Source organism: Simochromis diagramma, unplaced genomic scaffold, assembly GCF_900408965.1.
Source record: "Simochromis diagramma unplaced genomic scaffold, fSimDia1.1 OVJJ01000216.1, whole genome shotgun sequence".
In the NCBI taxonomy this organism is placed as follows: domain Eukaryota; kingdom Metazoa; phylum Chordata; class Actinopteri; order Cichliformes; family Cichlidae; genus Simochromis; species Simochromis diagramma.
Genome location: NW_024386883.1, coordinates 2,873,339 through 3,289,334, shown reverse-complemented (window position 1 = coordinate 3,289,334; position 415,996 = coordinate 2,873,339). Strand labels below are relative to the sequence as shown.

The following is a 415,996-nucleotide window of genomic DNA, read 5'->3' as shown; positions in this document are numbered from 1 at the left end:
CAAAAATCACCAAACTGGGCTTTGTTTCAACTATTAAAAACCTTTGTTAATTTTCAGATCTTATGATATTGTCTCTATTTAATCTTTTCTCCGCAACTCTTTGCTTGCATTTGATCTGTGTTGCTGCAAAGTAAAGTTACATTTTTTTTAAAACGTCTTAAAAAAATCTCACAAGTAATAATTTCCATCACATTTTCCTTGCTGAAAGTACCGTGACTCATAGAACCTGCTCTAGTGAAATGTATATAACCTTTGCATTTGCTGCCCCACATGTGTGACCACCTTTATTTTTTAACATAGCCTGAACGCTTTTAGGTAAACTTTCTTGTCATGTCATGTCTTCAAAGCTTCAAAAAGTTTGAGGCATTGGGGAGACCAATCAGTGAATGATAGTGTTACATTGTGAGTTTTTCTATCGAGCCATGGTTTCACTGCATTAGCAGTGTTTTTGTTATCATTGACATGCTAAAAATAAAGCTGTTGGCAATCAGAAACTTTCCCGAAAGCATTGCATGGTGGATCAGAATCTGATGGTACTTTTTCTGTGTTTATTATTTCTCCAGTTTTAACAACACCACTAGGTGAAACGCAGCCCTAACAATGAGAGAGGCTCTCGTACATCTCTCCGGACATCCTCCGTACATATGATTAAAATTTGAGTTAAAACATTTTTTTTAATTTGGATTCGTCACCATAACATCAACATCATGTTTCAACTAAAGGAATGGCAACAAATTATGTGCTTTCATAAAAGGCTGCTAGTAACAAAGTGCCTAAAGGTACAATTTAAAACAGTTTTTTGTTAGGTTGTCTATTATGTGTAGATACAACACTTATTAGGTTTCTTTTTTTATGTTTGAATGAAGTCAGAAAGAAAACAAGACTATTTTAAAACTGCAAGAAGGTCTGACTCCCTGGACACAAAATATAAAGAAATTATGGGTGGCTGAAGACTTTTGCAGAGTACTGTGGTAAGTGTTTATTCTTTTGTGACACAGTTAATTAAAGGAATTATTTTATTTTAATTTTTTTTTACATCTTCACAACGTGTGTGTAATGTGACCACTAACTAATCTCAGTCTGTTCTTATTGAGAATTGTTTACTTTATGTCAGTGTCACGATGTTGCCATGTGGTGCACCATATGTGTCTTTTACTCTTTTACAGTAACTCCAGAGGCCAAAAATTTACATTAAATAACAGATTTATTGTTTCCTTGAAGCACAAACATATACACAGAATTACAATCACAATGTAGACACAATAGAGCAAACAACACCTCAACAACTGTAAACACTGTTTAGCTGCAGATTACACATTTATCATTTTCTATGCAGATATAAACAGATAATGCCTCTTAAAGGTAAGAGTGTAAATCGCCGTTCTTCTCTGAGTTTCAAGTGATGGCTACCTGATGGTGACTTGTAATCGAGAGGAAAGTAGAGTCTCCAAGTGTTTGTGAAACTGGAGTGCTCGTGTGTGTGACAGAGCATGTGTGTGTGAGTGGTAGATGAGTCTGTAGCAGTAACTGGTCTGGCTCAGATCAGGATGTGAGAACCTGTCAATGAGTTTAACTTGCTCCACGGTCCCACAACTAGCCTCTCGGACCACCGCGTGGAAATTCTTCTCCTCCCACGTAGGCCCAGTCCAGAAGCTGATGTCAAAGGTGAAAGGTTCGGGATACAGGCAAAAAGGATGAAACGGAGTCCCCGGCGATGGGTGGGATGAAAATTGTTTTAAGAAACGTGGGTCATGTGACCAAAGCAGCCTCCAGTCAGGGAGCGAGAACAGGAGCACGGCGAGTAGGTCCAAATTTAGAGACGCAGTGATGCGGACATGATTGTTGTTGTCACTTACATCGCTTGCAAACACCTTACCAACCAAACCCACTGGCTGCGCTTTCAGGCGCAGACCTCCCTGCTCTGTTACTATGGAGACGCCAAAAGGAGCAAGTAGCGTTTCCAGCTTTTCTCCGAGCAATTTACCCGGCTCACTTTCTGAAGGAAAAACACCTTGGATGAGGAGCTCGTGAAAGGCAGGCATAGCCCAGAGGCCGATGGGTACATTTCTGAAAACCACACCACTAATTCCATATAACAAGCTGGTAACACCATTACAGCTCCCACAGGACTCATCCTTCTCATTTCCTTCACTTTCATCACTCCCCTCACAGTCACCATGACCATCGGCGTTAATTATCGCCTCTTTTTTAGCTAGAAGCTCTTCCATCTGAGGGAGCAATGATGGACGTAGCATGTGCATACCACTTTCCCCTTCAGGATCAATGTCAAGAGAGCATACAGACCTGAAGCTCTCAACTCCTTTGATTCTCACCCTATCTCCTTTATTTGAGGCAAGACATGTGGGCAGCAGAGTTTCTGTGGGTCTCGGATCATTTTCTTTGTCTGCAGAGGTATCAGTGTCAGAGGTGAGGTCTTTCTGAAGCAGGTGGATCCAGTAGCATTGTGCGCCATCGATGCCACAGCAGTGTGTCTGCAGCTGTTTTGCTGTGAGGAGGAAGGGGATGGTCTCTGTCATCATGGAGACCGGCCATTTCTTCGCCAGACCTTCGAGAAGAAAATCTTGCACCAACTTGACAGGGTGGACAGAATCTGAGTAGAGAAATCTCCTGATGAAAGAAAAGAGGTTGTAATTATATTTATGTGATTTATGTGTGTGTGTTGGTGGTGCAAACACCCGGGTAGCCACTGTGTTACTGTACCTGAATATGTAATCACTGAGCTCTGCTGGTATTTCGTACTGCACTTTCTCTCCTTCAACGACCTCCTCCACCTTCAGCAAATGAGCAGGGGTGTAGGGGATGCTGCGAGTAAACATGTGGACCAAAGCTTTCTCCACATGGAAGCCTTTATCCTGGCTCCTGTTCAGCAGCGATATCATCATTAGTGCCAGGCATGCAAACATACAAGGAAAACAAACAAAGAGATACAGCTGGGTTGCTTCTATACATAGACTCACCTTTACTCCTTACCTGTATCCAGTGCACTTGTAGCTCTGGTGCTTATCACTTTCAAAAGGGTGGATGGCACTCAGAATTAGATCTGCCTCCGCTGCCATGGCAACCGCCTGCCAGCTGTTGTGCCACTCTCGCTTCGGCCGGTCCGCTGGTGTTCCTCCTTGTCCGTTGCACAAGGAGACGTGAACCTCCCCACTTTCAGCCAACACTTGAACACAACTGGAAGAATAACAAATTCACATTTTAAAATGTCAATATATGTATGACACGTACATAAAGGATTATTTTCTAATAACCAAAGAAGCAAATATTATTATTCAGTTACCCTGCCATAACACAGCTCAATTTCTCACGATAGCAGGTTTGTTATTTAGTGATCGCAAGGAAAAAAAGTTTATTTCCTCTTTATTTATTAGAGATCAAAAGAAACAATTAAGCAAGGAAAAACTTTAATAAAGTGCTAGACACCAAGCGACCTCACAGGCGGGCATGCTTCAGTGCTGCTAGTGAGACTCAGTGAGAACCAGATAAGAAAACCGGATAGCAGATAATCAGATTTTGATACTGGCATTGAGGGAAAAGCAGTTTTCTCAATAAATCTGCCTTTTTTTTCCAAGGTAGCAAAATAAATTAACCTGTCACCACAGGCTTTATTATTTTATGTTTTCTGCAGAATTATACTAAATAAATAAAAAGAATTTCAAGCACGACCATTCACTGTCCGATATAAACAGTTCCAATTTTTCATTTAAAAACATGTTGCAGTAGGCACAATAAACAAGGTTAAATGATGATATCATTTTGAGATCACAGTGCCAAGCCAGAAAAAAAAAAAATAATGAAGTGCGAGACTCCCAGTCTCCTGACAGGCCGGTGCACCTCCTGTTGAGACTGCCACAGAAATCAGAAAACCAGAACGAAAAACTGACCTTTTGATAGTGACAGTGGGGGTAAAAGGCTATTTTCTCAACAAATCTGCCCTTTCCCCCAAGGTAACAAGGCCTTACCACAGAGAAACAAGCTTTATTATTTCAGGTGGTTCTCTCCATTCATTGTGCCATTAAAACTGTTTACATTTTTATTTAAATCAGTAACTATTCGATCAAATAACAGCTAGAAGGGTCTGAGCATCCTGTAGAAGCTTTCATAACCTGGTCATTAGTTGCCTAAAACACCTTAAGTAGACACAAGAAGCAAGATTAAGTGATGATATCAATTATATTGAGGCAATAAATTGCAATTATTCCAGTACATGTCACATAAAAAGGGATATAAACTGTTATAAAAACAAACTGAAAAACACATACAACCTTTTAAGCCCCAATAATGATGAGCTTGAGGCATCAAAAGCCTCTTTTAGGCTTCTTGCATAGATAGAAATGAATGCAAGTGATGCATGTGATGATGTTGTGATCATGGCATGATGCAGTCCTACCTGAGGAAGAAGTTTCTGAGAAGTTCTCTGTTCTTTTTAACCCCACTCTTTCGCCCACAGTGAGGGAAGTTGAACACCACACGGTCAAACAGATGGCCCTGCAGAGAGGCGCATTCCCCCAGCTTTGTGCAATCCACCTCAAACAGCACAGTCCCTCCTGAAAGAACAGTGTTAAAGATAGCATGCAAAGAAAGAAAGAAAGAAAGAAAGAAAGAAAGAAAGAAAGAAAGAAAGAAAGAAAGAAAGAAAGAAGAAGGGGGGGCACAACTCCATAAAACTCAAAATAGCAGCAGTTATTACAGCTGGTATAAAGCCGTACCAGAGTCCTTGATGGTCTGGATGTTATCAGCTGCGCCTTCGTGCCGCAGTGCCTCCTCCTGATGCTGCAGGCAAGTGGCCGTTACGGTGGTCTCTGATTCGGAGTACAACTGACAGGCAGAGGCCGAAAAGGAGAAGTTCCCTTCTCCCACCATTAATACTGCCCGCGAAGGAGACATATCCAGGGTAAAGCGCAAACAAAGCTGCTTCCCAAAAACTCAGCTCTGTGAAAACTTGTCCCCAAAATCTGTCCCTGAAAGGGCTGAGCCGCGTGTGCGGGTGACAGCGGCCACCTTCAGTCTTCTTCACGGGTCAATATTGTGGTTTTGGAACCATGTTTAAGCTTTTTGTTTGTTTTTGTTGGCTGAGACAGGCGCGAGCGAGACGCTGTTAGTACCGCTGCTGTTGGAGAATAAAAGCTGATGACCTTCTCCAACTCGAGCTCCGCAGTACGTGAAAGCCGAGCTCACCTGTAGCAGCTTGCGTTAGAAGCGGCGTCGCAGATAAAATAGTCCGACTAGAAACAAAAGGCTCCCCTCCCGTGGCCTCAAAAGATCAAATCAATACAATAATAATAATTGGCTGAACGGGAGCCAATAGTCAATAGCTGCAATTTTAATAACGTGGCCACAGAAGTGCCAGTTTTATACAGTAAGGTGTAAAAGTGTGCAGTTCTCAAATGCGCAGGGTTCCCGCCGTGGTTTCAGAGGGACGCATTTGTGGGGAGGCACACGAGGCAGCTATTTGCAGCATCAGTGAAGCTCAGCATCAGTTGGCTTTGCATCTCAAGTTGGTATTTGTAAAGAAATTAAGGGAAAATCCGCCTGACAGTTTTCCTGATGTGCGGTTCTCATTTCCGCTCGGGATTTTAAGGTCTTTCGATCAAATCGGAAGTAGGTAGTAGAACAGTTAGCACACATACATGTCTGTTTTTACCGATGCTAAGGTCATACTAGCCGACGGATCTGCGGCACCTGCTCATATAAACCTCAGAACAGCATGCATGACGTGCAGAGCCATGCAGACCTGGTTTTAAAATCCTTGGAAACCAGTATGATGAGACATAACAATACAAACCTCTCATACATTTAAAATGTAGGTTTGTGCTGTTAATTTTGATGCAATTTGTAATTCTGATATTGAGGTTTTCTAAAAAACAAACAAACCCCAAAGCTGACTAAATAAAAATAATAAACATCATTTTTTTCCCCATAAATGCACTTAAGAAGAGGTTAGTCCTCTTCCCCTGTTCTATCCTTGCACAACAGAGTTTTTCTTTTTTAGCAGGTATGAGAAATAAATCTTGTCTTTGTCTCTTTGTGTCTTGTAGGGAGTGTTGCACCCACATGGGCAGCGTTCTGGCTTTGTCTTCCAGTCCGGGCCATCAGAACTGGCCTTTCTCCACAGACCCACCTCCTTCCCGCTGGGACGCACACCCTGCTCACTGGGATAGTCCACCGCGCTGGGAGAGGAGGGATGGCCGCCTTCCCAACCCAGGCAGCTTTCACTCGTTGCACAGGAGCTGCAAAGGTATCACTGGTTAACATAGGAGAAGTGAGGAGTGCTCACCATGCTTAAAGTGAGGCAAAAAAGACACTTCTTTCATTAGAGTTGCAACTGTTTTCCTGTAAGGTTAAATGTCAATTTCAATTTTACTTCTATTGCACTTCTAAAGCAGCAAGGTTAACCCAAGTTATTTTAAAGTTATTTTAAAAAAACAAGATAAAACCATGGATAAAACTCCATGTTTCCTTGTATAATGTGTGGTTCTAGCTACTCATAATCCTTTGAGGCTAAATAAAGCAGTCCTTATGTTTCTAAATTCTGTTACTAGCTGTGAACAGCTACAGAAATACAAATTCTATTATCTAAATGTTTCTTGACATGATTGGTTTTTTCCTCTTCAGATGTGTTTCCTCAACAGATTGAGGGTGTTAAGATGATACTGAATAAAACCCTGAGCAGCTTCTTCAAGGTGATTTTTTTCCATTCACTTTAATTTAGATGCAAACAGTTTGTAGCATTTAAAGGTGATAATTATTAACCAAGGAATGTTTTCAGGTCAGCCATACGCTCCACCTCAGCGCTGTAAGTCCGTCGTATTATCGATTTCACGTGGAGCACCTGCAAAGTGACGACTATAGCAAAGACAAGGTCAGGCGTGAGTCATCACAAAGCTATCTTCATAATAAAAAAATTTTAATGGTAACTGCGAGGGAGCTGCTGCCTTTTTGTGTTCACAACTCGCATTCTGTTCCTTTGTCAAATCTCAGGATGCTCCAGCGTTGATCGGGGAGATGGACTCCTCAGGTAGTCTGAACGCCCACGCTCTGCTGCATCTCACTGAGCGCGTGCGAGCCAGAACAGTGTTTCAGGTGTGATCATAACATCTGACGTCTGTAAACATGGCATTCATTCATTCATTCAGTTCCCTCCTACAGCTATTACAAATCTTGACACCTTTGACATCTTTCTTCAGAATATTTGTCTTTACTTTCTCTGTTTGTAATGTATAATGCTCCATGACAGGATGCCTGTTCTGTTTTCTGTTATAAACTTTATCGTTAGAGTAACATTTTTTGAACTGCTCAATGTGTTTTAGACCCAGCAGTCCCAGTTTGTAACGTGGCAATTTGAAACTGAGTACAGAGGGAACGATTTTACTGCTGCTGTGACGGTGGCCAACCCAGACATCCTCAGAGAGTCAGGTGAGAAATGGCAGGTGGAAAAATGAGCAGAGGATTAACCATCAGGGTCTGATCTATGGAAAGTTGGAGTCAGTGCTCTACACTGGAGTGATAGTTCCCCTCTTTCTAATGTGGACTTGGCAGAGGGTGTGTTTCAGCTTCAGGGGGATCATAGCCCTCACCCTACCTGCAAAGGTCTTTGCCAGGGTCCCAGAGAGCTAATTTATACACAAAGAGTCAGTCAGAGCCTTTCTATAATTACCCGCACTAATTAATGTTTGAAAAATGAGAACACCTGTTGAGGGAGGGCAGTTTAGATGCTTGGAAGGAGGTTGAAGAAGAAGGAATATGCCTTCTACAAGGGTGAACTGGTCTGTTAGGAAACTGCTGTGAGCTGTATGAGGTCCTGAGGACTGAGACTCAGGTGGAACGCAGGATTTATCCATAGGAAAGCTGCATCATTACAAACTATTCCACCTTACAAGCATCAGATCTGTGTGGAACAGCTGACCTGTACGATGTGTAGAAGAAACAACAAACTAATCTCAATCTTTTTTTAATAAAGATATTGTTGCTGTGCTCTTTTTTTCTTACTTTTTCTGCAGAGTATAGCAGCTTATTAAAGTCAATATTACACATGATTTTCACATCAATAGCTGAATTTGGATGGACATTTTCAGTATATACTGTAGGACTCATAGATAGTTAGAGAGACGTTTTTAGAAAAGAAGAAACTACATAACTACAACTTTCACAAATCCTACACCAAATAACAATTTTTTACCCTGCAGCCATAAAAGACTGACAGGCCATTGTCGGCATAACTTTATAACTTGAGAGCAAACCTTAGTAAATCACATTTGTTTGATTTGTTTAAATATTTTCCCAGCATTTTGTGTTGTAACTTCTATAATACATTTGCCAAAAGATCAGCGACCAAGTTACCTGCTGTGTCCCCACCTTTCAGCTACAAAACCGACACTGTGGCTACTCTCATTAAATCCTGACAGTAGTTTCTTAACCCTAAAAGAGGACTTTGTTGTAATGCAGTGTTAGGAAATCTGGTCCATGGACACAGTTATTTGTGCCCTTACTTTCATTAAATATGTATTTAGATTTCCTTCCAGAGCCTGCTGGGAGTCACAATACAACATCCATGCTGCCATTAGAGATACTTTTTAAAGTGAGCCGATGGATTTGCAGTGTTCAACATTTTTCGTCAAAATATGCAAAATGGTCCGCAATGAACGCGAGTGCATTCATACAGCTCTGCAGTGCCAGAGATCACTTTCATGTAGTGTGTTTTTCTTCTTCTCTCAGATGTAATATTGTCTGACAAAATGCTACCGTTAATATGTCTTGATGCATGCTGAATCATCCAGGTAAGGAAACCCCAAAAAGTTGATTCGGTTAATCTGGATGTTGTAGTTGAAAGTGGCTACCAATAATAGGACTCAAAGATCAGCGGTGTCTTAGATTAATGTCTGAATTTTTCAGTATATAATACTGACTTTAATAATATTGTAGCATTACATGGTGTACAAGAAAAAATAAATAAACAATGGCAGTTGACATTGTTATATTCTAACTTCAATACATAGACGGGTCAGCTGTAACACAGATTTCAAGTTTACACGGTGGAATATTTGAATCCTGCACTCCGCCTGAGCTGTCAGATACGTTTGTAACTCTGACGGTAACTCTGTGAAAAGCAGAAGAATTCAAATTCACCAGAGAATAAATAAGGGAGAGACATGGCATCAAAGTTAGAGCACAGTCCCACAGGTTAAGAATGAAAAAGAGAAAATACATCCCAGGAGGCGAGAGCTAAAAGAACTGATGGACATGGTCAGACAGATGACTTATGTTCCTAAATTCAGTCTGACATTTTATCACTTTTGCTCAGTTATACTTTATTAATGTAAACTTGCTGCACTTGCTGTGTGCATGCACATAGATGTGTGCATGACCAGTCTGCTCCATTACTTAAGCAAAAAACACTCCACCTCTGGTCACAGGCTGCCCCAGTTCTTGTACATCTGTAGTGAGAGCTTAGTCTGGATTATTGGCAATATGCGAGAATTTCTATGAGCAGCCATGGGGTGGAAGTTTGAGGGTTGGCAGGTCTCAGAGGTTTATCTCTGCTTTGCAGATCATGTCATTGATTTCAGGCGGTGGCCTCCAGTTTGCCCTTGGGCAGTTTGCAGCTGAGTGTGAAGCGGTTGGATGAGAATTAGCTCCTATATGTCTGAGGCCATGGTTCTCAGCCAGAAAACAGAGGTGTGCCCACTTTGAGTTGGGAATGAGTCGTTGCCTCAAGTGGAGGGTTTTAAGTATCTCGGCATCCCCTTCACGAGTGAGAGGAGAGTGGAGTGACAAATTGATAAACAACTTGGCGTGGAGGGTGCAGTGATGTGAACGCGACACCAGTGTGTTGTGGAAAAGAGAGACATGAGCATGAAAGTGAAGCTGTCATAGGTGACTAAAGGAAGAGTGGAGCAGTGGAAGTGCTTCCTCCAAACAGCTTCTCAATTCACCCTGAGAAGCTTAGTCGTTCAGGAGGGTAGTTACTCTTCCACATTAAAAAGAGCCAGTTAGGGTGGTTCAGGCATCTGAAAGGATGCCTCCAGGGCACCTCCTAGGTGAGGTGTTGCAGACGTGTCCTATTGGGACATGTCCCAGCTTGCTTGGGAACACTTAGTGTCTCCACATAAGAGGTGGGGGAAGTGGTGTGGAGAAGCAGGTCTCGGCATCTCTACTTAGAAAGCTGCACATGGACGTGAAAGAGTGGCAGGAAATAGATGGATGGGTGGATGTTGGCTTTTCTTTGTTATCCCGCAACATGAGAAGAAAATAATTTAACACTTTTTCTGGTATTTTTCACTGATGTGCCCCTTGATGATTTTTCTGTTATCTTGCTGTGTGTTTTTCCTGGACAGTTATCCTGGTGGCGCATTTCCTGCAGAGCGTGTCTTCTGGGCTGGTGTTAGGAGGAGAGCTGGTCTACCATCGGGGACGAGCAGAAGAAGGAGGCATCCTTACTCTGGCTGGACAGTACTCAAGTGAGATGTTGTTTTTACTCATGAATCTGCCTCACATATCATATTTTAACAGAGCTGGTATCATCTCTCCTTTGTTGAGCTTTGATTTAGCCACAGTGGGGGTGGTGGGTGGGTGTTCTGTCTCTTCATGCAGGACCAAACTGGGTGGCAACATTGAATGCTGGCAAAGGAGGTGCCCATGCAAGCTACTATCACAGAGCCAACAAACAGGTACAGCCAGTGCCACCCATAAGCATAAACACCATTTACCTTAGTGGCATATCATTAATGTATGTTTGTGCTTTGCAGATACAAGTAGGGGTGGAGTTTGAAGCCAGTACCAGGACACAGGAGACCACAACATCCTTTGGGTATCAGATGGAGCTCCCAGAGGCTAATATGGTCTTTCGAGGTAAATTTCCTGATGTAACTTTGAGTCATGCGCGATGTTAACTATTATGAAAGCACAATGCATGAGTCTTTTGTTTCTGTGTGTGTATCCAGGTATGATAAACAGCCGGTGCATAATAGGAGGTGTGTTGGAGAAGCGCCTGACTCCTCTCCCAGCCACACTGATTATGGGTGCCTTTGTAAATCATAAAGGTGATAAACTGCAAGTGGGTCTAGGCATCAACGTGGGTTAATCATCAGCTAACCCCCACTGGAATTACACTCCGCTGCCTGGATATCCGTCCAGAGGCACGTTTCAGAGGCTTCATTAACAACGTGACCTTGCGAGACTTTTTCAGCCTCACCAAAACACTTCCTGTTTCTTTAAGTCACCTACCTCTCTAAGTGGAGGCGATGTTTGTCTGACTGAGTGACAACAAGAGGATTGCACTAAGAGGAGTGGATGAGCACCTCGAGGGCTCCAGTATAGTATGTGACTACACAAATGTTTCAGTCTCCCTAAACCCAAACTGTGCATCCACTCCTGGACACTGAACCAAAAGGATAAAAGGCATACAGTACTGTAAAGTTAAAATAAAGATTTTATATTATGGGTAGTCCTAAACAAATCTAATGTAAGTACACTGTATTAAAGAACAATAGTCTTTTTAATGTTTTTGCTCATCAGCTATAATTTTAATAGACTATTTACACAAGATGCTTACAAAAGATGTTTGCCCATCTAACAGGCAGTGATTGGTTTACATCAGCACCAGTATCAATTAAAAACAAAGCTCATCAACTCACCTGCCAAAATATTAAATTTTAGCTTGAATGTACAATCATTTGGTGCTCTCTAACCACGACACAAACAGAGAAAGCATTAAACTGAAAAAGTTCAGCGCTTACTCATAAAAAGACAGTCTGTGTGGGCTAATCTGCACACAAGCAAATGCTTAGAGGAGCATTCCAAATGGCAGCAAATGCTGAATCTGAGTATGAGTAAATGGGTCGGCTCACGTTAAAACGTCAGTAAGAACCTTAAAAAATATGCATGAGTAGGTGAATGTTTGTTTGATTGGGTACAGATCTTTTTTTTTGTGTGCCGGCATATTATATAGTGTGCAATCCACACAGAGAAAGGTGCTGCTTCATACTGTATATAGTAATTTAAGGTTCTGAGGGTTGAGAAAGAGGCTATGCACTAAGTCTGCTGATTGAGGACTGCGCTGTATGTATACTGTATAGATGAAGGCATTTGGTAACACTGACTGTATGCAACCTGCACTACTCGTACTGCGTTCGAGCATTTACAGTCCTCTTCAACTGGGAAATGTTGCATATATATGATTTATTCATTATATAAAGTCAGCACGGAGAGAAATGGAAGGGATGGCTATCTTTTTGAACTTAATTTATTAAAGATGTTATTTCTGTCATTGTTTCTTTTGACTGTATGTCATGCATTTCAACAGACAGTTACCTACCTACAGTAAGTCTGAACCTAAACTCAGCACCAAGGTACCTTTTTACATCCTGTTGCTTATTCATAGCTCAGCAAGACACAAACAGGAAAGCCAGATAATTTTCACTTAAATCATTAGAGCTGAAGATTGCAGATTCATTAAGAATTTGCTTAAACTGAACATTTTCCACTCTCGGATGAACATGCAAATATTCCTTCCCATTAACTCCCATTAAGTTGTGATGATTTTCCCTGATATACTGTTTTAGTGGTGGATGTCCCTTTTAAACAAGGCCAAAGTTTCAAATACCGAAATCTGCACAAAGATAGATGGATGCCCAGACCTCAGACTGCAATAAGACGCTACATTTTGGAAAAAAAAATTTCTGTGTTTGATTTTGGATGATGGCTATGAGAGTGAATACCTTTTAATATGCTTATGGAAGGCACACAGCTCATGCTGACAGCACAGAAATCCCACTTTCTGTTTGTCAGGGGCAGCTAGTCATAAGAAAAGTGGGTTCAAAGGAGAGGGTGTGTTGTGAGATTGCACTGAGGTCTAATGTGTGTGAGATTTAAAAAAAAAAAAAGAAAGATTGTTTTTGAACTTTGAATAATGTGTAACATAGTAAAGGATAAGACCTGAAAATGATAGGTCCTTTTTAATCTCTTATTCCTTCGTATTTGCATGCTGCCTCTAAAAATCTTGTAAACTTTTGTCTTTAACCTCCTAAAATCTGAACTCTTCCATGGCATGCATTTTTAATTTCTCTTTAATATTTGGGCATATTGGGACCCGATGAATGTAACAACAAAGAATTACCAGATTTTCTTTTTATCTGATTTTTGTTTCTAAGAAAAATGAGAGCCACATATGAGCATATTCGTTTAAAACAGTAGCAGTATAATGTCCTCGTAAGTGGATATCAGGCTCTTGTAGAGCAAAATTGAGTACTTTGGTCTAAATAACTCAAAATGTAATGTCCACATATGTGGACGCCAGGTTTTAGGAGGTTAAAAAACTGGAAGTGACTTAAATAATGCAAGAAAAGATGATAACATATCCAACACTCAGTTGAGACTTTTTTTAATATAAAGTATGAAATTAATAATACACTGTATATACATATATACAAATATAGGTATGTAAACAAGTCACTTGTTGCTAATATGGCATTAGTGTCCACAAAAGACAGAGTGGCAAAGAAAATTGCGGATAGTGTCCATTTAAACCTGGGAGTCTTCTTGCTGTTATATATCTTTGAAAAAAGAGAGGAATCCTTTCGATCCTTCTCCCTTCATTCTCAAAGACCTGCTTCTTTGGAGTCCTGTAGCACCTTTTTCTTGCTGGCTCTCTTTCTTCCTCTCCTCCTCCCTTTGCTGAACCTGTTGATTTATCACCACCCGCATGTCCTCCTGGAGCAAGAGCAAAGGTTCAGATTACAAAAGTATAATAATTTTTTAAAGTCCATTTTTCCAAAAGAGACTATCTGTAGTTTTGTATCCAGGTACACAAACCTGCCAGGCCTCCAGCTCTTGAGACAGCGCCACCTTCTGCTTGATGGTGTTGAGAAGCTGCTGAGTTAGTGATTCTTTCTCTTGACGCACCGTGACCAGTTCACTTTCTAAGGACCTAAATGGAAATTTTAAAAACAGATTTATCTTAATAAAATCTAAATAAAATTGAGAGAAACTAAACTAATCAGCATAGCATTACCTGTAGCTTGGCTTTCCTGAACTGCGGCCACACAGCTGAATTTCCTCCCTCAGAGACTCGAGTTCTTCTCTCTGACCTTCAAGCTGATGTGTAAATACATCACTCACATTGATCAGAACATTGCATATTAGAGCATGATTGGCCTCCAAAATAAATGTGATATTATAAAGTCGTGCACAGATAAAAGCTGAGCAGAGGAAAATAGGCTACATAATGTCACACAGTTAGCCTCAAATCGTCACATCACACACGTCTTCACAATTTAATCAACACATGTTGATTAAATTATTCCAAACTTAAACATACTGATTCTATAGCACATTATTAAAAAATGTAATTCCGTGACTTCAGTTGGTGCTTCCTATATTGTCTGTTTTTGCTAGACAAATCAGCAAATATGTCTTTTTCTATTCCTGCAGCAGTAAGGACAGTATATACAGCATACAGTTTCACTGACCTGTTCTTTGAGTGCCTGTATTTCTTCATCTCTCGCTTGCAGCACTGTGGAGTGAGCTAGAAGAGCCTCTTTAGCCTGTAACAGGAGAGATATACACCGCATCACAAAAAGTCAGAGGGGTCCAACACTTAACTAGGCATTTGTGCTGTTAATGCAAATTTGTCCTGCAAATGTGTTGCTTTTTTTGGCAGACTTGTGCACTATGGGGCGAGATTAATGTATAAGCAAGGTAAATTTGAAAAAGTGAGATTTTTTCAGTGTGGAAAAGGACTCTTTTTACCTGCCTAGATCACCACATTCACTTATGCTGAATACATAAGCTGATCTGTACCAATTTATGTCAGTGTTTTCTCAAAAACGTTTGGACGCTCACAACAGACGGCTGAAAAAGTAATATGCACTAAGATGAAACAGCTAGGGGAACATTTTGCAACTAATTGGGTTAACTGGCAAACAGGTCAGTAAAAGACTGGGTTTAAAAGAGAATGTTTAAGAGAGACAAAGTTTCTCAGGAGCAAACAAAGGCAGCGGTCACTAATCTTAAAAATACTGTGCCTACAAATTGTGGAACAAGTTCATAATAATGTTTGTCAATGTAAAAAAGTGAAGACATCATCAGCTACAGAAGAATAAAAAGGTTCAGTGAATCTGGAGAAATCTCTGTGCTCAAGAGACAAAAATCAATATCGGATGGATCATGTAAACATACACGAGTACAAGGATTATCCAGACAAGCTTTGGTACGCAGGATCGGTACACACTGACTTAGACTGTGGAGTTACTCGGTGGGTGTGTTTCTGTGGGCACCTGTGACTGCTGAATTTCACTCAGCAGAGACAAAGGTTCTGCTTGTGTCCTGTCCAGGATGCTGTCTTCATCCAGGTTCAGAGCTTTTTGCTGTAGAGAGCGATTTAAGGTGCGCAACTCAAACATCACTCCCTGCTCCTGCTCTATCTACACACCAAGCACATGCACACACACAGATCGAGAACGTGTTAGTGACCTCTGCTTGTGATGAGCAATGCTTCCTGCAACAGATATAACTGCCTCAAGTTTCATCGGTCAACACCACGGCTGATCCTAAATATGCCTCCGATGTATTGCTCACCTCTGCTTCTTTCTCTTTGAGTTTCATCTGCATTTCTGACAGTCTGTCTCTCAAGCGCTCTCGCTCCATGTGAAGTCTTTGGTTGTCTTCCCCTGAAGCTTTTAGTTGCGTCTCCATGTGTGACCGCCGCTCTTGCAAAACTCTGTTCTGTATGAGAAGGATCAAAAGGATAGACTAACAATATAAAAGCTGTTTTAGCATTGTCAGCCCAGATGTCACCCCAAAGCCTACTTCCTGCACACCTCGAGGTTGTTAAGAGGTTTATAAAATCAGCATCCTGATTGTTGGTTTACACCTCAACTGAACATTTTAAGAATTTTCCACTATTTCTCATTACAGTTATTTTGTAACCAGATTTTCATGCTTCATGATGACACAAATTATTGTGACTGAAGGCTTGTCAGACCTCCATGACGTTAAGAATTTTACTTATTTTTGCTGGTATTTAGTCTCAAGCCAGACTCAAGTTATCCGAACATGAGATTTGATTTTAGCTTATGCTATATGAAAATTGACTCCCAAAAGATGTGGTTTGTGGACTTTTCATTGCGAACTTAAGACTTGCCTCTAAAAAGCAGGTCTTGTACTTTCATGTGGTGCTACTGCTGCTCTTTGTACTTTTTGGGTGTGCTGTTCATAATAAAACCAAAACTTTTGTGTATGCAATGTTTTACTTATGGTTTTACCTCTGCTTGTATGTTCTCTAACTGTGTAAAGCTGATGTTTCGGCTAAAAGATGATTCTTCCATTTCGTCTCTGATGGTACGCAGTTCAGTCCTCAAGGAATGCTCCAGTGTCACAGCCTAGATGTGTGAGAAATGGGAAGGTGAGAAAGGTGTGAATAATAAAGGTAGGACTATCTAAACCTGTTAGTCTGCATTTTCCTGTGATGCAACATACGTGCAGAGATTCACTGATCCATTAAAACAAACCTCTGCCAGCTGCTCAACCAGTCTCTGGTTATGGTTGGCTAACTGAATCATCTGCTCGCTTTCATCTTTTCGCCGGTCACGCCCTTGACTCTGATGTTTCTCCACCTCAGCCCGCAGAGTTGTTAAATCAGCAGTTAGCTCCGCCTCCCTCTGTCCAAATGCCAGTTCATTCATCTCCAGCTTCCTCTGAAGAACGTGCTTCTCCTGCTGTAAAGCCTGTATTAAACACCATATGAACCAGCTTCAATAACCAGATTTTCCTGATAACATGAATGGTGACTCCAGTCCTGGACATGGCAGTGTGACAGCAAGCCAGCATGGTCAATAGGAAGACTCAGAAAAAAAAAGTTACATGTAATCAAAAACATTCAAAGAACATTTAACATTGTATTTCATGAAAAATACTTTTCTGTTTATTTCTCTGTGCTTGTCGATTCTGCACTGGGGGCAGATTTATTAATTAAAAAATTAAAAGTTGTAAAAACAGTATAACTAACACAAAGCCACCTAGATCCTGATATATGGTGAAGATCTACTTAAATGACTTCTGCTAAAGTTAAATGTACTTAACTCACATTAAGTTGGAGCGCATGCAGGTTAAGTAATGCATACTTATCAGGAATTGGAAGCACCGTGTTATGTCCCATACATTGCACTGTAGTGCAAAATACTGCAAATTTTTGGTATCATCTCATACCAAGTAAATAAAAGGCCAGTATTGTTGATACTGATAATGATACTTTAATTCTGAACACATTTTAATGACCACTTAAATCACTGTGATTTTTACTTTGCACAATTATTTGTTGACACAATAAAATACACCTTTCAGCTTTGCATGTATTTTAAAACCTTTTTAGAGCCCTGGGATGTAAATTTGCCTGTCTCTAAAGCACTTTGGGTCAGCTTCTGTTTGAATGTGCTATAGGCTATAAATAAAACAGACACTACAGTCAACACAAAAAGGTCGAGCCATTTCTCATAGTGCATGTTTGGGGTATATTTTCCAAAAATATGTTTAACCCAATTGAGAAGGCTACATACTGAACTTAGAGGATTGAAACAATACATTGATCTCATCACTCTAGTATCAGTCCGATACCAGTAGCGGCATTGGTATCGATACTAACGATATTTAAATTGATTGGCTCACCTCTAATGCAGTTGCAGAAACACTATTTGGAATAACAGTGGATTAAGAAATCATGACATGATGGCTGCCATGTAATCATGGATCATTATCATAGCCAGCATAAAAGATTGTTATGGCTGTATAACATATGATTACATAACTGGGTAACTGGGGAACATAGCTGATGTCACATGCTTTGACCATTTTTAATGATCAGACTGCATACTAGAACTAGAATGATAGAATTTGCTTTGTACTGCCACATTTAATGTTAAATGTATTGTTATCTCTGTAGAGAAAAAACAAATGGTTTAAATACTTTATATATAGATAAAATCTATCTATATATCTATTTCTGATAGCATTTTCACACTGTGTAACTTAAGTTATTTTGTAAAGCAGTAGTCAGTAATGGTATGTCTGCAAGTCCCTTGGTGATCTATGGCAGCTTTATGAGACAAAGTTAGCATTAGCTTCCTAACAGCTAACCAGATATAATCTCCTTCAGCACAGTGAAGTGATTTGCCAGCTAAAGGCATTGCATAAGTTTCAGTCTGCGGTTATACATTGTTGGAGCTCTTTCTCCTCCAGTGGGGGTGGTTATCATGGTTGCATTGTCTCCTTGCAATCTGATAAATCTTCTGCCCACAGGTGGAATGACTGTGCACTGCAGGCCACATCCAAAAGTTTTGCCTTCATGCAGCGATTTGCTTGTAATTTTAGCTAATCTTACTTCCCATTTCATTTTGTGTAAAAATGTGTTTATCAAATATGACCTTTTGGGAGATTAAGGGACAACAGTAGCTTTAATCTTACCTCCAGCTCCCTTTCCCTCTGCTCCAGAGAGGCTGCCAGCTCCTCATTCTTCTCCAGTAAAGCCCGTCCCAGCTCAGCAGCTAGAATCAGGTCAGTCTCTATGCCTCCTCCACTGTCAGTGCTTCCAGGGGAGGATGTGGATGAGGGGAGACCAAAGGAGAGAGAGACCGAGGAGGAGGGAGAGAGAGGAAAGAACGAGTCCTCCAAGCTGGGTGAGGGAAGACTGTTTTTGCTGAACATAGCTGACAGTTGAAGGATCAGTTAAAAAAGTACTATCCCAAGTCCTGCAGTTGTGATTCAGTCTCTCTTCAGTGGAAGAGAATGGATAGAGAGTCAGGACTTTCTGTTTCCTGATGGTTTAGTTTACATGTGTTTGGGTTCCACTTTTGTTATCCAGAGTATTCCTTGTGCTTCAGTGTGTGGTCCCAGTGCTTATATCATTCACTTCTTCTTCTCTTCTGGTCTTTACCGGGACATCTTTGGGCAAGAAAAGACATTTAATAACACAGAAAACCTTGTGTGAATATCACACTAGCTGCTTTCTGGTAATATAATCCAGCATGGCCTAAAAGGAGATCTTTTGTCTGACAGGTGCTTTTGTAGCTCTGACCGAAACACCAACCTGCACTATTATCATTGTCTCCTCCCTAAATTCCAGAGGCACTGTGAACTGCTACTTCTTGTGATCACTACAATGTGTTGAGTATTTCAAGTAGACTCTTAAGTAATACGTTTAGGTCAAATTATCAATAACAATCAGCATAGGCTTAGTCTTAAAAAAATATTTTTGTTTGATAATTCACTGCTATCATGAATAATTCCCAGATTATTTTTATTCAAATTTAGACTGTATAAGCTGAATTTCAGTCACAGTGTAGCAGTGTCAGTATCTGGAGTCTCACCAGCCTCAACTATCAAGTCTGTCACTATTTGCTTCTCACCGGTATCATGAATCTGTGCTGACATGCTCTTTAAAGTCCTTTAAAATACAAGTAATAAACTCAGTCCTACTTTATTGCCAGTACGACAGTTGACAGAATCCGTGTTAACCTATTTTCCACCAGACTTTGAAAAATGATAAGTTAGGTCTTACCTGACAGCTCTCTGCCACCGCAGGCTAACAGGTACAGTCTTCCTGTTTGGGAGTGTTTGCGCAAGAGAAGCTCAGCTGGTTTCCTTGGTAGTGGAAACGTTCATTATGTAAATAAAGCACATGGCTCCACCTACTGAGTTCCAAAGGTGAAGCGAGGGAAAGAGCAAGAGGAACTGAGAGAAAGAACAGGGAATACTGGAAAAGTGGGGTTAAATTAATAGCTGCTGATTGGATATCAGGCAGTTAAACAAGGAAGTGATTAATTCTGAGGAATTCACTGGGGGGGGAGGGGGCGGCATTGCGTGACAGATGGAAAAGTCTAGGACACAAGCAGGGGTCTGTCTACTCCCCACCCCCTTTGCCCCATCCTGTTTACCTGCTTGAAGAATTTCAAAGGAGCTCTGTGTGTGCTCATATGACGAAGGGTTGGGGGAAGAAGAAAAAGGGGACTGCTTCTGCTGCACCTTCATTTTAAGAGTGGCCAAACAGACTTACAAGAAGACTGAAAAACCAGGACCTTCCTAGCTGAGAAAAAAGGCTTTTCCATCAGTAGGTACATTGACGTAAAGACATGGCTTTCGAACTGTGGTTTGCTCTTTCCCTGTGCCTTGTGTTGGGAACCTCTGAAGCTGGAAAGCAAATGCCTAAACTCTCTGACAAGAAACTCTGTGCTGACTCCGAGTGCAGCTGTAAGTATCAACTGTTTATTTTGCTTCTGAAAAAAAGTTCAGATTCATATCACATTATAGCTCATGATATGTGTCCCTGCACAGATCCTATCTTGATAGCTCGTGCACTGCAAGACTACTACCCTGGAGACTGCAGGTTCATCCCCATCAGGCAGGGGCAGCTTGTCTATGTTTATGCAATGCTAAAAGACAGAGGGAATCTCTTCTGGGCTGGCAGCGTGAGTAAAAGTGACATATTTATGTGGCTATAAATGGCCTGGGCACGGCTCTAACCATAAAACTGTGAAAACGTCACAGGCTTGGGCTTCCATGTGCAGCAAAACATTTAAAAGTTTTGAATGTTATCAAACGAATGTTATCTGCGTCATCTTTTCCCAGGTACAAGACGCCTATTATGGACAACAGGAAGCTCGCATTGGCCACTTCCCCAGTAGCATAGTGGAGGAGACACATGCTCTCATGCCAGCCACAACTGAAGTCAAAACTACTGTAGGTGAACACACACACATGCACATGTGCATATGAATTATTTAGTGCTTTCTCCTGATTCAGTGTATCTTCTTTTTTCCAGAAATGGGACTTCTACTGTTACTGATAATACACTTCCCAAGAAACTTAACTTGATATGATGCACACTGCTGACAGCTTATTTTTATGCATCTAATAACATGAGCGCCAATAGAAGTATGCATAAACTCTGCACAGCAATGAGTGCATGTATTATTATGAAAACGTATTATTATAATTTCATGTCTCCATTGATGGTCTTGCTGTCTTTTGATGACTTAGACATCAGCAGCGGTTCTGCAGCCTTGCTTTGTTGACAGATGAACGATGTACATTGTCTGTAATGCTCCTGTTTATCTCAGGTTTTGCAGATAATAATAAAAGTTGTCCATCGTGCACTTACAAATGAAGGAAACACGACTTGTGCCCTCCTTTTCTCTGCTAAAGCTATTCCTTTATCGTGAGCGTTGTGTGTCTTATCAACAGGCAATGTCAGATTGTAAAAACTGTTTTGAAAGCAGCAATGAAGTAAGAAACTTCAATTTATTAGAGGTGACTTTTGCATTGTTTAATAAATAAAGCGTGCTGCAAAGCATTTATCTGGTGCTTTTTGAGACCAGGCTAAACCTTCATTCCTGAAAGCTCCAGTTCCCCAATATTAATAAAGTGTCTGGAAAAAAAATATCAGCAGCTCTACATTCACTGTACATAACCACCCACACCTTTTGCTGCATTGTTGCATTGCACAGGTTCAACTAGTTACTGAAAACATTCTTCATAGATTTTCATATGATATCATCAAACACTTGCTGCATATTGGCTGCACATTCATGACGTAAGTCTCCAGTTTCACCACATCCCAAAGGTGCTGTACTGCACTGAGATCTGGTGACTGTGGAAGCTATTTGAATACAGCAAACTCATTGTTATGTTCAGGTAACAGGTTTTAGATTATTTAAGCTTTGCCACATGGTGTGTTATTCTTCTGGAAGCATAAGATGGGTACACTGTCATAAAGGGATGGAAATGATCATTAACAGTACTCAGAAGGCTGTGCCACAGCATCCCCCAAATTGTTACACCACCAGCCTGAACAGATACACGGGAGGATGAATCCATGCTTTCACATTGTTTACGTCCAATTCTGATCCTATTATTTTAGCTACACCTTTATACAGTGTACCTAATAAAGTGGCAGCAGAAATCAAGACTATTAGATCAGGCAACATTTTTCCTTCTATCTTCCCTTCTTTTACTATTGTCCAATTTTGTCAAGCCCGTTTGAATTGTAATTGACAGGTGAAGGACCTAATATGGTTTTTTGCTGCTGTAATGGCCTGTATTTGTATAGCGCTTTACTAGTCCCTAAGGACCCCAAAGCGCGTTACACATCCAGTCATCCACCCATTCGCACACGCATTCACACACTGGTGATGGCAAGCTACATTGTAGCCACAGCCACCCTGGGGCGCACTGACAGAGGCGAGGCTGCCGGACACTGGTGCCACCGGGCCCTCTGACCACCACCAGTAGGCAATGGGTGAAGTGTCTTGCCCAAGGACACAACGACCGAGACTGTCCGAGCTGTAGTTCATCTGCTTCTGATTCCTACTCTGAAACTTCAGCAGATCATCTGGACCATGACCATGAGTTCTTGCCATTTGATTGGCTGATCAATATTGATGTTAATGAGCTACTGAACACCTCATTAAGTGGTCAGTGAGTGCATGTTGTTATTTGAAGTCCATTTGAGAACAGCAACACAATAGACAGAAGAAAACCTTGACAATGATTCAAAAACACACACAACCGACCTGTGAACTTGAATCTCCATATTTATTCTACTTGCTGTTGTCAGTGTTAATATTCCAAAAGGCTTAACAAAGATAATAGAGTTGTAATTCTTGCATCTACAAGTATAAATGCGCTCACGTACATTCACAATCATACTACCCTTAGCAGCTCAGAGGTCATGTTCCCCAGTGAAAAAGGGGCCCTGTCTGTTTCTCTCCTTTGTCCACAACTTTGCTTCTTGCTCATTCGCTCTCATTCTCTCAACACGCCTGGTCCCGAGGCCTTTGGTGGCTTTTTCTTCTTCTTCTGTTTATTTATTTAGTTATTTTTTTTACTAAAAACAAACGGGCTGTCTGTGCCTCCAGAAAACCTCCTCCTCACACATGCAGAAACCAATGCTCTTCCCACAGAATGAACACAGCACATTTGGCATCTTACTAATACCCGCTCACTCTGCTCTGTGTGCTGAAAATACATCTTTTGTTAGTGTGTTATCACCTTTAGTGGATAGTACTGATTAGTATTAGTATTTCTCTGCAGAACCAGTAGATGCTGCAAGCTTGTCTGGGTTCAGTTACTAACTAGCACATTTGCCACTGAAGTGAAAGGTTGCTAGAGACATTGTGTTTCTCTAAATGCCTGATGGTGGTTATGAATTTGTCTTTGGAAATACTGTTACATGTGCGACTTTATTTTGCGTAGAAGCCTAATCTGTTTGTTTATGATAGGGAAATGAACTCTTGGGAGCTCAATATCCTGGAACTCACCATGATGTGTCTATAAAAGCTGTACTGTCAAAAACAGACTGTTACACGAGCTCTACAGTTTTGCTGAGACAACACAATAATAGTGAGTTAGGGGTTAGGAACTGGTTTATTAGACAGCAGTTTTAGACATCTAGAACTGTATGACTACTCTATATGTGTACGGCACTGCCAACATAACAGACAATATAAAGGGTTAATAGTAAAGCAGCATCTGGTGCGTCAGGCTCTGCTCTACATTTTCTGTTTCTGTGTTCCATCTTCACAGGAAATAGGAATATTGCGCTCCGGCCCAGGAGATGACCGAGGTGCTGTGATTGTCAGTACACCATCACACGACAGACTGGAGGTGACCTCAGCACCTGTCACACCAGAAGGAAGCCTGTACTTCCTCAGAAACTCTCTTGACACATAGCCGTGGTCATCCTGAAACAGAATTAGTGAGTGCATCAGAACAGTGTGGCTAAATTTATTTTCTGGTGTTAAATTTGCTCCTCTGACCTGTCTGTCTTCATGTTTGCCGTGTATTGTGATGAAATCATCACTAACGCTGACAGACAGCTCATCGGGGGAGAAATGCTTCACATCCACATAAATGACATAGCGATCCTTTTCCAAGCGCATCTAAATACATACAGTAGAGCAGTGAGTCAGCCTGGGATAAAAACCCATACAAATCTTGTTTAATGAAGGACTGGCGCCTGAAAATTACACAAACACTCATGATATCAGTGGAGGTTTTGACTCTGATGATCATTAATCCAAACCTCACAAACGAAAGGCCATAAAACACTGACATTTGTGCGTAACTCACATGATGTAATAATCTTAATTACACAGGTGAACTGTACTCTACCTCACTGTGTCCATTGTCGGGCCAGTTGAACCAGCGCATAAACAAAGGGCGCATCCAGGGGAAGGACCAGGAGAATGGCCACATCATTGGCCAGTCAGTGAGAGGTTCGGCCATGGAGAGGTCAGGAAATCGATGTGGGAACGCCCGGCGGTACCAGGGATACTGGATGGGGATATCCATGGTGAGATTCCAAGAGGGTTGTAATAAATGACGAGGCAGGCTGACTAGGTCTGATTTGGTTTGAGATGGGTGCTGCTGTGCTCTTCTGCACTGAATTTATAGGTCTTTCCCTCCCATCCAAGCCAGACTTTGCCTCTGTTCACCACCTCTGCACCCCCTCCCCTCCGTGACCTCCCATGCACACTTGCATATGGACTCTGCCAACAGCCTGATCTTTCTGGAACAATGATGTCAACTGTTTATCCCTCCATCACTCCCATTGTTTTATCTGTCTGACTGAGACTGGTTCTCTCCCTCGCCGTTACCCTCTATCTGTCCCTGTTCTCTCGGTCATGAGGTGACACTGGCTAGGAATACTGCTGACATCCTCCATGCTCATTCCCCAGGAAATGCTCCTGTCTGGTGTGTGTGTGCCTCTGTGTGTGTGTGTGTGTGTTTTAGTGAGGGTTTGTTTGAGGAATAGCTGCCAGAGCATTAGCCTGCTGTGCTCTGAGTGCCAGGAGCTTTAGGTTTGTGTGTGGAGTGGATGTGTGACTGAATGGGAACTGATGAGTTTGTAAGGGCCAGCATTAGATGACACTGTGCGTATCATTTTGCTATGAGCTCAGATGTAAAATATGAAGTCCTTTGCGTTGGTTGTGCCAATAAATTTCTTTCATCCTCCCAGTCATGTTAGTACTGAAGGCTATATGCATTAAATTATATCTGCAAGCATAGAGGTTCATCAGAGGCTTTTAAACCATCACACCATGAATTTTAGTTTTAGTGCTTTGCAGACCAAGCCCAGGCACTGCGCCTGAGCCAAAGACCAGTCCAATTAAAGCTGGAGTTTTTATCTATCATTAATATAAATGCCCAATATAAATGTTAGGTTTATGGACAGGTCGAAATGAATTCAAGTAAGAAAGCAATAAAGTCACTCCAAGGTACTAAAGCATGAGCATGGCAGGTAGCAGTAAAAGCCCTGACTGTAGTGAATTAAAGGATTTGTATTTTACTGATTATAAATGAAAGCTTTGTAAGTGTAAGACATTATATGTTTAATCAGTCTTTGTTAAACTGTTACCTTTTTAAAACTGTCCAAAAGCTCAGCAGAAATATGTGCTGAATACCTTTTTCTTTTCTTGCCCTTAAGGCCTTTCAGGAAGGCTCTCCAAAACGTGGTTAACGTTGTTTATCGCAAACTATAAGTTTTCCCTAAACACGGGAAACTAGTTTTCATTCTTAAACCCAACAAAAGAATAGAAAAGAAACAAAGAAAAAGACAGGAAATACGGTATCCACAAAGCCGGCCCTATTAGCGTCGCTTGTTACCATGGTGATGTGTCTTGTCCCGGTCTCTTAGACTGGAGCAGTTTTGTTGGTGTAGTTGGAAATAACCAACATAAATGTGCTAGCCGGTCAGAATCGTTTTTGTGGACGCAGAAATGGATTTACCAGCGTCGTATTATGGGGAACTTGATCAAAGAAACCCAGTACTTTCAGCTTTTAAGCGAGAGATTAACTCGTTTATAACGCTGATGAAACAAGTGGCTTCGTCGAACAACCAGGACAACAGCACTTATGCTAAAGGGTGAGATGCTAAAAAGCCAAGTCAGCGCTAGGTTATAAAGCTCATATTGACTTATTATAGGAAACTTTAGCTTATTAAATCAACGTAGGCTTATTTAAATACATTTTTTATAGCTAGTTGCGTGCAGTTTTTATTACCGTCATTGTTCCACTAAAATGTATTTAGCTAATAATAAATGATACACTGTGTAGCTTATAATTAGTATGGTGTTTATGATTTGACCATAATATGCAGTTCAAAACTTAATAGGAACATTTTTTCATACAGCCTTATCATCTCATCTAATCGACTGCGAGAAAGGAAAAAAACATATTTATCAACGTGTCAGAGCACTCCTTACATTGCGGTACATCTTATCTCCTGTTGTTATCTCCTGGACCTTATGTTTGATAAGGTCCAGTTACTAGTCTCAAACACTTGGCTTGTACTTAAGAAAAGTCTTGAGTGCACCATTTACATTTTTTGCTTTGCTATAACTGCAGCACAAATCTGCTGTATAAAGCAGGATTGCAGTGGCCTTTAATAATAACTTCAATATCATACTGCAAGCTATACTTTTTAGCAGACGCTGACAGTTGCTGCTAGCCAGCATCATTAAAAAAACAGAACAACCGAGTCGTCAGCGTACATCACAGCATAATTAAAGGCTTTTTCCTATCATGCATCCACTGAATGTCCTTGTTTAACTTTTTAAAAAGATCATGTAGAAAATGAAAATAACAATGTTCAGTTTGTCAGTATCCCAAAAAACAGATTTGAACATATTTTATATTACGTAGATCTTGAACCAGTTAGAGATCTCTTGGTGTTGATGTTCGCTTATTTATGTTATTTATTTTAAAGCTATGCTTTTCTGAATTCATTTTCAAAGGATTAAAATTCTGGTGGCGATATGGAAAAAGTTCAAACATCGACTGCCTTTGAAACTGTACCAGGAGCACATGTTGCAGATTGCAGATTTTCTCTTTGGAATAAAGGTATTTGACAAATCCCCCAAATTAGAATACCTACTAATATTTGGTTACCACAGACTTTTTCTTTGATTAAATATTAATTCAGTCTGTGCGACACAGTTTTTTCAGTCACTATTGTCAGTCTTGGTTGCTGTGAATTCTTTGTTTTACTACTTGACCCTTATATTGTATATTGTATAGCTTTTTTGTATAGCTATATTTTTTGTATAGCTATATTTGTATAGCTTATACTACTTTTACCCTTATATTGTATATTGTATAGCTTTCTTTACCCTTATATTGTATATTGTATATTGTATATTGTATAGCTTTCTTGTTATATGTAAAATTGTATTATATTATTTAATTTTATTTAATTTTTTTTACTTTAAAATATTTTACTTGCATTTTTAATCACTCTTATATTTAAATGTTCATTTTCTATTTTATCTAGGGATTGAGAGTAACGAAGTTTCTATTCTCTGTATGTCCTGTACATGTGGCAGAATTGACAATAAAGTTGACTTTGACTTTGACTTGACTTTGACCCATTGGTTTTGTTCTCAGTATTTGCAATCTTGGTTTTGCTGCAGTAAAACTATAAGAAGCCTTTGGATATGTTGTCTTCTGCGCATTAATTACATGTTAACACATTCACAGTGTTATTTTTCTTCCCTCTGCTTCTTCAAGCTGTACCAGCTGGCTCTAAGGCAGGGCTACAGTCTCCACCTGTCACAGTTCAGCTCAGTGAAAATAACTGACATCACAAATGTGGATCAGTTTATGGCCTGCTTCTTCCCCGAAGGGCTTGATACAGACCAAAATACCTTTGCCATGAAGGTAAGGTACACATCACTGTGTGACTGTGTGTGTCCTGTGTATCTCTGTTTAGAATGTTGTGTAATAACAGGATTTGCTTTGTTGTTTTATGCTACAAAGAAAGTTTACTACATTGGCTGAGGTCATTGACATTTTGAGACATTTTTATTAAAAATCTGCTATTATTCTGTATGTATCCATGTGTCTGTGCCTGTGTGTCTGTCCTCTATATGTGTGTGTTTGTGTCTGTGTGTGTACAGGTACGTGCCATGCAGGGCTGTGCCCTGTGTATATTTGAGCTGGAGAGACAGCACAGTTTCCTCAGCCAAAAGGGGCTCTGTAAACTGCTGCGTGTGCTGAACTTCATGAGGACCATGATGCAGGCATTTCAGCAACACGAGCACCTCTACTGGCAGATATATAATGGTATATTAGAAGAACTTGTATAATTCAGTGTGATATTTCTATCTAGGAGTAATCTTGGTAGAACAAACTGAGCTCTCAAAATTTGAAGATAAAAATGAAAATGAACTGTTCATAAACTGTTTATCTACTATTGTATTAAGTAGTAATGTATTTCTATCTCTTGTCATCCAGGTTCATTACACATTTACAATGTCTGCCGTTATTTGATGACTATGCAGTGCAGCGCGCAGGTACTGTTCACTCCTGCCACTTTTCACTTCTGCTACTCATTCCTAAAGCAGGGATGTCAAACATAAGGCTCACAGGCCAAAATCAGCCTGTCAAGGTCTCCGATCTGGCCCACTGGTTTACTTTAAAAAATGTGAAGAAAGGCATACATTTGGGGTTTTTAACTGTGATTTGTAAGTTTTACAACTTTTCCTAATGATAAAGACCTCATCTATTGCCATTCATACTACATCAAAGTAAGCAGTAGATAAGCAAACAAGTTCCAAGTTTTTTTTACTCAATCAAAGTGGGCTGTATCTGGCCCACGATGTGAAATGAGTTTGACACCCCTGCCCTAAAGGAAAATAAAAACATGAAGGATGGTGAGAAAATCATGTGTTACAGAGACTGAATGTCTAACTGAATGTTGGAATATGGCTTTGGACTGATCGTGAGTGACAATATTTCAGTTTTAGTTGATTGAGCCTCTGCACATTGCAGAACACACAACTAAATCTGTGTAATATTGTTATATAATGAATGTAGTGTATAATAAAATTGTGTAGTTGTCTTTTTAATACTTTGTGATACTCACAGCCTCCGTTTGTCATCCTATTCAGGCACTGGAGTACCTCCTGTGGGCAAGCATCAGTTTGGAGTTGTCCATCCCTCTGATGACAGCTAAGTATCTGCCAGTGATTGTCACACTCTACTGTGCCGTCTGCCAGTGTTACTATGACAACCATGCTGAGGTGCAGGCGGAGGTGAAATACGTCAGCGTCAGACACCTACAAATACACGATTTGATCCATCACAGGCTGATCTAATCAGTAATAAATGCTAATTGTAACTTGGTGTTGATCTTTATGTAATTTCCTTAGCCTGCCTGCTGTTAATCAGCACAAGGCACTAAATTATTCCTCATGCTTGACTGTACAAAAAGAAAGTCTTGCTGTTATGGTTAACCCATGAGTATATTTGCTAACTACATTTGTTTGTATAGTTTATTTTGAAATGCAACCATCAAATTGTTGCAATAAAAGTTAATTGGATTTGTGTGTCCTCAAATGCTCTCAGGAATTTGCCCGGAGAGCCCTTGGAAAAATCAATGAATTAGCAAAACTCGGGGAGCACAGTGAAGTTCCTGCCACCAGAGAGACTCAGAGAGCTTACAACGATGCCTCCATCAAGGCAAGAAACTTGTCCTTGAGATACATCAGCACACTATGTTGTTGTGATAAAATGCTGTTGTTTCTCAGTGTGTTAGATACAGCAATTTCCATACTTACATGCTCACAACTGAATATAGTCACTTCTGAAGAAGCGTACTTACCTTGTCATTGTTTTACAGTATCGATGTGCTCTTCTTTGGTTAACATATGAAAGGTGATTGAGAGCGTTCTGTTTTTCAGCTTGGTGCCATGATTTTCAAGCGAGCAGCATTTGAGACCCGAAAGAGACCCAAAACCCTGTACAAGACCAAAATCAAAAGCACCCTGAAGGACATACCTAATGTAATGGGATCTGCTTTACTGCCACATCATCATATTTAATGTTAATTCTTACTTTTAAATGCAGTGTAATTTAGGGGCTCTTGTTAGTTGTTTAACGCTGTATACTGTGTTATCACCTTTAAATCTTCCATCACTCTATGCATTGCCTTTGTTGGATTTCTTTAATAATAATAATAATTAAATAACCCCGTGCCATATATTTTAATTGTTTGAACCCTAGATTTCTGTTTTAGTTCTGTTTGTTTTTTACAACCTGTTTGCTTCTAAGGAAATCTAATGTTGTGAGTCGGTGTTGTAACTAAAATCACATGCCTATGTGTGTGTACTGTAGGTGCCATGGCCTCGTACCCCAACAGAGCGCCTGCTAACAGGCTTGTTTGAGTGCAGTGCAGCACAGTTCCTGGGCATTTTGGAAGCACTCTGGGACAGCAACACGCGGCCACTTCAAATGAGAATGCCTGAAGATCCGGAGCTACAAGAGGTCTACCTGGAACTCCTGTCTGCTGGAATTCGTTTGTTATCTGGTTAGTGAAACAAGTACACAATAAAAAACATTTTGTGATTTCAGTAAGGTGAGGGATTCTGAGTGGGTAATGTACATGTATGGCCGTGTCTGTCAAGGTGTCACTGGTGAGCAGAGGTATGATGACCACCCGTGCCTGTCTCCTCTTGTACTGACACAGAATTCGACTCTGATAGATTTAGCCATTTCAGGTGAGTCATTTTGGTCCTTTATTACAATGAGCATGTGTGTTTGTTTTGTGCATTGCTTTAAAAGTCAGTATGAGATAAGGAGATGTGTTGTGTTGCTAGGAGAAAACAAAATACCCGTCATGTCTGCAGTGAGGTTCATCAAACTGCTGTTTCAGTACAAGCAGCAGGATGCATTTACTGAACTCAGCACAGAGATGCTGCAGGTTTTGACTGTAAGTAGCACACAAGCAAAAATGCTTTAATTCATATTAATGAGAAAAGTGGAATACATCAGGTTTCACTTGCATTTCAAGATTGATGATTCGGTTTGGGGCTTCCACTGTTTGAATGATCATCAGGGAAGTTTTTATTTAATTTGGCTTTCTCTAATCACAGAGTTTGGATGGCCAATCATTCAGGAGGGGAAAGCAGGAGCTTGCTTTGCTTCACAGTTTCAACATTTTGCTGTCTACCCAGAGGAGCCCTCCTAAAGAAGACATCACAAGCAAAGGTAGCAATATTAAATCTGCCACATACAGACTTATTACATTTTTCAGGCTCCAAACTTTTATTTTGAAAAATAAACCTTATTAATAAAGGATTCATTAAATAGCTTTCTGCCTCCCTGTCCTTGAATTTTGTGCTTTTAAGCTGCTACAGAGTTTATCAGTATTTTTACCGCATGTAATACATCCAGTTTTTATCAAAATTAGCCAGCAGATTAGTATATCTGGAATCTAATTTTTCAAATCAGCTACCCCAGCAGCATGCTAGCACAAAGTCTGAGTAATGTTCAATCAATATTGTGAGAATAGAGCTGGTAAAGGTTTAGATATTTCACTGAAAGCAAGTAGGTATTATGTAACTTCTGTCCAGGGATCACCACTTACCTAAATCAAATAGAGTACATATGAGAAATGTCAACTGCAAAACATGTCTGGATCTATTTTTTTTGTGATGTTTTTAGATCAAATAATGTACTAAACATTGATTAATTGTTAGTATGGTGGTCAGTGGTGAGCTTTGGTTCCTCAGATTATTCAAAACGAATCTCAGCAATCACAATATAAAGTGGTCATGTTCTTTTATGTTTCCACAGACCAACATAAGGCTTCACTTTCTATGAGTGATAAACTGATGGATCTGGTAGAAACCCTTCACAAGTCCGTCTGTGATTCTGCTCCTGTAAGTTTCTATGCCACGTACTGTTTGCAGGTGTTTGTGTTGAGGATAAAGGATTAGGGTTCAGGCTAAAGTTAGAATTCAGAGGAGGAGATTTATAAGCATTTAAGCTGTGTGTGTTTGTGTCTGTGTAGGAGGTGCAGCCAGATGCAGACCTGATTTTGGATATTGTGTTGTTCCTGTGGGGTAAGATGAAAGCGGTGATACAGAGAGATCCTCTGCAAAATCATGACAAGGTGTGTGTTCAAAAAAACATTTCCTGCGGCTGCTTCCGACTTTATTGCTGTTAAATATAAAACTTTGCATAGTATATTCATGAATTTTCATTGTTCTGTTCATTTGTCTTTTTTGCTGTTTGTAAATCTATTTTTGCAGTGGTTGTGGTGTCTTTATGTGTTGTATGAGGTGGCCCTCGCCTGTGACCTGGCAGCTGTTGACTGTATCATGATAGCAGAGATGAGCCACACACTGGGCATGCTGCTTGAGAATGCAGCTGAATATTTTCTTGAAACTTCAACGTCAGGTGCGAGGTTATTTTCTGCCACTTGGCCTGTTACGGTCTGCTGGAGATTTAAAGTTATTGTTGTTTGTACTGTATCTATTTGATCTTGCACCGTCACAAATACACGCATACGCACACATGAACTACAGACACAAACCAAAGCTTTGAGAATATTTTTATTCTCATGTCTTATCTCCAGCAGTTTGCGAAAGAGACTGTGATGATGCAAAGCCAAACTCTTTCTCTATTCTTGAGGTATGTAAATAGACTGGTTGGGCATACCATCAAAATGTGAACAAATGACATCATACTGCATGGTGCTATTGGGCAGTGTCCTGTCTCTTGTTTACTGAAAGTATGAAGTGAACTTTTTATATGTGTGTTTGTGTTTGCAGAGTTCAAGCACAGAGCTGCTTCAGAAAGTGTGTGAGGTGGTAAAGAGGGGTCTCGAAGCTTTGGCAAAGGGTGCAGCTACGCTGGCCCCCCAGGACTGCTCAGCTTTCACTGACTTTGCGTTCATGCAGGTACACAGTCATCTTGTCCCACACTCATTTCTAGCATGTTGGTAAATATTCTTTCTCACATTTACTGAGTTTATTTACTAAATCTTGTATGGCCATGCAGTTTTTCGTTTTGTTTTTTTAAATTGCATGTGTTCTTCTTCTGATAGAAATTTAGTCCCCTCCAGTCATCGGCTTTTTCCACAACCTCTCCAAAATCATCAAAACACAGAAATGAAGACGATGAAGTAAATCTGAAAAAAGGAGAGGTGGAAACTCAGACAGAATCTGACTTTAATGGCTGTCGACAAACTGAAGCCACATGCACGTATCTTCTGATCAAAGATCTCCACCTAGAGTTGGACATTATCCTCCACAGGGCTTCCCTCAAGTTGCTGCAGCTAAATGCAGGTCAGAGTTGCTCTGGTGGTTTTACTCACCAGTGATTTTGGTAGTAGTTCAAGCTCTGCACTGACTGAAATGGCAAAATATTGCTACTTCACACTTGCACATTTATAAACAGAAGTTAAAATCTGGCAACAGTAAATCATAGTTAGAGGGAATTAAATAAATACGCTTACCGACAAGTTGTATGTGTGAATATAATATAAATTGTGAGTAAACTGTCTTTGTTTAGTTGTAGAGTCTGAACTGTTGGACCGGATCAAAAAAAACAAGGTGTCCAAAGCTCTGTTCCTGATCCAGAAAGCTTTGCTGGTGTACAACAACATGGAACAAAGTGACTACAGTGAAACCAAAAGTCTGTTGGAGGTTAAACAAGCAGAATACTCTCACAACATTTGGTTGATTATAGCCACATTTTGACTTACTGGTGTTTAATATTAGTTTTAAGGACATGTGAAAATTATACTGCTGTGCGCTGTTGATAGGATGCTGCTACCCTCATAGAGAAAGCAGGTATGGAGGAGAGAAAAGTGTACATGTCCTCAACTCCTAATACTACATCTGAAGATAAAGGCAAAGTAATCAAGGAGGACGGACAGAGCCCTCCACCTCCTCCTGTCCTACTCTCACGCAACGACCACTCCATGACCTTTGCCCCAGCACCTCATAACTTAGAGGGACAAGTGAGATTTACATTTAATTAGGCCATCATTTTACTAATCTTAATAACCTAACAGTGAGCAAATAATCCACACATGTTCAACACTTTTTGAAATCTTTCTTCTTTTGTTTCCTTTGAGGTGTGCTGGTACCAGCTTTGCAGTCGGGTAGCTGAGGGCATAAACCGGAAAGTCCGGCTTGGAGACTGCAGCCTGCCAGGAACTGGAAATATGGTGCAGTTTATTTCTTCACAGAAGAAGAATATCAAGTGTAGTGAAACTCATTTTTGTCATTATCACTTACCTCTGTGTATATGATTTTGTTTCAAGGTACCTGCTGTATCTGGTGAGTGTGTGCTGAGGGTGGAGGGTCTGGAGCCCAATCAGAAGTATGTGTTTGCTGTTGCAGCATACAACAGTCAGGGAGAGCTACTGGGCAGCACTATAGGGGGGACAACATTACCACTGTTGGCATCCATGCCTGTACCGCTGCTCTCTGCTTGGGCTCATTTGGCTAAGGTACAATTTCAAGCTACTCTACACCTGTACCAAGTAGATAGAGAAAGGTTTGGGCTATGTTTTTAGCCTTGTTGACTTTTTCCTCAGGTGGCTTTTCAGACAGAGCAGTATGCTATAGCAAAAAGAGCCTGCAGAGAACTTTGGAGCCACTGCACCTACCCTGACAGTGAGTCCAACAGCACAGAGGGTAGACTAGCCACCACAGGGTGAGGAGGGAAACACACAGCACACAGTACCTGTCAAGGAATTTTCTTTTTTGTTTTGTATTTACTTACCTCCTACTCTGTCTTCATTTATCATGCTAAAGACTACGCAAAGAAATCCTGCAGTACTCCTCTCTTCACTTGTGTCAGCTGTTTCTCACGTCCATCTTCATAGAGACAGAGATCAACATTCAGCAGGGATCACTCTATTGGGACTCATTCAGTGACAATGGACCATTTATCTGGGAAAAAGTAAATACCTGAGTCTTGTTGAGCACTGTGCAGTGACACTAACTTATACACTTATTTTGCATTTTCTAAATGGAATGCTCTTCCTGTTTGTACACAGGAAGCCAGACTGGCAGAATGCGAGCGAATGCTGGTGGCCATGGACTTGGCGATGTGTTTGAATGATGCGGCTGCTGCTTTGCAGGCTGCAGTTAGCTGCTACGGGCTCCTGGCACCTATAATGTTCCATCAGATTACTTGTGACTCTGTGGTGCAAGTATGCAACCACCACGTCCATAAAAGTATTAACAGTATAACATAGTAAGAACTATAAATGAATAATCATACCTCTGTTTGTGTTCTGGTGTTTAGGTACTAAAAAAATGCTTGATGGTTTTGGAGGAGAATTCAGGTCTTCTAAAACAAAAATGGACTGGAAACACCTCAGAATCTTTTATCCACATGATAGCCTGCATCACCTACTACCTGGCAAAGGTGTGTGTGTGTGCGTGTTTACAGTGACTCACATGGAATTTAAAATAAGAATAAAATCAAAACTTTGTGCAAACTAACTGGGAACTCTTCTGTTCTTCCTGACAGACGTTGCGTGTGCTCAGGAAACACGAGATGGCCAAAGCACTGATGGACTGTGGCTGCAGGCTACTTCAGGATGTCTATCATGCCCAGCTGCAGATTAGGAGACTCACCAATCAATCTGAGGGTGTAAGAGCTGTTTTCTGGATGCTGTTGTGATATATTATGTATATACTTAAGTAAAGTATGACTTCTAGCATTTTTGTGCATTTCCATGTGTATAGCGTAAAACGGCAGATCAAGCCACAGTCAAGAGTGAGATGAAAATAAGTCGTCAGCTGAAGGCACTGGAAAGAAAGAACAAGAAAATAACAGTTTCAAAAGGAACACACACCCCAGAGCCTGGTAATAAACACATGTACTCACACTGGTCCTGTTAGTGGTGTGCAAAAGTCTCAAACCATTCCTTATTTCTTTGTATTTTGCTACGTAAATGGGAAATTGGTGCAGTAATTTAGTGAAATGTGGAAACATACACTGAAATATAGTAAATAATGAACATCTTTATTCTTCAACACAGCCTAAACTCTCTTGGGGAGGCTTTCTTGTGATTTGTAAGTAGTCAGGAATTCAGGAATGGTTCTCCGAGCTTCTTGAAGGACATTCAAAGCTCTTCTCTGGATGTTATCTGCCTTTTGTTCTGTTCCCTGTCAACATGACCCTACACTGATTCAGTAATGTTGAGGAAAAGCCAATCCATTAGTGATATTGTGTTTTTCTATTCAGCCTTTACTGCATTGACGATGTGTTTGGGATCGTATCCTGAAAAATGATGCTTTCCAGATGATAAGCATCTGGAAAAGATACAATTTAAAATTATTTGCCAAGTCGTAAGTGGCTTAATAAAAGCATTTTCTGAAAATGGTCATGTACAAGCACTAGACTGAAAATGAGTGACAAAATATGTCCAAAACCCTTCAGAAAGCCTCGGGTGTTGTTCAACAACACTTAAAAAATTACAAGGTTGACTCTTTGAAACAAATCAGGACGAAATGAGGGATGGCACAAGATTTTTGCACAGTAATGCTTATAGAAGAAAGTTTGCATTTTTGTTATAAATCCTGTAATTTTTGGACTGATTTCTATGTATTTTTTCATATATTTTTCCAGAGACTTCTCAGACACTAACCGTCTCAGAAGATCCAAACTTATTGTACGAGCTGATCTCCAGTGGCACATTAAAGGATGCCTACATGCATGGTAAGCTGTATAGTCTTTCATATTTTTTTATGACATAATTATTAGTATTGCTAATTCGTAGGTTTGTTCGTGTGTGTGTCCTTGATAGTAATGAAACTCCGACGCAAGGTGTATTTTACTGAGTTTGCTGCACTGCTACTCCAAAGAACCATGAAAGAAGGCCACATAGACCTTGTGTTGGAATGGGGGCAGAGCATGTTTCAGTTTCTTTCCAGGTGTGCTTTTAATATAAAGCTCTTCAATATATTTTTAAAAGCTAAAGACACCTAAAGATATCAGAAAGATATGAATGTCAGTTTCATTAAGTAAAGTTCGTGAATAGTTTTCTCTTTGGCAGCCGTGACGAGGCGATGGTACTGTCCACTAAATGTTTGGAGGGGCACGGTCAGATTAGAAAAAGAAGTGGAAACCAGAATGCAAAAGGAAACGAAACCTCCCAGGTGATGATACAACATGTGCACACATGCATGTAGTTAATAAGGGCAGGAAATATCTGAGTTACACTGACAAAAATGTGCATTACATCTCTGAATCTTTGGCTCACCAGGCTCAGTTTTAGTGCCAAAATTATGCTGCGACTTGAGAGAAAATTTTGTTTTTACTTTGTTGCTGCAATATCAACTAAAAACAATAACATGTGCTGCCCTTTAAACAGAACAAGAACTCTTCTTCACATGATGATACAAGAAAGCAAGCAAAGCATAAACTGGCACAGAATATGCTTTTGAAAATGAGGACTCACAGGTAGAGTATCTGTGTTTTTGTTTTTCTGTTTTCAGGAGGTTTCTTGATCATTTCTGTAAGTTCATATATAATAAGTGTGTTCATGTTTGTAGGGAAGTGCTGGCTATGGAGAACTTGCTTGCTATGATTTCATCTGTGATGCAGCGCCAAAAGAAGAGGCTACAGCTGAGGCACACTTGCGCTGTGGAGAGGGTGTGGAGATCACACCTGAACTACTGCATGGCTCAGGCCCATTTAGCAGTGTTTTACCAGCGTCTGCCCCAACAACACAGAGGAGACCTGGAGCAGAGGTTCACACACAGAGATGCCAGATATTATTCTTTACTTTTTCAGTTTTTTTCTCTTTGTAATAAAAGACTCACACTGAATACAAACACTAAGAAACAACATTTTTCTGATTGATGCTAAGCAGCTTTGCCTTGTTTTTGGGTGGCAATGTATTTACTTTTACGTGTATTATCTGAGCTGAGATACTGTAGTACTTCACATAGTTGACTAATTATAAAATGTCCTGCACTGTTTGTTCTTTTAACAGATACAGCCAGTTTCACCCTTTGTGTTTTTCTCTGGCTTACTCTGGTGTCCTGGTATGGAGGAACAACTCGCAGCAACATGAGTTGGAGTCTTCAAATGAAGCTGTTTTACATGAAGACTCATCTGATCACATGGACTATGTGATGACAGCTCACAAAGATAGAGGAAGAAAGGAAGGTGAGAAGAAAAAGGCACACGGAAAATAAAGTGAAGAGAAAAGCTAGCATCTGGTCTGTCTGTCAACATTTGTCTTAATCTTTTGTAGCAGTTGATGGCTCTGTCGCAGAGGACAGATGTAAGGAGGGAGAGGGCTCTCCTCATTCTGTGGAACAGCAGATGGAGGCACAGAGGTGCACTGGTGCCACACTGCTGGAGTCAATTAACAAAGTTGCTGTGCATCTCCGGAGAGCTATGGTACCATTGATACATATGTGGATGTAAACTTATATATGACTTTACAGTGGCTCATCTGCATCCAACTCTAACCCCAGCATCCTCCTGTGTTACACCAACCCTCTGCATGTCCTCCTTCACTACATACGTGAACATTCTCTGTGGTCTTCCTCTTTTCCTCCTTCTTCAACAGCCTTTGTCCAGTATATCCACTCCCCCTCCTCTGCACAACTTACAGTCCAACCTGAGCTGTCCCTCTGATGTACTCATATCTAATACTGTTCATTATTTTCCAGGTGTTGGCTCATCGTGGCAACCACTGGACCACTCTGCAGTGTGTGTGTCAGACACTGTGGGACCAAAGCTGCAGAATCACTGTCCTTGTAGAGAGAGCTGCTCAGCTTGAAACTCCATGTACGATTACAGCAGAACAGCTACACAGTATTCTCACCCCACTGCTGGTGCTGGCCACTGACTTCATCATGGACATGCTGCAAAAACTAGGGGTGAGCTTCACATATTGCTATTTGTACTAATAGCTGCTTTCTAAAAACTTGCACATATTTTTATTCCTAGGAAAGTATAAAGACAAAACCACAGCTTACATGTCAGTATGTGTACTTTTACATTTTCATCTGCATTTCTGCCCCTGCTAGCTCTGGAGTTTGTATGGCAGTGACTTGACTGAAGATGAGCTAGAGTCCAGTCTCCACTTCTCAGTCCCACTTGATGACTGCACCCAGGTGGATCTGCGTTGGGTCCGCACGTTGGTGTTGCACACTCTTGAGCGGCTCCATGACAGTGGCAAGTGGGAAAGCCTGGCCCACTTTGCTTTACTTTTCAACTCATACACACGGTGAATAAGATGTACTACAAATCTTCTTCTTCTTTTGGCTGCTTCTGTTAGTGGCTGCTACAGTGGATTATCTGCCTCCATCTAAACCTATCCCATGGATCCTAATCTATCACATCAACCCTCTGCATGTCCTCCTCTCAGGTCTTCTATAAGACTTATTACAAATAGAAACATTTGTTAGGGAGAAGTAAATCAAATGCTCTTTGAGGTCTTGGCATCGCAGGAGATTTTTGGTGGGGTCGTTGTACTTTGCATGAAACATAAATTCACCATAAGAAGCCAGGAAAACTCAAAATCATGTAATATAGAGACACTTGATAAATACTGTGTTTTTTCACTTGTTAATGACCAAGACATTTAGTTCCTCACAATCTACATTCCTGACAATGTTTTGTGTGTTTCTTTCCATCTATGTAATGATACCAGGGATCGGTATACTGTTATCGTAACTCCTCTGCTTGTCCACGCCCAGAGGATGTTACTTGAAAGAATAAACTCTTTTGGAGGCCCTTCAGTCCCACAGCCACACCATGTCAACACACAGAAGGCCACTGGAAAAGAGGTAGCACAGACCCATACACAGAAACGCACACACAAAGCATAGCAAAAATTTTTAAAAAAGTGCTCGTGTGCATGGGTGAATGAGGCAAGTCGTGTAAAGCGCTTTGAGTTCTCAGATAAAGTAGAAAAGTGCCGGTCTATTTACCATTTACACTCCCATTTACTGTAACTGTGGCTCACTTAGCTACCACCTGAGATACCACCTTTAAATCAACCTCAGACTCCTCCTGTCCATGTGTCAAGGTATTCTTGGAGAAACCAAAGTTGCCCCTGATGCATTTATCAGAGTGTGAGTGTGTGTGAATATTAGAAATAAATGCTTAGGTATATCTAAAAGCACCTTATGAATGTGTGTGAATGAGAATTTTAGTAGGACGCTCTTTGAGTAGAAAGGGGCTATATAAGTACCGGTCGTCATTTGTGTCTACAATCTTGCATTGTCTGTATTGTGCAGTAAATGAGTGTATATTATGCTTTTCAGGTGACCAATAAAAGTTATGCAGGCTGCCAGCTTCTCAGTGGTCGGATCCATCAAGCTGCACAGAAACGGCACCTTCACAAAAAAGCAGCACTAACAAACTTGATTCCTCGAGAAGCGGTTGATCTTACAGGTTTACACAGCCAAACAGCTCATCTAAAATAATGTTAACACTGGTTTGTGTGCAGTAAATAGTAATGACTAAATACCAGAGTAAGAACTAAATGTTAGACAATAACTTATCAATTGCAGCAGCGCAGGTGTCATATTTTCATGTACATGCTGTATTTTTAAGGTGCAGAGATACAGCACTCCATGTCCCTCGTTTGTGTCCCACTGGATGTAGAGGACACGCTGAGCTGTTATCATCAAGCTCTTGAGAAAAAAACATATTGTCTTCAGATGTTCCAGCACAGTCGCTCACTGCTTGTGCTGCTTCTGGCAAACACACAACCCTGTAAGTTCATCACTGTTTGAATAACACATACACATGTCGCACACAGTATTTTAAATTAATACTTTTTGCACTGCTTGTGTCCCTCGTGAGGTTTTATGATACCGACGCAGCATTGTCGGAGCCGAGGTCTCAGCCATTCAGCGAGCTTTGTGAATTTCAGTCCCGTTGTTATGCCCACTCCAAACATCCAACCATGTGACCTGACAGAGGAGGACTACAGTACTCCAGATGCTATCTATGGCTTCCCTATCAGCCGTGACCACTTGCAGACTATCATTTCTGCATACTCCACTTCTATAAGTACGAGAACAAAAAATGTTTAGAAACTGTCGAGACTTTTATTGCACATTTTACATAAATAAGGCAAATATCAACAAATGCAGACTAAGTGACCTTACAGCAATATAGGATGAAGACATATGAGCACATATTTCAGTGGGTCAGATGGTTTACTGTCCTTATAATTATCATTCACCTTTTCCTCAGAATACCTGAAGGCTAACAGCCGTGACTCCCTCAGAGTTCTGGCTCTGCATGAACTGGGAAACCTACAGTTCTACAGTGGAAACACACGGTTAGCAAACTGTTGTACACGAGTGTGTTGGAACAAGTCTTCGGCCTTGTATTTAAATGCATTTACTTGTATTTAAATGCACTTTCAACCTTTTATCAAAAGCAAAACTCAGATTGGCATAATTTATGATTTATTATGGTAAGAATTTTATTCCTGGTGTTTTTTATTTCCAGAGCTGCTCACTCATGCTGGAGTAAAGCCGTAGATTGTGCCTTGAAGAGCTCAGGTGTTTTGGAGAAATGGGATGGCGCGTCGCTTGGGAATGGCTCCCTGCAAGAAATTCTAAGGCAGGCTGGAATGTGGGGATGTCTGCAGGCGGCTGTGGTCACTGCTAAGATAGCACAGTAGGTTTCACTGAGGTTTATCATTGACTTGATGTGTTTTTTCATGTGTTTTCCAAGCATACACCTTTAGGTTTCGTCAACTCCTGCTGCATGTTTTTTGGTTCTGCAGGTTTATCTTAACTTCTGATATCAACCAGCGGACAAAGTACTGTCTCCTGTCTGCTTACCTGTTTAAGGTAAAACACATGGTTTGAGCAGATATACTGTTGCGTGTTTTAATGTGTAGGTATGCATGCGTATGCATTCATTCCTACATGCCAAGGGCAAAGCATGTAATAGACACCCAGTTCGCTTTGCCTCTCCAAAGGGTGAAATGGACATGCATGCAGAAGCTGCATTACCAACAGGGGGAGATAATACATTTAAGCAAAGATATCAGTAGTGAGCAAAAATTGTATAAAGTGCATTCTAGAGTCCTTAATCGCCAGAAACGATTAAGCTAGGTGCCTAATATGTATTTACATGTAAATATGTTAATAATGTCTATGTAAATGATTTCCCCTGATTGTTTTAATGTTGTCTCGAAATAAAATATCTCCCTCTGCTGTTATTACAACTTACTGCAACTTCTGCACATGTGTCCACTTCATGCTTTGGAAAGGCAAAGCATGAAGTGGACACAGTGGACTGGAGTGTCTATTACACATTGTTGCTTCCTTCTTTAGAGTTTGCTGTGTTGCTCCATGGCTCAACCCCAGACAGACCTCCAGTACGCCTCCTACAGCATCGGACATGAGTTGCTCCCTGGAGTTGACCTTTTCTCCGAACCCCACAGGCTTCACCTCGGCACAACTGTGTCAAGCCTGAACTTCATTTGCCACTGGCTTTTAACCACTGGCTACTGCATCATGGTACACACACACAAAAACTGCCCGCTTTTCATCAGTGCTTATGATAAATAACTGGCTTTGTGTTAAGTTGTGTTTGTAATTTCAGCTGCTTCCTACACTAGCCCTCTATCTACATTTTGTGGGGACTGTGTGCAGAGACGTACAGCACACTGTTAAAGGCAAAATATTGAAGGTCAGAATTTGTTGTTTCTCCTGTGTTTGTATTCAAGTGTTTTGCTTTCATGATGGATTTTCTAATCTGCCTGCGTGTTTTCTGCAGATACGTGCCCTTACTGAACTGTGTCTGTTCACTGAAGCTGTGAAGGACGCAGTTCAGCTCACACGTGGAACAGGTGTCCTTCTGCCTCATGGACAATACATTGCCAGTGCCTGTGTCCAAGTAAGAGCATTTTGTTTTTAGAAGCTGAAAGAGAATTTTCAGTGTCTTTCCACATTTTCATTTTTTTCATTTTCAGTACACTCGTGTCCTTTGTTGTCCTGGTACTGGGAAAGGTTTTGTTAATGCATTGAACTTATGGAATCATCCATATGGAATTCTTAATACAGTAATAGTAATGATTACATTGGTTTTTTTGTGTATATGGAATATTTCACTGTTGTTGAGATTATTTCAGTTACACTTCTGGCCTTGTGCAGTTTTGGCCTTCTCCTTGAAATGTCATGTGCAGTACCCTCTCAGGAAGCCTGTCATATCTGATCTGTTTTAAACTGTGAGCTGGTCTGTCTTGTGAGCACTGCAAACTTCTGGTTATCACGTGGTAAAAAACTGATTTGAAACACTGCAACATGCTGTTTTTCTCATAGTATAGTGATTAGCACTGTTGCCTCACAGCAAAAATGTCCTGAGTTTGACTCCACCACCAGGTCGCAGCCTTTTTGCATGCTCTCCCCACAACCCTGATAAGAGAACTGATGGATATATGTCATAATTTCACATATGTTTTTGCTTTCTTTTGTGCAGCCTACAAAGACATTCTGTAGCAACGAGTCTCTTCTGGACAATGCAGAGGTATTCTCCACATTACTGTAAAGTCACACTTCAGAGTTTAAGTCTCTTAGTCATACTGAATTGGGTCAACCCCCTTGTCCATTCCTGTCATTCTGGCCTTCCAGGCAAATTTGAAAACACAAGTTAACCAGATATATGCACATGAAGTCACAAACATATATACACAAGTACTGTACTAACCTCTTTTTTGTCTTTGTGCTGCTCTTTTAGCTGCATACAACTTCTTTTAAATAGATGCTTTCTAAAGTGATCTACTTCATTGGATTCTTATGAATGTAATCTGTGTGTTTGCGGTGCTTGTGTTAAGGCTTTGGAGGAACTTGTGAACTGTGACTTTACTCCAGAAGTCTGCACCCTGTATGGACCAGCACTGTGCCTCAGATTTAACCTTGCTCGTGTTCAACTAGTTCTGGCACTTACTAATGCTATCGCAGGCTATCCTGTGCCAGGTCTGTAATAAGAATAATTCTTTCTTTTGTTTTGTTTCTGTTTGAGGTGATTTAAACAAGAAGATTAGAGGTAAAATTGACTCCAAACTCACATTAAATATATGCGTTCACATGAAAAAATTACATTATTGTATACATAGTGCTGACTGTTAGCAAAAAAATTGCAATCTAAAAAGATGATTTGTCCATTTTTTATGGGAGTAATAAATTTGCATACACTCACATTAAAATATACTGTTCTGTATTTGTGCCCTAAATGTTCAAGTTCTCTTTAAAAGCAACTTCGGTGATAGAAAAAGTTGAGCGGATGAGGCAGTTTTGATGCTTTACAATTGTGAAATTTCAAAAGTGTGGATGTTTTGCAGATTCTGTGGAGGGAGAAGTTTGTATCAGCGTAACAAGTTGTTCGGTGGACCCAACAGATGATGAGCAGCACAGTCCAGACACTGATGACTGCTGTCCAAAGACAGGAGAGCAGAAAGTTCTCAATCTTGATGCTAAGAATCTAACCCCAGAAAGGATAAAGGTAAGACTCTTGGGAATTTAAGTTTCCTGTATTTCACACAGTAAATAAAGGACTCAAGGTTGATCTGCAGAATGTGAACGATGCCAAAACACACAATAATTCCACATATTTTTTCCTGAATTCCTCTCCTCCTTTTGTAGTCCTTTAGGTAACATTTACGCGGACTTTTTGATAAGACTTTCTAAAACCTCACTGAAATGTATGAAAACAATATGACCGAATTATGTCAGGCTTAGTAAAATAATTATCCATTCACAAGTACAGGGTAGGATGAGGTGAGGCACACCCTTAAGAAATATGAAGTCAATTCTCTGCCATTTGTCATCTCTTCTGTTACAGTTCCTTTTGCTGGAACGCGCCTCCTCGTGGTTAAACACCATTTCAGAGCAGCTTGAATCTCATTCCTTGTGCAAAATGGAAACCCTGGAACTGACGATAGAATCCAATCTTCTAAAGGGCAACCTCTACATGCAACAAGGACATACGGCACTTTGGTATGATGACTTTATGCATGTCTACTGTGTACATGTGTATATCTTACCTATCCTAACCATTTTTATGTCCCCCCCTTCAGCTTTGACACGGCAGTTTCATCTTTGAAGCTGCTCCAAACATCACCTGTGACTGTGAGAGGATCCTGGGCTGTAAGTGATTGGGCAAAATATTTATATAAAGCATTAACAGAATCGAGTAGGTTGATCCTTGAATGCTTGGTTACAGCAACTGTTACATTACAACCAGAATTGAATTTTAATTCTTTAAGTAATCATAATAAGACAGCAGAAATGATTTGTTGTATACATGATCTTTCTTAAGGATGATAAAGATTTTGGTGAGTCAGACGCCCAGAATGGAGACTGTCCCGGAGTAGTTGAGGCCAGTGAGAGGATTGGAGTTCATCTGTGGTTACATTGCCGCTTGGCTCTGGTCCACAGCCTGGTTGCCCACAACCCTCGCACCATTGAGCTTTTACCAGGTCTGGTCATGTGTTTGCTGTCTTTTTTTTTTCAAAGTGGTGGATTGTACCACAACTTACTACAAACATTATTACTAATACAATCACTAAAAAAAGATCACAAACTCTTTCTCTTTCTCATTTTTCACATTATAATTTTATTATAATTATTAATATTCCTAATATTTTTATTATTATTATACTTTTTGTTAATTTACGATGTACGTGGCACCATCTTTTCAAGGTAAGAACATTAATGAGGAAGCAGCCCGGGTGTTACAGGAGGGTCTCGATGAGTGTGCACTGTGGGGAGACCTTGACATTCAAGCCCTGCTGTTGGTCGAAGGTGCCAGACTGGAAGCCCGGAGAGGCAAGACTGACAACAGCATGACAATGCTGCAGGTACCATTGCACACAAAGACAAACACATTTTTTTCATTCTTTTTTGCAACAAAAGTAACGTGTTGAAAAAAGCATTAACAGAGCAGGAGACCAGAGCATGCGGTGTACATGTCTGATGGGTTGAATTACAAGGCCATGCAGTCCTTGATTTAACCTAGATTTATACATGATCTTTGAATAATTCGGATCAGTCTATACGTGATCCAAGTTTGAAGAACTCCCTCAAGACGTTCCACAGATTCTTGTGTTCAGCAGAATGGGACAGAGGTCAGTTAGAGACCCCTTTCTCTGGTCTGCTGACTTAGTTTCCTGAGACAGTGGCTGTTAGTCACTGTTTATAAATGCAGGTAAATATAAAAAAGCTAAGAAAAAAAGCTAAATGAGATTAGATTTAGGTAAATGCAGTCACTCTTTTGGTCTCAAACTAGAAATAGAACGTGGACACTCTTGAGTTGGTGGCTCACATGATCAAAAATCTTGTTGTTTTTTTGACTTCATTAAAACTAATGAAGTGTGCACATTAGAAAGTGTGATTTTTGACGTCAAGGATTGAGCCTGTATTTGTGATATAATTATCAGCATGGCTACACTGAACGTGCAGTGAATTAAAGTAATCACAGTCTCGGCGTTCGCCGTTTGTCCCTGTGTGTAGAAAGCAGTGAGCCTGCTGTCAGGACGGACACGCTTGCCACAGAAGTCTGTCATTACGCTGGCTCAGGCCACTTTGCTGCTCAGTGACTTAAGAGGGGCACAGAGTATCACACCTCTACAGCTGATGCAGAAACTGCTGAAAAAGCAGGCAAGTGAAGACACAAACACTAACACACACATATGTGTACATCATATTATCGCTGTATATTCTGAAAGCAGACAAACATAACATCATAACATTAACATTGATCTTTTTCCCCCTCTTCTTTCAGCTGTGTGATTTTGGTGAAAATGTGGAATTAGTTGATGGAAAAATGCATCTCTTTCCTCCCGGACCAAGAAACATCTACCTCCCATACTTCAACATACTAAACCAGACCAGTTTGCAAATTGGTAAATTAGGAACATTCTGTTTATCATGCACCACAAAGTACAACTTGGTCTTATGAATGTCATGAGTTTTAAAAGTATATATTTACAGACCAGGCGACTGATAGGCAGACGGCAGCCCTGGTATTTAGAGCTATGCTGCAACAAACAAAAAAATAAAAAGTTCATAGTTTGAAATTTAAAATTCAATATCTCTGAAAATGGATTTCATGCAGAAGGTGTGGATCGTGAACCCCAGCTAGGATTTTACACTATACTCACTGAGGACATAGATGATGTTCTGTTTCCAAAATCTTCACCATTAATTGATCTGGTCACTGTTTTTTAAATCAGGGATTTATTATTCAGACTTTGAGTATTTTACAAACATATTCCGTTGTTTAATGGCTTTACTGGAAGCCCCGGGTGATCTTTTTAAATTACTATTACTAAGATATTTAATTTGCTGTCATTAGAAGGTTAGGAAGATCACTACTAATATTTAGTTAGTATCACTACCAACTAATAGTAATATTAAAAGTTTAAATTGCTACATTTTGGGTAATTTTTCTGTGAATAAATGTCTAGAAATGTCATTATTCTATCTTCTGCATCGCTTTCTGCAGGCAACACCCTGGGTCAAAGTAAAATGGAGACACAGGTTTCTGCAAGCCAGTCATCATAGTCCACTTCAAGGCAGACTTTGCACCACTCTATCCAGAATGAGAGCGACTCGAGCAATTTCATCTCCAAGCAATCCAACCATCTCCAGTCCTAAATTACTTAAATGCATCTTTTGTGCATATTTAACGATAGAGATGGATGCTGAAGGCTTTTATTTTCCTGGAGACCAAGAGTCTTGTGGCCAAGTTTGTGTAGCAACACATTATTTTATCAACTTAGTACATAAGAGCCAAAATACTGTATAGTTTCGCATTTCTGGATATTTTAAGTCACTTTTAGTTAACGTCTAGAATAAAATGAAATGGTATGCATTAATTTAGCACCTTTTAATCTAAGGTACTGAAAGTTCTACAAAGCATTGAAATGCAAATGTTCATTTATCAAGTCACACACACCAAAAAGATCAGCCATGGGTTTGGTGTCTTGTCCGAGGACACTACTATGCGTGAAATTGCACAGGCTTGAACCACCAACCCTGCAAGCTACCCCACAGCTACACGGTGCTACCAGAACTCTGTGTAGTTTTTGTTGTTCTTCTTGTATGTTTATCTGCATCAGTAAATGGGTCAAATAAAATAAACACAAAAGAAAAAAGTAGTTTCAAACTGACGTATGAAATATGGGAGCCAGACAACTCTGAAAAGATGAACACAGATGTTAAGTGACGACTATTCGGTATGGCAATGCAATGATACAGATACTTAAAGTAAAAGTATTCATATTTGGATCAAGTGTGGGTAACAAGTGCTTTCTGTCAGAAAAGGAATCCTTAATCTCTGAATTGACTTTTCTTTTTTGTTTCACAACAGGGTTGCACCTTCACCTGGATATTCTTCTGCTATAATTACACACTCTTTCTATCTTTCATTTCATTTCAGCACACAAATAACATCAATACAAACAAAGCATCAGGAGTATCAAAAATAGGTGTCACCAAACATTAATTCTGCCTTTTAAATAATTGTAACTAAAATTGTAACTAAAAGTTAGGAAGATTTTCATTTTTTTTTTCCTGTGAACATTTGTACACCATTCAGCCACAAGCTTTTGACCACAGACAGGAAAATAAAAACAGTGATTATCTTATTAAAATACATTGTTCCCCTGGGAAACCTTGGGTCTTCCCCTTGCTGGATTTTGACGCTAAAGCCATCTTAAATACCGCACTCCCCTAATAACGACAGCCTTTCCTGGTAGGACAACACCTAAGGGAATCTGACCCAAACGTGTCAATCGACAGGGCTAAAGGATCTTTGACAGATAAAGAAAGAAATCCTGAGAGGTGCCTTGATTGGTTTTGGCAGCTCCAGTTTTAAGATCAGTTATAAGGCCTAAACAGTTCTGAAGGTGTCTAAAAACAAAACTTAAATCATAGCGAGGAAAGTAAAAATGACAGTGACTTAGTGGTCATTAAAATGTGTTCATTAGTACTTGATCTGAACGCTTCATGACTTCCGGAAGTCATGTGCATTTTTATTGTGAAACGTTCAACCGGATGTTCCGAGTGTCTAATCTTACTTCACACCGGTCTGCATGCCAGAGTAACGGTAGTCGTTTCCTCAGATCCCCCAATTGTCTGGGTTTGTTGACGTTTGCAGAAGTGCAGCAGTAGTTAGTAACGGGGCTCTGCCCCATGTTTAGACCAGCCGTGTGACAGTCAGCGAAGCTAGCCAGCTAGCTGGCTGGCTTAAATGGGTTTTCGAGTGAGAAGATGATCGCCTCACTCTCGAGAGGAAGTTTGATGGATGAGGTTCTTCACGGAGGCTTCAACGAGGTAACTTTACTCGGCGTTACTACTGTTAATGTTTATTACGTTGTGTTTGTTGTAAATTGTAAAGCGATTAAATTTCTTAAACGTCAGCCGGTAGGACACTGAAGTTAACCTTAGATAAAAAATAAAAAAGCATCCTTTATTGTAGTTTGTGCAGCTCAGGTAATGTTGACGCCGTTTTTGCTAATTTCATATGATGGTTGTAAATGAAATAATTGGACAAATAACTGACGTAAGATGTAGTTTTATGCCTGACTTGGATGGCTACAATAACGTTTAACGAAACGGTTGACAGGAAGTGAGACTCGACTGCTACCAAACATCGCAATTAAACATCACAATTAGCGTGAAATGAGCATTTCTGGTTTGTGGAGATGGGTAGGTTCTTTGTGGCGTATCCCGGACAACGGGGTGTCACGTGACTGACCGATACCGGTAAAGATGTGGTAAACCCACGGAGTGTACGAGTGAACCGTGTGAAGTACAATGGGGGAGTATGGTGAACTCTGCACCTCTACTCTGAACGTGAAGGTACATGACTGACTTCACGGAGTAAAAGTAAAATCCATTGGGACAATAGGCGGACCCTGCCCCCTCTCCCTCTGACCCAGTGGCGTAAACAAAGGCACCCGTGTGTTATGCCGTTGTCGCAGGCTTCTTTGGCAGCCAGTCTAATGTGTGTGTTTGTGGTTTGTCGGATTTGTGCATCTGATTGATGGATTGCAGCAGCAGCTGGCAGCATATGTTTCCTGGGTGAACTCTCAGCTGAAGAGGAAACCAGGCTTGAAGCTCATCGCAGACCTCAGGCATGATCTGCAGGATGGGGTTGTGCTCACACAGCTAATCGAGATAGTTGGTAAATACAATCCTGCACACTGACACACAAACAAATGGATGACATGATGAAAAAATAATAGAGGGGAAAACCAAAATAAACCACCAATAAGATGTTGTTTAATTTAGGGTTGAACACAGTCTGTGCTCAACACCTGTTTGTCTTTTTTAACACTTGTTCTTTACATGGCCGTTAATGATGTTTCGTATTCTCTTTGGGAGCTGAGGAGGTGCTGGAGGGAGTGTATGCTGCTCCACAAAACAAAGAGGAGAGCAGGAAGAATGTGGAGGAAGTCTTGCGCTTCATTTCCTCCAGGCACATACGCATGCCTCACATATCCGCAAGAGGTGAACTTACAGAAAAATATGTATTTCCGCTCTTTTTTTCTTTTCTTTATTTCAAGAGTATATGTTCCTAAACTTTCTGTGGCTCATTATTCACAGTTGTAGCCACGAAGTGTTATTAAAATTAGAACTTAAAGTCCATAAAACGCTTGTATCAAATATATGTATTTGTCTATAAGTGTAAACAGTGTCTAAAAGTGTAGGGAAACTCTTAACATGTGCTTCTTTTGTTTTTGCAGACATTGTCGATGGTAATCTGAAATCCGTAATGAGGGTAATTCTGGCATTGGCGGCCCATTTCAAACCAACAGCCAATCACAGGAATGCTTCTGGGAGCGGGAGGAGGTTGACGAGAGGCCATGCCAGTCACAACCCTCTGTCTACTGTTGCTCTAGCTCAGGGTGCCGCTGCTACTCTGGCATCAGCTCGACACGATGCCTCACTGCCCACACATACCGCACGCCTCCACAGGTATGCTGGCCACATGTTGTAAATATAATCATGGGTGTAAACTCTTATCCCCATAGATTTCTGTTTAGAATCATGCAGAGGCTGCTTTCCTGTCATTTGCTTTGATGTAGTTCGGACAAATGTAAAGTTTTTGTTGTAAAATTCCTCTGTCCACTTATTTTAATTTGCACCTGAAAGTGGTTACTCTTTTCATACAAGTCAATCAAATGGGCCTACAGATCTAACAGACTAAAGTTAGCCGGCATTGTAGAAAACACCTCAGCATCTGCAGAGGACTTTCACTCACTTTTATTAAACCAACACCATGGAAGTGTCACATGCTTAACTAGTCATTTTTAACCCCACAAAGCCAGTTTTTTAATGATCATACAGTTGTATGATTGAGTTGTTAAATAATTAATGCACCGCCAGATGTGCAGTGCCTAAAAGCTGTGTTCCAGAAATAATTAAAGATATTTATCGTCAAACTATTTAGCAGCTCTACGTATTTTTTTTAGATTTGAGTGCATTAGAAATCAATTGTGTGTCTTTGTGGAAACTAGCAAATGCATATTTTGAAAGAGTTGTATTTCAGCACATATGGCTTAATCATTGACGTGTGTTTGATAAAAGTAAAGCTGCCAATCTTTTTTTTTTTTTTTTATTTGCACAAGACTTCTTATGTCTTGAAGCTCAAAAAGCTCATTGGTATAAACAGGGCTGTAGCATACAGTCAGGTATGTTATTATTGTTTGCCTGTTTATGAAGTCTGTTGATTTATTTGTGCATTATTCTTGTCTTAGTTTGTCAGAACTGCCAGAAATTATTCATATTCTAATTAAGTAACTAAGAATCTGGTATTTGAGCTCCTATTCTTTATCTGTGGAGGAAGCAAATAATTAAAGCTTCCTTTTAGTCACATTTCAGCTGAACCTGTGCTCTCTATGGCAGAGTACAGTTGTATCATAAGCCCTAAAAGGGCTGATTCTTAGCTTTAAATGGCACCAGAGATGGTCAGATGTGGAGTGACAGAGCAATAGCTCTGTGGTCTTTGCTGTCCTCTGGTGGAGAAACACCAATCGTCATGTTTCCATCCTCACAAACGCTATAAAATAAAGAATGTCTCTGTGTGCAAGTTGAAAAGCTATTCGGTTGTCTTTCAGTGGCTGTGGATTGGATGGGGAGAAGAGTGTGTGTGTCCGTGCACTGGTTGAACAGTATGAAAGAGGAGCCCCAGATGAACAGGATAACCCTCAGCATAGCAGGTAATTTTGCACAAGCCTGTGTTTGCCATTGCTGTTATAGTCATGCAGGGCAAAAATAAATGTAGCGGACTGAAATTATATTACTAGAAAGCTGTCATATTGCCATGCTTACATAACTCGATGCATATAAAGAGGCTTGGCTTTGCTGGCTGAAAGTCATCAAGAGGTTTATTAACCTCCACTATACAAGGTAACAGAGCTTTATTTCTAATTAATTTTATTTGTAGAAATATACTTTGTTATTATCAGGATGAAGGATTACAATAAAATGTTAGAATTACACTACGAGTACTTTGGAGAGGTTCAGCTCAAACCCCAGAGATCACATGAGATTCCTTCTTTCTTTCCACAATTTTTTCCTTTAACAATATACTCAGAAATACTCAGTCCACCTATCTGTGCATATATAACATTATAGTATTATAGCTGATATCTAGAAGCTTTAATACTATAAACATCAAACTTCAATGAAAGCCCACTCAGAGATGTTTACACAGACACTCCCTGTTTTTAATATTATGAGACATGTGCATCCAGACTAGGCCTAAATTGTTTGTGTCAACAATGCCCCTGACCTTTATCAGAGACCCCGCTTCTGTCTATTAGTTTTATTTGACAGAGTGATGTAATTAAATGTTGTTTTTTTAAAAGTATTTTTACATTAGAGAGGGCCTTTTAGCTGCTAACTTATTTAGGGTTGTTACAGTGATGGATCCACAATTTGATTTTACGCTGAATGCTCTTTCACCCTTTTATTCAGACTTGGGATCATCACTAGGAGTAGACTAGCTTGTGAGCCTCTGAGGCTGGGTGTGTGGATTTTCAAGGGATCAGTAACTTGAAAGTAACATTTGAAGATCAGCAAATCTTTCTAATAAAAGGCCGACAACAAACTATTAGCTATATAGTTAGGTAGCCATGCACTACAGGCTTGACTTAAAACACTACTTTTCCAAGTTTTCTCTCCTAAATTTGCCACTTTTATCTGTAAAAGTATCTGAATGTTAGTGTTACATGCAGCACTGTTTATGTAAATTTGATATCTGTCATTTTTAAAACTTATTTTTCAGCAGTTTAAAAACAGAAAACCACATTTTTGTGGTGTGTGTGTTTTACTTTGCAGAAACTGCCTGACAGAGCATATGACTTTGGTCTTAGCGCTGCAAGTTTTGTTCTCTGTGTGTGTGTGTGTGTGTGTGCGTGCGTGCGTGCGTGTGTGTGTGAGAGAGAGAGAGAAAGAAAGAGAGAGTGTTTTAGTACATCTGAGCAAACCACAGGCAGATGACAGGGGAAAAAAATCAACCTTTGTCTTCTCAAATCACATGTCCATTTTGAAGTTATGTGATCATATTTTTAGTTACAGTTATTTTTAGAGTGAGGGTTGAATTAATTGATTATTTGTAGTCCAGTGGGGGTTTGTCTTCTCAGAGAGACACTGATTCATCAGAGATATAAATAAAACCCGATGCTGCCATCCTTCCCATATGTTGCTCATTTGAGAGATACTAAGCTGCTGCGCTGATTGCCATGGTTACCCTTAGCTAGCTAGAGGCTGGGGAGCGGATGTTTCAGCATGAGGAGATTCACAAATTGCCATTAGTTTGTCTTAGCTGTAGATGCTAGACTCTTGCAGACAAAGTCAACTACTTGGAGTTGTTAAGTACCAGCTGAAGCGGCCATAGCTCGCTATGGGGGGTGCGCAGATAAAATGGTAAGGCAAGACACTGATGCTGTGTGGGTTTGTGGTGATTCCTGAGGTTTGTGTGAGGTTATGCGTGTTTTAGCATAACTGAAAGTTTGGTTAGTTCAAGTGTTCAAGTGGATTTTGATCCCTTCAGGCTCCTTTTCCTCCAGGATGTGAGACGAGACATTTATCTGCAAAGATTTATAAAAGAGACACCCTGGTAGCAGTTTACATGCTTTGCTTACGACATGTTTACAGTGCTTTGTGCATGATAACTGTCACTTTTGTCTCGTGGTTGTTCTGTTTTTTTCTCATGCTGCTAAAAATGCAAATATGTGCAGTCAGAACCTGAAACAAAGACATGTGAGTCAGCATTAAATGGAGTGTCATACATGGTGTAAAGTAATATTACTTCTGGTGTGGACAGTAAACTAGTAAAGGTTACGACTGACCTTCTGAAGGTAAAGCATTTTTTTCCAAGCTACGAAGAAGACCCTGAGGTGAAATACAGAGACTGGAGATTTCCAAAATATATATATATATATATATATATTTATTTTCTGGAGAGGAGGCTGTTGGTCTCTGCTATCCTACAGAAAAGTGTAGCTTCTCTGTAGGCGTGCAAAATAGAGCTGACAGAGAGTTAAACGAATGAAAAGTATTTTAAATCTTTATGTAGGTGCACACATCTACATGCTTCTGTAGTGCAAGATGATTAATGAATGTTTTGTCCTTTATGAGCCTCAGCTCTGTTAGTCCGCTGTCATCACCAAGAGCTCCACCGAGCAGCCACTCAGACAGGCAGGAGCAAGACCAGGAGCAACTGCAAAGCAGTGGTGAGACACAACTCGTCACTTCAGGTTCATTTCTAAATTTCTCCAAATTTCCCACTGACATCACAGTGACACTGTGTTATTTGTTTGTACACGTGTGCGCGTGTAGCCGAGTCATCTCAAGTTGCAGTGGAGATGGCATGGGGGGACTCTCTCAATGATACTTTGGAGAAAGAGGTGCAGGAGACACGGAAAATGGTGTCTGCATTACAGGTGTGTTCATCATAAACCTCCATGTTTGATCACTGATGTGCTTCTTCGCATATTGTGAAGCACTGCTTGTATTTTGCTCATGTTTTCGTACATATAGTAAAAGAAGGCTTCAGGTGATTTTTGAGATTTCTTCTTAAAAGAACTGTGTGGGGGTCATGGTTCAGTTCCCTGCACTGGACCAGAACACACTACCCTAAACAACATAAACATGCAAGGTCCTGTTTATGTTGTTTACCTACTGACTTTTACTTGATGCAGGATTGTAATGCAATTCTTAGTAGCTTTTATTTTAGTTCTTAACATACACCGTGCACACAGCTGCACTGCCTCATAAGGCAACCTGCCAGCTAATGTAACACCGTGCACACTGCTGTCACATGTGTGTGCCTTTGAAGGCTCTGCTGCTGCGTGGTTCGCTGCCCGAGGACGAGCAGGATGCGTCTTTGACTTTGGAACAAGGGAACACGTCTGAACAGCAGCTGGTAATAATGGTTTCTTTTTCTTAGTTTTTCCTCTCACATTTGTTGCCTTTATTTCATCCCTGCTCTCTGCTCTCTGTCTTGCTGTCTCTCTTTCTCTGTCATTCCTGTGTCATTTTCGTCTTCAACCCTTTGTGTTCACTACAGATCACGTTACTGTTTCATAGCTGTGGTTTTTGTGTGCGCGCATGTCTCAGAGGGTGACACGGGTATCAGTTTCACTGTTTTCTCACTCCATTGCAGTTCTCACACACATTCCCTCTTTCTCCTTTTTTCCAGATAGTCATTCGCAGTCGTTTAGATCAGAGTATGGAGGAAGCTCAAGAGCTGAAGGTACAGTTACTTTTTACAAGGTTGTTTTTATGTCACTGTTTTCTCCTCTTGTTTTTGTTGGGAAACATGACACCTAGAATGGATTTGTGGCGAAACACACTGCGATTAATTATTAACATTATTAACGATGTGTTTGCTGCTTCAGAGGGAACTGTTGTGCTGTAAGCAGGAAGTGAGGAGCCTGCAGGGAGTCAAGGTGGGACAAATCTAGACCCAGTTAATGATCTTAGTGCTTAGTTGAAAATGATTCTAGTTGTATTGAAAAAGTGCCGACTTTCTGTTGGGTTGTTGTTGTGCAGGACGCCCAGCAGCAGAGACTGTGCACTCAGGAGGCGCTGATACTGCAGATGAAGCAAGAGCTGCTCAGAGCCAGCATGACGAAGGATGAACTCGACAGCAAAAATGTACAATACAATACGATTCCATTTTTATAGCATAAAGTCAGAGTCCTGTTTACAAGAAAGTTGGGCACTTTGCATTATAGATGTGTAATGCACAGTCCCTCATCCGTGGAAATGTGTTGCAGGCAGAGCTACAGTGGAAGCTGGAGGAATGCAACAGGCTGTGGGCTGAATGCAAGGTGAGCTACTCTAGTTTATTATTTGAGTCTCACTTTAGCATTTATCATGACAACACATTTGTGCAATAAGGTTTGACTAAATGTAGAGCTACATATTTCCTCTTTGGTTGGTTGGGCGTGAGCAGAAGGAGGTCGCTCAGAAGGACAGACTTCTACAGCAACTCAAACACAAGCTCGACGAAAGCCAGGACATGCAGGTGTGAATCAATCTCTCTCTCTCTCTCTCTCTCTCTCTCTCTCTCTCTCTCTCTCTCTCTCTCTCTCTCTCTCTCTCTCTCTCTCTCTCTCTCTCTCTCTCTCTCTCTCTCTCTCTCTCTCTCTCTCTCTGTTCACAAGATGTCTTGATTAAACCACTGCCCTGAAACATAGCTTTAGATAGGAAGTCCTCTTAAGTTGATCTATGAACTCATCCTTATAAGTAACTTCAATTTCCTCCTGAAGTTTCTTTAACTTAAAATAAGATAACAAGACTTTCTGTCTAGCATTCACAATGATGAACGAATCTTGGGTTTCAGACCAAGTATACCAAGGCATGCAGACCGGAGCAGTCAGAGAACCAACGACCTTTAGATATTCCTTGGAGAGTCAGCGCTTGTTTGCATGTATAGCTCTAGAATTGCTGCAGTTATCCGAGTAATGGATGAGCAATCAAAGGAACCATAACTGATTTAAAGAAACATTTGCAGTTTCACTGTACCAGCGGTGCGTATATGGCGCACCTTTGAGACAAAGAAAAGCAGCAGTTAAATGGTGAGTGGTGAGTTTGGAGTTATTGGACAAGAGGGCTGCCTGCTGTTGGTGTGTTTCTGAGCCAGGTGCTGAGCCGCGGTGAGGAAATCAGATGTGTCTGTGCCTGGCAATCTCTATGAAGATTTTTGGTTACATTTTTATATGTTTTGGAGATGCATGCAAAGGTGGCCAATCACAAATGTTTGTCCTTCAAATGAGTTGGCAGTGATGTGTAAAGTCCTTGGACTGACCTGCTTGAGGTTTAAACAGTACATACATATTTGTACTTTTCATATCATTTGTATTCTTATAACATCAAACATCACAATTTAATCTGTAAGATTTATCAAGATGATACTACTTGATTTTTAATATATTGAAGCAAACGATCATGTTGAATGAAATTAAAGATGGTGTTTGCAGAAAAGTTTCTCTCAGTTTGTCACACTGTCGCATATCTAGGATATGAAACTGATTCTACTGGAGATTAGTTGTTAAACCCAGTGTCAACAGGCTTGAGGTTAGAGAAGAGGGTGCTCTTAGGCATTGTGGTCATGCTTGTTGAATATTGAGCTGATCTATGCAAGTTGGAAACAGAAGTTCTGGCTTCCTGGGGTCATAAAATGCTTACACATTCTTAGTTTAAAGAAGTCTTTGTGGCTATCACAGTTTATTCAGGGCTCTGTCAATGATTGCCTGCAAGCAGTACATCACATTGATTACATTAATTCGTGATTTGGCAGAATGAACTACAAAGAGAGTTGGAGCATAAAAACAGCATGCTGCAGGAGCTGATGAGCAGAGATCCACAAGAGGTAGTATTTTTCTACATCGGTCCTTTAAGCAGGATGATTTTATGTTCTGTCTGCCTCAAACATAAGTTCAGAGTTGCAATAAACAGCTGATTATTCCTCTTTTTTTTTCAGATTCCCACCAGTGCAGAAAATAATGGCTGTTCTTACCCTGGAAATCCTGCTCCTTCTGTGTCTGGCGTAAATATTATTTTTTGTCAATAAGACTTCTCAGTATTTTGGCTGATTGCTTTACACTTGAAATGTCATAACCCCGTATTCTAAATTTTAGATCAGCAAGTTCTTTGAAATGCTGAGATAATGTGATAAGATTGTTTGAGCATTGATCACTGCTGATCAAATGATTACCCAGAAGGCACTATGCTTCAAAATAGAGTTTCTGTGATATAACAAACGTCGAATATATGCAGAAATAGCAGTGTAAACAAGCATGAGGGGGTTTAGCTCAGTTTGTTTGTTTGTGCTCTGTCAGCAGGCAGAAGAAGTTCAGCTGCTCAGAGATGCACTTCGGAGTTTGAGGAACAACTTCAGAGACCACGACCCGCAGCACCATACACTGGACACCCTGGAGCAGGGCATCGTATCACTCATTGACAGGCTGCATGTTCTGCACACGCAGAGGGTACAAATACCATGCATTCACAGAACACCTGATAAATTAGTCTTATGAGTTTAGTTAGTACCTGTGCCTTGTGGGTTAAAAGCTCAAACTGTGTGGTGTCACGAGTCGATTGGTGAGTCTGCTGTAGCTAAAAGTAGCTGCTGACTTGTTAAACTATCAGCTGATGATCACTTTAAAATCAGATTTTTACCCTGAATTTTTATTGAAGATTCAAAGAGGGTTTTTGTTTTTTGTTTTGGTAATTTTATCCAGGGAAGGGGGAAATCTCCGAGATGCAAAGCCCAACACGGAGATTTAGACTCGTCGTCTTCCACAAGTAAGAGCCTTTAGTGTGTCCCAGCTTCACAGCCATACACTGTAATCATTTTACTGATTGTGTTCTTGTTGTTTTGTTATAGAGAATTGTCAGTCCCACAGTGGTTCATCTTCCTCCACAAAAATCCTTTATTTTACTGGAAAATCCCCAACGCCTTCAATGATCACTATACCGAAGAGGTTTGTGTGTTTATAGACGAGTGTGATAATATTACACAGCAACAATTGAAAGAATATACTAACTGTACTGCTAGCTACACTGACTGAAGTGCTTCACACCTTAGACTGTATTTAAAAGATGGTTATTTTGGGTCTCTATAGTGTCATAAACCTGCAATCTTTCTAATGGCCAACAGGAGGCATGGTTAGAAAAGAAGTTTGATTGTGTAGAAGTCTGAGAACACAGACCCGTCCTTTGATCTATGACCTCAGGAAACACTTTCCCAATGAGTTTATGACTTCAATCATTAGTTTCACACCTTATTGAATATAACATGATCATTTTGGAAATTATGGACTCTGTTGGCCTCCGTTTCCTTGTCAGACCCACCTTTTACGTGCCACATCATATTGACAACGAACAAAATGCTTCTCAAATAGGGTTGTGCGCTATGACCAAAATCTCATATCCCGATATAAGACATCTATCGTCCCGATAACGATATAAATCACAAAAATGTAACATTTTCTGTAAATTCTGTGAATCTCGGGCAGCTCGTCTTGCGGGAAGTGTTTCCAGCTGCGCGTCATGTAGCTGGAGTTGAGTGTTTTAACAGATGCATGAAACTATACATTTTTAGACATAAGTTGTAAAGGCCGCCGTTTTTATTACACGGCGTGCTGCGGGGAAAAGCCTGTTCTAACATTTGAGTCTAAGGTTTATTTTTTAGCACCTGGCGGCTCTTTTTTTAATTCTCATCCGTAAATAATCTGCTCTTTCACGTGATTCAGTTTATTTTGAAAAGTCTCAACAGAATCTTGAGCTTTATTGTGAAAGGTTTATGTGGAACATAAACAAGCAGACATGCGATGTTGTTACCGTCGTTGTTGCTAAGCACAACGCATAAAAACAGGCACTTGTCCGTCCGTAGTGTGGTTATATAAAATATAAGAGAAAGAGAGAACTTTAAGAAATTAATATAGCCATTACAGTGACCATCAAAACGATGAAAAAATATTGCCGTAAACAGTTTATTTTGCGACACCACGAAACAAACGATAGCGTAAAATGAAACGTTAGACGTTTTTATATCTTCACCTGATATATATCGTTATATCGAACAGCCCTATTCTCAAAATGCTTAACAAAATGTGGCTGCTTCCATCTTCTGTATACAGTCTATGCCCGAGACTTAGTATTTCTATTCGGCGTACTCTTAGGTTGGCTTATCTGATTTTGTGAAATCAGCCTGTGAGAGACAACGTATCCAATCACCTGCCCTTTCCAATTCCCATATGCTTCAGTGTAGTAAACTGTGTCAGGTCAGGCCAAGAAATTCGAAAATTATAATTAGTGTGACACAGTTTCTTTGCATGTGTTGTCCAGGCTGGGTGAGGTGACTCTCAAGGACGTTAAGGCAGCTGTTGATCGAGAGGGAAACTACAGGTACCACTTTAAAGCCCTGGACCCAGAGTTTGGCACTGTGAAAGAAGAGGTGAGAAAAAGCAGCACAAGTGTAAAATCAAATCTGGTGCACACTGCTGAGGGTTTGTTATTATTACCTAATATGCTAAATAATCCTAGAATTTCTTGTACTAAAAGCTAATTAGTCTTTACTCTTGCCTGCAGGTATTCCTGGATGAAGCAATTGTTCCAGGTTGGGAAGGAAAAATAGTGGCCTGGGTAGAAGAGGATTGTGGTGAGGAAAGGTAACGGCATGATCCATCTGTCTCGGTTTGTTCCCCTAAATCTCAGTGTTGGGGAGCTAATTATGTTTTCTGTCTCAGGCCGCTGTAGGTTTTTTTACTGTGATCCCAGAGGCACATTATGGCAGCAAAGGCACAAGTGGACTGGACCTTCTATCAAAATACTGTAGGAGCACCAGGTTTGGGTTCATTGTAAGTGATGTCCATAATAGTGTAAAAGTCAGTGCCTTATACGGTAAAGCTATTTATGGACTCAGAAATAACATTTTAAAGGACCTGTCGAAAACCACAGTAGTGTTGTTGTTTCACCACAACTACAGAACATTTACTGTAGTCACTGTTTAGTTTTTATTACTTGTTCATCAGTGTTGCCTTCAAAGAGACACCACCAGATTACATGTTACAAATGTATGTTTTCTGTTATGTCTTCAGGTACGTTACAGTTTTCATTACTATAAGCTGTTACCTTCAGATAAAGAAATGGGATTTGGGGGGTGTTGTACATGTTTTGCGCTCTGATTTGTCTAAACTGTGGTCGACAAAATATAGAGAGACAAGACACGGCTGTATTTCTGTGTTTCGTGTTAGTTACATATGATGGCATGGCAGTCAAAAGGACTCATTTGTGAACTAAATCAAGAGGAGAGTTGAATGTGGCTTTGTAGCCAATCGGCGTGCCTTGTAAGCATGCTCAGATTGAACTTCTGATAGTAAAAATGCATTTTGTGTAAATTTGTGTCTTCACTATGCCTTTAAATATATTCATTTTATGCCTGCTGTTTGTTTAAAGAGATTATGAACCGAGGATGTCCCTCCTCTGGTCGAAATATGCTCTGGATGTGAATTTTACATCAGAACGTTCACAGGATCCTTGTTTTGTAACATTTAGCCATCTTTCTTTTTACTGTGTGCGGGTGTATGTGTGTGTGTGTGTGCACACACAGATGTGTGTGTTTGGGAAGTTAAACTGGTTGTCACACATGTCATTGTTTCTCCCTGCCCCTGTCTTGCCATTTGGAATAAACTCCTACAGAATCCAGCAGAATCCATGCAGACGTCTGTTTATTAACTCCTGCTTGAATACCACGACTGGCTGTACTGTAGAATGTAGAAATATACTGGTGAGAGGATTATTGAACACCTGAGCTGTTTGCTAAAAGTTATTTTTTAAGTGAATACTGTCTGTTAACAGCTTTTATTGTACGTTAGGTATTTTTGAAATAAAACCTGAGACTGTTTTTTTTAAGAAATGTGTTGTTCCCGTTTTTATATTGCACATGCAATACATTTCCATGAATATCAATGTCTTTATTATTGGTTTCACCTGAGATGAACTGGGATTGCAATGGGTTCACTCATTCCAACTGAGACAGAACATATTAGGTTAATCTCTTTCATGATTGGTCAAGTTCTGATTATTTTCTTCATTTTTTCGGTGAATAAATGTCAAGGCGTTGCAAGTTGTCTTCCTGTTTGTCGGAGCCGAAGGTGATTTTAATTAGTGAAGTAAAGCAGAGAATGATGGTCTCAAATGCATTTTCAGTTCATTTAATAGTTTAATTATAAATTATAATTGCAAGTCTGGACTCAACCCTAAACACTGTGAAACGAGGACTAAAATAAAAAGCATAAAACCAGAGCTTAGAGGTTAAAAACTTAAAATCAGTGTCCATTTAATGTGCTTTGTGCAGAGTTACCCTCATTGTGTTGACTACTATCACACAGAATTGGATGGATTGAAAGATTTGCTAATTCTTGAAAAGAGCAGAATTCTTGAAACAGAGTTAATTGAACAGATTCATATAAACAGAAAAACAACATCTTAACACAAAGAAAAGCAAAACAACCCCGGGGTGAAAAGCCTTAAACACATGTAGGTCAAAAGTCAACAAAGCCAAAAACTCTCGGGCATATCAGGGCTCTTATTTATTTGTGAGGAGTCACCAACTCCTCCTCCTTTTGTTTTGTAGCTTTGTATACTTTGCATTTAAATTTATTAAATTCCCATCTTTTATTTCCCTGACTGAGTCCAAATCTTTTTCATAAAACACAGTTAGCTAGTAGATGAGACTTACTTTGATCAGTATGTAATTTTACACCGTTTTGCGTCCTTCTTTATAGTCGACACATCACTTTCTGGACACTCCTGCTGGACTCTATCATCCATTGTCTTTATAGTTATTTGACAGGTTTGTGACGTGTTAGATATGAAATGATGATTATTTCGCTTATAATAGGACTGCCCCATCCAACTTGGCAGTTCTTGACTTCTTAACCCAGGTGCACTGCCAAGAATAGACTCTAAATCTCACTTCTACCACTTCAGTCAGTCTGTGCTATAGAAACAGCCGATACAGCACAAAAAACGACCAGGTGCATCTTCATATCAGCCATATTCTACCAACCATAAGGCATAATTTCCACCAGGTTCCTCTATGTTGGTAACTGGTTCCCATGTTTCATGTTTGTTCTCTTAAGTGCTCTGCTTACGCTGTTATCTTGTGCTCTAGTTGCTCCCGGATACTTCATGGCGCATGATTGAGACTCACCTCTGGGATTCTGTTTTCATACCTGCTCTCTGGGAATTCCTTGGCGCCTCACCTGCATGCCCTCCTGCCCACTCATCACCTCGGACCCAACTGAACTCAGGTCAGCCATCTCACACTCACGAATCCTCCTGGACTCACGCCACCTCTATCACTCCTCCTGCAAGTAAGCTAGGAAAAACTGTCATACTCACCTTCTCTTAAACTCACCCTTGGCTCCCGTTCTAACTCCATTCTCCTCTCTCCCAAGTGTGACCATTACATACCAGCCATGCTCCAGTTACCTTCACTGTCCCGTTTCTCTGGTTGCTCACAGCTACGTCACCACGCCATGTTTACCAAACCACTGTATTTTGTCACTGCTAATTGTTACCTCGGTCCTCTTTAGTCCTTTCTTGTGTGTTGAAAATAAAGGCTTTAATATTCTTTGTTGTCTGGGTCTGCTTTCTGGGTCCAACTTGAGGCTTGGTTACGATACATACAGTATGTCAAGTGTGGCAAAGGAAGTGTTTGTACTCCTGGTGCTTCATGAAAACTGACACGACAGAACGTTTATCCTCTGTGGGATAAACACTGAGATTTCCTGGAGGTTTGGATGTACATTTAAAATGGAGTAAAATAAAATGATCAATTATCAAGATACACAGAACAAATACAAAGAAATCTAAAAAAAACGACAGTAAGCAGTGTGAAGCCACTTATGAAAATGTAATATATCTTATTGCAAAAAAGTGTGTGGGGTACTGAGTCTATAGTGAGTAGAAACTTACTGTAATGTCACAAGTGGGAGGAGGGTTCAGTTCAGTGATAGCTGCTGGGTAGAAGCTGTTCTTTAATCTGGCAGTGGGTGAATTCAGTAACCTGTACCGTTTCCCAGGGAGGAGCAGAGTGAACAGACCAGTGGATGTCCTCCAGAGGCGGCAGGGGCTGGCTGATGATGCCCTGAACAGTTTTTATCACCTTGTGGAGAGTTTCTCTGTCTGCTGCTGAGCAGTTCCCAAACCAGACTGTTATACAGTACGTCAGGAGGCTTTATATTGAGCAGAGGTAGAAAGACTCTAATAGATTTGCAGACAGGTGGGCCTTCTTTAGTATTCTGAGGAAATAAAGTCTCTGTTGTGCCTTTTTAAAAATAGGAGCACCGTTCGTTGTCCATTTAAGGACCTCCCAGAAATATAAAGCAAGCACCCTCTCTACGTCAACCCCTGATTCCAGTGGCCTGAGCGCCCCTCGCTGTCGCCTGAAATCAATGATTTCTCTCTTTTTTTTTTTAATGTTCAGGGAAAGGTTATTATAACAGCACCAATCAGATACTTTAATTATTTTGTGGATATGTGATATCAGCAGAGATGGGAAGTAATGAAGGACAAAGCTTAAAACCATTCAAGGTTAAGCTGTGATTTTTTCTGTTTATAATTAACACTTTGTGAGTTTTTATGTCCAATAATAGCTGATGAGCTTTATCTCCATATTCTACCAGTTGGTGGTGGTAATGCATCATCATCTGAATATACTAATAACAGAGTTACATTAACTGATGATACTTAGTTTAAACAATCATTCACCACACATTTATTTAACTCAGCTTGTTAACTAAGCATCACTCCATTAGCAACTGAACTAAACTGTATATTCTGAGTAAACTTAACTTTTTTATTTCTTAAAAATAAAAATATACCTTTCAATCAATAGAGGTTGGTGGTGTACCAGGGGCAGGGGGGTGACTTCTGAACTGGTTTTTCCTCTTCTCTGCTTCATCTGTGGGGGAGGGAAAAGAAACAGAAACCCCCAAGACAACAGTAACTGATTTCAAGTTTAGTTGTCCTGGCAGTTGAAATGAAATTGTAATGTCGGTGAAATGGATTCAGTTTTGTTTACTGATATTTTGCAGTATTGAAGGTCTGAAGATTGGCCTCCCTCCATTCGCCAACCTCTAGCTCCCTTGTTAAAGAGAGAATGTGTACTTTAAGCCTCCTATTATTTCAGCAGACACGTTTCTGCTCACATAGTTCATATTTGTGAGTTACCTTACTTTCATCTATGAGCTCACTGCACACCAGATTTTGTGATCGCCGTACACAAAGGGTTGTGCGTTTTATGAGACTGTGGCATCCCAGTGAAAGAGGAATCTAATGTGATGCTTAGGAATGTCTGATTTGTCTCATCAAGCAAGGCGCACATCAGCCTGGGATGAGAGGCTGGAGCTTGAAACAGGCTTAACTCTTCCTTCGGTTGATGTGTGTAGACATGACAGCAAGATTTCAGAAAAACTCATGGAATTTTTTAACAATACTTTCAAATATTGTAGATCGTGCTAGACACTCAATGAAACACATGGAGGTTGTATTTCGTTCAACCGAAGTCCTCTTTTATTTGAAGAAAACTCATTGCAGATTCATGCTAATAACTTTGAAACAGTTACAACAACATATATAAAAAGTGGGCTTTCAACAGTCACCTACACGTGAAGTCCTCTACCCCACCACCCTCAGAAAAAACATACATTTCATGTTGTTCTCTTTTTTCTTTACAACTGTGAAAGAGTCATGGATTCACTGACTCTTGCTAAATGACCTCTGACAGTCCCCCAATTTCTAAAAAGGAGTTCAAACTAATAAAAACACACTGATTGACCTAAATTGTCACATGTGTAATCCTGCACTCACACTGTATTATTTTTGTTATACCTACTCCACTTTGCATACAGAGCTAACACATTAACTGAAGATGCCATTGTTACAACGCTCCACACCACCATCTCCCGCCTGGAATAACAGGGGTGTTATGCCAGGCTGCTCTTTAATGACTTTAGTTCTGCTTTTAATGCGATATTCCCTGACAGACTAATATGAAATCTGTTGGATATCGGACTTCCTTTTACCATCTGCTGCTAGATCGGAGGGGAAGACTGAAGAGTGTTGGAGGGCTGTGGAAAAAATAAAAGATTACATAACAAAGGTTCATTTTCACATTTTTTTGGGTCCAATTCTCTTTTTGCTTTATATATTCCCCCTTGTCCTAAATTATTAGGCGCTACAATAATATCTCCTATCATCTATATGCTGATGACATTCAGTTATACTGTTCTTTTAAAGTCTCTGAGTTTTATAAATTCTCTAGTTTAAGTAATTGCCTGAGAGAAATCAAGCAATGGTTAAACGACAAGTTCCTCCAGCTAGACTCTGATAAAAAAAACTTTAATTATTGCTCCCAACCATATCTTTTTACTTGTTTTTACAAATCAGTTTTAAATCGTTTTCAGACTGTACAAAATACTGCAGCAAGACTCTTAACACGCACCAACAAAAGATCTCATATCACCCCAGTTTTGGCCTCCCTTCACTGGTTGCCTGTAAGTTTTAGGTTTCATTTTCAAATTTTACTTCTAACCTTTAGGGCCCTACATGGTCAAGCTCCACAGTATAGATATCGGACCCGCTGAAACTGCATTCATCTTCCCAAGCTCTAAGGTCATCAGGTCAACGACCGCTGATTCCCCTAGCACTTGATGGAAAACTTGTGAAAAACTTGATCGTTCCTTTCAGGCAGTGGCACCACAGTTGTGGAATTCTCTTTCACTGTTTTTACACTGTACCGACCCCACTGATTCTTTTAAAAAGCAGCTGAAGATATTTTATATAGACAAACATTCAAATAATTTGTTGTTTTTATGTTGTATTTTATTGTTTTACATTGTCCAGCATATTGACTGTTACCTGCAATGCCACTTTCTGACCAACAGATGGCACTCTTACAAATACCAAATCAGATTTGGTATCTGTAGTCAGACAGTGCTTGTGTCATCAGTGTCACTTTAACATTACAAAGTGTAAAAACAAGTAAAAGATATTTACAATAAGCAGACCTCAGTGCCGAAAATTTAAAACACTGAAAAGCAGGCCAACTTTGTGTCATCCTCCGAATGCTTCATGACACTCTTAGACAGTTTTTATCCTTCAAGGCTGATTTGACTAAGTTATAATGTGTACATGGTTTTATTTATTTACTTATTTTACTTAAATTCACAAACTCATCACATTTACTTCGACTTACTTTGCTCCAGCCAGCTGTGTTTTTGTAGTCACGCGGGCATCGGACCTTTGGAACCTTTGTGAATTGGACAAAATCCAAAATAAATTCAAACTTGTGCACCCAGTTCTTTTTTAAGTCATTAAAGATGCCATGATGGGTTTATGTAAACTTCTCACTGTGATACATCCAAATCAAGATTCACAGGCTGGCTGAACCCAGGCAAACTTCCCAGTAAAAGAATCTACTGCCATCATGTGGTCATTGATGTGATTACAGCACAATTACATTTATCGCTAAAAACAGTTTGAACAGTTCTTATTATAATTTTTTCTTTGCGTTGCTTTGTTTCTTTAGCATTGCACTTATATTGACAGTGGTGGTGTTTTTTTGTTGTTTTGTTTTTGTTTTGGAGGTATTCAGCGACTGAATTTTGAGCCGCTGCGATTTACGACACCAACGACAAAGCTACGACAGCACAAGCAAGAAAGCCGTAAATGGTTGTGTTTGGGGCTGGAGGAGGTCATTAGAAAGTGAGGAGTTAAATAGGGGTTGGCTGTCAGGGAGAAGAGACCCTCGGTGTAGGTGTAGTTCTCATGCTGGTGTAAGTCATACATATTATTCACCAGCTCTGTATAGTATCCCAACCGCTGCGAAATGCTTCGTCTGATCCTGCGGCTCAGGCCGTCCTCCGGGCTCCGGTGTCCCCGTGCCCTCCCGGCCGGGCCTGCTGCGCTCAACTCCCGCTCTGCTCCCGGAACCAGCTGTCTGAGACGGCTTCATTATGGAGCGGGGTCCCGAGCCGCCTCTCTGGACTCCGGCTTCAGCTACAGAGCGACTCTTCTGCGGTCTCCCCAGCTAGCAGGTGGATGTCAGTGCAAGCGCTTCTACAGCCTGCCGCCACACCAGAAGGTAACGCTACCGGAGCCGGTGTCAGGTTGCTATAGCACCCATGTTCACCGCGTTAGCTAGCTTGACCTCCCCGCCTGTTACAGAGATCTGTTAAAAACGCTTTATTAGCTGGAAATCCGGCTCTTCCCTGTATGAGGTTAGCAGGAACTGTTGAACGATTAGTTTCTCCACTGTTCACTGGAGACACTGTTGTGACTGTTTGTGCTGCGGTTCTCCTGAATGACACCAATCCGTCAAACCTGACTTGTGTGCCCCAAACACGGAGGCCATAGGAAATACTTGGGTTATAAAAACTTAACACATGCCTGATGGTGCTGAGCGATACTGCAAAATTTGGTATCGATCCCGTTACCAAGTAAATACAGGGTTTCGGATTGCCAATCCCGATACTTGTAATTTATAAAGACAGCTTAAGTAGGGAACAGCAGTATGTTATTGTTTATGAGGTGATTCATAATAAATTTGCAAATTGTGAACAACTTTTAATGACCACTAACTAACTGAGCTTTACCTTCCATAATGGCTGTATTTTGTTTCCACAACAAAGTACAGCTTTCAGCTTGTCATCTATTTTGAAACAGTTTTTTAGACTTGGAACATAAATGTACCTTTCTCTAAAGCACTGTTATTTAAATGTGCTATAGCTTACAAAAAACAAGGATGTGACAGGTACCGCGAAAAGGTTCAGACACTTTTCAGAGCAAATGTTTGAGGTATATTTTACTTTCTCCAAAAATAATTTATCTAACACAGAACTTAGATCTTAGACATTAGAAGTAAAGTACAGGTTGTATCACAATCTGATACCAATATCAGTGTTTGTTTCAGTACTATTGATATTTGCTTCTGTCTGAGACATTTTAACACAGCGCATTCATTGTAAAGTTTTAAAAGACTAGATTCATACTTTGTCACTTTCCCCAAGTGTATTGAAGTCAGTTAGAGCAGGTGATTTGTGTTCTCCTCTACTGCATTAGACAGAGGACTTGGAGGGAGCTGATGGTTAATTGGTTGTGGCACAACTTCAGGAACTCCTGAAAACATGAAACAATTATAACGTGGGAAGTCTGACATGCTCGTCCTCCAATTTAAGTGACCTGCTGGTTTATACCTCTTTGTCAGTCGGGAGTGCTGCATGTGGAAATTACATGCTGTCCCCTAAATCATGAAACTGGCAGCTTCACTTTCCCCTTACAGTCCAGAGGTGTGCTCGTTAGGTTAATTGAGCATAGGTGCAGATTTGAGGCTGTGAGCCTGAATGAAACCCTCCATTTTTGACTCTAAAGTGGAAGGCTTCTCAGTAGTCCTTCCACCTTTGTGTTACTCCACCAATAGCATGTCATTTATCTTTGCTGTTATATAAAAAAAACTCAATAAAAATCAGATGTGGTGAAGTGGATGTAGGTCATTTTATTGAGCAATGAATGAGGTGATTATGATGATGTAGCAACAGCAGTTACAACACCTGACTTATGGCACTTTTTTGACTGGCCTTTTGGATACTCTAAAAGGATGATACAGATATTTTTTTTTATTTTAAGTTTTAGGTTAAACTTTGATTTTATTCATTTGCTTGTTCTTCAGGTGGAGCTTCCTGCACTGTCGCCCACCATGCAGACAGGAACGATCGCTCGCTGGGAGAAGAAGGAGGGGGAGAAAATCAGCGAGGGTGACCTCATAGCTGAGGTTAGGAGCCGCGTGTGCCCACGCTGCCGCAAAACATGATCGTGGTGTACATTTCTAATGTTGCCTCTCTCTGTAGGTAGAGACGGACAAGGCCACTGTGGGATTTGAGATGCTGGAGGAATGCTATCTGGCAAAGATCCTGGTTCCTGAAGGAACCAGAGATGTCAACGTTGGAGCCGTGATTTGCATCACAGTTGACAAGTTAGTGTGTTTGGACAGTCCAGATTCAGAGCTGAGGCCTGTTAGTTCACTGGTGGTTGTTCTTTTATAGTAATGGGACGAATTAATAGTTGAAAAACATTAAATGGGGAGCACTCTGTTTTGATAGTGGCAAAATGCTGCTTTTATTTATTTTTTTTCAGTCCTTTAAGTGCATCATTAATCCTAGAGCTTTAACAAACATGATAAAAAGACTTGAATCTTCAGAAAACCCTTAAAATAAACTTTAATGCTGCTTGGTTTACGTCTACATTTGTTATGAAATGTAATGAAATGTGCTATATCAATAATTGGCAGGTGCCACAATCAAATATGGGAGGTTAAAAGCTGACAGGGTGCCGTATGGCTCGATGCAGTTGTGTCAGTTTTTACTCATTATTTGTGGATATATTTTCCTCTGCAGCCCTGACTTGATCTCAGCCTTTAAGGATGTAACACTAGATTCGATCAAAGCAGCCGGTGCCACTCCTTCACCTACTGCCTCTGCTCCGCCTCCGCCACCCGCTGCTGCAGCGGCAGCTCCACCTGCAGCCCCTGGAAGCTCCTATCCCGCACACTTGAAGGTAAGCGAGCTCTCCCATAAACTAGTTCGGTCAGAAAGTCGTGGATTTGTGATGTAGACAGCATCTGTTTACGATGCTGTTTTGTGCGCGTAGTCTTGGTTTGATCAGGGTTGTCCAGGATCACTGTGTATCAGGGCAGTGAAGCGGGTACCACTATGGACTCTTCTGATCATGCGTCAGATTTTACTACTTTACTACAGTGTGTGGCATTAAACAGTTTCCGTGGGTGTGTGGTTTCCATGTATCTGTTATATCGCCAAAAGTTGATTCTGTTCATCTGGACGTAGCGTTTAGTGGGAGAAACGTTTCGTCACTCATCCAAGTGACTTCCTCAGGCTCAGCTGACTGCAGGTTTCCCCAATCTTATAAACAGTACATTTGCATAATGACTGAAACCAGCCCACTGAAGGAACAATGGGCTGGGAGGTCGGTTCCTTAATCTTAATTATGCAAATTCTCATGACCCTTGATCAACAACCACTGATCAAAGCCCACTGATCAATGGCCATGAGTACCATTCACAGAGAGTTGGGGAATGGCTGCAATCACAGTATTGTAAGATGGTGAAAGATGTACCCTCCTCGATTCAGAGATGGTCTTTCTCTTTTCACGTAAATGGCCTCCTTGACTCCGCACTCAAACCAGCGTTCCTCCCTGTCCAGGATGTGTACATCCTCATCGTTGAAAGAGTGTCCACTGGCCTGTAGGTGTAAATAGACTGCAGAGTCCTGGCCTGACGAGGTAGCTCTTCTGTGTTGTGCCATCCGCTTCGCCAGAGGTTGTTTGGTTTCTCATATGTGTAAATCCTGGCAATCCTCCTGGCACTTAACAACGTACACTATCTTACTCTGTTTGTGTCGGGGGACCCGATCCTTGGGGTGGACCAATTTTTGGTGCAGCATGTTTTGGGGTTTAAAAGCCACAGACCCGGTGTTTAGAAAAAAAAAATGCGTCTCAACTGCTGCAATACTCCCAGCTTTGACAAATGTCCAGCTGGGATAACCACATTTACTCAGGGTCTTCTTGATGTGCTGTTCTTCTGCTTCCCTGGCTGCTGTGTCTGTGTTCGCTCTGTGTTGTAGTTCCCTGATGACACCCAATTTATGCTCCAGTGGATGATGACGGTCAAACCTTAAATACTGATCTGTATGCGTAGGTTTGTGGTACACATCAGCTTTTCGATGTCCACCATTACTGATGGAAATCTCAGTCTAAGAAGGCTAACTTGCCATTTTTAGACTGCCCTATCTGTTATATTTTTAACTTTCTCTATTTGAAGGACTATTTTCTTTCTCCTTATTTAAAAAAACTAACAAAAATAATGTCACACCACGTCATCATTTAATCAGAGAGAGGTTAAAGGCTTTAATTTGCTGGAGGCTGTGCCACAAAATTGTCCCTGCCCTTACTTCACCTGTGAATGTCCCTGTAACATCATTCAGTGTCTTCAGGGGTGATCGTGAAGAAATTTTCTCTAGACCTTTAACAGTGTTTGTTGTAACTTGACTAGATGCTGAAGAGGTGGTCAGTCTTTTTCAGGTCTATTGTTCACATTTGTGGGAATTTGTGTTACAGATCGCACTTCCTGCTCTTTCTCCAACCATGACGATGGGAACAGTGCAGCGCTGGGAGAAGAAGGTCGGAGAGAAGCTGAGCGAAGGAGATCTCTTAGCTGAGATCGAAACTGACAAGGCGACCATTGGTAAATCCAAACGGATTTGAACACATCGATCCTAAAGCGTGTCCACTTTCAGCACTACAGAGGAAAAAATATTTATATGATCTTACTTTTAATACATCCTGGTCCTGTGTGTTTGCATACAGGCTTTGAGGTGCAAGAGGAGGGGTATTTGGCAAAAATCCTGGTGGCGGAGGGAACCCGTGATGTTCCTCTGGGTGCGCCGCTCTGCATCATTGTAGAGAAGGAAAGCGACATTGCCGCTTTCAAGGATTACGTCGAAACTGGGGTGGTTGAGGTTTCCACACCACCTCCACCTCCAGCACCGGTGAGACTCACAGAAAACTTGCACTTTCAAATAAGAAGTCATTTGGCTTTTGTACAGTTTTAAGATGCCTTAAGAACACTTTGTTTATGTTGTAGGTCGCAGCTCCAGCTGCTGCATCACCTGGTCCTGCTCCACCACCAGCAGCTGCTGCCCCTGCAGCACCCAGGAAGGGTCGTGTGTTCATCAGCCCGCTTGCCAAGAAACTCGCTGCCGAGAAAGGAATTAACCTGGCTCAAGTCAGCGGTACGTAGCTGGACCTATGTGATGGACGAAGAGCGTTTGCTGAAGCTTTTACATTTTAATTTTTTAATTTTAAATACTCTTTTGTTCAGGGTCTGGCCCTGATGGACGCATCACCAGGAAGGATATTGAGAACTTTGTTCCACCAAAAGCCGCACCTGTAAGGGAAACCCATACTGTTGAGTCACATTAGTGCCCATCAGCCCAGTTAAATCATGTGTACCCGTTCTTATTGTTTAATGGTCCTTTTCTTAATACCGATGTAATACTGACAGTCTGATCAATAAGTCCCTGTCAGTCATGCCCATTTTTCTTTTAAATGATACATTTAGCTGTTGCAGGACAGTGATTTATCTGTTTTGGCAAATCACAATTATTAATTAATTTCCTGTACCTCTGTTTCTGTTGTCTGTAATGCAAATTAAATCTCTACGTCTGCAGGCTGCTCCAGCTGCTCCTGCATTTGCACCAGCCCCTGCTGCACCAACTGGCACCTTCACAGACATCCCTATCAGCAACATCCGCAAGGTGAGCACCACCACACACCTGCCTCTTGATGGGCCATTACATTCTGTGATGACTTCCGCTGCTAGCAGTCGGTGCATTAGCGGCTCCTTCTGTGCGGGGTGCTGTGCTGGTGTATTGAGAGCTTGGAGGCAAATGTCCCGAGGAGATCTCAGCGTAGCTCTGTTATCTCTGACCTGTGCTAACACATTTTGCCCCACAGGCGGGCACTCCATTTATCAAAACAGACCCAGCCAGCACACCTCATTCCTCTTGGTGATGAATAATGGATCAAAGCTAAAGTGCATATATTTGTCTCTCCTGCAGGTCATTGCTCAGAGGTTGATGCAGTCCAAACAAACCATCCCCCACTATTATTTGTCTGTAGATGTCAACATGGACCAAGTGCTTGAGCTTAGAAAAGAACTCAACGCTGTGAGTTTGTGCTTTCTAATAGAGGTGTAACTGTAGTTTTGTTTTTATCACTGCACTAAAACCTCATTTCCAGCATCTCATAAACGATTTCACCCTCTTCTCTCTGCAGGAGGTGAAAGCCCAGAATATCAAACTTAGTGTGAATGATTTCATCATCAAAGCTAGTGCTCTGGCCTGCCTGAAGGTTCCTGAATGCAACTCGTCCTGGTTGGACACAGTCATTCGTCAGTGAGTAAAAACTCATTAAGAGCCACATGGAGTTTAGTTTCTATAAGCAGCAAACCGAAAACACGTTCTCCTGACTGTGGAAATATCCATCTTGCTTTGTATTCCCAGCCATTGTCTCTTTGGATCTTATCTTTAAATGAGTGCATGCATCACAGAGTGTGTTTACATGCCGTTGGGGAACATTACGCCAGTAAGTCATTTAAATGATAAAACCTTGTTACTGAAGGCAGAAACCATCACAGCCGAAAGCAACTAGTGCAGACTGGTGGTTCTCTCACAGCAGCCGGGACGTGTACAACCACAAGATAGATGCAGAGAAATGAAGTTAACTTGATAGGGAAGTTTAAAATTTAGATTTTTAATTTCAAGATAAATTAACTTTATTTTGTTTTAATTATTGCGCTTGATTGAAACATTTCAAAGTTGGGCAGCATGATTTTAATAATCAAAGACAAAGTCTCGTTAGCACTGGTGAGGTGTCAGTTTATTTGCAGCAGAGGGGAGAGTAGCAACATGAAATTACATGATTTCTAACGTTGCTTGTAGCTGAAATTATTTCCATTTTCTGTGCTGTTTAAGTGTACATGAAGTCACTTGCACAGTTTCTTACACTGCGTGAGACTTTTTTTATTTTAGTTGTTAAGATGAAGTGTGCAGTATTGATTTAGAATAATAGTGGCCCTACAGTGCACTCGTTTACACATTCGCCCAACAAGCAAAACATCCCGGTAGGAGACGCAGATCTCTTTGGGTTTGTGTCAGTAATGGCATCTGGTATAAAAATGTGCCAAATCAAAACACGCGGAGCTACTCGCTGTGGCCACCTTTTGTGAATAACAGAGTGCCTGAAAGCAGCTTGTTGACTTAGAATAATAATGCAATATCTCCCTCAAGTGCAAAGTGCAATAGTTACAATGCCTTTATTAGACTTCCCATTATATCGGTGTGCTCCACTGCCTACTTGTATCATTGTTAATACTGCTATTAGCATTATTTACCTCTCTATTTATAGTTATTTATGGTAGTATAAAACATATTGTTATACTCTTATTCTAATAAGAGTGCCTGTCTGTAAATATAAAGTTCACCAGTGCTTCCAGTTGTGTTGTATGCTCGTGCTTAAATGACAGTTATCTTAATGATGTGATGTTTCTCGGGTTGGCAGTTTCAGTTTTGCCAGCAGAGAGCGCTCGGAATAAGTCTTTCAGTTACGAAAGGGTCGCCTTGAAGAGAGAACTGCGCCGGCATCTGTAATGACTTTATTTATGTTTTCCAGGAATCACGTGGTGGATGTGAGTGTGGCCGTGAGCACAGCCAGTGGCCTCATCACGCCCATAGTGTTTAACGCCCACATCAAAGGACTGACCTCCATCAGCTCAGATGTGATGGCTCTCGCTGGCAAAGCAAGGGACGGCAAACTGCAGCCTCACGAGTTCCAGGTAAGGCTTTTTAATATTCTGACTGAGTGATAATTTTTTTTTTTTTTTCCCCTTTCTTCGCAAACCTAAATTGTCTTCTTTATTTTCCCAACCAGGGAGGTACATTCACGATCTCTAACTTAGGCATGTTTGGCATCAAGAACTTCTCGGCGATAATCAACCCTCCTCAGGCTTGCATCCTCGCTGTCGGTGGCTCAGAGAAACGCCTCATGCCTGCTGACAACGAAAAAGGGTCTGTGCATTTATGTAGTAATGTAACAGAATGGCATGGTATCATTTTAAACTGCCGTCTAATGCAGCGGGTCCTTGCAGGTTTGACGTAGCCAACATGATGTCGGTGACGCTGAGCTGTGACCACCGGGTGGTGGACGGCGCGGTCGGTGCACAGTGGCTCGCAGAATTCCGCAAGTTCCTGGAGAAACCCGTCACCATGCTGTTGTGACGAGACTGTACTGCCATCAAACTGCAGCAACAGGCAGAGGCTTCTCACTGAAGCGATCCGATTGGTCTAAACTGGTCTGGATCCTCCCGTGATTGGCTGGCCCTGGCACCAGGTCACTCCCTGTTACCCAGAAGGGGAAGAGGCAGGACTCACTCCGCTTACTTGTCTGTCTCGCTTTCTTTCCTACCGATCTGTCTCCCCTCTTGCGCTTTCTCACCTATACTCTATTTATTGTGGCCCCCATCTTACACGAGACCAGAATTAGGAGCAACTTACCCTAGAAGAGCAACTGACTGTGCGTCACTAAAAAGGGAAGTGTTACATGTCAAACCAGAGAGCAAATCTATCCCGTATACCCCTATTTCTGCCAACTTACATACGGGAATCTGTGAATGTTAGAAAATAGGAAATGCTATTTGTGGATAAAAGATTTAAGATGTTTGTATGCTTGTTGGGGATCTAAATGTTGAGGCTCACACAGATCTACACACCTGTCCCTGTTATGATCCCAGACACTCAAAATACAAGATGTTTTCTGTAGGGAGGGTGAAGCTAGGGTTATGTATATTGACTGTGGATGAAAAGAGTTGTATGTGTATATTTGTATATGGTGGTGAGACGTTTGGATAAAAACAAATCAAGCTCTTGGAGACCTCACCATAGAACTTAATAACTGTATAGCTCAAAATGAAAAAGGCTGCCCTTACAGGAAATATCGAACAGTTTTGCCAATTCTCTCTTCAGCGGGGATGTTTTGTTTTCTAGTCTCAAACATTCTGTATTTCACAGCTGGAACGCACAAAGGTGGTGTTGGATGCTATTTGTAATTTGAATAAACTGGGTGAAGACAACCTTGTGCCATAAGCTCCTTTGTTTTGTGTTGTTGTTGTTGGAAGACTTGATGTAAGATTGTATTCACACACGGTGATCTGCCCAAATCGAAGTGCAAGTGATGTACCTTTCTTGGGCATTGGTCTGATTGCAAACGACACCTGAACCTGGAGCCTCAGTGACCACGTTGGTTCAGGTATGTGGATGACATCTAGGTGAAAATCAAATCTCAGGATGTGCCACAGTTCACTGATCACATTAACTCGGTGGACCAACACAACTTTGCCAGTGAGGATATGAAAAGTGAAAGGTTAGCCTTCTTAGACTGAGATTTCCATCAGTAATGGGAGACATTTAAAAACTGCTTTGTACCATAAACCTACACATATGGATCAGTATTTAAGCTTTGACTCTCATCACACTCTGGAGAAGAAACTGGGTGTCATCAGAACGTTACAACACAGCGTGGATATCATTCCCACAGATATGGTGGCCAGGGGAGCAGAAAAGCATATCAAGAAGGCCCTGAGTAAATGTGGTTATCCCAGCAGGACTTTTGTCAAAGCTGGAAAGGCACCTAAAGAAAGCTCCAGGCGATCCAGGAGAGAACAAGGACAACTGCTGTCTAAGCGAAAACCTTTAGTGATCCACAATGTACCATTTCAGTCAATTTTTCATGTTAAAAATACAGGTGGATGATGAATCAAAGGAAAAGCCTGAATGTTTGACTCCTACAGTGAGTAGAGCTGGTGGATGTGTCTTTGTGTGTGTGTGTGTGTGTGTGTGTGGTAGCGGGGGGAAAAAAGAATGAATCGCTGCACATCTGTGTCTAATATCTGTTCCCTATCATCACCTTCATCCTTCGAAGCATTTCTATCTCAGTGGGAGTGCCTCCATCTGAAGAACTTAATAGTTTAATGATGCCATAAACTTTGTAGTCCAGATCTTTTTCTCCCTTCATATGTTGGTGCTGTTCTGGGTGCGGATGGTGTAGGCATTTATTCAAATCCCCATGGTATCACAAATCTCTCTCTCTCTGCATATATATACATACACATACATGGAGCACCACTCTTCTACAGCCCATCCGATTTCCACAGCACAGTTGGGTCTTTCTCCATGAACCATCACAGTGAAACATGGCAGCATTTACTTATGTTCCCATATGAATTCCATAAATGTGACAACAGTTTATATGTTTAGACGACGACTGCAGAACGTGCCCGGCAGATCGACTTAGTGAGTCATTACTTAGTGAACACATTTTATGTAAATACATCAAAGAGGAGCTCTGGTGGATTTTTATTTTGCCTGTAGGTCATAACGGAAGGATGTCATCATCTGATGACTCTTCTAGTGTCAAAAACATGCCTCTGAACATTTCTTTGCACCACTGACGACCTTCATTTTTTCTTGAAGCCTTGAAGCTGTAAATAACCAGATGATGCAAAATGTTAAAGCTGTTTTTTTGGCCTCTTACCACAAGGACAGAGAGTGTGGATTTTTGGCTTTATGGTAAAAACAAAATGCCCAAAAGCTTATTTGAGACAACACCCAAAAGTCTGAAGCTCTTCGGTTGTTTGTCTGAATCCAGGCTCGGGCCTTTCTGTGGTCTCATGTCTGTGTGGGTTATCTCAGGTACTCCGGCCTCCTCCCACATACCAAATACATGCGTGCGTTTAGGTCAATTGGTGATTCTAACTTGACCAGGATGGGTTCACCCTGGACAGGTCTCTGTATTTTGACTGAAATCAGCTCCGGCCCCCTCAGAGACCCCGGATTGCATAGATGGAAGAAGCTGTATGGATTATGAACATAAATGAGCATTATTTGCTGACAAATGAATCCATTTTAAGAATATGTTCAGTTAGTTTACTATACCTGGTGCACGGATTGTTTCACCTCTGCAAAGATGAAACATAAGATGCTCCTGAATTTGGAAAACAACCATGAAGGTTTGACACTCCCATGGCCGCACCATGTTGCTTACCTCTTGCTGAATACATGCACGTTGTAGCTTCTGCAGCTGCAGTTTTCGTCACGCTACACTAACTAATTAGACTACAAGCTCACGCTGTAGGTACCACTGTAGGAACAGCTAATAGGAGCAGAAAAATTCCTTGTGCACTCGCTTACCTGACAACCTAATTAGAGAAAATTCTCCCAGCTGACAACGGGACAGAGACAGAGAGTGAAAATAACAGGGAGGGGTTGATCGCAGCACTCGATACATTAATCATGCATGCCTGGGTTTTTTGGGCCACCAGCTTGGAGACTGTAGGGATGAGATGACTGCCTCTCTGTCTTCCCTAACAGCTATGGGTGCTACAGGGAGATGGATGTTCTGGACCTTGTGTGTGTGTTTCACCGCTCAGGAGAACAGTGAGTAGGCCTGTCTTAAGAAAAGATTGAATTATTGCTGCTTTAGTACACTGCAGCAGCTTCGAGTGTTTGAAGGATTTGCAAAGTTTCACGAATGTTTGCTGCGACTCTGTGATTCTTTGCACGGATATTGCTAAGGCAGAAGGTTCCTTCTCCAGTGTAAAAGGAGACGTGACATGAATAACCTAAAACCTTATGAGTATTTAGAAAGAAGCATTTAAGCTTTTCCAGACAGAAATGTAAGACTGTGGGCGACCTCTTGATGCATGCGTGGACTGTTCGCTGTATACACATGCACAAATTCATCAAATGAGATGATATTTATTTAGTACGAGCTACAGGGGCTTTATTCATGTTAGTGCCGTTATTAATCAACTGCCTCTAAAGCGTGACCTTTTAATATTAATACAATACAGTATGTTTGACATTTTGAGTCTTAATGAAAGTCTCTCTTGAGGCCAGCATTTTCAGAACTTGTGATCTACGTAAAAACAACAAGAGAAATGACCAAACACATCCTAGTGAAGTGGCCTGTTGTTCTTCTCGTCCTGTGACGGATCTGGCTCAACCTCAGAGCTGTCAAGTTTAATTAACGACTACTGTGCTCGCTCAATTCCCACGCACACAAAAGGGCCCGGGGATGGCACAGAGGAGGAGGGAGGAGGTTCATTATTGCAGTAATGAAGGGGAGAGTGAGGCCTGGTGCTGTCTGCACGTCAGCAGAAAAACAGCAGATGGGTGACGATAAAACAAGAAGAAATACCTGTGTGATGTCATAGGTATGGCTCGTCTCATTTGAATCTTTTCCCCCCTCCTAGCTGCGCTCAGGGTAACCATGAGAGAATCCAGTCTGGAGGTGGCTCGAGGGGATTTTGTCGTCCTGCCCTGCTCCTTCTACACCTCCGCCTCCAACCACCTCTCCAGACTCAACATCATCTGGACGCTGACTCCCTTCTCCAGTCCAGAGGCCCCGATACAGGTGTGGCAATACATCTGTCAGGGTGATGCCTTGCAATTGCATATTTTAGCATGGCTGTAGCTCATGGGGTGGAGCAGGCGATCTGCTAATTAGAGGCTTGGCGGTTAGGTTCCCTGGCTGCTCCCGTCTGCATGCCAAAGTATCCGTGGGCAAGATACTGAAGAGAAATGTCTTCACACAGAAAGAACAACCCTGTAGTGCGTCACATAGAAAGCACTTGAGAATGAGGCATGTTGTATAAAGCCTTTTGAGTGTTCAGGTAGAAAGGTGCTATATAAGTTCCAGTCCATTTATATTCTCTACATATCCTGTTGTGTTCGAGTAACGTTTGTTTTAAATCAGTTTATTTCAAACGTAAGGCACAGGGGCCAGAAGTGGCCCGGTAAACACTCCAATCTGGCCCCCTGGACGGCTTTGGAAAATGTGAAACAGGGAATAAGTTTTACAGCTTTTCCTTCTGGCAAAGGTCTTCCCAGTGACCATTCATACTACACCACACACACACACCAAATCCAAATTTTAAAAAAGGACATTTTCTGTGAATTAACAAAAACTTTGTTTCATTGTTACAGGACAAACTGTGAAATGAGCTTCCAGAACTTTTTCTGCACATTTTCTACAATTTAAACCTAAAACATCGATCTGACTGATTTTTTTTTTCACTTACTGCAGCAGCATTTCTTTATTGGGTAGAAAAACTGAGGCGTACCATTAAAACTGCAGTTATTTTCTTATATATCCCCAGGATTAAACGCGTAGCTAAACATCTTTACACTTAAGATCAAAGTGTTTGTGGCCCACAATGTAAATGGACTTTGACATCCTTGTTTTAATTGATTTCCAGGTGATTGTGTACGATCACGGGCAGGTGATTGAAGACCCCTCCCTCATTGGCAGGGTGGGTTTCACAGGTAAAATGTAAGATGATCCTCTTTTCATAGATGAAACTTGATACTGAAGACAGACAAAAACATTATTTCATGTGCTCCTTCTGCAGGTCTTCCTTTGAGTGCAGATATCATGCTAAACGACACACGGGTCTCAGATGCTGGTATTTACCGCTGCATGGTTAACAACCCACCGGAGATTACAGATCCCGGCATCGGAGAGCTGGTGCTCAGTGTTCTGGGTAAGTTATTCGCACATTATGACCATTTACCAAAGCAGGAATTGGTGATCCATTTGTCTTTTTTTTTCTCTGTGATTCTGACTATGACATTTGTTGTTTTCCAAACCAAATCTGCCAAAACTGCTGTGGATTTATTTGTAGTGCAAATACCGAGGAGCCAAACAGGTTAGGTTAATTAAAACATTTGTAGCCCTGCCGACAGCAATCGTGGTGCTGCTGGTCGGTCTGTTTTTTAGTTCAGACTCACACAATTTTCTAGATACAATCACGCGGCCGAGGGGAGGTTTCCTAATGACTTTGGTGGCTCTGTGACTTTTCCTCCAATGAACAACCTCCTGGGAAGATTTCTATAATATTTGGCAACACACATTCACACAGCTCTTAGGGTGAATTCTGCTATCTTAGTTGATAAACAGAGTTTGTCTCTGGTGTGAATCGGCTGATAAAGACATAATGTTGTTCAGTGCTTTGTTTGAAGCAGAGCGCATCCAATAAAGGAAAAATATTTTGAAACCTTATCAGATCTCATAATTTTGACAGAGAATTGCACAATCCCTGAAGGTTAAAACTGATTTGGGAGAGCTGCTATAATGTGAGTGTAATGTGATAAAAGGTTTGTCTAAAGTAAATCCAGCAGTTCCCATGCTTTTGGGGACAAAGGACGCATAATCTGAATAGAGGTGAAACATATGCTTAGAAGCACTTTTGTTCTTGGAAGTCAAAATTTCAGCTCATCTCAAATTTTTGAGTTATGAGCCTTAATTTGCTCAAACTTCTAAGTCAAATTTTTAAGATAACTCAAACCTTTGAGACAATAACCTGAAATTCTGACCTATAAATAGCAACATTTTTTTTCCAGTGGCAGAAATAAGCTTCTACAGAGCAGAGCCAGGCAGAGCATAATGAAGCACGAGCATGTTCTGTTGTTACAGCAACATTACTTGTTGTAACAATAAAACAAGACTATTTTAAACTGTGTTGTCACATGTTGATATGACAACACAGTTGACCACAACCCCCAAAACATACACCATTAACTTTAGCTGTAATACAGATAGAAAGCACAGATAATGTGAAATTTGGAATGCTATCCCAGAGGCATACATTGATAAATCCATTTATACAAGAGAGTTTAAATGTTATTGAGTCAGCGGTTTACCAGATAGTTTAATTTTTACAGACCATCTTTCAGCTTTGCTTCTAAAAGCCACCGGCTTAAAAGTTCAAATGTGGGTCGTCTCGGTTTGTATCACATCTTTTAAGAAATTCATCTGTGGGTCATCTATAGTGCCGCCTTCGCTGCCTGTGTGCCAGTGGGATGGAGACATCAATATGGGAGGAAGTGTCAGGCTGTCCTGCTTGGTGGCAGAGGGCATCCCCACTCCAGAGATCCGCTGGAATAAACTGAATCCAGATGAAATCTCCCTTCCCATCAACATGGAGAGTCAGTTACACACACACACACACACGGATATGTATTAAACTTAAAGCACCCCTTGAGCTGAATCAAAATAATCTTGTGTGCAGATCGTTATTTAGATCTTAAAGTCCAAAAGGAGTCAACTAAATGACCCTAAAATGACGCACAGTAAATGTTTGAATTTAATAGTGCAAGTGAAATATGATGGATATTATAATTGACTCCATTATAGCGCAATAAGGCTTCCGGCTATGACAAGCAGATTTAGTGCCTATTAAAAAGTATTTAACCACTTGGTGACTTTTTCACTTAAGGCAAAAACACACACACATGGGTCTGCTATAGAAAAAAAAAGGAAGGCGTATTAAAGTCATAAGTGTTTTAAAATGAAAGTGTATTTAGGACTGTTTAAATGGAAGAGAAATTTAGTATTGCACTTCTTAGAAAAACAAAATCGACTATTTAAAGAAAGGATGGACTGAATTGGAGCATCATTAGCAAATATAACTTTAACTTTAGTCTCCAGTGTATGGGATAAGCTTTTTATTTCAGTTTTTCCCCACAGAAATAATTATGTCACTCAGCATGAGACCTGTGGCTAAAACACGAGTTTTACCAGATCTGGTACAAAAGAGCTTTTATCAAAGATCTTTGATTTAAAAAGAAAAAAAGAAAAAAGCTTTTCTATATAAACACTTGAGTGGAAAGAAGTGTCATCATCATGAAGGTTATTCTCCCACTAATGCATATCATTAACTCCTGCTTTGTGTTTTGTCCTGTTTGCTGTCTGGTGGTTTCCAAATGCTCACTTTCACTCACTCCCTCACTGGTTGGAGCAGATGGCTTCTCCTCCCTGAGCCTGGTTCTGCTGGAGGTCTCTTCCTATTTATAGGGAGCTCTTCTTACCCATTAGACTGCTGGGCTTCTCTCCCCAATACTGTAGGGTTTTTTCTTTAAATGTAAACTTCCTTGAGATAACTTTTGTTGTAAACAGGTGTTATATAAACCGAATTAAAGTGAATTTAATAACATAAAGCAGTCAAGTGCTCTTTAAAAAGAGCACTGATGTGTTCTTGCTTATTTTCTCTCAGGTTAAATACTCATACATGACACACGCTTTAGATATTAGCGTTCACACATGTGCAGGTGATCCTAAATGCTCTAAATTATTGTTTTTTTGACAGTTTTTTCTACTCTTAGGAGGATATGATAAATATGATTACCTCGCAGCCACAGGTACTCGGTATAGTGGCCCCAACCCACCAGCTTGTCAGATCTTTTGCTTCTGATGGGCACCCAATCAGGAGAAGGTTTCTTTGAAGTAGTGCGGAGATCCTCAAAGAGAGGGAAGCTCAGTTTGTCCTCTTCAGATGGTGGATGAAATAAAGCCATTTATAGGATCAATAAGGATTATTTTGAAACATGAATAATGCAAAGAGTTCAAGCTTAAAAATACATATTCCTGGAAATAAGCTTAATACTCCACTTAAAAATAATTAAAGGAATACCTAGAAACACAACTGATCTCATTGGGGGGAAAAATCATGCCGGATATCTATATTGATGTGGACCGGGTAACAGAAGAAAGGATGCCACCTTGTTTGATGGAAATGAAAATTATTAACCTACAGAAGACTAAATTCAAAGACAAATTCAAAGGGATCTCCTCCCAGATCTGGACCAGGGCATCACTGAGCTCTGGACTGTCTGAACTGCACCCTGGCAGTGTCGGATGGACTGAAACATAAAGTCCCAGAGGTGTTCTATTGGAGCCAGTCAATGATATCAATACCTTAATTCTCCAGAAACTGTCTGCATTTTCTCACCACGTGAAGTCGGGTTATTGTCATACACCACAAGGAACCCAGGACCCACTGCACCAGCGTAGAGTCTGACAATCCAAGGATTTCATCCTGATATCTAATCAGAATCAGAATCAGAAAGGGTTTTATTGCCAAATGTTGAGCAGGTTTACAACATTAGGAAATTGCTGCGGTGCTTCAGTGCAAACATACTGTCATAAATTACGCTAAAATAGACATGAAAATAAAAATAAGAATAAGAATTAAAAGTGCTAAGTAGATAGATATATACATGAGTGCAGGTGGTGAGGAGATGGGTCTGCTGATGCTTTAAGCACCTTCTACGGCCCTGTCCTGCTCTCCTAGAGTAACTGCCTGTCTCCTCCATGCTCTTGAGACTGTGCTGGGAGACACAGCAAACCTTCTGTCAATGGCACATAGTTATGTGTTATCCTGGAGCAGTTGGCCCTGACCCTAGGGGTGAGTATTTCCTAATACTCACCCCAGCTTGTCTGACACCACCAACCACTACTGAAAACAGTCAGAAAAAATGAGAAGGACAAAAATGTCAGAGTCCTCCACCATGTAAAACCATTCCTGTCTTGGTGGTTGTCTTATTGTTGGCCTTCAATGCCCCTGTTGTTATTGTCATGAACAGCAAAGCAGCTGAAACCGATTAACAACCCCCTCTGATACTTAACTCACCACATCTATATCCCAGAAAGTTTAACTGCCTTAACGCTATATTCTGATTAAAAAGTGTTCCTTTCTAATTTTTTAGCCATTATATAATGCTGGAAGTTTAATATATATATTAAGCATGAGATTTGTAAGACAGCACAATCACCGTCATACTCGTCTTCCTCTCTCTAAGGTGAACTGTCAGGCTCTGTTCAAATTGTCAACGTGTCCTCTCAGACCTCCGGCCTGTACCGATGCTCCGCCACGAACACCCTGGGAACAGAGAACTGCTACATCAACTTATCCATCTACAGCAGTAAGATCCTCTTTGTGCACCCATAACCCTCTGCCAGTTTTTATGCCCTGTGATAAAACGTTCTTGTATTTCTGCCCAGCCCCAGACAGTCCCTCTGGTGTACTGCAGGGTGTGCTGCTGACCTTGTCTATGTGCCTGCTGTTGCTGGCTTTGCTGGTGCTCGTTCTGTGGCTCCATCACACAGGGCAGGATGGGAGGTTGAGGAAGGGGAGAGGAGACAAGGATGAGTTTTATAACGAGATACGGTACACGCCGTCCCTGATGAAACGCTCTTTTGTTTGATTTCTCAAAGACTTTCGGGACTTTTTAATGTATCCATGTAAAAGATGTCTGCAGCCCAGACCAGTGCTCCCTGAATGTTACTCCACAGCTGTAAAGCATCAGAAACTTTGAAATAAAAGTGGAATAAATGTTCTGAAAGGTGTGATAGCAATGCGTCTCATTTATGCTCGTTTCCTCCAAACCAGCTTTTAAAGGTAACCATCAATGATCCCCTCAGCTTTAACCAAAGACAAAAAAACTGCACTCAAAGTCAAGTCACCATCTTTCATGTAAGTTTTCCCTGTTTTTGGTCATAATTCTGAGCTAAGCTCTTACCTGGCTTCTGCTTCACATGGACCTCGCGAACAAGAGTGGAATCATCTAACTTCTCAATAAAACAAATACCTACATTTCCCTGAAAGCGTCAGGCGAGAATATTTATGCACATTATCAGAGTCGATAAATTTAGGTTGCCAGTGGGAAATGTCATTGGGTTTTCAATCCAACTCCTCCTTGTAAATCTCTTGAGAAAACCAAGCATTTCCCTTGGACGTGAGGTTGAACTGTTCAGTGTAAGAGGACAGCGACACTGCAATGCTTTTAGAGCATTTTTTGGCTTTTGAATATTTTCAGCAGCCACACACTGGCCACTTTATTAGGTATGCCTCACTAGTATTGGGTTGGGATCCTTTTACCTTCAGTGCTGCCTCAAATCAGAAGGTGCTGGAAACATTCCTCAGAGATTTTGGTCGATGGTGACATTACATCAGCACATAATTCCAGCAGATTTGTTGGCTGCATATCCATGATGTGAATCTCCTGTTTCACCACATGCCAAAGGTGTGTCCACTGGATTGAGATCTGGTGACTGTGGCAGCTGTTTGAGTACAGTGCCATAGTGCTGGAAGCACTGTGGTCAAAAAGGGATGAGCACGCTCCGCAGCAATGCTTAATTGGTACCAAGTGTGCAAGAAAATATCCCCCACACCCCTCCACCACCATGCTGAACATGATGCTATCATGTTGTTTACACCAAATCCATTTTTCCTTGGAGACATTTGTGTTAACGAGAAGTTAAACAGATTACCCGATGAAGTGGACAGGTGAGCGTACAGTTTAATTAAACCCAAGTGCCCGCTCAGTGGTGCTGTTTTTACTGTAGCATAAGGCTTTAAGCTGCTAGGACAAAGATTGAAAATCCTCCAGACAAAAACAACAGCAAAAAACAGAACAACAGGACAAATGCCAGAAAATAAAATCACACAGCAGTTAATTTGCAAACAAAGACAAAAACCTTTAATTTAAATAGGAGGGAAAAAAAAAAAATCACATAAAAAAAAGAAACTGTACAGAACATTTAACATTGACTTAAAGTTCTTAAATAAAAGACCCCGCCCCTCCAAAAGTAACTAAAAATAACAAAACTATAACAAAGTGGGATGGTGTATGATACATTTTTGTGCAAAAGAAGTATGAACCAATTCTTCCCAAACTGCACATCTTGATGTGGAGAGGGCGCCTCTCTCCACTCAGGTGTCTTTCTACAGGTAAACACGAGAGTCCCTCCCCTAAACATCAGCATAGTGTCTTTGATGTAAAAAGACCCCCCCCCCCAAAAAAAATCCAATAATAAAATAGATTTATATTTTAAATATATTTATATACCAAACATGCTGTACAGAACGTCAGAGATTAAGAAATCCCTTTTTTGGACACTCACATCTGTCTGTCAACTTGTGCTTCCCCGACTCCAACTAAAAGGAAAAAAAAAAGCAAAACTGAACAAAAGTCGAGCTCCCCGTCGTTTAGAAGTAAAATAAATGAAAAAAGAAAAACAGAAAACAGCACTGATCAGAAAAGTCTCTGTTTTTCCTGAGTTGTGGGAGTTTCTAATGCAGTTTGAGATGGAAGCTGACACACTTTTACCTGTTTCTTCACAGCCACTCGAAAAAAAAAGGAGAAAACCCCCCCCCCAAAAAACTAAGGGCTGCTCAAGAGATTAAAAGAAAGGGGGGGGGGAGGCTGCTGAGCATTATCTTCTAAAAAGCTTAAAATGGCTAGACGGGGGGGGGGAGACACTGCGCAGGAATAAAAATTGCCTTTAACAGCATGCAGGACATCTCTTAAAAAGAGGGACTAAAAGGGAGCATCTATTGTAAGTCTTCCTGCAGAAGCAGTCAGTTCCTTTCCCAGTTATACACCCTGAGAACACTGGCCTCCATCCAACTTTCCAGCAGGGAAGGTGGAAAAAAACAAAAACAAAAAAAACCCAAAACCCAAACAAATCATTTATGAGGAAAAAGCAGCATATGGCGATTCATGCTATGGCACGAGGTCGTTTAAGAATTCTTCACCCAGTGCGAAGAGCCGGAAACCGTCGGGGACAAAGCCAGTGGACCCGGGGAAGCTTCTGGGGCTAAAATTTTTTGACAGAACTGCAAGTTTTTCTTTTATTTTTTGTTTTATGAAACTCTCCCGTTTTCTGCTTTTCACAGTGGTAAAAAAAAATAAAAATAAAGGCGTGGGAAAAGAAACAAACTTAAAGCGATTTCAGGAACACTTCCAGTTATGTTCCACACTTAAAAATAACCAAAAAGAGCCGTCGGTGAGATGGTGCAAACGTGACGACACCAAACAAACTGAGGGGAGGGGGCGGGAGGGTAGACAGAAGGCAGATTTCCAACTCAATATATCAACACACCATATAGACAAACCCCGTTAAAGACATCTGTAAGACATTATTAATCAAATAAATATTCCACCTTTGCTTTCAGTATTTATTCAGCTTTTGTTTATTTCCAACTAAAACGCTGGATTTAACTGTTGTAGAAACAGCAGTAGTAGTGGGTATTATAGTAGTAGTAGCAGGAGATGCAGAAGCAGTAGTATAGTAACAGAAAGGCCCAGACTGCAGGCAAAGAGCACACTGGGGATACGCTGATGTATCAGCCAATCACATGGTCGGTTAACCAGTGGCAGTGGCTAATGGTTGTCGGTAGTGTCACATCAACAGCATGATGGAGGAGGAGAACTTAAAATAGTTTCATAATGAAGACGTCTTTTGTTTCCCTGGTGCAAAAGGAGGATAAGTAACTTAAAAAACAAAAGAAAAACAAGCAGCTAAAAATATATATGGGTATCAGACAAACTGTTATTTTAGACATCAGTGCATCCCTAGCAAACACAGCTCTCCTCACAAAGCAGCCTGGACCCCGGCTATTCAGAAAGCCATGAGCTGATTGGATCTGATCAGGGAGGACATTAGTGATCAGTAATCCAAAGAAAACAAACTCAGTGCACATTCCACACCGAGGGATTCGTGAAGATTCAAGTAAAAAACAAAAAATAGAAGACATTCCACTCACCAAAGCCAAAAAAAAAAAAAGAGGATTAAAAAAAAAAAGTTCCTTACACTCCCAGTTTGTGAATTTGTGATCAACACAATTTTTCACAGATTTGACTCGTCCTCTGTTTGATCCTGATTAATGGAAACCAGCTCTGTCTGAAGTTCTCCAGGTTGCTAGTCAGATACAGGACTCCACGATGTCCAAGCCTACATACGCTGTAAACTAGCAGTAAAAGCACCACATGTCAGCTGGGCTGGAAGGGAGTTTGTTTTTTTTGTTTGGGGGGGGTGGGGGTGTTCCCTGAAACTTGCTCCGAGACAGAACTGTTGATATAGTCAGGCACCTCTGCAGGAAAATGGGCCAGAGTACAAGAATAATGTTTTCTTGTTTTATTTCTTCTTCTTCCTCATATAATATGTGTATTTGTGCAGGGGAAAAGAAGTGGAGGCTCCTGCAATTAGCCAATATGTCATGTGAAATATTGTTTGATGCACAACTGTCCGGCGAGGATGGTTACATGTGGGGGGAAAACAAAAACAAGGCTTATTGTGGTCTCCACGCGTCCTTTAGTTGCACGTACAGCAATGTGCTGGTCCTTTTTCTTTTTCTGGATTTATTATGAGGCCCCCCAAACAAACAGAAAAAAACCTAATGCTGCTGCAGACGTCAAGTTAGAGATTGTCCTCTAGTCTCCAGTATAGAAAAATAAACAATCCTCAAGCAAAATATCCCTTATAATTTGCACTGGCCTGTCTGGCCTGTCACTACTTTTACAACCAAATGGTTGGCTGTAGAGACAGCGAGTGCTCAGTCAGGAAAAGAAAAAAATGTAAAATTAAAAATGAGTACATCATCAGGTCTTACGAGTTGTGATGAAAGCTGACTTTGGAATAAACAGGTTGGCTAAAATGATTTCATGGTCTGACGTGCATCAGCTCAGCATGCTATGTTTAGCTCTCTCTTGACTAACAAGAAGAGTGATGTGTATATTCCCAGATCCACGCTTGATTCAGAGTGCCATCAGAGGACTTCCAAACTGTGGCTGGGCTGAGTTAGTTCAACAACAGTTCATGGAATGAGTCCCAAAGGCTGGAATGAGTCCGGACTGGACCGGTCCACATTCGACTGCGGTGTGCTTTCACTGTAGAAACTGTCAATAGTGCAGACTCAGCGCAGGTGATCAAGTAAAGGCAGCTCTGTGGATTCCTCTCTGGGAGTGGGAGGGTCCGGGGATGGATCTGTCGTCTGAGTGGCTCCCAGTGGATCTTGCGTTAGACCGGCCTCTTGTAGGGATGCAGGAGGAGCAGGCTGAAAGAGACAGATTGATAATAAGAAGACGATTAAGTGCGTTTATCAACAGCATGACCAACAAGGCAGGCAAAGAAAAGCCCACTGCTTCATATTCACAGCTGAACAAAACAAAATGATTCAACGTGCTGTCAAAATCTGTATCATCGAGGTCCAAACAAAAGCAAATCAAGTCATTCACACAGGCACAGGTACAAAAAGGACGTCCCACTGAGGAATCTGGATCATGATCTGAGAAAGCATGCCATATTTATAAACCACTTCCTGTTTGAATTACTGAACAACAACAAGCCACTCACTGCATATGTGCATCTGTTCAAATGAGCTTAATGCAATATCTCAGTAGGTGTGACTATCGTCTGCTGTCTGCTTACAGTCTACTGTAAAGACATCATGTAGGCAGAAATATAACTAAAGATTTACTTCATTACTGATCAATCTATCAGTTCTGTTGTCTCAGAACTCCTCAGACATTTGGTCTGGTAAACACTTTAAAAAAATGCCCTGAGTGGGTTTGAAGAGACATTAAAATATTTTAAGGAACAATTTTTGGGGGTTAACATAAGCAAGACTCAAATCTAGGAAGCAGTAACCATAGAAACACAGCATAGTCTTCTTAAACTCCTCTTTTCCATTTTGTCCATGTGCCTGATTATTTATTTTAGCATATTGCGAATACTCAGTTGTAAGCAACTCTACAAAAAACACTGATCTGATAAAACAGAATGGTCTGAGTGGATTTACTAACAACAGGAGGGCTATATTTGCTGGATTTGTTTGATTAATAGAGAAAGAGTCAGGTGATTTATGAGTCAGAGTGAACTGAGCGTGAGTATCTGTATTTCTGGATCTTTTTAAAGAACTGAACAACTATGGACAGTCTCCTTACCTGTGTGCGTATGGTCTGTAATGGTGCTCCTTCCCCCTCCGTTGCAGCTGGTCCATTAAAGCCCTTCCTCCCTGAAAAACTCCACTTGCTAAAGTGGCTCTCATAGTGTAGTCCGCTGCCCGGGCCAAGGCCAGCCCGCTGGCCCATTCTGTGCCCCGAGCTCTCCAGGAGACTTGCTGGGCAGAAGCGCTCCGGGCCTGGCAGAGGTGGAGGAGCCACTGAGCTGCTGAAGGAGAGCTGGGAGCTGGACAGCTGCTGGCCCAGGAGACCCTGGATGGAGGATGTACGCTGTAGGGATGAGAGAAGTCCTGCCTCCATTCTGCCCTCTGACTGGCTGAGCAGAGCTAATGGGAGAGGCTGAGGGTGGTGATGCCAGCTCTGGGTTGGACCAACAGGGTTGTCTGTGCCTGAAGTGTAAGAAAAAAAGCACTTTTAACTCCTAAAAATAAAATACTTGCAATACATTTCATCTTCATGTGACCATAACAAGCTAACAAAAACACCTCCGTTTCTGTTTCGGTTCTTACCCATCGAGGGCTGGACAGTGGTGATGTGTGGCTGTGGAAGGCTGGAGGCTGGTGTACTCTGGGTGGTGTGAACAGCTGGGTTGGTGGAGATGGAGGTGGAGCCGCCTCCACAGTCTGAGTCTTCTATGTTCCCCCCGCTGTTGCAGCCAGCCCCGCACCCTTTCTGTAACCTGCAGGGAGACATATGTTACAGTTATGTTTACCCTCTCTTAAAGCTCATGTGTACATTTATTTAAGCAAAGAATTTGCACCTGTCCCAGCTGCTGATGAGCCAGGTGTAAATGTTGTGTGGGCTGACTGGTCCTCCCCACACAGAGCGGAGCTGGCTGTGTTCCCCAGCATAAGAGGTTGTGAGGGGGGACACGTAGATGGGGTAGCCGATGGGCTGGTCGCACGAGGAGTTAATCATATTCCTCAGCGCTTGTTTGGCATTTTGAATGCTTCCTCGTTCGGGGTTACGGTTGCGCAGGAAAACCAGCTCCTGCTGCTGCCCCGCCCACAACCCACGCACACACTCTCTGTTCACCTATGGAGGGCAGAAAAAAGAGAGATGAGGATCTGACAATGCAGGCATGTGATGAGTCAGAGACAACAAGACAAAAAAAAGAAGAAGTGCTAAACGTAACAAGCTGCGACCTTGATAACTCTGAAGCTGAGGAATCTCTTGTTAAGCATGATGATCTTGTACTCGTCACTGCCGTCATCCATGATGTGGCGCAGTGCTAGGAGTGAAGGCATGTTTGCTAGAATAGCGCTTCGCCACACGGGGTCACCCTCGTGTGATATCAACATCTTTTCCTCATTGGCAGTGATGGCGTCAAACAGGACCATAGGATCCTCGTACTCATCTGGAGATGTAAAGTGATCCTGAAAGAAACACAGATTATACAAACAGTCTCACTTCAGTATAAAAAAAAAAAAAAGAGTAAATATTGGCACTCCAGCACTAGTTTTCTTCTCTGGTACCTGGTGCAGTTTGAGTGACATCCGCACTCCTGGTGCTACGACCCGATTCAGCAGGTCCATATCCGCAAACACCCACTCGTCACGAGGAGATGTGATGCGGAAGTCTCCCTTGAAGAGTGCATGAAGGCCATAGAGAAACGGTTCCAAGCTGTCAAACAAACACAACAACAATAAATCTGCCATATTCTTAGCATATATATATATATGCATGGCATCAGCAGCAGTGACAGACACGGTTGTGCGGCCTGGTGAACTTACCTTGCTGACATGCTGTGTGAGGCCGTGCCCAAGGCTCTTCTTCCCAGGATACAGAGGCCAAAACAGAGGTTGACAAGTGGAGAATCTCTTTCGCAAGTCACCGGCTAAAACACAGGGAAGCACGAATAAATTGTGCAATGTTGTACATTTAATGCTTTCTGTATTTCTGTTATTAAACATTTCACTTGTTTGTAATGATGAAAAAAGTATCCTAATGACAGAAATAAAGTGGAAGACAACAGATGTCATTTAGAAAAATGCGACCAAATAGCATCTTCTCGTGCACATGAAAGCAAGATATACTTGATCCGTTATGATCAAAATATGTGTAGCATAAGGGAAAAAGCACTACAAAAGCAACCCACGCATGTGACGTTATAGTTTAAATGTTGTGGAGGAGTCTTACTGTTTGGCGCCTGCTGTTGCAGTACTGAATCCAGTCCAGGTAAACCATGCAGAATGAGGACGGGGTGATGCCGGACGCTCTGTGATCATAGTCCTCGTCAATGTTCAGGTTGAAGGTGGGGTCACTGTCTACGTAGTTTGATCCGAGACAAGGTCGTAAAGCCTCCTGAATTGTTTCATTGGTCAGCCACTCTTCCAGCTTAGAAGATCGACTCACATAGTAGATGATGCTCTATTGGACGCAACAAATACATAATCCAAAATACTAGTCATGCTAGGAAAACATTTTTGTAGACAGCTTTAAATCCACATCAAGGATTACAAGTATGTGCATATTTTAGCTTCATATCTTAGCTTCTAAATTTCTATGACTTGCTCTTCATCACAGAAGTAAAACAGCCTCGAGTCAACTAAAGTAAACAAAACCAACTGCAATAAAACGCAAAAAGCATGATGTGAGAACAGAGTAAAAACAGCTCCTCAACATTGGCTCACCTTGACGTAGTATGTGATGAGGATCTTACGAAGGTCAAATACTTGCAACATGGAGGCGGCATTGTTGTCGCTGATGCTGTAGCCTTCGAGCACGTACTTTGTAGCAGCCACCTCCCAGGCCAGCCAGCGCTGTCCAAAGGCAGCATTGAATGACAACATGTGAGGCAGGTGACCTGGTTCACAGCAGCAGCAGCCTTCATCCTCCTCCACCCCCTCTGTGATTGCTTCTACCTCCCTCTGCTGACAGTAGGTACCTGGAAAGATGTGAAACATAAGGATTAGCTACTCTATTAAAGGGCTCCAACAGACGACACTGACACAATCTGCCTGGAAAACACAACTTCAAAAAAAATATATATCTGCATAATGTGTTTAAAACTTTTATGGACAGAGTTTCTGCGTGTGTTGTAATTGGCTGACGGTTTTGGCTTGAGTGGCCTCAGGATCTCGTCTTTGTTCTTGGTTTGTTTGGCTTCGTCAGCCTGTGACCTCCAGCTTGGGCTAAGGCAGTTTGCAGCTGCGAGGAAAATTAGCACCTCCAAGTCTGAGGTCAAAAGGGTGTCTTCACTCAATTCAATTTTATTCATACTGCGCCAAATCAGAACAACAGTCATCTAAAGGTGCTTTATACTCTAAGGTAAAGACTGTACAATAACACGAAGGAGATCCTCCACATCTGGGATGAGTTGCTGCTCTAAGTGGAGGAGTTTAAGTATCTCTGGGTCTTATTCATGAGTCAGGAGGAGCGGAGCAAGAGATTGACAGAGTGGCACAGTATCTGTACTGGATGCTGCACTGGTCTGTTGTGGTAGAGGTATCAATTATCTCTAGCTACTCCAGCTCCCATAAGGTCACAAGCTCTGGGTAGTAACTGAAAGAACAAGATCATTGATACAAGTGGTGGAAATTAGCTTCTCTGAAGGGTGGCTGCTCTCTCCCACAGTGATAAGGTGATAGAGTTCAGAAAAGAGCCACTAACTCCTCCACATTTGAGGTAGTTTGATGGATCTGACTAGAATGCCTCCTACGTGAGGTGTTCTGGGGCATGTCCTACTGAGAGGCAGCCCTGGGGCAAACCCAGTACACCCTGGAGAGATTATAGCTCTCCATTAATTCGGAAACGCCTCAGTTTCTGCCCGGATGAGCTGTAGGAGGTCGCTGGGGAAAGGGAAATGTTGATATCTCTGCTTAGACTGCTACCCCTTGCAGAAAATGAACTTTGATAAAATCAGAAAAAGTATCTTCTGTTAAAAGGTGACTTTTTTTGTTTTCTAAAATTATGCTGGTAAGAGGTGCTGTACATAGGTTTCATGTCAACACATGAGACTCTTCAGCTAATTTGGACTGACTTTAATGAGTTTTAAAATCAAAATCTTGGTGAGGTTTTTAAGAGTCATCAATTAGGCTAACATGTGTCACACAGGGTATAACCAATAAGAGATGTTATGCTTATTTAAGGCAAAACACCACCTAATTATTTGATGTGGTGTCCAAATGCCAATAGGTCTCCAATAGGTCAAAGCATTTCTGAGATACGACGAATCCAGTGACAGTGTGATCATATTCTTTAAACGCTTTAAAAGCTGGGATGATCTGATATCCTCGTGTTGGTGTTGTTCCCAGACCATCATGAAAATGTTGTTCCAGGTTCAACATTGCAAGTGACCAATCACATTGTTGTGACGTTATTCCTTTGCGTGCCAAACCATTCGTGCATTTATGAAATTCCAATGTTGCAAGGACAATATCAATTCTGCTTACTGTTTATTAAAGGGTTACGGTTAGGGTTAGGTTCAGGGTCCGTTGATCGGCGGACAGAGGCGGTTTCACGCAGCTTAGGTACAGTTTTTTGTTTTACGCCGGTTTTTCCCGAAGTCGCAAAAGTATGACGTCACAACATTCTGATTGGTCACTTGCAATGTTGATCCTGGAACAACATTTAGTATGATGATCTGGGAACAACACCAACACGAGGATATCAGATCAACCTTAAAAGCTGTGTGCATAAAGAGAGCTCCAAACACTCATTCACTGGTCGTGACAGAGTGAGACATTATAATGAAACTTGGTGAAATGACTGTCAAAGTCAGAGTGTCAAATTTAATAATCTTTTACCCTACAGCTCTAGCAGCTGTCACAGACTCCAGCAGGAGAGAAACAAGAGGAACGATATGATTAAGAACAGGTAGAAACACTTCACTGCCCACACATTCAATGCTTGGCCTTGAATAATTTTACTCAGCTAAAAAATAAAAAAAGATTAAACTTAACCAAAAAAATCACCAGTTTTAAGGTCGTATCATTATAGATCATAAAGCCCCGCTTTGCCAAGTGACAACCTCTTCAGAGGCTGACGCACAACTTTTTTTTTTTTTTGAATCCTCAATGACCTTAAAATAAACCAACAGATGTGAAACTGATCTCTTTTAAGAATAAAAATATGCTGTAAGAACTTAAACGCAAAGTAATCTTCAAAATATGAAGGTGAAGTGGCTTTAGACGACTTTTCAATCTCTCCCCCTCATTCCTCTGCAATCAAGCCTTCATTTTCCACGGAGATTTCATACTTAATGGCAGACATAATTGCACAGGGTACGAATTTCATCGTCAATAGTGTAATTTTTCTATCGGCATGAAATAATGTGACGACATTTACATTTATTTAACATTTACTTTATGACAAGTTAAATCGAGAAACTTCAACGTCTGCTGCCACCTAAAGCTTTATATTCCAGGGAAACTAGTGCCATCAGAAACCTCTTTTTAACTACTGATTAAACTACAGCACCACATCCCCATAATAAGTACTTTTTCACAACATTTGACTGATGTCCAAGTCACAACAAGATGGTAAACAACTAAAAACTACATTACTATTTTATGAGCTCTAAACATCGCATGCTGCTGACCTCTGAACTCTAGACCCCTCAGCTGGAAGGTCACAAGGCCGTTGCCGATTTCAATGATGTGGACCAGAGCGTTGAGGTAGTCTGACGCGAGGATGAAGCAGTCGCCCGTGCTGTAGTTCCCCCAGCGGCCGAGCAGTAAGTCTCCACAGAGGCTGTGCTGCAGAGAGCGGGTCAGGTGCTCGTAGAAAATAGAGTTCAAATTGTTGTCATCGGCACCTTAATGATAAAAAAAAAAAAACCAGACTGTCACCTTCATTTCAGAACAAAAATCGATAAGCATCGACAGGAGGGAACACTGTGGCATACCTGGGTTGCGGTCTAACTGGGTGGCAAGTCTAGTATTGGAATGATCGACCCTCTTGGTGCTGTAAACAGGACAAATTAGGATTAAAACCAAATAGATTTAATTTATATTAAGAGTGTAAGATATACAGTTTCACACTTGCAAAGGTTATTTAACCAAACGCATACTTGTAGTCGCGCTCCCAGAATTTAACGGGCCTGGTATATGAGGTGACAAATACAGCACTGCCAAGGACAGGATTGAGAGGTGTGGAGAAGATGGCAGAAAAGACAGCTTGGACAAAAAGAACAGCAGAGTCTGAAATAGCAAGAGTTAAGGACATGTCACCAAAACCCCCAAAGCAAAACAAAAATCTCCACTGAATAACTTCACTGACACTTAGACTATCAAAATAAAGAATACAGCACAAAATAACAATAACCTCTGTGCAGTAATACAAAATTCAATAATCTAAAATACCTTTGTCACATCTTAAAGCTACAATTTGCCCTCTTATACTCTATCAACCTTAAATTTGGCACTGGTGTATTCCTACTATCACAAAATCAAGCTGAATAAGGATACGGGGCACAGCAAAGGGCTGAGCAAAGGCATGAAAGGCTGAGCCCCAAGTGATCTGCCAGGGGGCAATGTAGGTCAGCACGAAACGCAGCTTGTACAGCAGGTCCCACATCTGAAAACATTCAAACATTCATCATTATCAACTCACACACACATGCACATGTAAAAATAGTATTCATATTTGCTACAGAAATAAGACGATTAAGACTATTTGTGTGCAGGAAGCTGTTTCTAAAGTAGAACAAAATCATTTGTGACGAAAAAAATGCTACAAATATGAAATGTTTTCTAACCTTGCTGAAGAGAATGGACATGAAGTAGTAATCGATTAAGAAGGTCTCTGAGAAGTGTGGATAGTCGTAGTGGAAGAAGAGTGTGGTGAAGCACAGTGTGACGTACTGCTGCGATGGGGTACAGAAGGACGAACGCAGCAGCTTCATTCCAGCTACCGAGATAAAGAAAGCTCGGCTACTGGAGGGTTCGAGGAAGGGGGGGGGAGAAAGAAGAAAAAAATCAACACATGCTAACATATGGTTACAACAACAGAGTAAGAAATGAAATGATTCAATTCAAATGGATGTATATAGTGCCAAATCACAACAACTGTCCCCACAAGAAACTTTATACTGTAGGGAAAGGGGGTACAATATTAGAGAAAACACCAACTATCAAAAGACCAGAAGAAAAAAAAAAAAAAAAATCAGGCTCAGGGAGGGGCAGCTGCCACCACCGGTTGGGGATGATGGGAAAAAGAAGACAGCAGAGGGAGATGGGACATAAGGCACACATGGGAGAGTTCAACACATCCAGCAGACAGCACATGTCCACAGGGAGCAGAGATAAAGAACAGTATAACAGTATAACATTTAAAATATTAACAGAACCAGGACGAGGAAATGCTTACTAGATGTCCAGCTCTTTGTGATTCTGGCCCACTGTTCGAGCTTCGGTGGTCAGGGAGTTCAGCACTACAGCTGGGTAGATAAAATATTTCTCCACACACTGAAGCCATGCGTACAGCTTCTCAAACCACATCAACTGAGCAGCATCTGGGTCAAACAGAAAGAAAAAAATATGTTACAAATGTGGAGTAATTCACAAACTGCAGATATCCCACCACAGCTGTGAAGAAATTTTTTTTTAAAAAAGTGAAGTTTTAAAAGAGGTTCAATACACTAATTAGCCACAGCAATAAAACTACTGACAGATGACATGAATAAAACTGATCTGATCATCACTGCAGGATTGTGAGATCAGTGTTACTCACTTGGGATTCATGTGGATGTTTCTGGGTTGTAACGATACTCCCAGAAACACCCATCCTCCTCCAGCAGGCTTGTATGCTCTACCACACTGCAAAAATGCTTAGAAATTGCCTGAAGAATTCAATAAAGAGACCAGGCCTGGCCACTAAATTTCAAAAATCAAGCCTAAACTGGCCCACAGGAACTATCACTGTCACCATCTCAGTGCCAGACACCCCAAGGCTCCAATGTCCATGTTCTGATGAATCAGAGCTATTCTAGTAGCACAAGGGGAATCTATTCAATATTAAGCAGATGCTTTTAAAGTTGTGGCTGACTAGCACCATTAAAAACATTGCAAAAAATGTCTGTAAAATATTTAAAGATAAACTCAAGAAGACATGACAGTAATTTGATCATTTTAAACAACTTCTAACACAAAAATCTTGAGATAAAATAACTGATTTATTTTTAGTGTTGAGTGTATATATTACTTAATATATCAATGATATTCAAATCATATTCAAAATATGCAGCTGACTGTCGTTTAAAAATAGTTCTGTATTGTATTGGTGAAGCAGCCTATGAAGTTTGCCGGGAGTGTTTTCTCAAGAGCACTTTCAGCTGGAGATCTTACTTTTTTGTAATTAGAACAACTTATAACATTTCAGTTTCCAAAGCCTGTTATACTATATATGTATTTCTAGATGTTGTTATTTTTCTGTGCATGTGAATGAAGATAAAAGATGCAATCAGACACCCACCTCGGACCTCAAACTGACTATACTCTTTGGAGCGGAGCAAAGGGTGAGCCAGGCAGAACCATGGCAGCTGTTTGCGGAGCTGAGGCAGGAGATAGTGTGTAATGAAGCCAACAACTCCAGCCAGGATGTATAAGACAACGCTAAGAGCAGGCTGCGGAGCAAGAGCAAAAAGAGGAACATTTTAATTAAGTCTATATACAAAAATGATGCGAGAGTAAGGTCATGAATACTGCTCCAACTAACTTGAAGAGCGATGAAAACTGTGCTGGCACTGATGGCAAAGGTAATCACAGCCATGAGGGGACAGATGACGAGGTCCGAATGAAGAATCTCTTTCTATAAATAGACAGATTGATTTTAAAACTAATTAAATCATTACATAAAAATTAAACTGCAGGCTGGTGAGCAACAGTAGTTACCACAGAGTTGCGTAGCTTATCAGGAAGAGGGTCCTTGATTTCCACAGGAGGTTCTTCTGGGTTTCGGTTCTCCAGTTCTGGGAATAATTTAGACCGGACCAGTGACCTGATGTTACGGGTAAAAAGCATAAAAGAAAGAGTTACAAGAAATACCACAGAAAGATAAAATCTATCATCAAAGTCTTCACAGATGATCAAGACAGCAGCAGTGTCTCTTGGCCATTAGCATCATTTTTATGTCTTGGATTGTAGCTAACTTTGTAAAACACACAAACTACACTTTAGACTTGCTATCTATTGCTATCTATCTTGCTATATAGACTTCTTTAAGTAACTGTTAATCTATTCTGGATCTAAAAAGAAGATTCAATAAAGACTCCCAAGACCATCATTGCCGATATGAAACAGGAAATACTGACCAAAGGATGGTAGGATCGCTGCTTTGGCGGCTCAGGTGGTAGGATAAGGCCAGGAGTAGCCCACAAAACGCGGAGAACAGTACTGGAACATGGGCGTCCCCCCACGGTGCCTGATGGAAAAAAAAGGGGGGGAAAAAGTCAAATAGGCGACTGTAATAGGAAAAACACGTTCAAACTCTTCCATGTCATGTTCAGTAAGTTCACACCTGACACTAACATAATCACACATTAACAGCTCTTTTGGCGACTTGGCTTGCCTGAACATGTCAAGGAATAGAAACACAGCTTGCACTGTTTTGATTTCTTCTTTTAATTTCCAGCTGAATAGTCAGGGGAAGTGCATTTCTACCTTTTACCAGTTAAAAATCAAACCCACTTGTCACTGAAATAGTATTGTTTTACAGTACACCGTCTTATTTCTTTATATTTTGCTTCGAAGGAGTTAGACCTGTAATTTTTAAAGTGATCTTGAGGAATAGGTATCCAGGCTTTCAGAAGAGCTTTCAAAGTTTTTTCTTTGGCCATTGGCTGCGTTTTCATTCATTCAGGCCAGTCCTTGGACAAGAATGTTCAGTTAAGCCGCTTAGCACCAACCAATGAATCATTCGACCATACACCCCCCCAACTCAAGGTAGGGGTGCTCAACAGACAACTTGGCAAAGAACAAATTTTAATGGTATCTTATGTACTTTGTTACTTGTTTGAATTTCTTTAGTTGAATCTACAAAAATGGCATTGATAACATAGTTTGACAGATATAAAATAGTATTTTTACAGCAACAAGGCGATTTCCAAAGAGGTATTAGTTGAAAACTTGTATCATAGAATGGTCTGCAGCTTGTCCTTATTTGAAGAAACTGGACAAGTTTATAGAAATGCAAACAATAGAAAGTAGATGCACAAATGGTATGAATTTGAAAACCTTACATCGCCTCACTCTTTAGTTAGTTATCGTATTCACGACACCTGCTCGCCCATCAGCCTTTTACAGCTGAGCGCTAAAAATTACAGCAATGCTTGCCTAGGAGGTCATACTATTAAAGAATAAAGGTGTTCATACCAAATATTGACTATCAAGCTCATAAGAATTGTACAAACTCCGTTTTCGCCCTGCATATGATCCGTATTTCCTCATTTTTCAATAAATTGCTGCAGAAGAGGGTGGTGGCTCACACACATAATACTGTATGTCTGCATAGATGCCGAGCAGGGAAGTAACACGCAATCACAAATGATCACTTGAGACATATGTGGAGAGTAAGCCATCTACCTGTGATCAGATCACCCATGACGCACATTAATAACAGGTGCGAACTGGGACAGTCAGTCGGTTCAACTTACATTTATGGCACCGAGGCAAAATCCATACAGCAGGGCAGCCACCAGCACACTGCGTATGAGGCTGTACAGAGATGAAAGGGGGCTGGTAGTGGCTGAGGAAAGAATACAGAGAGATCAGACACAATTAGGCTGGTATGGGTGAGACACAATGACGCAAACGATAGACAACTCTCATTATTCTGTTTGGGCAGAAATACTCAAAGTATTTGTTTTTACTAGTTTCTATGAGCAATGGACAAGCAGAATCTCTCATTTTTAAATTTTTTTTATTTGCATTGTTTACTGAAGCCAGGCCTTCCCAACGGGGACGGAAACAATAACCATACATCTAACTGCCTACTGTGATAGTGTGTAGTGACCATTTAAAAAAAACAAAACAAAAAAAACACTTTGCTGTGTTCAAATGTACCAATAAACACAAGGATGTGTTCAAAACATGGTTTTAAACTGTGGCTAAAAATGGTCTAACACTTTCAACTTTCAAGTATTCGATTATCCCATTCATGTAATAATATTCTTACCAGTTCCACCAAAAATGTGCATGTCAATCTGCTCCAGCAGACACATCACAAAAGTGTTGACCTGAGGTAGCAACCCAAACAGGAAAATGACTGGGAAACACAGGGCAAACACTGTTGGATGAAAAGAGGGGAAATTGTGTTTAAAAATGGGTTACAGTTTAAAAACCCACCAATCCTCCTCCTGCATAAAGCAGTGCTACAATCAGGATATATTAAGGGCTATTTAATTAACACTGCAATAAGAAAGATAGACCTATTCTGGCATGTAGCAATGCTAGCACTGTCAATCTGAACATCAACCTGATGTAAAAGAATCCATGAATAATACTAACCAATGAGCACATCCCTGACACAGAGCAGGAATTGCGCAGAGAAGATGATGATGCCATAGAGGGAAAAGGGCTGCAGACTTCCAGATCGCCCAGATAAGTCAAAGATCCAGATCATCACACAGCATAAGCAGAAGTAGACTGGCCGACTGTACACAATGATCCAGTTATGCCCCTTTTACATAACAGACAAGGAGAGAAACAACGTTATACCATAATTTTAAGGTCAAAAGTATTTTATAAAATGTGGATTCCTAAATCTACTACTCACATGCATGGGAGAGGCTGCATCTGGCTGTACACTCTAAAACAAAGAGGCAGGGAATTTAGGCTTCATGTCTTTCACGTGTATGTTAAAAATAGGAACGACAATTGCTTGGCTCTAGCTAACCAGGTTAACTGAAAATTGTTGTGACCCTTGGACTGGATTTTGAGCACTTAGTCTTCCTACAGCAATGATGTTAAAAGATTGCTTTAAAACAAGTCCAGTATCATATTACTGGACTTGTTTTAAATTGCACAATTATTGTACTCTTGACAGAGGATGCGTTGTAAGAGAAAGTCTTATAACGGTCTTACATAGGCTAAGTCTGACAACCATTTGTTTTTCCCCCTTTTTTCTTTTAAATGAACATCAAATCTCTAAGCTCTAAGTAAGATTAAATTCGACAGGATATGATTTTGCCAAATCTCCACCTGCACGATCTGTTTAGAGATTTTCACAGGACCAAATGGGGGTTCAGAGTTTAGTTTAGACTGAGCACTTATATGTTATGACATTGTAAGAACACAAGTTTTGGTCATACAGTGACGATTATTAAGTTACTTGCTGAAGACTTTTGGTAAGAGAAACAACATAAATAAGAGGTACCTTCAGTAAGGAGTACTGGCAACTAGCAATGACCAGGCAGAACTGGAAGACCCAAATGTCCCTGAAAAAGCCTTGGAGCAGCAGCAGGAACCCCAGGAATGCCACCAGGCTGGCCAGCACCACAGCAAACACGTTCTCTCCCACACGGCGGTTCCTGGGAAAGTAAGGTGCAGCAGTACATATTTGAGAAACCTCAAAATTAAATTAAATTTTGTCTTTGACTTGTAAATAAAATGTGCTTCATGAGAAAAAAATTAAAACAAATGTGTATTAAGTGTTAAGTCAATATCCTACTGGACATAAGTCCTGTGACAATGAGGAGGTTCATCCATTACAAACAAAACAACCCATTAAAAAAAACCGAGTATCAGTATTACAGTAAAACCTTAAAGTTTCATCTAAATCAGTTTACAATGCATCCTGTATAATAGCATGCCACAAGTTTTTATTTATTTGAAAGAAAAACACAGGATAACATTTTTCTGAGTTGTTGTTTAGTGAAAATATTTTAAATTGATCCTTTAAAAGAACTTCGCTTATGAATGAAAATCTTTTGCTTCAGTGTAAGAGGAAAAGCAGCCTTCAGAAATGATACAGAGTGAACAAATTTGTTGGACTTGTTAATCCATCTTCTCTATCAATTCTCAATCAAAACCATGGACCTGTTTAAAAGTAAACTCAGTTGCTTTTATAAGTTAAATATTTACTTGAAATGATAATGTGTCAAAACTAAGACAAAAACAAATGTTGTTATGTATTAATTATTTTAGGGGCAACAGAGTACATTTTGTACATTTTTCTTTGCTGTCACAGAGAAAAAGTAACTAAATAAAATGTAATCCATTCTCTTTTCCAATGTTTTGTCTTACCTGTCTAATAAGGCAAGCAGAGCCAGTCGATCATATCGGACTCTCAGCCACTTTCCAGGCAGCACCCAAAAGCGATAGTACTGTTTAGGTTTGGCTTTCTCCTCAATCATCAAAGTGTTTTCTTGGGACTCTTGTAGAGACTCGTGATCCAGATCAAACTAGGTAAGAATTCAGAGATTGTGTGAATTAGGAAACAGGATCTAGAAGGACCGTCTGTGATAGTTAGCTTTGGAATAATCAATGAAGCACTGCTAACCTCTGGCATCTCCAGAGGCACCCTGCGCACCTGCATCCCCTGTAAGGCCCCTTGTCTGGGCTGTAGCATGGACAGGACTGGTGCCCCTTCTGGGACCTCAGTGGATGTGAAGCTTGAAGATTGGGACTGCCTCTCCCTTTCTCTGCAAGTGTAAAATTTCACAGCCTTGAATGTAGCTGTTAGTAATGTTTTAATGACAACAATAACTCTCGTAGTCTGTAGAAAAGAAAGACACTTGGCAATAAAAACTTTATAACTTACTGAACTGGGTCCTCATAGCCGCCTCCAGCAGGTCCAAATGTGTAGGACCTCTTTACTCCTGTTATATAACAGAGACACAGCAGAAATGAATACCCTCAACAGTGTAAAATCTGCACTCACAGACAGAGTATACAATAATGCAATCTGACAAGTGATTTTCTTTATGTAGATTCAAATACCAGTGACCATTACATTACAATTGCTTTACATAATGCTTCAAAATAATAGCTCAAATAACAGACTGGTAACATTTCAAGGTAGCAAGTCCTAAGAATCGGTACTCAAGGAGAGTCCACTATTCATGAAGAGTTAGATGAAAAAAATGACACCAGTCTCATATCTGCCCATTTAATAATAGGATAAACAGAATGACTGTCTAGACAAGACAAGGTACTTACCACTCTCATCATAGAAATAGTGCACTGCCCCTTCTGATGTGTCATCAAATGTGGAAGCCTCATGGATGCCACTGCGGGGTAGTAGAAGTGAAGAGGCAAACTGTAAGGCTGAGGGAAGTGTACGGGTGCGTGAATGAGAGGAGGTCCGAGCTCGCTGGAGGTCCTGGAGACTACAGGAAGCAAACAAATGAATACAGCAGTTAATCTTAATCCTGAACTCAGTCCTCCTAAAGCTCACATCCTCCATGAGCTATAATTAGAATTATTTAATGAAAATACGACTTTATATAGACAAAATTTTAATCTGGGCTGTTATTCTTATGTCCATTATAATGTAAACATACTAATATGGAAGGCATGGTAGAAATATAGGGACATCTTTGCTTAGATGACAAACCTGGGAGGTGATCCCATGGTAGATGGTGGTGGTGTAGGGTTGCTCCCAGCATTGTGTCTCCTGCGTATGGCCTGGGTCCTCTTTACACTGCTGACTGATTCGTGTTTGCCCCCTTCCTCCGTGGCCATGGCTGAGGAAAGTTTATCATTTACATCACATTGTCAGTGTACATAATGCACATAGCTAAGATTTAACTATAACTGCATTTTATCTTAATTCAAAAGTTAGAATGTCCTTATGTTATTTATTCATTTATTAAATAAATAAGTACAAAGATTAAGAGATAGTTCGGTTTCACACACCAGACTATTAATTAAAATTAATTTATTATAAATTTTTCAAAGCATGACTCCATGTTAGCAGCAATGTGTTAGGGGTGATCGGTTACTGAGGTCTCAGCAGTGAGGTGGTAATCAGGGTTTAAACACAATAATTTAATATAATAATCTTACTGATGCTTTTTATTTTTGTTTTAGTAGTCTTTTTGGTCATTTTTCATTACTAAACATTGTTTTAAATACTCCCATTTTATAAAAAAGAAAAACATCTGAACAGAATTGTAATTGAGCACAACAGTATTATTTACCAGCAGCACATATCTCACTCTGAATTTTTCCAAACTGTCAAACCAAATTTTTTTTTAAAATGAAGACAGTGAGTGAATAACAAAGAAATCAGATGCTATCAGCCATCTCATTCTCCTCTCCTATGCTGCTGATGTGGATTCATTGGATTTTGCTGCTAGAGAAAGAGCACAGCTGCAGTCTCAGCCAAATTGGCAATTTGCAGAGGTAAATTAAGTTAGCAGTTAGTGTTTATAGTGAAGCTTGTGTTTTAACTTCTTTATCAAATTAGCCTAACAAGCACTTTTTGGGTGTTTAAAATATTCATATAATTTGTTAAACAGACAGTTTAATAAAATTTTATTGGGTTTTCATTCAAAGTTATTTATTCGATTAACAGTTTTGTAAACCATCTTTTAGTGCAGATGGGAACACCTCCTAAACAACTATGTCTTTGCTAAAAATAAGTTGCACATCGACCATAAATGGCACCAAAAGATGGTAGAAAATATTTTGCATAGTTTCTTCACATTCTCATGACTCAGGTACAAAGAAATGTTTAGGTACTGCACCCATTACACTTATTGGTCGGGTAAAAGCTGGATGATGCCTGAATGTTTCTGGTAAACTTGCATAATAAGGAGTTCTACTAAAATAATAAAATTTAAGCACAGCAGCCAACATTTTAATTAATATTTCCAACTTTCCCCAACACCGTGCTTTAGTTACCTTTCACTATTCCTACAATAGGCATATGTGTGACTAGTCGACTAACCGACTAATCGTTGCTGTTGTCACTAGTTGGTACTAGAGGTGGGAATCACCATACATCCCACGATACGATATTATCACAATACTTAACGCACGATACGATATTATTGCAATTTTTTAAAATATTTTGCGATATTCAGATTCTGTACATAAAGGTAAACTTTGATATTAGATAAAATGAATATTGATAAAGTCTCACACTCAGTCTTTCTCTCATTTCAGTCAGTTTTATTGTTGACAAACTGAACGATTTGTATTACAGTCTAGTCCAACTTAACTGAATGCAACCGTCTGGTACAATTATAGCTATTCTGAACTATGCAATTTATGAAAACTATGCAGCTCATTCAGCAACTGAAGAATTTGAAAGTAAATTAAAACAAAATATAATTTTACATTAAATAAATTAAAACACATTTGGACAGTGAAGGGAATGTCAGGATTCTTGCTCAGAAAAAGGAGCTGATCAACATGCTCTGAAGTCGGAGCATGTTCCAGTCCGCAAAAACTTTTTTTGTAACAAAATATCGATTTCTGCTGTCCCTGTATCGATACATTATTAGCAAACAAAATATCACGATACTACACAGTATCGATTTTTTCCCCCACCCCTAGTTGGTACCAGACTTACTAGTGGTTTAATCTAATTATTAAACTTTTAATCAATGTCGGTATATTATTGGGTCCTAAATGTTATGCACCCATTTGCCACCAAATGGCACATCATTGTTGGGAAACTAAATCTGTTAATCTAGGCCTGATCTTTCTGTTAACACTATTAGAATGAGATCATTGTTACAAGCAGTGGAAAGGAACTTTCTCCATAAGGTGGATGGGCTCTGCCTTAGTTATAGGGTAAGGAATTCAGTTATTTGGAAGGGGTTCAAAGAAGAGCAGCTACTCCTTCACATTGAAAGGGGACGGCTAAGGATGTCTGACTGACTTTAGATAAGCAGAAAAAAATGGATGGATGATTTATTGTTTTATTTTAGATTCTAACTTTTATTGAAGTGGATGTCATGAATTTCGAACAGTGTGCATCATTCATAATGCTTGGGACTTTTAAGTCGTGATTTATTAGATGTTAATTTGTCATATTTTAGTGGAACGTGTTTGGTTTTGTATCATCTTTAACATCGGTTTATTTTAAGTGTTTTTCATCTTTGTTGTCTATCTGGAGTATAATGTGTAATATTGATAATGCATGCTGCAAGGTGCTGCACATTTAAGCGGCATGATTCATTACTGAAGAATGTGATAAATGGTTTCAAATACCTATGTTATTAATTTTTGACATTTTCCAATAAAAGTTTCTCAAATGGAACTTATTACCTGAGTGTTCCTAAGTTTCAGACTAGTCGGTTAGTCTTTTTTTTTTCCTCATTTAGTTGGCTAAGAAATTAGGAAAATCCCTAGTATAACACACAGTGGAAACACCTGACATTAATACATACAGTATATAGGTAAAAGCTGCTCAGCTGTGGAAGCCCATTCCACAAAAATGCTGGTGCAAAGTTTTTGTGCTGATGGTTTTGTGCAGGGGGCTCTGGAACTCTGCAGTTATTGACTCAAAAGAGCTTTGAAGACTTTTGCGCACTATATGCAGTCAGTGAGCCAGTTCTATAACTTTACACAGTTTGAGCCTTCATTTCTGTGGTTCCTAAATGCTTCCAATTTGCAATAATACCACTTACTGATAGTGGAATATCTAGGATGGAAGCAATTTCACAAACTGACTGGCATGCTTGAACTCAGTGAGCTCTTTAGAATGAGCCATTCTTGAAAAAATGTTTCTCAAGGCAGACTCCTTGGCTATGGGCTTGATTTTATGCAAGTCTGGCAATGGGAGTGAAAACGCCTGAATTTAAAGATTAAGAGGGACTTTTGTCCATATAGGGTATTATGTTACACAATGTTAAAATAATCTGATTAAATAGAATAACCTAAAAAATAAATTTGAATAAAATATTATTTTCTAAATGTTTTCTTTATTCTTGTTCCTGTGCACAAAACAGACACTTCAAAGCAGAGTCTGTTACATCTGTAAATTTGAATGTGTTCTTTCAAACCCCAATCTCATGCTTTATTCCGTAAAGATACAGTTATACCTTTGTTTTGCCTGCTTAATTTCGAGCTTAGTTTTGTGAGGATTTTGTTAATAGTTTTGTTTCTTTTGTTCTTTTTAAAACGGGCCCAGGGTAACTTCATTTCTTTGAAGCTCAAATGCGGTATCTCACTATGGTAAGTGCCCTCTGGCATGACAAGCCACAAAAGCTCTTATCACCAAGACCATGGGGTCCAGGCATTCTTAGTGTTGTTCTTCTATGTGCCACTACTACACCATAAAGCAACTAACTCATGACTAAATTTAATAAATTCAAAAGGTCAAATAATTTTGACTAAATAAATAAATATCAGTCAGCATTTTTCCATTTTTTTTTTTTTTATCTATTGATGCCTTACTGTCACTGTCCAGTTGCATGGGCAAAGTGCGAGTGAGATACCTCATTCAGTTTTCAAGGAACTGGGGTTAACCCCTTGATCCAAGCAAAAGGTCAGCCATCTCTGGCTGTCATTCCCCAAATGGCAGGGGGCGAAAAGCTAACAGCTCCTGTGCAGGGCAGCTATAGGTAGAATCCCTAATGTCAGGCATGAAGGCAGCATTAGGGTGCAAAACCTCCCTATTACAGTTGAAAACTACAGACATGATGTGTGGGTAGATAGAGCATGTAACTTACAGTTACTGTTATTTTTCATTGATGCTAAAGCAAGCTGTAAAAAGACTAAGACTAACTCCAAAACTGTAGTTAAATCTCTTTGGTGCATTACCAAAGCCAACATGGCAGCCTGACATTCCAGCCAAACACTTTAATAGAGGAAAATGCTCTTCCCTTATCTAGCAAAACCTGAAGGAAGCCTAACACAATTCTAACACAGCACTGATAAGAAATTTTGTTCGTAGCTGCACATCTCTCAAATACACACCCTCATAAAGTCAGAATACAGAAACTGCTCTTGCACTCTGAATGGTCTCAATCAACCTCAGGGGGAGACCCAACTCATTTAAATTCAGCCTTTCAGGTGCCAGTCTCAGCTAACTGCTCTGTGACACCTGTGACACCAGGCCCCTGTGCAAAGGCAGTGTCCACCACCGGGCTGTGGAGAAGACAAGTTAGATCCATCATCCATGGCCCGCTGGGCCAATATGGAACAATCAAAATCAAAGACAGCCACTGCTCCCTCAACCTGCTCAGGGAAACTCTTATAGCAGTGCGCCTGGCCATGGGTGAGCTCCCCTAATGTTTTGCCCTCAATTTTTTTAGGGAAAAGAAAAGAGGAGATTGTGTTTTTGTATGATGCAAACAAATATACGGACACCTTCAGACGTGGTGGACTATTGTGGGATTGAGTCTCCACTCCCCATAGAGTGGATTTCCTCTGTAGCTCCGCTCCAGTGTTCAATGCACTGGGAACATGCGTCACACATAATGACAGGAGGTGTTCACTGCTCCACACAATCAGAGTGTGAGCCAGGCTGTGTAATGTCACACAGCAAGTGCCTCAGACAGTCTGTATACACAACTGTTGTTATACTGTCTCTCCTAATCAGGACATAACAATTTTTCAGGAGCAGCAAGAAATGCCCCAAAGCCAAAAACCTGCCGTCAGCTCCAAGTAATTTATATATGTGCGACAAAGCCTCTGGGGCTAGGTGCCATTTATGGCCCTCCACTTGAAAACAGCACCCCACCCAATCAATGAAGCATCCAGTTTTCCTCATAACCACCTAACCTAAGGGGAACTGGCGGTGAACACTTTTGGGTCTCTCCGGTAATAGAGAGGCAGAAGACATCTGGGAGAAATTCGGCTGAGATGACGTCTCACATCCAGCTGCAGGGTGGACACACAGAGCTGAAAATCCTGCATCGCCAGCAACCTCTGAAGGATAACAGATTATGCAGGGCATCAGCCCCTCCAAGTGCAAACAAGCTCTTAATGAGACCATACTTCCTTTGCAAAACAGATTGAGGTTCTGGTGAAATTTCTACACAAAATCTTAGAACAGAAAAGCCGAAAAAGAAACACTGCATTTTACAATTACCTGATAAAATACGAGCCTATGAGAGTTGCAAATACATTGCAACATAGTCTTTTCTTGCTATTTGCTCTTATTGCAGACTTGTCTGATAGTGACACTGTAAACTTATTGAAAATGAAAATTAAGTTGAAGGAATACACTGGAGTAGATCCAGCAGGCGCTACTGAGACATAAGTAGAAGACATAACAGGACTTCTACAGTGATCTAAATATAGCAGCTCCACTTACAATGGTGCAGAGTATAATATATTCTTGAATGGGTATACAGGCATGATTTTTGATTTTTACAGAATCGTTTCCAGAGCTTTCTGATCACACCTCATGGTTACTTGGAACTAAAAAAAAAAGTAATGGAATTTCAGCTGCTCTCTTATTTCCAAAGGAATTACCACAGCACATGGAACCCATATTTGATTTGGCACAGACTTCATATCAGATGGAGTTCCTGACACAACCGTCACCTCTATACTGGCTTGGGTATAGTGCACAATCTGATATCAATGTGCCAATGTTGTTCTAGGATCACCAAAGCTAATGATGGGCCAGGTTCATCATTGCAAGTGACCAATCACATTGTTGTGATGTCATGGTTTTGCGACGTGGAAAGAAATTCGGACCAAACTCTAACCTTAACTCTATAATTATAACCGTAACTATAACCCCATAACCCATCCTAAACCACAACTGCCCCGTTTTGGATTTTAGTACACATTGGCAGTTTTTTCCATATGACAATATAACTTGCAATGTTGAACCTGGACCAATATTAATTATGATCACCAGGGACAACACCAACACAGGGATCATATCAGATACATCTAGTTAGATCACAGTACACTAGCTTGTGAGACCCCAAGGCTGGGTTTGTGTCTCTTCGCCATCTTAAATAAAATCTTTCACAAATAAGGTATATGTATTAATCACTACACCATAGAGTGATTACTCGTGATTAAATTAAGTACAAATTAATAGTGGTCTGTCATCAAATATATTACAGAAAAAAAAATATCAGCAACAATTTGATGCCTTACAAATAGGCCTTACTATCAGCGACTCCCTATGAAGATTAACTTTCTTAATTAGTTAGACCTCCAAACCATGATGAAAACTGTTTCAGTAGGGTAAGTTAAAACATATATTCTTGACTGAAAATTTGCAAACTCACCACCTCCAACAGCCCCCTCTTCAACCAGTTCTCCTGTTCTCCAGCCCATCTGGTTGCCAGTCCAAGAGCCTCCAAGTGAATCCAGGCGATGATGGTGAGCTCCAGCAAAGCCATCAGAGTGTATAGTCCGGGCTTCCAGATCAGACTTAGAGATGGTGAGAGTCCGAGGTGCAGGCGTGGAGGTGGAGGGCATTGCAAGCAGAGTAGAGGGCAGAGCCACTGCATTGCTCTGGCTTCCACCTGCCCCATCCATACTTAGCACTCTTGCGTGAGTCTTAGCACTAGCGGTGCTAGAAGAGCGTTGAGCAGCACGAGGATGTGAGGGGCCAGCAGTTTCGGGTAAATCCCCTTCCCTTGGAGTAGGCAGTTGAGCAGCAGGGGGAAGAGTCGATGTAATGCCAGTGTTAGCAAGGTCTGGAGAGTAGCAGGAGGTAGAGGAACTAGAGTCATCATCATCATCGTCATCATCATCTGAGCTGTATCGGCGCTGAGAGCCCAGGCTAGAACCTGCACTCATGTCACTGCCGTCGTCCTCGTCACTGGAATCCTCAAACAAACTTTCACTGTAAGCCTTAGTGCCAAGTCGATTGCGCACTGGTATGTAATCTCTGTGTTGTCTATGATTGTGGTGACGCCTGTAAGAGCCACAGTCAAAACTACTACTGCCAGCTCCAGCGCGCCTTCTTGGAGCTTTCCTTCGGCCTGGCCTGTGCCCCATGCTACCGCCGCTGGCCCGCAGCAGCTTTAAGTCTTTAGGGCGTACAACCTGCTGGGACTGCAGAGCAGGCTGCTCAGACAGTAAGAATGGGGTAGAAGATATGGGCAAAGCAGGCTCAGAACACACCAGACCCAGGGCCAGCCCTGAGGGCACTGAATTGGTCTGCCGAGGTGGGGGTAGAGGAGGAACTGGGACGTTCCTGTCCAATTCACAAACCTCTGAGTGGCCACTACTTGAAGGGGAAGAGTTCTGGAGAGGAGGGGGCTGTGCAATATCAGAAGGTACAGATGGCAGATCCTCTCCTTCAACAAGTGTCCGGTCTAGCCCCTGGCTGAGGGAGAATTCTTTGGAAGGGGAGCGTAGTAACACACTGTCTGACAGATTGTCAGTATCACTGCCATCTTGCACTGCTGAATCCTCTGTGGGCTTGTGGATGTCAGACCCTATCGCTGGTGCTGAGGCAGAAACCTGTCCATCTACAGGCCGCGACTGGCTGAATGAAGGACTTTCCAGCTGAGTTGAATCAGTTTTTTCACTGCGGTAACTGCTAACAGTGCTTAGCGTCTCACGGTCTGTGGTAGCTCCACCAGCACTGAAACAACTGTCTGTTGATCCAGCAGCTAGTGCTACTCCGCTGCGGCTGCCGGGGAGCTCAGTCCCAGGAGCAAAAGCCACAGGGTCAAGGCCTAAACCCAGCAGATTTTCACTGAGTTCTTCACTTAAACTACTCTTTATAAGAGGGCTTAGGGGAGTATCTCCCAAACTCTCAGATTCAGCAGAGGGGCCAAGGGGAGAGTAAGCCCCCAAATCATTGTCCTTGGAACTCTGATGAGACAACTGTTCTGTTAACATCTCCACTTCTTGCAAGTGTTCTTTCTCACCTCCATCTTCTTGACTCGAGGGTGAAGGGGGGATAGACAAGGCTCCAGGTTCTTCAAATCCAGCTGACACTCCAGATACTCCTACAAGACCTTGGAACTCACCTCCAAGAGCAGCAACAATGCAGGATGAGACCCCATTCGGAGCCCCTGTACGGTAAGAAAACCAAATATTAGACTGAAATGCACTTTTGCAAGCTGTAACACTGACGTTGTGAATTATGTTTCTCAAGATTCCATTTTTTTTCCCCCCTTTCCTAAATTTCTATGAAAATACTGATATACTTACAGCCTGACTTATACAGGAAGGATTAAACATTGTTTCCAGTATCTAATGCTCATTTCTAAACAGTGAAAAATAACAGACTTACTAATGGGGTCCTGGGAACTCTGACGTAGGATCTCACGTTGAGCTGACGTGACAATCACATTATTGCTTCCTTGTTCCCGCATTAACTCTTTGATATCTGAAATAAAAGGAAATTACAAATTACAAACTTAAAACATATGCTTGGATAAAAATGTCAGACTATCTATTATATACATCAAGATTTAAAATAAAAATATGGTATGCAGAATTAAAACATTTAGATGCTTACCCTTAGTACCCCCTGAATCCTCCAACTGAGGCAAGAATTCCTGAAGAGTAAGAAAGAATATACACAATGCTTTAAACCACCTGATACACATGATTATGCATTACGAAACCATAAGAACATCGCTAAGTACTTAAAAAATTCCCCCTTAGCTTGGTACTGAACTAAAAAAAATCTTGCAAACTACTATTACAGGCATACTGATCATGGAAAATACAAATTTTTTTAACCTGGCACTAAGCCACGGGAGGTTCAGACCAATTAGCATTTAATGAGGAGCTACGAGTTAGAAAGATCATAGCAACAAGAGTACTTAGGTTAAACAGTAACTTGGTTTATTCAATCATCTGCTGTCTATTTTTTTTAATTTTTTGCCTGTAGCCATACCACCCGCTAGCTTTTAAAGCTTGCTACATCTTGTAGTTTGCTGACAGACCAAATTAATGAATTAAAAAAAATTCTAATAGGTAGAACTGGAGAAATGTTGGAAGCCAGAAAAGAGAATGTTGCATGCTAGTAAATATGGTAATCCTCACCGACACTTGGTTTAATCCAAACAGAGAGTGCTGGGAGCTGCAACGCACTGGGGGTGTTGAGTTGACTTTCCGAAACACAGTCATCTCTACACCAACATGACTATCCCTGTGAAATAGTCACATGCAGGAAGAAAATTTTTTTTCAAAGAATTCAGCAAGTCACAGCATTGCAACAGGCAAGTTTTCTTTAAGACACATCACATTACCTGTGCTGATTCCCCTCATGAGCACCTGACCCCTCTTCTCCTTCTTCTGTCCTTGGCGCTTCAGCTGTTAGTGAGGCCTGCTTTTTCTCTACAATCTCCCCAAGGTCGAACATTGCATGAAGTCGGTAGTTTACCACTTTAATGGCAGTAAAAAATACAGCAACCACAGCAGAGTACACACCTGCCACCAACAAGCTTGGAGGAAGAGCCTGACAAGGAGTTGGAATTTAAAGAGAGGAATTACAAAAATGAGACCAGACAGTCACGTCAAAGAACTAGAACCAGGAAGGAAGCTTAATTGGAAATGAGGTGTTAAATATAGCTGGATATTTCAAACTTATTATGGAATTGTTTTAAATCAGGATCTTAATTTAACCACACAAGTTCAGGCAAACACCCTTAGTTTTTAATTCCCCCTATTGTTACAAGCACTAGAAGTTAAACTATAAAGTTATTATCCCATGCATATGTGCTGAATGAGTCTCTCATACAGTTTACATCATTAAAAAATGCAGTTATGTTATTCAGAACATAGTATTTGACCCATTTTACACATGATAATCCTGGGAGATGATCAAGTCAGTTGAAGTTGCCTATGTGTAAAAAGGGCTTGGGCATGCAAGTTAGAAACGGATTATTAAACTTCTTGAGGTAAATTTGTGATTTGACCTATATAAGTGAAATTACTTGAAGCTATCATGTCATCATGGCTAACTTCTGAAAACTGATTTAAAAGGATTTGTGCATTATTTTGGTAGCTCCTATTTTTATTTGGTGATGGGAAAATGAACTTACCATGTACAGAAGAAAGGGGAAAGCCAGGAGAAATATCCAAAGGTAGAGGTGGAAGCAGTTGGAGAATGTGCTCTGGTGGGGATCCACATACCACCCTCCAGTGAGCGAAGCCCACACGCCCTGCCGCAGTATCTGAAGAGCTTGGGAACCCATCTCCACCTTCAGGTTCAACTAAAAGTTGAAACGCTTCCCCCAAGGCTGTAGCTCAAAAAACTGTGCAGCAGTTTGAGCCACGGTATCTTGTGTCTACGATGGCACGTCCATGGGGCATGGCAGGTTGACCAAGACTGTTTCATCAAGCACAGCAGTTTTGTGTCTTAGATATATGCATACACTTCAGCTGAGATAAAGAGTCCTTGCATATTCTTGTGCCAGTATAAGCTCCCTCCCTGCACCAGCGTTGCCACACTCTAGCCTAATCCTCGGTGGGTAATCAGCAGAGTGACTTTTTGACACACTGGTAACCCAATGACTGCACGAACAAATGCTCATCTGTGAGAGAGATCACAATTAGTCAGTTTTCTTTTATGAAGCTTCACTTTAAACACTGGATTTTATGGAAAAACAATCTTGAAAATCTAATAAAAATCACCAAATAAGTTTAGTGTTGCTCTTTTTGTTTCAGGTGCAACTTATAACGTCTATTTAGTTTGTTTACTTTAACATTTTACTCTTTTCTTTCATCTGTCCTTTACTTAATTACATTAAATCACAGGGCACTAATTATCCTTTATTGCAACTGAAGTGACAGAATCGTTTTAGTGATCGATAAATGCAAAAGAATAACATAAGCTAGCAATGGCACGTGAAACAACGATTATAACAAACATAATTTGCCATTAGGTGTCTTTCACACAAACAAAAACAGCTGTATGTGATATATGACATATCTGACATATTCGGTTTTCCGACAGCATGAACTCCCTATGTTCACGTCCAGGCCATTGGTGTGTCAGCTAGATTAAGTTTTGTGACAGGCACTAGCAAGCTAACTGGCAGCTCATCGTATATTACAAAGATTTCTGTGCATTTCTCACCTCTGGGCAGCCGCCAGTGGTTTCAGTGAATATGATAACATGACCTAAACCCGAAGATTATCTCCTCAAACTGCCTGACAGACAACATTAGGATACCTAATGCTAGTTACCGGCTAATGCTAGGCCGCATATGCAAGCATTTCTATCTTGATGTCCTTATCGTTGACTGGGTAACTGTAACGTCACCCTAAAACAAGACAGCTTAACGCTAACCGCTAATAGGTAGGTGAAAGTCATTAGCTATTATTATCTCACGCTGGCTTGATAGATTTAATAATTGTGCTCACAGTGAGATGTTCTCCGATTTTGGATCCCAGCATAGCTCATAGTTAGCAATAGCTGTCCAGGTTGGCTTATATCCTCCTTCCGCATCCAGTTCATGCAAAATCTCAGCGCTTTCCGTCTCGGGATGCTAGCTAGGAAGGAAATCGGCTGTTAAAAACTGTAGCTTCACTTTTTGCTGGCGTTAGCTAACTTATCATTTTTTCCCGAGAGGCCGTGCTCCTCTTTGGCATGACTGGGTGACAAACATCATGTATGGGGAGCCGTGGGCCCCTCTCATGACGAGCAACAAATGCTTCTTGGTGTAAACGGACTCTATGTAAAAAAAACAAAAACTAAACAAAAACAAAAAATGTTTCAACGAGCTAGCTCACTGGGTAGCTAGCTCTGCTAACAACTAGTTGACACACGCACGCAAGCACGCACGCACGGCCGCAAAGTGAGTGAGAGACCGAGAGAGATTCCCATGGCGCTGATTGGCCATGTGTACTGACGTCATGAGGAGGACTATTTCTTCTTCTTTTATTTTAAAATATTCTTAAAATGTAATGTTAGTATAAACCAATCAACCACAAAACTACCTAAACATATTATTAAAAATAAATAGGTCCTGAATGTTTACTTTCAGGTTCTGGCATTCATGTAGACGTTTCTTATATATGGGTTTACCAGCTAGCTCAGGTTAATGTAGGCCAAGCTAACCCCCATATAAGCCAGCCACACTGCAAAACTGCTCCCTACAATCCCAAAAGACCCTCACCTTGCTAATGGTTCAGTTCCAGATGCCGCCTGACAACCCCAGTTGTCCATGCTTGAAGAGATGAATTGGACCTACATATAGGTAGGTAGCTAATTTTGAGATAGGTAAAAATTTTACATTTATATTTTATATTTATTCTTTATAAATAGTATAGAACTCACATATGTGTGCCATTCTGCAACATTAGCCAACGATCTCTTGTTTTTATGACAGTACACATAAACTCTTTACAAATAAAAACGTTGTTCTTTTAAAGCAAAAGAACATCTCCGACCATCTTTGTCTGTAAAATTGCCTATTTATTGAGGGCATGTTAAAAAAAGTTCTTGTGCAAATATACTATATTGCCCAAGGTATTAGCTCATATGCCTTCACACACATATGAACTTGACTGACATTCTTAATCGAAAGAATTTAATATAATGTCCGCCCACCCTTTGCAGCTATAACTCTGCAGAAAGTTGGTGACCTCTGTGCACTATGCACCTCAGCATCTGCAGACCTCGCTCTGTGATTTTAAATGGCCTACTGCTTCATGACTGAGTTGCTGTCATTCCCATTTGCTTCCAGTTTGTTATAATACCACTAACACTAACAGACTTGTGAAATATTTAGTAGCGTGAAACACCTGAAATCAATTATTTGGATGGGTGAGTGAATACTTTTGGCTATATAGTGTATGTATGAGCTGGCTTCCTTAATATAAAATAACTCATTTTCTCATAAGTGGAAGAAAATGGATGGCTGGATGGTCAGCATAGTAGTGCGATGGTTAGCACTGTTGAAGGTCCTGCTTTTGAGTCCATTCTGGGGTTTTTCTGTGCGGAGCGCATGTTCTCGCGGTGTACAGTGGCTTCCTCCCACAGTCCAAAGACACAAATAGTCTGTCACTGTCTTAATCCTGGTGACCCATCCAGAATGTACCGTTCCAATCCCACTGTGATCCTGATTTGGATAAGTGGAAGAGCATGGATGCACTCATTTTCTCTCAATTTACAGAGTTATGTGGAGGGAGTGATGCCTGAGTTAACATCACGGCTGTGGGAAGATGACACATAGCCAAGGTTAAATGTCAAGATATGAAGAGAAGCTATGAAACACATATAATTACTTGTGAAGTCCTTGGAAATAACTATATAGTAATTACAGTAAAAAGAAAACCTTGTTTGAGCAGTGGTTGCTCATTTCATAAAATTTTATTAATCCCAAAGGAAATTAATCATTGATGGTCATCTGCTCACACACACACACACACACACACACACACACACACACATAAAAAATATGTTAATTAAAATACACACTTTGAGGTAGGCTTGAGCACCCCCACCCCGTGACCCTGAATTGGATAAGCAGAAGAGAATGGATGGATGGATAAAATACACTCATTACTGTCGTACATTACTATGCTTGAGGTGCATCAGGTCTAAAAGCTGCTCCTGCACTTTTCTGTTCCCCCTTCCAATTAAATCCCCGCGTGTTATACCTACAGCTTCAGTGTAGGGTAGGCCATATCAGCCGTCATCTGTTTCCCCTGCCTTTGCTGTTTTGTTGAATTAACCTTGTGATACCTCAGCAATGCTCAGGAGTGGCTTATCATATCCTGTAGCCACCCTCCTTGATACACAGTGTCAGCACAGATCAGGCCTTGCTGCACCAAAACCGTACTGACACCATACCTTGCTTACCCCACAGGATTATTGTCATCACTATCAGCACAAAGAGACTGATAGGACAGGTCATCCTGCTGGCTTGAAATGCAGTCTCTCTAAATTCTTGTCTTTGGTGATAAACATCCTTGAGATAAACCGATGGCTGCTTAAGTGCAGGCAACTATAACCTTATATCACATCAACGTCACCGACTTGCTTTCCTCTCTTACAGTTCCACATGTTCTCAGCAGGGGGTAGTCAAACAACACCAACATGGTGCCGCTGTCAAAGATTATCATGAGGCTGCTGATCCTTATTGTAGTTCTGTAGTTGAAGATGATAACCAAATTTGCCTTTGATAAATGCTGTGCGGTGGCATACTTTTTTACTGTGAGGAAACTCCTCATGTGCTGTAGCCTCAAAGTTAGTAATATGATATCAGCATATAGACTTGCTCCACATATTAAGGGAATATTCTAGTACTTTATTTGAAGGATTTCAAATAAAGACTGACTAAATTCAGTGTAGCAGAGCCTGATATAGCCTGACTCCTAGTTTCCACAAACACTCCCTCATTTTTAATAATTTGACCAAATAGTAACTTTTTTCATAACACTTCCTGCCTTCTAAATTACCAAATTTTTTTAAACTCTAAGTCACCAGCTTGAAATGCATGTTTTATGTTTTGTTTTTTTTTTAACCCAAGTTGAGTACTTGGTACTCAAGTGAGGGAACAACAAAGTCCACGAGTGTCAGACCTGATTGGGTCACACTGTGGACAAATCACTAGCATCTCTTATGAGAATTCATCATGTCTTTCTTTTTCTTGTCTTTTTTTTTTGGACTATTTAAACTGCATTTAAGCCTCACAGAGATCATGATATTCCATTGCAATGGACTCTGATAGTATAAGAAGGTGCTTCATTATAAATAATAGACATCCTGGAGCTACTAACATGCCAGAACAACGCAGAGTCCAAAAGAGAGTGCGTGAGCAAAAGAGAGGAGTGAGAAAATGATGATGAAATTCAAGTGTAAGACACATTTTTAGCACATTACACGACCTGCAATTTGTGCAAATACTAGTTCATCATGTTAAATATATTAACCTGTCTTGTTAGCCTTTGTAGAGTGACGTCATTGTGATTGTCTTTGGTCTATCCTAAAAAGATTCTTTGGTCCCAAGCACTAACAGACAAACGGAAGCAATCAATATGTTACACTGCTAATTTGCAAGAATTACTCTCTTATAGTAAGTAAGGCAACACTGGTTAATCTAAATTTTTATTCATTTCTATCCAGATTTCTATGATGTAGTGAAGATTTTAAAGAAATTGAATGAAAAGTGCTAGATGGATTTATGTCCCACCAGCCTGACTTTGATAAGAGACAAAGATGTAGCTGTGGTCAACACTTTAAGTAAAGACATGGCTGCACACACATCTTCAACCCTGCAGCACAGAAAATCTACACGAGCACTATTGTTTGGCTCCCAGAATTAGTGTGAGTAATTCAGTATTCAACCAAACGTGAAATACGGTCACGATCGTCCTGTTCCAGTCATCAAATTCACCAGGGAGGATATGAAAAGTGGCAAGTTAGCCTTCTTAGACTGTGAGATTTCCATCAGTAATGGGGGACATCTAAAAGCTGATGTGTACCGCAAACCTACGCATACGGATCGGTATTTAAGGTTTGACTCTCATCATCCACTGGAGCAGAAATTGGGTGTCATCAGGACGCTACAACACAGAGCGAACACCATCCCCACTGACACAGCGGCCAGTGAAGCAGAAGAACAGCACATCAAGAAGGCCCTGAGTAAATGTGGTTATCCCAGCTGGACATTTGTCAAAGCTGGGAAGGTGCCTAAAGAAAGCTTCAGTCGATTCAGGAGAGAAGAACAACCGCTGCCTAAGCAAAAACCTGTAGTGATCCCGTATGTGTCAGGAGTATCAGAGCAGTTGAGACACATTTTTTTTCTAAACACCGGGTCTCTGTGGCTTGTAAACCCCAAAACACGCTGCACCAAAAATTGGTCCACTCCAAGGATCGGGTCCCCCGACAAAAACAGAGTAAGATACTGTACGCTGTTAAGTGCCAGGAGGATTGCCAGGATTTATACATCGGGGAAACCAAACAACCTCTGGCGAAGCGGATGGCACAACACAGAAGAGCTACCTCGTCAGGCCAGGACTCTGCAGTCTATTTACACTTACAGGCCAGTGGACACTCTTTCAATGATGAGGATGTACACATCCTGGACAGGGAGGAACGCTGGTTTGAGTGTGGAGTAGGTTGGGGAAACCTGCAGCCAGCTGAGCCTGAAGAAGTCACTTGGGTGAGTGACGAAATGTTTCTCCCATAAAACGCTACGTCCAGATGAACAGAATCAACTTTTGGAGTGTTCCAGTCATTGTTCTGATGTTTCTTCTCTTTCTAGTCTGTTTTTCTTTCCACCCTGTTTGCCCTTTGTATTAATTTCTTTGTCACTTTTTCCTGTCGCTCCCTGTGTCAATCTGATATTTACTTTTCTTGCGTGCCTTTCATATCTGGATGTGGTTCACACTCCTGTGGTTCTCTCATTGTTTCCACCTGTTCCCAGTTACCTTGCTGTATTTAGCCCTTTGTTTCTCCCTCTGTCCATTCATCTGTGCACCTTCCTGTGTTCTTGCTTCTCTCTGCATGTCTCCTTGTGTTTCTTCATTGTTTCATTGGAATCTGAACCCCCCCCTCTTCTGGATAAATCTAATTTTTCTTCTCTGTTTGAATTATTTTTTGTTTGCCTGCCTGAATAACCCTGAAGCACCTTTTGTTATTCTTCTCCAGTAAATTTCATTAAGGTTTACCCTAGCTTACCTTACGTTTGCTTCTGCATCTGTCCTCTTATTGAACTTAGAAGCACACACATACATGGTCAAACACACACACACACACACACGCACGCACGCACGCACACACACACACACACAAACCTCCTGCTCCTGAGTTATGATGTTTTACAGAACATTATGATGCCACAGTGAATTTTACTGTTGACCTTTCCGTTTTAAGATGCCATCACTTTACAATATTAAACATTTGTTTGAAATCTTCTGTTACTTGGTAAAGGAACTCTTAAGTTGTGGCCAAAAGCATATTTTATGAGGTCATAGTGATCTTTGGCCACTGCATGGTTGATCCTTGAGTCCCGGTGGATGTTTGGGCCAGATGTGATGATATTTCTTCCAGGTGTTCACATAAAATTAAGTAGAGTAAATCACTATTATGGGACTGGGTACGGTCACAGTGACTTTTACCTTTGACCAACAATCTTTATTCAGTTCATCATTGAGGCCAAGGGAATATTTGTGCTAAATTTACCAAATTTTCATAAGACATTTCTGAGGTATAACATTCACAAACATGTCAGCATCTGTACCAAGGTTATCATAGCCGTGTTATTTTCATAGATTTTATTAATATAGAGTTAAAAAGTTATTTTCTCTTTGGCTTATTTTTACTTAGTTTGCAGTTTTCAGTGCTAAAGATTCGTTTTATTGTTTAAAATGTTTATTTTCAGTTTAGTTTTGATTACTTTACATTTTATTTGCATTTATATATTTAGCACTATAAACGCATTTGCTACGATTTGCTGATTGAAAAAGTGAGACCAACTTGAAAACTACTAAAACAAAAAAACTGACTGTATTTTTTATATTCAAAGTCTTTTTTTTTACCCTCTGAAAATGTCAGTTTCTTATTTGAAATTTAGTTAGTTTTATTTTACTACTATATTAACTTTGTCCGTTTGCAGGGACTGCACACCCACAGCTGTTGCAGAAGCATACAAGAACAAGGGTCACACAGTTTACCACACCATGAAGCCGAACTGTCCTGACCTAAAAACTACATTCTTTTCATTGTGCTCACCCACAATGTTGCATCCAAGAAGAAAAGTCAAATAAAGTTAATTATTTTAGGGAACTTCTAAGAAGCAACACACAACACAGTTGTGTACAAAGTATATAATCAAGTGTATTTTCATCTTTATCCACGTTCTGTACACATATTAAGATCCATTTCACATGAACACTATACAATAGCAATGAGTGAGGAATGGTATATTTTCTGAGCACTGAGCAGCTCATGTCGAATGGCACTTTCATAAAAAAAAGAACGAAATCACAGAGCATGAATAAATAACTCAACAGAGAAAATGGCTTTATATTATCAGATCCATTGAGTAACAGATTTAGCACATATAAAATGCACAATGCAACAAAACAAAACATTTGTTTGTTCCACCCTTGTGTTTTCTCTGCATAATCTGTACCGTAAATAATCCCCCCCCCAAAAAACCCAAAAGATATTTGCAGCTATCAGAGGAAAAAGTGTGCTTTTAGTCCGGATTTGAGTAAAAGGCAATCTAAAATATAACGTGTTAAGAGGAGTGGTAACAAGATACATTGAAATATCAGAGAAATATCAATACAATTCACAAATCTTCAATTATTCATCTCGTAGAATAGTCATTTAATAACCGATAGAAAAAAAAAACAATACATGTTTGGCTGCTTTACAAGGAATATCTATGCTTCAAAGATATGTTTACATTTTCTGTGTGCTTCTGAATTATCCCAAGACAGTTTAGAAGAAAGAAAACATTATGAGCGAGCCAGCATCTGGTGAGGTGTGTTGGTTTCCTCTTTCCAAGAAGCAATCAGAAAACACTCTCAAATGTGATTCTGAGCTCTTGAAAATTCCTGTAAAGTTCGGGCTTAAACAGTTTTGAAGTTGTCATGAAAAGCTGTGTTGCGGGGGCGAGCCAAGCATAGCATCTCGCATGATTATTCTTCTTTATACCTTCCCTACGTACACGATGCTTTTTCAATCTGCTAACCACTATATGTACATACAAGCAGTGTTCACGGATAAATACCTTCACTGGTGTAGAATGACTTGCTCACAATCATCCCTACCTGGAATGGCATGGCACATTGACTGCAATATCTGATATTAATTCTCTTTCTGAGCCATCATACTGTAAGGTTCACTGGCCAGAATATGGAGAAGGATTTGAAAATTCCTTTTTTCACCAGGAGGGCTAAATATCTTGCTTCATTTACTTTACGATAAGCCATCAGCAACACGGTACCATCTCTTGTGGATAGAGGCAGAGTGAGTGGGGAGTTTTAAAATCACATGAAATAACATGTAGACTGCAGACATGATGTCTTATCCAAATGAAGGCCTTCTGTTTGAGTGTAGCCAGGATGACTGTTGTGCTCTCTGTTCATCTACCATCAAAATTCAAAAGCTGGGCTGTTCAGCCTCATACATCATAATGGGGACATTGAGACTTGAGATAGGGCATTACAAAGAAGTACAAAGAAACCAGATGTTTTTCAGCACTTTCTTCACGGTGCCATATCCATGCTATATACAAAGCCAAAGTGGATATGCCTCCTTCGAGCTTGTTAAAAACATAAAAAAATGATACACTAATAAAGAATTGGTGAATGCAGACTGAGTGCACATTGTGATACAGAGGATGAATCAGAGCTTGTGCCGTAGATAAGAATTTATCATTAATAGGAACTGGGCAACCTTGACTTTTGAGAAAAATGTAAAAGCAGGACACAATTGCTTTACGCAGTTGTTGTTTCTTTTGTTTTTTTTCTTTTGTGGAATTTTTCTGATAGTCGACCTGACAATATTGGGGCGCGAAAGGAAAGCATCCTCTCTCATCCTCTTGTCTCAGTCCACACTTGCCTACTCTCCTGTGATTTCAGACGTAGTATTCTTTGTCTTTGTTCTTTTTGCCCTTTGTGATGGCCTTTGCCACAGAGGCTGTCGCTGTGTTTTTGTCTTTGACCACTGCTCCGTTGCCCTCCGCAGTGGAATTGTTGGCAAAATTGTGGCTCTGGTCTGTCTGGTAGGAGCCCTCATCCCGGTTCCGGTACTTGTACATGGCATAGAGGAGGATAAGAATGCAGAGAGCAGCAGCAGCCACGATACCAACCACCATCCCCGTGGTGCTACTGGACTCCCTTATCACCTCCACGGCACCAGGCAGGCTCTTATCATCAGAGGCTGTGGGGTTGGCTGTGGGCACATGGGGAAAATTGGGGGGGTAAGTTAGTCCTGGTGTGTTTCGGGAGGATGGAGGAACAGGGGGCAGAAGCACCTGGTCACGGGTGTTCATTTTGCCTGCAGGAATGTGGAGCTGGTCAGGGTTGGTGGTGGGAACAAAAGGAGGTAAGGGGCGGGGTTTCTGGACTCCACCATCACCAGCGGCAGGGGGTGGAGGAAGGACTGTCCTGTCAGTGACCAAGGGGGAGTTATTTTTGTAAAAGTCCTCGTCATCGGATTCCGTCATCTCCCCAGAGCCGAAGGCTGAGACCTCCACAGGGTCACCACAGTCCTCCTGGTCCGGGGGGCAGGAAGGGTGGGGAGGGAGTATCAGGGACTCTTTGGTGGTTTCAAGTGGGGAAAGGAGAGTAGGAGGAGGAGGGATGACGGGGTAACGGGTGGCGATGGATGGGGGCTCAAGGGAATCCACTGTTATAATAGGCAACACTAATTCACCTCCTAGAAAGAAAACAGAAAAGGTAGGGGATCCTAAATTAGAGCAGAATTAACACTGAAATTCTGGCTGAGCAGTTGTGCTCATCAGTACGAAAGCACAATCTGCTCATTATGTACATTATTAATGAAGAATTTAATATTAGATGGCTTATCAGTGATTTTATTTATAGTAATTGCATTTCTATAATACATGGGTATTTACATCAGCGCTTGGCAACTGAGGAGAAAAGCAAACCGAAAGCATCATAATGCTGTCTGGAAGGTATGCATATGTGTGTGGGTGTGCAGATTAAGAATGTTTAATAATGCAATACAGCAAATGCGTAAAAAAGAGCTCACATGCAGAAACAAACATACAAGATGACCCGTGAGAGGCGGCAGCTGAATGAAGAGCACATAATAAACACAAGAACATTAAGTTTTAAATGGCCATGCTGCGATATGCACATCTGTAGGCAGAGGTTGAGGAATGATAAGAGAGCAGAAAGGTTATTGTATGAATGAATCACACACAAAATAGTATGATTTTCTGAAAGCACTTGCTATCTTACAGATGTACCTTTAACCACTACTACTAGATGCCTCAACAATTCAACAATATATTTTCCTGTGTGTGTGTGTGTATTTGTATATACGATTATAGCATTCTGCAGAGTTACAGATGTTACAGATACATACATCTACAGACATTTACAGCCAATAGGTTCTCTTTCATTATTATTTCAGTCACACTTTGCCGGGCCAGACAACAACAAACAATTCTGATAAGGTCATATTAATAATTAAGGCACCCACAATAAGGCCAGACTCTCAAGTTCTACAGCTTGTTTCTGTCACAAACTCGATCAGACTCTCTTAATGCCTGAAGTACACTTCACAAAGATTGTCTTTGATTCACTTTTGTGAGCTACAAATACAGGGTAGAGAACAAATTAATGCTAGTCTGTAATAACTATCCAAATAATGACAGTTATTTGACAGAATTACTCAATATGTGAGTGTAAGATAGTTGGATGAAACTGAGAAGACAGATCTGTTTTTTTAAGAACAATGATGGCTGCCTAAAAGCACTGCATTTTGTCTGCACTCCTGGGTAAAAATAACATTACTCATCTAAGCACCCTAGTACCATCGCTTCATAAGGACCAATTGACCCACCTGTTCCCGGTTCACACTCTTCCAGGTCCTCATCATCACTTGGACACTCAGCTGATGCCACCAAAATATCATCAGAGTTCTGTGGCTGAAAGCAAACGGGGAATACAATTTCTTTTTTAACAAATACCCAATAAACATTTTTCTTCATTCAGGCTCACAGACAGTCTCTTTTTTACACTGACTGTCCGGTCTGAGAAAAAAAATCTGCACTATGCAGCACTGTACCGCTTAAGTGTTTGTGCCTGGAGCGACACTAGTAAGACTACAAGTTCAAAATGAGCCCATCAGCAGCTGCTTTTTATCCTTTACCCCACTGGCTGACTTTATGTGTGTGCAAACAATGGAAAAACATCACTGATGGAGACTCTCAATGAGATAAATGCTATATAATTGGGTTTTAAACAATTCTTTTATATCAAATTTGCACAAAAAACCCATATAAAATTCTCACATATATTTAACGAGGATGCAGGATGCACAGTGGGCTCTGGGCAGAGTGGGCAATAGAAGGCTCACTAATGGATTACTTTGATAAATTGAAAATATAGAGAAGACCATTTTAGGATAGCTAGACAAAAGAAATGGAACAAAAAGAGCACTCTGCAGTTTTATTAGGAGAGGCAGTGGCAGTGGGGGTTCTTTAAAACCTCAGGACAAGTCCAACTACTGAAATTTCTCCAATTTGAAGGGTTTTCAGCATATATCACATTCAAATTCTTTGTTTTTATGTGGCCGCTGTATTGTAAAAATACACTAAGCAAGAATGTTATCATTATCCTAATCCTAATACCTTGATGGAAAGTAAGTTATGCAGCGAATTCAGAATCAAACATGCTGGATCAAACCTGTTATTTAATGAATTTATGAAGCATTTTAGCTTACCCATACATTACATTACTCCATACAAGGTTTTATATGCCTAATTCTTTCAGTAATAGCTGATGCAGCGCTAAGAAATTTAATGATGCTGTGAAACACTGAAATTTGTCATGGTGTGAGACTTAAATGTGGTACATTTCATCTCATAACTCCTTTCATGATGATCAGGGGGAAAAGTGTGTTCATGTTCCTAAACCCCTTTAAGGCCTAAAAATCTGAAAAATCTGAAAAATAAGCTTATCATTGTCAAATGTAGAGAAGAACTGGGGATTCTGAAGTGTTCTCTGGTTTTGTGATTGTGTGTTGACTGTCATCTTAGATTCTAGTACTGCAAGTTAAATTTCAAAATGTGCATTAATACAAGATGAATGGAACAGAAACTACAGTACAAGCTAAACATGACAGGGGGATTAAATAAGCTCCAAATGTGTAGACCTGTGCAAGTTTAAACATTTATGTTTTATAAGGTGACACACATAAAGACCGTGCCAAAGTATTACTCAGTTTTGTTCTTATATTAATCACGATTTTGCATTTTTAAAGCCGATTGAGAATGTTAAGGATGCTTAGACATATTAGCAACCTGATAATTGAACAGAAATATAAATTTGTAATTTTGGGAATCACGCACAGCTCCAGATTTCTACAAAGCTAATTAATTAAAAAAAAAAAAATCACTCACTGTTATTGAGCCATGTTTAAAATGGCCTTTTTTCCTACTGCGAAACATGGACAACAGCCTTCACCTTATGAGCTAATTACCTCCCTGTTGTCAGCAAATTAGCACCCCTTTTTAAACTCGCTGACCTTTGAGATGCTCTCACTCAAGCTGGGCGACCGCTGCCTGCGGGTGGTGGTGGTGGCCATCGTGGTGGTCGTTTCCATGATCGTGGTAGACATATCAGACACCGCCAGCGGGGTGACGGAGGTGGTGTCCGTGGTCACCACGGAGAGCGAGTCTCCGACCAGCCGCAGGTTCCCCTCCACCTGTACGCTGGGGTCATTTTCTGCTGCCAGTTTGAGCACCTGGAGACCATTGTAATACAGCCCTGAAATCTGACCCTGGAAGGGTCGCCCTTTGTCAGAACCGCCAATTTTAATGGCTGCCTGGCTGTTAAAGATGGTCAACTGTCTCCCTAAAGTTAGACAGAAACACAGAGAAGGAGATGATGGAAAAGGGGAGAGAACGGCAGAGCACACACAGAGACGGCATATGGGAGATTTTGCACAAGAACATCATCTGAGCCAGGTGGGATTTAGTAATTAATTTGTTTAAAAGCTTATTTAGATGTTAACCCTAAAAAGGGAAATGTTGGTTAGCAGCAAGTTTATAATTTTGACTTTGCACATACAAGAAGAGGAGGCTTAAAGCCTATTTAGATGTTTATTTATGATTTTGAAATGTCACTGAATAAGTTAGCAGCTGCCTGTGGGAAAATGATATTTATATTTGTCTCTTAGCTTTAGAGGGGGAAAAAAGAAGGTGTGAAGATATGTATCTTATGGCTCCTTTTAACAGGTAACTACTAAAATGGCAGTCTTGCCACACATCAGACAGTTTGAAGCCGAATGACAATAAAAATTTGACTCCCTCCTCCCACTGACTTCATCAGCCATTAGGCCATTAAAACATGCTTTTCCGTGGGTTTCCCCCACGGTCCAATTGTTTTACCTCCTCAAAGGGGCAATGATATTCAACAGCACCGCTGTCAGCACCTTTACTGATAAGCAGTGTTACATCTGAGGAGGAGGGCTGCGGTAATGGGCCCAACTCAGGAGAATACTTATTAGCAAAGTTAATGGCTGCAAACAGTGATCTACTTTAACAGCCTGTCAGGGTTGTTTTGTTGCAGCAAAAAAAAATTCAGCTTGGGAGTCTGATGTGCTCGTTGTAGTACAATGCAAGGCAGCACAAGATTACAGGGAACAAGAAAAAGGGAAAGAGGTTCATTGGGGTGAACACATCCTGAAGCTGTGGTTTAAAATATGGTTCAGTTATTAGGAACAAAGCCTAGTCAGCTTATGTCCAGTGTTAGCTTCACTGGTATTAATGAAAACGTTACACAGCATTTTAATGATATTTATGTAGAATAATTACACACAGTATCTAATTACACACAGTGGTTAAGAGGGATGATAGAGGGTTAGACAAGGGTTATGCGCTTTTAGTTAATTTAGTTTAAAATCTTTGTTAAGGTGCAGCCTCTCCACAAGGTATAAGGATGACAAAAAGAAATGGCAAGCACGCCATATCCGTTTGCTTCCACACTCATTTTCTTCTGCTTAAAGCTATACTGTGGCCATTAAAATTCATAGCCGGTACAAGTTCCAATTAAAATGGAAATGTATACGTCTGGGTAACCTGCACTTTGTCACCCTTGTCTTCTGGCACTGCACCTCTCAGGAGGGGAAGTTTATTTACTAGTTATTTCAAGGGTTAATTAATTAATTAATCAATTATATTTTTACCTTTATCGAGTAGCCACTCGTCAACTACCCGACCAAGTCTGTATGGGATTCTTTGCCTAGCAATAGCCAGTCGTTCATTATCATAGTGTCCTTCAAAGAATTTGGAGAGACAGATTAAAGGTTAAAGTCTGCAAGCTGAAACATCACATGGTTAGAAACAAAGTTATAACGGCTAACATTTTTAACAAGTTATCAATTTTAACTCAGCTGTGAGTTAAAAGAAACTTGAGCTTTACTTAGTGTTATCTAGTTATTATGAGTAACACTGTTAATGCTAATTAGACGTTTAGGCTATTTATAATGTGCTACTCTAGTTAGTGTTATTTAGCTATTTTTTTTTCCAAGCAAAGCATCGTCTTCAGTAATTACCAATTACAGACGAATAATTTTATGTACTTTATAAAACAGACGTTCATTCATAAGAAACAACCAATCAAATCAGGAAAACAGTTGCATTTAGACAGTGATAAAAAGTCATGTAGTTAGAGTAGGAGCATATGAATTTGATTGCATTCACAGAGAGCCAAAGTCTCGCTCACTTCAGTGCCAAAATGCATTTTTCCAATGCAGCGCATGGTATACATGCAGTGTTTTTACTCGAGCTCCCAGAAGGCAGTGACAGTATGTCAACATCAAAGGCTTATGGGAGTTGCAATTTTAAGTCTCTTTGGTGTTCATTCATTCATTGTCTTGTTCATTTATTTGAGCGAGACACAAACAGTTCCCCGGTGAGACAGGACTTCAGCTCTCTTTTAAACACATGCAAATGCAAAACAAATAAATTAAAATAAAACAAGAACAAGCAACATACAGTAATTACAGTATGAATTGTTTCTAGACATTAGGAGAGCCCAGATTTTTATTTAGACCTAGCACCGAGGAATTTCTATCAATCATCAGCCACAGGGTCACTAAAACTGATAGTAAATTATTGTGACATTATTTTGTTCCATTCACATTCTGTTGAGATTATTATTTGCAAACATTTTCAACAAATTTGTAATTAATACAAATATGAATAATTATTAGAATCTAAAGTAAACCATTACAGCACAACAATGAAAAGGCAGTTAAATGCCTGGTTATACTGTAAGCTGTAATATAGTGAAGATGTTAAAATATGTTTGCCTTTTTTTTCCTCAAACAAATTGCCAGAAAAAAATACTCCATGATATTTGATATCTATTTAAGGCACAAGAAACTTGTGCGATGTGCACTCCCTATTTCTAACTATTCTATGCATTGCCATGTGAAATGTTTCAAATATCACTGATTGCTGAGTGGGAGCTGACATAAAGGTGCACACCATCTTCATTACCCAATTGCATGCATGCATGTGCCCTCGTGTTATATGCATCTGTGATTTGAACACCAGCTGGAGGCATAGAAAAGATGTGGTTTGTGTCCCACTATGCCAGCTGGTGCACCTGCTCTGAATAAGGTTAATTGGTAGATTGGTTCAGGACAGGTTAAAGCACAGCCAGTTATGATCATTTTATGTATGTATCTTTTCTTTTTTGGCTCCATGTATATGTTGTGTGCACACAGTTGAGTGATTTTTACTCACTATGATAAGTTACCACACATAAAATAAAACTGTTATATAACTTATCATTATAACAGTCTCCCTTTAGTGAATCTACACTATTTTGTATCTAATAACAGACAGATTAAGTATGATCAAGCATGATCACAGCCACATTTTGAATGTCAGCAAGAATTTGTCAAGTGAATATTTATTGAAAACAACACTATCATATAAATTTAAGGCTAGCAGTTCATACATTCACAGATAAAACACTGCTATATTTACGGCAGCAGCTGATGAAAATACCTGAATTGCTAAACTCAAAAAGGCAGCTTTAAGGAGATTTACTCATTTCAAACTATTATATTTTTACACAAACACATAATTTTTAGTTGCATGAGGCAACTTTAATAGATCTCTTATAAACTGATAAAATAACCACGCAGGAACACTGAATTAAAATTATCCACTGGGCAAACTGCCAAGGCAGAAATAGGCAGACATGCAACCCTTTCTCTCTGATCCAGAAGTTTCATGCTGTCTTACTATGGGTGTAATAACTCCAAAGTTTGTCCTGTTAACCTTACCTGGTGGATAACGCTCAATGACTGGATGGTTGTCCACCTGGAGAGTGGCATTGCCACCACTGCGTGTGAAGCGTACAACATGGTACTTGCCATCATTAACTATGACAGCAGGCTCATCAATAGTGATGTCATCTGTCCCCACATTGAAGATGACACCAATGTTTCCTTGATCCTGCACAAAAACAAGAATGAACGTGACTCATTAGGCAAATGACAGACGCGGTAGGAAAAGCGAGCATTGCCACAAATGGGTTTGGGGAAAGCCCAAGATAGTGAAACATGTTGAGCAATCACTTAAAAATAAATGAAAGTAAGGGCTAACCCTACTTAGAGGTATTCCTCTGCTTCTCAGGGCCTGTACTTTGAGCCTTAGGGCATTTGCCCTGGGGGGCATTATGCCCCACTTCAATCTGCTGCTGGATATCACTATTAAGAGCATATAACACAGGTTGAACAATACAGTGTCAGTTGTGGATGATAAAATAGTAATTATTGCTAGTATTTATTTATGCATTTATTTTACAGCTTAGCAGATTGTCGTGCCGTTTGGCGTGTATTATTAAATTATATTTAATATTGATATTTGCTTTGTACATCAAAAGAACTGTTTTAATTAAATTGGTGATGTTTATCTTTTTATAATATTTTTCACACTTTTCTGACTAAAGAGACAATGGCTTGACAAGTTTAATCTATCTGCTTGTCAGGCCAGGAACCTTGTTTAAACGGAAACCCATATCCTTTGTGACATGGGCAGTATGTTTAGTTCTTTCTTTAGGGTTCAGTGCCATTTCCCCTCAGCAGCCAGCTCCACTTTCCTGATGTGGATCACTCTTGACAGAATCCTGCTGTTTCTCTTTTGGTTGACCAACTTCTCACCCTGTCAGCCTCTACCTACTCCTGCCAACCTTCCTCAAAGGTCAAATCTGCTTCTCAAACTACCCTTTGTTTGGTACTAATAAGAAACATTGGAAGCAAACTCTGTGGGGTCTCTGTGCCTGTCTGGCCCTTGTACGTTCACTGCCTCGCAGTCATTTTAAATGCAAGCCAAGGACAAAGTGCTAAGGTGGTTATAATAGACATAGTGAGAAACAACACATAAAGCTGCGGGGCCACTTTCCCTCGACTTATAGGGGGACGCACTAACCTTTAATGCTGGTTTAATACAGAAGTAAGTAAGTAAGTAGAAAAGGTGGAGAAATAAATCAAAAGACCATACTTATTTCATTGTAGACCAGAGACTATGCAATGTGATATTATGATATGTATAACACATGCAGTAATATTCTACTTTTATCCCACCCCATAACATGTGTATCTCAAATGTTTACAGTCAAGGACAAAAAAATCTGAAGGTTCTTATTCAAACAATCTCGACTCCTGCAGCTGGTTACACCGTATTAGACCTTGAACCAGCGAGGAAAGACGAGGTAAAGAGTGAAAATGACTGGAGTTGTGTTTTATTTGAATAAAATCTTGCAAACTGCTGGCCTTCCATGCTATGATGTGCACAATATCTACTGGCCTTACAGCCATTATGTAAATATGTTCAACAGTGGGCCTTGCATTGCAATTGGATTCCCTGCCTCTACTGTCAGAAATGAGCTGCACAGCTTATTCCTTGACATGCACCATTTCATATAACTGATTGTTCCCCTTTTCTTCTACCTCCAGTACTGCATTACTGACTCAAAGGCTAAAAATTCAAATACGTAGACTTCTTTTCCTTCCTTGATGGTGTGATGTAAAACCTGTCTCGGTGCTTTGCTCTTACCCTCTAATCACATGTAAAACCATTCGAGAAACCTTTTGAATTTGAAATAATTATTCTTGCTGACATGGCTGGTGTTAAGTACAGAAGTTTTAAGGATTGTTATCTTTTTATGCTTTCTAAAATCACTTGAAAGCCATCATGAACTCATGAACAGGTGAATATGTGCAATTGAATTGAATTATGATCCCTGAACAAAAGCTGGACAGTTAAAGTCACACAAATGTCACAGAACATGTACACCCCTTCAAGACAAAGGTGTACCCACTTACAAGTACTTCATGTGAGCTTAATTAGTCATGGAGTTAATGCAGGTTAGCAGGAACCTTGTTAGTAAAGAACAAAGACACAGTTTGGCAAATGAGAAATCTTTTAAATGCCTTTTGATACGCACTTACTATAAATTCCTTATATTTTTTATTGTCAGTGTTATCCTTTATATTTTCTTTGTATACTTATCTGTAACCTAAATGGACAACTTTGGATGTCGGTAGTTTAAATATTCCTCCGATGATGCAAACTGATGAGTAGTCATTAGGCAGCTACAGGGTAGTGCGACCTCAGGTCAAATTTCAACTCGTGTCCTCTGGACAACAATTAAAATCTCCAGGGCCAGAAGAGTCTGCCTGGGGGTCCTTATGGCTTTAAAAAGTGCTGCTCCTATTTTGCTTACTCAGTCTTAGAGAGTGATTGCAAAATAGCCCTGAAGCACCTTTTGACAGTTGGCAAAGCAACACTAATGCACCCCGGTTTTTGTAAACAAAAGCTTGGCCATTCTAGTCAACACATTCTCACTCCCAACTTATCACATACTGATGCTTGGTCATGACCCATCACATTTTTACTCACTGCCCTTTAGCATCATTTTTTCAGTGTGCAGGGTAAAGCATTTTCCAGATAAAATACAAAATTGAAGGCAATGTGGTGCTGAAGCAAGCATTTTGTGAGTCGACCCTTATAGAACCCCATAATACAAAACTTTTAGCACAAATAAACTTATCTGCAGCCTGGAAAAGCATTTTTCATTCCTCTCAGTGTACTTAACAGAACAGACAAACAGATAATACAGACAGCAACATGAATATAGCATATTTCAAGATTTATATGTGCAAGGGTGCAGAGTGCCAGATTTTTGAATGATTGTGGAAGAAATAAGGAATGGATAACTGGCCACTATAAACACAGCATTATGATAACTGCATTGAGTTTATATAAAGGCTTAAAGTTATATATTATTATGGGTGTGGTTATTTTATCTGACTGACATTAACTCGTTGACTGTGACATCACTTCCTTAACTGCAAAGTGGTTTTTAATGCCCATGTAACTGTATGAAGTGCATTTTCTTGCACACTCACTAAACTGTTTCGACACCCGCTCTGATGGACTGTTACTTTTCTCCCAAAGATTTTTCATTCCTGTATCTCATCTAACCTGCTACTGACTATAATTCACATGAGGGAAAAAGTACTGATTCTTATAAGGATATGTGATTTCAAGAATTTGCAGCTTCTTCAGATGAAATGATGACGTGACAAAATGAATTAAAAGAGTTACAGCACTAACAGTTCTTCTGTGATAATACATCGCTGCTGCCTGATATATTTTTAAACGGAGCACAGAGTGGACCGATCATGATTCTTTTAACACCACCAGCATATCTGTCTGTCTCGGTTTGTCACCAGCCAAATGTTTGTCTCTGAATTGGCTTGCTTTACTATACTCTCTACTAGAGACTTTTTAGAGGTGGGTGGGAGCCTGCGACAATACTGTTGGGATTTTAGAGTCTTCAAATCTTTCTCAGAAATATAGAAATGATAAAATGTGCTTCAATCAGGTGTGTCGCTGTGGTCAGGGGTAAGGTTTCCATTAATTTCTGATGGAAACGACACATCTTAAATGAAGGAAACTGAGCTATAAAATTTCAAAGATTATGAAAGACACTGATTCCCAACTAAAATAAGTTCTGCATAAAAATGTGTAATTATTACTGTAAAATATATTCTGGCTATATAGCCAAATGGCTTATCACCTTAATAATATTGGGAGAGGAGTGAGATTAAGGAATCACTGAGGTCCACCCAAATCTCATCCAGTAAGTTGATCTTTTGCTCTTGAAGCACTGCTTTAACAATTCTAATAGTCTCCATTTTGCACAGTGTATTTTCTGTTTTGTTTCATCTTTTAGTCACTCATTAAAAACATGACCATTTGAAAATAGCATTAGCCACTCTGATGTGCTCTCAACTGAATACGGTGATGGTTTGCTGCTTTTGTGCAGAATAATTGGTCTTTTAAGCTGGTGTATGTACCGTGTTCAAAGTCATATTTTTGAGCTAACCATGTGACCAGTTTATTACAGCAATCTTCAGCAGCTCTGAAATCCCACTGTAATTATTCATCACAGTGGTAGTTTTGAATGAAAGGGGTGAAATCTGAAGAAAATCGAAACCATAAAAAGCTCATATCATTTGTTTCCTTTACTATTTTCAACTGTTATTCAAGCCAGCTTTGCTCTCAGTCGTCCTCTTCTGCAGAGGGCAAATTCCAGCGTGGAGACAGAATGAGATAAAAAGAAGAATTAACACTAAAGCAGAATACATTAAAACAAATCACAACTTATGTCTCTACAAAACAAGAAGGTGTGAAATTGTTGGGAAACTAAAAAAAGATTTCAACATCACCTGAACTGCTTTGGATTTCCCTCCGCTGAGCAGTAATAAGGTGTCAAACTCAGCAATCTGTCTGTGCGCAAGGACTTGGCAGATGCTAGGAAAAATGTTTTCACCTCACTTTGCACGCAGGCAGGAATCCTTGCATTTACTAGCAACAGTCTACGGCTGGCAAGGTCAGATTCAGACATTTAAAACTGGAAATGCAATTTAAATGAGGCGATTTAAAAAACAAACAAACATCCAGGGCAGGATTTTTGGACCAAAACATGTCAAGTAAATGACATGTGAAGGAAAAACACTTTTGCTTAAATGTTCAACACTACAGTTTTTATCTGTTTTTTCAGTATAATGTGATATATGTGCAAATTACAATTAGCAGAATATCCGTTAAAACAAAAATATGTATTTGGTTTGGTAGGACGAATGTGATGCCCCCCTTCTTTCCCCTTGCGCTGCACTCAGAGTTAAGATTAAGAGTCAATGTGGTGTGGAAAATGAGGAGATGCTGACAAGCACACTCAAAAAATTGAAATTGGGTGGTTGTTACATGTACAAGATTCAAACTTGTAATTTGAACTAAATAATTTCATGTTTCTATGGTGAACGTAATTAAATCATGTAGCATCTGCATGAAATTCTGCAACTTAATTTGTTCTTGTTGAGATGACATGATACAATCTAGTCAGAGTGGTTAGTTGCCAAATTTCGCTCTACATAAATAAATCACTTCAAGTCAATGTAAGTATACTACGTTGATCCAACGTAATCTGATTACATTAAACCACCAAATGCCAAATGTGTTGGTGTGACATGGTCAAAAATTGGTTATTTTACTTGGTTAAATCACGTGGTTAAATTGTGTTCATCCAACAACAGATTTTGTGCATGATGTTTTTTATTCTAGTCTTTTACCTGCTTCTGTGTGTTGTATTTGCACCAAAAAGTTCAATATTAGATCAAATGAGTCCAATAAATCAGGTAGAAAGTACTTTTCCACACTTAACAGCAGGTACTTTAATACAGAGACTGATATTACAATTCAAATTCCTTTTAGAATAAAAATGATATGAATAAAAGAGGCGCACACATAATTCACAACTGGTTTCAGAAGGGTCATAAAAACTTTTTCATCAGAAGACTTATTTGTTATTTTTTTTTGGAATATAAACAATTCAATCAGATTGTTTTCAGGCTGGGTTCTTTCTGCACATGGGGTCCATTCGTCTTTGCTTCTGCCAATGCCCAAAACAGTAATGTAAATGTGTGGTTATGCATGCCCAAAACGGCAGCTTCTGAGCTGAACTGGTCCCCTGGAACGGACACTAGCTGTCTTCAGGGAGCTGATCAGACACGTGCCACAGATTAGATTAGCCACTGAGGACATATTCATTACTTTAGTGGATATGACACTAAGTGCGTGTGCATCCACACATGCAAACACCAGACAGCTGACCTCAAAGCTTCCTAATCAGAATGAATCCAATTCAAATGAGAAATAATAATTAAAAATAAGAGGAGCCAAAGTTTTGCTTTCAAAGGTCAGATTTGTAATCTTATAAAGGCTTTTTTTTCCTTTTAGTGTTTACCACAAAAGTGTCTGCTAATAAGATAGCAACTTCGAGTTACGAGTTTTGTCAACAGATGTGATTTTAATTATTACACCATTCACAGACGTTTGACAGATCTCCCTTCTGGTTTTCATCACGGCACACCTGTCCTGTGGCTCCATACTAAAAAGCCTGATTTCCCTCCAGAAAAAGGCACCATTGCAGGCAGATGCTGAGGCGCCACTTGGCTTCAACGACCACACACACACAGGCACGCAAACACATATCCACACACGTGTTCATCACCAGAAAATATCTCGTAGTCTGCTGACGTGCGTGCGCCTCTTCTCCTTCTTGTACTTGTGATTTATTAATTCCTATTTTATTCCAATATTTGGACTCAGATGCCACTAATCGGTGAATCACACAAGCTGTGATGCTTCTGCGCCAAGTTAGAATAAGGACAAAGTCTAGTTAAAACGTCATTTAAAAATAGACCGAGAGGTTTAGTTATATCCATTTCATTTAATTAAGATTAGAGCATTAGAACTCCACCAGCAAATGTGAGTTTGCTTCCTGTTTTTTTGGGCCTTCATCAGCTTATCTGGAGAGAAATGATGATATGCGACTTACAAGTTTATTCATATAAAACTTTGGCACCTTAGCCGTCTTTTTCTTCCTCTTTTTGTAGCTGTAACTATTTCTGCGCTGTCTATATTTATTTAACTGCTCATGGAAATGCTGCCAGTATGACAGCAACCACGTACTGTTCACATACGTAAAGGCTGAAAATACTGCAATCGGCATCAGGAACAGCTTACCAGTTTATCGATAGAATAACACGCTCTGTGGCAACTCGTGAGGGAAGCTGAAATCTCTTGTTAGGGTTTCCCTTTAAGAACCCCTGAGTTACATGGCTGCCTTGTTGTCGGAAGCTGGTGAGCATTTGAGAAGTAGCTGTAGCCGCTCTGAAGCACATGATGACATCATAGTTACTGTAATCTACACCCTCCAAAAAAGCTCTGTGCATATGCGCAGTGCCAACAGATATCCAAATGTTGTGAATCATTTTGCAGAAAGGTCATGTGATGTTATCCTGACGTCTCTTTCTCTGCCTCCTCAACATGCAGACCTGGCCTGAATAATAAAGGTTAACACTTAAGAAGCCACAGCAGCATTTTTTTTTAAACTTTTGAATAAAAAGTTCACATTTCAGTGTAGTGACGTTCATTTCATGGTTTCATTTGTTTCTAACTATGTATGTACATGTTGTTCGGGCATTCAAATAGTTGCTGTTGCACTCTTCTGTTTGCAGACAGAGTAGACTAATTTGAACAGTTCTGATAGGCTTCACACCTCACACAGACCAGATTTCCATGACATACAAAGTATGTTGTCCTTTTCGCCTCCTAAACCAATCACAATGCTTCTTTATAACCATATTTGCAAAGTGTGACATTAAATAGCACAATATGAATGACCATAAATGCTATTAAGGATAATTTATTCTACACAGAAAGTCTGCTCTCGTATAATCACAACATGATTTTAAGCTCATGAATACAGGATGCAGGTGGTATGAGCAGACTCACTCGGAGAAGGAAATAAAATGAATAGAAAAAGTATCTTAAAATCTCTCTGGGTAATCATTCTTACATTTTCTGTCTAAGTAACTCCACTTGTAATATTTAGAAACCAGAAAAAGAATGAGCATAGTATTCAGAGTGTTCAGAGCCGCAGGTCATATGTATGAAATATTTAAATTCTAATCTCCTTTAAGTGTTTTTTTTTAATCTATCATAGCAGTGTGATACCATACCAGTCTTCCCTTTTTGTGACTTAAAGCCACACAGATTCACGTTCTTACTATGTGCAGCTGAAGATAGTCTCCAAGCCCATGGGTGCTCTCCACTCGCACCAAGATGGCATCCTTCTGCTGAGTGCTGAAGCCCACGGCTAAGCGGTCAGCTCGGGTGCTCGGGCGCTCATTGGGGGCCCAGGTGAATGTGATGAGAGCTCCGCCTTTCCCGAAGATATACGTGGTGCCAGCTGGGAACAGAGGCAATAAGGAAAAGATGAGAGGACAGACAGTAGCCAGAGACACTTTTAAAAACAGGCAGCATTTTTAACATAATTAGTTCTGCTTTATCAGGTGTCTTCCCTTAGCCTTGGTTCTTTTAACTAATTTAACATTTGTTAGTTTTTAGGTTTTTTTTTCTGGACATACCAATCCTTATTATAAAGAGATGAGATTTCAGGTCTCTCTTTCCTTGCACGAACACTACCTTTCATTTTTCAAAATCATGCCATAGGCAGAGAAAAACTTCAACCAAAGATGGGAGATTTATTAAAGAAACCCACTCATGAATCTCCATTAAATAGCCTGAACTACTCATTTTGATAAAGCTTTGCTTTCACAGATGTAAACTTCTCTTGCACCATGGAAATCCAGAAACTAGCGGCATCTTTTGTCCCTGTACCTTCTTGGTTTTTGAAAGATAAGGATGATATTCTGGACAGTTCAGTTTGTTTTTTATCATTTAGCCAACCATTTAATAATCACAGTTAAAATGCATCGCAAACACTTGATATTAATACAAAATAGCAGCTAGTGTAGAATCTAACAGGTGCATGAGAACGAAATATATCTGCTTGAACCTTTACTGTGGAAGTCTTTCCTCTGTGCTCAGCAAGATTTTTGTCTCCTTGAGATAAACAACATAAACAACATTTGCCTTGCTTAAATTGCAGAATCCATATGCTGATCAGCCTGTACATATGACACCTCTTGTGACACCTGTTACATTTTCCTAAATTCAAAAAAAAACTAACAGACTGCACAATGGCATTTCAACAACAATTTGCTAAATTCTTTCATTTGTGTACTTTAAGCCATTTAATATAATCCACACAGCTTTCATAGTTTAAATGTGGAAAATCTAAGTGAGAACCAAGCGCTGTCCGCAGGTTACAAAGTTACACAAAGGCAGTGAGGATAGTGAGGTCACTGTAATACGTGGCCATAGCAGAAATGAGAATTACTTCAGAAAGTACAAATAAACTCGTGTTGGATCGTTTCAGCAACTGAAACCTAAGAGCTGGTTTCAAGACTGGTGGTTTTCAATGCCCGAATCTCTCAAAGATTTAAGTATAGAAGCTCAGAGAAACACTTGAGACAAAATTGTAGCCTCAATGTCAACCTTCTACAAAGACTCCACTCTTCAGCGTAATGGGCACTCACCATACAGGTTTCCTATTGACAGGATCAAGCTGCTGGTTGGATGCTTTCTTAACATTAAACGCCTAATCCAAATGCTGAAAAACATCCTGTGCTGGCTTTGAATTTAAATTAAAAGGGCAGGTTCTCTGACAGCAATTATTTTAAAACAAAATTATTTCTTACTGAGGTAATCTTAATTAATGTCAGGGATTTGCAGTCGAATATGAGTCAGTGACATTAGTCACATCAAAGAGCGGTTTTATTGGCTTCTTCCTTTCAGTTAATGTTATTCACAGCTGGCCTCTTAGTCTCCTCTTCCCAAATTACTTTTGAGAAGACTGAAAAGGTTTGTGTGTCCTTGTAGATTCGTCTCTTCTTCTTAGATTACTTTTCTTTGCAGAATTTTGCATGGGGACTTTGTTATTTTTCACAGTGATGTGTAATGGGCTTCTAGATTCATTTTCAAACCACTATCTTGCTTACTATGCCCGTGTCTTATTGTGTCTTAAACAAAATATAGGTTACGAATCACAGCCGTAACAACTCTGCGATGGGCCCCGGGGCAGATACGGTGTTTTTTTTTAGGTTCCTACTGCCAGCAACCAAAGCAGGATCTCTCTCTCACACACACACAGACACACAATGTATATTTGTGTAAAAAAATATTACATAGTATAGTAGCAGTAACACTAATATCAATAACATGGTTCCAGCTTTTGATCAGAACCACGGATAAAAGCATTCGAAGGAACAGACACATTTAAATAAGCTCATGCTATAAACTTGCACCATCTTCCAAAAGCCCAAAACAGATTCAGCCTCGCGAAAATCATATAAAAACATCTGTAATGTGTGTAAGCATGGAACAAACGAGAGAAACCCATTAACCACAGATCGTCACAGACTTATTTATAGGACTCCTCATTCACAATCGTTTCCTATGGTCCAGCTTCTAGATACATCATGCACACATATTACAGTATTATTTGCATATTTCCAGCCTATAAATGAGAACAATGTTTCAGTGCTCTATAAAAACGCAAACTACTCACCAACCCAACTTTATCTTTCGGACCTTGCGCTCACTGACAACACTGCTTAAACCCAGAGTCCTGCAGGTATACTCATCCTGTTCTCTCCTTCCTCTTTTCAACCGTACTTTAAAAAAAATTGTCCTGCTAAACATAATTTACAACAGCATCACAGGGGATGTAAACAGGTTCGCCTGCATCAACCACAAATGACAGAGAGAAAGGCCAGAAAAAAGCAAACAAACATAAAATAATCAAAGATTTCCCAGCATACCTCTGTGCCATCAAAATGCATTTAGAAAAGGTTTCTGTTTTAATCAGTGGAGAGTAAATATTTGCAGAGCTAAAATTCAATTAATAAAGAAAATGTATACTGCATAAACGAGCTTCGGTCCAAAAGATAAAACTGTGAATTTAAAATATTAGCAGGACTAATTATCTGGTAACTATGCCAACTAGCCCCCACCTCACATCCTCTGGGCCTCGGGGTATTGTCCCAACTGCCCCAACGGATGCTACGCCTTTGTTATGAAAACAACATAGCATTATGAGGGCATATGGTAATAAATTCTATCAGCCCTACAACATATAGTGCAGTACTTGTGCAGATAGTCTACTTGCCTATAAGGAGTTCCAAACTAGCACTTCACCACATACTCAGCCAAAATCAAACACTGCTGGTATTTGTTGGAGGACCATAATGCTGCAGTTGATTATATCATACAAGCCTTCATGATTCCTAGCTCTGTTTACTCTTGTGAAAGCAAACAAAGAGCAGCCAAGCCACGGTGTGGTCAGTCCACATGTTCGGAGACCCCATTTCATATCAGGCCTCTTTTCAAATTTCACTGTGCTGTATAAGCCAGGACACCTCTTTAAAAGTATACTCAAGAGGCTTAAGCCTCATGCACTTCTTGTTCCCAGTTTTAGAAGTCTAAATACCGGTCTTTGGTCGATCGCTGCATCACATTTAATAGTGTGGTGAGTACAAATGTCACCAAATGTCATCAGAAAAATGTGGGGGATTTTGGTTATAGCTAAATAACAACAAAATTCTACAAAAATGTAGATTTATGAAAGAAAATCATATTTTAGCAAAGCAATAGATGACATCTTCATTCTATTCAAATACGACAAAGTCATGCTTAATTACCAGATAAGTCATCTCATGTGAAAACAGCAATTTAACCTGTAGTCTTTCACTGTAACTGTGTTGAGAAGTTAGAAAATTATATCTGCCTGTTATTATATACTCAGCTAAAATATAACTGACATGTTCACATGTAGGCTAATGTACACGGCAGAGCTGCCATGTATTGTTCACTGTAATTATTCATTCTTTCCATACTGGGTGCAGCAAAACCTAAATGATATTAATGCAAGTGACGGTGAACAACACTGACAGATGTGCTGAGGGAAAGTTCAGACGCAGCTACTAACTGACTCCAGCAGACTGAATTAGTCAAGTGGATATCTTCCAAGGCTACAGGGCTTTTAACTGCGAGTGTTTACTCGCTAAGCCGCAGTGGATGGATAATAACAAAATAAAAGGGAGTTGGAACAAAGAAGAGTATCGGTAGATACCCTCTTGATTCAGCTAACGCCTACGCATAAAACCGTGTATTAATTTTATCATTAGTTCAGATTGGTATCAGGAGTGATTTCGTATATTTTAATGGATTCTTCTCGGCTAAAATACAGCAGACCAAAAATCCAATCCAGTCTTTACTGTACTCAATTACACGTGACCAAATTTCCGAATAACTAAGCTAAAGCTCATTAACCAAATGGTCTTGAAGTACAACACTTGATATTGGGTGACTGCTTATTAATTATGGACCTATGGAAGTGTATTTCGGAAATTAGGAAATTTCAATTAAGTCTGCTGGAAGAAGGGATTTCTTTGTGAGCAGTACACACTGATGAGATAAACAAAAACAACAAAAACTCTCAGTCTTTAATCTCAGAAATGATTTCCCCCCGTCAAGGAAACGTCTCACTACAAATGGTTTCCAAACACAAACATTTAGTTTGCTGTTGGGATCACAGAAAACAGACAGAGCAGAAAGGCGAACAAAGGTAGCAAGCACTCCTTGTGTGTGCATCAAAAAATATAGAATATTAATACACCTGCACAGAAACACCTGTCTATAGATAGCAGTAACTCCTGAATTAGTCATAACATTAAAGCATTTCAATACACCTTTCTGCCTTCCTGTTCCGTCTCCTCTTATCTCTTCTTTTCCGTGGCTGAGCTCCATCAACGAAAGCACACATAAAATCAAAATTATTTCTATAAACATCACAATTTGTTGCTTTGAAACAGCTCCCTGCTCGCTCGCTCTCTGCCGACTACCTCATGGGAGTTCTCCGCTCTTGTCTTGTGGCTGTACATTGCATCTGTGCTTTAATAACAAGGCATCCTTGGAGATTCTCAACTGCAAAGTGTTCACTGTATATCACATCATTATTAGTTTGCAGCTGTGGCAATTAACTATATTTTACACAGGCACTGCAATGCTCCTGCTGTCTACTATATTATATATGGGAATAATAATAAAGCGATGGAGCATATTCACTGTGCAAATCAAATTAGGGATATTAAAGATAAAAGATGTAAGACAACGACCTACAAACGGCTTCAAACATTAAGAAAATAAATTAATCATTATCCGAATAAATAATTGATCAGTACAGTGATTTAATAGCCATGACTTCATGTCAAATGTACAGATTGACTGATATCTACCAAAGTTACACGCTAACCACTAACTGCCAGCCCATGCCCTTACGTAACGCCATTTTGTACCCCAAGATGAGATAGTGAGTCAATGAAGCATCCAGTCTGCCCTCAGTCCATCACGAGAGCAAGAAGATTTAGTGCTACCCAGAGCTCGTATTTTTCTTTTATACCATCTATGATTCTGACCTCTTGTCAGTCATGTTGAAGGGCAGGAAGTCAATGAATGAAACAGTAAACACAACGATGGCGACGGCACTCAACGGCCCTGGCAAGCGACCACTAGGAAGCAGGATTAACATGAAAGGCAGCCGGCTAGGGTTTGTTTATACCCTAGCGCCTATCCCTCCCGCCCGCACACTGTGCATAACACATTCCCTCCCGGCCAGCATCAAGCAATACTCGGGACTGGTAGTGGTATCTGGTTCCCGCAGCAAGCCTAAATTATGCAGTTTGTCTCGCAGATCACATGCATGTTGGTTATATGATGATCTATATGCTTTAGCAACATCTGTCGATAAACGTGATCACCAGTCAGAAAATAACACTAGAAACACTACGGGAGGTCATTTTGACTCCATCCTCCAACAACAGCAGCAATGGGCTACTGGTTTTCATCTAATTTTTCTAATTCTAAGCAAGACTTGACAAAACACATGTTTAATATTAAGTTTTTGGTTTTGGGATGTTACTAGTTTTATAAATGATTTTGGCTATTTCATTACATGCTGTAAAGGTAAAATAGTTAACCCCACACTGCTCTTAAGTCTGCAGTCCTGCTCTGCTTAAAACCCTATTTTGACCGCTCTGCTCTGGATTTCACTCTTTATTTGCTCGATTTAATTCTCCACCCTCTGGATTCTCTGCTCAGCTCAGCTCATCTTTTTTTTTTTTTTTTAGGCCCTGATCTGTTCAATTCTGCAGTAATTAATCATCTTTTATCTAACTACAGTCTCCTAAATATTTATATATCAGTCATATTTAGCCTTTCTATCAAAATGTACGTGTTGCCAGGAAACCAAGCATGGTGCTAATGTGTAGCGTAGCGTTTTTACACTGATTTCTATGGGGGTCAAAATGGCTCTGTTGGCAGTTTTAGGTGGAAGTGGTTGTAACTTTTTTTTCTTTTTTATCTCACACATGTGGTCTTTTCATACACATGTAGTGAAAATTCACTACGTGATGGCTAAACCCACTTTAGGAAAAGTCATGAAATATGAAATGATGGCTTTGTTATAAGAGGATTAGATGATATTTGGTGCTTCCAGTGTTAAAGAAAGCTGGCCAAAGAAACCAAAGTAGCATCGCTGGTGCAACAGTCACGTCATCTAGAGTTAGACATGCTACACACTGCACCTTTAAAAACGTCTCTCAGTTTAACACAGCCCCCTCAGCATATAATGATATCATATGAATAATTCGCTTTTTAAAAAAAATGCATAGTAATTACGTAAATGGAGCACCTGAATTTCTATAGAGAAACCATGAGTGATTGTCATGTCTTAATGGATCCTTTACACAGCAAATGTAACAGTATGGATTGCTTGTTTGTGCCAAGATGCATGCTACCCACTCAAACATCCTGTTCTTTTCATTTGAGCTCTCAGCCAGCAGAATACGCGAGAGACGAGGCAACATGCTCATAGGACTTGCAAAATACGCTGAGATGCTGGCGATAATTTTTATCACATGTATCAGTTAAGATGTGAAAAGGTTTGAAAACGCCCCCTGAGCTTGCTGTCGTAAAGAATTCCTGTGGCCAGAGGGAGCGAATATTTGCTGTCATAATGAATCATACAAAAAGCGACTAATATCAGCAACATTACTGACACAAAGCAGTGGAATAAGCTGTAAATTACTCATCCTCTCATTGCCATTTAAATCATTTCTGGTGATTATGATCAGGATTTTCATATCTAAGTGCACCTAAGGCTGTATAATGTCAATTAACAGCTCTGAATTGGCCTGCCAGCCTCCAGCAGGGCAAAAATGTCCAAGTGTAGTACAGTATACTGTACAATATGCTGTGGAGGCATCAGACAGACAGTTTGTGAAGGGCAACAAGGGCACTTTACTGGGAAAACAAAGCTGTTCAATTAAGAAAATAAACTCACATACATCTTTCATCTGTGAGCGGTTTGCTGAAATAGAGGGTTATGGAGAAATATCAAGTTCGAATTTATCGTTTGACTTATGGCATCTGAGGCACACTTCTTCCACGGTCTATTAAATACGGCTCACTGAAACGATGAAAATGAATAGTGCAGCCTAAAGCCTGACAGAGAGGACATATGGCTCCCAAGTAAAAATATGGCGTTCACGTTAGAAAGTGGCATCATATACTTAGCACAGTAAACACAGACTTCGGAAATCAAATCAATCAAATCAATTAAATCTGATCAACCAAAAGCCAGACTGAAAAACGTTATGAATCTTAAATAAATGCACATTCAGCTGGCGCACGCAGGCTTCAGCTGTATTATGCTTGAATTGCAGTTTCTGCTCCTATCAGCAAGATGTATCCACGCTGTCACTTCTTAAATTGAATGTCTGCAGCTCAGAGCACCTCCAACAAACCCCGTCTTCTAAACCAGCGTTAAGGTTTTGCCCCGCTCAGATTTCAGGTGATGTGTGTCCTGGTGAAGCTGTTTTGACAGTGACTCAAGTGCAAGACATCTCCCATCAATGCGCCACAATAGCTTTTATGACCATGTCAGTGATAATGACCCCAGCCTTCTCAGACTTTGCCCCGTCAGCTGTCATTGTTGAAATAAAGCGATATTAAAGTTACCTGTGATGGCTTGATCGTGAGGCAGGTGTATTTTAAACATCTGGAACCGAAAACATTTTTTAACATTGCTTATGGTATTTATTTTCTAGCAATAGCTACTCAGTGTGCTTAACTCTGCCATGGGGGGGAGGGGCACGAGCCAGTCTACGCCTAGTGCTTCTCTCCAGTAAATGGGGAGAGTTGCGTCAGGAAGGCCATGTAGTGTAAAACCTTTGCTAAATCAAATATGCTTCGTGAAGAATGAGATTTCCATACCAGATCAGTTGAGGACTGGGCTAACAACAAGCGCCGCTGCTGATGTTGCCAGCAGGGTGCCGGTGGAAACTGTGTTAGTGTTTGCTGAAGACATAGGAGGAGGAGGGGGGTTTGGCAGCAGGGCGAGAGAAGAAAATGTAGACAAAGGATGTTGAAGATGGAACTGCCAGGGAGGAGGGAAAGAAGAAGACCAAAGAGACGGCTCAGGGATGTAGTGAAGGGGAAGGTTGCTGTTTGGAAAGAGGAGATGGGGTGAGACGGAGGCAGCAAAGGGAGCAGCAAAAAGAAGAAGCAGGAGAAGACGAAGAAGCCATTCAGTGTGCTTCTAGTTTAATTTATGCAGTATAAAGTAGCTCTGATTGCTACTGGTGGAGTGCCCTATTCCCACCATGGATTCAAATTGTCAAAGAACTCAGAGGGAATGATGACGCAAGTAAAGCAGCATTATTTTATCTCACTGAGATGAGCCTAATAGTTACAGTTCACTTTTCTCTCTTCAGGCCACATCAGAGCTATATTAAAGGGAGACCTCATCACTTTTACACATCAAAGTGTGTTTGCTGGTCTTGGGGAGTTGCATAAAGGCTTGAGTGGCTCCAGAGGGAGCTGCATTAAATCTGATAAATGTCGGTTAGAACTGAAGACTACAAGTTTGGGAATGAATAAAAATCTGGTAGTGAGGACATATAGTCTGCTTAATAGACCTCTGTGGCCTAGCCTATGCTTTAATACATCGAACTGAATCGTAAAGTTGCATTGTGGGTAATACAAATAGCAGGTTTTGGCACCAAAGAAGAATGTGTCGAATGAAAAAAGCATTAACTTTGAACCCATTCTTAACTGTCCATGATGTGCTTGACAGTGTAATGCTATGCTCTCAGCTGGGTTGTGTTAAAATGGTGGCACACGCTTGCTAATGCTAATGCAAACTGAACATTTCCTCTCACTGCTGCTTCAGATTAAAAGCATTCAACTGGCAAAACACAGAGCGGGCTTTTAATGATTTATCAATAATGCGCCTCCAAAGCAAAACAACGGGAGTTTGTTCTACTAGGCTATAAACCGATACAGCTGTTGCTCCTCTGCTGCATGTCTGCCAACTAGCTGCTAAAGGACATCAGCTGAAGTGTAAAATCCTACTTGCTGTGATCACAGTAAGAACAGGTGTCACCATCCCAACTCAGATATTATTGTATTTAATGACGAATGTGATTTTGAGATCCCGAAATGCACACTGCAGTGCTCTGATAAGCACCTGTAATCTGCCAGTTATATGGCCTATGGAAAAAAAGGAACATGCATGACACAATTGTGCACCTTTAGCAAAGCATATTATAACAGGGTTTTACTTTGTTGAGAATTTAAAACACTACAAGACCTTGAAAAAATGGATTTCCTAGAAACCTTTAGTCTGGAGCTACATTCATTCATTTTTGTGTTTTAGACTCTTTCTCATCGAGCACCTCTGTAGTCTTTATATTTTTTAATATATTTTTTTCTCCTCTTGGTTCTTTTTTTGGTTAATTTTTTAGAAGCTGAAATATCCATTATGCACCAAGACCTAACTTGGACCTAACTTCTCGATAATCTTGATATCAAGACTGTCCTGTCTTGTCATGCAAGCAGAAGTTTCTGATGCAATATAATGGTACAGCAAGCCAACCTATAATGTGCTCTGTGACGTACTAAAAAAACCCATCACTCTTTGTGAATGTGACCCTTCTTCTTTTTATCGACTACCATAAATGTATGGCCAACGTATTAACTTCACTGCACCTCAAGAGGAGCCTTGCTAATGCTCACTGTAATGTTACAGATAGGCAGGATTACAAGACAATGCTGCTTTTCTTACCAGCCCCCGTATAGGCCTACATCTCCTACTAATGCAGAATGCCGGGCTGCTTAATGGATTGCTAAAAATGTGTACCAGTTAGGCAGCATAAATGCAATCTACAGTATATGTGCCATGATGTTTGGTTACTGGCTATTTTTTCGAGAACGCAGCACTCGCACTTCTTTTGTGTCTCATTTTTTTTCCTCTTAAAACACTTTTTCAGCCTCCTGTTCTGCTTTGCTGCAGATCTAGAGCAGGTCTCTTGTTTCTGCTTTTACGCCCCATCCTTTGTCGCGTCCACCACCCAAAACGACCCGCTCAATCAAAATGAATGGAATGGCAATGGAGGCAATGGCTGTATGATTTTGATTTTGATATGAAATTAACAAGCAAAATCTGAACACATATGCATCCGCTGGCCGAGACAACCTCTGTTGCTTAAATTTGTTTTTATTTGTCGTGTGTGTTTGTAAGTGTATGATTGTGCATGTGTACTCAAGCCTTCCTCACTACGATCCTTGAGGGTAATGTAATATGCGACCCGGAGACAACTGAGCCCCCTTCAACGGACCTTCGGACGTCCCTTTATTTTCCCTTTCTGCAGCTCTCAAAGCAAGAAAAAAATAAACACTGTGGTGCACTAATGCATCGATCTAAGGACAGCATGCTTTCTGTTTTATTCAATCTTTAAATTTTGAATTGTGCCCAAAGGTATCATCACTGAAAGAAGCTCGCTAAACCATTTCCTGCACTTGAGACGTCTCTCTTCAAGCATTAGCTCCTCTTTGCCTTGCCTCAGCCAGACAGTTCTTGCACTAACATGGGGGCCCTGGAGATCTAAGTGCAGCATATTTTTACTGAGTGTGTTGAACATGCGGGTGTGTTGTGAGCATGAAGGGGGGTCAGCTGGTGCAATCTTTCTTGTATTCTTGTTGAGAGCATACAAGGTCTTTGGCACTGGGGTCATGGCTAGCTCTCTTGCGGTCTAGTGGTTCGGTGATGAGTTCAGCAAATCCCAGCATAGAACCTGATTTAAAACAACGCTGCGTTTAAGGAGCATGCGCAAAATCTCTTGAGTTTTAAAGGCCCTGCAGTGATGGAATATGAACTATGGAAGAATGGAAGCAAGCAAGTTACATAATATGCTTCAAGTTGGGATTTGGCTTCCCCTGGTATAAGAAAAGCTTCAGTTAACATGGTGTTAACATTCTTGAAAAGGACCTGTTCAATAGCTAATGAACTCATGTAGGGTATTTTGTTTAGCAAGTGGAAACATTTTATTTATAATGAACCAGATACCGCTGCTAAATTGCATAAACCAAACCATGCTGAAAACATGCTGCAGGTCTTTGTGAGCAGTCGATAAAGTAGGTGTGACTGAGTTATTCACGGTTTTATTCGAGGCTTAGGAATGAATGAAAAACCTATTTTGAATTATGAATTTATTATATTGCTGTAAATGCATTTTGAGTGTTAATGCTTTTTTATTATGTTACATGAAGGGAAGGGGAAGGACAACAACAAAAAAACTATCAAAGACCAGCTGAGCGATGAGCAGTGCCTGGTACTTGGAGGAAGAAGGATTTCTGATTTTGTAGAGGGATTTGAAGGTGCGTCGTTGCAGAGTTTAACGTAAAAAAAGTACAGGGCAGAACAAACTACTACTGGCTTAATCGGCCAGTTATTTTCTCAATTTTTTTGTTTTCCTGATCAAGCTTATGAAACAGAGAAAATCATTCGTTTTTTTCTAACTTGAGAATCAGGAATGTTTGCCATTTTTGCTAAAAATGATGTTAAAACAATTCAAAAAACACATTTTATTATTGTGGTTAGGAGCATCTGTGGCTTTGGTAAATAGGATGAGAAATGAACTATATGAATGCCACTCCATCTAAGATACTGCTAGAAAACAGTTATTTGTTGATCGCGTAAAGCAAAAGGAATAAAAACCTTTATAACCTCACACCTTAGTCCTAATTCAGTGATTAATGCCTTCCTATTTTGCTTGGTATTTCATGCACTTGTCATAGAAATACTGTGTGTATGATCATGCTATGAACATTACCCACTTTAATGTAACAATAAATCCAATAATGTGTTTTGGATGACAAATGTAAGGCTTTGCAGCAGGCTAGGTGGCCCATAAATAGAAAATAGCCCAGGGGCATCCAGAAGTCTTTGGCCAGCCTTGACACACATGGCCACGCACATGCACACGCTCAGGCTCATACACACAGGCATTTATGCTATATCAAAGCAAGGACAAAGCCCCCCAAAACAAACTATGGTTTAAGTGTTACAATAAAGGTGTTTGTGACCAATAATGAAGGCCATATTTATTATGCCTTTTTAAAGGGTTAGGACTCTCTGATAGCTATTCCATGACTTACTACCGTAAACATGACACCAATAAATGCTCCCCAAAATCCAGATATGCATTCTACATATTGCGTTACGGTATTGCAGACATGGCTTGTAAATCACAAGTGCTGCCTGCATCATTTATGTTGCACTAAATTGAATTTCTTGCTCTGAAGCACATCCTTCATAATAACCCACAGTACAAAATCTATAATAGAGGTAATTGAAAATTTATCAGCAACTTCTTAGAAGTGTTTTTTTTTTATAAGCTTGTTTGATCACAGGCTGTGCTGTCCTTGTAAAAGCCTGGTCAGGAATGATATGGCTATAATAGCACAGATGTAATTCATCACATTTTTAGCCCTTTTGCAAGCGACAAAACTGCTGCCGTGAAAAAGACACTGCAAATCCATCGGGTCTCTTTTTATAGGACATAAAAGCAAGTCCTAGGACTGAAATTTCAAAGTAAGATATAAAAGGGAGCAATGACTCTGGTGTCAGCGCTTTGAAGGACCCGATTTAAGGAGTGTAGCCAATTTGATGCAGATTGTTGAGGACAGATCAATACTTTATATCACATCCACTAAGCTCGAGTTATATCGAAGCCTTGAAAAATAACCAGAACAGAAAATGATCAAGACCGATTTTTAAACAAAATCAAGATTATTTTCATAAATTTAAAGCCATCCCCACTCGAACTGCGTTTGTACAGTATAATCACTGTAGAGCTTCTGTGCCACGGCATCGTACTAATTACAACACACTGCATCAATCACCTTTGCCACAAGGGAAAAATCATAACAACGAGTGCATTGTGCCACTCAAAAACAAGCAGGAACATCACAGAGAAAGATAAGGAGATTTGCAACGATGATTCATCATGCTGTTGATCTCTATTTGTAATGAAACAAACACAGATCCACAGATGCGGTCGCATCTTGAACAGCAGCACGGGGAGAGGGCAAACACTATTGATACCGACGGACAGATAAAGATAGTTAATGACGCACAGAGGCTTGCAGCTCATCTATAGCTGCTGAAAGAGCTATCGTGCCTCTGTATCTCACAAACAAGCCACCAAGAATAATAAAATAAAAAGAACAAGAACAGCAGCAGCCTTTCTACCTCTAAAACGACAATACTGCCAATTCTGTCAGACAGCAGAGATTTTATCTGACATCTAGCTCTTAATAATCCCACGGCACTCTGTTCTATCTAAGTAAAGTGATGCCTTGGTGATGCAGCAAAGTGTAAACCTCAAAGGGAAATGTCTTACCATGGCCCCCTCTTGTAAGAAAAGGCATCCTGTTGATAGCAATGGGAACAGTACCATGTTTATTATGGAAGTGGTGGACATGGTGTGTGGTACTGAGACTTGAGGACACGCGTGCTGTTCCAGTCTGGATGGGGAGTATAGTAAGCAAGGTGAACCAAAAGGCAAGTCTCGAACAATAACTTAGGCCCATGCCTAGGCTAAACTGTGACCAGCTGCTCCGCTGTCCAAGCACAGAGGTGGCTGCAAAGAGTCTACCCATGTATATTAGATCCACATGGGCCCAGGACAGAAAACTTGGCCAAGCTTTGGCCTCTGACAGTCCAACTTGAAGACAACAGGGCATCTCACTAACAATCTGGGCCCATTTCTTTTGTACTCCCTTAGACTGGTTCGAGAGTTCTAGATTCTGGACAAAAATATCCTCTGGATGTTATGAAAAATATCAAAACCGGATATAAAAACAGGCAGTCAAAATCCAGTTGCATTTGTGGAAGAAACTGTAGAGCAACTAACCTGTCTATTCTCACTTAACATTGTGCCATGCCGACATGTCCACTGCACGGAAAAGCTAGATTTATAATCTTACTAAAAAGCATCCTGAAAGCACATTCTTCCAAAAGTGAGCCAGGTGCATCCTAAATGCAGAGAAGATAAACATCCGAATAAAGAAAAGGAAACGAATCCAGCCTTGATTTCAAACGGGCATGTTGCTCAACCATGATATTTAGGCATGAGAAGTGGAACGAAAGAGATTGATGTGATAGGAATTCTGATAAGAGTCTCCATCGCCCACAGGTAGAGCTTGGGGGCAGCTGAGCCTGCCCACTAAGAAGAAGAGTGCCCCTCCACCGCAGTAGAAGACATAACACGCTCCCGCGAGAAACTGGATCATTTCATTAAGCAAAAATCACGAGCAGATAAAAATAGGTGGAGATGCAGCGATGAAGGGTGATGCAGGAACCAGTGCTTTTGTTCCCCTTTAGCCAGGGAATGGGTAGAGAACGGAGATTGGGAGGGGGGGGGGGGAGATGAGAGAGAGAGAGCGAGAGACAGGGAGCAGTATCTGCAGCAGCGGCAGCAGCAGCGCGGTAAAGGAGAAAATCCAGAAAATAAATAAATAATTTCTCAGCGGCTCCTCGTTCAGCCTCTCACAGGCGCAGCAAATCCAGCGAACGGCAACCTCTGGCGTGGCGATCTACCAGAATGCAGCTGAGTGTTTCTGTTTCAATTGAACGTACAATCCTCCCCTCACGCTCCACCTGCTTAGTCTCACGCAGTAGCGACTACTGCTGCATTCCTCTCACTGCTGCTCCTTTATTCCCCCTTTATCTTCTCCTGTTACCTTGTCCAGATCCGCCGTACTGCCTCTGACGGAGAACGGTTGGTTAACGTGACGGCTGCGTCTGTCTGTCTCTGAAGGAGAGCAGGTGATTCTCCTCAGATCAGATGTCTTGGGTGGCAGCGAGTGAGATGTAGCCTTGGACTGCCGCAGCAAAAATTATGCTAATTAAAAAGCACCGTCGTATAATAATGAATCCCGGATGGGTAAAATTCCAGGACAAGTCTGGACCCCGGCAAAAAGCAACCTTGCCTTGGAGTTGTGGTCTAATGAATGCAAGATAAAGGAGCTCTTCTGAAGGCATACTGTAGTCAGAGGCTCTGATCCAGTGAGGCACAGCATGTGCCTCTGTGTGTGTGTGTGTGTGTGTGTGTGTGCGTTGTGTGTGTGTGTGTGTGTGCGTCTGAGAAAGAGAGTCTGTGAGCAAAGAGAGTGGGGGGGGGGGTTGGCGAGGATGGGAGAACGATAGCAGGAGGGAGGGAGACACAGGAAGAGACAGCGAAAGAGAAAACAGGCAGCCACGGCGCAAACACACAGGGAAATAGTGAGGCAAGTAAATGGGTTGTGTGAATAAATACATGCTACAGATTCACAGCGCACTGGCTTGCAGGTCCTGGCAGTAACACGCAGGAATCATACTGCAGAGGAGGAGCCTGATTTAGGTGAGCTGTCAGAGCTGTTACAGAATGAACACAAGGGTATTGGTATGGACGTGCTCCTAACATAAAGACTCCAGAGCTACAACAGGCATGAACGACAGAAACACAAATACCTGTCAGAGCAATATCGCTCGCCACCCCTAAGCTAAGCAAGTTATGGGCGGCGGTATGTAATCCATTTTAAGCAAATCAATGGCTTGCATCAAAATTCAATCTCAAACCTCTCTTTTCCCAGGATTGCACTTCCAAACCTTTGCTGTTTTTACATTACACTCCAAATCAATTCGCTCTAATCCCTCTGCCTGATGTTTTCACCTCATACCTGTATACGAGGCACCCCTATGTTAAAAGAGCTCAGTAGCTCTGCTGCTTAACCATGCAGAACTTATTCCAGGCAACGACTGATCCGAGTTTCCGAGCTGCTCACGTTTTGAACTGATGAATTGGACTACGTTGACACTCGAGAGGATGGAACACATTATCAGAAAGGGAGAGACAAAGTGAGGAGGGGTGGGTGGGATGGGGGGAGGAGGTGGAGGATGGAGTCAAATAGGAGAAACAGAGAGGAAGAGATTGCAGGAGAAGTAACGGGAGACTGCAGCTATATCAGCTAAATCACGGTCGATATAGATATCAGCTGGGATTGCCTAGTCGGTTGAAAGGACACGCATGGTAACAGGAGGACAGAGGCAAGCCATGCAGCACCACCTCTCATGGTGACAAGAAGTCGACGCAGGCCATTACTCAAGCAGGGGAGGGGGTGGGGCATGTGGGGGAGTGAGGCTGGTCGAACAAAAAAGAACACAGGAGGGATGAGTGCACAGCACTCTGGAATGGCAAGTGCCCAAACAGCATGTAGACATTTATCTGCTGCTATTATGAACGTGAATAAGCTGGAAGAAGCTGTGGATTTTTATTTTTTCGGTCAGAGGGAGATTTAATTCCCTTATGTGTATCCTCTTCTATACATTTCTCCATAAATCTTAATACTGGGAAGCACATGCCAGCTTAATCAAACAGTGACGATGCTGAGCGCTGTCCGGCTATAACATGTAGACACATTTTACAGTAATAACTATTTGCTGTGGAAAGGCACTGACAAGCACAGAGAGAATAATCCCCCGATGACGCCAACTGAAAAGTCAATTTTATTTCCACTGTCAAAGCAGTTCAGCCATTTTCAGTTTTGCACAGCCAAAAATACGGGCAGTCATAACAAATAATTTCAGCAAGAAATTCTCTCTGACACACAATTCAAATAAAACCAGTATTTAATTTCCAGATGATATTTCTCTGAGAACTGTCTACAATGAAGGGCTTACGTTAATTAGTTTGCGTACTTGAGGGTTGCTTAACACCATCGAAGTCACAATATCTGGACAACACAAGGGAGAAGGATGGATGACTGTAACCTTGTGTTGCCCTTGGTTATTTTCCAACTTGAGCATCCCACATTAACGCACAAGTTCAGCAGACTTTAAAGGATGCACATCAACTTTGCATTAGAAGCCAAGCTTGACTGTCAGATGAAATCCAACAAACTTTTCCTGGATTTCAAAAGCAAAGATACTGTCCTACATTATCTGCGATTTCTGTATTCCACACCAAACAATCTTTCATTTGCATTCCTTAAAATCTTCCCACATATCTTTTAAAAGCCCTTTTTATCACTTATTGAGCTTTGGGAGAGCACTGAGCATTTCCATAATCACATTATTTATGCACATATGGAACAATTTTATAGAACATATACCGTGAACAGACGTGTCACTGCAGAAAAAAGCTCACGTAAAGAAGGGGTTTTTTTTCAGCTTTTTTCTCTCTCACAAACTTGCGAGTGACATGATGCGAGAAGACGTGTATAGCGTTTTAAAGACTTAAGAAACCTAAATGTGCATGTTTGTTCTCGGGAGGATTTGTGAGAGACGAGTTTTCGCAGACATCCAGTCTCGCCCCAGGGGGTAAAGTAGCAGGATTAATCATAGCACTTTCAGATTAATTACTCATAATGCGAGCAACCCCTGAAAGGCATGGCCTGCAGTTGTGATGTTTGGTTGATTTCATTAGTCTCAAAGCGACAACACCTAAAATAAGCCTGGCGTAGACGGTGCAAGGAGAAGAAGGAAAAAGTAAGAAACATGAGGGCGCTGCTTTGCACAATAGTTCCATCGACAGATATAAGAATTTGCATTCATTCACACCGATATTGATGCTCTAATGCTTGAAGATGGAGGCGGTGGGTGGGGGCACTGGAAGCACAACTTTAAATACACAATTTCCTGGTCGAAATGCACACCTTGAATAAATGCGATCTTTCACTTGTGTCTTGGCAGACGGGGTGCAGTCTCTTTGAAAAGACAGTGCATGTGACAGTAGGCTGCATATTGCTGGCTGCACATGGTGCTGGCAAAAATAGATTTCATTTGCTTGTTTAGCTGAGCTTACTAGCCTCAGCATGTCTCCTGGAAAAGAAGAGCGGCAGTGATGCTTACAATGTGAACAAATTACAATATATTAAATAGCCAAAATTTAAAAATGTTGGGCTCTGGATTAGGGCCAGAAAAAAAAAAGAGAGAAAATGAGTGAAGGGGGACTGCTTCAAGTCATTTCCTCCTTTTATTCCACAGTGTAAAGTAAAAAAAAGAAAAAACAGAAAAATCGAAAATGGATATATAATTTTTACTTGGATGAGGTGTATTTCCAGCGTAATCGCCTTATTTTGATGATGAGCATGAAAAGACATCAGCAGCAAAGCCGGCCATGCTGGAAGCCCTCTCTCTTCTATTGCTTTGTGCTGATCTACTCGTCTTGCTCGTTATAGAAAACATGAGCTGTTGCTATAGCTCTGGTATGTGCAGTGTCCACCTGATGATTCAGGCACTTTAGGATATCATCAAAATGTCAACAATGGCAGTATTCAGACAGCAACTGTCGGAGGGGGCACTAAACCACCAGTGTATTACAAGCAATACAAGATATCAATTTTTTTTAAAAGACAAAAATAATTATGTTCACCCCATCCTCCATGTTCTTGTGATTTGCACCTTCCCTGGAAATTACTTCCTCTTTGAAGGGAGTTTTCCCTCCCCGCCGTTACCAAGTGATACTCAGAGAGAGGATCATCTGATTGTTAGTGTTTTCCGTCTAATATTTTAGGGTTTTTATCCTCTAATATAAAGTGCCTTGTTGTGAATAGGTGCCATATAAATAAAACTGAACTGACCTAAAAATACAGGAACCGGTTACACATTTGTGCACACAGAACAGCAGTGACTTTATTAATTTTTTATAACAATTATTTCTGACACAGACACAAAATCTGTCAGAAAGCCCTGATCTGTTCTTCTTCATTTTGGGCAGGTATTGTGTAGCGCGCTTATAGTTTTAAAGGTAAATGCTGAGGCATTTTTATTTAACAGTTAAAATTTTTTTTGATGCATTCAGTCAAGGTCAAATGTATATCTAATGGTTATTTATAATTTTTTTGTGTGTGTTTTCTTCTGCTTAAATCCAAAATGAGATTTTGCAGTAGCAAAATCATTGTTGTGAGTGTGGATGCTTTCATCAGTACACGTAGAAGATGAGCTATGTGGCGGCACATAGCTAGTTAAGCTGAAAACCAATTTAATTGTTTCTTTAATTAATTAATTCAATGATTTTGAGGCAGCAGATTTCAGGTGACAATTATTAATGGATTCTTGCATTGTGGGACTTCAGGATTTCAAGAGGTGAACTTTTCCCCTCTGTTTCTGGGCTTTTAAATGGCCATTCTATCCAAATTAACTATTTGAAATTAGTTCCCCCTTAATAATACCCGGTGGTTGATATATCTATCCATCCAGTAGGGGCAGTAAATTCTAATGATGCCACACTAAAGACAGCTACAGATGGCACACAGAATGCAAGTTGAAGTATGTGAAAGAAAAACCTGAATATATGAAATGAAACTTGAGATTGAGATTTGTGCCCACAATATATGCTTCACGTTCAACCCGTGGTGCTATTTCAGCCAATATTTTTCAGGAGTGTCCTTGCTTACATGGCATCATCATCAACAAGAGGCTGTTAGGAAGGTAATACTAACTCAGATAACCACTAGCTCCAACTAAAGTATGCAGAACAGCATCTCTGAATGCACTTTGCATCGAACCTTGAAGCAGATGGGCTGTAGCAGCAGAAGACCAGACAGGAAAAATGAATCTTGATTTCTGCTGCAACATTCAGGGTCAGGGTCAGAATTTGCCATAAGCAACATGAAAGAATGGCTCCATCTTGCCTTATATCAACAGTTCAGGCTGCTGCTGATGGTGTAATGGTATGTGTGTGTGTGTATGTCTGTGTATGTGTGTTTTTAGAACACTTTGTGGCCCCTTAGTACCAGCTGAGTTTGAACAACACAGCCTGCTTGAGTATTGCTGCTGACCATGTCAATCCCTTTATGACCACTGCGTGCCCATCTTCTCACGGCTGCTTCCAGCAGGATAGCACACCATGCCATAAAGCTCAGAAAATCTCAAACTGGTTTCTTGAGCATGGCCACCACAGTCACCAGATCTCAGTCCAATAGAGAAACTTTGATGTGGTGAAATGGTAGACTCACATCATTGATGTGCAGCTGGCAAATCTGCAGCAGCTGTTTGATGCTATCACGTCAACGTGGAAGACATGAAGAATTACGGCAGTTCTCAACACAAAAGGCGGGCTCAGCTCGGTACTAGCACGGTGTACCGAGCAAAGTGGACACTGAATGCGTAAGTGTTTGTTTCCTTCTTTACTTGCCACATGATTAAAGACGTTTATTATCACTCTCGTTACACAAGTACAGCTGCGTTCAACACCTAGAATGAAAGGCACTGTTACAAAAACAACTTAAAACAAAATGGGAGAAAACACACATCTGAATACTCTTGTCTTGCTGCACTACTGTCATTACTGCGTTTATCCACTTGTGTAACACAGACAAAAACACTGAATCGTGTCTCTTTGTCACTTATGCTGGTGTTTTAACACTCAAACCTCTGGGCTGCTTTTGAAATCAATCCATCATTCACTCATTAACTACCGCCTAAGCAACAAATAGTAATTTACTCCCAAAGGAGAAGTAAACAAAGATTTTTCTGACATTTTGCATCATCGCTGACAGCTGTAGTGTTGCACAACTGTAATTTTCACACCCATCAAATATGATTCATTGAATCGTGAGCAGAAAGCCGCATCGAGCCATTAACACACAAAAAAGGAGGAATATGACAATCAAATAAAATCACAGAGGGCAAATGTAGTATGATAGTTAGCAAAAAAGTGAGTGATTTTAGACATGATGTGTGTCAATATCCATTTGTTGCATCCTCCTTCATTTAAGTTTAGCACTTAACATTAATTAGCATCATATTTCATGTGAGTGGCCACTAAATGAGCGGAGGTGGCAGGAACCAAGATGAGCGAATGCTTATGCTTCATTTATGCAATGTTGCCAGAACGGCAAGAACAAGAAAATCAGTCATTATTCTGAGATTTCAGGCAATACTTCCAAGATCCTCGCTCCACTGCTAACATTGTATTCAGACCAGATGCTTCTAATGTGTTATGTATTTTGGTGCAGTTTGGTGAGAACGGCTCTTGAACCAAATCGGCTGCATTACTTCACCTATTTTATTAATTTCCGCAAATCGTGTGTGAAAAACAAAATAGTTAAATAATACCCTTTCAAATAAAGAATCGGCGTGAATGTCATGATCCTTAGTGTTGAAGGAGGAGTTATTTTGTTTTTTTTAACTGTGTGCTTCTTTCCACCAAGAGGCAGATACTGTCGGTATCTTCACTTTACACAAATATTTTTCAGTGGAGTCTGAAGATAAACAGTTGTTTGCCTGCCCAATGCAGTTACTGTGAATCAATATTTAAAGATTTATACGACTTTGCAGCCTTGGCAGAGATACATACTGCACATTTAACTTGTATTTTTGTCCTGCCCTGTTCTTTAGCTGATTTTATCATAGTGACTGTTTATTTAAGATGGGAAATGGGTTTAGAGAGCGAAGTCTGATCCCTGTTGAATTAACTCTGAGCAAGTCATCAAGTATCGTTGAGTTGAATATTACAGACATACTTCTTTCCCCCCCCCTTTTTTTTCTTTTTTACAGGAACCAAAAAGAGATGTCAGATTCACAATATATTCATTGTGGGATGTCTTTTGTAGTATGCAGTATCATTTTATGTGAAATAATGTGAAAGCCCCAGCAAAGGAAAACTAGAGTAACACATTAAAAAGTAACATTCTGGACTGCTCAGACTTTTTTGTCTTGTAACGACTGATGTGGCAAATTGGTTTTGCATTTCACTGTTTTTGTTACTTTTTCAAGCAGCCTGTTTTTCTCCATTCTAATTATTTTTCCTATTTAACACACGCATGCACATACACAGGCATAGGCATATTAAAAAAAAGAAAATCACGACAAATGTGCACAGTTTTTCTTTCTCTTCATTGGCCAGTTGCTGCGCAGGTGTTATTTGAAGGTTTCCAAACCTAGTGTTGTGTTACTGTGCATGTAAAGCTACGCTAGTGAAGAAAGGAGAAAGGACAACCTTTATGTCATCAAAGACGCACATTATTCTGAATTTGTGGGTGAAAAGAACATCACGGTGAAATGTAAACTGTGCCTTGGTAACAGATAAGTGTCTGTGAGTTTGGAGGACTCCAATTCACATTTTGAGAACGCGTCTTAAAGCTAAGTTTCCCAAATTGTGTGCTAAGACCTTTGAGGAGCAATTTGATGCTGTTACTATAGCTATGGGATAGCAAGAGCTAGCTTCTAGTTAATATGAAACTGATAGCTAGAGGGAATTAACAGTCTTGCTGTTGTGTGCATAGCAGAGAAGATACTAACATCAAATTGCTATGCAGTGATATACATAGTTAACTATACAAAAGGACACATGCACACTGGACAATATAACTCATGGTTGTAAGGAATTGCAAAGTGCTGGGGTTTTGTTTGCAATGCAAAAAGTGCTTTAACCAGTTACTTTTTTCAGCGGGTAACACTTTCGCTCTAAACTACATAAACAATTATTTATGCAAGTAATCTTGTACCATTTGTGAAGGGATCAGATATGTGGATACCAGACCACATATTCGAAGATGACCTTTACTTTCATGTCAGCCACACTCATCCAAACCTTCGTGACTGTGTCTGGTTGGGCTGCCATCGTGTTGGCAAAATCTGTCCACAGTCAGACATATGAGCACCTGCCAAAGTACTCAAAACTGATTTCGTGCCACGTACCACTACAGTAGGTGTCACCAGCAACACTTTTTGCCCTGATGACACACACACACAAACACAGATGCACAGCTAATTCGGAGCAGTTGATAATCACGCATTTCTTTTGTAAGCTGTGAAAAAAGAAAATGCACCATTTACTCTTAATTAAATATTCATTTATAATCATTTAAAGGAAACATATATGTCAATCCTTAGCAAACAACAGCATCGCCATCACTTTTCCAGTTTCCATCTTAATGGGGAAAATGTAAAAGTGATTGCCAGATGCCTTATTACTTAACATTTATCAAATGGTCATCAAGTGTTTTTTAAATTAGACCAACAGATAATAGTCCCAACACAAGCTGCAAATGAAAAAAAATACTTTTTGTGACTGATGGCACAATCAAACACAAACTGCTATTTCTACACCTGACCTTAGGACAGTCCAAGTCAAATCACGAGTACTGCATCACTGCCCAAATAGCAGTGCTTACTGTGCATTGAAGACTGTACAGAGAATCAAATCGGGTGAGAAATGATTGCGTGTGTGTCCTAAATTTATCACTCGCATTACAACTGCATCTGAGGAAAAATGCATAAGGGACAGCAGTCTACCTCACTGCAGGAAAGAAGCTTAACAGATCTTTTTATTATTCATTGAACATGAGCAAAGTGAGGGAGCAATCTATCAAAATGAATTGGGGGCAAAGAAAAAAATTGGAAGGATTTTCTTTTGCTGAGCATGCAGAGACTCGTCCATTGTTGCACAATGACCAGAGTTTGAGCCACGTATAAAGAAGAGGCGATGAAGACAAGGGGGTAGATAGAGAAAGATAAAATGAATGGAAACTGAGACGTGTTTTTTTTTTTAAAGAGATAATGAGAAACAGGTAAAGAGAGGTCATTTGCATTTGTGTGTCAAATGGAGAGGGTGTCTTCTGTGACAAAATGGTATCAAATTCACATATGTACAGTACTGTTGTATGTGTTAGCCAAGCATGCACGAGAAGGACAGCACTAATCTAGACCCAAATAATCTACCATCCAATGAGAAAATCACATTGCACAGTAATTTTTCATAAGAATATGCATTAAATACTTATTCCTACTCACTAAATTGCTAATGTGTTTAGATAGGTGGATCTTTGCATACACATCTTAATATGAAGCACATTAAGTCACAAGTTGTGCTGTATAACCACTCTTTGGATTTGCTTAAAGGTCTAGTAATTACTTTACCAATCATCCTTCTAAATTGGGTCTGTGTGGACCCATCAGTCCCATGTTTTACGACTTTGTCAATTCATTCCTAATCATGGGCCATTCTCATCGCTTTCATTGTGCCACTGTTTTCTATTTCTGCTTTGATTTGATGGGTTTTTAAAAAATGTCTGGGGGTCCCGGGGGATAAAGTCAAAAGCACATTTACAGTATGTTGTTTTAATTGAAATATTTTTTTTTTTAAATATTTGCCATGGATCCTATAAAAAAGAGAGCTGATACTGCTGCGTCAAAGCAGCAATGACACTCATGGAAGTGAGGAAATAGCATCTGTTTGTTCCCTCTGTAAGATGCCCTGAGCATAGCAGGAGGGGTGCTAAACATGCCTGTAGTGCATGTTTAGCTTTAGGTTTTTTTTAGTTTTTTCTGGTCTCTGTACAACCATAGACAGAGCTTGGTTGACACTGGGCAGACAGGATTGCACTTTGTCACTCATAACATTTATGGACAGACTTTCTAGGTGCAGCCAATGTTCGGAGGGAGGAGGATTCAGTGGTCTCAGCCCTGCTTTTTTGCAGATGATGTGACCTCCAGCCTGCACTGGAGCAGCTGAGTCTGAGGCAGATGGGATGAGAATTAGCATCTCAAAGTCTTAGGCCATGCTTCTCATCTTCAAATGGGTGGCGTGACAACTAAAAGTTGTTCCAGATGGAGCAACTTGGAGTCTCCAAGTGGAAAAGTGAGTGGTAGTGAGTGAAAAAATGAGATTGTGGATAAAATCAAAAATGACCTTCCTCTAAAGGGTGTCTGAGTTATCCTTTAGAGATACGGTGTAAGGTTTGGTGATTTGGGAGAGATTCAGGGTAGAGCTGCCACTCCTCCAAATCAAAAGGAGCCAGTTCAGATGGTATGACCAGGATGCCTCCTGGGCACCTTTTAGGCGAGGTGTTTTGGGCATGTCCTAGGGGAAGGAGGTGAGGAGGCCCCGGGGCAGACCTAGGACATGCTGGAGAGATTAGACTTCAGGATTGGCTGGTTGTGCGTTTATTTCAGGTCTTCTGTGTGGGAGTTAAAATGACCCTGGCTGTTTTTTATCATATGAATACAGCACAATTAATGTTAACTAATATGATTGAAAACTAAATGACACCAGAGTCAAATGAATATAAATACGCTTTTTAGTAATAATTGTACTTGGGATAAAAGCTGCATGTTATGGTAAAGAAAAGGATAGACTGTCCTTTTGCTAAATATGCAAATTAACTGTAACTTTGCAAAAAAACCCCAATAATAATAACAATCTTTTTTTTATCTTTAGATGACATTAATTACATGCGTAGAGCTTTAAGAAGAAATACGTTTTAAAATGTTATTGTGCTATTATGATTGCTTCTCCCAGAAAATTATTATTCCATAGTACATGTATGTGAAATATGTAGGAAACATAAGGATTAAGAGTATCTTATTATTGTCTAAAAAATATATGTATATTAAATATTCTGCACTTGTTTTACAGCCTGTAAGGACAATAACCTTACAAATACTAAGTGAAACTATGTATTAAACTTTCTAAAGTAATTAATTTGTTAATCAAGGAGGCACAACGACATTTGACAGACCCCTCAAAATAACATGTGCTAGATACAATGGCTGTGACTATTATAGCTATTCACAGCACCGCAGCTGTCTGAGTGCCTTGTTACTCTATACCGTTTCCATAAACGAATCTCCTGAATGCCAATTTTATATGGATCGTGAGTTTTAATAGGTTACAGAAGTGGGTAGAGAAATGTGAAATACTTGAACATGAGCTTTTATCAGGCAACAGTGGCGGCTCCAGCAGCTGAAGACGGCAGCCAGTTGTGCTGCCTGAAGGAAAATGACAACAGTTGTGACCTCAAGTATAGAAATGACATAGAAATGCATCCAGAGTGATGCACAGTCTGCCAATCACATAATGCTATGAGAAGACTTTCTTTTTTTAAATATAGAATGCCATGCTGAGTTTTCTGTTGTTGCTGTTGTATGATCTATGGTAATCAAGTCATAAACGTGAAGAGACAATATGTAAAAAATGAAAAGAGCATGCAATAATTTTAAAATGATCTAAACCCAATTCTTCCTTCAAAACTGAACAAATGCAACATATCAAAAGCTAAAAAGTGATTGAACAACAAAATTTTAACACAGATTACTTTGAACGTAAGGTAAGCAGCATTTTCTCTTGTGACTTATGCATTTTTACAACTACTTCATCACATCCTTTCCTCATTGTAGAAAACTACAAAATTTTGGGAACTAAAGCACCGTATCAAAGTAATATGAAAACTCTTCACATTATTATTTGATATAGGGTTTTTAGCCACTCAATGGTTTTAATTTTAATTTTTATAATGAGCCAAATGTTTTTGAAGACTCTTTTAAAGGGCTGAATGTATTGCAGCTAAAAGCACTTTTACAGATCTGCAAGTTACCTATATCAGCGGTTCCCAACCTTTTTTGCGCCACGGACCGGTTTAATGTCAGACAATGTTTTCACGGGCCGGCCTTTAAGGTGTCGCGGATAAATACAACCAAATAAAATGATTGGACCAAGACAAAAACTGTGTAATAAATGTGAATTCACTGTGTAATTGCTGTGGTAATGTGTAAATATTTCTTTCAAAATAAGACACAACTACAACACGGGAAAAGACCCAGAGAAACCGAGTTAACGATAAAAACCATAAATTTCGCACCCTAGCCTCAACTCTCGCAGCTCAGTACCAAGCGACTCATGGACCAGTACTGGCCCGGGGGTTGGGGACCGCTGACCTGTATCACAGATCCCAACTTTTGACCTTTGTGTTGATGTTGATAAAAAGCTGGATAGGTCTTTTGCTCAGGTAGAGGTTACAGTGACTGTGATTTCTAAAATTTGTAAGTTTGGATTCATCAAACCGCAGGATTCCCATTCATCTTAGTCCATTGTAAACAGCACTCTATTTAGTTACTGTTTGGGTTAAAACACACCATATCACGATTGTATCCACATTTTCAAAAGCTTCAGTTTTTGGGGGCCATCTGGGTGACAACCCCATTTTAATATTTTCAATGTAGGCTACAAATGACTGTCTGCATACAAGGAGAAGGGGAAGGCATATCAGCGGGCAGTGAGAGAGAAGAAAAGGATTCAGTGTGGAGGTAAGAGTGACTCTTGTTGTGGGACTCTTTGCTGTCTCATAACAGCAAAAATTGTAGGTTACAATTTTAAAATTAGAATATATATTTTAAATTACAATCAAATTTTTCAGTTTAAAAACTTGATATATAGTCTTTCTTCAGGTTCAATGTAGGGTTTAAATGTTTTACAAATTACTTCAGCATAACAACTTTTTTAGGATTAGTGTTGGATTCCAGACATTACATTAAAATGAAGAAAACAGTCTTGAATATTACAGAAGGATACCACTGCATACAGACATATAGCTTTAAAGGTCAACTAAAATGGGCTTAACACCAATGAACTCTTTATATGTCCTTTGTTCTTGCTTCTGCTAGATCTTGATCTTTTTTATTTATGCAGTTTTGTGTATGTTAATGGGTAGGTGAGTATGCTAAGCCTAAAATCAGAATTTTCAGTGTGACAAGGTTGTCTTTTTATCTGGCTACATATAGTAACCTGGTATAACCTGGTACATAACCTGGTACTGGGTCAGAGTTTCAGTTTAAAATTGGCTTAAGGCACCACATTTTCACTTTTAATGACAATATGCTTTAAGTGCGATATAATTCATCAGCTGGAGAGATCTGTTTTATGCATGCACTGAGAAAGCTGCGCAGTGAAGTTACAGCAGTGCGAAAATGTATTTGCTGCATTGTCATGGCAATTTGCATGCATGTAAATGAATAAATATGTCTTTCTGCTTGACCTTAATTCTATGCCAAGTTTGCTTTAAACACATGAAATTGAAGCAGGTAGAACACACATTAGAACATCGATCTGACTATTTGTATGTTTTTATGAGATTGAATTGATAAAATCACTTTGACCTGACCTAACACTAACATGAGTTCCACAACTCCCTCCTTATGCTGCAGGGCAGTGTCAGACCCGAGTGCAGTAAGCATTCTATAATGTATAAGTGTATAAAATGTAAAGTTTTAGCTCTCTAATGTATAGTATTCAATTATACCAGTTGCTTTAGATTAGTTCAGATATTATGATGGTTCAGCTTCGTAGCCCACGCAGGCTTCCGAAAAATGATGTAAAAAACACAATACATCATAACTGCATTAGAAGTTGCGCTTCCTAAATTCTTCATTACAGCGGGTTCTAATTTTATTGAGCACCAAACAGAGTGAGAGCTTGATGTTGTAAGAGGAACAGCAATTGAATGATGTATAAGTGAGTGTGTCGCTGTGTCTTTGAGTGTTAGAAAGAGTGACAGAAAGAAACGAAGCCAGATAGAGGCAGTCTCTGTATCTGAAGGCCTCTGTGTGTGTGTGTGTGTGTCTCCGTCTAGCCTTTATGATGTAAACTGAATGTAACCTTTCTCCTCTCACACAGCCCCTGCAGTAGAGACTAGGAAGCCCCGGCCTACCCCCGGGAGCCAGCATAGACTAGCATTCATCAGAGGCTGAGCTGCTGCGTGGTCTGGATGTCAAGTGAAACCCACCGTGTTCCCATGGAGAGCAGGGTACAGAGGGACAGTCAGAGCAAAGTGGAGACTGACCACTTGGTAATCAAGTCTTGCATAATGTTTGTCCCAAAAATTGATAGAGCCTCACAGAGACTGTGCTGAATATCAGCCTGGAAATGAGAGAGTAAACAAAGGCACTAAACGCCAGTGCGACAGTTTATACTTTATCTTGTATCTCTACACATCCACTTCACTCAATATGAGCAGAAGTGCCAGGCCTCTTGCTAAGCCTCTGACCCCACTTTTACACCATTTACTGCCATAATTATATGTACTCTTGGTTACTTCACCTACAGGCGCATTATGATTGCTGTTACTTCTTTGGTTATTGACAAAGCAATTTAGAAATAAAAGCATTCTTTCAATAAATAGCCTTTATATGAAGATTATTTCAAAACATCCTCTTTAACAAATTGCCAGTTATTATAAAAAAAATAAATAAATAAGCTCTCCTCTCTAATGCAAATAGATCCTCGGTGGATATGACACTGTTCTAACTGCAGACGCAGCCTTCTGCTCAGCTCTTATGTTGTTATTATGGAATCTAAAACTGCCTATGGCTGTTTAAATCGGCCAGCACACCAAGGCTTTTTCAGGCTGATATAAAGCCTTCCTGATAGCTCTTTTAAGGGAATCTTTCAGTTTTATTGTTTGCTTATAATACGATAAGGTCTTTCCATGCAGTCTCCCCTTGACACACAAAGTGAGATGAAGCTGGGAAGCTATACTTATGTCTTTTTCTCCTGAGACATTTTTGTTAGGGAAAAAAATACAATTCTTTGAAATAACTATTCCCATATAGCACTATAGACTGAATTTTTTTAAAGTCTCATTATCCGTGCAAGCACTTTTAGACTAACGGAGGCCTAACATGGGCAATTACATATAGATGAACAGAAGACTGCTGCAGCCATTTATGACCAACAATTTAAAACAGCAAACAGGCCAGTCAAGTTTCAGCGTTAACTGTGCCCTAAACCAGTAATCATGTTCTACATTATTTATTCACATAATTTCCAACCAGAATACTTATTTTCTGGGGCATCTCTGACATGGTAGCCTAAATTTCCAAATTTTTTCTACAAATTTCGAGATACATTTTTAAGCCGGTAAGCGTTTTCTCTTCTTTTATGACTTGCCCTCCAGTTGATGTACTCCTGGCGTCTCCTTAAACCCAATTTTTCTTTTCCTCTTCAGTTTAATACATACTTATAATGACTTAGAAACTTTCCCAAATATTATCAAGCTTATTAAGGAATATGGCAAGTGTCAAATATAGCTTTATATTGTAATTTAATTATAAGCAATGTTTTCACCCTCACAAGAACAGAAGTCTACTCCCTGCAACCTATTTAAAGTGCAGCATTGGTGATTTTACATGTTTTAATTTGGACGGGAGGTGATTAAATAGCACTCTGTATTTAAATCCACAAGCACAACCTGGTAATTAGCAAAGCTCTATCTTTAAATAAGTCTTTTCTGCTTGAAGGAGCTGTCGAGCATGATGACAATAAGTCGAGTTCCACTAAAGAATAGAGTCAGTTACTTTTAACAAAGCAAGCGTTTAATACAGTCTGAGAAGATGATGCTTGAATTACAGGCACAGAATAATCCTTTAATGGCTACTTTCCCTCAGTATGCATTGGTTTCATGGACATAAAATGTTTGTTTGGTAAGAATTAATTCATCTAACCAAAAAATGTTAGTATTATTGAATAAATCATGGGTGGGTCTCGGAGGACGGACAGATTTACCTTATTATATTTTATTTACAGGCTACTGTGATGCAGTTGGATGATTCCAATGACTTCAAGGATGAGTTTTATATCAGATTATGAGACTCTAATAACAATAAAATTTTAAATATTTAAGGTTGGACCAAATGCTAGTTGTAACTCGGCATATAAAAGCACAACTATTGTATCTTATAATTCTTGAGAGACTAAACCTATTGATGATATATATGATTTTTGGAATGCTGAAGAATTGTTGCTATCGATGTGATTTAGAGCAGCATGAATAGACTGTATACAGATGATGGATACGGCCTCCTGTTCTGAAATTTAAAGCAAAAAGTGCCTTCAAACTGTGGGGTGGGGGTTTCAAAAATGCCCAGCAGTGGGCATAAGGGTTTTCGGGAGGAGCCGTGCTGCTCTCTGATGTTTTAAATGCACTTTAGAACAGCACACAGCAACACTACATATGAGCGGGCGTAGGGAGGTTTGGGGTCTTCACTCACCCCGGTTCTGTTAGCCGTTAGGGCTGGGGGGCTGGGAGGAGGTGTTGGCCGTCAGACTGGGGTCTGGGATGCGGGGCCTCCCTGCTACTGCAGATAAGGAGGTGGTCCGCTTGCCTCCACCCCAGAGAGAAGGGTAACATCTCCTGGGTCTAGGTGCGGCTTGCCCCTCTGGGGACGGGGGTACCTGGACCTGGGATATAGAGTATGTTTGGGGAGTGTGACTATCTGTGCAGTGTCTATTTGTGTCTGTCTACATGTAGGGTGAGTGCCGAGTATTTGGTTGTGTATATGGGGTGGGGTGAATGCACGTTTGTGTCCGCGTGCGCCTATTCGTCTGTGTCTATGGCTGTATCCCAATTCAGGGTCTGCAGCCTTAAAGTACGCAGCCTCAACGATCCTCAAGGGCCGCGTACTCAAAGACCGCTAAGGCCAGAAGTGCGAGGCTTGTAAAATGGGACGGTCTAGCCTCCGTTGTGCTGCCCAGGTTGCCTAGCAACCATGATACTAACAGCTGAAAACGTGTCATACAGCTTTGTTTGACAGAAATGAAGGAGAAAATCTGTTGTTCATTTGTTTGTTTCTTTCTACATGAGCTTTGATCATTCTCTGTAAGATTAAGCTCAGCTATTGAACGGCGTATATTTTAAAGTAAAGGCTTTAAAACCAAGTTAGTACAAACTTCACTAATGTCACATAACTATGCCGACATGTTGCCAACAGTAATGTTTTAATGTTCTGCGTTATTAAACATTTGCACATAAATAAGTGACATAATATTCAGTACTTACTTAAAGTTTACTCTTCGGCCACCCCTCATCCGCCGTTTTTTTTCGGCGAAATTATCCACACCCACAGCCGCGCTATGCATTCTGGGATATGTTGGGCCACGAAGTCTACACTGCCACAGCCTTAAAATTCAGGGATATGAAGGACGCATTTCAGGGCTGCATTTCGAGCAGCCTTTGAATTGGGACAGCCTTCGGTGCGCCGCTGTGACGTAATCGGCCTTGAAATGCAGCCTTTAAGGCTGCAGACCCTGAATTGGGATACAGCCTATATGTCAGGTTGGGTCTTAGACTCAACCTCTCTGGGTACATCTCAGGCCCTCCTAAGTACGGAGGCCTATCTCCCCTCACCACACTCCCTGCCGGTGGCTGATGCCCTCAGACGTTGGTGTGTTGGTGGTTCTTGTCGACTGGGGCTGGGCACTCATGTATGTACCGGCTCACTCCTGGTGGCCGATTGGCGGGGCCTGGCGCCTGTGGCCCGGCTGGGCCCCTTTCGGGGGGGTGGGATGCCCTCAGGCCTCTGGGCCTGAAGCCTGGTCCTCTCTGGCACAGCTGGCTGCCGGCAGAGCCCGCGGGCACGCCACTGCAACCCCCTCTGGCCTCTGCTTTCCTAGCTGCTGGGTGACCTCTCGTTTGGGGCTCTACTCAGCTCTTCCCAGGAGGGTGGCACGGTTCCCCCCCTTTTGGTGGTCCTCCTCGAGTCCTCGTACTCTGGGGCCTCTGGATGTCTGGGGCCTGGATCTCCTCCATACCTGCTGTTAGGTATGTGTGATCCACACAGGTGTGCACACAGGTGTACACACGGGTGTTCACAGACGCGGACTACACCCTTCTTGGCTGCTGCCTCAAAGCACATTGTGCGCTGTCTATCTTGTGTGCTGCACAATAGCGTTTAATATTTAGTATCTACTGTTATCTACTGCTAGCTAGTTTATTGTGATGGTGCTGTATTTATTAGGTTGCTCTTTTTTTTGCTTACTTTCTCTTCTGTTTTTTTTTTCTCCATACAGGTGATCCAGGTGTTTTGTTTGTTTTTCTTTCTTTCTTCCCCCCTTTCTCACCGTCTCTTCTCCCCTCTTTTTTTCTTTCTCTCCCTCTCTTTCTTTCATTCTTTCTCCCTGTCCTATCCCCCAGTCATGTCTGTCCCGTTTGTAGCAACCGAAAATAAAATAAATACATAATTATAATAAAGGTCAATCAAATGGACCAATATGGCAAGGCCACGATGATCCACTTGGTAAAATAAATCTGTTTGGCATCTTTCTCGGCCTTAAGACAACAATTCTGATGGCTAAAGATCCAAACAGGACACAAAAAAAAAAAAAAAAAAAAAAAAAGGCTCAGCAGTGGGCATCTTCTATTGCTGCAAGAAGTCTGGCTTTTTACATCCACTGTTCTTGTTCTCGGGAACTACGGTGCATGCGAAAAACAATGCTGGTCTTGCTAAGCTGGTTGTGGCTTTCAGTTTTTGTAACCACGTGCAGGTTGCATGGTTGGCATGGCTGGATTGAAGACATGACCCATGTCAAAGCATACATCAGTGCAGAAGATCAGAAATTTCCAGATTATACAGAGGGAGATGATGCAAACTTGAAAAACTTGAAAAAGATTTCTTTCCTTCTGGTTTCTACTTCTTCAACTCCTATATCAGCGATTTTGCCTGAGTTGGGACAGTGACACAACCAGTCATCTTCATTTAAAAAACGAATACGATATCATGAGCATCATCTTATTTCATTTTTAGACTGGTAAACACTTTTCTGACGAGTGTTGATTTCTTTGACAACCCTAATTACTATTTACTCTATAACTTTTGTTGTTGTTACTTTTTCAAGTAAGCCACCCATTGCTGTTAAAATGTTGCTGCATTTTTCCTGTCGCAAAAGAAGAAGAAGAAAAGAAAATCCCTGATACATTCACAATACTTCAGTCTCCCTCTGACTCTTTGCTATAGCACAGTGTATCCGGTTGTACGGCTGTGACAGCTTAGCATGCTAAGGTCAGCTTTCAAAATGACTGAAAGGCCATTACATTGCAGAAGTATTTGCATTATTTTGTGCTGAGTTGATAATCAGTGTCTGTCAGCCACTAAGGAGCTCCACTGCATATATTTAAGAAAGAACAGAAAACTAAGTGCAGCTTCGACACACTGCCCATATGGAAAAGATATATATAAATCTTATAAAGTTTGTATCTGTCTTGTGTGAAACTTGTATGAAAAGCATATAAGTGTGAAAACAGATATAAGATCCCTTGAAAAATCATATAATGAAACTTGTATGTTTTGGATACTTACTAAAACAATGTATGAAAGTAATGAGAAAGTGGCCACTTTCATGAGTAAATCATGTAAGCCTTATATGATTTACTCATGAAAGTGGCCACTTTCATGAGTAATCACATATAAGTTTTTACTATTTCTTTTCCGTATGGGTGGTGGGCTGCTCTGATGGACAATGAATTGCCAAGCTTGTTTCTGGTTATGTGTTGGAGAATATGTAGCATAAACTCAGATTGCAGTGAAGCATAATCAGTGAACATCAGTATACAGTAGGCTACTCACTCTGTATATCATAATCAACATGCACAAGTTAAATTTTGTAGGGATGTAATGAAAAAAGTACTATGAGTTACTTCTCTTGGTAGGTAATGCTGTAATGCAACAATAATGTAGGAGTAATCATCAAGTTACTTTTAAAAGTAATGTTTCGCAAAACTGCATTTTATATATGCTATGGTGAAATTCCAAACAAGCTCGTATAAAGCACAAACACTAGCACAGGACACTGAGAAAACTCCATTAAAACTCATAAAAGGTATGAAAATACAACTCACGCAAGAAGGGCCACTTGTTGTTGTGAGTCCAAACAATGGCGCCGTAGCGATGCTAGATTGCTTCGCGTAACTTCCAAATGCAGACAATGTAACTGTGGTTTGAACTCCTTGGTAGACAGAGTGAGTGAAGTGTGTGTTATAGAGGTTTGGATATTTCTCCTAACTCTGTTAGTCAGTGTGACATTGGCAGAAGATTGAACTCCCTCTCCAGCAGTCAGTGTTTGCAGGGTGAGTCATAAGAGACCATGACTAATCATGAAATAACCTGTCGCATATCTGAGCGAAACTGGCAGTGTGGCTTGTATTTTCCAATCTGTCAAACATAGCTTAGCACAGCCTGTTTCTGTTTGCATTCTAATGAGCTATCAGCTTGCATTAAATTATCCTGATCCGTGACACGTTACCCAGAGGTTGCAAGGGGTCAGAGAAGCAATGTCTAGTTGCTTTAAATGGTGAGTTGGATTATTTTTGAAGAAAGAATTACTGAATCCTGATGATGTAAATTCTTGAGGCTAATGAGAGCACTAAGGCAGGTATTTACACTGCGAACAGTGTAAATACCTGCCTTAATGCTCTTCAGTCTCCACGCTGAGCATGTAAAATCTCCAAGTATAAAGCCTCACTAGCTGCTATGTCAGCCTGTGATTGAATTATTTAACGAGAACCAAGCTATAAGACGGATTAAGTGCTGGAGCAAAGAAATGGTTAAATAGATATTTTGACCTCATGAATGATCAAAGTCAAGCCACCACTGAAGTTGACTATGAATGTAAATTTTATGTAAATCCATTTAACAGTTTCAGAATATTTCAGTCCGGACCAAATTATTGGACCTACTGGTCCATAGGCAGAAGCTGCTATGCCCAGAGCTACACCTTAAAATGTTTAACAAATACCTTATATGATTTTACCCAAAAAGTGTCATTACTAATGATATCTTTTTATAGATATACTATAGATATACTGAAGTAAAAGCATAAAGTATATGATACTCAACTTCTTATGATTAAAAACATTAACAAATGTCAATTATTGACACCATGCAAAGATGCACAGTATAGATTCCTGTGTACAACTTCATGAATGTGTTGTTGGTGGTCAAAGTTCAACATGTTCATTTTTTACATTTTACATTTCCAAAAAATGTCAAAACTTCTAGAGCAACATGGAAAAAAACAGAACAAAAACAAAAAACAACAGTAGCTTTATTTATTTTCTATGCAGTTTTAATTCAAAGATGTCAGACTGTGTCTGCCCTTTAGATTATTGTTGTTCAGTAATAATTGAATGTAGCACATTTGCAAATGATTAATTTCTGATAAACACCTTGGTAGGAGCACCAGAAACCACTGATTGGTCACAATCAACGCAACATTATCACCACAATCTAAAGACAGAAAAGCAGCATCTCTAAGGGAGCAGATTTCACTGGCTGACTGGTCAGGTCGCACTTCCTAGCTCACAATGTTTTATACAAGATGGAAATAAATCACTCAGAGTTATGTGAATGGGCTACTAGTGCTATTGATCCCACTGGGAATCAACACCTACTTTGCTTTTAGAAGAGCATCAAGCACCATGCTTAGAGGTTTAATCTCGATGACAAAAAACACACAAAAAACAATAAAAAAATAGAGAGACAGGCCATCTATAATGACAATACAGTGGCTGAAATCTTGAGTGTGACTGTGCGTCATTTCTTTTCTACTTTTGAGGGTAGTCAAAATCGCAAAATCATTTAAACTCTCAAAGTAAATGTCTAAAGGTACATGGATAAAAAACAAAAAAACAAAAAAAATCAATTTAAGTGTGTTCATGTGTTGTGCAATTCAATATTACACTAATCTAGAGAAACGCCAATGTACTAAGAAACATGAAATTGTGAGCACTTTAAGCGTTCCCAGCTGAACAGCAATCCATAAAATCACAGTCTTCTGTCTGGAAGGGCGTCAACAGTTGAGAACATTGCTACCTGAATGACAAACACTGGGGTGAGAGAAGATGGCAATCAGAGAGTAATGGGTACTGTTTGCAGCAAGTGATTTTCTCAGCACTTTATTAGTAATACTTGGTGTTGTGAATGGTTTCCAGCTCTCTAATAGTTTTTCTTAGAACATTGTTTGATGTCAGTGGAGCTAAAAGTAGAAACTGAAACTCGACGTCATTGTTTTCCAATATATATATATATATATATATATATATATATATATATATATATATATATATATATATATATTCATTGAGGGAACTAGTTAAAATTTTCTTTGTGACATGCTAATATCAGAATTTGACTTTTTTTTTTTTACTTTTGTTTTGACTGACGGTTTTATGGGTATTATAGTCTTTGCATAATTTCTATATTTGTACAGTAGTGCCTAATCACACTGAACAGCACATGTTTCTCTGTTTGAGGAGTTTGTACCCTGTCACACAAACCTTTGGATGAAAGACTTCAGACCCCTTGGTAATCTCTGGTTGCTAGTGAAAAATGTGCATTCTCCAACATGGCTGCTGGCTACGTGAAATTAGTCACAAAGATGGTCCTCCACCAAAAACCTCAATGTGACTGCTTTGGTCGATTGAAGGTTGCCCTGGTTGGCTGCAGCTTGCATGGGAGACACCAACTTGCCTGTAAACACCTGCTGAGGAGTAGAATAAAAGTTGAAAACCTGCAACCATGTTGGCTGCAGAGGTAAAGCCCACTTTTTACTCGTGAACACTCTACCTTTCTGGTTTGTGTTGCACTTTCTCAAGTTGTTGGTTTTGCAGGCAAACTGGTGTCTTCTATGCATACTACGGACAACTGCAGCAATCTGCCAAAAGTTCTAGATCCACGTCACTGGGACCTTACTAAAGTTGGACTTATGGTCCCACCTTTGTGTCCATTCATGGACCTCTTAGGTGATACAAAGAGGATTGTCATGCAGTCCTTCAATAAGACAATTGAGGTTAATCTCTGTGCTGCTAAATGGCAGTTGGTGAAAAAGTTAGCTTGAATAGGAAATCGAATCACAGTGAAGTTCATGAAGAAGAAAAAGTGTGAATTTCTTCACTACAAAGAATTTCTTGGTCCATTATCTATTAAAAGTTTAAGGACAAACAAAAGCAGAAACTTCAAAAAGCTAGCCTCCTTTAGCAGCTGTTCTACATATTTTTCTACATATTATGACACCAGCTCTGCAAAGCCTTGTATAGTGTCAGCACAGTACCATGACCCTGACGAGTTCTTTTAATTTTGTTTTTATTTTTTAACTCTGGTTAGCAAACAGCTTGTAGGTGTCTTACAGCAACCTTCTGGCAATAGCAACACTTGAATACTGTATTACCAAGTGTGTGAAAAAATATAAGTGAATATGTGTTTTAAAAGATAAAACACAAGAAAAAAAATACTAAAATAATTTATAATTTCATGACTATTCAAAAGTGCAAACATCATTTCAAGACACAATTTCAATAAGTAAGGAAGGAAGCAAATGAAGGAAAGGAAAGAAGGAAAAGCAATGCCATTAGGTGAAAAGTTCAGGCTAAGGGGACTTTTTAGATGTATTTGTCTGGTTGTTAAACTATTTAGCAGATTAGATGTGAAAAGTCCGTTTTTCATGAGGCTTCACTTTATATTTTATTTCATCTAGTCCTTTTATAGCTCTTTTAATGCTATCCTCTGACATTTGAGGTAAAGGACATTTCAAACGGATCAGATCTGATTTGTTGTCCCCTGAGCCTGTTTGGTGTTTGAAAAGTTAAAATACCACACAGAAATGGTAAATATGACGGCCTCAGTTTAGTAAATTGGAAGAAACAGGCTATGTAAATAAACCCCTTGGTGTCCCATATACAAAGATAAGACATTTTTCACATGCACACATGTAGTTGCTTTAGTTTGTTGACAGCTTATTAAACAGTGTGAGTCACTGTGTCGCTGTCACTATGAGCCTTAACATAGTGCACTATCAAGCATCGCTGATTAGAGTGAAAATTTTATCTATTTATTCACCGAGCAGCTATTTTCAAAATAATGGCAACACTGGCACAAATCGGAAGACGGACCGATTAGCAATTAATCATACTTATTAGTGGGGTTTTTTCTATTTGCAAAAACATGCCTGTGACATATTGCTGCCCTTGAGAGAAAATCACTGAAGTATAACACAGAAGACAACAAAGATATTTTTAATGTGAGAAACTGCAAGGACATAAGCCAAAATCAGTTAAAGGGGGCATTACTCCCTCAGGTGCTTGACTTCTTTTCACATCTATGTAAATGTCAAAAGTTTTGCAGTTATGCCTAAAAGGCTACAAAGCTGTAAAAATGCCCTGAGTGGTCAGACATTGACCTTTGGTGTATTTCACTGGAGGAGGAAATATTTAAAGAATTACAAAGATTAAAGAAGTGCTTCCTGTAAATCACAGGTGAACCTTTATGACCCTGTAAGCTCTGCCAGTCAATTACACTCTGTTTAAGCTTTTCTACCTCTTTAATATAGCTGCAGGGAGCTATGCCAGCAGTCTGAGGCCCAGGATTTAGACATGACTCACACAGGGCACAGATCTGTCAGGAATGATATTTTATAATAGAGACTCTAGAGCCAACAAAGGCAGGTGTCTGCTAATAAAGGGCATCTAAAGACAGTGGTTAAGTGTGCATAATTTCTATATGGTAAAAGTTAATAGAAAATTATAATATGTTAAAATGATCATGAATTGACCAACTGAAACAGCCCATAGAGAAATCTAATCACAAACATTCATTCATTATAAAAAAATTGATAATACAAGTATTTTTCTCATTCTAATCCACAAATAGAAAGTACTTCATGTGTTGGTTTGCGGTGCGTCTTAGATCTGTGGTGTCAAACAAAACCCCTCGATTTGAATTTCATTTTGAAGAATAATACAAAGTGGTAGCGACACAAATTGGCTGAGTAGGGTGGGTAATAAGGGAAGATTTTCTTCGTGTGGCTAAAAAAAACCACCTGCCCTTTGAGAGCGCTATGTGCTGGCACATGATGATAAACAAAACAGTCCAGGTGGTTTGTGCCAAATGTTCTCCCTTATAGGCTGTAGGACATTACAACAAAACACCTTTATGTTTGGATACTAGACTCTTTCAGCGAAGGCTGCTGTATGTCACTGGGACATAGCCAGGGTCCAGCTTTCCTCTACAGTGATGATCATCAACGAAAAAGCTGGGTCAGCTTGACACAGATTTTTTGCTCTCTGTGGAAGTTTGACTTCCATGGTGAAATCGCAGGTGACTAATGCAAGTGGTTAAAACACAACTTCCAGGATGATCTAAAAATCACAGCTGTGCTTGAAAAAGTGCACGAGGAGACGACCTTCAAGGAATTGAATTGTGGTCCAATTAAATCAGGCATGCTTTGTTTTTTGTGTAGGAAGTCAAATTTAATTCAGTCCCTTAATAATTCTAAAATCCTATAGCTGAAATATCTGAATTGAATCCACCGTCGGGCCTTTACGTGACAAGTCTGCGTGTTCTCCCCACACACAGTCATCTATCAGAATGAGTATTAAGGTGAAATAAGAAACAAGGAGTAAAACCTTGCATGAACAGACATCTGTCCCAAGGACAGAGACGTGTTTTCAGCAATGCATTAGCTATTATTAATTTCTGTATGCAGCTGGCAACTGCAAGATGTTGTACAATGGTCATGATGTAACTGAACTTGGACTTGAACCACTCAAGGTAACTGCAGAAGGACTTCTTTCACAAACTTCTGCATTCAAGCAGATTCATCAATTATACAGGACCGTTCTGTCCCAGCACGTAATGTTATATGACGGTGGTTGGCTTGAAAAATAACATTTATTTATTTTAATCCCATCCTGGTTTTACAACATCTAATTAATGTCTGCATAAACGCCACTAAATCTGATTGGTCTGAGTAGTTGGAACTGTGAATTCAATGGTGTATCTCTGTTAAACACAATATAGTCTATTTTAATCTGACTTAAATTGAAGTGAAGTATACACAACTACCCATCTTTTTACAGAAAGCGAGCACAGTCAATTTCACTTTAGAGTTCAAGACTAAAGTGAATGAATTATACTGTAATTACTAAGGCTTTTCAAACAAGTAATGTATAAATGAAAGCTCTGGATTTTTAAATTGCAGCCTGATTAATATGTCAGCTTTATAATGTTTATGTTTCTCACAGAAGGGACGAAAGGCACAGAGGTCAGGTTTCCAAGAGATACAGTATGGTGATGGATCCCAAGCTAGTCCAAACCACTGACTTTAAATAGTCCAGATTTTGCAGTGTCTCAAAAGTCTATTCCTTATAGGTCACCAAGTTATGAACAGCAATATGTTTTCTTGAGCCTCTGTCCCGGAGTGCAAGATTAAGTCTGAACCTCTATCCTGGATTATCCTTGTGGCCTTTGGGACACACTCATAATCGAGAATGACTCCACCTGAAATGAAGGTCAAAGGGAAAATAGGATTTGACTGAGCAGTGAAACTTCCAGTTTTGCTGCTCTTTAGAGTGCATTATAAAAGATGACATGTCCCCCTTTTTCACTCTTTACATAAACACTTGAAATATAATTATATAAAAATAACCACTGGTTTTTCAGACGATGAATTTGTACTTAAAATTAATTAACAGTTTTTTTTTAAATGTCATATTTCTTTAAAAGTTGCATTTGGTCTGTTTCAAATATTTTAATAAGTCTTCCAGTTTTGCAATTTTGATTTAATTCATTATATCTTTTTAGAAAGTAAAAGCTAAAGATAATGCTTGCTAACAAGGCACGTGCAACAGGACATGCTGTCTACTGTAACTTGCCTACATGCCTGGAAACTCTGTTTACTGTCTGCCTTTTATCCACAGGAATCAAACAATTCCAGCGAAATGCTGATTTACAAATTAACACAAAGGTGAGCTCCAATCTGCTAATGCTATGGTTATGTAAAGCCATGTCAGGTGGAATTTCATGTGCTAGTTCAGTGTGTGGGGGGCTTACTGTACGTCGGCTGGCAGAGTTTGACGAGGTGGGAGGACACAGAAGATTAGAGAATAACATGGGGGAAGAGTCACGTTTAGTTAAAATAAACGGTTGTCCATTGAGCAATTGAACATTGTATTATTGATGTCACGCCATATTTTTTTTTACTGTGTTTTTTTTAATTTTTAAATAAAGTTTAAATACAATGTTTAGACTGTGGTTGTTATGACAGAAATTTTTACTGAATTTTACTTGACATTAGCACAAGTTGAAAATGCTCACATAGAGTACATGTTTCCATGCACTGCGTCTCCACACACACACACACACACACACACACACACACACACACACACGTAATGAATATGCCAAAACAATTATCTGCCACTGCAGAGGTTAACCAATAATTACAGACTCCATATGTTTACAGAAAGAAACGTTAAAAATTGAGCGCAGTGCATCATTCTAAGTGATTTTGGTGATAAAACAATGACCTAGAGATAATTAGCCCAGATGTTTATAGCAGACTTGGTAAATTGCTCGCTTTATATGAATATCAAAGTACTGAGGCACAAGCTAACTGAGAAAAAATGAGTTGCCTGACAAGCCTCCAGACTTCTCCAACTTTGTTTCTTATGAATCCCCTCTTGGAAAAAAACCCCAAAAAAACAAATCTGATCAGTAAAGCACACCAGTCGTCTTTCTCTTTAATGGTTGTTTCTTGGAATATATAGCTGACCTTCTGCGCTGGTGCACAGATGCAGCAGACAAAGGTGGGAGGAGTAGATCTGGCTTTAATGATGGCGAGATAAACAAAGCAGCAGATTGTGGTTTGGATGAGACAGGCTTTACCATTTAATACTGATGATTACAAAAGACGGTCCTGCCTACGTGTTTGTTTGTGTATTCACATTATAGTCACATTTCCATTAGTTTTAATGACTTCAATGATGGATCAATGTGAGGTATGAGGCTTGTTATTTCCTCCGAGTTGGACTGATGTATTGGTTTGACCTTTGATATTGGCCAGCGATGCCATTTACCACCCGCATGATTGAGAGCCCTCCCTGAACACTGCTAGATGAAAACCCAATACGCTGCAATGAAATTCTTTTTCCCCCCCTTTTTGTTGCTGAAAATGTTATTATTGCCGCTATCTAAAAAGTGTCTCTTTCACGCCTTTTACAATTACAGGAATACATTTCAGATAAGTGAACACAGAAAATTTGTGGGATAGAGAAATGAAAGATCTGAAACATTTTCTGTTGGCAGCTTCTGTCCTGAAAATCAAAACACACTGACAGAACCACACTGATGCATCCGACAGCTAGATCACGGAGTGCTTGCCTCTGTTGCAGGCTAACAAATATTGCTGTAAATGCACTCATGTCTGCAACACTCAGAAAAAGATGGTGTGAAGATTTAGCCGTAGGCAGCCATTTGAAATCCCAGCTCAGATGATGTGATGTGCATGAGACAAACTGCAATTACAGAAAAATATTGAAATTCCACTGGAGATGGTCTCTATAAGATGCTGGGAGGGGTTTTATCATGCGTCCTTTGAACATTTTGTCGATTGCCATAATGTCTCATGACTGGAATCTTTTCCAAGGTTAATAAAGATCAACAATTTGTTTTTGCTGTTGTTGTTTATGTAAGCGGACATGCTGTTTGCTTTGACAAGCCACGGCCGACTAGAAGTATTATCTGTGTGGTAAGGGAATCAACACAAATATCTGCAGTTCTAATGGATGAAAGAAGGAGGAGGAAGAAAAAGAAGAAAAAACCTCACTCTTTAGAATCATTTATGTGACATGGAAAATGCAAGAATTTTTTTAACTTGCCGTATCAAATTAAGTTGTTTGATTAAGGGCTAATAATGCTGTGCACTACCAAGTAAATACAGGAGCAGTATTGCTGATACCAATACTAACACTACTCCTTTTAACTTATAATGGCAGTATATGTAAATGCGCCTGTCTATAAAACACTTACATTTGCTACAGGCTATAAATAAAACATAGTGCATGGTAAAGGTGTAGTTTTTTTATTTAAAAAATATTTATTTAACACAATCCAGTGGCCTGCATAATGAACTTGTATCGATCCAATCACACTAGTATCGATCCGATACCAATACCACCTTTGGTATTGATGCAATCAATATTTTCATTAGGTCCAATTCAAGCCTTTATTGAACAACAAATTCCTGCCTGTTCAAATGAAGTTACTGCAGAAACACTAAAAAGCACCAGCATATCAATCTGTAATACTAAGACATGCTGTAGCAGGTATTCAAACAGACTATATTCATATTTAAAATGACAATATCATTTGAACTTTCACAAATCGGCGCAGTTATCTGTGACGTAGCACATTTAGATGTAAAAACATAAAGCCTACAGTGGACAAACTGCTGATTTTCAGATCTGTAGGCAATGACAGGAAGCACATTTGGCTGTGTATTTGTTAAAACTAGAAACTGTGGGAACAAGTGAAAGAAGAAGGCTGCTTGATGATATTAAGGTAAAGCCGGATAATCACCTACTCGAAAAAACATCTTATTTAGTGAGCTAAGCGCTCTACTTATGCTACACTCAGTGTAAACAGCCAACAGAAATTCGTTTATAATGATAATTGATGAGATGTGTTTTCCTACAATGTGAAGCTTCCCCTTACAAATTTGGCTTTCTTACACTCAGTGTTATTGCAAATTATCCTCTCACACTCGCCCTACAGCTTTCATAGCACATTGTCCTTTTCTTGCTTTAAACAACACACACCAGCACATTTGGATAATGATTACCGCAAAGACGTTTCTTTGTTACTCTAAATGCCTCTCCAGCAAATGAAGCCTAACTCACCCTGACCGATGAGCTCGAGCGGTATCGGGGGGGCTCCTGGTAAAAGTCGGGTCTTTTATATTTGATGTCGAGGGCCCTTTATAGTGAAAGCAGCAATCAGATGAGAAGTTTGAAATGTGGTGCTATGACTTTGTTATGCACAATTACAGCACAATCGGTCCATTGAGTTAGAAATGTAATATATTACCATGCTTTCAAATGTAGGCACAATATATGCAAATTTTCATATTCACATGGTTTTTGACTAATAGGAATAACAGAGTCTTATTGTTATTCGCTTAAAATAGCTACAATATACAATGGAGGTTTGATTATTACATCATTATTGGAGTAGTGCTTTACCTTGATGACATGAATTCTTAGTTTCCGCTACTACCTTACAAAGCAGCTGGTTTCATTTTATTAAGGGCAATCCCACAATTAACATCCTCATTAATGAATTTTGCACATCTTTTCTTTCTTCCTGTAATCTTTTTAAAGCTCTAAAATCCAGTGACTCCATGAAAAAATGCCGTTGGCTGTTCTTTTGAAAACAAATCACTTTCTTTGGCCAATTATTTGACTCTACGATCTGATCAGTAACATCTCAATCAGACTTTTCCCTGTGAGGTATAATACAGCTGCACTTACGGTCACTGCAGAAAGGCCCCCCGTAGGTGGTCATGGTGCAGTCACATGAGAAGCCCTCCCACAGCTGCAGGCACACTCCCTGGTGGTGGCAGGAGTCCTCTGTGCAGGTGGTGCTGGGACCTGCAGGGTATTTACAGCAGATTTACCAGCTGTTTTTCTGCCCCCACTTATTTTATTCACACATCTTCAATTCTAGCCTACCGGAATAAATAACATACAGCAAAAGTAACAAGCTGTGGTAAGCCAGTTTGATTTGGGGGCACTTCTGCACAGCAGCAGCCATAGCACTACAAAAAAAGCCATACTGTCAGTAAAACGTTGCCCGTTTTTCTTCTCATCCTTGTCCTTGTTGCCATCTGCTCATGACTGGGTGTCTTTTTTGCTTGTATACAACAGCACGCTGACTGTGATGTCTTTCCGATTGCTCTTTTACACATGTAGGTCAGCGTAGGACCGTTACCACTTAACACTGAGCACCAAGGCAGCCTGTGTGAATGTAACTGTAAACTTTTGACTAAAGTCAAGGAAATTTTAGATAAAACATCCATATTTTTTTATCTGATCCAGGGTGCTTAATTTTAGTTAACTTAAGCACACAATCTAGTTAACAACACAAAGAATTAAAGGTTATGTTGCGTATCAACTTTATCTGTGTGTTTGCACCACCGAGACCGCCTTAATTCTTCTGCACCACCAAACCACATTTTTAGCACCAAAGTCAGTCCAATATAGTTACTCTTACTCATAAAAATCATGTTCATAACACACAATAGCTATCAGCTGCCGATCTGTTAAAGTTTTCAAATGTATCTGACTCTGTAAGTCCAACAAGCGTCACCCTAGTTGCTGTACAAAAGCTGTATGATATGGATTACTGAGTTGCAGATACAGAAGACTAATTTTCCCTTGAGGACACCCTCTAGATCCAGGATGGGCAATTAATTTTCTCACAGGGCAATCCACATGAGAAACTAGGACTGTTGTGGATGGCTGCACCACTAAGACAAACTGAATTCTGCTCTGTATTGAGTTTCTCTCTTTATTAGCTTATTGGTGCGCTCACAACAATCCGACTTTCTTATGTGGCCATTCGGGAAAATGAATTGCCCACATCTGCGTAGATAACGGCATCAAGCACGTGCACGTGCTTGGTAGTTGTCTGAGTCCTGTCCATCCAAATGAATTGTTAGTAAAACCTGAGCAGATGTATAAGAGTTCACTTAAAACTGAAGTTTTAACACACAATGGTAACACTGAAAATGTACTTAAATGGTTCAAACCCTGGATATGGATATTAAGAGTATAACAATTCACCAGTTTTTTTTAGAGGGAAGGTATAACAAAACCAGGAAACCATCTTTTGACCGCAGGCCTAATGGCTTAATCACGATTGCAAGCGTTTTTCCAGTTGGCTTTTTATGTGAACAATCTGCAGAGAGTACAGCTTTTACCAGCGTTTTAGTTTTCGAATTGTTACAAGCCAATAGTACACGCACTCCATGTGGACTGACAACAGAAAATGTTTCTGAATCTTTACGTCAAAGGCTGAGAGAACCTTAATGCTAAAGATCAGAGCAGTTGAAGATCACTAGGAGCTGAACTAGATTCAACAATTCATTCAAAAGCACATGCATGTTTAACTTAGGCCTGTCGTACTTGAGGCCAGACAGAATGTACTTTACCTGTTCAAACCCATCCGATGCTTCACAAAATAAACAATGTTGTGGATAACTATCAGCTTCATCCTCTTCACTTTACTCAGTGTTTCTTAAATAGAGCTATTGCAGCATGAATAACATTGCTGTCATGGACCCGTGGATGCTATAGACCGTGTGGAGGAGGACCCAAAGGCCGATGTGTGAAAGCGAACCGTACTGAACTGAAAGCAACCGGTTTTTTGGCTGTTTGCAAAATCAAAAAGGGGAAAACAGAAAACTATAAGCTACTAGAAAACACACAGGGGGCTAAGAGACACTTGGGCAAAGGGAACAGATGCTCTGACGAAGACGTTATTATATATCCACGCACAGAAGGGCAATCAGGGAAGTGGAAACAGCTGGGGAAAACAAGACACAGCTGAACTAAACCACAGAGGATGAGACAAGGGATGAAAAACTAAAAGCAACTGACTGGACTGACACAAGAGGATGAAACACTAAGGGAAAACTAAATTCTAAAGAAAATCAGTGACTAGGGAAAAGCCAAAATACATTGTAAAATAAACAAAAAAGAAACCAATATCAAATAGAAAATAAAACTTGAAAAGTCTAAGATCTCACAAACACTGTTCAAGTAACCCAGGACCATGACAAGTGATTTTTCAGGATCAGAATTGATTGATACTTTCACCCACGAACAAAAACGAGATGAAAATTTCCTGGGGAGGTGAGATCCAATCGAGATCCAATGCTCCCCTTAAGACAATGTGTGATGTGGGAGAAGTTGGGAAACGATCCAGGTAAATAATATCCATTTGATCCAAGTGTGGAACAACTCTCACAACAGCAAACTTTAACTGAAACTTAATCGACTTTAGATTTAGTCCACAATAATACAAACATAAATTAAGACTAAAACTGAATGAAAATGTTCCGCCAAAATTGACACAGCAGCAAAGTCAATAACAAAAAAATTGAGAAAACTCAAAAATGTATTGAATCAAGTTCACATGACACTTTTGAGTTTTCTGGTTTTTTTCCCCCCCAATCAGAGGAAGATTAATAATAATAACTAATTCACAACTGGGCCACAATCATTTTACACCAACTGAAGCTCCTCACCGGTAACTAATAAATGGTGCAAAACTGACAGAGAAAAATGTCTGACCTTCTCCAAGCGTCACCACCAGTTCAAGTACATATACAGCATACATCTATTCTGTCACATCCAGGTCGGCCTTTGTTAAGTAATGGCTACCTTATTTGAGATTTTTTGTGACTATTTAGCCTTGGCAGAACTGTCCACTCTGCTGAGTGTTTTCTTGTTAGAGGTCCATAAAAGCAGCTGAATGTCTTTACTGCTGCATGACAGTATTGCACGTTAGATTAGGTTGAAAGGAAATAATAATACACAGAACAACGAAGATGTTTCAGGCCCTAACAAATGAGGTGTGATTAATTTTCAGCTACCTGCTCCCCTCTTTTCAGGAGTACCACCTGTGAAGTACAATGAAATCAGAACACCGAATGATTCACAGGTGTTTCACATGTCCTCACCTCCACAGCCGTGCTCCACCTCCCCCACTTTGTGTAGGGCATCTGCTAGGAGGTCAGGGAGTCTTCCATTCAAGTCCACAGATGCCAGGCAGCCCTTGTATCCTTCCCGGGATGCTATTAGCCTGGGCAAGCTGCTGTACATGCTCTTCCCAACACCTCCAATGTACAGCTCCCCTTTAAGATAGAGGAATTGATCAGGAGGAAATTTTGCCAGAAAAAACATTTTCCGTATCCAAGTGCTTGCTAGTGCATGCACTGAACCACTCTGAAAGACAGCACGTTTTACATATGTACACACTTTAAATTTTGCAATATAGTGTTTTCTTCAGAGCAAATGTCAACAAAATTGACTATTAAGCATTAGTTTCTGCCACAAGTACCAACTATATCTTTAGTAATACCTTTCAAATCCAGGTTGCGGGCTCCATTGGAGTGCTGGGTGACAGTGCGGGAATCAATCTTGAGGATGTGCACATTGTTGCTGTCACGGGAAATCATCACATTGTGCCACTGGTTGTCATTTAGTGGCTTGTCAGAGTTTCCCTTCATTAGTGACGGCCCATTTCCCAAGTCAAAAACATAATGGATGTACCTGCACGACAACACAAATGTTTACAAATGCCATTTCTTATCTATAATTATTTCTTCACATGCCACATGCCACCAGCAACTCAGCAATACCACCTTTACGTAGCAAGCGGATAAGTAAAAACCGCCCGTGTGCGTGACTTTTATACGATTAAAGCGTGGTTCAAATTACTCCAGTGTCATGCGTGGCGATGCAGCTGTGCACACTTCTGTCTACCAATCTGTTTTGTGGTTCTATTTCTGCCGGGCCTCAAACTACTCGAACATATTCAAGTATTTTGTTTATGTTCAAACAAATAACAGTGAATTTATGTAAACACAGAAGGTAATGCTTTAGGCACACCAATATGTTGACATTAAATTTTATCATTTAAAGGACATACTGTCAAAAACCACATCTTGCTTAAATCAAAGTAAAGCAACATCCATGAATAAGCTGCTACACTTCACACATAACACCGAGCAGCCGGAAAACTATGACAGAAGTGTTGGAAACCATTTTTTTTGTCTGTGTTGTCTGCCTGAGCTTCTGCTGCAGGCTCCAGAGCTGAACAAGGCTTCCCGCTGACTAATTGCTTACTGGGAAGAAAGTCTGTGCAAGGTCTGACAGTGGGAAGATACAATTGTTGCTTTGCTTGCTCTGTTTTAACGACCTTTCTCTGCGATTCTCTCTGCAACAAAAATTATTTACGATGAATAAAACATTTGAAACGTATTTGAGATGGTGTCAAAGTGCCAAAATGTGCTCGAGTACGGGAATGAGTGTGACTTTTTTGAACTTGTGCTGCCTCTCTGTGCTCGACTCCCTTTAACAGAATTATTTATAATGAACAAATGATTTTAAAGCCATTTGGTATCTCTCTGCAGTGCTGCGGGGTGATGGATTCAAGATATGAATTATGATTAGGTAATTTCGAGGCCAGGAAATAAGAAAAGCTCCCGTTCGTGCTTTATTTTTCCAAGACAAATACTGTTTGGTTGGAATACAGTGAATGAAAAAATAAACCCCTTTTTCAGATTTTTTCATCACACATGTATATTAGACGCTAGTACTTACCCTTTGACTAGCTCCACCACAATGAAGTCACTTCCATCTCCTGAGTTGTAAAGGATCAGCCCGTCGGGGCTAGTGGTCTTGAACTGAAAGAAGAGGTGCATGGAGGCGTAGGCCTGTAGAGTGGAAAAAGCCAAGTAGCTGGCCTGCGTTAGGAAAGTTACAGGATTGGCAACAATGTGCCTCATGCCAAACCGAGCATTCAGCTCGCAGTAGGAGATGTCTCCATTCTTGCACTGGTCCAAATAGAGCATCCCATTGAAGGAGAGGGCTTGCAAATGTCCGATGAAGTTGGAAGGCACCACAGAGATGAAACGGCGCTCGCTCATGATCCCCGTCTCGATGTTGTTGAACTCCAGGCGGGTGTGGGCGCCGGTCATGTGGCCTAAGTAACAAAGCATTCTTTTTCAACTGAAAAGCATTTCAGTATCTGTGCCTTTTTTCTACTATAGCCACTTCCTCCCTACTATACCTTCCACAGTCACGTTGTCTACAGAGAGCTGCAAGTTCTTCCCACGCCGTACCACTTTCACTGTGTGCCACTCGTTGTCATTCAGCTTCTCGCCTACAAGGAGTATCTCTGGTCCCTTGCCTAAGAGGAAGAAAGCGTCAAGTGACAATCATACCACATGAGCTCAGCGTACAAGCCTTCGACACAAAGCACTCAACATTTGAAGCACTCTCAGGGTGCATGCATTCATTTACTTATCACTCACACACAAAGCCACAAACCAGCAAGCAATAATTTGCATTTATTCAATACGCAATAATATGGGAAATGAGACAAAGAAACAGCTACAAAAGAGCCCATTCAAATCCGAATGTTTAAAATGTACTGCATGACACAGCTGCGCGTTCTCTGTGTAGGGTCATTTGGGTGATGTCTGTTGGTGGAAACATGTTGGGGCCATGCAGTATCTGGAGCCCTGTCTCAAACACGGAGCTTTAAGTTCCTGAATTTCTGCACTATCCTGAGCCTTTTTCAGTGGTTTCAAAATAGGTCACAGTGCAGAAGCTTGCCACTGCAGCACCGTCATCCCAAATCAGTGCCTATGCAACAGGCCGACACGGCAGTTCAAAGGAGTTCTGACATCGCTTGGGAAACTAATTGGCCATGCCTAAGCTGACTGCGCCTTTAGGGGTTTGTCTGTCTAATTGAGCTCAGGGTGCAGGAGAATTACAGGGGACGTACAGAGGGCAATAAATGGAAAACATCAACTGGTTTCCGAACACTTCACTGTTTCATCCTCAGGGAAATAAAATGGTGACTGGAGACTTTGTCCAGAGCTGCATATCAAGTGTCTTCACAGCACACTGCATCATTTCACCGTCACCCTGCTGAATATTGACTACGTACACCAGAAAGATCAATCTCATCAAATCCCGCTCGCTGTATATTTGATGGCTTCGCTTAGATAATGAAAAACACACAACTTGCTGGATTCACGTCCAACACAAAAAACCCGAGAAATGTTTATCTTGTAAGTGACTATCATGATAGCAGAGGTACAGACGAGATTTGCTGTAATGAAAGTGGCAACAGAGGAATGCAAGACAGTACGGACTATTCGGCTTATCTGTGTTTCTGCATGGGGACCTCGCCTGCTATCTAATGTCAGCATATGAAGCCAAACACAATAATATCAAAATAGAACAACAAAGTCAAATTTCTTGCAAGCACAAAACAAGAATTTCTAAATATTTTACACATAAAATTCTGTTTATATCATTAATACAATTGGATAGATCAAGACCCAAAGTGGTGATACTACAAGTGCAATACTGAACATGGTTTCAATCATATCATCATTTTAAAATTACACTCAGGCCACTCTTCTTGTTGTTGCAGTTGCCCTACATCTGTTGCTGTTGTGCACATTTGCACAACATCGTGTTAGTTCCGAGAAATCGCTTAGGGGTGAACTAAAGTCTGGGCATCCTTCACAAACAGTGTTAAATGCAATTAGAGGGGCTATGCACACATTCATTAAGTATGTAAAACAGTACAGGTACAACCAGTAATGACTATTTTTCTAGCAAGAACAATTTCTCTTTGTCTGTTGTTTGCACTGGGATGTATTTCGACAGCACAACTACCCAGTTACAATACAATACAATACAACTTTATTCCAGAGGTTTTAATCAGCTGAGGGTGACACAATAAATAACAGCATGCAAGCCCATGCTGTAGCGAGTTATCGATCAAAAAGGGAGGCCTGCCCTGGAGCTTACCCTGCTCTGTCACCTTTTATGACTGTAATGGGGAGGACTGCTTACTGAACTGAGCGTTATGTTCAACACGAGATCTCAAGACCTGTCGCTAACAATCGAGGCCATCTGAAAAATGTAAACAGGGCAGAGAGCAAAGGCCTCGCCCCCCGTCCCTCTCCCAACTTATTTTTAAGCAACTGGAGGAGTCCCCCCCCCCCTGCTGGCCATTTTAAAGAATGCAGCTTTAATTTGTGCTAATTTACAACTCAGCGTAAAGTACTTTTGCACACCTCACAGTTCAAAATTAATCCTGGTTCTTCTGATACTGGGTGTTGGTACAGCATCTTAGTTCATACTGTCTGAAACAACTTTAAGATGATCCTACTTTTAACCCATCTTTTATAAACACAAAGCATCCACAGAATAAGGGCAATGGCATCAGTGGTCCTGGCCCCTTATTGAAATCCAATAGTGTGGTTGCTATAGCAGTGAGGTGGGATGTTAGCTCATATAGCTTGATTATGGATACAGTTTAAAAATGAACGATGAATGAATGATCCATGGGTGTGGAGTCAGAAAGAAGCTTACCGGTTCACTGCAGCGAATAGTTTAAATAGTTGCAGCAGGGTAAGTAATGTATATAACAATAAATAATGAATGCTGTCTCTCAATGCTTTTAAATAAAGAAACAGCATTTTAAATGTATATTTTATGATAGAAAGAGTTATCTGTAACCCTGCAGAGTGGATCAAAATGGTGGAATAGAAAAGTGTATTCACCACAGACATCTGATTGTAAACCCTTTGAAATCGGTCTGCCTTTCAAAAGCTTGAAAGAAAGGTCCATATTGTCCATTCTGATCCCCAGCTGTATTTGAGTGATGCTTTCAATAATAACTTCAAAGGCTCGGTGGAGTTATACAGGTCAGACTCATGAGTGAACTGAGACTATGGCTGCAGGATTTGCGTCTTAATAAAAAGCAAATTTGTCGAACAAATGCCTCATTTCAAAAGTGTGCGCACCACGCTTTCCCAGACTCCATATAATTAATCAAGAACACTGCAGCAACATTTGTTCTTACAGCGATTACCCTCCCACTGTGTATCCAGTTGTGGACAGTTTCCAAGCAGCTGTTGCAGATGGGCTTTCCTCCCAGATTCCTTTGGAAGTAAGCTACATTTGAAAGACACCTTGCCTGAGAAATTCCGATTTCTCAGGCAATTCCGATTTGCCTGAGAAATAATTTGCCTGCAGTCAAGTTAGAAGGTAATCCATCAAAGCGGGGAAAACAAATGTATTTAAAAAAGTACATAACCCAAACTGTACGATAGCGCTGTTTTTGGTGATTAGTGTCTTAATAATTTAAGCAGGTAGTTCTGCAGTTTAAAACTCTGTGTACATCTTGTAATATTGAATAACCATTAGGAAGCCATTCATTGCCACATGTGCCCAGTTAAGCTATTTTAGAGGCAACTGATGCAGGATACAAGCAGTTTAATGAATACAGAAGACACAAATAAAGTGGACAATGCACAATGTTATAATGCCATCTGCTGGTAGAGAAGGAGAATTTCCAGGGCAGATATCTGATGAAGATAATAGATAGGCAGGCAATGCTCAATGCATTTTTCTCTGCTAAGCTTTCTTTGCATAAGGTTTCATCTGTATATTTTCCACTGAGTGCAACAAATCATTTAAAGTGGATATAAACCGCTTTTATGCAGGTGAGTCACTGAGATAGCACACAGGCACCTAGTTTCCATTCAACCATCCACACACATAAAAACACACACACAAACACACATAAATGCACACATTTTACTCACCTCGCACAGAGAAAAACAATATAATTGATTCAATATAACGAGCAGTTCAATAATTTCATACATGTGCAGTAAATCTGTGTACAACTGTATTGTAAAAGCTGTTAAAACCTGCACCTAACTGACTGCGGGTTATCGATTCTTTACTTACCTGGGATTCACTGTCAAATATATTTGAGAGTTACACAAAGAGTTGTCTTTATCAGAGTATCTACCTCTCGTGATTTTAAATGCATAATAATTGGCAATAGGGCGGCTTTTCTGCGAATCGTTTTCTAACACGAACACCGAGAGGTTTTTATTCTGAAGTATCAAAGAATTATTCATACATGAGGGGTGGGAACAAGCTTTCAGTCCGCACTCAATTATAGTGATAACTTTTATAAGCATTCATAAGCCTCCTCTGTATACGATGATCTAAATCAGAGAGCCGCTCACCTCTCCACCGGCAATAGCGTTTATCTGTTTCTCACACCGCTGTAGTCTGAACCCAAACTTAAATTGCCTGTCTATCGGGTGAGAGCAACAATCTGCATCATAAATTCCAGCATCACTGCGGTGCGACCTGAACTCCCGCTCCACTTCACAAGAGCAGAGAAAAACCAGCAAATCTATTCCGTTAATCCAGGGGAAAATCTTACTTTCAGTATTCATTTTCCTTTGGGTCAGCTGAATTATTAAAAGACCCTGTAGCTTCATGGAAATGTTTTTTTTTCTTCTTTTTGGATAGATTCTCATCTTTATTGCCATTTTTTAGCTTATGTTTTCAGTTCATTTTCAACATTTATTTCATTTATTGCCCTGTACTTTATGGCAAACAGTCAACGATGTGCAATCAAAACGTTTATTGATGAAAAAGCAATCTGTTAATCTGTTAATGAGGCATTGGTAATCAGAGTAAAAGGAGATGGGGTATTGAAAAGATATTTAAACATGGAACATGTTTCGTGGCAGTTAGTCTAATAAAAAGGTGTCCAGAGCTGCGAATTGTCTGCACCAATCTGTATCTATTTTTACACATTTTAGCCAAAACAAGTCATTGATTTTCCGAAGCTCTGCTATTGATCTGATTTCATTCTAACCTTTAAGTTTATCTCAGCTCTGTCACTGCAGTCTGATTACTCCTAATAAAGCAGTTGTTTTTTTTCCCCTAAAATGAAATTGAGACACTGATTTTCCCACTAAAGACAATTACGGGTTATATTTTAACTGCACCCAATTATCAGCTATGTGAGCAAATTAGTCAGAGGCAGATGAATGGCAGACTCATTGGCAGCCCAACAGCAGACTATTGTATGTCAAAAATAGCTACATATGATTACAGCATCATTACACTGAAAATGTGTCTAATTTGAATTGGTAGATTTCATGACAACAGGATCCCAATTATATTCAACTGTACAGCTGCGTGCCACAGTGAAGTCTCACTCATGTTCTTATCTTTATACTGATGCTTGTGAGGAAGATAACAGCAACAGTAAACAAAGACAATTGTGTGGCAGAATAAATGAATTATATTCTCTTTCATGTGGGAGCGGAGGCACAGAGCATGTTCCTAAATCATGGTACAGTAAATAAAATCATAATCATAGGAGACACTTACTGAGATTACAGCCTATCCTGATACATTCTGGTGAGAGAGAGAGTGAGATGGTGAGATTAAAAGAAAAAAAAAAGAGAGAACAGCACAAGAGGAGATCATTTCACATCCTTCAAGGTACATTCTGCAGACAATTCAGTGCTTTTCAGAGCCCACCATCCGGGGACAGCCTGAAGAGTCTAAACCGCCACCTTCCTCTCTGAGGAAGAAAAAAGGAACGGTGAGTGAAAGGAAAAAAAAAATTCCCAGCATGTGTCTGGCACCGCTGGAAATACAAGACACCCGGTCAAAGTTGGGATCAATGAGAGTTTTATGGACAATAAAAGTAGAGGTGCAGTGAAGTTATTTTTAGCATCCATACCGGTTCTGCTACGACTGCTTACGTTAAGAATCGGCAGGATTTATCTGTTTCAGATAACACGACTGATCGCTCCACCTACATCTGCTTTGGGGTAATTCGGCAAACTCACACTGCTGTGAGGAAAATTGTCAGATAACAAAATTGGAAAATGAAACTCGTATTAGATTTGAGTGTCTCACGAGGAGATAATTATGCTGATTTTAACATGAGAAACATGAAAACCTTGTAAAATTTCTCTGAGAATAGGCACAGTGACTTTACTGCAGAGAACAGGTGGCTACTGAACAATAAACAGTCACAGACGTCACTGAGGCTGAATTTGCAGTCAGCGACAAGTAACCTGTACACCATTGAGATATATGATCAGGAAATAGTTGTTGAAGCTAGGTTAAGAGCAGAAGTGATGATCAAGCTTCATGCCAAGAAAGAGTACTTCAGAGGCAATCTTTGCTTTGAGAGTGTTGATGAAGAAGCATAGAGATGGTCATAAGGAATTGCACTGCATCTTTCAGGATCTAGCATATGATATGATACGGTAGAAAGTATATGTTAGGGTGCCAAGAGTGGAGGTGTGGTACTGCAAGGGGAAAACAGGAGCGGGAGAGAAATTTCAGAAGGTGGTGCAGGACATGTATGAGGACAGTGGTGAGGTGTGCAACTGATGTGACAGATGGGTTTCTAAGGTGGGGGTAGGATTATATCAGGGATCACCTCTGAGGCCCTTGTTGATTGTAATGGTAACTTGGTAACTTCGATGTTCACAGATAACACTGTGATCTGTAGTGAGAGTAGGGTGCAGGTGGAAAAGAGCCTGGGGGGGTGGAGGTATGCTCTGGAGAGAAGAGTAATGAAAGTCAGTAGAACAGAATAAACGAAGAAAGAATAAATGTGAGTGAGTGAGAGAGGGGTAATGGTGAAGAAGCAAGGAGTAAAGATATCAAGGTGTATGAGTGTCTGAGGCCAACTATTCATAGAAACACTAAACAAGGGAGGTCAAGAAAAGAGAGTGGATGGAGACCAGTATCAGGCGTGATTTGTGACAGAATATGAGCAGCATGAGTGAAAGGGAAGGTTTGCAAGACGATAGTGAGACCTGCTATGGTGTGTGGTTTAGAGACGGTGGCACTGACAATAAAAGACAGGAGGTTGAGCTGGAGGTGGCTGAGCTGAAGATGCTATTTTCATCAGGAGTGACCAGGATGGACAGTATTAGAAATGAGTATATGAGGGAGACAGTTCAAGTCGAGAAGCAAAAGTTAGAGAGGCTAGGTTGAGATGGTTTGGACGTGTGCAGAGGAGGGACAGTGGATTGGACAAAAGTTGTTAAATATGGAGCTGGCAGGAGGGAGGAAAAAGAGGAAGACAACAAAGGTTGTGTGACAGAGGATGGGGTGAGACGGAGGCAGTGGGGACCCCTAAAGGGAGCAGCTTAAAGAAGAAGAGCCTGTGCAATCTAATATATGAGAGGTTAATCAACTAGTAGTCTGTAGATGTAATACATTATAAGTATATTCTTCATGACTGTGTTTTTTTTATGCACAAATTATTGTCGTTTATTAAATCTGGTAGGCTAATGCACCTCTACTGAAAAAGCCCAACTCTCGATCCATCTTCAGCTCAAATTGCTGTTTGTCCTGCAGGCTTGACGGTAATATATTTTCCGAGTTACACACAGAGGAAAAGTGGCGATTTGCACAACCTGCAGCCTCAATGATAGTTACACCGTGAAAAAAGTGACAACAGCACAAATGTAATGCTTTGCCAACATTTTCTCATATCTACAACAGTGACTATCTTCTCAATCCAGCTGAAATGTTCACATTTTTGGCCTCAAAATGGGCTCACCCACACATCATTTGCATGTTCTGAATAATGAAACCAATTTAACCAACTGTGGTTCAATATGTCGGTGTAAGTTATGTGGCTGCAGAGTGCTCTCAGGCTGTCAACCATCACAGAGCAGTGGATACAGACAGCCAGAGACCAGAGTGACTTTCTGCTGCGGATGTGTGTCTGCATGTGTGCGTGCGCGTGAGTGCGTGTGTCTGTACGGCCATCGCTGGTACTCTCTGTTCAGTGAAGCGGCTCTAAACTGGAAAGGCCAGTAAATGTGAGGGGAAGGAACTACAATGGACACATCTACAATGTGAGCAGTGTAAGCGGTAATATTTCAGCGTAATGACGGATCAGGTCTCTGACTGCCTTCTCCTTGAACTGCAGACAAGCCATTGAAGGGCTGAAAGAGCCGAGACGGTCAGGTGGGACCTGACCAAGGGATGAACTGAAAGAGTGAGAGAGTGAAAGAGAGAGAGAGAGGCAGAGAAAGACAGAGAGAGAAAGATAAGGCAGAATATACATACACATATACAGTAGCCTAAAAAGTCACTAATCCCTTGTTTTTCCACAGCTTTTTGTATTTTGTTCTGCATTTTATGTGCATTGTCTTTAGAGCACAAAACTATACATTTTCTCCCTTTCTTTCCTTTCTGCCTCTGCAGTATAAGGTATTCAATAAAGACATAACCTTGAAACATATTTTAACGTCTACTTCAAAGCAAAGTTTAGACAACTGTGACGTCTCGTTATATTGACGCTTTAGCTCGTATTGTGTGTAAACACAATGGCACTTGCATATCATACCATTTTTCTCTCTATATAGTCTTGTCTGTATCTGAAGACAAACAAATATTCAGCAGGTTATAATATGCATCTTTTTTGACGTTATTTGGAATGTTTCTTTAAAATTTCCTGGTTTAAGGAAATCAAAGCAGAGCTGGCAAAAAAGAACGCTGACAAGGATATCCCCTAATGACATCACATTATGCTACTTTTTAATTTAAAGTGATAATTCGTTATTTAATTAATTCATTTTCACTTAGACCCAGCTGCTCTTTCTAAAATTGACAGAACCACTGCAGGCCTCTGAAATAAATTATAGGAGCATGCAAAACAACCAGGGGTGTGTGCTTTACTCTTCTTTTTTTTTTAGGCCACTGTATATACTGTGTATGCAGATGGGGATGAGAGAGCCTCAGACAAAACAAATACACAGAGGTATCTGTCTAAGTAACGCGGCCTAAAAGTTCAAGAGGGATTACAGTATGTGCTCATATTTGCCGCAGCAGCATTACCCAGGTTCACAGTGAGTTTCACTCTGCCTCCATCCAGCTCCAAGCGCAAGGTGTCTGCAGACTGCTGGGAGGTGGTGGCCATCAGCAGTCCATAGGCCCTCTGGGACATAAAGCGCAGAGACACGTCCTCGGCCTCTGTGTGCAGCGTCCTCGGCAGTACCACTTTTAGATACATGCTGCCGTCATAGCTCACCATGGTGGCCTCTGCAGATTTAGGAATTGGATTTGACCAAAAACGGGAGAGAAAAAAAGTGTTAGCAGACATCCAGAGGGAATCGCAGCGTGAAATTAAAAACACGAAGAGGCATTTATGGAACTAAACCTAAATTTGGTCTGAGATTATTTTGGGTGCGACATGATATCCTTTTAGATTGCAGTTTTCATCTGCCGCACCAGATGGCAGAAAAAGCCTGGAGCAAACAGAGAGAGTGGCGAGATTGCAGGCGCAATCAAATTTCTGAAGGATTTATTCCCAACACAGCGCAATAGAAGGGGGATTTTCATTCCTCATACTATTAGCTGCCAATGGAGCTGCGTAATTTGGCCTCTCTGTGAGGAAGTTATCTGCACGGTGAATGCAGAGTGATTCAGGCCGAATCACTCTGCTGAAGAACCACTGCATTTCTGATGAAATACTCATAGCACTGGTAACCTCGTGATACTGACAATCCACTAATGAATCGCTCTACTGTAGGTAAATACCGCAATTTGCTGTTGAATGGCTCACATTAAAAACAGCATCATTTTCCATAATACTGTCACTGTCACCAGGTTGGTTTGTATATTTGGAGAGTTATTCTGGATTGAGAGCATGCCTCTCATTTGAATAGAGATGGCATTAGGCAGTATGATCATAATGTAACTGCAAATGAAATTCTTATTGTTTAGGAAGCTTGAGCACTAAGTCCTTTTGATAATGAAATTTGTCTATAGCTACATTGTTTCTATATTTACAGAGACTTTTAAGCCACTACACACCTAACTTAATAAATAAAATACTAGCCAAGTGTGCTAAAAGCTTTTCAGCACCTTTAAAAAGAAAAAAAAAACCCACACATTTATCTTCCCCATCTACTGCCATCCTTCTTAGATACTCTTACCCTTCTCGCAGCTGGGGCCTAGGTACCCAGTACTGTTGCAGTCACAAATATGGCGATTCCAGCCCTCTCTGCAGTATCCACCATTGGCACATGTGTCTCTGGTACACCTGACGTGAGTCTCCCTGGTGCAGAAGCTGCTGACACCTGTGGCGCTTTGAATTTCTGCCAGCCTCCGGAGGTTACGGCTCTGTCCATCAATGAACAGGTCCCTCACACAGCCCACGTAGCCGAGGCCGAGGGACGCCGTCCATACCTCAGGGGGCAGCATGAGGTTTTGACGATCCTCTGGCAAACCTCCAAGATACATGTCCCCATCCAGATCAAGGATCTCACTGCCTTCATTAGCAGAAAAAGGGATGCTCTGGCTGTTCACTGAAATAAAACCTGCGGGCCAGGCATTAAGTGTGAGTCAACTTGCACTTACACAGGTTTTTTTTTGTTGCAGAAAAGGAAGACAGGTGTGTGCGTGGGTTGTGCTGAATCAAAGGCAAGAACAAACTGCGAGATTGAGGAAGTGGGCACCAGGCTGCTTGTCTTAAAAAAAAAGTGAATATAATAAAAATGCACTATGTGTCCTTGGGAGATTATTTTGCTTTTGGGCAAAAGCAAAAACCAAAACTTGATCTGTAAAAGTGACGACCTGTAAATTTGGGACCCTTGAGAAGAAATGGATTTTATTTATAGAAACGTGAGGCCAAAATAGAAGAAGTGCAATCTCGTCTTCCACATACGCACCGCACTAATAAGTCAGGCAATTCCTAATTTGAGTTGGGCGACTGTGTAATTGGCCACTTGTTAAATAGGTTAACACAAATTTAAAAATGTCACATGTAGATTATAGCGACTAAAAATATAATTGTAATTAAAAGCTAATATGCATGCATGTTTCACCGCAGTGAATAAAAAACAGGAGCGTGCCAGAGTGACTGTATCCACGCTGACATATGGCGATTTCACAGCTTATAACCCTTTATAGTCTGCTCCACAGCTAAAACTAGAGAAACACGGCAGCAGAAGCAGACAGAAGGCGTACCCCGCTTTCACAGAAACACAACACTGACTTACCATTGCGCCCTTTTCTCTGGAAGTCCACATGGCACCACTCGCCATCATTGAGCCTCTTGCTACTGGCTTTCATCTTGATGCTGCCAGAGCCCATATCCATGACGAGGAAGAGAAATCCGTCGAGCAGCTCGATGGCAAAGAAGTCGGCCCGGGGCTTCCTATCAGGCTGCGTGCCCTGCAGGCTGCCATGGCTGAACAGCATAAGGCCGCTGGGCTCTGTGGTGCGGAAGTCGAAAGATATGGACCCCGTTTTCTTTGTGTTCCACCTGGGCAATGTCAAGTAGGCAGACGGCGTGTCGAAGGTGACCGGCTCCAGGGCTTCCACATCCTCGCAGCTGAATATCAGGTCACCATGGATACTGATCTTGGGGTCTCGCTGTTCAGCCAGCCGTGACAGCTCGAGTCTAAACTCATTATTCTTGTAGACCACCTAATAAATGAGAGAGATGTCGTGGTGAGATGACAGCTGGAAAAGCGGAATGAATTTAGTGCAAAGGTTGAATATTAGTCATCAATAAACACGACAATCAATAGGACACAGCAGCCGACAACACGGTGAATCATTCCTGAACCCGGAGCTGAGACAGAAAGCACTTTAGTGATTTTACATTTGAGTGCATTTATTCTGCAGGATTTCAGGTAGATCATAAAAATATTTTAATTACCAACAAATTATGAGGAGATTATCACGAGACAACAAGAAGGCAGCAGGTGTTAAACCGCTTGTGAAATTGCAAAAAAAAAAAGGAAAAAAAAGAAAATACATTTAGATTTAGATGCAAATGCTTATATTTTAGACATTTAACTGGCTCATTTAGGAATGCACAATGTGTCTGACATAATCATCTTAAATTCAGAGCGGAGGAACAGGAGGAGGAACACTGCACCCACACGATGGCAAACAATTTGGTGTATTTATACCGAGGTAAACTGAAAGAGATCAAGTCAAGGCAGAGATGGTGAGTGGGAGAGAGGCGGCCTTGACCCTTTACAAGCTCAGTGCGAAATTTATTATTTAAAATGGGTAAATTTAGTAAACATGCACTCGTGATCTGCAGAACAGTCGTTAAAAAAATAAATAAATCCGATTTTGCACTCCGGCATGAATAAATGTACATGAGAAACTCATTTGCCTTTGAGGAATATTTTGCTGGTGATTTAATATTTTAGTGAAATTCCAAAACAACCTTTTGTACATATATTTACTTGCATATACAAGACTCCAGATAGACAATGCCTGTTTTCAACATAAAGCATACTGGGAGAGAATGCCTTGCGCAGGCTTCTTTGTCTTGTTGTTGTATTTTCTGCTTTCATTCTGGCTTCATCAATATGCACAGTAGGAAACCGCGGTCCTTGTCTCATTTTGTATCAGTTGTAAGTCACCCCGAGCCCACTGTTATCTGCCACATCACTCTGCAACCAGTCACTGCCTGAGGTGACACACCACACAGCACAGAGGACTAACAGCAGAGCTGAGAGGCAATTTGAGCCAATATCACACTTCACACTGCCTCAGTGTGACTAATTAAGCAGTGAAATCAGATGGCGAAACTGACCATCGAGAAATGAGTGTAACAAGCAATTTTAAAATGGGAAGACAGTCAATCAAGGCAGTCACTTACACAAAGAGGGAACAGCGTGTTTTCAGTAAACAACCAACAACACCAGCGAAAACGCACAGATGGCTACAAAAAGACACTGTGACCTCTGCAGGGCTATTATATAAGCCAAAGGACAAAGCAAGAAGCGGAATCCTATTTCACCAATTCAGATGCTTGTTGTTTGTGACATGGATTACAGAGTATCCCAAAACACAAGAAATAAAGCCCTTTAGTGCCAACCGGCAAAGTCCCTGTGTCATTTATGTTCAAAAAGTACAGCATAACAAACTGTGAGAACGAGGACCTTCTCTTCTCCCAACAGCCGTGTGAAGACGTTCTCCATAACCAAATTGGGTGCAATCTGTGAAGCATTAAAGTACACGTAGCTAATGGTTAGGCATGCGATATCTGGAAGGTACACGCACGGCAGCATAATAAAACGACATAGCGGCAACTTTGAAAAACAAATTCATCTCTGCCTGCTGGTTGTGACATTCATCTGAATGTTTCTCCTGCACTGATGAACCTGATGGCCTCTCCTCAGCAGCTCTCATATCTACTATCCTGAAACATGTAGGGAGATTAGTCATTGCCTACGCTGTCTACATTCAGTGAAATAAGACAGAAAAAAACGAGTATTTTCCTCACTGTTCACTTTTTTCCCCCACGCGGACCAAGAGGAATACAATATGTGCCGCATGTATTTGTGAATACCTTCTACTCACCACAGAGCTTTGATTTTTTACTTCATCACCAAACTCAAGCGCTCGCTTATGGACTGACACATCTCAGATTTCTTGGCAGGCCGATCCAGTTATGACCAGCTCTGCCTGTGTCACCGCTCACACTCATTATCGGGGTTTGTCAACCCTTCTTCATGACTCTTTATCGCGTCACACTCTTCCCGCATGCCTACAGTGTGACTGTGTGACTACACACAGAAGTAGTAGGTCTAAACACCATCACCAGTCACACCGCCCACAGAGCGGAGGTTGCAGCATTGGCAGCGGTGCTGGGACAATAACCTGTCCATAAATAACATCTCCTTTTCGTTTTAGTAGATGCAAACTGCATAGTAATGATGTAGATGGTGCACTTAAAATCAGTCAGTGGAAATACTTTTGGCAGGTTTAAATATTTATGTTATGAGGTTTATTAAAAAATGATTATATGTTTGTTATTGTTTGTTTACACATGGCTTTATTAATAAATCTGTCTGTTTTAGTGTTGAATTTATAGGAAAATGTATATATATATATATCTATATGCAAACTGTGTTGACGTTATGACTAAAAATGAATAACAGCCTTGATTTAAAAATAAAAACTGCTGGCAGCTCTCTGAGACTGTACTTAGGCAGTAATTGTGCTTAAATGTCGAGCTAGAATATTCAGAAAAATTTGTATGAATGCCCCTCGGAAAATTAAACCCAGCGCTGGTGGGGTGGAGGTGAGGGGGTCGGGTGGGGGCCAAGACAGGAGAGTGGAAGATGCTCAGATTTCCATTTCAAGTGACTGGGATGGACATTTATTGCTATTATTAAGAGCATTAGGAATGCATTAAGGAAATTTTAGTGGGATCTGTTGTTTCTTATTATTGTTCATTGTGAGAAGACAAAATAAACAATAATAAATATAACTGACATACTATTCTAATTTGAATCTAGGGTGCTGTCTGTGTATATGAGAAACGTGACGCATTTAACACAAATAGAGCACTAACATCGCATTCGCAGGAGGATTACCAAATGAAGGTAATAACAGGAAAATCAAATGAATTGTGATTTAAAATACATTTTGTTCAAAAAACATTAGATGTTAATAATCTCTGTATGTGCGACCCACATGCGGCCCACCTGTCAAGGAGGAGATAGAGACAAGGAATGCATACATGCTACAAGGTCATTATAGTAAAATGAATAATTCTGGGAATAAAGTCCAAATTTTTGGAAAAACCTGAAGTACTATTTTGACTTTAATCTCAAAATTAAGAATAATTAAATCAAAATAGAGCCTTCTAGTGTGTTTATTTTTCTTAAAGTCTCTAATATTCCATTGGTATAATATGGCTTAGACTGAGCTCAGGTTTGGACATATGCAGGGGAGGGATGGTGGATATACTGGATGTGGAATACAAAGGATGTGGAATATGGAGCTGCCAAGCAGGAGGGAAAGAGGAAGACTCAGGGAATATTCCTGGATGTAGTGAAGGAGGTTGTTGTGACAGAGGAGGATGTTAGGGATAAGGTGAGATGGAGGCAGATGATCCGCAGTAGCGACCCTTAAAGGGAGACTTTGAACATTAAGGAATATTTATGACCAAGTTACTGATGTCATACACAAAAACCTGGTGAAAGCAAAATATCTGGGCTAACAAACTTGCCCATTTATACACCGTATATTCATTTCGATATAAAATGTTTATTTATTTTTTGACCATGGTATTACATAGAATTACCTAAATTACTTAAAATGTATTGTTGCATGTTGTTTCAACAGGCAGTAACACACATTGATTGTAACATCCATGTTGTTTCCACAAGACTTGAACGCACTGAGGTCAGAAGAACAAACTCTGACTCAGGAAATAGGACTAATCCAGGGAACATGTAAATGCAAGGTTTAGCACAGGGTTGCCTTGATCAAAACACTCATTCATACATAAATACCTTAATAAATTAGTACTTCATACAAAAACCCAAAGCATACAGGAATTATTTTGCAGGTATTTGGTAAAAACAGACAAAGAAGTGGACAATTTAAATTCTGACCGGCAACGAAAAGTCCACAGATTACTAAAGTCATCTAAATTTATCTTGTGAGTGGGTGGGCTCGATTAACTGTAGCTAAATTCACAACAATCCAGCTAGGCAGTCGATACTACTCGCTTAAAAACCACAAACCTCATAACGGCAACATCAGGATAAGAATGATCCTTTTTGGGGGAACCACAGATCACTGTCCAGTTCCTGTTGTGACATTTAAACTAGACCAGTGCACAGTAATCACAGCATATTACAACTGTAAAAATCACAGATATCTCTAACTTCTTTCTGTATGCAACATCTGATTGAACTTTAAAACTTGAACTTCCATATTTTGCCTCACAAAATCCAATTAATCAAAATATTATCTGAAGATTTCATTTCTCCACTACACCAGCTGGCTGCTTTGTTATTAGCAGTTGACAATTTAAGCAGTTTTTTCAACCGGATCCCAAAAAGAAAATGTGAAACCGAAGCACGAAGAAATCTTCATGTTAGTTTAAGCAGGCCAGCACTGATGAACAAGAGCATACCCGACAATAATCAGTCCTTAATCTACTTGTACCAAGACAGTAAGACAGTCCTTCTGACTGCCAAGCACTCACACTTAATGAAGCCGCTGCTCGTTATGCTCCGACCTGGCGCTGCTGTTATTAGCTTAGTCACGTTATTTCCACTCTATTTGCCTTGTGCATTATGTGTAACCTATATCTAAGTGATGTGTCTGCTCTGTCCTTGGTGCATTGTTCTCCCTGCTGAATCCAGAGAAGCTGGATTTAATGGGGATCAGGACAGGCGGCTAGAAAGAGTTTATAAGCAATTACGGAATAAATGGTCTTATATTGTGTGACGTCAGTGTCTCTGACAGAAGTAAACTCAGCTGTATGAGCTGGGGTATTAACCCCGAAGAAAATCGGCCTCCCTGACGTCTGTGTGACTTTTAAATATCAGACTGCTGCCTGTTTAATCACGTCTCCTCCTAACTCTCTTTGGGTAAGGGGAAAGCATTTCTCTTATTTTAAGGCTCACAGCACATCAGTTGCTTTTTTTATGAGACGGCTCAGTTCATTAAAAATTTGTGAGACCTGGCTGAAATTGGGCATTAACCCATAATTTGCTGCTTTACCTAAACATCTAGTACCAAGTACATGATCTTTACTCGCTTGCTGAAGATAATCAATGTGACAGGTGCAGGTCAGACTTAAAGCACTTAAAAAATGCAGAAGAGGGGATGAAAACCAGCTCCAAACTGTGTTTCAGGAATGAACATGAGATGCATCTGTTTCTTATGCATATCAGTGCTACATTCTCAAAGGGGTTCCCACAGGAATCTATAAATGCATATGCTCTGCACAGCACAACCTACCAGCTGAAAGTTTCTCCTTCAAACACCCTACAACAGGAGAATCAATATCAGTGCGAGGGGTAATTTTCTATACGCAGAACATGCTCTGCTTAAAGGGTTGCGCTACCTAAGGAGGGTCGGATAGTATTTCCAGTTTGCTGCCGAAGCTGAGGTCAAGCTGTACTCACATCTTTCAGACAGCCCATGAAGTTGTTGCTGACCGGGGAGCCTGGCAGGTCAGCTGTGTTTAGGCTGCCCCCTATGTAGAAGAGATCATCAGAGCCCAGCATGGTGTTGTCCTCCTGGGTGTAGCCAGTGGTGGTGAGAATCCCGTCCACCAAAATCGTCACCTACAGGGATAAAAATCCCGGCACGTTAGGAAAATAAAATCCAAGATTTTTAAACCAAGTGGAAAGAACCGGCCTAATTATTTCATGCTTCATTTCTTGATTTGAAATAAGCATGTCGTAATGTTGGCTCTTGAAGGCAATTACAAGAACAGCTTTGAAAGGTTCACTAATCTCAACTGATCCCCATTTCTGATAAACCAGCATGATCGTAGCGAAGTCAACGTATGATAAATGTGGGCTCCGCTGATATTTTGGCTCCAAAGCAATTTGCGATGCTACAGTTAATTTGAGATTAAAGGTAACAGGATGGCAAGCTACATTTACTCCAATATTGGCACCATCAAAGCAAGAGATTTCTCCTATCAATGTCATCAGTAAACAGGGAAGAAAACGAATGACTGAACAGGGATATAGAAGTAAAAATGATATGCTTGTTGCCATGACAATAAGCCTACAGTAACAAGTATTTCTGCACAAATGTAACAGCTCCCACTTAGGGGTAATAAGTGAAAACAATTACCATTTCTTTTGTTGGGAGCATTATTCCATTTCATTTCAGGAAATTCTACAGTAGAAAGCAATTTCTTTGTATATTGCACTGCATATAATAAATATCATAAAATGCATAAACAAACAAAATAAAGTGTTGAGCATGCATGGTCACAGATTCAGTTAATTGTTCCGATGTCTCATGCTACACACAATAATCCTGAGTGGAAGGACACTGTGCATAAAATCCTTCAGTCAGATCATTAGCTTGGAAAATACCACAGATCATGCAATGTTTTCACATAGGGAGAGGATGCAAAGAGCAAAAGCCAGTACAAATCTCTATCCACTAGCTTCAGGTTATACTTGTAGGCGATCAGTCAGCAGGGCAAAATCAAAAAACAATACCCAAACAACCTAGGAAAACAGAATAAAAAATTAAGGATCAACAAGAGTAGAGTAAGGCAAAGGATTCACAACATGAATAAATGGCTATAATGCATTGCTACAAATGAGTTCAATGATGATCTGTAATGTACTACTAGAGGGTGTAATTAGCTAACTGGGAACAGGTGGTGCAGAAAACTGGTGGGAAGGAAACAAAGTGTGGAAGGAAAACTAAGAACCAAGGATTACAAAAAGCTAAAAGGAAAAAAAACAGGAAATGAGAGAGATGAGAGAGAGGGAACTATTTCCCAAATTCTCAAGTAAACACCCACAGGGGAAAATAAGCATTATAAAATGTGGAATCATTTCTAGCTTCGCTTAAAAAATCATTTAAAATGTTTGACTTGTGACCCTTGCATCTCGAGAATGAGTTAACTATGTAAAAAGAACCATGTCTATTTTTATGAATATCATAAGAGGATGAGAGACAGCATGGTATGTTTAGGCGTCAGGTCAATAAAACGAGGTTCTGCCTTTCCATTTGCTGCTACTGGCAGGTATTGATTTCTATCTATCTGGTACTGAAGCCTTGGGTATCTTTGCCTCGGACCTTGGACAACGAGAAGGCTTGACTGAGGGTTGATGAAACTGCACATGAAGAAATTTCAGAAAAATGTGTTTCATGTCTGGGAAGTGATTGATCTTGCTTTCTTGTTCACTCCAAAATGTCTACAGAAGCATGGCCGATGTCTAAGATGGTGGTGACACCCACCTACTTTACTGGCATTTGAATATCTGAGGTGAGGGATCGGTGCGTTCAAAGGTAATTACTGATTTAGGTCATTATTAATTAGAAGAACACACTGGGAGAATATACAGGCTCCAGACCTGGATGGCACACTTTGAAGCTGACCTTTTGTCATTAATTTTGCCAGCATTTCGACATCGCCGGTGTTATGTAGTGCTTATTAAATGGTAATATATATTTATGACTGTCAGTGTAGCTCAGGAGGTTTTCAAAAGAGTATTCATGAGGTACAACAACAGATAATCAGCAAGCATGTTAGTGAGTTCTGTGTTCTGAGCATGCCAGTAAATAGGTGGATGCATCGATAACAAGGGTTGAAAGGCAGAGAAAATGAGCACCAACGAGTTTGCCCAAAACAGACGACACAAAAGGCAGATGGAGAGAGAGAGATAGTAATAAGAGGAATTCTAGAGTGAAAAGCACCACCGGATCTAATAAAATGTTTCCACCGGCACTCTCGTGGGAGTTACAGTTCCTCCTATCTACATGTCAGTGAGCTAACTTATCTGAGGGGAAAGCAATTTACACAGGGATCAAATGCATGCCTGAAAGCATAAGTGACGTTGTAAGCATCGGATTGCCGCTCTTCTGGAAGCCAGGCTAAGGAAATAGAAGTGGAGGAGGATGCACGTTTATATGCAGGTTAACGTGACAGGTTTAGAATATATTGGCGATGATGAGATGGTTAGATACAAAATGAGTTCTTCTTTAGAAAAGAAATCTAACATTTATATGCACTGCATGAGTCCCACTCATCTTAGGGAATATATTTAGTCTGGTTATAGTTCAAGTAAATTTACAGAGCGATCGCTTTGTGGGGAACAGAAATGCTAGCGCCGCCTTTCCCTTTAGAAGCTCAGCTTTCTTAGGGTTTCAGTATTGTACTGAACTCAGTTAGCTAAGATAATGGTAACAGCGACATTAATGCCATTGTCCAATGTATCTGACTAATACAGAGCATACTGGAGCATATTGGTCAGATATGTGAGAGCACAAATTAGGGTGGATGCACTCTTAGCTTACGCTTAGCTTAAAGTGAAGACAACAGATTAGCTGGAGAAACATAACTGACAGCTAAATAAACATAAACACAGCTAGAAGAGAGTGAATGATCATTATATTATCTGTCACTGCTCTGTGTGTAAATACACTGAACTGCTACTTCATTAGGCGCAGCCATTCATCTGCTCGTCAATGAATGGCTACAGTAACAAGTGTTAATAAGTTGCAGCCAATCATATGGTAGCAACTCAGTGCATTCAGGCATGTAGACATGGTCAAGATGACCTGCTAAAGTTCAAACTGAGCACCAGAATGGGGAAGTAAAGGTGATTTAAGTGACCGAATGTAGCATGCCTGTTGGTGCCAGATGGGCTGGTCAGAAAATGGACCTACTTTTGTGTCTTGGGTTTACCAAGAAGGATTAGAAAAAGAAAAAACAACTCTGAGTGCATGCCAAAGCTTGAAGCAGAGGGCTACAGCAGCAGAAGACGACCACACCTGTGCCTTAGCTTTCAGCTAAGAACAGGAAAACAAAGCTCAACAAAAGTGGACAATAGAAGATTGGAAAAATCTTGCCCAGTCTGATGACTCTGCTGTCTACTGCAACATTTAGATGGTAGGATCAGACAAACAACATGAAAACATAGATCCATCCTGCCATGTATCAATAGTTCAGGCTGCTGGTGGTATAATGATATGAGGAATGTTTTCTTGGCACATTGTTACCCCTTTAGTACTAATTAAGCATCATTTAAACACCACAGCCTACCAGAGCAGCGGTCCCCAACCTTTTTTGCACCACGGACCGGTTTATGCCCGACATTATTTTCACGGACCGGCCTTTAAGGTGTCGCGGATAAATACAACAATATAAAACTAGTACCGGTACCGAAAAAAAAAAAGAAGATTTATTCATAACACACGTGAAAAGACCCAGGAAAACCGAGTTAACGATAAAAACAATAACAAAATAACGCTGAAAACCGATAAAAACCCTGAAAACCATACATTTCACACCTGAGCCTCAACTCTTGCGGCCCGGTACCAAACGACTCACGGGTCGGTACCGGTCCGAGGCCCGGGGGTTGGGGACCGCTGTACCAGAGCATTGTTGCTGACCATGCCTACCCCTTTATGACCACAATGTACCCATCTTCTGATTTGATGCCCAGCAGGAAAATACACTATGTCACAAAGCTCAAATCATCTCAAACTGTTTTTTTAAATATGTCAATGAGTTCACTGTACTCAAATGGCCTCGACGGCGGCAGATCTCAATCCAACGGAGCACCTTTGGGACATGCTGGCACGCGAGATTCGCCTCATGGATGTGCAGCTGACAAAATGAGCTTGTTATCATGTCAATATGGAACAAAATCTCTGAGGAATGTCTCCAGCTGACAAGTTTACAACCACCAAATGAGCACTTTTGCAGTCATTATACTGTTTCTTTCTTCTTCTTTTTTTTACAGGAATTGACGAGCGAGGAGTGGCTCTGACTGTGAAACCCTGTAAGGCCGCTACTTGTCAATCAAAAGGTAATCAGACCAAAATCAAATCTTGCTTTATTTTCTGCCAGCACTTCAAGGGCATTTCCATTCGTCATTAGGACTCCTGACAGTTGTAAACACCTAATTATACTCATCTTATGAATCTTTTTTCTTCTTCACTAGTTTGTCTCTCTGCAGTTTGTTGCTGCAGTTATGAGCAACAAGGTTGTTGCAGTGGTGACAATGCAAAAAAAAAAAAAAGAAAAAGGTAAATTTGTGAGACCTAAAGAAATGAGTAATTATGTGTGGGCTTGTTCCTGCAAGCAACCACTTTACATTACACTCACTCCCACTTATTCAGTGTCCATACAAAAAAAGTGCAGCTGTAAGGTATTATATGAGGAGACTAATAGAATAGCAGAATGATGCAGTCAAAGAAGAATGCCAGTGGGGTAACATTTAATGTAACGGACACATCCTTGCAGTAAATTAGACTGGGAATTCAGTCCCTTGTCCTGACTGCTAATGATATGAAACCTTAAGGCCGAGTTGTACTTGGCTGGAGTACAATAGGTACGGCAGTACATGGTTGGACACGTGCACTGGCTGTATTCATTATTTAAGCTCTGCTTTCTCTCGCAAGTCCCCATATACTGCTGCAATGTTACATCAGTGGCTAAAGCTGCAAAAAATATATTTTTGCACTCTCCGTTCAAGAGTTGGTAATGAACAGGTTCCTGATATCATCACTACTGTGGGACGAATGAATAGGATGAATAATGAGTTAAGTTTTTATTACAAAAAAGGTATTAAAAGTATATAGATGACAATCTTGTGGGTGCAAGAAGGAATCAATTCTCTGAATTAAGAAAAAGAGTGATTTCTAGAAATGCAATCTAGGGGCAATGACCTAATAGACGCTTGCAATATCAGGATAGGGAATGTGGCAGCAGAAGCATTCAACAGAATCCAACACAGTATTTGTTTACTGGCAGTTCACACTGCCGGAGGTTAATAGCGGCCTATCTAAACTCTATTTGCAAAGGACTGCCATTTCCTGCAGCTCATAAGAATCAGATCCAAATCTTTTTTATATTAATAAGCTGAAAGATACACTTTAATTACTGTTACAATACTGTGTACAGTGACTGATTTCTCATTATCTCACACAGATCGCTTGCAGACTGCAATTATATTGACTTCTGCGTAAATACAATCTACACATTTTACAAAAAACTGCAACTTTCTTAAGCAGAATACAAAATCATAAGTAATGGATGTATACACACCTGACGGAGGTTGCGCGTCACACGAACATCATGCCAGATATTGTCATTAAACCTCCCACTGGTTGGTTCCACCAGGGCTTCAAAAGCACCAGAGCCCAGGTTGATGACCAGCCACAGAGCGCCATTCCTCAGAGACAGGTTGACATAGTCAGCTGACTTCCCCGTGTGAAGCAGCAAGGCGTTCCTCTGCAGCGTCCGGAAGGACAGCGTGATCTCGTCCAGGTTACTCTGAATGGGAGTCTGGGATAGGTTGTAGCTGAAGAACTCATTGCCTTTAAAGGTGGCCACTGACTCCTCCTGCCCTGAGAGTCAAAGAGAAACAGCTTAGATAATTGTTCCTCTCATCCAGCTTAACCTTTTACTTATCTACTGGGTGCATTCACTACTTTATTTTGCTAAAATAGAGGAGGCTTGGTGGGTGATATTAGAGGCTAAAATGAGCGGAAAATGCAGCGTGCCGTATTGCTTCGGAAACATTTCACTAAGACCCACTTGAACAGACCATGTGTGTATTTTGTAAAGCTATTGAAACGTTACAAAGTCACTGTACAGTCAGATGAACAAGTGTACATTTTCAGCGTGCTGTTTCCATAGTAAAGTATAAGTCTTTATGTCTTTTTCTTTTTATTAACATATGTAGGGAAAAAAAGGCAGCTATGAAGTGATCCTTACTGACAAGTACTTTCATTGTAGTCAAAGCCTAATGAATTGTATTCATCTTTCATAAGACCGACATAAAAACACACTAGAGCTACAGCATTACACCACATCCTCAGCTGAGAAAGGTCCTGATCAAGACGTGTGCACTTTTTACCATCATTTGAGAAGAATTTGCTAAAAAAATTATTATACAACGACAGCCGCTTTATCCTTTATTCAGCAGGGGTTTTTTTTAAATGCCAATATCAACATGTAAGGCTTGGCTAAACATTTAATTCACACTCACATTCCAGGGAATGTCCGCTAGGTAATGCACACAGTGAAATATACAGAAGGGAACTTCACCAACTGTTCAGAGGGAAGCAGATGGAGCTTGATTAAAGATGTTGTTTTTGTATTTGTCAATGTTTCTTAGAATTCCACATGTTAGCAATTTTTCTCAAGCAACCCCATCAATGTATCCTTGATGGAAAACATCACACGGCACGTAAATAATAAATCATTCTTGACAGCTTACAGCTCATTCAACAGTTATGCTGCTAATACACCTTCCACAAGGTGACAGTTTTGAGTTTGTTTTTTTATTTATTTATTTTTTTTCTCAATTCACGACCTCACAGGCAGCCCTACTGCACACGAAATTAGAAAGAAACACTGAATTTTGTTTCGCTTCATAATTCACGAAGGCCTTCCGTGCACGCACAACCTTTAACCATCAAATTTTAAGTTTAGTTTTTCTGATATTGAACCAAAGTTTTGCTTTGACACAGGGAGTAACACTAACAACTTTACAACACATAGTACTGCTGCTGTCCTTTGCTCTTTATGAGCTACTAAGCAAGCTGTTTCAAGCTAGAAGGATAAGCTGACCCTTTAGTTGATGCTTGTTTGTTTGCACAGCAAATGTCAGCTTTGGTACTCAGGGGCCAATTTAAGGCTGCAGGATGAGCAGTCCTGTTAGTCTGTATTGTTTGTGCAGTGTAGTCGCTCAACTCTTGAGCACACAGCTACTCGTTGAGCTACTGGCGCGGAGCATGAATGCAAACTTCCTCATTTGGCTGACGTTTAAGGTGTAAAGTACAACCAAGTGGAGTCAATAGTGACAGTTACAACTACAGGGAAATTATAGCACTTGAACTAAAAGTGCCTTTGTGTCATTTTTCATTCTAAATACAGAAGGATTTATCATAAGAGATAAACCTTAATGACAAGAAGATTTGCATCTAAGCTGTGCACATTCTACAGAACGCAATCTGCCTAATAGGCTTCCTGTCATTCTGTGATGAAGATGTCCCCAGCATGACCCTGAATCTGTCTTGAAGGTCTTTCTTGAAATGGGAGGGGTAGACGGCCTATAGCTCTGCTTTTCAGCTCTCCTAGAAGGTGTCCTACTATCTGCAGCAATAATGTTTACCACTCTGTAAAAAAAGAAAAGAAAAAAGGAACAAGAAAAAAGGAAATAGTAGCTTTGTTTTGTCTGACACCAGACAGACTTTGGCACTAACTCCGAAGAAATATCTTCAAAGACCCTAGCTGCAGTCAGTACGCCAGCTAAAAGATGCTGCTGGAGCAGTTTAGCACTTTATGTATGTTATAGCTATACGAGGGTGGGGCGCCGGAGAGTGAGGGGGTGGATGGGCCGTCCACCCTCTTGGATTCAGCTATAAGACCATTGTGCTGAACCACGTCTCGATGTAAATGGAAACACATCAATGAAAAAAGGAGGCTCAGCAGAAAATAACAGCAGCACCGACAATCTCTACATGCCTCTCCTGCTTCTCATCTCATTGTGGCGTGCGCCACCTTGCCCCCATTCCCGTCTTACTATACACCATTCAATCTACTTGCAGCCCAAGGTTTTGAAATAAATTCCCTCTAAATTCAGGATACAAATACAAGCGAGTCCTTCTAGAAGGACACTGCTCATGGCCAATCCAATGAAGCGTGCAGCTACAAAATATGGAGAGCGAAAGCATCCTGGATGTTACTATAACACCGGATAACTCTAAGACAGTCAGTGTAAGATTTATCTATAATTCTGCTGCTGGGAGCTATACGTAAGCTCCTGATGGTCATACCATGAGGTGAGAAAAAGGGTTCAGCCACCAGGTGAGAAGACTGTTACTATTAGACAAATTCCACCACTCACGCTGCTCATTAATATTAAGGTTTACAGCAGATTAATTTCAAAATGATGCAAAGCCGGGGGCACAGATGCAGCTGGTAACGTTTGTCTGTGGCTCAGAGGCGGGGACTGGGTTATCAGGCAGAGTGCGAGCAGGCTGTGGGGCAGCAGCTGACCACTGGTGTGTAGCTCTGTAGGTGGTCATCAAGCTACACCTGTGCCTGAATAATCTCATCTGGGTGCACACGCTGGCGAAGGAGTGTGGGAGTGAAATATTCACAAGCTGCCGCTTCTCAATTTCCAGAAGTCTGCATATTTGTGGCAAAACAAATAGAGACTAAGTCTGAGAGCGCTCGCTCAAGTATGCGCCCCGGGGCTGAAGGTGGAACACAGTTAATAACAAATGTTTGTTATAACATGAGATGGTTGAATAAAGCGCTGATGTCTCATGTATATCCCATGAGGTCAGACGTGCAGCGCTCTGTGTTGCAGCTGTAACTGTGCTTTGCCTGAGCATAGAGGGTTATTTCTGCAAATCTCGATTCCACGATCAATTACCAACTTCTTCTTCATTTAAATGCGTGAAATTGAACAATTACGTTTAGGCTTCATTTCATGACAAATCGCACTGTGGTTGGCTTCAGGACACACTTACTGTATGATGTACTATATGCTTTATATAACAGCATTTTTCTAATACAGCAGAGATGATTAATCTTTGTACGATTGAAGACGTAGTGGCGTACAGTATATTCACCCACACTGTTCTGTCAGAATATCCATTGATTACAGCACAAGCTTAAACTGAACATTATGTTTCTGGTCTTATAAAGACTAATTGCTACTAGTGGCTACCGAAAAGATTTAGACCCTAATCTGTAATGTCACAGTCATGTTCGGCTTCAATCTGCATCATTTATATATGGTGAAAAACCTCATTCTGTGAAGCATTCTCATCTCCTGTAAATGATCTTGGTATAATTGTTATTTGTTCACATATGCGTGACAAAATGCGGATGCTGCCACACCCTCTTTTATTCCATCTTCACCGAGCGGGAGAGTGAAAGATGACATACGCAGCTATTTCAGTTCACGGCAGCACATTATTCATAATCAAGGATAATTGGGTTGAAAATAAAAAATCATTAGTACAGAAGCTGCGATGATAACCCGACACCACTGTTCTTTCTGGTCAGATGAGCAATTTTTCCCGAGGAACTGGGACAGTGGAAAATACTGTGTGGTCAACATGAGGGGGTCAGAAAAGCCAAGTACGTTATAGACAACACTGATCTCCATGGAGACAGGATGATGAAGTTTATCTAAATCTCACAGCGTGTGGAGGAAATGCAAAAGCCTCACCACAGCAGAGTACATCCACCCTTTTTCAAAGTGCCTATATTCCAAGTATGCCTTGCAGAAAATGTTTTACGCTTTATTTTAATTCAGTTTTAAAATCATACAGTTATATTCAGTATTTTCATCACCTGTAAATGAGCTGGTATAATTGTTATTTGTTCACATAGGCATGACACAATGTTACTGCTTTTTTTTTTCCCAACCAGAGGACCACAGTGGTACCTCTCCCTGAAAAAATATCCTCCATTAGGAAAAAAAAATCCCACAACCTTCCAACAATGTTTTGTTTTGTTTTAAAATCTCCCACTGATCTACAGCCCAGTGATAACACGTCTGAGACATCAGTGCAACAGAAAGAAAATTCAATTATGCACACAACAACCTTAAGAATGAAAATAAAGGCAAACTAAGTCCTCACATAATATGGCTGTCTAAACACCTACATAAATAAACTCCCTTCTCTGCAGACCTTTACATTTGTAAGATGAGACACCTTTATATATATATAAATGTATTTTTTTGTTATTACTGACACCTGTTTCCTTTGAAAACACCATGAAACCAAATGAGCATAAATGCATTACCTTGGCGAATAACTGCAGAGGTCAAAGGTGATGTTCCAGTAGCTCAGTCAGTGGTCAGGACAAGGGTTTGACGGACAAAAATTGTTATGAATAGTGAGCATAACATGAGAGGAAGCAAAAAACAAATAGGCAAGTATATGACAAAAGAGGAGAGGAAATATTAGTGCAGCACAGTTAACTAAAATGATTTCAGGGGAAGGGAAATGTGATCAGGTGGTTGGGAAGGAAAAGCAAACCAATAGACCCCATACCTTGGCGGTTTAACATCAGGTGCGCCAGACCTTGAGGGAAAGAACAGAAAAAAGGATACGAAAACAGGAAGTTCATAAAGAGGTTCGGGAGAACAAAAGCATTGTCACAATGTTGGACTGCAGTTTGTGACAGACATCCTGGGGAAGGTACGGATGTCAAAGTTCAAATTAAAATATAAAGGGGAAATCAAACTAAAAACAGACAAACATCTCAAGGGAGGAAAGGGAAGGCAAGGAGAGAAAAAAACATCTTGACAGGTGCAACCCTCGCAGGTAGTTGCTCTCATAGATGCTTTTTTCTAATGGAACACATATTGTATGTTTATTTGATGCAGACAGCGTTTGAGATGTACCAGCTATACATAAAACTGGTTCGACTGTAAAGACTAAATGTTTAAAAAAAAAAGAAGAAGAAAGAAATCACCCGCGGTAATGCTAGTTCATGGATTTCTGTGATCTTTCTATCTCCTGATCTCCACTTCTCCACACGAGTATTTGGCATGTAAGTGCTCAGCCAACCCAGATGAGCCTATTTAACCTTTCAGATGGCACCATTTCATAAAAGGACAGACGAAGCACCATTCCCTATCCTTTAAATCTTTAGCGACTCTCATTCATATTTTTATTCTCACGATTTACCATCTAATGCAGCGGGGTTTGACAGTGGAGCCTGAAGTCTGTGCCCTAATGTAATAATATAAACACCAATACATCTAAGGCTGTCACACGTAACCTTTTAATTCCAAAGAAAAAAGCAATGCTGCACTCTGGTAAAGCCTCACTAACTATTAACCATCTTCTAATTTGTCAGCCAAAGACAAAAATGCCACATCACGCCTCCACATTATGGCATATGGCAGGGCAAAGGGGTTAGCCTGAATGCACTGGCTACTGTGCTGAACATATGAGCTAATTGCACTGATTAACAGTTAGTTTACTTCATGAGATCATATTATAGTATTCATAAATACTGCATGGAAATGCCTTCTAAAAGCAAATATTGAGAACAAACATTGTTTTCGTGTCACGTGCTTGTTGTGAGTGACACTGCAGTCAAAACCCTGCAGGTTAGCCTGCGTGCACTGCTCATCAAAGGTTGATCCAGTTTCAACCAGCTTAAATCTCTCAATGCATCGTGTGCTATATACTGACAGCGAAACACAGACAAACATCTCAGTAGGTCAGGCAGAAATTGCATGGCGTAGCCTAGCTCTCCTGCTTTTCCCGATATCAAAGAGTTGGGGCTGACACAATGCAACACTTCTGCTGAGCACATGAGCCCCACGATGTGAGCCGACACAAACACCTCTCATCAGTGCATCAGCACTCTAAGACCCTTGTACAGCAAGTCTTACTCACTATTCCAGCCCCATTTCAGTCATTAGGTAAAACCTTATGAAGAGGGCAGGTTGCTCTTGCACAAATCTCGTCGCATGTTCCACTCAACAATCTTGTTAATGCTGCAACTCATGGTGTGGAATGGACATGATTACCCCTGGGAAGGTCCTTGCCTGCCAACACGTAGGCTTTTGATACAGTGTGCCACTGCAAAGCCAGTGACTGAGCCTCTGCTTAGACAGGATTCACCAGCAGCCCTGTCTGCAGAGCAGACAAAGCACTGCTGTGTGCACCCCCACTGCGGCTGTGCACTGCACATGACAGGCCAACGTACATATACATAAATGATGTCACCTCTTCTTACCCTCATCACCCCTAAGGTGTTCTCATTCTCACAAGATGTGACTAGATTAAGATCCCGTCTGCCTCTATCCTCTGCCTATCATTCTGCTATGAGCGTCACACAGCATAGATGAGCCACAGCATCAGCTTCAAGGGGCTACAAAGGAGGCTTGCATACAGTGCCATTAACTGTAACAAAGACACTGTTGTTGTAAGCCATCACTGGCTCACATAGCGGGAAGAATAAAAATCCTCTTTCCATGCTTTTGCCTTTGGTCCTCACGGACAGGAATGAGGTTCCCTTCATCCAAATAATAAGCAAATGCAGTAGAAAAGCCAAATCTGGCAAATATCTGTCTTTCACTTATATGAAGATGAGGAAAAAGGCTTTGACGGAAGCAAATTTTGACTCACTTACTTGTTGTTGAGCTCTGGGTCAAGCAAAACTGACTCGCACCCGTGAGTAAGATGAATGGATGTTGTTGACCAGAACAGAAATACCTAAGTCAACATCGTAATCTTTGAGAATGTATGCATTTCCTAGGAGTTGAGTTATAAGGGGATTAGGAGTGGTGCCATTGCTTCCCTTGTACAAAGGCAGCCACCCATCGAATACGTGCATCCTGCTTGGCTGTGCCTTACATCCAAATCTCAGTGTGTGAAAATGCAGAGATAACTGGCTAATACCCTTTAGAAGGGAAAGCCTGTATGGATATAAACTATCCTTCCTACCAGTAAACTATAAACTGGAAAGTAGGCTATAAAATAAGAAAAAATTAATAACCAAGCGACTGAATATCACTTTATTAAAATGCTACTATTAGGATACTTTTAACTTGGCCTCATTATACAAAAAAAGGTGGAGTTTTTTGTTATTGCTGTTGTAAAAAGTACTCTGAAATAGACTCATTTACCTTGTGATGTGATGGTATTGGTCACAATACTCTACAATAGCGTGCGATTTTCTACGTCAATAGTTTACTAGTCACGTTTTTTTGGGGTTTTTTTAATGTGCTTACACACACCTTAACATCTGCACCTCCTGACCTCGAGTAAATCTATGATACTGGAAACATACAACCAGAAAAGCTGCTGCAGAACAACTCTTTGTGTTTTCAAGCACTCAAGAATAATGCACCTCTGGCAACATCCCAGTTAGAGCTGGCTGAAAATAAGTAATTCAGTCGGTGAATGACGAGGGTTTTTGAATCCACAGATTCCTGGAGCATGTGAAGTTTTTTGACCTGTGCGATTTCATGTGCAAATATACCCAGCAAAAGTTTAAAGAGCGCACCTAAAAACATGCGAACAAACACTGCTACAGAAGGAAGACCTGGTGCTTCTGAAAACGTTGTATTAACAGGATATTCCATGTGCACTGCTGCTGACCTTTAGACCGCTAACTCCCCTCACTCCCCTCCTCCAACACTTCAGCTCTGGATTCTTTTCATTGATTTTTTTTTTCCCACTTGTAAAAGCACATTATTATTTAAATATGTACATATATATGTTTTATATTAAATATATAAGGCTGAGAGAAACTAGCATGATTTTGAAACATTTTAGCATATGAAAAGAGCTGAATTTATGTTAGTGGGACTGCCAAAAAAACACAAAACAAAAAACATAATAGTTTTATTTCTCTGAATCATTTATAACGCGATTAACTCTGGAAATGCTTCTAACAAGGTAAGCAAGGCTACCTTTGTAAGTTTAATTAAACAAGTATAATGAAAAAACAAATGCAGATGTTGAAGGACCTCTCAGTCATTACTGTGACATTAATTAGCAAGCAACTACGAAGAAAGAACCATTTCACGAGGATTAGGATTTGCTAAATTTGTTTTTGCATGAAAAGTACAGCATTATGAAGCCTGTTGTAATGAGGGATTAGACCAAGGTCAGTGCTGCTGAAGAGATGCAAAACCCACCAGGACCGCTCGTGTCCTTTCTTTCGAAGATTTTGACGCTTGCCTTATCATCCCAGAAGCTCTCAGTGCGTCATTACTCTGTGCTTACAACTGAAAATCTGAAGAGGAAATAACACAATGATAGTGTGTTTGCACATGGCAGTGCGTGTTGCGTAAGGTTCCGCTATATGTTTGAGTGATTTCGCTGCACCTTGTGAGGTGGCTATTCTTATCTCTTGTTCACAGACCTGGTTTTTTTGGGGGGATGCTGCACTCTCTTGGCATCTAAGCATGCCCCACTATGGCCTTTGTCCGCACGGATCGATGGGAGGCCCACGTGCAGCATACTGTAGATGAACAACTCGGACGACTCACCTGCTGTGCCAAAAGATTTTTGCTGGCTTAAAGCAATCCTCACACAAATAAGGCTAATTCCTGCACCAGTTAAAACACAGCCAAGACCAAATATAGCATGTAGCGTACCATTTTTGTCATCTCTGGGGTAGGGGGAAGGCAATTTAGATAATGCATAGATTAGTCTATTTCTGTTGATGCAAGGCCAGCAGGGTAGAGATTTGCTGCAGAATAGTGTATGAGTGATATGAAGGAAATTTTAAAAAAAGCATCTGGTCAGTATTTCTTTTTTTCCCCCCGTCATTGTTGTTTTCATGCATTCTGCATTTGGGGATTGTCTCCATGTCAAGCTTTAATCCAATAAACACTCTGACGTGCTCTCTTTGCAGCATGTCATTTAATAATGCGTGCCTGCTTGCTGTGAGCAGAGCCATGCCATCTTTGCTAATATTAACAATGATTAATGCTCGCTTCTGCAAATTGTGCACCGATGAATCCTGTTTTAACTGTTGGTGAAAAGTACAAACCAAGAGCCGCATAAGTTTGAAATCCTGCACTGAGAGAATCAGTAACAAATCATGTATCATATAAATACTGCATCTAATAATATACCCAGATACACCATGTATATTTAATCAACACAGGCGTATGAGAAGACTGCAGATGAAGAAAATGTCATTTTTATCTTTGCTGTCATACTCCGAATGTAAGCGCCGCAAGCAGGACTTGAGAGAGTAGGTGTGTACAGGTGCACATCTCGAGTCGGTAACACTGATTTATCATGTGCAACAGTCCGGCACACCTTGTGCTGGTGTCCTGAGTCTGTTGGACTTTCACCAGAACCGGCAGTTCCTACCGGGGAGATGGATGTCTCGCTCGGATGCCAACTAAACAAATCTTCCTAGCAGCTCTCAATCCTCATTTCCGTTCAGCATGTGCACCTCATTAGAAATCAGTCCCGTTTGATTACGGTGACTGAAAATGCTGGCAATTCAGAGACAAGTGTCTCTTCTAAGAAAAAAAAGGGCACCTATGCAAAAAATACATTTCAAGCATTATCAAAATGTATTAACGTTTAGGGCGTGGCGATCAGCGCCAGAGTACATTCAACTCTAAAATGGCATCATTTTAGAGATAAACACACTTATTTACCTTAGAGATATATGGCATATAAGACTTAATAAACCTCAGAGCAGCTTTCTTGAGATATATATGCACTGCCAGGAGAGGAAAACATAGAATGTATAAATATTAAAGCAAAGCATTTCTGTACAGTTGCTTTCTCTGTGATGCAGTATATAAATGCAACCCCTATTGTGTGACACCCACGTACTCGGCGGACCTTTCTAGTCACCTTGAGCACAGTGATTATATATACAATGAGCATTCCGCACATTAGGCCCTTTTTCATCAGTGACCTTGTGACCAGTGATAGTATATCTCCGTTCAGCTTAATTTGTAGGATGTCAGAACTGCAGTCCAAACTGACAATAACAACCTGATAATAACCGAAACACACTCTCACCCACTGATGCTGCGGTAATAGCCTCTGCAAATAAGAGCATCACGGCAAACAAATTATGCTCATCATTATGCTCATTATATAACAATGCATTGTCTTACCTTCTACTTCTCTCTGGACAGCTGCAGGAGTGAATGAAAGACAGACATGTTTAATCTTGATATGAAGAATTAATCCACAGCCAGATTACTATCTGCATCTCATCAAACATTGATGGGTATGCCATGCCTTCCTCGAGCTTCTTCTTTATGTCACAGCATGCATGCTGGTGACACATGATTTACCCAAAGCCTTGAAAGTCGGTAATTTGTTCGCTCGGTATAATGATAGTATTGTATCACATCTGTGATGGATAATGTCCCATACGCGTGATCTCAGATATAGATGCCAGGATTCGTTTTAGCCACTAAGGACATCGCATGGACTCTTGGAAGAAGGCTGTGAAGCTTCTGAGCTAAGCAAACAGTCACGAGTAACATTTATAAGAGGGACCCTAATGTGTTTTTGCAAAGTGGAAAAGATTTTAATCACTACCATTTTCTGATCTTTATACCTTAGGTAACGAGAAGTGTCTAAGCTCCTTTAAAACACTTCTTTTCTCCTTTTATTTTAAGCAGATTTTCCAAAATAAGAAAAGGGGCTCCATTTGGTGGCCCGTTCAACGTGCCAGTGTTGAAAACATGCAAACAGCTATCACATTAGAAAGCTGTTATCCTTTGACTTGTGAAGATAACTGCTGAGAGTGCTGAGAGAGCTGAGCTCACGCAGGCGAGCGGCTTCTAAGCGGTGCTGTAGTGTACTCTGGCCTGGATTGCGGTTAAGTGGGCTTTATTGATTATCCTCAGGAGCTCAGTGAAGGTATGCACTGTATATCTGGAAGGTATGTGAAAATATGTGAACTATTTATACTTTAGACATCGCTGAACAGCTCACAGTTCTAATTGCTGACTTTGTAACTTTCATGCTTGTGGTGTTGTCACACTGTATTTTGACTTTTATCATTTACCCTTATAACTGTGTCTGCCTTAGTCAGACAATCCCTTTTTTAATCCGAAAGAAGCACAATTTAAATAAAATCTTACTGCCTTTAAGTCATGGAAACACATGGTATTTTTCTCACCTTCTTGGCAGTACCTTCCCCTGTAGCCAGTACTGATACAGTCGCAGAAAACCTCTCCCTGGTCGATGGAGCACAGGCCTTTGTTGCTGCATGGAGAATGTGTGTCACATATATACTCCAGATCATTATGGACAGCTTGACCATCCATCAGTATTGGTAGCGCTTCTCCTAGTTTCAAATTGGCAATAAAGCCCTGGAAGGGTGCCTCATATTTGACAGTGCTGGAAGTCAGGGCCGAGAGACGCACGTCAGGTGAGATTCCCCCTACGTAGAGGTCGCTATTCACTGCCATCTCTTTTCTCTTGGACTTCACCTCAGTCGCTTTCTCCTCGTTGTCCACCACCAGCTTGGTCTCTCTGTAATTACGAGCGAGAAGGACTCTGTGCCAGCGCTGGTCGTTGATGTGGGTCTCCGTGTGCAGGGAGGCGGGTTCTGCGCAATGAATGGTAAACCGCAACTGAAGCCTCCCGTCCGCAATGAGAAGCTCCAGGAAGTCACAGTTTCCCCCGTCATCGAGATAGAGCACCAGGGCTTTGCTGATGTTGGTTTTGAGAATAAAGCTCAGCTCACCTGTTGTCTTAGCATCCCACTGGCCATAACGTGTCCACTGACCAGGAACCCCCTCATATTCCAAAGCTATTCCTGTTAGCACCAATCCAGCTAACAACAACCAGGAAGCTGCTCCTTTACTGCTGCACATGATGCTGACTATCTATTATCTAGTGTAGGCCTCTAGTTCCAATGAATCCAACAGACAGCTGTGAGGAAAAGCTATCTATATATCTAGAATTGTTTTATAACCCTACAGTTTGCAGAAATAAGAGTTTCTTTAGTCTTGACTGTCTATCCTGATTCTTTTTGCCATCTCTCCTTGGGTGACACGTGACAGAGTGAACAGCCGAGGCACATTACAAAACGCTTTGCATCTACTTTGGATTGGCTGAGAAAGAGAACAAACAGCACTGCGTGATTCCTCGTCTTCGCCATCCAGTGTCTTGGCCTCCATCCAGCACTGTTCCTGTCAGTTCTTCATGGGTTAGCTAGGCACGCGGCCTAGGTACAGCCTCCATTCTCCTCAGCATCCCAACATCCTAAGACATGAAAGAAGAGCGTGCAATGAATAATTGGAAATACTGCACAGCACAGTCATTATGAATCACGTGGCAAATCAATTACCAAAGATAATGAAGCATCAAGAAGGGGAACATGGAGATGAAAGCAAGAGAGAATTGTCAGTGTTATGAAGAACTGAAATGCCTGCCTTTAGCTCTAGTTCACATTATCACAGGTCACTTTCACCATCTACAGCCTAGAGATTCCAGCAAAAGGCCCTCAACACATGGCTTTAGCATATAGCCCTAATCCTGGCACCCCACCTTATTCCTTAGCTTTTGGGCAGAAAGGGAAACTGAGGGTCTCACTAGTTTTCTGAGACCTGTGTTGATTTCCAAGAAGCTGGTGGGAAAAAAAACAACTTATAAGCCCCCCCCCCCCCGCACAGATGTTCCAGCACAATCCATGGCCTCGGTAACTTCAGTGATGTTGAGCCCCTAAAGCCTTCTGCAGTCCCTAGACTCAAGCTAAGACGTTACAGCTAAAAAATACATGCAGGCTAGAGGCTGGAGAGTGCTGAAAAGGACAGGGTCTATGTTCGAAACAAACAAGCAAACAGCAAAATTCAATACTTTGTGATAACAAAAGAGGGTGTGCCTCTCAGGGCTAGGGACACAAACAAAGTTATGTACCAGTCGTCAGCTGTACTCGGAGCCTGCAATGACTCACTAAGACCGTTCAGTTTGGTGTCAAGCAGGATAAAATTATTTCTTAGGAAATTAGACATATTCCAAGTGGCAAAAAATGTATGAGGGTAGTGTTTATTTATATTTTCATTACCCTGCAGAGAACAAAGCCAATAATAATGAATACAGACAAGTACAGCTTCAGCCTGTTGCAGCTTGTTTCTTTGTGCCAAAGAACTCCACGGCTACACAAAATCTATTAAAAACACATAAAAGAGCAATAGCACTATGTGATTCAATTAAGTGATCAAAACCACAATCAGCAGCTACAATCAATTACAACCAGTTTGAGTAAAAGCGTTGAGCGACAGTAGATCTGAAGGATGCTTATACTGCATGTCACATAGCGCGCGTCTGATGAAACTCACTATATGTTTGATTTTGAAAAGGAGGGTGTTGAGTGAATGTTGAGATGTCTGCGCTTAATATTCAAAAAATGTCCCAAAGTCACCCCATCTCAAGAAGAGGGGAAAAAACACAAAGAAATGGAGGTACTGTACTGATCCAGTCAGATCTAATGAGTCAGTCTCCAATAAAAACAGCCTGCTGTCAATAATTTCCACAGTTACAGCTCCCGGGCTTTACAATAAAACACAAAATAGCTAATTTGTCTGAAAGAGGAAATAATCTTTGTTGTGTCAAACTGAGTTTTTTCTCATTTAAGGATGTTTCTCCACCAGGAGTAGAAGCATTTCACGCAAGTTTGGCCCAATTTCATCTCTGTCACAGAGAGAAATATAATGTGTGTTTGAGTCTGCTGGGAATTACAGCCTCTACTGGGTATCCTGCAGATGAGGGACTGCTACAGTTAGCTATATCTGCTAAAGGTAGATGTTGCAAGAAAGAGTGCATTACAGCAAATAAATCAAAGTTTTTCCCTAAAGCATGAGAAGGCTTCAGGCTGGAAGAATATCCTTCTGATAGACGGGTTTATCATGGGAATAGGAAGGTCATAAAAACTGACACCCTCCTCACAAGATGAATTGCAATTTGCCAGGGTCAGGTATGCCGTGTCAGATGCTTCACAGGCTGTATATATGCGGTCAACACTAGCTTGCTTTGATGTTTAAAAAAAAAAACATATTAGTATTTTGAGACACAAAGTAACAAGAAGGTATGTGCTACTAAAAGACATCGTGCACATAAGTGTTGTGCTGCAAGTCCTGTATACTCATTACGAGCCATTTTCACTCTAAGATATCACTACAATGTGTGGGCAGATAGTATAAATAAATCTCGAGCAAGAGAAATTTCATATTATAGCGTATGACAAGTGCACAGTTTGACTGGCTGAATTTAAGCATGAGTTCTCAAAGTTAAAAGAGGATGAGCTGACATTTGAATATAAACCTAACTTCAAACAGTTAATGACATCTATATGAAACATCATTTCTCAAATAATCACACTTTTAAGTGCACTGGTTATGCCAAATGCATCCTTCTGTACGCGTATCTGAGCTGTGTGTCCCGTTAACCCACACCCTTTGCTCTCAACAATCTTACCAACACTCAACATTTCTGAAGCAGCATTAAGCCAACAGAGACAGGGTGGATGAAACATGCAAATCCTTATTTCCTGGAGGGACTAGTCAAGAAATGTAATTTTGTTGCACTTGTTGGAAAAAATATTTAAGCTGATTCAGCACAAATCTTGGGTATAAGTAAGTCTTGTCATGGATACTGTTAATTTCAAACTCCTACTAACATGAAAATAAAAAAAGAAGCATCAGTGCTTTAAAAAACTCAATTCAGCCCAAACGCGGTGATAAATGGACTTACATAGTGCTTTAATATACTATCTGAGCAGTCAGAACACTTTAACCATTATACACAAGTTGATGGATCAGGGGCGACTCATTGTGCCCACGAATACTTTAACATGTAGAGTAGAAGATCCAGGAATTGAACCAGAAACCTTCTGATTAGTAAACGACCTGCTCTACTTCCTCTAATTTTCTTTCTGTGAAGATTTTGATCTTACTGAATGATATCACCGATTCATTGCTGACTTTAAAAAACAAAACACAATAACAGTTCAATGAATTACATGCTTCAGAACACAAATTAGAGTCCTCAATGCATGTGTGTGTGTGTGTGTGTGTGTGGGGGGGGGGTGGGGGGGGGGGGGGGGGGGGGGTGGTTGGACCTAGGTCAGCTACTCCCTTTTCAAATAGGCCTCACTATTGATCACAAAATAACGACGTCTCAATGTCTAAGCAAGGTGCTTACAGTTAAGCTTGTAAATTTTAATGGCTTTCCTCACTGGGTAACATGCACTTTCTTCATTAAAAGCAACAGGCCAATTACCCATCAGGGTCAGAATCTGGTCTGGGAGCCACTCGGGGTGCTCAATTAATCTCGTTTAGTGGTGCCCTGAGCCAATTTGATGGCAAAACCAGATACATTATACACTTCTCTCTTCCACCACTGGAAGAAGACTGGTACATGGAATCTACCAAGGTCTGTCTGCACTGTCACTGGTTCACGTGGCAGAAAACAATAGCCTTTCTTTTCACCTGCCCTAAAATTTTGAGCTCTTGTTGTTCTTTTTTCTGACAACTAAAATTATTTTGCTGTCATACTTTTCTGTCTATAAAAAAACATTGAATAAGTAGTGATACCATAAAAGTAGGACGCATACAGCATAATTCTTACATGCATACATCTAACATGATGCAGTATATTGCTATGGTGAAGTGAAACGCCACCAAACATCACTGACATTTTATTATCAATACAACAGCAAAGAGACACTGCTGTACTGTTTGCTTTTGATCATCATACATAATCGTATCAGTTAAATACACTCACTGGCCACCTTATTAAGTATACCTGTTCAGCTGCTTGTTTACACAAATCTCTAATCAGCCAGTCACATGACGTAAACCCAATGCCTTCAGGCAGATGACCTGCTGATGTTCAAACCGAGCATCGGAATGGGGAAAAATGTCATTCTAGTGACTTTGAACAGGGCATGGCTTTTGGTGCCAGATGGGCTAGTCTGAGTATTTCAGAAAGTGCTGATCTACTGGGATTTTCCCACACAACCATCTCTAGGGTTTACAGAGAAAGGTCCAGAAAAGAGCATTTTTGAAGCATGAGAAAATGCGTTTTGGATGCCAGAGGTCACACAGCAAACTGCTTGGAGGGTATAGAAAAGCAACAGTAACTCAGATCCACTCGTTACAACCAATCTATGCAGAAGAACACATTGAACCATGAAGCAGATGGGCACATTGTGGGCCCCTTTGTACCACCTGAGTCTGAATACCACAGCCAACCCGAGTACTGTTGCTGTCCGTCCCTTTATGACAACAGTGTAGCCATCTTTTCATGTCTACTTCCAGCAGGATAATACACCATGTCACAAAGCTCAAATCATGGATGTGCAGCTGATAAATCTGCAACCACAGTGTGATGCTATTATGTCAATGTGGACCAAAATCTCTGAGGAATGTTTCCGGCACCTTGTTGAATCTGTGGTATGAGGAATTAAAGCAGTTCGGAAGGGAAAACAGTGTCACACCTAGAACGAGCAAGGTGTACCTAAACTAGTCGGTGAGTGTACATGAAACTACTAGTACACAATTTTTTTTATCCTTACATATATCATCTTCAAGAATTCTGGTTTGTTTTCTCAAGTTGTCCTCACACCTACAGTTGTATAGTCCATTTAAATGGAAATCTGGTTAATTTCCCCCCTTGGTGTGGTTTGTTTGAACACAGTCTTTGCACTCGGACCAAAACAACCACACCAAGACCCTTTGGAGGAGGTGGTGTTGGTACGGTTCCAAACAAACTCCAGAGCAGTTCATTTATGGTTTGAATGTGATTTGATTCACATCTGAACGAACTACCAGGCACACGTTACAAGTCTGAGCTAAAAACATCCCGTAGCCACGTACGCTTCTATTCTAATTGTGGGAAAGTACTATAGATGTGGAAAGGTGCAGCAACTAGCCGTGAAATTAACGTAAATTCTGTTTTCCAATAATCCAGAATGCAGCACCTTCTTCATCTATTTACTTTTGTTGCTCCCGCCCTTTGGAGTTCACAAACCAAACCACAGGAAAAAGCTACAAATTTACAAACTCGTCAACTAATTCCGACCAGAGAAAACCAACTATAGGTGTGAAAGTGACCTAAAATAATGCTCACTTTATAAACTACCACAGATATACAATCACAGAACTATTTACTTTGCATCAGACATTCCAGGTAGACTGAAGGTTATATGACAATCTCTATGACTAAAGCCTTGGTCATAAAGTTTTCGTTTGTGAATTAAATAAAAAAATGAACTAAAGTTCAACCTTAATGGCTATTCAGTGTGTTGATAGCTTTTCCAAATCACCAAACACAAATTTGGGGAGAAAAGCCAACTGCTGTAGACAGTGGAGATGGGGAATAAAGCTGCACATTTTCAGACAATCTCTCCCGAGTAAAACACAGCTTGAGATAGAAGTTCATACCCCGACCTCTTTCTCCAGAAAGAGGCGCACAGCTGGTCAATCATTGTGGGAAGTGGGTGGACGAGACACATTACAAATGCACCATGTTTTACTCCAGCCTACACAGCTGGTGCTAATGAACGTACTTAAAAGTAAACATTGTTCAAAAATCTTATGGATAAAATGTAAATTATTACAACACAGCCCACAAATTAATAGTTATTTTTTAACATCTGCTGGTTTTTCTTCTTTTCTTGCAACACATAGTTCAGACATACACTGCAGAAATGCATCAAGGACACAAATATGCAACAAACATGACAAATACAGCACACCAGCTTATGTCAGGAGGTTTGAATGCATGTATGTGTGCGTGTGTGTACGTAGACATCTTTGTGAGGACAGAAAATTGGCATGCCACTATACTTGTAGGGACCACCAGTGACTTATGGGGACAAAATGCCCATCCCCTCGAGTTTGAAGGCATTTTTGAGGCTCAAAATGTGGTTTTAGCGTCAGGGTTACAATTAGGTTATGGTTAGATTTAGGCTGAGGGTTAGGGTTAAGCATTCATTCTTGACGGTTAGGATTAGGGTAAGCATGATGTCAATTAGATGTCTTCACTAAGATATGAAAAGAATGTGTGTGTGTGCGTGCGTGCTTAGGACAGACAAATTGTGAGTGGGTGAGTGGCAATAAAATTTAAAAAAAGCACCAATTCAAAATATAAAAAAGGCATGACAGGAAGAGACAGTAGGTGTGGGTATAAATGTGGCGTGGCGTTTGACAATTCAATTGCGGCAACAAGGAAAAACAACACTATTATCTATAGCCGATAATAATATTAATAAATGTTATATTCCATCGTGCTGAGTGAAGGGGTTTTTTTAAGTCGTGAGAAATAAAATGATAATAAATAATAAAATAGCCTGAGTGCTGCCAAATAAAAGAAAATAAATAAAGGAGAAAAGACAGTGCAGGGACGTGTTGCACACTGAAAATGCAATGTTGGCCCACAGAGCTGCTAAAGCAGAAAAAGGAGGAAGCGAGGCGACCACGAAGCATCCGAATAAATATAAACATAACAGGTAACAGGTAGAAATGTGAGAGATGTGGCGATGACTCAAGAGTTGATGCAGAGTACAGAAAACATAATACCAAAGTGGCCTGTGAAAATAAGAGTATTACATTTCCATTCAGCAGACAGAAAATTTGTTTAGTTGGGAGAAAGAAGAGAAAAGAAGCAAAGAAAAAAAATGGAAAGAAAGGAGGGATCCAGTATCAATCTCATGTAATTGGCTCAGTAATTGTTACAATGGACATTTGTATACATTATAAGGATGATATTCAACACTTTTGTTTTGTGGTCTAGCCTTATGATCCCTATGGTGAGAATAAAGATGAGTTACCAAATGACTTATGTGGAATGTCACTGCTGCTGGTATCCTAGTCTATAATCACAAGCCACTGGAACTGATCATTAAAAAATGAGAGTAATGGGGTTGCCACATAAAACCTCCAATCCAACTTCCTCTTCCTAACAGATTAGATACTGTATTCTCTTAAATGGAACATTTGGGATCACATCAGGGTCACAACCAGCACTGCACTGCTAAAGAAATTCAGCATGAATGACTTGCTGGTAGTAAAAGTCAACCTGATACCCTGGGGAAGGACAGAGAAGTGGTCAGAGAGGCTACAGGTTCAGCAATTACTGCCTGAACGTGAACAGATTTCACACACACACACACGCTCACACACTCAGGCTTGCTAGGGATAGGACTGAACTGTTTTTCTTGACTCCACAGCTGACACCAAACAGGAGGGATCATAGTGATACTCGGTATTATGGCAGCGAACACAGCGGTGAGCTTAAAGCAATTTTTTTGAATCTGGATAAACCGAATAAGCAGGTGAAAGAGCAAAAACAGGAGTTCAACTGTGAAGTTACCAAAAGGAAAATGCTTAAGAATAACCTGCAAGAGATTGCAAAAAAGTGAGCCTGATATTCTGTTGCATGGTATGTTTCATTTAATCATACATGGAGTCTGTGTTTGCTTGTCACTGAGGCATTTAGACGGAGCTCAAGGTCTTCTTGTCTTCAAGTATGCCTCTGTTGCAGTGATTGGTTTCTTTTTCCACGCTTCAGTGAACTGCAAATGTTTCTGAAATTATTCCTCTTATCTAGAATTTATCCGAGCAGGTTCTTGGGTTACAATGACAATGAGTCCTGCATTTGCACCTAATGTACCACATGGTTATTTTTCTCCAGCTGTTTAGCTCTCCTCTTTCCATCCATCATTTTTTTCTATTAGAGGACCAGTGGAGGTTGAATATTCAGCCATTCTCCAAATGGAGCCTGCTAGACTATGAAAACAATTCCAATAGGCCTATAGAAGCAAATGTAAGGAAAACTGCACTCAATATGCATGCCCAATCTACTTGTGGCATGGGTCTGTGCACCTAGTGAAAGCACTCTGGCAAATATTGACTTCCTACTACACCTCTGTAATCCTCTGAGTGATGCTGGAAGCAAAATTAGGCATAAATTCGGATATTAATTACCAAAGTGAATTGCAAATATCTCATTAAGTATTTATGTTGATGTAAGATTCCATTCTAGAAATAGTCTCTATTAGGGTGATGGGGGTCATTTGGAGTTACTCTGAAGTACTGTGCAAAAGTCTTGAGCCACCCCTCATTTCTTTATATTGTGCCTGGAAAAGGACAGCTATCTCTTTAAACGAAATAAATAGAAATATAATAGAAAAGGCAAAAACAAAGTTTCTACAATGCTAGAAAGGTTGACCGCCTTTATAAGGCAAGTTCCCTCATTTATTCGTCTTCAGGAATAATTCTCCAGGCTTCTTGAAAGATATTCAAAGCTCTTGTTTGGATGTAGCCTGCCTTTTTGTTCTGTTCTCTGTCGAGATGATCCCATACTGCTTCAATAACGTTGAGTTCTGGGCTCTGGCGAGGCCATTCCATGCCTAATAGTGTTCCACTATGGGTTGTTTTTTTATACCCAGGTATGATTTCACTGCACACTGCCAATGTTATGCTAAAAAATAAAGCTGTTGCCAGTCAGCTTTCCAGATGGTAATGCATTATGGATCATAATCTGATAATACTTTTATATGTCCATAATTCCATCAATTTTGACAAAAATTCCAGCACCAGTGGCTGAAAATGTAGCCATCATCTATGACAGAGCCCCCACACTGTTACAGGCTATAAATACACATTGTTGAACATTCTCTCCTGATGACAATTTGAACTAAAACATTCAAATTTGGATTCATCACCAAATAAAACCTGTTCAGGTTTGGCATACTCCAGTCTTTTCTCCCTGTTTCCCTTCCTTAAGAATGGCTTCTTGACAGCCACCCTTCCACTGAGACCATTTCTGATGAGGCTTTAGGGAACAGCAGATGGATCAACTGAAGGGCCAGATGCATCTTTAAGGTCTTTGCTGGATATTTTCCCTATTTCCTAAGGACATGACTTTTAGATATTGCACCATTGCAGACAGTTTTTGAAGCCTTCCACTTCATCTTTTATCCTCCAACTGCCCATTTTTCCATTTTTCTCGCATTTGTTAAAAACACACTGCACTCAATGATGAGATATGCCAGGTTTTGGCTAACAGCTCTTTGGGAATCACCTTGTTGGTGCAAAAATACTGTTTTATGCTTGTCAAACTGTGTTATCGTTCCATACAACTACGTTTCTATACAACTAAAGAAAAAGGAACAAATGATGTGTGTTTGTGACAGGCTGCTAGAAACAAATTGTAAAGATACAATTTAAAGTTGGTTCTTCGGGTGTCTGTTATGTGTGGACACAACACTGATTCATCACATTGAGTAAGTTGTCTGTTTTGTGCTTGAATGATAAAAAATTGTGAAAATAAAAGTGGTCAGGTACAAGAACTGGGATGAAAATGAATAAAGTTAAAAAAGCAGCAAGCACCCAAAGAAAAGCACTGATATTTAGAACTACTGCTCAAGACCACTTTAAAACATTGCAAAAAAAAAAGTATTTCTCATTGCTATTAAATTATGAATAAATGAGTAATGAAACAAGACTTTTGCACAGTGCTGTACCTTCTTTGTTACAGCACAGTCAAACCTGCTGATATTTACAGTAAGTGAAAAGGAAGATTTATCCCAGCTTTTTCAAAGAATGCTCTAATCTAAGAAAGCATATTGAAATTTGTGGCATGCACCAGACTGTGGAGGCAAATGCTAAACGATATAAGATTATTTAATGCTGCTAAAAATCCTTCCACATAATTCTGTCTGTTCTGTGCCTATTAAGTTCATGGTCTTAAGTTTGGCTGTCATGCACAGCAGCATTTCTTCTGAGTGAAGAAACTACACCAAAACCTGAGCAGTGAGTTCAGAATTACTCTAAATTACAGACGGAAACAATGACACCAGTAATGATGCACACTTTTAATTAACCAATTTTGAAGTAAAATCTAATCTGGCCTGGTGTGAAACAAAGATGGGTTTGACCTACATACACTAGGAATTTTTCTTTGATCTAGTTTGGATTGAAGATTGAAGCTCTCCTTTTAAAATACATTTTCATTAATTGCGTTTTGTTTTGTTTTTTTCCTTTTTTTGCTTTGTTGCCATTTTAGCATAGGTTTTCATAAATGGAAGAGCTGTAGACAAAAAAAAATGTTTTGCTTTGTTTGTTGTCTCATAATGAATCATTAATGTATCTGTCTAGTTGCATGTTTTAGTAATTACAGAGTGTAACAGCGAATTGATTCCTTCAAATAACCGTGAGACACAGATGGATGCCTCTTTTCAGACGTTTGTTCCTCTATGGGGAGACAAAAAAAAAAGGAGTGCTGGTATTTATCAGGAATAGTCTGTAGTTGAGTAACTCAGACATCAAGGGACCGTCTTGTTCCGCACACTGAGATAGTACTGCTGCATACAGCAGCAGACAAAGAGAGTGAGCAGCCATGTTTTTTTTAAAGCTCAACAAAAAGTCCACAGGATGTCAGCACTTTTGCTTCCAAAATAAAAATGGACAATTTTCTAACAGACTTGAAAAAAATCTGAGCTTGCAGGGTTTTTAAATATATCCAAAAAAAAAAAACTATTTCCATCCATCTTTCAAGGCAAAAATATGATCTTTATCTTATGAATATACATTTTAAGGAATAAAAAAAGATACTACTACACAGTCAAATCTCTCCTAAGCCAGTGGTTCTCTTGCAGTAGATAAAATTCAGCACAGAGACAGACGGTAGACACGCAAATAAACAGACACGACTTCTTTTAAAAGCACAAGCACAAAGATAACATCAGGGTGAGGCTGTTTGATGCCATAAATGTGATCTGAATCATCAACTATCTCATTAGCAGGTCACACTTTGTGTGCCTCAAAGGATGTGCTCAACATGACTTCCCTTCATATTGCACTCTTCTTCACCTTCCTGCTTTTCATACACCACCATATGCAGCCCTTATATCAAGTCACATGACTAACAGTAGTTTGAAGACTAGTTTTTCCACAGTGAAACGAGCGAGAACGCACATAGGAGACCAGCTAAGTCAAAGACAGATTTTACTCCACAGATAAGCATCAGTAAGATGATTAATTCATTACTCGATAGACAGAAGAGAAAAAAACACCCAATCGATAACATTTATTTCATTCAAGTCTGTCCCATGTGATATTAAGCAGAGTATCTTCAAATAACATTCACAAAAGTGTACACATTCATGTAAATTTATGAGGATAAACCATCAATACACTCATGAATAATTATAAATCTTTCTTGATGTATAAGCTCAAGGAGGTTCTGGTCATTTGCAAAAAAAGGGGAAAATTCTGCTGCACTGAAATTCAAGTTTATTAATAGTATATGAATGCAAATATAAGCGAGGGGTAGGCAGCAGGGGGTTGTCACTCAGGCACTCATATTGCCTGGGGACCTACAGCAGTTACAAGGACAGCACCCGCCCTCCACCCTACAGCACCCAGGACGAAGCCACAGAAGGTTGCTCAGCTGTGTGGGATCACTCAAACAAGCTGCTACCTCAGTCTGGCCCAGATGAAGCTTTTTTTTTCCTTTTATTTTTACTGTGTTTACTAGGCGCCTATATAAAAGTGGCCTCAGTGAGTTGTTGCTGGGTTTTGGGTTGGAATGAATTCTTCCTGTGTTTGCATGCCAACGACTCCTCAGTGAATCCCCACCAGCCTCGAAGAGAAGGTTTTCTTAATTAAGACTTGCATTATGAGATATTCAACCCCTCATTTCTGTTTTTCTTTGGTTTCTTTCAGTGTCTTTCACAATGAAGAAGATCTATCTTCAATTTTGAAAGATCCTGCTTTACCCTCCCTTATAAGCTTAACAAATTTGCCACATCGACTTTTCTCATTCCAAGCCAGGAAATGCTATAATTGAGGCTATGTCATGATACACTCCAACAATTTCCAGAAATAAAGCCAAAAATGTGACCTTTTAAAGTCATTTTGATGACACATGTAATGGATGCTGTTACTCTGCAGAAAATTTTGTTGAGCTGTTTTCCTTGTACGATACTAAAAGTAGGATCTAAATCCAGGAACGCTTCACCCGTTGAAGTTGTAGCTGTTTCTATATGTTGTCACTTTCTGTGGTCCCTGAATTTTGATCACTTTACCGGGCACAACATGCAATCTGCAGGCATACATGACAACCACTGCAATAAACCACATGTGCAAGGGCATTACATATGCTAATGTAGACTGTGTTTTTGAATTTTTAAGCTGAAAAGCAGATTCAGTATTGTTGAATGTAAAAACACAGCAATGCAAAAATCCACATCAGAAAAGATAGAATCCTCTCAACTAGAGGGGTCGGAAGGTAGATGGAGAGAAAGTGAAGACATAATGGGACCAAGTTTAGCTGCAACCTCATAAACAGAAATGGAGGTCTGCTAGGAATCAAAAGAGTAAAAAAGACTAAGTTCATACTAAAATCACTCATAACCAGAGCCTTCACGCGGTGCTCAAAAGCAGAAAAAATATACAATATATAGTCTCACATTACATAATCTACCTAATTTCATCAATTACACATTTATTAAAAAGGACTGAAATGAAGCTGAGACAACACAAAGGAGGGAAAAAAGGAATAGCTGAATGCTACTGACAGCAGGCTCACCTGCTCACAATGACAAAGCTAACATAACATGGTAATCTGCAATGCTGCCTACATTCATCACCTTAGCCTGGAGACCTAGTAGTTTAAATTAAACCCAAAGTATTGTTGAGGCTGATAAAACTGCAAATTAAAAAAAAAAGTATTGAACACACAAACGAGCTAGAAGTAAAATGCAATGAAAGTCACGGTAAATCACAAAAAACTGCAAATGTAAAGCGCAGGCTGGGGGCTAAAAAAGTGAGTACAAATCATCCTCTGGAGACCAAGAATGTGAAATGTAAATGCTCTAACCGTTACCCATCCAAGAATGTTGACCCATATTCAGTTTCTTAAATGTATATTTAGAATGTTTCATTAAAGCCACTTCATTTTACTTAATGCCACGACTTTTACTGAAGCTCTTTAGATAAAAGCAGAGTGAATGTCTCACGAATTTCAGCCCTTGTTATGTGGCCGCGTTTCACTCGACTCATCCTTGAATTTATGGTTAACAGTGGCTCCATTACCTTCCAAAGGTCAAGTTAAATTACTTTGCAATATTTGCAACCAGTGCAGGTTATTTGTGAGGTGAGCGAGTGAGTAATTTGACAAGGGTGTTTATTTTCTTCTCTTGTTTTTTTCTGCTACACCTACTGGGTAGGTGTACTTTAGAGAAGTCCGCAGCTTTTAACAATAAAAATCAAACTGTCTTTAATATATTTCCGTGATCGTTTGCCACTTTGTTTGAAGCATAGATCAAATACTAAATGATACTGAAAGTGATTTTTTTTATGGTTGAAAGACATGAGCGTGACGATACTAAAGCGCAATTTCCTGGACTTTGAATAGCAATAAACTGTGGCAGCTTTGGACATTATGCACTGAATGCCTTTTATGTTGTTTGTCTGACATGTGGTTTAGATTTAAGGACATTTAAAAGCTTTTTGTTAACCACTTCCACCCCCCTCAGTTAGTGGATAATATCAATTATTTGTATTTTTTCCTTTCAATGGAAGGTTTTCTTTTATCAGAGAGCAATACTTCCGGTGTCCCCCCCCCTACTTCCAGTCTTTATGCAAACTATAATAGCTGCTGATGACTGTGGCTTCATATTTCCTACACACATGAAAGTGACATTACTTTTTCCATCAAACTATCAATAAAATAAAAGCTAATAAGCAGATCTACACATGCATTTGATGGTCAAATGCTCAAGGGGTTCTCATTTTCCATTTATTAAATGCAACAGTGTGTAAACACTCCCAGCTTCTAATTTGGTGTCATCCAATTATCATCCCCAGAGATACCGTTTTCCTCCCAGCAGTGTGCATGAGACACTTAGGTGAGTCTCTTTCTCTTCACACGCGTTACCTTTTTGTCACTCAGCTTTTGTTTTAAGCCACTGTTTGCTCACTTAACACAGTTCATCCTGTTTGTAACCCAAACGTAATGCAGAGATGATTATTTGGTAAATTGGTAAATGGAACATCCTGGTGTTCTTTCATGCGTTTTGTGGGTATCTGTGTTGCTGTTCCAGGCTCTCAGCGCTCCTAGTGGCATCCATATTTTTCCACACTGCATGACAGTGTCCCGACTTCAAATGTATGTCATGTTGCAAACAACACTTTCTCTTCTTCTCCCAGCTTTATGAATCTTACATTTCATCCCTTCTACTTTTTCCTCAGTACATTTTTTTTTGGAGGCAGCTTCATTGGAATGAGTCAATCTTTTATGATGGGCATGCACTCATCTATAGTGGCTTGTGTAACATGAAACTTTAATTACTCATACATGACATCTAGGCCTACTTTTTTTATGATGAGGACACATCATCTACTTTGGCAGGTGGGCTAAGAGAGAGAATCGAGGTATTTCATCAGCAATGAGGGACTGCTTATTTTTATTTTATGTGTTAACAAAAAGTGTCAGGTTTGCAGTGTACGTTTTTGCAGTTGGCTATTGACGGTGATGAATTTAAAAAAATGCAAGAACTGATGCTGCACTGGTGAGATGGACGCCGTTTAGTTGCTGATTCTGCACCTGCTAAATAAAAGATGAGCTGATAAACAACATGGTTCATATTGAACATCAGCATTAGGCTTATCAGGTGCTTCTCCTATCTAATAACCTCATTTTAGATGGTATTTTATAGCAGCGTGCTTGCTCGTGTTAACATTTAGAGAAAGGGTCATTGGCTGTCTTGTTATATCAAAACTAATATGAGAAAAGTGACACAATTCTCAAATCTATTTTTTGAGTGTACACTGCAGACTACACACTATAGTAGATTTAGAACAATTTACCATTTTAAAATCTTTCATTTTTATGGGTGTTTTTCTTTAAATCTTGAAATGCACTGAATTTTACAATTTACAATAAAATTCTGACAAATGAGCTGGGGATAAAATGACTGGGACATTTCCCATTATTTAAATGGATTTCTTTTTCAGTGTAGATAATCAGCAGCAACAGGCTAACTTCACTTAGTGCAAAGCCTGGAGCAGTAGTTTTATGGAGCCTAGACAGTAGCTGACAGCAAAATAATTTTCTACAGTTTGGTTTCATACCGACTAAGTGCAACATGTCTTTTAGGGGAGCTTTACAGAGAGGTGCTGGAAGGAATATTTTGTTACCTCTGAAAAGAGCCAGGGTAGCCATTTTCCACCTGTTTCCGCACTATGTGGTAAGATAAGTTAGCTGGCTGCTGGCAGGAGTTTCATATTTACTGTAAAGACATGAGAGTGCTATCAATCTTCTCATCTCACTCTCAGCAAGAAAGCAAATAGGCAAAGCATTTCCAAAAGCACGGAATTCTTTTTTTAATGCAGCTGCATTTGGACTTTGGTATGCATTCTGTTAAATGAAAAACATTTTAAAGAAAAAAAAACAAACATGCTTATAGTCCTCAAACAGACACATCGTCAAATATGTCTTTCTGAATTTTCTACCAGACTAAGGTATCACATTTGTGCCTTTTCAAGCTAGAAGCGTTTGCTATTGAGTTTTTATGTGTGTTTTGCTTTTCTTGTATTTGTGGAATGCTTTTTTAGCTCATCTGCAAGCTTGAGCGGTACAATCACCGCCCTCATCAACATCTGCATCCGCACGACCGTCACCCTTGCCATTAGGCATATACTCCTCATCATCAACAAGGCCGTCATTATCCTCATCTTCATCAACCACTTGATCCTCTTCTTGACCGTTAACTCGTATCTCTGCGTCAGCTGTTATCCCCCTGATTTATATGTTGCATAATTCAAAGAGATGTATAAACGTTCCAGTATTTTCAGTGCTAAAAACGAGATGTTTGTGGCTGCTGTTCACACTGTGCGCTGCGCCGGTTGCTTTTATCAGACATGAAAGCAACCTTTTGAAAATATTGATTTTAATTGTAAATATTCCACAGAAACAATCAAGCCACTTTCGTAGCATTTACGGTCGTAGTCATGCTGTTGCTTTGCCCTTATTTTTCTTCACAATCTGCCAATTTGTCTTGCTGGGAAAGCTCTTAGAGACGCAGGCCTGAAGAGAAAAAACTGTGTTTTTACTGCACCTTTAGATTTAAGTGTGATAAATATGAGCAGATATGGGCCTTTGGCTTGAACAACACTCAGGCAGAACAACCAATTTAAGGTATCTATCTACCTGCTGCAACACTATGTAGGCCATACATACTGGGTGCGTGTCAGCCAAGCATTAGTTTCCCCTTGTCTCAGTAGAACAGGGCCTGTAACAGATGACATTTTCACAAACCAGCAAGCCAGGTAATTAGGTAACTAACTACGTAACACTAGCTACAAGCATAAACATGGTACTCTTCACAGTACCCTCATTAAGCAAATGTAAATGTACTGTAGGCGTAGTAGGGATAAAATCCATGCACATCTGCTTGCTACACTGCTGTAACTGTAATGCCATTTGAAATGCTTTCCTCTGAGATGCAATTTGCTTGGGTTCCCACAGCAAAAAAAATGTGATTTAAATGACAAGACGGCAGGCATCTTCCAGCTTATTCGCTTACATGCAGCAAATGAGCCTGCATCACTGTCTCTGTCCAACCAAGCGGGATCAGAGCAACACCTTCATCGCACACTTAGGTGGAGGTTGGGTCGTGGCTATGAGAAGCTCAGCTCAGGCAAGACTCACTAACATCATTAGACAGATTTTTGTCCTGACATATCTTCTGTCAACATTCAGTTCTTCTACTTATATTTCAGTTTTCAGGGGGGAAAAAAGAAATTACATACAAGATTGTTTCAGAAGAGAACCATTTGTCTGAAGCTTTATTTTATTAAAAAGATTCCAATTTTCTGCTCGCCACCCACTCCACTCAGTTTGAGCATACAATGACATGACTGATGTGTGTGGACGAGCAAAGAATGGCATAGAGCGCCATTTAGTCAGACGCTGTCAATCTCACACAGGTAAGCTACAGTACAAATGAGTGGGAAAATCTTTCAGTTTATTCTGATGGATGTTTTTGATATTCCTGTGATAGTTTAATCTTTCACTGTTCAGGCATTTTAGAAAAATGGCTCATGTCTGAATGGTTGTTGAGAGCAAATTCAGCCCCATGTTAAAATAATGTGAGGGTGTGCATTAGTGAGGATGTGTTTGGATATCTGTGAACTATATAATTTATTTTACCCCATTTTACTAGAGATACACCAATCCACCAGCTAGGGACCAGAATCAGATGACTGGCTGGCCAGTCAACTTTGTGTATGTCACCTTTAATGCATGTGCAACACGAATGCAGACAAATAGTTGCAGCACACTCATAGCCCACATGCTAACATGTTACTGGCTAGAAAGCGCCCAACTGTGAGTGAAGGCACATGGGGGACCATCATGAAAAACTCCTTTACCTAATTGCACACTTAAATAACACTCACCAAGCTGAAATGGACATTTTAAAGATACTAAAAAAGCTAGCTAGCTCTGAGCTAGCTAGCTAGAGTTACCACATACCACTAGGCTTGGTAATAAGCAAAGGATCAACCCTGTTATAAGGAAAGATGATAGGAAAAGATAAGTGTTGCTGTTCTGGGGAAGTTATAAACATATTGGAAAATAATATGAGTAACTGATGTTTGTTTTGTCATCTTATAAAAATCTATTGCAACTGCTTTTGTTTTATGGGGGAAAATGTTTCAGGTAAAGGTGGGTGTACAGCAACTAATGACTTGTACCTCTTACCAGTAGCAGAGCACTTAATTTTCAGTCAGAGCAGTATGGGGGAAACTGTTTTATCATTTGTTTTATTAACAAAAAATATTGAATAATGAAAAAATATGATTTTGCTTGGTTTTGCTGGTAGCCATAGTACTCAGAAAGGAATCGGCATTGCCAAAAATCTGCAGGTCCCACTTAAAAACAATTGACATCAACCAAGACAATTGCAGTTAATGCATCTCTACATTTCACTCTTCTGAATAGTACTAGCTGTTCACACAATCACAAGGTAAGTTGTAGCCTACTATAAATACTTATAAGTTTTGCAAACTGAAAGACTTCTTTTGCCCCCCCCCAAAATTGGACAGATAGACTATATTTTCAATGAAGCTATACAAGCACTGATAATAAAGGGCAGCACCATGAATTTGTATATAAAATTAATTAAATGATTGCCTTGTTGATTAACATTTTCACATGCAAAAAAATCAAATCCAATCAAAATACTGAAAGCGTTCCATCAGTTTTCACCAGTGTGCTGTAGCTCATACAGGGCTAACAAAGGATAACATCTCATCGGGAGATACCAGAGGTTTCTAAAAAGCTGAACTTTAATTCAATCTGCACAAAAATACACTGATCCAAAAGCAGTGACGATAAAATACACTGTCAGTGAGCTAACAGATACAGTGCCGATATCAAAGATCATTGAAGTCCTTACTGTGCAACTTTATGAATTCCCCCATCTTTCAGAGTGCCTCTTCAAGACTCTGGATATGCAAATACTCTTAAACACAACCCTCATGAAAGCAACCCCAGAGATCTTTATTATAAATGACGGACCTTCCCTCTCAACTCTCAAGGAAGAATTAATTTGCCGTTGAGATCCGGTCCTCTAGTAGAGCACTGTGTAGAAATGTAGGTTCTGTAACTTAGCTCCTCATAAAGACGCTTCCTAAAATATATGCACAAAAAATTTAATGAGACAGCAAAGGCCCTCCTGTGCTTCAGTGACATTACCAGGAGCCATCATTCAGCACTGTACTTGCTTGTGGAGCTCACCCATTTATACAGCATACTACTAATGATGAAAATGTTTGCCCTTGAAATCTCAGTTAATAAGCAGCTATGCTATGACATCCATGATTAGATCATCCAGTGCTGTCACATCTCATCCTGAGAATGATGCCACCAGACAAAATGGAGAGTGGGAGCAAGAAAAGATCCTATTCACTGATTCTTTCCTTCACACACAAGACACACAAGACACAGACACACACACTCCTCTCTCCTCTTCACCAGCAATGCAACAGAACAACCTGGGTTAATCTTGGGTAACAGCTTCTTGGCCAGGATCAGAAAGCTCCACTAAAACCCAATGAATGTTGACATTGATACGGCATGGAGCCTCCTCATACAGGTAGGACGCAAGAGACAAACTCCTTTATAGAAGCAGCCGCTTCAGGCAAGGATAAGATTGATTTTGCAATGCAGCATTAGATGAGATTTCCGATGCATACTATAACAAATTAGCATGAATCTGTTCCCCATGAGAGACGCCCGAAGACACAGATTGAATTGAAATAAATGACTGTCCCAGTGTTTACCACACCATCCCCGACGCTGCAGTCCGCTGGTCATCTGAGTGTGACAGGCCTGGTTCAGGCACAGCAGAGATCAGCGTGATGGATGGACAGTCAGGCAGCTGATCAATTGCCTCCACATAAATCTGTCATCCACCTTAATGTGAGATGATAAGGAAGGAGAAACGAAAGCTTGCAAGACTTTGCTCTTTTAACCCCAAGTGTTACAATGCAATTTACTATGGCTGGCCAGGTTTCCCGCTCTTATTTTTCCCCATACATAAGCTTCCTTTCATCGTGAGCGCTCACATTCCTTCTAAGCCAGAGTCCTGTGGATATTAGCTTGAAAAGATTAATGCCTGTGCTGGTGAGAGTAATGTCTGGTATGAAAGAGAAAGATTCATTGAGCAATCTGAAACTAAGACAGTATAAGACCTCCGTAGCCCCGTCAGACATCTCTGGCAACAGATCTGATGCAAGTTCAATCAAAACATTTCAGTTTGCCATACTGTAGCATCCCCCACTGACCCAAACCCCCCACCCACCCCCTTTTTTTCAGTTCCAACATTATGGGCTGACTCACTGATGAAGATAATGTGTATTACTGTACCAGACTGACAGTCAGCCAAGGTGAATGTTTGACCTTCCACATGTCATCACTGTTTTAGTGGAAGAAACAGGCTTCTGCGCACACTTATTTAAAGATGGCACTGATGTACTGTAAAAGAAGCTAACCCAGTGCTCTCATGAATAATGCATTGGATCCAGTCTGTTGTTGGACCTTTGATTTATTTTTTTCTTTGACATTCATTACTAAAGCATTTAGGAATGCAAAACCAGATATGAGGCTCGCCAAAGTAAAAGATCACACAAGTTTAGAATATATCAATATGCAGAAATGTGATGATATTCTAGGAATTACTGGCTCTTTTTAATAAATAAAGATCCACAGTTTGGGGACACTGAACTGTAAATATTTCAGAATTAGGAAAACAAAGACACCTCTAATAATATTACGGTGTGCCTGCTAAGTTGCCAAACAATGGGTTAGATAGAAAATGCAGATTTGAAATGATACAGTAACTGGAGCACAGAGAGTAGTTTCTGTTCTTTGCTCCAGATTTCAGCAGGATCTTGTTGCATTGCTGTTTTCTGAGCACCGTAACTGCATAATGTACTGACAGGGTGATATTGTGTTTTATATCTCAAAGGGCACTGATTATGCTGCCTGGGCACATTTTGGTTAACAGTGCAGTTCCCTTTTCTCATGTTGTCACACGGTAGCAACGATGGACGAGCTGAAATAAATTTGCAATGTATTGCAACACTCCTGAACATGCAGAAGACACCTGAATGGAGCAGAATAACAATCCTGCTTTCTTCACCTACTGGCTCATGTATCCTAAGTTTAACAGTAAATGCTTATTATAAATATCACCTTTAGGGTTTTTTTTTATATGCACTCCAAGAACTCATTATTCTTTATGCTATTTTCATTTGGAATTACTACGGTGCCATGCAAAGTTAAACTGTGAGATTATGAACACTTACTTCGCTTCTGTTTTCCTCTGCTATTACTGCAATACAATAGCCTCTTAATCAAGGCCAGAGGCTGATTGGAGACTGTGGTGTCAACCTTAGGAGCCCATTAATTACAAAAAAAAGTTGTGTGCACCGTAGAGTGGTGGTGGAGGGGGGGTGGGGGGGTGGGGAGTACTGTTGTACAGGAACATCGTCTTTTATGCAGCAGAAAATGTACCAATACTCCTGAAACAAAGTGTCAAAATGTGCCGCTAGTTCCAGAGACTGTCTAGACTTCATAACTGATAACATCACAAGTTTGAGGTTTCCTCATTCTTCTCCCCGAGCTGTTATTCCACCCCCCCAAAACAGCACATAAACATTTTACATTTCGTTATTTGTTGCACAGCCAAAAAAAAAAAAAAAAAAAAAAACTAATTTCAGTCTCACAGCGTTTCATTAATGAGAACTAACGGAAAGAAATACCTAGCAAATGTCATTCCTTCTTCATAATGGCTGCACCGTCTTGCTAAAATTTGATCTGGTGCAATTTTTTTGTCATGCACATATTTAATGAATTACAGCTGAGCTTTTCAGAAAACATTTCTGTCACGGCGCCTCCCAGTATGACAGGCCCTGGTGTACCAACCTTTGCTGATTCCTGAGTAGCATTCTGCTTACAGAAAATTACAGACCACCTTCCGCTCCATTCCACCTACTGTACCACCTGCGGTGAAAATAACGGGCAATTTCACTGTCAATTATTTCACAGATATATAACAAAACCAATCAAGCTTTCTAAATCAGTTGCCGCCACATATGAAGATTATTATTTTACTTTTCAAAATTTCAGTGTCCATATCTGGACTAATACTGTCTTACAGCCTTACAGCTACCCTTTAAAACAAGTGGCACAATGACCCAGATTGCAACTTAACCAACAGCGCTGCTGGTTTCCCAACTCTGACTATAGGACTGCTGGCTGTATGACTTGTATTGTGTGTAGGATTTCAGTTGTTTAAGTATTTTGTTTCAGTCATTTGAGCAAAGTTCATTAAATATAATGCGCAAATAATGAAATAACCCCAACTCCCCAAAGGTGTAGCGAGACAAAGATCTCAACTGTGACCTTTTTTTGTCTTCACCATCCAGGGACATAATCCCTGTTTGGCTGCGCAGCTGGCATGCAACTGAGTCACGCGTCAGCCCTGATTAGAAGCAGCAGTGGTCCGCGGGCCCCGTTCCTCTGCCAGAGCCAGAAGTGGAAAAGGCCAGGGCCACCACTTTCAGTCTGTGGATGTGACCTTGATGGAGTATGATAGAGAGGAAGCGACACGATTCGCAATGCCGCACAATATCTGTAAACTTCCACTTCCCCAGTATGCACGCTGAAGCTATTGAGCTGTGACACACGCACACACACCATGTCAACTCTGCCCTGTTGTTATTTCAAGCAGTCTCCTCCTTCACGTCACCCAGTCATCCATCTCTCTTTGCATATTGGCTGGTGCTTTAGGCACGACATCTTAATTCTAAATTTCCTTTTCATACTTAGCAGGCACCATGCTAATGTAAAAAATTCAAATAAGTGCAGCTTTAACAGATAATGGCTCAAATACATTCCAGCATTAAGCTTAATGTGAAGTAATGTGGATGCAGCTTAATACTATTAACAGCTATAAAATAATTTCTGATATTATTTTCAATTGAATTAATACCGGTTGTATTATGTGGGTAACAGCAGCTGTGACGTCAATTAAAAAAAAACAAAAAACAAAAAAAAAACTAACTCTCTGTCCAAACCCTTAAGTCTCACTGGAAGCAGCAATGGAGACAGATGTCTTGTGAGCCAGATTATAGCAACAAGAGTGGGGTAAAGATGACACCGAAGGCATAAAAAATACTAAATGATGAGCAAAATATTGCCAGTGGCATACTCTGTGTCAAAACAGAGCTGATAACTTATAAAAATAAACACAGGAAATTTGCTGCAAGCTGCACATACAAAAGATGAAAAAGGGAAATTAAAATAGAAAACAAAAAGGCAAGACTGTGACACACCCTGCTGTTGCAATGCTGCCTGGAAATATTATCATAAAAAAATACCCAACACACACACACTATATACACAAAAAGTCATGCTCTGCATTGCATAAGTCCATTGTTCAGGTTTGGAGCATTGCAAGCCTTGGTTGTTTTCAACACAGCTCTCATTTAAGAAAACCAAGTGCCTTACTAAAGAATAACATAGCATTTAAATGAGTCTGTCAGCCAAAGCAGCTGGGATTTAAGAGTGTTGATGAGAAAATGTGCAATCTGAGATGCAACACTTGTGCGCTGTCCACAACAGAGGTGCTAAAAGATTGCATGCAACGATAGTCAAGCACAGGTGGTTACTTACTTTAAGTGAAAAGCATTTTTCATGCAGCTACCTGAGTTGTAAATACCTAGATTTTAGAGAACCAAGTAACAAAATGGATTGGATTACAGGTGGAGTAGAATTTGCAAAGCAAATTGGTTTCCAGGGTGAAGGGAGGGCAGCAGCACTCCTGTGAAATGTGCAGCAGCAGCGTAGCTCAGAATCTTGGGCACCTCCCCTCTTTTTTTTGATAAATTAATCTAATTACTGGGGCTAATATCCAGCTGTGACCTAGACTCGTTACCATTTTAAGCGACAGCACTGAAGACACTCAAAAAGAAAGAAAAAAAGAAAGATGATGTAATTAAACTGAATTACAAGACTAAGAATCTGAACTACACCAATTTACGCAATCCAGTGAACAATAGCAGATGATTAACTACTGTCTGTTTCTGTTCATTCACATTCATCCAAGTAATAGATGCAGCGTGGTATGTTAGTGGTGATGATTTGCTGTCAATTGTGTAAAGGGGAGGAAAAAATAAATACATTTTTGAAAACAAGCTCCAAATTGAACCACAGCACCTCATCAGCGGCCAACGCTTCTTAATTGGTGCTACATAACCTGCTGCGTGGAAGCTGCAGATTCCTGTGGGAGCATAAATAGGCCTAGTGGGCTACAGGTTTGAGCAACTACTCTCATCACACAAATATATATATCAAAAACATATCAATAATCATAATTTCCAGTGCACAACTTTCTCAGGTTTTAAAGATAATATTAAAGTGAAGCTGCCGAGGATGCAAAGGATGTGACAACTGTTTTACTCCACCGTTCCCTCCCTCTCTCTCTCCCTCTCTGTGTCTGCCTGTCTCTCCTTCTCCTATCTTTAAACTGGCCAGTCCTCTGGCACAGAACATGAAATCCCTCTCAATAATAAATAGGCTACCTCGAGCATTTCGGAGACAAGGGCCCTGCGTGCTGCATGACTCAAAGACCACCTTAACTTCACTTTTTTATATAAAAAATTAATACCTAGCCATCCCGGCATGTGGCATCTGACGAAATGAAACAATGGCTTGTGCGTGTGTGTGCGTGTGTGTGTGTTGTGCAGACTGTATTCAAAGGAAAAGCCCCCGCTGTATGTGCTGTAGCCTAACCACAGGGCATGTCTGCCGGCACGCAATTAAGCGACCTCAACCGCAACCGTGTTGAATTTGGAAACCATACCTCTCCTCCACCCTCCCTCAACTGACTGTAAACACGGATACAAAAAAGCAAAGCGTTAGAGAGAGAGGGGGAAAGGCGGCTTGGTTTTTAAATGTGATTATCTCTCGTTGCTTTAAGTGAAATCTCCAAAAGAAACCTCAGGAGAAGTGTCCATAATTGGTGAACAGCAGCAGCAGCAGCCTATCGCCCCCCCCCACAAGAATTGAAATGCAAACAATTCCGGACCACTGACATTGAAAAACAAAATAAAATAATAAAAAATAAAAACACACAGACACTGATACAGCGCGGCTTATCTTGTAGCTTTCTACTGCAGCACGCTTTAAAGCCAATTATCGCCGTCCATAAGGTCGTTTCTGTGTAGGAGGTGTGCGGTGTCATTTAGCCTACCTGTGCATCATCCAGCGATCCGACACATGGATACAGGGAGGGTTTGATTATTCCAGCCAGGCAAAAGAGAGGGAGAGAGAAGAGAGGAGGAGGAAGAGGAGGAGGGGGGAAAGGGGAAAAAAATCCTAAATTGAGCAGAGATGAATGCGGCAGATGAATAAGCGACCTCTGTCTTCAGAAAGGATATTCTTATCTTCAAATGTTGCTGTGTCGATGGAGGCAGGCGGGCAGGGAAGCCCAGAGCTTCTCTGTACAAACAAAGATGCTTTCTCTCCTCCGCCGCACCGAGGGCAGCAGCAGCAGCAGCAGCGGCAGCAGAGCCGTCATTCCCCCGACACTTGATGGTAATAGTTTGGTAGGTAGCTTATATGGGTTGAGGGCGCGGTCAGCTGCTGTTGACCAATCCCGCTTCCCATCAAACTATAACAGCAGCGTTGCCATGGAGGATTAAACGGCGTTTAACCACAGAAATGTAACCTGCAATATTTAAGCAGGTAAACTGGAATTTCCATCACAAGTATCATATTAAGTGGGATATCTCAACATAGGAGTGCCATCCTATTTTTAAGGAGGCGGTTCAAATGTTCAACCAGATCCTGCCTTAGGTCTCTTCGTGTTGCCAGAGTGTCCTTGAGCAAGACAGATGATCGGATTGTGGTCACCCCCCCCCCCACATCACCACTAAAACTAGTCCCCTTGCTCCATTCTAGGGTCCACAGCTCCATGTGTGCCTTAATGAGCAGCTTACTCATCCAGTTGCCATCTTTGTTTGACATCATGTAACAAAACACACCGTGGTGTCATTCCTACATTAGCAGCCTCCCTCCACGTTCACCCACCAACTATTTAAAGCACGAAAACTTCCATGGCTCTGAGGAAAAGTTTTTTGTTTTTTATAAAAACAAGACTGTCCAAAGTTAACAGTGACACCAGTGTGCAGGCTGGGGTGTAATATTTCAAGCTGCTATCATCCCTGTAAGTGAGTGAGTATGGATGTGAGCTTTATTTACACTGTAATTCTTAGTTCTGCTCAAATCACATTAAATTAATGGCAGGAAAGAGAAGAAAGAGCGGGAAAAGTAAAAAAAAAAAGTTTTAACTTTTGAAGTTGATTTTTGTATAAAATGATATGAAAAAGGTAGTAGAGTACATTTAATGCACAAAAGCAAGTCAGCTTGCTTTATATAAGGAACACACACACACAGACACACACAAGCAGACAACACAGAGATAAACTGCAAAGACTTCACACAGGGTTATATAAGTCTTCTGGTGGAGAAAATCAAAATTTAACCTCATTATGTTGGAGTGAGCTGTACATTTTCTGGATGATACTTCAAGCTCCTTTGTTTAATCATGCTGCTTTTCCATGCTGGAATTGGATTCAGAGAAACTGAGGACATTTGGATTTGTGCAGAAAGAAAAAAAGTGAGGTCACGTATCAGTTTTCTATAACTGCTGATTCTGTATTCACTATCCTACATCTATGCAGCATGCTGTGAAGTGTAGAATATTTGACTTATTGGTGATGGTTGACTCACTCATTTAAAACTCTAAAAGCCTGTTAAGGTGAGCCAGTATGGGACTAAGCCTTCCTTGTGAGACAGATAAAATCAAAGCAATCTTGAATCTGAGGATGACAAATGAATAATGAATGTGCTGAAATGTTTTTACCTGTGAAACAATTCAGTCCAACTGAGTAAAAACAGGGTTGAATATTTTTACGGTCACATTTGCTGCTAAAACCAACAATATAGCAACGTTCATAATTTAACACAGAGGGAAATTGAGCAATGCATACATACATATATATAGCCATGTTATGTCCTTATTATTCACTAGCTTGTACACCTTTAGCAGCAAGAACTTTGAGAACTTGAGATAATGGTTTTTTGTATGAGTTTATCAGTCTCTCACATCATTGCGGAGGGATTTTGGCCCACTTTTCTTTACAGCATTGCTTTATTGCATTGAGGTTTGCAGGGTTTTCTTTATGAACAGCTCTCCCGAGGACCAGAGCACGTTAGTCGGGTAGAGGTCTGGACTTTGACTCGGCCATTTCGACACCTTGATTCTTTTCTTTTTCAGACATTCTGTTGTAGATTTGCAGACGTGGGATCGATTGCACAGATGGATACTGTGGTATACGAAAGAGTTCATGGTCAACTTAATGACATCAAGCTGCCCATGGTCCTGTGTCTGCAAAACAAGTCTAAATCACATTTTTTCATAAGTCTTGTGGTTTCTTCAGATGCAACTTTGCAAATCTAAGTCATGCTAATGCTGCCATGTTTGTTTCAGAGAGAAGACGTTTTCTCCTGGCAGCACTTCCAAGCAAGTCATATTTGGTTGTTTTTTTTTTTGCAGTTTCTCTGAACATTATTCAGTCTAACCTTGAGGTTAATTTGCTGGGCGGCCCAATCCTGGGAAGATTGGCAACTGTCTTGAATGTTTTCCATGTGTGAAAAATCTTTTTTTTTTACTGTAGATTGATGAATTTAAAGTTGTTTGGAAATTCTTTTATAACCCTTCCTAGAATTCTGGACAGCAACAACTAATTCCCTTCTTGGCATCGTGTTAACACACACCTGAATACTCCAGACCAAAAAACTGCCTCAACTTTCCCTTTTATAGAGGTCCTCACACTTGTTGAAGATCAGTAAATGAAGCTATTTTCATTAACGGTATCTGGCTGCTATTTACCATCTTAATTAATATTTAATTAATAAGGTTGAGCTCAGTTTTTCAACACAGCTTCTGTATTTTGTATTTGTGTCATGTGTTATTCACCTCAGGATGTATTTAAATGACTGTGGAACCCTGTAAGGATGACAGTTTCTTTATGTGCTGTTACACAAAACCTTAGAATTAAAAGAGAGTGTGCTTTCTTTTTCACGTGACTGTATATATATATATATATATATATATATATATATATATATCCCCAAAAAACTAATGGAAATGTTAATGAAAGTAATATGGAATTCAACAAATGCAACTAAATCTGAATTGAAAGTGTGTCCTCTTGTCACCACAACCCATCTGCCTGCCAGTCACATAGTGAAGATGGTGCACTGCAGTCCAAACAATGTCCTCATCAGACGTCTAATTATTTCAAACCCGTATTTAAAAGGCAAAGTTCACTTGCTTTTTGGAGGTGAAATGTCCGCGGATCACTTGCTGAGTTTGCATGTACATGGCACAGCAGCTGACAAAAACATCCCCTTCTTGTCATCGTCTTATCTTACCTTTAACATCTCTCCTCAGCTTTTTGGACCCTGGATATGCCTTCCCTCTCCCTTTCTTTGAGCACTGCAGGGACTTTTCTTGGCAGTTATAATATATGCTTTGAGTTGCTACTTTGAGTTTAATGGCAAGGCTGAAGACATGTTGCTTCTACAGCAGGAAATATAGAAGGTCTTATTTTCTTTATTACACTAAATCTTATTTCTGTGTTATCATTACGCTTTTATCCCCCTTTCCCCTGTTTTTGGGATATAATCAGCATCTGACCAATAGAAACCTTTATTGTGAATGTCTATGGTATTTTAGTCTGCACAACACCTTACCAGACAGCAGTGTATATTTTAGTGACCCGTCAACGGCAATTATTGATTTTTGTTCTGGTCTAAGGCAGAGTGAAGCTCTGCGGCCTCGATGAGGAAATGGAGGTGCGCATCTCTTGTGCAAAGAGCAACAACTGCAATAAAATATTGAACAACTTTCATCGGAGAAAGCCCTGAGGGTTTAAGAAAAGTATGCATATTACTGAACTTGCTTCATGGGATTCAGCTGCAAAAGTTTATTTATTTATTTACATGTATTTTATTTGATGTTCATTCACCAGTGCAAAACATTCCTGTGGCTTGTGCCGTCCTTGTGATAGAGTCTAGAGCAGTTCAAATAAGCAGTAAATACTCAAAACAAGCCAGACAGTCTACCGTCATAAAAAGTGTGGCGCAAGTACAGTTAACAAGGATTCCTAGCAGGTAGTAAAGTAGCCAACCAATTAAAAGCTACAGTGTATCTTAACTGCTTTGCAATAGTGCGTAATATTCATTATGGATTAGAAGACATATTAATACATAATGAGCCATTATGCTGAATTAGTGCAGCAGGTCAAATTTTAAGTAATACCAATGTATAGCAGTATTCCTATTATCATAATGTTTGAACAACAGTATTATTACCAACTCGGCTCATTGCTTTGGAATTGTTATGGGATAATATGACACAGCAGATACAAAGACAGGAAATCAATAGGCCTTTTCACAGAGGACATTTTGACATGTCACAGTTGGAAAATTACAGGTGTGAATGATATAATTAATGATGGTTGAATTCTGTTTGGCAGCTTCATTTTCAGGGTCCTGGTGTGCTGGCACTTTGACTCACTGTTCAAGGCTTTATCAATTGATCAAAATCTGGACTTTCATGCCAAGAACAAAAACAGCTTATTTTATTTTATTTATTTATTTTTAGGTATTGAACAAGTAAAAAATAAATATATATATTGTTATTAGATATAATAGAATAGAATAGAATAGAATTCAACTTTATTGTCATTGCACATGCACAGGTACAGGGCAACAAAATGCAGTTTGCATCCATCCAGAAGTGCTTTAGTGATATAGATATATTACAATATATATTAGCAATAATATAGATATGTGAGTATATTACAGAAATGGGTCTATTATGGTATGTTATAATGTACACGGTATGAAGTATGTTGTGAATATTCTATAACTATAAGTATGTACAGGCTGTAATGAGTACAAGCTATGTACAGGCTATGTACAGGATATAAATATGAAATAAAAAAAACTATACAGAAATCTGAGATATACAGTTATACAGAAATGTGAACTATGCAAGTTATAAACAGTTGTAGGATTAAAAATTATCATATGTACAGAATGATTATTTACACAGAGCTATACAGTAGTGCAGTTAAGATAAGTGAGATATGTGGATAATTTCTACAGAGGCTATATAAAGTGCTAGTGGTTGTGAGTGGTGGTTCAGTCCATGTTATTATTGTGTGTTTGAGGGTACGGTTGTCCATTGTGTGTGTGTGTAGGTGGTTGTGGGTGTGTGTATGTCCAGTCCATGAGTTTAGTGTGGGTCAGATGTCAGGAGGCAGAGTTCAGGAGTCTGACATAATATCATAATATTATTTAGAATTATGAATTCCTAATGTTGCTGAAATAGTTTGGGGGAATTTGTACTATTAATTTCTGCATAACAATGTGTGATTGTTGTCAAAACCAACAAAGACAACGACAAAGACAACGACAGTCGCTAAAAAAAGATTTGAGAGGAAAAACTATACTCTAGAAATGGCGGAGACCTTACTTATGTCAGTAAAAATGCCCAAGATCAAGTTGACTGATTAACTGATTATATGGTGTCAAAACTGTAACTACAAGCTTCTACGTTCTTTCAGGCTGATAGCTATGCCAGCAAGTCAACTGTGTGTACCCAAGTGGGTCACAGTGGGACACACTAGGCTGCTCTGCTAGTTAACCAGCATTGAATGTCAAAGCAAATTCAATTAAGTTACATTTTATTTATATAATGCCAATCACAACAGCAGTTGCCTCAAGGTGCTTTACATTGCAAGGTAAAGACCCTACAATGATAGAGAGATAACCACAACAATCAAACGACCTTTTAGCAAGCACTTGGTGACAGTGGGAAGGAAAACGCAGAATCAGGCTCAGTGAGGGGCAGCCATCTGAGGGCAAAAGAAATAATAACAGAATAACAAAATAAATAATGACAATTCAAGTGGAAGTTACATTATTTAATCGTCTCTCCCAAAATTTAAGGCTAGGCTGTGGCTCAGGTGGTGGAGTGGGTTGTATGCTATTTGCAAGGTTGGGTCGATCCCTAATTCCTTGAGCTGAAGTATCCTCAGGCAAAAAGTTGCCCTTTATGCTCCTTTTTGATCAACAAACTGATACTGCATCCCTGATGTGTGCGTGTGTGTGAATGAATGTTGTAAAGCACTTAGGCATGAATAAAAGTGCGTGACAGGGTGAATGAGACTTGTAATAGGAAGTCCTTTAAGTGCTCAACTGAGTAGAAAAGTGCTATATAAGTACCCGCGTGTTTACCATCTTCTTTCTTTTTTGCACTCCCAACTCTTCTTTATTTCCACAGAGTGGCTTTTGTTGTTGTTATTAGGTGTGTTTAAACAGAATCATGCACGCCACTTGCAAAGAGAGCGAGTGGAGTAAGATGGAGCCCCTTTAGGGAAATCAGGTCTTACGTGATATCATTCCACACTTTGCACATTGCAGCTTCAGTAGTTTAAAGTTTGTCAGCCCTTGGGGGCACCCCACTGGCCTGGGACCCCCAAGCAGTTGTCTGCCTTGCCTGGTGGCAAGCAACACTTCTGATTATTCTACATGATCAAACATTCGCTCAGTTTGAGAAAGGGTGGAGCTTTACCGAAATATACGTGACCAGGGTGCAAGGTGGAGTTCCTGCCAGGTGACTGAAGGCGCTGTCTGTCAGGTAGCGTGTACATGCTCGCACAGCCCCGGTAAAGAAGTTCAAAGAGATAAGGATTAATAACAAAACATCTGGGTGTGAATCATGAGTGGGACTTTTCTAAAACCAACTTAATAAATTTTGATGCCGTTTGATAGCTTCATGAAACTCGATGAGGAAACTGAACCAGTCCTTCATTCATCAGTCAGCACTTTTCCATGTGTTGTGTCGAATATATATTTAATGGGCTGATATTGCTCACTCCTCATAACAGGTGCAGTTGCCGGTACTGCCAGGTCCCCTCTGCACTCACACTCACTCCACTGTGACATTTCCGGATTTACCACCAGATGACACTATTCCTTCCTTTCCGTCCCGGCGTCATGTTGACAAGTTCACGGATAAACAAGGATGGGGAGCGGGAGAGAAAAAAAAAAAGTATTTCACCTGAGTAAAACACTCAGCAACTTAACAATGTCCCCTATGAACCCGCTCTCTTGTGATTCATTGCCAGCAGTGCAAATCAGATGATTGGTGTTCCATTTTAACGGTGCACAACAGATATGCTCAGTGTATATGCAATTAAACGTCTTTTCAGCCATCTGAGATAAAACTGCATTTCACACACGCACACATGCACACACACAAGCCCAAGTACTTATCTTGTCTGGCACTATTAGAAATCATTGCAGGAAGACTGGAGATAAACGATGTATGAAAATTAATTGAGCAAGTTCAGATTTTACAGTTTAGCAGAACATATTTGAAACTACGTAACTTAATTAAAGTTAATGCATTATAATAACAAAACACCAAGGCCTTCTACGGATTGCTGGTTTGCAGTCTTGTGTGTGAAAAGCACTGTGCGCCAAGCAGTAGGTGTTGTCCTTAATTTTCGGTGAGATGTAAACAAAGATGCTCACTCTCACCAGGAAAAGAAGAGGAAACGGACTCAGTTCAACAGTCTGGATGTCAGTCTGTGAATGGAGCAAGAGCGTGAATAACGGAGAACTGCAGTCACATCAACATCAGGTTTTAAATTTAAACTCTTCAGCTGTTTGACTGCTGATTTGGGTGGCGGGAGTGTTGAATGCAGACAAGTGCAAAAACCATTAAAACAAACCCCAGAAAAAAGTAAACATTTTAACTGGAACATTGCAATGCCCCCTGCTACCCATTAATCATTCATTTTCTCATATCTGTGCGCTGAACTAATGCAGTCTCTGGTGAACTCGCCCATGCAAATCTTTAATACGAGATTCTGATAAATCTCGTATTAAAGGTTTGTGAAAATGAAAAAAAAAAATATTTTGCTTAAAAGGGGAGGAAGTCAGGCAAATATAGGAATATAAGAAAAATGAAAGGGGGAAAAAGGCATCTGTGTAAAATCTCGAATGTAAAAAGTTGCAGAGAAACACAAAGGCGCAAGACAGAGATTGCAACTGAAAATGTGGCACATCATTTCGTGTGAAAGCTTTCAGGCATATTTATAACCGTGCAAAGAGAGGTTTTCTCTCATTGTCAGCTTAGACTTTTGAAAAATAAGGTGAGAAAACAAAAATCCCCGGGAGTTATTCTAAGCCAAAAAAAGAGACAGACTTAACCCGCGAACAGTGTTCATAAAACATCATTAGAAATGTGCTTTAAGAAATCAGTTCACATTAATAGGTAAACTCTAAATGAGACATATTTTAATATTGCCGTTGCTGATTCCAATTTGCAGAAGTCAGTGTTGCTCTCAGCAGCAGCAGCAGTTACTGTCCATTAGCTGCTTTACTTTAATGTCTGTCAAACATCATGGGCACTTTAATAGCTGAGGTTACTCCTGGCCAATCAGAGCCTTCATTAAAATCACAGTTAATATTTCCAGTGGAATAAAAATTTAAATGTAAGCTAATTAAATGTTCACATGCCCGATTATTACTTGATGGAGAGATCATAAATAAGAGCAGAAAGAAGAGTTTATTTATTTATTTATTTTTTAAAAATGCTCACGTTATGCTGGCACACTTTCTGCAGAATCTGTGCAAAGCAATTGTATTTGTTGTTGAAAATTTGGGCTCTCATCAAAAAGTCAATGCATTCATTGAGTTTAGTCTTGAAATGCTTGATGTACCATTTGACAGAAAAGCCAGTAGACATGCAAGAACATAGTTTGCACATCATTGTGGATAAATCAGGGGCACGCCAGCTTCAATCTGTCATCTGCTATGTGATGTTCTGGGGTCATTTGGCATATAGGAAGATTAAATAGGAAACAGCAAATGTAGACAGCATTTACTGTATGTGCTTGTGTGTGCGTGTGTGTTCTAAGAATTCTTCAATTGATGCACAAACGACCATGAAGCACTGCCAAGCAGCTCAACTACCACCTGCAACTTGATTTCTATTTAGCTGCTGTCTAACTGCTGTTGTGCTTGACAGCAACAACAGCACCTTTTTCTTTCTTTCTCTCCACATCTAGTCCAATCAGGCGACAGAGTGGGGAATGGTAAGAAAGACAAGATCATTTAATTTTATTCCCAATACTTTTCCTGTCAACATTCATTCAATGTGCAGCACAATCTGGCACAAGTAGACACTGAAATAAGAGTCACTCTTTCACCCAGCTTTTAAACAATTTTAGTCCAAAAGCAGAACCCGTCTTTTAACAAGATGATGATAATCACATGGCACCGCATCCCGCTGAGAACAGGCTTTGCAAACACTGCTTTCCCCTCTTAAACTCGACTCCAGCTACTAGTAATATAGCAGTGTTGTCTACTGGCTCTTGCTGACATTAACAGGATACGCCTTTCAAATATCATGGCCTTTGGGACTGGGTCAGGGTTGCTATTTATAGAAGGTCAAGACTTTATGATAGCTTGGCGAGCTGGAGTGATAACTGAAAATAGAGTGGGTTTTAGTTGCTTCACTGCAGCTGATTTTGTGTCTGTTATTGCTTCAGGCTTCAAACAGATGTGACCTACACATACATGCACTGGATTACTGGTTTGTGCTGATAACTGATAATGCAGCTATGTACAGTAGGAGTGAAATGATAGAGTAGAGAGACAATTTTAAACTTTGCAGTAGAGATTTTTTGGATTGTCAGAGACATACTGCAAGTACCCTGTAACTGCCCTGTACTGCAGTGGCTGACAAATAGTGTCACCCTACAGTGTGATTATTAGCACACTTTGTAGAGCTTTGCTTTCAAAGTGCCACAACAAACCTTTTTTTGTAAAAATATCCTCTGGTAGCCAAACAGTCCTGCAAAATATGGGGAAATTAAGTGAGCTGCTGGAGATATTATCCGTAAGGGGTTCTTAAAATTTTGATGACCCAATGTTTGATTCAGGGGTGCACACATTAAATACTAATACTAGTTTAGTTTTTCTAATGTTTCAGTTCACAGGGTGATGTTTTATTTTGCTGCTCTGATGGCTAGAAAAGAGGAATTAATATGGAAGAGAATATTGCCTTGATTTTGTTCTTTCTGTGCTGCTATATGATAGTGGGGCAGGAACTGTGGATTCCCAGGATGCTTGAAGGCCGCTTAAGATGACACCAAGGGTCGCCAGTGGCCTGGGAGCTGCACTTTGAGATCCTTGAACATAACACCAGGCTAATACAGCTAGACAATTTAAAATAAAAATAAAACTGGAAAAAATACAATGTAGCAACAGATACAATCCTGAGTTTATGGCAAGTAGAATATTTGTACAGCTTATTTTAAATTATTTGATCAGCTTACCTGGAAAGTTTTAATTTTGTGAGAGTAACCACAGTAAAAACCTCCCTTCACTATATAGTGTAAATGACGTCGACTTGTACAATTCTTTGTTCTGATGCCAGTAACACATAACAGATCCCAAAAGGGACTCTTAGTTATCTGCGACTGACATAACTGTGATGTGACATCCTCTGTCCTCAGCATACGCTCCACCCTTTTACCTTAAACAAGCAATCTGCTCCACCCTCCGCTTAATATTTATAATCGCGCCTTTAAAACTGTGAAGCCAGGGCTGTGGTGTGGGTGCCTGTCTTGCTGTGTGTCTGGGACTGGTGGTGTGTACCTGCTGCCATACTGTTTACATTCTCCCAGTGTCAGAGCCCTGAGCCGCGATCACTTGCGCCACCATGTCTAAACCGTTGTCTGACCACGATAGAAGGAAACAGATTTCAGTGAGAGGCCTTGCCGGCGTCGAAAACGTTTCAGATCTGAAGCAAAACTTCAACAGGCATCTCCACTTTACTCTGGTCAAGGACAGAAATGTGGCAACCAAAAGGGATTACTACTTTGCGCTTGCCAACACGGTGCGCGACCACTTGATTGGCAGGTGGATCAGAACCCAGCAGTACTACTATGAGAAAGACCCTAAAGTAAGTTCTAATAAATCTAGGTGTGACAGCCTATCGCCTACAAATCAATTATTAATCTATCTTTTTGATATCTTTTTGGCCATTTGTGTACAAACTTGTATTTTGGGTGGTTATAGAGTAAGAGTGGTATAAGGGAAAGATGTTTCGAGAAATTTGTTTCATTACAATTACTTCGGATCTTACACTGTTTTATGGGATGCCTGTTTCTTCTGCACTGTTTCACATTTTTTAAAGTAAACAGTGGTGTCAAGTACCTGAAGACAATTACTCAGGTTTATTTCTAGTAAATACCTGTAGAAGGTGTAAGCATATAACACACACACAAACACACAGAAAAAACAAAGATTGAAAGAAATCTGTTTCCTCTTTTCTTTCACATTAGTTTTACTTTCTCTAAATTTTTCAAATTTATCTAATAATCCTTTAAGGAGCTAACTCTGGGCAAAACTACAGCTCCTGTTCCACTCAACCTGCTGCTATGCTGATGCATTAGTCTTATGCATGTGTGTATAATGTCAACATATATCAGTCAAAGGAGCGGCGCTTGTCTATGTAATTAGCTTTCTTCTTTAAACTTTGCCAGTTTGATATCAATATTATAATGTTGCCATTTTTTTTAATGGCAACAAATAGCAAAATGTGTATTGGTGTAGGGATGTAAATACTTCTTCCTCCAGCCAAAGCTTTGTATTCTTCAACTGTACCTTCAGCAGCTTGATATCGGTGTAATGCCAAGTCATGACATTTAAACTTCACTGGGGGTTCTTAGCACTCTGCTGGTATGCTGCAGTGCTTATAGTGTGTTGAAACATGAAACCACCCCAAGACCTTCTGTTCCCTTCCTGTCTGACCATACAGCACATGTGTCATATGACCAAATGCCTCTGAGGGTGTCTGAGTTCACTTAAAAGCAGTTGGATTGAAGTTGTATCTCAGCAACCCCAGTATTATTAGCCAACAGCTACAGAAAGAGCCTTAGAAGAACAATATGAAGCTGCCGTTACCACAATATTAGCCGCCACACCGCGTTATTGCTCGAAAATGTCACACGAAACTGTCTGTAATTACAATAGAGGGTTCAGATACAGAGCAAAACTCAGCTCCAATTCAATTTATTAGTGGGGAAAAAGAGCTTTTTCTGGTGCTCTGCATCGAAAGGTCAAAGGTGAACCTCTTAAAGGTCTTGCAGGAGGGAAGACATGCTAGCTTAAGAGCACGTCTACATCTTTGTGCAAAGATCACGTCCCGAAGAGTTACTATTGCAACTATTTAAACACTAATAATACACATTCATGGAAAAGCAGAGCCAATCAACACAAGAAGATGAAACAAAGATAAGATATGGAACAGAGTCATATATAATTCAGGAGATCCTGTTAGCGCTCTAGTGATACGGCTCTGTCAGATGTATTCATTATTATTTTACACATCCATCTGAACCACTTCTCCTATTACTCCAGACTTGAACTCCACAATGAAAGGTTATCAGCGGACCTTTACAGTGACCTCTACAGGAGTTATTTTTGCCCAAGTCCAAAATGTTGGGGTTACATAATACTTGAAGCAATCTGTTGCCCAGTCCCTTCTCTCCCCCTGCTTTACCTCCACAGCCTGTGTCCACCCTTCCATGTCAGAGAGAGAGAGAAAAAAAGCACACAACTAAATGGCAAAGGCTAAACAGAGGCTCAGGTGGCATATTTCTCCGCACTCTGAACCATGAAGCCAATAGATGAGACTCGCAGATTTCTTTGACAGTATGGGGCGGGTGTTAGTGGGACCTTTCCCCGACCCTGATCGCAGAATGTCACTTGAGTATTTCTGCTAGTGTTCATAAGGCAGTTTTGACCTGTTTGATTGCTAAATGTGATTTTTTTTTTCTCCTTTTCGAATTCACAATGTAGCGTGTGTACTACATCTCCCTCGAGTTCTACATGGGTCGCACTCTGCAGAACACCATGGTGAACCTCGGACTGGAGAATGCCTGTGACGAGGCCATGTACCAGGTGAGACAAACACGCTTATTTTAATCCTCTTTTAACTGTGAAATTGCTGCTTTCAAATACTGTAACAGAGAGGGAGCATCCCCGAGTCACTGGTTTGCTGTTGTATGCGTTTGTCTCCTTCAGTTGGGTCTGGAAATGGAGGAGCTGGAGGACATGGAGGAAGATGCAGGTTTGGGCAATGGTGGCCTGGGTCGCCTTGCAGGTGAGCATCTTTTCATGCTTTGTATTAAATAAATTCAAAAAGAATTTTTTTTTTTTATCCCTGTTGGATGACCAAAATAATGCAATTTTCTTTCTTTCTTTCTTTCTTTCTTTCTTTCTTTCTTTCCTGTTATCATGTCCTGCCTTTGGTTTTCAGCCTGTTTCCTGGACTCCATGGCTTCACTGGGCCTGGCTGCCTATGGTTATGGTATCCGCTATGAATTTGGTATCTTCAATCAGAAAATTGTCAATGGCTGGCAGGTTAGAAGATTAAACTTCACATTCCTTTCAGTGAGAGAAAACAGCTGCTGTTGCTTTCCTTTTAAGTAACACCAGCTTTGTTTTTAAATCACCTGCTGGAGGAGTCTCCTTTTCATTATCATGACCTGACATCCCTTTATACCTGGCTCAGCTCAGAAGCCACCCGCTAATGAGCAGTTTTCTGCCTCAATACAAATGTGTGGCTTTACCCAGGTCGAGGAGGCCGATGACTGGCTGCGCTACGGCAACCCTTGGGAAAAAGCACGTCCTGAGTACATGCGCCCAGTTCACTTCTATGGCAGGACCGAGCATCAACCCGATGGCGTCAAATGGGTTGACACTCAGGTGAATGTGTGGAACAAAGCAAATTAAACTGAAAGATATTTCTTTGATGATCTACAGTTTTAAATAACTCGCTCTTCATGTTATGGTATTGACAGGTAGTGCTGGCTCTGCCTTATGACACCCCTATCCCAGGCTACAGAAACAACATTGTCAACACCATGAGGCTGTGGTCTGCAAAGGCACCGTGCGAGTTTAACCTGAAAGACTGTATGTATCCTGGCAGAGAGCACGTATTTTCAAAAATACATCTGTCAAATAAGAATTAGCATCAACTTAAATAATTGCTTTTTCCTTATAGTTAATGTCGGTGGCTACATTCAGGCTGTTTTGGACAGAAACCTGGCTGAGAACATCTCCCGTGTTCTGTATCCCAATGATAATGTAAGAAAATGTGGCTCTATTACCATTTAATCCACCAGCACTGCACTCATAGCCCGAGCATACAGATATTAACTTGAATTAGAGGAACTAGAAGAATGTGAATATCAAAGGGATCTGTGTGTGACTGGTTAGACCTTATCTTAGCTCAGCTGGGAGATGGACTTCCATAATTTGGACCCCACCTAATGTCCTTTGTGCTCAGCTAGAGCCGATGTGTATTCCCCCAGCTTCCTCTGAAGCTCGGTTTCAAATCTGACAAAAGATCTGACCAACATGTGCCGACTCCTCAAAGGCACAAAGGCAGGAGGATTTAGGAGATAACCATCTAGCGTGAGTTATAGCTCACGCCAAGTGTGGTAATTTATGTCTTTGCATTTGAGAACAGAAAGTGTGGTGTACCTCATGATGTAGTGTTACACTGCTGTTCAATCAAGTTTGCTCTAGTTATATTGGGATATTATAATAGTAGGGTGATCATTAATTAATTGTTAATTAATTAATTAATTAATTTAGTCAAAAATGAAAGCTGAGGTTGTTTCAAAACACTGAAAGCTAATGTTTCCAGTTTTTTCAGTATATGAAATTGCAAACTGAAGACTAAATTTTTGCTAGTTTTAATCCCTTTATATAATTCCTTCAAGTTGCTTTAATCAGCCTTAAAATGTCTTTGCAAATCCTCTCTGTTTGGCAAATCAAAACAGCAAATACACAGTATTCTCTTAACTCTTTCAAAAACATATTCATAGCCTCCAACACATTGGCTTTTACCTCTACTTCTTATTTTGAGGGATGAAAAGTGTGAAATTTATGTCTTTTGCATATTCAAGGGAGATCTGATTTAAACACTGATTAGCTGCACAGTGGACAAATGCAAATGCACGCTTATACACATGTAGTACACTTTGCCAGTATATTCTTAATGGGTGTTAGCATAATGTCTCTGCTTAAGAGATTAGACATAGATCTATTAAAGCTTCACTAAATCTTTTCTCACAAGTCTAATATGTAATTGTGATATTAAAATATTTTAGTGGTCCACGAAAAAAAGCAGCCGCTGATATACAAAAGGCTATGCTTAATGAATAATAAAAGAAAATTCATCTTTGACTGCAGAACAGAAAAAGACAAATATGTGTCTTTACCCGCAGTTCTTTGAAGGAAAGGAGCTCCGTCTGAAGCAGGAATACTTTGTGGTGTCTGCCACCCTGCAAGACATCATCCGCCGTTTCAAGGTCTCTAAGTTTGGCTCCAGGGAGATTGCTCGCACAGACTTCAGCAAACTGCCTGACAAGGTGAAGTGAAAAACTCAACAAAATAGTTTCTGTCAAAAATGAAAAGATTTCCTCATGATGTTCTCCCTGGGTCTTCATTAAATTGCCTCTGTCAGTTTTTTGAACAGGTTGCAGGTGGGTTTTATTGTACCTTAGGAGAATAGTTGAAAAGAATAGTATCTACAAAGCGCTCTGTGACCCATTCAAACTCGGTTTTGACTTTCTTTAATGTTTTGCATATTCAGGTTGCCATCCAGCTGAATGACACTCACCCAGCCATGGCTATTCCTGAGCTGATGAGGGTTCTTGTTGATGAAGAGAAGCTGAACTGGGAAACGGTGAGTAGTAGATTAATACGACCCCTAAAAGGGTCTTAAAAGGTTATGCGTGCTTTATGTTGATTTGCTGCTTTAAATGATCACAGTGAGGTCAGTTTGTTGCACAGTATAACAGTAACAGAATAATGACACATCTGGCTTTAAATTGGTGCGAACATTTCCCAGTAGGCCTCACTTTCTGTGTGCTACCAGGCTAAAGGTTTGAATGCACAACCAAAGCAAGCTGACCCGTTTGTTTTTGCCAGTAGTTTTCTCCAGGCAGTTGAAATGGTTGACACTAGTATAACTGGAGTAAATGTGGACACTCTACCAAGCAAAAGAAACAGAGTTCAGCTGTTGGAAGGGCGAACAAAACAAAAAGTGAACTACAGATGAGAGAGTTCAGAAGCAACTGTTGATCTATTAGGTCACAAAAAAGGAGAAGCGACCTGTTCTTTCAGCAAGAAGGTGGAGTTAAAAACTTACCTACTGTCACCGCAGTGTTTGACGCTTAATGTCTGTCATTACCTTGATGATGACAATGGAGGGATGCAGGGTGGATATCAGCTCAGAATTTATTTATTTTTCTGTTCACTAAACCTAATGTCCTGCTGCTGATGGTGAGGCCTGGGACATCTGTGTGAAAACCTGTGCCTACACCAATCACACGGTTCTCCCTGAAGCTCTGGAGCGCTGGCCAGTCGAACTGTTTGCTCATCTGCTGCCCCGTCATCTGGAAATAGTCTATGAGATCAACCGCCGCCACCTGGAGGTTAGTTCTGCACATTGCAGCATGTCATAATCTGGGGTGTGCTGGATGCATAGGCCCCTATGGCTCCTAATTACTATATATAGCACAGGAAGGACATATTGACGTTGTCCTGTGGCTAAATGTAAATATAGTTAATGTTATAATTAATGATTTTAATCTGCTTCATAGGTAAGATAAGTTAAGAAAGACATATATTAACCTTCTAGCATAAATACAGCATGAAACTGAAAAACCTGAAAGGTAAAGAAGCAGAAAAAACAAAATACTTATTCTTACTTTTTTAATAATATTGTGCCATCGTGGATTTTAGATTGCTACTGTGGAACGAGACAACAGGAAACCTTATTAAAATGCAAGGACAGACTTCAAAGATTGGCAGGAGAACCAAAATGCTGTAATGTAAAAGTCAAAGGACAAAATGGTCCTGATGGGCTTTTAATTGCAACATCTGTCAGAATAGACTCCCACATTCTTCGTGAACAGAGAGAGACTTGTTTCTGACATAAAGTGGTGGGCAGGTTTTTATGAGCTGTTGCTCAACCAGATAACACACTGACTTTCATCTACTTAAATCCTGACTGAAACTGTCCTACTGGTGGTCTGGTATAATTTTAGAATAGCTGTATTGACCCTACAGTGACAAGTGTGACAAGTAAAATCATATTCAGCAAATGAAATAAAGAAATATAACCTCTGACTTAGTTTATTTTTGCTTCTCGTGCACCTTTGAATTTTGCAGAGAGTTGCTGCTAAGTACCCCGGCGATGTGGATCGCCTTCGCCGCATGTCCCTCATTGAAGAAGGCGGACAGAAGAGGATTAACATGGCCCATCTGTGCATTGTGGGCTCCCATGCCGTCAACGGCGTGGCTCAGATCCACTCGGACATCCTCAAAGCTACAGTGTACGTCTCTAAACAAAAACTAATCATCCTTTGTAGTGGTAAATCATAATCAACGTCGCACACAGATGCACGAGTGTGTGTAGTAAGTGTATTGCTATCTGTTTCATAAATCCCCATCCTCTGTCATTTCAAGGACTGCACATCATCTGTGTGTTCTGATATATGCTATGCTCTCCCGCAGCTTCAAGGACTTCTATGAAATGGAGCCACATAAGTTCCAAAACAAGACCAACGGCATTACTCCTCGCCGCTGGCTGGTTATGTGCAACCCCGGGCTTGCCGAGGTCATTGCAGAGGTTAGCAGTGTTTCAAATATACAAGGGACACAATGCTTAAATTTAGGTTATACTTAACAAAGGACAATGATCAGTCAATTTATTCACTCATTTATTTTTTCACTTATCTTTTTCTCATTAGAGAATTGGGGAGGACTTCATTCGTGACCTTGACCAGCTGAGGAACCTCGTCAAGTTTGTGAATGATGAGGCTTTCATTCGTGATATTGCCAAAGTGAAAACAGGCAAGTAATGTGTTATTTTGTCTAATATGTATCCAGCATTATGCTCAAAAAGATACAAGAATGCTTGTGAATGTGTATAATTGTGTCTGAAGATGACAGGATGTCGAAGTCCTGCAGAGAAGCGGCACATATATTTCACATTAAGCAACCTGTGCCTGTTTTCAGACTGCACACACAAACTGTTCTGTAAAATATCTGATGAAATATCGTTTTTTTCCAGAGACCCAACCTGCTGACCTATTTGTTCCTCTAAGATCAGTGTCAAAGCCTGCATTAACAGTTAATAACTGCAGCATCTACACCGTAGCCAGCACATATTGTGGTTTACCACTTCAGTCTGGGAAAAATGCCATTTTATGAATACTTCGCAAGCCTAGATGGCTGTTGTCCTTGGGGCTTTCAGAGTACATTTCTGCACATGAACAGTAATAGCATCAGGATAGAGGTGGGCCCTGACTGTCAGTTGGGCATGAGTCAGTGGGCTTACCTCAAGGCCTTAGGCACATTGGTCCATGGCTTCTGACACATGTGATATTCAACACGTGACACTCGCCTTGTGTTTGAGCTCACAACACTGGACCACTGGTGTCACGGTTCTGGGTCCGTTGGACCCAGTATTTTGAGTTTATTGTGTTTTGATTTAAGTTTGCATCAGGGATTGTGTTCTTGTTCTCTTGTCGTGTTATGGTAATGTTTATGATGATGATTATGATGTTTATTGTTGGAGTTCCATGTTTCTGTTTGTCTGGGTTTGAGATGCAGGTTTGGTTTCATGTGTTATTTCCTGTCTGTCTCTCGATGTCGAGCCTGCGTGTGATGTTTTATTGTGAAGGCATGTGTCATATGTGAGTGTGCTCAGTTTACGTTTCCCCTGTTCCGTCAGCTCAGATTCCTCCCAGCTGTGTTGCCCTCCTGTGTCTCATCCCCTGATTACTGGTGTGTGTATTTAAGCCCTGTGTGTTCTCCTGCCTGTTGCCGGTTCGTCTGTATAACTCCGTGTCAGTCTGTTACCCTGTTCCTTAGTCTGCGTCTCTGCTCTCCGTTTTGTGGACTTCAGGTTTGCTCTTTAGTTTCTCCCAGTTTAGGTTTATCGTTACTCATGCTTCATTGCCTGTTTTTGCCACTGCCACCGTGTTAATAAACTTCACTCATATCGTCAGTTTGCTGCATTTTGGGTCCTCCTTTTCCTCCACTCCACACGGCTCACTCCGCCAGCCGTGACAACTGGACTGTGACTTTGGTTCATTTAGTTGCATAACAAAGACAATATTTTACAGCAAACAGTTCCAGAAAGAGAAAGGTGTTCTGGGAAGCAAGCACTGACTCGGTTAATGAAGAAATTCCAGAGATCCACCTCTCATCTCTGACACGTGACAGTCATGTAGCTCTTTTCTGTCTCTGCAACTGGCAAGCAAATAAAATGAATACATCATTAGCCCTGAAACCTCCCCAAGGCAGACAGTATTATACGCATATGGCCAAAAAGGCATTCCTGACAGTCACAATTGTGCTTTTCTTTTCTCATGTTCTTGGGTTACCATACTTTGACTATGACTTGTTTTCTTTTTTTGGAGTAAAATAAATGTTTTGATCACGTAGGAAAACAAAATGAAATTCGCTGTGCACCTGGAAGAGCACTACAAGGTGAAGATCAACCCCAACTCCATGTTTGACATTCAAGTCAAGAGAATCCATGAATACAAGAGACAGCTGCTCAACTGCCTGCACATCATCACTTATTACAACCGTAAGGATGCATTTAAAAGCCTCTGCCATTTTCATTTGATTTGACATTTTCTCAAATCCAAATAACATGTTGCTCCAGATCTTTACCGACTGTGTGTCAGAGCCTACAAAAAGGATTTTGCTGCTCGCCTCAGTTTTGTCTCTTTATATCTCCACCAGGCATCAAGAAGGATCCCAACAAGCAGTGGACCCCAAGAACTATCATGATTGGAGGAAAGGTTTGTATTTTAATTTAACAGCTATTAACTTTACATTTATGTCACATTTCAGCACCATTCGATACGAAGTGTTAAGGCTATTTAATGCCGTGTCTCTAACTGTGGCTCTCTTGCAGGCTGCTCCTGGATACCACACTGCAAAAATGATTATCCGCCTGATCACGGCTATCGGTGAGGTGGTCAACAATGATCCTGTCGTTGGAGACCGTTTGAAAGTAATCTTTTTGGAGAACTACAGAGTAACACTGGCAGAAAAAGGTAATTACCAAATCACTGCAAATGTTTATTAATATTTATTCTAAAATTTCTCAAACCCCTACTTCTGCTCTTTCCCAGGCATCCCTGCTGCTGACCTGTCAGAGCAGATCTCTACAGCTGGAACTGAGGCCTCTGGCACTGGCAACATGAAGTTCATGCTGAATGGCGCCCTGACCATTGGCACCATGGACGGGGCCAACGTGGAAATGGCAGAGGAGGCTGGTGAAGAAAACCTATTTATCTTCGGCATGAGGGTGGACGATGTCGAGGCCCTTGACAAGAGAGGGTAAGGAGAGAACATTTATTACTCGTAGCCTCATATTGTCTTTGTAATTTCGATAACTACTGTACGTAATATATTGCCATATCTGTCAGACAAACAAAAGATCAACTATCAAGATTTTCTGATATTAAAACGAGTGTACACATGCTCTGACAATCCAAACAGAGACTCAAATGTTATGTCCACACAAACTGAGATTTTCCACACGAAAAAGGTGTGGCCTTGGGCTCATATTTTTTATAGGCCCTATTTGCTTTTTCCTTGTGAATGATTCAGTTACTACGGCGACAACCTGGTCCTTCTGTGTTTCTGAATGTGTTTGTTATTTATTTTCTTTCCTGCTTAGATACCACGCCGAAGAGTACTACAACCGTCTGCCTGAGCTGAAACAGGCTATTGACCAGATTGCTGGAGGCTTCTTTAGCCCAAAGCAGCCTGACCTGTTTAAAGAAATTGTCAACATGCTGATGCATCATGACAGGTAGAGACACATCTAACATTAGATGCCTGAGGCTCAGACCTGCATGCACACATACAAATATTGTGTATGAACTTGCTGAACATCCTGGTGTTGCTGCATGCAAAGCAATATTCAGTGCACATGTTCATTCACACATATCCATTTATTCATATGCAACAGGTGAACTTTGTTATTAGCCTGTTATGTTATCATTTGGTTAATGGCATTATTCTCTGCATAGGTTTAAGGTCTTTGCTGACTATGAAGACTACATTAAATGCCAAGAGAAAGTCAATGCTCTTTATAAGGTAGGAATTAAATGCAAAAGCTGGGAAAAAATGCTTCTTATGTATTCATAGTATGATATAGATAGTTGTCTCATTCACAGTGTAAAAAGTCAAGTTATTGTTGGCTTATCAATCATTTTTATTCTCCCCTAGAATCCCAAGGAATGGACCAAGAAGGTGATCTACAACATTGCTGGGTGTGGCAAGTTCTCCAGTGATCGCACCATTGCCCAGTATGCTCGTGAGATCTGGGGCGTGGAGCCCACGCTTGAGAAAATCCCCGCCCCCGATGACAAACACTAAAATGTCTACATGACAGCCAACACCGCAGTTTCCCTCGCTGGTTCAACTGTCTTCAGAACTCACACGGAAAATACTGTATGTCTTGCAAAAGTCCCCCACAAACCTTTGTCCACAGCCATTAATCAGTGTCACATATAAGCTCAAGTTTACATTTTTCATACCTGCATATTCGCAGCATCCAGGTTACAGGCTAGTGAAGTAAATCCATTGCAGCTGTCATCAGTGAAGCAGAAACTGCTGTTTAGCTGCTGGAAAAAGGACAAAAGAGATTTTTGTTGGGGCTTGTAGATTTAATCGTGGTATCTTTGTATTCCGAAATATAAAGTCTTGTATTTCCATTTCAGACCCATTCTGAATAAAAAACAAAAACTGTCTTAAAAGCCATAAATAAAATCTGACTTATTTATTTAGCTGTTTCAGGCATGATTCATAATTGTAAAATATAGAATAAACATGCACGTACATTTAGCCGCAAATTCAACTTAGAGTGAGTTGGTGAAAAAAGGCATCTATGGACTTCACCTTGACCTGCACAAACAGTTATCGTCAGAATTGCGACTCGACAAAAATCCCAGAATCAGTGTTGATGGACAGTGAATGCACCAGCTGTACGCCGGAAAATAAAAACTTCAGCTCATCCAATCATAACAACAACATAAACAACAAAAAGGAAATGATGATATGCCTCCAGTCTATAGTCATGCCATCACTACAATTTTACAGCTTAAAGTGACAGCTGTGATTGTACACTTTGAGGTGCTAAAAGGAAAGGGAGTATATTTGTGTTTATGAGAGTGAATGGGGAGGAAAAAGTCTGATTAATAACAACGGCATCCACTGAAAAACACAAGGGACAGAAGTGTAATTAGATACTTGTGAATAATAATAATAATAATAATGGATTGGATTTATATAGCGCTTTTCTAGGCACCCAAAGCGCTTTACAATACCACTATTCATTCACTCTCACATTCATACACTGGTGGAGGCAAGCTACAGTTGTAGCCACAGCTGCCCTGGGGCAGACTTGACAGAAGCGAGGCTGCCATATCGCGCCATCGGCCCCTCTGGCCAACACCAGTAGGTAAGTAGGGTAAAGTGTCTTGCCCAAGGACACAACGACCAGGACAGAGAGCCCAGGGATCGATAATAATAGTGCACGCTCAATCTTCCACAAGGCCTACATGTCTAATATGTAATTTGAACACTGACGTGAGCGCAGATACGCCCATCTATGTGTGTTGTTTGCTGTCTGGGTTTAGAGACTGTGCAAATTCAAGCCTCAAACAAACAACTCAGCACCATTTTCTTATGTAAAAGTAACGGAAGCTTTACTACTCATGTAGGTGTTGCACCAATTATTTGTAGTTTTTATTTAAGGCCGGGCGACCGTGGCTCAGAGGGTTGGGAAGCGTATCTGTAACCGGAAGGTCACCGGTTCGATCCCTGGGCTCTCTGTCCTGGTTGTTGTGTCCTTTACCACTTTACCCTACCGCCTACTGGTGTTGGCCGCTTCTGTCAGTCTGCCCCAGGGCAGCTGTGGCTACAACCATAGCTTGCCTCCACCAGTGTGTGAATGCGAGAGTGAATGAATAGTGGCATTGTAAAGCGCTTTGGGTGCCTTGAAAAGCGCTATATAAATCCAATCCGTTTGAACTATTCAAATTCATGATGGGAGTGTGTTCGCAACGGTTCTGTTTACTGGATGGAGTCCAACAGGTTTCTTGTATGTAGGTTAAACCAACTAATGATAGCAATGTAGCACACAGACGCAAATAGACAAAAAAAAGAGAAGGATCAGAGCGCCTGATAAGCCCAAGGTCCCGAGCCCCAGGCTAGACAATACCAGCACACGACCCACAGGCACTATATCAGTGAGGACAGCACTCTGGTGATAGGATGCAGTTAGAGGCTGTAAATTATCAACGCAAGCTGTTATCATGCGCTTTTACTGACGATACTTGTTGTAGTGAATAAATCCATTCACAGCCTTTATTCCAAAACAATGAATCAAAGCATCATCATTAAAAATGGCAGCTCTTCAGTGACTGTTTCTGAGAAACCTTTGGCTGCTTTTTTAGATTATGTTAACAATTTCGCTGCACATAAACGCTGAGACTGTGTTAAAGTGTGAATGTCAGCTTGACATCCTGGCTGACAAACCTAGATCTATCAGCCAAGTGCATAAATAAAAGGGTAATACAGCATCTATCAAATGGCACAGGTGTTTAGGCACAGATGTCTTTCCAGGTGTGATGTTTTGGAATGAATTTTCCAAACAAGAAAAAAAGAAATTGGACCTTGAAAAACCCAAATCCTGCCTTCCTCAAACATGTCCAGTGAAACTGAGTGACTTCATTTTATTCATGGACACGAGAGAATGCAAAGATTCTGCAACTGTGCAGCATGTGTTTCTAATAAACTGACGCTGCTTTAAAATTATAGCTCTGACGCAAAGACACCTCATTTTGTTAAATGCCGGTTGCCTCGCTTCTCAGGTCTCCTTACCTCTACTGCTTGCAGCTCAGGAAGCAAGATGTGAGTGGAGCATTCTGTTTGTGTGTGTGTGTGTGTTTTCAGGATGTGGCGTACACCTGCTGCCAATTCACTTGATTACATGAGACTAATCCACCAATCAAGCTCCTGCTCTTGACTCAGTTGTTCAGTTTGTCAATATGGTATCAACACTGCGGCCAAGTTGTAGTTCTATAATGTTGTCCCTTTGTTGTCTGACCTCCTAAGAGTCTTTGTTAGTTCCTGTGCATCAGATCCTTTGTCTGGTACCAGAGCTTCACATCATCAGCCTGTCCATCTCTCTTATTCACATCCACCAGCTGAATCCAAACACTGCCAGCTGCAACTCTGAGCAGTTAACTCCTACCCATTGTTATCACTGGAGTTCTACAATAAATCTGCTGTGACTGTTCATTCTGCCTGTTTTTGGGTTTGTTACATTCAGTCCCTCAGTTCTTAAAAATTTTACAGATACATCCCCAAATCTAATTTGTCTCATCACATACGGACATGCTACAGGGGTAGGCTTATCTTTCACTGAGCGATCAAGGTTACAAAAAGCAGAAATTAACATAAGACATTGTTATTGAACCAAGTGATATATAATACTCAAAAAAATTAAAAGAAAACTTTTTAATCAGGGTATAGCATCAGTCATTAAACTTCTAGGATGTTGGTCTGTTCAGGAAACAGGCAGAGGGAGTTGTTAATCAGTTTCAGCTGCTTTGTTATTATTATTTTCAGTAGTTTTGCATTTGGCTAGGGTCAGTGCAACTGCTTGTAGCATGCGATGACACCTGGACCAGAGCATCAATATGTGCCATTGTCAGAAGGTTTACTGTATCTACCAGCACAAAATGAGGTGCATGGAGGAGATTCCAGGGAACAGACAGTTACTCTAGGAGAGCTGGACAGGGCCATAGAAGATCCTTAACCTATCAGCAGGACCGTATCTGATTGTTCGTGCAAGGAAGAACAGGATGAGCCAGAGCTGCGAAAGGACCTCCGGCCTGCTGGAGGTCCTTTCGCAGCTCTGGCTGATGTGAATGTCTCAGACCAAACAATCAGAAACAGACTTTGTGAGGGTGGCCTGAGAGCACAAAATCCTCTATTGTGCCCTGTGCTCACTGCCCAACACCATGGAGCCCAACTGGCATTTGCCTTAATATACCACAATTGGCAGGTCCACCAATGACGACCTGTGCTTTTCACAGATGAGAGCAGGTTCATGTGGCGAGAATATGCACACATTGCCTGGGCAGCTGCATAGGCATGTTTTTCACTGGGTGAAATGCATTTACCCCATAAAATTCAATCTGTTACAGTGAAGAATACAAACATAAATGGGCCTTGTGAACTCATTATAGTATTTATAAATGAAAAGAAAGAACAGCCCCCCATCCACCCTCCCACCCCCAGTACTATCAGGGTTACTGTTGAGGTTGAATTTTACTGTAATATGGTTTTATGGTGAGTATGGACGCTCTTTTCTTGGCTTACCTTGTAAAACTGATCTTATATGACATATACGTTAGCAGAACTATATCTACACTGATCAGCATGAAAAGAAATCTCTCTGCATTAAACAGCAAACATTGAATATTATCTCAACCAATCACTGGGTGGCCAGAAATGAACATGAAAAACTACAGCATAGGAGGCTAAAGCAACAAGAAGCTGGGTAAAACAAATTGTTGCAGAAAAAGTGTAGGAACCAGGCAAGAACAGCTTCTGATAGTAAAGACTAAAACTAAACTTCAGAAGAAGTGGTCAGAGTGATGACTGCAGTTCATTAAAGATACACAGATTGTCAGTGGGAAAAGACAAAGACAGTTTGTGTAACTTATGTTCTATTTAATGTTGAAATGGTTCGTGGGGTCAGACTTCTGTTAAATTGTTTTTATATTCTTTGTACTGTTACTTAACTGAAAGTTAAAGTGTTACGTATCCACTTATGTTTAACAGGTTTTAACTGAGGAAGAGGTAAACGGTGAGAAGATGCACATGTTTTGTCACATTTTACTGATGTAATAAATTTGATAAATCCCTAACCTTTAGAGCTTGTCTATCTTTTTAGCAAGTGCATATCATAAAATACACCATCTTCAGAAAACCACAAAAGAAACCTTTTCTTCACTGTTCAAATGGCAATTTCCTGTTCTTTCAGACTTTGTGGATTTAGTCCCCCGTGATCTGTAATTTGATGACACATCTGCAGTTTTTTTGCACGTTGTTAGCTTTCTACCTCTGATTACTTTTTGATTACTTTTACTACTTTATTTGATTGCATTTTTTAATCTGGCAATTAAAGAATAAAACCTGCGATAGATGTTTCCTTCAGGCTGTATCTGTCTCTCCAGGTGTGAGGTTTGAGCATTTCAATATTGAAAGTTTTTTCATTGCTTGTAAGTAAACCCTACAACTCGATTTTATCAGGATAAACTGAAATAAAGATGGTGTTGCTCTTGTATTTTTCTTTCTCTTGATTGCTGTATCCGTTGATGATGACTCCTTACTTTGTTTCTCCTCTGAACTGTCATGAAAATGTATGCGTAGGTCTGTGTGCCACTTTAATTGCAATCATCAGGTTATCCCCTCATCTTCCACGAAGTGACCAGAGCAAATTTTTCATTTGTTCTCCGCTGCTGCAAATCGGGGTGTCATTTCTATTGGTCTAAAATTAGTTACTGCAGCTGTTATTTTTTATTATAATAATATATATATATATATTTATTTATAGTTGTTATTTTTACAATTTATATTAAAAAGCTAACTATTATTATTACCTATGATGCACTTTGCCTATTTTCTGTCATAAATCCAGTGGATGAACTAAATGACTGCACCAAAACCCAGTGAAGGATAAATGGATCATTTATAAAGGATTATTTGGAGCTGTGAATCACGCAACGCTACTGTAGTAGAGTCCAAGAATAAAAATGCGGAGCTGGAAATGAGCATAATAGGTCCTCTTTAAGCTGGAATCCAGCTCCATTTGAAATTCCTAACGTTTTTGTGAACCTGAGCAGAGAAAGGTAAATATGGGTGACTGTATGCTGCAGAGGCTCTGAGGCTGACACGCACACCTCTCGAGTCTCAACATGTTATTGCGCTGACCTCTGTTTCAAAGTGTCCTTCCAGTTGGCAGGTCTGAAACCAAGATGAAAGTGAATTAATTAAACTGAGCCCTGCATTAAAGAACCAACTCAGCAAGTGACACTGATGTCACAGTGATCTCTGGGTCAGAGCCATAGTTGACAGTTTGACATTCAGAGTGATATTTAGTTCATTTCCCTATGAATGCATATTAATGTTGTTATCCATATTAATTTTTTCATTTGTTTTTCTGGGGTTACATCTAGCTGACATTTGGCACACATGCATCCATGCTGCTTTAATGGATCCCCACATCTGTGTGTGGGCCATAGTCTGCATATGAGACTGATATAGCTTGTGGGTTTGGAAGTGAATCCTTTGCAGAAGTGGCTTCAAATGATACATATACATATACATATATGTATTTGCAACCCCAATTGCAAAACATTTGGGACTCTATGTAAAATGTAAAACAAAAACAAGGATGCAGGGATTTGCAAATGTCGTAAATCTATACTGTATTCAGAGAGCATAGAAAAAAAGGACATAAAAATATTTAAATGTACACATTTTACTGTTTCATAAGAAATATTAGCTCATTTTGAATTTGATGGCGGTGACGTCTTAGAAAAGTTGTAACACGAGCAACAAAAGGCTGCAAAAATAAGTGAGGAAAAATAACAGATCAGTGACATTATTGGGTATAAAGTAGCATCTTAAAGAGACCAACTATTGGAGAAACAAAGATGGGTAGAGGTTCTGCAATCTGCATAAAATTGCATCTACAGTTGTGGAGCATGTTCCAAATAATGTTCCTATGTGTTTAATTATGTATGCTTTAAATATCTAAGCATCTACAGTGTATAAAATAATCAAAAAAGTCAGGGAATTTGGAGAAATTTTGAAATCTGTGCGAATTCTTCTTCTTCTTCTGAAATGTTCCCGCTGCCTTTGTTTTGTCTATGACTGGCTGTTTAGTGAGCCATAAACTTAAGTAAAAGCATGCGATACCTAAGCCATCTCCCTAGACCTTCATTGATATTCTGAGTGTTTCCCTCAGTTTGGTTCCTTTCTGGTTACTCTGTTGTCCGTCCACATGTCCAGAGCAGCTTTCTGTCTGTGTTTTTGTTGATTGTTAATTTAAATCCAGACTGACAGAACAGCCTGTTTTTGTAAAACATTAAGACTGGATGTAAAACAGCGCTTCACGTTCTTGAAATTTCACAGGTCATGCAGAGAGTGTTCAAGACGTCCTTTGAATCTTTTTCTCATTTTTATTTTCAGCTGCTGTGAAAAAACAAGACTTTTAAGGCTCAAACAGCAGATACATCAAATAAAAAGGAATCTAAGGACAAATCTTTTCCTGAACACACTCGCAGCTGAAAAAATGCAAAGTTTATTGTTTTGCTTTGGTGCACCTGCAGCTTCATTCGTCTTGACATCTCATGCTGATCCTTACACAAGAGCACACATTCCTCATAACTAATCACCAAGACACACACCAGGCAGTCTCAGATAGCAACATCTACTCCATAAGCGCAATACAAATATGAAAAACAAATAATTGGAAAAAGTTTTTGTTTCCTTTTGCCCTTTATGAATGGTTCTGTCTCATAGCCTTTCTTCTGCATTGCACGAATGGAAGGACACCTTACGATTGACTGATTGACTGCTAATTCTGTTGTGTAACAAAAGCTTGTTACAGATCTTTCAAATAGTTGAGTATTTATCAGCATGATGCAACAAGTCAAACACATGCTTGCTGTTTTTCAGTTGTTTAAAGGTGTTGTATACCTTTTTTGTACATATATTACCAGCAAACCGGTCCTTGCTTGATTTGTGAACAATTCAAGAAGAAAGAAAAGAATATTTCAAAAAACAAAAGAAAGAAAGAAAATGACAAAGAAAATCAAATTCAGCCGGCCTGACACGTATGAACACACACACACACACGTTTGTGCGCACACACTGCCCTTCGTGTTATGTAGTCACTAAAGGGCAGGGAGTGCATCTCAGAGCAGCGAGCTGAGCATAGTTATGTGCTCACTCTTGATGCTGAAGCTCACTTGCAGTGAAGGACTTGACGCTGCCACTATACAACAAAGAGTACTCTACCTCAGCTTTCGCAGAACAAGCTGGTAATACCTCAAGAATTCACAGTGTACTTCAGGTAATCCGAACTTCAGGAAAGCTTTTGGAATTTGTGAGCCGATTGCTCACTTTTCCATGGTGCAGCAACAAGACGACTTTAACTTTATTTAGCATTTATAGCTTTGTTTTTTAAGGACTCTCTGTGGACCACTTTGCTAGCATTCATTTGAGCTGCATTAATTGTTTTAATGGCGATGCTACAGTAACCAACATAGTCACTGTGCATTCTTTTTCCAGTTTATCTAATTAGAGAAGACTAACTCGGCAGGTAAGTCTGTTTAACTCTCTAATATTTAACACTACCACAACATTCAGTGGTTGTTTTTTACAACCAGTGTTTTTTTCAATGTTGTCACAGGTGCCGGAACCAAGTTCATAGGGAAACAACAGCATAATCTAGTGCCATTAACATTAAAGTCAAAAGCATGGGGTTCAGCGACCTCCTTGAGCAGGTGGGCAGCACAGGCCGCTTCCAAATCGTGCACGTAACCCTTCTCTGCACACCCATCCTGATGTTGGCCAGCCACAACCTGCTGCAAAACTTTGTGGCTGCGGTGCCTCCTCACTACTGTAGCGCTCACTCAAATCTCTCACAGTCCCAGCTGAGCCCAGAGGAAGCTTTGCGGATCACAGTACCACAGGACCACAGAGGAAAATTGCACAGGTGCCAGCGTTACGTTGTTCCACAGTGGCACCTCCTGGATAAAAATGGGACCTCCAATTTGAGAAATGAGGGAAACAGTGTGGATGATCTGGATGCTGACCTGCAAGGATGCATAGATGGCTGGACGTACAACATGGCTGACAGAAGCTCCACAATCATATCTGATGTAAAACTGCATTTTTATCACACTGTTTCAGTCAACTTGTCATTGCAGTGCAGATGTTCATATGTTGTAATGTGCATTTTTTGCTAGTGGCATTTAGTGTGTGACCTGCACTCTTTGAAGCAAATGGGACAAACCATCTACATGGGAGGCGTGCTTGTGGGAGCGTTTCTCTTCGGAAGCCTTGCAGACAAGTAACACCAATAATATACAATAAGCTGAATGTGTAATATTTTGACTCGTCTTTGAAAAGAAAAATCTTAATTGCCCAGTGGCATGAGTAATAAACAGTTCAGCAAGTCAAATAATGTTTCACCGATGGCCCTCATGTCTTCTAGATATGGTCGACGTATCCTCCTGCTCATGTCTTACCTTCTGATGGCGGTCTCTGGAACATGTGCTGCATTTTCTCCTTCCTTCCCTCTGTTCTGCTTTTTCCGGTTTGGTTGTGGCATGGCTCTATCTGGCATAGCACTCAACAGCTTGTCCCTCAGTATGATTTTTAGTTCCTTTATTTTACTTGACTAAAGGGATGTTGATGACATGGGCTCCCAATCTTATGAAAATGTGTTTCATCTGTTTCAAGTTCTTGAGTGGATCCCCACTCGTGTGAGAACTGTGGTGGGCACGATAACTGGCTACTGTTACACACTGGGCCAGCTGATCCTGGCATTGATGGCCTACTACATCCGGGACTGGAGGTGGTTAACCCTGGCTGTGTCTTTGCCTTTCTATGTGTTCTTCCTCTACGCATGGTGAGATGGCAATCATTGAACTGAAAAGTTTCAACTATAGTCACCAATGTAAGCTAAAACATTTTTAAAAAATGTAGCAAACCTAACCAATATTCCTTATAGGTGGTTTCATGAATCCGCAAGATGGTTGGCCTTAAAGAATAAGCCTGATCGGGCGATCAAGGGACTTAAAAGTGTGGCTAAGTTTAACGGACGGTGCGATGAGGGAGAAAAAATTGACATTAAGGTAAGGGAATATTTAAACTGTGGGACATAAATCTGTGTTTCACATAAACAGACTGTATATTAACAATGTTTTCTCTTTGTGCACAGATGCTCCAGGAGTCCATGAAGAATGAGCTGTCCATGTCAAAGGGCTCCTACACTGCCTTGGATCTGTTCCGCACACCCTACATGAGGATTAGCACAGTCTGTCTGGCAGCTGCCTGGTGTGTGTGTGCTGCTCTTGTAGAAACACCCAGTGACAGATTTACAGCACCTTCTGTGAAACTGCAATGACACCAAGTGTATTTTTATATTTAGGTTATCAACCAGCTTTGCCTACTACGGCCTTTCCATGGATCTGCAAAAGTTTGGAGTGGATATTTACCTGATACAAGTGATCTTTGGAGCTGTTGACATACCAGCTAAAATCATCATCGCTGTGACTATGAGTTATATAGGGCGCCGGCCGTCGCAGTCTGCTGCTCTCATCATCGCTGGGGTCACTATCTTGATCAACCTGCTGGTACCTTATGGTATGTCAGAACACAGACATGTGCACAAGATAAGGCTGAGGAGAAACAAGTGAGTGACCTGATGGATGTTCCGCTTTTTTGCAGATCAACAAACTCTGCGGACCTCTCTGGCTGTTGTGGGTAAAGGTTGTCTTGCTGCATCTTTCGTCTGCTGTTACCTTTACACTGGAGAACTGTACCCAACCATTATTCGGTAAGTCTCATCTGGCAAAACCATAAAACTATCAGTAAGGAATCTAGATGACTTTGGTTTAACAATGAAATCTAGGTTTCGCTGAAGAGCAACAACTAAGGATAATCGCTAATCCAGGCGTGGCTGCTTTTTTGTTTTTTATACAGTAGTAGATTTACAAATTCTGTGAACTGGAAAATCTATTGGTAACACTTTATAATATGAACTGCAAATTGCAGGCAAGTACGCTGTACTTACGTGCATTTTGAGGGCAACAAGTCAGGTTTTTGCAAAAAATAATGAACAAGTACACTGTAAGTACCCTGCACTTGCATGCAATTTGCGGGCAACAATGCGCAAGTACCCTGCACTTGCATGCAATTTGCGGGCAACATGTCAGGTTTTTGCAAACAAGTGAAACAAGTACAGGGTACAAACAGTGTACTTGTTTGAACGTTTTTGCAAAAACCTAACTTGCCTGCAAATTATTCACAGGTCATGTTATAAAGTGCTACCAAACTTTTTATGTTTTATAACTGAAGGATGGTCTAAGCCAGACCTTCCCAAAGTGTGGGGCCCGCCCCCTGGGGGGGGGGGGGGGGGGGGGGGGGGCTTCAAATCACGGACAAACAGTATCCCACATTCTTGATTTTTAGTTCAAACACTTGTTGTAATGACTAACTACTCCTGACATTTTGGAGATGTTAGCTCTTTATACAGTAAAGTTACAGTGGGATACAAATAATATCAGGCTGATCCTGCCGCGATTTGTTCCCCCTGTCTAAATCACGGACAAACAGTATCTCACACTTGTTTATGTTTTTCAACCCATTTTGCACAGAGAGGCATTTTTCGAAAATGAATTGATAGCAATGTTGAATATTATTACACGGGGGGAAAAAACAACTACACGTAAAATAATTACACCGTGATGCCTCTGCCTTTCTAAATAGAGGGACAGTAACTGCATGTGTGTATGTAAGCCTGTAAAAACCGAAGATAGTCAGATTAACAGTATTTTGTCTCTATCTGCCATTCTGCAATTCATCTCCGGTAAACAATAACGTGGCGCACAGCATGACGTGGAAAAAGGCACATACCTTTGACGTTGCGTGACCAACTCTGTATTCCTCGTCCACAGGTAAACGCAAAAAAGGAGTTTTAAAAAATCTCGGTTTTCGGTGATTCGAAACGCCGTTTACGTTTGGAGGAAACAGCTGCGTTTTCAAAAATACCCGTGTAGGTGTGGATGTAGCATAAAAGAGTTAGTAGTTTATTTTCTTACTACCTGTAATTTATTGCAGTTTACTTGTATTTGCTTAATTGTTTACTAAATGTTTGAGGTGTGAAATAAACCGCAATGGAGCAAAATATAAGTGTGTGTGGTTGGAGGATGTGTTTGTGCGTGTGCGCTTGCACGTACATTTTTCTTGTAAAACAAAGGGGGGCCCAGCAAAAAAAGTTTAGGAACCACTGGTCTAAGCAATGAGTTCCAAATAATGTCTTTGTCACTTAGAAAACCTGAACTGTACCGTTGAAATTGTGCTGATTTTTCTTATATTAAGAAATCTAAGGTATTAAATGTGTAGACAAACTTTTTTATACTGATATAAAAAGGAGTTTGAGGAGTTTCACTGGTCTGGCCCACTTAAGTTCAACATTGGCTGGATGTGGCCCATAATGACATCTCTGCTCTAATATATGGTTTCATCACATTTTAATAGTCTAAGACTGCACATGCACTTCTTTACTATCACTAAAATAATTTACATATTTACTGACCCTCTGTTGACACAATCTCTGACTTTACTAGTGTGTAGTTACGACTGTTTGCAGCTGTTTTATGGTTTTATGTCTTCTCTCTTAGTCAGAATGGCATGGGATTGGTGTCCAGTATGGCACGTGTAGGAGCTATGGTGGCCCCCATGGTGCGCCTCACGGGAGACTACATACCTTGGCTACCAGGTTTAATCTATGGAGGGGCGCCAATCCTCAGTGGGGTTGCTGTTATATTTCTTCCAGAAACGCTTGGCACACCCCTCCCCGACACAATACAAGATGTGGAGGAGAGGTAAGATTGAGTTCCAGGACGCAGCATGTGTTCCTTTTATTTTATCTCTGCATGTCCCAGAATCAAAACATTAATTTTAGAAACAGAACTCAGGAGGACTCGAGGGTAACGTATACAGCAAATAGCAAATCATCATGGTTTACTCAAGGCCAAAAAAAGCACATAAAGCTAGAAGAGAGAAAGAGAGAGGGAGAGAAGGGAGAAAAAAATAATATATCCACATTTGCATTTTCTATTTTGCACACAGGGGATCTGGGAAGCGCTCCAAAATGTCACCAAAAGAAACAATAATCTTGGAAGACACCGGGGCAAACCTCCTAAAGCCTGTTGCCTGAGTGTTTTTGTACTCCACATGTTAATGAAAGTAGAGTGAGTGCTACTTTTATCTCTTCTCTGTTTGATTTCCACAAATTTGGTTCACCTTATGATTGCTGGACGAATGTTTTTTCTTTCGTTTTGTGAACAAATGAGTTAAATCCGAAGCGGACGCCACCGTGAAAAGAACGCTGTGGACAATCAGACCTGTTTATCTGACAATCAGTAGATTTCAGGATCTTAATCTTACTTTGTACATGTCATTATTATTATTTTTTATTTGTATTTTGAATGTGTAGAGCGATTTCTTTATTTGAGCCTTTCACAGGTTAAAGACGGCATCCACTGGTATCTTTATTGTTCTATACACAAGCCCGTATTGGAAAACAATTGCCTTTTTGTCTTTTAAATCAAGACTTCTTATAATCCTTTTTAAATCTCAAAGTCTGTCTTTTTTATGGACGTTTGAACACAAATACTAGTAAAACCCTTTTCAGTCTACTTCATCTGGCATGAGTCACTTTGAGCTGAATTAACTAAAACGAGACAGAACAAGAAATCAAGGATTTGGATTTAAATAAAAGCAGCAGATGAGCCACACAACAGAAGGCACAAAGTATAAAAACTAAATAAATAGATTCACAGCAGGAATCTGACATGCCGTTGTTTTTCACTGCCCCCCCCACACACACACACACAGTTTTGCTCTAGCATTGTTGTTTTGAACACAAGAGTAAATCTCTTGTGTTCACAAGGCAGATTTACCATGAATTATGTGAAATGAACCCCCACTCTTTAAAAATTGAACACCCTAGTTAAGTTTGAAGGGCAGATCAGTGTTTTGTTGCTGAAGCAGGTAGCTTGGATGGGTCAGAGGATTTTGTTTGTGTTTTTCATAAGACAGCCTCCTAGAAATGTAGTTTCTTAGATTTCAGTCCATTTAATTTATTCAACTACTTTTGTTCTCAGCACGCTGCACGCTCTGGATTTAACGCCGCTCTCTAGAGTTCTCACAGTTACCACCCGGAAAACGAGTGTCATCACGCAAGCAAAAATGTAATGCAGTAGTTATCAATGTAGTTATTAAACGGATGGTGGTCAGCGAAAAGAATGATAAGAGTGAATATTATGGAAACATTACTTGGTCTCGTCCTTTTCCTTGAATCGGTTCGGCGGATTTGCTGCTTTTCTCTCAGTTACTGCTGTTACACGGATGTGAGGGGGGATGTTACTGGTAAAGGAGGAAACGGTGCTGATGCGGAGCACCACTCACGCCTACATAGGGTGAACTCTTGTGATTTGAAGACTTCCGCATCTTGCTGCTTGTGACACCATCTAGTGGTGCATATATGCCAATGCAGGAGCTGAACTTCCCATCACGGGAAGGTATCCATGTGAGGAAAAAAAAAACAAAAGGTGGAAAACTAAATCTAAAATGAAATCTTGACCATATTGAGGTTTTGTCTTTCAGTGTTTAAATATTGGACTTGGATTTCACATATTGTAGCTACTCTCATTTATCAGAACAGTTGATATTTTGGCCATATAGTCATCCATGATTAACAAAACAGGCAGCGTCACAATACTAGTATGCTTTGGTTCGTGTTCCTTAAAAGATCCGTCTGGAGAGAAAAAACCCAAACAAACCAGGATTTTGTTTGGGTTTTTGAATAGATTCATACTTATATCCTCATATCAACATGTATGTTTTCAATTTAAGGCTCGTACTTTCCTCTTTGAAATAGTTAAAGTTCGCCAGTGCTCTTGCTCTCATGCAACAAATGCACTGTTGTGTGTGTCTGGCACTAACTGTATGAAACTGCTATCTAAAAGCTTTTGGTTACAACATATAAACCCTCGATCACTGTATTAAATAGATTTTATTTCACTGTCAGGTTTTATGCGTGTTCTCCTGAGACACCTTGCGCACGCCAGATGAGTCCAACCCCAAGCCAAGAAAAAAAAAGAAAGAGAGAGATGAATCAAAATACAGAGCAAGGCGGTCTACAGAAATGACTACAACGTAAAATGATATGAATAAAGATTTATTTTCTCATATGAACAGGTGGATTCATTTTTCATTGTATTTTACAATCTATGACAATCTCGCAAGTTTTTTCTTTTTTCTAGCATATTTCAGGAATGACATGGGGAAAGGTTCTTTTTTATTGCTGAATGTTAAATGAAATACACTTTCACTGACTGGAAAAGAATTGTCTGCTGCTTTTTTTGTGTGATTTTTTTTTAAATCTCTTTTTTTTAAACCATGCACCCATCTAACCTTGACCACAAGGACATGCAGAGGAGAGGTGTTCAAACATTTCAAGCGAGGGTGGGGTCGGGTGGGGGGTCATAAATTTCAACAGAAGAGGCTGATTGGACGTGCCCGGTAGCATCTCAAATGGGTGAGAGGACTGGCAGGGTGAAGGGGCTGTCACATTTAAACTGGAGGTGAAGTCTTCTTTTGCACTTTTCTGACATACAAAATTAGACCCAGAGGTGAGAAACTCAATGAAAACATCTGCATGTTGTGACCGATGTGTGACCATCCTCTATTGCCATGCCACTGTGCATTTACCATATACCAGTCAGAATTGCAGATCAGTGTTTAAAAGGCATTTCCCCCCCCTAATTGCAGCATTCCATTATTTTTAATAAGGAGGAGCAGAAATGTACCGACAGAGACGAAACATCAGCTGTCCTTTCTGTGCGAGCCACACTGACGGCTGTGACTTTGAGATATCTTTCAAATATTTACTTCTCCCTCAGTGGAGGACAAAGGGCTTAAAATGAATTTATTCACTTTCAAAATCATCATTTACAGGCTAAATTTTAAATGACTCCATCAGTCAACAAGACAAAGCAGTACACATTACTATCAGAGGAGAAACTATTTGGATTCTATCGGCTATTACTGGGAAGTATGCACGTAAGGTGGAGGGATCTAAGCCGAGTGATAAAATAATTCACAGACACAGTCATTCAATGGACGTGACGTTAAGTGAACAAGAAAGGCTGAAAACATGATAGACGGCTGCATAATGGCTTTCAAAAAATAACTCGGGTAAATATGCATTTGTATCATGTTATTTCATTCTACACTATAGGCATCACATTTTTTTTTCCACACAACACACTACAGTCACCTCTTAGAAAATGATGTAATCAAACAGCAAAATAGAAAGTTTGCATATTTTTGCATCATATGATCCTCCAAAGTTTCACAGCTATTTCGTTAATATTGTCTAGTATGCTCTGTACTGTGATCCACTGAGCTGCTTCCACCTGACTTTACTTTTCTCTGCATGGGAATGATCGGGGTACTAGTAACTGCGTGTTAACACATAGGTCCTCAGCATCTGAGAACTTGAATCTTAGGTAGACCTAAACTTAAGGAAGAGGTTGAGCAGGGCTTGAGGTGGAGGCGGGGGGATGCATGTGGAAATCCTGAGACGCTGGTGGCCTTAAACGTAAGCCACGAAAACAGAATGGACACAGAAGGATGATTAGGCGTGGGATTCGAGTGAAAACAGACGCAATCTTTTTGTTTTGCCACTGCCTCTGACAGCAGGGGTCACCCTGTGCCAAGCGGCTCAGTGTTTGTTGGCCACATACCAGGCTAAAGCAAGGAAAACCTGCTGGGAAACAATCATTTTCAAAAAAAATTATTTAAAAAAAGGACGTAAATGGGGCGGACTGGGGAGGGGCAGAATAGCTGTAAACACATCAAGCAATGACCTGCATAACATACCACCCTACAGCAGCCTTGCCTGCTCACCTACACTGGGGTCACTGTTCTGCTTAACCACTTTTCTGTGAACCTCCGAGACTCTTTACTCTCACTCTCCTGAGACACCAGTAGACCCACACATTTGATGTTACCACAACAAACAGTGAAGTTCATCTAACAGTCACAAACGCATGCAAGCAACACACACAGGTGCGCACGAGCGTGCACAAAGACGCACACACACTCGCAGACATTTATGCACACGCAACACAATTTCTCACTCTCTGTGACTCTTTTTCTCTTGGTAGACATTAGTTAGCGGGCAAAAAAAAAAGAAAAAAAGAAAAGAATCTACATCGCATTTATGAGGCGTTCTAATAAATCCCAAATCATAAAAGAAAACCCTACAGGCGAATCATATTATCATATGTAAACATACACTTTATGCTGAAGTGGTTTATATCGCGTGATATGGAAGGGGTTAGACTTCTCGAAGAATGCAATTTGGAAAGAAAGTAAATAGGAAACCAGAGAGGAAAAACAAAAACATAAATGTGTATAAAAAAATGAGGCGTCCATATAAGAAAGGCTACAAAAACCTCCACTGGCCCTCTGGCATCGGCATACAGCAAAAGGCACCACAATATTACTCTATTTTTTAACATTGTGAAAAAACTGGCACATCTTTTTATGCTGTAAATCAAAATGTACATATAAATAGAGTTTTCCCTATAAAAAAGTCTTTGCTGTTAACTAGTAGACAACTTTTGCTAAAATGAAAATAAATATTTCATTTGTTTAGAATATCTGTCAGTTATATAAAATAAAAATATTTCTTATAGATGCAGGTCTATACTATATTGATTTTTGTCGGTTCATTATCACTCTTTAATGCGGTGTATTGTCCGGTTTGGAGCGTGACTGTGTGAGTCTCGTATGCGTGTTCCCATGCCCACTGTGTCGCCCTGACGAGTTAGAAGTCCGACTGTCCGCCGGCCTGTAGATGGTGGAAGGCTCGGCGTTCATGTTCTGCATACTGAGGAAGGGCGTGCTCTCGCCGTCCTCCTCTGACTCACTATCTGTTAGACAGCTTCGAGACCCATAGTCCCGAGATGCCTCGTATCCTCGTGGGGCCACGTGGCCATTCAGTCTGGATCTCCGCCAGCGCCGGCTTCCAGTTCCACTGGACCCACTTCTCTTTGGTTGCTCCCGAGAGGACAGATACTCCTGGGTGGTCTCATAGTCTTCATCCTCAGCCAGCCGGTAGGGGCTGGAGGGAAGGCTTCCCCTGCTGTCATTTAGATAGGTTCGACGCTGCTGCCGGTAAGGCTCCTGGCAATGAGCATCGTGTAGGGGCACCTGGTAGCGGCGCAGCAGAGGCTGGTCATCCTCCAGGGGGTACGGATTGTGAACAGCAGGAGGGAGCGACATGGCGTGGCTGGCATTGGGGGATGTGATCTGGAAGGTAGGCACCTGCGGGGGCAATGAGTAATGGAAATCCACTGGGGATAGGCGGGCTGGTGTTGTCAGGGCTGATACGTATCTGTGGTAAATACAGAGAGGAGGAGGAGGTCATAGTTAATTGGAGAAGAACAAAGAATTGTGCTGACAAAGACAGCTGCACATACAGTAACCTAGTGTGAATGTTTTAAAGGTATTCTTTAAACTAATGAACATTATACCCTGAAGCTGCACGTACACTTAAATATTCAGTCAAAGTGATTATTTTTCGATAGAGACGTTTAGCTTAGAGTTTCACCTGAGCAGCGACCGCTCCCTGCTGTAGGTGGAGCACTGGGCGTTGGCTACAGGTTGCCCCAAAGTGTAGTTTACTTCCAGCAATCCTCTGCAGTCTAGATAACTATATTACTGTTATATTTGCTACTCGATTACTGCTCAGACTGCTTTTGCTTTTGTGTGCAGAGCTTAAACATCTCTAATGAGAAATATAATATATAATAATATCTCCACTTGTAAAAGCACCATGGAGTCTCCTCTGTGATCTGCTCTGGATTGCATAACCCAACACAGGCACAATACTGCTTTATGTTCAAGACTGACAAAAGTAAAACCATCATTACTATGTTTATTAATGTTGGTACAGAAATCTTTCATAACAACATGGCTCAGGATTTAGTACACAGACATTCAATGTTTTTCCCCCAGCAGAGCTTGAATAGCTAACATTTACATCAGTTTTCTGATGATCTACTATGAGCAGCCAGGTTTCAGTCCTGACGAGGAAGAAGGACGAGGACTTAACTCTCTTCTTTAATAACCGTGGATCAACCTGCCCAACAAGATCAACGAGTCAAATCTGTAGCTATACTTTACAAAACTCTTCAAAACAAACCCACGTTTAGCCATTCAGTGAGCGTACTAACACCATGCCTGATTGCTGAAGTTAATGTTGAGAATCTATATTTAGACATCAGAAGCGCATACGCTACAGATGCAGAGTTTTCCCATCATTTGTAATATTAAAATAAAAAAAAAAAAAAAAGCAACAACAATTCAAAACATTCCTGAAAGACAGGTTAGAATTTATGGATGGCTGACGGTGACTCACTTTGGACCTGTGTGTACAGAGTGTTTTATTTATTTACTTTTATTTCCTTTAGGAAACCTGCTATATTAGACACAAGCCTCAGATATCCCCGCAACACCACTCATTCAGCTGAGGCAGAGACTGCCACCATGATCAAAGACGTACGTGCAACCTGGAATGACTCTGAGGACATGTAATCTGTCGCTGCATCACAACCTAGCGGTCATGCACAGATGCTGCATGCGGGTATTGTCAGTTAAGTTAAGAACTCAAGCAGATAAAAGGCAGCACATGTCTTGTTCGGTTAGGTTTTCTTAGGTATTGATAGTTGGCTTGGATTCTGTATAGGAGCTCCAGCCTCCTTGATACATCCATTTCATACCTCCATTTTGGCTCAGTACTAAAGCCAAAGGTACAGAACAGAATGTTAGTACCGGTTAATATATTAATCAATTAAAATGTGATTATAATTTGGTCTGACTGTTATGCATTTTAAGTTTGGAAAGGTAAGAAAACCATGCTAAGGTAAATCTAATTGTGCCTTTCAATATAATGAATCCCACCGAGCAGACTGTTCTGCTGGATGCTTCTAGACTGTACCACTTTGTATGAAGCATTTCACTTAAGGGTTAAGTATATTCAACAAAGTGACTTTTGAGAAGTAGTCTTAAAAAAATAAACAGCTGCTTTTCCATTGGAATCTTATGTTTCCTTTAGGATCAGCTTGTCAGTTTGAGCTATCAATACACAGTACTGTTTTCCATCTGAAATGGATTAGGTGATGATAAGTGTTATCAAGCATGCATGAAGCAAGATACTAGAAGTGATGTAGATCCTGAAGACTAAATCTGCCTGATCAGTTCAGTTTCAGCTTGGCAGCACTCACAGTTGCTGTTGGTCACAGAAAATGCAATTCATACTGACAGGTCACAAATGATCTGCGGCAGCAAAACAATCTGTTGCTGTTTTAGTAAAACAGACAGACAATAATCGCCGCTGAAGAAATGATATCTAAAACTCCTAATGGCTTACTGTAGAGCTGCTTTGTTGAACAACAATGTTTAGGAGCATTAAAGCTCACTGATACAATCTACACTATAGTAAAAGTCTGTTTTTACAGTAATGTGAAGCTGTAATGTAGCAGTAAGGGCTAGAACACATTCAGTTAATACAGTATTTTTTTCCTGGGAATAATGCAGCTACCCTGTGCGTAACACTGTATAAATATTGCAATACCTTTACAGCAGACCATAGGCTCAAATCACCATTATGTTACAACACCGTTAATGACTTTCATTTGAATAAAAAAATGTTTGAGAGTGTGATGTTAAGCACCCTTTTATAGCAGGTCTTCATACTAAGAAATAATTTGTTTTAAAAAGAAGAAGAAGAAGAAGAAGAGAGAAACCTTAACCTTAGTGTTTTTAAAAATCTTTGTAGGAGTTGTGTTGAAGCAGTAGAAACCAACCATGCCCCCAAATTCCCAAATTTCCTCTCAGCTCACTGCTAATCTAGGCTTGCTGAGCGATGGATTGTCAGCTGTGAACAGTGCTGGAATTCAAGACATCAGCAGAGACCGAGGAGGGCATTCGGGGATTTTAGGTACCACAATCAGGCAACAGAATAATGTAACGCTGACTACTATTGAATTGCAACACACATAAAGAGAAAGACCTAGATGCACACTATTTAGATCTAAGTTTAGGTCTGATCTGATTTGTCATGTGAGAACTTTAATTTCTCTGTGCCTCTGGTACAGACATATTTACATGAAGTACAGGAAATAAAAATGATACAGCTGTGGAGGTGATGAAAGGCGTATTTCTTCGCATCTGCCAGACTGTTTCTGAATCTCCTCTTTGTGCTAGCTTTCACTAAACCTGTCCTATTTCTGACTTAAGTGAGTTTAAATCTGACTGTGCAAAATGGCAGACAAGTGTATTTAACAAAATGTCACACCATCCCTTAAATAAAATAAAATAACATTAAAAGGGAACACTAGCCAATTAGAATTGCATACTGGCCAGGGAATACTCTTCCCATTGAAATGAGCACTGTTTCTCACTCTTGCCTACCTTAGCGTATTTCATCATCATGCCTGCTGTGTGTCAGTTTCCACTGAGTCTCTCAGAGTGCCCTGACTGGCCTCTCGAGGCTGAGAGAGAACCAGCAGAGAGAGGAAACTTCTCAAAATATTCATGACAAACCCAGTGCCATATCAGCCACACAGGTCTGGTCCCCACCTGTCGCTGTGCGGAGAGTCTCCCAGCGAGTCGAAGGAGTCCCCGTACTGCAGCCTCGGCCGATGGGGGTCAGAGTAACCACAGTGTGCAGCGCGCCGTGCTCGAGCCTCCATGCACGCAGGGCTGCTGCATTTACTGGTCCCCACGGATGATGACATCATTCCCGGCGAGTCAGAGAGGATACTGTCAGAATGTTCCAGGCTCCATGTCCGTTCCTCATGTCTGACAATAAAAAAAGACAAAAAAAATAGGTGTTAACATGCACACACCCCACAATATGTCCAAGTTTCACTTTTTTGTCCTTTTTTTTTTGAAAGAGTGCTTGATAACAAATCTGCGGCTGTCCCTGGAGGAAGAACATTTCCACAATTCAACTGCAATTCCATGATCCGTTAGCAAAAGTACCAAGATATTCAGCTCTTATCTCTTTTGATCCTGTTCCTCTCTAACCTGCATATGAAAACTTAGTCCCTCACAGCGACAGGTCAGTCATAAACCCTTTGATTAAGTTGCTTCTGAAGAGAAGTCCACAAGAGCTTTCCAATAGAAACAACAGAAGAAAACCAAATCTTCAGTAGTGCAGACTAATACATTCAGCACTCGTTGGCCTCTGTGTCTTTGCAAATTCCCACGTGAGAAATCCTGGTAATACTTTCAGCTGTGACTCCTCTGCCAGCACTACTTTTTCCCATCTTAGATCACTTACAAATTTAAAATCGTGTCTGTTACAGATAACAAAGCTTGCCTTTTTCAGCAGAAATCAGACAGACTGTCTTACCTCACCAGCAATTGGCTCACTCTGCAGCAGCGAGACTCCTGGTGTGTGTTTTTTAACGATTCTATTCAGATACTCTGCACTGTTAACAATTTGCTTACATCTGATTGTAATGATCAACTAAAACCGAGTGTGCCCTTTAAATATAGGAACTTGTCTCGATGAATCAAACTCTTCTACCACTTTTGTGATTGATTCTCTATTTGCAAGAGGCAGTTATGATGACGCACGTGCTGGATGCTCACCTGTGAGTTGATGAATGAGCTCGTGTGGAAGAGTTGTGAGATCTGGAAGAGGCATGACTGGCAGGAAATGAGCCCTCTGTAGCAGGCCGTATAACACGTTCAGTCGCAGGGACATTCTTTGATATGTACTGCAGGTGGCGAGTGAAAAACAAAAAAGATTGTAAAGAACAAAATCCATGTGGTGTACATTAGTCTGTGTGTACTGCAATAATGTAAGGAATCCTCGGAAACATACATCTACCATAGGGATATCCTCCGGGCCGGGTCCTGGGTGATTGGGTCCATTAGCTAAGTTACGATTGGGATGTTCTGGACACATGTTTTGTCGCAGATGATTGTGCATCCTGTTTCTTTGTTTCCTGTTGAGAACATCTTGGTCATTCCCTTATTATTTAATCACCTTTTATTAAGTCTTTTTGATTTACTGTAACACCTACAGTAACTATTTAAACATGCCTAATAAAGTAAGGGTATATTTTAAGACATAATCTATCATTTCCACCTGCTGAATGTCACAAGGACTGGGCAGTACACTAATATTTACGGTTTTGTATATTTCTTAAATTAAAGAGCATGAGTACATCTTCAGAAATCATTCATCATCTGGACTTACTTGGTTTTACAGTAGGCAACCACACACACGATGCCCACGACCAAGAGAGCCACACAAATACCCGTGATTGTCAGGACTCTTTTCTGGTAGAGTTCCTCTGCCTCTGTCAACATCACACACACACACACACACACACACACACACACACACACACACACACACACACACACACACACACACAGAAATGACAGAGGAAAAAAATTAGCTTCTTTAAGGTGGTTATGGTGTCACTGTACATCTGCACATCTATTTTTTTTTTTTACTAAATCCTGAGCAGAATGAAGCATCATCCTCCTTTCCCTTCACACTTAAACCTCTTCTTTCGCATAATCACAAATGCAGCAGACGCTGCTGCTGCTCCCTGCGCTGCAGTAAGGCGGCGTAGGTGGGGGAAGGGCATTGGACTGTTGGAGAGTTAGACTGTTCGATCAAACAACTCTAAAAACCAGCTATTTTAAATTGCACCATGCACGATAAAATGAGAAATATTCAATAACAAGTCTTAGTCTTGGTGTCTTTGGTGGTCTACTATCTCACTCACTTACAGAAGCGATCATCTGCTCAGGCATTCAGTGAAACACAACGATGAGATCGCAACAATTTTGCAAAAAAATTTGTAAAACAAGAGAAATTTGAAATGAAATGAAGATGAAATTTGACTGATGCTTTTGCTTTTCCAGAGAAGAGCTTGTAAAAGGTTGACGTAGATTCTTTGTTTCCCCTGGGGGGAAATAATGGAGGCAGTGTAGTCCCCAATTAATAATGTAATAAGAATGAATTGAATCTGTGCAACCATCTCAGGTTTCCTCCTTTCATTCACCAGTAGCCATTTTACATCAGCATACCAATTTGTGTCAAGCTTCTGACGCCATAAATAAATCACTGAAGTCAGTTTATTTTTAGCTGCAAACTCAGTGATATTTCAACAATATTGCTTTTAGCCACTGATATTGAATTTGAAACAGAGGAAACGATACTTGTGTTAGTTTAATGACACTTATGGTCTACTACTAGAGTGCACTGGTGTAGTTGAAGCAGCTAGATCTACTATTAATTTTATACTCCCAACCACAAGAGGACTTTTCTGGAAAAGGTAGCAGGAAACAAAGGCTGACGATGAAAGAGGGCAGAAAGAGTGTCTGATAGAGGAGAAAGTGTAGGTTCTAAATATAGCATGGCATGCTCACATCACAGCATTTTACAGCATCCCTGAAGGATGATCCAAACCAGAAACGCATCATGTTTTATACTCCGACATTACATTTCAGCTACACTAATGACGAAATGATGTAAGAGGCATGGTCAGGATCACACATAAAAAGAAAGACTGAGGTGGCATATCAAAGAAAAAAAAAAAAGAGACGCTAGAAATGAGACCAAGAAGGTCGGAAAGATAGATCCTAATATTGAGCAAATCCTTGGGTATAGCTCCAAACATGACAGATCATGCTTGTTACAGATGGAATGAGGAACTAAAGTCCAAGGGGAAAATATGCTCTTGTAAGTGAGATGGAAACTGAGTTAATGGTACTTTTCCATTGCACGCGAATGAGAGGTGGAGGCGATTACATCCATGTTAATGATGTTTGATGAAGGATCAGTTGCATTGACTGAGGGTTCGTCGTCGTAATAAGTCATGGCATGATTGTTTGAGAGATCGACTTGTTAATCGGGGGACGATATGGTCACACCACAGACGGAACACGAGCAATGTCAAAATGAATGACATCTTAGTAACTATGCTAGCACTGAGAATCAAAATGGATTGTTCCATACCCATAAATTCAATCCCAAGATGCTCTGCCATTGCAGAGAGTTGGAAGGTGGGTGGGAGAGGGGGGGAGAGACACAAGAAACAAAAGACCAGATTAAGAGCGGCACCTTCTAATATAGAAGTGGAGCAAGTACAAATTGGCATTACACAACACTTGTCGTTATTGTCAGCACGACATGGTCAGTACTATCTAAGACGAGACACAAGCATGCAACACACACTTCAAACCACACTACGTATCAGTATCACTACCACATATCACTACTACTAATTCTAATAAAGGGATTTTTGATTTCTTTTTACTACTTTTTAATACTCTTAATAAAACTACAATATTCTGCTCTTGCTTGAAAATTATATCCACTCTATATCTCAGCATACGGGGCCTCAACAAGATCATTTCCTTTTTTTGTAATTTTTTTGAGTTAGCTGAAAAAGCTGACTCACAGTAAGTTTACAATAAGTAATACGCTTTCGCTCTTTTTTTGATACATGTTACCAGTTGCTGTGTTGGTCCAATTCAGTAATAATGCAGTGCCAAGTAAAGGGAACGTTTCCAGATATGATCAAAGGAGAGATGACGTGGCCCTGTGTGAGTCGCTTAGTGTTTATTACTCATATAAAAGGCTGATCCCTGACAGCAACCAGGTGCTAGTGGTGAGCACATCCTATAGATGCACCCACTGTGGTAGGTGTAGGGTTATTTAAGCCTGTTCTGCTTTCGTGGCGGATCTGTTACCAATAGTTGCGGCTCTCTAAAAACAAACAGAAACGTACTCGTAATCTTAACAACCAAAGATTGCCTGGAGTCACTACCGCTGTCGGCTTTGTCATCCTCAGTCTCCATTTATAATCACACGTAGCGTCTCCGGCGGCACGTGAGGGGGCTGAATTAACCCCGCTTATTTTCTTTCCAAATGCAATGATGCAGAATTTTGCCCAAGCATGCAGCCACTTCTGAGGGACTGTATTTATCTTGCGCCACAGTTTTATGTTTTACAAGTAAGTCTTGAGGTTTATGTTTTATGAAGCGCCATATCATTGCATAACCAAACAAAATCCTAAAAGGGAATGGGATATTAGGTGCATAGCAACTGTTTGGGAAAATATGCGTCATCTACCGAGATTACCTGTGCTTTCAGTTTTCTGCTTTCTAAAAATGCAACACTGTCAATTCCAGGACACACCCATCACATGAACAGGCAAGTTAAAAGGAGTGTATGTGCACTGTGTTGGAATAATCATGAAGAATAAGAAGAATTATGGCTTGACTTTATATTGTATGGCAGATAGAGGCCACAGGGACGTCGTACCAGCTAGCAAGTCCATATTTCTGGCTCCTCACTTGCTTTACTTGGGCTAAAGCAATTCCCAGCTGTTCTTATGACAACATGCTCTTATTTAATCCAAGCACTTATGGCTGAGGAGAAAAAAAGCCATCCTCCTTCTCTTTTTTATCTCCTGGGGATGGGAGGTGCCCCTTTCGGGAGGCAGGTTTTTAACTATGAAACGGATGTGCGTGAGCACAAGGGTCTGCCTTTTAAACTAAAATTTTAGCAGTTCTACTTGATTGTAAAGACTAAAAGCCAAGCTGTTCCCCTGATAGTGTTGTAACGGAAAGAGGGTGCACGCTTTTTTTTTCTCTCTCATTGTTTTACTATTTGTTTTTATCATCTTCTGTCTGTTTTTTGATTACTTGGTTGTATAACCATGCAAAGCAAATAATACAAGGCTGGTCTGTACTTGTGTAGCTGGATGAGAACAGGAAATAAACGCTGTCCTTGATGCACAGCTGCGCTGAAGTTAAACAGAATGTAGAAAAAGTGTGTGAGTGTACGGGGGAGGAAAAAAAAGCTCCCACACAACACTGTCTGCTCTGCCAGAAAAACAAGCAATTTCAGCACAGTGCATTACAACTTAATGTGAGATGAAATTACTTGTACTTAAGAAGGGGTTTTTTGGGGGTATTGTACTCTGTGCCAATATACAACAAACAGAATGTGTAAGCTTGAAAAGTCAGACTACAGGGATGAGCATTAGGAAACTCCAAACGCAGATGCAGTTTGTTATTTTCTGAATGCAATGTTACATTAAATCGCAACCATATGGGCTTGCAAAGGCATGATGCTGCCATTATCCAGCATAAATGACAGGCTTTGGATTTAATTCTATATCATTTTTATACTTGAACCCTGTGCATGCAGTGCTTTCCCTAAAGAATCAAGTCCAGACTTTTTGAAATTTCAGTCGTTACGTTTCATTAATGTCACGTCTCTCACTGTACAAGTAATCACCAATCAAGTAATACTGACGTTTAAACGCTCCACAGGAATCCCCACCATGTGGTTGGTTTTTAAAGCTAAAACCCTTAAGGGCAATATCAATCAGGCCATAGTCGTCCACAAAACGTCCTCTAATCTTAGTATAACAACGCAGTTGATAGATGTGTTTGCAGATGTTGCCGTGTGGGATGGTGCAGGGTTTAGTTCTCTAACCCCAGGCTACTAAAGCTGTTTGACATGGCACTCCAGTACAGTGTTTGGACTATCTGTCGTGCGAACACCATTTTGTTTCTTCTGGATCAGCGTGTTATAGCAGATGTAATTGGCTAAATGTTCTTGTGTGGACCTAACAAAGCTTAGTGTTTTCTACAGGCTGGCTGTGATTTAGGTCCTCCGCAAGTTATCAACTGGTCTCAAAGTTAAACAAATAGTGCTTCACATTTACCATCTTGGCTGATTTTGAACTAATGCGAGGCAGGTGCTGTAAAGTTTTGCGGTAAGTGGGCCTTTTCTTTTGGAATCCATGATTATCTCCGACATCAAATCAAATCAGTGTGATTTTGTTTTTTCATTTTCATATTTGATCTTTATATTGATGATAACGGTTACGCTTTCACACCTGTTTATCAATAGTTAATAAATCCTAGTAGAAAGAAATGCACCATCATTTCAGCTTCAGCTGGTTGCAGCCTCTCAAATAAGGGCTCTTTACAAGCTTGCTGTTATCAGTTAGTGCTCCACCTGATAGAGCCAGTCATTTGTCATGCTTGTTAGTTGCGACTAATTGTTTGGGCCTGGCTTTCCATACAAGCTCTACTTAGGGTCAAACGTGCTTGCATGTTTCAAGCTGATTGCGAGAACAGGCATCATTAGTAAGTGGGCTAAACAAAGTCCTTTTGTAATTATTTTGCCATTAGACTGTGTCGTTACATGCAACTTGCGATGTGCAAATCAACTTGCACAAAGCAAACTCACACGCTGACTCGCTGCTGTCGGCCTCGCTACGAACTCTTATTCTGAGAATGCGCATGCAACGCACTGCACTGAGTCAAAGGGCACACAATATTACATGCAGACCAAACACAGTAACAGACTCCACTAATCTATGCCAGCTTGTGAATGAGTCACCAGAGCAGACACAGACAAAACTATTAGGTAATAACAGGAAATTAATGCGGTCTCTACACCCAGCATGCACGCGTGACACGAGGACAGACTGACAGTGACAGAAGAGGAAATTGACATACGGTAGAAACTGGCCATAACGTAGGTTTGACAGCGATCACCAGTAAAGTCATTTGGACACCTGATGGAAAGAAACAAAGCCGAAGAAAGAGAGAAGGAGGAAGAGGAGGAGGGTGGTGAAAGAGTGAGAGAAAGGAAGAAAATAGAGGAGGAGAGGGTGGAGTGAAAAGGACAGTGTGAGTAAGAAAAAGTGAGAAAGAAGGGAAGGGGGGGGGGAGAAGAGGGGGGAGAGAGAGAGGGAGAGAGGAAGAGAGACACAGAATTAGAACAACAGAACATCTACAGACAGCAGAAGCAGAGTGTTCCCTTTGGATGACACCATCGTGTGCATGGTGTAGTGCACAGCTCAATGCGTGTTGACCTGAGAAGGAGGAAGAGGAGGAGAAAGAGGAAGAGATCTGGTGGGGGGGGTGGGGAGTGGGGGGGATGAGGAGGGCAGCAAGAGTCCACAGAGGTAATCCAGTGACAACTGTGTCTCTGTTGTCAGCTGCTCATATCATTTGAACATACTTTTGAAAGGATTGGGCATGTACACCCGCAGTGGCTCAGTCTGTAAGCATCGAGGGCCGAAGTATCCATCCGGACATCTGGGAAGGAGCAGACAAGTGTTATGGAAAAGGAAAAAAAAACACACACAGAGAGTGACGTTGATTTCAGGGGCTCGAATCCCTTCACACACATTTCTGCAAAATGTCACAGCATGTTTAAACACACAACAAAACAAGTAACAGCAACAACAAAAAAAACTGCTACCAAACTCACAGTAAAGTGCAAACAAAGCAAGGAGGGCATCCTCTGCTGATGAACGTGCCCAATTTCGCAGTTTTAAATTGATCTCAATCTGCACAAAAATGTAATGCTTAGCAGATGCTGCATCTCTCTGATAAGCTAGCAGCTTTTTCCCCCCTTACAGACACACTGACAAACAAAAACGGGTAAAAATATACTTCAGCCTGGGCTCTCATCTTGGCAGAGGAATTAAAAAAGAAGAAGAAAAGAGAAAGAAAAAAAATATATAATGACATATAATAATAATAATATGGGCTTTTATAAAAAGAGATAAATGTGATTCAGGATACTGACAGTCCCATGGCTTTCTGAACTCGGTCTATGGGATGAGAGAAGAGCAATTTTCATGAGTGTATGGAGAATAAGAATGTAGCTCGGGATAAACCAGGCAATGTTTTATAGGTAATCAATAAATCATTCCTTGGAAAGCAGTGAAACAGAGCTGAAAGTTGGGAAATGTTTCTCTTTCTCTTGGAGCCTGTTGGAATCCTTGTGGATGTATCCATAACCTGCAAACGTGACTGTTTTATAACTGATACCAGAGCACAGAGTGTTAAAGCAGTCAGATCAGGAAATAAGGAAATAAAATCCCAAATTTTAATTTCCAGCTTGGAAAGAAAAACAAAAGGAAAAAAAATGAATATGTAAATGTTTCTTGGTAAACACGCGAGGATGTGTTCAGCTGTTCTTTGAAGTCAGCGTCAAGACCAAAGTTTCAAATGTGTGGCTGCGTTATGTTTTTGTTACTGAGGACAGACGATCATCACCATCAGGACTGTTGGGTTAAACCACATTTCCTCATTATAATCTCAATTTGGATGAGAAGTTGGTCTTTTCAGGGCCACCAACAATCCACCCAGAGCCACAACTAGACCACTGATCCAACAAATGTGATTTACTGGGTCCACACGGTGCCTCCTGGGAGCGCCATAAATATTCGGCAATGAGTTACTCATCCTGAGTGATGGTGTTTAACTGGGTGGGGGCGGGTGGGGGCGGGTGGGGTGGGGGGGGGGGGGGGGGATTGCGCCACCTAGGTAGAGGAAACTTGGCTGAAAGATGAAGGAAATAAACTGTCACGGGGTGCAAATGACCACAGAGGTGCAGAAAATAAACATGTAACTTTCAGGAGGAAAACAAACACTTTGCAATGTTTATGAAAATGTTCTACAAACTGTAGATACACTGAACTTTCTCAACTCATTACCCTTCTAATAAGTTCCATAAAGAAGTGATAACTATCGTTCTCTTAGGAAGACACTTCTGTTCAACAACTTTCATTGTACTTGTATCATCATGTATAGAACTGAAACAGTCAATTTATTACATAATAGTAAAACTTCTAATCACTGTGTCTCTGATGGTTTGCTGCTTTTCCTTGTTTTGAATCATTATAAACTTAATTTTGTTGGATTTGGACTGCTGGTCAGACAATATGAAGCAAACTGGACTTACCCAGGAGATCTGTGAGATCTGTGGAGTATACGCCCGATTTAAAACCATCTCAGTCAAATTTTGAGCACCTTTATTCGAGCCGTTTCAGCTGATTCAAAAATATAACAAGCACATAATTAGTTGAGGGAAGCCACAATGTCAAGATTGGCTTGCAATCCAAGCACATCAGAAGATCTCACTGCCAGCCTTTTTCACCTTATGCTTAAGCTGATATTCTTGCATGTTCAATCATCAAATTTCATATTAGGTACCTATTTAAGTTGCTTTCACCTTCCTTGTAAGCAACTAAAAGTGTAGAAAAGTCCCAGATTAGAGCCATACTAATAATCTTCTGCACGCCAGAGTCCTGCAGATGGAAATAATTATTTTCCCTTTTTGGCTGCAGTGGTCCTGACTGAATGTACACAACTAACAAATACAGTTCTTTTTTCTGCACATTATGCATGCTTTGCATGAAAGTAACAGCAGGTTTCAACTTTCAACACTCTTCACATCATTTCACCTTATCACATCACCTTACCTCAACCTAAAAGTTTCTATCTGAAAGTGAAGGAGCTGGGAATAAAAGTAGGACTAGCTGTCTGCAGGACTTGTTTAGCCAGAGAGTAATACCCACTGAAGCCTGGCCTATATTGAATGAGATGGCTGTGGGGCAACAAATCCCTGCAGGCCTTCACTGCATTATCCAACTTTTCTGGACCCATGCCCCAGCCGTGAGTGAATTAGCTGCAGCAATTGAGTTATTGCTGCCTCCAATTTGTACACAGCGTATTGAACGGCTGTTGCAGCCATGTCCTGCTTGCTCGTCGAGCATTCTTCCTGCGGCCAACTGGGCACAGAAAGCCTTGCCAGTGTTTTAGCTCTATATCAAATCAGCCAAAAGGATTATGTTAGCATATGGTTGAAGAGAAAATACATCAGAATATCTGACAACAATGCAAGCAGATGTCATTTGTTTTGTAACTACACAATAAAGTTTAACTGATTTTTACAACTAAGGTAACCTATTTTTTTTTTCCTTTTGATTAACTAATACATACAGCTGTGCTCAAAGGTTTACATGCACTCATCAGTGGCAGTGGTACATTACACAAAGTGAATGGAATAATATAGAAGTAGGACTACCTGCTACCTTCACCTTAGATCAACAGCTAGACAGTTGAAACGTGTAGACAGTTGCATGTTCCAACAAGAAAATGATCCCACAGACACATCAAAAAGTAAAGTTAAAAGTTGGGCCTGTGCCAGGAAACCAACCACTTTAAACAAACTCTACCAATTCTGCCAAGAAGAGTTGTCAAATATCCAGACAGAATTAATCCAGGTTGTTAACCGCTACCAAAAGTGTCTGATTGAGGTGTAACTTTCTAATGTACATTTAACCAAATGTACGTAGGAAAAGTAGTGAAAATCCTACATAAATTTAAACTTGTGCACCAAATATTTGTTTTTAAAGTCATGAAAGATGTATGTTGTTCAACTAAATCATTAAAAGCCAAAATTACCATGACGTTCATGCCCATATTGAGTGTAAATAAAATTCTGAATACAACTGTATTTGGGTCCAATAAATGTAAGAAAATCTAAATAACAGTCACAGTTTCCAAAGGAACGGTTTTGAAATTGCTTGTTTTGTCTGATCTACAGCCCAAAATCAATGATTTTATTTTAAAATAGCAGCAGATAACCAGCCAATAGTCATTCCCAAATCTAAAACCAGTGAACATTTGGCTTTTATGACTAAAAATGAGTAATAGTTAATGCAAGTAGTTGCAGGGCGTTTTTCTGATTACTAAATGACTAATCGAGAAAGTGGTTGTTTCATCTCTTAAAATTAATTTAAAAAAAACAACAAAAACTGTTAGTCCTCTACAAAGAAAACCACTTGTTTAGCTTAACCTCTCGTGCACATGGTCCCAAATAATGTTGAGTTCGAGGCTAACACAAACTCACATGTAAATGTCAAAGAAAAAAAAGGTTGTTTCCGTGATAATGTCAACCTGTTTTCCTCCTGAAAAGCTAAGATGCATGGTTCCTCCAACGCACTTTACACACAGGTCTTGATCCCCTTTGCCAAATGTAAGCAATGATTCTATTTACCTCATTGGGGGCCTCTAACAGGCATAAATATTTGCTCGCGACTAAACCAGTGACTCATGACATTTTGAAAAGCCTTTTAATGTGCGGCCCTCCTGTACACTAAACATGACTTAAAAGGATGAGCACACCATCGCCTCACTCCATTATTAGTGTTAAAATACACAACAGGTGGGTAGTTAGACAAACTGGCAGCATATTCCTGTGATGTGTCGCTGCTGCTGCTGAAAGAAGGAAGGGGAATCGAGCTATACCACAAAAACAAAAAGCAAGGTAAAAACTTGTAGTTAGATAGCTGAAGATGATTATCAAAGTCAAGATGCCGTAAAAGAGCCTCTAATTTGGACTGTGGGACAAAACATCTGTCAAACAACAACGGCCAAGAAGAAAAATACTTGAAAAGAAAAGGATAGAAGAGATTACTCACTTGCAGGAAAGCTGATTTATACCATGGAAGAAGTAACAGTCGCCGCCATTCACACAGTAGGCTCTCTCTGTGTCGTTGCATTTTCTGGCATGGCCTGAGCCTGGAGATAGCGTTGTGGTCACTGAGAAAAAACACGGAGAAGAAAATGACAAATTACCTCCAGCTGACCCAGTGGATCCTTTATAACGTCAGCTTTATTTCCTTTATAGCCACAGCCAGATGAATAAACAATAATTTGCAGTCAAAACAAGGAAACGTCATGATAAATGAACATGAAGAGGATTTTCATTTAATAAAAATTTGTTAGTTTTTCTTGTATCTCTGCAAGACTAATATGACTTTTATGTGTGTATCTCTAGTTTTTCTTAAAGAGTTACTTAAATGCCACACTTGTAATTCCACAAGGACTCTTAGTCTTTCATGTACAAATGTAATTGTTTCTCAAAAGGAGTGTTGACATTATCTCAACAAGTTCTATGAGCAAAGATAAATATTTCCCTGACGTAGCGTAGGAGGTGTTTATGCCTCGACTCAGGTCCTTGGAGTGGCCTGAAATGTCATGTATCTGCACTTAATCCCCCCCATTGAACAGATATCTGTTTGGGATGAAGTCTGCTCATCGGAATCAAAATAGGGATGTTTAGAGGAATGAGAGTGCTGAGAAAGGTTCACTGTGGCAGGATTGGGCTTGAGAAGGGTGGAGTGCACCTCACATGTCAGATACTGACATGTGATGGAAATTGTGTACCTGCTGTCAGACGATGTTAGCACCTTGGGAGAATGTGGCTGTTAGGCATAGAGAAGTCTTCGGCTGGTAAGAGTTTTACACTGACAATATATTGGCTTCAGCAGCCTGACACTCATTTTATCAAGCATAGCCACTGGCTTTACTGTAAGTAATGTCAGTCCTGTGAAAACTAAGCACACTCCCTGATTCAGAAGCTTGTAGAAACATCTTTAGCAGCAATACCTTGAATTAATTGCATCCTATACTTTTATACTTTTCATCCCAGCCTCTATCAGTCTCTCACGTCATTCTGGAGGACTTTTGCCCAACTTGTCTTCACTACATTGCTTCAGTTCATTGAGGTTTTCACATATTTGTTTGTGCAAATTCTTAATTTCCTACCAGCATCTCAATCGCGTGAAGGTCTGAACTTGGTCTGACTAGGTCACTGTAGCATCTTGATTCTTGTCCTTTTTTAGCCGTTCTGTTGCAGAATTGCTGCTGTGCTTGGGATTATTGTCTTGTTGCAAAACCCACTTTCTGCCAAGCTTTAGTTGTCAGACAGATGGCTTCACATTTAGTCTAGAACACCGATACATAGAGGTGGTCATGGTCCACCAGTGACAGTGCATATGAGGTGTGTGTGTGTGTGTGTGTATTGTACTGCCATGAACTTAACCAGTTAACATGCCAACTCAGGTTTGGAGTCTGAGATCTAGCTTTGGATTTTTTCAATCTCTCTAAACATTGCACAGTCTGTTCTTCTGAAGTATTTGCTGGGACATTTACTTCTAGGAAGATTATAGCTTACTGTTAACATTAGCAACTAGCAAACTGCCAAAACATCTGCTTTTATACAGGTGCTCACACATTAACTGAACATCAATTAATCATGTTCAATTGACTAGCAGCACCTGGCTGCTATATATCCTCTTAATGCTGAACAAAGCAATAGGGCGTACATAGTACATAGAGTCCCGTGAAAACGTTCTTCTTCACATGCCAGATTGGCTGTTTTCCGTAAAGACATACTATACCCTCCGGCTGGAGAAGTGCGTTGCTTACTGCAGAAGCTCACCTCTGGTTTGGCTACTACAATAGAGGTTAATTCCCATGCTTATTAGGATAGAGAAGCAAACAAATGATATCAGTCTGTGGGTCATTGCCAGTATGAGTGAAGAGCACGAATAAATCAGAACACTATATAACCAAAAAATGTTTTGTTCTTTACACATGCAGTATACCAAAATATATCAAATAGTGTGTCATTGCTGGGCAAAAATTACTTTGTGAATAAAGTACAACATCCATCCATTCAATGAACAAACAAAGACATAAATCCACTTGGTTAAATCGCGATGAGATAAGTCGATAAAAGGTGTTATTTATACCTAGCATTTCATTTTAGAGGTAAAATTTTATTACGGTAAATTTACGATGTCATGCTGTTCTGCCAAAATTCCTTAAAAAAAAGTAATGCTCCCAAGACAACACCACACCTATTTATTATTATAGGTCCAAATATTCCTAAAATATTTGCAGGTTTACCCATTGATCAGAACCACTTCATCACCTGATGTCTCACTTGGAGGACTGGTTCGTAAAACACTTCATTAAAAAAGAGGAAAAAAAAAATCAGAAAAAGCTGTCGGGCAAACCCTTTTTTAAAAAAACCAAAAAAACCTCCCACGCTCAAAATGGAAACTTCGTGCAGGATTCAAGTGCAAAACCTGTGCAGGAACATGTGGACAAACAAGCTGCACAAGGCTGCAACCTTTCCCAGAATGCACCAGTGGAAATCAGAGGAGCGTCGTAGACAGATCATCAGTCTCCACAGGACGGGTGGACGCCACGATACTCGTACTCACACATAATCTACGGTCCACCTGGCGTGCATGTGGGTGGACTGCGGGTGGAAAACAGATGACCCACACGGGGAGGTGGAGAACATGCAGACTTCACATAGGAAAGATCAAGGCCTATATCTGAACCGTGGACAAGTTCTGCTGTCAATGTTTATTTTGCTACTGGTCATACCAAATTAGTTTCACAGTAGTCACCTTTTTTTCCCTCTTTGTCATCATTTTCAATGAAAAAGTGAAAAGTGAAAAAACAACTTCCTGCACTTAGTTGAGCTAACTGTTTCACATAAAAAGAGTCAGATGCAAAATCTCAAAATTACACATATTTTTTGTCTAATAGGGCTGCTAGATACATTTTAACTAACTGAAACCTATATTTGTTAAGATCACATTATTTTTATACAGAAATAAATGACTTAAAAAAAACCAAATAAACCAAAATAAGGTATACTGGTACGGGTAAAGGCGCTATTTTCTCAGCTGTACTCCTTGTTATAAAATGTTCAAAGTGAAGATCAGCCCTGTGTAAGCTAACTGGAATGAGGGCATATAAACAATATACTTTTCATCCAAAATCCCTGTTTTGGATTAAACTTGATAAATAGCTACAGTTTGTGAAGAGGCTTTAAATCTGGACAGCTGTAGCATGGGGCTTATATTTTTATTGCCATACAGCTGAATGCTTGCAGGTGGAGACCACACATCTCCTCAGCCGACAAGGTTCATTTACCTAAACAACAAACACCACCTGCAATATTAAGGGGCTTCCTAGAGGAGCAGAAAAATTCCTGCAGACCACAATTTACACTCCATACAGTGAGAAGAACAGCAAATCCAACTGACTGAAGGAAATTACACGCTAATATCGCTGCAATGATTCATTAAATATATCAAAACAATGAAAGTATTTAATGATGACTTAACAATTTGGCAAAAAAAATAATTCCTGGAGTTGATCCCACTTTCAGAAAACTATCTACTTCTATTTTACTGAATCTATTCTCTGCCAAACGTTTAAAATGAATTTAAATGAATCATATAAAAGTATTATTTGTATAACTTTAATAAATGATCTATATAAACATACTCCTACTGGCATGGAGGAATTGATGATTTCTTAAGAAAAAGGTCACTTTACATATTTTAGCAGGATTCAAGCACTGCTTTCAGTGGGCTTCAAAGATTGCAGTTATCCTAACATTAACATTACTATTGGTTTTCAGTCATCAACATCTAATCTATGATGTAGCACAGTGTCCCAGTTTTATCCTCCCCTACTCCTTTTCCCTGCTGTCCTCCCTTCTTTCCTTTGTGTCTTCCAGTTACTCCCACATAGCAGACCCTCTGCTTTAAGAAAAGTGAAGAAAAAGTTCCAGTTTTTGCACACTGTGTACAGAAAGCTTAGGAATTCTTACTAAAAAAGCATACACATATACACCGTCAGCAGAAGCGTATAATAAAACAGTTGTTGATGTTTACGGCATTCGAGATACAAAGTAAAATGATCATGTGTAAAATTACAAAAACCTCACTATCCATATTATTTTCATAACAGTTATGGCTTGAGCTTGTGAGCATACGGCCTAAATAGGAAACATACAATTAATTTCAGAGGCAGACTAAAAACTTGAAAACACCAATAGGAGACTCAGTGTTTTAAATTGTGTGTTAAAGGTTTAAATCAAAATCAAATCAAATCAAATCACTTTTTTATTGTCACATCACATGTGCAGGTACATTGGTACAGCACATGTGAGTGAAATTCTTGTGTGCGAGCTTCACAAGCAACAGAGTTGTGCAAAGTACAATAATGTAAACAAGCAAAATACAAGAATGGCTACATCTGAAACTAATAAATATATGTACAATATATAATAGTATATGCATTTCTGGATGTGTATACTAAATATTTTTCTACGTGTGTGTGTGTGTGTGTGTGTGTGTGTGTACACATATTTTACAAATTAAATAGAGTAAACAATGAATAGAATATATAAAATAAAATATACAGAGTGAGACATGTGCAAAACAGTGGCATTACTGTACAGTATGGAGTGCATAATGTTAAAGTTCCAGTAGTGAAGCTGAGGTGTCTATGAAGTGTTCAGCAGTCTGATGGCCTGATGGAAAAAGCTGTCTCTCAGTCTGCTGGTACGGGACCGGATGCTGCAGAACCTCCTTCCTGATGGAAGTAGTCTGAACAGTTTATTTATTTATTTATTTATTTTTGATTGATTTTGATTTTATTGATTAGCATTCAAATTCAAATCTCAGTGAAAACAGTGAAAAAACAAACCAAAAAAACAGTGAAAACAGAACAAAAATCTACCATAAAGAAAGAAGGCATGAGACAAGGCTAATCAAAAGGTATTGGCTGAAGCATTTGCTTATTACGCCAACCCTTTTCACAAAATATCTTTTTGTATGCAGCTCCTGTACACAGGGCTTGAAGAAAATAATAAAACAAAGCAAAAACCAAACAAACAAACAAACAAACAAAAAAAAACAAAGAAAAAAAACAAACTTTCCACCTTAGATAAGTAACTACATCAAAGCAAAAGAATCAAGAGGTTGTGTTTTTTTTCTCCTTTTATGGCTGGGGTGACTGGAGTCCTTGATGATCCTCCCCGCTTTCCTCAGGCACCGCTTCCTGTAGATGTCTTGGAGGGAGGGAAGCTCACCTCCAATTATCCGTTCAGAGCACCGCACTACTCGCTGGAGAGCTTTGCAGTTGTAGGCGGTGCTGTTGCCATACCAGGTGGTGATGCATCCAGTGAGGATGCTCTCAATGGCACAGTGATAGAAGGTCCTGAGGATGCGGGGGCTCATGCCGAATCTTTTCAGTCTCCTGAGAAAGAAGAGGCGCTGCTGCGCCTTCTTCACTGTTTTGTTTGTGTGTACTGACCAGGGTGAGGGTGAGATGGTTGTCTTGACACCAGTGGGTCAGGGCGCTGACCTCCTCCCTGTAAGCCGTCTCATCACCATTGGTGATAAGACCCACCACTGTAGTGTCGTCCGCAAACTTCACAATGATGTTGGAGTTGTTAGTGGCTGTGCAGTCGTAGGTGTAGAGTGAGTACAGGAGAGGGCTCAGTACACACCCCTGTGGAGCACCAGTGTTCAGTGTTTACTGCAGTTAAAGGCCAACACACAGGACCTGAACTGATGCATCTATAAATCATAGGTTCATGCACTTTAGGGTTTATGATAAACTTGTAAACTTGACAAAAGCATGTGTAAAAACCCTGCTGAGCTGCAGTAAAATATCTAAAAACCCTGAAATGCTGAAGGCTTCCTTTGCGCCCAGCAAGCTATAGTTTTTTTGTTTTTTTTTTGCAAAACCAAACTGTTTGGTTATTCCCATCATCATGCCTTCTGTCAATAAAATAGATATTTATATTTTAAGAGAAATTGAATGCAACTGGAGTAAAACATTTTATATAACATATGTCTGTGTAGGTTCTCAGTCATCCAGGCCATGGTAATCTAAGGAGCTTGGAAAAACAGCTACTGAACCTCTTTAAGTTTTTTGAAGATGCTTCACTTTCATCCGAGAAGCTTCTTCAGTTTTAAGACCAAATGGTCGAGAGTCACGGGTTTTAGTCCTTTAGGGTTGTTGACCCACTATTGATCATGTGTCTCATCACATGTGCCAAGGCATGAAAACAACACCAATGAAGCCTTAAGATGAGACCTCCCACTTAACTACAAAAAGAAAGTCATCAGTTGCCAAAACAACTTGAAAAAATGATAAAGCCATTGACCACTCTACCTAGGGCTGCACGATTTTGCATAAAATGAGAATCACGATTTTTTGGCTTAGAATTGAGATCACGATTCTCTCACGATTTTCTTTTCCAGTATAGATATTTATTGCACTTATTAACTGCACATCAACTTCGTAACAGTTGAGACTGAACATAAAAACAATAAATAAACATAAAAACAACAAATGTCTCACGTTTTGTTGTTGCCGCAAAATGTTGTACTGCTTGAAATTCCGTCTCCACGGTTGCTCGACGCTGCGTGTATAGAGCAGGTAGTGCAACAATAGTGGTATAAGGCTCCGCCCTTGTCATTTGTTGAGCAGGAAGAGTGAGCGCTTGTTTTCATGCAGATTACGTCCCGGATCAAAATGCGGTACAATCGTCGTCTTTTTTTTTTTTTTTTTTTTTTTTTTTTTAAATCGTTGTCATTTGGAAATGAGATCGCACATAAGTATGAATCGAGATCACGATTTTCTAACGATTAATCGTGCAGCCCTACTACGTACCACTGTCTGTACCCAGGGATGCTATACCCTGTTATACCCTGGAGTCCCACCCAGCCACCTACAACATTTCCAAGCACCTCGTCACCATCCTCTTGTGGGGAACACACCCCATCACATCAAAAACTCCCCCTACTTTGCCAACAAGGTTCAGAAAAGTACGCTGGATCCAGATGAAACCATTGTGTCCTTTGATGTGGTCTCTCTCTTCTCTTAAAAGATAGCGATCTCTGCCTTACCACCACATATTTTAAATACAAAGAGGGTTTCTACAGACAAAAACATGAGTGTGCTATGGACTCCCCCAGTGTCCCCAGCCTTTACATGGAGGAAGTGGGAAATAAAGCTCTTGGCTTTTTCAAAGGGACAGCTCCTAGCCACTGGTACAGATACTTGGATGACACCTGGATCAAAATCGAAACCCAAAAAGTAGAATCCTTAATTCTTCACATCAAATCAGTGGATAAAAACATAAAGTTCAACAGAGAAGATACAAAGGATAACAGCCATTTCTGGACTGTGCTGTGAGCATTGAGGAAAATGGAAACCTTAACACTGAGGTTTACCAGGAGCCCACACACATGGACCAGTACCTACTCTTTAACTCCAATCACCCTCTGGAACAAAAACTTGGAGTAATCAAGAAAAGGAACACACACATGTAAAGAAAACTCTTAAAACATCCTCTTTCGAGGATACCAATGTTTTGGACAGAGAAGACGGGCGGTTTGAAAGAGAAGTGAAAGAAGAACAGAGGTGGAGGTTTACAACACCGTCTGCCGCTTACAATCCAGTTTTTAACACCCACTCACATCTTGTGTCAGTTGATCTCAGTAGGTAAGGCAAAGTCTCTCCATGGTTTCACCCGAAACCTCTGATGATAATGACTCACTCCCTTTTTCACACCTTGGCTCATGTGATGAGGAACATGAACAATAGTGGATAACGACCCTCTTAAGGGACAACTCCCACTAGGGCTTAAATACTTGGGACTCTCCAATATTTAGCTTTAGAACTGAAGAAGCCTTTCAGATGAGACATCAAACGTTTTCAAGAAACTTAAAGAAGCCCAGTCACTTTTTCTTTCCAAGCTCCTTAGTTTATATAACATATATAAAATTGTATATATATTTATATTCCTGCAATATCTATATTCATATTCATAACATTTAAGGTATGGTACAGATGAAGGGTGAAGGGTGCCTGAGTTGAAATGTTTTGGACCTTCCTCCCAGAGTTGGGAACACATGATTTAAATGTTCCTATAACAAATAAAACTTTCGGCACTCTACTATGAAGAAACATTGCATTAATACAGTAAACGACCATCCAGTCACACGCACGCGGGCGGACACACACGCCTTTGAAGCAGTCTCGTTGTCTGCTCCACCTCGATATGTTTACAAGAAAAGGCTCGGGTCACGTCACGCCAACGCTACAATTTCAGGAAGGACGTACATCAAGTGCAGCAGGGAAAATAAAATGAGGGGGAAAAAAATAAAAAGACTACCACAAAAATATTGCAGGTGATGGTTATCTGACTTAATGGGAAACCCATACAAGGAAATGGTACATGCAGACTCGGTTCCAGAGATGAAACAAGAGCAGTGTTTTCTTTCTAAGATCTACTTCAGCCAATAGAGTGTTTACTCAGGCTGCACCACATGTTTACATGAGATTAAAACTCATGACAAGACCTAACAATTTATTGACTTGGTTAGAGATACACATTTAAACAACAGAGAACATCTCATTTAAGGGTGTGTGATGCAGATTAAAGAAAAAAAAGTGTTTGAAATCGCTGTACTACTGAAATATAGTTAGTATAAGTACAACGTTTTTGACTTTTTAGGAATACATTTCTGTAAATGAGAGGAGATAACTGGTCTGGTAACAGACTGAGTTATTCTTCAAAGAACTGCAATACAACTGCAAATGGTTTCCTTTGATATGAGAAGATAATCTTTTTCTTTTACTACTTAACAATATCACGCAGAAAAGCCTTTTCTCCCCCGAGTCAGTTGGGGCCAGCACAGTGGAGCAGTGGTCCTGGTTTGAATCCGAGTTTCCATGTTCTCCCTGTGCTCGCACGGTTTCTCTCCGCATACTCTGGCTTGCTCAAACAGTCCAAAGACATGCATGCAGTTAGGATGATTGGTGATTCCAATAGAGCATGCATCAAAACGTTAATTGGGGATTGCAGAATGGCTGCTGGTGTGAATCTGAATGTGAATTGCTGTCTGTCTCTATACGACAACTCTGCAACAGACTGGCAACCCGTACAGGGTGTACCCCACCTCTCACCCTGCGACAGCTGGAATAGGCTCCAAACCCACTGTGACCCAGAATGGGATAAGCAGAAAAGATGAATGGACTGGATAACTGGTCAGACCACCAACTAGAAAGCAATAATTCAAAGCTTGATCTTTATGTTTATGGACTCATAACAGATTTAATTACTGTTGCATACTGTCATCCTGAGATAAGACGTATGGAGTACAGTCTTATCTCAGTCTGTGTATCTAAAAGGACTGAAATGCTTCATAATCCTCACTGGCTTTTGTTCTTCTCCTTTTTTTCTGAGGGTTTCATTGTTTAGTTGCAATAAATCACATCAGTTTTGCATCATTCATCTCTCTGACCTCTGAAGAGCGTTCTGTTTGTGTGGACTAAAAATGATCCTCACAATCTTGCACATATTCAGTGATAAAATAATTACATGGGTTCAGGTTACAGTTTTATGGTGTGCGAACAGCACCGAATGACAAAGGATGATCTGCGGTGGACTCACCTCTAATCATCGAGCGCGACTGCGGCGAACAAACCACTGCAATTTTTGTTGACATTTGGAATAATAACATGTGTCACGAAGGCTGTATGTGTTCATCACTGCCATGCAGCGCAGCTGTTCAGTTGGGTTAGAGTGCTAGTGCCTTTGCATGTGCTTATTAAAGAAAATTGACATCAGTAATATATTTTTGTATTTTTTTTTTTTATAGAAAGACACGGTGTTACTCAAGCAATCTGTTTCATTAACTACTAACAAAAATAATAAATAAATAAAAAGCCCCTCTGTTCCACAAGCTCCAGTTATTCCTGTCAACTGAAGGGTTGTTTTCTCCAGTGTCTGAAGTGATAATTAACAGAAGCACAACAGCGGGTAGCTCTATTAACAAAAATAGAGTCATCTTATCCAGAAATGAACAGTTTTGTTATAACTCAGATTTTGTGATTTTATCTTATTTATTTATTTTTGGCTTTTCTTGTTTCGAGCTGTCGTCCTCTTTTTCAGCTCGGCGCTTTCATCTGCATCTGTCAGGAGAAGGCGGGGCGATAGTGATGAAGCTAAAAATGGTTTCTAAAAAGGCAAAAACTTTGTCTGATCACAGCAATCAGAAATCCTTTTTAGCCTTCTTGTGTTACAGGATAAAGCACTGAATCGCTGAAATGCATTTGACTAAAAACAGAACAAAAGGGAACTCGGATAATTAATCTCTACAGAGAATCCATAAATACCAAAGTCCAAATGACTCAAAGTTCATGAGTTTGTTCTGCTGCATTTTCTTGCCTTTCGTGCCATATGGTGTTGTCTGTCTCCAGTCACGCTACGCAATCCCCCTCCCCGCCTCTCAAAGGGGACCAGAGTTCAGGTGTATTCATTAAGGCTGACTCCTTGCTGGACGCAATACAGATTCCTTTAACCTGAGGAGGACATCAGCTGCTCCGCTAAACAGAATTGGGGGCAGAGTTTGTTTATCTGCACTCGTGTAGCCAAGGTTTCGTTAAGCGTGCTTGGTTTTTAACCTTGGGTTTCAACTTTCCTCAGTACTGTAGCCCAGGGGCTGAATTTGACTTGAAGTAAGTTGAACAGAGGTTTCCTCTGGGTTAGTGAGAGCCACAGTGTTTAGCCATCAGCCCTTACCACTGACTTTGATTAATCCTTCATGGCTCAAGAACTGAAAAGAAAAGCTGGGGGTGCAAGGCGGACCATCTGGAAACCTTCATAAACATGCCTGTCTTTCCACGCTCTCCAAAGGATTCAAGGAAAATCGTAAAAATGAAAAGAGAGGTCCCTTTTGCACAGTTTTGTCCTCTCGAGGCACCCTGTGCATATGCAGCAAGCAGAAATGCGCTCATATTGAATCCTAGCCCTGCGCTGCACCTCACAGCCCGGCCCCAAAACACTGAATTGTGTAATGAAATACATTTTCAACAGGCCCGCGGTGAAGTTACACACACGTCCCTGCAATTTATGGCGAATGCTGATAATTTACTTCAGCTTAGCCTAATCTTTTTCACCTCAGCACTGTAGATGAACAGTAAGGCCTCTAAAAATGCGAGACAGAATCAGATTCGGTGCAGGGAAAAAGACAAGACCAGATCCATCTGCACTTGGTTATGAATTTCTTGTTTTCACTCTTAAAAACAGTGTTATCAAGATGAGCAGTATAAATTATCTAGCCTATTTGGAAATATGTCATTGAGCAAGAACAGGTGCGGAGATTCATCTCTGACATTTCTGCAGCAAAGCAACGCAAATAAAGGAGGTGAAGGTGCAAAAACCACTAATTTTCTGCAGCTTAACAACCATTACAATGGACGAGCGTGTTATCATTGCAAACGTGACAACCTAAATATAAATCCAAATAATGTAAATCTTCATCACAATCTAAAGAGGGAGGAAACCTTCGAGCCAGACCATAAAAATCAGAAGAGAGAGTGATAAATGCAAATGTACAGACCCTTCAGCAGAGACGTAAAGAGGGTGGTCTCTGCAATAGCTCTGCCACCCAGACAGGCTTTTCCACAACTCAGTTTTATGTACCAGGAAAAAAAAAGTACTGAGTGCCCCCTAACCTCCCAACTCTTGGTAGGGAATGCCTGACGTGTCTCCTGTTACAGCTAGAACCGAGATCTTTTATCTTAATACCCGAGACCTGTTCATTTTGTGAGCATTCTTGCTACACATGTGTGCACTGCATTTTGTTCCTTTCTGCTCTTCTGCAAAGACGATCCCATCCAAAGAAAACGGATAAATAAGATAAACAGATAAGAAGAGGTACAAAGGAGCAAACTGGGAAGTGTGGCTTTGGTTAAATATAAAGCTGTTGACAGCTGTGTCTGATGTGGCAACAGAGAATGTCCAGTGAGGTTTAACAAAATGAATGAGGAGAAGAAAAAAAAATATTTGCAGAGTTTAGCTATTTATATTGTGGGCTGTACTGAATAGCAGCATTACACTTTTAAAGAAGGTGCGACCGGAGACAAATGAGCCTAGAAAGTAAGATAAATGTCTGGACCTCACAAATGCTACAATAAAGATCTGCTGCTTGAACAAATATTTATAAAAGTTAGCAATTAAAAATAAAAAAGTGTCTATTTAAATTTAAAAAAAAAAATGCATACAATACGTGTTTTCACGCTCAGCTTTGGAGCCACAACATATTTTGACAGGAGCTCAAGCCCAGACAAATGTAGGAGCAATGAAAGAAAACAAGAGACACATGAGAAGGACAAAGAGCGATGGATACAGAAGTAGTGCAGGGAAGATGAGAGCAGAGAACGAGAAAAGAGGGCTTGTTGACAGGTTCATTAGGTGGAAAATATTTCAGCTTGCCAAAACCAACAAAAACCAAGCATGCTACTTCCACACATACAATATGGCCACACCCAGTCAGTGGCAATATCAAGCATCTGTGCCTTCCAGCATTTTGCACAAAGTATAAAATAAGCAAGAGATTTCATGTCAAAGGTCCAAAGAGGAATTAAATTACTATTTACTGTAGGTAAGACGCAAGAAAGAGCCCATTATGAATGGCGATGCACTTAAAGCTTTTTTTCAAAGGAAATTTATCCACAATTCAAACTCCTTCAGTACGAAACGGGAATGTTTAGAAATGAACAAAATGGAGCCTGCCAGGAACATTAATCTACCACCCACTCTCAGCAAGACTGCCACTGCCACAACCAGTGTGTCTTCTTTTATATTCTTGTCTCCTATTACCATTTTTCAGTCACATAGCTGATTTGCCTGGTCTTGCCTGCCTCAATCATCTCAGTGCTGAAGTCAAATCAAAGCGCAACATAGTATGTGATTGCACAACAGCTGCTCACGCACTGCGAGGGAGCGAAGAGCTCTTAGGAAAGACAGGGTATGGTGCGCGTGTACAAACGGGCGCTGTTATGGTCACTGGCGGGCACCAGTATGTGTGCAGCTGGCAACAGGGCAGCACGAGGGGTTTTCCGCGCCGCGGTTAAGGACAAAGGTATTCTCTCATGGGCAGCTCAGATCAGAGTCAGGGTGGCGTTCGAGGCACTTTCACAATCCAAGTGTGGGGATGCCAGTGGCTTTCACTTTTTCAACTCTGGGCTGAGAAGCTGTTGTTTACCACATCCTTGAGTTTTCCAGCCTGTAGCCATGGCTACAGTGGTCACAAATGAGCATCAAAAGGTGAGGAAGAGCAACGGGCTAACTCTTTAGAAAGCTTTCAGCGTCACTGTGAATTTACTGCAGCGAGGACTCGGTGGACAAAGATTCAAATCGGGGGAAAAAAACCTGTGGTAACAAAAAAAACCAAACAAACAAACAAGAAAACACCACAGGGCTTTAGGGCACACTGCATCTCCACTTTAGAGTCACTGACATCTTTTATTTAAACCCGACAGGCAGCGACTCCGATAGCTAAGTTGGGGGAAAAAAAGCAGATTTACAACTCGAAGCTAACATGTTAGAACAAAACAAATGAAATTATTTGTAATGAAGCGAGACTGATTTCGCTGTGAAGTGTTTATAAAGTTTTAAGTAGCGGATTGAAAGGCGCTCGATGAAAAATAACCACCGATCAAATCGATATACTTAAACGTGTTCCACAAACAGAAATTCCATCTAATATTTATTATGAGTCATAAATGCTGGAAGTGGCCACAATTTCAGATGATCAATCTGATGTCAACTATAAAAAATACATTAGGTAAAGCTTTAAAAGGACAGAGTGTGAGATATCCATATGCTCCTTTGCCTTCACCTTCAACAGCTGGCCCTCATTTCCAAGGTAGGCCTGCCTTTGCGACCTTGTACCAGATATAGAAGACATATACCACAGCTCCATATTTGGGTCTTGTACTCACAGCTACAGTAGTGGCCAGCTGTTAGGACTAAAGGTTTTCCCTCGGTTATTCCCCGAAAGCCTGAAAGCACACAGCAGCCCTCCTTCGGTCATAAACACACATGCACACACACCACCCACACCTGCTGTATGTCCTGAAAACAGGCGACGCAGCAAGTGTGTTTTGTTTTAGGCTGCCCTCTGTATACTAACGATGAGTTCACTGTGAGTGTGTCATTGACTAAAGAGAGGCATTTTCTGTTTACACCTACACACTTAGGAGGAAATGGCTTCAACGCTGATGACACTATTGCTGTACCCACTACTCATACAGAGTCCCCGGTAAAAGAACTTACTCACCCTGACACACACACGATGAATACAGTTGCCGAGTGTCCGACAAAAGGAAGCAGCACGATGGAGTAATGGGAGGTTTAAGATTAAAGACAGCTGTGGCAACTAAACTATAGTACTGTTACTCTGAGCTTTACGCAACGGAATGGTAAATATATGTTCCTCTTGTACTCAAAGAGAACTTTAAAGAGAACAGAAGACACCCCTGAATTAGTCTGACCCCATTCTGAAACATGCCAGGTAAGAGTAGGAGCAGGGACTTTGTTTTTTTTGCGAATGAACACATCTTAAGGCAACTTAATGTCATTACTCTGTCGGCACATCCAGGCCCTTATAATGAAATTCATCATTTTTAGACAATCGCTTCTCCTCCGAGGTGCTTCTTAGTGATTTGTCAAGAAAGAAGAAGACGGCGCCCAGTCACCCTGCACAGTTGGGGTCTCCATCAGGGGGAAAAAAGACCACCAGCACAGCTGAGGAGGGCTGAAAGAGATTCTTTTATTATGCTATCAAATTAAGGCTCAGATAGGTTTGGTCCCAGGGTACTGGAAGAGTTAACAAAGCCCTGCACACAGCGAAAACCTTGTGTCACCTGCTCACATCACTCAGCTTTTCAAGTGTAACAGCTGCTTCCTTCCTCACACATAGCAATATCCTCACTCATTCACACTAACGGCTTAACTGTCCCGCATAACACAGTGAGATTACCGGACATTCTCAGAAGTCTGATGTGTTTTGATTTTTTATAACTTAGTTGTTTTTTCAAAGATCTGAGTGAGGACGTCCACTTATCGTCCTGGATCGGAGGGGATTAAAGTGAAGTGACAGATCAAGCAAAATATAATAATCCATTGAGGGACTTTTAGAAAGTGTTTTCTTTAACATATTTGACTCATTTTTCACAGATTCTGATGTTAGGATCCAACAGCTGCCTCTTCTCCAGGACATTAGCACGTAGTACATATGAAAGCCAATAACTCACAGTCCCTGTCAAAGAGCAATGAATTACTGACAGATTAGGGAGCTGATTTATGTTTTAGGAGCGAAACGGAACTTGTCTTCTGTCAGATTAACTTCAGGAGAAGCCCCCAAACATTGGTTAAAATCGATATACTCTAAGATCTGAGGCAGTATTTACAGATGTGCCTCACAGTGGTTGCTGTGGTTGGGCTCAGGTATGCATGTTGTGCAGAAGGTGCCAAGAGATCAGCAAAAGAATGATGGCATCGTTTCCAAGAATTTTCTTGATAGTCATGATAAATTATTCTTTCCCTTTGATTTCTGCTTTATTTGGATGTTACTGGAAGCAGCGTTCGAGTCCTCCACTGCCGTACGTATGCACTCATCCATTCATAACACGAGCTGTGTTCTGATCACTAGATGATGCAGAGTGTGTTCATCCTCTCGCGACGTAAACGCTTCCGCTTAGTCTGGAACTTCTCACCACACCGGATGCTGTCCACTAATACAAAAAGTCTTTAACAATAAACAAAAACAAACCGCAGCGTAGATGAAATGAGGATTCTGTGAGTGCAATAAGAAAACAAGTGACTCACTCGAGCTGTCATAAGTCAAGTCGTAATGTCAGACAGCAAAACAAACAATCTGGTTTCATTTGATAAAACAGGTTTCTTAACACGTGAAAGAGAGGAAATGCAGATCCCGATTCTTTTTATATGTCTGGATTAACGGCTTTTGTAAATTTGCCTGCAGGCTGCTGCACGCAAAACTGTAGACAATGGCAAGCACGACTTCAGAAAGTTTGTCGTTTTACTTCCAAATGGTCAAGATCAGGATCGTTTCCTTCCGTTTGTGTTCATCGAAGAAATCAAACATACAGCAGCGTTTTAAAACCACAGCAGTCTTCTATAAGGCAGTGTGTTTGCCGCTATATGTTAGATTACAACATGCTCTTTGCTGTACAGAGCCCTGGACCTGATCTTGATATTGTGGAGATTCTGGCGCAATCAGATGGCCACCTCAGAGACACGCCTGTCCAGACCCCCGGACTCCTGGATAGTTTTAAAAAAGTGGGTATGACTAATAGCCGAGCAGCTTGATCCACAGAACCTGACAAGCTGTTCTCCAGTGGCCTGTAAATACAGAGAGCTTGGCAGATGTGAAGGCCCGTTTCCTGCAGACATGGCTGTAGCTTTACCCACAGCAATCAATACAATTGACCGACTTACAGATACTCCACATTCATCCGAGGCCACAACTAACATCCTTTAGCGTCACTAGAGATGAGTTTATCTTTTCGTTTGCGTAGTAGGATTGAGTAAGTTTTGCTTTTACTCAGTTGACCATCGAAAGACATGGAAGGAGTGAAGGAAGTTGTTGTTTATCCAGTGCAAAGAGGTACTTACTGTAATGATTCACTTACGTAGAACATATTAACTTACTGGAAGAAAACAGAAAAAGCTTTTTTTTCGGTTTCGTGTTTATTGCTTTGTGTTAATCATGTCTTCTGTAACTTATAAAGTTGTTTTACAACTCGGGAAAATTTTGGCCTTCGGTTCCAAGGAATGGCTTTCTAAACGTATCGTAAACCTTTCTCTTTGATAGACTTTGATCAATGTTTTGTATCATCACCAAGCTTTAACACTGAATGTGAATAAGGGCTATCGGTTTATTTTCCATATTTGGTCTTGTTGTCCGTTTTAGCTAAGTTCAAATAACAACCAATCAGGAGCTTTTTCATATAATCACAACAAATCTATAATTTATATATTAGCATATTTTCTGCAGGTGAATTATGTGCAACAGCAAATGTGACGGAGTAAATGTAGCCTTCTGTACTGACTTGAGGTCAGATGCAGGATGACTGGGGTGTAATTGCTCGAGTTCTTGAGCCTTTAACAATGCAACAAATTGTAAATTAAGCTTAAGCTTAGTTCTCGTTTGCTTGCTCAATTGTTTAAGTTATTAAGAGTATTTGAGATTGCCAACAGCTTTTTCCCCCTCTTTTTGACAGCAGGAATGCAAGTATTTGATTTCAAAATGAGAAGCGAAAACACGCAAAACATTTACGCACATTTATATGTGTGTGGGGTTGAGGAAGGGGTAGGGGCTGAGGGGCATTGTGCGTGCGTGCGTGCGTGCGTGCGTGCGTGCGTGCGCAAAATTGTTGCTGGTGGGCCTCAGCAGGACTGTTGAGGTTGGAGGAATCGTACGTTCAGCTGTGATTTCCATCAACACATTCCTGGACGCTCACACACTCTCTCAGCGGAGCTGCGCACAGCACCCCCCAAGGATGTGACCTGCAGCCTGCAGACACAAATGGCTGTCTCACAAGCGCTTATCACAACACAGCAGCCTGTAGGATAATGGGACGCCTTAATCTGAAGCCACGTGGAGCTGAGCAAACTTTGACTAGTGTTGCTCCTTCATGCTGGCCCTATGGAAAACAGCGGATGATATACAACACTGTTCGGCAGTATGCCAGCAGGTTTCACCATGCCAAACTGATTACAGGGTAGAGGTCAGACCACATGGACAACAAATGGTCCCTGGCACTGGGGGTTGGGCATAAGGCGGAAAGCATCATGCTCAAAAAGACAGCAATTGTCACCGAGACTGTTTAAAGGATACATGATATTCCAAAGCACCAGGAAGTGCACAGTTGCTCATATGCTGCACACTGTTGTGCATTTTGTCAGAAAGCCAAAGTTGGCGCAAACACAAATAATAAAACATGTGGCCTCACAAAAGTATGTAAAAACTGGTCCGCAGATTAAACTAATGTTTCAAAATTCCCAGGAAGCTAAAACGGAGCCAAAGAGAAGGAGAAAGTATTAAATGGGACTTAAGACCGAAACATTGATAACGAGCAACTTAAACACTCAACTCAGCAGAACCTCCAACCATCTGTGCTGAATAACTGTACAGTAACTGGCACTTAATCGGTGTGTGTTTCTCTTCTGCTGCCCTAACAAAAAGACATGACTAAAATCCCCACACAAGTCCAATCAATCAATGTTATTGGCAAACTGCAAGGCTGGCGTGAAGCCACAATGTGCTGCATGCCTCCAAATGCATAAAGGGGTTCAGTTTGAGGGAAGGTTCTGCTCACAGCAGTTTCTACTCCATGGTCCACATCTCGACTCGAGATTACACAGGTCTTACATTTGTCTTATATTGATATGGTTTGTGATGAGTCATGACCAGCTGTTCTGTGTAATATGGGAATATATACAGACTCCTTTTTCCTTCTATGGCAAGTGGAAGCGGTTCTCCTAAGAATAATTTTAACTGAACAGAACAATAGCTTTTAACTCTGGCAACACCTCAGGGGAATGCGTCATATCCTGGCACTCCTTCTGTACCTGCTACTTTGCATATCAAGTCAAACACTGTACCAATAAAGACGGGTTGAAAAAAATGTTTTGTTAAGTGTGGTACCGTAGCGTCTTCCGATTAAAACCTTTGTGGTGATCCACAAAAGCTTTTTGAAAACGTTTGAAAAGGTCCTTTCATTTACTTTAAAACATATTAATGTATAACACACAACTGGCAAAGAATAAGGTGCGGGAGTTACTGTGAGCCGCTGAGATAAAGATGGGTTGTGGTGGCCTGTGTTCACCATGTGGTGGAGCTGAGTGCTGGTTTCCCGAAGTGTCTGTTCACCAGAACAGACAAGCAGGCAGGCAAAGCCCGGCGCACACTGTATCCAAGTGCGAGCGCTCGAATGACGCTCTCGCGCTGAGCTGCTATTTGACTTTATTATCTATGCTCTACGGATTTCACTTTCTGTCTTCTCCTTAATAAGTTCAAGAAGTGTTGGCTTGTTTGCATGCCAGATACTGTTAGAGACACACCACAGGCAAGGAGGAAAGACACCCTGAATCTAGATGTCAGGTACAGTACGGAGGTGCTCAGGACAAAAGCTGGAGAGCAGTAACTGCATTCTAAAATGGGTGTGAAACCCTCCTCTGCAACAGAGCGGACTCATGTCTTCCTCCTCATACTTTTCTCTCCCTCACTGTCTGCCTCTCTTTTCCACTGGCTGTATCTCCCTCTTGCCCTCTACCCTAATGTCTTTGTCTGCTTTCTGTCATGCATTCCCTCATTTTGCTCCCCCTCCCCACAACCCGCCCTCCTTCCTTTATCCACGCTATCTTCTTCTTTAGCTCACTCTGTCCATCTACATCTGCACCCCCTCCCCTCGCTCTCCCTCCCTGGAAGGCACACATACACAGATAATACTGCGGCTACATGCTGCTTCTGCAACATACTGCAGCAGGCGAGCATACTCCACTGCAGCCCTTTAACACAATGGCCATTTCTCTTATGACCTCACAATGAAAACAGCTCTCGGTCTAAACAGATTGCATGTTCTCTGCATCTGAATCAAAATCACATAGTACATTTTTTGGGAGGGGAAATACATTTCACACAGACTCCCTGCAACATGCAATGCATCTTTTTTTTTTTTTTATCTGCATCTGCTAATATCAGCCTTTCACAAGACCAGCATGTTAATCAAAGCAACATGCCCTGCTTGCTTCCAATTCCTTTTAATACCATATGTATTTTCAGTTAAGCACTCCCACTGCCTATGGACATATCACCCCTGATTCGCCCTGTCTTGCCTTCTCCCCCGAAGCATGACAGAACGAGACGTGCTGTTGTAACACAATGGGACTTTTTTTTTTTTATTGAACCATGAACAAACACATTCACACAAACACACACTCACAATCACACACAGAAACAAAACACACAGAGACAGACATCTAGTGATCGTGGCACATGAAAGGACATACAGTGATGCCATTGTTGGAATATCCAGGAGTGATTTAAGGAAATGACAAAGCGTCGACAGATAACAACACAAAGAGAACACAAAGATGTTTTTACACAAAGACAAATGAGCGACAAAACTGTGAAAAGGATGACTTGAGATTCAATGAAGAAGTATGCTTTAACCTCAGCTTTGACACATGCAGATACTATCGTGCTTAGCTTAAAGTTGGAACTGTCGGGTGTTCAGTCATGTTTTATCCATTGTGGCTACTGTACATCTCAGCCCACATGTTCATTGCTTTGTGATATTATATTACCTTTGATATTGCTGCATTACCAGCTCTTTTCGTCTGCTAAGGTCATCATATACAGTTTCATGTGCCGCCAGTCACATGTTCGCAAGCTCGATCAAACAGGTGCTACCACCAGGGGTTCCTAGGGTCTCAAGCACGATCTGACCTTTCTTATTTACTTGCCATTAAACTGACTACTGTTTATCGAATTAATTTTTCATAAATGTTAGCGCAGTATGTATTGCATCACTGACCCTTTAAATATTAAATGCACATAAGTGCAAAGGAATATATCACTGCGCTGGAGAAAAGCCAAATCTCATGACAAGCAATATAGTGAGAGTCACACAATCTGGCTGTGAATCTCAAATGAAGCCTTTTATATGTCAGGAAATTTTTCAAAAACGAAAGATGCAATATTAAGCCCCATTTAAACGCAATACGGAGGACTTCTTTTCGGCGCAATTGTTTGCTGGAAATCAAACTTGCATGCTGAAACCCCTGAGAATCTCCGTGTTTCCAAACACAATGGGTCCTTTCTTTATCTGAAAAGGCTCTAATAATGAAGCTCAGCTTAAGTCTGTTAACTGTAAACAATAGCTCTAAAAGGTGGCCTTGACAAATGCAAAACAAGAAGGTGGAGGTGATTATTGTGCCCTGAGTGCGCCCAAGGACAGGGTGTGATGGATAAACTCCAATCTCCCCTCCTTTTCCCCACCATTTACACCTCCATCAGCGTGGGATGAGTACAGAAATCACCCAGTTGGAAGGTCAGCAATAACAAGAACATCTCCACTGGTGTGGCACGAGGAACCTTACTTTTTAAGTCACTCATTCTTCAAAAATAGTGAATATGTGGATGTTGTAAACTAGGAAATCTCTCACTCGGAATAGCGTGAATAAAAATATGCCGTCACGCACGAGAGGTTTGATTAAACAATCACTATCTGCGCTGACTTCATTCACGTCGCATGCTCATGCCTGCACAGTATCAAAGTCTTGCGCCATTACTCAGCGGTCTACAAACAGAAAAGCCGGGTGATCTCAGTGGAGGAAGTTGGATTTCCTCAAGCACATCCAACAGTTTCTGACGCTTGCATGCCAGACAACCATATAGATCTCTGACAGTCCAGCACCAGATAACATCAAGTCCTTTCTTGAAAGGATGCAGAGCAACATAAGGTCTTTAAAACTCTTTCTTTCTTTCTTATATTTTGATATATAAATGTATTCGATTCATCTACTCAAAAAACAAGCTCCCCACAGCAGCTAAAAATTCGCTACCCATACTGTGAGGAACAAACATAAGCTCACTAACCCACTGAATGGAAGCAGCTGTTATCAAAACTCTTTCATCTGATACAATACTTTGCAAAAATCTGCAATGCACACACACCACTACCACTACTAAACAAGCCTGTTAGATTCTATCACACACACTGAAGATACTTTTTACAACTCTCATATTCTGTCAAGCTATGTTTCAGATCTAAATCTGTAGTCTGCTGTTTTTGCTGCGTGTCGGTGACGGTCAAAGACACTGTGCAGTACAGTTTTGTGGGGTTTTGCATTGCAAGCAAAGAATGGTGAATGAAAGGAGATAACACACCATACATTGCATTTAAATTCCATTCACCCCAAAGTGCAATTCTGTTTCCACTGATTAATAGGCCAAAACCACATGTGTGGACAGTTGTTCTTCATGCGTGTTACTCTTCTTGCATGCCTGTTTGTAATGGCTCCTTTGGATCTCTCAATTGGCAGGAGAACAGTTATAACAACAACAACAATGCCAGTACATCTGTGCCGCTTTGCCTGTTGCTTAGGAGTCAGTACTCACTGCTTTGGACGTTAACAGTGCCAGTGGAGTTGTCCTTTCCCAGCAGGTTCTCCACCACACATGTGTAATTCCCAGAATCCTCCAGTTTTGCTCTGCTGATCTGGACTCTGGAGTTTTTCCTGTGGGTGACAACACTCACATAGCTGAGTCAGGGGAATCAGGGCAGGGAGGAAATAGCAAGTGAAGGCAACAAGTGGAAATACTGAGGGAGGGGTGCCGGTGCATGACAGGGCATGGCACCAGCTCTTCTGTAATAAGGATTCATGATTACTTGCTCTGGAGAGTGGGATGACTGTTTTTAATAAGAAACCGTGGAACAATATGTTAGAACTAGCTGCTGTGTTGTTTTGTAGCTTTGTTTCACGTCGATATTGTTATATCGTGGCCTCTTTAAGTTTTAACCTTTGCTCAACAGTAGCCACGGTGAGTAATTACAGGACAAGGACACAGAAAACTGTCATATTTCCTTTCTTTCTTGGGTATTTCTTATTTTCTAATGATGTTTTAAATCAATTAAAAAGAAAACATAATTACAAAAGAACCCCAGACCATCAGCTATTTTTGATGTTAATTTACAACAAGGTAATAAAGCATCCTCCCCCACCCCCCACAATGCTGTTATGAAAGAGGCATTTGTAAAGCTTTCCACAGGGCGACCTGAACCCCAGAGCTAGTTTTAACTCTGAGTGTTCCACACCTTTGATCTGTTCAAAAGCTAATTTATGTGTGATCTCCAAAAATAGTCTAAAGGCTGGCAGTAACAAACCTGTGGCTGCACAGCGTGCAAAAGAAAACCAGAAACAAAGAAAATTATAATTTGTAGGGTTTTCAAAAAAGATATATATATATAAGGGGCACTATATCATACTCTTGTATTGCTAATAATAATAATAATAATATATTCTTTGAAGAGGGCTGAAACAGAAAACAGCTACTGCAGACGTAGCTCACCCTCAGTTTTATCAGGTTTAGCTGGTTTAGCTGAGAACAAGTCAGCGACATCACCCTGTATGTTTCAGCTTTACATAAAACATTAGCCCCCGGTTGCACTCCTCCAAACCAACTTGACTAGTGCTAACTTGCACTTCCGCCACATTGAGTGCTTAGATATATGATCTATTGCTTTGAAATGCAACTTTTTATTTGAATGAGAAAGTTAAATAAAAGGAGGGATCAAACGCTAACTGAGTCATTACAGTGCACTTCAATGAAGGAATTATCCTTTATAATCCCAAATACTAGAAAAGAGGAGGAAAACTGCATCAGCCCTGCCTGCTGACAGTAACGTCACCCACGGAGAACCTTTTACCGTACCGCCTATGTTGGGTTTACAGTACTCGGTTTTTGATTTGTACTCACTTGCCGCTCCTTATTTTGACTTTTTTGCTTTTCTTCAGCTCGTTGCCATCTTTGAACCATCTGTAGGTAGGGGCAGGGTTTCCTGTGGCCTCGCACCTAACTGTGAGCTTGCTTCCCTCGTCCACTATCATTGGATTTTTCATCGGTTTTAACTTTGGAGCCGCAGCTAAAAATAGAGAAAGACAAAAAATAAAAAACAAACAAGTCAGTGATAATATATAGACATGGACTTGATTATGGTTTGGTTTGTGTGTAATTGTGTGTTTTAGGAGGAGACAAAGAGACTGCAACAGAGGCGGTGATTGTCTCTACGGACTGAGCCAACAGCTCTCTCATGTAACCTCCAGATGTTGTCACTAGAGACATGATCAGCTTTACCTCAGACTAATAAACAGGCTGATTTTCAATCTGGCATCGCTTTTATAAAAACACCTGAAGCAATATTTAGCAAACATCCATTGGCTGATCTAGAAAATCTGTAACCGCAAACTTTAAAGCCAATCTGTACGCAAGAAAAGCCAATAACATTATGACTGCATAACAACTAGTCTGTTGTGATGATGGGAACAACAAAAACGAAAAAAGGGATTTAATTATAGCTCTTCTGTTTGTTACAGTATTGTGCTTTGCAAGAGCACAATACTTTGCCCAGAAATGTTAAACTTTGAGTGAATTTCTTGTGTGTTCATTTCTTTCTCTGTATGCTCATATCAATGATCAGTGCCTCGGCAGTACACTCTGTAAATTCTTGCAACTTTTCTTTCCCCTTTCTTTTGTCCCCAGAAGAGGAAAAGATTTTAATTGAAATATGAAAATGATCTGCATCCAAAGCACACACAAAACAGACAACACAGACACACTCACTCATTCACACAAACACTTGCCAGCTGACAGCTGCACACATGTTTTGGAGAAAACTCATCCAGGGCGGAGCAAGAGGAAAGAGGTGAACAAGGGTCAGCCAGGGCTGGCCGAGAGCCCCCTCCAAACCCTAATGCGCACACGCACACGCACACGCACACACACACACACACACACACACACACACACACACACACACACACACACAATTTCCTGCTCCATGTGTAACATTTAAAATTTCATGCATTTGCTGAGTTGAGTGGTCCCACAAATTGCAGCTATTTGTGGTGCATCAAAGGATGACAGCTGAATGAAGACAAAGCATGACAAGCAAAATGAAGTACACACAGGTAATGACTTCAATTAAACACTGAAATAGCAGTGTACCGAAATTATCCCTTGTTGTCCTCTTTTTTTTTAAAGAGACTGTCCCACTTCACTGACCTGGTTAAGCGACATGTCTGCACAGAGAGAAAAACTCTAATGATGCTGCAGTTTTTATGTTCTGTGTGTGTTTAAGTGGGCAGCGGGTGACAGTGGTGGGTTTTGATGCAGCTACAGGTATATCTGTAGATTGATTATATCTACATAACAGCATTTTCACATTTTAAAATGTGGCATTTCAAACGAATACCGTTGTTAAACAATAACCACAGGTTTGTGCGCTACTTTTGAAGGTATTGTTCCTTGTCAGTTCTGCAGAGGTCACTGTTGCTTATTACTGATCCTACCTCAATATACTCTATTATTCACAGGAACAGAAATGCAAGCACTTTCCGGTGCCATGTAAGCCAAGCAGATGTGACATTTAGGAACTCTGTTGCAGCCAAGCTTGTCAGTGTGTCCTACAACTGACAGTGTGTCCTCCACTCTACATCCTGACACAGACCTGTGCTCGATCTCCCGGGCCACTTGGCGCTAATTCTCCTGACAGGAGCCGGAGGTCAGTGCTCATGGTCCCAGTCATGGATCTCTCAGTAACGGACATGAAATGATTCCTCAGCTGAAGCAAAAGTATGATGTAGATAAATCATTCATTCTTGTAAATAGAATTTTGCTAAGAACACTAACGCATTATAATTATTATTTATAATTACACTATTTATATTATTATATAATTATTACTTACAATAATAATTATTATACAGTTATTACTTTATAATTATTTATTATACTTGCACTTCAAAAGGTTTTTCAGTTATCTGTTCACCTGGCAGTTAAAAAAACTCCCAACAACAACAACAACAAATACAAACGTCCCTTTTTCTTCCCCTGCACTCCTGATACAATCAGCTAAATTCAGTTTGCTTGCAGGAGGTGTACAACTTTTAAGGAGTGAAGATACGGACATTTTTTTATTTTTCTTGCACGAAAGGACAAGAATGCTGAAATACTGAAAACCGCCCCCAGGACAGAAATAGCTGCATTATACTTACATAACACAACTTGCAAGCATCTGCACAGATAGCATGCTAATGCAAAGCTAGCAAAGAGTGTATGCCGACTCCAGCCCAGCACCCAGACCCTGACTTTGTTGCTCATATTTTGAGCATTGTAGCCTCCATTTCTACCTGTAAATGTTCCTACAGTAGAGTCACTGTGGCAACCGCTTTAAGGTCTCTTTTGGCTAGCTATATCTTTACTTCATGTTCATATATAAATGCTAAAATGAAAGGTCCTGTGTTGGTCCTCATTAGCAGTGTTGGTCAAGTTACTTGAAAAAAAGTAATCAGTAACTAATTACTGATTACTTCCCCAAAAAAGTAATCCTGTTACTTTACTGATTACTTATTTTCAAAAGTAATGAGTTACTTAGTTACTTAGTTACTTTTTAAAAACACAATTTACAACCTGAATAGGTGATAAAGCGATAGATCTTTCAGCCCAATTCTACTTTTTCTGCATAATCCATCATACAAAATGTAATCAAATGGAAAAGTCCCTTTTTAAAACTTGTTTTATTAGTTTTAATCTTTTAACTTTATGCATCAAGCAACAATTTAATTATATGCAACATTCTCTGACTGGAAGAAATTTGTTTAATATTTAAACCTATTTTCTGCACATTCCAGCACATAATTTTTTTTTTTTTTGTGTTTACACTCACTCTTTCAAATAGATGCAAGTAAAACACAGCAGAAAATAAATAAAGTCAAAGACTAGCGGTCCTTTTGCTCTATTTTCACCTGTAAAGCAGGAGTTGGGTAGGCGGAGGTTTACCCTGGTGCAGGTGTGCCGCGGCGGTCAGTGGAAGAATCCGCGAGTTTCTCTGTGAGTTTCCCATTACGTGGTACCGCACTCGGTGCTTGCTTGGAAGTTTAGGGGTTTTTTTTCGCTGTAAAAAGAAGTTTTCTTCCCACGCACAACGGACACTAATGTTTTTGTCACTTTTTATGGAATCAAACTCAAAATAAGGTCAGTACTTCCACGCTTTAAACGCTGCAAGCTCATACTCTCTCCGCACTCGATATATTATCCATTGTTGATCTGCACACAGCTGTTGCCACCAACGTCGCACTTGCTTACGTCACTGTCATGAGACATTCTCGCAAAAAATCATGGTTTTAGTAACGCAGTAACGCAGCGTTCCTACGGGAAAGTAACGGTAATCTAATTACCGTTTTTGCAATAGTAATCCCTTACTTTACTCGTTACTTGAAAAAAGTAATCGGATTACAGTAACGCGTTACAAGTAACGCGTTACTGCCCATCTCTGCTCATTAGTATAGAGATGTGTGTTGGTCTGTGGGACTATATCCTCAGGTTTATAAGTTACCTGGTCATTATGAGACTATGCTTTTCAACTCATTTAACAGAGTAATGTGAAAGTAATCTAATAAGTAGTTTGACAAATTACTGAGTAATTAGTGAGTAATTAACTTACTGAATTTAACTGCTTTTGAGAAAAGTAACAAGCAGTGTATAATAAATTACTTTTTTGAGTAACCGTTGTTACTCACGTTTTGCCAAAAACATTTCTCATATTTAGTGAAGTAATCTTAATTGCTGAAGGTTATTGTTAGATAGCTCGAGTTAGGCCTCAGAAACCAGTTTTAAACACAAAAGAATGTAAAAACCACGATTACTCTACAATAGTGAATACTATAATTAGAAAATTGTGCTTGCGTTGCACACACTGCTTTTTTCTGGGATCAAAGAGAGAAAAATGTCAGATTTAAAATAGATCCCAACCAACAGAGATCAATGGAAAAGCTGGTATTTTTAGTTCAATAGCTGGCATTTGATACTAAAATTACTGGAGAAAAACAAGGAACTTTTATCTGTGAACAACATCCTGCTGGAAAAGACTCCTACACAGTGGAGAGTCGCAGATGTGCCACTGTAAGGTGGCACGTACTAACTTTAATGAGCTTACGGTCTCAATATGGATTTGTGCGCTGCAACTGCTTGACACATTCGGTTCAGTTCAGTTCAATTTCATCCAGTTCAGTACAGTTATATTCACATAACTCCATCTCACAACCACAGTCATCTCAGGGCACTTAACACTGTAAAGTAAAGACCTTACAGTATTATAGAGAAAACCCAAAGATCCCCTTTGAGGAAGCACTTGGCGCGACAGTGGTTTGGGACAATAAAACCTCATTTATGCAGTAAGACATAAATGTGGCTTTGCAGAGAGTCATAACGTTATATAGGCTTCACATATTGTATATTACCATTCAAAATCAACTCTGCTAGTGGGGCTGGTTTATCGACAGCCTGCAGCAAGACCATATAGTGAGTGCAAGACTCCTGATGCTCCAGATGTACTTCATTAAGCATTTATTTATTAAATCTAATATATTACACAGGACTGGAAACTCAATGGAGATAAGACTTCACAATGTAGCCTCCTGGTACTCTTCACATTGCAGAGCTAATGGAAAATTACCAAAACTGAATCAGCTGTGCTGTAACTGCATTGTTGAATACAATAAAATAGAGTACACATGTGTCATGTTTAATAAGCAGCTTACTCAGACACTCTCAAGGACTTTTATTTCAATTTAATTAGGATATTATTCTCTACTTTTCTATTTAGTGACTTACAAAGCTTACAGAATTTACATGGGTCCCAATTCTACATAAATGAAAATACTGTGCATGATTTCCCTACACACTCAACTCTGCCAGACCCAGCACATTGCCTGGGGACAGCCTTGTCAGTCATAGTGCGGAGCGGGAATGAGGCTGAAACGTATAGAATGTTTAGTGCTTTGTCTGGACACAGGTCTGTCCTTGCCAAGCAAATTAAACAAGTTTCGTCCTTGACTGGAAAACTTCCAGGAAAACAGAGCTGCACTTTTCATCAAACAATAAGCCAGATGTGTGAGAGGGAGTACTCCAGTATACCGTGCTAATGAAGACGCAAGGAATCTTTGATATACATTTAATGGTAACTTTAAACCATGTATACATTAGCACAAAGAAGGATTTAAAATCCATGTACTTTGTGATGTAGTAGCTCAGTTCTGGAACGACACATGGAAAAAAAGCACTATTCAATCAACAGTTTAATGGACATTATTGTGCAGGCTGTGCAACAAAGTAAAGCCCAACATACATTTTTTTAGAGAGCATGTTCGTTTTACCAAGTGCAATTAATGTTTTCCAACAGGATAATAAAGACTCGTTATCCTTGAAAATAAAATAATTTCTTGGGGACAAGCAGTTGTCTCATTTTCCATTACAGCAGTGGAAAAAGTTTCAGGGAGTAATGATAAACCCTCGCCTCAACAACAGCCTGATTTTCTCTATTTGAAGCACAGGGGCAGCTGCAGATATGGACTATAAAAACCCAATTTGAGAATAGAAGCCTATCCGGTGTGTCAACAGCTCATGTCTTGGGTAACAGTTGGAAACCTCAGCCCAGAGAGTTGTTCAGAAACAAAGTTACTTGATGAATTAACAATACAGTGCACTTATTGAGTGAACGATTCTGTTTTACTTCCAGGAGCTTAGACGAGGAATCTGAGGCATGCCTTTGTGTTTTCCTTTCTAGACAAAGTATCCCTGATTACTCTGGTGTTATGTCACTTCACTGCACGTTGTCAAAAGACAAATTACATGGTGAGACAGCCAGAGAAATGGGTTTTGCATGTGGGAATGGTCTTCAAGCACCTCACACTAGTCACTGTAACTCAACATCTGTTCAAAGAGATCATTTCAACAGCCTCCCAGCACATCTAGTGCACTTTCACCAAATAATTATCTGGGACATTGTTTATATGTGACCTCTCTCTTACCAACACTGCATGTCAGATTTTAATTGTGACTACTGTTCTGAATAATGAACGTTTGACAGAAGTGATAATGACTGCAATTCAAAACTCTTTTGAGTAAATGAATCCTGGGTTTAATCACTTCTCCTTTCTAGTAATTTTCCTATGAATTCAATGCTGGCACTTGAGTTAAATATAGTAGTCAGTCAGTAGTCATCAAGACTCCAAAGCAGGGCACAAAAATAGACTAAACATTGAAGATGCAATTGTGAATTCAAAAGGTCTTATCTCACCCCATCTGTATTTTGGATTATCGCACTGGTTCACTTAGGACCAAAAGAGGTTCTTCCATTTAGATTTGCTTACAAGCAGCAGAACTGGCTTCTATTTACAGTTTGTTGAAAACACAAAAGGTAAACTTTTACCAGTCCATGTTTCACAATGTTTCCTCCATGCTTGCCAGTGCAGTGCTTGCAAAACCATGTTTGTTTCAGAGTCCAAGTACTATAGAACTTTGTTTGCAGCATTAAAATATATGTGTATATAAAAAATTAAAATTTCTTCTATCATGTCTATAGCACGGTCCAGAATCATCGCTTCATTATGGTTCAGGGGTTGAATGGTTAAGAGTGCCGCAGCCCACCTTAAAAACCAGGATATCCCATTGGGCATCCCTAATCTAATAAGAAAAAACTGATGTATGTTGTTAAAATTTATTCAAAAAACAAACCACAGAGGCTGTTGGCCAGAAATTGCTAATGCTACCTAGTCATGCGCAAAATGTTAAAGCCAATGTGTGACCCACCTGCCACTGGGACATTTTGCATTAATGTTTTATTGATTATTGCATTAATTGCTGTTTAGTTGTTTTGTACTGCTGAGGTTTTATACATTTCAGTTACCGCTAATTAAAGAGTAGTAAAGTAGTTTATTTATCATTCTTTTGTAAGCTAACATCACAAAAGCTACAGTGGGTAGTGACGCAAGTGTGACTTGGCAAAGGTTTTACCCCAGGTGCCCTTCCTGACAGAGTCCCAAAGGCAATAGTGTTTCCTCCTGGGATCCTGGGAATCTTCCGCTTGTCATGTGTAAACCACTACACTATTAGCATATAAATTTGAAAAAAATAAATAAACAAAATTATAATTCCATGTTAGGGCCTTACCCTGTGCTTATTTAGCTGTAAGTGACATTTATGTTCAGGAAGTTTCCATTAATATAACCATAGTCGTTACTGTTATGTTCAATGCCCCAACTGTGCCACGATAAGCGCCATGCAAATGCTTTACACAAATCAGAATTCCTTGGTATTTGATTCCCAGAAGCTGCCGCCTTCTGTGTAATTTAAATATGACATGGCATAACAAATTTAAATAAGACATTTGTTTATTCTACCAAGAAGTATTTTTACATCGATATGGGAATGAATGCGAAAGGGATGCTCGCATCAACACCTCCCTACATGGCTCCACGAAGCTTTCGACTACTTCCGGCCCTCCATTCGACGGTTTAAACCAAGCCTGGGTATTTTTGGTTCTTGAGTCTCTATCTATAGCGTTGCCTGAAAGGGTGAGGAATTTTGTTTTGTTTTGTTTTTTTTAAAAAAGGGGGAAAAACGGTCTGGGGGGTAACTGATGAAACCCAAACAGCAATAAAATGAAAGCAAGACAGAAGAAAGAAAAGCTTCTCGTGTGTTGGTAGATCAAACAAGGGCAGCAGCTGGAAAGAGATTCCAGCAGGATGCCCATGATACTCTGTTTCTGCTAGATGTGTAATACACTTTCAAATGGCTGTAGGGATTTGACTACAGCCATTACTACAGCTGCTGGTCTCCTAACCCCAGCTACTGAGATTGGTGAACAAACATTGTAAAGACAGTGAGGGACAGAAAGATGGGATGCAGAGGTCTACTTTTATGGGAAGACAGTTCTGATATCCCACAAACTTAAACTTTATCATAAGTTATTTTTAAGGTATTTTCTTTCAGACAACTTTTCCATAAGACGTTTGCAGAATGGCAGCGAACCTAACATAAACACAGGCACAGTTATTGAGGATTTATTGTATTCTATCATCTAGAATCAATATCGTCTTACTTATTTTCTCAATCCTTTTCCTGTTTCCAGCAGGAGCTTGTAATAGCACATTAAAATAAATATATTGAGTAAGAGCTTTAAGAAGCAAGATCACACCTGAATCAGAAGCTGAGGCTGTCTGATCTTTCACCATTAACTCCTCTGACTATTGGTTGCCATAAATTAGATTACTTGATGTAAACTCTGGAATTCTTCAATTTAAAGGTGTGGTGGGTGTTAGTACATGGCAAAAAACACTTGGCACAAAATGAAGGAATAAGCTCTTCACTTCCATAACTAATTATTACCACGCTCACTAGGCACGCAAGCCAAAAAAAAGAAAAAGAAAAAAAAAGAGCATGCCTTGTTCTGTCTTGGTATTAGAAGTAGGAGGAAGTCTGTGAAAAATAAAATACTTTTCCAGTTTTCCCCTTGCTCTGGTGTCTTACTTGCCAGCGAGGACCAACGCTTTAGCAGAAATGTCTTTGTCGGGACCTGTAGAAGTTCTGCCTTTCCCACCCTAGACCTGCCTCATTAGAAAACTTGTGCAATTTTCTCCAAAGAGTGTCAACTTACAGACACAATATGCATAGCCCTCAAAGGCAGAGATGTGAAAGGAAGTCATCATGTAACACTGTAGCAGGAGTATTCCCTAAAATCAACACTGAAATATTTTCTAGTCCAATTGCTGAAAAAAGTAATTATAGCTGACAAGTACCTACTGTGAGATGATATGCTTAAAATAAAATGTAAAATTTCATTTTCAGGGAAGCTGAGGAACCCGGGAGAATTCTGTCTTATTTTTTTAACCCTGTAATGTCTGTGATTGATTGAGGACAGTCACACCAAGACCAGCCGTTATCCAGCAATACGTGACCATATTCCAGTGAGTGTATAGGCAGCAGATAGGTAATCTACAAGGCAGTCTTAGCGTTACATTACAAGTATGCTGCAAGTGCGCTGTAAGTTAGCAAGCTGGAATATTTGTATACTGTATTCTGTTTTGAACTAAACAAAGACAAATAAAGTAGAACAGATGACAACATATAGGTCTGATAATAAAATGGTTATTAAATGCTGGCAAAATTTCATAAGGAATCAGATCAGACTGAGGAAATTTATGGAAGCTGATTCTCTCCAAGTACAACAGAAAGGAGTGTGTTTTTCACTTAGGAGCCAAGGCTCATAAAACACGTCTGATGTTGTGCTAGTACCTTTAGTATGTATACAGTAATCGTCACCCACGTGAATGTATTCATTTGACCTACTTTGAAAGCTCAGTTTTAAAACAGGTGAACGCGTCGCCTCGCACAGGTTAGCCATTTACCCGTCTCTGTGATGAATGAATCAAGTTTTTACCAAGAAAATGATGATTCAAAGATCAAATGATTGTGCTCTGGGGGATTCATATAAAACGGACATAAGACATGTATCAACACGTGACAGCTACAAAAAGACATTTACAGTAACATTAAATGCTTTGTGCAAAATACCACAACAGGCAAACACAGTTTGTTTCCATTCATTTTGTGACAAGCAGAAAAAATAAACTAGAAGATACACATTACATGCAGCTGTTTTCTGTGTGCACAGCAGCTGTGCGGCAAATTCTCTCTCTCACACACACACACACACACACACAGATAATCTGCAAGTATTCCAAGTCCACTTTCGTTTGGGGAGCTGTTTACCTGACATGTTTATAGATCATAATCACACTTGGAATGACGACTGGGAATTATTTATATGATCAGATCTGCATGTGTAATAGAACGATTATATAAAGTAAATAGGACAAAAAATAGCTACGATAGCATATTTAGGATGAAAGGAGTGCAATTTAAAGCATTAAGTGGTGTAAACACACTGTTTTGGGGTTGTTGGGGTTTTTTTGGAAATCATATGACTAGTCTTGATGGTTATCTGTTGGAAGCTGACAGAGTGGCATCAAAATGACTATAAAGATGAAGAGACCGAGCCTAAAATAGAGTATCTGATCAAACGGAAGATGACACATAGTGGCTATAGTAAAAAACAAAGTTTTGTTTTTGGATGCCACTAAAATAGGGATTGTGCTTCCCCATGACCTGAGGTCAACCTACAGTGACATGCTGCAGCTTGTAGGATCCTCTACTGAACAAGCACGTCGCCACCTTAGTGACTCTGAAAGACAAACAGCTTCCATTTTATTCAAATTTCATAAGTGGCTTCGAGCAAAAATACGGAGACACTTTCACACTGAATGACTCACCACGGACTAAAATTCTGATGAGCACTGAAAACACGGCTAAACCCTTAAATTATTAACCCCGTTAAAGACTGTGTAATGAAACATGATTTACAGCTACACGCACTGCTTTTAAAAGTATAAAGCACTGTGATACAGGAACAGAACTGTGACCTAACACAAGCGTGTTGTAGCCAGTCACCAGTTTTCAGAGACCTTTTAATAAAACGACACTTTGGTCGTGTGAGGTGCAGGGATTAATTGAAAGCTTATTCTGTACACAAGTCCTTTCATTTGACTTCCATGCAATCCCGAAGTGCTGCCAAAACCAGATGTTTCTCTTTCAAGCTGACCACCTGAGAAGTCTTTTCCATGTGACAACCTAGCAGCAAGCTTTGACAAGCCGAGGGAATACTTACTTTCCCACACTTTCGTAATAAAGCTGCAGAACGCAAACTTAATCTCACTTGTTCCCGTTCTCCAAATCTTTCTCTTTGTCACTCTCTCTCTCTGTCTCACACACACACACAAAGCGGAACACACGTTACACAGAAATCATCTGTCATTTAATTTTACCTTTAGTGGGATCACCTTCTGTCTCCTTTTGTCCTTTCTTACCCACCCTCTTTCTCCCTTTTTTATCTTTCCTCTTTCCGTTCTCTGTCATGCTGTCAGATGTTAGTAAATCCTTAGATAAAAAACCAGGTAGTCCTTTTTGGGAACGTGTGGTAAGTGGGCACCACCAGACTCTGAGCCTGTTAGAGCGTTTCTCCTCCTATATAAACTGGCTCCAATAAGAGGGAGAGAGAGGAGCAGGAAGGGGCAATACTGTAGAAGGAGGAGGGAAGAAAAAAGGTGGGGGAGGCAAAGAAAGCATTTCCCATTGCTTTAAGGCAATCAACTGTTGTCTTACTGGATCTATCAGATAAGTACAGCGTCTTCCAGGCCCAGAAGCCAAAGCTGAGGACAAAGTGAGAGATCCAGGGAGTACACGTGAAAATCTGAAGTCAGCCCATTCAAGCTCCATGGCTCTGTTTCTCCTGTCCCAGCAGCATCCTCTCATTTGTAATGAAGCGTGCAGAAAGTGAAGTGAGACAAGTTAAGCTGTCCACTTTGCACTGCTGACCTCAGCCACATAATTCAGGCGGAGACTTGCCCCTTACCAGGTTGATGTTTGGGGTCCCAAAACACTTCACATCTGTTAAACATTTGTTGAAAACAGATTCAGTGGATGCGTGTAAGAGAGCGGTGTGTGCGCGAGGTGCCAAAATGTCAGATCCCAATCGGCGACAGACTGCTTCTTGCAGAACTACACAAAAATCGGCTCTGCCGGTCTGCTCCCCTTCCTCTCCTCTCTCTGTCTGTTAGCACCTCTAAGTATTACAGGCAAGTTTGAGCTTGTCTCCGGGTGTCTTTCTGCCTTTCACTGCCGCTGTTAGCCCAGTGTCATCAATGTCCACGCAGCAATAAGTATTAGAATGCCAGTTTTTACAGTAAAAGTAAAATTTTATTCGCACAGCGCCTTTCAAGATAAATATCACAAAGTGCGTCACCACAAAAATGCTAGAACGTCAAAATAAAATGTCTGATATTTCCTTATCTCTGAAAGTTGAATGTGCATTTCAGTTTTTCATGCCTCTGTTGCATTCTGTGTATTCAAAGAATTTAGGGATTCATAATGTTCATAACTCAATAAAGTTGAGTGAAATTCAAAGTCTGGTCTTTTTCAAGTGTGGGCACCTCACAGTCAGAAAACACTTGACAGTAAAAAACCGGCCTGGCCAGTAGAGAAACCGGCCTTGACCAGTGAAGACTCCACAAAAGCTCACCACAAAGACGGAGAAGACTCCACCTGGGGGCCTGGAGGAAATCGCACACAGTTTGCCTGTCCAATCAACAACCGAGAAAACAGCATGGCTGAGTCCAAGTCACTCGAAGAGCTGAAAATAGAGCGAACCACTGCAAAGAGACTGTTTTCCAGACTCACCAACCATATAATAAGGACCCACATGTATATGTCTGTAGAGGAGTTGCAGGATTCCTTCAAGAGACTCACAGCAGAGGGCTCCAAAGTGATTGGTGATTGACGCGAACGAGGAGCTTGAAGCCGCCTACATCACGCAGTGTGAAGCAGAGGGCACACCGGAGCTGATGGGCCAACAGAGAGCAGACGTCGAAAAAACGGAGAAAGAATGTGAGCAGAAGTTGAAGGAGGTGAAGCACCTGATCAGAGAGACACTGTGGACATCATATGGTGAAAAAGAACTGACCCTTGCTCTAAAATCAGCAGAAATGGCGTGTGAGAACGTCACATCCACTCAGCCTGATACACCCCTGGAGGCATATGATTTTATGCTCCACCATCTAGAAGAACTGGTGAAGAAAGCTAAGCAGGCACACCAGACATGGAACCGCTGGGCTCCACCTGCTGAGAGGCGAGATTGTGATCGTCGACTAATGGAGCTCGAAACCTGCCTTCCAAAGCTGGTGTCAGGGAAGGCAGTCCTGATCAAAGCAGAGAGGATTAAAAGAGATGCCGACCAAGCAGTTGTCACAGTCCGCAATGCAGCCCCGGTCGCAGCCATAAAATTGAAAGCCACAGCTTTACCAAAGTTCCCAATAAAGTACGCCCGTACCAAGTCAGTTAAATCCAGTACTGATCCAGCAGGCTGCATCATCTGTGGGGACCCAAAGCACAAGAGAAAGCTCTACATCTGCAGACGGTTTAGAACCAACACAAAGTTACAGGAGAAAGAGGATGCAGTGCAGCAACTTGGAGCCTGCAAGAGATGCCTCGAGATCCACGATGAACCCTGCAGAAAGACTACTTACCTGTGTGGAAAACCAGAGTGCAAAGACCAGCATCATTACCTTCTTTGTCCCTTGCCACGACCCTTATCACAAAGGCCCAAGTCTGGTCCGGCGAGAGCTGAGGGGAGGAGGTATACAGAGGTTCAAGAAGAGTTCATCTCTAAACTATCGCCAGAGCTAGCGCAGCAGTGTCGGAAAGCTTTCTGCAACGTCTCATCACGAGCCTTCAACTCCATGGCAGCAGAGAGAGGTCTACTGGAGGAGACTGGTCTAAAAGAGTACCCTGTGATCCTGATGCTCCTTGACGTCATCGCCAATGATGGGCAGAGAATTGGGACACTAATTGATCTAGCATCTGACACAAACTACATAACCCATAAAGCTGCAAGTAAGCTCAACCTTCGCAGTGAAGACGTCATGCTTGTCATCCAGGGTATCGGAGGTATGAAGGTGTCTGTGGCAACCAAGCGCTACCTTCTCAAGATCCGTGTCAACACCTCAAGAGGAACTTTAAAGCCTCACCAGTTAGTTTGCTATGGTCTTGACAAGATTGCTGAAGTGACAAGACATGTTCTACCTCAGAAGCTACAAAAGATCTTCCCTGACATCCCTCTCCAAGACCTCATCAGACCCAGAGAGATCCAGCTTCTAATCAGCCATAAAGAAGGCCAGCTGGTGCCCCAAAAGATCCGCTCCATCGGTGACCTGGTTCTCTGGGACGGTCCACTTGGCAAGACAATTGGGGGCGCACATCCAGACCTCTTTGAGGAAGTCACTTTGATGGCCCACACCTCCAAAACTCACTTCGCAAGATCAATGAGAGCCGCTGCACTCAAGTACCAAGAGTTCACTAAAGACCTAGCTTCCTGTCAGCACCCTGATCACCCTGAGACTCTATCCACCACAGCTACCAGCAGCAGAGACTTTCTGAAGTGGTGGAGGTGGGAAAGCATCGGAGCCGCATGCCAGCCGAGATGTGGAGGGTGTCGTTGTGGGACCTGCCAGCCAGGGGGTAAAGAAATGACGCTTGCAGAAGAGAGGGAGATGGAGATCGTGAGGAATGGCCTGACTTACTCAACTGGAGATGACCACAACAGTGAACCGCATTGGCATGCCAAATACCCATGGGCAGAAGATCCAGCAACCTTGCCAAATAACAGGAAAGCAGTAGAAGCAACATTCATCAGAACCGAGATGAAGCTATCTAAAGAACCTGAATGGAAGAAGGCCTATGCTGCACAAGTTCATGAGATGGTAAACCGCAAAGCTGCAGTGAAGCTGTCCAAAGAAGTCCTGCAGAGTTGGACTGGGCCAGTATGGTATATAAGCCACCTCATTGCGCCAAATCCACACTCTGTCTCTACCCCAGTGAGGTTGGTGTGGAACAGCAGCCAGAAGTTCAGAGGCCTCAGCCTGAATGACATCCTTATCAAAGGTCCTGATGTCCTGAACCCGATAAGAGCTGTCCTGCTGAGGTTCCGAGCTGGTGTCTACGCCGCCCTTGGTGACATCCGCAAGATGTACAATTCCGTCTGGCTGGAAGATCGAGAGGTCCACTTGCACAGATTCTTGTGGCGTGACACAGAAGATGCAGGCATAGAAGACTACGCCATAACAAGAGTCAACATTGGAGACAAACCTGCTGGTTGCATAGCCCAAGTCGCCATGAGAGAAACTGCAAACCTACCTTCATTCAGTCACTTCACAGAGGAGAAACGTGTGCTGGAAGAAGATGCTTATGTCGATGACATCCTGACATCACACAATGACCTCGACCATCTGAGACGCCTAACAGCCAACATCGAGCACATCCTGAGAGCTGGAGGATTCTACATGAAGCCTTGGGTCTACTCCAGTCAAAGTGGGAGGGAGGAGTCAAAGAAAGAGTTGCCTCGATCAGAGCCAAAGACTATGATCCTGCCAAACCAGCTGACGGAAGATGACAACAAAGCCCTTGGCCTTGGCTACACCATCAATGATGACAAGCTTCATGTCATGGTTGCAGTGAACTTCTCAAAGAAAAGGAGGAATATGCGCCTTGGTCAAGACCTGCTCAGAGAAGAAGTCAGAGAGCAAACACCTGATCCACTCACCAGGCGAGAACTGCTAAGCCAAGTCTCCGGCCTATATGACCCACTCGGTCTAGTGACTCCCGTCAAACAAAAGGGTGCCATCCTGGTAAGGAGAGCTTTCCAAGAAGCAAAAGTAAAGCACTGCCTCGAAGACACATGGGACGCAGCCTTGTCTGAAGGTCTCCGAGAAGACGCTACAAAGCTTCTGGAAGAGTATGCTGACCTGAAGAAACTGCATTTCACTAGAGCTCTGACTCCACCAGATCCTTGTGCAGAGCCCAGTGCCATCACGTTCTCTGACGGCAGTGAACATGCATATGGTGCAGTGATGTACCTTCGCTGGAGCTGCAGCCATAGTGTCATTGTGAGACTAGTAGAGTCCAAAGCCAAACTGACGCCTCTCAATCACAAAGGCGATCCTGTTAAAGCAGAGATGTGTGGCGCAGTCTTTGCTGCCCGTCTGAAGACCTACTTCCAGAGACACTGCAGAATCCAGGTCAAAAAATGGTACCACCTCGTTGACAGCCAGACAGTCTTGGGTGCAATCCAGCGTGAGAGCTACGGTTTCCAGACCTTCTTCGCAAACCGCGTTGGTGAAATCCAGAGTAGCACTGATGTCCAAGATTGGTGGTGGATTCCTGGGTCAGCAAACATTGCAGACATTCTCACCAGAGGGGCCAGTCCAGATGCCCTAACCGAGGACTCCGAGTGGCAGTCGGGTCCAAAGTTTCTCCAACTTCCTGAAGATGAGTGGCTGAAGAAATCCGCCGGAGAAGTCGCTGCCCAAGCTCGAGAAAAGGTCACAAAGCTACAGAAAAAGACTTTTGTTGCGGTCCTTACCGGAGTCCACATCAAGGCAGCTCAGGACTCAGCACACGTAGAGTCGAGAAGACCACGAGGAGTAGCAACCCAACAGCTAATCGACGAAAGGCGATTCAGCAACCTGAGAAGGCTGATTGGGACCGTGGCGTGGGTCTGGAGGGTTGCCAAAAAGTTCATGAGATCCAAGACCAGAGACCAAGAAAAGTGGGAGGCAGTACCATCTTCGGGTGTCCTCACAGTCTGCGAGAGACGAGATGCTTTTCGAGACCTTTGCCTAGCAGCACAAGAGGGCGTCAACTTCCCAAGCACCACAACAGACAGACTAGTTGTTTACAGAGACCAAACAAGTGGACTTCTAGTTTGTGGTGGCAGAATCCAGACCTTCAAAAAAGACCGCAAAGCCGTTCCCCTTCTACCATTCCAAGCCTGGCTATCCACCCTCCTTGCCAGAGAAGCACACAGCGAGGGACATGGCGGAGTGGCAGAAACCTTACTGCGGATGAGAATGAAGGCTTGGGTTGTCAGAGGAAGAATTATTGCCCAAAAGGTCGTTGACCAGTGCATCATCTGCAAGAAGGCAAAGGCAAGAACCTGCAAGCAAGTAATGGGAGACTTACCTGAAGAGAGGTCAAATCCTGCTGCACCATTCGAATTCACATCTGTTGACCTGTTTGGACCCTATCATGTGAGGGATGATGTCAAGAGAAGAGTGACCATGAAAGTTTGGGGAGTTGTGTTTTGCTGTATGGCAAGCCGAGCCATTCATGTCGAACTAGCGAGCACACTATCAACAGAGAGCTTCCTGCTTGCCTACCAGAGGTTCACTTCTGTCCGAGGCCATCCCCGAAAAATCTGGTCAGATCCTGGTACAAACTTTGTCGGCGCCAAACCTGTCTTGGAAGAAATGTATGCTTACCTGAGACGACAAAACAAGGAGTCGCTTGAAGAATACTCTGCCAAAAATGAGACCACCTGGGCATGGAAGATTCTTCCCGCTGACTCACCTCACCGAAATGGGGCCGCCGAAGCTGCTGTCAGAGTTACCAAGAGAGCCCTCCATACTCTCGGCAATACAGAGGCTCTTACCTTTAGTGAGTTTCTGACAGCACTCCAGCTAGCCGCTAACCTTGCAAATGAGAGACCCATTGATGCCAGAATTCAGAGCCGAGAAGATCGCATTGACTACATCACGCCAAATAATCTGTTGCTTGGTCGAGCCACACAAAGTGGGGACTTCAAAACTGTCGACTTCACAAATTATCCTTTCAAAAGGCTGAAGGAAATACAAACCATAGTCAACAACTTCTGGAGGTCCTGGAGCCAACTCGCTGGACCAAACCTGTTCATCCGCAGTAAGTGGCATACTGCAGAGAGAAACATTGCTGTTGGAGACATAGTTTGGCTCTGCGACCAAAATGCCCTTAGAGGGCAGTTCAGACTCGCAAAAGTCATCAGCGTGAATCCTGATTCCAAAGGGATCGTTCGAGATGTGCATGTGAGGGTCTCTCCAAGTTCCAGCATTGCGATCAAGAGTCCAAGATCTGCTACTGTGGTGGATCATAAATTTGATTAGTTTTGAAGTTGTACATCTCTGTTCCTTACATTTCATGTCATGCCCTTATTAATGTTTTATTTGTTGCTTTGACTGTTTTCGAATAGAATATGCAGTGGGAATATAGAAGGAGATAAGTAGTGAAAGTTTTGCCTGGGTTGCTTGTGCGTTGATCCATTGTTAATGCCTCAGGGCTCCAGTAGGTGGGTTCGCGCGCTTCCTCCTTCACTCAATACAGACGAGTGAGAGTGAGAGCTGCGTGTCTGTGCCATTCTTTCACCTCTCCTCACTATTTCCCCTGTTTAAGGTAACTGTCATGCACAAATCTGTATAAATGTGTGTTACTGTTGATTATTACATTGTTATCATTGTTCATTGTAGCGGAAGATGTGAATTGCGGACTATTTTGCTGAGAAGTTCCAGTTAATCTCTGTTGCTGTGTATGCTAGTTTTCGCTATTACTCCGCCATATTGTGTGAAGATTTTTCTGTTACTATCTGTATAAGTTAACTACTGAAAGACATGCAGTACTTAAAGTATTATTTCATTGCTGTGAAAAGTTGGTGACTGTGTCAGCTAACATGTGCGAGTTAAAAAGATGTTTTTGTCTATATGTCAGGTTGGGTGTCAGGCGCCACCTCTCTGGGGACATCTCAGGCCCTCCAAGGTTTGGAGGCCTATCTCCCCCTACCACCACTTCCCCTGCCAGTGGCGGACCCCCTCAGACATCGGTGCGTTGGTGGTTCTTTGTGTCCGGGGATGGGCGTCCAGGTACACACCGGCTCACTCCTTGGCGGCCGCTTATCGGGGCCTGGAGCCTGGGGCTCGCTCGGGCCACTTCGGAGGTGGGGTGCCCCCGGCCTCTCGGCCTGGGGCTCGGTCACTCAGGCGCAGCTGGCTGCCGGCGGAGCTCACGGGCGCGTCACTGCAACTCCCCCTGGCTTCTGCTCCGCGGCTGCTGAGTGAGCCCTCATCTGGGACTCTCCTCAGCTCTTTCCGGGACAGTGGCGCAGCTGCCTCTCTGTTGGTCTTCCTTGGTCTCTTGTGTTCTGGGGGCCTCTGGATGTCTGGAGTCTTGATCTCCTCCACACCTGCTTCACGCCCTGGAGGACGGGGCTGTGGCCCCCCCACACCCTCTAGCAGATTATTACATGAAGGAACCTTTTAAAAAAACAAAAAACAAGCGCGTCCATGCTCACAGGTGTACACACGGGTGATCACACCCACAAACTACACCCTTTTTGGCTCCTACCTCAAAGCACACTGTGTTCTGTTGATCTTATGTGCTGCACAATAATGTTTAACATTTAGTATTTACTGTCATATTCCCATATATCATTGTGATGTTGTTTATTCTGTTACTCTTGTTCTCTTCTGCTTGCTTTCTTTTTTCTTTCTCAGCAGGTGATCCAGGTGATTGATATATGCATTTTTTTTTTCTCTGCCCGTTCTGTTGGTTTTTGTCTTTTGCCCTTCTCCCCCGTCCCTCTTCTCAGCTGTTTCTCTTTCCCTCTTTCTTTCTCCCCTTCTTTCCCCCAGTCAAGTCTGTCCCGTATTCAGTAAGTGAAAATAAAATAAACAATAAAAGGTGAATCAAATGGACCATTACGGCAAGGCTGGGATGGTCAGTTTGGTAAAGTAAATCCGTTGGGCATCTTTCTTTGCCTTTAGACAACAATTCTGATGGCAAAAGAGCCAAACGGGACAGGCCAAAAAAAAAAAAAAAAAAAAAAAAAAAAAAAAAAAAAAGATGTTTTTGTCTAATGCTACAGTTCATGTTATCTAAAGTATTCTCATCAGCTAATGCAGCGAACAATAGTGACTTAGTTTGGATACAGTTGTCCTGAGACTGAGTGCATCCATAAGAATATTGTTTTGGTTGTATTGCTTCTGAAACTCAATACAGACGAGTGAGAGTGAGAGCTGCGTGTCTGTGCCGTTCTTTCACCTCTCCTCACTATTTCCCCTGTTTAAGGGCACAACATTTGGAGGCACCGCTGGGATGATTGATTCGAGGACCATCCCTGACCTGTAAGAGAAATCCTGTCGTTGATCATCCCCCCCAGACGACCCAGGTATCAGAAAGGAGCATAGTAAAGCAGCAGAGACATCGCTAGACCTACGTTGGTATCTGTATCCTGAAGTGAAAAAGTGGCCACTAGGGGGCAGTAAAAGCCAACTAAGTCTGATCATTTCTCAACTGACTGCTTGTGCTAACTCCTCTGACAACATGGAGTCTGAATTAGAAAAGCTACAGCTGGAGATTAAAGGAACACTGTATCAACTGACTTTAGAGCAGCTGACTAAATTATGTGATGTACTTCAAATCTCAGGACCAGGAAAAGAGTTTGTGATTAATAGAACGCGCAGTCAGCTAGTCTCGCATTTAGTTAAGTACCTTGAACGCACAGAGCTGGCTACCCGAGAGGATGAAGGTATGTCAGAACTTCTTAATGTCCAGGACATTATAAGTGACATACAAATGGATAAAAAACAAGGTGTGAATGAAACAGTGGATCCAGCTGTTCAGGACCAGGAAAGTAGCCAGGAGGAGATAGAGACATTAAGACTGCTCTTAAAACAAAAAGAGGGTGAAATGCATGACTTGATGATGAATAGCATGAATCCTGCCTTAAGTCCTCGCACCCCAGTGAGAAACATTGTTCCAACAGCACCAAACAGTTCCATGTGGCGCAAAGATTTTAAGATATCAGGCCAAATAGGAGAGCCGGGGCAAAAAGACAGGCTGACATTCTCCAGTCTGGCCAAACAAATTGAGAGCGGGCTCAATAGAGGCTATCCAGAATCAGAAATCACTGATGCTGTAATTCGTGCTATCACGCCAGGCTTGCAGCTAAGGAGTTATCTTGAAGGAAAAGAAAACCTCACATTACCTGCTCTTAGGAGAATCCTCAGGTATCATTACCAGGAGAAAGGTGCCACAGAGTTATACAAACAACTTACCTCTGAGGTTCAGAGTAGTAAAGAGACACCCCAAAATTTCTTGATCAGGACAATGGACTTGAGACAGAAAATCCTGTTTGCTTCTCAGGAAGTTGAGTCCAGTCTAAAGTGTGATCCAGCACTAGTCCAGAGTCTTTTTATGCATACTGTCCTGACTGGTCTTCAGAATGACAATATTAAAAGTGACCTGCAACCTTACCTCCTGCAAACAAATACTTCAGATGAGTTGTTGCTCGAGAAGGTAAATATTGCAGTCGCAAATGAAAAGGAAAGACAGGACAAAAAGAAACATGCCGCTCCATCACAAGTAACAGCTGTAAATACTGTCCAGTCTAATGATTCCCCAGTGGGAAAGAGAAGCACAGCTCAAGAGAAACCAGCCCCTCCACCCCCTGATCTTCTAACAGAAATAAAGGAAATGCGTGCTGACATGGTGCTGCTGAAAGACTTGAGGGCTGAAGTTTCCCAAATCAGAGAAACCATTCAAAAGACAACCCCAGCACCTCAGCAGCCTTTCCCCATTAAGGCTGAACAAAACTGCATGCCATTTTACCACCAGCACCCTCCTGCAGCAGCACAGGAATACCACTCAGCATATGGACCTGGGCATGTGCATGGGACAGCACAGTTTCAACAAAGATTCGCACCACAGCGATATTATCCCTCACCAAGTCACCGTCCCAGATGTTTTGCATGTGTGCAGGCAGGTGAGGCATATTGCCAGCATTGTTTTAGGTGTGGGAGTAGTGAGCATTTCCGTGCAGGTTGTAAAGCACCTAGACTGACAAAATCAGATAAAGGGAGCCCTTTAAACTAAGGGAGGTTGCTCCCACGGGACATGGGGCAACCGACAGCATTGAAAAGTCCCAATATTGTGCTAACTGTGAGGGAAAGGAAGAGAGTATGAAGTTAAAATGTTGTTCTGTTTGTAAAATAACATTGTACTGCTCAAGAGACTGTCAAGAGACACACTGGTCTGTGCACAGAAGGTACTGTAAGCCACATACATGTTCATCTATTAAGAAACAGGAAACACAGTCAAGTTGCAAACCAAAGTGTAGGAAAAGAAGTAATCCAGTGAAGATGCCTACTGTAAAAGAGCTTGTAGGAGAGAAATGTCTCATTCAGTGCTTTCTGCACAACCAAAGAATCCAGGCACTTTGGGACACAGGTTCACAAATTTGTGCTGTAGATGCGGCCTGGAAACAGACCCATTTGCCTGATGTCCAACTAAGAGATATAGCAGAACTAGTAGACCCACTTGAACCACTGCAACTTGAAGCAGCCAATGGGACGGAAATACCATATATTGGTTGGCTCGAGGTAAGCTTCAGACTTACTGCTAATGATAAAGATCTGCTAATACCTGTGTTAGTGTTAAAAGGCAACCAACAGTCATGCCCCATAATTGGCTTCAATGTGATTTCACACCTAGTTGCAAACAGAGTACAGGATAAGACAAACAATAAGAATAAAGAGAAACTCATGAAAACAGTAAAAGTAGCTTTTCCTCACCTCAGAAAGAGTAGGGCAAGAGCTTTTGTTAATGCAGTGACAGTGGGACAGCCATGTGAGCACAGTGTAAGAACAACAAATGAGAGAGTTGAAGTGCCTAAACACAGCTCCCTCCAAATCGAGTGTCGAGTGCAAGCCCCACCTTTCAAAGAAGATAGAACCCTGATCTTCGAGCCTCATGAGAACCCACAGTGGCCTGAAGGACTCGAGTTCTGTGATACCCTTGTTTTAGTAAAGACTGGTATGACACCAAAAATTGTCATTAGTGTACAAAATCCCACCAGCCATGACATCACACTGCCAAGTAGGACTGTTATTGGAACTGTGCAGTCTGTTGCATCAATATATCCTGCTAATGTTTTCAAAACTGACTGCCTCCCTACTGCATCAGTCCGTCCCATCCAGGCTAAGAGCTCAGGTGAGAACACACCTAAAAGTGAACAATGGGACCCACCTGTCGACTTGACTCACCTGAATGACCACCAGAGACAAGCTGTTAGTCAGATGTTAAGAGAAGAGTCAGAGTCATTCTCTAAATCTGATGATGACATAGGCTGTGTTGAAAACTTGCAAATGAACATTTCGTTGAAAGATAATGAGCCAGTCACACGGACTTATCTCTCTGTACCAAAACCCTTGTATCAGGAAATGAAAAACTACCTACAGGACCTAATAGCTCAGGGGTGGGTGGAAAAATCAAACTCATCTTACTCCTCTCCGGTAGTCTGTGTAAGAAAAAAAGACGGTACACTGCGCTTGTGTATTGACTACCGAGAGCTGAATAGGAAGACTCACCCAGACCGCCACCCCATTCCCAGAGTACAAGACATCATGGACAACTTAGGTGGCAACACTCTCTTTTCTCTACTGGACCAGGGTAAAGCATACCACCAGGGGTTCATGGGCAAAGACAGTAAACACCTAACAGCTTTTGTGACCCCCTGGGGCCTGTATGAGTGGGTCAGAATCCCATTTGGACTGATGAATTATCCGGCAGCATTCCAACGCTGCATGGAGGAGTGCTTAGAAGGGTTAAGGGATGAAATATGTGTGCCTTACCTCGATGATGTCCTTGTCTTTAGCAGAACGTTTGAGGATCATGTTGAGGATGTCAGGAAAGTGCTGCGCCGACTCAGGGAGTACGGAATCAAACTCAAACCAAGGAAGTGTGACCTGTTTAGGACAGAAGTGAGGTACCTTGGCAGGATTGTGTCAGCAGAGGGAAGCAGGATAGACTCCGCAGACACTGCTGCTGTAACAGCTTTGAAAAACAAACGGCCAGGTACTGTTGGTGAACTAAGAGCAATGTTGGGCCTACTAAGTTATTACAGACAATACATCAAGGATTTTGCCAGAATTGCAAATCCTCTGTATGACTTGCTCAAGGGACCTGCAGATGCTGAAACCCAGCGAAACACAAGATTAAAGTGGCAAACAAAGTGAAACAGGTGTAGTGTCCCTTCGAGTACACCTATTGAGTGGACCGACATGCACCAGTTAGCACTAGAGCAGCTGATAGACTGTCTAACTCAGCCCCCTGTTCTAGGCTTTCCAGAATTTTCACAGCCATTCACCCTTCACACTGATGCGTCAAACCAGGGATTAGGTGCCGTGTTGTACCAAAAGCAGAATGGAAGGCTTCGTGTGATTGCTTATGGTTCCCGTACTTTAACTGCAGCTGAGAAGAATTACCATCTGCATTCAGGCAAGTTAGAGTTTCTTGCTCTCAAGTGGGCTATCACAGAAAAATTCCGTGATTACCTATATTATGCACCATTCTTCACCGTGTACACTGACTATAATCCACTTACCTATGTACTGTCCACTGCCAAACTGAATGCAACAGGGTGTCGATGGGTAGCAGAACTGGCAGATTTTCACTTCACAATTAAATATCGCCCTGGTAAAGAAAATGTGGATGCAGACAGCCTCTCCAGGATGCCGGTAGACATGGAAACGTTTATGAATGAATGCACAGAGGAAATGGCATATGATGTAATTGGAGCAACCACACAGGCAGTGGAAAGGCAGGATGACTCCAATGTGTCATGGTCCATGGGTGTCTCAGTCAGGTGTTCAGCCATGGCCACAGATGTTTCCATCATTCCACTGACAAAAGGCCAGATCAAACAGGACCAGAGAAGTGATCCGACTATTGGACCTGTAATTCAGTGTAAACTAACACAGGAAAAACCATCACGTTCAGAGCTAAGAAAACTCAGCCCACAGGTCATATGTCTCCTGAGGGAGTGGGACAAATTGGAGATGGATGAGAATGGGATCTTGCACAGAAAAACAGCAAACAGAAAACAGTTGGTCCTACCAGAAATACACAAAAGTACTGTACTAAAGGAGCTACATGATGAAATGGGCCATCAAGGTGTAGAGAGAACATTGTCACTGATACGGGACCGGTTTTACTGGCCCTATATGCAACGGGAAGTAGAGGATTATGTGATCAGAAGGTGTGTTTGCATAAAACAGAAGAAGCCGTGTCATGAGAGCAGAGCACCACTGACTAATATTGTCACTACTCACCCATTTGAACTTGTCTCAATTGATTTCCTGCACCTTGACAAGTGCAAAGGGGGTTATGAATACATCCTTGTAGTCATTGACCATTTCACACGCTTCGCCCAAGCGTATGCCACAACTTCCAAATCAGGTAAAACGGCTGCAGACAAAATCTTTAATGACTATGCTTTAAGATTTGGCTTTCCAGCACGAATACATCATGATCAAGGTGCTGAATTTGAAAATCATCTGTTTGCACAACTAAAAAACTACTGTGGAGTTGCTGGGTCCAGGACTACTCCCTACCATCCCCAAGGGAATGGACAAGTGGAGCGGTTTAATAGGACACTACTCCAGATGCTGAAAACACTCTCAGAGAGTCAGAAAACTAACTGGAAGGACTCTCTTAACAAACTGATTTATGCCTATAATTGTACCCGCAGCGAGGTAACTGGATTTTCCCCTTTTTACTTGTTATACGGACGCTCCCCACGATTGCCAATCGACATGCTGTTCAGCTTGACCTCAGAACAAGGAGATGGCAATCATCATGACTACATGGTAAAATGGAAATAAGGCATGGAAGAAGCATATGAGATCACGAGAGAAAATGCTCATAAAGCAGCTGTAAGAAGTAAAAGACATTATGACAGCAAGGTGAAGAGCTCAGTATTACAGCCAGGTGATCGTGTTTTAATAAGGAACATGACACCTCGAGGAGGTCCAGGCAAGCTGAGGAACCACTGGGAGGATGTGGTTCACACAGTCGTTCGTCAGGTCAGCAGAGATATCCCAGTTTATGAACTCAGACCTGAGAAAGCAAAAGGGAGATCAAGGATATTGCATCGCAATCTTCTTCTGCCATGTGACCATCTGCCTGTTGAAACTGAAGTGCGACCACGAACAAGAAAAAGAGCCGTGGAGACAAGTGAGGAAGTGGAACAAGCTGAGGAAGAGGATGACGATGATGAGTACTATCCAGTGTCATCTCAGCAGCCATTTGAGCCACTTTATCCTCAGACATTGAATCCTATGAGCACTGATGAACCAGCCAAACACCTTCAAGCAGTGGAAAACATGTCATCTGAGCCAGAGAATGAACATGAAGTACTGAACCAATGTGAACAACCACCCGACCAAGAGGAAAATTATGTCGAGGAACCATCAGTGGAGGAACCTGTTCCTGCACCTGTTCCAGACAAACACAGCAGGACCTGTGAGCAAGAGCATCAGCGACCGCGTAGAGAGCGCAAGCCACCAAAGATCTTCACATATGATCGGCTTGGTTCACCAGCTTGTTATAACCTGAGAACACCATCACATCATACACACTTGAAAAGACTTGATATTTCACCCCAAATATAAAATTTAACATGCATATTATATAGAGATTGAAAATGTGACGTCATTCAGGGGTAAAACCGCAAAGGATTCTGGGAACTCGTGGCAAGCGGTACTAGCGCACGCAGGCTTTCAATTGAAATCAGTCACACAGCGATAAAAAAGAAACACAAAAATGTCAAGAAGCTGTTGTATTATTAACTGCAATAGCCGGTCGCATGACAGCCACGGGAAGCCGACGGGTAAAGAGATCGGTTGTTATCGGATTACGTCGTTGAAGAGAAATTGTTCGAGCCATGTTTCCGAAGTAACAAAGAGCCGACGGATGGCCTGGATTGCAGTCATTCAAAGATCAAATATAACATCCCAGAACACTCCAGCTCACAGGTTAGTCTGCTCCAAGCATTTACACGAAGGTCAGTCTGCTGTTGTAGTTAATGCGTCATTTTCATAACATAATTGGTGATATAGGTTACAAGCAAGTCTGACGCTGAACAGAAATTGTCGCGCTATGCTCCTTTGTTTATTGTGCATAAATAGTGAATTGTCCTGGCACAATATTGCGTTTCGCTTCTGTTATTATGGTACAGTGACAAAAACATATACTTTTATTCACAGGATAAAACAGGTTTTTTGTATCACTAATTGCCCAGTACGATTACAGCATACAATATTATTGTCACTGCTACATTTCTGTAACGCGAACCAGAAATTATTTCCACTGCTAATTAATTACCGTTGAGCTTAAAGGTCCTATTAATAAACGGTTAACGAATGTGTATTTATGACGACGATTTGTGAGACTGGTAAACTTATGATACGTACGATGGTCTTTCGTTCTACACGGTGCATTTCAAGGTCCTGCACCCATCCGTCGGTAAACTGTACCTGGGCTTGTTGCAGTGACCTGAAGTTACTATCGTGCCAAACTAGGTATCCCCGACAGAATTTGTTTCCCCTGCGTCGGGAGCATACGCTGGACTGTCCAAATCACGGACAAACAGTATCCCGCATTGTTGATTTTTAGTTTACAAACACTTCTTATAATGACTAACTACTCCTGACATTTTTGAGATCTTAGCTCTTTATACAACGAAGTTATAGTGGGATACAAATAATATCAGGCTGGTCCTGCCACAATTTGTTCCCCCTGTGTAAATCACGGACAAACAGTATCCCACATTGCTGATTTTTCGTTCACAAACACTTCTTATTATGACGCATTTCTCCTGAAACTTTGGAGGATTTAGTTCTTTATATAATAAAGTTACAGGAGAATAAAAATAGTTATTAGCCAAAATGTTTATGGTTTATTAAAATAATCCCATCTGATACCCCGTGAGCAATAAATATATAATTTTCTGTTGTAACCCTCAAACTGAATGGTAATGTAACGATACTAATTTTTCACAAAATGAAAACATCAGTACTTCCTGCGTGCTCCCAGCACAGAGGAAACAAATTCTGTCGGGGATACCTACTTTGGCACGACACCAGTCCTACAACCACATCCAAGAATAACATGCAGCTTATCTCAGAACTGTCGGTGAAAATTATTCTTGGAGCTAGGTTTAATTGAGCTGCATTTTAAAGAGGTGCAATTTCACAATTTGTGTATATTTTCTAAGTTCGCTATTTGGTCATGTGTTGAGAAAAACACAGATTTAAAAATTACATGGTCTAATATTTACATTTAGCATATAACTGCAACATTCTTTTTTCGTTTTTTTTTATTTATTTATTTATTTATTTTTATAAAGACTCGAAAGGACTTGAAATTCAAAATTTCAGACTTGTGACTTGACTCGGACTTTTACACCAGTGACTTGAGACTCGACTCTGACTTGCCTGACATTACTTGAGACTTGACTTGAGACTTGAGGATAAAGACTTGAGACTTACTTGAGACTTGCAAAACAATGACTTGGTCCCACCTCTGGTTTTGAAGTTGTACATCTCTGTTCCTTACATTTCATGTCATGCCCTTATTAATGTTTTATTTGTTGCTTTGACTGTTTTCGAATAGAATATGCAGTGGGAATATAGAGGGAGATAAGTAGTGAAAGTTTTGCCTGGGTTGATTGTGCGTTGATCCATTGTTAATGCCTCAGGGCTCCAGTAGGTGGGTTCGCGCGCTTCCTCCTTCACTCAATGCAGACGAGTGAGAGTGAGAGCTGCGTGTCTGTGCCGTTCTTTCACCTCTCCTCACTATTTCCCCTGTTTAAGGGCACAACACTACCACAAGTCCTGAGCTGGGCACCATTTTACATCGGGACATCCGGCGTCTTGTGGTCCTTTTACCGGTGGAAGATCAAGTAAGGGACCAGCCCATCTGAGTGCGATCTTTCCAGACAGTGCTGAGCAAAGATCGAGTGGGAGGTGTCGCGCTGGCCTAGTAGGTGTGGCTGTTATTCCTCTCTTCCTCCTCCTGCCCACTACCTGTTCGGTGCTGCTGCGTGCGCATGGCCACTGATTAGACCTTGGGTGCAATCAACAACTAAGCACGGCCTGGTGTGCGCCGCCCTGCCAGGTGAGCCACATTAGAGCAATCAAGGGTGGGCGTGCCTAGTAGACCTTAAAATGCATGCAGCAGTCATTTGACCCGTGAGCAACATACTGAGAGGACGGCAAACAAAGCCCTTTTCCACTGTGAGGAAGACTTTGAACAAGACGGCTATAGGTAAGCTCTTGAGCTCACATTTGCTGCACATATATTTGGAACTATGGAAGCTCAGTTGTGCAAATGTTTTACGCTTAGGGAAATAGTTGCTGCATTTAAGTTTAAAAAATTATATTGACAAAAAAGAATGTTTAAGTTTGAATAAATTGTTTGTGCAGTTAGTGTTCCCACATATTTATGTTACTTAATATTAAAATTAGTTACCCCCCAAATCCTTGGGTGGATCGTAAAAATAGAGAAATGTTTGGTTTTGATTTAAAGAAAATAATTCTTTGTAAAGAAAATCCTTAGTTAAAGTCTCTATTAAAATGTTTGTGAACTCTAAAATGTATACTTTAAAATATAATTGTTTATAAAAAAGTGTTAAATGCAAAGAAGACACATTTTGTATATTTAAGAACCACAGTTAAATTAACACAGTTAACCACATGGTAAATGGCTTTACTGAAGTGTATTTTGTTATTTCATCTGTCTTCTGTGTAATGCATGTAATTTATCTCAAGGTTCAAGGGTTCAAGGTTCTTTATTTGTCACATGCATAGTTATACAAGTATAACACACAGTGAAATGTAGCCAGACACGCTCCTCGACATGTGCAAAAATTGGGGGGGGGGGGGGTGTAGAGGAAGAACTATATATATACACAGACATATAGTATATACACTGGGTGAATGTGCAGTAGTAGCAGCAAGCAGGTGAATTCTGTACATTAATATGAATAGACATCTGACTATTTTACAGGATAGACAATATAAACATATTTAAAATTAAAGGAATTGAAATGTACATTGTGCCTTGGTTTAGAGTGTCTGGAAGAGTCCTGTCTCAGTCAATTATAGATGATGTGAGAGGGCGGGTGTGTGTGTTTAGGGCACGGATGGCTTGGGGATAGAAGCTCCTCTTGAGTCTCTCTGTCCTTGCCCGGAAGATGCGGAACCTTCTACCAGATTGCAGAAGTTGGAACAGTTTGTTGCCAGGATGGGACGGGTCCTTCAGTATCTGTGCTGCTCTAGTCCGGCATCTCCTGGTGTAGGTGTCCTGAAGCGGGGGGAGAGCAATCCTGCAGCAGCGTTCTGCTGTACGGATCACTCTCTGGAGAGCTTTTTGGTCCTTCACACAGCTGTTCCCAAACCACGATGTCATGTTCTGTGTGAGGATGCTCTCCACAGCGCCTGTATAGAAAATCCTGAGGATCTTTGGAGAGACCCTGAACTTCCTCAGTTGTCGTAGGTGATACAGGCGCTGCCTAGCCTTTTTGGTCTGGACCTGAATGTGGGCAGCCCATGTCAGGTCTGAGGAGATGTGGACACCAAGATACTTGAAGGACTGCACCCTCTCCACTGGAGCTCCATTGATGATGATGGGCTTGTAGTCTCTGTGCTGACCCCTTCTGAAGTCCACCACCAGCTCCTTGGTCTTGCTGACGTTCAGCTGGAGGTGGTTGTCCTGGCACCACGATGCCAGATTCTTCACTTCATCCATGTAGGCCGCCTCATCGTTGTTGGAGATGGCACCCAACACCACTGTGTCGTCAGCAAACTTCACAATGGTGTTGGAGCCATGGGTGGCCACACAGTCTGAAGTGTAGAGGGAGTAGAGCAGTGGCGAGAGGACACATCCCTGAGGTGCTCCTGTGTTGATGGTGATGCTGTTGGAGAAGCACCTGCCCACCCTCACCACCTGAGTTCTGCCAGTGAGGAAGTCCAACACCCACTCACACAGACGGCTGTTAAGTCCCAGATCCCTCAGCTTTGTGAACAGTCTGCAGGGCACTATTGTGTTAAACGCTGAACTGTAATCAACAAACAGCATTCTCACATAGTTACCCTGTTTCTTGTCCACGTGGCTGAGAGTGGTGTGTAGGACGTGGGCGATGGCATCCTCTGTGGATCTGTTGGATCTGTAGGCAACTGCAGCGGATCTGTGGTGTCTGGATGGAGGAGATGATGTTCTTCAGCAGCCTCTCAAACACCTTCATTACTACCGAGGTCAGTGCAACTGGCCGGTAATCGTTCAGGGATGAGGGTTTGCTGTTCTTGGGCACAGGGATGATGGTGGATCTTTTGAAGCATGTGGGGACCACAGACTTTGCCAGGGACTCGTTGAAGATGTAAGTGAACACACCTGCTAGCTGGTCAGCACAGCAGCGCAGCAGACGGCCGGTGATGCCGTCTGGCCCCGCCGCTTTCCTTGTGTTCACTCTCCTCAGTGCCGCTCGGACGTCATGCTCCGCGATGCTGGTCACCGGGCTCTCGCTGATGACCTCACTGTCCTCGGTAGTCAGGCGGTAGATAGCATTAGCCGCCTGGCTAACCTCGAAACGGGCGTAGAACTGATTCAGCTCGTTGGTGAATGCAGAGTCGGCGTTGATCAGCGCAGTGTCCCTGGCTTTGTAGTCCGTAATGGTGCGTAGTCCGTGCCACATACTCCGTGTGTCGCCCTGGTGGAAGCGGGACTCCACACGTTCCCGGTACCTGCGTTTGGCATCTCTCACCGCGCCGCACGCCGTATGAGGCGCTTTGTAGGCGCTCATATCGCCAGTGGCGAGACCCGCGTTGTAGGAGGCGGTCCTGGCGTTTACTGCAGTGCGGATCGATCTGTCCATCCACGGTTTCTGGTTTGGGAATGTGGTGACTCTCGCAGTGGGGATAATCTCCTCCGTTAGCATATTGACGAAGCATACTGCTACTTCCGTAAACTCGTTGATGTCGACTGCGCATGCTCTGAACATGTCCCAGTCTACGTCGTTGAGTGCGTCCTGTAGCGTAGCTTCTGATTGGGCAGTCCACCGTTTTACCTCCCTCGTGGTCACGTCTTCCCTCCGTATGCTTTGTTTATACTGGGGAATGAGGAAGATGGCGTTGTGGTCAGACTTCCCAAAAGCCGGGTGTGAGACAGCTTTGTAGCCCTGCTTGTATGGCGTGTAGCAGTGATTCAAAATCCGATCCCCTCTCATTGGACACGAGACATGCTGGTAGAAGTTTGGCATGACTTGTCTGAGGTTCGCTTTGTTAAAGTCTCCTGCTACAATGAGGGCTGCGCCCGGGTCCTTGTTTTGAAGCGAGCTCAGCACATCATGTAATTCGGACAAAGCCATACCTGTGTCCGCTTGGGGTGGGATGTAGACCGCCGTGGCGATGACCGAGGTGAACTCACGGGGCAGATAGAAAGGGCGGCACTTAATGCTCAGGAACTCCAGATGTGGCGAGCAGCCGCTGGAGAGAGTATAAATGCTCCTGGCATCACACCACTTTCTGTTTACCATGAAACACACTCCTCCACCTTTGGTTTTGTTCGACTCTGCCGTTCTGTCCGCGCGGAGCACAAAGAATGAATCCGACGGAGTTACGGCCTGGTCCGGCACGGTGGGGGTCAGCCATGTCTCCGTGAAGCACAGAATGTTGCAGTCCCTCATGTCACGTTGGAAGGTGACCCTTGCTCTTAGGTCATCGAGCTTGTTCTCCATGGATTGTACATTGGCCAGTAGGATACTGGGCAGTGGTGCGCGATGCGCCTGCTGTCTCAGTCTGTTCCTAATACCAGCGCGTTTTCCCCGGCGCTTCTTTGTTCTGTGTCTCGGATGAGCGGCCCGTCCTTTGTTGTTCTCCGCGCCGCGTAGAATCTCTGGCGGCCAGGAAGGGTCAGGTTTAAAAGTGTCCAAGATTAGATGTGTAACCTTGGCACCGATGTTTACAAGTGATCCGCTGTCGTATACTATAAGACTAGAGGATTTTGGGATGTAAACCAGAGCAAAAAATAGGTAAAAAACAAGAAAAGTGGATAGTCGGAGCGGAGCGGTCAGGAAGGCGTCTGGACGTGGCCGCGCCATCTTTTTTCCATCTTTTTTTCTTTATCTGAATGGTTACTGGTTAATGAAATGTTCTTTATTTTTGTGTTGAAAGGTTTTTTTTTACCTGCTGCTACCTACCTATCTACCTGGTCAAAATAAAGTTGAGTGAAATTCAAAGTCTGGTCTTTTTCAAGTGTGGGCACCTCAGTCAGAAAACACTTGACACATAATTTAGAGGAATTTAGGAAAATGGAGAAAGTTGAAAGTCAGTAGAGGTACATGTGTGGCTCCAAAAGTGGCAGAAACTTAAATATTAAATAGGCAATCACCGTCCTGCCTGACTCTAATATAAAAAGGATATTTTTTTCTCTTTGTATTTGTGTGAAACAGCATTTAAAGCGAACATAACTACAACATCAGTTAATCTGTTATCTTTAGTTGACATAGCTCAAGATGTGACTATGTAAAAAAAAAAGAAAAAAAGAAAAATGTTCCATCGAAACAAGAGCACAATGACTCAATGAAACTCATGTTTTAAAAAAGAAATCTGTAGATGAGTCACATGTGAGACCATCCCGGGGTTTGTCTCAGTCAAGCCCTCAGAGGATTCTTGACGCCGCTTGGGAGTAGGCGGCAGCAGCAGGGATTGAAAGGGGCAGCCGAAGGGTCATGTCTTAACAGGTCAGCTCACTCAGTGGCATAAGCTGTGGGCAAGGAACCTGGAGGGGTCGATTCAAGACCAGTGTTTGACATGCCAGTAAGGTTCAAGGTGGAGATTTTTCTAGTTCAAAAACAAATGGCTCTTTCTGCTTTCCCTCTCTTGTTCTCAGTGACATAACAAATCAGCAGTTGAAGCTGTGTACTGTTAAGGGGATGCAGTATCACAGAAAACTGCCCCTTTAGCACCTTTATCCCCCCCGCCGCCCTGCAGTCTCAAAACGCACTTCCTCCGCCTCTATCCTACAAGATGAGACTTGCTCAAAGAACTGCTTGAGTGTGGGTAGGATTGCGATTCATGCATCTGTCATGTACGCGAGTATTTGTGACGTCGGAACAAAAAAAAAAAGCGTGCCTTTTAGGATGACTTCACGCAGATTTGGGAGAAGATTAGTCTCTCAGGGCATCGCTCATCATGCTCTTCTAAGATCTCAAAATCTATTCAAACCACGAGATGTGAATGACACAGGATGACTTCACCTATGAGGGTGTACTGTACTTAGCTATAGGGGCATTTGTGTGATGTTGATCTTGAACAGCAACATGTACCTTTAGGTTCTGTAAACATTTCTTTTAACGCGTGCTAAAATCTGCAGCGTAGAGTGTGGATGCAAACGAATGAGCTTTACAATCGCCTGCTTGCCACAAGTGTCTCCCATTGGGACGGTTACATAAAATATGCAAGAACTGCATGAGCATGCACATGAAAGTGAGGGGAGGCGGACTTGTAGTAGACAACACACTGTGAGGAAAATTAGGTTTTTAAGAATCTAAGCTCTGAACAAGGTCTAGCGTTTTGTATATGACCTTGTGAAGTACAATGGAAGTCTGAAATAAACTCACATTTTACACACCCAAACTCAAATATGGTCATGAACATGTAGATCTCTTCTTTTTTTCTTTTCTTTTTTTCTACACTATAAAGCATCTGCTGTTTTTCAGCAGCCGTGGGCTGTCCTTGGATTAGGGTCTGTAGGTGGAGAGACACAATAGACCAGTGTGGGAGTGGCAAAACTTCAAGAAATCAAAGAAAAAAAGGAGCCAACCTCTGTAACTTCATACATAGATCCGCCATAGATATATGCCCTACCCATAAATGCTTCATAGATCCCATCTCTGGTTGTCGGGTTGTCTCCTAACCCCTTCATTGCTTCTCCCAGAAAAGGGAAGATAGCTTCCCTGCATGATGGAGCTGAGCTCCAGCCTCCTAACAGCAACATACCTGCACATCATCATTCTGATACTCCTTAAAAAAGCCCTTTCATAAGCACAAGAGTTTATCTCTTTAGACATAATGGCTTTAAACAGCCATTAGGTTTTACTGTTTACATCTGTCTGCTATTTTTTTTCCAGCAAAGTGTATACTCAGGACTTAAAGCAAGGTAAAGTGCCTGCTTTTAACAAACATCTATATTTTTGATTGACAGAGGTGAAGCAAAGGCAAGGGGGAGAAGAAAGAGGACAAAACCTTCTACGAGAAGCAGAAGTAAAAAAGAGCTAGAATAAATAGAAAGCATGGGAAAAAAACAGCAGTAATGGAGGAAGAGAAGGGAAGACGAGGTTAAAAAAAAAAAAAAGCATGAAAGAGGGAATTTGTGAGTGAAACTAACGTCCCTTTCAACAGATGACAGAAAACAGCCCCACCTGCTGCATTCACCTTTTTAACAAGGCATCTGTTCCTCAGCTGACCACACGCTGAGCTGTGCTGCTGGAATAAAAAACACATTGTGCCTGAAATAAAGACATGCTGTGTGGTAGTAACCAAAGAGTTTGCAGCAAACCCAGATTTGTCTGCATGAATTTGACAGCTGCTGTTTGCTCATGTGCATGTGCTACAAATGCCTGCACAAGCGGACAACGTGTGGCCAGCAACAGCCGAGGAGGGTCGAGACGCCATCGATTAATGTCACCTTGCGAGCTGCTGAGTGGAGTGGAGACGTGACACAAATCAATGTCGGTGACATCTGGAGTTCCCAGAAAGGGGCTGGTTTCTCAAGGTCAGCTGCGCCAAGGTCAACAGAGATTCCAAATCTGAGTGTTACTAATGAGTGTGCTCAGCAACAGCTGGGATCGGGATCACAGAAAAGAAGCCACAAGTTGCTTCTGCTGCCTCATTTACAGCATGGCAAAATGGTTGGATGCATTCAAATCAAGCGTGTCCGTCTGTTATTTAAGGGGAGCTGCCAGAAACCAGAGGGAAACGACAGCAAAGAACACAAGTGTTAAAACAAGGAAGTGATCCTGTGTGGATTCAGCTCTTTGACGTTTCTGCAGCACATAGCTGTCACCATGGCAACCGCAGTCTTAAAGGTAGCAACTAGAGTATGTGAGAGAGGGATGTGGAGGGGCGGAGAGAGGATGAGAGACCGGGAGAGCGAAAGCAGAGAGGATGCTAGTGAGAAAGTAGGAGATAATGTGCGAGAAATACAATGGGAGGAAGAGTGAGGGAGGCTGAACTGAAAGACAGGTAAGATAAGAGGGCGTGGGGGGACGGAGCAACACCGCGAAACAAAGAAACGCAGAGGGAAGCATCTTCCGAGCAGCTGCAGCCTGGCCACTGTATCGCTCTATAAGAGAGATGTCCATGAGTAAGCCTGTGCCAAGCCTGCTGGGAAGCACTGCAGTAGCATCTCAGAGAGGGAGAGATGACAAACATCAGCACTGAGCATGCTCCACTCTCAAGGCCACTGAGAAAATGAGATTTCAGCTCTTTAGCCTCCCAGTTTGTTCAGTTCTCCCGCTCTGTACCAGTCTCCATCCTTCACTAGCTCGCTCTGACAGACACGTGACATCACCAACGCCTCTCACAGCTTTAGATGTGGCTCCACAGTGGACAAAATGTGACTGGTGTGTCTGATAACTGATTGATTTAATGGCAAGAGGCATCTTCCCCACTTACGGCCACGCTGACTCACACTGTGACAGGTTTGATTGCGGCTGAGAGGAACAAGAGACGAGCACAGCAACTCATCAGCCGGTGGGGCATGATACTGCAATAACAGTACAACCCTGCCACCAGATTTGATCTCTGTGCCTCCCAACTCTAACCGACTGTCTTCCTAATCTAGACGGCTGCCAGAACGGAAGAGGAGAGAGAATGGCAGCCATACATTAGCGTCAGACCTACCATTAAGCAGATTTTGATTTATGTTACGTTTTGCTCTTAATGCCTGTACTGCAGGCAGACAAACACCTACTCACACAGATGTACTGTTGTGTGTGCTTTTCCTTTGTTTCACAACTGAAAACTGATTCCTTTTTTTTTTTTTGGCCTTGCTCATGGTAATGTGATGAAGTGTGGGGTTATGTGTGCTTGAGAGCAAGAGAGAGACAAAAATTGTGCGTGCATTGAATGTGTTGCGTGTGTGTGCAGGAAACTGTACAGAAAGCTGTAGAGGATGTCAATTGCCTCTCGACTTCCAGTGGGGCTAAACTGACAAACTCTGTAAAACAATTTTCTGCTCCCTGATGATGAAAATAAATATTAAAGTCATTGAATTTCACGTTCGCTAGCCATATCCTTTCAGCTGGATAAGAATAGCTCATTGCTGAGATTAAAATAGAACAAACATTTTAAATGACAGATGCTGTCTGAGTAGCTGAGTATGACTTTGATCCTCTTAAACAAAAAAATCCGCTCTATCTTCTTAAGGTTGCCTGATTGAATCTCTCTCCCTCTTTCCTCCTCTTGTATTCATCCACCATTTAAACATATTTATTTTCTGAGTCTCTTTGTCTGTCTCGCGCTCTCTTTCTCTCTGCCCGTCTCCCTCCCTTCTGCCAAAGGAGACATAAAGAGGTTTGTGTGACGGAGCAGATTGACTTGAAGATAGAGGCTGGAAGCAGATCTGCTCTTCCACCTCCTCATTCTGCTCTATCTCTCCTGCTCTCACCCAGATGAATAGACAAACAGTCTCCCACATGCTCTCACAGTTTATCAAACACACACCCACATAGAACGAGGTCTTCACGCAAACACATATGTGCACTCTCGCCAGAGAGAACAACACACACTCAATCTAAGTGTCCTCAGGCTGACAAAGTATACACTGTCACACTCAAATACAAACAGACCCCCTCAAACACGCTCGTACGCATACGCATGCAAACACACAGGTGCATCCGCATGTAAATAAAAGATGCACGTGGGTCACTGATGCATTTCAAATTGACCTTTTTCCACTCGTAGTGTAGTAAATACAAACCACTTGCATGTAGTTTACTAAAACGGACCTTTAATTTGCCACATCTGAATCACAAGATAGTGGGGTTTTTCCATTGCGCACATTTTAGCTCTTAAACTGACAACAACAACAAAAATTCCCCATCTTACATAGAATTATGAAATACATATAGAGCTATTAATAGTATACCTGTTATATCTGTTTCTATAACCACACAATAATAACACCAATACCCCCAAATTTCCATGACTGACAAACATTTACATTGCGGATTTAAATAAATCATGTGTAAACATATCTGAACTTTTTTTTAAGTGAATCCACCAATGACGTTTTCATACATGGTTTAAAACCGAAACATAAATGTACACATGGGAAAACACGGGAAGGTTGTTTTCTTATCAGCACCCCCCCTTGAAAAACATACGCTCATCCGTTCTCTGCTTTGCATTCTTCACATCAAATCAAATTCCTTTTGTGCTCTGCACTTTTCTTTATCTCCAGAATGTGCTTTTAGAGAAGCACAAACATGTCACAATGAGGACACTGAAGTGTTTCACACACACTGAATGCAGCTCCTTGGTCAAGTCATTTGCAATTCTGTTTTTTGCCTCGTGGCTGAGCTTGGGCTTATCGAGACTCTGTCTTATCTCTTTGTTTGTTTTTCACCAATCTAGGCTTTTCCTGGAAAACAGGCCACTACGCATGTGTAAGCTTAGATCATGCTTTGGCGGCATGAGCCCAGACCAAGGTGGTCTCAAATTGAGTGAATTTGATAAGTGGGCAAGAGAGCTGGCCCAGCTGATGGTGCCAGTATGGCCTCACACTGAGCTCTGGCAAGCCAGATGTAGCTGACAGGAAGCCAAGGCTGTGGTTGGGTCATCTCGAAGCGACAAGATGACTGCAAAGGCACACACACACACACACACACACACACACACACACACACACACACACACACACACACACACACACACACACACACACACACACACACACACAGAAAAAAAAACCCTCTCTCTAACTCTCTACAAGCAGTTAAATCCAATGCCGAGCACAGCAGCGACTGACAACCCCGGCACTAAGAAGGAGGTCAAAGCTAGCTAAAGCTCAAGCTCAAGGCGAGCCACCACCAGCTTAGTGATGGAGGTGCGGTACCAAAGCTTTAGCTTAAATTCTAATAGTTGAATTTCAGCCAAGAGTATTTATTATTGCTCAGAAAGCCAAGTAATAATAATAATATCATGCTATACCAGGTTTAGATGGATAAAAATGAAATGCTAAGACACTGGAGACAGGGTCAGAGTTTCACTGACTGCAGTGCAAAACTAAGGTCAAATAATTACCCAGTATTTTAACCAGAATGACCTTTCACAGTTTTAACAGGGCAAACAGAGAAGTCATCTACAGGGATATTTTTCAAGGTACGTTTTATGTTGTTTTGTATTGGTGGCTTGCCTACAGTGGTTTCCTGGCCCATGGCCATTTGCAGTATGATAACTCCTCGCTTCTAAGCCTAATGTCATGAAGACAACAAGGGAAGGAAAAGAAACATGCCTAGACAATGTGTAGTAAAAGTACACATCCCAACAGATGTGATGGGGAAAAAGCGGAAACGAGGCTACGGGGCTCACACTGCAGGGACTTTCTGTAACACTGATCTTACTGGCTTTTACAAGTACAACAGACCACTGTGAGGAATGCTGCGTTCTCATTTAGGGTAAAACACCCCCAGAGTTAAGGGGTATCAGTATCACAAGGGAGATATTTCCTCTTTTGTCTGCATTTGCTGCAGCGAGGTGATGGTAGTGTGCTGGTCTGTGGGCCAGCTGGGACACATCTCAGTTTCCTTCTGCACACACACACACTGAAGCTTGCTCTACGCTGCTCGCTATCTTTCAACAACAAGCTGAGCAACGACCAGACGGAAAGAGGTCCTATTTGTGCAGGAAGATAAATACACTTCTGCACCCAGTCCTGTCCCCTCCAGATTAGAGCAACACAATAATGAGCAGGAGCACTGGTGGAAGGTCAGAAGAAAGCAAGGCTAAAGGACAGAGGAACAGCCAACGACGAAAACACACGCCCTGGCATGCATCACACGCGCAGGAGTAATCACAAACAGACATGCTTGCTTTTTACCTTTTTAGAATTTCAGAAAGTTTTAATGATTGCCTAAATTTCTGAAAAACCTTGGGGGTTGGGGCGGGGGGGGGGGGGGGGTGTTACTATCCTACGTCATACTTCCCAAATCATTCCACTGGAAAATGTCCACAGTTTACAACTTGATGGTGTCACAGTTTGTAGACCAGTTCTCGGACGGCACACAAGGACTGCTTTGTGCGTCAAGTATCTAGTCATCTTATGGTGTGAGGAATGAAATATCCGTATATATATATTGTAAATACTGAGGAATACAACGGTTGAGTTGTCGACATGTTATTGCTGGTTGAGTCAGCAGTGTCGTAATCTTCTATCAGCTCCTCCTCGGTATTACGTTCAGTCATAGACCACAGAATCAGGCAATTTATCTCCAATCTGCAAATGATGCATATTTTCGTTAGTTCTGTTGTAAAGTAAACATCTGTCCCAAGGTCGGAGACCCCTGTTGAGGGAGACAGGATTTTATCTTGGTCCACTTCCAAACACCGCTAACAAGCCATTCCATTCTGTGTAAAGTTATTTCATGTTAAGACACACATCAATCCACACCTACAACATACCTGAGGAAACAAACCTCTCAGGATATGTACTGTGTGTGTGGGGTGAACATGGCCGGACACGTCCCTTAAACACACCGGGAGGCGCCCAGCAGGAGTGCCAGCAGCCCCTCTTTTCAACACTTCGGCACACTGCACACAAACACCGTTGCCCTTCCCATGGTCCTTTTGTTCCCTATCATTTTGTTTGTTTATTTTTGGTTGAAGTTCCTGTCATGGACACCATCAGCTTTCTTTGCTAAAATGCATAATTGGCTGTCATATTACACAGTTTTCGGACAAATGTTTATTTCAGTCTATTAAATCTTACAGAGGCTGCATGTCAGTGTTCACGCTTGAATCACGGCGCAAATGCAGGCAAGGTTTGAAGCTAGCCATCCTACAACCAGCTGACGTAGGAAAGCGTGCATATGCTTGCAGACTCAGAATTATAGCAAATGTATTTAGAGAAATTCAGCCAATTATCCAAAAGGATAACACGCACAAGCACCGGCAAGCAACAACATCGAGCTGGGAATTTCTTTTTTCCTCGATCTGCATGCATTCCCCATAAAAACAACAAAACAAAAAACAGTAAGTGTTCAGATTCAGATGAGGAAAGGATGAACTATTTCTGTATGTACCTTTTAAGAAGGTGGACTGAAATGTGAGATATCCAAATTAACAAAACAAATAAACTACTCTGAGAGTTATGTGCTCCACGTTCTAAGCAACACTCTGTTCCCAGTGACTGAACAAATTTTACTACCGTGACATGACCTAAAAAGAAGTACAAAACGCTGGTACGTCTGTCATCAAGTAGTGACTAAATAAAACCTGCCCGAATCTACTGATAAAACCAGCAGACTACAAGAAACTGATGCTTGATGAGAGTGAAGCAGTAGCCCGGGGCCTATAGTAATTGAAGGCCAAAGAGAGAGAGAGAGAGAGAGAGAGAGAGCCTCAGTGAAAGGTTATCATCCGTACTGTTCTTTATTGCCACGTTGTTTCCTGTGAAGCTACCGGACAATTTGTTGAGGTGATAGTGTAATGAAGAATCGCCCAGAGCTACAAATGGTTAACTGATGAGTAGGTTAAAAAAAATGCTGCTGCAATAAGTCAAATTAAGGCTGTGAATACTAAAATACACAAATCACAAATGAAGTCATGTTTGCCACTGCTTAATGCAACCTGCTTCTTACTGTTGCCCAATAATAAGAAGCAATAATAAGCTGTACTATAATTCTTCCAAAGACTTGGCACTATCTTGACATTTTACACTGTCAGTTGATACTGTTCCTCTCCTTCTCCAGCCAAAACAAGCTACACGGCTTTGGCTACATTGAGTCATAATTTCCAATGAAACAGCGAGAGTTGCATTTGTGTTTTGATTATAGTGTTTGTGTTTTATTTTAGGGATTAAGTAAGACTGTGTTAACTCCCGTTCTCCACCACAGTGTCACTGACATTACAAACACAGTGCGCACGTATTGTATACTTAAAAACTTGTGTGGTGCTCTACAGTAACCAAAGCTAGAGCCAAAGCTAAAGATGCCGCCGAAGACGTTAAGCTGTTTACACAAACCTTTTATACCTTGTGATTGAGGAGCTCTATTCTCGCCTATAAACCAGTTTATGGAATGTTTATGGAATGTGTTTTCTTCCATGATACGCCTGCAGCTACGAAGATCGACAAGCGAAATGTGTGCCTGCCAGCTATGCCCTCCCTCCGTGGACTGAGCAATAGTAGACTACTTCTGCAACATGCCAAAACAGTGTTGATCTCAAGAGTAATTTGTGTGAGCATAATCATGACCACAGGCCTCCAGCTTTAAGCAATTATTCTGTTCATAAGAATTATCAACCAAAAGTGAATCTAGTGCTCTGTCGGGCTGCAGAAACAACAAGTATCAGACGCAGGGAAAAGAGTAACCAGTTTAGTATTGGGGCAAACCAAGAAGCTACACGAGGCTTCAGATCAAAAAAAAAAAAAAAAAAAAAAAAGAGGTTACCTGAGTAGTTTGTGAGTTATGCCATTCACATGTATTAATCCAAAGTGGTATTAATTAATATGTGATGTGATTAACCTGTTGATCGATGTAAAGAATGCAAAATCTGTATATAACAAAGTTAATAGCCCAGAATTATTTCCCCCAATTTAGTTGGAATGATGGATAAACTGTATGCAGTGCAGATTTCCAACATTGATCTACACTCTATGCCATTAATACAGATGGGCCACATTGTTTTTTTTTAGTGTCAATGAATAATTAACTTCTAACGTTCTGTTGTTCTTTGCTCCAATCAAAAAGACTAGTCTGCAGTCTAATCTTTTTCATACTGAAATACAGCGTAAGTTAAAAAAAATCATGTTTGTTTTACATTTATCCATGTGCAAAAGTCTGTACTCATTTGTCATTTCTCTATATTTAACTTCCAAGAAGTCAGACTTTCTTATTTGTCTTTAAAAGCGGTCTTGAGCAATAATTCTCCAGACTTTCTGAAGGTCTTTCAAAGTTTTTCTTTGTACATTGGCTGCTTTTTCACTCATTTTCAGTCCAGTCCTTGTACCTGACCATTTTCAGAGGAATGTTTATTGTTTGTTAAGCCACTTAACACGGACCTGTGACTCATTCAAGCATGCAAAAGGCACATAACTCAAGGGATGAACCAGTGTTGTGTTGACACGTAAGAGACAAGTTAGGCACTTTGTTACTAACAGCCTGTTTCAAAAACACATAATTTGTTCTCATTTCTTTACTTTAATCTATGAAACAATCCAAAAATAACGCAGTTTTAACAGGCATAAAACTGGATTTTTGAACTAACAAAGTGATTCCCAAAGAGCTTTTAGCTGAAAACGTGCGTGTCCTTACAAGATTTGAGCAAAGTAGAGAACAAAAGAAGAAGTGGGAGGCCTAAAAAATGATACACAACAGATGACGAGTGTCTGAATGTAACGTGCTTAGGAAAGAAGGACACAGGACCTGAGAGACGCATCGGTCCCTTCAGCTGATCCATCTACTGTTCAATGATGTCTCATTAGAAATGGTCTCAGTGGAAGGGTAGCTGTCGAAAAAACAGTCTCAAGGAGAAATGGCTGATGTATGCCAAATTACACAACTGGACCAAAAATCTGGCAAGAGGTATTAATCCATATTTGAAATTTGTGTTTCAAATCATCAATATGTACTGAGGAGGTCAGGAGGGAGCTAAAACAGTGAGTATCTACAGCCATCTATAAAACATGGTAGAGGCTCCATCATGGTTTGGAGCCAAAACACAGTGCCAGTTCAGTAAAAACTCATATCAGTCATGGATTGGCCCCCCAGATCCAGGATTTCAACATTTTTGAAGCAGCGTAGGATCATCTTGACAGTGTTAGAAATTCTGTTTTGCCTTATATGCTGCATTTCTGTGTGCGTTTGCATATGTTTCAATAAATTCTGCAACTACTTCACATTTTCTGAGAGAAACAAGGGGTGGTAACCCACAGCACTGTATATGTCTCATATTTAGACTTCACGTTTAAAAATAGGATCTTGTCTCTTTTTATTTACTGATTTCTTGTTTAATGATAATACCAAAGGAGTTTAAGAGGTTATTTTTGGTGACAGCCTTTCATGGCGTGCACAATATAAAGAAAAAAAACAAGTTTTAAATATTTAAATACATGCACTAGCTGCAGCCTGTGAAGGAAGCGTATTGCAGCCCAAGATAGCTGCAAATTACTGAATAATTCAAAAGGCTGAGTAAACTTGAACTGCAGGAGGATACAAGTCATAATGATCAGGCCAACGTAAACACACTAAATAGGGGTATAAAGTGTGGAAACATGCGCTGCAAACCAGGTATGTGTGCTTTTTGTGTGTGTGTGTGTGTGTGTTTTTCCATTTCATTGGCAATTTTGTGTTTTTTTCTTAGTCATTCATCTATAGTAAGTTTTTTTTCTTTTTAAATTTCAGTACATGCCTTATGTTATTCAGTGCTAGCTCTGAAGTATTCCTGTAGTAATGCTGTAGTATTTGAAAGAGTCGATTCTTTGTATTTTAGGAATGTCCACCCCAGGGCATTCAGGGGTATGTTTTTCTACACAACTGTCTGCGCAGAATTACAAGAGGGCATCTTTTTGTCCAGCCTAACACTGCACATGATTGTCTCTCCCTGAGGGACTCCATTACAGTTAGTTTAGTCAAAGAAAAACATCCGCCTATAGCTGACTGCAGAAGTAACAGCATAGTTCCAACGACAGGAAAAACAGATTGCCTTTGTCATCAAAGTAAAATCCAAATGGCTGTGAGTTTCACAGTTGTTGTGCTGTTGATATCTTGCGGACTGTACGGCGATTGTGGCCATTTGAGTGCTGCTGACACTGCTCCAGCTGTAGAGGCAAGGAGCCTAACAACTGCTGGGACATTCCCAACGGACTCATCCCTTTCAACTTTTTGGTGTTTCTCCCACTTCCTCGTCCTGATCCTGATCATATACTGCCTCATTGTGGTGAAGTCAACATTCTTCAGTGGGTTGAAAAACTCTAACTGCTAAAAAGTCCACTTGCAGGGTGAAAACTGTAGTTACAGAGGCCAAAGTCTAAGAACTACAATATTTCCAACATTTGTGTTAGACTAATGTTCTCTTTAGTGCCAGATGTTCTTTGATTTCTTCTTTTATTTATCTAAAATGTCCCTAGCAAGTGTTATATACACATTTTGTTACCAAACTTCTGGCCAGCAATTTTAGGTATTCAGCAAAAATAACTGAATTTATAAAACTGGTAAAATATGATAACACCTAAAGCCATTTACAGTTTCCCTATGCTTATAAAAGTTCCCCTCTTATACCATCTCTCAAGGTAGTCCAAAGAATAAGCCACTGGCCGTTTTATAAATATTGACCTACTTTTTTCTAATGCATATTCTTAATTTACACTTAAAAGATGCTGCAAAGGAATCACAAACAAATACCAACCTACAAATTTTTAACTTGTCAGGTTTATTACTGACGATGTAGTCAGTAGATATATATTTTTTTTAAATGCAGATCCTTTTATGTGGCTCTAAGAGGTTGAGGACATCTGTTTATGAATGAACTGACACATCCCAACAATATTAAAAAAAAAACGTTTCGAGCAGATTTTCATTGTGTTGTCGTCGTTTAAAGAAACTAAGCACATCTTCCCAGTTCCAAAACACACACACAGAGAAAAGACACATGCAGTGAAACAGGACACATGAGGAGAAACTGTAAATGAAAGTAAGGACTGAAAGTCACCGTCACACAAATATACAATAGAAATAACATATCAGTCCTGTGATAGACTGTCCCGAACTGACCCTGAAAAGAATAAGCAGTTAAGAGAATGGCTGTCTGTCTGGATGCTCAAAGAATGCTGTTCAAATCGTGCTATGTGCATTATTAGCAAAATTATTTTACAAGGTTGGCTGATTAGTCTACACTGCATTATTTTCAGCTAAGAAACTGCTCAGCATCTGGTACTGAAGAGATCCATGGCTTTTATTCCATTTGTTTCTCTGGTGGGGTGGGATACGCATTCTCAATAAATGCCAAAGACAGTAATAATTAATCTGTTTATGACGCCATCACTTAAGGTGATTAAACAGAAATGGGAAGCTTTAACAAAAGATTTAGTGAGAGAACAGTGAGGTTGAGATACACTGCTTAACCTTTGCTAAAAATTTTAGCTGTAGGCCCAGCTTTTAGTCTAATAAATAGTGCACTGAACACTGTGACTATTTAGTGGACATAGTCAAACATTGTGCTCTCCACTACCACTGCAGTACTACAGTACTTGTACAATAGGAAACAAGAAAGTAGTGACTGAAAATCACAGAAAAACACAGTAAAGACTACCATACAAAAATATAATAGGAATCATATATTAGCCCTGCATTAGGGTGCCTTGAACTGACCCTGAATCGGATAAGCGGTTGTAAAGATGGATGGATTGAGGATTGTTTGATTCCCTGTTTGGGTTGAAGGAGTCTCCATAAATGCCACAGACAATAATATTTAATCTGTTAATGACGCCATTGCTTAAGGTGATTAAATGGAAATGGGAAGCTTTAAGGAAAGATTTACAATAGTGAGGTCAAGATGACGTGCTTACTTTTTGAACCTGAATGAACAAAAAAAAAGGGGGGGGGGAGGCGCTTGGTGACTCACATTCTTCATTTAAAGGTGACCTTGGCCCTTTGCAAAAACAAAAACAAAACAAAACAAAACTGGAGGTGATCTTTGATGGCAGCGTCATTTAATAAAGAAATAAATTCTGTTGTTAAAACCAATTTCTTCCAGATGAGAGCCCTCGCGAAGATTAAGAACGTTCTCTCATCTGCTGACTTTGAGAAAGTAATTCATGCCTTCATTTCATCCGGGCTTGATTATTGCAATAGCCTTTATTTCGTAATCAGCCAGGCTCTGCTTTGTTGTCTACAACGAATGCAGCAGCTCGACTGCTGTCAGGCACACGTAAATGAGACCATATTTGCCCTGTTTTTGGCTTCTTTACACTGATGCCCGGTTACAGAATTGATTTTAAGATTTTATTAGTTGTTTTTTTTAGATAAATGGTTTTAAACAGATTAGAATCCTTTTACGTTTTTGAACTTTTAACTATGGATATTCCTGATATGTCTTTAAAGTCAGCTAATCAGATGCTTCTGGTAGAAGCAGATTAAAACACCTAAATGTGACTGAGTTATTGTTTGTCTTCCCAGCTCGGTTATACTGCTTTTAGTTGTACAGCACTTCGGTTATCCCTTGTCATTTTTAAATGTGTTAAAGAATAAATAGATTTGACTTCTATAAATGTTGGCAGTGGTTGAAGGGCTGTAAGCTAATCTAAAAGCCCAGCTCGGTCCACTACATAGTCACAGTCCAGCACTACACTGTAGTGTCTGAGACGTCAAGGCCCATGAGATTCTGCTGTAGTGTAAAACAGGTAAAGAGAGGGAAGTGGAAGGTTCTTCGTATCAAAAAGCAATGCATCAGGTGCAGGAGGCTTCCATGCCATGTTACAATGCCTCACTGATAAAGTATAATTAAAGGTTCAACCATCCTTTAAAATGTCCTTTGGTGCTGACACTGTACATTAAATCCAGTGCTAGTGTTTTACAGGGAGGTTTATAAAAAATAATGGTGTCTTCCAGGGTGAATGAGCTGTTTAACTGAATAGCTGATAACATGGACGTGGATGTTTTCCTCTGAGGTATGCAATGAGATCTAATAAAGTTGAAGAATAAATTAAGTATTTAGACTGAACCTGGATCATTTTATCAGAACACACAAATCTGGGTTATGTGGAGGCAAGGTTGCCCTTTTTATTCTCCTTTTGATATTCTGATAGCGTTTTTATTATTATTTGTTTTTTAAATATTATTTTTATCTTTTTGTCTTCCTTCGGATCTTCCTGGCAGCAGCCAGCGGGCAAAATTGGGGTGATAGGGTTTGGGGTTATGCAAGATCCTTGTGTGATAGAGATGGGTTGAGTGAGAGCTGATTTAATGTGCTGGTCCACATTTTCCTGCAACTTCTAACCATATCCTCTTTTTTGTCCCTGTTGCTTTAGAAGGACCAGTAAACTTTTTTGTACCAATTCATTAGCACAGTTTTAAAATATAATAAAACTGTAACAGAACTGACACTGGATATTTCTGACTGTTAAGTATATAAAACACAGGTGGAAACCCTTTCTGTGACAGGGTTTCCACCTGTCGCAGAAAGTATCAGACAGACTATCCTCGTGTTCTGCTCTAAATAGTTTTGCCATTTCAAACGCAGCCTTCATCCTGGTTTGTGAATTCAAGCAGGCTGGAGATTAATGGAGATTATTGTTTGCGAGATTAGGTTCCAACTGTAAGACTAATCTGCATTCACACCACTAACCAATCCAAATCTGCTTCTCTGTCTGATGGTAGATTTCAGCCAGCTGTTTGCAAGCTGCAGTGTTGCAGTCTAAAAAGCCATGACACAAAGATCTGTGGCTTTACAGTTAAGGTAACTGCTCTGGATAAAACATGACTGTTTATCTAATTATACACAGAAAATATTGACCTGTTTGTCAGAGACTTGCGATGCAATGTTTGATAAAAGCTGGTGAAAAGGTGCAGTTTACCTGCAGCAGAAGGTGCATGCAGTATTGATCTATTAACAAAAAACCTTTTCCATAAAATTACAAATACATGAATACAAATAAAAGCAGACACAGCTATTAAATTACTGCAATTTTTTTTAAATCCACATTTTTGCCAATGATATCACATGCATATTTTGCTTAATCATGTTTAAGCGAGAAACTGAACAAGCAGGCAGTCTATCATGTTTGTCTACTATCATATCTACCAATGGCATCGTGCAGGCTGTTATTTCCCCAGTCTCGTGATCTTACGAAATACTTTTAAACTCTCACTTAAGCAGTTTGCACTTATGGAAGCAAATAATAAACCAGATATAAAATTGAAAGTTTTAAACTGCATGGCATTGCAGACTTGTTTTCATAGTTCTTATCCAGCTGAACTTAGAGTAAGCCCATTATTCTCCATGAGCCCAGACATAATTCTGTATTACATGGAAATTTATAATCGTCCAAAGCATTGCTTTAGTGTGTGTGTGAAATCAAAAGCTTATGTTAACAGACATTTAAACTATAGCAAGTATCTCTGACGCTGGATATGTTAAACTGCACATAAGTAAACTGTCAGCATTTTGTGGATCGGGAAGAATTAGGAAGTGATAACTCCATTTTGTGCTTTGTCCAGAGCTTTCCTTGCATCACAAACGGTGCTTAACCTTAATAACCTTAATACTGTTTGAAATCCGTTAGGTACATGACATTCTCTAGCATTTGTTGTCTAACCAGCAAGAACCATTAAGCAAGCTGAAAACCTGAATCTTATTTCTCAAATACCTGCTACCAATCGGTGCCCATCTTAAATTACTGATATGAATATAATTTGTAAATCAAATATTGTGTTTGCAGCTGATAGATAATTTTGGCCCGTTTTGTATCTTTCATATACCAAAATTGTCATATATTTATATACTGTAGTCATATATATATGTGTGTGTGTGTGTATATATATATACACAAATATTAGTGTGCAAGAATCTTAAGCCACCACTTTTATGTGGCCTTGAAGAATAGTTTTTCTTTGGACATTGGCTGCTTTTTCACTCATTTTCAGTCCAGTCCTTGTACCTGACCATTTTCAGTGGAATGTTTATTGTTTGTTAAGCCACTTAACACTGACCTGTAGACCTGCACATAACAGACGGCTTAGCAAAGAACCAACTTTAAATTGCACCTTTGCATTGCACTTTGTTACTACCATCCTGTTGCAAAAACACATTTTCATTTCTTTATGTAAATCTGTGAAAAATGCTCCAGTTGGTATACTTATACAAACGCAAGCTAGTATTTTTCCACTAACAAGGTAATTTTCAAAGATCTATTAGTTGAAAACTTGGTATGGTATGCAGTGTGTCCTTAAACAAATTTGAGGAACCTGGACAAGGAGAGGACAATAAAAAGTGGCAGGTCTACAAACTAACCTTTCAGCATATTTCAATACTCTTTACTGGAGCCTCATCATTGGTCTCAGCGGAGGGGCGTTGTCAAGAAGCTATTCTTAAGGATGGGAAAACAAGGAGAAAAGACTAAGGTATTCCAAATTACACAAGAACTTGACCGAAAATCCATCAACGTGTACAGAGGAAGACTGGAGAGAGGTACAACAGTGAGTGTCTACAGCTGTAAAACACTGTGGTGGAGGCCCTGTTTGGTTTGGGACTGCGCTTCAGCCTGTGGTGTTGGAGAGCTTGCCAAAAAACAGAAAAGTATCATCAGATCCACCACGCAATATGGAAATATGCAATACGGAAAGCATCTAATTGGCAATAGCTTCAATTTTAGCATGTCAAACACCGCAAACACACTGTCAGTGCATTAAAAGCATACCTGCATAGAAAACCACACAGAAGAACACTATCAGTCATTGATTGGCCTCCTTCGAACCAGAAGCTCAACATTATTGAATAAGTGTGGGATCATCTTGAGAGAGCAGAACAAGAAGCAACCAGCATCCAAAGAAAAACTCTGAATATCCTTAAAGAAGCCTGGAGAACTAATCCTGAATAATCCTTAAAGAGAGTACAAGAAAGTTTGCCTAAGAGAGCTCATGCTGTGTTGAAGAATAAAGGTGGCCATACCAAATATTGACTTTCAAGCACCTTATAAATGTACATACTCTGTTTTTGCTTTATATACTGTATTTCCATGCGTGTTTGCACATATTTCAGAAAATCCCGGCACACATTTCCCATTTTCCCAGCAAAGTATAAAGCAATGATAAGTGGCTCAAGACTTCTGCACAGTATTGTACAGTAAGCGTATTAATGTTCTAAATCATGGAAGGCAAGGAGTAACACAGTACATTTACATAATAACAGAAAGTTTTTAGGTGGTAGTAACTAAAGTTAATATGTTCCATCTTCATCCTCTGTGATTTTGAGTATTTCAAATGACATTGCATATCTGGTGAATGCCACAACTAGAGCAGAAAGGAAACTGACATTCCTCATTGGTGAGATAATTGTGTAACTTTCACAAACATGCATCAGCGTTAAGAGCTTCACACTGTTTTAAACAATAAATGGATCAACTAACACTGTAGTTAAAGTACTGGCTTACTCAGTAACAGTAATAACCAAATATGTGCCTCACCTCCAAAAAAGGAATGAATTCTGCTCTAAACCATAATCTTTTTCTAACTCTTATTTCTGTTATGACTGTTCTTTCTTTTTTTCATATCATGGCTCTATAGAGCTCATTACGTAACGCAGAAGAGCAACAATTACAAAACACGAGCTGGGAATAATCTGATTTGAAATTTTAGGAGTGTAGAGGAAAGGCTCGAAGCACACCGCTTGCTCACTTGCAATAGCTCTGCTGTACAAACAGGTACAACCATGACCCAAATCAGAAAACCTCAACTGTGCCATGACAGCTGCTCTGTTACTGGGGCAGTGTGACTTATGGAGACGCAAAAGATAGATATCCTAAATGCTTACCCTGTCACAATAATAGCTTTTAAAAATCTGTCTCTAGAAACGTGGAGCACAAGTCTGAGTGATTGTGAGAAAGTACCTAATGGACAAGAAAATGGGCACCCAATTACTGAAAATGGTCATGCCTTTTTTTCCACAGATCTTGTGACTATACATCAAGCAATCTTGTCACTGTAAAATAGCCAAGATGAGATTGAATGGGGCAGAAATTCTTCATAAATGACCACCATGTGAACATAGAAAACAATCCTCACACAATCGCATAATATAAAGTGTAATCTCAGTCACGTTCAGTTGGAAGGCCACAACACTGACCATCGAAAAACGCTTCAGTCTTTGTGGCCTAAACAAGCACACATCCTTTGCATGGCAATAATTTTTGCTGGTTAAATACAGTAAATGAGCACCTTTGTCACAACTGTTTGCTAAATGGCCCCTGAGAGTGTCATTGGGGTGTAATGACCAACTTGTAGATGCATGCTGATTAATGCTGCCACAAGACTAAATTGTGGGGTAGAAGCAGAGCCCAGTAGCCATCAGCAGCTGTCATTCTTGTTCTATGTCTGGCTCTTCTAAGGACCTCTTCCAATTCACAGAAAGATATAGCTTGCAGGCAAAATTCTGCCTGTCTACCACCTCAATGCAGCAGCTGTGACCTGCATACAGTTGGACTTTGCAGTGACAGATTAGTAACAGGGTGTGCATTCACTGAAACAGGTTTACATTGATCAAGCTCAAAAAAACTAAATGGCCAGAATGAGCACTATAAAAATACACACAAGTGACAGTGATTGGCATGTTTGATGCATTTTGCAGTACAATGTACAGCTTTTAAAATGAGAGCTTTTTGTCATAGACATTGCACTGATTTGCACTTCATTTTACTCATACAGTGCTCCCACCAGCCTGAATACACCCACACATGCAAAATACAGCTATGTAGGTCTCCTCAATGAGTCTATGGATAGACAAAAAGCTGGGGGGGGGGGGGGGGGGGCACACCTACCACATTTGTTTCAGTCTGCACACTTTTGATTTAGGCTAAAATAAATAAATAAATACATAAAATAACGAAACAATCCTGAGATGTGATCTCTGAAAAAGGTTCTGAATAGACAAATGGATGACGATGTGTGTGTGTGTGTGTGTGTGTGTGTGTGTGTGTGTGTGTGTGTGTGTGTGTGTGTGTGTGTGTGTGTGTGTGTGTGTGTGTATAGAGCAGTCTGCCTCCTACTTCAGTACTTGTGCGCCAAGCCAACTGACATATGTTCAACAAGCTTAAAGAGAGATGTAAACACAAATTGTGTACTGAGGAGTAGGTCACTGGGCCTTATGATGCACTAATACTGACTATGGTCCACTGTGTAGATTTCCTTATTCTGGAATACCAGTATATCTGACATGCTTGTGCCTGCTTTGTATAATAAGCGAACTTCCTTTTTAAAAGTGACAGCATCAACAGTGACCTGTTGCAGAGCAGCACTAAACTCCAAGGAAATACTGGCTGTCATGCAATGATACTGAAATGTATACTTGAGTGAGATGTTTATATGTCTGCTAGATGACTGTATAACTTTTTTTATATACAATAATGTCACAGATAATGCTACTGATTCAGCCAGACATGGACAACCAGTGTGAGGGCAGCATTTTCATAGCTAACATGAACCTGTGTTTGTGCATGCTTTCTGTAACCTGTAGCATAAGAAGTGTAATTGTTGTTGATTTCATCTCTGCTCTGACAGAAACCCAGAGCACCCAGCTGACTGAGTCCTGCAGCCAAAGTGCAGGTGTTAACAGGGAGTTACAGTGGGATTTTGCAGGTGAGGAAACGGGTGTAGCAGTGCAACGTGGGCATAAGAACCACTTTGAAATAAGCAATTATATTTTGCATTGTGAGATCCAGTAAAATTTTCCTTTGTGTATAGGCTGTGGTCTGGTGCTGCTGTGAGAGTCCCTGCTCTTTGTGGATTTTTGCCACTTAACTTTCAACAAGATAGACGCAGATGTTGTATGAGCTATCATCCCTGATCTGAAACCACTAGATGATATAAAGTTCAGATAAAAGGTAAATTCCACTGAGTGAAGCTTATCGGCATCATCAGCTTACTTTTGCATTAAGCTCTGCTACCCTTGATGTAAACTTATATTGACCATAAATACCACAATCTGCTCTGCACCTGTTCAACATAGTGCATGACTGTAGACTTCACCACAGTACTGCCAGCTAACCAGCCTGTATCAAACTGTACTGAAGTACCTAGTATTTCATTGCAAACTTTGAACACAGTACCACAAAATCATGATGCTTTCATTTCCTTTGCAAGATGTTTCACAATATGAAAAAACACAACTACAGCATGTCATGCATGTCTGATTAAAATCTCCAAAGTTAAGGCATTACAAGTAAACTTTAAATTTCCAGTTTATCAAATATCTGCTCAGCAAATAACCGGTTAACTTTAACTAAAATTATGTTTCATCTTCCTCCTTTGCCTAACACATTTCTCTATTGTAAATAGGCAGCACATGTATATTTAGCCAGCATGACACACTGCAATATAAACTGCATATAAACAGCTTGTGTGTGATCATATTTGTTGAATTTATTAAGCTTGTTTCCACTTATTTTTAAGTGTGAAATCATTTCAAAATGTACAGAAGCTTGTTTTGCCACTGAAAAAAAATGACATCCATTAATCCATTAATCCAAAACTTCAAGTTAAATATCTCCGAATTTGGGGTTTCTTGAGATATAATAACTTTAAATTTTAAAATAATAACCTAAAGTTCTGATTTATCGATGGCAAAGAAATTTGCCTTTTTTGGTTTGGTTTTATTTTAGTGTTGTTATTTTTATTTGGTGGTACAGTGGTTAGCGTTGTTACCTCACAGCAAGACTTTCTGAATGGAGTTTCCATGTTCTCCTTATGTTTGCGTGGGTACTCTCCCATTCCTCTGGCTTCCTCCCACAGTCCAAAGACATGTTAGTGGGGTTATGTTAATTGGCATTTCTAAATTGCCCATAGGTCTGAATGTGAGTGTGAATGGTTGTCTGTGTCAATGTGTTGGCCCTGTGATAGACTGGTGATCTGTCCAGCGTGTACCCTGCCTCTCGCCCTACAACAGCTGTCGCTGGCAACCCTAAAATTGGATAAGCAGAAGAGAATGGATGAATTGAAGGAAGCATTTTTTTCAGTGGCAGAAACAAGATTCTATACATTTAAAATTACTGCCCACCAAAAAATAATGTTTATGAGCAAAAGTATAAACAACATTTATGCTAACTCCTCTTTTGAAGAGGAGTGAGCTAGATGCTAAATTTCCACCACAGCAGCTTCATTTACATCTGCACCATTAACACTCAGTAGGGATGAGACGGACAAGGGGATGTGACACGAAATCCCACAATGAGGTTGTGGGATTTCATGCCATTATTTTCTTATTACTCCATCCTTTTGACTATAAGCAAGTACAGGTAGAAAAAAAAAACATACTCAATAGTAATATGTATTATTCTGTCTATCAGATTTACTCTTTTACTAAAGGTGCTCCAGCCCACTTTAACACCTGTGTTAACTGCTGTAGGTAGCCTGAGTTTAAGGCAGCTCATAGGAAGTGGAAGTCACACAACCGCATAATTTTGAGAGTTGCACAGTATATATGTTTAACACACTAGACAGCATCTGTACAGTGCCAAAAAAGGGATTAAAGGCAAGTTTTGGGGAGGTGCTAAGAAGACCTGGAATCAGTCTCTGGGCCTTAACAAGATTTGTTAAGCCAAAAAAATATGAGCAAACATTAAGAGATAGTTAAAGGCCAAAAACAGTCACCATAAAGTTGGTGATCTTTGGTTAGTGCTGAACAAAGAAAGGAACTGAAAGTATCACGAGGATATTGTTACTGTTTGCATGACAAGCCATAAATGGGGAGGAGAGAGAAACTCTGGGGAGATCTTAATATCCATGTATAACCACATACTTTGATGGGTTCTTTGAAGTAAATAAAAGGCCCGGGAACTGGGTGTGGTAACTCAAAGTGACACAATAGGTGGCTGTGCCAGTTTGATCGCATCACTGACAAGCTTTGATAAGTGCCAGAAAAACTGACAAGGGCTGTTTGGGCTGTTCAGGAAATCCAAAAGGGAATAGGGTCCATTTTCTGTTACCTCTCTAACAAGATGATGAGTTTAAAAGCCACAGTGAGAGTGGCACAATCAAGAGGAGAGGGGAGAATTTGTGTCTCGTGAGTACAGACTAAGTGGATTTAAGACAGCAGCAGTACAGGACACGCATCACATTTTAGGCCGCAGTGCTTCAATGGAAGTGCAAATGTGTGTCCCAAACATTGTGGAAGAAGTGTGGAAGACAGGCAAGTAAGATTTTACAGCTGAGTAGCAAACACCATAGCCTAGACACAATGAAGGAACTATGTGGCCTTTAAGTTCACGTTACAGACACTTGCACTACTTTCTAATTAAAGTAAAGTGGGGCTCATTTTAACCTAGTAAAGGGCATTGAAAACAACATTGCTTATGCAAATCAAGTGAAAAAGCAAAAATCTGTGTCCATCTACATATGTACAATAATTCAGGATTTGAGTGCAGCCTGTTGCACCACAGTTTCCTTTATTTTTTGTACTCCGTAATTTCCACATCCTCAAGAAAATAATCTAACAAAAGAAGAAAAGAGCAAAGTTATTTTCCTTTGAAATATCTGCTGTCAATAAACCTGATTTTCTCAATGGCGATTAACAGGGTCATGATGCCTCACTGCAAACATAATGTCCTGGATATTGTTTTAAAGTTACTCTCTAAGAACAACATCTACAGACCAAAGTTATTTCTTAAACTACTAACAAGAAAAGGAAAATGCTTGAGTGTGACGTGGGAAAGTTGTTAATTCGACATTTTCAATCACAGCATCACGTTTCAGGATTCAGCTACAGCACACTGCTAGCCCTTAGCATGTGAGCAGGTCTGTCTGCAAACAGACAGACCTGCTCTGCTGCTGCTACGACAAAGTGTGGCATTAAAGCATTAAAGCAGGGCGGTAGCCTAAATATAGCCTAGGAGCCAATTTGCCTAGGGCAGCGTGATTTTCAACACGTGATACCGGTGATACAGGCCGCTGTCCCTGGTCCTGAAATTGTGCTCGCTCCTTTAAATGTAAGCGTTTGACGTTTCATAAAAGAAGCCACGAGGATATTTGGAAAACTGCAATGATTGTATGACTAACGACAAGTAAAACGTGCACTGCAATGTGTCTGAAATGTCAAAGAATAAAGCAGCTTTCCTGGCTGCAGATAGTAAAGTACACATAAACTGCAATTCCTCACTAGCAACAGTGCGAGGCGCTTGTCTATTGCAGTTCAGGGAGAATGGGAGAGAGAAAGAGAGTTTGATTGATCATGTGGGCTATGGGAGCCTGCGAGAGTTGTCGAAAATTGCTGCATAGACGCCCCTTAGGCACCTATTTGGTACCCAGTGACTCCAAGCCATGCTGTGGCCACAATAACCACAATTCACCAGAGTGCCTGATACCAAAAGCCCCAAGCCCGGGGCTGTTAACACAACGTTGATTCTTCCGGGTTGGACTTCACCGGTATTCCACATTAGGGCTACATTGACTTACCGCAGTCCTCACACAAGATCCTTCCAACATCCTTTTTTAGGTTCTTTCCACTGGTGTCAAGAGGCGCGAACGATGCCTTAAAAACCAAGGGCTCGTCAGTGGGGTCCATGAAAAAAATGTACTTGTGGTTTTTCTTCACTTTGGTGCACGGAGCCTCAGATCCAAATTCCCCCACGGTGACGAGCTGTTCTCGCTCCAGACCCCCGCTGTTTAGGGGCCAAACATCCAGCACTTTGACATTCACACGGTACGGCTCCGCAGAGACGTTCACAGGCGTAGACTGCACCTTGCCCTCGATCACCACGGCGGATTTGTAAGCCTGGTCCTGCAGGGAATTCAAACTCGGGGAGTAGCAGGCGAATGAGACCCCGATGACCAGCATGGATAAATGTACTGAATCAAGCCTCATGCCGCCTGCTTTGGCTCGGTGGTCGCTGGTCGCGTTGCGGCAGGGCTCTCTCGGCTGCGGGGCGATGGCGATGGAGCTGGGTTGAATGAAGAGACAGCAAGTAGGCTCCAGTAGCACGACAGCGCGGCAGACCTTGCATAAGTGTCCATGCCATCGGGATCCGCTGCTTCTTCGGGTGATTTTCAGTGGGTAAACAGTAGCTCTGGAACCGCGGGGTGACGCTGGGTTTCAAATCCAGTCACTGATTTCTACTAATAATAAGGCATCGTAGACATGCTAAGCAAGGAATCGGCGGTTTCACTCTCTCCAGAAGATGCTTCCTATGCTGCCATAGTAGCCTTAACTGCAAGACGACGCCACTCTTATCTTTGCCCAAAAATTGCAGTGGTGGGGTACCGCTATGATGGTTTTCTGTATCATCTGCAGCGGAGAGAAAAGACGCAAAATGCTGCAGTGAACCACAAGTTTGGTAGTCCGCTCGCAAAACAAAAGCCACGTTTCATTCCCCCCACCCCTTCAAAAAAGAAGAAAGAAAAGAAAAGAAAAGAAAAGAAAAATTAAAAAAATAAAATTAAAATAAAACAATTATTTCTGCTCGGCAGCTATAGCGCTAATACGCCGCCTTCCACCGCGGCTCTCTCTCCGCCTCCCGTACGAGCCACAGACGGACAGAAAATAATGCCGATTGCCAAGAGGCTCCGTCAACAGAAAAAAACGCAGAACTGGAGCTCTGACACGGGCAACCGACGCACCGAAGGGTCGTTCTCCTCACTCCCCAAACCCCGCTACTGTATGCCGATCACTCCATGGTCTTTTATCGGTGGCGACCTCACGTTATAACGAAACAAACGAAATCCAAAATCCATGACTGTCCCTCCTCAAAATCGCATTTCACTGTAGCCAAGGCATCGCTCCAAAAACCGAAACAGGTTCACACGGAAACCCGCTGAGCCCAGAGAAATCATATGGCTGCGATGACTAAGGCTGCGAAAGCATTTCGGAGTCTTCAAGAGACTGTTTTGAATGAGTTTTGCGTCTCATCCCATTAAGTCATGCCCTGCATTCAGGTCACATTCACTGCTCTGCCTCTAAAAAAAAAAAAAGAAGAAGAAGAAAAAGAAAGAAAAAGAAGAAGAAGAAAAAAACGTTGTTGAAGGAAGACCGCATTAAATCTATAGAGCTGCAACACCGGGGTCCAAACCGCAGATGAACTATTTTACTCTACAAGAAGGAAAATTGTTAAAGTGTTTTTTTAAATATATACTTAAACGTGTTCATTCAGGGTAGTTCTGACAATGCACTTTGACAAACGTCACGTTACATAACTACACAAATTAACATAGGAATACTGATTATCGCCATACCAAATATAACTAAAGTTGAAATTTATAATGGTTTGGTTTTAGCCTGAATGCGGATACATGATGTTAAAGTAACTGCATCACAAAGAGCGACATCTGCTGACCAGAGAGTAGTTGGGAGTCAGTAACATACTCTACACAACTGCTGATGTTCATCAAACAAGCGACAAAGCAGGGTGCTAGATTTGAATTTGGCTCAAATGAAAGGTGCACAAGATTAAGTGAAATAACCTTTAAAAGGTAAAAAGGTCAGGGTATAAATTCTATAATAAATCAATCTAAAACCAGGAAGCCAAAGACTCTCAAAACGATACTGTAACTTATAATAACACAATGGAGTTACTTGCGTTTTCATTTAAGTGCACCACCTGCCAGCTTGAAACAGACCTGGCTGCTCTCCGTGGTGCTGAAATTTGAATTAGGCCTATAGAGTGTTAATCTCAAACACGCTCACAATAGACAAGACATTACTGTGTGGACTAAAGTCCTCCTGTCAGCACCTATAATTGAAAATGCGATTTTAAACAGCACTCTGCAGACCAGTGCGGGATAGATGCGATGATGTAGGAATTGGTGGAACAAGCATTTAAGGAGCAATTACATAATAGGTAATAGTAGTGCTAGATTTCCCCTTTAAGATCAGAGCTACTTTATCAATTCTTGGCTGGGAATTACTATAAATAGTCACTTTAGTTTTTCAGTGGCTGCTCAACGAGCCAGGACATAGGACTTTGTACAGGGTTCATATGTTTTTGAATATATTTTTGATAGGAAAACCAATAATTAGAGTGATTAAACGTTTCTCCCACTGAAAACGCTACGTCCAGATGAACAGAATCAACTTTTGGAGATCATTCATTCATTCATTTTGCCACTGGCAAAGTGGGACACACAAGTTCACAACATTAACGCAAAAACTACGCTCGGATTTCTCTTCTTTAGACGCTACCCTGCATTACAGTTCCCAGAAATGTTGCCCTATACCTGTTACAGTCAAAAAGACAATACTGTAATTCCCCAGTGTCGCCGAGAAGTGGCGCCCTTGAACCGAGTTTCCAACATTTGCGTGTTGACATCATGCAACGTGCAGCGGCGTTGAATTGTGCGTGTGTCGCTCTTCGTGCCACGACTCTCCGTTTCTTGTCCATCTTGTGAAGCAAGCAGGAGCAGTCCGTGTCGCTGTCACGCAGGAGTCCGAGCGCATTCACATGTGTCTTTTGCCTCGTCTCGCCATCTGCGGCAGGCCGTCGAGGTTTTAAGGCGCTGCGCCTGCAGACTGAGCGGGGTAAAGGTAGGTTATGGAGTCTCGCTCGGTGGAATGACGCTTTATTTACAAGTCATTCGCATTGTTGCTGTGCTGTAAGTGTCCTGACGTGCAGCCAAGCATATGACATTGCTTAGGAGAGTTTACAGAAGCATGAATACTTCACTGTACGACCGATCTGTCTGATCTGAAACAAAAAACGAAAAATGAAAAAAAAAATGGAGCTGCATTTGGAGCGATGCCACCTATGCTGGGATGTAGGGAGAAACTTTGGGAGGTGATCACAGCGGCTGTCTTTTACCAACTGCGACAACACTTTCTGAGGCTGAAAACTGCGTTGGATGCGATCTCGGGATCCGAAAAAGATCTGCATGTATGATCCACGTCCATAATTTAAAATTGTCAGAAAGAAAATAGGCCAAGTACCGACTGATGATGAATTTATTGCTTAACTGATAAGTTATTCATCTGTCTAGTGGGTCTTCATAAATCTGCGTATATAGAGGCGTATATAGTGTTTTAGGTGTAACTTTGTTCAGACAAAGATGAGCTTGTCACAGTAAACGCTTTGATTAGAAAGTCTGATGAAATTCTAAATGAGTGGTTCCATTGCAATCTGAGGCCCAGAGAGGTAAGGCCATTTTAAATCCGACACATTATTCACAAACGAGGCCTGTAAGTTTGCAGTGCTGTTCCTTCATTCAGTGCAATAGGAATGACTTACCCATTTCCCGTGCATCCACAGCGGTGTTTATTGCACTCATCTATTTAGAAAAAATAACAATAAAAAGAAAGGGCACATCATTTAAAAAAAAAAAAAAAAAACAGCATAGAGTTGACTTCTCTTCAGCAGAAATACTTAATGAAAAGAATACAAGCTTGTACTCAGAGTTTCCTGGGGAGTGGCAATGAAATAATGAGAGAGGTTCACTGTGAGCAGGTGCGGACAAACTTAGTTGATTTTTTTTTGCATAGAAAACCAACAGGCCAACCTCACGCTGAACATCACAGTCATACAAGTTACACGTTTAGACTCTAAAATTGTCATTGGTTTAATCCTCGCGCAGTTGTTAGGTTTTTAATCACAATTTATTCATTTATTTTTTAATCAAAGTGGGAATTACTGGGGAATGAATCACCCTTTGAGGCGCAGAATAGGTCATATTTGAATGTTTATGTGTATAAAAAATATAAAAGGTGGGTAAAGATTAAGAGAACGTTTAAAAGAAGGAGAAAATTAGTCAAGAGTATTGTTTCCTCTTAAGGCCCACATGCTTCTGTCTCCTCACCTGCAGCTCTGATTTACACTAGTGATGGACAGAGTAGAAGAGCGACCTAAATTCTTTTTCAGGGAATTTTAGAGGGAATAATTTTCTTGAACGCGACTTCTCTCTTAGCATCTTCCGCATATTTCAGCGTCCTCCTGCTTCACATTTTATTATTCATTATTTGTTTAAATAAATTATAATTTTTAATATTTGTAACTTTTTAAATTACCCAATATTTTTTTCACAGCCCGGAATTTTTTTTAAAAACAATAAGCATTTGAAATGATTACTATAAACATACAGAATGCATACAGCATTTTAAATGTAAAACATTTCAAATTACTGCTTTAATATTTTACGCCTGAAAAATCAAGTAGTATCTATAAGTCAAGATGCATACATGTTTATTTTTATTTTATTTTACTTTATTTTTAAGTTTCTATGTTGGGTTTGTTTGTATGACTGGCTTCAGTCAGGCCTAACAGTCTTGTGGAAAGGTAGAGAAGAAAGGTCAACTTTGAGAGGTAAATTAATCACGTATACAATCTCAACGTTTCCATCGATGCAGTTGATATTTTCTATTCTAAGTAAAAGTTTGAGGTTCAATGCTCGGTCTTGTTTGTGAAGTGAAGAACGAATAGTGCCTAAAGGATACCCACAGTTAAACATCTTACCATTTTCCCTTATTTGGACTCGGCAACGACACATAAACGAGTCTGCAAGAATGAGCGGCGGGGAGAAAAATTATGTTTTAAATTCTGGGCTTTCTGCAGTGTAATCATATAGACGAGGCCTAGGACAGCTGTCTCACAGTCCCTGACTGAATACTAAATTTTATTTTCTTGTAATAATAGGCCTACTAACTCTTTGTAGTGCGCTTGAATAAAACTCTGGAATCACTATTTGAGCGATTTTTACATTTAAAACCTATTTGCGCTGTTTATCTTTGGTCGTAAAAATGATTTGGAGGCAATCTAAAGTAGTTTGAGGTAAATATGAAAAAGGAATTAGAAAAGGCGGAAGAAGGGCAGAAGATTTATGCTAAATTAAAAATACAGATACCCTATACAGGCTCATAGATGCCTCGAGTGAAAGGTCTTGGCACTCTTTTTTTTAAAAAAAAAAACCAAAAAACCAAAATCGTTTTCCAGGTAAATCGGAAGTAAGACTAAAAAAAAGGTCCTTCGTGTAAAAAAAAAAAAAAAAAGTATCGCCAGCATTGATTATTGTATTTTATTTTTTGTGCAGAATTTAAGTTAAGATGCGTTTATTATTTATTTATTTGGGGCTTTATTACTACTTATTTTTATGCTCTAATCGAACCTCAGTAGATCGTCATGGTCTAGTCAGTAATAATCTGTGTAGGCCCAGATGGGCATGCCTTGATCTTTTCCCATTATCAATCCATGCAGTGGCTGTACTTGAAATGCGCAAAATAATACCAGAGCAAATGAGCTGAACTATCTTAGCCCAGGTCTGCCCATCAAATTTCACATTTGCGCAAGTAAGAAAAAATAAAATGAAAGAAAGAGCTTTGACCCGGAGCAGACATTGCCGCCGCTGAATAGCTGAAGAGAAGGAGGCCCGAGTACTAATGAGGCAGGCCTGCGAGCTGCAGGGCGCTCCGCTGAGACAGCGTTCAGACCTTGCTTGGACACCTGGGTGGCACAATTCTATCTTAAGGCGTGAATAAGTGGGTAAGATTACCTTAGAAATAGTCGCCACAAAGTCAGAGTTTAGAAACAGCACCTTTCTTTCATGAACGTAAGCTACAGGAGGGGTTGCTACACTTTCACGCCTTCTGTGTGTGTTAGCCTTGATGTTGGCAGCTGTTTTGCATGTCCCGTAGGCATACCGAGCACGCTCATTGGATGTTTTGCTACATAAAAAATGTAACCTTTGTAAAAAAAAATTGCACCTTTACAGATTTCAAACTGAGGAATGACTGGTGGTATTAAAGCTAGCCTAGTTGTTCCGTCTTTTATCTAAGCAGAGGTAAGTAGCCTCTAGGGTGGGGAAACTTAGTTGAGTTGCTGAAACAATGTTGTGAGACCCACCTCTGCTCATATTATTCCCACACAGTTAACATGGCGGCTCTCTCTCCCTTTCTGACATGATTTGGCGTTATAGAACAAAACTGCTCATTCATAAAATAAAACGGGAATCGGAAACTAAAAATTAATATATATATTTTTTTATTTGTATTATTAGCTATACATAGCATATATTTTAAACTAAACTTCCTGTGAAATAATTTCTAATTCTAATGCTGATATCAGTGTTTAGTAGCCTAGAAATCCAATACAATGTATAAAAGGTAAGACGTATTATAAATTATGTAATAATTGACTGTCGCCTAGAGTGAAAACTAATTATTCGTTACAAACTATTCGTTTTATCAGTCCTGCTATTATTTGTATTGCTGCTAATGCGGTCCTGTTAAATAATATGTATAGACCGATTTTCTTGTGACTTGTAAATCAAAAAAAAAAATAATTAATTCTTCAACTCTTTGAGCACAAACGGTGATCTGTAAACTCGTTAGCACATCCCACGTAAACAGATACACTTGTGATGTGAAGTCGGTGATGCTTTAGAAGGCTATTTTCTTAGATAAAAACTTGAGGGCAAGCCTGGGTCTTTCCAGGTTGGAAAAGCACCTGGCTTTTCGGGAGCTGTACAGACGAAATGAAACTTAAGTGGGCTGGTAGACGCATTTCCTCCTACAACCGTAGGTTTCGCTTTCAATGTTAGTGACAGCTTATGACATTAGTCGTGCGGTGTGGCATAAAGGGCATTAAAACACATGGCAATCGCTCTGCGTTAAGCGCCCTTCTCGTTTTATTTTTTATACTCTTGTGTAGATCTCGCGAGAGCTCCGGCTCGCTGTGGCTGTGCAGCAGACAGAGGGAGAAGGCAGGCAGGCAGCATCATGGCGGACAGAGACAGTGGAAGTGAGCAGGGAGGAGCAGCTACGGGCCCAGGCTTCGGTTCCATGCACCTAGCGACAGGAGGGGCGGGCTCGGCCTCCGGGCTCCAGCATGAGACCCAAGAGCTGGCATCGAAGAGGGTTGACATCCAAAACAAACGTTTCTATTTGGACGTTAAGCAGAACGCGAAAGGCCGCTTCTTAAAGATAGCAGAAGTCGGGGCCGGTGGAAACAAGAGCCGCCTCACTCTCTCCATGTCCGTGGCGGTTGAGTTCCGTGACTACTTGGGGGACTTCATCGAACATTATGCCCAGCTGGGTCCGAGCAACCCGGGGATGGTACAAGACGAGCCCAGGCGAGCCCTCAAAAGCGAGTTCTTGGTCCGAGAAAATCGGAAATACTATATGGATCTGAAAGAGAACCAGCGGGGACGGTTTCTGAGGATTCGACAGACCGTTAACCGGGGGCCCGGTTTGGGATTCACGCAAGGCCAGACGATTGCTCTGCCTGCCCAGGGACTTATTGAGTTTCGTGACGCTTTGGCTAAACTTATTGACGATTATGGTGTAGAGGACGAACCTGCAGAGTTGCCCGAAGGGTCATCGTTGACTGTGGACAACAAACGGTTTTTCTTCGACGTCGGATCCAATAAGTACGGTGTGTTTATGAGGGTAAGCGAGGTGAAGCCAACGTACCGCAACTCAATTACAGTGCCCTACAAAGTGTGGTCCAAATTTGGGAATACTTTCTGTAAATATGCCGAGGAGATGAAGAAGATCCAGGAGAAACAGCGGGAGAAAAGGGCATGCGAGCTGCAGCAACAAGAGGAGATGCAGCAGGACGATGGAGACGAGGATTGATATAGACAGCAAACAAAAAAAGAAAAAAAAAGAGAGAGAGAGAGAGGAAAAACATGCCAGAGTAATGAAAATAACAAGAGAATTATAATTAAAAAGAAAACACTCTACTGTATAATGAAAGAAATCTAAAGATTTAACTGTATTGGTTTAACCAAGGGAGCATCACCCACAATATAAGAAACCTCCACGACCTGACAGTTATGACATGTTGTCACTCATCGCTGGATGTTACCCCACTTAACCACCATTAATACAGTAACAGGCTGCTAAACAAAGTAATAACATTATATTTGAACATTGTTTCCTACTTGACAAACGATATTGAACTGTTTATTTCCCTTATTAACAGAAAACTTTTGTACCAGTTAAAGCTATTGTAAAGAGGAGAGGAAAAAAAAGTGTTTGCAATGTTCAAATTGAATTATTGCCGAGTTCAAAGGAGAGACAAAAAAAGTTTCCTTCTCATGTGAGTTAAATGACTTCAGCACAAATCAGATGTTTTAATTTTTAAACCAAAATTCCAAAACTTTGTAAAAGGTTGTCACATGTACTTGCCATCCTATTTACCTTTACCTGTGAGTAGAGAGGTGTTTACACATAAATCATATGAGGGCTAGGCCTGCTTCGGAAACTGATAAGATTTCATGCAGTACATATATATATATTAAAAACAAAACAAAACAAAGGAACGTGTAGGCATTTTCATGAAATGAAATAAGTGCTCTATTTATTGTGCAATATGCATTGCATATAAAGAACTGGTCATTGGATCTTGACATTTGCCAGAGGCATTCAAAGATATATTAATATTGTAACTTTTGTTTCAGTTGAAATTGTTGCCATGCAGATGGATATATAATAGACTACCTTTGTGTCTCGTTGTTAATGCAATGTGTTCAGTTTAAAGGTACTAAATGTGTATTTGATAGAGGAAATGCAGAGACAACATGTAGCAAATGGCCTGAACTGCAGATTATTTAACAAGGCAAAAGACCCTGAATATACTGTGTTGATTGGCATAGTAAAAACTGGAAGAGCGCAATCGGTTAGTACATATGAAACAAACTTTTTGTGATCTTGTTTAGTCATAAAAGTCTAAATGGTGCCAAGGAGTGCTGTTGCTGCATGTTTATCTGCACTACGATTTCGTTGGTCTCCCAAAATATTGGCTCAAAGACCCTTCCATACGTATCTTTATCTGCCTATGTTGTATGAATCTCAAGTTCGAGGACTGGGGGGGGGGGGAGATTACCATCCAAAAGGCTCGGTGTAGTTCTAGTGGAAGTTGTTTCAAAGCATGATTGTAAAAGCAGCGACCTTGTGAACAGTAATCGAAATGTCACCATCACACTATGAGGACGGCCACTGAGGCGCTTGCCTGGCTTAGCCGAGGTGAAGACGGCCTGGTTCACCTGTTGGTGAATGTCTGTTATGTCATTGGATGTGCACATTCCTTTCTTGCGTTTTAAGATCCGAGGGTGTGAAGTTCAGTGTGGGGCTACTTTGGATACATTCTCATAGCTCTGCTTTAGATTTGTAAGCCCAAATACCCACCTGGGGTGATGAGATTCTGTTCTGGTCTAATTGTAAATATTTGGGCTGCCACACGGAAAACAACTGGTTCTAATCCAGTTCAGTCGCATCTCATAGATGTGTGATAGCAGTTTTATAAACTCTGTCAGTAAACTCCAGAGAAACTGGCAACAATCAGATACTGTCAGATTTACCTCAGCATTGAATTAAATGATTGCTCCCATGTTTAGATTGACTGGAAACCAGCAAACTAGACTGTCCTTGACCACCTATTTTTGGAGCCTTTGGTATAGCCTAAATGATACCTGATTGGGAGCATCCTCTTCAGCATATAAACAACCTGGTGCCTTACACACTCCGCATGCTTACACGCTGGCCTGGTGCTTTGGATCGCAGTTATGGCTTCTTTTTGTTTTCTTCTTCTTCTTCTTCTTTTTTTCAAAACTCCTCTTTCTTCTATTTCTTGTGTCTCAGCCCCCTTGTGTGCTAGCGCACGACTCGTGGTGCTAAAAGTGTTTGTTACAAACTCTTTAGAAAAATAGGAGCAGAATTCTTAACTTTTTTTCTGCCACCTTTCAGCCCCCCCCCCCCTCCCCCCGACTTTATTGCCATCCCCATTCCCTAGCCATCCAGGTATCGGCCTACATGTAAACATGGAAGGGGGTGGTCACCTAGATGCAAGATGATGCAGAAGAGATGGCTCTTCACCAGCCATGTGCATTAGCAGGGAGAGCAGGGGCTGATTGGGAACATCAGTAGTGGCCTGAAATGGTATCAGTTGTTACGGGAAAGCCCCACCCCACCCCTTAAAATGCTTGTTTTATGGCTTGGGTTAGTTATGTGTAAGTTGTAAGTTGCTCAATTAATGGGGAGTAGCAAGCATGTCTTGTTTTGTTTTGTGGGGGTTTTTGTTTGTTTGTTTTTTTGTTTGTTTTTATGTAGTTTTACCTTTTCAGCATTATTCCACATTATTTGTAATTTTGGAATGTTTTTGCCCACAAAAATATCGTTTTTGTTTTTTTTTTCCTTTCTGTGCAACATTTCATCACTGTGTGCAATATCATATGTGCCAATGGTGGCAATATATGTATATCAATTAAATATATGATTACTATTTGAAAGCATATGGCTGAATTCCATGTTTATTTCTCATGAAGGAATTGTATGCCTTTATTTGCACACAAAGCTCCATCCTGGAGGAAAATATAGTAAACCAAGGTCTTAGCAGCCTGTTGAGTCAAGCAGTTCACGTACTTACTTTAACTTGAAATCGAACATTGTCCCTGCAAGTATGCCCCTCTCAAGGAAAAGGGTAAACTTGGCTAATGGTTTGTTCAAGGTAGACTGTAAACATACAATGGAGTTTTTTTTGTTTCTTTGTTTTGTTTTTTCTTTTGTTTTTTTGTGAAAAGGAAAATTTAAAAAGAAGAAAAAAAAATCCCTGGAATCTCCATTTTAGCTTTAAGCTAAGAAAAGGTGCTTCAGTCCAATCCTCATTAAGGTGTATGGTGAACTGTCTTCAGTGGTTGTTGTGTGTAGCACTTTGCTTTCCCAGGTTAATGAAATGCCTGACCAATACTTGTTTAAAAATGATCTCAACAAAGAATGTTGTTCTCTTTTCTGTTACCTCTTTTTATTAAAAAAAAAAAAAGAGGTTATTTGATTTGCTCATTTGGTTTTTGATGCATTAAATATAATTTATGTACATTTGACAAATTATAAAAAAAAGAATAAATTTAATTTACCCATGAGGGTGAAAAAAAATCTATATTCAAAATGTATGTGTTTTTCATGTTTCATTTCTTGTTGTGGGATGGGGGTGGGGGAAATCACTGAAAAGTCTGTTTAATTTTTATGTAGTGCTGTCTACAATGTCTGATTATACATTTGCAATGATACTAATTGCTAAAGCTTAATTTTACAGCCTATAAAATGCAAATTTTGCAATGGCGAGTACCTGATGACTCATGTCTTCTTAGAGATTTCTACAATAGTACTGTATGTGTAAAACCAGGCTGTAAAATAAAGCGTTACTTTGTTCTCTGACTATCCCGACTATGCAATTTGTGATCATCTGTATGCAACAATTGCTCTTCTGTGAGTTTTTCTGTTAATCTAAAAACTAAAGAAATTAGATTTTATTGATCGTGACCCAACAGAACTTGCACATGTTTCAAGTTACATTTTTGTAATGATTGTTTTTCTTTCTTATCGTTGGTGTCAGATTTAAGCTAAAAATCAAAGTTTAAAAAAGAGCTTAAAAAAGTTGCTTCCAGATGTTTTTAGGATGCGTCTCACTATCTTGAGTTTATAGCTATTTATAAGTAAAACTGATTCCCTGTAACAAGTTGAAGTCTTGGTTTAATTCTGTTAATAAAATGAAATGACATAGAAAATGTTAATTATCATTATGTAAATTCTGAAAATTGGCCAAGTGATAAAGCAGCACCATTTGGGTTGCTTCTAGGTCCTAAATCATGGAGCATAGAGGCAGATTTATTTCTGGGCCATCCACACGGGGTACCTTTGTATTGCTTCAACCATTCTCCTCCTATCAGAAGAACCCACATAAGAGTAAATACAGCATAACGAGCTGGGAGGTCCATTCTCTAGACATGCCCAAAGGTATTTCTCCAGGACATATGTATGTTTGTGCTTTGTTGTTAGTTGATAGTCCCAGCCTGCCCGATGGGATGGAGGGTGAAAAAACTGAAGTGGATGTGCTATACCGAGATGGACTCCAGCCCAGATGCCAGCTTACACTCCGACTTTGCTCCTCATCCCAGAATCTACACAGAGAACTGGTCTCTGTCGTCACAGCATGATTAAAGCATCCAAAAAAGGATAAACCCCATTTGATCAAACAAAAATTCTCTTATTAAACATAAAACACATTGTAATGTGTTCTGATGTGTTTAGTCTGATCCAAGGTGCCACACTTTGAATCTATGAGAGAACTTACATTTTATTAATTTTGAAGCATGACCATTATCACATGAGCACTTTGCCACCGCTGACTATAACAAATGGCTTGCTACAAAAGCATCCTGCCCCTCGTTACCTTTTAGGTGCAGGTGTCTGCATGCATTGTATATTTACGCTGTTTTGCAGTGGAAATTTATGGAGCCATGCGGTCAGTGTGCATAAGTGCTTATGCACAGTTTTTATTCAGCTTTCGTTTAGTGCTGTAGTTTAAGGTAGTTGAGCACTGGCTTGGGTGGTGACGTAATCCATGGCAGGCTCTTTTTATTTTTTTTAAATCACAGCAATTTCCTTAACCAGCAGAGGCCGCTCTTTACCTAAAAATGAGTGGCTCATAAGCAGAGGAGGACAGTTAGCTGAGAAAATTTCCTCTGGCTTGAATGTGCAAACTATCAGCAGACATGGTAAATTAAACAGCAAACAGTTACTTGCATTATGCTAGAAGGCACATCGGTTGTTTCACATAATGCTAGAAGCTGTGCTAAAGTTTTGGGTAATGCTAAACGCGAACGTTAGCAAATAGCATTTCTTAATTAAAAGGCGTTGTTAAAAGGGAAGAAAATACAGGAGGAAGAGAGCTCATTTTTCTTTGCTGTATTTTTTTTAATATTATTTGTGTAGAATTATATGTGTGAAGATATGGAAAATACGTGTGTTATGAACATGAACGCATGCCTTTCTTTCTAGCTATTTAAAGTGTGAGTTCAACTTCCTGAGACCAACTCAGGAAGTTGAAATGTAGCCTTAAATGTAGCTTTAGTGTGTGTGTGTGTGTGTGAGAGAGAGAGAGAGAGAGGAAGGGAGAGGGAGGTAAAGAGATTATGGAATGCTGTGATGTCATCAGCTCAGTCATACACACAAAGACGAGGAGGACCCACAGGCGCTGTGACTCCCTCAGCTCAGTTAGCATACTCTGCTGTGGAGCGGCTGTCTACATCCCACTGTGAGTACTTCAGCAAATTCTAACCTTCTCTTACAACTCCCTTTTTGTTTTGTAGCACTCATTTTCTCCACTTCACCCCCTCCCCCCTGTTTTCTTTGGTTTCCTTCTCTGCACCCTGCGGTGTGTTTAGCAGACACCAATCTGTATTCCACCAGTGTGATAGTTTTCAGTCTGAGACGAGCTTTCTTTCCCTCCAAGTGCTGCCTATGTGGTAGCCATTGTTTAACTACCCACTGTGACTGGAGGAGTCCATTTCAATCCTCTTGTTAGACAACCTGGCTCTCGCTGTCCAGTGCTATGACCCAGATTTTTATCCCTCATTACAACCAGACACTGGCCATGTTTTTTAAAAAAAGGAAAAAGAGGCGGGGGCCGCTATCTTGTGAGAGTTTTAGGGAGAAACGAACATGGTTTTGGGGAGAGGAAGGAGCAGGGTGGGACACTGATGTCAGAAGCAGTCCCATTCCTTTGGAATCTCCTCCCATTCTGGGTAGCAGACTTTCTGTAAAGTGTTGAAATTGGCTTTGGGCTCTTCCGTATTCATGCACGGAATAACAAGACAACTGCTTTAAACAGATATTTCTAGGAAATAAGAAAAAAAGTTTCTTAAGAAAATATGTAAGACACTGCAGCTTTGAAAATCATGCAAGATGATCTTCACTGTGTGTTTTGTTTTTCTCATAGATTGTGCCAAAGATGACCTCCAAAGAAATCTGACATCTTGATGGGGAAACTGAGCACATTATAGAAAGGAAGCAGGATTTGTGTGTGTGTGTGTGTGTGTTTGAGAGAGAGAGAGAGAGAGAGAAAGAAAGACAGTCTGTATGAGTGAGATAGTACAGCTTGTACAAAAGCATGTGTAGAAAGAGCAAGAACCTTAATTCATGACTTCAAGAGTGACTTTAGAGACAAACAAGAAGCTACAAAAGTCTTCTGCTGACATGAGACCATAAATCATCCTTACACACTGTGCACTACGAGAAGCAAGCTTCAACTGCTTGCCAAGTGGTACCAGGTTAACGTACCAACCATTTGGCCGCCAACATGCTGCAGCAGATCTTAAAGGACATGTACATTGACCCTGAGGTGCTGGAAGCCCTCAACGAAGAGCAGAAAAAGACACTGTTCCTGAAAATGCGCCAAGAGCAGGTGCGGCGCTGGAAAGAGCGGGAGGAGAAACTGGAGAGAGAGGGGGGCGACGCAGAGTCCAAGAGAGCAAAGCCAAGAAAAGGTAACCACACTGAGTAAAGACTCTTCATCAACAACCACAGCCGCCACCTCACCTTTTTTAACCTTCCCTCTTCCTGTTTATCTCAAACCTGAAGCTGCAGGGTGCAGCTTCAGGTTTTTCAGGCACTCCGACTGTCACGTTTTCACAGAAAACCATCTGTTCTCTTCTGAGCAAGCGCTTTCAGAGTCCTTGGAGTTGAGATATTTGCGTAGTGTGCTGAGAATTACCCGATAGAGCGTTACAAAGCTTGATAAGGGAACCACTGAAGCATGTGTACGTTGGCTGTGACAGATATCCTAAGCTTCTGGAGTTTGCATGCTCCCAATTATCTGAACAGCTGTTTGTCAAAACATGAAGTGAGCATCAAAATAAGTATTTTTTTTTTGTTTTGTTTTGTTTTTTTTGGGGGTGGGGGGGTTCTACAGCTCAGGTCCTAAACTATTGCAGATCTTTATTTAAAGATCTGTTATAATTGCACTTTTTATTAAATGCTTCACCCTCCACAAGGTGAAAATAGTTTGACCGTATGGTCTAATTTCCTTGTCTTCTGAGCCTCATTCACACAGACAGAAACTCTAAATTAGATCATTTTATTTCCAATTGAAACATTGCAATGTGAGGTCCCAGATGTTGCTCATATCTGGAATTCTGTGGTTGATGGCAAATAAATGTCAGAAGAAAACATCCTCAGGACAGGAGGAGATGGCAAAATAACAGCCCTGTCGGGAAATTTACAAGTTAAACGAAGAGCACATGTGTTTATCAGGTGCTGACATAAGATATGATTACAAATACTGTCTTTTTCCTCATATTTGGTAAATTCTTTTGCTCAACCTAGGTGGTGAGAGTATGCATGGGAAAAACAAAACAAGCAGAAACTCAGGAAGCTGCAAGCCGGTCGTGAAACTGGTTTGGCAAAATCTTGCGTGTCTGCATTTTCTCTTGTACGTCTTTTGTATTAAGGACTTCTGGAAGAAGGGCGTTGCGTAACGACGCGAACATAACAAATTGTTCTATCACCTTAATCCAAACATCAGAGGCAAAGTTAATTTATTTGGATGAGTGCAGCAGTTACTTAAACTACAATGATATCACAGCATGACTTAAAGCCAGTTGATGATTGACACAGTGATGTGTTTTGTCTGGTCTTGGTTAATCAAAGCACTTTCTATCAACTGTGGTACAGAGCGAGAGAACAATGCACTGTGTCTTAATGACCAGTGCAGCCATCTCTAGGAGGCTGTAGGTTGAGGACACATGGTTACAACTCTTCTCCACAAACACGGCTTTTTTTTTTCTTTTTCTGTCTTGCGTGTAGAGGAAATGGTGGATAGTTGATGTAAAAATGTAAAAATAGGACATGAGTCAAGACTCAGGCCTTTAAACAATTAGCAGAGTCTGAAAGGGGAAGTTAGCAGGAAATGTATGTGTTTGAAAAAGAAATGGAGACTTTGATTTTTATCTGGATGGTCTTGTGGGAGAGCTGAAATGCCAAATGGGTTTTTAGCCACAAAATGAAGCTCATATCCCACTCAGCAGTTGCTCCTGCACTTTTGTGTTTTCCATTAGTTTTTGTTTTTCTTTAGTTTTCCGGCTTTGCCTGTCGATTCAGGTTAGTTTTGGTTAGTTTTCCAGTGCAGGATGTGCTTGTTTTGATTTTGTTGTTGTCGCAGGTCTAATTCGGTTTGGTGGCACTTTTGAAATGTCTTATTGTGACAAGGAGCGCACTTGTCAGACTGGAGGATTAAAGAAGCTCACAGAAGTACATTAACACAATACAACAATACAAACACATGACTCACAGTCACATATAAATCCTAGTCCAAAATAATACACACGCAGCAGTGCCTTATTGGGCTGTTTGTTCTGACGTCAGACTGAGCGAGACTAAAACTAAAGACATTGCTATTTTTTTACTTTTCTAAGTACAATTTTGTTTCTGGAAGTACTTTTTTGGTTACCACAAGGTTGTCCTCGTGGTAATGAGTGTTTATGTGCTGACTTTGACTTTATGCTGCCCTGTTTCTGTGCCTTTGTTTATGTTGTTCTTAGACTGCTGACATTTACACGAGGCGAGGAAAACTGATTAGAATCAATGATCTTGTTCTTCAGCAACAGATTGTTATTTCAAATACAGATATATTCTGTTTATAAGAAAGTGCAACACATTCTTGGTGACGACAGTGGAAATGCCTCTTGTACATTCTGTCCATAAAATGTAGCATCCTTGTACTCAGATGACAGGGTTCATGTCATGTGCGTCTGATGATTGTTTTGTGGCTTTTGCTGTCAGTTTTTGTTGGAAATGTGTTTAGAGGTATGTTCTGACGGTTGCGTCATGCTGGTATGCCTCGCAGGAATGTGATCCACAGGGTTGGCTGGCAAAACCAGTTCACCATGAAAGTAACTTCTCAGTGCTCCAAACATAGTTACAAGGATGTGACATATGGACCGATGACAAATTAAAGGAAAAACCCAACTCTTGATGTGTACTTAAATCCAGTGTCTTTGTTTTCTTGGTTGGCTCACTGTGGGTCCATGTTTTCCCCTTACACAGATGGGTGACTGCAAATCAATAGAAAGTTGTTTTGAGTGGTCACATTTAGCCTGTGACGAATATCATTTATATTCTGATAGCAGTCTCGACCCCAGGATAACAAGACAGCCCCAGGGCATAAAGGATCAGTGAGTGAGTTGACGAGTGTGAGAATAATGTGCGTTTCAGTTCAGCTTTAGTTATATAACACCAGTTCACAAACAAGTCTTGTATTGTCATTTAGACAATATTAGAGAGAAAGAGAGGGCCTAAAATGAGACTATGAACTATGGTGGGGAAGAAGAACCATCTTAACAGGAAGAGACCTCCAGCAGAACCAGGCTCTATGAACTATGAGGTCTTTAAGAAGGCAACCTGAATTTTATAATGTTGCCTAAAGAGCTCATGTACAGGATGAAAAGCATCAGTTCTAAAACAAATGTAAGTGTTTGCAGCTTAATAACCTTTTATCGTGTGAGAAAGACTTGTCATTTACACACACACACACACACACACACACACACACACACACACACACACACACACACACACACACACACACACACAAATATGTATCTCCATCTAAGTAAGCGCTACAAGTCTGTTAAATGTTGTGATCACTGCAATAACAGAGAGCTGCAGTAAAATCAGTGAAGACAAAGCGATAAGTCAGAAGCCGCGAGATAATCACAGGTAACTTTTACTAGTGATCTTTTAAGTGAGCCGCGTTACCATACAACACAATCACGTATATTTAGACTTTTTTTTTTTTTTTTTCAGGCGTATATTATATTTGGTTGGAAGCCGCGGACCCCATCTAGAAAGCAAAACAGCAGAGTGAATATAATAAATAAATATAATAAATGAATAAATAAATGAATAAATCATCATTTATAAATCTATAAATTATTTTCCTTGTGGCCTTAGACCACAAGGAGAATCACCAAGACTGGACTGTGATTTAGAATGTCTTTAACCAGCACTACAAGTTGTTATGTGAGGGTCAAAGTATGCTTATGTTGATCACTAGTTATCAATGTTAATAAAACATTTCAGAGTAATCGTTTGAAAAATCAGGGGTGGGCCTTCTAAATAGTCTATTCAATATTTCATCATTTATTCTGTTGTGTTGTTTTGATATAGCCTTATATGATTTGTAGGCATATCCCACGTTCTCATTTTTTTTTTTTTTTTTTTTTTGACAGGTTCACTGAGGGAAATTCAAAAGCACTTTCAGTTTTGTTTCAGTAACTAGTTGACTTGTAATGTTTAAGTGTGTTCGTGTTTTTAACAGCCAACAATAAGAGTGTCAGCTGGCAGCTCGGCCGGGATGGGGACGTGGCGGTTGTTGTGATTGGGGAGGTGGATGAGCTGAGTTCCAAATTCATCTGCTCAGGATTTGGAGAGAAGAAGACTCCAAGCCTGCAGAACAACACGAGGTAATACACATTTGTAATAAAAAACAGACAGTGATGTTTTTTTGTTTTTGTTTGTTTTTTTTAATAATTAAGATTAAGAGAACAATGTGTAACATAGAAGAATCAGTGTTTCAGTTTTTTGTTTTTCTTTTTTTGTGTGCATGTGTTGCTAACAGACTGTCATTTAAGGAGATTTGGTTGGGTTTTATACGTGACACATTCTGTTTATGTTTTCCAGCCATCAAACTATACTGAAGGACAGAAAAAACACGGAACCTGTCAAGACTGAGAGAGAGAACCTCCTTTCTAAAACGCAACCCGACGTCTCCCTGAATCTAAAGGTGTGTGTAGCTCTCTGTGATCCTTAAAAATCAAATCATTTTGGTTGGAGAAAAAAAAAAGTCATAATTTTTTTTTAATATTAAACACTGCTATCGCCTCTTGATTTAAATAAAAACATACACCTAATAAATATGTTAAAGTTGATCAAAACATCGTGTATAATAAAAATGACTGAGATGGAGTGGGCTTTCAGATCGACATAAAATAAAGTTTCACGGTGCTCTTTATCTTTTATCCATTCAACTCAATATTTCCATCTCAATCTCAACACTGTGGTGGAGTCATTTTCACTTCTCATACCCGCAGAGCAGTTTGTGGAAACTTTCCATTAGATTCTTGAGCATAGCTGGTGAAAATCAATCGCTGCCCTGTTTCTGTGTCAAAATAATGTGCTGATGATTTCTGACCTGGTGATATTTTAGGTGTGTGTGTATGTGCACAGCAGTGTATTAGTTTTGGTGTGTGTGTGTGTGTGTGTGTACGAGTGTGTGTTGGGGGTGCTGGTGGGTGCCTCCTTTTTTTTTTTATTTATTTTTTTCCCATGCTATCTCAAAAAGAGATTTGCTGTGTTGTCATGGCAACCATGCACACACTGAGCCACAGCGAGCCAGCGTACACGGTCTCATCTGGCCTGACCATGATGTTTCTCTAAAGCTAAAGCTGCTTGCTGCTCATTCAGTGGAAATAAGAGCCCATCATTGTTTTTCCTGCAGATACAAAACCACCGCACAGATGTTTTTTTTTCTTAAAAGCAACTTTTAATTTGAAATATATTCACACAATTAAGTATTTTATCTCATCTCTATTTCTTAAACTCCTTTAAGTATAGATTTAAGAGCTTATTCCAAGCACTGAACTCTAAAAGTTGAGGAAGATGACGAGTCGCCATCAGCACTAACTGTGTCTCTTTCTCTCCCAGCAGGGGAAATGTGAGGAGGCGAGCACTTTACTCCCTCTGCCGGTGAGTTGGAGTAACTGCCTGCACTAACAGAGCTGTGTGCTCTCACACTGCATCATGGCCTAGATCACTCATGTAATGTCTTTGTTAAACCCACAGGTGTCAGTGAGCGAGCATTCACCGCCTACAGCAACTGCAAAGGTATCTGTGAATTAAAGTCATTGCAGGTGTTTTGATCTCATTCTAGCTTTTTGAAATATTTTTAAGAAAAGAAATGTTTGCATACCTGTGCAGAAAAACACTTTAAAAGACATGTTTCATCAAGGTGCTGTATACGATGTGCAGTAAAATCTCTAGCTCTTTGAAGCACAACCACCACAGAGTCCCTATATGACTTTTTGTGGCAGTCCCACCCTCTGAGTCACAGGAAATGGTGGTTGGGGCCAGCTGTCCCCTCGCTCCCAGCCTCTCTGCAGATCATCTTTCTCCCAGCATTCTCCTTCTCTGTGCTCCCGCTTGTCTAAGCTGCCGCACCCCTCACAGTTCTCTCTCCGGGGAACAGCTGAACTGTCCTGTCCTCCCACTAGCTCCATCGCCGCTCCAGCCTTGTGTCGTCTGGGGAGTAGGCTTGCTATATCCCCTTGCTTTCTTCTGCGTTTATGTGCATACAAGTGTGTGTGTGTGTGTGTGTGTGTGTGTGTGTGTGTGTGTCTGTAGGTGTGTGTGTGTGTGTGTGTGCAGGTGACACGCTTTGCAAGAACAGCTGAATCACAGAGACAAGGCAGGATTTCTGGACTGCCCTAGAACAGATGGTTGATGAACTTGATCAGGGAATTAAAACGCCAGAGATAGAGAATGCGTCAGTCGCAGATGGATGGGATTGTGGGATAGTCTCCTGAGGTTTGGGCGCGTGAGCTCTCCTCTGTTCCATTTTTTTTTCTTCTTCTTTTTTCCCCTCCTCTTTGCCACAGACAGAAATTTCTCTCCCTCACATCTTATATCCATACCAGCCTCTCTCCATTACAGGCCCCGGCACATCTTTGGCCCACCCCATGTGCACATGGCAAGAAAGCATTCACACCTTAGGAGGTTTGGCAAGTGTGACAGCCAAGAATTCACAGCATAAGCCTTTCTTTATAGGATTCATAATTTGGTTGAATGCCTTGTTTATAGATTGAATGATTTGTTCCTGGAGGAGAAAGGAAACGGGGGCGCTTTGGTGATGTGGCTGTTGCTAACGCCGCTGCAGCTTTTCTCCAGTTGATTTAGAGAGCGAAGGAGTCGTCGTGAGGGAGGAGGAGAGAGTGAGATTGTTGATTAAGAAGGCGTAAGATCAGGAGGCAAGATTAGCAAGGCTGCTTGATTTTCAAGTCACCTTATAATTTTCTCTCCAAACATCCTTAAACTCTTAATCAGTGGTCATAGTTCTGCGTGTTTCATTCCGGCACCATGTTGTCACTGGAGGATTCTAATTTAGTGAATCATTTATCCAATGATTTAATCAAACATGACAGTAATTCCACTGTATGTGAATTAGCTGTCAACACCGATCGCACTCCCCGCTTCTCTTTTGTCACTCCTCACTCTGCAGCTCGAGTTGAAGTCAGCCAATGCAACCGAGGAGAAGTCAGTTCCCCAGCCCTCCATCTGCTCCAGGCCTCCCATGAGAGCTAACGCTGTCAAGACGAGACCGGCTTCTGCAAATGCAGCACCAGACTATGTCAACACGAGACCTGGCCTCACAAATCTGAGGCAGGCTACCGCCGTGCCATACTCTTCTCCCGGCAGTGCTGTCAAAATAGATTCTGGCATGACGTCATCAACCAAAGGGAGCCTGCAGTCAAAAGAACCCCAGAAGCCGCAGGAGTCACCGGGTGATAAAGGTGAGTGAATTTAACTCAGAGTTAAAAGTACATGACAGATCTAAGGTTGGAGTGAATTGATGACATGGTATTGTTTTAACCCCTGTGATGTACTGGGAAAACTGTATGGTGTGCCATCCATCTTTCACAGTATCAGGTGGGAGGGGCTTGTACCCCTTCTACCTTTTTATTTTCTCGGTTTTCCTGTAATCCAATAAGCAAAAGCAGCCATACTGATTATGATCAGTGTCACCGTGGATAAACTAATCTAGATTCGTGGGAAGTCCATGATTCTTATTTCTGGCTAAGTTCCATTTGTTGCAGAAAGCCTGGACTCCAGTTTTAAACATATGGGTTTAAAATTGAGTTCACAACATGGTTACTGCCTTACATGACAATCACCACCGCTCTCTGAGCCAGCCGCAGCTTTTTCTCTAAGAGTAATAATAGCTTTGGAGAGCTGAGCAGAACCAGTCTGAACAAAGTTCATACTAGATAAATTTCTCTGTGCTGCAGCAAGGAAGAAGGATTTATTTCCTGAAACCCAATGTGCTCGCCAAATAGTGCCTCAGCCCCCTGGAATCTTTATGGACTGGCAGAGTAAAAGAGGCCTGCCTAGAGGGGAAAAAAGCAGGGGAAAACGTACGCGACTGGGATTTGTCCCCTTGTACCATGTTGATCGTGCACACCTGCTCTTTTGATAGCTTCTCTATTGTGATCAGTTTCTGTCAACAATTAATTTGTCAACAGCCATGGCAATGCAGTCGACATTTGGTGGGACCAAATCTGCTGGATTTGAGGGTCCAATTCCCCCTCCCCCCCACCAAAAAAAATCTAAATGTGAAAACCAATTTCCTGATGGAAATTGGTGGCCAGCAGGGGTGTTTGCTCTGCTCTTCTCTCCTCTCATTTTTTGCCTCTCATTCCATCCTCTCCCTAGCCCTTCCTCTCCAGATCCTTTATTCTCCAGTCTTTTCTTCAGAGTGTCGTGCTAAGTTTGTGAGCAAATACAAAAAAGAAGAGAAAAAATTTTTTTTTGACCTTGATGAAAAATATCATGAAGTCAAGGAAAAATGTGAAGGAGAATTATCTGCCAGCAGTAAAACTAAAATATTAGTTCCCTAGAATGACTACTTAAAACTCAACTTGTTCTTCTGTGTTATTTCATGGAGGCAACATAAATGTGGATAAAAGTGTAAACATATGCCTTTGTTAAGTGGTAATTTAGTAATAACAAAGGATACCAGTCAAAAAATTAAAACAAAAGGTTTTGTAAATAATGCCCTATCTATCTTTCTGTGTCAATCTTGGCAAAGGTTGTTCTTCAAAGCTGCAATACTGTGCAAAAGTCTCGAGTCACTCGTCATTTCTTTGTATTTTTCTAGGAAAAAGGGAAATGGGTTCAGCAAATTATTAAAATTCATCATTCAAATAAAAGCTTTGAAAGACCTCCAGAAAGCATGGAGAAGTCTGGCTTGTTGAAACCAACATGGTTGTGTGAAACGAGACTTTTGTACAGTATTGTATATTATATTAATTTTGTTTCAATTTGGGCTGAGATGAGGTCTTCCTGTTAGGGTAATGTATCAGTGTTTTTGTTTCTCTTTTAGTCTTTTATGGGTCTGCTCCTCTCGTGCAACTTTCCTTTTGTGCCAGTGTTAAATAAAATGGGGAGGGGTTTTTTTATGTTGTAGAGATGAACCAACTTCTTGTTTGAATCTTTCTCGAGTTATCGTTGTAATATCTAATATACCTGTTGGAACTCATGTACCACACAGTGACCCAGTTAAGTATAAAAATGGTCATTGTAAGGGTGAAGTTAGCACCATCCAGTGGAAATCAGTGATACTGTAGGGAAAGAAAAGTCCAGTTGAGCAGAAAATCTCATCTCCATAAAGGTCCCTCTGCTGGAAATATGCTGTCCCTACACCACACGCTCACTGCAACATGAACTTGAAGGCTGGCTTCCTCCAGAACCATTTTTTAAATTTGGAAGAAACAAAGAAACCTAAATAAAATCACATTTTTCCTTTCAACGGTGATTGCAGTAGTTTTATTGGGTCAACTTAAGTTTATACCAGGCAGATGTCGACAGAGTCAGTTTCCTTTAGAAAGTCATACAACAAAACCAAGTTCCTAGCACCTTAACAGGAACTTCCTCATAGCTGTGTGACTGTCTATTGGTTTAGCCACATGTTTTTAGCATTTTATATAAAATGGGTGGGGGGGGGAACAACCCTGAAAATCTTTCTTGCCCCTGTCCCCCGCCCCTTTTTTTTCTGATTATTGTAAACATTCAAGATCATTACAGATTTTTGGCGGTCAAACCCATAAACATGGGTTGACACACTCGTGAGAATGTCGCAAAAAGACAAAGTGTGTTGTTGTTTTGTTTTTTGTTTTTCTTTTGTCTGTTTTTAGTTAAATGTGGATCTGGCTGCAAAGATGTATTGTAGAAGTTTGGTGGCATGTGTGTCTTCACCCACTTTGGTGGTTAGATTAGTGGCTACATCTATGCTCCCTGGGCGCTAGCACGACAGTGAATAAGAGCAAAATGTAGAGGGAAGAAAGGGAAAGGAAACCCAAAAGAACAGCTGGTGTGGTGGGAGTTGAGGTGGGTTGAACACAGTGCTGAATAAATGTGTTCGACTCCGGAGCAAAAATACTGACACAGTGTCTGTCCTTGACAATGGCAGGAAGCTTGTTCCAACAGGAGGAGGAGGCCAACAAAGATGAGGCTCATGCCTCAGCTGTTTTCATTTGAATGCGGGTAATGACAAGGGTTCATGCATCCTGAGCAGTTACCGTGGCTCACGCCTCGCTTTCCCAAAGAATAACTAACTTTGTATTAGTGACAGTATAAATTTGGATTTACAGCTACAACGAGGAACATAAAACTCTGAAATCTAACACTGGAGCATTCATGCTGTAAATGTTTTACACAGGTAGACTGGATGTCATGACAAGCCAGTATGGTTTAGGCTAACCCAGGAGGATAAGACGAAATCCAATTTAAAAGTCTCAGGTTCTGGATATTGACAGGATGCCGTTATCCCATGTTTGATAAATTTTAAATGGCTTAAAAAGATTAAAGGGTTTACATTAGTCAGGTAAGAGGTTGGGTAAGAACAAGAGTATCCAAGTCCGTGTATCTCGACAAAAGCAAAAGAAAGTCTTGCTATACATGGATCGAGTTCCTGGATCCAAGAGGATATGAACGCAGATCAGTTTGTGATATTTTTTTGAAAACAATAAGACATTAACCCCCCCCCCCTTTCCACCCCCCCCCCCCCATATTTCAATTAAATACCTATCTGTGAAGATGTGGCATGAAATTTTGGGCCAAGTCCCACCTCTGCTAAAATGTTTGAGTAATCCTGCTAATAAACAGAGAAACAATGAAACCAAACCAACCACAAAACCTTCTTGGCAGAAATTGTGAGTGAACAAATAAAATGGCAATTAAACCCTGGTATTTTTCACAGTGTTGATGTATTTATAACAAATAATCTGGTAATTAATGTTGGTGAGAAAAATCCATATTTCTCACCAGTTTTCTCTTCAGTTTCTTTTGGCAGGAAACAGACTTTTTTGGAAACAAACAGGTGTAACATCTGCGTGGAGAAAAACAAAATCAGTTCATGCTTGAAAACGTAAACACTGAAAGCCTGTAAATCTGAAAATGAGTCTTACTGTTAACTGGGACTCTGCACAAAAAGTGAAACCTGTGTTGCGTCACAGAAAGAGGTTCCTGGGTTTGGACCTGTCCTTCTGTGTGGAGCTTCACCCTGTGATCGCGTGGGTTTTCTCCTCTTATGTGCTAGGCCCATTTTGGCAGCAAAAATAAATCCTGAATCTTGAGATTTTTATTTCTTAGTTAAAGTTATAAAAACTGTTAACACTCCAGATAATGAAGGTAGGATGGCAGAGCCGGTGCAAGAAATAAACCTATATATGTTGAGACAGTCCATATGATTTGAGGATGGTTTCAAGAACATCAAAGTCTTCTGCAGCTAATACATGCACGCGTGTTTTTGTGTTTATAACTCTTCCCTGTGTCTCCGTCCGCTCTCCTCTGGCTTCACCTTCAGAGGGAAGGACACACATTCCAGCGCTGCTTTCCGACTCTAGCCCTGGGCGACGCTCAGCCAGAGCTGATAAGTGACAGGGGCCCCAGCCCCCATGCAGGAGCTTGCCCCAATGCTTACACACACGCCACACACACACACAACAAGCGCACCTACACCTCTCCTCCTCCCCAACCTTCAGTCCACAGACGTGCTGCTGGGGAATTCTGCCCTCTGCCCCACTTCTGCCCCCCACCTCCCACCCAAGTCCTCCACCCACGCACCCCTCCTCTTTCTCTGTGAGACATGTGGACGTCTTTAAAGAGATAGATTAGTCTTTAATTTTTGTGCTAGCCTGATCATTGACACTTCTTCCCGCCCCTCTTCTTTGTCCTCTCTGTACATTTACGAGCTGCCCCGGGACGTGATGGGTGGCATCTTGAATGCTCGATTGGGAGATTAATCAATCTCAACAAGCAATTCGTTGCAGAGGTTCTCTTTAATTTAAATAGGTGTTTTCGCAGGTAGCTTTAATGACTTGTTTCGGCGGACGGACAGAGCTCGGGGTGCAGCTGCTGAGGAGAGTTTCATTTAGTCCCTGCCCATACACCAATCCTCCCTCTCCTGCTCTTTCTATCTCTCTGTCTCTATTAAGCATTCCACTCCAGACCTGCAGGAAGGCTCTGAGCTCAAAAAACTCTCTGGCCATGAGTGTGTGTGCGTGCCCGCGTCTGTGTCTGTGTGCATCTGTGTGTGTTCGGTGCGTGCCTGAATGTGTGTCAGCCTCAATTGCTGGAGCCTATCCAAGGTTTCCGTGGTGACCACACAACACAACGAGACAATCAGAGGCAAGCCCACGAAACGCAGCGAGAGGACATTAACACAGGAACTATGGGTCAGGGGGCAGAGGAAGGCAGGGCAAAAGGAAGGTAGAGGGGAGGTGTTGGAGCCACGGGGAGAGGTGCACGAGAGAATGAGAAAGAGGAGCGAAAGCAGAGTAAACGGCAATAAACAATAACACAACCTTAAAGGCTACTTTAGGTCTCTCCCTTTCATGCCTGCAAGACATCAAGAGCTTTAAAGGTTTCCTGGCCTCAGGAGTGCCCATGTGGTTTTGGCTGTACCTCACCCCTTTGTGTGTGTCTGTGTGTGTGCACACTATGCCGTGGCGTTAGTCAGCGATGGCTGCATGCGTGACTGAATCCATGTGCAGTGGGTGGGGGGGGTCTGAATCCGTGTTTATGTGTGCGAGAGCATGCACGGACCTGAACGTAACGTGAGAATGTGCATGTCTTTTGAAATTCAGCTGTTAGAAACTCTGTACACGCCTGTGTGTGTGTTTTCACTCTATTTTCTGTGTGTGTGTGTGTGTGTCTGTAGTCACGCACACGGGTGCTCTCACATATCTCTGTCCCCCGGGGATGACGCTAAAAATATGTGGCTCCTCAAGCCTTCTGGTGTCTGAGCAGCGTCTGTCTGCTCTCCATTCCCGTCCCTGCGGCCCTCCCTCCCCTTCGTTCGTTACTCCTGTTCCCTCCATTCCTCCCTCAATTACACCCTCTTCCAAACACAGTACCTCGGCAACACACACGCACGCACACAAAAGCACAAACTACACCCAGCTGTGTCCCTACTACACTTCCACTGAGGATGACCTCTGCTCAGCCGTAGCGGGATAAAGGAAAGCGAATGAAAGGGAGAAAAAAAGGCAGAAAAGGGTGAAGAGCGAGCTAACATGGCATTGCAGGAAGGGTAGTGGTTGATTCCTGCTTGCCCAACAGCTACTGAACATAAAATCCTAAATAAGTGATTTGCAAAGCATTTAAGCTCCTATATCTAATTGAAGAAAAAAAAAAAAAAAATTATATAATTTTTTTTCATTCTAAACTTGATACCTGGAACATGTGACATGTTTACCACCATGTTGCATCATCTCTCCTTTAACAAAGCTTTGTAAGCATTAGGGAACTAAAGAGATCGTGTTGCTGTGGTTTTAAAGGCAAAACGTAAACTGTTGTGTGTTGTTTTCTTTTTCTTCCAGATATCCGCGAATCAGAAAAGCTTCAAAAGGCTAGCTCAGAGGAGCCTTGGACGTCAGGGAGTGCACCAGTCTGCGCAGGGCGTGGCCGCGTGGCTCAGCTGATGAAAACCTTCAGTGTCGATAGCGCTACAAACCCTGCACAGACCCCTTCCCGTGGGATTAAGCCACCCCTTCCCACAAAACCTAACCACTTGCGTCAAACGAGCACACCTACTGTCAGGTAATCCGTACACTGGTGAACAGGCACCCACCCAAGCTTCATGCATCCCTGTGATTCAGATCACCTACTGTGATGCCTCATTCAGAGGCTTAATGGGATGGACTCCAAAGGTGGTTTAGAAGTGGTAATGTTTGCATTGTTACTGTCACTCTGAATGCACAGTGATGGAAATGCTTGAATGTAATGGTTTTCTTTTATTGTTATTATTATTTTTGATGCTGCAGTACTGTAAACACTCTTTAAGTCAAAAGAATTCCAAAGAAGTGGATTGCATTTGAAAGTTTTTAAACATTTTTGCCAGGAAAATGATGGCGCACATATTTTCAAATGAATTTACTTGTTACTGATGCTTTTCACTTCATACAAGCATGAAAAAATGTGCTATTTTTCTAAAACACAGTTTTTACCCTAATTCACTAAGCCCGCGCACACGATATTTACTGACACGTTGCCTTTTCTTTTGATTGCTTATAAGACAGTTTACATTCGCTGGTGTGCACGCATGCCTGGTTCTGTTTTTCCTCCTTATTTCTGTCTTCTTGAACAAAAGAATGGGCATGGGGGGGCATGAGGGTGTGAAAGAAGGCACAGTAGGGGCCTCCTTTATCTTGCTGTCTCCTCCCTGGGAATAGTGTAGAGTTGTTTATTTGTCATAATGCAATGTATGTCTCCCTCTGCCACCTGGCAGGAGGCTCACTGCGACCTGTTGTGGACCAATGACAGTGCCAAATGCACTCATCTGTCACTCCCAGTGGATCAAATCCTGGCAAGTTAGACAGTTGCTGCCAAATAATCCAGCGTTTCATGTTTTTGAGCTGTGTGACTGTACTTCTTGCTTATTGTTTTTTTGGTTTGTTTTTTTAAATTTTTCTATATGAGGAGTGAGATTTTGTGATGGGATATTTAACATTACAGCAATGTTCACTTATAAAATGAGGGACATTTTTTTTTTTTTTTTTTTTTTTTTTTCTCTTTTTTGATGTCAAGGTTTTGTGGTACAGTCAATGAAACAATAAAACTGCATAACTTGTATACCCGAGTCTTTTAAAGTGTGTGTGTGTGTGTGTGTGTGTGTGTGTGTGTGTGTGTGTGTGTTTTTACTCTCTTAAAAAAACCCTCTCACTCTGTCTCTGTTTATTCTGTCTGGCAATCCTTCAGCTAATTTGCTGACTTAGCCTCTGAGAGCAACAGCCAATTTTTCGGGGTTCTGATGTAGCCACCAGATATTCAAGCCAAGAATGTTGTCCATTAGTCACTGTTTACAAAGATAAAAAACAAAAAACAAAAAAAACAACCACTTTTAATGAAAGTTTGTGTTCAGTCTCTTTTTGATGTAAGCTTTTCTTTTTAAATCTGCTCCAATGTGATTGGTCAGTTGAACTTGAACTAGAAACTAGCTACAACAGGTAACCAGTCAGATCAAGAAGCAAATAATCTTGTCCCTTTCCTACCAATTCTGAAATACTGGATAATTCTGTTCATAGAATTTATAGTTTAGCTAACTTTCATCACTGTCATCCCAATAAAAAAGAAATTTAAAAAAAATGTTTTATGTGGCGTTCAGAGGGCAAAACATTTGAAATAATTTGATTATTTACTGTAAAAAAAGAAAGAAAGAAAAGGGGGAAAAAAACCTGTTTAAAAAAAATAAATAAAAATTCTGTAACATGTAGGTTGCAGCTGGTGAACTGAGAATATCTGCCTTTTTTTAGATGTCCAGCCTCAGCAAATATACTTGCATGCTTCACCAGGGTCAGTGTAAAATTTTAATTTCAGCAGCACAACAGATACACCCACACGCTTGGTATCGCTGTGCTCAGACATTTCTTGCTTAATTTCCAGTAATGCTCTCCAAGCCTGCAGATGAAATTCAAATCTTTGCAAAAATTGAGGCATATTTTCACATTTGTACCTGCGATTTCCATTGCAGATTGCAGTTGCCTTGGCTAATGTTTGGCACCTGGCTAATCTGTTTAAAGAACATCCCCTGTAACAAATCAGCCAACTGGGGGTGAGTAACAGCAACACTCCAGCACCTTTTAAGTTAATGCACCACTCACTTATTAATGGTGAGTTGCAAATTGCCCTCTGATGCCCTACAGTGCCATAATTAACAACATTTAGACAGGAAGTGGTCTTTGTCTGTGTTTTGTCCAGCAGAAAAAAGTCTGGTACTGGATTTTAAGGCAGGAGTCACAGGAGCACATGAGATGGAAGTAAAATAGCATGCAAGTTTGGGGTGACAGAATTGATGTTTTTGTAATGTCTGGATAGGCAGCAACATGCATGCACAGGTCTACAAAGCAGAGCCCATGACTCAGCGTTAGCTCTATACTCTACAAAAGACACAGTGTAAGAGTGTCATGACGCTGCTGATTGATCGAGACTCCTTTCAAACACAAGCACACACTGGCACCATTTTAACAAGTTTCATTACAAGCTATTGTATTAATTACACTGAATACGTCAGAGTTTTTCACCTGGAACCAGATGTGCC

At 40.8% G+C, this 415,996-nt stretch overlaps 16 protein-coding genes and 5 long non-coding RNA genes across 54 annotated transcripts; 13 read left to right on the top strand and 8 right to left on the bottom strand.

Moving 5' to 3' along the window:
* Window positions 1-1,185: 1,185 nt before the first annotated feature.
* fdxacb1 (ferredoxin-fold anticodon binding domain containing 1) lies at window positions 1,186-5,285 on the bottom strand. Its single transcript, XM_040033073.1, has 5 exons — window positions 4,731-5,285; window positions 4,412-4,568; window positions 2,992-3,195; window positions 2,722-2,880; window positions 1,186-2,628 (listed from the first exon to the last, which is right to left on the bottom strand). Exons 1-5 carry the CDS (start codon window positions 4,906-4,908, stop codon window positions 1,407-1,409), a joined length of 1,920 nt encoding a protein of 639 aa, XP_039889007.1. The 5' UTR covers window positions 4,909-5,285; the 3' UTR covers window positions 1,186-1,406.
* Window positions 4,814-11,756, top strand: si:dkey-71l1.1 (uncharacterized protein LOC569883 homolog). Of its 4 annotated transcripts, none has more exons than XM_040033080.1 (10): window positions 4,814-4,915; window positions 6,060-6,259; window positions 6,637-6,704; window positions 6,791-6,883; window positions 7,003-7,104; window positions 7,332-7,437; window positions 10,356-10,478; window positions 10,612-10,688; window positions 10,767-10,869; window positions 10,962-11,756. In XM_040033080.1, exons 2-10 carry the CDS (start codon window positions 6,076-6,078, stop codon window positions 11,099-11,101), a joined length of 996 nt encoding a protein of 331 aa, XP_039889014.1. In that variant the 5' UTR covers window positions 4,814-4,915; window positions 6,060-6,075; the 3' UTR covers window positions 11,102-11,756. The 4 variants fall into 4 exon arrangements, with proteins under 4 accessions (XP_039889014.1, XP_039889011.1, XP_039889013.1 ...); XM_040033077.1 differs by lacking the exon at window positions 4,814-4,915 and adding an exon at window positions 5,394-5,518; XM_040033079.1 differs by lacking the exon at window positions 4,814-4,915 and adding an exon at window positions 5,444-5,622.
* Window positions 11,757-13,382: 1,626 nt separating this feature from the next.
* bicdl2 (BICD family like cargo adaptor 2) lies at window positions 13,383-19,694 on the bottom strand. 2 transcript variants are annotated; one of them, XM_040033070.1, is made up of 10 exons: window positions 19,568-19,693; window positions 18,475-18,951; window positions 16,527-16,742; window positions 16,281-16,397; window positions 15,595-15,741; window positions 15,294-15,440; window positions 14,487-14,561; window positions 14,030-14,112; window positions 13,831-13,945; window positions 13,383-13,728 (listed from the first exon to the last, which is right to left on the bottom strand). In XM_040033070.1, exons 2-10 carry the CDS (start codon window positions 18,712-18,714, stop codon window positions 13,564-13,566), a joined length of 1,305 nt encoding a protein of 434 aa, XP_039889004.1. In that variant the 5' UTR covers window positions 18,715-18,951; window positions 19,568-19,693; the 3' UTR covers window positions 13,383-13,563. The 2 variants fall into 2 exon arrangements, with proteins under 2 accessions (XP_039889004.1, XP_039889005.1); XM_040033071.1 differs by lacking the exon at window positions 15,294-15,440 and having other exon boundaries at window positions 19,568-19,694.
* Window positions 19,695-19,767: 73 nt separating this feature from the next.
* On the top strand, window positions 19,768-21,721 carry mia (MIA SH3 domain containing). The gene is made up of 4 exons (XM_040033072.1): window positions 19,768-20,256; window positions 20,341-20,474; window positions 20,635-20,745; window positions 20,828-21,721. Exons 1-4 carry the CDS (start codon window positions 20,139-20,141, stop codon window positions 20,849-20,851), a joined length of 387 nt encoding a protein of 128 aa, XP_039889006.1. The 5' UTR covers window positions 19,768-20,138; the 3' UTR covers window positions 20,852-21,721.
* Window positions 21,722-22,272: 551 nt separating this feature from the next.
* LOC120734314 (alpha-crystallin B chain-like) lies at window positions 22,273-25,773 on the bottom strand. 4 transcript variants are annotated; one of them, XM_040033067.1, is made up of 4 exons: window positions 25,672-25,773; window positions 24,178-24,339; window positions 23,823-23,945; window positions 22,273-23,747 (listed from the first exon to the last, which is right to left on the bottom strand). In XM_040033067.1, the coding sequence occupies exons 1-4, from the start codon at window positions 25,672-25,674 to the stop codon at window positions 23,556-23,558; spliced, it is 480 nt and encodes a 159-aa protein (XP_039889001.1). In that variant the 5' UTR covers window positions 25,675-25,773; the 3' UTR covers window positions 22,273-23,555. The 4 variants fall into 4 exon arrangements, with proteins under 4 accessions (XP_039889001.1, XP_039889002.1, XP_039889003.1 ...); XM_040033068.1 differs by lacking the exon at window positions 25,672-25,773 and adding an exon at window positions 25,424-25,652; XM_040033069.1 differs by lacking the exon at window positions 25,672-25,773 and adding an exon at window positions 25,470-25,652.
* LOC120734312 (cilia- and flagella-associated protein 54-like) lies at window positions 25,684-47,947 on the top strand. Of its 4 annotated transcripts, none has more exons than XM_040033059.1 (57): window positions 25,684-25,930; window positions 26,802-26,907; window positions 27,574-27,723; window positions 27,963-28,128; window positions 28,300-28,358; window positions 28,956-29,099; window positions 29,413-29,526; window positions 29,748-29,849; window positions 30,181-30,373; window positions 30,471-30,563; window positions 30,663-30,775; window positions 30,939-31,053; window positions 31,642-31,727; window positions 31,859-31,960; window positions 32,100-32,247; window positions 32,429-32,481; window positions 32,622-32,750; window positions 32,897-33,137; window positions 33,364-33,497; window positions 33,617-33,814; window positions 33,932-34,024; window positions 34,121-34,309; window positions 34,397-34,515; window positions 34,617-34,764; window positions 34,862-35,017; window positions 35,113-35,235; window positions 35,341-35,463; window positions 35,559-35,679; window positions 36,445-36,534; window positions 36,623-36,749; window positions 36,857-36,974; window positions 37,190-37,278; window positions 37,371-37,568; window positions 37,814-37,989; window positions 38,078-38,226; window positions 38,502-38,711; window positions 38,862-39,061; window positions 39,488-39,623; window positions 40,104-40,233; window positions 40,396-40,557; window positions 40,648-40,857; window positions 41,044-41,131; window positions 41,305-41,475; window positions 41,585-41,651; window positions 42,141-42,326; window positions 42,412-42,498; window positions 42,586-42,705; window positions 43,288-43,335; window positions 43,643-43,784; window positions 44,150-44,310; window positions 44,650-44,804; window positions 44,885-44,954; window positions 45,127-45,286; window positions 45,510-45,667; window positions 46,320-46,466; window positions 46,591-46,711; window positions 47,314-47,947. In XM_040033059.1, the coding sequence occupies exons 1-57, from the start codon at window positions 25,785-25,787 to the stop codon at window positions 47,370-47,372; spliced, it is 7,599 nt and encodes a 2,532-aa protein (XP_039888993.1). In that variant the 5' UTR covers window positions 25,684-25,784; the 3' UTR covers window positions 47,373-47,947. The 4 variants fall into 4 exon arrangements, with proteins under 4 accessions (XP_039888993.1, XP_039888995.1, XP_039888994.1 ...); XM_040033061.1 differs by having other exon boundaries at window positions 32,426-32,481; window positions 36,872-36,974; XM_040033060.1 differs by having other exon boundaries at window positions 32,426-32,481; window positions 38,081-38,226.
* Window positions 47,948-48,804: 857 nt separating this feature from the next.
* Window positions 48,805-61,744, top strand: LOC120734313 (dixin-like). 4 transcript variants are annotated; one of them, XM_040033064.1, is made up of 21 exons: window positions 48,805-49,145; window positions 49,872-49,998; window positions 50,199-50,324; window positions 50,561-50,792; window positions 51,935-52,036; window positions 54,462-54,556; window positions 54,663-54,766; window positions 55,162-55,248; window positions 55,525-55,578; window positions 55,724-55,774; window positions 55,878-55,982; window positions 56,105-56,158; window positions 56,284-56,355; window positions 57,631-57,702; window positions 57,814-57,879; window positions 58,172-58,321; window positions 58,574-58,637; window positions 58,720-58,816; window positions 60,183-60,291; window positions 60,426-60,505; window positions 60,584-61,744. In XM_040033064.1, the coding sequence occupies exons 1-21, from the start codon at window positions 49,083-49,085 to the stop codon at window positions 60,591-60,593; spliced, it is 1,920 nt and encodes a 639-aa protein (XP_039888998.1). In that variant the 5' UTR covers window positions 48,805-49,082; the 3' UTR covers window positions 60,594-61,744. The 4 variants fall into 4 exon arrangements, with proteins under 4 accessions (XP_039888998.1, XP_039888997.1, XP_039888996.1 ...); XM_040033063.1 differs by having other exon boundaries at window positions 48,809-49,145; window positions 49,869-49,998; window positions 58,175-58,321; XM_040033062.1 differs by having other exon boundaries at window positions 48,809-49,145; window positions 49,869-49,998.
* A 5,823-nt stretch (window positions 61,745-67,567) lies between these two features.
* Window positions 67,568-76,615, top strand: dlat (dihydrolipoamide S-acetyltransferase (E2 component of pyruvate dehydrogenase complex)). The gene is made up of 14 exons (XM_040033056.1): window positions 67,568-67,989; window positions 69,574-69,675; window positions 69,752-69,876; window positions 70,298-70,457; window positions 72,033-72,159; window positions 72,282-72,463; window positions 72,559-72,706; window positions 72,796-72,863; window positions 73,145-73,231; window positions 73,535-73,642; window positions 73,752-73,870; window positions 75,147-75,309; window positions 75,405-75,541; window positions 75,622-76,615. The coding sequence occupies exons 1-14, from the start codon at window positions 67,735-67,737 to the stop codon at window positions 75,749-75,751; spliced, it is 1,911 nt and encodes a 636-aa protein (XP_039888990.1). The 5' UTR covers window positions 67,568-67,734; the 3' UTR covers window positions 75,752-76,615.
* A 1,652-nt stretch (window positions 76,616-78,267) lies between these two features.
* On the top strand, window positions 78,268-85,720 carry zgc:165604 (uncharacterized protein LOC792578 homolog). The gene is made up of 7 exons (XM_040033057.1): window positions 78,268-78,964; window positions 79,783-79,943; window positions 80,788-80,854; window positions 80,941-81,072; window positions 82,361-82,516; window positions 85,169-85,291; window positions 85,371-85,720. The coding sequence occupies exons 1-7, from the start codon at window positions 78,871-78,873 to the stop codon at window positions 85,571-85,573; spliced, it is 936 nt and encodes a 311-aa protein (XP_039888991.1). The 5' UTR covers window positions 78,268-78,870; the 3' UTR covers window positions 85,574-85,720.
* Window positions 85,721-86,821: 1,101 nt separating this feature from the next.
* On the bottom strand, window positions 86,822-117,712 carry LOC120734309 (pecanex-like protein 3). 4 transcript variants are annotated; one of them, XM_040033053.1, is made up of 36 exons: window positions 116,975-117,712; window positions 115,938-116,429; window positions 115,143-115,351; window positions 114,937-115,042; window positions 114,404-114,443; window positions 114,176-114,271; window positions 112,209-113,954; window positions 105,611-105,740; window positions 105,214-105,383; window positions 104,816-104,873; window positions 104,555-104,696; window positions 104,299-104,456; window positions 103,430-103,583; window positions 102,830-102,862; window positions 102,562-102,733; window positions 102,230-102,340; window positions 101,709-101,800; window positions 100,368-100,477; window positions 99,949-100,054; window positions 99,773-99,865; window positions 99,530-99,680; window positions 98,426-98,570; window positions 97,815-97,992; window positions 97,525-97,633; window positions 97,128-97,257; window positions 96,963-97,021; window positions 96,657-96,872; window positions 93,748-94,001; window positions 93,254-93,484; window positions 92,848-92,951; window positions 92,590-92,737; window positions 92,260-92,490; window positions 91,875-92,149; window positions 91,624-91,793; window positions 91,097-91,503; window positions 86,822-90,207 (listed from the first exon to the last, which is right to left on the bottom strand). In XM_040033053.1, the coding sequence occupies exons 2-36, from the start codon at window positions 116,088-116,090 to the stop codon at window positions 90,067-90,069; spliced, it is 6,828 nt and encodes a 2,275-aa protein (XP_039888987.1). In that variant the 5' UTR covers window positions 116,091-116,429; window positions 116,975-117,712; the 3' UTR covers window positions 86,822-90,066. The 4 variants fall into 4 exon arrangements, with proteins under 4 accessions (XP_039888987.1, XP_039888986.1, XP_039888989.1 ...); XM_040033052.1 differs by having other exon boundaries at window positions 117,262-117,712; XM_040033055.1 differs by having other exon boundaries at window positions 104,585-104,696; window positions 117,262-117,712.
* A 5,953-nt stretch (window positions 117,713-123,665) lies between these two features.
* Window positions 123,666-251,430, bottom strand: nrxn2a (neurexin 2a). 10 transcript variants are annotated; one of them, XM_040033041.1, is made up of 22 exons: window positions 250,756-251,430; window positions 225,094-226,184; window positions 224,075-224,095; window positions 218,508-218,537; window positions 218,257-218,268; window positions 213,529-213,830; window positions 207,902-208,063; window positions 202,001-202,430; window positions 200,936-201,319; window positions 199,836-200,039; window positions 196,347-196,373; window positions 191,182-191,301; window positions 190,713-191,094; window positions 189,469-189,659; window positions 189,068-189,241; window positions 185,853-185,972; window positions 140,720-140,901; window positions 132,860-133,031; window positions 130,745-130,834; window positions 129,083-129,411; window positions 127,397-127,481; window positions 123,666-126,241 (listed from the first exon to the last, which is right to left on the bottom strand). In XM_040033041.1, the coding sequence occupies exons 2-22, from the start codon at window positions 225,791-225,793 to the stop codon at window positions 125,439-125,441; spliced, it is 4,920 nt and encodes a 1,639-aa protein (XP_039888975.1). In that variant the 5' UTR covers window positions 225,794-226,184; window positions 250,756-251,430; the 3' UTR covers window positions 123,666-125,438. The 10 variants fall into 10 exon arrangements, with proteins under 10 accessions (XP_039888975.1, XP_039888976.1, XP_039888977.1 ...); XM_040033042.1 differs by lacking the exon at window positions 250,756-251,430 and adding an exon at window positions 247,425-250,654; XM_040033043.1 differs by lacking the exon at window positions 196,347-196,373.
* On the top strand, window positions 158,754-170,905 carry LOC120734308. Its single transcript, XR_005695999.1, has 3 exons — window positions 158,754-159,314; window positions 163,199-163,208; window positions 170,893-170,905. It is a non-coding gene; the product is annotated as an uncharacterized LOC120734308 (long non-coding RNA).
* Window positions 251,431-261,255: 9,825 nt separating the features above from the next.
* Window positions 261,256-272,560, top strand: pygma (phosphorylase, glycogen, muscle A). The gene is given in 20 exon segments (XM_040033039.1): window positions 261,256-261,621; window positions 263,523-263,624; window positions 263,748-263,826; window positions 263,983-264,086; window positions 264,300-264,431; window positions 264,527-264,638; window positions 264,730-264,812; window positions 265,961-266,104; window positions 266,329-266,421; window positions 267,026-267,172; window positions 267,912-268,075; window positions 268,257-268,371; window positions 268,493-268,606; window positions 270,195-270,342; window positions 270,501-270,559; window positions 270,676-270,817; window positions 270,896-271,103; window positions 271,447-271,581; window positions 271,802-271,868; window positions 272,001-272,560. Coding segments are annotated over 20 exon segments (2,541 nt in total). The 5' UTR covers window positions 261,256-261,378; the 3' UTR covers window positions 272,151-272,560.
* A 7,207-nt stretch (window positions 272,561-279,767) lies between these two features.
* Window positions 279,768-286,824, top strand: slc22a6l (solute carrier family 22 member 6, like). 3 transcript variants are annotated; one of them, XM_040033034.1, is made up of 13 exons: window positions 279,769-279,930; window positions 280,149-280,179; window positions 280,270-280,741; window positions 280,829-280,932; window positions 281,077-281,231; window positions 281,325-281,493; window positions 281,596-281,719; window positions 281,806-281,921; window positions 282,016-282,230; window positions 282,315-282,423; window positions 284,270-284,473; window positions 284,721-284,842; window positions 286,684-286,786. In XM_040033034.1, exons 3-12 carry the CDS (start codon window positions 280,337-280,339, stop codon window positions 284,806-284,808), a joined length of 1,689 nt encoding a protein of 562 aa, XP_039888968.1. In that variant the 5' UTR covers window positions 279,769-279,930; window positions 280,149-280,179; window positions 280,270-280,336; the 3' UTR covers window positions 284,809-284,842; window positions 286,684-286,786. The 3 variants fall into 3 exon arrangements, with proteins under 3 accessions (XP_039888966.1, XP_039888968.1, XP_039888967.1); XM_040033032.1 differs by lacking the exon at window positions 284,721-284,842 and having other exon boundaries at window positions 279,768-279,930; window positions 286,684-286,824; XM_040033033.1 differs by having other exon boundaries at window positions 284,721-286,786.
* A 732-nt stretch (window positions 286,825-287,556) lies between these two features.
* nrg2a (neuregulin 2a) lies at window positions 287,557-386,776 on the bottom strand. Of its 5 annotated transcripts, none has more exons than XM_040033026.1 (11): window positions 385,335-386,776; window positions 328,568-328,733; window positions 327,209-327,327; window positions 305,012-305,132; window positions 300,246-300,304; window positions 296,719-296,742; window positions 294,943-295,045; window positions 294,565-294,688; window positions 294,330-294,457; window positions 293,310-293,531; window positions 287,557-290,061 (listed from the first exon to the last, which is right to left on the bottom strand). In XM_040033026.1, the coding sequence occupies exons 1-11, from the start codon at window positions 385,741-385,743 to the stop codon at window positions 289,407-289,409; spliced, it is 2,130 nt and encodes a 709-aa protein (XP_039888960.1). In that variant the 5' UTR covers window positions 385,744-386,776; the 3' UTR covers window positions 287,557-289,406. The 5 variants fall into 5 exon arrangements, with proteins under 5 accessions (XP_039888960.1, XP_039888961.1, XP_039888965.1 ...); XM_040033027.1 differs by lacking the exon at window positions 385,335-386,776 and adding an exon at window positions 339,532-339,924; XM_040033031.1 differs by lacking the exons at window positions 296,719-296,742; window positions 300,246-300,304 and adding an exon at window positions 300,754-300,830 and having other exon boundaries at window positions 385,335-385,969.
* LOC120734304 lies at window positions 297,853-304,715 on the top strand. The gene is made up of 3 exons (XR_005695997.1): window positions 297,853-298,247; window positions 304,097-304,101; window positions 304,705-304,715. It is a non-coding gene; the product is annotated as an uncharacterized LOC120734304 (long non-coding RNA).
* LOC120734303 lies at window positions 305,476-309,338 on the bottom strand. Its single transcript, XR_005695996.1, has 2 exons — window positions 306,141-309,338; window positions 305,476-306,048 (listed from the first exon to the last, which is right to left on the bottom strand). It is a non-coding gene; the product is annotated as an uncharacterized LOC120734303 (long non-coding RNA).
* On the top strand, window positions 310,818-311,313 carry LOC120734305. Its single transcript, XR_005695998.1, has 2 exons — window positions 310,818-311,059; window positions 311,095-311,313. It is a non-coding gene; the product is annotated as an uncharacterized LOC120734305 (long non-coding RNA).
* On the bottom strand, window positions 344,087-357,609 carry LOC120734301. The gene is made up of 3 exons (XR_005695995.1): window positions 356,789-357,609; window positions 349,739-349,742; window positions 344,087-346,207 (listed from the first exon to the last, which is right to left on the bottom strand). It is a non-coding gene; the product is annotated as an uncharacterized LOC120734301 (long non-coding RNA).
* A 1,467-nt stretch (window positions 386,777-388,243) lies between the features above and the next one.
* On the top strand, window positions 388,244-397,794 carry puraa (purine-rich element binding protein Aa). The gene is made up of 2 exons (XM_040033038.1): window positions 388,244-388,395; window positions 392,501-397,794. The coding sequence occupies exon 2, from the start codon at window positions 392,569-392,571 to the stop codon at window positions 393,424-393,426; it is 858 nt and encodes a 285-aa protein (XP_039888972.1). The 5' UTR covers window positions 388,244-388,395; window positions 392,501-392,568; the 3' UTR covers window positions 393,427-397,794.
* An 815-nt stretch (window positions 397,795-398,609) lies between these two features.
* On the top strand, window positions 398,610-414,774 carry zgc:100829 (uncharacterized protein LOC445149 homolog). Of its 3 annotated transcripts, none has more exons than XM_040033037.1 (8): window positions 398,610-398,884; window positions 399,569-400,115; window positions 403,946-404,090; window positions 404,308-404,410; window positions 405,334-405,372; window positions 405,469-405,510; window positions 406,901-407,192; window positions 413,280-414,774. In XM_040033037.1, the coding sequence occupies exons 2-8, from the start codon at window positions 399,929-399,931 to the stop codon at window positions 413,501-413,503; spliced, it is 1,032 nt and encodes a 343-aa protein (XP_039888971.1). In that variant the 5' UTR covers window positions 398,610-398,884; window positions 399,569-399,928; the 3' UTR covers window positions 413,504-414,774. The 3 variants fall into 3 exon arrangements, with proteins under 3 accessions (XP_039888971.1, XP_039888969.1, XP_039888970.1); XM_040033035.1 differs by having other exon boundaries at window positions 398,614-398,884; window positions 405,331-405,372; XM_040033036.1 differs by lacking the exon at window positions 398,610-398,884 and adding an exon at window positions 399,410-399,420 and having other exon boundaries at window positions 399,644-400,115; window positions 405,331-405,372.
* The last annotated feature ends 1,222 nt before the right edge of the window (window positions 414,775-415,996 follow it).

Bases quoted from the DNA above. Each gene is read 5' to 3' on its own strand.
- fdxacb1 (XM_040033073.1), bottom strand. From the start codon at position 4,908: ATGTCTCCTTCGCGGGCAGTATTAATGGTGGGAGAAGGGAACTTCTCC. The intron at 3,196-4,411 runs GTAGGACTGCAT...TTATTCTTCCAG, and splicing joins CTCAGAAACTTCTTCCTCAG to TTGTGTTCAAGTGTTGGCTG. The intron at 2,629-2,721 runs GTACAGTAACAC...TTCTTTCATCAG, and splicing joins CTCAGTGATTACATATTCAG to GAGATTTCTCTACTCAGATT.
- si:dkey-71l1.1 (XM_040033077.1), top strand. From the start codon at position 5,409: ATGCGCAGGGTTCCCGCCGTGGTTTCAGAGGGACGCATTTGTGGGGAG. The intron at 6,260-6,636 runs GTATCACTGGTT...TTTCCTCTTCAG, and splicing joins GTTGCACAGGAGCTGCAAAG to ATGTGTTTCCTCAACAGATT. The intron at 7,105-7,331 runs GTGTGATCATAA...AATGTGTTTTAG, and splicing joins GAGCCAGAACAGTGTTTCAG to ACCCAGCAGTCCCAGTTTGT.
- bicdl2 (XM_040033070.1), bottom strand. From the start codon at position 18,714: ATGTTCAGCAAAAACAGTCTTCCCTCACCCAGCTTGGAGGACTCGTTC. The intron at 15,742-16,280 runs GTAAAACCATAA...CTTCTCATACAG, and splicing joins TAGAGAACATACAAGCAGAG to AACAGAGTTTTGCAAGAGCG. The intron at 13,729-13,830 runs GTTTGTGTACCT...CTCTTGCTCCAG, and splicing joins AAGAGCTGGAGGCCTGGCAG to GAGGACATGCGGGTGGTGAT.
- mia (XM_040033072.1), top strand. From the start codon at position 20,139: ATGGCTTTCGAACTGTGGTTTGCTCTTTCCCTGTGCCTTGTGTTGGGA. The intron at 20,475-20,634 runs GTGAGTAAAAGT...ATCTTTTCCCAG, and splicing joins ATCTCTTCTGGGCTGGCAGC to GTACAAGACGCCTATTATGG. The intron at 20,746-20,827 runs GTAGGTGAACAC...TCTTTTTTCCAG, and splicing joins CAACTGAAGTCAAAACTACT to AAATGGGACTTCTACTGTTA.
- LOC120734314 (XM_040033066.1), bottom strand. From the start codon at position 24,357: ATGGATATCCCCATCCAGTATCCCTGGTACCGCCGGGCGTTCCCACAT. The intron at 23,946-24,177 runs GTAGAGTACAGT...GTATGTATTTAG, and splicing joins CCGACAATGGACACAGTGAG to ATGCGCTTGGAAAAGGATCG. The intron at 23,748-23,822 runs GTCAGAGGAGCA...ATTCTGTTTCAG, and splicing joins GCAAACATGAAGACAGACAG to GATGACCACGGCTATGTGTC.
- LOC120734312 (XM_040033058.1), top strand. From the start codon at position 25,785: ATGGATTTACCAGCGTCGTATTATGGGGAACTTGATCAAAGAAACCCA. The intron at 25,931-26,801 runs GTGAGATGCTAA...TCATTTTCAAAG, and splicing joins AACAGCACTTATGCTAAAGG to GATTAAAATTCTGGTGGCGA. The intron at 40,558-40,647 runs GTAAGTTCATCA...GTCCCTCGTGAG, and splicing joins TCTGGCAAACACACAACCCT to GTTTTATGATACCGACGCAG.
- LOC120734313 (XM_040033062.1), top strand. From the start codon at position 49,083: ATGATCGCCTCACTCTCGAGAGGAAGTTTGATGGATGAGGTTCTTCAC. The intron at 55,579-55,723 runs GTACAGTTACTT...TTGCTGCTTCAG, and splicing joins AGGAAGCTCAAGAGCTGAAG to AGGGAACTGTTGTGCTGTAA. The intron at 57,880-58,171 runs GTAAATATTATT...GTGCTCTGTCAG, and splicing joins CTGCTCCTTCTGTGTCTGGC to CAGGCAGAAGAAGTTCAGCT.
- dlat (XM_040033056.1), top strand. From the start codon at position 67,735: ATGCTTCGTCTGATCCTGCGGCTCAGGCCGTCCTCCGGGCTCCGGTGT. The intron at 72,707-72,795 runs GTACGTAGCTGG...TCTTTTGTTCAG, and splicing joins TAACCTGGCTCAAGTCAGCG to GGTCTGGCCCTGATGGACGC. The intron at 75,542-75,621 runs GTCTGTGCATTT...GGGTCCTTGCAG, and splicing joins CCTGCTGACAACGAAAAAGG to GTTTGACGTAGCCAACATGA.
- zgc:165604 (XM_040033057.1), top strand. From the start codon at position 78,871: ATGACTGCCTCTCTGTCTTCCCTAACAGCTATGGGTGCTACAGGGAGA. The intron at 79,944-80,787 runs GTGTGGCAATAC...ATTGATTTCCAG, and splicing joins GTCCAGAGGCCCCGATACAG to GTGATTGTGTACGATCACGG. The intron at 81,073-82,360 runs GTAAGTTATTCG...GGTCATCTATAG, and splicing joins GCTGGTGCTCAGTGTTCTGG to TGCCGCCTTCGCTGCCTGTG.
- LOC120734309 (XM_040033053.1), bottom strand. From the start codon at position 116,090: ATGGGTTCCCAAGCTCTTCAGATACTGCGGCAGGGCGTGTGGGCTTCG. The intron at 115,043-115,142 runs GTAATGTGATGT...ACTATTTCACAG, and splicing joins CATGAGGGGAATCAGCACAG to GGATAGTCATGTTGGTGTAG. The intron at 94,002-96,656 runs GTCAGCAGCATG...ACATCTTTCCAG, and splicing joins GAGGGGTCTAGAGTTCAGAG to GTACCTACTGTCAGCAGAGG.
- nrxn2a (XM_040033041.1), bottom strand. From the start codon at position 225,793: ATGTGCAGCAGTAAAGGAGCAGCTTCCTGGTTGTTGTTAGCTGGATTG. The intron at 224,096-225,093 runs GTGAGAAAAATA...TCACTCCTGCAG, and splicing joins GGGAAGGTACTGCCAAGAAG to CTGTCCAGAGAGAAGTAGAA. The intron at 200,040-200,935 runs GTAAGAGTATCT...CTAAATCTGCAG, and splicing joins AGGCCCCAGCTGCGAGAAGG to AGGCCACCATGGTGAGCTAT.
- slc22a6l (XM_040033032.1), top strand. From the start codon at position 280,337: ATGGGGTTCAGCGACCTCCTTGAGCAGGTGGGCAGCACAGGCCGCTTC. The intron at 282,231-282,314 runs GTATGTCAGAAC...GCTTTTTTGCAG, and splicing joins CAACCTGCTGGTACCTTATG to ATCAACAAACTCTGCGGACC. The intron at 282,424-284,269 runs GTAAGTCTCATC...CTTCTCTCTTAG, and splicing joins CTGTACCCAACCATTATTCG to TCAGAATGGCATGGGATTGG.
- nrg2a (XM_040033026.1), bottom strand. From the start codon at position 385,743: ATGAGGCTTGATTCAGTACATTTATCCATGCTGGTCATCGGGGTCTCA. The intron at 295,046-296,718 runs GTATGGAACAAT...TGATGTTGACAG, and splicing joins TCTTGGGATTGAATTTATGG to AGGCAGAGGAACTCTACCAG. The intron at 290,062-293,309 runs GTGGGGACCAGA...TATTTACCACAG, and splicing joins GACTCTCCGCACAGCGACAG to ATACGTATCAGCCCTGACAA.
- puraa (XM_040033038.1), top strand. From the start codon at position 392,569: ATGGCGGACAGAGACAGTGGAAGTGAGCAGGGAGGAGCAGCTACGGGC.
- zgc:100829 (XM_040033035.1), top strand. From the start codon at position 399,929: ATGCTGCAGCAGATCTTAAAGGACATGTACATTGACCCTGAGGTGCTG. The intron at 404,091-404,307 runs GTAATACACATT...TATGTTTTCCAG, and splicing joins AGCCTGCAGAACAACACGAG to CCATCAAACTATACTGAAGG. The intron at 404,411-405,330 runs GTGTGTGTAGCT...TTTCTCTCCCAG, and splicing joins ACGTCTCCCTGAATCTAAAG to CAGGGGAAATGTGAGGAGGC.